General features: G+C 46.5%; 3 protein-coding genes, 1 long non-coding RNA gene and 1 pseudogene across 5 annotated transcripts; 3 read left to right on the top strand and 2 right to left on the bottom strand.

Moving 5' to 3' along the window:
* Nucleotides 1–53,320: 53,320 nt before the first annotated feature.
* Nucleotides 53,321–416,281, bottom strand: dusp22a (dual specificity phosphatase 22a). The gene is made up of 8 exons (XM_070897023.1): nucleotides 416,173–416,281; nucleotides 416,006–416,054; nucleotides 251,499–251,532; nucleotides 238,020–238,102; nucleotides 191,141–191,190; nucleotides 127,994–128,068; nucleotides 127,706–127,877; nucleotides 53,321–53,955 (listed from the first exon to the last, which is right to left on the bottom strand). Exons 2-8 carry the CDS (start codon nucleotides 416,024–416,026, stop codon nucleotides 53,749–53,751), a joined length of 642 nt encoding a protein of 213 aa, XP_070753124.1. The 5' UTR covers nucleotides 416,027–416,054; nucleotides 416,173–416,281; the 3' UTR covers nucleotides 53,321–53,748.
* LOC139278353 (small ribosomal subunit protein uS19 pseudogene) lies at nucleotides 383,504–383,944 on the top strand (annotated as a pseudogene).
* A 16,856-nt stretch (nucleotides 416,282–433,137) lies between the features above and the next one.
* cox4i1 (cytochrome c oxidase subunit 4I1) lies at nucleotides 433,138–444,091 on the bottom strand. Of its 2 annotated transcripts, none has more exons than XM_070898261.1 (5): nucleotides 443,990–444,091; nucleotides 441,201–441,280; nucleotides 437,329–437,493; nucleotides 434,170–434,301; nucleotides 433,138–433,403 (listed from the first exon to the last, which is right to left on the bottom strand). In XM_070898261.1, the coding sequence occupies exons 2-5, from the start codon at nucleotides 441,277–441,279 to the stop codon at nucleotides 433,267–433,269; spliced, it is 513 nt and encodes a 170-aa protein (XP_070754362.1). In that variant the 5' UTR covers nucleotide 441,280; nucleotides 443,990–444,091; the 3' UTR covers nucleotides 433,138–433,266. The 2 variants fall into 2 exon arrangements, with proteins under 2 accessions (XP_070754362.1, XP_070754361.1); XM_070898260.1 differs by having other exon boundaries at nucleotides 443,986–444,089.
* Nucleotide 444,092: 1 nt separating this feature from the next.
* On the top strand, nucleotides 444,093–452,184 carry LOC139278970 (uncharacterized). The gene is made up of 2 exons (XR_011596392.1): nucleotides 444,093–444,732; nucleotides 451,711–452,184. It is a non-coding gene; the product is annotated as an uncharacterized lncRNA (long non-coding RNA).
* Nucleotides 452,185–497,406: 45,222 nt separating this feature from the next.
* On the top strand, nucleotides 497,407–520,553 carry emc8 (ER membrane protein complex subunit 8). The gene is made up of 5 exons (XM_070898262.1): nucleotides 497,407–497,988; nucleotides 505,922–505,998; nucleotides 510,145–510,214; nucleotides 510,619–510,713; nucleotides 514,923–520,553. The coding sequence occupies exons 1-5, from the start codon at nucleotides 497,785–497,787 to the stop codon at nucleotides 515,080–515,082; spliced, it is 606 nt and encodes a 201-aa protein (XP_070754363.1). The 5' UTR covers nucleotides 497,407–497,784; the 3' UTR covers nucleotides 515,083–520,553.
* Nucleotides 520,554–531,538: the final 10,985 nt, after the last annotated feature.

Raw genomic sequence — 531,538 nt, forward strand, 5'->3', positions numbered from 1 at the left:
GGAAGGGGGTACTGAAGTGCATGTTCAGCCATGAACTCATTGAATGGTGGTGCAGGCTAGAGGGGCTGAATAGCCTACTCCTGCACCTATTTTCTATGTTTCTATGTTTATTTTTGGACAAAGAACCCACATCAGCTGATAAAGGCCTCGAACTCCCCCAACGGACTGCTGCTCCAACCTTCCACAGGGCAGGTAAGGTCACACAACTCTTTTGCTGAAACAAAACAAACATTAACTCAAGTGCCCCCTTATTAAATGGGGAAATTCAGCTTTTACCAAGATTTGAACTCAGATCGCTGAATTCAAAGTCCAGAGTACTCACCATTACACCATTGAACCAACAGTGGCAAGTCACACACCTCAGTTGTGCCTGTACCAGCTGCAAACCATTTAAATGTCCTTGTCCCTGTTAATTGGATGAGGTCAACTCCAGGGCGCAGTGGCCAACAGAAGTCTGGTGGCTGATGAGGATCCTGAAATTTTAGACCCCTGGGGCTAGAAATTAATTTGCTTAGTGCCACCTGTTAGTGCCCGAGAGGGGTGTGGAGAACATTCCCTTAGTGCTTCACTCCCCTCTTGGGGCGCTAATAGTGAATATCCCGGTTGGAGGCGATAAACATCGCCCAGCGCTAAAGTTAGCGACTAGGGGGTGTCACCACCTCAAACCGGGCTATTTTTAACCCATCTAAAGAAGTTTCTATTCTTCAATTATTAATTTTAACTCACCTTGGGTGCAAAAATGCTTATGGCAAATAACGATTCTGACAACAATAAATTATACATAATAGTAATTTATTGCAGAATATAACCAGTATAAAAATGGAGAGGGTGATTATATTCAAGAAGTTCATCTGTTGCAGCATCTTTGGCTCGGGTCCATCCTTGACATGCAAGTGAAACTGTCTCTAGTCAACTTGGGTTAGTGGTTTATATGATTACTTTCTTATCTTAGGAATTCTGTAACAGTATATAATAAAAGTAATCTCCTGCCATCACATGACAGTAATTACTTCCTGCAAGTGATGTTTAGGAGTTTTCCTTCCTGTTCATGGTTTTTACATAAACTTCTTTAATTATTGGCACTGTATTGTAGGGTTCCCCTGATTGTGTTGTTACTGCGTGGGATGCGTGAGGAGTTTTCTTATTGAGAAACCGAAGTGAAAGGCTAAGGTCTGTGTTTTAGGAAAACACGTGGATGTAATCTGATAGGAGAGGTTGAGATGAATCAAGAAGCCATGGTTTAATACAAAATACAGCAAATGCTGGAAATCTGAAATAAAAGCAGAAAATGCTGGAAGTACTCAGCAGGTCAGACAGCATCTGAGGAGAGAGAAACAGAGTTAACGTTTCAGGTCGATGACCTTTCATCAGAACTGGAAAAAGTTACAGATATAAAAGGTTTCAAGCAAGTCATCATCATCATCATAGGCAGTCCCTCAAAACGAGGATGACTTGCTTCCACATCAAAAAGGGATGAGTTCATAGATGTTTCAATGAAGGACCTAATATTCCAGGTCCTGAGTTACATATTGAAGGGTGGAAGATGCCTGTGCGTGGATTTCTTTAATGTATGCTGACCGTTGCATACCAGCCACCATACGAGCTTGACAGAGCTAGGTCTTGGTCCAGTGGCAAGGATTAACCAAGACGACTGGAGACCAACTCTGCAAGTAGAGAGGAAGGGAAAGGAGGGAGGGGAGGAAAGATCAAAAGGGAAGGTCTGTGATAGAGTGGAAGGCAGGAGAGATTAAGAGGATGATGGTGCGAGGCAAAAGGAGATGGTAACGGGATAAATAAAGGAACGAAAGATGAGCCTAGAAGAGGCATAAATGGGAATAGAAGAATCATCAGCAACAGCTCCATCTGAAAAAATGGGGACAGAGGGTTTGATATGAAATTGTTGAGCTCAGTGTTAAGTCCAGATGGCTGTAAAGTGCCATGGTTTAATGATGGCAAGCTTGGGTTTCAAGAGACTGCAGATTGTAGCAGAAAAGGATGCCTGAAGTTCTACAGTTTTGAGGTTTTAGGGAAGAAGGAGATGCGTAGAAGACAGTGCAGTAAGTGGTTCAACACAATGAAGATGAAGGGAGGTGGAAGACATGTAGGGAAGGGTGTTTGAGCTTAAGAGAAGAGAGGGAGGTTCTGATGAATACTGGTCATTGTAGTTTGGTGAAAATGGAAAAAGGTAAGATGAGTTGTGATGGACGGAAAAATTACAAGCCAAAGATATCACCAATCATGATTAATTGGCACCCTTTCATCTATTTAAAGTTATTTGTAATGTACAAATCCTTTCAAAATTTTGCAAAATAAAATTATGCAAGTCATGTTAGTAGGCTTAATCAAACAACTTCTCAATTGGGTTACTGTGATAAAAGTAGAAATTTCTGGCCCTGAAATTCCATAGGGTTTTCCTGGAATCCAGATGTAACATTGGTAGGATAATGGCAGAAAAACTAGAGAAATAGTGTAAATGGCTGGGATGGGTTAATTAAAACAACCACTTTTATAAAGGGACCGCTGTACAAACATTCAAAAACATTTTTTCAAGGGTCTAGACAAGTTTCAAAGTCTGGAACATGCATGTAGGCCTGACCTTCAATCCTAGTCAGCAGCCAACATATCTGGGTCTTGGCTTAGTTTCTGGCCCTTCCAGAGGACTCCCCCCCCATCCCCACCCCCACCCCCCCCCCATAAGGAAGGGCTGTGCATTTTTGGCCCCATATATTCACTATTATATGTCCTGGCCAAAATTTATCCCTCAATCAACATAACAAAAACAGATTATCTGATCATTATCACATTACTGTTTGTGGGAGCTTGCTTGTGCACAAATTGGCTGCCGCGTTTTCCACATTACAACAGTGACTACACTCCAAAAGTACTTCATTGGCTGTAAAGCACTTAGAGACGTCCGGTGTTCGTGAAAGGTGCTATATAAATCCAAATCTTTCTTTCTTTCTTTAATTATGTTCATGTGCGCCGATCAAAAATTAATAGTGACTTCTTTTAGGTTTAAACTGGTGATTTTACGTAATTTATGTTGGAAAGAAAGAAAGCATTTGCATTTATATAAAGTCTTTCATAACAATCTACAGCACTTCATTGGCTGAAAAGTGTTTTAGGACGTCCTGAGGTAATGAAATATGTTATATAAGTGCAAGCCTTTTTCTTTTATTCTTTACAGCCAATTAATTACTTTTGGAGTGCAGTCACTGTTGTAATGAAGGAAAATGCAGCAGCCAATTTGTGCACAGCAAGCTCTCACAAACAGTGATGAAATAAATGACTAGATAATCTGCTTTTATGGTGCTGATTGATAAATGTTTGTTGGAACTTCAAGGTAATTCTCCACTCTTCTTTGAATAGTGCCATTGGATCTTTTACATCCACCTGAGATGACAGAAGCAGCCTTGGTTTAATATCTTATCTGAAAGACGGCACCTCCGACAATGCAGCATTCCCTCAGTACTGCAATGAAGTGTCAGCACTAGATTATGTACTCAAGTCTCTGGAGTGGGTCTTGAACCCATGATCATCAGGCTCAGGGGGAAGAGTGCTATCACTTAGCCAAGACTGCCTGACACCTTGATATTGATCTTAATGTTGGCAGCAATTCTAATTTGCCTATGGTTTACAGTTGGAATTAAGGTGCACAGGTTTAAATGGGCATACTTCATACTTTACCCAGTATTGTAGATGAAACTACACTGTGGATCAGTCAAATGGCTGTTCTCCTTGCCCTCTAGAGTAACAATTTACCTATAATATGGAAAATGGGTAAGGTGACAGTTATTATCATGCATTTCTTCAGTTATCAATAGAGAATTATAAACAGGGATAAAGCTAAACTCAAAGAAGAAAGGGGCAAAGGAAATATGGAAGTGATATAAGAAAAAAGAATGATACTGTTACAAAGATGACCTTGAGCATGGTAAGCAATGGTGGGCAGTGGTGCCTTACACCAACAATGTTGAAGCTGTGGAACCCATCATGAGATAGGACATTATCCATTAGTGGAAGAACTAAAAGATGCAGAGAAAGATACTGGAGACTGGTCTGACTACAATTAGCTTATCTGGAGTGGCTAACAGTTCCAACATAGTTCACTGACTTCAGGAGTTTATTATACATAATGCCATGGATAGCAAAGAGAAAGACCTCCAGACAAGAGAATGTTATATTCACTGAATTGATAGCTTGCGCGTTACACAGAATTTACAGCACAGAAACAGGTCGCTCGGCCTGCTCCACATGAGCCTCCTCCCACCCGACTTCACCTGACTCTATCAACATATCCTTCAACTCCTTTCTCCCTCATATAATTATCTAGCTTCACTTTAAATGCATCTATTCTATTCGCCTCAACCATTCCTTGTGGTAGCTAGTTCCACATTCTCACCATTATCTGGGTAAAGAAATTTCTACTTAATTTCTTATTGGGATACTGTAGATGAAACTATCTTATATTTATGACCTCCAGTTTTGGACTCCCCACAAGTGGAAACATCCTCTCTACATTCCTCCTATCAAACCCCTTTTTAATTTTAACAACCTCTATTAGGTCACCCCACATTTGAAAAAAATTGAGAGAGAAAAAAATTTTAAAAAATGTTTTCAAGTGCAAAGAAAATGCAGCAATCATAGAAAGTGCTGTGCACTTGTCTTCATACCCAGTGAGCGAGTGTTAAAACACAGCTTTTGTCCTCGATCAGGCCAACATCGCATGCCTGACACAAGACTTCCAAAGCAAGCGCTCTACTCGGAACTCCTACACGGCAAGCAAGCCCCAGGTGGGCAGAGGGAACGTTTCAAGGACATCCTCAAGGCCTCCTTGATAAAATGCAACATCCCCACCAACATCTGGGAGTTCCTGGCCAAAGACCACCCTAAGTGGAAGAAGAACATCCGGGAGGGCGCTGAGCACCTCAAGTCTCGTCGCCGAGAGCATGCAGGAAACAAGTGCAGGCAGTGGAAGGAGCGTGCGGCAAACCAGACTCCCCACCCACCCTTTCCTCCAACTGCTGTCTATCCCACCTGTGACAGAGACTGTAATTCCCATATTGGACTGTTCAGTCACCTGAGAACTCACTTTTAGAGTGGAAACAAGTCTTCCTTGAATTCGAGGGATTGGCTATGGTGATGATTTGGTTAATTTTATGTCATTTGAGACTAGCTGGAAAAGAACAGCTGATCATAGGTGGTCATACCTTTGTCTCTTCTAATGTCCTTGTACTTGGATTCTCTTGCTAAATCTATGCCGATAGTGATTACTTCCCTGAATTCGTCTTGTAGTTCAGAACTTAAATATATCATGCTAAAAAGTGTGTTTAAGTGACCATAATTATACTGTTCCATTTTTTCCATCTGAAATATGCTACTGGCTGAAATTGTGGGTTGAATAGATACTAAATGAAAATTGGCTGAGATTCGACCTATAATATCAGACAGTAAAAGCATCAAATTGTTTGGACTTCAAGTATGACTATTTGGAAAGCGCCACCGCATATTGCAACACAGTATTAACCAACGACATGTCTATAGTATAATGATAGTTTATTACATTGCCAGTGGAATAATCCCATTGAAAATCAGTTGGAGAGCCATGACCCATTGAGCAGGACATCAGTAAGTTTGAAAATAGAAGAGAAGATGAGATAAATACTGGAGCGAGAATGAGGATGGAGAGAGTTGAAGCGTTAGCATTGGCCCAGGAGTGATGGGCTGAATGGCTTCCTTCTGCATAGCAATTCCGATGATTCGATGAAAATAAGAAGTAATGGTTGGATGACATCAACCTTGGATTTTAAAAGGCTGTAGGCTGTAAGAGGAAGATTGAGAGAGTTAGGGAGTTTCATGGTTCTGGAAAAGAATGAATTAGAACAGGAGACAGTGTGGTGAGACTATATTGCAACACAGTGAGGATGCAGGAAGAGGAAGGCAAGCTGGACGGTGTATTTAGAGCTCTAGAGGAACAAAACTAAATAAATAACCTCTTCATAGTGGCTAAAATTCAGCGTGGCTAAAGTAGAGAAAGGCAAGATAGATTGCAACAGAGGCAGTGTTTGAGGCTTGAAGTGAGAGAATGAGTGTCTATGCTAACTTTATCCTGTCCAGGAATGTGCGAGAGATGCTGGAAGAGCCTTGCCAGATATGGGAGCAACACTCAAGTCTGGAATAGATGTGGGCTGTGTAAAATGTCAAGTCTTGTTGAGAGGATGAAAAGTGCTTGGCACGAAAGACAAAACTGAGCGTCTTGGAGGCAACTCTCACAATGATGAGTTGTGGGAGCTGCATTTAGTAAGCCATCCATTACATTCCAGAAGTTAAAACATCTGCTAGTAATTCAGGATGGAAATTGACTGCAAGCCTTTCTGGTTGTGCAGACGCTGCCAGTGTTTTGCATGTAGTGATCTTATCATTCACTGCCACTTTTGTTTGACAATTACTTCTGTTTCGTTCACAAACTGGGTGCCAAATGTTATACTAGTGCACAGAAATGAAGTTTTGCAAAACTGGATAAAGTAATGACAAAAATGTATGGATCTGTAGAACATTTCATGACTCACGCCCACATCTAAACACACGCCCACACCATCTTGTTCTAGTCTCTGTTTGGACAAATATCAAAGAATCCCCCCAAAATGTGGTCTAATTCACCCATAATCCTGCTGCATTTTGAAGCATAAATAGCAAAACTGCCGCTGAATTAAATGGTGAGTTACTATTTTAGTGTCCTATAGGTGCCTTCTAATGGAAAACTATTGCAGTGTCATCAATTTCTTGTGGAGGATTTTGTTAGATTCTGTAAGTTTGGTAAAATAGAAATTTTGTAGGTCTGATGCAAATCCTTTAAGAAGATTATAGAATTAAACCTGATTTTAGGACAATGGGGTATATTTTCATCTTCACTGCCTGGGCAATATTGAAACAGGGCAAGTCACACACCCTTTACACCGCCAGTGATTTTCATTCCATTAACTTCAATGGAACGAAAATGTCGATGGATGTGGCAGGCATGTTGGTGCATTGAAAAGCGGTAATGCATAGAAACATAGAAACATAGAAAATAGGAGCAGTAGTAAGCCATTCGGCCCTTCAAGTCTGCACTGCCATTCAATATGATCATGGCTGATCCTCTATCTCAACATCATATTCCCACTTTTTCCCCATACCCCTTGATGCCTTTTGTTTCTAGAAATCTAGCTATCTCCCTCTTAAATATATTCAGTGACTCGGCCTCCACAGCCTGTTGTAGAGAATTCCACAGGTTCACCACCCTCTGAGTGAAAAAATTTCTCATCAACTCAGTCCTAAATTTCCAGCCCGTATCCTGAGACTGTGACCCCTTGTTCTAGACTTCCCAACCAGGGGAAACATCCTTCCCGCATCCAGTCTATCCAATCCAGTCAGAATTTTCTACGTTTCAATGAGATCACCTCTCATTCTTCTAAACTCTAGTGAATACAGGCCTAGTTGACCCAATCTCTCCTCATACAACAGTCCTGCCATCCCAGGAATCAGTCTGGTGAACCTTCGCTGCACTCCCTCTATGGCAAGTATATCCTTTCTTAGGTAAGGAGACCAAAACTGCACACAATACTCCAGGTGTGGTCTCACCAAGGCCCTATATAACTGTAGTAAGACATCCTTGCTCCTGTACTCAAATCCTCTTGCAATGAAGGCCAACATACCATTTGCCTTCCTAACTACTTGCTGCACCTGCATGTTTGCTTTCAATGACTGGTGTACAAGGACACCCAGGTCCCTCTGTACATCAACACTTCCAAAGCCATCACCATTTAAATAATAATTTGTCCTTATGTTTTTCCTACCAAAGTGGATAACTTCACATTTATCCATGTTATACTGCATCTGCCATGTGTTTGCCCACTTACTCAACCTATCTAAATCACCTTGCAGCGTCTTTGCATCCTCCTCACAACTCACAATCCCAACTAGTTTTGTGCCGTCAGCAAACTTGGAAATATTTCATTTGGTTCCTTCATCCCAAACATTTATATATATTGTGAATAGCTAATTGGAAAAAGCATTGACAGAAATGTATGCGTTCACAGGAAATTTCATAATTCTGCCACGCACTGAAATGTGCCGTGCCAAAGTCTGGTAAGACATGGGATTGAGGCTGTATTTCCACACATGGTGAGTTTCTGATCTGTTGTGGTGAGACATGAGCTGTGCGAGCTGTTCCCTCATAAGGAGGAAGTGAAACTTGTTGGGTGAGTCACCCTGGATTGCTCCCAGGAACCTGGCAATGGCCAGTTATAGACCAGCATCTGTGGTGGCCTCAGAGTAGGCTGCCTGCTCTCACCCAATGTTGAAGGAGGTATTGCAAGACACCTAAAGTGTATCAGGGTAGTAAATCGCAGGAGGAAATGCAAAGGAGTTTGGATATGCATGGATTAAGAATGACATTGCGATGTATAAGACTTTACATTTGACATCTCATGATTTGATGTTGTAAGTATTTCTGAGGTCGATTTGTTCTTGCAAGCAGGCTAATATTTTAACAGTAATAGTTGATCTACCTTGGCCTTGCATATGGTGAGTCATTGTCGGTTATAACCTTCAGATAAAACAAGGTTAGAGGACAACGGAATCATTTTAAACTCATACATTCCGTCCTCATTTTTATATTACCATTATAAATTCCTGCATCCACATTTATAGTAGAAACTGTCTATATAAACTTGTCACACTACAATTATATCCTCCCACCAGTGGTGGCACTGCAACAATATTTTTAATGTATTATATATAGATTTGTTTGAGAAAATCATTCATTTTTCTGTAATAATTTGAATCTTGCTCCATGCACCATATAATTTTTATTTGCCCTCTATCTTTCTGTTCTGAATCCAGCATTCTGATTTATTTTGTCTGTTTTCCAAATTTTTGTGCATGTTTCTGAACAGTTAGGGAAGTCTTAATAACAAAACTTAGTGATAACAGAGACAAACAAGCAAAACACAGAAATGACCATGAGGAACCCCAGATGTTTTTATTTCAAATCGTACATTTTGTTATTTCAATGCACGTCAAAAACTTTCTTTTAATGTTTCACTCTGCTCACTGTCAACAAAAAGTTTTTACTCTGCAATCAACTGCTTCCCACATTCACTGAGTCCATGTTTTTGTAAGTTATATCATATTTTTTCCTTTTTGTCGTATTTTGCCTGCGATTTTCAACCAACCCATTTTGGAGTTTCTAACATGTAAGCTGCTATTGGCCATCTGTAAACGCTGCTCTGTAACTGCACGCAAATATATCCCAGGTATTTTAGTTTCTGGTTTCTAGCCCTCCAATGGAGAATCACTCATTTCATGTGATGATCTAAGAGCATGGCTGAGATAAGGAATTCACCAACAGTGAAATGGTGGGACCCACATTCAACTACCCTGTAACTAAGTTCTACTGCACTATTCTACCTGGTTACAGGGTAATTAGATAGTCGCTTTGATCGAAAATAGAATTCGTCTCAAGAGTTTCCAACAACATTACATCACGTGTTCAATTGGCATTAGCCTGCCCATTAACTTGGCACAAAGTGTGGCATCTAAGAAATGTTGGATCACTGATCAGATAAACTGAGAAAGACAACCAGCTATAAAAATGTTGCTCAGTAATTATAGATTGCAACATGATTGAAGAGCGTACTTTAAACTTTCTGCTTCTTTTTTGAAAGGGCATTAATTTTCTCGGAAGCAATTTATTTTAGAGCACCATTATCACCATTTCCAGTCAAGCCCAACATAATGGTGTCCTTGACCCTGCACTGTAACCTGGAAACATAAAAGAAAAGAAAGACTTGCATTTCTATAGCGCCTTTCAGAACCACTGGATGTCCAAAAGCACTTTACAGTCAATGAAGTACTGTTAGAAATGTAGTCACTGTTGTAATGTAAGAAACGTGGCAGAAATTTGACGCAGCAAGCTCTCACAAACAGCAATGCGATAATGATCAGATAATCTGTATTTTAATGATGCTGATCAAGGAATAAATATTGGTCAGGACACCAGGGATAACTCCCCTGCACTTCTTCGAAATAGTGCCATGGGATCTTTTATGTCCCTCCTGAGAGAGCAGTTTAACATTTCATCCGAAAGATAGTACCTCCGACAATGCAGCACTCCCTCAGCACTGCACTGGAATGTCAGCCTATATATTTGTACTCAAGTCTCTGGAGTGGGGCTTGAACCCACAGCTTTCTAACTCAGAGGTGAGGTTGTTACCTATTGAGCCACAGCTGACACACCATGTGCAGTGAATGGTGTCTCAGCCAAACCAATCAGAGAGGAAATGATGGCCTCTTCAGTCGACTTAGAATGAGCGAGCACTGAAGTAGGAGGTGATGTACCTCACAGTGGCTGTTATCCCCTGGAACCTGTTATTGATCCCCTTCGATGGTCAAAGAGGAACCTGTCAGAATTTGGCTAATCCAGAACAAAAATTAGGCATTTTGTTATGGTTACTTCACAGCTCATGGAAACCACCTGCACGGTTGCTTGTATCAGACATTACAGCCATTGACAATCCAATGCCACAACTTACATTATTTAACCCAGCTGTATTCCATAGATAACCTTTCCCCGGTCCCAGCAGAATGGCAGCAGTCCTGTAGAGTATTTGATTGTCCATTTCATCTGTTGGGAAAAAACAGAACGTTCTTATGAACCTGCTGATTGCTAAGAAGAGTGCAGGAATTGATGTTGACTGGTGTACACAGTGACATCAGCCTCCCCCAGGAACTTGTCCAAGTCCCTTTTCTACATTTTCACACTGCACAAGCCTACAATGTATTCCAAAGGTCTATGATCCTCTGCAAAAACAGAAATACCTAACATCTAACCTAATCTTATGCATCGGTAACTTATATGCATATCTCCTCATTGTCATTAATCTATCTTTTTATAAATTCGATCCTGGGATGTGGGTGTCGCTGGCAAGGATGGCATTTATTGCCCATCCATATTTACACAGTCTAGTCCCTTCATTACTTTAATGCTTCAGCCAAATGACCCCAACATTGAGACTTTACCTGAGTAAAAAGGCCCAGCTCTCTGAGCCTGTGACCACACTCAGGCTCTAAAGCCCCACCCCACCCACCCTCCATGCTTTCTGGAGTGTTCCTAGACTCCAGGGCCACTCCCTGGCTCTCTCAGAACCCCAACCTCCCAACTGTTAACTGTCTCCTGACCATTCACGACTGCTCTTGCCCCTCCACACCAGGCAACAGTCCCACTCCTCAGTGCTCCCAGGCCTCACACCCCACTCTGTTGGCTCCTCAGTCTGCGCCCTTCCCCATGAGTGTTCCCAGACTCACCCCTAAAATGTTCCCAGACCATCCCCTTTGGTCGCACCCAGGTCTAGCCCCATTCCCCCTCCTTCTCAAGCCATAGTCACTTCCACCCACTCCCTCCTACATCCCTCCTCGAATCCCTTACTCGATCCTGGCTCAAACCTCCGCAGATCTTGGCAAGTGCAGTCTGCCCTTGTCCATCTTGACATAGTGCAGCCCTGCCTTTCCTTTCACAGCAGCACCTCGCAATCCCAGTAAGCACGATGTACATGTTGCCCTCCGTCTTAACCAATGGTCGGAACATGTGTGAAAGCCACGCAACTTCAGAAGGCACAGCAAAGATAGAGGGAAGGAAAGGCTCCTAGAAGGAGTGAATGGTAAGTGGTGACTGTTATGTATGCATGTTAATATATGTACTGTAACACTAGACCACTGAATGAATCTTCACCCTGTCTACATCATACATGTACACCAGAGGGTAATGCTTCTGAAGACCTAAAGGCCACCTGTACACTGCAGGTAACCAAGTATAAAAGGGAGCTCACCTCTTGGTGTCCTCATTCTAGGAGATGCAATAAAGGACTAAGATCACTACAGTTCAAGTACAACCTTACCTCGTGGAATCATTACTAGAGAGTGCTTGCATACACAATAACTGCCGACGAGGTTACGAATTTCCACGCACAACATGTCTAACCTAAGCAACTTCCAACAATTTGCTGATGGGGAAGATTGGGATGCCTTTGGGGAAAGGCTAGAACACTTTTTCATCGGCAACGACCTGGCGGGGGACTCACCGATCTCACTGGCGAACAAGCGCAGAGCCATCCTGCTCAGCAGTTGTGGACCCACATCAGGGAGCTGCTAGCCCCAACGAAGATGACAACCAAGACCTCTGCGGAACTTGTAACTTTGATACAAGAACAACTTAAACCTAAAGAGAGCATCCTCACAGCCAGGCACCAGTTCTACACCCACTGGCGGCCCACAGGCCAAGAAATTGCTAAATATGCTGCAGATCTAAGAAGATTGGCTGCACCGTATGATTTTGGCGACCACTTCACCGAAGCACTAAGGGACATCTTCGTTGTTGGAATCGGCCACGAGGGCCTCCTCCATAAACTGCTCTCTGCAGACACTACGGCCACCCTGCAGAAGGCAATCAAAGTGAGCCAGACCTTCATGATTTCAGTCTGTGACTCCAAACGGATGATGACCCATGCCCAGGACTCTAACCAGACGAGTACAGTGAACAGAATGGCGACTTTCAGAGGCAAGAATGCTGCCCCGAGTCCCACAACCCTGAGTCCACCACATGGGACCAACCAGCTAGGCTCTGTGGAGGAAACCACAGGGCCCACCAGTGCCGATATAAAGACTATACCTGCAAAGGCTGCAACACTAAAGGTCACCTTCAGCGAATGTGTAGAAAAAGTTTTGCTCACCGAGTCGCTGAAGAGTTGGTCGATCACCCGGGCTCCAGTGCTGATGAAGACGAAGCTACTCAGCCTCTGGAAGAGGAGTACGGAATATATACCTGCTCCACCGAGAGTTCCCCGTGGAAAATGGAAGTGGAAACCAACGGGGGTCCAGTCTCAATGGAGATCGACACAGGGGCGAGCCAGTCATTGATGAATCAGACGGCCTTTGATAAACTCTGGGACAATCCCATCGAACAACCAAAAATGTCCCCAATCCAGGCAAAGCTGCTCACCTACACAAAAGGCACCATCCCAGTTGTTGGCAGCATGGACGTCCAGGTGTCCCATGGCAGCGCGATGTACAAGCTCCCCTTGTGGATCGTTGACGGTGATGGTCCAACACTGTTGGGTAGAAGATGGATGAAGCAGGTCCAAATCTGTCGGAGCGACGATGGCCTCCGGGCCCCGGCGATCGACATCCCACGTGGCCCCAAACTTGGATCCATTGCAGCACCTGAAAATCCTACCGTCCAGCTCGACTGCGTGATGATGACACAGACTGCACAACTCTGCGGCGAGATGATCCAACCTAAACGACTAGACCTCACCTTCTGGGCTGTGGCAGGACTCCAATGGAAGAAGATCGGCGCAGAAGGTAGATTCCCGGCGTCCGTGGCAGAACCTGGGGAGAAAAGGATCACCGCAGCCTACCTTGTGGAGAGAGAGAAGATGGTGAGCACATCATGAGGCGAAGCATCTGGAATCAAGATGGCCACGACCAGACCACGAGGGGCAATGTTGAGGGAGCAACACGTGTTACCGAGCAGCAAACCGCATTGGGGTAAAGATTGCAAGGCCCTCTTAAAGGAGACCAGCAACCCAAAACAATTAAAGGGACAGTTCCACTCTAGGCACAACGATGCCAGTGATATTAAAGATAAAAGTGTAGTAAATGAATGCAGGTATACAAATGTACTGTTAAATGGTGATGCCAGCAAGGCTAATTAATGGGAGAAATGTAATGAATGCTTCAAAAAGTGGTGTAAGTAACAAGTGTGTACTGTTGAACAGTGATGCCAGTAATGCTAACATGATAAATGTAACCTTGTACAGAGATACCGATACACAAGAAAGCATTGTAAGTGCAAAATGTGGAAGTGTAAAGAGATATGACAATGTCGAGTCGACTAGTTGCGATTGGAGCCAATGTGTCATGTATGCTAACGATAGAATGATAAATGATACCGGATTCTACATGTATAATGTCAATGCCAAAGGAAACCCCCCCCGTGGGAAACACCCAGGTTCAGCGGGCTACATGATCATGTAGCCTGCGCTTTCGATATCAATATGATGCCCCAGGAAGGGTTCACACACACCCAGTGGGAGCATACCCACTGCAGGGACAGCGGTCAATGGGCAGCACAGCCATCACCACTGGCAACCTGCCCCAGATCGGGCCTACCCCCCTTGGCCACCAGCACCGGGAGCAAGAGGCAAGCCAATACCCTCCAGCTTTCCCGGCGGAACCTGGGATGACCAGACTCCCACCACCAATGGAGGACAAGGAGCCCACACCACCCTGTGGCCCTGCCTACCACTAAACGCCATCACCTACCCATTCTATAATGTATGTACCTTACCCATAGCACTTGCTCCACCACTGCGGAATCCTCCAAAAGTGACACTCACATGGTCTTTGTACGGGGGGGTGGGGCGGGGGGAAATGGATGAGTGCAGCCACGAACACAGGGATCACACCTGGCACCCACACAACCCTCACCATAACCTCCCATAGCCCACTACTGATCACCTCCCCATGTCATGGCAATAAGGACTTGGGAAAGGATTAGGGCGGGAGTGTAGTTATGTATGCATGTTAATATATGTACTGTAGCACTAGACCACTGAATGTACCTTCACCCTGTATACATCATACCTGTACACCAGAGGGTGCTGCTGCTGAAGACCTATGGTGTACAGGGTCACTTGTACACTGCAGGTAACCCAGTATAAAAGGGAGCTCACCTCTTGGTGTCCTCACTCTAGGAGCTGCAATAAAGGACTAAGGTCACTACAGTTCAAGTACTACAACCGTACCAAGTGGAGTCATTACTAGAGAGTGTTTGCATACACAATATACAAAAACAGCGAGAAGAATACAGGGAGATAGAGAATAAAAAGGAAGATAAAGCGAGTGGCACAGAAAGAATTAAAATGGGGCATAAGCTGAGGCACAGTTGCAGGGAGACAGAGACATAACTTTTTTTTAAATCTGGGATCTAGAGAAAACCGATCAACTCGTTTTTTTTCTAAAATTACTGCAAAACCATTACAGGCAATGCTAGATTTTTACATATTTCAGTTTTGAATCACATATCAATATGTTTAGAATGATTGCAAGCAAACAGTAAGGCTTGTGCAAATATAGCATTACTTATTATTTTTGTACAAGTTTAACAGTACATCAAGATTAGACATTATTGTTTCACAGTTTTGCAACAAATTGGCAACTAGGTTATATAACAGAAAGGTTATCATGGCAGTAATAATAAATAGAATATGTCAGTAATACATGTCACACCCTGATTTACAGTAAGCATTACATGTGCCCTTATACTATAATTACATCCACATACCTTCAGGTACCTTTAATTTTAATCCTTTCAAATAATGTGCTGCAGGAAAAAGGTCAATGATAGTAGTAAAAATAAGATGTAACATTAGTTTTATGGAGTCAGGTTAGGGCAGTGGACTAGCAGACTTTCACTTTTGAGAACTGGATTTGAATCCAGTCCAAACTGTTGAGATGCAAGCCACCTGCCCCTGTCAGTCATAAAGGTTCAAAGTTCAATGAATTTGGACAGTCCTATGAGCGTGAGTCCACAGCAATAATAACTTGGCACTAATTGGCATTCTGACCCAGAAGGTGAGAAATTTGCCTCGTTTGTGCCTCTGGTTAGGGGGGCACTAAGGGGGTTCAAACGACTTCTCACCTGGGGCGTTGAGACACCATTCGGTAGCGGGTCGCGAACCGGCCTTCAGTCCGTTCACGGGGCGAAAATTAAAGGGGAGATGCAGCATCAACGTTTTGAAAAATGGCCAACTTACCGGTGGCAGCATTGTCCATCAGTCGCGCAGTCCATAGCACAATGTTGCAGCCTGGCACAGAAGCCATGGCACTCTGATCCCCTGTGGTATAATGGTGGCCCCTTCTCCCCGATGCTGAATTGGCAGCGTGCCCTTTAACGGAAGGGGTGGGCCCTGTACTCCCGCCAACATAGCGCTGTAAAATTCCCACGGTTAGCACCTCAGCCCATCCCAGAGAGGAAGTGGAGCGTGTGACATTGCGCTCCACTTCCTCGTGGCAGCGGTAACCCCAATTTCACTACCATGGCGGGACTGCTGCATCTGGAGCAGGAAGTCCTGCTTCGCCTCACCTCGGGTATCGAATTTCACCCCCAGAGTAGCCACAAGTGTGGCTGGAGTGGGAAATGGAAAAGTTCATACTGCTGGGGTAGGGGGCTGATCTTATGAGGTTGGTGTTCAGGCATTGAGTTGAGGCAGAATACAGGGAAGTTGTATCTAACCCACGTCCTATTAATACTTAATGTTGGCACCGAGTGCCAGAAGTAGAAAAATGTCTTGTATATCTTAACACTGACATCCTTTACCTTGATCAGCACAATGATAATCATTTATTAAAAATGGTTTTATTAGTAACTTAATGTTAAAGAAAATAAGAAACAATACAGACCTGTACATGGTCTCAAGCACGCCTTCCACATGAGGCAGCATTTATGAGTACTCTCTCCAATCTAGTATACTGCTCACAGTGTGATTTCTACATTAAAGAGAGCAAACATAGATGACCACTTGGTCAAACGCTTCCACTCTGTCTGCAAACACTGACCAACCTATGGTCCCCACATGGACCTACACACCGCCCCCCCGCCCCCCCCTCCACCCCACCAGCATCACCACCATCACCTCCATCCCCATCTCACTCCTACTCTGATCGTAGACCACCCACACAGTTCCAAGCTCAACGTAAGCTTCAGGAATAGAATCTGACCTTTTTCCTGTGTAGTCTGTAGCCCTTTGTGGTTTCAACGTTGACTTTAGTAACTTCAAACCACAGCTATATTCCCCGTTTTCTTTTCAGCGGGGTGCTGGAGTTGTGAAGTAGGCCTCTTGGCATTCAGGAGAAGTGGGGGTAGATTGAAGCTTCGGGTGTGGACCTTTTGTCAGCACTCCGGCAAAGGCCTCTGCTCTCGATTGTTGCCCTCCCTTTTCTCTTTTTAGGAGTCGAGTTTCCAGTTTTAATTTTGGACCTCAAGCCTTTCCTCAAGTTTTTCACCATCATAGCTATTTCCATGTTGTTTTGTTCTTTTAATACCTTTTCATTAACTTGACTGGTATGGTCTTTTGTATCCCCACTGACCTTTAAGCCACCATTTCCCAAACTGTCACCATGTCCTCTGGAGATCTTCACACCATGGCCCCAACCCCGCACAGCCCACTTCTACCTCCTTCCCAAGATCCACAGACAGGACTGCCCCAGTAAACCCAGAATTTCAGCCCATTCCTGCTCCACAGAACTGATTCAATCCTATCTCGACCCTAGTTTTTCTCTCCTTGTCCAGTCTCTTCCGACATCCTCCGCCAGAGTTCTGACGAGAGGTCATCGACCTGAAACGTTAACTCTGTTTCTCTCTCCATGGATGCCTCCTGACCTGCTGAGTGTTTTATAGCATTTTTGTTTGTTCTATCATATCAATTAAGTCTCTGTTTTTCCATTAAGCAGTTTGCATCTCATTCCACCTATTAACTTAATCTGATTTGATGCCATTTGGCTCACTTTCCATCCTGTAAAGGGAGTTCCTTATCTTTCAGTAATAAGTTCTGAATAAAGATGCACATCCAAATCATTGACCTGTCCTCTTTATAGGTGTTGACAGACCTGTTGTACATTTCCGGAATTCTCTGTGTCTACTACAGTCTAAAGTTTCCCTCCACCTGCCAGCCATCTGGGAGTTACAGGGATTGTGCATTGATCTGAACTGATCCTTGATCCACATTGTTTAAAGGGAGTTACCTGTTACCAATTACTGGCACTTCTCATGGTCTTTGTACCTCAGTTTGAAGCAACGTAAATATAACTACATGACAACTTATCGGAATTGATCTATATGGTTACTGGCATAAGTCTGACACACCTTGTCCTGGATTGTAGGTTTGCATGCGTACATCCTAGTGAAGCCAGCTACATACACTGGGAGCTCCGCTGTGCATGTGCAGACACGTGCATTCAGTCTCATGTTCTGCACCTGCAGACATGCAGTCGGGGGTCTGTGTTTCAGAGTGGGGCAGCTGCAGGCCATTATAACGCTCCCAACAACGAGTAAGCCACATTAAATAATACCTAACCAGCACTGGTGCCCTGCGTATAACAACAACATTCATTCCTTGTTCCTGCGCTTTATGTTTTAAAACTGCTGATGAGAGCAGACCTTTTAGGGCCGATTTTAACCCTGCCCGCCCGCCTGATGGAAACTGGCCAAGCGGGCAATTAAAATGCCCGTAGCGACTTACCCACTCTGACACCACTGCCTACCCATAGGTTGCCATTTTAACCTGTTCTTCTGAGCAGGCGAGAGGGACACCCGCGCAAGGCAATGGGGTCCGTCTTGAAGGGTATGCACCTGAAGTGCCATAACCTACAGGGCTACAGACCAAGAGCTGGAAAGTGGGATTAGGCTGGATAGATCTTTGTCTGCCGGCACGGACACAATGGACTGAATAGCCTCCTTGCGTGCTGTAAATGTCTATGATTTCTATGATTTAAATATGCAGATCTGGCTCTGATTACATCATTGGGGACCAACAGCAATTTTAACCCGGGACCTGCATGGGGGAAGCCACCATGGTTTCAACGCCAGGCCGACTTAGCGGCCAGAGGAGCTGGGGGCAGAAGAGGTGCAGAAAGGTCGATCATTTATATTTTTAGTTTCCTTGTGGGCCAGGAGGATCAGGAGTATGCCTTTGGGCCCCACAGTGTCAGCCATGGCTCAATGGGTAGCACTCTCGCCTCTGAGTCCTGAGCACAAAAATCTAGACTGACACTCCAGTGCAAAAATATCGGAGGTGCCGTCTTTCGGATGAAATGTTAAACCAAGGCCCTGTCTGCTCTCTCAGGTGGACATAGAAGATCCCACGGCATTATTTCAAAGAAGAGCGGGGAAGTTATCCCTGTTGTCAACCAACATCACTAAAACAGATTATCTGGTCATTAACACATTGCTGTTGTCATGTATGAATGCTTGGGGTTACTAGCCACCAGGTGGCGCCACTGTCGGAGGTCATTGAGCTGTACGCACGTGTGTGTGGCCCAGGATAAAAGGCAAGCCAGCATGTAATGTAATCACTTTGGGCCCTAATAAAGCAGAGCCAGGTTTGCACCTGTGTTAGTTTACAGTATTCAGTCTATCGAGTTATTACATACATAACATTTGGCGACGAGGTAACTTAAGAACCTTCGCATTCAAAAATGAGCACAATTGGAATTCTGGAGAGATTCGTGGAGGGAGAGGACTGGGCAGATTTTGTAGCTCACCTGGACCAGTACTTCATGGCCAACAAAATGGAGGAACCCACTGACGCAGTTAGGCGCAGGGCGGTCTTCCTCGCGGTTTGCAGTCCGAAAATCTATGGACTCATAAAGAATCTTCTCTCGCCTGCAAATCCAACAGACAATAATTATGAGGAATTATGTGCTCTGGTACGTGACCATCTCAAACCAGAAGAAGGCATCATCATCTCACGATATCGATTCTACAAGCACATTTGCTCTGAGAGACAGGAAGTGTCGGAATTCTTTGCCGACCTAAGACATCTAGCTGGACCGTGTAAGTTCGAAAACACGTTGGGAGACATGCTGCGCAACCTCTTTGTAATCGGCATCAACCACGAGGTGATCCTGCATAAACTACTGGTGGCGAGACGCTGGATTTGAGCAAGGCCATCACGATTGCCCAGGCATGCATGACGACGGACAAAAACTTAAATCAGATATCATCGAAAAATCGGAACTCGGCAAGTACCGTAAACAAGATTGTATCGTCGTTTGGCAGAGCTGTATATGGCAGGGCCTATTCGACTGCGTATGTGAAACCTGTGGCTGCCCAAAGTCCGCCAACAGGAATGAATCCGATTTCACCATGTTGGCGTTGTGGGGGCAATCATCAGCCTCATCAGTGTTGGTTTAAACAGTACATGTGTAAAGGCTGTTTGAGACTGGGGCATCTCCAGCGCATGTGTTGGCAACTGAGCAAGCGTGCTGCGACACAACACATGGAGGATGATGACCAGTATAGCACGGATCCGGATATGCAATCTAAAATACCAGAGGAGGAAGTGTATGGACTGTATTTTTTTTTAACAAAGAACCAACCAGTAGATTAATGTGAAACTTAATGGTGTGTCAGTACCGATGGATTTGGACACGGGTGCGAGTCAATCAATAATGAGCCATAGGACATTTGACAAACTGTGGGATACTAAGACTGTGAGGCCTAAGCTGAGCCCAGTCAATGCCAAGTTGTGTACGTACACTAAAGAACTCATAACGGTGATTGGCAGTGCAGTAGTCAAGGTGTCATATGATGGTGCGGTTCATGATTTACCGTTATGGATTGTTCCAGGTGATCTTCCAACACTGTTCGGCAGGAATTGGCTCGAAAAAATCAAATGAAATTGGAACGATATCAAAGCGTTGTTGTCGGAGAATGATACTCCATGTGCTCAAGTGCTGAGCAAGTTTCTCTCACTGTTTGAACCAGGCATCGGCAATTTCACGGGAGCCAAGGTACAGATCCAGGTGGACTCGGATGCAAGACCCATCCATCATAAAGCTCGGGCGGTTCTGTACATGATGAGGGAGAAGTTCGAAATTGAACTGGACAGACTCCAGTATGAAGGGGTCATATCACCGGTCGAATTTAACGAGTGGGTCAGCCCAATTGTTCCTGTGTTGAAGAGTGATGGCACTGTCAGGATTTGTGGAGACTGCAAGTTACGATCAACCGAGTTTCGAAACAGGATCAATACCCATTACCGAAGGCTGATGACCTGTTTGCAATGCTAGCCGGGGGGAAGTCGTTCACTAAACTGGATTTGACGTCGGCTTACATGACACAGGAGCTGGTCGAGACGTCGAAAAAACTTACGTGCATCAACACTCATAAAGGACTATTTATTTTGTAGGGGAGGACGAAAACCCCTTTATTTTACCCAGAAGGAAAAGGGCTGTGGGATCAGTCTGTGCTGTGAATTGAAACCGATACAGTTTGACCTTGGCAGAGCAGTGATTGGACAGCGGAGGACACCGGAGGGCCAATGGTGAGACAGAGTCAGCCCGAAGCATGGGGCTTTCAAGCCAATGGGAGAGCACTTGCTCGAAAACTGTGGGACTGACTCACAGCCATTATCGGACTATTGTCTTCCCCATGTTTACACTATGGAAGAAAATTATGCAGACCTTTAGAAACCAGGGAACCCAAAACAACCCAAGGGCCTACACAATGGCTACAGGAGGCCAACGCAATCAACACCCATTCAAACCTTGAGTAGGTTAACATCAGTGGAAAAAACCCGCAATAATCTAAAACTGCTGCATTTTTCAAAATCACAAAGCCCACCATTGGGAAGAATCGATTTCAGCAGGAGAGGCTGACTGGATAATCTGGCTATAAAAAGGGGTTTCTGACGTAGTGTGGGTGGTTCCCTGCCCTCGTCATCCAACAACCAGCAAGTCACTCGACACTGAAGGAAAACCAGTGTCCGAAGACACCGAAAATAGAAGAAACAAACCACCAGACCTGCAGAAGGCGCAGTAGTGAGTATAACCTCTGGTCCCCGGAACTCCCAACTCAGTTAGGCCAGGAAAGGTGGGAGGTTGGGCATTGTATTGCTAAACTTGTGTAAAGATTTTCGTTGTGTCCGTTTAGTGGGATTTAGGGGGATTGTTTTGTTGGTGTATTGCTGTTTGTTGAGATACACCTTGTCAAATAAACTGGAAGCCTAAAGTTCCTCTTGGAATCACCTTGTCTCAGTTCTATTGTATTACATCTCCTGATCGTGAGTCTTATGTCATAACAGTGTAAGGGAAGCTAGGAGCGCCTCGAAAATGCTCAACTGTGTGTCACAGGCTAGGGAAGAAGGGATTAGGAGTGTTTGACACTCACAGGTGCCTCACAGGCTAGGCATAAGCTGTGGGGACGCACGAGTCTCAAAACCTCCTTCATAAGCTGTGGACACAGTCTCTCCAGGGGTGCTCTTGCAACACTCAGGGTACCTCACAGGCCAGGCATAAGCTGTGAGGGCAGAAGCCCAGAGAGAGACACCCAAGGCACAACAACACTCCCCGAGAACCCCTTACAGAACATGATGACCGTGGCAGGACATAAGCAAACAGGAGATGTTAATATTACAGATGAGGTGATAAGAGAGGAAACTAAAATGGAAGAGAGAATTTCCTCATACATTTTTGGCAAGGTGAACCTCACCAAACCTTGGGTGCAAGCCCTCACTCGGGCAGAGCGCCCAGTGGATGCTGCTGCTCAGTGGACCACAACCACAGGGTGGAAAAGGCCATCTGGCTTATCTGCCTCACCCGCCAAGTCCGAAAGCACGACCAGCGGGTGAAGGAATTGGAACAGAGTCTTCAGAAATCAGAGGAGCTCTCTGCTATCCGGGCTGCGGTTGGGAACAACCTGCTGGCCGAATTAGCTGTGGAGCAGCAAAGGAAGAGGCAGTTGGAGGAGACCTTCCGAAATAGCCGGGACTACCTTCAGTGTCAGGTCACTGAGGCCAAGGGTAGTGAGGGGTCCCTCCGGGAACAGAACTCTCGGTACACCCAGAAAATTTGGGAACTAGAGAATAAATTAAAAGATGTACAGGCAGCTTATAAAGTGGCCAGTAGCAGTGAGTTTGCAGATCACGGTCCCTGCCAGGAGAGGATTAAAACTCTCACCCACGCTCTATCCCAGGCAAAGGGGATGGTCGCCCTGATAGGACCCGGAGGGTCCACAGGGGACAAAGGAGAGTATTGGGGGGGTAGAGGAGAATCCAAAGGCAAGAGACGCCCGACCACCTCCTGAGGCACCGGTGGTTTGTCCGGCGGGGTACCAGGATGAGCGGGGCGCGCAGGTAGTAGCATACCCAGGGCTGGGGGCAGGACCAATGTGTCCCGCTCGGCAGCAGGGATGTGAGGCTCCAGCCGAGGGTCAGTTAAAGGCTGGATCAGGCGACCAGGCACTGTCTGCTGCACCGGGTATGGTGGGACAGCCGGAGGTAGAGGAACCAGCGCAGAAAGATCCTGAACAAGGGCGGATGTGCCCAGTCAGGCAGCGCAAGTACGGTCCTCCACAGGCAGGTGGCCAAGGCCGGGGAGCGCTGGAGAGCGACTTTATTATTCCCCATGGAGTTCAATCACTCAGGGCCATGGTGGCCTATTTGGCCAAACTCACTCGCAGTGGGGACCCATCTATCCACTTCATGGAGGTGATGCAGGCAGGGGAAATTAATGGGTGCAACAAGGAAGAGACAGCCAAGCTGCTGCTCTTCTCGCTGGACAGCAAATTGTATCAGGCCCTACTGTCAGAATGCCGGAGGGGACAGCGTACGTTTACTGAGGTCCAGAGGGCCGTCCTTGAGGCTATGGGCTTCGATGACGGCAGTCCTTTCGAATGGGTCGAAAGGACAAAGCAGCTCGCAGGGGAAACCCCGCAGGCGTTTGCGGACAGGCTGTGGGTGGTATACCACGCAGCCTGTGGGGAGCTCCTCGACCGGGTGAATCTTTCCGCGGTACAGACTGGCCGCTGGCTGAGGATGCTGGTGGAAAACTGCTTGCCCCGGCTCAAGGCCAGGGCAGAACTGTGGTTCGATTCCCGGGACCCCAATCTCACCGAGGAAGCAGTGGTCAGGCAACTGGCACTGGTCCAACGGAATGGAGGAGGGGAGGAGGAGAAAACCCCCAAAGGTCGGGTAAATGAAGTAAAACCCAACTTGATTCCCTAAAGGGAATGGCACCAGGAGGGTGGCCGCTCGATTGATAAGGAGGGAGTGTGCTCCGGGTGCGGGAAAGCTGGACATTTTAAAAGGGATTGCAGGAGCCCAGTAAAGAGATATGGGGGGAGAAGTTCTTCAGGAGCCGCCCAGAGTGGGGGAAGTGGAGGGAGCTCCTCACCATCCCTTGACGAGATAGTAGCTGCAGTGAGGACAGCGCTGGAGGGGACTGGGAAGGTAGCCACGGCAACAGGCAGGGAAGCACCAGCAACCTTGCCAGTACAGAGGCCGTGACTAGCCCAGACCCAGCCTGCATACCTGTGCCCACTAGAATACGACCCCTGGGGATGACCCTGGGTCAAGATGGAGGTTGAGGGTGTATTGGGTACTTACCTTTTGGACACTGGTGCTTCCAGCATGATAGTCCATTCGGAGGACCCCGCAACCTCACCTCTATCAAACGGGTGCCGTATTGGGTTCACAGGTAATGAGAAGGCTGGGTTTTTCTCAGTCCCGCTCGCAGTTCGTTTAGGAGCACTCCAAACACAATGGAAGTGCGTCCTGATGAACTGGGAGCAGGTGGGAAAAGGGATCTTGGGGGCTGATTTCATCATCGCTCGCCAGATCCTAGTAGACTTGAGGAATCACTGTCTATGGGGCACAGTGAGCACGGGAGCAGAGGGAGAAGTCATGGTTATTGATAAGAAACAGGGAAAAGGGACTCTGTGTACAATGAAGCCAAAAGTGGGTTACGACCTGGAGGTTCTGGTCGGTAACACCCCGGCCGAGTACCGGGCCTATGTGCAAGCAAATCTTGCAGCATTTGCCACCCATAAACACGATTGTGGGAGAGTCACAGGAGTGGAGGTTAGAATAGATGGGGATCCCATGTCCCGCCCGCAAAAGCAGTATGGCTTTCCTCGAGAGGCAGAAGCAGACTTGGAGACAGCTTTAAGCTCGCTTGTCGAGCAGGGTGTTTTGAGACCCATAGCCACCCATGTCAACTCCCCGCTTTGGCCGGTTAGGAAACCGGACAATTCTTGGAGGGCTACGGTGGATTATAGGGTGCTCAATAAAAACATCCCAGCTTGTGCTCCCACAGTAGCGGCGGTTGCGGATCTGATAGGGGAAATTCCTGCATCCGCAACCACGTTCACAGTGTTGGACATATCCAACGGGTTCTGGTCTATCCCTGTACGGAGGGAAGACCAGTACAAGTTTGCCTTCACCTTCCGGGAACAGCAGTATACATGGAGCTGCCTCCCACAGGGCTTTCATAATAGTCCCAGCATCTTTAACCAATGCATGGCGAACTGCTTAAAAGGCTTCAGCCAACCACACCAGCTGGTCCAGTATGTGGACGACCTGTTGTTGTTCACAGACAGCAGTGAGGAACACGGTCCACTGCTGGCCGAACTGCTGGTCTTACTGAAGGAAGGGGGTTTTAAAGTTAACCCCAAGAAAGCCCAGATAGGTCTAGGAGAGGTGAAATTCCTGGGCCTGACGATAAGGGCAGGAGAAAGGGTCATTGATGAGGCTAGAAGAAAGGCAGTGCAGGAACTCCCTGTCCCTAGGGATGTGTTGGGGGTAAGGTCTTTCCTGGGAATCACTGGCTACTGTAGGGACTTCATCGAGGACTATGCAGCCACTGCCGCCCCTCTGCTCAGACTCCTACACAAGGGGGTCGAGTGGGAATGGGACGAGGGCTGTGAGGCAGCATTTGTCCGTCTTAAGAGAGACCTGCAGGTAGCACCAGCCCTAGGGGCAATTGATGGGGGGGGGGGGATTCTTCCTGGAGGTGGCAGCCAGTGGTGACAGCTTAATTGCAGTGTTGCTCCAGGGGCGAAACGGTCAGCTGAGACCAGTGGTGTACTCCTCCAGGGTCCTCACAGAGGTAGAAAAGGGATACTCCAATTGTGAGAGGCACTTGCTTGCCACCCACTGGGCAGTAAAGAGAGCTCAGATTTTTACCGGAATATCCCCCATTACACTCCTCACCCATCATACCCCGACGCAGATGCTGTTGGACCGGAGGATTAAGGATGGGACAGTGAGCAGTGCTAGAATCACTCACTGGACCCTCCTCCTCTCCCAAATGACTTTAAAGGTCAAGGGCCTCTGCGAGCCCAGGCTCGCAGCAAATTTAATCTGTCCAGGGCAGCCGCATAGATGCTCTGTGGAGGGGGTATGGGACATCAACTTTGGATTTCGGGCAGGGATACACCCCACAGGCCGCGAGATCTACGTTGATGGCTCCAGTTCAGTGTCCATGGGTACAAGACTCACGGGCTGCGGAGTTTGGGATCCCAAGGCAGGGATTGCCTTGGCTCTTAAACTCCCATGCACCCTGAGCGCCCAGCAGGCGGAACTCTCAGCGGTGATGTATGTGGTCACACACCCCGAGGAATTCCCTACCCCAAACACGATTTGCTCGGACAGCATGTTCACTTGCAATTCGTGTACAGAGTATCTGGCGATTTGGTCACGCCGGGGGTACACCTCTGTGGATGGGAAGCCCCTTGTGACCAAACCCCTGCTAGAAAAGATCGTGGCTGCAGTGGGAGAAACCGGGGATGTGTATATCCATAAGGTAAAGGCCCACTCCAAAACTGAGCCACGGGGGGAAGGTAACCAGCAGGCAGACCTGCTGGCAAGGGAAGGTGCTCGTACAGGTCGCCCATGGGACCCATATGAGGCAGGCAGGATAGCAGCAGCAAGAAGCAAGCCAGGGACACAAGGGAGCGTAGGGGCAGCTGCGGCCCCGGACCTTAAAGTAGTCCAGATGCAGGATCTGGTCCTGAAGGCTGCCTTGGCTGCTATCAAAAAGGGGGAAAAGGCTAAGGGCCCATACAGTGCTGCAGATATTGCTGTGCGGGAAGGCATGTTGTTTAAAGGGGACAAATGGGTAGTGCCGCCACAACACCGGAGGGAATTCCTTCAGCTGGCCCATGAGGGTCCAGGTGCGGGACACCCTGGGCCGGAATCTACCTGGCAACGGGTAGAAAAGGCAGGGTGGTGGCCAGGCCTCCGGGAAGACGTCCGCAACTTCTGTGCGGGCTGTTTGGTTTGCGCTGCAAACAACCCAGACCCTCAGAAAAGGAAGGTGTCTATGGGACACGTCAGGCGGGTAGAGGGACTATGGCAGCCGATCCAGATCGACTACATCAGACCCCTACCGGCTGCCCAGGGAGGTTATAAATACTGCCTCGTCCTGGTGGATGTGTTTTCCAAGTGGGTGGAAGCCTTCACTTGCCGAACAGCTACCGCGGTGGGGACTGCAAAAATCCTGGTGAGGGAGGTGCTCTCTCGGTGGGGTTTACCTCAAATCGTGGAGTCCGACCGGGTAAGCCACTTCACCGGCCAGGTGATGCAGGCCACCCTAAAGGTGCTGGGGTTAGGAGCCAAATGGCATGTCGCCTACAACCCTCAGTCCTCAGGCCCCGTAGAACGCCTGAACCGGACCCTAAAGGAAAGGCTGCGCAAGGAGACGGGAGACTCACCGAACAAGTGGGTGGAGGTCTTACCGTTGGTCCTCATGGGAATCCGGGCCAGTCAGTCAAAGAGCACAGGGTACTCACCCCATGAGCTGATGACGGGCCGGATCATGAGAACCCCAGTGCATGTGTTGGCGCCGGTTCTCACCGAAGGGCAGCTCCGAGAGGTGACCCGGGACCGCTTCGTCAGGAATCTGTTTGAACAGATTCAACAGATTCACTGGCAGGCGGCCAACAACATGGGTAAACAGCACCGTGCCAATCGGCTGCTGCTGGAACCCCGTAGTCACCATAATTGGGAGGTGGGCGACCAGGTGATGGTGAGAAGCTTCACCCGGGTCGGGGTATTTGAACCACTGTATATGGGACCATACAGCATAGTCGACAAGGCTAGCCCAATGGTCTATGCGGTTCAATTGCCTCGCCGGGTGAAGTGGTATCACATTAATCAGTCTAAATTGTTTGATCCCAAAAGAGGTAAAAAAGAGGGGACGAGCAAGGGAAGAGAATCAGGCACTGGGGGAAGAAAGGCCCCGGTGGATTTGGAGGCTCCGGAGGAGGCAGCGGGCCCCGAAGCTCTACAGCCACTGCTCCTGTAAGGCTATCCCACCACTGGGTAGAGGTTCCCAGCCCACTAACAGAAGTAGGGAGAAAGGCTCTACCATTAGCAAGGTCCAAGGGGAAGTTGAACCTCCCATGGTGGATCAGCTGGGGCTAGCCCAAGAGGTGGAGGAGATAGCATTGCAGCCCATAACGTGGGACTCTGCACTGACAGTAAGGAGGAGTAACAGAGTGCCACAGACCAGGGCGCCGTGGTCCCCTGTTTACTTAGCTTCCCGCCCCAGACCGAGAAGGCGAAAGACAACAGGGAGGGTGCTCTGTTGCGCTAGCAAGGGTCTCCCACCGATTACCTGGGGCTCAGGACGGCCTTGGAGGGCAGCACAAGACTCATTAAGGGGGACTATATGAGCCCCTCAGCGGAGGGCATCCTGGTCCCCAGGGTACGGTCAGCCGAGTGGTCGACGACGCCTGCACAGTGACAGGATATAGCCTGGCCACCCGGGGACGGGTGGCGGAGTATATATTTTCCCTTCCTGTTTTGTTACTTTGTGTTGTGTGCAGATGTGTTTAGGTAAGGCAGTGACGGTTGGGTGCAGCATTTTATGTATGGAACATATTACGCGGGCCGAGCCTGGAGAGGTCTCTCAAGGCAGGGCCATGTTCTTCTTGCCTTTCAGATGTCAATACCTCCCTAGTGATACTGGTATCGCTAAGGATCTGCACCGGGCACTGAGGGGACACCGAGGACTCCCTGGTTTTCGGATGCTCCGGGGGCAGAGCGCCAACAGTGACCACAGGAGAAGGGACTCCGGCGGCGGATGGCTGGGTTACCTACTCCCACGAGGGGAGATGGCCTGGGTGGTTGGGATCGAACTCCACCAAGTACTCCAACCATAAGGACTTTACCTACGGAGAGGCCTCCATCCCCTGCCCGGAGATCACTGTGGCCACTTCCAGAGTGAGAGTGACAGAAGGCAGGAAGGTATGCCTAACTTGCCAAGGGGACATACCTCTGGGACGGTCAGAAAGCTCAAGAGGGACGTGGGAGACCGACACTCGGACTGGGAACGTCTGGATAATGATACCTACCGAACCATCATGGGGTCATCTGGCGGGGTAGCGGTGTGCTGGGAGAAATGGTGGGCGTACGACCAAGGAATTTATTTGTGTATTTGGGGATCCACTCGCGTGTGTTCAGAGGGGGTATCCATTGCTTTCTATAGGTGGTGGCAGGATGTCAGGGATGGGGTGGTATGGGATTGCAGCGGGGAGGCGTGTGTGACCCCCAATCCCCGGATACCAGTAAACGCCACTGAACTTATAGTTCGGGAAAGAAAACCCCCACCCACGGCCAAGTCCACCGTCCCACACGAGTGCCCGACAACAACCAGGGGGCCGGGGAATAGTTTAGTGTTGGTCCCTACCGAGAAACTACTTTATCAGGGGGTACACTACGCAGTGGAATCAGTGGTGCTAAATCTGACAGAAGTCCGCCTACCTACGTGGTGTCCCCGGGAAACCGAGCTGTTATACCAGGCTCTGCTGCGGGAGATGTTCCGGAAGTTCTATGAACTGGACTTCGGGGATGTCAAAGTGACAGACTTGTATAAACAGTGGGATAGGGCCGAACCGGGCAGGCAGAGGCGTGGCACTTTAAATGACAATTTTACGGGGTTTAACACCGGGGTGTCTGCCATAAACAGTTTGGATAACATGCAGCTGGCCCTCCAGATAAATGGGTTAAAGAATCAGCTGCGCAAAATCCTGGGGGACGAGAATACCGTAATGGAATCCGCGCTCCATGAAGAGGTGGCAATGACAGTTCACTTAAAGGAGATTATCTCTCAATTCGAGGCACAGGCCAGGGCTGTAAACGCCTTGATTCGGGAGGATAGAAACGCCTCCGATCAAGCCGCTCAAAATGAGGTGTGCGTGCTCTATGGGGCCTGGTTGCTGGGAGAGGAACGGAGTAACCTCGAGGATCTGAGACAGGGACAGGTCCCTTCCTGGATCAGCAACCAGCACTTAGCAGCACTGCACCCTTATGATAATGTTTTGAGTCCTTGCCAACTTCGTGTAGCGTCAGAAGCCTACCCGGTACCAGTGGACTGTGGAAAGTCAAATCATACCATCATGGGTGTGGTGGTCAGGATGCCCGTGATGGGGGCATCCCCACGACCAGCACCCCTGTACCGAGTGGAGAATGTGGCAGTCATTCGTGGAGGGGTGCATGTTCGATTCCAAGAGGTCCCACCTTATGTCACAATGTGGGAGCACACTGTGACAGGTACAGACCTCTCGGGTTGTCGGTAATCCTGTGCCCCCAGCACTTGAACGCTTTTGGAAGGTCACAATGTGGGTTCAGCCCTGCTGGGGCAGAGCCCATCAACTGCACAATGGAGGTAATGGCCCCTAACCACATGCCTCCACAGGTAGCATATGTAGGCGGTGGGATATATTGTGTCACCACAATTGCCCAATGGTATGAATACGGACCGGGAAGATGGTGTCCAATACCGTACAGCAGCTTTTGCTTTAAACCCAGGGCAGAGGTTCAAGGCACACACCAGAATCATACCCATCCCTGAACCTTCCACGATTCACCTCATGGTACAAAACAACCTCAGCCATCTACAACAATATGTCGCCCAGTTTGGCTATCCCATTGCCCCACTACCTGAGAAACTTACAGCCCTCCTCCAGGCAGTGGATTTGTCTCAAAAACATTTTTACACCATGGAGCAGAAAACTGAAATTCTAGCAGGGGAAATTGCCCAGATTAAACCCCCAGCATGGTGGGATTTGGGAATACGGGCAGACATACCTACATGGATCCAGGTGGGATCGCATGCCTTAGTAATCGGCCAACTCCTGATTGTAGCATATCTGCTAGTTACAAACTGTAAGCTCAGGAGAAAAAGAAAAAGAAAGCAGTTCCTCAGGCTACTACACAGACAGGAGAGCCATTGCTAAACACTCAAGGCGTGTAAACAAAGCTTGACCGCGACACTTAGGCAGTTTTGTTATTCCCAGGGATGACTGCGTTTTCATACATGGCCCCTGGGGAGTTTGCAGGGCAGGTTTCTTTGTTTTACAGTTAAGACTGAAATGAGACTCAATGTACAATTGCTGCTGTAACCTTAAGTATATATATGTATAGTGCTGTCGTATATTGAAACCTGTTGGATTCTGTGTTTTGTACCACGTTAAAAGGAATTACGATATATATCGACGGGATCAGTTTAGAGTTAAACTGGGGAAAGTTGGGCAATTTGGGAGACCTAAGGTTTTCTCAGCATCCTGAACTTTGACACACTCGAGTGGTGTCTGACTTTGTCAGATGGGGGATTATGTAGGGGAGGACGAAAACCCCCTCATTTTACCCAGAAGGAAAAGGGCTGTGGGATCAGTCTGTGCTGTGAATTGAAAGCGATACAGTTTGACCTTGGCAGAGCAGTGATTGGACGGGGGAGGACACCGGAGGGCCAATGGTGAGACAGAGTCAGCCTGAAGCATGGGGCTTTCAAGCCAATGGGAGAGCACTTGCTCGAAAACTGTGGGACTGACTCACAGCCATTATCGGACTATTGTCTTCCCCATGTTTACACTATGGAAGGAAATTATGCAGATCTTCAGAAAATTAGGGAACCCAAAACAAACCAAGGACCTACACAATGGCTTCAGGAGGCCAACCCAATTAACACCTACTCAAACCTTGAGTAGGTTAGAAAAACTGAATTGAAGGAAAATTATGCAGACCTTTAGAAACCAGGGAACCCAAAACAACCCAAGGGCCTATACAATGGCTACAGGAGGTCAACGCAATCAACACCCATTCAAACCTTGAGTAGGTTAACATCAGTGGAAAAAACCCGCAATAATCTAAAACTGCTGCATTTTTCAAAATCACGAAGCCCACCAATGGGAAGAATCGATTTCAGCAGGAGAGGCGGACTGAATAATCTGGCTATAAAAAGGGGTTTCTGACGTAGTGTGGGTGGTTCCCTGCCCTCGTCATCCAACAACCAGCAAGTCCCTCGACACTGAAGGAAAACCAGTGTCCGAAGACACCGAAGATAGAAGAAACAAACCACCAGACCTGCAGAAGGCGCAGTAGTGAGTATAACCTCTGGTCCCCGGAACTCCCAACTCAGTTAGGCCAGGAAAGGTGGGAGGTTGGGCATTGTACTGCTAAACTTGTGTAAAGATTTTCGTTGTGTCCGTTTAGTGGGATTTAGGGGGATTGTTTTGTTGGTGTATTGCTGTTTGTTGAGATACACCTTGTCAAATAAACTGGAAGCCTAAAGTTCCTCTTGGAATCACCTTGTCTCAGTTCTATTGTATTACATCTCCTGATCGTGAGTCTTATGTCAGAACAGTGTAAGGGAAGCTAGGAGCGCCTCGAAAATGCTCAACTGTGTGTCACAGGCTAGGGAAGAAGGGGTTAGGAGTGTTTGACACTCATAGGTGCCTCACAGGCTAGGCATAAGCTGTGGGGATGCACAAGTCTCAAAACCCCCTTCATAAGCTGTGGACACAGGCTCTCCAGGGGTGCTCTTGCAGCATTCAGGGTACCTCACAGGCCAGGCATACGCTGTGAGGGCAGAAGCCCAGAGAGAGACACCCAAGGCACAACAACACTCCCTGAGAAACCCCTTACAATTTACAACAGGTATCTTTTCTGAATTTGCTCGGCTGCAGGCATATTTCAGAGGACATAGAGAGTCTACTGAAGTCCGTCCCTAGAACCATCATTTTTCAAGATGACATCCTGGTCACAGGTCATGACACTGCCGAACAGCTAAACAACTGGAAAAGATTCTACATTGTCTGGACAAAGTGGGACTCAGACTGAAACGTTCGAAGTGCGTCTTCATGGCACCGGAAGTCGAATTCCTGGGAAGGAAAATTGCTGCTGACGGCATCAGGTCTACTGACTCAAAAACTAAGGACATTAAAAATGCACCCAAGCCTCAGAAAGTGAAGGAGCTGCATTTGTTCCTTGGTCTACTTTGGTAATTTCCTACCACTTCATTAGAGCCACTGCATATGCTGCTAAGAAAAGGTGACAACTGGGTTTGGGGTGTGTCTCAAGACAGAGCTTTTGAGAAAACTACTAATCTGCTTTGCTCTAACAAGCTGCTGGTACATTATGATCCGTGTATTGGCCTGTGATGCTTTGTCATATGGAGTTGGTTGAGTGCTCCAATAAGTTAATGAGTCGGGTAAACTACAACCTGTTGCATATGCTTCTAAAAGTTTGTCAAAGGCGGAAAGAGCCTACAGCATGGTAGAAAAAGAAGCAATAGCCTGTGTGTATGGGGTTAAAAAGATGCATCAGTACCTGTATGTTCTTTGGTTTGAACTGGAAACAGATCACAAGCCACTCATTTCACTGTTTTTGGAAAACAAAGGTCTCAATGCCAATGCTTCGTCCCACATCCAGAGGTGGACACTGACATTATCTGCCTATGATTATGTAATTCGCCATGGACCTGGCACTGAGAATTGTGCCGATGCACTGAGCCATCTGCCGTTGCCCACACTGGTGGTGGAGACGCCACAACCTGCAGACCTACTGTTAGTTATGGATGCTTTTGAAAGTGAAGGAACCTCAGTCATGGCTCAACAAGTTACGACCTGGACCAGCCAAGACCCGATATTATCGGTTGTGAAACGTTGTGTCCTTAGTGTGATTGGTCTGCCATACCCAAGCAAATGGGTGATGAGACCAAATCTTACAACCTTCGCAAGGACGAACTATCCATTCAGTCAGATTGTTTACTGTGGGGTAATCGTGTTATTATGCCTAAGAAAGGCAGGGAGAAATTTGTACATGATCTACATAGCACTCATCCCGGTATTGTCATGATGAAAGCCATTGCCAGGTCTCATGCATGGGGCCTGGAATTGACTTTGATCTGGAATTACGTGTGCATCAGTGCAACACTTGCATGCAGCTAAGTAAAGCACCAGTGGAATCGCCGCTGAGTCTGTGGTCGTGGCCGTCTAAACCCTGGTCCAGGATCCACATCGACTTTGCAGGTCCCTTCCTGGGAAAGATGTTTTTAGTTGTGGAGGATGCATATTCCAAGTGGATAGAGTGTATAATCATGTCATCCAGTACATCACAGCTACCATTGAGAGCCTTCGTGTCATGGTTGCCACTCATGTCTGCCCGACATCGTTGTAAGCGACAACGGATATTGCTTCACTAGTCAGGAGTTTCAAGAGTTCATGAAACTCAATGGTATCAAACATGTGCGGTTAGCACTTTTCAAACTCGCATCTAATGGTGCTGTCCAAACCATCAAGCAAAGTATGAAATGTGTAACTCAAGGTTCACTGCAGACTCACTTGTCACGCATATTGCTTAGTTACAGGACAAGACCCCATGCACTTACCGGGGTCTCCCCTGCTGAACTATTGATGAAGAGAGGTCTCAAGACCAAGCTCTCTCTTGTCCACCCTGACTTAAGCGATCATGCTGAATACAGACGTCAAAGTCAGCAGTGGTATCATGATCGCGCTGCTGTGCCACGCGACATTTCTGTTAACGATCCTGTGTATGTACTAAATTATGGTCAAGGTCCCGGTACTGTTACTTCCAAGGAGGTTAACAGAGAGTTTATCGTCAAGCTCAAGAATGGACAAACATACAGGAAACATATTGGTCAGATAAAGCTACAGCACACGAATGAACCGGAACAGTCTGAGGAAGACACAATCAGTGACCTACCCTCAGTCATCAGAGGACTCCGTTGCCATCAATGAATCTGGACTTCCAATCCCTGACATAGTCATTGCCACTCCCATCAGGTCGGCTACCCAGCCCCCAGTCATAACAGTCTCAGAACACTCGCCCAAGGCTGGAGTTGAACTGAGGCAATCAACTCGGTAGTGGAAAGCCCCAAACCGTCTCAATTTCTAAAAAGACTATTACTAATATCTTAAAGGGGGATATTGTCATGTATGTATGCTTGGGGTTATAGCCACCAGGTGGCGCCACCGTCGGAGGTCATTGGGCTGTACGCACTTGTGTGCGGCCCAGGTATAAAAGGCAAGCCATCATGTAATGTAATCACTTTGGGCCCTAATAAAGCAGAGCCAGGTTTGCACCTGTGTTAGTTTACAGTATTCAGTCTATCGAGTTGTTATATACGTAACAGTGACCAATGGCGGAACAGGGGCCATTGCGGATGAAGGCAGGAAGTCATGTGACGAAACCTCCAGGAAAACATCCAACCAGAAGTGGCAACCCTACCAGCGGCCTCCTGCCCCCCGAATCCCCTCTCCCACCAGTGGCCAGCTAACACTTCCTGCTGTGTTCGGGCATGAGATCGATAGACCATAGGAAGATGAGGCCCGGGTGTTGGCCATCCACCTTGGCCACCCCCAGTCCGCACAACTCCCGCTGAGGAGTAAAAATCACGGCTTTTGAGCAGTGGCTCAGTGGGTAGCACACTTGCCTTAGAGTCAGAAGATTGTGGGTTCAAGTCCCACTCCACGAACTTGAGCACATATATCTAGGCTGACACTCCCACTGCAGTACTGAAGGAGTGCTGCATTGTTGGAGGTGCCACATTTTGGATGAGTCATTAAACCTAGGCCCCATCTGTCCTCTCAGGTGGATGTAAAAGATCCCACGGCACTATTTCAAAGAAGAACAGGGGAGTTATCCCTGGCATCCTGGCCAATATTTATCCCTCAACCAACATCACTAAAAAAGATTATCTGGTCATTATCATGGTGCTGTTTATGGCAGCTTGCTGTGCGTAAATTGGCTGCCCCGTTTCCCACATTACAAAAGCGACTACATTCCAAAAGTCATCATCATCATAGGCAGTCCCTCCGAATCGAGGAAGTCTTGCTTCCACTCTTAGAATGAGTCCTTAGGTGGTTGAACAGTCCAATATGAGAACCACAGTTCCTGCCACAGGTGGGACAGACAGTCGTTGAGGGTAAGGGAGGGTGGGACAGGTTTGCCGCACGTTCCTTCCGCTGCCTGCACTTGTTTTCTGCATGCTCTCGACAATGAGACTCAAGGCGACAGCGCCCTCCCGGATGCACTTCCTCCACTCAGGGTGGTCTTTGGCCAGAGACTTCCAGGTGTCAGTGGGGATGCCGCACTTTATCAGGGAGGCTTTGAGGGTGTCCTTGTAATGTTTCCTCTGTCCACCCTTGGCACGTTTGTCACGAAGGAGTTCCGAGTAGAGCGCTTGCTTTGGGAGTCTCGTGCCTGGCATGCAGACAATGTGGCCTGCCCAGCGGAGCTGATCAAGTGTGGTCAGTGCTTCAATGCTGGGGATGTTGGCCTTGGTGCGTCTGTCCTCCCAGGGGATTTGTAGGATCTTGCGAAGGCATCGTTGATGGTATTTCTCCAGCGACTTGAGGTGTCTACTGTACATGGTCTATGCCTCTGAGCCATACAGGAGGGCGGGTATTACTACAGCCCTGCAGGCCATGAGCTTGGTGGTAGATTTGAGGGCCTGGTCTTCGAACACTTTCTTCCTCAGGTGGCCGAAGGCTGCACTGGCACATGAGGAACTCCTCCTGGAGTCACAGTGCAGATTTCGTCCCCTACGGGGCACAACGGACATGATCTTTGTAGCGCGACGGCTGCAGGAAAAATGCAGGGAGCAGCGCCAGCCCTTATACATGGCCTTCTTTGACCCTACAAAGGCCTTTGACACTGTCAACCGCAAGGGTCTATGGAGCGTCCTCCTCCATTTCAGATGCCCCCAAAAGTTCGTCAACATCCTTCGCCTGCTCCAAGACAACATGCAGGCCATGATCCTTACCAACGAATCCTTTACAGACCCAATCCACATCCAGACCGGGGTCAAACAGGGCTGCGTCATCGCTCCAACTCTCTTCTCAATCTTCCTCACTGCCATGCTCCACCTCACAATCAACTCCAGAAGTACATCATTGGCTGTAAAGTGCTTTGAGATGCCCGGTGGTCATGAAAGGTGCTATATAAATGCAAGTCTTTCTTAAACTCGCCCACAGTGACAAAATTAAGACTGTTTGTTCACAGCACTGTCTCATCATTCAGGATATCACTGATTAGGAAACTGAACGTGATTGTCCATTTCCGCGATGTGCCTAATCAGCAGATTAAAGCACAAACCACAGAAACAAGGAAGGATGAAGCGGCCCCAATAAATGTATAAAATCTTACGATGGCTGAGAATCAGGAGGTGCAATTTCACGAGAGGCGCCTTACAAGTGGCGAACCAGCAGGTGGAGGAGCCCTTGGTTTTCAGGACCCCACACGTGCCCAGTTGCTGCCAGTGGGAGCAGTTCCACTGAGCGGAATTCCTCTCCAACCGTCTCTTTAGCGCTGCTCCGTGCTGTAGGATCACCATTAACTCTCAGACCTTCCCAACTGATAATATTGCAGCCTATTCCGCCTCAAAAGAGAATAACAGTGTGAGTACTTTGTCAGGTACATTCGGGTGTGTAGAAAGGAACGCGGTTGAAAACTTTTATTGTGCAAGACGACTTCTTGAACAATCTCCAAATCTTTCGAAGATCTTCATGAAGCAATCGCCGGCTTTCTGACAATTGCAATTTTCCTTTCTGAGCATCTGTGGTTTCTTTTCGTGCCAGATGATGTGTTAAAGTTTGCAGTAAGATGTGCAACCAGGTTGCACAATGCACATGGAGATATATGGAGAGTCATAACTATCGTACATTACATCACCCGTGTAATGGAAATAGATTGCTGCTGGGAATTAGTTGCAACTCTGCTCTGAAGTACAGTATTATACTTCAAAGTGAACGTACTTCTACTCTTATTCCTGACATGTTCAACTGCAGTACCACTGTAGGTGTAGGAAATCAATTAAGCATTAAAATTGAATCATAACACCACTTCAGGCTCGCTGCCGCCTATCGGAACTGATTAGAAATATTGGGCTGGATTTTAGGCTTTAATGCTTTTGGGGCGAAAACTGAGGCGGGCGGGCGAACGTTACCGGCCGAGGAACGTCTGCGCTTTAGTATGTAAGTTTGGGCATCTGGGCCCTGTGTCAGGGGGCGCAGTGTTAAGGGAGGCGTTGAACACTTTTCATGGGGCAAGGATGGGAAACTCGCAAACTAAATTGCCAGGGCGTGTGCACTCTGAGAGAGGCCTGGAGCGGGGGTGGGGAACCTTTCAAAAAAACACAAAAACATTCCCAAAACATTACCCACGCCACCACAACACAAATCGCTAAAGAAATTAAAAGAACAAAGACTGGCACTTAGCTTCGGAGTACTTTACCTTTCTCTGCGCCGCCGGCTATGCTGGACCGCACTGATTTCCCAGGCGGCCATTGCGAACGCGCTTCCGGGCGGCCGGATCGTGCTAAAGTCAAAACTTATGCCAGTGTCGCAACCAGGGGCGCTGCACACCCGGCGCAGCTCTTCCTGGCTGAACGCTGCCATAAAACCCGAGTGGAAGATCGCGAAGGGGCACACAGGACCTGAATGCCACCTTTCACGCTGTTGCGAGGTGAAACGCGGAAAATCCAGCCCATTACTCATTATTTCAATTTGCCAAGATGATGCCAGAGATGGGAAATTATAGTTAGGAAGAGAGATTTGAGATGCTTGGACTATTACCACTGGAGCAGAGACTGTTGAAAGGAGAAAAAGACATGCATTTATATAGCGCCTTTCACAACCTCAGGTCTCCCCAAAGTGATTTACAATCAATGAGGTACTTTTGAAGTGCCGTCACTGTTGTAATGTAGGAAACGTGGCAGCCATTTTGCGTACAGCAAGCTCCCACAAATAGTAATGTGATAATGAGCAGATAATTTATTTTAAGCGATCTTGGTTGAAGGATAAATATTGTCCAGGACACCGGGGAGAACTCTCCTGCTCTTCTTCGAAATAACGTTCACCTGAGAGAGCAGACAGGGCCTCGGCTTATCCATTTATGCAAATTTATTCAAATTAGCAGCGGAGGAAAAGGACAAAGAGTAACTGTGCCAATTAGAAGTGTTTAAGCCGGAGTCTACAGAGGAACAATGCAAGATCGGAGGCTGAGGTAAGAGACTATCAGTACAGGTTCGAGGTGGGAAAATAGGAGAAGCAGTAACACCACATAGTGACTTTACGCAAACATGAGATGGAAGAAAAGGAGAACCAGAGAAAGTGTGAACTGATGATGGTCAGGCAATTTGCAACAGATGTAGTCCAGGTGAGAGAAGGTTCAGTCAGTGGAGCCCATGATCAGATATACGATAAACTCAGTGGTGCTGAATTTCCACAGGGGTTTTACAGATCTCCTGCCCAACCTTGACGGAATCGCCCCCCCGCCCCACACCCACCCCCATTGCCGTAAGAGAATGGTTATTTTTACCATTTCCCTGCGGTTTAAATTTTAATTTGTTTGTTATGGGGATGTGAGCATCTCTGGCAAGGCCAGCATTTATAGCCCATCCCTAACTGCCCTTGAGAAGGTGGTGATGAGCTGCCTTGTACAACTCAGTGGCTTGCTAGGCTATTTCAGAGGGCAGTTAAGAGTCAACCATATTGTTGTGGATCTGGAGTCACATAAGACCAGGTAAGAGGGGTGTGGGGGGGAGAGATTTCGTTCCCTTAAGGCCATTAGTGAACCAGATGGATTTTTACAACAATCCGGTAGTTTCATGGTCATCATTACTGATCGGCTTTCTATTCCAGATTTTTTTTTTTAATTAATTAACTTAATTTAAATTCCCCAGCTGCTATGGTGGGATTTCCACCACTCTTTTGCCGAAGTCACTGCAAAAGATTGGGAGAAATCCAATATTTTTGTAGGTAAAGCTATCAAGGGATATAGAGCAAAGACGTACATACGGAGTTGAGATACAAATCAGCCATAACCCGATTGAATGGCGAAGCGAGACTTTTGCAGGCAGACAAAACTACAGCATCGAGCTTCTTCAACCAAGAACAATTGGAATCTTTTATTGAATGGCTGACGTGGTTATATTGAGCTAGCTCGCTCAGATCATAGATAACTCTGCAGGCCATATTTACAGCAAGGGGAAGGTTAAAAGGGAGTTTCCATGTTAACTTAGATTACATAGAAATTTGGCACAATTGTACATGGATACCAGCTTCAGAGGAAGGGGAACATGGCTATAATCATTATTTTTTTTTGCTTTGCTGGTTACTAAGCAGGATGACATGCACCACTTAATTTTCACCAATTGTTGCCTATATATGGCCAGACTACCAGATGGAGGAAGTTTAAGTAAGTTGTGAGGGTGACGGCAGGAGCCAAAAGTTCTCACGTGAAGCCAGAGTTATGTTGATTATCTTGCAAAGTCAGATAAGAATTTCAATGGCCGGCGTGTAAGAAGAAATGATAATAATAATATTAAATGCAGATTGGTTGAATCACAGGAACACAGGGTGTGCTCAATAATGCAATCGGTGTCATCAACAAACATAAAGCACCATTGAAAACTTTAAACTAGAAAATACACTGCAAAAAGCTAACTCTGCAGAAAACTTGTCTTCCAAGGCTCTACAAGTCACTGCGGTGTCTGAAAGTCCTGGACGGAAGAGTGGAGCCCAAAAGGGACAAACTGTTCATGTGTAGCCAATGGTTACTGCAGGATACACATGAACAGTTTGTCCCTTTTGGGCTCCTCTCTTCCTTCCAGGACTTTCAGACACCGCAGTGACTTGTAGAGCCTTGGAAGACAAGTTTTGGAATAGAAAACGATTGATAGTGTAAATATATTTGGAGGAGTTATTAGGTGAAAATTCTGATGGGCACAATTCACCTAGGAATGCTGGTGCTACACTTGTACTACATTCCTCTTTTGAGGCAAGCGTTAACTTTTTTATTTTGCACAGATTAATGTTTGCATAATAAAGCACAGACAGAAATGTAATGCGAGCTCCTTAAGCGTTCCTGCATGAACTTCGCCAGTCATAACTTCTACCCACATGAGCCTAGCTTGATATTCAAGCGATTGAGGTACATGTGGATCAGCAGCTTCTCGTTGTGTATCTTCAATACTGATTACCTTATATTTTCATCATCCTATTGAAAATGAATGGATGGACCAGCTGGGTTACTTTCAAGATGGTTCATGGCCAGAATAAAAGCTACGGATCGGTTATATTATAATTAGCCTCGGTCATTTAAGGTACAGATTGAACCTCTCTTATCAGGAACCCTCAGGATCTGGCCTGTTCCGGATAAAGGATATAGGTACTGAGCAAGGGGATATTGGGGCTGGGAGTGTGGCAGAGAGACCATGGGGGGGGGGGGGGGCGGGGTGGATCGCGGGGTCAGGCCAGCGATTGCGGAAGTCGGCAGCGAGGAAGGACTTCAATTTCACCAATTTGTTCAAGTCGGAGTTCTGCACATGCGCCACCCGGTTGGTTCCAGATGAGGGGTGGTTTCGGATATGGGAGTTCCGGATAAAGGAGGTTCAGCCTGTAATTAGTAAGACTTGATGAGACTTCATCGTGTATTCAACAAGTGTCAATAAAAACATGCACCAAAAGCTACACTGTAACGAATTGTTCATAATGTGACAGCTCCCATTTCCCATTATTTATTTAAAACTCTTAATAAAACAAATGACTGATAAGTATGAAAGTTAACCACAATCACTGTTCAGATCCTTAAACTCTGACCAGTTAGCAGTTTAATCGTGGTCCCATCATCTTTCAGCATCCTTTTTTGAAGTTTCCGAATGACAGGTTCAAACCACATATTCATTAACCCTCTCCAACTGCAGTCACAGGGATTCACAAATTCACATGGAAGTTCAGAATTGCGTGTGCAATTGAATGCAGTAGATACTTTTCCTTCCGTCATTTGTCTCTCTGCTCCTTATTGCCATCTTCCCTCCTTCTTATGTGAAATTAAAGATGTTTAAGCCTCATTTGCATAGGCCAGATTGCTAAATGCATTTGTAAGTAGGAAATAGGGTAAATTAAAAAAAAACTAACCTTGTGCAAGAGACATTGAGATTTTAACCTTATTCACTCAGCAGAAACCTGGCGGCTGGGCAGATAAATGTACCTGCCATGATCGCAACCTCTGCAATTTTAACCCGCTCCCCTGAGCAGGCAGCAAGGACAAGCGCCCGGAGCTAGAAGGGTCCTTCTTTACATATGCATGTTGCGGCCCGATGACATCATTGAGACTAATGTTCCTGATCATTTTTTGGGTGTGTTGCCCCTTTAAAGGGCTGCCCGGGCCATTCAAATTATTGCACATGCGTGTTTTTTTCATTATAATGGAACTGAGCGGCCTGAGCTGGACCTGCAGATCGCTGTGCGGCTGCACAGCTAACAGAGAACATTGATTGAGACCTGACTTGTAATTTTAATTCAGGCCTGAGCGGGGAATCCACCTGGAGTTAAAATCAGAGCCGATGTATTCAGACCCCTTGTGGAATAAAAGTACTGGGTGAAAAGATTAAAATAACATGATATATCAAGATCAACAATACCATAAGGAAAATGATAGCACCAATTAGAATATTGTTCATGGTAATAGATAAGAACACAAGAAATAGGAGCAGGAGTAGGCCATACGGCCCCTCGCGCCTGCTCCGCCATTCAATAAGATCATGGCTGATCTGATCTTGGGCTCAACTCCACTTCCCTGCCCGCTTCCCATAACCCTTGACTCCCTTATCAATCAGAAATATGTCTATCACCACCTTAAATATATTCAATGACCCCCATCTCCACAGCTCCCTGGGGTAGAGAATTCCAAAGATTCACAACCCTCAGAGAGAAGAAATTCCTCCTTATCTCTGTTTTAAATGGGTGACCCCTTATTCTGAAACTATGCGCCCTAGATTCCCCCACGGGGGGGAAACCTCTCTGCATCTACCCTGTCAAGCCCCCTCAGAATCTTATACGTTTCAATAAGATCATTATATAGCATGCATTAGCGTTACATTGTAGATGTGCCATGTCTTCGATTATGTTTTACTTTTGACGATGCGTGGTGAGTCAACTGATATTTGACCAGCGGCAAAGGACACGAGTCAATCCCACCCAAGGTCCTTTCAGCCTTCAGTCCTCTTTCAGGAAAAGGATTCCTCCCTTGATGCCGATTGTGGTAGCATGGAAAGCTGGCAAATGGCTTTCCCAAGATAAAATACTAAGATATAAAGCCATCGCTAACAGTACGTCAAAAACCCAATTAAGCCAAAGTTCTTTGATCATTTTCAATGTGTGAGCCACAACAGAAGTCATCTGTATGCAGCATAACCCATAATAACCTATGATTAAAGTTGGCATGTCGCTGACCATCATCCCTGAACTACTTACTGTTTGGTGGTGCTGGAAACACACAACTGGATACCTAGTTTGATGACCTAGCTCGAGGGAGCTATGATATAACTCGGAAATACTACCATCAAAAATATTGCCCCAAATATACATTAGGGTAAGTGGCTTTGATTAATTCAAGATAAAAAAAGAAAGACTTTCACGACAGCCTGATATCTCAAAGCGCGTTACAGCCAATAAAGTACTTTTGGTGTAGTCACTGTTGTAATGTAGGAAAGATGAAGATTAAGGTGAAGATTAAGATTTGTTTTTGATCACTATTCCACAGTATGTTATTTATTAACTTATTTTTAAATTCCACCTCACGTCCCCAGCTTTGTTATTTTCACTCCCTATTTAGAGCACCCTATACTACAGTCCATTCCCCAAGTATGAAATAGGGCAGGTTATCCACTCAGAATTCTACCTAATCTATTCTATGGCTAGCTGCTAGGAAATGTGCATCAGCTGCCTGGATTGACTCTTTGACATTGTCCACATGGCCTCATGGGTCAGGCTGGGATCTGAAAACGATTCCATCTGGAAATATAGATGTCAGTCCATATTCACCGTTCCCAAAACAATATACTGCTACATCAACATGTCAACAATCCGATATCTGTTGATTTTGCTTTCTAACTGTTTAATTAGGGTTGAGGAAGTGATCAGGAGTCTCTTACATTGAATCTAGTGCAGTGATTAATTGAAGGTCTGGCTCTGTAATTCTGCAGAAGAAGAGAGGCGAAGTGCTGTGCACTTACCCATGGAAGGGACGAGATCATCAGGATGAACCAACCTATGGTAAACATAGGTGTCTCTTAGCCACTGCCTCAAGAGTGAAATGGACATAAGCTACAATTGTCCAATTAGTATGTGATGAGTGAGTAACCTGTTAGTAAGTTATCAAAAGTTATCCTAATGATGCACAGTGAAGTAGTAAGACTGCTGATGGTAGCATAGTGATAATGGCCCCAAGTTTCCACATGATTTGCTCCTGACTTTTAGGAGCAACTGGTGTAGAATGGAGTATCTTAGAAATCGGAATTCTCGTCATTTAGTTTGCTCCAGTTCTAGTCAGTTAGAACAATTTCACTTTGGAACAGAATTTTTTTTTCAAAAGGGGGCGTGTCCGGCCACTTACACCTGTTTTCAAAGTTTCGTCAGTGAAAACTTACTCCAAACTAACTTAGAATGAAGATTTTTGTACGCTCGAAAAAACCTTGTCTACACTTTAGAAAATCAGGCGTAGGTTACAAATCAGGCATAGGGAATGGAGGAGGGGGGGTTTAAAGGGAAATTTACAAACATTAAACACTTCAGTTTTACAAATAAAGAGCCATCATCAATAATAAATGATAAATATATCAATAAATCAACCAATATATCAATCAAAAAAAATTAATAAGAAATAATTATTTTTTTAAATCAATAAAACATTTTCTATTTACCGACTGCAGCACCGGGAGCCCTCCAACAGCGTGCTGGGATGCCCCCCCCAGTGTGTCTCTGTCAGTGTCTCTATCTCTCTGTCTGTCTGTGTGTGTCTCTCATTCTCTGTCTGTCAGTGTCTGTGTTTCTGACAGCGAGGGGTGGGGGAGGAGGGGGGTAGAGGGAGAGAGGGGGGGAGCAGAGGGAGGGAAGGGGAGAAGGGGGAGGGATGGGGGAGAAGGGGGTGGGGGGGGAGAAGGGGATAAAGGGGAGAAAGGAGATGGGGGGGAGGAGGTGGGGGGGGAAAGGAGATGGGGGGAAGGAGATGGGGAGGGAAAGGAGATGGGGGGAAAGGAGATGGGGGGGGAAAGGAGATGGGGGGAAAGGAGATGGGGGGAAAGGAGATGGGGGGAAGGAGATGGGGGGGGAAAGGAGATGGGGGGGGAAAGGTGAAGGGGGGGGTAAAGGAGAAGGGGGAGGGAGGCTGAACGGGCCCGGCCCGAGACTTCGGGCAGGGCCCGTCCCCAGCACCAGATTTACAGGTAGGTGGCGTTGGGTCAGGTCGGGGGGAGGGAGGGAGAGGGAGGTCAGGTCGGGGGGAGGGAGGTCAGGTCGGATCCAGTCCGGGGGCGGGGGGGGGAAGCGGGAGTCGGGTCCGGTCCGGGGGCGGGGGGGGGAAGCGGGAGTCGGGTCAGGTCCGGTCCGGGGGCGGGGGGGGGTGGGGGGGAAGCGGAAGTCGGGTCGTGTCGGATCCGGTCTGGAGGCGGGGGGTGGGAAGCGGGAGTCGAGTCGGGTCGGGAGGAAGCAGGAGCTGGGAGGAACCTTATTCATGCAGCCCCACTGAGGCCATTCGGCCAGGGCTAGGGGCTGCGTGCTTCGGGCCCCTCTCACACAGTTTCGGGCGCCTGGAGCTACTGCACTTGCGCGCCCACTGTAGCGCGCATGTGCAGAGGTCCCGGCACTGTTTTCAGCGCAGGGACCTGGCTCTGCCCCCTACAGCTCCTGCTGCGCCACGCCGAGGGCCAGAGGACCTGCAGGAAGGTGGAGAATCTGGAGGGTTTTTTTAGGCGCACTTTGTGGGGAGAAAAACGGGCAACCAGGTCGGGACTGCACCGTTCTAGGCGCGGCTCGAAACTTGGGCCCATAGTTACTGGACTAGCAATCCAGAGGCCTGGACTAAACATAAGAACATAAGAACATAAGAATTAGGAACAGCAGTAGGCCATCTAGCCCCTCGAGCCTGCTCCGCCATTCAAAAAGATCATGGCTGATCTGGCCGTGGACTCAGCTCCACTTACCCGCCCGCTCCCCATAACCCTTAATTCCCTTATTGGTTAAAAATCTATCTATCTCTGATTTGAATACATTCAATGAGCTAGCCTCAACTATTTCCCAGAGACATGAGTTCAAATCCCACCACAGCAGCTGGGGATCTTAAATTCAGTTAAAATAAATCTGGAATAAAAAGCTAGTATCAGTAATGGAGACCATGAAACTGCTGGATTGTTGTAAAAAAAACCATCTGCTCCACTAATGTCCTTTAGGGAAGGAAATCTGCCGTCATTACCCAGTCTGGCCTATATGTGACTCCAGACCCACAGCAACGTGGTTGACTCTTAACTGCCTAGCAAGCCACTTAACGGCGGGCAATAAATGCTGGCATTGCCAGCGAGACCCACACCCCGTGAATGAATTTTTAAAAAATTTGTCACCAAACAGGGCTCTCTGCTGTGAACTCAGGGATACATATGATACCGGTTGCTTCATGTATCCCAGATAACCACATGTGCAGGAAGTCCCTCCAATTGCTTGAACTCAAGCTCAGGGTTTCTGAGTTTGAGCAGCGGCTGGGGTCACTGCAAATCAGACGGGAGGCTGAGAATTTCCTGGAGCGCATGTTCCAGGAGGAGATCACCCCGCAGCTACAGAGAGTCCAGGAGGATACGAAGTGGGCGGCTATCCTGCAGGATAGGAAGAGGCAGACAGTGCAGGATTCCTCCGGAAGTGTGCCACTCTCAAACCAGTTTTCAGTGCTGAATACTGCTGAGGGTGACGACACCTCAGGGAGTGTAGTCTAGAGCACATCCACGGCACTGTGGGACAAGTGACTGCACAGGGGGGGCACAGCAAAGTCTAGAAATGCAGTAGTCATAATGGATTCAATCATCAGGAGGATTATCAGGCGTTTCTGCAACCATGAGTTTTGCATGGTATGTTGCCTCCCTGGTGCCAGGGTAAAGAACATCACTGAACGGATGCAGAATAGTTTGCGGAGTAAAGAGGAACAGCCAGAAGATGTGGTCCATGTTGCAACCAATGAAGTCAATAGGAAAAGGGTTGAGGTCCTACAGACAGAGTTTCAGGAGCTAGGGAGGAGATTAAAGAACAGGACATCTAAGATAGTAATCTCCAGATTAAGGTAGTAATCTCCGTCTTATTCTCAGTGCCACGTGCTAGTGAGTATAGGAGCAGTAAGATAGGACAGGTTAACACGTGGCTGGAGAAATCGTGAAGGAGGGAGGGCTTCATATTCCTGGGGCATTGAGACCAGATCTAGGGTAGGAAGGACATGTATAAGAGGACAGGTTCCTGCTTGAAAGGGCTGAGACCAATGCCCTCACAGGGAGGTTAAGTACTGCTACGGGAGAGGGTTTAAACTCATTTGGCAGAGGGAGGGGCACCAGAATGAAGCATTGGAGAGATACAAAGTGCAGTGAAAACTGGGAGAGACAAACAGCATTAGAATAAAGAATAGTTCAGGAATAGAGGGATCAGACAGCGGGGAAAGGCAAGACAGACTTAGAGGGATTTACGGTGCATTTGCGTAATTGCCCAGAACATTATAAATAAGATCGGTGAGCTGCGTGCATAAGTAGCCACATGGGACTATGATAAAGTAGCAACCTGCTTCAAAGAAGTGGAGGAATGGGCACTTAATATTCCTTGCTATAATTTATTCAGGAAAGAAAGGGATGGAAAAAAAAGGGAGTGAAAGTATAGATCAAAGACACTGTTACAGCCCTAGAAAGGGATAATGTACTTAAAGTTTCCAAGACAGAATCTATTTGATTGGAATTAAGGAACGGTAGAGGAGCTGTTGTGCTGCTGGGTGTATATTATAGGCCACCAAATCATGGGACGGAGATGGAGAAGCAAATTTACAGGCACATTGCAGAAAGGGGCAAGAACTTTGGAGTAGTGATAATGGGGGACTTCAATTATTCTAATATAGACTGGGAAAATAACAGGGTAAAGGGCAGAGAGGGGAAGGAATTCCCAAAATGTGTACAAGAGAACTTTCTTGATCAGTTTGTTTCCAGCCCATGGAGGAAGGAAGCAGTACTGGATCTAGTTCTGGGGAATGAAGTGGGGCAAGTGGAGCATGTTTCAGTGGGGGAGCATTTGGGAAACAGTGATCATAATATCATTAAGTTTAGAGTAGTTATGGAAAAGGAAAAGGAGCAATCAAATTTGAAAATACCCAACTGGAGGAGAGCTAATTTCAGTGAGCTGAAAAAAGATCTGGCCCAGGTGGATTGGAATCAAAGATTACCAGATAAAGTAGTAAATGAGCAATGGGAGGCCTTCAAAGAGGAGATAGGTCGGGTACAGAATAGACACGTTACCACGAGGGGGGAAAAGAAGGGCATCCAAAGCTATAGCTCCCTGGATGACTAAAGATAAAGGGCTAGAAATTCGGTTAACGCCTCAGGGGGGCACTAACGGGCATTAGCTAAGCAGCTCCAGCCCGAGCGCCGAGCTGTCAGCGCCTGCCACGAACTTCAGTGAAGGTTTAGCGGCGGCACTGACAGTTGCGCTGCGCTCGCTAGCGCCGCCCATCAGTGACATTACGGAGTGCCACATTTGCAAAATTCAGTCTTTCGGGTGCCGTAGTGCCTGGCGCTGAGACCGGCAGGGAAAAGCAGTCGGTCCAGCGACGATCCCGGGGGCAATATCGTCCGGAGTGCAAGGTAAGTGCTGAAATTTTAACTTTTATTTATTTGTTGCAGTAGTGGGGAAGTGTGGTTGAGGTTCATTGAATTTTTCAACAGGCGCATCCTAGTGCCAAAAATTGAGTCGGCCTCCTGTGCTATCACTCCGTTAGCCCCGAAGAGGAGTTGGAACACTTGTCTTCTCCTCTTGGGGTGATACAACTGAATATTGCACTTTGAGGAGGTAGACTTGCCCGGCGCTAAAGGTAGCCTCACCGCCTCAAAGCAGGCAATGCTGAATTTCTAGCCCAGAGAGATTAAGTTGAAACAGAAAAATGAATCTTATGATAAATATCAGGTTCATAATTCAGTCGATGAATACAAAAGTACAGGGTAGAACTGAAAAAGGAAATAAGAGGGGTAAACCATTGGATAAATACTTGAAAAGGAAAGATTTGCTGGGCTATGGGGAAAGAGCAGCAGACTGGCTGGGGCTAAGTAGATAGCTCTTTCAAAGAGGCACAATGGGCCAAATGGCCTCCTTCTGTGCTGTATCATTCTATGATTCTATAATTCTGTCTGATGGATGTTTACAATGCATGCAATGAGGTATACAAGCATGGTAGAGTCGGTTTCAATAATCCTGCCAAGAGTTTTAGCATATCTGGGGTTTTCATGGACAGAAGCCTGATTATTTTGACAACTTCTAGCACTGCAGGAAAGACTTGGTTTGGATTCAGCAATGCGAATACTGGCTGCATTGAGATGGTTTGCTTCTACCCATTCCAACTCCGGACTGCAGCTTCCTTTCCGTCTTTGGCAGAGAAATAGTTCAACCTGTTAGCTATTACAGCCTGCTTTTCTTTGAGTAACTGAGCCTGTGTTTTTTGGGTGAGGTCCCCTTGTGAGCTTGAAACATAGAAACATAGAAAATAGGTGCAGGAGTAGGCCATTCGGCCCTTCTAGCCTGCACCGCTATTCAATGAGTTCATGGCTGAACATTCAACTTCAGTACCCCATTCCTGCTTTCTCGCCATACCCCTTGATCCCCCTAGCAGTAAGGACTTCATCTAACTCCTTTTTGAATATATTTAGTGAATTGGCCTCAACAACTTTCTATGGTAGAGAATTCCACAGGTTCAATTTAGCAAACTTCTGCCGACATTAAACAGCTTCAGTGTCCTTTGCCAGTTCTACAAATCACCTGCAGTTATTCCAGATTTTGGGATCATCGTGCTGGGAGGCTTGGTAGTGAATCCTTCATATAGGACTAATAACCTATGTTAGGTTGAAGTAGCCTTTTTGCACACACAAACAAAATATTTTTCAAGCGCCATGCATTATCTCTTTATGACTGCTTACCTTTTAAGATGGAAGCATTTAAAAAATTTTTTAAATGTACCTTTCTGCAAAAACTCCACTTCTGATGCCAAAGACAACCAATAAATGGGCAGACTGGCTATTATCTGGTCTGAACAATCTCTTTTTATTGGTTCAAGTCCCATTCCAGGGATTTGAACACATAAATCTAGGCTGACACTTCAGTGCAATGCTGAGAGAGCGCTGCACTGTCGGAGGTACCATCTTTCGGATGAGATATTAAAACGAGGTCCCATCTGCCCTCTCATGTGGCTGTAAAAGATCCCATGGCATCTCGAAGAAGAGCAGGGGAGTTATCCCTGGTGTCCTGGCCAATATTTATCCCCCAATCAACATCACTAAAACAGATTGTCTGGTCATTATCACACTGCTGTTTGTGGGAACTTGCTGTGCACGAATTGGCTGTCGCATTTCCCATATTACTACAGTGACTACACTCCAAAAGTACTTCATTGGCTTTACGTGCTTTGAGACAGCTGGTGGTCGTGAAGGGTGCTATATAAATGCAAGTCTTTCAAGACTTTCTTTTTTTAATGCAAAATTTAGATGAGAGGCAAGCGCAGGATACCACCAAGACTGACAAAAGTTGCACAGCAGATAAGATAAATCACAGAATTATCGGTCCCGCTAAGCTTGAATTTTAAAGTTCGTAGAGTGTAGGAAAAAAAAGGAGAGGCAAGTTCTACAGTGTTGAGAATCAGTGAGTTGCAATGGGAGATGGTGTAGTGATCATGGAGGGAGGAGGACGATCAGGCTAGATACTTTTACTTTCCAATACATATGATACCACTTCTCCAGCTGTATCATATGTGCAATCTCCCATGAACTTCCGTACACTCTGACCACAATATCCCCAAAACAATAAGTATGATCTCTGAATGTGAGCAAAGCTGCTGAAAAGTGAATCCAGAAAAGTTTGTGAGAATGTAGAACACACTGTCCTAAATGGCCATGACTGGAAAGTCAACAGAGGTGTAGAGGTATTACTTACACCGAGTCACCATGGCTAACAAAATTAGCAGAGCAGCCTCAATGGGAAGAATGGAGTACTCTTGTTCCAAACTTTTAATGATCTATAGAGGGCCTGGTTTAAAAAAATATATATACTTATAATTACTTAAATGCAATTTTTCTTCATATCTTCCTAAAGTCTGAAAAAGTTGTGACTACTATCAGTAGTTTTAGTTTTAAACTCTCTTTATTTTTTGAGAAACCGAATCCTTGTGGACATAAAAACGTTAATATGCGTGACACAAATTCAGGTTGTGGCAAGATGTCATGAGGGGAAATGACGGCTCGTCCAACCAAGAATCGCAGCCACGATCGCCCGGACGGACAGAATTTGGTTCAAATGGTCCTGTGTCATTCAACAACAACAACAGCTTGTATTTATATAGTGCCTTCAACGTCGTGAAATGTCCCAAGGCGCTTCACAGGAGTATTATGAGATGCAAAATTTGACACGAGCCACACGAGTAGAAATTATCACAAAGGTATGTTTTAAGGAGCGTCTTGAAGGAAGAAAGAGAGGTAGAGAGGTTTAGGGAGGGAGTTCCAGAGCTTGGGGCCTAGGCAACAGAAGGCACGGCCACCAATAGTTGAGCGATTATAATCAAATATGCTCAAGAGGACAAAATTAGAGGAGCGCAGATATCTCGGGGGGGTGTGGGGCTGGAGGAGATTACAAAGATAGGGAGGGGGCGAGGCCATGGAGGGATTTAAAAATAAGGATGAGAATTTTGAAATCGAGGCGTTGTTTAACCGGGAGCCAATGTAGGTCAGCGAGCACAGGAGTGATGGGTGAGCGGGACTTGGTGCGAGTTTTGAATCACCTCTAGTTTATGTAGGGTAGAATGTGGGAGGCCAGCCTGGAGTGCAATGGAAGAGTCAAGTCTCGAGTTCACTCTGATATAATTTCCTCAACAATGAGGAAAGAACTGCCCGCGGCTGTTACGTGACATTGTAAACACGTGCTTTTTGAATGCACTTATGATGCCACTGCATGTGGCAATTCTTCCCGCAATACGGCCGCGAACATTTACCCAGGATTTAATGAGCAAGGAACGATTCTGCAATTTAATTCTCCCAGTGGAACATGGCCCTGATGAGGAGGCCATCTTGGGAAATTATGGGCTACGCAGCCACGATTTCCTGAACTGCGCTCCCGGTGAGCGCCGCTGCCCGCTGGGAGCACTGGACCAACAACAACTTGCATTTATATAGCGCCTTTAACATAGTGAAAAGTCCCAAGGCGCTTCACAGGAGCGTTATCAGATGAAAAGTGACACCGAGCCGAAGAAAGAGGCATTAAGACAGGTGACCAAAAGCTTGGTCAAAGAGGTGGGTTTTAAGGACGGTCTTAAAGGAGCAAAGACAAAGAGGTGTAGGGAGGGAATTTCAAAGTTTGGGGCCGAGGCAGCTGAAGGCACGGCTGCCAATGGTGGTATGAAGGAAGCTGTGGATGGATGAGTTTGCAAGCACCCCAGCGTATTAAAAAAATACAACACTGCAACTCCAATTACGGATTTTATTTTTCTGACGAAAGGTCATCGATTTTGAAATGTTGGGACCGAAATTGCCCCCAACCACCTCTAAGAGGCAGTAATGGGGTGGTAAGGGCTTTCCGACATGGGGCAGGCGGATGGGCCGACCCATCAGAAATTTCCCCTGGGCCGGGGGCGGTGGAAACAGATTCCCGCCTCGCCCGTGTTCCCGCCCCAGTTGGGCACGCGCCGACCCCATACCGCCCGATGGTGACTCCAAATTCAGGCCCGCGAGGGAAATGGCCCCACGGGAGTGGAGCGGCCTCCGCTCAGTGCCAAGCTGCCAGTGGCTGGCCGGCGCGTCTGCCCTTAAAGGGGAAGGCGGCCCGACAATGGCGGCGGCGGCGGGTTTCGGCCGGGCCGATGACCTCCCTGGTGGTGCAGTGGGTGCCACTAAAGTGGCTGCAGAGCTCGCAGCGGCCCTCCCCTTTAACTGAAGAGGAGGGACAATGCTGCGCGTCAGTGCACCGTGCCACGTCCGCATCGCGCTGACATCATCAGCGTCGCGCTGACATCATCAGCGTCGCGCTGACGGGCTCAGCGCGGCGCTGAAAACACCACCCGCCTTCCGGCCGCTCCCAAAACACTTCCGTTCCCCCAGCTGCCCCAAACACCGCCCAGACATATTAAAAAAGTTAAAGAGGCCGATTTCCCTCTATTCTCCGCCCCATGGATTCGGGCGGAGAAGAGTCATTTAATTCGAATTACCCGCCCGGAGGGAGTTTCAATCCCGTTAACTCTGTTTTTCTCTCTCCACAGCTGCTGAGAACTTCCAGCATTTTCTGTTTTTATTTTGGATTTTATTTGACCTCATTTTAAAGTTTGTTTGGCTCAACGAAGTAAAAGTAAACACAAGAAACACTCGCTGACACGTGCGGCACTGAGAACAATTTATGTGGGTTTTGTGTGTGTCATTTACAACGCTCTCAATACCTGTGGGCAAAAGTAGCAACATTGTTAATTGTTAAATAATTTATAGCCTTAAATGGCTGTGCCCAACGCTACTGCCGCAAGCTTCTGTGCTGAATAAAAGTTAGGAGCCGGCCAAAGCAAACCGCACACAATTTAAAACCTGCAGTCTTAGTTAGGCACTTGGTTTAAGGAAAGGCACAACCTGCACATTGTAGCTAATGAGAATATTATTGCAAGTGCTAAATCGAAAAAGGACAAACTATGGTCTATAAATTATATGCCTTTCTGCTGCACCATATTGCACTGTTGGTATATATGGCTGTATATATTCTTGATGATTTACGAAGAATAAAATGATGCTGAATCATCAGGCAGTCAAGCCCTGACTCTCCTTTTATCGGTTCACCCAGCTGTGACCAGTACCCCCGTAGGCCTTGTAAGGAAGAGGGTAGACGGATGCTGTGTGACTTTTCCAGTCCCGCTCCCCATATCTCAGCCGCTGTTGCTTTTGTTGTTCATCATACTGAGCCAGCAGCTTTCGTATCTCCTGCTTGTCATTAAATCGATTTTCCCCGTATTCTGTCTGAAGCCATCTGCGATACTGAAACAAAACAGGTACACGTAAAACTTTTGCGTTTTCTCCGCCCCCGCCCCCCCCCACCCATCGAAGCATTCGGGCAAATTTCTCAGCATTCTGCTGCTCCTGCCCATGCCCAGGAGTGCCAGGGTTTCCCGTCTCAGGCCATTAACGTAGCCTGGGGACACCCCTCAGCTGTGACTCAGTTGGCAGCACTCTTGCCTCTGAGTCAGAAAGTTGTGCGTTCAAGGGACTTGGACACAAAATCTAAGCTCACATTCCAGTGCAGTACTGAGGGAGTGCAGCACTGTCGGCGGTGCCATCTTTCAGGTGAGACATTAAACCGAGGCCTCTCAATGTAAAAGATCCCATGGCACTATTTTGAAGAAGAGCTGGGGAGTTATCTCAGAGCAACTAAGTGTCTGCAATAAATGTGGCCTTTCCAGCATCACCCACTCCTCGAGAACAAATTTAAAAAAAAGACTCCACAGGGTGGAGGCTACACACTTGCCTGTGTGGAGAGAGAAACACCTGTAGGTGCCTCAAAGTGGGCCATCGCTGGCTACAGAAAAGCAGTATTGCTACCAGGACACACCAGCCTAGAAATACGGGTCGTTTGCACCTCCTGTGAGCACTAACAGGTCGCAAATGACTTTTCGCCCGGGTGTGGTGCGGCTAATGACTCCCGCTAGCGGCGCGGTAACCTGTGGCGGCCAGCTGCGCTGGCGATGACAACGTCATCACCATGCGAGGCGTCCCGGACCCTAAACTGGGTCTCGCCCCCTGAAGCTGTGTCAAGCGATGCCAGCGACAGCTTCAGGGAGCGCGAAGAGGGCGGCTGGGCACTCGTGGGGCACAACTTAAAGGGGAGGGGTCGACCATTAAAAAAAATTTCGGCCAATTTTGCCGAGCGCCCTGTTGGCACTTTGGATGCGGGATCCATGCCGCGAACGGTCAGTCTGGCACGCTGCTTGACACGTTGGCATAGCACCCCCGCTCCCCGGTGGCCCAGGGAGGCCCCTTTTTACACTGCAAAGTTTGCTGCGGCCCAGTGCGTGTCACTGCGCCCCGCTCCCGACACGTCCGCCCCACTACCGCCCCAGAAAGGAAGTGGAGCATGTTATTTTGGGGGCGGTAACCCCAATTTAGAGAGCAGGGCGGGACTTCCACGCCTGGCGCAAAATGTCCCGCCTCCCAAATGTTAGTGCCCCTCAACGGGCGCAACGGAATTTGTCCCTCATCCTATTTACATGACATTATGAATAAGGAACACCATTCAGAAGCCTCCTACAGCACCTCCATTGTAGTATCTAATTGTTCCTCAAATGCATCCAGGGCTTTCCACCTCAAGCACTCTATCTGGGAGTCCATCCCAAGTGTCGGTCATTGCATGTGAAGAAGCTTCTTATATCTGTCCTAAAATTACCCTTTACTAATTTGAACCTGTGTCTCCTTTTCCTACTCCCACTATTTCACTTAAAATACTCCAGATTTTCCCTATCGTTTATTACCCTTGTGTACCTCTATAGCATCACCTCCAAGATGACTCCTTTCCACGTTTTCCTCATAACTTTGACACTAGAGACTAGTCTCATGGATCCTCCCTGCATTTCCCCCAGTCCTTGAATATCACACTTGTGTTTCGGCAATCAGAACTGGACACAGTGTTCAATGTGTGGTCTCACTAGCCCTGTAGTTTGGTCACGACTTTCCCTGATGTAGATGTTACTGTTTGGGCTACGGAGTTTAACAATCTATTTATTGATTGCTGCTCTGCATTGGTTGCACGTGATTAGCGTGGAGTCTATCAAGACTTCTATGGCCTAGAAATTGCGGTCAGAGGTATACATCCAGAGTATGCCTTCAATTCGCAAACAGTTATGAAGTTACCTGCTGTGAAGAGTTGTGGTCGGAGGCCTCGAGGTGGAGGGCAACATAATGGCCCAGGGATCTCAGAGACGCAGGTGGTTCGGAAGCTTACCTGGGATCATGTGGGCCTGGTCCTCCAATGACAAGGGAGAATTTCATGGCAATCATTTACGAAGGGAATCTCCTAATGATATGCGATGGAATCCCAAATGTAAAAATGTACAATGCGCAGACGTACAGTTTTATTCATAAGTTCCTTCATTGCATCAACCTCAATAAAAATTAAATTTTTTGATAATTTTCAACATCATTAAGACTATAATCCAGGCCAATATTTGCATAAACCTATTTAATAAAGTGTATGTGCACAATTTTGGATTTTTTATCTTTTATTTAAGCCTTATATATCCCCTTACTCTGATGGAAGCAGGCCCTAAGCCTCCGTACATCAGCCATAGGACTTACATGGGCAATTGCTGGCCAGTCGCTGGGCAAATAGCCCAATTCTGCGGCAGCGATTGCTTTCTCGGAGCGCCCGTGGATGCTGACGATACAAAGATGGGAGAAAAAGCAACGTATGAGGAGGACACACAAAATCTGCAAAAGGACATAAACAGGCTAAGTGAGTGGGCAAAAATCTGGCAGATGGAGTATAATGTTGGAAAGTGTGAGGTCATGCACTTTGGCAGAAAAAATCAAAGAGCAAGTTATTATTTAAATGGAGAAAGATTGCAAAGTGCCAATGTACAGCGGGACCTGGGGGTACTTGTGCATGAAACACAAAAGGAAAGTATGCAGACACAGCAGGTGATCAGGAAGGCCAATGATATCTTGGCCTTTATTGCAAAGGGGATGGAGTATAATAGCAGGGAAGTCTTGCTGCAGCTATATAAGGTATTGGTGAGGCCATACCTGGAATACTGCGTGCAGTTTTGGTTTCCATATTTATGAAAGGATATACTTGCTTTGGAGGCAGTTCAGAGAAGGTTCACTTGGTTGATTCCGGAGATGAGGGGGTTGACTTATGAGGAAAGGTTGAGTGTTTGGGCCTCTATTCATTGAATTCAGAAGAATGAGAGGTGATCTTATCGAAATGTATAAGATTATGAGGGGGCTTGACAAGGTGGATGCAGAGAGGATGTTTCCACTGATGTGGGAGACTAGAACTAGAGGGCATGATCTTAGATTAAGGGGCCACCCATTTAAAGCACAGATGAGAAGAAATTTCTTCTCTGAGGGTTGTAAATCTGTGGAATTCGCTGCCTCAGAGAGCTGTGGAAGCTGGGACATTTTATAAATTTAAGACGGAAATAGACGGTTTCTTGAACGATAAGGGGATAAGGGGTTATGGGGAGCGGGCGGGGAAGTGGAGCTGAGTCCATGATCAGATCAGCCATGATCTTATTGAATGGCGGAGCAGGTTCGAGGGGGCATATGGCCTACTCCTGTTCCTATTTCTTATGTTCTTATGTCTGCATTAAGTTTCATCATCCATTGATCAGCCCACATACATATTTTGTCCAAATCATTTGGTAATTTCTGATCAGCTTCCTCCAATTCCAGTGGCCCTCCTAGTTTGAAACCATCAGCAAATCTGAACATCTTGTATTGAGTTTCTGTGTCCAGGTCATTTCTGCAACTGAGAAGCAGTAGTAACCCTAGGATAGCCCACTCAGTACTCTCCCCCATTCTGACATAGTTCCTCTAACAAGTACTCGCTGATTTCTACCCCTCAATCAGTTTCTTATCCATTCCAAGGCTTTCCCTGAAACTGCACAACTTTTAGCTTGACTCACAGCCCTTCTCAACCTTGGTGTTATATTTGACCCTGAAGTGAGATTTTGACTACATATTTGCAGTATAACTAAGATCGCCTATTTCCACCTCCGTAACATCACCCATGTCCGCCCTTGCCTCAGCTCATCCGTTGCTGAAGCCCTCATCCATGCCTTTTTTTACCTCTAGACTTGACTATTCCAACGCACTCCTGACTGGCCTTCCACATTCTACCCTACGTATACGAGAGGTGATCCAAAACTCGGCTGCCCGTGTCGTAACTCGCACCAAATCCCGCTCACCCATCACCCCTGTGCTCGCTGACCTACATCAGGTTAAGCAACGCCTTGATTTCAAAATTCTCATCCTTATTTTCAAAATCCCCCCATGGCCTCGCCCCTCCCTATCTCTGTGATCTCCTCCAGCCCCACAACAACCACCCCCCCCCCCCCGCCCCTCACCCCCCACCCCATGCCACCCCCTCGAGATGTCTGCGCTCCTCTAATTCTGCCCTCTTGAGCATCCCTGATTATAATTGCTCAACCATTGGTGGCCGTGCCTTCTGCTGCCTAGGCCTGAAGCTCTGGAACTCCCTGCCTAAACCTCTCCGCCTCTCTACCTCTCTTTCCTCTTTCAAGGCACTCCTTAAAACATACCTCTTTGACCAAGCTTTTGGTTACCTGCGCTAATTTCTACTTATGCGGCTTGGTGTCAAATTTTTAGCTCATAATACTCCTGTGAAGCGCCTTGGAATGTTTCACTATGTTAAAGGCACTATATAAATACAAGTTGTTGTTGTTGTTCTCTTAGAATTTTGTCAAATGCCCTCTGAGAGTCTAGGTGCACTTTGTCCTCGGGCTTTCCACAGTCTACTTGGGATGTTAGTTCCTCAAGTTGAAGGGATTAGTCAAGCAGGATCTTCCCCTTTTGAATCCATGGTGCTAATTTCCTTAACTAGTGTTATTATTATACAGATACTCCTTAAGTTTGCTCTTGATAATCAATTCTATCAATGGCTCTGTAACTGCCTCTTCTCGTATTTACCTGAATATGGACCGGAATCAATGAAAGGTCTTAAAACAGAAAAGAAGTTGAATTTTTTTTTAAGTTAAACCAAAAAAATGAAAACCTACTTCTCAAAATGTTTAGTTTGTCAGACATAGATAACCAGACCAGTTTAGCTAGATATTAATATAAAGCTAGAAAGAGGCCCACTTTCATTGCAAAGGTGCGGAGCTTGATACTAAGGCAAGATAGGAATGAAATTGATCTGGAAAGGTTCCGTATATGGACCTAAGCAATAGGGGTGACCGGCCTTTTAGAGTCACCAGAGAGTGGTTTGTGTATGGCCTGCATAAGAAGAAGCTTAATTGGATAAATAACCTTTTCCTATTCCGAATTTATGTTCCTGTTCGAAATTGTATTTTTATTATTATATATTCTATTTTGAAAAGAAGTTTGACATGCATGGTGAGGTTATCTTAAAAGGGAAATTCCACTAATTTTTTTCACTACATCTTGGGAGTAACTTTGTGTGTTCCGCTCCAGGTTAGTTGCAGAAGCATCCCGATATTGTTATAGCCCCGATCGCTGACCCATGCTCCCAGCTAGTGAGGCTCCAGGTCAGTAGCCATATCTCACAGCATTACTGCTCTTAGCTATTCAATTGCCACTCTCCATCCAACATTACTGAACTAATTCTGCAATTCCACACACCCAATAAGGAGACGCGCACACAAGGAACATATGTCGGAGATCACAGGACACAGTTTAGTCGCCCTGTCTGTGACTCATGCTCTCGTTCACACTGTGAGCGAAGGAATGTGGAATCAACCCGAATAGGTCTCATTATACTGAAAAAAAAAGTTTAAAAATATCTAGTTATGGTTTCTGACAACATTTCATCTGTAGTGCTGAAGATTTATACACCAGAGCTAGCCATTCCCCTAGCCTAGTTGTTCCAGCTATGACAAAGGCATCCACCTGACAATGTGGAGGATTGCTAAGGTATGCCCCATCCAGAAAAAAAACAGATAAATCTAACGCAGCCAATTACTGGCCTATCAGCCTCCTCCCAACTATCAGCAAAGTTATAGTTCTAGCACGTGACACCTACTGACCAATAGCCTGCATACTGATGCTCAGTTCAGAACCGCTTGACTCCAGGCCACATCACAGCCTTGATTCAGACATGGATGCAAGAGCTGAGGGCAGGTTGAGTCGGTGCTCTCGACATCAAGGCTGCATTTGACCGTGTATGGCACCAAGGAAGCCTAGCAAAACTGAGACCAAAGGAAAAACCACTTAGTGGATGGAGTCGGACTTGATTCAAACCCTCCCGGAATCCACAATGTAAGATCAGGGCCTGGTGTGTGGGTCCTGACCTCTCTCGTGGCTCTCCCAGTGCACTCCTGCCACAGTTATGTACCGAAATGACCACAGATTTCTGGCTCCAGAGTCTTGTTTGGTTAAATCAAAGGCTACTTTGCTTAAATTGAAAAACCAAGATGAAGGGCCAAGATACATAGGGGGAGAAATTGGGTGCACTTGTGCCTCCCGTTTGCGCCCATATGCCTCTGCGGCCGGGCACGGCGCTAACAGCGACTCCCGCTGGCGCTACGGCGTTGCGTCCCGATCATCTGCGCCCGGAGATCGTGACATCATCTCCGCGCGCATCGCCCCGTTAGTGCCGCGGACCCGAAATTCACTTTCGCCCCCTGCGGCAGCGTCGGACAAAAACCCTTGCTGCTGCAGGAGGCGTAAAACAAAAAACTTACCTTTGTCGATGCCGTTTTCTTCGCGGGTTACTGCCCGTGATCGTTCAGCCTGACACTCTGAGTGCCAGGTTGACTGCGCGGGATCGCCACAGCACTGGTGGTCTAGGTAGGTCGTTGATTGAGCTCTCTACTTCCATCCTGGAGCGCTAAAGCCAATGTTTTGAAAACTGGGAAGCAGCAGCGCCTGGCGCTAAGTTTCCCGGCTTTCAAAAGTTACCGCCCCCAAATGGGATAATAATGAATTTCACCCCCCAAAATATAGGTTGAAAAGAACAAAATGTGAAGATGAAGCAGATCAAGAATTAATGATTAGGGTGCGATGGGAGGTGGGTAGAGATGGAAAGAGGAAAATTACACAGAAAATGATCACTTCGCTGAGAGAACAAGATTATTTAAGGGAATGGCAAAAGGTCATTTTTTATTTCAAACCCCTGATACCATGGCCTGTGCCCTCCTGCAGATCCTTCACTGTTGACCTCGCCAAGGTCCACTGGCCTCGTGTGCCCTAATGGAAGATCCTTGGCATTATCTTCAGACCCCTCTATGGCCTCGCTCACCCCTATGTGAGCAACCTTCTCCAGCCAAACATTCCTGTCCCACTCACTCCTCCTGTGGCTCCACATTACTGCGTGTCCCCTGCTTCTTTAGCTCCCTATTCCGACGTTGAACAATCAATTGCGACCTTGTTAAACCAAGACTCAATCAGAACTGAAGAACTTTTCTCAAAAAGCATCACTGATCCTTATTTGAATTCAATCCCTAAAAAACAAAATAGATAGAGGCACCAGCTGATGATAAAACAGCAATTTTTTATTTTATTCTCACTCTGCATATGTTACTGGGTTGATATTTAAACCTCCTCTTGAAATTTCCTCTTAAGACTTCACCCTTCCTTCAGAAGCCAGCAAAACACCTGTTATCTTCGATCGTCCCCTCCCCTAAAATTTCTAGTGTATTTCCTGACAGCTATTCACTTTTCCACATGGTTAAGCACCATGAGATATTTCTTTTACAGCAGGTTGTTGTTGAGTATTGTTGGATTGTCATTGGAACCATCAGCCAGGGCCCATCAGCAATGGTTAAGAGTGAAGTCAGGTAGTGGGTTAAATTTGCAGAGGGGCAAGTACAGGTCAAAAGAGATGATATTGTGACTGCATACGACTCTAGGCGGACAAGCATCTGAAGAGGTATCATTGCTTTTTACTTAGTACAAAAATGAGCTCTGAATATAATTCTGGGTATCAGGAATTTCCAGTTGTGAGGAAGGGAAATTGGCCTTGCTTTCTTTGAAAAGGGCATTTTGAGGTGACCCAAGTGAAGTTTTTAAGATTATAAAAGGAAATGACAAAGTTAACTCAGGCAAGCTGATGATTATGATGCAGGGTTTAAATATCAACTCAGTAACATATGCAGAATGAAAATAAAATAAAAAGATGCTGTTTTATCAGCAGCTGATGCCTCTATTTAGTTTTATAGGGGCTGAATTCAGGTAAGGATCAATTATGCTTTTTAAGAAAAGTTCTTCAGTTCCGAATGAGTCTTGGCTTGACAAAGCTGCATTCATATTGTAGCTCGTATCAATGAATGGCAGAGTTGCTTCAGTGATTATTGACTCACTAGATTCTACCAGGGATTTTCCACTGGAATGTCCCCTGCTACATTTTGCCTCATAATCATATTGTGACTGAGAAATGTTTTAACTCTATATCACAATCATGAAGGCAATCTGGCTCCCTCGCATATATACACTGCCTCCTATTTTAATGTTTGAGCTGATAAGTCTTCCGAATAGCAAGCTGCGGAGACATTTGGATATTAAAGGCACACTGCCCCCGTGAAAAAATATCTGGCAAAACTTTTATTCTCTTGTTTAAAATCACACAAAAAAATAATGGCAATCCCATTGGGAGCTATCATTGTGTCACTTGGTGAGGAATTCATCAAATCAAAAGCATTACTGAGGGGATATCAGATGTGGAACAGCTCACCAAGGGCTGTTGTAAAAATGACAGAACGACTTGCATTTATATAGCGTCTTTAACAATCTCAGGATGTACCAAAGCGCTTTACAGCCAATGAAGTATTTTTTGAAGTGTAGTCGTTGTTGTAATGTAGGAAACGCGACAGCCAATTTGTGCACAGCAAGCTCCCATAAACAGCAAAGTGATAATGACAAGATAATCTGTTTTTGTTAAGTTGATTGGAAGAAAAATATTGACTAGCATGTCGCATCTTAACATGTCGGAGGAGCAGTGTGTGAGGAGGCTGCACTTCAACGGGTCAGCGGTTTCACCTGTCCCCTGTTGCAACAGGAATTAGAGCCAGACACCAGAGCCAGTGACTCTGAAGGTCATGGTGGCTCTCAACTTGCAACAGGTGACATCAACAACAGCAGTCAGCTTGCTCACCCTACGGACATCAAGCAAGTGACGAAGGCCCTTTTTGCAAGGAAAGAGCAATACATCACCTTCCCAATGCAGGCTACTGACCAGGAGGGGAAGAGATCTCGGATTTGCCTGCATCACTGGATTTCCCCAGGTGCAAGGTCTCATTGACTGCACCTGCACGAACTTCAACCCTAATGCTCAAGTCGGTGCTGGGTCTTAAGCACGCCAGGTTAATCTGCCATGCAAGCACACTGACAGAGGCTGACAGGGGCGAAATCTGCAGCTGTTAAGGGACACACACGTCAATCGGGTAAGTTTGAATGGAAGGGATTTAAAAAATATTTTATTGAAGTGGTGGCTTGCTGCAATTGATGTGAAAAGCTTTTTAAATGTTTTGGGAGTGCTGCTGGATGTTGCAAGGGCTCGGATGGTAAGTGAAGGTCTTTGAGAAGACAGAACATGATGCGACTACTCAGCAGGTCACGCAACATCCGTGGAGTTCATGTCTCAGATCGACATGTTGCCTGACCAATTGAGTATTTGCAGCATTTTATACTTGCATCCGCTTGCAGAGGGAAGAGGAAGACACAGAAGAGGAAGGCACAAAAGTGGAGGAAGCCGAAGAGGAACCATCAGACGGAAGGATGCATCACAGACAGCCCCTTGTGGCTGGTATATCCAGGATGGAATCATCCACTGTGGTCCCACTGGCTGGGCAGGATGCATTTCTTGGGTGTGTGAAATGAGGAAAGTGCAAGGATGTTTTGCTGACGGGGCGGCGGGAAGCCGAGAGGCGTACGCCAATAGGAGGATAACGTACGAGGAAACCCACATTTCAGCTCTGCCATTGGCTAAGGGCTCAGCCATGCCCCTGCCAAGAATGGCCTGTGCCTTCTCCTCCAAGGGGGTGAGGTGATGACCCCTTATGTATTGAATCAGTGCATTTTATTTTCCTTTGCTTCAATGTGAATGGCCCTTTAAATTTCAGAGATCCTCACTGCCCACAACGCATTGCGAGCTTCACAGCCTCGCACACAGACGCTGGGGGAAGCAGCATCGCCGCACCAGCACAACAAATTGGTCCAAGATCTCTCGTGCAACACCACCAGGATGGCGTTGCACCTAAGGTTAGCACTGCACCATCCACCTTCATGTCCCCCACACCAATTTACCTCGTTTAGCACAGCGGCCATTTCAAGCGGCCGTTAACAGCATTCGGCAAGGACACCGACTGCTTTCGGGCAAGAATGACATTATTCCCCCTATGCCTCTATTTATAAAGCTCAGGATCCTGTTTTAATCAATTTCTCAACCTGCCCTGCCACCTTCAATGATTTGTGCACATATACCCCCAGTTCTCTCTGTTCCCTCACCCCTTTAGAATTATACCCTTTAATTTATATTGCCTCTCCTCGTTCTTCCGACCAAAATGTATCACTTTCCATTTTCTGCATTAAATTTCATCTGCCACGTGTCTGCCCATGCCACCAGCCTGTCTATGTCCTCTTGAAGTCTATCACTATCCTCCTCACTGTTCACTATACTTCCAAGTTTTGTGTCATCTGCAAATTTGGAAATTGTGCCCTGTACACCCAAGTCCAAGTCATTGGGCTGGATTTTCGGCTCATTTGCGCCTCGGTTAGTGCCCCGGCGGGGCATTAAATGCTGTTTTTGGGCTTTATGCCGGAGTCCAGAATTTAGCGCCTTGCCGGAAGATTTGGCTATTGGTTAGCACCAGCGCAAAAACTTATGGTCCCGACCTCCAGTTTTAGCGTGATGATGACATCAATCATCGTGCAATGCTGCGCTAGCGCCCCGAATGGAACATTCGGCCTTAACACCTCACTTAACGTCCACCACAGGAGGTGCCTGAAAAAAACAGGCGGTCCCAGGGTGTGGCAGGTGGTATTGGCAGCATTTTTAAATGGAGGGATGAGGATCCTACATCGCATGTCGTATTGACATAATGCTGTGTGAAGCTCCAACTTGCAAACTTCACTTTTATCTGCCATTACATTGCTCTTACAACTTCAGTGAGAAAATTTAATGGAGGCATTACTAGTTCATCAGCATATCATGCTCCATGCTCCAGTGTCCTAAGCTTAAATAAAGGAGACAACAAAGGTATGAAGGCAGAGTTGGCTAAAGTGGATTGGGAAAATAGATTAAAGTGTAGGATGGTTGATGTGTAGTGGCGGACATTTAAGGAGATATTTCATAACTCTCGACAAAAATATATTCCAATGAGAAAGAAACACTGAAAGAGAAGAGATAACTATCCATGGCTAACTAAGGAAATAAAGGATGGTATCAAATTGAAAACAATGGCATACAAAGTGGCCAGGATTAGTGGGAGGCCAAAGGATTGGGAAACTTTAAAAAACCAGCAAAGAACGACTAAAAAAATAATAAAGAGAGGGAAGATAGATCATGAAAGTAAGCTAGCAAGAAATATAAAAACAGATAGTAAGAGTTTCTGCAGGTATATAAAAAGGAAGAGAGTGGCTAAAGTAAATGTTAGTTCCTTAGATGATGAGACTGGGGAATTAATAATGGGGAACAGGGAAATGGCAAAGACTTTGAACAAATATTCTGTATCAGTCTTCACGATAGAAGACACTAAAAACATCCCAATAGTGGATAATCAAGGGGCTATAGGGAGGAAGGAACTGAATACAATCACTATCACTAATTAAGTAGTACTCAGTAAAATAATGGAACTAAAGGTGGACAAGTTTCCTGGACCTGATGGCTTGCATCCTAGGGTCTTAAAAGAAGTGGCTGTAGAGATAGTGGATGCATTGGTTGTAATCTACCAAAATTCCCTGGATTCTGGGGAGGTCCCAGCAGATTGGAAAACCGCAAATATAACGCCCTTATTTAAAAAAGGAGGCAGTCAGAAAGCAGGAAACTATAGACCAGTTAGCCTAACATCTGTCGTTACACAAAATGCTGGAGTCCATTTTTAAGGAAGCAGTAGCAGGACATTTGGAAAAGCATAATTCAGTCAGCAGAGTCCGTATGGATTTATGCAAGGGAAATCATGTTTGACAAATTTACTGGAGTTCTTTGCGGTTTTAAGGAGCAGGGTGGATAGGAGGAACCAGTGGATGTGGTGTATTTGAATTTCCAGAAGGCATTCGATAAGGTGCCACATAAAAGGTTACTGCACGAGATAAAAGTTCACGGGGTTGGGGGTAATATATTAGCATGGATAGAGGGTTGGCTAACTAACAGAAAACAGAGAGTCGGGATAAATGGGTCATTTTCTGGTTGGCAAACAGTAACTAGTGGGGTGCCATGGAGATCGGTCTCATGCTTCAACTATTACAATTTATAGTAATGATTTGGCTGAAGTGTAATGTAGCCAAGTTTGCTGATGATACAAAGATGGATGGGAAAGCAAGTTGTGAGGAGGACACAAAAAATCTACAATATGATATAGACAGACTAAGTGAGGGGGCAAAAATCTAGCAGATGGAGTATAATGTGGGAAAGTGTGAGGTTATCCACTTTGGCAGAAAAAATTAAAAAGCAAATTATTTAAATGGAGAAAAATTACAAAATGCTGCAGTACAGAGGGACCTGGGGGTCCTTATGCATGAAACACAAAAAGTTATTATGCAGGTACAGCAAGTAATCAAGAAGGCAAATGGAATGTTGGCCTTTATTGCAAGGGGGATGGAGTATAAAAGCAGAGAAGTCCTGCTACAACTGTACAGAGTGTTTGTGAGGCCATAACTAGAGTACTGCGTACAGTTTTTGTTGTGTATCTGTAAAGCATGCACTCCCATGTTCCGCCAACAGGGAGTGCATCCCCTGAAGTCCCAAGGGATCCCGGTATATAAGCCAGTCCCTAAAGCCTGTTCCTCACTCTGGAGTGTCTTAATAAAGACTGAGGTCACTGTTACTTTAACCTCTCTGTGTGCAGTCTCATCTGTGTTAAGAACACAACAACTGGCGATGAGTATACGAATCCAACACAAAGACGCAGCAAACTGTGGGCATCCTGGAGAAGTTCTCGGAGGGTGAGGACTGGGAAGCCTATGTCGAACGGCTAGACCAGTACTTTGTAGCCAACGAGCTGGACGGAGAAGGAAGCGCTGCAAAAAGGAGAGTGGTCCTCCTCACGGTCTGCGGGTCACCGGCCTACAGCCTCATGAAGAATCTTCTGGCTCCAGTGAAACCCAAAGATAAGTCATATGAGGAGCTGTGTACACTGGTTCAGGAGCATCTTAACCCGAGGGAGAGCGTGCTGATGGCGAGGTACCGGTTCTACATGTGCCAGCGAACTGACGGTCAGGAAGTGGCGAGCTACATCGCCGAGCTAAGGCAACTTGCAGGACAATGTGAGTTTGATGGCTACCTGGAGCAAATGCTCAAAGACTTTTTTGTACTGGGCATTGGCCACAAGATCATCCGAAGAAAACTTTTGATTGTAGAGACAACGACCCTCAGTAAGGCCATTGCAATAGCACAGGCGTTTATGTCCACCAGTGATAACATCAAAGAAATCTCACAGCACACAAGTGCTTGCAATGTTCATAAACTAACTGGAACTGTATTTGCAAGCAGAAATGTACAGGGCAGAACCCACGAGTCTGCAACTGCCAGCAGGCCTCAGGCGACCCAAATGACTCAGAGTCCACAACAAAGGATGAATGCAAGGCAATTCACACCTTGTTGGCGTTGTGGAGGCTTCCATTCAGCCTATTCATGCCGCTTCAAAGGGTATGTGTGCAAGAGCTGTGGAACAATGGGGCACCTCCAAACAGCTTGCAGATGAGCTGCAAGCTCTGCAAAACCTGCTCACCATCATATGGCAGAGGAAGATCGGTCCATGGTGGATCAAAGCAATTTCGAGCCGCAGAGAGAGGAGGCAGATGCTGAAGTACAAAGAGTGCACACATTTTCGACGAAATGTCCACCTATAATGCTAAATGTAAAACTGAATGGCTTACTCGTAGCCATGGAACTGGACACTGGCGCTAGCCAATCCATCATGAGCAAAAAGATGTTTGAGGGACTGTGGTGCAACAAGGCACTCAGACCAGCCCTGAGCCCCATCCACATGAAACTGAGAACGTACACCAAAGAGTTTATCACTGTCCTGGGCAGTGCCATGGTCAAGGTCACCTACGAGGGCACAGTGCATGAACTGCTACTCTGGATTGTCCCGGGCGATGGCCCCACACTGCTTGGAAGGAGTTGGCTGGGCAAAATCCGCTGGAACTGGGATGACATCCAAGCGCTATCACATGTCGATGAGGCCTCATGTACCCAGGTTCTTAACAAATTTCCTTTCCTTTTTGAGCCAGGCATTCGAATCTTTTCCGGGGCGAAGGTACGGATCCACTTGGTCCCAGAGGCACGACCGATTCACCACAAGGTGTGAGCGGTACCTCACATGATGAGGGAGAGAGTGGAAATCGAGCTGGACAGGCTGAAACGCGAGGGCATCATCTCCCCAGTGGAATTCAGCGAGTGGGCCAGCCCGATTGTTCCAGTACTCAAAAATGATGGCACGGTCAGGATTTGCGGTGATTATAAAGTAACTATTAATCGTTTCTCGCTACAGGACCAATACCCGCTACCTAAGGCAGATGACCTATTTGCGACGCTGGCAGGAGGCAAGACGTTCACCAAGCTCGACCTGACTTCGGCCTACATGACGCAGGAGCTGCAGGAGTCTTTGAAGGGCCTCACTTGCATCAACATGCACAAGGGACTGTTCATCTACAACAGATGCCCGTTTGGAATTCGGTCGGCTGCAGCAATCTTCCAGAGAAAATGGAGAGCCTATTCAAGTCAGTACCATGCACGGTGGTTTTTCAGGACGATATATTGGTCACGGGTCAGGACACCGTTGAGCACCTACAAAACCTGGAGGAGGTCCTCCAGCGACTTGATCGCGTAGGGCTGCGGCTGAAGAGGTCGAATTGCATCTTCGTGGCAACAGAAGTGGAGTTTTTGGGGAGAAAGATCGCGGCGGATGGCATTTAGCCCACAGACGCCAAGACAGAGGCTATCAGGAGCACGCCCAGGCCACAGAACGTCACGGAGCTGCGGTCGTTCCTGGGACTCCTCAACTATTTTGGTAACTTCCTACTGGGGCTAAGCATCCTACATGTGTTATTGCGTAAAGGTGAGAACTGGGTATGGGGGAAAAAAAACAAGTAATTGCTTTTGAGAAAGCCAGAAACATTTTATGCTCCAACAAGCTGCTTGTATTGTGTAACCCGTGTAAAAGATTTGTGCTAGCATGTGATGCATAGTCGTACAGAGTCGGGTGTGTATTACAACAAGCTAACATTGCGGGGAAGTTGCAACCTGTCGCCTATGCCTCCAGGAGCTTGTCTAAGGCCGAGAGAGCCTACAGCATGATTGAGAAAGAGGCATTAGCATGTGTGTTTGGGGTAAAGAAAATACATCAGTACCTGTTTGGCCTCAAATTTGAGCTGGAAACCGATCACAAGCCCCTCATATCCCTGTTCGCTGAAAACAAGGAGATAAATACTAATGCCTCAGCCCGCATGCAAAGGTGGGCACTCATGCTATCAGCGTATATCTATACCATCCGCCACAGGTCAGGCACCGAGAACTGTGCGGATGCTCTCAGTCGGCTACCATTGCCCACCAGGGGGTGGAAATGGCGCAGCCTGCAAACTTGATGATGGCGCAGCCCACAGACTTGTTGATGGTCATGGAAGCGTTTGAAAATGATAAATCACCTGTCACGGCCCGCCAGATTAGGACTTGGACCAGCCAAGATCCTCTGCTGTCCCTGGTAAAAAAACTGGGTACTGCATGGGAGCTGGACCAGCATCCCCAGTGAAATGCAAGAGCTAATCAAGCCATTCCAACAACAAAAGGACGAGCTGTCAATTCAGGCAGACTGCCAGTTGTGCGGTAACCGCATAGTGCTATCCAAAAAGGGCAGGGAGACATTCATCTCGGATCTCCACAGCACACACCCGGGTATAGTAATGATGAATATAGTATCGACTCTGACTTAGAGTTCTGTGTATGGCAATGCAGCATGTGTGCTCAGTTGAGCAACGCGCCCAGAGAGGCACCACTAAATTTGTGGTCCTGGCCCTCCAGACCATGGTCGAGGATCCATGTTTTACTATGCGGGCCCGTTTCTCGGTGAAATGTTCCTGGTGGTAGTGGATGCTTTTTCAAAATGGATTGATGGTGAAATAATGTCGGGAAGCACCACCACCGCCACCATTGAAAGCCTGAGGGCCATGTTTGCCACCCACGGCCTGCCTGACATACTGGTCAGTGACAACGGGCCATGTTTCACCAGTGCCGAATTGAATATATTCAAAAAGGAGTTAGATGAAGTCCTTACTACTAGGGGAATCAAGGGGTATGGTGAGAAAGCAGGAATGGGGTACTGAAGTTGCATGTTCAGCCATGAACTCATTGAATGGCGGTGCAGGCTAGAAGGGCCGAATGGCCTACTCCTGCACCTATTTTCAATGTTTCTATGTTTCTATATTTCTATGAAAGAATTCATGACCCGCAATGGGATCAAACATGTCACCTCGGCCCCATTTAAACCAGCCTCCAATGGGCAGGCAGAGCGGGCAGAGCCTTAAACGAGTCACAGAAGGCTCACTCCAAACCCGCCTGTCCCAAGTACTGCTCAGCTACCACACGAGACCCCACTCGCTCACAGGGGTGCCCCCGGCTGAGCTACTCGTGAAAAGACACTTAAAACCAGACTCTCGCTGGTTCCCCCCAACCTGCATGATCAGATAGAGATCAGGCGGCAGCAACAAAACCCAACTGTGTCACAGGAAATTGAGCTGAATGACCCTGTGTATGTGCTAAACTATGGACATGGTCCCAAGTGGATCATGGGCATGGTGATAGCTAAAAAAGGGAGTAGGGTGTTTGTAGTCAAAATAGACAATGGACAAATTTGCAGAAAGCACCTGGACCAAACGAGGCTGCGGTTCACAGACTGCCCTGAACAACCCACAGCAGACACCACCTTTTTCGAGCCCACAACACACACCCAAAGGATCAACAACACCACCCCGGACCAGGAAATTGAACCCATCATGCTCAACAGCCCAGCAAGACCAGGCTCACTCAGCAGCCCTGCAGGGCCAACAGCACGCCAGCCCAGCGAGGGCACAGCCAACACACCAGAACAGACAGTTGCACCGAGGCAGTCCACCAGGGAAAGAAAGGCTCCCGACCACCTCACCTTGTAAATAGTTTTCACTTTGATTTTGGGGGGGGAGTGATGTATATCTGTAAAGCATGCACTCCCATGTTCTGGCACCAGGGAGTGCATCCCCTGAAGTCCCAAGGGATCCCAGCATCCCTTGGGAGCACTATATATAAGCCGGCCCCTAAGGCCTGTTCCTTACTCTGGAGTGTCTTAATAAAGACTGAGATCACTGTTACTTTAACCTACCTGTGTGCAGTCTCATCTGTGTTAGGAACGCAATAGTTTGGTCTCCATATTTAAGGAGGGATATACTTGCATTGGAGGCAGTTCCGAGATGGTTCACTAGTTTGATTCCTGAGATGAAGGGTCTGACTTATGAAGAAAGGTTGAGCAGGTTGGGCCTATACTCATTGCGTTTAGAAGAATGAGAGGTGACCTTACTGAACATAAGATAATGAGGGGGCTCGGCAAGATAGATGCAGAGAGGATATTTCCACTCATGGAGGAATCTAGAACTAGGGGGCATAGTTTCAGAATAATGGGCCGCCCATTTAAAACTGTGATGAGGAGGAATTTCTTCTCTCAGAGGGTTGTAAATCTGTGGAATCCTCATCTCCAGAGAGCTGCAGACACTCAGTCATTGAATACATTTAAGACAGAGATAGACAGATTTTTGAACGGTAAGTTAGTAAAGGGTTATTGGGAGCAGGCAGGGAAGTGAGCCCATGAGCAGATCAGCCATGATCTTATTAAATGGCAGGGCAGGCTTGAAGGGCCAAATGGCCTACTCCTGCTCCTATTTCTTATGTTCTTATGCTATTGCCAGGCGGTGTCAAGCTAGAGTGTTTAAGGGATGGTTTTCTTGACCAATATGTCAAGGAACCAACTAGAGAGCAGCCCATCCTAGACTGGGTCTTGTGTAACGAGAAAGGATTAATGAGCAGTCTTGTCATGCGAGGCCCCTTGGGGAAGAGTGGCCATAATATGGTAGAATTCTTCATTAAGATGGAGAGTGACACAGTTAATTCAGAGACTAGGGTCCTGAACTTAAAGAAAGGTAACTTCGATGGTATGAGACGTGAATTGGCTAGGATAGACTGGCGAATGATACTTAAAGGGTTGACGGTAGATAGGCAATGGCAGACATTTAAACATCACATGGATGAAATAAACAATTGTACATCCTTGTCTGGCATAAAAATAGAAAAGAGAAGGTGGCTCAACCGTGGCTAACAAGGGAAATTAGGGATAGTGTTAAATCCAAGGAAGAGGCATATGAATTGGCCAGAAAAAGCAGCAAATCTGAGGACTGGGAGAAATTTAGAATTCAGCAGAGGAGGACTAAAGGTTTAATTAGGAGAGGGAAAATCGAGTATGAGAGTAAGCTTGCAGGGAACATAAAAACAGACTGCAAAAGTTTCTATAGATATGTGAAGAGAAAAAGATTAGTGAAGACTAATGTAGGTCCCTTGCAGTCAGAATCAGGAGAATTCATAATGGGGAACAAGGAAATGGCAGACCAACTGAACAAATACTTTGGTTCTGTCTTCACTAAGGAAGACATGAATAACCTCCGAAAAATACTAGGGGACCGAGGGTCTAGCGAGAAGGAGAAAGTGAGGGAAATCCTTATTAGTCAGGAAATGGTGTTGGGGAAATTGATGGAATTGAAGGCCGATAAATCCCCAGGGCCTGATAGTCTGCAGCCCAGAGTACTTAAGGAAGTGGCCTGAGAAATAGTAGATGCATTGGTGGTCATTTTCCAACAATCTATCGACTCTGGATCAGTTCCTATGGATTGGAGGGTAGTTAATGTAACCCCAGTTTTTTAAAAAGGAGGGAGAGAGAAAACAGTGAATTATAGACCGGTTAGCCTGACATCAGTAGTAGGGAAAATGAAGGAATCAATTATTAAAGAAGTAATAGCAGCGCATTTGGAAAGCAGTGACAGGATCGGTCCAAGTCAGCATGGAGTTATGAAAGGGAAATCATGCTTGACAAATCTTCTAGAGTGGATAAGGGAGAACCAGTGGATGTGGTGAATTTGGACTTTCAAAAGGCTTTTGACAAGGTCCCACACAAGAGATTAGTGAGCAAAATTAAGGCACATGGGATTGGGGAGTAATGTATTGACATGGATAGAGAACAGGAAGCAAAGAGTGGGGATAAAAGGGTCCTTTTCAGAATGGCAGGCAGTGACTAGTGGGGTACTGCAACGTTCAGTGCTGGGACCCCAGCTATTTACAATATATATTAATGATTTAGACGAAGGAATTGAATGTAATATCTCCAAGTTTGCAGATGACACTAAGCTGGGTGGCAGTGTGAGCTGTGAGGAGGATAAAAACATAGAAACATAGAAAATAGGTGCAGGACTAGGCCATTCGGCCCTGCGAACCTGCACCACCATTCAATAAGATCATGGCTGATCATTCCCTCAGTACCCCTTTCCCGCTTTCTCTCCATACCCCTTGATCCCCTTAGCCGTAAGGGCCATATCTAACTCCCTCTTGAATATATCCAATGAACTAGCATCAACAACTCTCTGAGTGAAGAAGTTTCTCCTCATCTCAGTCCTAAATGGCTACCCCTTATCCTAAGGATGCTAAGAGGCTGCAGGATGACTTGGACAGGTTAGGTGAGTGGGCAAATACATGGCAGATGCAATATAATGTGGATAAGTGTGTGGTTATCCACTTTAGTGGCAAAAACAGGAAGGCAGATTATTATCTGAACGGTGGCAGATTAGTAAAAGGAGAGGTGCAACGAGATCTGGGTGTCATGGTACATCAGTCATTGAAAGTAGGCATGCAGATACAGCAGGCAGTAAAGAAAGCAAATGGCATGTTGGCCTTCATAGCGAGAGGATTTGAGTATAGGAGCATGGAAGTCTTCCTGCAGTTGTACAGGGCCTTGGTGAGACCACACCTTGAGTATTGTGTGCAGTTTTGGTCTCCTAAGCTGAGGAAGGACATTCTTGCTATTGAGGGAGTGCAGCGAAGATTCACCAGACTGATTCCCGGGATGGCAGGACTGACATATGAAGAAAGATTGGATCGACTGGGCTTATATTCACTGGAATTTAGAAGAATGAGAGGGGATCTCATACAAGCATACAAAATTCTGACGGAATTGGACAGGTTGATGCAAGAAGAATGTTCCCGATGTTGGGGAAGTCCAGAACCAGGGGTCACTGTCTAAAGATAAGGGGTAAGCCATCTCGGATCGAGATGAGGAGAAACTTTTTCACCCAGAGAATTGTGAACCTGTGGAATTCTCTACCACAGAAATCTGTTGAGTCCAGTTCGTTATATATATACAAAAGGGAGTTAGATGTGGCTAAAGGGATCAGAGGGTATGGAGAGAAGGCAGGAGTGGGGTGCTGAAGTTGCATGATCAGCCATGATCATATTGAATGTGGTGCAGGCTCGAAGGACCTAATGGCCTGCTCCTGCACCTATTTTCTATGTTTCTATGTTTCTAGAGGAAGGACTCTTGGCCATGTCGGCCCACGGCTGATGAGAGGCAAAAAACGTCTGGGGATGAGGGCTTACCCCCCACAGATCTACAGGCATCAACACTCAGACCTCCAGCTCCCTGAGGAGCAGTGTGTGAGAAGACTGTGCTTCCAAAAGGAAGTGCTGACAGAGATATGCCATCTCCTACAGGCAGACCGATGCCTGGACTGCTCTGGAGGCAGCCTTCAATACGCCCCTCAACAGGTATCCTCATGAGGGGCCAGGCATTGCCAGTAGGGATTGCATGCCCACCTCAGGAGGAGGTCGACGACGATGAAGAGGAGTCTGGCGAGGCCCCCATTGGATAGCCATCCCATCCATGAGGGAGGCAGTGTGGAAATGCTGCCGGATCAACACTCGCATGTCACCAGCTCGTAATGGACCGGCTCTCCTAAATGGAGGAAACTGAGGGATGGAGCTAATACCGGACACGCTATGTGCCCCCATAAAGGCACATCTCCGGTGAATGTTGGAATGATGCACAAGACACCAATGGCAAATGATGAGTCATAAATGTTACTGCAACAAAGTCACAAAAACACCCCCACCAAAATAAAACCATACAATATACTGTACAACGATACATTGCAGGGCACTAAACAACAATGAAACTTCTTTACCGCTGCAAGTTTCGGCTCGAGTGCACAAAGTCCATTGTGGAACGCCTGACTTAACGCCAACGCTCCTCCAACTTACATTTTCACCGAAACTTGCAGTCGGAGGCGTAAACTATTTTCAGGCGCTAACTTTACCGCCCCGCCGCAATTAACACCCCGAAATCCAAAATCCAGCCAAATATTAATATATATCAAGAAAAGCAGCGGTCCGAGAACCAACCCCTGGGGAACACCACTGTATACCTTCCTCCAGTCCGATAAACAACCGTTCACCACTACTCTCTGTTTCCTGTCGCTTAGCCAATTTCGTATCCATGCTGCCACTGTCCCTTTTATTCCATGGGCTTCAACTTTGCTGGCAAGCCTATTATGTGGCACTTCGTCAAACGCCTTTTGGAAGTCCATGCACACCACATAAACCACATTGCCCTCATCAACTTTCTCTGTTACCTTATCAAACCTAACCCTAACCCTAAAATCAATCAAGTCAGTAAAAACTTGCATGGTCTGAATGCTTTGCTGGACATCCCACACAAGCTAGGCTCCTACCATGCTCTGTGCCATTGTATGCTTAAAGGTTCCTGGTGAATACGGATAAGCCTTTGAATGTAGGCTGTGCCCTTGAGATCTTCCTCTCTGCTCCCTGCAACATGGCTAGAAAAGGGGCCTACAAGAATTTCTACCTGCACTATCCAGAACTGCTGCTGCAACACCAATCAGATGGATGATGCCAAGCACAGTTATTTAAGTTTCATTGAGGAAATGTACTTCCCTCCTAAAGCATGGCTTCCTAAGGCACTGCTCCTCAATCCAACTCAAAATAATTGTACTTGGGATGATACAGACTTTTAATATTTGTACTTATTGATAAAAACATTGGGGGTTTTATTGATTGACAATAGTCTTCAGAATATTTCAGTTGACCTATTTGACATTTTCTGTTCTTTTGCCAAATTAAATAGAAGTCCCTTTTAGTACCGTTACTCCTCCCTATAAGCAGACCAACATAATAAGCTTTCAGACAGAACATGAACTGCTTTTAGCTCCTTCACGAAAACAGGAACTGGGTAAAATCACCTTTTTAATAGACTGTGCCCTGCTCCCAACGATGACAATCTAGACAGACTCCACTGTACCACTTGACCTTTTTTGCTCACTTCTCAATACAGACTGTTGAAGACCCTTCAGTGATAATAAATGCCTGCTTATTATCTGGGGGAGGTATCTTTGCATTAGGAAAGGTCTGGCAGCATCACCATCCTAGCTTATAGCAACATCCTTGAAACTGCATTTGTGTTTCAACTGAAGCATCTATCAGAAGGAAAATACTTTGGAAGTGTGCAGGCATTAGCCAATGACGCGGAAACATTATTTATTATCTTTGGCAATTAACAAGTTGATTTATCGATACGAAAATACTTTGGTAACTATTTCCCCTCACTTCCTGGTCTGCTCTGTAGATGTTTGCATTTCACTGTGATAGAATCAAGACTCGTCACTCTATTTCCTACTCTAACTCGATTATTTCCCAGTAGCTCAGCACTGGGACTCCTTACTTCTCTCATCTTCCCTTCCTCTTACAACCTACACGATTTTAACATTTAAATTGGCTTCAAACCAAACTACTACATCTTGACTTGTCATAAGAACGTAGGACTTCTCACTTTCTCTCCTTATCCTTTTCTTGGTGGCATCCTGCACTTTGGGCTGTGGTCCTTTATCCAGGTTTTCCCAATGTTGTAAAATAGTCTTATGAGCCAGTAACAAACAGGCAAGCTGCAGTTCTATCTTATAGAAGAAGTCTAAATCCAGAATCAGAGGGCAACCTGGCAGTGGAGTGAAGAAGGGTGAGACACCACGGTGGAGGAAGCCTCACCCTCTTTCAGTTTAGGGCTTGACATCTGATTTACCGTTCACGAGTTTAGCATCAGTGCCAAGCTAAAAGGAGGGTGCTTTTAGACAGCTTACTTGTAGGGAGGGCTAAGCAGACAAATGTGCAATATACATTTCCAGAGCTAATTGGAGACATCAATTGAGCCCAGAATGAAGCATAAATAAAGCATTTCTGAAGCACTTGGAAATGTTTAGAAACAGAAGGTCTGCTTTTCTAAACAGACTGTGGAAATGTCCTTCCCCTGACCATCCATCCATAACAACAAAACCTGTATTTATATAGCACCTTTAACATAGTGAAACGTCCCAAGGCGCTTCACAGGAGTATTATGAGATAACAAATTGAACACTGAGCCGCATAAGGAGTAATTAGGGCAGGTGACCAAAAGTTTGGTCAAAGAGGTAAGTTTTAAGGAGCGTCTTGAAGGAGGAAAGGGAGGCGGAGAGGTTTAGACAGGGAATTCCAGAGCTTAGGGCCCAGGCAACAGAAGGCACGGCCACCAATGGTTGATTGATTATAATCACTCCTCAAGAGGGCAGAATTAGAGGAGCGCAGACATTAATGCCTCAATCATAATGCTCAGGGTGTACGTCGAGCTGAAGTTTGATTTGTCTTTAAACATGGGGACTGCGTTCATTAAAATAATTGCCACAGATATAGATGAATACCAGCGACACTGAATGCATTATCTCAGCAACTGTAATGACTCTTGATACGTCCTTACTACACAGTAAATGCACACGAGGCCCATGCTTGAGAGAAGGTCAGTCTGTGACCTGTCCTTTATTCCTTAGCACTCAAGTGATGAAGGTGGGTGGAGCTTTCCCTTTTATACCTGAAGGTCCAGGTTAGGAGTGTCTCCCACCTAGTGGTCAGTGTTCTCACGGTGTACAACTTAGGTCAGTTTATACATGGGTTACAATGCAGGTTGAATACATGACATCACCTCCCCCCCAAAGTCTTATTGGGATCACAGGTTGAGTCTCTCTGGTGGTTTACGCTCTCTTGTAGAGCGCCTGAGTTGGGGCTCCAGTTGTTGGGCGCTGGCCTGAGTGTCTGCTGTTTGCAGTGCCTCAGGCCTGTCCGGACTGCCCACAGTGACTGGGCTCTCCTCCCTTTGGTTCCGGTGTTCGGTCACCTGTGGTGGAGTGAACTCTATATCGTGTTCTTCCTCTGCTTCTTCTATGGGGTTGTTGAACCTCCTTTTTGTTTGATCCACATGTTTGCGGCAGATTTGTCCATTGGTAAGTTTAACTACCAGAATCCTATTTCCCACTTTGGCAACCACAGTGCCTGCGAGCCATTTGGGCCCTGCAGTGTAGATGAGGACAAAAACAGGGTAATTTACATCAATTATTAAGGATGTCATAGCAGTGCATTTGGAAAGAGGTGACATGATAGGTCCAAGTCAGCATGGATTTGTGAAAGGGAAATCATGCTTGACAAATCTTCTGGAATTTTTTGAGGATGTTTCCAGTAGAGTGGATAAGGGAGAACCAGTTGATGTGGTATATTTGGACTTTCAGAAGGCGTTCGACAAGGTCCCACACAAGAGATTGATGTGCAAAGTTAGAGCACATGGGATTGGGGGTAGTGTACTGACATGGATTGAGAACTGGTTGTCAGACAGGAAGCAAAGAGTAGGAGTAAATGGGTACTTTTCAGAATGGCAGGCAGTGACTAGTGGGGTACCGCAAGGTTCTGTGCTGGGGCCCCAGCTGTTTACACTGTACATTAATGATTTAGATGAGGGGATTAAATGTAGTATCTCCAAATTTGCGGATGACACTAAGTTGGGTGGCAGTGTGAGCTGCGAGGAGGATGCTGTGATGCTGCAGAGCGACTTGGATAGGTTGGGTGAGTGGGCAAATGCATGGCAGATGAAGTATAATGTGGATAAATGTGAGGTTATCCACTTTGGTGGTAAAAACAGAGAGACAGACTATTATCTGAATGGTGACAGATTAGGAAAAGGGGAGGTGCAAAGAGACCTGGGTGTCATGGTACATCAGTCATTGAAGGTTGGCATGCAGGTGCAGCAGGCGGTTAAGAAAGCAAATGGCATGTTGGCCTTCATAGCAAGGGGATTTGAGTACAGGGGCAGGGAGGTGTTGCTACAGTTGTACAGGGCATTGGTGAGGCCACACCTGGAGTATTGTGTACAGTTTTGGTCTCCTAACCTGAGGAAGGACATTCTTGCTATTGAGGGAGTGCAGCGAAGGTTCACCAGACTGATTCCCGGGATGGCGGGACTGACCTATCAAGAAAGACTGGATCAACTGGGCTTGTATTCACTGGAGTTCAGAAGAATGAGAGGGGACCTCATAGAAACATATAAAATTCTGACAGGGTTAGACAGGTTAGATGCAGGAAGAATGTTCCCAATGTTGGGGAAGTCCAGAACCAGGGGTCACAGTCTAAGGATAAGGGGTAAGCCATTTAGGACCGAGATGCGGAGGAACTTCTTCACCCAGAGAGTGGTGAACCTGTGGAATTCTCTACCACAGAAAGTTGTTGAGGCCAATTCACTAAATATATTCAAAAAGGAGTTAGATGAGGTCCTTACTGCTAGGGGGATCAAGGGGTATGGCGAGAAAGCAGGAATGGGGTACTGAAGTTGAATGTTCAGCCATGAACTCATTGAATGGCGGTGCAGGCTAGAAGGGCCGAATGGCCTACTCCTGCACCTATTTTCTATGTTTCTATGTTTCTATGTTTCTATGTTTCTACATCGCGCCCTCGCATTCCTGTCATGGTAGTGATATTGTGACTGGCGCCTGCTCTCAACAATTTCTTTCATGGTGGGGTGTATAAGGGATAATCGGGTTTTGAGCGTCCTTTTCATTAGTAGCTCTGCGGGTGGAACCCCTGTGAGCGAGTGTGGTCGGGATCTATAGGCCAACAGGAGGCGTGATAAGCGGGTTTGTAGGGAACCCCCTTGGAATCTGAGCATCACCTGTTTGATTATCTGCACTGCTCGTTCTGCCTGGCCGTTTGAGGCCGGCTTGAACGGTACCGTTCTAACATGGTTAATTCTATTGCCTGCCATGAAGTCCTGGAATTCAGTGCTTGTGAAGCACGGGCCATTGTTGCTGACCAAGATGTCCGGTAGACCGTGGGCGGCGAACATTGCCCGGAGACTTTCTACCGTGGCAGAGGATGTGCTTGAATTTAAAATGTCACACTCGATCCATTTGGAGTAGGCGTCTACTACAACCAAAAACATTTTCCCCATGAAAGGACCTGCGTAGTCCACATGGATGCGTGACCAAGGCTTGGCGGGCCATGGCCAGAGGCTAAGGGGGGCTACCCTGGGCGCATGGCCCAGCTGGGCACACGTGTTGCACCTGCGAACACAAAGTTCCAGATCTGCGTCTATCCCTGGCCACCAAACGTGTGACCTGGCAATTGCCTTCATCGTGACAATGCCCGGGTGCCCATTGTGGAGTTCTCTGATGAACACCTCTCTGCCCATCTGGGGCATGACTACGCAGTTTCCCCACAGCAGGCAATCGGCCTGAATCGAGAGTTCATCCTTGCGCCTGTGAAATGGTTTAAATTTCTCAGGGCATGCCCTGTACGTGGCTGCCCAGTCCCCATTCAGGACACATTTCTTGACTAGAGACAATAGCGGGTCTGTATTTGTCCAGACTTTAATCTGACGGGCTGTCACGGGTGAGCCTTCGCTTCCGAAAGCTTCAACAGCCATGACCATCTCAGCACCATGCTCGGTAGCCCCCTCAGTGGTGGCTAGTGGGAGCCTGCTGAGTGCATCGGCGCAGTTTTCGGTGCCCGGTCTGTGCCGAATTGTGTAGTCATAGGCAGCTAACGTGAGTGCCCACCTCTGTATGCGGGCCGATGCGTTTACATTTATGGCCTTATTGTCGGCCAAAAGGGACGTTAGGGGTTTGTGACCTGTCTCCAGCTCAAATTTCCTGCCAAACAGATACTGGTGCATTTTCTTTACCGCATATACACATGCAAGCGCCTCCTTTTCTACCATCCTGTAGCCCCTTTCTGCCTGGGACAGACTCCTGCAGGCATAAGCTACCGGCTGTAACTGACCCTTGGCATTGACATGCTGCAACACACACCCGACATCATAGGACGATGCATCGCACGTTAACACAAGTTTCTTACATGGGTCATATAGCGTTAACAGATTGTTGGAACATAACAAATTGCGTGCTCTATTAAAAGCCCTTTCCTGGCTGTCCCCCCAGACCCATTCGCGACCTTTGCGTAGGAGCATGTGTAGCGGCTCTAGCAGCGTGCTCAATTTGGGAAGAAAGTTACAAAAATAGTTCAGGAGCCCCAGGAACGAACGCAGCTCCGTCGTGTTACGGAGTCTGGGTGCTCTCTGGATCGCTTCCGTCTTGGATGCAGTAGGGCTGATCCCGTCTGCTACTACCCTCAACCCCAGAAATTCAACCTCTGGAGCTAGGAAGACACACTTCGCCTTTTTCAGTCGCAGACCTACCCGGTCCAGTCTGCGTAGCACCTCCTCCAGGTTGTGGAGGTGTTCTTCAGTATCGTAACCCGTAATGAGGATGTCGTCCTGAAAAACCACCGTCCCTGGAATCGACTTGAGGAGGCTTTCCATATTTCGTTGGAAGATCGTGGCGGCCGAGCGAATCGCGAACGGACATCTGTTGTACTCAAACAACCCCTTGTGTGTCGTGATGGTGGTCAGCTTCTTCGACTCACTCGCCAGCTCCTGGGTCATGTAAGCTGAGGTCAGGTCCAATTTTGAAAAAAGTTTGCCACCGGATAGCGTCGCAAAGAGGTCCTCTGCTCTCGGTAGCTGGTATTGGTCTTGGAGTGACACCCGATTGATGGTGGCCTTGTAATCGTCACATATCCTGACCGACCCATCCGCCTTGAGCACCGGCACAATCGGGCTTGCCCAGTCACTGAATTCGACTGGCGAGATGATGCCTTCCCTCAACAGGCGGTCCAATTCGCCTTCTATCTTTTCCCGCATCACGTACGGCACCGCTCTGGCCTTGTGGTGTACTGGTCTGGCGTCCGGGTTTATGTGAATCACTACCTTGGCCCCCATGAAAGTGCCAATGCCGGGTTGAAATAATGAGTCAAATTTGTCCAGGACCTGTGAGCATGATACTCGCTCCACAGAGGAAATTGCATTGACATCGCCCAATTTCCAGCTCATGACAGCAAGCCAACTCCTCCCCAGTAGTGCTGGACCATCCCCTGGGACAATCCAGAGTGGCAACCTGTTCTCCGAATCTTTGTGGGTCACGACTACCGTGGCGCTGCCTAGCACCGGAATGATCTGCTTTGTGTAAGTCCGTAGCTGTGCGTCAATCGGCGATAATTTTGGCCTCCTGGCCTTGGATGCCCACAACTTTTCGAACTGTTTGATACCCATCAGGGACTGGCTGGCACCTGTGTCTAACTCCATTGATACTGGGATGCCATTAAGGAGCACTTTCATCATTATCGGTGGCGTCCTGGTGTATGAACTGTATACGTGCTCCACATGAACTCGCTGAACTTCAGCTTCCAGCGATTTCCCCCAGTGTCCATTTCTGCAATTTCTGCAGGTATTTTGCTCATCTCTGCAAACTCCGGCTGAATGTATGCCTCCACGCCTCCAGCATGAGTTGCGGTTTGAAACAAAAGGTCTCTTGCCAGTCGATCGTCCCTGACTGCCCCTGTTATTGTCCTTGAGTGCACCATTAACAGGTGTTGATGGCCCCATTACTGGCCGCATTGTCCCTTGCAATGGCGTGAATCGCTGTTCAGCTTGCCATTGTCTCTGTCGAACTCCCCCTCTGGGTTCGACTGCATGTTGGGGCATGCCCGACTGCCCTTGTCTGCCTGGAGAACTGTGTGCTGCTTTAACAATGTTGAATCTCTGTCCCAACCATTCCTTAACACAGTACCTCTCGTCTGTTCTGCTAGTGGCCATGCTCGCGTGGTTTAAATCCCAGTTTCTTGTCGCCATTGATACGTCCTTACTACACAGTATAAATGCACACGAGGCCCATGCTTGAGAGAAGGTCAGTCTGTGACCTGTCCTTTATTCCTTAGCACTCAAGTGATGAAAGTGGGTGGAGCTTCCCCTTTTATACCTGATGGTCCAGGTTAGGAGTGTCTCCCACCTAGTGGTCAGTGTTCTCACGGTGTACAACTTAGGTCAGTTTATACATGGGTTACAATGCTGGTTGAATACATGACAACTCTGGCTTGTCAATAATGTATAAATATAAACAAGCCTTGTAACCAGACACACCTGTTTGGAGAGCTGGATACTTCGGCGATGACATGAGAGGAAGCTTCACACCCTGAAATCTGAACTGTTCCAAATTGCATCGAAGAATACATTTATATTTCGCATTCCAGATCATACAGCATTAATGTAGCTGGCAGTCTTATCCTCAGCAGGAGTTTGGCCCCAAGCATAGTAAAGATTAGAAAAATAAATTGGTTAAAATTTCAGGATTGTTTTGTTACATTACAGAATCCGTCCATGAGAATTCACAGAAACAGGAATTCTGCCTTGACCCTCTTTCTAAATCATGTAGAAGGACTAGATATTTCTCTTAATTATTTTCATTGGATCAAATACAACCTAGTATTAGTTGTCCAAGCTGTGGGGAGCCAACAATGGATGCCTACCTTCAAAGCTCGAGTGTTGTGGGAACTGGCCAGGTCAATGATTGGCTGAGGGAACATGCCCAAAGTATTAACTGTCTGTACCTAGGCTTAATTTCTCAACAATTGTAAAAATCTGTTAACAGAACAGTAGCTCTAGCAAAGTAAATTACTGCTAGCCATGCAATTTCTACCGAGTGAATAAATAAAATCTTATTTAGGGTAAAACGTGTTGCTATTGTATAAAACTTCTTTATATAATTCATTCTAGGGATGTGAGCATCGTTGGCAAAGTGGGCATTTATTGCCCATACCTAGTTGACCTGAGAAGGTGATGATGGGCCCTCTTCAGTTTGACACAACTGAGTGGCTTGCTAGGCCACTTTAGAGGGCAGTTAAGAGTCAACCATGTTGGTGTGGGACTGGAGTCACGTGTCGGCCAGACTATGTAAGGATGGCAGGTTTCCTTAGGCCTCTCTACCTCTCTTTCCTCCTTTAAGTCACACCTTAAACTCTGCCTCTTTGGCCAAGTTTTTGGTCACTGGTCCTAATATCTCTTCATGTGGCTCGATCTCAAATGTTGGTTGATCGTGTTCTTGTGAAACACTTGGGACATTTTGCCATGCTAAAGATGCTATAGAAATGTAAGCTGGAGTTGTTCCTGCCCTAAAGCACCTTAGTGAACAGTTGCTTCAAGAAGATCTGGATCCCAGGCGATGCCCAAAATCTGTGGGGGAGAAATTCGGTTGGATAGCATGCCTTGAGGGACACTTCAGGGTTTGCAGCCGTGAGCGCTGGCATTTGCGCCGCTCAGCAAATTCAGTGTGCTGGTACCTTTCAACGCTGAGGAATATCGCCCGGGAGCATAGCGACGGTGTGCAACACCCCCGGTATTGACACGGATGCAACATTTGGTTTGCGTGGCACCCGTAGCGCCCCCTAGTGATACCGGCAGAGAAAGCTGGCGTGCAGAGCTGTCCCGGGGCACTAAGGGAAGGAATGACTGCATGAAGTAAGTGTGATTGATAATTTTTTTTTTGTGATTTAACTTTATTTGGGATGAGAAACGTATAGGGAATGTTTTTTGTGTTATTTGTGCCGATTCTTTTTTTTGCAGGGCGGCCTCCCTTTGGGTGCTACCAAGCCGGCTCTTTAGCATGGGATATTCAGTTACTCACCCGGCCGAGCGCTCTAAGAGAAGTGTGGCATGCTTCCCTTAGTGCTACACTCCACTGAATTTTGTGGCTGCCGTCGCTAACCATTTTCCGGCACTAAATTTAGCAACTGCCCGACATTAGCGCCTTAAAAAAACCTTGAATCGAATTTCCAGCCCTATGAGAAGTTGCTAACAGCAGTTTTCCATCTGGAAGATCAGGTGAATTCCTTCACGGATTGAGGCTTTATTTAAGCAGGCCATTAATTCACTGTTTTTTCCAGAAGGAGACCCTCTCCCAACTCAGCAGCTTATGTTCCAATGGTGAGGGCTCTTGGCAAAAACAAGTCACAAAATCATTCTGGCAAGGCTACACAGTAGCTTTTTCCACGTATCAAGAAAGATTACAATAGCTGCTTTCAAACTCTTTCAGTTGGGGTACCCCTGCCAATACTGGCAAGCTCCTGCATTGACACATTCCCAAGGAGCCCCCTCCCTCCGCGATCCCCTCTGCTATCTTCCAACAGGCAATGTCAGTTGTCCGAAAGAACTCAGTGGCATGATTGCAGACAATGTTTCTTATTATCATCATCACCGTCATAGGCAGTCCCTCGGAATCGAGGAAGACTTGCTTCCACTCTAAAAGTGAGTTCTCGGGTGGCTGTACAGTCCAATGAGGGAATTACAGTCTCTGTCACAGGTGGGGAGCCTGGTTTGCTGCAAGCTCTGCGCTTGATTTCTGCATGCTCTCAGCGACGAGACCCGGACGCTCTTCTTTCATTTTGGGCGGTCTTGGGCTCGGGACTCCCAGGTGTCAGTGGGGATGTTGCACTTTATCAAGGAGGCTTTGAGGGTGTCCTTGAAATGATTCTTCTGCTCACCTGGGGCTCGCCCGCCGTGTAGGAGTTCCAAGGAGAGCTGTATTAGTATATACAGCAACAGAAATAATGTTGCCCTAGTAAGTCAACAAATATCATGAAGTATAGCAGTCTGAAGAACCCCTTGCGACCCCCTCATGGAATCTCCCAGTTTGAAAGCCCATGGAGGAAACCTTTGGGACTTACAGTTTAATTCCAAGACATCAGTGCGAAGGTAAACAAGTCAAAGGGCTGAGTCATGCAAAAGGTCAAAGAGATGGGGCTTTAAGAACATAAGCAAGCATGTGTTTTGCTTTTGGTGCTCAAAGTGTTAAGATTCCTATTTCTCGCTAATATTTTTTTCAAGTCAGATCCCAGGTGTTTTCCACTGAGAGTGTCAGCGGTTATGGTGGAATCCTGGCCAGCTCCAACTTACCCAAGTCCCATGGATCTTAAGAAAGATGCATCTTTGTTGGGCACTTCTTAAATAACTGGGTCTGTGGATATGGCTCGGAAAATTGCCAGGAAGAAGGGAGAATTCCAATGAAAGGATAAGCCAATCTTCATACTTGCAGTACTGAGGGGGTTATGCACTGTCGGAGGTGTTGTCTTTTGGATGAGATATTAAAGAAAGAGAAAAGAAAAGATGAGACGTTAAATCAAGACCCCGTCTGCTCTCTCAGGTGGACGTAAAAGATCTCATGGCATCATTTCAAACAAGAGTAGGGGAGTTATCCCTGGTGTCTTGGTCAATATTTATCCTTCAGTCAACATCAGATTATCTGGTCATGATCATATTGCTGTTTGTGGGAGCTTGCTGTGCGCAAATTGGCTGCTGCATTTCCTACATTACGACAGCGATTACACTTCTAAAGTAATTCATTGGCTGTAAAGCGCTTTGGGACAAGCTGAGGTCATGAAAAGGTGCTATATAAATGCAAATCTTTTTTTTTCCTAGTGGATTTACTCACCCATCAAAAAGGATTTAACTGAGTCAAAGCTCAGCTGAGAAAAGCAGACCTCCCTTACCATGTACCTTGCAATCCACCCACAGGCTAAGCATGTTCTTTTACTCCTCAGAAGAAGCGACAAAACATGTAACACCACGGAGGTGGAGTGTACCTACAATAATGGAAGCAAGCAATCCATCTGTAGACGAGGGGCAGCTGAACAAACTGCAGCAGGTTTAGATACCTGAACAGAGGCAGGCAGATGTGCATAATGAATTGGCAAGTGAATGCGTTAGCTCAGGTCTGACTGACTCGGTGGGTGACATAACCTCTTACATAAGAGCATAAGAACATAAGAAATAGGAGCAGGAGTAGGCCATTCGAAGGCTCAAGCCTGCTCCGCCATTCAATAAGATCATGGCTAATCTTCTACCTCACTGTCCCCATATCCCTTGATTCCCTTAACATTCAAAAATCTATCGATCTCTGTCTTAAATATACTCAACGACTGAGCCTCCACAGTCCTCTGGGCTGCAGAATTCCAAAGATTCACCACCCTGAGTGAAGAAATTTCTCCTCATCTCAGCCCTAAATGGTCGACCCCTTATTCTGAGACTGTGACCTCCAGTTCTAGACTCCTCAGCCAGAGGAAACATCCTCCCTGCATCTACTCTGTCAAACCCTGTAAGAATTTTGTATATTTCAATGAGATCACCTCTCATTCTTCTAAACTCTAGGGAATATAGGCCTAGTCTACTCAATCTCCACTCACAGGACAACCCCGCCATCCCAGGAATCAGTCTGGTGAACCTTTGTTGCACTCCCTCTATGGCAAGTATATCCTTCCTTAGGTAAGGAGACCAAAACCGTACGCAATGATATACTAAGAACTGCAGGACTACATGATAGGTTGTCTTTATCTTTCTTTCGGAGAATGCACCACAGTGGCATTTAATTCCGGCATATTCGTTTGTTGAATCAGTTAGCCCCAATTTTAACCTTACGAGCCTGGTGGGGACACATTAAGGTCAGACACCAGAGTTTCAGTTGGCTCAAGGTGTAAATTGTCTTTAATAACTAACAAGCTCCCTGGCTAATGTTTGAACAGCGACAGCAAGGACAAAAACCTTTCCGAGGTAGGATGGAATCCCGAAAGAGGATGAAAAGACTGGCATTTTTTATCTCTTTTTTAATGCGTTTTCTTAAAAGAGTGGCACTGCAATTTTCCCGCCTGACGAAGTGTGAAACCTTTGGTGTCACGGGCGTATCTCAAACCTTTGATCGAAACAGACAGACAGCGCAACAAAGACAAATCTAGAACACAGTTAAAAACAAGAGATGATGAAACCACAACTTTATGAAATACTGAAATGTAGCCCAGTTTGCCACAGCCCACCATAATATCAGAAAACTAAATTATCATCCCCCTTTTTAATTAAACTATCTATAAAAATGGACAGAGCTCTGAAATCACGACATGAATGAGTTTTAAATTGAGGAAGTAATAACAAAAAGAATCTGGTTGGAGTCTGACCCCTGACCCCTTCATACATCAAGGTAATTCACCTTGTGGACTTGCCACCTGGGTAATAAACTGGCGTTGTGGATCAGCCGTCCGTTACAGAACCCGCCCCTTGAAAATCCACCCCTACTTCTCAATATAACAAGAGCTTCTCTATGTTAAAAAAAACCGTCGGAATGATTCTACCGAGACTTGGATTTATTACGTTTTTTAATGATAAAGGCTCCGTGATTAGACAGGAAATACCTGTCGGAAACTTTTAAATTTTTTGGATCTTTTCCAACCTTCTCGCACTAGATTATTCCAGCTCTCAGTACATTTTTATGGTGAGACTCAACACCCCACACCTTCAAGAGTGTTTATCCTTGCAACTCAAACCACTAAATTAACTCTTTCTTTTCAACAGCAGTGATTCTTTTCCTTGCATTTCTTACCTGTTTCTTTGAAATTCAGTGCTTTCGCTTTCAAGAATATCAAATGGACTCCTCAAGTAGACGCTGTGATTTGAAAACGGAACTGCTTCCTTTTATATTACAGTAAAAAGGAATTACTGGCCCTTCGAATATCCTACCACTCAGATTTAGTAAAGAGCTGTCAGTCCGATACAAACCTTAGCACAGACAGCATTGTTTAAATTTGAATTATTTTTCTCCGGTCTGTAGCCAATGGAACTTTCAACACTGTATCAAAATCAGCTTGGTCATGAATCTGAGTTGCAGTTGATTTTGCTTTTAAACTTTCTCCTGGCTGGAGAGTCTAGAACTAGGGGGCATAGTCTCAGGTTAAGGGGTCGGCCATTTAAGACTGAGATGAGGAGCAATTTCTTCACTCAGAAGGTTCTGAATTCTCTACCCCAGAGCGCTGTGGATGTTAATCATTGAGTATATTTAAGGCTGAGGTCGATAGATTTTTGGACTGTAGGGGAATCAAGGGATAGGGAGATCGGGCAGGAAAGTGGAGTTGAGGTCGAAGATCAGCCATGATCTTACTGAATGGCGGAGCAGGTTTGAGGGGCCGTTTGGACTACTCCTGCTCCTAATTCTTATGTTCTTATGCTCTGTGACTGGATTTAAGAGAATAGCTATCAAATCAAAACTAGACAAAAAATCATTTACTTTTGTTACCAGGATCCAAAAAAATGCTTTGTTACTCCGACAGGTGCAATTTCAAGTATTTACAGTCAATGCATCCCAGGCTACCTTACAGGAATTAATCCACCCACATACTGTGAAATAATTCCAAACTCCTATCCCCAGAATATAAAAGCAGTGGGCAGCTAATTCCATGTTACAACACCTGGGGCTAGAAACTTCACTTTTTTTGCCTGCTTAATGCCCACTTATCGCCCATTTTACCGCTAAAATGATGTATAAAGCCCATATATCACCCATTTTGGCACAAAATGGAAACTGCCGGGCATTTTTCAGAAAATTATCACCAAGCGTTACTTTCCCCATGTGCTTAATGCCGAGAAAAAATATTATCGCCAGTCCACTTTTTTGGGGCGGAATAAGCAGAATGGGCGAATTCAACGCCCATAATATCGCCCAGTGTTACATTCTGCACCGAATTAATACCAAGATTCAATAATAACGCCCGCCCACTGTTTTTTGTCATAAAGAGTATATTTACCCAAACTAGCGGCCATGGAGATCGGCCATCATAAATTTCACCACCTCGCACACATTTCGCCCACAATATCACTCGCTCAAAAAACCGCTCACAAAAAGTGGAACTAACCGGAACGAATCACAACGTTATGGACGCCATGTAGATCACATGTCGGGTCCTTTAAAAGGCTGCTGTGCTTCAACCTCGGCGGAGTTCGGATGTACTCTGCAGGTCGTTGGAGTTGATGTGAACATCTCTAAAAACATCTTGACCACACTGTGACCGACTGGAATTGAAGAGGTGTGTTTGTCTTCCTTGTTTGGTGCCAATCGGTGGAAAACAGAGAGCTACTGCAATGGGGCCTGTCCTTTCTCACCCTTTCTTAGTGACCAAATACATGCAGCAGACTCGACATCGCTGAAGGAACGCTCCACTGCATTATGTGCCCAATGTGCGAAGTGACAGACTGATGAGGAGGACCAGACGTTACACCCCCCGCAAGTACAAGGAGAAGCATTCTTACCTCGACTTGCCCAACACCACCTGTCTTTGAAGACTGCGCTTCCACAAAGAGGTTATCCACTGAGGTATGCCAGCTGATAAGGGCAGATCTGCAGACTGCCAGCACCATCAGTACTGCACTGTCCGTCGAGGTCAAAGTCACCGCGGCACTGTCGTTCTACGCCTCGGGTTCTTTTCAGGCCACAGCTGGCGACATTTGTGGACTTTCTCAGCATGCCACACATCGCTGCATTAGACAGGTCACTGAAGGCCTGTACGCATGCAGCAGGGACTTGATCAGCTTCCCTATGACCAGGGAGACACAGAGTGAGAGGACTCTAGGATTGGTGCAGGGAGCAAAAAAATGTACACATATCGTGATGCGGGCACCTTTTCAGGATGCTGAGGTTTTCAGGAACCGCAAGGGATTCCACTCCCTGAATGACCAGCTGGTTGTTGACCACCAGCAAATTATACTGGCAGTGAATGCTCAATTTCACTGCTAGTATGATGCTTAATAAATATTTTATTTAACCTGGAGAACTTTTAAACCTCCCTGATACTGACATCTGGTACTGAGTCTCTGATGCCCTAGTCTTGGGTTGGAAAACATACACGTGCGCAATGACATGATGCAATAGCACCGTTCCATCTGCTTCTATAAACTTAATGTTTTGCACACCCTCTTTCACATTTGCACATTTTCTTCACCCTCTCGGGAGAGCATCAAGGCTCAGGGGGCGAATGGAGAAGTTTAATGCCCCAGTGGAGAAAAATGCCCTTTAGTAGGTTCAAATGTCCCTTGGGCATTCAAGCAAGGAGAGATTGCTACAATCTTAGCAGGGGACGTTAAGGTCAAAAAAGAAAGAGACCCGTAATTTTTTAACTACAGTAATTGAAGTAAAATGTGAATAAGAACTAAAAAGTTAGTCTTATGTATAGTCTTATGGCTCAGTTTGTCAGTTGTACACAACAACTGGCCTATTTCTGTTGCTTCCTTTTAAATGTTTACACTCACCACCTCCAATGTGGTTCTTGCCCTTCAGACCTAGACATCCTGCATGAGAGCACTGTATCTGACTTATTTAACAATGAGCCACAAGGTCAATGCTGGATGCTTGGGGATAAAGGATATGGCCTCACCGCCTGGCTGATAAGCCCCCTGCGTGACACCCACACCGAGGCCGAGAGGTGATACAATGAGAGCCACAGAGCAACTCGCAATATCGTGGAGAAAACCATAGGAGTGCTGAAGCAGCACTTCAGATGCCTGGACCACTCAGGAGGCGAGCTCCGATACCACCCTGAGCAGGTAGCTCAATTTATGGAGGTGTGCTCCATGCTGCACAACTTGGTTATCAGGAGGGCCAAGTATTGCCTGATGAGTCTGACAGTCCACCTTACCAGAGAGAGAAAGAGGAGGACGAGGAGGCGGACGCTGACATCGGGCCAGACAATCAGGCTGATGCTGAAGCCATGCCCCCGCCCCCCTGTAGACCGCATGAAAGGGCCCATGGTGACATGATAGCTGCAAGAGCCTTACATCAGGAGTTCATCAATGATCGCTTTGTCTGAAAGAATATTGGTGTTATTTAAAAGGCTGACACACTGCTGAGTGTGCAGGTCATACATCAATGGTGGGCATCACCTTGGTGACAGTTAAAGTTTAAGTTGATTGAAGTAAAGTGTAATTAAACTCTTTGATGTTAAGGAATCACCAGTGTGTAATGGTGCAGCTATCTGAGCCAATGTGCTACAAGGTTTAGTTAAATAAAAAATATTTAAACCGAACATTAGTCTGAAATCATCAGTATTTCTGTACAAACCAACCCGCCCCCTCCGGACTTCTCTTCCCCCCCCCACCCCCCACCCATTCCCCTCCTGACTCCAAGCTGCCAAACCAAGGCGATGCTTCATGGGGGTTGGGGGTGGGGGAGGGGGGGTGGTGACGGCCAAAGCGCTGCTTGGACAGATACGGGAGAGATCGGTTCCGAGGTGGGAGCGAGTTGCTCCGAGCCATAAGCAAGATGTTGCTGCTGGCTCTCGCGTATGGTTGGCAATGGGAGTGCGTCACCTTGGGGTGCAGTGCTGCGCTCCGGGACCACTGGGAGCCCTCTGCCACCAGTGTTCCTGGCTACCAGCTCCAGGGCCTCCTCCATCCCTTCCATGTTATATCTTATTTGTTGGACAAAAGCTCAGTGCCAGCTATGTTCTTGGTGCTTAGTGAGCTTTTTGCTGCTGGTGAATCTCCGTCGTTCCTCCCACAACAACCAAACAAGCAAACACCACAGCCACACACGTTTTCAGTCCCTCTGAGCTCCCTCTCTGTCTCCTCTTCTGCGCATGTCATGATGACCCTTGACCTCCTGAATCGCGGGAATCGAGCGTTGCAATGCCGTTGCTAAGGACGGCCACACTTTACGGCAGAAGGTCAGAAAAATTTAACGCTACCACCCATTTGATATCGCTCGCAGTAACGCCCATTTTCAAAAATGTAAACGCCCATTTTTGGGCGATAAGGACAAAAGTGGAGTTTCTAGCCCCAGGTTTCTTTGTTCTGTAGAAGCAGCGCAGAATAAGCTGCATATTCTCGCACTCCTGGTCAATCTGAAATAGGCAGTGATCTCTGTGCACATTTACTGATGCTTCAAGCTCTGAATTAGTTGAATCTGTTAGTGTAACACTTCTAAATTCGATGAATGACGTGCCCATTTCTCAATCCAGCGATCCGATGATTTAGTGGAGTGAAGTCGAAAAGAATTTAAGGGGGCCATGAAATACATGGATAGGTATGTTACCACACCGTACCATACAATCAAGGAAGTTATATCCTGCCCTTCTCTCCCCCACACACACGCACACACACACAAAATTCCACTTACAATAGGCACCCGATCTTATTTGAGGTTTCATCAAAATTGCCTAACTGAGGAGAGATATTTCTTGAAAAGGAAAGGTCAATTGGAGGTTTATTCAACCCACGCCTTCCTAGTGCTCAGCTAGTGACGCTCTCACCTCCTGTGTCAGAAAGGTATCGACTTAAAGGGGTCAATTTAAACTGACGGGATCGGGTGCAACCTTGGTTTTAGACCCCGACCGATTTTACTCTCCATTGAGTCCACCCCATTCCATGGATTTCCGTCTACCGAATTAAGTTAAAATTGATCCCACCATCTCATCTGATAGGTTCCACCTCTGGCAATACATCAATCCTGCACTGTCAGCCTAGGTTATACACGCAAATCATGTAATGGGCCTTGGACCCACTACTTCTCTGGCTCAGAGGTAACGGATGGTGTAGGAGGGAGGGTTTCAGATACCTGGGACACTACGCATCACTTTTGGGGCCAGGGAAGACGCTACAGACAGGATGACCTTCACTTAAACCGGAGAGGCATCCGTGTCCTTGTCGGGAAGATTAAATAGGACAGCGGGGAAAGATTAAACTAACTAAAGGGCGGGGGGGGGGGGGGGGGAATCCACACAGCAAGTCAAAAGGTGTGAGAAAAATAAACAGCAGGACATAAGGGCAGGGTGGGGACAGTGACCCATATACAAGTTACATTATAATTGGGATTAAAGGGTGAGGACTGCTTGCATAAACCTGGTTTGTATTCCCTTGAGTTTAGAAGGTTGAAGGGTGATTACAGTGTTTATAATGATAAAGGCATTTGATAGGGTATGATAGAATCTCACAGCACAGAAAAGACTTGCATTTCTACAGCACCTTTTCATGACGACCAATAATCCCGAAGTGCTTCACAGCCAATGAAAAACTTTTGAAGTGTAGTCACTGTTGTAATGTAGGAAATGTTTTTTTCTCTCCGATCCAGAACTCGATCATAATGGGGGTGGTGCGGAATGACTGCCGCGATGACGTCATCACGACGCCACGTCACCTCAGCTCTCTCCTTCAATTAAAGGGGAGAGCCTGCGTGATTATAAAACTTCGGCCCACTGGGCCACCGGGGAGGGTTTCGGCCGGGCCAGCAGCCTGGCACCAAAGAGGAGGTGCCAGGCTGCCTGTTGGCGGCCCAGACAAACCCGCGGGCATATTTGTCAGGCCGACATGGCAGTCGGCCAACAAAAAAATCATGGCGGCCGCGGCAGTGAGACCTCCCCTTTAAGGGAAGCCACAGCCTCACTGGACCAGGTTCATGGGAAACTAGAAGATTGGGAAAATTTTAAACAACAGCAAAGAATGACTAAAAAAGCAATAAAGAAAGGGAAGATAGATTACGAAGGTAAACTCGCGCAAAACATAAAAACAGATAGTAAAAGCTTTTACAGATATATAAAACGGAAAAGAGTGACTAAAGTAAATGTTGGTCCCTTAGAAGATGAGAAGGGGGATTTAATAATGGGAAATGTGGAAATGGCTGAGACTTTAAACAATTATTTTGCTTCGGTCTTCACAATGGAAGACACAGAAACCATGCCAAAAATTGCTGGTCATAGGAATGTGGGAAGGGAGGACCTTGAGACAATCACTATCACTAGGGGGGTAGTGCTGGACAGGCTAATGGGACTCAAGGTAGACAAGTCCTCTGGTCCTGATGAAATGCATCCCAGGGTATTAAAAGAGATGGCGGAAGTTATAGCAGATGCATTAGTTATAATCTACCAAAATTCTCTGGACTCTGGGGAGGTACCAGCGGATTGGAAAGCAGCTAATGTAACACCTCTGTTTAAAAAAGGGGGCAGACAAAAGGCAGGTAACTATAGGCCGGTTAGTTTAACATCTGTAGTGGGGAAAATGCTTGAAACTATCATGAAGGAAGAAATAGCGGGACATCTGGATAGGAATAGTGCAATCAAGCAGACGCAGCATGGATTCATGAAGGGGAAATCATGTTTAACTAATTTACTGGAATTCTTTGAGGATATAACGAGCATGGTGGATAGAGGTGTACCGATGAATGTGGTGTGTATTTAGATTTCCAAAAGGCATTCGATAAGGTGCCACACAAAAGGTTACTGCAGAAGATAGAGGTACGCAGAGTCAGAGGAAATGTATTAGCATGGATAGAGAATTGGCTGGCGAACAGAAAGCAGAGAGTCGGGATAAATGGGTCCTTTTTGGGTTGGAAATCGGTGGTTAGTGGTGTGCCACAGGGATCGGTGCTGGGACCACAACTTTTTACAATATACATAGATGACCTGGAAGAGGGGACAGAGTGTAGTGTAACAAAATTTGCAGATGACACAAAGATTAGTGGGAAAGCGGGTTGTGTAGAGGACACAGAGAGGCTGCAAAGAGATTTAGATAGGTTAAGCGAATGGGCTAAGGTTTGGCAGATGGAATACAATGTCGGAAAGTGTGAGGTCATCCACCTTGGGGAAAAAAAACAGTAAAAGGGAATATTATTTGAATGGGGAGAAATTACAACATGCTGAGGTGCAGAGGGACCTGGGGGTCCTTGTGCATGAATCCCAAAAAGTTAGTTTGCAGTTGCAGCAGGTAATCAGGAAGGCGAATGGAATGTTGGTCTTCATTGCGAGAGGGATGGAGTACAAAAGCAGGGAGGTCCTGCTGCAACTGTATAGGGTATTGGTAAGGCCGCACCTGGAGTACTGCGTGCAGTTTTGGTCACCTTACTTAAGGAAGGATATACTGGCTTTGGAGGGGGTACAGAGACGATTCACTAGCCTGATTCCGGAGATGAGGGGATTACCTTATGATGATAGATTGAGTAGACTGGGTCTTTACTCGTTGGAGTTCAGAAGGATGAGGGGTGATCTTATAGAAACATTTAAAATAATGAAAGGGATAGACAAGATAGAGGCGGAGAGGTTGTTTCCACTGGTCGGGGAGACTAGAACTAGGGGGCACAGCCTCAAAATACGGGGGAGCCAATTTAAAACCGAGTTGAGAAGGAATTTCTTCTCCCAGAGGGTTGTGAATCTGTGGAATTCTCTGCCCAAGGAAGCAGTTGAGGCTAGCTCATTGAATGTATTAAAATCACAGATAGATAGATTTTTAACCAATAAGGGAATTAAGGGTTACGGGGAGCAGGCGGGTAAGTGGAGCTGAGTCCACGGCCAGATCAGCCATGATCTTATTGAATGGCGGAGCAGGCTCGAGGGGCTAGATGGCCTACTCCTGTTCCTATAATTACATTACTACACATAGGAAATTAGATCATTTGTTATACAAATGACAAACTCTGTAATAAACATATAAAAAGACAATTAATTCGGCCCTATGTATATACTCTGTATTAGACTTTGGCTGATGCCTTCCGTATTGCAGTTCACTTTTTCCAAAATGATTTCTCGAAGTTTCTGCTATTCTTGTACCAAACATTTACAAAGTGCTCTGGTGTCACACTTCATATCCCCTTAGGAACAATGTCTATACTTCCTCTTTTGGGCGGCCGGGGGGTGGGGGGGGGGGGTGGGTGCATGGTCCCACAATACTTCCTTGTAGCTATCCTTAATCTCAGTTTCAGTCAAGACATGGAAGTTTTATTCTTTATCATGGGTTTGATTTAATGACCACAACCAGACACATCATCAGCATCCCGCTGTTTGGCCTTATCACAAAATGAACCAAGCACTGCTTACACCATTGACAGGACCCCTATCTCGCAGCTTTCCTCTCGAGAATGGCTCTGCAAACTATCGAATCCAATAAATAATCCAACATAGCCAAAAATTCTACCGCAATAGTACAGACCAGTAATGCAGTCCGAGGCCCATTTGCAGTGCTCTCTCTTTTTGCCTCTAGCCCATAAAAAGTCTTGCATTTATATAGCGTCTTTCACAACCACCGGATGTCCCAAAGCTCTTTACAGCCAATGAAGTACTTTTGAAGTGCAGTCACTGTTATAATGTAGAAAACGCGGCAGCTAATTTGTACACAGCCAGCTCCAACAAACAGCAATGTGATAATGACCAGATAATCTGTTTCCGTGATGTTGATTAAGGGATTAAATACTGGCCAAGACATGGGGAGAACTCCCTGCATTTTTTCCAAAATAGTGCCATGGAATCTTTTATGTCCACCTGAGAGAACAGACGGGGCCTCGGTTTATCGTCTCATCCGAAAGACGGCACCTCCGACAGTGCAGCACTCACTCAGCACTGCACTGGAGTGTCAGCCTAGAGTTTTTGTGCTCAAGTCTCTGAAGTGGGATTTGAACCCACAACCTTCTGACTCAGAGGTAAGTGTGCTACCCACTTAAAAAAATAATAATATTCATACTTATTGAACATTAAGAACATTCACAGCATCGTGATCATTCTATTGTATCATACAAATCCATTTCGCTCCTCTGCACAGTCGTTCCTCCGACACATTTTAACCTGAAGTTTAATTTGTCTCCTGTAACATTTAATAATCTATTCTACTTTACAAATTGATCATAAAATACTATCTTTAAATTCTTTTCTGAATAAAACATCCACAGAACCGTATAATTATCTTTAAGTTTATATTTAAAATACTTTTAGATTTATTCTCCTCCCCTTAAAAAACAGAGCATTCCTTCTTTGCATAATCTAGTCAAACTGAACATACATTAATTGCCACTCTGCTAGACTCGAGCAGGCTTTCCTGCAATCCCATCTGAAATTTGAATCCACGGGATTCCCATTCTTGCTCTTTGGTCCTCACCCAGCATGAAAACCTCACACAACTGTCGAACATAGTACTTAAAATCCTTTAACTGCGGACATAACACCAGCAAATGGGACAGAGTCTCATCTCGTGCCCCACACACTGGGCAAGTTGCCTCCTCTACTCGCCCAATCTTACATAAGACTATCATGGTAACAATCCAGTTATGAGCCAATTTGAAATCAGTTCAATCCACTCTGGACATTTAAAATTCGCCCACACTCTCTTCCAAATCCTGTTGAAGTCCAACTGTGGGTACATATTCTGCCAAAACTCCTGACCAGCCGGGTCTTAAATCTCCATTCTCTAAATACCCCATAGAAATCTCAAGTATTACATTTGTCAACTTGGACCAACTCCTTCCCTTTCTCCAGCAGAAAGCTTGGAAAAGCGGGACGCATTTTACCTCCTTTGGAGATTTGAGTATTTATTTCTTCCATCCAATCCTGTGGCATTGCTCTCACAATCTTCTCATACATGATCTTAATTGCTTTTTCCTCTACCTCCTGATCCTTCTCCCAAACCATGTCCCTCACTACCGCTTCCGACAACCAACCTGGAATTACCTCTTTTAATACATCTTTCACATAAGTAATGGCAGCTTTTATAAAAGCTTGATTAAATAATACCTCTCCTTCTATGTTGATCCACCTGTTGAAAAATAAGGCCTGTTCTAAAAATTCCTCAGCACCTTTGGGCATAAACTGCACACTTTTAAAAAATTGTGCCCAAATGTCTACAACCCCCTTATAAAACCTAGGGAGAGGGTTAAATCGATTTCAAAAATATATTGTTGTATTCCATATAAAATATTCCCTGTCCTCCTATCCCACTTAATTAAAAAAAATGCTGGAAACAACTCTTCCAAAAACTTGTATTTGACTTCTGAAGAAATCTCGTCACCCATTTAATTCTAAAGGATTTTTTCTTCAAATCAATATCTGGGAAATTGAGTCCTCCCTGATTTCGCTGTCCAATGATGGTATTGTAAGCAACCAAGGCTGGTTTCCCTTCCTATAAAAACTTTACACAAGCCTCTCCCTAGACTTTTCCACCCACTCAGGAATATCCTCCACCATCAATAAGTACCATAGTTTGGATAGCAGGAGAGCTGACACCACTGTCGCTCTTCTTTGCACTTTCAACCACCTTCTTTTCCGTCTTCCCAAAATCTTTTTCATTTTCATAACCTTCGGTTCCCAATTTAGCCGATCCACTTCATCCCTATCCTTCTTGCACCCGATATGCGCCCCCAGAATTCTAAAACCTTCACCACCTTAAAAGGGCTTTCCTCCAACCACTCCCCCTACTCCTTCCCACAACCAGGTATTGGGACTTACTATAATTTACTCTGGCTCCCAAACTCTACAATGCTCCTCCATTACTCCCATAGCTTTCCTCACTGACTCCCCATCTCTCAACGTTAAGGTCGTGTCATCTGTGTATTGGTGTATCACCGACACCTGCCCGGAACTGGGAACCGCAATCCATACTACACCTTGTTCCTTTCGCATCCTGTAACCTAATGGTTCTGCTACCAATGTGTACAACAATGGGGACAGGGGACAACCCTGTCTCACTGATTTCTGTATTGGAAAATACTTGGATAAAAAAAATATTTCATTTAACACAGCTAAATGTGTTTGAATAAAAAATCCTTATCCACGTAATGAAATTTTCCCCAAAACCAAATGCTTCCAAAACCATCAATAAAAACTCATGAGAGACTCTATCAAAGGCTTTCTTTTGGTCCATCTTTAGCACATAAGCTTCCATCCCACTCTCTTCCATGAGTTCTATCGCATCTTGGATTGAGACCACAGAGTCAGCGATGTCCCAGCCTATGACTCCACAGGACTGAGAGGGTGAAACTATCTGCGACATCATCTCCTTCATACGATTTGCCATAACCCTCGCCAAGATCTTATAATCCACATTTAATAATGTGACGGGCCTCCAATTGTTCAGATCCCTTCTATCCCCTTTATTTTTATAAGCTAAGCTTATGATACCTCTCCTCATCGATGGGGCCAGGCTTCCCTCAGTATTAATCTCCTTAAAAACTTCGAAGACCAATGGACTTAAAATCTTTAAAAATTCTTTCTAAAATTCTGCACTCAGTCCATCGGACCCTGGGCTTTCCCCACCTTCGTTCCACTTATTATTACTTTTATTTCCGCTAATCCTACTTCTTTGTCACACATGCTTCTCTCATCCTCCTTTAAATTCTTCAATAAAAGCACTAACCTTCTCAATTGCCAATTTGGAAATGTCTTCTTTTGTATATAACTCTTGATAAAAGCTACTAGCTGTCTCCATAATCTCCCCACTTTCATTAATGATCTTTTCCCCAACCTTCAACTCTCCAATTAATGATAACCTTTGTCGCAACTTATCTTGTTCGAGAAAATATCTAGTGCATCTTTCTCCCTCCAATGTATCTTTAGCCTTTGCATGGCGAATGGCCCCCATGCATTTTTCAGCTTGCAATAATTCCCACTCTTCCTTTAAAACCTTCCACAGTCTCTGCTCCCTTGTCCCCTCCATCAACTGCTTTACAGATATCTGTAAACCTTCTGTTTATATTCTCTTCTTGACACCAGTTAGCTATTGCTCTTTCTTTCCCATAACTTTTACTTCATACTTCAAATTGTCCCACCAAACTTTTTTTCCTTTCACGAATTAAGGGTCCTTTTGAGCATTCTTTATTATATTTAAAATCCCTTCTTTAATAGCAATTTCTTTCAGGTACTGTGTTATATATGTAAACCTGTAAATACCTTGTTTAATCACCAGGGGACTCATCCCTTGGAGTCCCACAATCCCACAATCCCTTGGGTGCACCTGTACATAAGGAGGCCTCACGGGCTGGAGAGGCACTCTGGAGACCTGTAATAAAGGACTACAGTCACACCTTACTTTGAGCTCACAGTATCTGGTCAGATTCTTTATTGAAGACATAACAACTGGCGACAAGATACTATTGACGAACCCCACCGCAACAATGCAGAGAGCAGTGGGCATCCTGGAGAAATTTTTGGAAGGTGATGATTGGGAAACCTTCGTGGAGCGACTCGACCAATACTTCATGGCCAATGAGCTGGAAGGAGAAGCGAACGCTGCCAAAAGGACGATCCTCCTCACCGTTTGCGGGGCACCAACGTATGGCCTCATGAAAAATCCGCTCGCTCCAGCGAAACCCACAGAGAAGTCGTATGATGATTTGTGCACACTGGTCCGGGAGCATCTAAACCCGAAGGGAAGCGTTCTTATGGTGAGGTACAGATTCTACACGTACAAGAGGTCTGAAGGCCAAGAAGTGGCGAGCTACGTCGCCGAGCTAAGGCACCTTGCAGGACATTGGGAATTTGAAGGACACATGGCTCAGGGACTTCTTTGTACTTGGCATTGGCCATGAAGTAATACGTTGCAAACTTTTGACTGTAGAGACCCCAACCTTGAGTAAAGCCAAGGAGTTCATCGCAACCAGTGACAATACCAAACAAATCTCTCAGTACACAAGTGCTGCTGCAAATATTGTGAACAAAGTAATGTTGTTTTCGAATCGTAACGTACAGGGCAGGCCTCACATGCCTGCAGCTGCACATCCGCAGATGTTTCAGAGTCCGCCATCAAGGGTGGTGAATACTAGGCCATTAACACCTTGTTGGCGCTGTGGGAGTGATCATCATTTCCATTCATGCCGCTTCAAAGGATACGTTTGCAAGGACTGGGGAACAATGGACACCTCCAACATATATGCAGGCGAGCTGTAAACCTTGCTAATCCTGCAAACCACCATGTTGCAGAGGAGGACAGATCCACGACGGATCACGACGAACCAGAGCCTCAGGCTGAGGAGGCAGATGTATATGGGGTGCACACATTTACCACAAAGTGCCCCCGATAATGCTGAAGGTTGAATTAAATGGACTCCTGGTGTCAATGGAGCTGGACACGGGCGCGAGCCAGTCCATAATGAGCAAAAAGACTTTCGATAAATTGTGGTGCAGCAAAGCCTCAAGGCCAGTCCTGACTCCCATTCATACCAAACTGAGAACTTACACAAAGGAACTGATTCCTGTAATTGGCAGTGCTACCGTAAAGGTCTTCTACGATGGAGCAGTGCACAATTTACCACTCTGGGTGGTACTGGGCGATGGTCCCTTGCTGTTCGGCAGGAGCTGGCTGGGAAAGATACGCTGGAACTAGGATGACGTCCGAGCGCTCTCGTCCGTTGACGACACTTCATGTGCTCAGGTCCTAAACAAGTTCCCCTCGCTGTTCAAACCGGGCATTGGGAAGTTCCAAGGAGCAAAAGTGCAGATCCACTTGATTCCGGGGGCGACCCATCCATCACAAGGCGAGAGCGGTACCTTACATGATGAGAGAGAGGATGGAGATCGAGCTGGACAGGCTGCAACGAGAGGGCATCATTTCGCCGATCGATTTCAATGAGTGGGCCAGTCCAATTGTTCCAGTCCTCAAGGGAGATGGCACCGTCAGAATCTGTGGTGATTACAAAGTAATTATCAATCGTTTCTCCCTGCAGGATCAATACCCGCTACCAAAGGCAGACGACCTATTTGCGATGTTGGCGGGAGGAAAAATGTTCATGAAGCTGACTTGACCTCGGCCTACATGACGCAGGAGCTGGAGGAATCATCGAAGGGCCTCACCTGCATCAACACGCACAAAGGTCACTTCATTTAAAAATGATGCCCATTTGGGATTCGATCAGCCGTGGCAATATTCCAGAGGAACATGGAAAGCTTGCTGAAGTCGGTCCCGCGCACCGTGGTCTTCCAGGACGACATCTTGGTTACAGCTAGGGACACCGTCGAGCACCTGCAGAACCTGGAGGAGGTTCTTAGCCGGCTTAATTGTGTCGGGCTCAGGCTAAAACACTCGAAGTGCATTTTCCTGGCATCTGAAGTGAAGTTCCTGGGGAGAAGAATCGCGGCGGACGGCATCAGGCCACCAATTCGAAGACGGAGGCAATCAAGAACGCACCGAGACCACAGAACGTGATGGAGCTGCGGTCGTTTCTAGGACTCCTGAACTACTTTGGTAACTTCTTACCGGGTCTTAGCACACTGTCAGAATGTTGGAACCACTGCACTCTTTACTGTGTAAAGAAGATGAATGGGTATGGGGTAAAAGCCAAGAAAATGTCTTTGAGAAAGCTAAGAAACTGCTATGCTCAAACAAATTGCTTGTGTTGTATGATCCATGCAAGCGTTTGGTACTAGCATGTGATACGTCGTCATACAGTGTCGGGTGTGTATTGCAACAAGCTAATGAATCTGGGAAATTGCAACCAGTTGCTTATGCATCCAGTAGTCTGTCTAAGGCTGAGAGGGCCTACAGCATGATTGAAAAAGAAGCGATAGGGGTAAAGAAAATGCATCAATATCTGTTTGGGCTCAAATTTGAATTGGAAACTGACCAGAAGCCACTGATATCCCTCTTTTCTGAAAGTAAGGGGATAGATATGAATGCATCGGCCCGCATCCAGAGATGGGTGCTCACATTGTCCACATACAACTATGCCATCCGCCACAGGCCAGGTACGGAAAACTGTGCCGATGCTCTCAGTAGGCTGCCATTGCCCACCACAGGGGTGGAGATGGCACAGCCCGCAGATTTAGTTATGGTAATGGAAGCATTCGAGAGTGAGCAATCACCTGTTACTGCCGACAGATTAGAACCTGGACGAGCCAAGACCCCTGACTGTCCTTAGTAAAAAGCTGTGTGCTCCAAGGGAGTTGGTCTAGTGTCCCGTTAGAGATGCAGGAAGAAATAAAGCCGTACAGCGGCTGCCTTCTGTGGGGTAATCGGATAGTGGTGCCAAAAAAGGGCAGGGACACTTTCATTAGTGATCTCCACAGTACCGACTCAGGCATTGTAGTGATGAAAGCGTTAGCCAGATCCCATGTGTGGTGGCCCGGTATCGATGCTGACTTCGAATCCTGCGTGCACAAATGTAACGCATGTTCACAATTAAACAAAGCACCCAGGGAGGCGCCACTAAGTTTATGGTCTTGGCCCTCCAAACCATGGTCTAGGGTCCATGTCGACTATGCAGGCCCATTCTTGGGAAATATATTCCTAGTGGTTGTAGATGCGTACTCCGAATGAATTAAATGTGAGATAATGTCGACAAGCACGTCCGCTGCCACGATTGAAAGCCTGCGGGCCATGTTTGCCATGCACGGCCTGCCTGACGTCCTTGTGAGTGACAATGGGCTGTGCTTCACCAGTGTTGAGTTCAAAGAGTTCATGACCCGCAATGGGATCAGACATGTCACATCTGCCCCGTTTAAATTAGTGTCCAATGGTCAGGCAGAGAGAGCAGTGCAAACAATCAAGCAGAGCTTGAAGAGGATAACTGAAGGCTCACTGCAGACTCTCCTATCCCGAGTTCTGCTTAGTTACCGCACTCGCTCACTGCGGTTCCCCACGCTGAACTGCTCATGAAAAGGGCACTTAAGACAAGGCTCTCGCTAGTCCACCCTGATCTACATAAACAGGTAGAGAGCAGGCGGCTTCAACAGAATACATATCATGATCGCACAAATGTGTCACACGAAATCGAGATTAATGATCCTGTATTTGTGTTGAACTATGGACAAAATCCCAAGTGGCTTCCCGGCACTGACATGGCCAAAGAGGGGAGTAGGGTGTTTCTGGTCAAACTTTCAAATGGACTCACCTACAGGAAACACTTGGACCAAACAAAACTCAGATTCATGGACTATCCAGAGCAACCCACAATAGACTCTACCTTTTTTGACCCTCCAACACACACACACCAGTGGTAACTGACCCAGCGGTTGACCACGAAGCAGAACCCATCACCCGCAGCAGCCCAGCAGGACTAACCATGCCTGGCAGCCCAGCAAAGCCAGCTGCACAGCAGCCCAGCGAGGGCCCAACAAACGACTCACCAAAACCAGCATTCGCACCGAAATAAAGGCCCCAGATTGACTCATTGTAAATAGTTATACTATTGACTTTGGGGTGCGGGGGGTGGGGGGCAGAGTGTTGCTATATATGTAAACCTGTATATACCTGTTAAACTACCAGAGGGCTCATCCCCTGGAGTCCCAAGGGATCCCATAATCCCTTGGGAACACCTGTACACAAGGAGGCCTCACAGGCTGGAGAGGCACTCTGGAGACCTGTAAGGTCACACCTTACTTTTAGCTCATAGTATCTGGTCAGATTCTTTATTCAAGACATAACATACTGATTGTTTAAAATCCACATCCCTGGACCATATCTTAACTCTGCTGTTCCTAATTTTAAGAACCAAAGCCGAGTGGTCACTAAAAAATACTTTGTTATAATAAATCTCCATTACCTCAGAACTTAACCCTTCCTGCATTAACACAAAATCTAATCGGCTCTGTTTTAAAACATCATTCACACAACCTCTTCTGGAGAACTCCCTTTTTATTTGGTTCCGATCTCTCCATAAGTCTCTCAAATTTAAATTTGCCATCATTTTTACAATCATCTCTCTGGAGTTATCATCCTTGAAGGTTACCTGGGCTGAAATGTCCATCCGAGATAAAAATACATTAAAATCCCTCACTATACAAGGGTTTTCTGCCTCTGCCACTTCTGTGAATCACCACCGAAAAAACTCATGACGCTTGCAATGGTCATTCGGTGCATAGATAGTAAAGCGATCACAATTCAATTCATCCATTTGTACCTTTAGCTGTAAAAATCTCCCCTCAATGTCCTTGTCCACCAATGCAACGTTCTCTTTCATGGACAAACTCACTTAAACAGCCACCCCTCTACGGTTATTATATGCGCAACTTGCAAACACTTCTCCCTTCCAAACCTTCCGAACTCTATCTAGGATCTCCTCATCCTAAAAGTTTTCTTACAGACACAGTCGGGAGCAGCATCGAGGAGGTGCGTGGAGAGGCCTATAAAAGGCGGCGAGGTCGGGCGGTGCATCGCTGAGTCAGGAGCAGCGTCGAGGAGGAGGCGTGGCTTGTGCTACAGGGAGAAGGCAAAAAAGTAGAAAGAAATAGAAAAGTGACGTCACAGCCAAGGGGGTAAGTGATTGGCTGGTGATTGGTAAGTAGTTTTTTCTTTTTTCTCTTCTATATCAGTGAGTAACTTTTAACACTGTTGTTGCCAATTTAAGTTAATCTAAGGGTTAAATCATGGCAGGAGGGCTCGGACACGTGTTATGCTCCTCCTGTGCTATGTGGGAAATCAGGGACGCCTCCGGTGTCCCTGCCGACTACGTGTGCGGGAAGTGTATCCGCCTCCAGCTCCTGACGGACCGCGTTGCGGAATTGAAGCTGAAGGTGGATTCACTCTGGAGCATCCACGATGCTGAGAATGACGTGAATAGCACGTGTAGCGAGTTGGTCTTACCGCAGGTAAAGGGTCCACAGCCAGAGAGGGAATGGAAGACCAACAGGAAGAGCAGTGCAAGGAAGGTAGTGCAGGGGTCCCCTGTGGTCATCCCCCTGCAAAACAGATACACCGCTTTGAGTACTGTTGAGGGGGATGACTCATCAAGGGAGCAGCAGCAGCCAAGTTCATGGCACCGTGGCTGGCTCTGCTGCACAGGACGGCAGGAAAAAGAGTGGGAGAGCGATAGTGATAGGGGATTCAATTGTAAGGGGAATAGATAGGTGATTCTGCGGCCACAACCGAGACTCCAAGATGGTATGTTGCCTCCCTGGTGCAAGGGTCATGGATGTCTTGGAGCGGGTGCAGGACATTCTGAAAAGGGAGGGTGAACAGCCAGTTGTCGTGGTGCACATTGGTACCAATGATATTGGTAAAAAAATGGGATGAGATCCTATGAGACGAATTTAAGGAGCTAGGAGCTAAATTAAAAAGTAGGACCTCAAAAGTAGTAATCTCGGGATTGCTATCAGTGTCACAAGCTAGTCAGAGTAGGAATCGCAGGATAGCTCAGATGAATACGTGGCTTGAGCTGTGGTGCAGCAGGGAAGGATTCAAATTCCTGGGGCATTGGAACCGGTTCTGGGGGAGGTGGGACCAGTACAAACCGGACGGTCTGCACCGAGGCAGGACCGGAACCAATGTCCTTGGAGGAGTGTTTGCGAGTGCTGTTGGGGAGGAGTTAAACTAACATGGCAGGGGGATGGGAACCAATGCAGGGAGACAGAGGGAAACAAATTGGAGACAGAAGCAAAAGACAGAAAGGAGATGAGTAAAAGTGGAGGGCAGAGAAACCCAAGGCAAAAAACAAAAAGGGCCACTTTGCAGCAAAATCCTAAGTGTGTTAAAAAGGCAAGCCTGAAGGCTCTGTGCCTCAATGCGAGGAGTATTCGGAATAAGGTGGACGAATTAACTGTGCAGATAACAGTTAACGGATACGATGTGGTTGGCATCATGGAGACATGGCTCCAGGGTGACCAAGGCTGGGAACTCAACATCCAAGGGTAGTCAACATTTAGGAAGGATAGACAGAAAGGAAAAGGTGGTGGAGTGGCGTTGCTGGTTATAGAGGAAATTAAGGCAATTGTAAGGAAAGATATTAGCTTGGATGATGTGGAATCAGTATGGGTGGAGCTACGGAATACCAAAACTCAGAAAACGCTAGTGGGAGTTGTGTACAGACCTCCAAACAGTAGTAGTGATGTTGGGGAGGGCATCAAACAGGAAATTAGGGATGCATGCAATAAAGGTGCAGCAGTTATCATGGGTGACTTTAATATGCATATAGATTGGGCTAACCAAACTGGAAACAATACGGTGGAGGAGGATTTCCTGGAGTGCATAAGGGATGGTTTTTTAGACCAATATGTCGAGGAACCAACTAGGGGGGAGGCCATCTTAGACTGGGTGTTGTGTAATGAGAGAGGATTAATTAGCAATCTCGTTGTATGAGGCCCCTTGGGGAAAAGTGACCATAATATGGTGGAATTCAATATTAGGATGGAGAATGAAACAGTTAATTCAGAGACCATGGTCCAGAACTTAAAGAAGGATAACTTTGAAGGTATGAGGCGTGAATTGGCTAGGATAGATTGGCGAATGATGCTTAAGGGGTTGACTGTGGATGGGCAATGGCAGACATTTAGAGACCGCATGGATGAACTATAACAAATGTACATCCCTGTCTGGCATAAAAATAAAAAAGGGAAGGTGGCTCAACTGTGGCTATCAAGGGAAATCAGGGATCGTATTAAAGCCAAGGTAGTGGCATACAAATTGGCCAGAAATAGCAGCGAACCCGGGGACTGGGAGAAATTTAGAACTCAGCAGAGGAGGACAAAGGGTTTGATTAGGGCAGGGAAAATAGAGTACGAGAGGAAGCTTGCAGGGAACATTAAAATGGACTGCAAAAGCTTCTATAGGTTTGTAAAGAGAAAAAGGTTAGTAAAGACAAACGTAGGTCCCCTGCAGTCAGAATCAGGGGAAGTCATAACGGGGAACAAAGAAATGGCAGACCAATTGAACAAGTACTTTGGTTCGGTATTCACTAAGGAGGACACAAACAATCTTCCGGATATAAAGGGGGTCAGAGGGTCTACTAAGAAGGAGGAACTGAGGGAAATCCTTATTAGTCGGGAAATTGTGTTGGGGAAATTGATGGGACTGAAGGCCAATAAATCCCCAGGGCCTGATGGTCTGCATCCCAGATTACTTAAGGAGGTGGCCTTGGAAATAGCGGATGCATTGACAGTCATTTTCCAACATTCCATAGACTCTGGATCAGTTCCTATGGAGTGTAGGGTAGCCAATATAACCCTACTTTTTAAAAAAGGAGGGAGAGAGAAAACAGGGAATTATAGACCGGTCAGCCTGACATCGGTAGTGAGTAAAATGATGGAATCAATTATTAAGGATATCATAGCAGCGCATTTGGAAAGAGGTGACATGATAGGTCCAAGTCAGCATGGATTTGTGAAAGGGAAATCATGCTTGACAAATCTTCTGGAATTTTTGAGGATGTTTCCAGTAGAGTGGACAAGGGAGAACCAGTTGATGTCGTGTATTTGGACTTTCAGAAGGCTTTCGACAAGGTTCCACACAAGAGATTAATGTGCAAAGTTAAAGCACATGGGATTGGGGGTAGTGTGCTGACATGGATTGAGAACTGGTTGTCAGACAGGAAGCAAAGAGTAGGAGTAAATGGGGACTTTTCAGAATGGCAGGCAGTGATGAGTGGGGTACCGCAAGGTTCTGTGCTGGGGCCCCAGCTGTTTACACTGTATATTAATGATTTAGACAAGGAGATTAAATGTAGTGTCTCGAAATTTGCGGATGACACTAAGTTGGGTGGCAGTGTGAGCTGTGAGGAGGATGCTATGAGGCTGCAGAGTGACTTGGATAGGTTCAGTGAGCGGGCAAATGCATGGCAGATGTGAATAAATGTGAGGTTATCCACTTTGGTGGTAAAAACAGAGAGACAGACTATTATCTGCATGGTGACAGATTAGGAAAAGGGGAGGTGCAACGAGACCTGAGTGTCATGGTACATCAGTCATTGAAGGTTGGCATGCAGGTACAGCAGGCGGTTAAGAAAGCAAATGGCATGTTGGCCTTCATAGCAAAGGGATTTGAGTACAGGGGCAGGGAGGTGTTACTACAGTTGTACAGGGCCTTGGTGAGGCCACAGCTGGAGTATTGTGTACAGTTTTGGTCTCCTAACTTGAGGAAGGACATTCTTGCTATTGAGGGAGTGCAGCGAAGGTTCACCAGACTGATTCCCGGGATGGCGGGACTGACATATCAAGAAAGACTGGATCAACTGGGCTTGTATTCACTGGAGTTCAGAAGAAGGAGAGGGGATCTCATAGAAACGTTTAAAATTCTGACGGGGTTAGACAGGGTAGATGCAGGAAGAATGTTCCCAATGTTGGGGAAGTCCAGAACCAGGGGAAACAGTCCAAGGATAAGGGGTAAGCCATTTAGGACCGAGATGAGGAGAAACTTCTTCACCCAGAGAGTGGTGAACCTGTGGAATTCTCTACCACAGAACATTGTTGAGGCCAATTCACTAAATATATTCAAGAAGGAGTTAGATGTAGTCCTTACTACTAGGGGGATCAAGGGGTATGGTGAGAAAGCAGGAATGGGGTACTGAAGTTGCATGTTCAGCCATGAACTCATTAAATGGTGATGCAGGCTCGAAGGGCTGAATGGCCTACTCCTGCACCTATTTTCTATGTTTCTATGACACAACAGGTCAGTGCCTTTAAAACACTGCAACAACTGCTGCAATTTCTTCTCCCCCCTCAGTCCGTTCACATTAATCGAGACCTATGTAATCATTGCTCCTAATAAAAGAAGTGTGCCTGATAATCCCCCCATTATAATTTAATCTCAGGCCCTTCCCGCCTCTTGTGCTCCTTCCCAACCTTTTGGGTAGCTGTTGTTTTCTCCTGCAGCCTCTGGCTCTTTTTCACTTCCTGTTTGAACTTTCCCTGTAGTTTCAGCCTCTTCCTTACATTAAATTTAGGCCACGGAACTGCCCCTTCTCCCTCCTTCTGCCTCTTACTAACCTTTCCCTTTCCACATGATGCCCCTCCCCACCCCCCAATTCCATGTCACCTTCCACCGCTGACTCCTCTTGAGCTCTTCTGTAATCTCCCATCCCTGTTCCCTGTCAGATACGGAATCTCCTTTAGAGAGTCCTCCTGCTAACATGGTTTCTCCACTTCCTTCGGCCTCACCTCCGCTGCTGACCCTTGCTCCCCGTTTTCTTCCCTCTCTGGGACAATGGTTCATCTCCACCCATCTTGCTCCCTTTTGGTGTCTTTGTCTCCCCACTCCCATCCTGTTGCCCCTTTAAGCCTCTTGCACCCTTTCTTGGTCTTGCCCCCTCCTGCTCCCCAAGATGTACAACTCCCCGTCTCTCTTTGGAGTACTTACACTGCTCCCTCCACAGACACCTAAAGGCAAGCCATATTATGGTTACCACCAGGATGGTATGTTGCCTCCCTGGTGCAAGGGTCAAGGATGTCTCGGAGCAGGTGCAGGACATTCTAAAAAGGGAGGGAGAACAGTCAGTTGTCGTGGTGCACATTGGTACCAACGACATTGGTAAAAAAAAGGGATGAGGTCCTACGAAAGGAATTTAAGGAGTTAGGATCTAAATTAAAAAGTAGGACCTCAAAAGTAGTAATCTCAGGATTGCTACCAGTGCCACGTGCTAGTCAGAGTAGGAATCGCAGGATAGCGCAGATGAATACATGGCTTGAGCAGTGGTGCAGCAGGGAGAGATTCAAATTCCTGGGGCATTGGAACCGGTTCTGGGGGAGGTGGGACCAGAACAAACCGGACGGTCTGCACCTGGGCAGGACCGGAACCAATGACCTAGGGGGAGTGTTTGCTAGTGCTGTTGGGGAGGAGTTAAACTAATATGGTAGGGGGATGGGAACCAATGCAGGAAGACAGAGGGAAACAAAAAGGAGACAAAAGCAAAAGACAGAAAGGAGATGAGGAAAAGTGGAGGGCAGAGAAACCCAAGGCAAAGAACAAAAAGGGCCACTGTACAGCAAAATTCTAAAAGGACAAAGGGTGTTAAAAAAACAAGCCTGAAGGCTTTGTGTCTTAATGCAAGGAGTATCCGTAATAAGGTGGATGAATTAACTGTGCAAACTGTTAACAAATATGATGTGATTGGGATTACAGAGACGTGGCTCCAGGATGATCAGGGCTGGGAAATCCACATCCAGGGGTATTCAACATTCAGGAAGGATAGAATAAAAGGAAAAGGAGGTGGGGTAGCATTGCTGGTTAAAGAGGACATTAATGCAATAGTTAGGAAGGACATTAGCTTGGATGATGTGGAATCTATATGGGTAGAGCTGCAGAACACCAAAGGGCAAAAAACGTTGGTGGGAGTTGTGTACAGGCCTCCAAACAGTCGTAGTGATGTTGGGGAGGGCATCAAACAGGAAATTAGGGGTGCATGCAATAAAGGTGCAGCAGTTATAATGGGTGACTTTAATATGCACATAGATTGGGCTAACTAAACTGGAAGCAATGCGGTGGAGGAGGATTTCCTGGAGTGCATAAGGGATGGTTTTCTAGACCAATATGTCGAGGAACCAACTAGGGGGGAGGCCATCTTAGATGGGTGTTGTGTAATGAGAGAGGATTAATTAGCAATCTCGTTATGCGAGGCCCCTTGGGGAAGAGTGACCATAATATGGTGGAATTCTGCATTAGGATGGAGATTGAAACAGTTAATTCAGAGACCATGGTCCAGAACTTAAAGAAGGGTAACTTTGAAGGTATGAGGTGTGAATTGGCTAGGATAGATGGCGAATGATACTTAAGGGGTTGACTGTGGATGGGCAATGGCAGACATTTAGAGACCACATGGATGAACTACAACAATTGTACATTCCTGTCTGGCGTAAAAATAAAAAAGGGAAGGTGGCTCAACCGTGGCTATCAAGGGAAATCAGGGATAGTATTAAAGCCAAGGAAGTGGCATACAAATTGGCCAGAAATAGCAGCGAATCCGGGGACTGGGAGAAATTTAGAACTCAGCAGAGAAGGACAAAGGGTTTGATTAGGGCAGGGAAAATGGAGTACGAGAAGAAGTTTGCAGGGAACATTAAGACAGATTGCAAAAGTTTCTATAGATATGTAAAGAGAAAAAGGTTAGTAAAGACAAATGTAGGTCCCCTGCAGTCAGAATCAGGGGAAGTCATAACGGGGAACAAAGAAATGGCAGACCAATTGAACAAGTACTTTGGTTCGGTATTCACTAAGGAGGACACAAACAACCTTCCGGATATAAAAGGGTTCAGAGTTCTAGTAAGGAGGAGGAACTGAGGGAAATCCTTATTAGTCGGGAAATTGTGTTGGGGAAATTGTTGGGATTGAAGGCCGATAAATCCCCAGGGCCTGATGGACTGCATCCCAGAGTACTTAAGGAGGTGGCCTTGGAAATAGAGGATGCATTGACAGTCATTTTCCAACATTTCATTGACTCTGGATCAGTTCCTATTGAGTGGAGGGTAGCCAATGTAACCCCACTTTTTAAAAAAGGAGGGAGAGAGAAAACAGGGAATTATAGACCGGTCAGCCTGACATCGGTAGTGGATAAAATGATGGAATCAATTATTAAGGATGTCATAGCAGCGCAAGAGGTGACATGATAGGTCCAAGTCAGCATGGATTTGTGAAAGGGAAATCATGCTTGACAAACCTTCTGGAATTTTTTGAGGATGTTTCCAATAGAGTGGACAAGGGAGAACCAGTTGATGTTGTATATTTGGACTTTCAGAAGGCTTTCGACAAGGTCCCACACAAGAGATTAATGTGCAAAGTTAAAGCACATGGGATTGGGGATAGTGTGCTGACATGGATTGAGAACTGGTTGTCAGACAGGAAGCAAAGAGTAGGAGTAAATGGGGACTTTTCAGAATGGCAGGCAGTGACTAGTGGGGTACCGCAAGGTTCTGTGCTGGGGCCCCAGCTGTTTACACTGTACATTAATGATTTAGACGAGGGGATTAAATGTAGTATCTCCAAATTTGCGGATGACTCTAAGTTGGGTGGCAGTGTGAGCTTCGAGGAGAATGCTATGAGGCTGCAGAGCAACTTGGATAGGTTAGGTGAGTGGGCAAATGCATGGCAGATGAAGTATAATGTGGATAAATGTGAGGTTATTCACTTTGGTGGTAAAAACAGAGAGACAGACTATTATCTGCATGGTGACAGATTAGGAAAAGGGGAGGTGCAACGAGACCTGGGTGTCATGGTACATCAGTCATTGAAGGTTGGCATGCAGGTACAGCAGGCGGTTAAGAAAGCAAATGGCATGTTGGCCTTCATAGTGAGGGGATTTGAGTACAGGGGCAGGGAGGTGTTGCTACAGTTGTACAGGGCCTTGGTGAGGCCACACCTTGAGTATTGTGTACAGTTTTGGTCTCCTAACCTGAGGAAGGACATTCTTGCTATTGAGGGAGTGCAGCGAAGGTTCAGCAGACTGATTCCCGGGATGGCGGGACTGACTTATCAAGAAAGACTGGATCAACTGGGCTTGTATTCACTGGAGTTCAAAAGAGTGAGAGGGGACCTCAGAGAAACGTTTAAAATTCTGATGGGGTTAGACAGGTTAGATGCAGGAAGGATGTTCCCAATGTTGGGGAAGTCCAGAACCAGGGGTCACAGTCTAAGGATAAGGGGTAAGCCATTTAGGACCGAGATGACGAGAAACTTCTTCACCCAGAGAGTGGTGAACCTGTGGAATTCTCTACCACAGAAAGTTGTTGAGGCCGATTCACTAAATATATTCAAAAAGGAGTTAGATGAAGTCCTTACTACTAGGGGGATCAAGGGGTGTGGCGAGAAAGCAGGAATGGGGTACTGAAGTTGCATGTTCAGCCATGAACTCATTGAATGGCGGTGCAGGCTAGAAGGGCCGAATGGCCTACTCCTGCACCTATTTTCTATGTTTCTATGTTTACCTGACCCGTGATGTCTTCCGCTGACTTTGTCCTTTTCCACCATACTGGTGTGTTTTCCACTTGATTTCTGCTCCGCTCTTCTGGCCACTCCACTCACACCTCCTGCTCCTTCCCCCATCTCCTCGTTGCTCAAGGAGCTTCCTTCTGTCTCACATTCACAGCAGGTGGGGCCATTGCAACAAACTGCACAGCTCTCTACCTTGCAGTTCCGAGCAATGTGTCCAGACTTGCCACAGTTATAACAGTACAGGTCTGGACAGGTTCTTACTAAATGGTCGTGTCCAAGACAGTAATAGCAAACCTTCACCTGGTTATCATGCAGAACCCGGAAGTACTGCGCTCCTTCCATTGTCTCGAATTTCATGCTGTAGGATAATGACTTCATCCCCTCTGGGAACTGTACATTTACATAACAGTTTCCATCGGCTACCCACGTTCCAGGATAGTAAATCTTTATTACTGAGCAAAGTTTAATGTCCCACGACTCCAACTTTTTTATCAGCACATCGTCCTCAACATAAACCGGCAGGTTTAAGAATGAAACTATCACCTCTTTGCAATACAGCAAAGATACATCCAAGTACTTCTCACCAACCTTCAGGCTCAGTAAAAGTCTTTCCACCTCCTCTCGGTCACTGACCGTCACTTTGAATCCAACATTCAGCTTTGGTCGGCAAGCAAAGCAACTTCCCTCACTGCAGTACTCATGTACTGCCTGGATAATATCCCAAGCTCGCATCTCCTTGTCCTGGCAGTAAACCACCACTGTGTTTTATTTTCCAAACCTCCTGGGGTCCCGGCCCAAATCTTTGGGCCTTTTAATCTCCCTTCTCAAGACATTCTCTCCCCAGATTAAATTCACACTGGGAGCATTGTCCTCTAAGGGGCCCGGCACTCCAGGCCCCTCAGCAGCCATCTGGCTGATGTTTATGGGCCAAAATATTTGAGAGAAAAAACAACCCAAAAACCCACCACCAACATTTTACAAACTCATTCCAACTCCTGCAGTAATCAGCAGAACCTGCTCACTCCTAGCCCCTCCCACCGAGAGTGTGCTACCCACTGAGCCGCAGCTGACACTCGTGTCCCTCAGGGTCCTTTCATGTCAGCTGCAGGAGGCTGACCAAGTCGGAATTCAGCTTGGTCAAAACCGACAAGTGATGTGTTACATCATCCAACAATCCTTTCATCGATACTGCCTCGCTTTGTTGGCTTCTTCCCACCTTCTGCTCACCTTTTTTTTTTACTGTTTCTATTAAAATGCTTGTTCATCTTTCATTTCCCAGCTCTAAAGAAGGGCCCAGTCCAAAATGTTGACTTTTTCTGCACAGATGCTGACTGACCAACTAAGTGTTTCCAGTGTTTTCTGGGTTTTTTCTGGTCCCTCTCCACTTATTGCTCTCCAGGTGATTGGCAGAAGAACTAGAGGCGACATAAGGGGGGAAAAATTATGCAGCGAGTTGTTGTGATCTGGAATGCACTGCCTGAAAGGGCGGTGGGAGCAGATTCAATCATAACTTTCAAAGAGGAATTGGATAAATACTTCAAGGGAAAACAAATTACAGAGCTATTTATTTTATATTTGTTCCGGGATGTGGGCATCGCTGGCATGGCCAGCATTTATTGCCCATCCCTAATTGCCCTTGGGAAGGTGGTGGTGAGCCGTCTTCTTGAACCGCTGCAGTCCGTGTGGTGAAGGCACTCCCACAGTGCTGTTAGGGAAGGAGTTCCAGGATTTTGACCCAACGACGATGAAGGAACGCCGATATATTTCCAAGTCAGGATGGTGTGCGACTTGGAGGTGCTTGGTGTTCCCATGCACCTGATGCCCTTGTCATTCTAGGTGGTGATGGGAAAAGAGCAGGGGAGTGGGACTACTTGGACCAAAGAGCATGATGGGCCGAATGGCCTCCTTCAGGGCTGTATCATTCTATGATTCAATAAGAAGCCATAGGAATGCGATTAGAAGTAAAAGTTATCCCAGCTCCCATACTGCAAATAATTTAATTGTACCATCGATCACGCAGGATTTCTTTTCCCCCTCTCTTCCTTGGGGAAGTGTCTGGCTTCCACTTGCTAATTGCCCAGTTACATGATTCGTACCAAGAGCTCAGTGTGGGGAATTCACAGATCGAGAACTGCGTGGCTGACCGGTAGGATACACCCTGATTCAGATCACAAGTCTCTGAATTATATGTTTTAATTAAATTTAAGATAGGAAAGCACCCTGGGATTTTTTTTTATGGATTTCAATCAATGATTCTGTAGGGGAAGCTACTAGGCCAAAAACTGCAGTCGGAGGCTGCCCGCAGGCGGATGCCTCCGAATGAAATTTTTTTTTACGAAAGTACCTGGTGGTCCCGGAGGAACGAACACTTGCGTTCCGAGGCCAGATATGCAGCTCAGCGCAGAGGCCCATGCATCCCAGGAGCATATGTGCATCACAGGATCACGTGGGCCTGGACCACCAATCACAATGTAGTCTTCTCATTCATAGTAATGGGAGCTCAGAGCTCAGAGCTCTCTTTACTAGCAATGAGAATACCCCTAAAACAAAGAAAATGCACATAAATAAAAAGAACACTTCACTTTTTTAAAAGTATTAGAACAAAATGTAGTATCTTGGCCTACGTTGGATTATCTATTGTATTCTTTCATGCTAACCATAGCACCCCCAGAAATCAGATTTAACTGTTGCTTACTGTTTCAGATAGATAAAAGGAATATACATTACAGCCTTATTAATATTTACATCTTGGGGTAAGGCAGAGATAGGTCCTTGGTATCTATGGTTTTATTGCTACCTTTGGTTGGGGACCCATCTAGCATGTCATTCAAAGTATTTGGCATAGCCGTCCCAATCAATTCATATATCTTACGTCAGTAACATCTTGAGTTCTTTTGGGGGAGACAGGGGTAGTGGGTTTGACTGACAACTTTGTCTTTTGTGTGATATGAGAATGTAAGAACATAAGAATTAGGAGCAGGAGTCGGCTATGCGGCCCTTTGAGCCTGCTCTGACATTCAATAAGATCATGGTTGACCTTTGACCTCAACTCCACTTTCCCGCCCAGTCTCCATAGCTCTTGATTTCCCCTAGAGTCCAAAAAACTATCTGTCTCAGCCTTGAATATACTCAATGACTCAGCATCCACAGCCCTTTAGGGTGGAGAATTCCAAAGATTTACAACATTCTGAGCAAAGAAACTCCTCTTTATCTCAGTCTTAACTGGCCGACCCCTTATCCTGAGATTATGCCCCTTAGTTCTAGACTCTCCAGCCAGGTGAAACAACCTCTCACCATCTACCCTGTCAATCTCCCTCAGAATGTTCTATGTTTCAAATATGAGGAAGGCAGAGCCATTAACTCTTTGTAATCCCTTCGATGAACAGCTCTGTGACCAGGAGCTTCCACTTGTGGTCATATTTAGCCACTTGTGCTAAGCTCCCCAGTCAGTCTGAAGCCACCTGTGGTGTTGCATAGAAACAGAGAAAATAAGTGCAGGAGTAGGCCATTCGGCCCTTCGAGCCTGCACCACCATTCAATAAGATCATGGCTGATTGTTCACCTCAGTACCCCTTTCCTGCTTTCTCTCCATACCTCTTGATCCCTTTAGCCGGTACGGGGTATGGAGAGAAAGGGCCATATCTAACTCTCTCTTGAATATATCCAATGAACTGGCATCAACAAATTTCTGCAGTAGAGAATTCTACAGGTTAACAACTCTCTGAGTGAAGAAGTTTCTCCTCATCTCAGTCCTAAATGGCTTACCCTTTATCCTTAGACTATGTCCCCTGGTTCTGGACTTCCCCAACATCAGGAACATTCTTCCTGCATCTAACCTGTCCAGTCCTGATCACGTGCATCACAGCATAAGCTCAGTAACTAAAAGAAAGGCTTCAAACATTTCCTAAATGGTGTGTTTATGTGCTCTCATTCTCACAGCTTGTTTATCTATTTAGTCTTCTATCAGAGAGAGCCAGTGGAAATATTTCTTGAAGCTCAGTTCAGGTAAGTGCAACATCGTTGGCTGCGTTCCACCAATCCTCCACAATGGCACAGAAAATATTTCAGAGAGCCACTGAGATCTCTATCTTGATGCTGGGCCTCAAATGCATTTCAGTTCTCCCAGACTGAATCTAACTCATCTGGAGATCATCAGCAATTGGAGAAGTGAAGCATATGAAATGAAGTTCTAGACTGCACTGCCTGTGGTGTTGAAACCGCTATTGCTCTATATAGAAACACAATGGTATTCTCTGCTGTCCAAGGACACACTCTCTCCTTGCCAATTCAACACACAGTCAGTGTAACATAACTCTATACATTACTGTCTTTGGAGTGAGCCTTTGGCGCAGTGTTGGCATTCCTGCCTCTGGGTCAGAACATATAGGGTTTGAACCCCACTCAAGACAGTCCCAGTAAGTGGAGTCAGAACTCCAGCTCTGAATTCTGGGTTGACATCCGGGATACTCATTTCCGTAGGGTGTGGGTGATCTTATGAGTTGTTAGAGGCCATAAAAGCCTCCCGCCATATCGGACTGATCACCCTATTGGCTGGTATAAAGATGGTTATGGCCATGGAAGGAGCGTTAACACAGCCAGCCAGTCAGACTATTAATCAGCCTGTGAATCCAACCACTACTTTGCACTGATCCCCCAAGGGAACAGTGAAAAGATGAAGACGACTGTTACAGTTTCAATTCCGCTGCTGCTTTTTAATGGATGTAAAGGATCTGAATTTCCATCCCACAACAAAAAAGTGCAGTTGTACCCATTTGCTGTCCAAAAGAAAGGGTGGTGGATAGCACAACTAAAGAGAAGCATTGATCCAATGATGCTCACTTAAAGGAAAGTGAGAGTTGAGAACTTTGTTCAGCCCTGGAAGGAGAAAGGTCATGCAGCCGATGAAGCCAGCTATTTCAACAGACCACATAAAAGACTATTGTAAAGTCATCTCTGCCCCACCTGTGGGGAAAGTGCTCAATAAATGCTTCCTGATGTCCAATGGTAATCAAGTCAAAGTACTTATACATTCCACATCTTCTCTTCTGTTCAAGCCTGGACAGATACTTTTCACAGATGATCCCTAACATTCCCTCATCCCCACAACCCAACAGCACAGGAACTATCTCAAAATCGCAGAATACAGAAAAAGATGATTTGATCCATCCAGTCGATATGGGTAGAGCTGCAGAACACCAAAGGGCAAAAAACATTAGTGGGAGTTGTGTACAGACCTCCAAACAGTAGTAGTGATGTTGGGGAGGGCATCAAACAGGAAATTAGGGGTGCATGCAATAAAGGTGCAGCAGTTATAATGGGTGACTTTAATATGCACATAGATTGGGCTAGCCAAACTGGAAGCAATACGGTGGAGGAGGATTTCCTAGAGTGCATAAGGGATGGTTTTCTAGACCAATATGTCGAGGAACCAACTAGGGGGGAGGCCATCTTAGACTGGGTGTTGTGTAATGAGAGAGGACTAATTAGCAATCTCATTGTGCGAGGCCCCTTGGGGAAAAGTGACCATAATATGGTGGAATTCTGCATTAGGATGGAGAATGATACAGTTAATTCAGAGACCATGGTCCAGAACTTAAAGAAGGGTAACTTTGAAGGTATGAGGCGTGAATTGGCTAGGATAGATTGGCGAATGATACTTAAGGGGTTGACTGTGGATGGGCAATGGCAGACATTTAGAGACCGCATGGATGAATTACAACAATTGTACATTCCTGTCTGGCGTAAAAATAAAAAAGGGGGTGTGGCTCAACCGTGGCTATCAAGGGAAATCAGGGATAGTATTAAAGCCAAGGAAATGGCATACAAATTGGCCAGAAATAGCAGCGAACCCGGGGACTGGGAGAAATTTAGAACTCAGCAGAGGAGGACAAAGGGTTTGATTAGGGCAGGGAAAATGAAGTACGAGAAGAAGCTTGCAGGGAACATTAAGGCGGATTGCAAAAGTTTCTATAGGTATGTAAAGAGAAAAAGGTTAGTAAAGACAAACGTAGGTCCCCTGCAGTCAGAATCAGGGGAAGTCATAACGGGGAACAAAGAAATGGTAGACCAATTGAACAAGTACTTTGGTTCGGTATTCACTAAGGAGGACACAAACAACCTTCCGGATATAAAAGGGGTCAGAGGGTCTAGTAAGGAGGAGGAACTGAGGGAAATCTTTATTAGTCGGGAAATTGTGTTGGGGAAATTGATGGGATTGAAGGTCGATAAATCCCCAGGGCCTGATGGACTGCATCCCAGAGTACTTAAGGAGGTGGCCTTGGAAATAGCGGATGCATTGACAGTCATTTTCCAACATTCCATTGACTCTGGATCAGTTCCTATCGAGTGGAGGGTAGCCAATGTAACCCCACTTTTTAAAAAAGGAGGGAGAGAAAACAGGGAATTATAGACCGGTCAGCCTGACCTCAGTAGTGGGTAAAATGATGGAATCAATTATTAAGGATGTCATAGCAGCGCATTTGGAAAATGGTGACATGATAGGTCCAAGTCAGCATGGTTTTGTGAAAGGGAAATCATGCTTGACAAATCTTCTGGAATTTTTTGAGGATGTTTCCAGTAAAGTGGACAAAGGAGAACCAGTTGATGTGGTATATTTGGACTTTCAGAAGGCTTTCGACAAGGTCCCACACAAGAGATTAATGTGCAAAGTTAAAGCACATGGGATTGGGGGTAGTGTGCTGACGTGGATTGAGAACTGGTTGGCAGACAGGAAGCAAAGAGTAGGAGTAAATGGGTACTTTTCAGAATGGCAGGCAGTGACTAGTGGGGTACCGCAAGGTTCTGTGCTGGGGCCCTAGCTGTTTACATTGTACATTAATGATTTAGACGAGGGGATTAAATGTAGTATCTCCAAATTTGCGGATGACACTAAGTTGGGTGGCAGTGTGAGCTGCGAGGAGGATGCTATGAGGCTGCAGAGTGACTTGGATAGGTTAGGTGAGTGGGCAAATGCATGGCAGATGAAGTATAATGTGGATAAATGTGAGGTTATCCACTTTGGTGGTAAAAACAGAGAGACAGACTATTATCTGAATGGTGACAGATTAGGAAAAGGGAAGGTGCAACGAGACCTGGGTGTCATGGTACATCAGTCATTGAAGGTTGGCATGCAGGTACAGCAGGCGGTTAAGAAAGCAAATGGCATGTTGGCCTTCATAGCGAGGGGATTTGAGTACAGGGGCAGGGAAGTGTTGCTACAGTTGTACAGGGCCTTGGTGAGGCCACACCTGGAGTATTGTGTACAGTTTTGGTCTCCTAACTTGAGGAAGGACATTCTTGCTATTGAGGGAGTGCAGCGAAGATTCACCAGACTGATTCCCGGGATGGTGGGACTGACCTATCAAGAAAGACTGGATCAACTGGAGTTCAGAAGAATGAGAGGGGACCTCATAGAAACGTTTAAAATTCTGACGGGTTTCGACAGGTTAGATGCAGGAAGAATGTTCCCGATGTTGGGGAAGTCCAGAACCAGGGGTCACAGTCTAAGGATAAGGGGTAAGCCATTTAGGACCGAGATGAGGAGAAACTTCTTCACCCAGAGAGTGGTGAACCTGTGGAATTTTCTACCAGTTGAGGCCAATTCACTAAATATATTCAAAAGGGAGTTAGATGAAGTCCTTACTACTCGGGGGATCAAGGGGTATGGCGAGAAAGCAGGAATGGGGTACTGAAGTTTCATGTTCAGCCATGAACTCATTAAATGGCGGTGCAGGCTAGAAGGGCTGAATGGCCTGCTCCTGCACCTATTTTCTATATTTCTATGTTTCTATGTCTGCACTGGTGTTTTTCATCTACTCCAAGAATCACCTACTCTAATCCCACTCTCTCCCCAGACCCTTTAATATTTCTCTTTTCCAAGCAACTATCTGAGTGCCTTTTAAAAGAGCTTTGCTTCAACAGCTTGATGCAGAGAATAAGAACATACATACATAAGAAATAGGAGCAGGAGTAGGCCGTACGGCCCCTTGAGCCCCTCTATCAATAAGATAATGGCTGATCTGATCTTGACCTCAACACCACTTTCCTGTCTGTTCCCCATAACCCTTGACTCCCCTGTAGTTTAAGGTCTCTCCATCTCATATATATATCTATATATATATATCTATATATTCAATGACTCAACTCTCTCGGGTAGAGAATTTGAAAGATTCACGACCCTCAGAGAAGCAATTCCTCCTCATCTCCGTCTTAAATGGACAACTCCTTATTCTGAAACTATGCCCCCTAGTTCTAGATACCCCCATGGGGGGGAAATCCTCTCTGCATTTACCCTGTCATGTCCCTCAGAATCTTATATGTTTCAATAAGATCACCCCTCATTCTTCGAAATGCCACATTCTAACCACCCTCTTGCACCCTTCATAACCTTGAAGACCTTTATCATGTAGCCCTTAACCTACTCAGCACTAGTTTAATAAAAACTCTAATTTCCCAAGATTATCTTCATAATTGTAACCAATCATTCTTGCCGTGATAAAACAAGTATTGATCATAATACACTGCTACCAGTACGATGTTAGTTTAGATTAGTTTAATAAGCATTCCCTCTTGCAATGATTGTACCACACTTCCTATAATTGGACTCGTGTCCCTTATGAACCAGAAGCTGGAGCCCTGCATTTTCTACCCCTACCGAGACCTCTGACCCTTTGGGATTCTCACAATCCTAGATCACTACCGCTTGTTACGCCTTATTTCTCTGCTGAAGGTGGGGCTCAGATTATCAATTGACTAGATTTACATTTATCTACAGAAATGAATTAAGTATACAGAACAAAACAAGGTTTGATATAATTACAGTGGTAAATGGCCTGATCTTTTAAACCCACATTTTATTCCTGACAGTAGTTGATATAGCTAGAGTCATTCTATCAACATCGAAACTTGCTCCAGGGCTCACTTTTATTTTCATTCCACTCAGGACCATCATTTCCTTTCACACTTTCCTGGTTCAGTTTTTCAGCCTGGAATGCATGATGAATTCCATGCACACATGAAAAATGCATATTAATGGTTTAATGCTTCCTCTGGCAATCCCTTCTCCAGGTTAAATAATCCCCAGGAAGCAGCTGTTTACAAAACCCAAACATTGGCTTCCTGGCTTAATTAATACCTTAATACTCAATGAAAGCTGAGTACAAAAGCCAACTCTTGGAAATGAAACACCCTGAATCCAGGCAGCCACCTGAGTTGTTCTCCAGCCTTAGCTTTATATCTATACTAAACTTAATGCATTAATTTATATTTGTTGGCAAGGCGAGTTCTGCCTCTATCTATCTATTCTCCTGTGACAATATCATGGAATTTGATATATCTTAACATCCGAATAAACCTACAGTGCACCTTTTCTATTGCTTTTAGATCCTTCCTATAAGGGGATGCCCAAAAATGTACTTAATACTCCAAATGTACCTAACTAAGGCACTCCACAACTGGGCTTTACCATGCGTCATGTCTGGATCTGTTGTCAACTAACTGATAGCCATGATTAGTTAGAAGCCCCATTATCATTGGATCATGTAACTGTCAACATGGTAGAAGGTGAACTAGATGGACTTTGGTCTTTTCTCGTCTAGCAATTTCTATGGACTGCTGGATGGACCACTGCTTAATCTGCTCGGTGATGTCCATTTATGTTGCCCAAAAACAGCGCCGGCAATAGAAACAATGCCGCAGGAAAATCAACATTGGAGCACTCAGAGACCATGGCAAGAAAGTGCTATTCAGCCTATGCCTCTCTACCAACCTGGCATGTCAAAGTGATCCAGAGATGTAGGGTGTCCACGGCGCCTGGTCTGCCCTCAAGGCCTCCATAATTAAGAACTGTGAGGAGACGCTCGGTCACTTGACCAGGAAACACCAAGACTGGTTCGACGAGAACGACCAGGAGATCCAGGAGTTAATAAGCTGCAAGCACAAGGCACTCTTGAATTGGAAAAAGCAAGACAACTCGAATGCAAGAAAACAGATCGACAGACGTCTGAAGGCCGAGGTGCAACAAAAAATTCGCAAAGTAAAGAACGGATGGTGGGTTGAGAAAGTGCAGGAGATCCAGCAACTAGCCGACAACCACAAAGTGCGTGGATTCTTCAGTGCAGTAAAGTTCACCTACGGACCAAGGTCCTACCCCACTGTGGTGGAAGAATGGAGACTTTTTAATCAAGGACAGAGAGGCAGTCAATGCTTGCTGGAAGGAACACTTTGAAGATCTCCTTAACCGAGACTCTGTCTTCGACGTGAGTATACTTGACTCCATCTCACAGCATGCTACATGCCACCATTTGAGTACAACCCAACCCTACATGAGGTTGAAAAGGCCATTCAACAACTGAAGGCCTCAGGAGAGGAAGGAATACCTGCCAAAGCACTAAAACATGGCAGAAAAACACTACTGGCGCGAATACATGAGGCCATTTCTCTTATTTGGAAGGAGGAGAGCATGTTAGGGAATCTCAGAGACGCCGCAATCGTGAGCATCCTCAAGAAAGGAGATGAGTCTGATTGTGGTAACTACAGAGGAATTTCTCTGCTGTCTACCACAGGGAAAGTTATCGCAAGAATCCTCCTCAACCATCTTCTCCCTGTGACAGAAGAGCTCCTCTCAGAGTCGCAATGCAGATTTCGCCCACTAAGGGGCACAATGGACATGATCTTCACCGCGCGACAAATTCAAGAGAAATACAGGGAACAACACCAACCTCTATACATGGCCTTCTTTGACCTGCCAAAGGCCTTTGACACTGTCAACCGTTAGGGATTATGGAGTGTACTCTTCAAATTCGGCTGTCCTCAAAGATTTGTCACCATCCTCCGCTTGCTTTGTGATAACATGCAAGCCGTGATCCTGACCAATGGATCCACCACAGACCCTATTCATGTACGAACCAGAGTGAAGCAAGGCTGTGTCATTGCACCAATGCTCTTCTCGATCTTTCTTGCTGCAATGCTACATCTCACCGTCAGTAAGCTTCCCGCTGGAATGGAGATAATCTATAGAACAAACGGGAAACTGTTCAACCTCCATCGCCTTCAGTCCAGATCCAAGGTTGTGCCATCCTTTGTCATCAAATTACAATATGCAGATGACGCTTGCGTCTGCGCTCACTCGAAGGATGAACTCCAAACCATCGTCAACACATTCAACGTAGAGTACGAGAGCAGGAGTCTTACACTATACATCCGTAAAACAAAGGTGCTCTATCAACCTGCCCTTACCACACACCACTGCCCCCCGATTATCAAAATCCATGATGAGGCCTTGGACAATGTGGCCCATTTTCCATACCTCGGGAGCCTACTGTCAACAAAGGCAGACATCGATGACGAGGTCCAACGCTGCCTTCAGTGTGCCAGCACAGGTTTTGGTCGCCTAAGGAATAGAGTGTTTGAAGACCAGAACCTTAAAACCGGCACAAAGAACATAAGAACATAAGAAATAGGAGCAGGAATAGGCCATATGGCCCCTCGAGCCTGCTCCGCCATTCAATAAGATCATGGCTGATCTGATCATGGACTCAGCTCCACTTCCCTCCCCGCTCCCCATAACCCCTTATCTCCTTATCATTTAAGAAACTGTCTATTTCTGTCTTAAATTTAATGTCCCAGCTTCTACAGCTCTCTGAGGCAGCGAATTCCACAGATTCTCCTCATCTCAGTTCTAAATGGGCGGCCCCTTATTCTAAGATCTTGCCGTCTAGTTCTAGTCTCCCTCTCTCTGCATCCACCTTGTACGTTTCTATAAGGTCACCTCTCATTCTTCTGAATTCCAATGATTAGAGGCCCAACCTACTCAACCTTTCCTCATAAATCAACCCCCTCATCCCCGGGATCAACCTAGTGAACCTTCTCTGAACTGTCTCCACAGCAAGTATATCCTTTCATAAATATGGAAACCAAAACTGCACGCAGTATTCCAGGTGTGGTCTCACCAATACCCTGTACAGCTGTAACAAGACTCCCCTGCTTTTATACTCCATCCCCTTTGCAATAAAGGCCAAGATACCATTGGCCTTCCTGATCACTTGCTGTACCTGCATACTATCCTTTTGTGTTTCATGCACAAGTACCCCCAGGACCCGCTGTACTGCAGCACTTTGCAATCTTTCTCCATTTAAATAATAACTTGCTCTTTGATTTTTCCTGCCAAAGTGCATGACCTCACACTTTCCAACATTATACTCCATCTGCCAAATTCTTGCCCACTCACTTAACCTGTCTGTGTCCTCCTGCAGCCTCTTTATGTCCTCCTCACACATTGCCCTTCCTCCCATCTTTGTATCGTCAGAAAACTTGGCTACGTTACACTCTGTCCCCTCTTCCAAGTCATTAATATAGATTGTAAATAGTTTGGGTCCCAGCACTGATCCCTGCAGCACCCCACTTGTTACTGACTGGCAACCAAAGAATGAACCATTTATCCCGACTCTCTGTTTTCTGTTTGTCAGCCATTCTTCTATCCATGCTAATATATTACCCCCAACCTCATGCTCATGGTCTGCAGAGCAGTAGTGATACCTGCCCTCATATATGCTTCTGAGGCATGGACTATATACAGCAGGCACATCAAAGCACTGGAGAAGTACTATCAATGCTGTTCTGGAAGATCCTGAAAATGAATTGGCAGGATAGACGCAATAACATCAGTGTTCTCGTGCAGGCCAACATCCTTAGCATCGAAGCATTGACCACGCTCAATCAGCTCCGATAGACGGGCCACATCGTCCGTATGCCTGATACTAGACTCCCAAAACAAGCGCTCTACTCAGAGCTCCGACAGGGCAAACGAGTCCCAGGTGGGCAGAGGAAACGCTTCGAGGACACGCACAAGGCCTCCTTGAAGAAGTCCCACCAACACCTGGGAATCCCTGGCGCAAGATTGCTCAAAATGGAAGAGAATAATCCGTTAGGGCGTCGAACACTTCAAGTCTCTTCCCCAGGAGCAAGTGGAGACCAAGCGCGTACAACGGAAGGAGCGCATGACAACCCAAGCACTTTAACAAACCGGCACTTCAACCAATGTACTGTCAACCATCGTCTGTCCAACCTGCGACAGAGACTGTAGCTCCCACATTGGACTGATCAGTCATCTCAGAACTCATTTTTAATGTGGAAGCAAGTCATCCTCGACTCCAAGGGACTGTCTATGATGATGATGAGAAGGTGAACTAGATGGACCTTATTCTTTTCTCGTCTAGCAATTCCTAAGTACTTTCTTTATAATGAATTAATCATTTCTTATTTACCTTTTCCAACATCAATCACAGTGACACCCATTAGATGTCACAGTCAATGGCAGCGCAGACTTTAGTAAAGAAAAATGGCGAGTTCTGTTGCACATAGTTTCAGAGATCTACATACTGCATTTGACTTCTTTCACGTTGATCATTTCAGTTTGAAACTCAAGAGATGTCAGGACGTTGCACATGGGCTGCAGTTACCTCTTTCACAAGAGTCGCCTCAAACTCTTGGAGCTGCTGCTGGAAGCCAAAGTTTGGGCTGGCGTACGATCGGGCAGCCTTCACCGCGGACAAGCACTCCTCCCAGCCATAGTCAGTCACCGTCATGAGGTAAGCCACCACCACTGTCGTGCTGCGTGAAACTCCGGCTAAACTGTGCCATGGGAGGGAGAGAGGAGAAGACACTTAATAACACATCTTACTGTATGATTCTGTGAAGGAAATTGATATCCAAATTTTACAGCACTAAGAAGCTGGCACTGCACCTACCAGTGGACAATGCACCCTCCTCCATGCATTCGGCATTCGTGGATAAACTTGATGCACTCCTTAAAGTACTGCATCCTAGGAGACACAAATCAACGATTTACATTGAACAGCTCATTTAGATTATTTTTCAATACAGTTGGTGCAAAAAATGCAAGGTAGGCTCTCTTGTGGAAATATGTTGTCCATTTTCTCCCTCTGCAGAGTATCACCATGAGGACATCTTAATCTGAAAATTCTTTGGTGGTGAAATTGGTCTTCGCCAGTAGCGCGAGACCGGCTCATAGCGAATGGGCAGCCCGTCTTACACCGCGTCCCATTCTCATTTTCATTGCCTGAGCAATTACTGATCCTGATGGTGGGAGGGAGCCATTTTGGCAGGAATACATCTGTGCTGGCCAGTGTATCATTTACTGTTTATCAATTCTGCTCCCTTTCTCAGCACCAGTGGAATTGTACCCCAGCGAGGAATCGACAGCCTTAGGAGATGAGGAGGGTGCGTGGGGGGTTGGGGGGGAGGGGAAATCAGTACCCAGTACCAATGAAACCATAAACCCAACAAGGGACCATGGGTGGAGGGCGGGAATTGGCAGAAAATGGAGGAAGAAAATAAATGTCATCATTAAGCTTTTAATACTCTCTCTTTGTCTCGGGTGTTTTTTTTTTCTTTGTAGACTGGGAGGATTTATGCTAAGCGGAAGGTCAAGCTGTTCAGTCGCTCTTGTTAAATTGGTAAATTAGCATAAGTTAATTTAAATTACCATTAGATACCTTCTTTTATTGCTTCTCCCCCATTGCTCTCCAAATCTCACATCATCTTTTGCACAAAAGGCACTTTACGATGATTGCTAGATCAAGCTGCTGTGTCTAAAATTACCGCTGAATATCTGAGTCACTGCTGAAAGTCTGTTAGAACGACTGTACCTGAAAACACTCACTGTTTGACCGCTTTATTGTGTGTGGGAGAGAGGCAGTGCTAATATTATAGTCCAGCTGTACACTCACATTCAGGTTCCAACCAGTTAATCAAGTTCAAAACCATTTTGAGAAATGGTTCACCCAAAGCAATTCTTCCATGTAAAAGATGGCTTACCTGATGCCGATTAATTTCTTATAAAACATTGTATATCATTAATATTGACAGTGACCCTTTAAATCAAGCATATATCATGCAATCCATCTTATTATTTTTCATAGATCGTGACCTAGAAATTCATTGACGCATGCACATTTTTCAGGTGCAAAACAAGCATCTAAACGTCCAATATGGTGGGCAGCACACACGCGTTCAATCCACGCTGGAAGTGCGCTGTCTGCCATATTGAACAAGGCGTCCGGGCATCCCGTTTTTGGGAGCAATCAAATTTTTAGGCCCATATTTTTTTTTTTTTTGAAATTCGTAGCCAATCGTTCCAATTCTTTGTCAAATCACAAACGCCAGAGGTCACCTTGGGCCCATTCAAGGATCACTCTGCGCCAATGCTCTTAGCCAAAAGGCCTAGAGCCACTGCACCGTTCCTGGAAGTACTGCAATACCAGGTTCGTGCCATGGAGGTGGATGGGTCAGGCCCCCCACACACCTCCGTGGAGGTGGATGGGTCAAGCCACCCCACCCACCTCCTATTTCCAAAAAAGCAAGCATATACCTTCCTGATCCAGGGAGAACCACCTTGGGGTTATGGTGGTTACTCCCCTGCCAGGTCAGTTACGCATGATCTTAGCCAAAAGGCAGGAATAGCACCTTAGCGAAAGATAATGGGTTATATTTCCACCTTTTGTTAATGTTGGCTGCATGGCAGGCAAACCCTTTTTATATTCATGCTGACTTTACCACAAATAAGGTCTGACCGAGGAAAATATACCTAACTGAGGTCCAACATAACCGGCAGTAGATTCATATTTAGGGAAAAAGTAGGGTAGCCTTTATAAGTTGGCTTGGTGGTTTGGTATTTTCCATCATTATAGATGGAGATGAACATAATAGGCATCCAATGTGGTCTCCAGTAGGCAATTTATCATGACCAGGGTTAATTCATAGACCTGGGCTACATTGACCCAAATACAATACAGAATGTGCAGGTTTCAGCTCACAGGACAATCACATGAGTATTATTTACATAAGTAAAGGTGTGTGAGAAAACTCCCAACTCCTACAGTTTCCTCTCAGTTGCTTCCTTATTTTATGGACCGTGTACAAGGCTGAACATTCTTCAATCTTTCTTAAAATCAGTCTTCTGATGATGGTCATCAGTCTTATGACTCTTCTCTGTGCTGCCTCCAAGGCTCGAATATGTACCTTTGTCTCAGTGACCAGAATGGGTCACAGTACTCATAGTCTGGTCTAATTAGAGAACCATACAGGTAGGAATTCAGTATCGCCCTGTTTGGGGCGGTAGCTGTTGAGATGCGCGAGACTTAGCGCCAGGTGCAGAAGTCTCACCTCTCTCCAAACATTTGGGTCTCTGCCCCCAGAAGGAAGTAGAGCACTAAATCAAGCGCTCCACTTCCTTCCTGAGGCACTAACGGGGCGGTCACCTCAGCGCTGCCACGTCCGAGGGGCCCTTCCCTCACTTAAAGGGAAGGGCCCACGCTGCCGACTCTGCAAAGTAAAGAAGGACCTACCTGGACCACCAGGGAGCGGAGGTACCGCACTATCAGCCCGGCATTCAAGCAGAGTGCCAGGCTGAGTGATTGAGGCGAGGACCCTGCAAAGAAACTAGATCAGCAGCACCAACAAAAAGGTCAATTTTCACTCGCCCACCTCGCGGTTAATTTTTGCCGGCCACCCGAACCGTGCCTCCTGCAGCTGCTGTTTTCACCCGGCGCTGCTGCAGGGGGCGGAAGTGAATTCCGGAGCTGAGACGCTCGCGGGGCGATGCGCGCGGCAATGACGTCACGAACTCCGGGTGCAGAGATCGGGCCACAGAGCCGTAGCACCATCGCTAAACCCCCACGCAATATGGCGGGAGTCGTTAACAGCGCCGCTAACTTATTTGTGTTTCCTTAGTGCCCAGCGGTGCACTAATGGGAGGCGTAAATGAGTTGAATTTCTAGCCCATACTGGCTTGTACGCTGCTACTTGGGTTATAAAGTTCAACATTCTCCTTGTTTTGTCATTTGCGCACAAGATGCAAACTGCAAGAACAGATTATCTGTGTAATGTCATAAATTGCTGATGTAAACTGCCCATTTAGCACTGTCCAAACATGGTGAGATATACTCAAGGTTGAGACAGATAGATTTTTGGACTCTCAGGCAAACAAGGGATATGGGGATCGGGCGGGAAAGTGGAGAGTTGAGATCGAAGATCAGCCATGATCTTACTGAATGACGGAGCAGGCTCAAGGTGCTGTATGGTCTGCACCTGCTCCTAGATCTTATGTTCTATGTGGGTTGCTGTGCCACTGGTGATATGTGAAGTCCCTCAAGAAAGCTTATCGAATTTCTAACTTCCTACAAAGTATAAAAGGTTTATTTAAACAAACTAGTTTCAAAATGTTATTCTTAAATTGAAATCTAATTGAATATTTTGACTGGATGAATTTATACACATTAACTTTCTGTAAATTAATGAAGATCTAATGGTAGTAACTACAATAGATTGTGGTATACCATTCTGTATATGTAACACTCTCACTAAAGTGAACATACGGTGAGGCCACACCTGGAATACTACATACAGTTTTGGTTTCCATATATACGAAAGGATATACTTGCTTTGGAGGCAGTTCAGAGAAGGTTCACTAGGTTGATTCCGGAGATGAGGGGGTTGACTTATGAGGAAAGGTTGAGTGGGTTGGGCCTCTACTCAATGGAATTCAGAAGAATGAGAGGTGATCTTATCGAAGCATATAAGATTATGAGGAGGCTTGACAAGGTGGATGCAGAGAGGATGTTTCCACTGATGGGGGAGACTAGAACTAGGGGGCATTATCTTAGAATTAGGGGCCACCCATTTAAAACTGAGATGAGGAGAAATTTCTTCTCTCAGAGGGTTGTAAATCTGTGGAATTCACTGCCTCAGAGAGCTGGGGAAGCTGGGACATTGAATAAATTTAAGATAGAAATAAACAGTTTCTTAAACAATAAAGGGATAAGGGGTTATGGGGAGCGGGCAGGGAGGTGGAGCTGAGTCCATAATCAGATCAGCCATGATCTTATTGAATGGCGGAGCAGGCTCGAGGGGCCACATGGCCGACTCCTGCTCCTATTTCTTATGTTCTTATACAGATTGTAGAAAATACCTGCAGAGTCCATTAGGCTAACCACCTCCACCAGTTCAGTATATCTCATTTTGATTTTGATTTTGACAAAGTCCACCTCTCCCATTAATTAATACGGAAACCTATTCCATTAAACTTATAGTAATGCATGCCAATTTTTACTTCAGACAGCAGATTTATCATTTGCGCACAAGATGCAAACTGCATGAGCAGATTGTCTGCGTAATGTCATAGATTGCTGATGTAAACTGCACGTTTAGCAATATCCAAACATGGTGAGAAACCACCACGATTTCTTAAAACACTATTTATTCGTGTTTAGAATCGTAGACTCTTACAGCACAGAAGGAGGCCATTCGACCCATCGTGCCAGTGCCGGTTCTTTAAAAGAGCCATTCAATTAGTCCCACTCCTCTGCTCTTTCCCCATAGTCCTCCCCTTCAGTTATTTCTCCAATTCCCTTTTGAAAGTTGCGATTGAATCTGCTTCTACCACCATTTCGGGCAGCGCATTCCAGATCACGACAACTCGCTGCTTAAAAAAATCTCCTCAGCTCACCTCTGGCTCTTTGGCCAATTGCCTTATTAGTGTTTTAGCAGCGTGAGCTTCATATAGACAATTGGATGCTGCCATTTCGATTGCTAAAAGCTGAATAGAACACCAACCCACTTGCTCTGTTAACAGCTTGGAGTGTCACTTTTGCAAATCATTTATTACTACCATAAAATTCCAACAATAACAATTTGCTCTTGTGTATACATCACTCTCCTAGTTGTACTTTGCTGTTTTGATTGAAGAACTAAGAATAGCCAGCTCTTGTATTCTGTAGCCAAGGAGATTGTTACACCATTTCCTGATGCATTATTAAAAGACATGACATGTCCTCTATTTCTGGCTCTTTAAGAATTAACAGTCTCTAATTCATTCAAAGGCATTTTGTTTTTAAAAAGCCTCTCCCGGGGTTTCTCGTTTAGGCACCAACTCGGGCTAGATACCCGGTAGAGTAGCCGCAATGACTCTGCGGCCTCAATGCTTACAGAGGCAGCAAGTCAGCAGCTTAAGGACTGAGAAGCAGCGAGTTCACACTTCCAAAGAAACACAAAAGATAAAAGGCAGCTCCAGAAGGAAATACTCAAACTTTGAAAACAAATCTTTTGGAGGGATGAGGGGGGAGGGGGAGGCACCAAAGAACTGCCCTTGTGATGGACGGTGGAGAAAAACTGACGTGTGACTGAGACAAGAACCAGCAATTCCTGTAGAAGTCACATCCGTCCACAAACCACTCCCCTTATACTTACAAGAACAGGCAGCAAAATCATGAGATATACAGCAGCTTTATGGTAACTGCGTTACCGAAACATCTCATTATTCAATAACAACCCAAATTTAGCTCTAGTAAGTCTGATATTTAAGCTACTCGTGCTATCGTAATGTAAATTTGAAGCTTCAATTTTTTTTAAATAGTTGTATGGCAGCTGATCTTTACGTATGTGCTTCATTCTATACAACACTAAATGTAGGAATACGCTCTCTTCCAAGTCACATAACATCCTGACTTGGAAATATATCGCCGTTCCTTCATTGTCACTGGGTCAAAAACCTGGAACTCGCTCCCTAACAGCTCTGTGGGAGTACCTTCACCTCACAGACTGCAGCGGTTCAAGAAGGCAACTCACCACCATCTTCTTCAGGGCAATTAGGGATGGGCAATAAATGCTGGCCTTGCCAGCGATGCCCATGTGCCGTGAATGAATAAAAACGCTGATTTATGCTTCTATTGTTTATGCTTGTTTGCAATGAACTGTGATGATAACTGGCTCGTCCGTATGCATTTGTTTCAGCACTGACTATTTATATTCTATTACACAACGTATGGTTTAAACACACCCTGCCCATTCCCACAGAAAAGAGGAATCGAGTTTTTTTTTAACTTTGACAAAGAAAATTGGAATTAATAAACATTCAGTGGGTTGTTCTCATTCCAACTGCAAAGGAAATAAAGTATAAGGGATAGACAAGAGGGTTGTTGGGGCACTGGCACTCCAATATGTTACTAGTGCCGCATGGTAGATCAACATCCGGATCAGATGCTAAACTGAGGTCCTGTCTGCTCTCTTAGGTGGATGTAAACGATCCCACGGCACTATTTAGAAGAAGAGCAGGGTGGTTATCCCTGTTGTCTTGGCCAATATTTCATCATAGGCAGTCCCTCGGAATCGAGGAAGACTTGCTTCCACTCTTAATATGAGTTCTTAGGTGGCTCTGCATTCCAATACGAGAACCACAGTTTATCCCTCAATTAACATAACAAAACACAGATTATCTGGTCATTATCTCATTGCTGTTTGTGGGAGCTTGCTGTGCACAACTTGGTGGCCGCGTTTCCTACATTGTAACAGAGACTATGCTTCAAAAGTACTTCCTTGGTTGTAAAGCACTTTGGGACATCCTGAGGTTGTGAAAGGCACTATATAAAAGCAATCCTTTTTTTTTCCCTTAACATACAGTAAGTTGTTGGTCTGGTCTATGCTGTCAAAGAGAAGCGTGGCTCAGATATCAGGTGCTTCCCGATAGGCTACGAGCAACAGTTCAAAGAGCAACTCACGTCTGGATGGCTCTCATGTTCCCCACAATACAACAGTGACTACACTCCAAACGTACTTCATTGGCTGTAAAGCACTTTGAGACGTCCGGTGGTTGTGAAAAGTGCTATATAAAAGTCTCTCTTTATCTTGTGACATCTCTTTTGAGCTGCTTCAAGATTTGAGAGGGGCTTGGGAGCTGGTCACCTGTCTGCCTTGTCAGCTAAGGTCATGTAAAGTGAGAGGGAAGAAAATCAAAGGAAGTGAATTTTTTAACTGAGGCAGGAGGACAGAAGCAAAGCTGACTCGATGGAAGATAACAAGCTACGAGTAGATAGAGCAGGCGAAAACATAGATAATTAAACACATAGAGATTGCTTATTATTTTCACGGAAAAAAAGAATCGACTTGTATTTATATAGCGTCTTGGAGGACCTCAGGATATCGCAAAGTGCTTCATAGACAATGAAGTACTTTTAAAGTGGAATCACTGTTGTAGAGAAATGTGGCAGACAATTTGCACAAAACAAAGTCCCAGAAACAGCCGTGAGATTAAAACCAGATAATCTGTTTTTAGTGATGTTGGCTGAGGGATAAATATTGCTCATGACACTAGGAGACGTCCCCTATTCATTTTCAAATAGTACCATGTGATCTTTTACTAAAGGGACAGACAAGGCCCTCAGTTTAATATCACCCACAGTGCAGCACTCCCTCTGTACTGCACTGAAGTGTCAAGTGAGATTATGTGCTCAGGTCGCTCGAACTTGAACCTAAAGCCTTCAAAAAATAGAATGACTTGCATTTCTATAGTGTTTTTCACGACCTCAGGACATCTGAGAGCACTTTACAGCCAATGAAATACTTTTTGAAGTGTAATCACTGTTGCAATGAAGGAAATTACCAGCTAATCTTTTTTTTGGTAATGTTGATCGAGGGATAAATACTGGCCGGGACACCGGGGATAACTCCCCTGCTCTTCTTCAAAATAGTATAATGGGATCTTTCACGTCTACCTGAGAGAGCAGACAGGGCCTCAGTTTAATGCCTCATCCAAGAGACGGCACCTCCGACAGTGCAGCACCTCCGACATTGCAGCACCTCCGACAGTGCAGCATCAGGAGCATCAGCCTAGGTTTTTATGCTCCAGTCTCTGCAGTCGGACTTGAAGCCACAACCTTCGAGATACATGCCAAAGAGGTGAAAGTGCTACCACTGAACTATGGCTGACACTTGCAAGAAGCTGGAATGGGTGCGAGTGAGATTTATGACCTTTTAAAAATTTCAAGCATATATTTTTTTCACTTATTGTTGTTGCTGATAGATGACCAGTGCTCCTTTCTCAAAGTGCAAAATATAACAAAATATAAATATAAAATATTCCCTACTGAAAGTAGAAGCAGGATTTTTCAAGAGCCTTCCTCTAACTTCGCTTTGTGATATACAGTGTGCCAAGGCTACGTGCAGCTCCAGCCATACGAGAGAAAATGTGGAGATTTTGAAAGCAGCAAAGAACAGTCAGTACTTGAGGTTCATTCACCTCATGGATAACTTAATAGGGGCCAAATGTTGGAACTCTTCCATTAACTAAACCCATGGTTTTGCAGTAATAAGCCTGTGGCACAACCGCTGTGCTGCAGATCCTTCTGGGTTTGCGCAAACAATGTAGGTAGAAAGTCATCAATCACATGACCAACCAAAAACCCAACAATTGACAAAAAGCTACTAAATAGGAACACCATCAACCAACAGCACCACTGCAGTTGCAGCATTGCATTAAATTGGCCCATCCTTTCCCTAGATAGATTAAGAATGACCTTGCCCTCAAAATCCTAGAAATGTTCAAGTCAGGAAGATTTGAGCGCATTTGCTCTAGTACACACCCCTGTACCCCCTTCACCAACCAGGACCACACAAAACTATGGTAATCCTTACCACCTTTCAATCCCAGGTATGACACGGCGTAACAAATTATTTCTGTTTTACCTCATCTTTTCTCCTATATTTTTGCTCTCTTTGCTAACTTTCAATTTCTCAAACTTAAACAAAAATGAGAATAGACAGTCACTCGGGGGTAACCTAGAGGTTGTGGCACTTACATTTCTTTAATATACAGTGTCAGCTGTGGCTCAGTGGGTAGCACACGTAGCTCTGAGTCAAAAGTTTGTGGGTTTGTAATCCCACTCCAAAAACATGAGCACATAAATCTGAGGGAGCATTACACTGTCAGAGGTGCCTTCTTTTGGGTAAGACATTAAACTGAGGCCCTATCTGCTCTCTCAGGTGAGTGTCAAAGATCCCATGGCACTATTTTGAAGAAGAGCAGGGGAGTTATACACGGTGTCCCGCCAACATTTATCCCTCAATCAACATAACAAGAACAGATGATCTGCTCATTTACACATTGTTGTTTGTGGGAACTTGCTTGTGTGCAAGTTGGTTGGCGTGTTTCCCACATTACAACAGTGACTACACTCCAAAAATACTTCATTGGCTGCAAAGCGCTTTGAGACGTCCAGGAATTGTAAAGGTGTTATATAAATCTAAGTCTTTCTTTCATCATTTGTAACATTTATTGCTCTTCGTTCATCTCACTCAGAACATGCTTGCGCCTATTGTCTCTTTTCTCAGAGTATGATATGCAACATTACTTGCATACACGGCAAGTAGGTGGAACAGCACACAACCCTGAAGAGAAACCTCCGCAAGAGCAAATGGTATGGCACCTTCCAGCTCCCATTCAGCCATGCGCCTGTGGACTATTATCTAGCTTGTATTTTATGTACAGTTTCAAGTTAATGAAGCTTAGGGTCAGCGTACATATCCCATATCTGAAGAGAGGTTCCTTTGACCAAATATATCACTATCTCATCTGTAATGTATGCACCTGGGAGTATGCTCACAGGTTTGTGGAGCTGTCGAGTTGGGAGTGGCTTTGCCAGTCACATGATGTTCACAAGTCTCAATAAAACCCCATCCAGTTGGGTTCGGGGGATCCACGACAAGGCAGGTGGTTGTGAGTCTGGTGGATTAACTAGTAATGTGTAGTGTGATTGTGAAACCTTTTGCTAATAAACCAACTAGTTCTTAATAGCAATGATAATTACATCATCTAAGAGCCTGAGACTGCATTCTACAGGGGACACATGCTCATGTGGGGAAGGGGAAATATTCGCTTCCAGTACTTGTTACTTGAACACACTGAAGCCAAAGTCTGACCCATATTCTTAAGAAGATTCACCGGATGTAGAGATTGTCCTGGAGAGGGAGTTAGAGCACATGGTTATGGGGTGAAAACCCTGAAGCGGGAATTTCTTTGTGTTAACACGCCAAAAAAACACATGTTCCCCTTAATTACTGCGCATACTTATTTTGGGATCTCCATATGGTCCATAAATTTATGGTGATAATTAACAATGATGCAACTAGTAAACAAAACTCCATTTCCCCATAAGCCGCTGGCAACAAGGATTCTCTGAACAGAGGACATGTGACTTGGACAAATGGTTCCGACTGAGAAACTCTTACATAATTTAATGTGCCTGGACAATAACCTTATAGTAAGCATTTGGGAACCAATGGCTCTTTTTTTGGTAAACATAAGAATATAAGAAATAGGAACAGGAGTAGGCCATACGGCCCCTTGAGCCTGCTCCGCCATTTAATATGATCATGGCTGATCTGATCATGGACTCAGCTCCACATCCCCACCAGCTCCCCATAACCCCTTATCTCCTTATCGTTTAAGAAACTGTCTATTTCTGTCGTAAATTTATTCAATGTCCCAGCTTCCACAGCTCTCTGAGGCAGCGAATTCCACAGATTTACAACCCTCTGAGAGAAGAAATTTCTCCTCATCTCTGTTTTAAATGGGCGGAGCCTTATTCTAAGATCATGCCCTCTAGTTCTAGTCTCCCCTATCAGTGGAAACATCCTCTCTGCATCCACCTTGTCAAGCCCCGTCGTAATCTTATACGTTTCGATAAGATCACCTCTCATTCTTCTGAATTCCAATGAATAAAGGCCCAACCTACTCAACCTTTCCTCAACCCCCTCATCCCCAGAATCAATCTAGTGAACCTCTCTGAACTGTCTCAAAGCAAGTATATCCTTCCGTAAATATGGAAACCAAAACTGCATGCAGTATTCCAGGTGTGGCCTCACCAATGCCTTATATAGCTGTAGCAAGATTTCCCTGCTTTTATACTCCATCCCCTTTGCAATAAAGGCCAAGATACCATTGGCCTTTCTGATCACTTGCTGCACCTGCATACTATCCTTCTGTGTTTCATGCACAAGTACCCCCAGGTCCCGCAGTACTGCGGCACTTTGCAATCTTTCTCCATTCAAATAATAACTGATAAAAGAGAGAACAAAAGTGGTTAAACGAGAATGGGTTTGCAATTAAAAATTATGAACAGGAGTAGGCCTTTCGGCCCCTTGAGCCTGCTCCGCCATTCAATAAGATCATGGCTGATATTCTACCTCAACTCCACCTTCCCATACTATCCCCATATCCCTTGATTCCCCTAGTATCCAAAAATCTATCGATCTTTCTCTTGAATATACTCAATGACTAAGCCTCCACAGCCCTCTGGGGTAGAGAATTCCAAAGATTCACAACCTCTTTGAGTGAAGAAATTTCTCCTCATTTAAATGGCCAACCCCTTATTCTGAGACTGTTACCCCTAGTTCTGGACTCCTCAGCCAGAGGAAACATCCTCCCAGCATCTACTCTGTTAAGCTCTGTAAGAATTTTAGGTTTCAATGTGATCACCTCTCGATCTTTTAAATTCCAGGTAATATAGGCCTAGTCAACTGAATCTTTCCTCGCAGGACAATCCCCCATCCCAGGAATCAGTCTGGTGAACCTTCGCCGCACTCCCTCTAAGGCAAGTCATCATCATCACCATAGGCAGTCCCTCGGAATCGAGGAAGACTTGCTTCCACTCTTAGCATGAGTTCTTAGGTGACTGTACAGTCCAATAGCGAACCACAGTCTCTGTCAGAGGTGGGACAAATAGTCGTTGAGGGTAAGGGAGGGTGGGACTGGTTTGCCGCACGCTCTTTCCGCTGCCTCCGCTTGATTTCTGCTTGCTCCCAGGAATGGTCAGCAATATTCCAACTGAGAATGACCGGTGCTGAAGAGGTTGGCTAAGTTAGGGTGGATTTTCTGAGATCCTGCTCTTGGGAGATACCTGGCCCACCATAAGCAGGAATCAGAAATTTGCAGGATTAGTGCTCAGGGTAAGTCGGGAATCTCACTACAGACGAGGGCTCAGAAAAGTCACTCCATTCTGTCAAGATCAAATAATGCAATTTAGTTGTTTCACTTCAAACAGCTCCTGCAGCATCACTATTTTCATCTGACAGCGCTATTCTGTAAAGTCCACTGTAAACTCTTCTTCCACCTTTCCACCTGCCAACTGCTAGATGGGCAACTGGAGTCGCAATGTTGAAGTATAGGGCTCAATTTTCCCCAAAGCTTTTTTTTTGGCGTACTTGAAGAGTTACGCCCGATTTTTGGGGGCCTAAGTAATCCACAAAAAAAAAAAATTCTAAGTTTCCCTGTTGGATTTCTTCACTTTGGCGTGGCATAACTCGACCTTTAGTTTTGGGGGTGGAGCCTTGATCTGCACCAAAAAGATCAGGCTGCCATGGTAACCACAGACACAATGCGAGCTGAGATTGCAAAGTGAAGCATACAGCCAGCTCCCAACACATTAAAAGAATTGAAAAACACATAGCAGCAACTTACCTCCAACCCCTTCCGAAGGGCTTGCTGGTCCGGTCCCATTCTCGGTCCCCATTCTCCCAGTCCAATCTCATTCTCAGTCCCCAAATTCATTTTTTCTCTCTCTCTCTCTCTCTCTCTGTGAACCAGGGACTGAGAATGGGACCAGACTGGGAGACTGGGGCCCGAGAATGGGACCGGACAGCCTTCGGGCGGGGTTGGAGGTTAGTTGCTGCTATGTGTTTTTCAATTTTTTTAGTGTGTCCGGGCATCTGCTGCGCTGATTTCCTTAACTCTAGGGAAGGTTTTTATGCAGAGACCACATACACTGGCCTAAGCACAACTGGAATAACTCTCAGCTGGTCAAACTTCCCTAAATGGCCAGAATTGGCGTAGGTGGCTGGTTACGCCCCCTTTGGCTGAAAATAAAACTGCCCTAAAAAAATCGGAACTAACTCAGTTACGCTGGTGCAAATTGATTGGGGAAACTGTGTTTTTTCAACTTAGGCCAAAAAGAGCAGCCTGCTGCAAAAAAACGGTGCAAATCACTGGGGAAAATTGAGCCCATAGTTTTTAACCATCATTTCTCCCAATTTTGAGGGGGGGGGGGTGATCACATAGCAGTCATGGTGATGGGCGGTGATCAAAAGCTCAGACTCGATTAGTGTAACAGATGCAATATGTGCTCCCTAATTGTTTGGTAAGGAGTTTAAAGCTCTCTTTGGTTGTTGGTATCCCCTTCTGTCTTTGCTAAAATTCTAACTGAAACTCACTGAAACGCATAAGATTCTGAGGGGGATTGCCAGCGTATATGCTGGGAGGTTGTTTCCCTGGTCACTCAGCAGGTTATGAATCTATGGAATTCTCTAGCCCGAAGGGCTGTGGACGCTGAGCCGATGAGTGTATTCAAGACTGAGATAGATAGATTTTTGGACTCTACGGGAATCAAGGAATTATGGGGATCGGGCAGGAAAGTGGAGTTGAGGTCGAAATTCAGCCATGATCTTATTAAATGACGGAACAGGCTAGAATGGACTCTATGAATCCAGAACCCTATTGCCCACTGTCTATAGTCCACCAAATAATCTACCTACATTATATCACTCACCTGAGAATTTAATACAGAAACTATTATCATTATTATTTGTGTTTCTCCCTTTTCCTCCCTCCTCTCCAAAAACACACATACAAGAGCTCTAAATGTAATAGAAAGTTGAATCCATAAAACTGTAGAGGTTTACAACACAGAATGAGACTATTTGACGCCTCATGTCTAGGCTGACTCTTTCCTAGAGTAATCTTCCTCTCTCCCCACAGCCTGCTTCAAACAGTTATCCAATCTTCCCTTAGAAAGATGCAATGATCTCTGCCTCAACTATTCCCTGTGGTAAAGCATTCCATGCTCCAACAAACCTCTGTGTAAAGAACTTTCTTTGAACTCCTCTTCACTCTGAGTAACAATTTAAAATTAATGACCCCTCACCACTGACTCCCTAACCAAACAAAATAGTCTTTTCCCTATTCACTCTATCTAAAGCCTTATAATTTTTTAACACTCTATTAAGGCTCCCCTTAGCCTTCTCTGCTCAAGTGGAAAAATCCGAGAATCTCAAGCCTCTCCTCTTAACTATGGTTTTCCATCCCTAGCATCATCCTGGTGAATCTATGCTGTACGCTCTCCATGGTTTAAATGTCCTTTCGACAATGAAACTGCATAAGAACATAAGAAATAGGAGCAAGAGTAGGCCACTTGGCCCATCGAGCCTGCATACAGTACTCTAATTGTGGTCTAACAATGTTCTGTACAAAATGGTCATTACTTCATTACTCTTGTACTCTATACCCCTATTTATAAAACCCAAAATACCACTGGATTTTGTTCATGGTTTTTCAACCAACCATCGTGCTTTTGGGAATTATACATTTGAACCTATAGGCCTCTCTCTTCCGCCATATGTTTCAGTATCTTTTCATTGAACGTATACTCCCATTCCTTGTTTTTCCACATAAAACATATTACCATACACTTAGCCACATTAAATTGCAACTGCCACCTGCCTTGGTGTCTATTTCTTCCTGACATCATTTACACTCCTCCTCAATATTACAAAGCTCCTACTTTTGTGTCATCATAACATTTCTAGATTCACCCTGTATCCAAGTGCAAATCATCTATTTATACCGAACCTAAGGTGGATTCAGCACTGGCCCCTAAGGTACAACACTTCTAATCCTTCTCTAATCCAAACACTCATTTACTCTTTCTTTTTGTTTCCTATCCATGATCCTGTCTGCAACCTCCACCACCTAGAAGGACAGGGGCAGCAGATATATGGGACCACCATCTCCAAGTTTCCCTCTAAGTCACACACCATCCTGACTTGGAAATATATCGCTGTTCCTTCATCGTCGCTGGGTTAAAATCCTAGAACTCCGTCCCTAACAGCACTGTGGGAGTATCTTCACCACACGGACTGTAGTGGTTCAAAATGGTGGCTCACCACCACCTTCTCAAGGGCAATTACGGATGGGCAATAAATGCTGGCCTTGCCAGCGACACCCACATCCCATGAATTTAAAAAAAACAACTTCCTATCCAAGCTACATTTCCTCTCATACCATATGCCTGAATTTGACTAACGTGCCTTTTGTTTGATACCTTTTTGAATACCATCTGAAAGTCGATACACGATACAGCGTCTGCATTCCCTATATCTATCAAATCAGTCACCTCTTCAAAATACTACCACATTTGTCATACACAACTTGTCTCAGCAAATCTGTGATGGCTGTCCTTGATTTTTTTTTATTCGTTCCTGGGATGTGGGCGTTGCAGGCAAGGCCGGCATTTATTGCCAATCCCTAATTGCCCTTGAGAAGATGGTGGTGAGCCACCTTCCTGAACCGCTGCAGTCCATGTGGTGAAGGTGCTCCCACAGTGCTGTTAGGGAGGGAGTTCCAGCGGTTTGATACAACTGAGTGACTTGCTAGACCAAATCAGAGGGCAATTAAGAGTCAACCACATTGCTGTAGGTCTGGAGTGACATATAGTCCAGAACAGGTAAGGATGGCAAATTTCCTTTCCAAAAGGATATTAGTGAATCAGATGGGTTTTTATGACAATCCAGCAGTTTTATGGTCACCACTGCGGATACTAGCTTTTTATTCCAGATTTATTTAATTTGTTGAATTTAAATTCCCCAGCTGCCATCGTGGGATTTGAACTCATGTCTCTGGATCATTAGTCTCGGCCTCTGGGTTACTAGCCCAGTAACATACCCAAAATCTGTTGCAAGTTAGACTATGGGCAGCAGAGCTTTGGATGATGTCAAGTTTATAGAGGGTGGAAGATGGAAGGCTGGCCAGGAGAGCGTTGGAATAGTCAAGTCCAGAGGTAACAAGGGCATGGATAAGAGTTTCAGCAGCAACAGAAATAAGTAATCAAATTCAGAGAAATAGAACAACATGAGGACCATCAAAGATCCCACTCTGAAAGCCTATGAAGTAAACAGAACTTCTCACATTCTTATTCATATATAACAAGGCCCATTAAATTTAAGCACTGAATTTTCTTTGCTTTGTGCAGAAGTTCTCGAACAATAACTTACTTCCCTAGAATTGTACTTGGAAAAAGAGGACTGGGGCGCTGATCTCATCATTAATTTTTCTGGTTCATGGGACCTGATACACTCATAATAAAGGGTGAAACTAAGTACTGTGTGTAATAAGCAAGTGTGACCTTATATAAGATTCCAGAGTGCAGGTACCTCGTATGTGACCTGCTTATATACTGTGCTCCCAAGGGATGCTGGGGTCTCTTGGGACTCCAACAGGTGGGCCCTCTGGTGGTCAGTTGTCATGCAGGTTATATAAGGGTTAAATACATAACACCACTCCCTCGTGAAGTCAACAGTACACTTATTTACAAGGTGAGATGATCTGGGGCTTTATGCTCCCTTGTCGATTGTCTCGGTACAAATGCTGGTGTGGGTGGGTTGGTCAGTTTTTCACTGGGCTGTTGGGCAGCTGGCCTTGCTGGGCTGCTGGGTATGATGAGTTTGGTTTCGTGGCCACTTGTGTGTGTGTTGTCGGGTCAAAGTGGTGGTGTCCTCTTTGGGTTGTTCGTAGCTGTTGATGAACCGCAATTTGATTTGGTCCAAATGTTTTCTGTGCATTTGTCCATTGGCCAATTTGACCTGAAACACCCTACTCCCCTCTTTGGTTGTGACCGTGCCAGCAAGCCATTTGGGACCATGTCCATAATTGAGCACAAACACAGCATCATTGATCTCAATATCGCGTGACAAATTTGCGCGATCATGGTACACATTTTGTTGATGCCACTGGCCCTCCACGTGATCATGGAGATCAGGGTGGACAAGAGAGAGCCTTGTTTTAAGCGCCCTTTTCATGAGCAGCTCAGCTGGGGGAACCCCGGTGAGTGAGTGGGGTCTGGTGCGGTAGCTGAGCAGCACTTGGGACAACCGGGTCTGCAGGGAGCATTCCGACACACGTTTCGAGCTTTGCTTGATGGTCTGAACTGCCCGTTTTGCCTGGCCGTTGGATGCGGGCTTGAACAGGGCAGATGTGACGTGTTTGATCCCATTGCGGGTCATGAATTCCGTAAATTCAGCACTGGTGAAGCACGGCCCATTGTCGCTGACTAGGACATCAGGCAAGCCGTACATGGCAAACATAGCTCGTAGGCTTTAAATGGTGGCCGTGGACGTGCTTACAGACATTATTGCACATTCAATCCATTTTGAGTAAGCGTCTACGACAACTGAAAACATTTTGCCCAGGAATGGGCCCGCATAGTCTACGTGGATTCTCGACCATGGTTTGGAAGGCCACGACCACAAACTTAGCGGTGCCTCTCTGGGTGCATTGCTCAGCTGAGAGCAAGTGTTGCACTGGCGCTCGCATGACTCTAAATCTCAGTCGATGCCGGGCCACCACATGTGGGATCTGGCTATGGCTTTCATCATTACGATGCCTGAGTGGGTGCTGTGCAGTTCACATATGAATGTGTCTCTGCCTTTCTTGGGCAAGACCACGCGATTGCCCCACAATAGACAGTCCGCCTGCAGGGACAACTCGCCTTTGCATCTGTGGAATGGCTTAATCGCCTCCTGCATCTCAACTGGGACACCGGACCATGCCCCATGGAAGACACAGCTTTTTACCAAGGACAGTAAAGGGTCCTAGCTGGTCCAGGTCCTGATCTGGCGGGCCGTAACGAGGGACTTCTCGTTCTCGAATGCCTCCATGACCATGAGCAAGTCCGCTGGCTGTGCCATTTCCACCCCGGTGGTGGGCAATGGCAGCCGACTAAGAGCATCTGCGCAGTTCTCTGTGCCCGATCTGTGGCGGATTACATAATTGTATGCCGACAGCATGAGCGTCCATCTTTGGATGCAGATATTAATCCCTTTGCTCTCAGAGAACAGCAATATGAACAGCTTGTGGTCAGTTTCAAGCTCAAACTTGAGGCCAAATAACTACTGGTCCATTTTTTTTAATCCTGTAAATGCACGCCTCTTTTTCAACCATGTTGGCCCTTTCGGCCTTGGACAAACTCCTGGACGCATAAGCGACCGGTTGCAAAATCCCCGATTCGTTAGCCTGTTGTAACACACACCCGACCCAATATGGCGACGCATCGCAAGTTAGCACTAATCGTTTACAAGGGTTATACAGGACAAGCAGTTTGTTAGATTTCTGGCTTTCTTAAAGGCATCCTCTTGTGAATTCCCCCATACCCAGTCGTCTCCCTTGCGCAGTAGCGCATGTAGGGGTTCTAAAAGGATGCTTAACCCAGGTAGGAAATTTCCGAAATAGTTAAGGAGTCCCAGGAATGACCGCAGCTCCGTCATGTTCTATGGTCGCGGCTCGTTCTTGATGGCCTCCGTCTTGGCGTCGGTGGGTCTGATGCCATCTGCTGCGATTCTCCTTCCCAATAATTCGATGTCCTGTGCTAGGAAAACACACTTCGAATGTTTCAACCTGAGCCCCATGCGATGCAACAGACTAAGAACCTCCTCCAGATTCTTCAAGTGCTCCACGGTGTCCCGACCTGTAACCAATATGTCGTCCTGGAAAACCACTGTGCAAGGAACCGACTTTAGCAGGCTCTCCATGTTCCGCTGGAAGATCGCCGCAGCCGACCGAATCCCGAACGGGCACCGGTTGTAGATAAACAGACCTTTGTGCGTGTTGATGCAGGTGAGGCCTTTCGATCGTTGACACGTGGAGAACTGATATCTCGCCATCAAAATGGTTTTCTTAGGACTTAGCTGCTCCCAGATCAGCGTACATAATTCTTTGTAGGATTTCTCCGTTGGTTTTGTTGGGGCCAGGAGATTCTTCATGAGGCCATAGGTTGTTGCCCCACAGACAGTTAGGAGGATCGCCCTTCGTTTGGTAGCGTTCTCGTCCCCTTCCAGCTCGTTGGCCACAAAGTATTGGTCGAGTCTCTGCATGAAGGCCTCTCAATCGTCCCCTTCTGAGAACTTCTCCAGGATGCCGACTGTTCTTTGTATTTTCACGCAGTTGTTTGTTAGCTCGTCGCCAAATGATACACTCATAATAAAGGGTGAAACTGAATACTGTTTGTAATGAGCAAGTGTGACCTTAGCTCCTTTAATAAGATTCCAGAGTGCAGATACCTCGTGGGTGGCCTGCTTATATACTGTGCTCCCAAGGGATGCTGGGATCCCTTAGAACTCCAACAGTTGGTCAGGTGTCATGCAGGTTACAAAGGGTTAAATGCATAACAGGACCAGCCTGAACCTTTTCCGAGAGATGCCGCCCTCGATAAGGCCAATTGATATATTTCACCTGTTTCATTTCGAATTCATTTGGAACTGTGAGAAGCATGATATGCAAGTTTCTGTGTGTGCCAGCAGCAAAAAACTGATCTAACAAATGTCCTCAAACACCGTTTTTTGTTGATTATGCATATAAATGCTTCCAAAGAATGTCACTTCGCTGCCAGCTAGACTTGTAAAGACATTTGTTTTCACAGTGTTCCGATCATAATCTTAAAATCTTAACTGGAAATCAACTTAGAACATAGGAAGTTAAACCACTGGAGGGCCAACGGGAAGAAAGAGTTGCATTTGGTGCTCATTAACATGAGGGATTTGGCTTCTCAACGGCTTAGTGTGCTCCATGTCATCATCAACATAGGCAGTCACTCGGAATCAAGGAAGACTTGCTTCCACTCCTGAAGTGAGTTTTTTGGTGGCTGAACAGTCCAATACGAGAGCCACAAACTCTGTCACGGGTGGAACAGATTGAGGGAAGGGGTGGATGGGACTGGTTTGCCGCACGCTCCTTCCGCTGTCTGCGCTTGATTTCTGCATGCTCTCGGCGTTGAGACTCGAGGTGCTCAGCGCCCTCTCAGATGCACTTCCTCCACTTAGGGCGGTCCTGGGCCAGGGACTCCCAGGTGTCAGTGGGGATGTTGCACTTTATCAGGGAGGCTTTGAGGGTGTCCTTGTAACGTTTCCGCTGCCCACCTTTGGCTCGTTTGCCATGAAGGAGCTCCAAGTAGAGCACTTGCTTTGGGAGTCTCCTGTCTGGCATGCGAACTATGTGGCCTGCCCAGCGGAGCTGATCGAGTGTGGTCAGTGCTTCAATGCTGGGGATGTTAGCCTGAATGAGGACGCTGATGTTGGTGCGCCTGTCCTCCCAGGGGATTTGTAGGATCTTGCGGAGACATCGTTGGTGATATTTCTCCAGCAACTTGAGATGTCTACTGTACATGGTCCATGTCTCTGAGCCATACAGGAGGGCGGGTATTACTACAGCCCTGTAGACAATGAGCTTGGTGGCAGTGTTGAGGGCCTGGTCTTCAAACACTTTTTTCCTCAGGCGACAGAAGGCTGCACTAGCACACTTGAGGTGATGTTGGATCTCGTCGTCGATGCCTGCTCTTGTTGATAGGAGGTTCCAGAGATATGGGAAATGGTCCACTGTGTCCAGGGCTGCGCCGTGGATCTTGATGACCGGGGGGCAGTGCTTTGCGCTGAGGACAGGCTGGTGGAGGATCTTTGTCTTACGGATGTTTAGCGTAAGGCCCATGCTTTCCTATGCCTCAGTAAATACGTCGACCATGTCTTGTAGTGCAGCCTCTGTACGTGCGCAGACGCAGGCACCGTCCGCATACTGTAGCTCGACGACAGAGGTTGGGATGGTCTTGGCCTGGCCTGGAGATGGTGCAGGTTGAACAGATTCCCACTGGCTCTGTAGTTAGTTCCACTCCAGCGGGGAGCTTGTTGACTGTGAGGTGGAGCATGGTGGCGAGAAAGATTGAGAAGAGGGTTGGGGCAATGACGCAGCCCTGTTTAACCCCGATCCACACGTGGATTGGGTCTGTGATGGATCCGTTGGTAAGGATCACGGCCTGCATGTCGTCGTGGTGCAGGCAGAGGACGATGACGAACTTTTGGGGACATCCGAAACGGAGGAGGACGCTCCATAGACCCTCGCGGTTGACAGTGTCAAAGGCCTTTGTAAGGTCGAAGAAGGCCACATATAAGGGCTGGCGCTGCTCCCTGCATTTTTCCTGTAGCTGTCACGCGGCAAAAATCATGTCCACTGTGCCCCGTAGGGGACGAAATCCGCACTGTGACTCCGGGAGGAGCTACGTGGCCACAGGGAAGAAGACGATTGAGGAGGACCCTAGCAACGACTTTCCCAGTGGCTGATAGCAGCGAGATTCCTCTGTAGTTGCCACAGTCAGACTTGTCCCCTTTTTTAAAGATGGTCACGATTATTGCATCTCTGAGATCCCCCGGCATGCTCTCCTCCCTCCAGATGAGGGAGATGAGGTCGTGTATTCGTGCCAGCAGTGCCTCTCTGCCATACTTCAATGCCTCAGCAGGGATTCCGTCCGCACCCGTAGCCTTGTTGTTTTTAAGCTGTCTTATGGCTTTTTCTACTTCGTGCACTGTTGGGGTCTCACTGAGGTTGTGGCAGGTAGCATGCTGCGGGATGGAGTCGAGAGCACTCGAGTCAAAGGCCGAGTCTCGATTTTGGATATCTTCGAACTGCTCCTTCCAGCAAGCCCTGACTGCATCAGTGTCCCAAATGAGTGTTTCCCCGTTCTTGGCCAGCAGTGGGGTGGGGCCTTGGGTGTTTGGCCCGTAGGTGGCCTTGACTGTGATGAAGAATCCTCGCACATTATGGCTGTCGACCAGCTGCTGTATCTCTTGTGCTTTCTCCATCCACCACCTGTTCTTTAGGTCCCGGGTTTTTTGTGGACCTCAGCCTTGAGCCGTCTGTAATGCTGTTTTGCTGCTCCTGCATTGGGTTGTTGTTTAAGGCTCAGAAATGCGATGCGCTTGCGATCTATTAGCTCTTGGATCTCCTGATCATTCTCATCAATCCAGTCCTGGTGTTTCCTGGTTGAGTGACCGAGTGTCTTTTGCAGGTATTGGTTATGGAGGCCTGGAGGGCAGACCAAGCGCTGTGGGCATTCTGCGTCTCGGGGTTGTCAAGGCATGCCAGGTTAGCTGTGAGGCGCTGGCTGCATAGGGTTCTCTTAGCTGGGTCCTTAAGTGCTCCAGCATTGACTTTTTTGCGGCACTGCTTCTGCTGGCCTCTCCGCTTTGGGGCTATGTTGATGTCGATGATGGATCGGATTCGGCAGTGGCCCGTCCAGCAGTCGTTGGCTCCCGTCATGGCATGGGTGATACGCACATCCTTGCGATCTCCTCAGTGACTTCAACGCTAGGGTTGGCAAGGACACAGACCTCTGGGGGGGGGCGGCGTGATTGGCAGAGAGGGGGTAGGGAAAGCCAACTCCAGTGGTACCTTACTCCTGTCTAGAGCATGAACTTGTCATCACCAACACCTTGTTCCGCCAGAGGGGCAAAAAAAGGCATCATGACAACACCCTCACTCCAAGCACTGTGCTCCATATGGTATGGTACTGAAATTGCATTTTATCAGGGAGGCTTTGAGAATGTCCTTGAAACATTTCCTCTGCCCACCTTGGGCTCGCTTGCCCTGTAGGAGTTCCGAGTAGAGTGCTTGCTTTGGGAGTCTTGTGTCAGGCATGCGAACAATGTGGCCCGCCCAACGGAGCAGGTCGACGGTGGTCAGTGCTTCAATGCTGGAGATGTTGGCCTGATCGAGGGCGCGAACGTTGGTGCGTCTGTCCTCTCAGGGGATTTGCAGGATCTTGCGGAGACATCGTTGGTGGTATTTCTCCAGCGATTTGAGGTGTGTACTTTATATGGTCCACGTCGCTGAGCCATACAGGAGGGCGGGTATCACTGCAGCCCTATAGACCATGAGCTTGGTGGCAGATTTGGCATCCGGGAGGTCGCTGAGCACCTCGAGTCTCATCGCCGCGAGCATTCAGATATCAAGCGCAGACAGCGGAAAGAGTGTGCGGCAAACCTGTCCCACCCACCCTTTCCCTCAATGACTATCTGTCCCACCTGTGACTGAGACTGTGGTTCCCGTATTGGACTGTTCAGTCACCTAAGAACTCACTTTTAGAGTGGAAGCAAGTCTTCCTCGATTTCGAGGGACTGCCTATGATGATGATGCTGATGGTACTGAAATATACAGGCCCGATAATCCCAGATTTGATCCCAGTCGATGCTGAATATACTGATTTCAGCTGGTGTGGTGGTAGTTACATTAGTATTGGGGTCATCAACCTGGGCTAGGAAGAGGCGGAAAGAATTCAGCCAGGGTTCCTGCTACGGATCACTATCCAGCAACCGCTACTGTAAGAAATCATGAATTGGAAGAAATAATGAGACCAAAAGGTCTCTTCAGACTGGTGTTAGAATTGAAGGATTCATTTCATGGTACAACAGCTAAAGCGACTTGAACAGCGCGAACATAAATAACTGATAACAGGCATCTAAACTTCTGAAGGCCAAGAATGCCATGTGTGTCTCCAACCTTGTGAGAATGGATTTTCAGAAAATATAAACAGGAAAGACAGGTGAAGGGGAGGGTTTCACCTCAGAGTGGAGATAAAGAACTCAAAAGGCCATTGGGTACCCCAGTTTGGTAAGAGCCCTTATAGGTCCCTCAGGCCCACTCTTAAAAAGGCAATATAAGGGATGTCGAAAGAGCTTTTCCGGGCAGACAGTGCAGAGAAGAACTGTTCGTGCCACCAGCTGTCTGTCCGATCGGGACTAATACCAGCTACTTGTCACGGTCGTATGTCTAGTATGTCGATCTGATTGTGTGTTGTGTTTGACTATATCTGAATTACTGCTCCCTTAATAAAATGACATAACTCCTATGACCCTTTGGGTATCTGTGTGTGACCTGTGATCCTAATCTTACACTACAAGTGCAGCGCCTAAAATCCGGAACCCTCGGGACCGAGGTCGTTCCAGATTCCAGACTTTTCCAGACTTTCGATTTGCTTTCTGACGTCACGAATCCGGAAACACCCGAGCCCAGGTTTGGGTATTTCCGGATTCCGAAATGTCAGAAAACAGGGGGAGGGGGGAATTCCCGCTGAGAAGCTGTTCGGGCCGTCCGGCCCCGCCGAGGAGGATAGAAACATAGAAAGTAGGTGCAGGAGTAGGCCATTCAGCCCTTCGAGCCTGCACTGCCATTCAATATGATCATGGCTGATTATGCAACTTCAGTACCCCACTCCTGCCTTCTCTCCATACTCACTGATCCCTTTAGCCATAAGGGCCACATCTAACTCCCTTTTGAATCTATCCAACGAACTGGACTCAGCAACTTTCTGTGGTAGAGAATTCCATAGGTTCACAATTCTCTGGGTGAAAAAGTTTCTCCTTATCTCAGTCCTATATGGCTTACCCCTTATCCTTAGTCTGTGACCCCTGGTTCTGGACTTCCCCAACACCGGGAACATTCTTCCTTCATCTAACCTGTCCAATCCCATCAGAATTTTATATGCTTCTCTGAGATGCACTCTCATTCTTCTAAATTCCAGTCAATATAAGCGTAGTCGGTTCAGTCTTTCTTCATATGTCTGTCCTGCCATCCTGGAAATCAGACTGGTGAACCTTCGCTGCACTCCCTCAATAGCAAGAATGTCCTTCCTCAGGTTAGGAGACCAAAACTGCACACAGTACTCAAGGTGTGGTCTCATCAAGGCCCTGTACAACTGCAGCAAGACCTCCCTGTTCCTATACTCAAATCCTCTCTCTATGAAGGCTAACATGCCATTTGTTTCTTTACTGCCTGCTGTACCTGTATGCCTACTTTCAATGTCTGCTGTACCATGACACCCAGGTCTCGTTGCACCTCCCCTTTTATCTGTCACCATTCAGATAATAATCCGCCTTCATGTTTTTGCCACCAAAGTGGATAACCTCACATTTATCCACATTATACTGCATCTGCCATGCATTTGCCCACTCACCTAACCTGCAGCCTCTTAGCATCCTCCTCACAGCTCACACTGCCACCCAGCTTAATGTCATTTGCAAACTTGGAGATATTACACTCAATTCCCTCATCCAAATCATTAATGTATATTGTAAAGAGCTGGGGTCCCAGCACTGAACCTTGCGGTACCCCACTAGTCACTGCCTGCCATTCTGAAAAGGACCAGTTTAGTCCCACTCTCTGTCGTCGGGCGGGCCTCGCCAATGAGGTTGTTGTCGTCTGGCCCTGCCGAGGAGGTGTTCAGGCGAGCCAGTGAGGATGTCGTCAGGTAGGCTGGCGAGGAGGCCCCGAGGTAAGGACAGCGGCAGTGAGGCGAGCGGGGTGAGGCTAGCAGCGGTGAGGCGAGGCCCGAGGTCGGGCAGTGGCGGGGCCCTAAGGTCGGCAGAGTTGTCGGATCCGGATTCCAGAACGCTTTACAGATTCCGGACAACCCTGCCACCAATCGGTCCGGAGTCCAGATACCGGAACTCCGGATACCCAACACTGCACCAGTATTGAAAAAGTAACAGATGTGAAAATATCAGATGGGAACAGAGACTGTGATGCCTCTACATTTAAAAGTCATCCAATTCTTACTGCTCAAGCTTGGACATGAAAATGGCCACATGGGGAAGGGACCAGAGGATTTCAGGCACCCATGGAACTATTCCTTAGTCCACATCATCATGATAGGAAGTGTTGTGTATGGAGAAAGAGTTAGACTGAACACTGTGAGCTCAAAGTAAAGTGTGACCTTAGTCTTTTATTGCAGGTCTTCAGAGTGCCTCTCCAACCTGTGAAGCCTTCTTAAACACCTGCGCTCCCAAATGATTATGGGATCCTTTGGGACTCCAGGAAATTAGCCCTCCTATTGGCTGTACAGAGTAAATACAAGTCCACATAGATAACATTCCCCCGCAAAGTCAATAGTGTAACTATTTACAATGTGAGTCGATCTGGGGCCCTTCTTGCCCTGGTTGATTGTCTCGGTGTGAAAGCTGGTGTTGTTGAATCATTTGTTGGGCCCTCACTGGGCTGCTGTGCAGCTGGCCTTGCTGGGCTGCCTGGTGTGTGTGTTGGGGGTTCAAAAATGGTAGGGTCCAAGGTGGGTTGCTCAGGATAGTCCGTGAATCTGGGTTTGATTTGGTCCAAGTGTTTCCGGTGAATGAGTCCATTTGAAAGTTTGACCTGAAACACCCTGCTCCCCTCTTTGGCCACGACAGTGCCGGGAAGCCACTTGGGACCTTGTCCATAATTTAATACAAATACAGGATCATTGACTTCAATCTCGCATGACACATTTGCGCTATCATGATATGCACTTTGTTGAAGCCGTCTGCTTTCTACCTGTTTATGTAGATCAGGGTGAACTAATGAGAGCCTTGTCTTAAGTGCTCTTTTCAGTTCAGCAGGTGGGATCCCAGTAAGTGAGTGGGGTCTCGTGCAGTAGCTAAGCAGGACTCGGGATAGGTGCGTCTGCAGTGAACCTTCAGTTACCTTCTTCAAGCCTTGCTTGATGGTTTGCACTGCTCTCTCTGCCTGACCATTGGACGCTGGTTTGAACGGGGCAGATGTGATATGTTTGATCCCGTTACGGGTCATGAATTCTTTGAACTCAGCACTGGTAAAACATAGCCTGTTGTCGCTCACCAGGGCATCGGGTAAGTCGTGTGTGGCAAACATGACCCGCAGTCTTTCAGTGGTGGCAGCGGACGAGCTAGCCGACATTATCTCACATTCAATCCACTTGGAGTATGCGTCTACAACCACAAGGAACTCTTTACCCAAGAACGGGCCTGCATAGTCGACGTGTACCCTAGACCAAGGTTGGAGGGCCAAGACCATAAACTTAGCGGCGCCTCCCTGGGTACATTGCTTAACTGCGAGCATGTATTACATCTGTGAACGCAGGACTCTAAGTTCGCATTGATAACGGGCCACCACACGTGGGATCTGGCTATCGCTTTCATCATTACAATGCCTGGGTGGGTGAGTACTGTGGAGGTCATTGATGAAGGTGTCTCTGCCCTTCTTGGGAACCACTATTCGATTGGCCCACAGAAGGCAGTCTCTGTATAGACATTTCACCTTTGCGCCGCTGGAACGGCTTTATCTCTTCCTGCATTTCCACTGGGACACTGGACCAGCTCCTGTGAAGCACACAGCTTTTGACTAGAGATAATGGGCCCAAGTTTCGGCCTCAGTTGCTCCTGATTTTTTGGAGCAACTGGTGTAGAACGGAGTATCTTAGAAATTCAAATTCTCGCCATTTAGTTTGCTCCAGTTCTAGTCAGTTAGAACAGTTTCACTTTGGAACAGAATTTTTTTTTCAAAAGGGGGCGTATCCAGCCACTTACGCCTGTTTTCAAAGTTTCGGCAGTGAAAACTTACTCCAAACTAACTTAGAATGGAGTAAGTGAAGATTTTTGTACGCTCGAAAAAACCTTGTCTACACTTTAGAAAATCAGGCGTAGGTTACAAATTAGGCGTAGGGAATGGGGGGAGGGGGGCTTAAAGGGAAGTTTACAAACATTAAACACTTCAGTTTTACAAATAAAGAGCCATCATCAATAATAAATGATAAAAACATCAATAAATCAACCAATAAAATCAATCAAAAAAATTAATAAGAAATAATTTTTTTTTAAAAATCAATAAATAAAAAATTTTCTACTTACCGACTGCAGCACCGGGAGCCCTCCAACAGCGTGCTGGGATGCCCCCCCCAGTGTGTCGCTGTCAGTGTCTCTATCTCTCTGTCTGTCTGTCTGTGTGTGTCTCTCACTCTCTGTCTGTCAGTGTCTGTGTTTCTGACAGCGAGGGGTGGAGGGGAGGGGGGGTGGTGGAGTGGGGGAGGGGGGTGACAAGTGATGGAGGGGAGGGGGGGTGAGGGGAGGGAGGGGAGGGGAGTGAGAAGGGAGGGGGGTGAGAAGGCAGGGAGGGGAGGGGGGGTGAGAAAGGAGGGAGGAGAGGGGGGGAAGAGAAGGGAGGGAGGGAGGAGAGGGGGTGAGAGAAGGGAGGGAGGGAGGGGAGGGGGGAAAAGAAGGGAGGGAGGGGAAGGGGGAGAGAAGGGGGGAGCAAGAGAGAGAGAAGGGAGAGAGAGAGAGAGAGAAAGAAAGGAGAGGGAGGCTGAACGGGCCGGGCCCGGCCGGGCCCAAGACTTCGTGCTTAGACTTACCGGATTGACAGGTAGGTGGCGTCGGGTCCGGGGTCCGGGGGGGGTCGGGAGCGCGGATCGGGGGGAGCGCGGGTCGGGGCGGAAGGGAGGGGGGGATCGGTCGCTGGGGGGGCGCAGATCGGTCGGGGGGGGGCAGATCGGTCAGGGGGAGGGGCAGATCGGTCGGGGGGAGGGGGAGATCGGTCGGCGGGGGGAGGAGATCGGTCGTGGGGGGCAGATCGTTCGGGGGGGGGGGGGGAGATCGGTCGGCAGGGGGGAGGAGATCGGTCGGGAACGGAAGTCGGTTGGGGAGGGGGGGAAGGTCGGGAGCGGGGGAAGCGGAGGTCGGGTCGGGGGGGGGGGGGGGCGGTCCGGTGGGGGGGGGTGGGAGCGGGAGTCAAGTCGGGTCGGGCCCGGTCCAGAGGAGGCAGGAGCTGGGCGTGGGAGGAGCCTTATTCACGCAGCCCCAGTGAGGCCATTCGGCCAGGGCTAGGGGCTGCGTGCTTCGGGCCCCTCCCACAGTTTCGGGCGCCTGGAGCTACTGCACATGCGTGCCCAATGTAGCGCGCATGTGCAAAGGTCCCGGGCACTGTTTTCAGCGCAGGGACCTTGCTCCGCCCCCTACAGCTCGTGCTGCGCCGCGCCGAGGGCCAGAGGACCTGCAGGGAGCCGGAGAATCTGAAAGTTTTTTTCAGGCGCACTTTGTGGCGTGAAAAACGGCCGTCCAAGTTGGGGCTGCGCCGTTCTAGGCGCGGCCCGAAACTTGGGCCCAATAAGGGGTCCTGGCTTGTCCAGGTTTTGATCTGCAACAAGCTAATGATTTTGGGAAACTACAACCGGTTGCTTATGCATCCAGGAGTCTGTCTAAGGCCAAGAGAGCCGAGAGCATGATTGAAAAAGAAGCGTTAGCGTGTGTCTATGGGATAAAGAAAATGCATCAATACCTGTTTGGACTAAAATTCGAATTGGAAAATGACCATAAGTCACTTATATCCCTGTCTTCCGAGAGTAAAGGGATAAATACTAATGCATCGGTTGCAATACACACCCGATGCCATATGATGACGCATCACATGCTAGTACCAAATGCTTACATGGATCATACAACACAAGCAATTTGTTTGAGCATCACAATTTTCTCGCTTTTATAAAGGCATTTTCTTGGTTTTTGCCCCAAACCCATTCACTCCCTTTTCGTAATAAGACATGTAATGGTTCTAGCAGGGTGCTGAGACACGGTAAGAAGTTACCAAAGTAGTTCAAGAGTCCCAGAAACGACCGCAGCTCCACCACATTCTGTGGCCTCGGTGCGTTCTCGATTGCCTCCGTCTTCGCGTTAATGGGCCTGATGCCGTCCGCCGCAATCCTCCTTCCCAGGAACTCCACGTCAGGCGCTAGGAAAACGCACTTTGAGCGTTTTAACCTGAGCCACACGCAGTTGAGTCGACTAAGAACCTCCTCCAGGTTCTGCAGGTGCTCAACTGTGTTCTGACCTGTGACCAAGATGTCGTCCTGGAAGACCACGGTGTGCGGGACCGACTTCAATAAACTTTCCATGTTTCCCTGGAATATCGCCGCCGCTGATCGGATTCCAAACGGGCATCTGTTAAAAACAAGACCTTTGTGCATGTTGATACAGGTGAGGGCTTTCAATAATTCCTCCAGTTCCTGCATCATGTAGGCTGAAGTCAGATCGAGCTTCGTGAATGTCTTTCCTCCCGCCAGCGTTGCAAGGAGGTCATTGGCTTTTGGTAGTGGGTACTGGTCCTGCAGGAAGAAACGATTGATAGTTATTTTGTAATCGCCACAGATTCTGACGGTGCCGTCTCCCTTGAGAACTAGGACAATAGGATTGGCCCACTCGCTGAACTCGATCGGTGAAGTGATGCCCTCTCGTTGCAGCCAGTCTAGCTCGATCTCTACCCTTTCTCTCATCATGTACGGTACTGGTCTCGCCTTGCGATGGATGGGTCGCGCCCCCAGAATTAGTTGGATCTGCACTTTTGCTCCTTGGAATTTCACGATGCCTGGTTTGAACAGCGAAGGAAGTTTGTTTAAGACCTGGGCACACGAAGTGTTGTCAGGGGCAATGGCGCGCGGACATCGTCCCAGTTCCAGCGTATCTATCCCAGCCAGCGCCTGCCGAGCAGCGTGGGACCATCGCTCGGTACCACCCAGAGTGGTAGCTTGTGCACCGCTCCATCGTAGGAGACCTTTACGGTAGCACTGCCGATTACAGGAATCAGTTCTTTAGTGTAAGTTCTTAGTCGCGTGCGAACTGGAGTTAAGACTGGCCTTGAGGCCTTGTTGCATCACAACCTTTCGAAAGTCTTTTTGCCCATGATGGACTGGCTCGCGCCCGTGTCCAGCTCCATTGACACTGGGAGTCCATTTAGTTCAACATTCAGCATTATCGGGGGACAATTCGTGGTGAATGTGTGCACCCCATGTACCACTGCCTCCTCTATCTGAGGCTCTGGTATGTAGTGATCCTCTGTGGATCTGTCCTCCTCTGCAACGTGGTGGTTTGCAGGTTTAGCAGGCTTAGCAGCTCGCCTGCGCACTCATTGGAGGTGTCCCACTGTTCCACAGCCCTTGCAAACATATCCTTTGAATCGGCACGAATGGAAATGATGATCACCCCCGCAGCGCCAACAAGGTATTAATGGCCTTGCATTCATCACCCTTGATGGTGGACTCTGAGACATCTACGGACGTGTAGCTGCAGGTATGTTTGACCTGCCCTGTACATTACGATTCGAAAACAACATCACTTTGTTCACAGTACACGTTGCAGAGGAGGACAGATCCACAGAGGATCACTACATACCAGAGCCTCAGATAGAGGAGGCAGTGGTACATGGGGTGCACACATTCACCACGAATTGTCCCCCGATAATGCTGAATGTTGAACTAAATGGACTCCCAGTGTCAATGGAGCTGGACACGGGCGCGAGCCAGTCCATCATGGGCAAAAAGACTTTCGAAAGGTTGTGATGCAACAAGACTTATACTCTACATTCTTGAATGTACTACAGTGACTACACTCCAAAAGTACTTCATTGGCTGTAAAGCGCATTGAAAGCGTAGTGGCCATGAAAAGTTCGATATAAATCCAAGTCTTTCTTTATGTATAGCTAAGCAATTTATTTGTCTTGCTGAATGCTACTCCATAGTAATTGGACATCCTTCGCTATTTCCACATCATATGTGAGGTATGTCACTCATTTTTCCCCTTCCTATACACAGTACTTTACCCTTGTCAATATTAAGTTTCAGGCCTCCTTTGATGTGCCCACTTAAATATTCCATCCAACAGGTTCTGTAGTTCCTCAACTGCTTCCTCTGACTCAGTTGCCACTCTTGATGTGAAATTGTCTGCAAATTTCATGAGGTAATATTAAGCTTCTGAACCCAAATCGGGAATGGATACAGACATGGATGCAGAAGGAAAATGGAAAATTATTCCATTCCCCTCGCACCAACACTTTATTTATATACTGACTGCCAATATTCATTCTTCCTGTTATATATGTGGACTTGTATTTACTCTGTACAGCCACCAAAGGGCTCATACCCAGGAGTCCCAAGGGATCCTATAATCTCTTGGGAGCACAGTTATTTAAGAAGGCTTCACAGGTTGGAGAGGTACTCTGGAGACCTGCAATAAAAGACTAAGGTCACACTTTACTTTGAGCTTACAGTGTTCAGTCTGATTCTTTCTCCATACACAACAACTGGCGACGAGATATAGATAGCGAACCCAAAGATGCAGAGAACAGTGGGCATCCTAAAGAAATTTTCGGAGGAAGATGATTGGGAAACTTTTGTGGAGCGACTCAACCAATACTTCGTGACCAACGAGCTAGATGGGGAAGAGAGTGCTGCCAAATGTAGAGCGATCCTCCTCACCATCTGTGGGGCACCAATGTATGGCCTCATGAAAAATCTGCTCACTCCAGCGAAACCCACGGAGAAATCGTATGACGATTTGTGCACACTAGCCCGAGAGCATTTGAACCCGAAGGAAAGCATTCTGATAGCGAGGTACTGGTTCGACATCTACAATAGGTCTGAAGGCCAGGAAGTGGCGAGTTATGTCGCCAAGCTGGGACGCCTTGCAGGATATTGCGAATTTGAAGGACATTTGGAGCACATGCTCAGAGACTTTTTCGTACTTGGCATTGGCCACAAAACCATACTTCGCAAGCTTCTAACTTGAGGAGTAGGTTCAGTGGAGAGCGATGAGATGGATCCCCTCGTGATTTCTTTTTCACAAAGAGAGTGACTTCCACATAGAGTACTGGAGGCAACAACCCAGGAATCATTGAATAACCCATTGTGTGTTGCAATGGAGGGACATGAAGGTCTTTCTGGATAGATGGATTGAGTTGGGCCAAATGGCCGTCCTCAACCTAATCTTATAATTAGTCTGGAAGTTTTAGAATCGTTTAATGGAATTAATTTGAAACTTTGGCTTTATTATCTCCGGTGGGCTTTGGTGGATTTGCCATGTACTTCCTGCATTTTCTGTATTCAGAACTTCAGACAGAAATATTTACTTGAATCTCAACCTTGTCACTTTTACAATCTTTCCATTTCATTTATCCATTTGTTAAAAATATCTATAGAATAGAGGTAGAGCTCCAATGTAAGAACTTTGTGTCTCTTAAATATGAGCTCAACAGGTAGTGTGGGAGGGAATTTCATGATAGAACAATCCTATCGGGAATCTGGATGGTGATTGGGAGGAGGCTCGTGTGGAGCATAGACCTGTTGAGCCGAAAGGCCTGTTTCTGTGCTGTAAAAGTCTATGTAATTTTCTGAGCGAGATAATGGTATGATTACAACAGAATACTGTCCTGTACAATTCATGTCCCACCTCCGTGACCCAGAGCCAGACAAACCAAAATCCAATATAACAAATGTGTGGGATTTTTATACCCATAAATCTTTTGGGAAAAGTTTTTGCTTTGAAGGTAATGGAGACAATTCACTCAATGCCACCAATTCTCCCAACCTATGTACCATTGGCACCTTGTTCGAAGCAAGTCGTCATCCGAAATTGGATCTACAAGTCAAATACACTGCTATGCAACCATCCAATAAGGGGAAAGGCTAACAGTCTAGCAGACATCAATTGATGGGTAACACAATGCGAACATTAATCTACTAGAACATTGGCACTTAGCTGCTCTGCAATTAGTACATCAAAGGTATGTTGCGTCCTTCAATTAGTTGCTATGGTTGGCATCTAGACAAACTGCCACTTAACAGGGCAGGTTACTTTCCAATGAAGATGTAACTTTCATTCTGAGTTTTTAAAAACTGATTTAGACTAGAAGGTACAAAAAGAGGATCTAGAGGGGGGGGAAATCCACCTATTTGTTACAATCCGTGAGACAAGAGGGTCTAAAAGGGATACCAGTGAACATAGGAACATAGGAACATAGGAGCAGGAGCAGGCCATTTAGCCCCTCGAACCTGTTCCGCCATTCAATTAGATCATTTTGGTTAATAAAAATCTATCAATCTCAGATTTAAAATTAACAATTGATCTAGCATCAATTGCCGTTTGCAGAATAGAGTTTCAAACTTCTACCAGCCTTTGCGTGTAGAAGTGCTTCATAATTTCACTCCTGAAAGCTTCGAACAGATCACCCCTTAACCTTCTAAATTCCAGGAATGCAACCCTAACTTGTGTAATCTCTCCTCGTAATTGAATTGTATTTGATCTATATTGGAAGGAGAAATTGCTGGCCATGAAATAAGCAAGTACACATAGTTCCACAAAGTTGTCACTTGGACGAACTCCAGCATTGTGCGTTATTGACTTTAAAGCTATAATGCCGCTCCTAAACTAAGCAAACAATGGTCAGAGTTCATGCTGGCAGATCTTGTATGGTTTCCTGAAACATGCATTAAAAATGACTAACAACTGCTGACGGGTACCACTACAGATGGTTTCAGTCTCATTAAAGGTGTATTGCCCTCAAGGTACTAAATGATACAATTTTAAAGGGTGTGAAGGAACAGTAAAACCTGGGGGCCGATTTTCATCAAGGCCTCCACCTGCCCAAGTGCCGCCCAAAATGCCGCCGATGGCCTCCGAAGTACCGGACGGTATTTTGGGCAGGATATTCATGGCCGAGGTCCCTCGAAGGTCGGTGGGCGGCAAATGGACGACATACACCGCCAATCTGGGTGGCAGCGGGTGGGAGGTCTCATTCTCGGCAGCAGAGGCGCTTGTCGCCCAAGTGCCGCCGAGGATGGAGTCTGGCCCACGGAGGGTCGAAAAATAAATCACTAATAAAAAATAAAAAAAACTATTGGAAGACCTCCAGGGGACCCCAACAAGGTAAGTCGCTGTGGAAAAAAAATTATAAAATGTTCACTTACCTTTTTTTCAGGTTCTTCATACTCTCACCGTCGGGGACAGACCAGCCTGCAGTCAGCGGTCCACTCCCGTTCTACTGCCGAGTCCCGCTGACTCCTGCCTGCGGGAATCTGGGAGTTCGGCGTACGGGAGCTCAGTTGCGCCACTCGGCCGTCCGCTGGCGTCAGCGGGCGGTTCCCGGCGCTCTTCCCTCCTGCCCGCTCCAGGTCACCCTGAAAGTGGCAGTGGACGGATCTTCAGGAGGAATGTCGGCAGGCGTGGGCGGTGGGCTGATGAATGTCGGCCCCTCAGAGTTGTAGGTACCCAAAGCTATGAAGGTGGCACTGCAAGTCGATAAGAACATAAAAACATAAGAAATAGGAGCAGGAGTAGGCCATAAGGCCCCTCGAGCCTGCTCCGCCATTCAATAAGATCATGGCTGATCTGATCATGGACTCAGCTCCACTTCCCTGCCCGCTCCCCATAGCCCCTTATCCCCTTATCGTTTAAGAAACTGTCTATTTCTGTCTTAAATGTTTTTAATATCCCAGCTTCCACAGCTCTCTGAGGCTGTTAAAAAAGCAAATGGGATCCTTGGCTTTATTAATAGAGGCATAGAAACGCAAGGAAGTTATGCTAAAACTTTATAAAACACTGGTTAGGCCTCAACTGGAGCACTGTTTTCAACTCTGGGCACCACACTTCAGGATGAATGTAGAAGAGATTTACTAGAATGGTACCAGGAATGAAGGATTTCAGCCATGTGGAGAGGCTAGAGAAGCTGGGATTGTTCTTATTAGAGCAAAGGTTAAGAGGACATTTGATGGTGAATGGTTTGATAACGTAAATAAGGAGAAACCGTTTTGAGTGACCGAAGGGTCAGTAACCAGAGGACATAGATTTAAGGTGATTGGCAAAAGAACCAGAGGTGACATGAGGAAATAATATTTTACGCAGTTAGTTGTTATGATCTGGAGTGCACTGTCTGAAGGGGTGGTTGAAGCAGATTCAATAGTAACTTTCAAAAGGGAATTGGATAAATACAGGGCTATGGGGAAAGGGCAGGGGAGGGGGATTAATTGGATAGCTCTGCCAAAGAGCCGGCACAGGCACGATGGGCTGAATGGCCTCTTTCTCTGCTGTATCATTCATCATTTTATGATTCTTTCATACTATGGCCCCAAGTTTCCACATGATTTGCGCCTGATTTTTAGGAGCAACTGGTGGAGAACGGACTATCTTAGAAATCGCAATTCTCCACATTTTATTTTCTGCAGTTCTAGTCAGTTAGAACAGTTTCACTTTGGAACATAATTTTTTCTTCAAAAGGGGGCGTGTCCGGCCACTGACGCCTGATTTGAAAGTTTCCACAGTGAAAACGTACTCCAAACTTACTTAGAATGGAGCAAGTGAAGATTTTTGTAGAACTGAAAAAACCTTGTCTACACATTAAAAAATCAGGCGCAGGTTACAAATTAGGCGTCGGGAACGAGGTGGTGGGGGGAGGGAAGTCATTAAATTCTATAATAAATCCTTATTTATACTTATACAAATATTATACAAATAAATCCAACCTGAATAAAAATTTATAAGCAAAGAAAAGATTAAATAAACCATCTTCCTACCTGTGTGAAAGTGCTTCAGCCACGGAGAATGCTGCAGGAAGCCTCACAAGTTGAGGCAGCCGTTCGTTCCCGCCGGGGGGGGGGGGGGGGGGGAGTGTGGGCCCGACCGACCGATCGAACGCAGCGGGGGGGGGGGGGGGGGGGAAGCCGTTCCAGACGGTGGGTGGGGGGAGGGAGAGAGGGAGGGAGTGCGGGCCCGACCGACCGATCGAACGCAGCGGGGGGTGGGGGGGGGAAGCCGTTCCAGACGGTGGGCGGGGGGGGGGGAAGGAGACAGTGAGAAGGCTGCATGAAGCCTCACAAGTTGAGCAGTCATTCCCGACGGCAGGGGGGGAGAGGCCGTCGGGAAACGGCTGCCTCAACTTTCTGAGGCTTCCTGCAGCCTTCTCACTGCTGCAAGAAGCCTCAGTGCTGATCATGGAAGGGCAATGTGCTTTTATTAAAAAATGTTCAAAAATTAAACAGCTACAAAGAACGACAAAAATGGCCGAGTGCCAATGTTTCCTTCACACTGCGCGTGCGCGAACGCTCCAACGCGCACGCGCAGGGTTGCCGGCAGGAAAAAAACTAATTTAAATGGTACCCGCCCCCTCCCACTTACAAAATCGGCGCGAGTGGTAGGCTCCGCCCCCCTGGGCGCCGCGCCAGGCAGACATGGAGCTGCAGGGCGCTCCAGAATCGCACGTTTTCTTTCCGGCGCCATTTTCGGTGCGAAAAACAGGCGCCCAGCTCGGAGGGGTGCCCGTTTTGTAGCGTGTGGAAACTTGGGGCCTATGATACTAGTTTGGGAGAACACAGTTCACCAGATTGATTATTGAGATGAGAGATTGTGTAGAATGGACCTATATTCTCTGGAGTTTAGAAGAGTGAGAGGTGATCTCATTGAAACATACAACATTCTGAAGGGGATTGACAGGGTAGCACTGACCACACTTAATCAGTTTCGCTGGGCAGGCCACATAGTTCGCATGCCAGATACGAGACTCCCTAAGCAAATGCTTTATGCAGAGCTCCTTTGTGGTAAACGAACCAAAGATGGGCAGCGGAAGCATTACAAGGACACCCTCAAAGCCTCCCTGGTAGAGTGCGACATCACACTGACACCTGGGAGACTCTGGCCGAAGACCGCCCGAGGTGGAGAACGTGCATCCGGGAGGGCGTTGAGTTCTTCGAGTTTCAATGCAAAGAGTGTGAAGAGGCCAGGCGCAGACAATGGAAGGAGCGCGTGGCAAACAAGCCCGACCTACCCTTCCTTCGACGAATATCTGTCCCACCTGTGACAGAGTCTGTGGCTCTCGTATCAGACTGTTCAGCCACCAGAGAACTCACTTTGGGAGTAGAAGCAAGTCTTTCGCGATTCCAAGGGATCGCCTACGATGATGATGATTTTTCCCCTGGCTGGAGTGTCTAGAATCACGGGGCACAGTCTCAGGATAAGGGGTAGGCCATTTAAGACAATTTCTTCACTCAGAGGGTTGTAAATCTTTAGAATTCTCTACCCCAGAGGGCTGTGGATGCTGAGTCTCTGAGTATCTTCAAGGCTGAGATAGATAGATGTTTGGGGTCCAGGGGAATCAAGGGATATGGGGATCAGGTGGGAAAGTGGAGTTGAGGTCGATGATCAGTCATGATCTTATTGAATAGCGGAGCAGGCTCGAGGGGCCATATGGCCTACTCCAGCTCCTAATTCTTATGTTCTTTTGTTCTTTCTGTGAGGAAAACAAGCCAATGCCTGTAGACGCCTCAAAGGGAGATAGATCCGAAGATTATTATACAACATGACTTCCAAATAGCATTGCGGGTTTTGCTGCTTCAACGTCCATCCAGCCCTTAAATTGCACTGAGAGAGCTCTGAATCCAACTGCTGCAAAGCGTATAAGAACGGAGCTGCCAACTAAGTTAAATGCCTTATTTGTGAGGAAGAATCCTGCCGCCTTTCTCACAGCACAGTCAAGAATCATGAGTAGGAACGGCTGTCCTATCACTCTGTGGTGCAATGCTGTCATTCATCCATCGGTTCGGGAACCACATTCCCCAAAGTGCTTCTTACACACTTCAAATATATCAGCATTGGAGAGATTTTAATCTACGTGGCATCAGTCACTATCTTGAATGTTCCCTTGTGTGCTCTGCTGGAATGAAATGCTAACGGCAGTGCACCTTTAAGAGAAACACAATAAAGCTTGTAAACACTGTATCAACTTCTCTGACCATACTTCAGATCAGTCTTTTTACCAACTTGTCTCACCTCCCAAATAAAATAAATATGTGCATTTACAAAGCGCCTTTCACGATGGCCGGATATACCAAAGCACCAAAGACAATGAAGTGTCAATATTGCAATGTAGGTAACGCGGCGGCCAATTTGTGCACAGCAAGCTCCCACAAATAGCAATATGATAATGACCAGATAATCTGTTTTAGTGATGTTGATTGAGGGATAAATTAGCCAGGACACCAGGGATAACTCTTCTGTTCTTCGAAATAGTGCCATGGGATCTTTTACGTCCACGTGAGAGGGAGATAATCTGTCAGGCCGCACTTGGAATACTGTGTCCAGTTTTGGTCTCCTCACATGGTGGGTGATATTGAGGCTCTGGGAAGGGTGCAGATGAGGGCCACTAGACTAATTCCAAGTCTAAAGCATTTTAGTTATCTAGATAGGTTAAAAGAGTTAGGGCTCATTACTTTAGAGCAGCGTAGACTTAGGGGGGATATGATTGAGGTTTATCAGATAATGAAGGGAATATACAGTGTTCCAGCTGACCGCTTATTTTAATTAAATAGGTTAGGTAGGACCAGGGGGCACAAATTTAAGTTGTATAAGGCTAAATCTAGGTTAGATGTCAGGATGTGGTTCTTTTCACAGACAATAGTAGACCTCTGGACCAAGCTGCCTTTTCATGTGGTGGTTGCAGACTCACTGAATTCCTTCAAGTAAAAGCTAGATTTATTTCTGGCTGCGGTGGAGATTACCTCTTGCAGAAGGTAGGTACTGCAGGGACTTTAATGGCCAGAGTGATCTCCTGGACTAGTTTCAATCGCCTAGATGGGTCAGAGAGGAATTTCCCAGATTCTTTTCCCCAAATTAGCCTGGGTTGTTTATCAGTTTTTTTGCCTCTCCCAGAAGATCCCATGGTTTCGGGTGGGGTGGAGTATATATGTTGTGATACACAAGGTATCGCAATTGTGTGGGAGAGGCTCGATGGACCAGAGGGTCTTTACCTGTCTGTCATTTTTCGTATGTTTGTAATTGACAGAGAGATAAACAGGGGCAATGTCCGTCTACGAAACAATTGTCAGCCAACTTTCAATATTTAAATTCTTCAAACTAAAATGTTACACTGGGTGTCACCTCAATGGATTTGGCTTTATATAGTTTGGCCTTAACATTCCAGTGTCCATGATCCACTGCGGGAAATGTAGCAGAGCGAGACTCCCGCCCTCCTGTATGGCTCAGAAACATGGACCATGTACAGTAGACACCTCAAGTCACTGAAGAAATACCACCAACGATGCCCATGTAAGATCCTGCAAATTGCCTGGGAGGACAGACGCACCATCATTAGCGTCCTCGACCAGGCCAACATCCCCAGCATTGAAGCACTGACTACACTTGATCAGCTCCGCTGGGCGGGCCACGTCGTCCGCATGCCAGACACGAGACTCCCGAAACAAGCACTCTACTCGGAACTCCTTCATAGCAAACGAGCCAAAGGTGGACAGAGGAAATGTTACAAGGACACCCTCAAAGCCTCCCTGGTAAAGTGCAGCATCCCCACCGACTCCTGTGAGTCCCTGGCCGAAGACCGCCCTGAGTGGAGGAGGCGGATCCGGGAGGGTGCTAAGCGCCTCGAGACTCGTCGGTGAGTGCATGCGGAAGACAAGCGCAGTCTGCGGAAGGAACGTGCGGCAAACCTGTCCCACCCTCCCTTACCCTCAACAACTGTCTGTCCCACCTGTGGCAGGGGCTGTGGCTCTCGCATTGGGCTGTTCAGCCACCTAAGGACTCATTCTAAGAGTGGAAGCAAGTCTTCCTCGATTCCGAGAGATTGCCTATGATGATGATGATAATCTGCAGTGGAGGACATTGATCCATTTGCAAATCCCAGTCGTGGGGTCATCTAAATAATTGTGGGGGGGGGGGGGGCAGGGGGCTCGCACCTATAGAGGCGCTGCAGAAATACCTCCCCACCACACCGCCGAAGAATTGTCAGGAAACCACAGCAGCAACCTGTCGCTCCAATTGGGATTAGGTTTCCACCCAAATTTTAACTAATTCCCTCTGGGATCGATTACCTTTCCTCTCCGAGCTGCTTGGGGTCTGTTCACGTCCCAGTAAGGACCCCTCGCCTGCTCTCAGTGGGTAAGGCTTTCTCGGGGCCTAAAGTGAACATACTGGGCAGCAATCTGAGGGAAGTTAAGGAAGAGACCCTCCTTCTCTCCATCCCCACTAGCCCACCCCCACATACACTCCCCCCACAAAAGTCTCTTCCCGAGGGCAGCAGGCAGAAGGCTCGCCTGCACTGCCCCCTATTGTGTATGTTAGCACTCTGTTAATGACTCCACAAGGCAGGGGTATGGTACTTAAACTGTGCAGACTGTAATCCTTTATTGCTGCCCCTAGAGTGAGGACACCAAGAGGTGAGCTCCCTTTTATACTGGGTTACCTGCAGTGTGCAGGTGACCCTTAGGTCTCCAGCAGCAGCACCCTCTTGTGTATAGGTAAGGTGTGTACGGGGTGAAAGTACATTCAGTGTTACAGTACATCATAACATTATAAGCATGCATACATAACACCCCCCAATCAAAGACCGGTGCCACAGGGCGGAAACTTGGGAGATCCAGGTTTCACCCCAAATTCCTGTCTCTCCATCCTCCGCGTGCCCCCCCCCCCCACTCCAGGATGAGTGAACCACTTCAGATCAGATTCATGAGTCGATATGTTTCATTTCGGTTTCTTTTTCGAAAGCAGAAGCAATACCAGCTTCCCAACTCCATGCCATTCTCATTGAAACTCTTTTTATTTCCTTGGTCATTCAAGGATCTTTTTCTTTTACGTGTTAAAAGTAAAACAGAAAACCGCCACCAATGCAAGCCCAGGGAAGCTGTATGAACAACATTCCCCCGAAGGAAAAAACAGTCAGAAAGAAAAAGTCGAATTTTTTTTTAAATTTACATGTTTAAAAAAATCTCCAACAACAATTAAAAGCTGAAGGAATGAGGCTCCGCACTTGCAACAGTTAATTTTCAGTGTCAGAGAGGTTGTTTGGCTGTAATTAAAACTTATCAAGCCATTAGAAAGGATACTTGGACTGAAATGGACAAGCCCTAGCTTTCTGTGGCGAGTTTAATTCGTATCTACTGCACAATTACAGGAACTTAGCGCTGTTCAACGCATTTGAATGAGGAGCGAGATTTTCACAAAGCTAACGGCGGAGCGGTGTATCTCTGACAGCAACTTCTGGATTTTCCCGTATAAACGTGATCTGCCCTCGCCTGAAGTTGCTGTGTGATTTGCGCATAAATAATAGTGAGCGCCATCAGCCTCACTGTTATTTTGACAGTACATTTTGGCCTACAAGTTTCACAACTTTTCTAGTGCTAATTATTTTGTGTTTCTCTTTACTGAGGCACAGATCAACCATAATCTAATTGAATAGTAGAATGGCCTACTCCTGTCCCGATGATCCTATATTCCTATTTCAGTTGTGTCTAGTTATGCTAAAGCATTTCATCTTAATCCCTACATCTTATTCCTAATATAGAAAATATATTTAACCTTATTCCCTAATATATTTAATATTTAATTGTATTATATGTATTTAATTCAGGAGAAAAAGTAAAAGAAAACTAAAATGTGAATAAGGCCAGTCACTCCTTTTCACAATAGTTGTATTAAATAAGGCGTTACATATTTTTAAATTCTGAAAGAGACTCATTTCCTATTCATGTCAGCTGTGGCTCAGTGGGTAGCACACTTGCCTGAGTCAGAAGGTTATGGGTTCAATTCCCACTCCAGTGACGAGAACACATAAATCTAGGCTGACACTCCAGTGCAGTGCTGAGGGAGTGCCGCACTGTCGGAGGTGCTGCCCTTTGGATGAGATGTTAAACCGAGGCCCCGTCTGCTCTCTCAGGTGGATGTAAAAGATCCCATGGCACTATTTTGAAGAAGAGCAGGGGAGTTATCCCTGGTGTCCTGGCCAATATTTATCTCTCAACCAACATAACAAAAAACAGATTATCTAGTCATTATCACATTGCTGTTGGTGGGAACTTGCCGTGTGCAAATTGGCTGCCGCGTTTCCCACATTACAACAGTGGCCACACTCCAAAAGTACTTCATTGGTTGCAGAGCACTTTGAGACATCCAGTGGTTGTGAAAGGCGCTAAATAAATCCAAGTCTTTCTTTTCATTCTTGAAGCTGATCCCAATGAGACAGGAGGCTATGAGAGTGTAGGTTTGAAGCTGGGGAGGGGAGAGGACTTTGCTGGCTAAAGTCACGCATTGTGCAAGACTGCACCTGCACAGAGAATGCTGCAGAACAACTGCCAGAGCACATTATACAATCCCGATAGATTTCCAGAGCTAAGTGATTGATTTATTCATATGTTGAGCATGAATTAGAACCCTATCTAATAGGTTATAACTGCACTTAGTAGCTTTTTAAACATTGTGCTCTTTTCCTTCAGCTGACCTATTGGGACCTATGGGTCTTGTGCTTCTCCCCTGTTTCTGTCAGCTGATTTGCTCATAGCACAAACCATCCTTTCCACAGGGGTAGAGAGCGAGATTTGACAGATGCTGGTGTATCCTCCCCCTGAAGACTGAAATTGCTCAGTTGAAGAGCAGGCAGTTTTGTCTGCTTGGTGAGATTGACATTAAAGCTCCAGGTCTCCGCGAGTGAGTCCAGTTCTACTTTGGAACTTTGACTGGGAAGGCCAAAGTCAAAGCCCAGTCCTGGGTGACATCCCCACTTGGTCTTCCTCCCCCGCCACCTCCCCGCCACCCGCCCCCCCCCCCCCCCGCCCCCCACCCCAAACCCCTTTGCCCTGGAGTTAGCCGTAGCTTAGTCTTGCTACTGAGTCAGAAGGTTGTGGGTTTCAAGTCCCACTCTCGGGACTTGAGCACCATAAAATCTAGGCTGACAATCCAGTGCAGTGCTGAGGGATTATTGCACTGTCATAGGTTCCATTTTTTGGATGTGAGGTGGGTGTTTTACAGCTTCTGTTTTTCTATAATTTTATAAAACTGATTAAATAACAAATAAACTTTGTTAAACTATGTTTAATACATGAATAAAATCAAAAGAGTTGACTCTTTCACAATTGGAGAGTTGCTGCGGTGTAGTTAAAGAAAAGAAAGAATTGCATTCTCAGGTGGACAAAAAAGATCCCATGGCACTATTTTGAAAAAGAGAAGGGGAGTTATCCCTGGTGTCATGGCCAATATTTATCCCTCAATCAACATCACTAAAACAGATTATCTGGTCATTATCACATTGCTGTCTGTGGGAGCTGGTTGTGCTCAAATTGGCTGCTGTGTTTCCGACATTACAAAAGTGACTACACTTCAAAAGTACTTCATTGGCTGTAAAGGGCTTTGGACGGACTGAGGTCATGAAAGGCGCTATATAAATGCAAGTCTTTCTTTTCTTTAACTACACCGCAGCAACTCTCCAATTGTGAAAGAGTCAACTCTTTTGATTTTATTCATGTATTAAACATAGTTTAACAAAGTTTATTTGTTATTTAATCAGTTTTATAAAATTATAGAAAAAACAGAAGCTGTAAAACACCCAGCAGGTCAGACAGAAGGCCCTTCAGATTGATGGCCTTTTATCACAACGAGAAATTGTTACAGATTAGGGATGTTAAAGATCTCGAACAACTTCCAGTTCTGACAAAAGGTCATCGACCTGAAACGTTAACTCTGTTTCTCTCTCCACAGAAGCTGCCTGACCCGCTGAGTGTTTCCAGCATTCTCTGTTTATTTCAGAATGCCAGCATCCGTAGTATTTAGCTTTTGTTATAAAATTATAGGTCTGTGTCCTGCAGATTCCTCAATTTGTTCCATCTACTGTGGCTGAAAGCATGACACCTCTGGGCTGAGTAGTGGTCCACTGCTTCTGTGTCACTGTGACATTTCCAATTCCATTTCCCACACCATTTCCCACATTCGGTACAAGACTGCAATTGGTCCCAAACTATAAGTAGTTTGTGCTGTAATCTTGTGAATATGAATTGAAACTGCCCACAAACCCATTATAAGGACCTTCACAGCCAGCACACAAAGAGATTACTTCCATCTAATCAGTCTGAAGGCAAGCCTATGTCCTAGAGGTGAAAGGACAGCGATATAACCCACTTTGCGTTCAGTCTTCCATCAAATCATTTGTGTATAACTCAATCACGTTTTGTTCCAATTCCTTATTTGTAAAAAATAAATATGCTTTTGTATATATTTTGACTCCGTTGCTATTAGCCTTACCTCCGATTCGGAAGATTGTGGCTTCAAACCCTAAACAATGACTTGAGCGCATGGAGCAGCCGAATTCTCCAGTGCAGTACTTCAGCAGTGCTGCATTGTCAGAGGTGTCGTCCTTTGGATAACATGAGACGCAAGGCTACCTGCTGGTCTAGGCAGATGTTAAAGATCCTAAGGCACTTTTGGAAGATGAGCTGGGAGTATCTAATAGTGCCCTAAGCATCAAAAGCAGATTAAATCTGCATAAAATGGCTGCCGCATTTCATCGTACAATAACAGTCAATGCACTTCTAATTAATCTATTGTATGTCTGGTACTTTGAGAAGTTTGTCAGATGTGATACATTTTATGAAGCTCTATGCAACTCATGGAGCCTTGAACACAGCCAGTGCACACAGCCAGTTCTGGATGACCGTGGGCACACTACCCACAAGTGTCCAATACGCACACAATACCCTTCTAGTAACATGGTGTCTCGCAAAAGACTGCCGACATCCATCTCCGTAACATTGCCCGTCTCTGCTCCTGCCTCTGCACATCTGCTGCTGAAACACTCATCCCTGCCTTTGTAGCAACTAGACTCAACTATTCCAATGCTTCCCATTTCCATCCTATGTAAACTTGAGCTCATCCAAAATCCGATCTCGTACCAAGTCCTGCTCACCCATCACCCCTGTGCTCGCTAACCTACATTGGCTCCCGGTCCAGCAAAGCTTCGATTTTAAAATTCTCATCCTTGTTTGTAAATCCCTCCATGGGCCCCCCTCTCCTTATCTCTGTAATTTCTTCCATCCCTGCAACCCTCCAAAATCTCTGCACTCCTCCTATTTCTGCCGTCTTGCGCAACCCCGCGCCATTGGTGGCGTGCCTTCTGTTGCCTAGGCCCTAATCTCTGAAATTCCCTTCCAAACCTCTCCTCCTCTCTACACCTCTCTCCTCCTATAAGACGCTCCTCAAAACTTACATCTTTGAACAAGCTTTTGGTCCCCTATCATAACCTCTCCTTATGAGGCTCGGTTTCAAATTGTGTTTAATAACAGTCCTGTGGAGCGCCTTGAGATGTTAAACTACGTTAAACGAACTACATAAATTTACAATGTTGTTGTAATATAAAAGTAGATCTTTCTTTTTAGAATTCATCCGTGCTGCATGATTCTATGATCACTGGAATCTCCACAATGATGAGGAGTGCAGCATTAACATATCTCCGTCCTTTTAGCATGAAATGCCACCATTATCTCGCCCATCATTCATCTTGCACCTTTCAAACATTTCATTGCTGCACTGTCAGCAGTTCAGGAACTTTAGCAGAAGCTGTCTGGACAAGGAATGGCCCAATACATGCACGGGCACCCATGCACCAATGAAGAAAGTGCTCTGTTATCGGCATGCCATTTTGCAAAGTGCCCCTTACTCCACCAGCTGAAATCTGCCGGTTAAAAAATATGAAGTGTGTTCATAGATTTAGGTTGCAGCGATCCTCCAATTTAAAATCGTCTTTGCGTCTGCATGGCTCCAGATGGATTTTCACACTTATAACAATTGGGAAATCAAACAAAAAAAAACAGACACGACTGCAGAAAAGGGTCACTTCTGTAAAAAGAGTGTGTGTCTTCCTTCCTGTGGTATTTCTTCTGAACACATTCTGATTGCAAAAAGGAATAAAGTCGTGTGCTGACCAGAAAACCATTTCTTGTAAATAGAGACACTAGTTCTCTATAAACTCATTCAACAGGCCATGCCAACACTAATTTGGCTTTTTTTTGGGTCTGATAAACAATTATAATATTACAAATATTCAACAAGAGTGTTTGGAAACCTGTTCTTCTGATGGGTTGAAAGATTTACGCTGAAACTTGTTTGCGAGTCAGAACCGGCTAAACATAACCCCCGACATGATCCTCTTACATGTGACAGGGTGTCACTCAATCACTCCTGGCAGCACGCCAGCATCAGTAGCGGGGTCACGCTGGGAGAAAGCTGGTTATTATTACAGTAAAAAAATATTTCTGCAAAAATATTAATTGTGACCACAAAATACCAGATTACATAGAGTGGCAGAAAGTAGAGACTCCACTACAGTTTAAAATTTAGCACGATAATTGGACATCCCCTAATCCACCCCACCCCCGGAAAATGCTTATTGCTCACAACTAAACTGTTATACAGATGGATGTCTGAGACCAAACATTGCTTTAAAAGCAGCAAAGGATCAGAAAAAAGGTAAAGGCTCATAGGAGCAGAAACTGTGACTGAATTAAGAAAAAAAAGAAAGATCTTGCATTTATATAGCGCCTTTTACAACCTCAGGATGTCCCTAAGCGCTTCACAGCCAATGAAATACTTTTGAAGTGTAGTCACTGTTGTAATGTAGGAAACGAGGCAGCCAATTCACTACAAGGTCTTGCAAACAGCAATGTGATCAGGACCAGATCATCCATTTTAGTGATGTTGTTTGAGGGATAAACATTGGCCAAGACACTAGGGATAACTCCCCTGTCTCTTTTTCGAAACACTGCCTTAGGATCTTTTAAGTCCACCTAAGAGGACAGTCGGAGCCTTAGTTGAATGTCTCATTTAAAGGCAGCACCTCCGGCTATAAGAATGGACTCCATACTGTACCAGGGAAGTGCTGACACAAGCATAATAACTAGCCTAACCTCAATTCTAAGTTCTGCGGCCGAGCATTCATCACTTCAGTAACAGTCAGAATCATTGCCCAACCTTTAAATCGTACTACAGTGAAATGACCATGTGGAAAGATATATTAAACATAATTATTTCTTAACCATCTTACTGTTATAAACATCGAGGCACGCATGACCAATGAACAGGAACGTCACAATGCATCTTTTGATAGCGTGTGAATACTCTCAATGGAGAATGATACATGGTGGGGGTGTGGTGAAGGGGAAGTACTTTCAGTCTGAACTACTTCTCCTCATCGAAGGGATATCTTCATAATTTCCACTGGGTGAAAGAAAGAAAAATCCGACTTTTCACAGTGAGAATGCGGCCTATGACAGGCCCACCATGTTGGGGCTCCCCGGCCAGACCAGATCAGAGGGTATTAGCAGCAGCTCGGCCATACATGGCATTCATTATGTTGAGTCGGTATTCTCCCTAGTATTGAAGTGCTGGTGCTCCAACTCAATACCCTCTCTCCCGTGGTCACTGGACATGATATACTCTACGTGTGGAGGCAGCCAGCTGCCATTTTACTTTTCGTTGGCCGGGATGATATTTTTCTATCTTGCCAGGCTGGTGGAAAAATATTAAGATCGGCACCTGGACAAACAACCGTTTTCAGATAGCCACGATCCGCTCGCTGAAATCATTGGGACCAAAGAAACTGTAAAGCTTAGAAATGGGCGAAACTTCACTGGCTCCCAGATAAAGTTACCAGTATTAATAATAGAGTTGTCGCCTTCTGGTTTTGAGTTGGACAGTCTGGTTTCTGGTCTGTCTAGAAATTTCTAAAATTACAGACTTTGCCCCCTATCCAGTTCTGGACTTAGCAAATGGCAAGATTCCTACTTCCACAGGCCTCAGATCAAAAATCAGATCTTGCTTCCATTTACTTCCTGCTGCCTTTTGATATTCCTCTTTTGTCCAAATAATGTGATTGCAAGAGATATTCTAGCACCTTATTGAGTTAAAGACACCACTGACTATTCCACAACTCTGGGGGCTGAGTGGTGGAATGGGTGAGGCCTTTCACCTCAGGTGTCCCACCAGAAACAAATTGCAACTCTTTTGGGGGGGAACAAAATAAACGTTAGATCAAGTGACCCCCCCGATCTGGGGGACACTCCAGACACTTCTAACTGCCCTCTTTTTTTATATTTTTGTTTTTTGGGGGGGGGGGGGTTTGTGTTTTTTTTAATTTTTGGGGGGGGGCATTAAAATTATATATATTTTTTTTTACAAGTGCCCCATATAAAAGGGGAAGGGGACACTAAAAACCCGGCAATTAAAACAAATTAAACTTTAAAACATATAAAATCAAATTAAAGTTTGGTTGCCGGGGGTGATAATGCACTCCAGTCCCTCCGGCGCCCACCTCTCGCGGAAGGCCGCGAGCGTACCGGTGGAAGAAACAAGTTGCAAATAAAATTACATACAGCCAGGTGCATTTTCAACAGCTTTAACAAGCTCCAATCAATCTGTAATGCACTGCAGAAAAGATGTGCATGGATAATAATCTAACTCAGTAACCGTAGGATTATTTTCAAAAATGTTTGACACTTACTTCAGAATCACAACATGACAGGGGTGATTTTGACTTTGGGTGACAGTCAATGGAGATGAAAATGGGGAGATAATCTATAATGGCCGGCTAGATCACCCAAAGTCAAAATTACCCCCAGTGAGTCTTAAACAATCAATGGCTTTATTCACCTTTACTCATTTGAAGATTCAAGCTTCTTAACTTTGATTTCTTCTTAACTCTGATTTATTTTGCTGCCAATGTATAGAATGACAGCAAAGAAGCCGAAAAGCCAACGCAATTTGGCAATACCCTCAAAGCTCATCCTTCCCAGTAGGCCAGAAGAATAGAAATGGTGGCCCTGATAAGCTCGCTGACAGATTCCGTAGCTACTATTGAGCATTTCTTCATTTATTGTTGCGAATTTTATGAGATTAAGAGAAAAATGGTGATTTGCATTTGAATGATCAATGGCGGTGCTGGATCGGGGGGAGAAATTGCCCTTTTTTATAGCCCCCGGGGGGAGCACTAACAGAGCGCAAGGGCATTTTCGTCCGGGGGAGGGGGAGCGCTACCGCCACCCGGGAAATTGCCCCGGAGGTTTGGGAGGCGCTGTCCTGCAGCGCGCGCCCCGCAATTAGCACCCCGGGCCGATGTGCAACCAGTGATGACATCATCGCTGTGCACGCCGACCCTTCACCGTCCCGCCGATCCCTTAACGCCCCGCGGGGCAAACTGTCCCGCGGGCTGCCAGGCTGGCAGTCATCCACTCCCAACGTGCTGTTTAAAGGGGAGGTCTGCAGTGCCCCGGGCCGCCATCTTTGTTGGTTGGCCGAACCATGGCGGCCCTAGCATAGACCGGGCCGCCATCGTGCAGCCCAGCACTCCATTTTGGGTACTGGGCCACTGGCCTGGCTTCATGCATCACTGGTGGCCCAGTGGCGGCCAACAAATGGGCCATGCAGAATGCACAGCGGCCCTCCCCTTTAATGGGAGCACCCCTCAAAGGAAGCGGAGTGCCAGAGACAGCGTCCTGCTTCCTTTAAGGGGTGTAAGGCCCAATTTCGCATCGGGGGCGGGACCTCGGGCGATAAAAGTCCCGGCCCCCGAAGGTTACCGCCCCTAATCATGCCGCAGGGCAATTTCTTCCCTCAATTGTTCATAGCAGCTCCCCTACTGGCTAATTTTGGACATGCACAGTCCAGTGAGGAATTTGGGGGGGCAGCTGTATGCTGCTGAGATCTGTAGAACAGAACCACAGCATGAGTCAGAGAGAAGACATAGTTATTTGCGACAAAATGCAGCTTTGAAGTATACCTTTTACTGCTCTGCGTTTTTTTTATTCGTTCCTGGGATGTGGGTGTCACTGGCAGTGTCAGCATTTATTGCCCATCCCTAATTGACCTTGAGAAGGTGGTGGTGAGCCGCCTTCTTGAACCGCTGCAGTCTGTGTGGTGATGGTGCTCCCACAGTGCTGTTAGGGAGGGATTTACAGGATTTTGACCCAGCGACGACGAAGGAACGGCCGATATATTTCCAAGTCAGGGTGGTGTGTGACTTGGAGGGGAACTTGCAGGTGATGGTGTTCCCATGCGCCTGCTGCCCTTGTCCTTCTAACTGTTAGAGGTCGTGGGTGTGGGAGGTACTGCCAAAGAAGCTTTGGCAAGTTACTGCAGTGCATCTTGTAGCTGGTACACACTGCAGCCACAATGCATGGTAGAGGAGGGAGTGAATGTTTAAGGTGGTGGATGGGGGGCCAATCAAGCGGGCTGCTTTGTCCTGGATGGTGTCGAGCTACTTGAGTGCTGTTGGCGCTGCACTCATCCAGGCAAGTGGAGAGCAGTCCATCACACTCCTGAATTGTGCCTTGTAGATGATGGAAAGGCTTTGGGGGGTAAGGAGATGAGACACTCGCTGCAGAATACCCAGCCTCTGACCTGCTCTTGTTGCCACGGTATTCATGTGGCTGGTCCAGTTAAGTTTCTGGCCAATGGTTACCCCCAGGATGCTGATGGTAGGGGATTCGGCGATGGTTATGCCGTTGAATATCAAGGGGAGGTGGTTTGACTCATGCTTGTTGGAGATAGTCATTGTATGGCGCTAATGTTACTTGCCACTTATCAGCCCAAACCTGAATGTCATCCAGATGTTGCTGCATGTTGGCATGGACTGCTTCTTTATCTGAGGAGTTGTAAATAGAACTGAACACTGTGCAATCATCAGAGAACATCCCACTTCTGACCTTATGATGAAGGGAAGGTCATTGATGAAGCAGTTGAAAATGATTGGGCCTAGGACACTGCCCTGAGGAACTCCTGCAGTAATGTTCTACGTGGTAAATGCAATTGTTTTAAGTAACTGTGCTCTGTGCTATTTACAAATCATGGGATTGGTTCTGGGAACGACTCTCACCTAAAATGTCATATTTCTACTTGGCACTTTACACTTTACACAATGGTTGAAAAAGCAGTAAGTTGTGTGTGCTTGCTATGCAGTGCATGCTATCCAAGGTGTTAGCCATGGCTCAGTGGCAGCAGTGTCACCTCCAAGTCAGAAGGTTGTAGGTTCAAGTCCCACTCCAGAGACTCGAGCACATAATCTACGCTGTCACTCCAGTGCAGTACTGAGGGAGTGCTGCACTGTCAGAGCTGCTGTCTTTCGAATGAGACATTAAACCAAGGCGTGGTGTGCCTATCAGATGGACATAAAAAAATCCCGCGGCACTATTTCGAAGAAGAGCAGGGGAGTTCTCCCGCTGTCCTGGTCAATATTTATCCCTCAACCAAAAGCACTAAAAGCAGATGATCGGGCCCATTAACTCCTTGCTGTTTGGGGGACCTTGCTGAGACTAAATTGGCTGCCGTGTTTCCTACATTCTAACAGTGACTGCACTTCATTGGCTGTAAAGTGCTTTGGCATGTTCTGAGGCCTTGGAAGGCGCTATAAAAATGCAATTCTTTCTTTCTTTCTTATCAGCAGGCAAAGCGCCCTGATACTTTGCCAAGTCGGAAAACGAGCCCGTATGCAATCTATGGGCCAAAGCAAAACACACCATACTCAGAGCAGGATTGTGAAATAAGGAATAAGTAAAGTTAAAACTGAAAGTGACTGAGAATCAGATTTTACACAGCTACAGAAATTGGAGTTGCAAGACATTTTTCCCATTCTCCACGCCTCCCCACCCCAGCCTGATTATGAGTCAGAACAAAGCAGGGCTAAACCGCTACCAGGCAGATACCTCCCGTCTTGCTGAGTCCGAAAGGTAACCAATTTTTTGTGGTTATAATTAAAATTACATAGGATTACATAGGATATACAGCACAGAAACAGGCCATTCGGCCCAACCAGTCCATGCCGGCGTTTATGCTCCAATCGAGCCTCCTCCCGTCTTTCCTCATCTAAATCTATCAGCATAACCCTCTATTCCCCCCTCCCTCATATGCTTGTCTAGCCTCTCCTTAAATGCATCGATACTATTCGCTTCAACCACTCCCTGTGGCGAGTTCCACATTCTCATCACTGGGTAAAGCAGTTTCTTCTGAATTCCCTATTGGATTTCTTGGTGACTATCTTACATTGATGGCCTCTAGTTATTCTCTCTGCATCCACTCTATCAAAACCTTTCGTAATTTTAAAGACCTCTATTAGGTCACCCCTCAACCTTCTTTTTTCAAGAGAAAAGAGACCCAGCCTGTTCAACCTTTCCTGATACATATACCCTCACATTTCTGGTATCATCCTTGTAATTTTCTCTGCACCCTCTCCAGTGCCTCTATTCTTTTTATAATACGGTGACCAGAATTGTACGCAGTACTCTAAGGGGCCGTAATTGGTGCACCGCCCAATTCTCAGCGGTCTCACAGTGGTCAGTCAATCTTCACCGCCCTGTACCGCTGGGGCTGAGTGCTGGCAACATTGGTCCGGGCGGTCCTGAGCAGGGCGTCAGCAGAGTGCGACAGACGGCCTGCTCCGGCGGTGTAGGGTAAGTTGTCTGGCACTCGGGACTCTTTGGACCCAGAGTTCTGCGCACGCGCGCTCTTCCATCGATCTCCCTTTCCCCCCCCCCCCCCCTCCTCCGAGAAGAGCAGTCCGGAGGCCAGAGACTGGCGGTGTCGGATCGCAGGTAAGTGTCTCCAGTGAAGTTTAGATTTTTAATTGTTTTCGTGCAGTGTTTTTGATTTATTTATAATATATTGTTATTTATTTATTTATTTGTTTATTTATTTTTGTCTTTTTTGAGGGGGAGGAGGCGGAATAGATCTCTGGGGGGGGATTAGATCTCTGGGGGGATTAGATCTCTGGGGGGGGGGCTTAGATCTCTGGGGGGGATTAGATCTCTGGGGGGGGACTAGATCTCTGGGGGTGGGATTCGATTCTGGGGGGATTAGATATCTCTGGGGGGGATTAGGTCTCTGGGGGGGGACTAGATCTCTGGGGGTGGGATTCGATCTCTGGGGGGGATTCTATCTCTGGGGGAATTAGATCTCTGGGGGGGTTAGATCTCTGGGGGGATTAGATCTCTGGGGGGGACTAGATCTCTGGGGGGGACTAGATCTCTGGGGGTGGGATTCGATTCTGGGGGGATTAGATATCTCTGGGGGGGATTCTAACTTGGGGGGGATTAGATCTCTGGGGGGGGACTAGATCTCTGGGGGTGGGATTCAATCTCTGGGGGTGGGATTCAATCTCTGGGGGGGATTCTATCTCTGGGGGAATTAGATCTCTGGGGGGGATTAGATCTCTCTGGGGGATTCGATCTCTTGGGGGGGGATTAGAGTTCTCTGGGGGGGATTAGATCTCTGGGGTGGAGGACTAGATCGCTGGGGGGATTAGATCTCTCTGGGGGGATTCGATCTCTGGGGGGGATTAGATCTCTGGCGTGGAGGACTAGATCGCTGGGGGGATTAGGTCTCTCTATGGGGATTAGATTTTGGGGGGAGGACTAGATCTCCGGGTGGGATTAGATCTCTAGGGGGGAGGATGAGATTGCTGGAGGGAAGAGGAGGGGAGAGAAATAAATCGCTAGGGGGAGGACTAGATCAGTGGGGGGGGGGGGGGGGGCGGGGAGAGGAACATTGTAGTTTATTAAACCACCTTTTTTCAGACAGTGTGCAGCTCCAGTGGTATGTCGGTGGTATGCTACCAAGATTGAACTTTTGGGCGGTCTGTAGGGTGCTCCGTGAGAGCGGATGGTATGCATACCGCCCAGCGGTATGTCGCTGATGAATTTCCCTCCGGGCGGTATATGAGCGGTATGTCAGTATTTTTTGATTAATGCAGTATGTCGGTGGTCCGCGGGCGGTATGCGGCGGTATGTACACCAATTTCGGCCCCTAAGTGTTGTCTAACCAAGGTTCGATTCTGGTTTAGCATAACATCTCTACTTTTCAATTATATACCTCAAGAAATAAACCCTAGTGCTTGGTTTGCTTTTTTTACGGCCTTGCTAATCAGTGTCGCATCTTTTAGCGATTTGTGTATTTGTATTCCGAGATCCCTTTGTTCACCACCCCAACTAGACGCTCACGCTCCAAGTAATAAGTGACCTCCCTATTCTTACCAAAATGTAATGCATCACATTTATTTGTGTTGAACTTCATCTATCAATTATATGACCATTTTGCAAGTTTATTAATGTCCTCCTGTAATTTGTTGCAGTTCTCCTCAGTCTTGACTAGCCCTGACAATTTTGTGTTATAGAAACATAGAAAATAGGTGCAGGAGTAGGCCATTCGGCTCTTCTAGCCTGCACCGCCATTCAATGAGTTCATGGCTGAACATGCAACTTCAGTACCCCATTCCTGCTTTCTCGCCATACCCCTTGATCCCCCTAGTAGTAAGGACTTTATCCGCAAAGCTGGAAAGTGTGTTTTTGATTCCGAAGTCTAAATCATTAATATAAATTGTGGTACCAGCACTGATCCTTGTAGAACACCACTCATCACCATATCATAGGCAGTTCCTCGAAATCGAGTTCTCAAGTGACTGAGCAGTCCAATACGGGAATTACAGTCTCTGTCGCAGGTTGGACAGACAGTGATTGGGGAGTCTGGTTTGCCGCACTTTTCTTCCGCTGCCTGGGCTTGTTTTCTGCATGCTCTCAGCAACGAGACTCGAGGTGCTCAGCGCCCTCCTGGATGCTGTTCCTCCACTTCGGGCGGTCTTTGGCCAGGGACTCCCAGGTGCCGGTGGGGATGTTGCACTTTATCAAAGAGGCTTTGAGGGTGTCCTTGAAACGTTTCCTCTACCCACCTGGGGATCGCCTGCTGTGTCGGAGTTCCGTGTAGAGCGCTTGCTTTGGGAGTCTTTTGTCGGGCATGCAAACAATGTGGCCCACCCAACGGAGCTGGTCGAGTGTGGTCAGTGCTTTGAGACCACTATCCACCTTCTGCCACTGTGAAAAGCTACCTTTTACCCCTGCTCTCTGCTTTCTGTCTTGAAGCCAGCTATCTTCCATTCTGCTACTTGTTCATCGGTCTATTATGGGGTACCTTATCGAAGGCCTTTTGAAAATCTAGATAAATTACATCTACTCTCTCTGTTACCTCTTCAAAAAATTCAATGAGGTTGTTCGACCAAAACTTTCCCTTTTGAAATCTGACTATTCATTATTATATTCTTGGTTTCTAGATGTTCTTTTATTTACTACTTTAGTTGGGGTTCCATTATTTTTCCTACCACCGATGTTAAGTTAACTGGTCCATAGTTCCCTGGACATGTTCTATCTCCCATCTTAAATACAGGTGTTACATTAGCTATCCGGCAGTCCTCTGGCACTACACCTTTTTCTAATGAATTATTCAATATGTGTAGTAATGCCTCTTCCCTAGATTCTTTTAAAATGCATGGATGCAATCCATCCGGACCAGGGGTTTTATCCTCTTTGAGTTTGATTAGTTTATTTAATATATCCCCTCTTTTTATTTTAATTGTACTTATCTCATTACTAACCTCATCATCCAATATCATGTCCAACTATTCAATCTCCCTGGTAAATACTGAAGCAAAATAATTATTTAATATTTCTGCCTTCTCTCTATCGTTACCTGTGGTTTATCCTGTTGATCCCTTAATGGACCTGTTCCCATCCAATTCGTCATTTAATATGATCATGGCTGATCTGATCTTGGCCTCAACTCCACTTTCTTGCCTGTTCCTCATAACCCTTGACTCCCTTATAGTTCAAGAATTATAAAGGATGGAATAATGGCACACTTAGATAATATCAATGGGATTAAACAAAGTCAACATGGATTTATGAAAGGAAAGTCATGTTTGACAAACCTACTAGAGTTTTTTGAGGATGTAACTGATAGAATAGATAAGAGAGAACCAGTGGATGTAGTGTATTTGGATTTTCAGAAGGCCTTTGACAAAGTCCCATATAAGAGGTTAGTGTGCAAAATTAAAGCTCATAGGACTGGGAGTAATGTATTGGCATGGACTGAAAATTGGTTAACTGACAGGAAACAGAGAGTAGGAATAAATGGGTCTTTTTCGGGGTGACAGGCAGTGACTTGTGGGGTACCAGATGAATACGTGGCTTGAGAAGTGGTGCAAGAGGGAGGGGTTCAAATTCCTGGGACACTGGAACCGGTTCTGGGGGAGGTGGGACCAGTACAAACCGAACGGTCTGCACCTGGGCAGGACCGGAACCAATGTCCCAGGGGCAGTGTTTGCTAGTGCTGTTGAGGAGGAGTTAAACTAACATGGCAGGGGGGTGGGAACCTATGCAGGGAGACAGAGGGAAATAAAATGGAGGCAGAAGCAAAAGATAGAAAGGAGAATAGTAAAAATGGAGGGAAACTAGGGTCCTGAACTTAAAGAAAGGGAACTTCGACGGTATGAGGCGTGAATTGGCTGGAATAGACGGGCAAAGGATGCTTAAAGGGTTGACGGTGGATAAGCAATGGCAAACATTTAAAGATCACATGGATGAACTTCAGCAATTGTACATCCCTGTCTGGAGTACCCCAGCTCTTTTACAATATATATTAATGATTTAGATGATGGAATTGAGTGTAATATCTCCAAGTTTGCGGATGACACTAAACTGGGTGGTGGTGTGAGCTGTGAGGAGGACGCTAATGGGCTGCAGGGTGACTTGGACAGGTTAGGTGAGTGAGCAAATGCATGGCAGATGCAGTAAATTGTGGATAAATGTGAGGTTATACATTCTGGGGGCAAAAACACAAAGGCAAAATATTATCTGAATGGCGGTAGATTAGGAAAAGGGGAGGTGCAATGAGCCCTGGATGTCATGGTTCATCAGTCACTGAAAGTGGGCATGCAGGTATAGCAGGCGGTGAAGGCGGCAAATGGTATGTTGGCCTTCATAGCTAGGGAATTTGAGTATAGGAGCGGGGAGGTCTTACTGCAGTTGTACAGGGCCTTAGTGAGGCCTTACCTGGAAAATTGTGTTCAGTTTTGGTCTCCTAATCTGAGGAAGGACGTTCTTGCTATTGAGGGAGTGCAGCGAAGGTTCACCAGACTGATTCCAGGGATGGCTGGACTGTCATATGAGGAGAGACTGGATCAACTGGGTTTACTGAAGTTTAGAAGGATGAAAGGGAATCTCATAGAAACGTATAAGATTCTGACGGGACTGGACAGGTTAGATGCGGGAAGAATGTTCCCAATGTTGGAGAAGTCCAGAACCAGGGGACATAGTCTTAGGATAAGGGGTAGACCATTTAGGAATGAGATGAGGAGAAACTTCTTCACTCAGAGAGTTGTTAACCTATGGAATTCCCTGCCGCAGAGAGTTGTCGATGCCAGTTCATTGGATATATTCAAGAGGGAGTTAGATATGGCCCTTACGGCTAAGGGGATCAAGGGGTATGGAGAGAAAGCAGGAAAGGGGTACTGAGGGAATGATCAGCCATGATCTTATTGAATGCAGGTGTAGGCTCGAAGGGCTGAATGGCCTACTCTTGCACTTATTTTCAATGTTTCTATGTTACCATAGGGATCAGTGCTTGGGCCCCAACTATTCACAATATATATAAATGATTTGGATGCGGGAACCGAATGTAATATTTCCAAGTTTGCTGATGACACAAAACTAGGTAGGATTGTGAGTTGTGAGGAGGATGCAAAGATATTGCAAGACGATTTAGATAGGTTGAGTGAGTGGGCAAACACATGGCAGATGCAGTATAATGTGGATAAATGTGAAGTTATCCACTTTGGTAGGAAAAACATAAAGACAAAGTATTATTTAAATGGCGATAGCTTGAGAAATGTCAATGTACAAAGGGACCTGGGTGTCCTTGTACACCAGTCATTGAAAGCAAACATGCAGGTGCAGCAAGCAGTTAGGAAGGCAAATGGGATGTTGGCCTTCATTGCAAGAGGATTTGAGTACAGGAGCAAGGATTATACAGGGCCTTGGTGAGACTGCACCTGGAGTATTGTGTGCAGTTTTGGTCTTCTTACCTAAGAAAGAATATAATTGCCATAGAGGGAGTGCAGCGAAGGTTCACCAGACTGATTCCTGGGATGGCAGGACTGTCGTATGAGGAGAGATTTGGTCGACTAGGCCTGTATTCACTTGAGTTTAGAAGAATGAGAGGGGATTTCATTGAAACGTATAAAATTCTGACTGGGTTGGATAGACTGGATGCGGGGAGGATGTTTCCCCTGGCTGGGAAGTCTAGAACAAGGGTCACAGTCTCAGGATACGGGGTAGGAAATTTAGGACCGAGATGAGGAGAAATGTTTTCACTCAGAGGGTGGTGAACTGTGGAATTCTCCACCACAGAAGGCTGTGGAGGGCAAGTCACTGAATATATTTAAGTAGGAGCTAGGTAGATTTCTAGACACAAAAGACATCAAGGGGTATGGGGAAAAAGCGGGAATATGGCGTTGAGATAGAGGATCAGCCATGATCATATTGAATGGCAGTGCTGGCTCGAAGGGCTGAATGGCCTACTACTGCTCCTATTTTCTATGTTTCTATGTTTCAATCTCCACCTTAAATATATTCAATGACCCAGTCTCCTTTCTGGGGTAGAGTATTCCAAAGATTCACGACCCTCTGAGAGAAGAAATTCCTCCTCTTCTGTCTTAAATGGGCGACCCCTTATTCTGAAACTAAGCCCCCCTAGTTCTAGATTCTCCAACGAGGGGAAACATCCTGACTTCCTCGCAAGACTTCCTGACTTTTATACTCCATGCTTGGCATCACCAAGTACCAGCAACAGCTCGGTAGAAGTGATTGGTGCGGAGAGGAGAATACAAAATAACCACCTAACAAAACATACAAAATATACATAATTTGGTTGAAGCTTTTATTAAAAAAGTTTGGTTTGCTCATTAAAATACCTCAGAAATATAAAATGCATCACATACACCGAAGAAAAAAAGTACCACCTCGAGTGATGCTGATGCAATACTTGGCAACAGGGAGCATTCCATGGATCAATCTGCAGGGGTGAAGTTAACCTCCATCGTATGTACAAAAATACACAAAGTGAATACATGTCATATTCAGGGCTAATTTTGAGCCGTCAGCTGCTTTTTTCAGGCTCTGTCAGCTTATTTTGAAGCTACTGGTCAGCTTTTACGAGTTTTCTCTTTTGATAAGTATGAGTCATTCTATTAACACCAGGCTGAGCTCTGTGAGCCATCAGATTAACAGTATTCAGTACTACTGGCATACGGTAGCAGAGTGGTTATGTTACTGGACTAGTAATCCAGAGGTGCACTAATAATCCAGAGACATGAGTTCAAATCCCACCACAGCAGCTGGGGAATTTAAATTCAGTTAATTAAATAAATCTGGAAATAAAAAGCTAGTGTCAGTAGTGGTGATCATGAAACTACCGGATTGTCGTAAAAACCCATCTGGTTCACTAACGTCCTTACCTGACTCTAGACCCACAGCGATGTCGTTGAGTCTTAACTGCGGTTCAAGAAGGCGGCTCACCATCACCTCCTCCAGGGCAATTAAGGATGGGCAATAAATGCTGGCCTTGCCAGCGACGCCCACATCCCAGGAACAAATAATAAAAAAATGCAGAGCAGTAAAGCTGCATTGTGTCGCGAGTGACTAAGTCTTCCCTGTGGTTCAGTTCCACGGATCTCAGCTGCCTCCCCAAATCCCTCATTGGACTGTGCACTTTCAAACTTTGGCAGTAGGGGAGCTGCTGTGGACACTTTCGGGGCAAAATTGCCCCACGCCCCGATTGGGGGCGGTAGCCGGGACTTTTATTGTTTCCCCCCAATGCTCCGGCGCTCCGCTTCCTTTGAGGGACGCTCCCATTAAAGGGGAGGGCCGCTGCGCATTCTGCATGGCCGCCACTGGGCCACTAGTGATGCATGAGACTGGGCCAGTGGCCTGGCACCCAAAACAGAGTGCCGGGCTGCGCGATGGGCAATAAATGCAAGCCTTGCCAGTGACGCCCATATCCCATGATTTGTCCACGATATGCATTGGACAATTTATATGAATTTTGTTTGCCAAACTATTAAATGTTACAAGATTCCACTGTACTTGCAAATTCACTGTTTCAAATTTCAGCGCAATCTTGGTTCAATAAATTCCTTTCCACTTAGTGGGGATTAAATATACAAGTTAATTGCATCTTAACAAGTGTGAACTACTCATTGAGTATGTTTGTTACTACAGTTGGTGCTGCGTAGTGCAAGCTGTACCCCAACACCAGTTAGAGGTATTAAATATACAGGTTAAACTGCTCGATTTAAAGCTGGCTGGTTTAAGTAGTGGGGACTGTATCTGAATTCAACTTATTATTAAAGCCCACACCAGTAAATCAAAGTGGTTCCATGCATCAAACTAGTGGATTATCCATTTAGCCCAGCCACTGTTTAGCACTCATTGAAAAAATATCAGGACATATTTTACTGATTAGCACCAATGACGTGCAAAAGCTTAATGTGCTGGGACTATATTCCTTTGACAGCTACTTTAAGGAAGGCATTTATTGAAACCTTGTTAATTTAGACATGTTTCTCCATGTCTCTAACAAGCCTGACCAAAGCTACCCCCTCTTACTTTTGATGTCTCCACCCTTAGTACCTCTTCAACTATTGCTATTTTTGACCTCCTCTGATCTCAATTGGTCTCACACATCTCCATTGTCGAAACTGCCTTCAAGAAATTTGGTGTCCAAGCATATTTTTCCCCTCAACAACTCTTAACTCTATCTGAGACTTGAACACTGCTCTAAAATTTGGGGAGTCTCCTCTGCACCTTTGTTGCACTCTTGGACAGTTTAAAAAAAATTATTATTGAGAAACCAAAATGACGAGTCAAAGCCCAACAAACAAGACACCGCCAGGGTTTACTAGAGTAGAGCAAAAGACAGGAACATCAGCAAGTGGTGATTAAGTGACACCATGCTTGGGTTTTCAAAGACTTAAGATTCTGTAAAGAAAAGCTGAGAGAAGCAAGAATTTTCATGGTTCTGAGCTCCTGGTTAAGAAGATTTGGAATAGGAAGTTGTGAAATACAGTGAGGGTAGGGGAGGAGGGAGAGTGAAAAGGATAGTAAATCTGCAGTTTGAGAGAAAGACAGGAAAGTCTAGAAGAGCAATGACCATAGAAGGAGTGATACAAGTGAAACAAGAAGGTTGTGAAAGAGGAGAAGAGGTTGGAGGCTAGAAATGGGAGAGGGACCACTGATCAAGAGAAGCTGTTCTTGAATCCTGCCCAGAAATGTGAGCAGTGTTAGAAGTCACCCTACCCAGATACAAGGGCACTATTCACATTTTGGACAGGCTTCTGCTCATAAAGAGTTAACAGTTATCATCTGATCACTGCTAGTCTCTGTCCGTCTCACTCCATCAGATCCTTTTCTCTCGCTCTCTCTCTCTCTCTCGCTCTGTTTTATAGTTATTGGACCTCTGACCCTTTCCTCTCTTGTTCCTCAAAAGTTCCAAATACAGTACCCGAGACGCCCTTCCTTTTTCCTGTACCCTCACTATGTTGAAATCAAGACTCGCTGCACTGTGTCCTAATCGAACTTATTCTGTCCCATTACCTCAAAATGCAGAACTCCTTATCTCCCTCAGCCATCCCTTCTTTCCACCATCGACAGGCTTTAAAAACTTACGCCTGGCTGCACCTTACCATTATCTCTTGATTTACCTCATTCTCTCTCCTACTCTTTGCAAACTTGGCGGTGACCTGGACTACAGGCCTTGACTTAATAACTTCCTCCCCAATAATAACAAAAAATCAAAAGGTGCAAACGACCTAATCTATGGTGTAGATGTTTAAACCACACAAAACCCATGTTGTGGCCCTGTACTACAGAAACTCTATTTCTCCTTGAAGTACTTAATGCCCCAATTATAGGCCTCTTAAAACCAAATTAAGATTCCACCTCTTCAGCAATGACACGAGAAACTGGAGGAGTGACAAAATAACCCCAAAAGCACAGCAAAATATACACTTGTGCCAATGCTTTCTCAGGTAAAAGAATGAAGAGGGTTCCTCGGTAAATCCCTCTCGAAGGTCTTTATTCATTGTAGGCTGGTCTTTTGCGCTGCGGGTTTCATTCAGATCTCCTGCGCCCCGGGTCGCAATCCTCGGGTTGGGTTTTGCAGCAGCACTGAGCAGCACCTCCAGGTAGAGCTGCGCTGGGTGTGCAATGCCCCTGTTTGCGACACGGGCCGTAGTTTAGACTTTTCCACAATACATCCACCTAGAAGTGCGCCTGCAATGACCCCTGGGAAAGCAGTGCGGTCCAGCATAGCTGGCGACAGTGAAGAAGGTAAAGTACTCTGAAGGTAAGTGCGAGTGTTTGCTCTTCCAATGTTTTTAGCAATTTGTGTTGTGGTGGCGTGGGCAGTGTTTTGGGAATGTTTTTGTGTGTTTTTTTTTAAGGATTTTTTCACCCCGCCCCAGGCCTCTCTTGCAGCGCACACAGCCCAGCACTTTAGCTCCTGAGTTTCCCATCGATGCGCCACAAAAAGTGTACAACGCCCACAGTAGCGTTGCACCCTCTGACGCAGGGCCCAGACGCCGAAACTTCGTTACCAAACCGCAAACTATTCTCGGCCGGTAACTTTCCCGCCTCACCTCCGTTTTCGACCTGAAACAGAAAAACCTAAAATCCAGCCCTAGGCTTTGAGCAATAGAAACATAGAAACATAGAAAATAGGTGCAGGAGTAGGCCATTCGGCCCTTCTAGCCTGCACCGCCATTCAATGAGTTCATGGCTGAACATGCAACTTCAGTACCCCATTCCTGCTATAGAAACATAGAAAATAGGAAAAGTTAGCAGGGCTCGTCCGGGATTTGAACCCACGACCTCTCACATTTCAATTTTGAAAATCCCAAATCGAGAATCATACCGCTAGACCAACGTGCCGCAGTAGTGATGGTCAATACTTACAGATTCTGGTTTGACGAATCGGCTGCAGCGATGCAAAGGTACTTCATGTCCTGCCAAAGAAAGAATAGAAAGACTTGGATTTATATAGCGCCTTTCACGACCACCAGACGTCTTAAAGCACTTTACAGCTAATGAAGTACTTTTGAAGTGTAGTCACTGTTGTAATGTTGCAATTTGCGCACAAGCAAGCTCCCACAAACAGCAATGTGATAATGACCAGATAATTTTGTTATATTAATTGAGGGATAAATATTGGCCCATAACTCCCCTGCTCTGCTTCGAAATAGTGCCATGGGATCTTTTATGCCCACTTGAGAGAGCAGACGGAGCCTCGGTTTAACGTTTCATTCGCAAGATGGCACCTCAGACAGTGCAGTGCTCCCTCAGCACTGCACTGGAGTGTCTGCCTAGGTTTTTATGCTCAAGTCCCTGGAGTAGGACTTGAACCCACAACCATGGCGGGGGAGGCAGGGTAATTTTACCCCAACTCGCTGGGCGGGAAAAGCATGGGATCAGGTGGAACGCCGGTTTTACATCCCGCCCAATAGAACTCTCTGTTGACTTCAATGGTGAAGAAATTCAGACGGGGTGTAAAACCAATGTTGCACCCGATCCCGGGATAGGTTATAATTAACCCACATCTTTTTTTTTTTAAAAGGCTACGCTTTTCATTGTTGAGTCTGTTGCCTCTGAGATTGTCAAGGTCCATCAAGCTTGTGTGTTAAACGATCCCACTGCTTGGCAATAAAACCCAACCAGCTGCGACAATCCACGGCGTGAGTGGGATTCCAGCATTTGCATATTATTCCATATATACCCTGCGTAGGTGTAAAAATTAGGCATTTCTCGATCTTGTTTTATAATTACTAGTTACCACATGGCTAGCCAGTTAATGTACTACATATCTGTGCTGAGGGCAGACAGTGAAGGATTGTTTCCACAGGTCGATGAGACACTAACAGGACTTAAGATGATCACAAAAAGAATTAAAGGAGGGGGTGGATAAACGTTCTTTACACAGAGGGAGGTTGGAGTGTGGAATTCACTGCCACAGACCATTGGTGAAGCTGAGTTCGTACATCAGCTCTTTTAAAAGGTCATTGGATAGTTGCTTAAAAAAAAGAGTAATAGGGAAGGGTATGGGGGAGGGAACAGGGAAAGTGGAATTAGACTCAGTGACACATGTGGAGAAACATACCAGCACAGACTAGATGGGCTGAATGGTCTGTTTTTGCGCTGTAACATTCTATGAAATCAATAGGCAACGTTTTCTTTTAAGTGAGTTACTACCTCCATTAAATAGAAAGAAAGACTTGCATTTATATAGCACCTTTCATGACCACTGGACGTCCCAAAGCACTTTACAGCCAATTAAGTATTTTTGAAGTGTAGTCGCAGTTGTAATGCAGGAAACACGGCAGCCAATTTGCACACAGGAAGCTCCTACAAGCAGCAATGTGACAATAACCACACTGTTTTTTTTAGTGATGTTGATTGAGGGATAAATATTGTCCAGGACACCGGGGATAACTCCCCTGCTCTTCTTTGAAATAGTGCCATGGGATTTTTTACGTCCACCTGAGACAGCAGATGGGGGCCTCGGTTTAACATCTCATCCAAAAGACGGCACCTCCCACAGTGCAGCACTCCCTCAGCACTGCACTGGAGTGTCAGCCTAAAATTTTAGTGCTCAAGTCTCTGAAGTGGGACTTGAACCCACAACCTTCTGACTCAGAGGCGAGGGCACTACACACTGAGCCACAGCTGACACTCCAAATCAGTGAGCAAAGGAACATCCTGCGAACGTATTAAGCTGCTGATATTTCTAACCCGTAATGGATAATTCCTTCACTCAATATAAAAGCAAGATACTGCGGGTGCTGGAAATCGGAAATAAAAACAGAAAATGCTGGAAGCACTCAGCAGGAGAGAGAAACAGAGTTAACGTTTCAGCTCGATGACCTTTCGTCAGAACTCCTTGCTCCCAGCAGGGGAGCAGGCACTCGAAGGCAGTGAGAGATAGGACGACAACAATGGGAACCCTGAATTTCTGACGCATGTTCCCTGTAGCAGTGTGTGATTGCCAAACCAACCCGTCGGGGTCTACATGAACAGCAGGTTTGTAGGCAAGGTATAGAAATAACGATTGCGGCCTCTCCACGTACGCATGTGACCGAAGAGGCCCCGCAAGTTCTGGGTTTAGGCGCGCAAAACGCACGCTGCACTTGCGATCTGTCAAAATTTCTCTTGACAGATCCAACACATCCCCGGGAAAAGGGCCTTCGCAGGCAGAGATTTAAGCTATTTGCCCAGCGAATGTCCTTCAAACTCTTACGCCTGGTAAAAGCAGGCAAGGTAGAAAAATGTAATTTTATCACTCATTTTTATATTAAAAACCCTGTCCATTAAGGTAAGTTTATTTTTAACCCTATTAAAACATTTTTTAAACATTTTCAAAAAAATTAATATTTTCCTAAAACACTTAACTCAATTTCAATTAATTTTAAATATGGGAGGTGTTTTTCTTTAATTTATTGTGTTGTGTTTCTGTATTTTGGGGGGGTATTCGCATTGATAGTAATGGGAGCTCGTACAAACACAACTCACCATTCTCATCAACGAGAATATTACATTGTGATTGGTGGTCCAGGCCCACGTGATCCCAGGATGTGCTTACGTTCCTGGGATGTGTGGGCCTCTGCACTGGGCTGTGCATCTAGGCCTTGGACAGGAAGTGTTCGTTCCTCCGGGGCCACCAGGTACTTTGGTAAAATAAATTTTGGCCGGAGGCATTCGCCCGCAGGAAGCCTCCGCATTGTTTGGCCCATTGCGTTTACAAAGAATGCATTTACAATTTCGCTACAAATAACAACTCGAGGAATCTCACTCGATAACACCTGCAATAACTTGGTCGAGCGGTGTTACTCAGCACAGTTGTGATTTTTTTACACTTGGCGCAGTGGAAAACTGGGAAATAGCCATAGTGTGAAGCCAAGCTTGTAACTCCAAGGAGCCGGTTATTGTATCAAAGGCAAACGGCAGAGAGTATATTTTCTAATGTGACGTCAGACCTTTGGTTTCAATTCATCAACAACAGCTAACCCCAACTCTGTCTTGTGGTCAGTTTTACTGATTGTTTTAATTTTCTGCGTGACAATCCTTTGTCACATCGAGTGCCTCACAGTAAATTACAACATCTCCTGAGAGCACCTAATGACATTTCCATTTCCATTTAAGAGCAGGCTGCACGTTAACCATTTAGATTAACTGGCAATAAATCGCACAGTGAGAGTCAAAGAGCTAAATGCCCCACATTTATATTACTCACTGGATCCAGCTCCTCCCCTGTAATTTAAGCAGTAACAATGGGCCAGATTTTGCTGCAACAGGGCATAAGAACAAAAGAACATAAGAAATCCGAGCAGGAGTAGGCCATTCGGCCCCTCTGCCATTCAGTAAGATCAGAAAGAAGGAAAGAAGGAAAGAAGGAAAGAAAGAAAGAAAGAAAGACTTGCATTCATATAGAACCTTCAACGAGCACTGGGCGTCTCAAAGCGCTTTACAGCCAATCATGGCTAATCTTCAACCTCAACTCCACATTTCCGTCCGATCTCCATGTCCCTTGGTTCCCTTAGAGTCCAAAAATCTAGCGATATCTGTCTTGAATATGCTCAATGACTCAACATCCACAGCCCTCTGGGGTAAAGAATTCCAAAGATTCACAACCCTCTGAGTGAAGAAATTCCTCCCCATCTCAGTCTTAAATGGCCGACCCCTTATCCTAGTTTGAGACTCTCTAGCCAGGGAAACAACCTCTCAGCATCTTTTGTTTCCTAACTTGTGCTATTACCATCTCAATTTGGCCCATCGTCCCTTTTGTCTCTCAAATCTCTCCTGCCATCCACCCTATCACAGACCTTCCCTTTTGTTCTTTCCTCCCCTCCCCCTTTCACTGCCCCAGCGCTTCCTAAAGAATCTGTTACATTTCAAACATTCACCGGTTCTGACGAAGGGTCATCGACCTGAAACGTTGTTTCTCTCCACAGATGTTGCCTGACCCGTTGAGATTTCCAGCATTTTCTGTTTTTATTTCTCTCAGCATCTATGCTGTCAATCCCCTTCAGAATCGTATATGTTTCATTGAGATCTCCAGGTCGGGTATCTAAAGCATTCTGCCAATAGTTAGACTTGCCCGTGCACGTTGAGGTTTTTAATTGTTCGCGTGGCAAGTTGCTGAAAGTGTTGATAACGGCGCAGTGAGGGAAACCGGGCATCTGGGACCTGAGTGAGTCGGATAAGCAACTGTGCATCTCCTTAACCAATCAGATTGAAGGATTGTGAACTTAACAGCACAAGGACTGAGAAGGACATGTAAATTAGAGTGGGTGAATTCAATGCCAAATCATGTCCAGAAAGAGAAATAAAGAGAAGGGATGAAGGATTGGATTTGGAGAAAGAGAAAAAGAGAAAGTAAAAAAAGTAAAATAAATTTTATTTGATATTTTTTTAAATCTCCAACAACAGAAAGAATGAGACTCCACACATGTAATAGTTCATTTTCAGGGCTAGAGAGGTTGATTGACACTTATTACATCATTAAAAGGGTACTTAGACTAGAAATGACAAGACTTAACTTTCTGTAGCGAGTTTAGTTTGTATCTACTGGGCAAATACAGCAACTTCCTACCATTGAACGGTGAGGGAGACAGCAAGATACCATTGAATGGTGAGGTAGACAGCAAGATACCATTGAACGGTGAGGGAGACAGCAAGATACCATTGAACGGTGAGGGAGACAGCAAGATACCATTGAATGGTGAGGTAGTCAGCAAGATACCATTGAACGGTGAGGGAGACAGCAAGATACCATTGAACGGTGAGGGAGACAGCAAGATACCATTGAACGGTGAGGGAGACAGCAAGATACCATTTTCGCAAAGCTAACGGCAGAATGGCACAACTCAGACATCAATGTTTGACTTTGGGACAACAATAGCTGAATTGAACCACACATCTGCCTCTCACCTGAAGTTGTTGAACCATTCACGCATAAGTAACAACTAGTAGCCTCACCATTATTTTGACAGCAAATTCTGTCCCGAGGATTCTTGACAGATCACAAGTTCTGGGTCGAAGCGCATGCGCTTCGCATACCTAAACTCGGAACTTGTGCAGCCCTTTCTGAGGCGAGAAGGACTTTTCGCCCGGGGACAGGCGGCGGAAGCGACCCACCCAGAATTGCCCCCGGGATGGTGGCGGTGAAAACGATTTTGTGCCGCGCACCGTAGTTTTCGACCCGGGCAGCGACACACGCGGCGATGACGTCATCGCACAGGCCGATGCCACCGACAGCTTTACGGGTCACGAAGCTTGTGGTGACTGGGGCGTCCCGCCCGCTCTTAAAGGGGAAGGCCTTGCACCGCGGCTGCCAGCTTTTTTATGTCGACCGACTTTGCAGTTGGCACAACAATGGCGGCCATTGGATCAGCCGGGCCACACTCATGCAGCTCGGCACCCCCTCTTGGGTGGCCTTCCCTGGTGGCCCTCTCTTATTAAATGCCATCTGGAAGTCCATATGGACAACATCTATTGACAGTCCCCTGTCCGCCATGCTACTGACCTTGAACTAATTTCTAGATTACTCAGACATGACCCACCATTCACAAATCCATGCTGACTCTCTTTGATCAAATGATACTTCCCAAGTGATCAGTCACTCTGCTTCTGATGAATAACTGTAATAACTTCCCCACAATTGTTTAAACTGACAGGTCTGTAGTTAACTTCTTGTTTCTCTCTCCCTCCATTCTTAAATAATGGATTGGCATTTGAAACATTCTGATCGAAAGAGCTTTGGAGAATTATGACTAAATTGCAAATTATGATCTGCAATTTCTTCACCGATTTCTCTTAATACCCTGGGGTGAAAAGCATCAGGTGCCATTATTTTCTCCATTACCACTTCTTAAAACTTATATTCAACCGCTAAGTTTGTTCCCTTGACTTATTTTTTGGTTCCTTTGTACCGCTGGTATTCTGTCTTCTTCCTCCACTGTGAAAATGGATACAGGTACTCACTTAACAAGTCTACCATTTACTTATTGTCCATTATATTCTTGCCAGTATCAGTTTTAATGAGCTCATCTTCCCTTTACCACTCCTTACTCATAACAGATTTATAAAAACTAGCTGTTAGCTTTCACAAACCTTGCATGTTCTTTTCATATTCCCTTTTTGCACCTCTTATGTTCCCTTCTTTGTATCCCAGTCTGCTGGATTTCCATTGTTCTGTGCATGTGTGAGCCTTCTCCTTTAGTTTGTTACTGTCTCTTACCTCGTTTGTTGGCCATGGTTGCTTAACTACACAATCTCAGAGCAGTCAGTATCTCTCAGTATGTTTCAATCAAGTGTGGCATCTCTCAGCATGTAATTTCTCAGTACAACATCTCTCAGTCAGTAATTTCACAGTGCGCTATAACTTAGTCAGCAATTTCTCAGCGCGATATCTCTCAGTGCGTAATTTCTCAGTGCAGTATAACTCAGTATGTTTAGTTCAGTGTGTAATTTCTCAGTGAGGTATAACTCAGTATGTTTAGTTCAGTGTGTAATTTCTCAGTGAGGTATAACTCAGTATGTTTAGTTCAGTGTGTAATTTCTCAGTAAGTCTAAAGCAGAATCTTGCTGCAGTTTTGTTCTCGGTGTGGAACCTCGGAGTGTGGAATATTGAAGTATAACTCTCGGTGTGGCACCTCGGTGTGGTACATTGAAGTATAACTATCGGTGTGGAACCTCGGAGTGTGGTACATTGAAGTATAACTCTCGGTGTGGAACCTCGGAGTGTGGAATATTGAAGTATAACTCTCGGTGTGGTACATTGAAGTATAACTCTCGGTGTGGAACCTCGGAGTGTGGTACATTGAAGTATAAAACGCCGTAACTTGCTGGCCGATTGCCACTTGCCTTGCATAAACAGCAGCTCACCCTCAACCTCTCCATTATTTTTAAGAACTTGCTGGATTTGCACATTAAACTCGTGCAGAAAGTTTGGGCTCATGCTTAACAACGTAAGTACCCTTTTAGCGACATGATAATTGTTATTGCAATGCCAATCAACCACTCCTGCCCACAAAGAGAACTATTTAAATTGTTCAGTCTCATTCCTGCATCTATTAAATTCTTCTTAGAATTTAAAAAAAAATATATCTTTTTCTCTTACTTTTCCTTTCTGTCTTCCTTAGTCTATTTTTTCTTTCCCTCTATAATCAGAGAATGCTGGAAATACTTGAGTGCTTCCAGCATTTTCAGTTTATTTTTCAGATTTGAAGTATTTTGTCTTTCTTTCCCTCTCTTCGTTTCTCTTTCTGTACCTGATTTGACTCCAATTTCCTTCTCTGCTGCTCTTCTGTTTCTTTCTCAATCCGTAAATCTCATTGGTTACGGAGATCGACTGTTGGTCTTGTCATCCACGAAGGTCCCGTGTTACAGTTCGTACTTCCAGCAAGTTACAGGGCAAAAACACTTCCAGTTGAAGGTTGAAGGACAAAGTCTAACTAACAGCACACGCATTGAGATGCCCCGCTCCAGCAAGATTTGAGCCATTATCGTGAACATACTACACTAGACAATCAATACATTGTATAGGACAGTAAATTTACTGGACTGGACAAGCCAGAGATACATCCTGGGGTTCAAAGCAGAGAGGTCAACAACCAGGGGGCATAGATTTAAAATCATTGGTAGGAGGTTTAGAGGGGATTTGAGGGGAAAATTTTCCACCCAGAGGGTGGTGGGGTTCTGGAACTCACTGCCTAACAGGGTGGTAGAGGCAGAAACCCTTGCCACATTTAAAAATACCTGGATATGCAATTGAAGTGCAGTAACCTACAGGGCTACGGACCAAGAGCTGGAAAGTGGGATTAGGCTGGAGAGCTCTTTGTCGGCCGGCACGGACACGATGGGCCGAAATGGCCTCCTTCCGTGCTGTAAATTTCTATGATTCTATGATTTTACATCGTGATGCCTACTTGATCTTCAATCTTAAAGTAACTGACGTCACCACAGTGTGCTTGTGCGCTTTTAATGAGTAGTCACCCTCAGTCTCTTTTTTGATCTTTCACCTTTAATGGGTAGCGCTGCAAGTTATAGATTAGAGCTTCCTAACCCCAAGAAGATAACACCGCGCTTGTCCACGTTAAATGATATCTGCCACACATGGGCCATTCATCTAACTTATCTAATTATTCCTGCAACCTACAGCTTGGTCTGAATTACTAATCCCCACGTTAATTTTTGTATTACCTGCAAATTTAAGAATGCTGCACTTCCTTTTGCCACAGACTGCTAACTCTTCACTGTCTTGTGTATAACATAGCCCACCACAGCTTTAACGGTAGCTATATCTAGGCAATATTAATGCCATTGATATTTAATACTTTTATTAAGTTCCTAATAAAGTAATGAAACTTTTGGAGACATTACTACCCATATATCTTGCTGAAATATCATTACAGTTACAATTGTTCAGAGTTCCTGGAACAATGGGTCTGAAGTCACTCAGAAGGCATGTTGGATGACATTATTGGTGACGTCCTGCCCTACAGCAAGTACAGGATGTTCATCTAAATTACTGAATTCCTGTCAGCTGTGGCTCAGTGGGCAGTACTCTGAGTCAGAAGGTTGTAGGTTCAAGTTTTACTCCAGGGACTTGAGCATATAAATCTACGCTGACACTCCAGTGCAGTGCTGAGGGAGCGTTGCACTGTCGGAGTTGCCGTCTTTCGAATGAGACATTAAACTGAGGCCCTGTCCGCTCTCTCAGGTGGACATAAAAGATCCCATGATGCTATTTCGAAGAAGAGCAGGGGAATTATCCCTGGTGTCCTGGCCATTATTTATTCTTCAATCAACATAACAAAAACAGATTATTTGGTCATTATCACATTGCTGTTTGTGGGAGCTTGCTGAGCGCAAATTGGCTGTCGGGTTTCCCACATTATAACGGTGACTACACTCCAAAAGTGTAGCGCTGTGAAGCGCTTTGAGACATCCGGTGGTCGTGAAATGCGCTATAGAAATGCAAGTATTTCTTTCATTCTTTGAATGAACTTTGGTTAGCAGTTGCTATGGCAACATCCAACATAGAAGTATTACCAAACAACAACTTAGTGGTCCTGAAATTCTTGCCTCCCGGGTTCGTACGGACCCGGGAAGGCATCGCAAAATCCGGTGTTCGGCGCACAAGCCGGCTTTTCCGATCTGTCAAGTTTTAGCTCAACAGATCGCATGCATCTCGGCAGCAAGGACATTCGCATGGGCAAGATTGCAGTATTTGCCCATCTCTTGCCGAGCGAATGTCCTTAAAATTCTTGTGTCTGGTAAAAGCGGGCGCATAGCCTACTTTTACCAGCATCAGAGTTTTAAAACATATAAAAAACATATAAAAATAAAATTTAAAACCACATTTTTCTGTTAAATACCCTGCTCACTAAGGTGTTTCGTTTAAACCCTAATTACAAAACTTTTTTAAAACATTTTTAAAATATCTTTTTTTTCTAACACATTTATTAACTTTAATTTAAATTAATGTAATTTTTTTTCTATTCTTATTTGTGTTTTGGTGTTGGGGGGGGTTCTTATTCATAATAATGAGAACTCCTACTTACGGAGTTTCCATTATTATGAATGAGAATACTTTACCTTGATTGGCTGCCCAGTGCCATGTGACTCTAGCTTCTCCCTGTGCATCTGAAAGACATGAGCGCGCTCCGATGCGTAGGGAGAGGCGGACTCCAACTGGGAGCGCTGGAGGGCGCAGCACCAAAAGGTAGGCGTGGATCGATTTTCTGGGATTTCAGGCTGTTAGAGGAGAAAGGCCATCCTGTCATATAAGCTCACCGAGTTTGTGGATGAAATGTGCAGGGTAAACATAAGTGATGGAATAATCCCATTTATTATATCAGCATCAAAAGCAATTAACTAACTTATGAGTGGATCTCCCACCATGTTGCACAGAATTAGAGGATACATAGAATAGAATTACATAAAATTTTACAGTACAGAAAGGACTCATTCGACCTAATCAATCCATCATCATCATCATAGGCAGTCCCTCGAAATCAAGGAAGACTTGCAGACTTGCTTCCACTCGTGAAATTAGTTCTTTGGTGGCTGAACAGTCCAATATGAAAGCCACAGACTCTGTCACAGATGGGACAGACAGTTGTTTTGAGGGAAGGGGTGGGTGGGACTGGTTTACCGCACGCTCTTTCCGCTGCCTGCGCTTGGTTTCTGCATGCTCTCGGCGTTGAGACTCGAAGTGCTCAACGCCCTCCCGGATGCACTTCCTCCACTCAGGGCGGTCTTTGGCCAGAGACTCCCAGTTTGTCAGTGCTGATGTCACACTTTATCAGGCAGGCTTTGAGAGTGTCCTTGTAACGTTTCCGCTGCCCACCTTTGGCTCGTTTGCCGTGAAGGAGCTCTGCATAGAGCACTTGTTTTGGGAGTCTCGTGTCAGGCATGCGGACCATGTGGCCTGCCCAGCGAAGCTGATTGAGTGTGGTCTGTGCTTCAATGCTAGGGATGTTAGCCTGGACGAGGACACTGATGTTGGTGCGCCTGTCCTCCCAGGGAATTTGCAGGATCTTGTGGAGACATCGTTGGTGATATATCGCCAGCGACTTGAGGTGTCTTCTGTACATCGTCCATGCCTCTGAGCCATACAGGAGGGCGGGTATTACTACAGCCGTGTAGACCATGACCTTGGTGGTAGATTTGAGGGCCTGGTCTTCGAACACTCTTTTTCTGAGACGGCCAAAGGCTGCACCGGTGCACTGGAGGCATTGTTGAATCTCCACATCAATGTCTGCTTTTGTTGATCAGAGGCTCCCGAGTATGGGAAATGGTCCACGTTGTCCAGGGCTGTGCCATGGATCTTGATGACTGGGGGGCAGTGCTGTGCGGCGAGGATAGGCTGGTGGAGGACCTTTGCCTTACGGATGTTTACCGTAAGGCCCATGCTTTCATATGCCTCAGTAAATACGTCGACTATATCCTGGAGTTCAGCCTCAGAATGTGCGCAGTCGCAGGCATCAACCGCGTACTGTAGCTCAACGACAGAGGTTGGGGTGATCTTGGACCTGGCCTGGAGGCAGCGTAGGTTAAACAGCTTCCCACTGGTTCTGTAGTTTAGTTCCACTCTAGCGGAAAGCTTGTTGATTGTGAGGTGGAGCATGGCAGCGAGGAAGATTGAGAAGAGGGTGGGAGTGATGACGTAGCCCTGTTTGACCCCGGTCCGGACGTGGATTGGGTCTGTAATGGATCCGTTGGTAAGGTTCACGACCTGCATGTCATCATGGAGCAGGCGAAGGATGTTGACAAACTTTTGGGGGCATCCGAAACGGAGGAGGACGCTCCATAGACCCTCGTGGTTGACAGTGTCATTGACCTTTGTAAGGTCGAACAAAGGCCATGTATAAGGGCTGGCGCTGCTCCCTGCATTTTTCACGCAGCTGTCGCGCTGCAAAGATCATGTCCATTGTGTCCCGTAGGGGACGAAATCCGCACTGTGACTCCGGGAGGAGCTCCTCGGCCACAGGGAGAAGACGGTTGAGAAGAAGTCTAGCAACAACTTTCCCAGTGGCTGATAGCAGGGAGATTCCCCTGTAGTTGCCGCAGTCAGACTTGTCCCCCTTTTTTAAAGATGGTCATGATCACTGCATCTCTGAGATCTCCTGGCATGCTCTCCTCCCTCCAGATGAGAGAGATGAGGTCATGTATCCTCGCCAACAGCGCCTCTCCGCCATACTTTAGTGCCTCAGCAGGGATTCCATCCGCACCCGTAGCCTTGTTATTCTTGAGTTGTTTTATGGCTTTTCCTATCTCGTGCAACGTTGGTGTTTCACTGAGGTGGTGGCGGGTCGCATGCTGCGGGATGGAGTCGAGAACATTCGAGTCAAAGGCAGAGTCTCGATTGAGGAGATCTTCGAAGTGCTCCTTCCAGCAGACCCTGACAGCCTCGGTGTCCTTGATGAGTGTTTCCCCGTTCTTGGCCAGCAGTGGAGTGGGGCCTTGGGAGTTTGGACCATAAGTGGCCTTGATTGCTGTCATGTATCTTACATTATTATATATAACTGTATCCTAACATGCTATACATGACTGTAATAAGATATGACCTGTAACCACCAGCATACCTTACCAGCAGGGGTACACTTGCAAGAGACAGGTATATAAGCACAGGTCTCAGGCAAGTGCAGCATTCGAGAGCTGTGAAATAAAGGTGCAGGTCCAGAGTGACCTTGACTTCACTACATGCCTCGTGTGAATCTGTACTGAGGGGACAGGACTTTACAGTGGCGACGAGTTACGGGATTACAGAATCCACAGAATGGCGAACAACGGCTCAGATGAGAAATACAATGCGGGAGACAATTGGGAGGACTTATAGAGAGGCTCCAGCAAAGCTTTGTAACCAAAGACTGGTTAGGCGACGATAAGGCAGACAAGAGAAGAGCCCATCTCTTGACCAGCTGTGGCTCGAAAACATACGCTTTAATGAAGGATCTGTTGGCACCCGAGAAACCAGCAAGCAAGTCATTTGAAGAATTGAGCACACTGGTAAGAGACCACCTGAAGCCAGCGAGCAGCCTACACATGGCCAGACACAGGTTCTACAACTACAGATGCTGTGTGGGCCAGAGCATACCCAACTTTGTGGCGGAACTTCGGAGGTTGGCTAGTTTATGTGAGTTCTCTGATGAACTGAGGAAAGAAATGCTGAGAGACTTTTTCAATGAAGGAATAGGCCACGCAGGCATATTCCGAAAGTTCATAGAGACCAAGAACCTGACCTTAGAGGCAGCAGCACTGGTTGCACAGACATTCTTGGTAGGGGAAGAAGAAACGAGGTTGATTTACAATGCAGCTACGACAACTAACGAAATATTGGAACAAGAAGTTCACAGCACTAAACAAGCTGCTACCCCCACACACAGACAAAACCAGGAGAACAGGCTCTCGACAGCAGGCAGAAGCCATCAAGGGCCACAGGAACGGCCGTTCACACCTCATCAACCCACAATGCGAGCAATTAACTACAAACTGAGAGAAGCTCAAGAGAGATCAGCCAGACGCAGCTCATTCTTTGGGAACACTTTGAACAATGGAACAGGTCAGTGCTGGAGGTGTGGGGGTGGGCATTCATCAAGAGGTTGTCGATTTCAGCAGGCTGTTTGCAGAAATTGTGAATATACAGGGCACTTGGCCCACATGTAAAAAAAAACGGCAGCTCGGCTGGTATACGAATCGGATGGGTCAGAAAGCGGACCAGAAGATGGTGGGGACAGTACCCGGGACACCGATGTACAGCGGGTCAACACGATCAATGGCCGCTGCTCCCACAACAGGACACCTCCTATAATGATGAGGGTCCTACTCAACGGGATATCTGTCAATATGGAGCTGGATACGGGAGCGAGTCAATCTCTCATGGGCACTCAACAATTTGAACAACTGTGGCCACATAAAAGAGACAGACCAAAACTCACAAGGGTCGACACCAAACTAAGGACCTCTACCAAAGAAATCGTATCAGTCCTCGGCAGCGCCATGCTCTCTGTCACACACAAAGGGACAGTGAACCGACTTCCCCTGTGGATTGTCCCCGGAGACCCCCCAGCACTGCTGGGGAGAAGCTGGCTGGCAAAACTAAACTGGAAATGGGATAATGTCCATGCCATGTCATTAGAGGAACGGACCTTCTGCTCAACAGTTATAAAGCGATTTGAACACTCTTTCAGCCAGGTGTGGGCACTTTCAAAGGGGCCAAAGTCAAAATCTACATCACACAGGATGCTAGACCGGTCCATCACAAGGCCAGAGCTGTACCCTATGTGATGAGGGAAAAGATTGAACACGAACTAGACAGGCTTCTGCGGGAAGGCATTACATCACCTGTGAAATTTAGCGACTGGGCAAGTCCCATTGTCCCAGTCATGAAGCCTGATGGATCCGTACGAATCTGTGGGGACTACAAATCTACCATAAACAGAGTCTCCCTACAGGACCAGTACCCGCTGCCCAGAGCGGAGGACTTATTTGCCACATTGGCTGGAAGTAAACTTTTCTCATACTTATCACAGGCAGGGACACCGACTCCCATCTCCGTAATTTGGAGGAAGTACTAAAGCGGTTGGATCGGGTAGGCCTATGAGTCAAGAAATCCAAGTACCTGTTTCTCGCACCCGAGGTTGAATTTTTGGCCAGAAGGATTACCGCTGATGGAATCCGCCCAACAGAGTCAAAAACAGAAGCAATTCGCCTGGCACCCAGGCCCCGGAATGTCTCAGAACTGTGCGCCTTTCTCGGGCTACTCAATTACTTTGGGAACTTTATGCAGAACTTAAGCATGCTGCTAGAGCCTCTCCACGTGCTACTGAGGAAGGGGTGCGATTGGTTTTGGGGAGACGCCCAGGAACGCGCCTTCAATAAGGCACGCAACCTTCTGTGTTCCAACAGTGTTTTGACTTTCATTGACCCAGGTAAAAAGCTAGTTCTCACATGCAATGCGTCAGCGTACGGGGTCGGGTGCGTTTTGCAACATGTCAATAGTGTGGGCAAATTACAACCCATAGCTTATGCCTCCAGGTCACTTTCGCGGGCGGAGCGCGGGTACGGAATGGTAGAAAAGGAGGCGCTCGCGTGCGTGTACGGTGTCAAAAAGATGTACCAAAAACTTTTCGGGGCCAAGTTCACGTTAGAAACCGACAACAAGCCCCTCACGTCCCTCCTATCCGAGAGCAAGGCAATAAACGGCAACGCCTCGGCGCGAATTCAACGGTGGGCACTCATGCTGGCGTCCTACGACTACACAATAAGGCACAAACCAGGCACAGACAACTGTGCCGACGCGCTCAGCAGGCTACCCCTGACGACCATGGAAGGGTCTGACGAACAGGACTGTGAGATAGTCATGGCAATCAATGCCTTTGAGTCCACAGGTTCGCCCATGATGGCTCGCCAAATCAGAGCCTGGACGGCCAGCGACCCCACGTTATCCTTAGTAAAAAGATGTGTCCTAACCGGTGACTGGGCAGAGGTTCGCGATGCCTGCTCCAAGGAATTAAAACCCTTTCACATGCGTATGCATGAGCTAGCACGACAAGCAGACTGCCTGATGTGGGGCAGCCGAGTAGTCATGCCTCTGCGAGGCAGAGAGGCATTTGTCCGGGAGCTCCACCGCAAGCACCCGGGGATTGTTCTCATGAAGGCCATAGCCAGATCCCACGTCTAGTGGCCTGGTATTGACGCGGACTTGGAGCTCTGTATCCGAAGGTGCACCATTTATGCCCAACTCAGCAATGCCCCCAGGGAGGCTCCACTGAGCCCCTGGCCCTGGCCTACCAAACCGTGGTCGCGGGTGCACGTAGACTATGCGGGCCCATTCATGGGCAAAATGTTCCTCATAGTTGTAGATACATTTTCAAAGTGGATCGAGTGCACCATTTTAAACTCGAGCACAACCCCCACCACTGTGGAGAGTCTCGCAACCATGTTTGCAAAGCACGGAATCCCTGACACATTGGTCAGTGACAATGGTCCGTCCTTCACCAGCGCAGAATTCCAAGACTTTATAATTGACCACGGCATAAATCACATCAAGACGGCACCGTTCAAGCCGGCCTCCAACGGCCAGGCAGAGAGAGCAGTGCAAATCATTAAACAAGGCATTGATAAAATCCAAGATCCCAAGTTGCAGGGTCGCCTGTTGCGACTGCTGCTGGCCTACAGATCTCGTCCACACTCACTGACTGGGATCCCCCTCCGCGCAACTGTTGATGAAAAGGACTTTAAAAACAAGGCTCTCATTAATCCTCCCAGACATGCATGAAATCGTTGAGGCAAAGCGCCGTAAGCTGACTGAGTACCATGACAGAAATTCGAGGGGGAGATGGAATGAGATAGGGGACAAAGTGTTTGTACTAAACTATGGCAGGGGTCCCAAATGGCTTGCAGGGATAGTAACGGGCAAGGAAGGAAACAGGCTACTGGTAGTACAAATGGACAATGGCAAAACCTGCCGGAGGCATGTAGACCAAGTCAAAAGCAGATTTACCAACAACACTGCGGAACCAGAGTCAGACTACAATGTGGAACTCACACCACACCTGGTGGACAGACAGAGGGAACAACCTGAGGAAAGGGCAATACCAACAGACAGCCCAGGCGAGTCAACAACAATCACACCCAAAGAAAAGCAGACACCAAGGCAAACAACTGAACTACAACTCAGACGCTCCACGCGAGAGCGTAGACCACCTGAGAGACTGAACCTATAAAGACAATAAGACCTTGGGGGAGGGTGATGCCATGTATCTTACATTATTATATATAACTGTATCCTAACATGCTATACATGACTGTAATAAGATATGACCTGTAACTACCAGCATACCTTACCACCAGGGGTGCACTTGCAAGAGACAGGTATATAGCACAGGTCTCAGGCAAGTGCAGCATTCCAGAGCTGTGAAATAAAGGTGCAGGTCCAGAGTGACCTTGACTTCACTACATGCCTCGTGTGAATCTGTATTGAGGGAACAGGACTTTACAACTGCAATGAAGAATCCTCACATATCGTGGCTATCTCCTGTACTTTCTCCATCCACCACCTGTTTTTTAGGTCCCGGGTTTTTTTTTGGACTTCAGCCTTGAGCCGTCTGTAATGTTGCTTTGCAGCCCCTCCCGGAGTCACAGTGTGGATTTCGTCCCTTACGGGGCACAATGGACATGATCTTTGCAGCGCGACAGTTGCAGGAAAAATGCAGGGAGCAGCGCCAGCCCTTATACATGGCCTTTTTTCGACCTTACAAAGGCCTTTGACACTGTCACCTGCGAGGGTCTATGGAGCGTCCTTCTCCGTTTCGGATGCCCCCAAAAGTTTGTCAACATCCTTCGCCTGCTCCATGACGACATGCAGGCCGTGATCCTTACCAACGGATCCATTACAGACCCAATCCACGTCCGGACCGGGGTCAAACAGGGCTGCGTCATCGCCCCAACCCTCTTCTTAATCTTTCTCGATGCCATGCTCCATCTCGCAGTAAACACGCTCCCCGCTGGAGTGGAACTAAACTACAGAACCAGTGGGAAGCTGTTCAACCTTCGCCGTCTCCAGGCCAGGTCCAAGTTCACCCCAACCTCTGAGATTGAGCTGCAGTACGCGGAATTTGCCTGCGACTGCGCACATTCTGAGGCTGAACTCCAGGATATAGTCGACGTATTTACTGAGGCATACGAAAGCATGGGCCTTACGCTAAACATCCGTAAGGCAAAGGTCCTCCACCAGCCTGTCCTCGCCACACAGCACTGCCTCCCAGACATCAAGATCCATGGCACAGCCCTCTACAACTTGGACCATTTCCCATACCTCGGGAGCCTCTTATCAACAAAAGCAGACACTGATGAAGAGATTCAACACCACCTCCAATGTGCCAGTGCAGCTTTTGGCCACCCGAGGAACAGAGTGTTCGAAGACCAGGTCCTCGAATCTACCACCAAACTCATGGTCTACAGGGCTGTAGTAATACCCACCCTCCTGTATGGCTCAGAAGCATGGGCTATGTACAGAAGACACCTCAAGTCGCTGGAGATATATCACCAACGATGTCTCCGCAAGATCCTGAAAATTCCCTGGGAGGACAGGTGCACCAACATCAATGTCCTCGTCCAGACTAACATCCCCAGCATTGAAGCACTGACCACACACGATCAGCTTCACTGGGCAGGCCACATAGTTCGCATGCCAAACACAAGACTCCCAAAGCAAGCGCTCTATGCGGAGCTCCTTCACAGCAAACGAGCCAAAGCCAAAGGTGGGCAGCGGAAACCCTCAAAGCCTCCCTGATAAAGTGCGACATCGTCACTGATACCTGGGAGGCCCTGGCAAAAGACCGCTCTAAGTTGAGAAAGTGCATCCGGGAGGGCATTGAGCACTTCAAGTCTCAACGCTGAGAGCATGCAGAAACCAAGCACAGGCAGCGGAAAGAGCGTGCAGCAAACCAGTCCCACCCACCCCTTCCCTCAACAACTGTCTGTCCCATCTGTGACAGAGTCTGTGGCTCTCGTATTGGACTGTTCAGCCACCAAAAAACTCACTTCAGGAGTGGAGACAAGTCTTCCTCGATTGCAAGGGACTGCCTATGATGATGCAGTTGTTATTCTTCATCATCTACGTTAAGGACAAAGGGCTGGATTTTCAGTTGTCTATAGCCTCAGTTAGCGGCCAGAGGGGGCGTTAATGCGAGCATTAGAGCTTAGCAACTGGGCGCGTAGCTTTTAGCGCCCCGACAGAAAATTCATTAGAGGCTCACCGGGGGTGCAAACCATTAGCGCCTGGCTGCTGATGATCACGCCGATCATGACGTATTGCTGGTGCAACGAGCACGCTTGCTCCCCGGTCGGTAAATTCGGTGCGTGCGCCTCATTGAGCGCCCGCCATTAACAACGTCTGGAACAACAGTCGGTACAGGCTTGCAGAGTCATTAACTGGTGGCTACTTAAAGGGATGAGGAAGCGCTTCCCTCAGAGGTCACAGTCAGTGCAACGTTTACACAGAGCGCGGTGCGTGAGCCTCTGAGTTTGCAGCGGCAGACAGACATAACAGCACAGGTTGAAAACAAATGGTTTTGAAAACTTTAAATCGGTGCATTACTATGCCGCGTCTTTAAGACTCGGCTTTTCCCGGGATGTGATTGGGAGTTCAGCGCACGCGCAATGGGTCCACAAGATGTACCGACCAAACTTTCGTTTGCGCCCCACATCCAGGTCTGCATTGCGATGGCTGACTTAGCGCCCCAGGCAGCTCGTCGGGTAATTCTGGCCAATTTCTATGCGGGAAGCACAAACTTTATCAAGTTGCTAAAAGTACCGCTCCGCCTGGACTAATGCCACAACAGAGACGCGACGGAATTTCTCCCCCATGTTGTTGTTGTGGATTGACCAATTGGGCACCCTCTCATACTTCATCCATATGCTCATTGTTTATGTGTGAGCCTGGACTGGGAAGGCCAGCAGGCTTCCCAACCTCCAAACGTGCGAACTTCCAGCAGGGAGTCACTGGTTGGTGATCAGGAGTAGCAACTACTGCCTATTGCACACTCCCTAACCCTTAACCAACTCGAACAATCCAGTCAAACAATTCTTTCTGTGCGGCGTTATCCTCAGGGCATCTCTTGAACTGTGGATGGAAGGAGGGGCCACAATTTCCTTTCAATTTTCCCCTCCCTATAATTAATCTGACACTTCGGGCTTTTATAATGTTTACTGAAAGGCTTTATGGTAAACTTTTTCTTTTCAATTATTCGTCCCTGGGTTGCTGGCAAGGCGAACTTTTATTGCCCATCCCTAATTGCCCTTGAGAAGGTGGTGGTGAGCCGCCTTTTTGAACCGCTGCAGTCCTTGTGAAGGATTCTTATTATTGTTTTATCGTATGGTTGGGTACAACTGAGGGGCTTGCTGGGCCATTTCAGAGGGAAGTTAAGAGTCAACCACATTGCTGTGGGTCTGGAGTCACATATAGGCCAGACCAAAAGGACATTACTGAAGTAGATGGATTTTTACAACAATGGTCACCATTACTGATACTAACTTTTTAATTCCAAATTTATTTAATTAACTGAACTTAAATTCCTCAGCTGCCATGGTAGGATTTGAACTCACATCTCCAGATCATGAGTCCAGGCTTCTGGATTACTAGTCCAGTAACATCATCACTATGCTGCCATACGCAGCACTTTTAACTTCGTTAACCCTATAATAACCTAGATATCAGAGGCTGCAACAAATTAAATTACTGTTTGGGAGGTTAAGATCTTCTCTGCAGAACCTGACTAAAAGCTACTGTAAAATGATGATTTAATCCAGTAACATGATAACATACTGACCCCTGTGGCAAAGAGGTAGTACTGCAACTTATTATTATGCTACAAAAGGTAATGGCCCGTGGAGTTGCAGTCAGCAAAGGCACTCACTGTTGGCCCCGAACAAATCTGCCCACAGAGGTCTCACGATGTGGCGAGACGTTTGCCTTTTTTGACCTTCAAGTGATTTCAGCTCTCTCTCGTGGGAATTCCCGAGTGCGACGCTGCCGTGCCGACAACAAGCTGTCAGAGCAGCCAATCACATTGCAGAATTCTCACAGACAGGAAACGAGAACCTGCTTTTATTCGGACTTTTCAAAAATGTTACAGAGAGCGAAACGAAGATTGCGGCTCCCACATGAGGATAAAGTAGAACCTGAAGTATTGTGAACAAACTTTAATAAAAGTTTTTGAAAAATTTTAATGGTTATCATAATGGAGAAATTTGGCACTCCACAAATATAAGAATTAATTTTTCATTACGGAGTGTTTGTTTAGCAGTCAATACACTGTTAAAACCCCAGTTATACCGAATCCAACAAGGCTTAGCATTTAATGGGATATTGAACAGCGATATCAACGTGGAAAAGCCCAGGTTTTTGCAGTTTCACAGATTTTAAGGATTTCACTGATTGCCAGCTATGGTGGGGGGGGCACACCACAGCCAGTGTTGAAACAGTAAATGACTGACTGCAACTTCAGGATTTCCGCATTTAGCTGTTCATGCGCTGTGTCCTGAAGTTGCAGTCAGTTTCAGAGGGGTAATGACGGTGAACGCTGACTGTTCACCATTAGTAACCACGGCAACTTCCCGGCCATTGGGTCAGATTTTGCTGTGGCAGGGCTCTAACGATGTCTGCCATTAGTTCGACTGGTCCTTGCACGTATAAATTTTAACATTTTTTTGTGAAATTAACAGTGCAAGGACTGAGAAGGAAGTGTGAATTTGAGTGGGTGAATTCAATGTCAAATCAGGTACACAAAGAGGGAAATAAAGAGTTGATTAAGAGAGAGAAAGAGAAAAGAGACAGAAAGGAAAAGTAACAAAAAAATGTTTACATGTTTAAATTCTTCAACAACAATTAATACCTGAAGAAGTGAGACTCTTGTAATAGTTAATTTTCAGTGACAGAGAGGTTGTTTGTCAGTAATTAACACTTACCACATTGTTAAAAGAGTACTATAGATATGTGAAGAACATAAGAACATAAGAATTAGGAACAGGAGTAGGCCATCTAGCCCCTCGAGCCTGCTCCGCCATTCAACAAGATCATGGCTGATCTGGCCGTGGACTCAGCTCCACTTACCCGCCCACTCCCCGTAACCCTTAATTCCCTTATTGGTTAAAAATCTATCTATCTGTGATTTGAATACATTCAATGAGCTAGCCTCAACTGCTTCCTTGGGCAGAGAATTCCACAGATTCACAACCCTCTGGGAGAAGAAATTCCTTCTCAACTCGGTTTTAAATTGGCTCCCCTGTATTTTGAGGCTGTGCCCCCTAGTTCTAGTCTCCCAGACCAGTGGAAACAACCTCTCTGCCTCTATCTTGTCTATCCCTTTCATTATTTTAAATGTTTCTATAAGATCACCCCTCATCCTTCTGAACTCCAACGAGTAAAGACCCAGTCTACTCAATCTATCATCATAAGGTAACCCTCTCATCTCCGGAATCAGTCTAGTAAATCGTCTCTGTACCCCCTCCAAAGCTAGTATATTCTTCCTTAAGTAAGGTGACCAAAACTGCACTCAGTACTCCAGGTACGGCCTCACCAATACCCTATACAGTTACAGCAGGACCTTCACTGCTTTTGTACTCCATCCCTCTCGCAATGAAGGCCAACATTCCATTCGCCTTCCTGATTACCTGCTGCACCTGCAAACTAACTTTTTGGGATTCATGCACAAGGACCCCCAGGTCCCTCTGCACCGCAGCATGTTGTAATTACTCCCCATTCAAATAATATTCCCTTTTACTGTTTTTTTTTCCAAGGTGGATGACCTCACATTTTCCAACATTGTATTCCATCTGCCAAACCTTAGCCCATTCGCTTAACCTATCTAAATCTCTTTGCAGCCTCTCTGTGTCCTCTACACAACCCACTTTCCCACTAATCTTTGTGTCATATGCAAATTTTGTTACACTACACTCTGTCCCCTCTTCCAGGTCATCTATGTATATTGTAAACAGTTGTGGTCCCAGCACCGATCCCTGTGGCACACCACTAACCACCAATTTCCAACCCGAAAAGGACCCATTTATCCCGACTCTCTGCTTTCTGTTAGCCAGCCAATTCTCTATCCATGCTAATACATTTCCTCTGACTCCGCGTACCTTTATCTTCTGCAGTAATCTTTTGTGTGGCACCTTATCGAATGCCTTTTGGAAATCTAAATACACCACATCCATCAGTACACCTCTATCCACCATGCTCATTATATTCTCAAAGAATTCCAGTAAATTAGTTAAACATGATTTCCCCTTCATGAATCCATGTTGCGTCTGCTTGATTGCACTATTCCTATCTAGATGTCCCGCTATTTCTTCCTTAATGATAGCTTCAAGCATTTTCCCCAGTACAGATGTTAAACAAACCAGTCTATAGTTACCTGCCTTTTGTCTGCCCCCTTTTTTAAACAGAGGCGTTACATTAGCTGCTTTCCAATCCGCTGGTACCTCCCCAGAGTCCAGAGAATTTTGGTAGATTATAATGAATGCATCTGCTATAACTTCCGCCATCTCTTTTAATACCCTGGGATGCATTTCATCAGGACCAGGGGACTTGTCTACCTTGAGTCCCATTAGCCTGTCCAGCACTACCTCCCTAGTGATAGTGATTGTCTCAAGGTCCTCCCTTCCCACATTCCCATGACCAGCAATTTTTGGCATGGTTTTTGTGTCTTCCACTGTGAAAACCGAAGCAAAATAATTGTTTTAAGGTCTCAGCCATTTCCACATTTCCCATTATTAAATCCCCCTTCTCATCTTCTAAGGGACCAACATTTACTTTAGTCACTCTCTTCTGTTTTCTTTATCGGTAAAAGCTTTTACTATCTGTTTTTATGTTTTGAAAAAGAATAGTGAAGATAAATGTAGGTCCCTTGCAGTCAGACTCGGGTGAATTTATAATGGGGAACAAAGAAATGGCAGACCAATTGAACAAATACTTTGGTTCTGTCTTCACAAAGGAAGACACAAATAACATTCCGGATGTACTAGGGGACCGAGGGTCGAGTGAGAAGGAGGAATTGAAGGATATCCTAATTAGGCGGGAATTTGTGTTGGGGAAATTGATGGGATTGAAGGCCGAAAAATCCCCGGGGCCTGATTGTCTGCATCTCAGAGTACGTAAGGAAGTGGCCCTAGAAATAGTGGATGCATTGGTGATCATTTTCCAACAGTCTATCAACTCTGGATCAGTTCTTATGGACTGGAGGGTGGCAAATGTAACCCCACTTTTTAAAAAAGGAGGGCGAGAGGAAACGGGTAATTATAGACCGGTTAGCCTGACATCAGTAGTGGGGAAAATGTTGGAATCAATTATTAAGGATGAAATAGCAGCGCATTTGGAAAGCAGTGACAGGATCGGTCCAAGTAAGCATGAATTTATGAAAGGGAAATCATGCTTGACAAATCTTCTGGAATTTTTTGAGGATGTAACTAGTAGAGTGGACAAGGGAGAACCAGTGGATGTGGTGTATTTGGACTTTCAAAAGGCCTTTGACAAGGTCCCACATAAGAGATTGGGGTGCAAAATCAAAGCATATGGTATTGGGGGTAATGTACTGGTGTGGATAGAGAATTGGTTGGCAGACAGGAAGCAGAGAGTCGGGATAAACAGGTCCTTTCCGGAATGGGAGACAGTGACTAGTGGAGTGCCGCAGGGCTCAGTGCTGGGACCCCAGCTCTTTACAATATACATCAATGATTTGGATGAAGGAATTGAATGTAATATCTCTAAGTTTGCAGATGACACTAAACTAGGTGGCGGTGTGAGCTGTGAGGAGGATGCTAAGAGGCTACAGGTTGACTTGGAAAGGTTAGGTGAGTGGGCAAATGCATGGCAGATGCAGTATAATGTGGAGAAATGTGAGGTTATCCACTTTGGTGCCAAAAACACGAAGGCAGAATATTATCTGAATGGCGGCAGATTAGGAAAAGGGGAGGTGCAACGAGACCTGGGTGTCATGGTTCATCAGTCATTGAAAGTTGGCATGCAGGTACAGCAGGCAGTGAAGAAGGCAAATGGCATGTTGGCCTTCATAGCTAGGGAATTTGAGTGTAGGAGCAGGGAGGTCTTACTGCAATTGTACAGGGCCTTGGTGAGGCCTCACCTGGAATATTGTGTTCAGTTTTGGTCTCCTAATCTGAGGAAGGACGTTCTTGCTATTGAGGGAGTGCAGCGAAGGTTCACCAAACTAATTCCAGGGATGGCTGGACTGACATATGAGGAGAGACTGGATCAACTGAGCCTTTATACACTGGAGTTCAGAAGGATGAGAGGGGATCTCATAGAAACGTATAAGATTCTGACGGGATGGGACAAGTTAGATGCGGGAAGAATGTTCCCGATGTTGAGGAAGTCCAGAACCAGGGGACACAGTCTTAGGATAAGGGGTAGGCCATTTAGGACTGAGATGAGGAGAAACTTCTTCACTCAGAGAGTTGTTAACCTGTGGAATTCCCTGCCACAGAGAGTTGTTGATGCCAGTCCATTGGATGTATTCAAGAGGGATTTAGATATGGCTCTTACGGCTAAAGGGATCAAGGGGTATGGCGAGAAAGCGGGAAAGGGGTACTGAGGTGAAGGATCAGCCATGATCTTATTGAATGGTGGTGCAGGCTCGAAAGGCCGAATGGCCTACTCCTGCACCTATTTTCTATGTTTCTATGTTACTACTTAGACTGAAATGGACAAGACTTATCTTTCTGTGGCAAGTTTAGTTTGTGTCTACCATCCAAATATAGCAACTTCACACCATTCAATGCCTTTCAATGGTGAAGCAGACAGCGAGATGCTGTTTTTGTGAAGCTAACGGAGGAGTAGCGTGAATCGGACAGCAATCTTTGATTATTTGAGTTTAACCGTGCAACTGTCCCTCGCCTGAAGTTGCTGCACCATTTATGCATCAATAGCGGCAAGTGTCATTCACCTCACCTTTATTTTGACAGCAAAATCTGGCCCAATAGAGATAAGTGTAGCGGGAGCAGCCATTTGGCCCATCTAGCTCATTACTCCATTGAAACCTAGTTTCTCCGCCCCCCTCCCTTCACCTTCTTGTGCATGAAAAACAAAAAGTTAGTATGCAGGTACAGCAAGTAATCAGGAAAGCAAATGGAATGTTGGTCTTTATTGCAAGGGGGATAGAGTATAAAAGCAGAGAAATCCTGCAACAACTGTACAGGGTATTGGTGAGGCCACACCTAGAGTACCGCGTACAGTTTTGGTCTCCGTATTTAAGAAAGGATATATTTGCATTAATCTCAGAATGAGGGGCCACCCATGTAAAACTGAGATGAGGAGAAATTTCTTCTCTCAGAGTGTTGTAAAACTGTGGAATTCTCTGCCCCAGAGAGCTGTGGAGGCTGGGTCACTGAATATATTTAAGGCGGAGATAAACAGATTTTTGAGCGATAAGGGAGTAAAGGGTTATGGGGAGCGGGTGGGAAGTGGAGCTGGGTCCCTGATCAGATCAGCCATGCTCTTATTAAATGGCGGAGCAAGCTCCAGGGGCCAAATGGCCTACTCCTGCTCCTATTTCTTATGAACTTATGTTCTTATGTTCATTACAGCATCTACCTCTGTCCTGAAGTCCATGTTCAAAAAAGGGTGGAAAGATAAACCCAGCAACTACAGGCCAATCAGTTTAACCTTAGTAGTGCGGAAACTTTTGGAAACAATAATCAGGGACAAAATCAGGTTCGGTTCTGGGACCTCTGTTTTTCTTGCTGTATATTAATGACTTGGATGTGGGTGTGCAGTTCACAATTTCAAAAATTTGCAGGTGACACAAAACTTGGAAGGATAGTGAACAGTGAGGAGGATAGTGATAGACTTCAAGAGGATACAGACAGGCTGGTGGAATAGGCGGACACGTGGCAGATGAAATTTAACGCCGAAAACTGCGAAGTGGTACATTTTGGTAGGAAAAAACGAGGAGAGGCAATTTAAACTAAAGAGTACAATTCTAAAGGGGGTGCATGAACAGAGAGACCTGGCGGTATATGTGCACAAATCGTTGAAGATGGCAGGGCAAGTTGAGAAAGTGGTTAAAAAAGCTTTTAGGATCCTGACCTTCAGAATTAGAGGCATAGGGGGAAAAATTCGTACTCGCCCAGAAAGCAGTCGGTGTCCTTGCCAACTGTTGTTAACGGCCGCCTGAAATGGCCGCTGGGCTAAACGAGGTAAATTGGTGTCGGGGGGTATGGTGGTAGGTAGTGCAGTGCTAACCTCCGGCACAACGCCGTCCTGGTGGTGTTGTACGAGGGATCCGGGACCAATTTGTTACGCTGGTGCGGCGATGTTGCTTCCCCCAGCGTCTGTGATACATTTTAGTAGAAAGAATGAGGAGAGGCAATATAAACTGAAGGGTACAATCCTAAAGGGGGTGCATGAACAGAGGGACCTGGGGGTTTATGTGCACAAATTGTTGAAGGTGACAGGGCAGATTGAGAAAAGCCGTTAAAAAAGTATACGGGATCCTGAGCTTCATCAATAGCGGCATAAAGTACAAAAGCAAGGACATTATGATGAACCTTTCTAAACCACTGGGTCGGCCTCAATTGGAGCATTATGTCCAATCCTAGGCACTGCACTTTAGGAAGGATATGAAGGCCTTAGAGAGGGTGCGGAAAAGATGTATGAGAATGATTCCAGGGTTGAGGGACTTCAGTTATGTGGATACACTGGAGAAGCTGGGGTTGATCTGCTTAAAGCAGAGAAGGTTGAGAGGAGATTTGACCGAGGTGTTCAAAATCATGAGGAGTCTGCACAGAGGCGACAGAGAGAAACTGTTCCCACTGGCAGAAGGGTCAAGAACCAGAGGACACACATTTAAGGTGATTGGCAGGAGAACCAAAGGTGGCATAAGAAAAAACATTTTTACGCAGCGAGCAGTTAGGATCTGGAATGCACTGCCTGAAAAGGTGGTGGAGGCAGACTCAATCATGGCTTTCAAAAGGAAATTGGATAAGTACCTAAAGGAAATAAATTCTCAGGACTACTGGGAAAGGGCGGGGGAGTGGGACTAGCTGAAGAGCTCTTGCAGAGAGCCGGCACGGGCTCGATGGGCCGAATGGCCTCCTTTCATGCTATAACCATGATTCTATGATGATGTTCTGCAAGATTTCTGTTCAAGGCAATGGCCGGAAAGCAAGTGAAAAATAAATAATACCTATGAAAATGTTTTCTCCAATCTATGAATAACAATGGTCGTTGTAGGATCTGTAGATTGGCAGAGTGGAGCACTGGGATCAATTGGAGTGAGCCAACAAAGTGAGTTTACTCAAATCCAAAATTCCCAGTTCCTGCCTGCTATCAAAAAAAATCTAATTAAAACATCTCATATATATATATATATATAGGATATGTTGATGGGGTTAGATGAAGAAAGACTTGCATTTATATAGCATCTTTCACAACCTCAGGACATCCCAAATGCTTTACAGCCAATGAAGTACGTTTTGAAGTGTAATCGCTGTTGTAATGTGGGAAATGCAGCAGTCAATTTGTGCACAGCAAGCTCCCACAAACAGCTGTGTGATAATGAGCAAATAATCTGCTTTTGTTATGTTGATTGAGGGATAAATATTAGTCAGGACACTGGGAATAACTCCCCTGTTTTTCTCTGAAATAGTGCCATGGCTTCGTTTACATCCACCTGAGAGAACAGATGGGGCCGCGGTTTAACGTCTCATCCAAAAGACGGCACCCTCTGACAGTGCAGCACTCCCTCAGTACTGCACTGGAGTGTCAGCCTAGATTTATGTGTTCAAGTCTCTGGAGTGGGACTTGAACCCACAACCTTTGGACTCAGAAGGCGAGAGTGCCAACCACTGAGCCACAGCTGAGGGGTAGGGTAGAGGGTCATGTGGAGCATAAACACTGGCATGTACCTGTTGGGCCGAATGGCCTGTTTCTGTGCTGTAAATACTTTGTAATACTTGCTGATTTTTTTTTTAAAGCAGTGGAAGCTTTCAAGTGAGGTGCTACTTTGCGAACTGATGCAGTGAAATCACGTTACAACAATAACAACTTGCATTTATATAGCACCTTTTAACATAGTAAAAGGTCCCAAGGCACTTCACAGGTGCGTTGTTACGGAGATCAATTTGGTCTGTAAATGGTTACTGAGACAGGTGGATCAATGTATCGCAATCTCTGATGTGTGCTGCTGGTCCCTTGATCACTGCTGTGTACTGTGTTCCTGAACAACGCTGCTCGCTACCCACTAAATAACTGCTCAGCTTCTTCTGTCTGACGCGCCACTTGGAATATTCGTACTATTAAAAAAAAATTTCTCGCTTTTATTTTGCTAAATTGTGATCTGATATGCGCTACAAAACTAGATTATTCCGTTAATATTTTGTTTTTTTTTACTGAAGAAATGCCACTCTTCTGAACCATGCCAAGCCTTAATCCGCCTGGGGAAGGCTTGTAATTGGGGAGGGGGCTGTCGCTCTGTAGAATACATCTTAAGTGGGGAGAGCAGTTCTGCTGACTGGCGATTCCAGAGCACCTCGAAACGCTGCTGAGTGATACATACGCGTTGTAGCACTGCCCCCTGGTGTTTACCCGCTGTAATATACAGGCAGTGCTTAGAAGTGGTTTCGTTAAATCAGGTTTATGTTCGATAGAAATTACACAACAGTCCTTCTTTACAAACAGTTTTTTAAATTAAATGTAAGAGATCATTTCATTCACTGCCATGTGAATATTTCCTTGTATCACAGTATTCTAAAAGTGAATTAACGTACAATACTTCAGTTAACAACCAAACGGTGGATTACCCTTTATCTCAAATGCTGTGTGAAAGACCCTATAGAATCCACAGGATGGCCGTTGCCCTGGAGGCTCAGAATGCTCTCATGCACTCTCTGAGCATCTGACTGCTGTCGCCTCTGTTGGCTTTCAGAATGTGGCTGCTGTCATGCAGTCTCAGCTGGAGGCTACGCGAGATCTGACTGCTGCCATTGTGTCTGGGTCCCCCGGGGACCTAACGGTGCCACCCCACCCTGCCGACCTGTGCTCCAGCAGCTTGGTGGGGGAGGTGGGGTGCTGCCCCGGGGTGGAGAGGGGGGGAGCGGTGCTGGCTCCTCGGACCAGGAGACTGATGTTGCCTCTCCGGTTCGCGGCAGCTCTGAGCCGAGACCGGCCACTCCGCAATTGCTGCCAACCATGGCTTCGCCCAGCCACCTCCGACCGAAGGCGCACAGGAGGGTGCGACCCAGACTGCAGCTGGCCCTTTCAGGGCCACAGCTGGTCGAGGGCGACCGCGAAGGTCATCGGTAGCTCCCCCCCCAGACACACAGCAGCCTTCCCAAAGCCACGAGGCAGCCACAGGGGAGACACTGCGGCGTACCGTAAGGATAGGTCTGCGTAAGAGGGGTAATAAGGAGCTGCACAAGGGCGATAATGAATTATGCGAGTGCTTTGGAAACCCATTGTTTGGGTTGTGATAAATCTTTATTTTGTGTTTGAAATTTGTGATCAGGTCTCTCATTTTAGTGTGCGGGAGTGATGTGTGTAAGGGCTCACAGCTTGGCCCATGGACATGGCCAGACGCAGGCTCAACTGGGCATTGAGTTATGTGAACCAGGCAACTATGAGATGGCTTTGTGCTTCCCTTGCAGGGCGACGCCGCCTCCTGCGTGGCTGCCCACCTGCATCCTGCCCCCCCCCTCGTCCTCATGCGCCTCCTCCTCCAAAACAGGTGCCACTGCTGCCTTGTCCTCCAATGGCTGAGCCCTCATGGTGGCACACCACCACGAACATGGAGACACGCTCAGGCGAGTGCTGCAGCACACTCCCCGAGTGGTCCAGGCCACAGAACCTCTGTTTGAGAATGCTAATAGTGCGTTCGATGAAGGTCCTGGTGGCCGTCAGACTCTCATTGTACGCGAGCTGCGCAGCAGTTCTAGGGTTGCGCAGAGGAGTCATGAGCCAAGTGCTCAGCGCGTAGCCCTTGTCACCCAGGGGCCGGCCGCAATCTTCAGTGGGACCAGTGAAGGGTGTGGCACACCGCTCTGGTGCAGTTTGAAAGAGCCGTGGCTGCCACACAGACACAGGCATCCACTTGCAGAATCTTGCGGTTGTGGTCGCAAACGAGTTGAACGTTGAAGGACAGGAAGCCCTTGCGGGTTCTGAATTGCTCGGGAGTTTGTTGGGGTGCCCTGAGAGCGACATGGGTGCAGTCAATGACCCCCCCCCCCCCCCCGGACCCTGGGGAAGCCCACAATGCACAGGAATGCAGTCTGCCACTCCAAACGTTTCTTCCCTGGTCATGGAGAAGGAGATGTAGTCGGCCCTTCTCCTGTACAGAGCGTCTGTGACTTCCCGTATCCAACTGAAGACTGCAAACTGCGAGATGTTGCACATGCCCGCAGTGGCAGCTTGGAAGGGACCCAGTAGCATAAAAGTTGAGGGCGATAGTCACCTTGGGTACCACACTCAGGGTTGTCCTCACCCGTCTCTGTGGCTCCAAATCTGCCTGCAGGAGATCACAGAGCTCAGTCACAACATCCTCCCAGAATCGCAGTCTGCGCAGGCACTGATCATCATTCATATCAGTGTATGAGAATTGATGGCGGAAGACCCTTTCGCAATATCGCCTATCGGCCCCACATCTGTGCGGCTGTCTTGCTCTGTGAGGTAGCTCATTGTCTGCTCCCTGCTGCTGTCCAGCATCTGGCTCCACTGCAGGCTGCCTCCTGGGCTGTTCGCCCAGTATCTGGTGGAGCGGGTCGACGTACCTAATTCTCCTCCTTAGAGGATGCCCTAGCTGAGGGCGTTGGGTATGGCACCTCTCGTGGCCATCTCCCTGGCCCTCTCCATGGTGGGCCGCAATGACGCCTGCGGCACTTGCCCGCTGCCTCTGCAGCCGTTGCCCCGGCACCGCCTTCTCCTCCGTGCCTCGGCGGCACACACAATGTGCAGGAGGCGTTGGCCTGCAAGCACTGCCCCCATCTGAAAGACCCCCCACAAGAGCAGCCTCCTCGAAGTGGCCTCCCTGTTCTGCAGGTGGAAGGCGCCTCCAGCACTCGCAAAGCAGCGCGTGCTGTATCCTCTCGCTGCTAGGCAAAAAAACGCAAAACCCACTGAAGCAGCACTACTTTAAGGCACTCGGGCAGTGTGCATCAGGAGCGATGCACCACTCAAAAAAAAACGCCCAGCAGTCGGACCACTTTTCAAGGGCAATGAGGCTTCCGGCCGGGGACCTCGGCTGTGCACGCAGTGATGTTGCACCTAGGAGCGCTGGCCATCACCGGCGCGGATATGGGGGGGGTGCGGACATCGCCGCAAAAACGCGACAGGGCAATTGCGATCTCGGCAGCCATTTAACGAAAAGTCGGCGGACACTGCGCTCAACAGCATGACCGGCGATTTGTGGTTCGCACAGTCGTTAAGGAAAGGGGCAAATTCAGCACCAGTGTGTTCATAATACACCACGGCACTGTGTGTTCTATATCACCACGGCACAGTGTTCTATATCACCACGGCACTGTGTGTCCTATATCACCACGGCACAGTGTTCTATATCACCACGGCACAGTGTGTCCTATATCACCACGGCACAGTGTTCTATATCACCACGGCACTGTGTGTCCTATATCACCACGGCACAGTGTTCTATATCACCATGGCACAGTGTGTCCTATATCACCATGGCACAGTGTGTCCTATATCACCACGGCACAGTGTTCTATATCACCATGGCACAGTGTTCTATATCACCACGGCACAGTGTTCTATATCACCACGGCACAGTGTGTCCTATATCACCACGGCACAGTGTTCTATATCACCATGGCACAGTGTGTCCTATATCACCACGGCACAGTGTTCTATATCACCACGGCACAGTGTTCTATATCACCATGGCACAGTGTTCTATATCACCACGGCACTGTGTGTCCTATATCACCACGGCACAGTGTTCTATATCACCATGGCACAGTGTGTCCTATATCACCACGGCACAGTGTTCTATATCACCACGGCACAGTGTTCTATATCACCACGGCACAGTGTTCTATATCATCATGGCACAGTGTGTCCTATATCACCACGGCACAGTGTTCTATATCACCACGGCACAGTGTTCTATATCACCACGGCACAGTGTTCTATATCACCACGGCACTGTGTGTCCTATATCACCACGGCACAGTGTTCTATATCACCATGGCACAGTGTGTCCTATATCACCACGGCACAGTGTTCTATATCACCACGGCACAGTGTTCTATATCACCACGGCACAGTGTTCTATATCACCACGGCACTGTGTGTCCTATATCACCACGGCACAGTGTTCTATATCACCATGGCACAGTGTGTCCTATATCACCACGGCACAGTGTCCTATATCACCAGGGCTCAGTATGTCCTATATCACCACGGCACAGTGTGTCCTATATCACCAGGGCTCAGTATGTCCTATATCACCACGGCACAGTGTGTCCTATATCACCACGGCACTGTGTGTTCTATATCACCATGGCACAGTGTGTCCTATATCACCACGGCACAGTGTCCTATATCACCAGGGCTCAGTATGTCCTATATCACCAGGGCACAGTGTGTCCTATATCACCACGGCACAGTGTCCTATATCACCAGGGCTCAGTATGTCCTATATCATCACGGCACAGTGTCCTATATCACCAGGGCTCAGTATGTCCTATATCACCACGGCACTGTGTGTCCTATATCACCAGGGCACAGTGTGTTCTATATCACCATGGCACAGTGTGTCCTATATCACCAGGGCTCAGTATGTCCTATATCACCATGGCTCAGTGCATTTATTTCATGACTGTTTATGGGACCTTGCTGTGCACAAAGTGGCTGCTGTTTTTCCTACATTCCAAAATTACTTTGTTGGCTGTAAACGCTGTGGGACGTCCTGAGGTTGTGAAAGGCGCTGTATAAATAGGATTACATAGGGTATATGACACAGACACAGGCCATTCGGCCCAACCAGTCCATGCCGGCGTTTGTGCTCCACTCAAGCCACCTCCCATCTTTCCTCATCTAAATCTATCAGCATAACCCTCGATTCCCTTCTCCCTCCTATGCTTGTCTAGCCTCCCCTTAAATGCATCTATACTATTCGCCTCAACTGCTCCCTCTGATAACGAGTTCCACATACTCACCATTCTCTGGGTAAAGAATTTCTGCTAAATTCCCTATTGGATTCCTTGGTGACTATCTTATATTGATGGCCTTTAGTTATGCTCTTCCCCACAAGTGAAAACATTCTCTCTGTATCCACTCTATCAAAACCTTTCAGAATTTTAAAGACCTGTATTAGGTCACCCTTCAGCCTTCTTGGTTTCAAGAGAAAAGAGACCGAGCCTGTTCATCCTTTCCTGATATGTATACCCTCGCATTTCTGGTATCATCCTTCTAGGTTTTCTCTGCACCCTCTCCAGTGACTCTCTGGGCTGGACTTTCCCTAAAGCCCCTCAACGCCCGAGTGCCCGCTGAGAAGAACAGCTAACGTTCGGCGAGAAAAGCTGGCGAGAATTTCCATTTTTATGTTTAAAGTAAGTCAAATTAATCGCCCGGTGAGAAAATGGGCATTGCACACTCATTGTCGGTGGTTTTCTTGGCAGTCAAGTGGAAAGTTAGTAACCTGGTCGGTCGTTACCGGAATGGACGGTAAGTACTAAAATTTAGTCCAAGGCTGCGGTTGGGCCTAGGGAGGGGGGAAAACTTAAAAAAAAAATGTAATTAAAAAAAACGTACAAAGCATTCCCGAGACAGTTTTAACCCTAATCGCCGTGTTAAAATAAAAATAAATAAATAAAGAACCTTTAACTTACCTTTTTTTTGCAGGGTGCCCCCTTACCGCCCTGTTTAAGCAGCTTTTACAGGGCGGGTCTCTCGCCGATCTGGATGTTGGTGGTTGAGGCCAAACTCATACCCTGGCGGTTGTGCCCAGCATTGCACGTGGGCGGTTTGGTCCCAGCGGGCATCTTCAGATCTGGGCGATAACATTAAGTGGAAACTTTCGCCGGACAGAAAAACAGCTGCACCACCGAGAAAATTACCGACAATGAAGCCGAAAGTTTGACCCACTATCCTTTTTATAATATGGCGACCAAAACTGTTCGCAGTACTCTAAGTGTGGTCTAACCAGGGTTCAATATAGGTTCAGCCTAACTGCCCTACTTTTCAATTCTATGCCTCTAGAAATAAACCCTAATGCTTGCTTTGCTTTTTTAATGGCCTTGCTAACCTCTGTCGCAACTTTTAGTGACATGTCACTTGAACACAGTGCTACTGCAGCACAAACTGGCTATATAATTCTCACTGACCTCAGAATCCGTCCAAGAGGAATTAACCTCTAAACCAATGGCGAAATGCTTGGAAGAACTGCAACATACGGAATGGATTCCTTACAGAGGACAACCTGAAGGGACAAACCTTCCTTGCAAACAATGGACTGTCTCAGAACTGGTCACGGTCGATGCTGTCACCTTCTCCATAGGTGGAAGATTAAAGCATCCCCATCATGTGACTGTGGAGCTTCTAATCAGACCCTGGAGCACATCATTCAGTACTGCCTTCATAGGAAATCCGCAGGCAGCCTACAAGATATCCACGCTGTTACACCGGAAACTTTGGCCTGGATATCGGACTCAGATATTGATATTTGATTTGCTCTGCTACTACCAAGCAAAAGACCTCCAAACAATCTCAGGGAGGCACAGCAATTAGAGCTCCTGGACCTAGAGGGAGACGTCACCTTACACACCGTCACAGCAGAAGACAACATTTGTTACGTTTTATAATTCCGTTAAAACAAAGCGGCCTCCCACTTACTGTGAGCACACAAGATCCACTCGTATTTTCAACATCACACGAGATCCACAAGCATTTTTAAAAACTCTACTCCAGTTAGTGGAAACACAGTTGTGCCAATTCTACACTGATGACACAGCGCGGAGTGCACAATAAGGTCTGTCATTGCCCTGGTAAAATGGTTCGTAGGTTAGTGTACACAATTTACAATCAGAAATGTCCAAACTGCATCAGCAACTGTCTGTGTAGAAAAACAATTTAAACCCATTCATTCAAATTCATGAATATCGACTGAATGTGAAAATGGGATTGCAACTGAGCGACCACAGCAAGTATCGCTGCTTTTACAACACAGGGCTTCCCAGACAGCCAACATTAGTGGCTCTGACACACAGGTTAGGAGCAGCTTGCCCCTGACATTGGGCCTGGCCCAAACCACACAGCATCCCTTTGGTACAATAAATTACTCCTCAAAATAAAATCACTCGCAAAGTTCAGACAACCAACATAACAAAAACAGATTATCTGGTCATTATCACATTGCAGTTTGTGGGAGCTTGCAGTATGCAAATTGGCTGCTGCGTGACTACGCTCCAAGAAAAGTACTTCATTGGTTGTAAAGCATTTTGGGACATAAGAACATAAGAACATAAGAATTAGGAACAGGAGTAGGCCATCTAGCCCCTCGAGCCTGCTGTGCCATTCAACAAGATCATGGCTGATCTGGTCGTGGACTCAGCTCCACTTACCCGCCCGCTCCCCGTAACCCTTAATTCCCTTATTGGTTAAAAATCTATCTATCTGTGACTTGAATACATTCAATGAGCTAGCCTCAACTGCTTCCTTGGGCAGAGAATTCCACAGATTCACAACCCTCTGGGAGAAGAAATTCCTTCTCAACTCGGCTTTAAATTGGCTCCCCCGTATTTTGAGGCTGTGCCCCCTAGTTCTAGTCTCCCCGACCAGTGGAAACAACCTCTCTGCCTCTATCTTGTCCGGTGGTCGTGAAAGGCGCTATAGAAAGGCAAGTCTTTTGTTCTCTTTAATGGGGGGTACAGGTGCAGCATCGAATATCCGGAGTTCCGGAATGTTCCGGAATCCAACTCCGGACCAATTGTTGGCAAGGTCATCCGGAAGCCGTAAACTGTTCCGGAATCTGGACCTGCCAACACTGCTGACCTCGGGGTCCCGCCGTGCCCGACCTTGGGCCTCGCCTCACCACCCCTCGCCTCACCACCCCTCGCCTCACCACCCCTCGCCTCACCACCCCTCGCCCCGCTTGCCGCCACTGCCCTTGCCTTGGGGCCTCCTCGCCGGCCCACCCCAACACCACTGCTTCGGCGGGGCCCGCCCGAACAGCTCCTCGGCAGGGACCACCCCCCCCCCCTCCCTCTTTCTGACGTTCCGAAATCCGGAAATATCTGAACCTGGGCTCAGTTGTTTCTGGATTCGTGACATCAGAAAGACGATCGAAAGTCCGGAAAAGCCCGGAATCCAGAACAGCCTCGGTCCCGAGGGTTCCGGACTCTCAACGCTGCACCTGTATTAATCCACTTAAAAGAAAAAGCTGCCTATTTATTGATTTCATTGAACGTTACAGCACAGAAACAGGCCATTCAGCCCATCTAGTCTGCGCCGATGTGTTTCTCCACATGAGACACCAAACATTTAATTCCACTTTCCCTCTCCCCTCCCCCATACCCTTCCCTATTACTCTTTTTCAAGCAACTATCCAATTACATTTTAAAATAATTGATGTATGAACTCTGTTTCACCTCACCAATGGATTGTGGCAGTGAATTCCACAGTCGAACTTCCCTCCATGTGAAGAATGTTTATCCACCCTTTCCTTTCATTCTTTTTGTGATCGTCTTAAGTCCATGCTCCCCCGTTAGTGTCTCGCTGACCAGTGCAAACAATCAAACACTGCCTGCCCTCAGCACAGATCTGTAGCACTTCAAAAGTACGTCATTGACTGTGATGCGCTTTGGGATGTTCTGAGGTTGTGAAAGGTGCTCTATAAATGGAAGTCTTTCTGTTGTTGCACCATTCTTCGATTCAGGCAGATTCTGGCTCCGAAGCAGTGAGAAGGAAGCCCGGGTCTTTGTCGACAAAACAAAAATATGATGCGGAGAAAAGATACAATGCAAAGAGACATCCGCCCCGTTGCAGAAATGGCAGCTGTGACTCTCCACACACTTCAGGCTCAGAGACTCCTCGCTGATCCTGGCCCGAGCTGCGCCTTGTGGTTCTCAGTCCGGCTTACCCCCCCCGTGCTCCGCCAGTGGAAAAGCAGGAAACTCAGAGCTGCAGCACCACTGCCCTCATTATAATATATGCTAATGAGGTCACTCGGGACTCGCCGGACAGATCGCGGAAAGGGCCAAAAGGCACGAGGGAAGTCATGCGGGGGCCCGGGGAGGGGGGGGCGGTTTCGGGGGAGGGAATCAAACTTCTGGCTGAAAACCAGAGGGGGGGGGGGGAGTGGGGAGATAGAAAGGGGGAGAGTGCGAGTGGGAGAGAGAGAGAGTGAGGGGAAGAGAACGAGAGGGAGAGAGTGAGGGGGGGAGAGTGGGGAGAGCGAGTGGGAGAGAGAGAGTGAGGGGGAGAGAACGAGTGGAAGAGAGTGAGCGGGTGAGAGTGGGGAGAGCGAGTGGGCGAGAGAGAGTGAGGGGGAGAGAATGAGTGGGAGAGAGTGAGGGAGAGAGAGGGGGAGAGAGTGGGGAGAGCGAGAGAGAGCGAGAGAGAGGGGAGAGCGAGTGGGAGAGAGAGAGTGAGGGGGAGAGAATGAGTGGGAGAGAGTGAGGGAGAGAGAGGGGGAGAGAGTGGGGAGAGCGAGAGAGAGGGGAGAGAGAGGGGAGAGAGAGGAGACGATTTTGCTCCCACACGAAAAGTTGCTTGCCTTGATTGTGTGCTAAGATTACATTGAAAACTGCATGGATATTCTCAACTAGGAACTTTATTGGGGTAAGGGGCAGTGATTATAAAGACCGAAGTTCCTCAGTGCAGTGAAACCCACTTCATGCTGGATATCAATTTTAAGTCCAGAAGAAAAATCTCCAGCCAATGCCTGCTCGTGCGGTCTACTGAATTCCCCCAGTTTTATATTATAAATGGGGCCCATTTAACTCTCACAAAACATTATAGAACTTGAGCAAACCACAACTAGCCTGTATGCAGGACTCAAACATATCGAACCCTTTTCATAAAAGCCCCACATATTACCTTAGCACCTCGCCATTACTGACCCTGGACCTGAACATAAATTGTCTGTTTTGCAGCACCTCCACAATCAATCTCTTTATCCGTCGCGCAAACACACTCATGGCTTTATTTCAGCTTCTTGCGGTATCTCAAACGTTCCATTGCTCGTAATAAATCCAACCTGCTTTCCACTTCTGGATCTTTCATTTAAAGGGCCGGTTCCAAATTTCAAACGTGAGTTTTGCCAACACCAGCAACGTGTTTTTTTAAATAAGAAGAATCAAACCATTTCAAGAAATTGATCGACATTGATGCTTCTTTAACAACTTCTTTGAGAAGTTACTGAACCCAGCAGTACAAGAGACCTGTATTAATGGGTGGTTACAGAGATCTCGGGGGAGGTGTAGGAATGGAGGTTGCAGAGATCTCGGAGGGGTGTAGGATTGGAGGAGGCTACAGAGATCTCAGAGGGGTGTAGGATTGGAGGAGGCTACAGAGATCTCGGAGGGATGTAGCATTGGAGGAGATTACAGAGATCTCGGAGGGGTGTAGGATTGGAGGAGGTTACAGAGATCTCGGGGGGGGGTGTAGGGATGGAGGAGGTTACAGATATCTTGGAGGGGTGTAGGATTGGAGGTTGCAGAGATCTCGGAGGGGTGTAGGGATGGAGGAGGTAACAGAGATCTCGGAGGGGTGTAGGGATGGAGAAAGTTATAGAGATAGCTCCTCCATCCCCACAACTGCCCCGAGATCTCTCCAGGCCCAGACATCGGCGCAGTCCCGGCCTGCAAGACAATCAGCAGGCCAGGGCCTTTGGAGGGAGCCGTGTGTGGCGGCATACCACTGCAGGGAGCAGCACGTGCTGCTGCAGGAGGGCAACGGCTGCGAAGCCAGGTCGGCGATTGCAATGCGGGCAGGCACAGAAATAGGGGCGAAGGAGTGGCAAGAGATTGTAGAAGGAAGTGATCGGGGCCCAGGAGAGGCATGAGTCTGGGGCTCAGAAGAGGCAGCACGGGCCAGCCCACACTACGATATGTGCACGCGCTAGGTCCGTGCAGCAGAGCAGGTCTCCAGTCGTCTTGGGTAATCCTTGCCACTGGACCAAGACCTAGCTCTGTCAAGCCCGTGTGGTGGCTGATGTGCAACAGCCACCACATGTAAAAAAAATCCACACACAGGTATCTTCCACCCTTCAGGATGTAGTTCGGGATCTGAAATATTCGGTCCTTCATTGAAACACCTGTGAACTCATCCCTTGTTGGCGTGGAAGCAAGTCATCCTCGCTTCGAGGGACTGCCTATGATGATGATGATTAATGTGTACACTAGAAATGGCAGAGATCCGAGCCTAATCTGTCTCTGCTCATTAACCCGAGTACGTTGCACTGGTCAGGCTTAACCGTTCTCTCAGATGTTAGTGGGGGAAACTGCTTTTGAGGGTCGCTGAACTTGGTGATCTCTCAAAATTTACTGGAATTCTTTGAGGATATAACGAGCATGGTGGATAGAGGTGTACCGATGGATGTGGTGTATTTAGATTTCCAAAAGGCATTCGATAAGGTGCCACACAAAAGGTTGCTGCAGAAGATAAAGATACGCGGAGTCAGAGGAAATGTATTAGCATGGATCGAGAATTGGCTGGCTAACAGAAAGCAGAGAGTCGGGATAAATGGGTCTTTTTCGGGTTGGAAATCGGTGGTTAGTGGTGTGCCACAGAGATCGGTGCTGGGACCACAACTGTTTACAATATACATAGATGACCTGGAAGAGGGGACAAAATGTAGTGTAACAAAATTTGCAGATGACACAAAGATTAGTGGGAAAGCGGATTGTGCAGAGGACACAGAGAGGCTGCAAAGAGATTTAGATAGGTTAAGCAAATGGGCTAAGGTTTGGCAGATGGAATACAATGTCGGAAAATGTGAGGTCATCCACTTTGGAAAAAAAAACAGTAAAAGGGAATATTATTTGAATGGGGAGAAATTACAACATGCTGAGGTGCAGAGAGACCTGGGGGTCCTTGTGCATGAATCCCAAAAAGTTAGTTTGCAGGTAATCAGGAAGGCGAATGGAATGTTGGCCTTCATTGCGAGAAGGATGGAGTACAAAAGCAGGGAGGTCCTGCTGCAACTGTATAGGGTATTGGTGAGGCCGCACCTGGAGTACCGCGTGCAGTTTTGGTCACCTTACTTAAGGAAGGATATACTAGCTTTGGAGGGGATACAGAGACGATTCACTAGGCTGATTCCGGAGATGAGAAGGTTACCTTATGATGATAGATTGAGTAGACTGGGTCTTTACTCGTTGGAGTTCAGAAGGATGAGGGGTGATCTTATAGAAACATTTAAAATAATGAAAGGGATAGACAAGATAGAGGCAGAGAGGTTGTTTCCACTGGTCGGGGAGACGAGAACTAGGGGGCACAGCCTCAAAATACGCGGGAGCCAATTTAAAACCGAGTTGAGAAGGAATTTCTTCTCCCAGAGGGTTGTGAATCTGTGGAATTCTCTGCCCAAGGAAGCAGTTGAGGCTAGCTCATTGAATGTATTAAAATCACAGATAGATAGATTTTTAACCAATAAGGGAATTAAGGCTTATGGGGAGCGAGCGGGTAAGTGGAGCTGAGTCCACGGCCAGATCAGCCATGATCTTGTTGAATGGCGGAGCAGGCTCGAGGGGCTAGATGGCCTACTCCTGTTCCTAATTCTCATGTTCTTATGTTCTTACGTAAAACCAGAGGATTGCAAATTTTCATCTCCGATATAAAATGGCCGCCTTTCTATTATTATGCTTTTGAGCCTTTAAAGTGTGGCAGATGCTCTCAAAACCCACATGCAACAAAATCATACTGATGGTGATTCCCCCTCCAATTATAACCAGTTTATCTAGGTACATTTAATGCCTGGAAAGTTGAGTATGAAAATAAGGAGCACGCAAAGATAAGGCGGCCAAGGGAGTGGGGAAGAAAAGGGGGAGAGAGAGTGAGAGAGAGGGAGAGAGAGTGAGAGAGAGGGGGGGTGAGAGAGCGGGGGAGAGAGAGGAGGGGAGAGAGAGAGCGAGAGCGAGAGCGAGAGCGAGAGCGAGAGCGAGAGAGAGAGAGAGAGAGAGAGAGAGAGAGAGAGAAAGAGAGAGAGAGAGAGAAAGAGAGAGAGAGGGGGCAGATAGAGAGGGAGAGCGAGCGAGTGGGAGAGAGAGAGGAGGGAAGAGAGTGGGGCGAGCAAGAGAGTGGGGAGAGCAATAGAGAATGGAAGAAAGGAAAGGTGGGGAGAAAGACAGGGGAGCAAGAGAGAGGAGAGAAGGGGGAGAGTTGAGAGAGAGGAGAGAATGGGGAGAGTGGGGTGAAAGGGAGAGTGAGAGGGGGGCAGAGAGAGCGAGCAAAGGGAGAGAGAGAGCAGGAGAAAGAGAGTGAGCGGGAGAGAGAGAGTGGGAGAGAAAGGGGGAGAGAGAGAGAAGGGAAGCGAGAGAGTGAGAGAGTGGGAGAGGAAGGAGAGAGGTGGCAGAGAGAGGCAGGCGAACGAGAGGAGGGAGAGAGACGAGAGAGTGGAGAATGAGGGGAGGTGGGGGGAGAAAGAGGTAGGAGAGAGCAGAGAGAGAGAAAGGTGGGGAAGAGAGGCAGGGGAACGAGAGAGGTGAGAGAGAGGGGGAGGGGAGAGGAGAGAGAGAGTGGAGAGTGAGGGGAGAAAGAGAAGGGGGAGAAGGGGAGGGGGAGAGAGAGGTGAGAGCAGAGAAAGAAAGGTGGGGAAGAGAGGCAGGGCAGCGAGAGAGCAGGCAGAAGAGAGAGAGGGAGAGAAAAATACTATCATCTCATAATTCACTTCAAATGTTCAAGGCCAAACATTGTCTATGACAGTCTGTTAGTGCTTACCTCCAAATACACCTATTACGTCTTTCCTATGTGTTACATTGTACAATCTAATCCAATTCAGATCAATTGAACTAAACTCAATTTAGTCACCCTAACGTCTGCTCTGAAGCATAGTGTTGTCCACGGGACAGTGTCAGACCACCCACCTGACATGCCCTCTGGTGTGTCAAAATAGGATGGGAAAATGGTGAAGACAGGGTCCTTATCGAAGTGTTTACACCAGCTTGATTCGAATCAATTTGCTTCTGGGTTTGCCTTTGACCAGTATCAAGAAGTGAGAGATTTGGCTCCAATCAAACATTGCCGCAAATTAATTTGCACCATTTGTGTTGTCTGCTTGATTCAAAACAGCTGCGTGTTCGACAGGGCTTTATAAACCTATAACCAGTGGGCGGGGTGGGTTTCAGTCAACATGCAATACATCACCAGTAATTCTATATTGGGATGCTAAGCTGTGCCTTTTTGACCAGCCCAAGAGTCCCATATTGTAAAGAAATGGCAGCTGTACTGAGGTTCGGCTTCCTTCAGTAATTAGGAAGCCCGGGGCCAAATTAGCACCCACCTATATATCTTAACTCAAATATTTGTAAACTAGAACTTAAAGATTGCAGGGCTAAGGGGAAAGAGCAGGGGAGTGGGACTAATTGGATAGCTTTTTCAAAGAGCAGACACAGGCACGATGGACTGAATGGCCTCTTTTTCTGCTGTTCTTTCCTACATCACAACAGTGACTACACTCCAAAAAGTACTTCATTGGCTGTAAAGCGCTTTGAGACGTCCGGTGGTCGTGAAAGGCGCAATATAATTGCAAGTCTTTCTTTCTTTTTTGTATCATTCCATGACTCTATAAATTTTTACAAGTGCCCTTACAGTACAGACAATAATGGAAGTTCCGACTAATATGATCAATTAAAAGGGGCGTTCCTTGAAGGCGCCATGAACGGTGGGATACGGATTTGTGACTACTTCCGTCATGCAGTGAGCTTCCCCCATGTCAGTCTTGTCAACATGGGAAGACACAGAACAGAGACCTTTCCTTCACCCCGAGGGAGGGGAGAGGAACAACTGCATGGGGGCAGATTTTCAGCGAGGCCGCCGCCCACCCAAGTGCCGCCCAAAGTGCCGCCGGTGGCCGCCGAGGTACCGGACGATACTTTGGATGGGATATTCATGAAGAAGGTACCTCGAAGGTCAGCGAGCAGCAAATGGACAAGGTACGCCACCAATCTGGGCGGTAGCGGGCGGGAGGTCCCATTCTCGGCGGCAGAGGCGCTTGCCGCCCAAGTGCCACCAAGGGTGGAGTTGGGCCCACGGAGGGTCGAAGACCTGAAACAAAATCACAAATAAAAAATACAAAAAATATCTGAAGACCTTCAGGGGCCCCCATCCAGGTAAGTCACTGTTGGGAAAAAAATGTTTTTAAATGTTAACTTACCTTTTTTTCAGGTTCTTCATATTCACCGTCGGGGACAGACCAGCCTGCAGCCAGCGGTCTGCCCCCGTTCTGCCGCCGAGTCCCGCCCGCAGGAATCTGGGAGCTCGGCGGGCGGGAGGTCAGTTGGGCCACTCGGCCGTCCATTGACGTCAGCGGGCGCTTCCCAGCGCCTCTCCCGCCCGTTCCAGACCACCTCCAAAAAGTGGCATTGGGCGGATCTGCAGGAGGACTGTCGGTGGCAGCGGCTGGTGGGCTGCTGAATTTCAGCCCCTGTGGCTAGTAAATCCTGAGCTGTTCCCACATACCTCCCAGTGGCAGGGATAGAGGGACACAGGCCGAGCCCAGCTGGAAAAGGGGATGTGCTGAGGTGAGACTTAAAAGAGGGACAACAGAAGAAAATAATTTACAAAGAAAAAGAGCCACTTCTTCCCAGATCTTAATTCAGGTGCCATTTTGTAAACTATTCCCATCGGTTTCTACAAGTTTGCACGTTGGTGCCAATTTATTTTAAGAGTCATAAAGAGTAGGCAGCATGGCTGAGCGGTCTAAGGTCTTCTATTTCTGTTGCAGTATCCTCTGGAGACCTGGGTTCAAATTTCATTCTGTGGAATTCTCTGCCCAAGGAAGCAGTTGAGGCTAGCTCATTGAATGTATTCAAATCACAGATAGATAGATTTTTAACCAATAAGGGAATTAAGGGTTACGGGGAGTGGGCGGGTAAGTGGAGCTGAGTCCACGGCCAGATCAGCCACGATCTTGTTGAATGGCGGAGCAGGCACGAGGGGCTAGATGGCCTACTCCTGTTCCTAATCCTTATGTTCTTATGTTCTTATTGATCATGGACAGTGCCACGATACCCTCCATCCCATGCTCTTTATATTCTCACTGACTGATGATCCGTGCTCCGACACGCACTCGATCCTATTTCCTCCATCTCCACTCCAAACTTATTGCTCATCCACCCTCACTGACCACCTCCTTCTCAAATCTGTCAGCTACCACTTCATCGTCATCATCATAGGCGGTCCCTCGAACGAGGATGACTTGCTTCCACACCAAAAGGGATGAGTTCACAGATGTTTCAATGAAGGACCCAATATTCCAGTCCTGAACTCCAGGGGTGGAAGATGCCTGCGTGTGGATTTTTTTAACGTGTGGTGACCGTTGCATTTCAGCCACATGGGCTTGACTGAGCTAGGCCTACAGGGTTAACTAGGACGAATGGAGACCTGCTCTGCTGCATGGGCCTAGTGCGCAGATAAATCGCAGTGTGGGCTGGCCCGTGCTGCCCCTGGGCCCTCTCCTCTTCTGGGTCACTTCATAATTGACCAGTGGCTCCCGTGAGTTTATCCAGTGAGTGGAGAAGACATACAGGCTGGGCTGAGATGAATTGGCTGCGATGAATTAATCTGGGATGAATTAGCAGCTTGCAACTGGGGCACCGAGGGGCACGACAGTTGGGTTAGGTTCACGCGTGAAGAATGGGCCATATGGGAGGCTGCTGCGCCCATGGAATTGAATCCCAGCACAAGTTGCACAAAGCAAATGGCAGAACCTGGGGGGGGGGAAGCACCTGGTGCAACAGGAACCGGGTGTAGCGACCAACGTAACTATGTGAAACTGAGATTTTGGGGGAAACGCCGTTAAAAGAAAGACTCGCATTTATATAGCACCGATCACAACCTGAGGACGTCCCAAAGCCAATGAAGTACTTTTGGAGTGTAGTCTCTGTTCTAATATAGGAAACCCGTGATCCTTACCAACGGATCCATCACAGACCCAATTCACGTCCAGACCGGGGTCAAGCAGGGCTGCGTCATCGCCCCAACCCTCTTCTCAATCTTCCTCGCTGCCATGCTCCACCTCACAGTTGACAAGCTCCCCGCTGGAGTGGAACTAAACTACAGAACCAGTGGGAAGCTGTTCAACCTTCGCCGTCTCCAGGCCAGGTCCAAGACCACACCAACCTCTGTCATCGAGTTACAGTACGCGGATGACGTCTGCGTCTATGCACACACAGAGGCTAAACTCCAGGACATAGTCAACATATTTACTGAGGCGTATGAAAGCGTAGGCCTTACGCTAAACATCAGTAAGACAAAGGTCCTCCACCAGCCTGTCCTCGCCACACAGCACTGCCCCCCAGACATCAAGATCCACGGCGCAGCCCTGGACAACGTGGACCACTTCCCTTATCTTGGGAGCCTCCTATCAACAAGAGCAGGCATTGATGACGAGATCTAACACCGCCTCCAGTGCGCCAGTGCAGCCTTCGGTCGCCTGAGGAAAAGAGTGTTTGAAGACCAGGCCCTCAAAACTGTCACCAAACTCATGGTCCACAGGGCTGTAGTAATACCCGCCCTCCTGTATGGCTCAGAAACATGGACCATGTACAGTAGACACCTCAAGTCGCTGGAAAAATACCACCAACGATGTCTCCGCAAGATCCTACAAATCCCCTGGGAGGAAAGACGCACCAACATTAGCGTCCTCGTCCAGACCAACATCCCCAGCATTGAAGCACTGACCACACTTGATGAGCTCCGCTGGGCAGGCCACATAGTTCGCATGCCAGACACGAAATCCCAAAGCAAGGAACTCGTCCACGGCAAACGAGCCAAAGGTGGGCTGAGGAAACGTTACAAGGACACTCTCAAAGCCTCCCTAATAAAGTGTGACATCCCCACCGATACCTGGGAGTCCCTGGCCAAAGACCGCCCTAAGTGGAGGAAGTGCATCCGAGAGGACGCTGAACTCCTCGAGTATCATCACCGAGAGCATGCAGAAAACAAGCGCAGGCAGCGGAAGGAGCGTGCGGCAAACCAGGCTCCCCGCCTACCCTTCCCTTCAACCACTGTCTGTCCCACCTGTGACAGAGACTGTGGTTCTCGTATTGGACTGTACAGCCACCTAAGAACTCATGCTAAGAGTGGAAGCAAGTCTTCCTCGATTCCAAGGGACTGCCTATGATGATGATGATAGGAAACACGGTGGCTAATTTGCGCACAGCAAGCTCCCTCAAACAGCAACGTGATAATGATCAGATAAATTGTATTTCTTTTAGTGATGTTGATTGAGGGATAACTTCCCTGCTTGCCTTCAAAATAGTGCCGTGGGATCTTTTACATCCACCTGAGAGAGCAGACATGGCCTTGGTTTAATGTCTCATCCGAAAGATGGCACCTCTGACAGTGCAGCACTCCACTGGAGTGTCAACCTAGATTTTTATTTTCAAGTCTATGGAGTGGGACTTGAACCCACAACCTTCTGACTCAAAGACGAGGGTGCTACCCACTGAGCCAAAGCTGACCCTTGACCACAAAACAAATCTGCCCAAACCGCCAACCTATGGTAACGCCTCCCTTTAATGGCAGAACAATACAATCAGACAAATATGATTGCTGCAGCTCTTGCTAAGCTGCGACACTTACGTCAAGCGCAGGCTTTGCGTTGTTGCAAATGGACAGGACATGCGAGACTCCATTCTTCACCAAGTTGTCTTTGTCCTGGGAGTCTGAGGGGAAGAGTAAATACAAAGACCATTTTCATAGTGACTGAACACCTACGTAATGTTGCACCTTAGCGACATCATCCAAAAACACAGCGTTAGTTCCCACATGTACACTGATGACACCCAGCTCTACCTCACTATCACTTCTCTCAACACCTCCACAGTCTCTAAATTGTCAGACTGCTTGTCCGACATCCAGTTCTGGATGAGCAGAAATGTTCTCCAATTGAATATTGGGAAGATCGAAGCCATTGTTTTCGGTCCCCGCCACAAACTCTGTTCCCCATCTCTCTCCCCAACTTCTGTCTGAGGCTGAGTCACACCATTCGCAACCTTGGTGTCATATTTGACCTGAAATGAGTTTTCTACCACATATTCGCAGCATAACTAAGACACTCTATATCCACCTCCGTAAAATCACCCATCTCTGCCCTTGCCTCAGCTCATCCGCTGCTGAAACCCTCATTCGTGCCTTTGTTACCTCAAATCTTGACCACTACGACGCACTCCTGGTTGGCCTTCCACATTCTACCCTACGTAAACTAAAATTAATCCAAAACTCGGCTGACTGTGTCACTCGCACCAATTCCCGCTCACTCATCACCCCCTGTGCTCGCTGACCTACATTGGCTCCCGGTTAAGCAACACATCGACTTCAAAATTCTTATCCTTGTTTTCAAATCCCTCCAAGGCCTCGCTCCTCCCTATCTCTATAATCTCCTTCAGCCCCACAATTCCCCGAGATATCTGCGCTCCTCTAATTCTGCCCTCTTGAGCATCCCTGATTATAATCGCTCAAACATTTGTGGCCGTGCCTTCTGTTGCCTCGGCCCTAAACTCTGGAACTCCCTGCCTAAACCTCTCCATCTCTCTACCTCTCTTTCCTCCTTGAAGACACTCCTTAAAACCTACCTCTTTGACCAAGCTTTTGGTTACCTGCCTTAATTTCTCCCTTTGTGGCTCGGTGTCAAATTTTTTAAATCTCATAATACTCCTGTGAAGCGCCTTGGGACATTTCACTACATTAAAGGCGCTATATAAATATAAGTTGTTGCTGTTGTTGTTATACACACGATGGCCCAGAACTTGCGGTCAGTGGCGAAGCAAAGTCGCTTGCCGCTGGCCCCGAAGAAAGCTGCCCACGAAGATCTCGCGATCACTGCGGCGAGAAGCTTGCCTTTTTCAACAAGCAATTGAGATCAGTGTAGAATATTGTGGAATCCCAAATGTGATGCTTCTCTGACATCAACAAGTAGCCAATCACAATGCAGAATTCTCACAGACAGGAAACCAGGAAGTGAAGAAGTTGCTTTCATCTGGACTTTTAAAAAATGTTACAGAGAGCAAAACAAAGATTGTGGGTCTTACATGGGGGAAAGGTAAACCTGAAATAAATATTAACAAACTTTTAAAAAATATAAATTTTTTTTTTAATTTCTTAAAAATATTCATGGAGGAAGTTGACACTCCACAAATATAAAATTAGTTTTTCAGGGCCATATTGGCCCAGAAATTCCGGTTTCTCCTCGCCGCGGGCATTCGACTGGATTCTAGAAAAAATAAACGCACTTACCTGAAGCTGCTTCGCCCATGAGAGATCCTGGTCCTGAGGCCTCCACTGACTGCGTGTTGCAGCACGTGCATGTCGGGATGTGCGCAGGCCTGGAGCTGCAGTCACATGGCTCTGGGTAGCCAATCAGGTAGAGTATACTCTCATTCATAATAATGGGAACTCCGTAAGTTGGAGTTCCTATTATTATGAATGAGAAACAGCCCCCAAACACACATAACCAATAGTAAAAGATAGAAAAATGCACAACATATTTTTATTAATTTAAATTCATTATTTATGTATTTAAAAAATACATATTTTTCCGATTCTTTTTAAAAAATTTTAAATTATGGTTTAAAATAAACTTACCGTAGTGGGGAGGGTTTTTAACGATAAAATGTGTTTTAAAAATTTTATTTTACAATGTTTTTATGTGTTTTAAAACTCTTACGCCTGTAAAAGTAGGCTATGCGTCTGCTTTTATCTGGCGCAAGAGTTTTCAGGACATTTGCTGGGCAAGAGACGGGTAAATATCTCAATCTTGCCCTTGCAAATGTCCTCGCTCCCGAGATATGGAGGATCTGTCCATCTTGGCAGATCGGAAAAGTCGGTTTTCAGTGCATGCACATTGTGCGCTGAAAACCGGCTTTTGCGATGACTTCCCGGGTCCGTACACACTCCGTAAGGACCCGAGCAGGCCGGGATTTCTGGGCCAATATGTGTTTAGCAGTCAATACGCTGTTAAAACCCCAGTTACACCTAATTCAAAAGGGGCTAAACTTAATGGGGTATTTAACAGGGATATTAGTGCTGTGAAAACCCAAGTTTTCATCAGTTTCACCCATTTCACTGTTTACACCGATTGCCGGCTATGGTCAGGGGGGTGGGGAGCAGGATGGGAACGTGCAGTGTCGGAGCAGTGAGTGACTGACCGCAACTTCAGGATTTCCGCGTTAGGGTGCGCACGCGTTCAATCCTGAAGTTGTGGTTGGTTTCAAAGGCGTAACAACAGCGAACGCTGTTAGTTCGTTGCTATTACCCACCACAAATTCCAGGCCAACGTCGTGCAAAGGATAACAGAGTGAGATACAATGTTGCGCTTGACATTCTATGTAACTGTGGCATGTGGGTACCATCACACGTAGTGAAAGTCACTCCCACGGTTATTTTCCAATAGCACACACGGCTACATGTGTTTGTGGGGATTTTCAACGCTGATTTTGACTAACATTAAGCGCTGATCCACTTTGAAACAAGGTGCAGTGAAGGTAACGAGGCAAGATCAGCACAGATAACAAAAAGAAACGCAAACACTACAAACATTGAAACATACAAAATTCTTATAGGGCTTGACTGGATAAATGCAGGGAGAATGTTTCCTCTGGCTGGGGAACTAGGAGTCACAGTCTCAGACTAAGCGGTCGGCCATTTAGGACTGAGATGAGGAGAAACTTCTTCACTCAGAGGGTGGTGAATCTCTGGAATTCTCTACCCCAGAGGGCTGTGGAGGCTCAGTCGTTGAGTATTTTCAAGACTGAGATCGATAGATTTTTGGATATTAAGGGAATCAAGGGACATGGAGACAGTGCAGGAAAGTGGAGTTAAGGTAGAAGATCAGCCATGATCTCATTGAATGGCGGAGTAGGCTCGAGGGGCCGAATGGCCTACTCCTGCTCTCAATTTTTATGTTCTTAAACCTCCAAAATGAAAGAGAAAATGCTGGCTATGCACAGTGGATTGATGACCTTTGGAACAGAGATATCGGTCAGTGTTTCGGGTGGGGCTTTGTCAGAATGAATTGTCCCGCCTAAACGATGACAGAAGACAATGGGGCTGCAGCCAAGTCTTCCTGTTCCTCCTTGTGTATCAGCAAAAAGCTCCTAAAATAAATCACAGCAAGGAGAGATTCCCATTCTCTTGAGCGGTTGCACAGAAGGCAATGCCACTGCCTGTTCCAATCAGGCTCCTCAACTGACTGTTTGCAGCCTTCCATTTCACTCTAAATGAAGACTGTTACAGAATAGAAACTGCAAGAAATCATCAGAGCTCCGACACCACTTATCCATACAGCGATTCTTCACTTCAACCTCTGTACGGTTCATTTGAAATTCTCTGCCTCTGTCTTTTTTAAATCCGATATAGAATCGTAGAATATTGCAGCACAGAAGGAGGCCATTCGGCCCATTGAGTAGGAGTCGGCTCTTTCGAAGAGCCATCCGGTCAGTCCCACTGCCCCCCGCTCGTTCCCCATATCCCTGCATTCTTTTTCTCCTTCAAGTATTTATCCAATTCCCTTTTGAAGGCTACTATTGAATCTCCATCCGCCGCCCTATCAAGCAGTCCATTCCCAATCATAGAAAACATAGAAATTTACAGCGCAGAAGGAGGCCATCTCGGCCAACGTGTCCGCGCCGGCCGACAAAGAGCCCCTCGGTCAGCAGCCCTGAATCCTAATCATTCGTTGCATAAAAAAAATATTTTCCCTCATGTCGCCTTTGAAATAAATTATATTCTTTTTCTTTCTTTGTCTCCACTCCTCTCCTGAAGGCACCACTCTCTTGCTGGGGTTCAGTTCCATGGGCAGTAGGCATACTCTGGCACCTCTCTCAACTGCCCAATATTTGCGGACGGACCTATTTAACCATGGGGCCTAGCTCAGCTGAGCCGGTCCTGCTATCACCTGGCAACCCAATGGGTGTGCGCTTTGTAGTAGCCACTGGGTGGCAATCAAGAGCAGGCTCCGGCCTTTTGGCTAAGATCTGCATAACTAACCTGACCAGCCACCATGACGTCCGGGTGGTTTCTCCCTGGTCAGGAAGGTATATGCTTACATTTTTGTAAACAGGAGGTGGGTGGGATTGGTGACCCATCCACCTCCACGGAGGTGTGTGGGGGACCTGACCCATCCACCTCCATGGCACGAACCTGGTATTGCAGTACTTCCAGGAACGGTGCAGTGGCTCTAGGCCTTTTGGCTAAGAGCATTGGCGCAGAGTGATCCTTGACTGGTGCAGGGTGACCTCTGGCGTTTGTGACTTGACAAAGAATTGGAAACGATTGGCTATGAATTTATAAAAAAAAAAAAATCAAGAGCAGGAACCCCGGCTGATGTTATTTTTCTCCTCTTGCCTAGCTCAGGTTTACTGAGACCATTTGTAATCATCATCATCATAGGCAGTCCCTCGGAATCGAGGAAGACTTGCTTCCACTCTTAACATGAGTCCTTAGGTGGCTGTACAGTCCAATACGAGAACCACAGACTCTGTCACAGTTGGGACTGACAGTCGTTGAGGAAAGGGGTGGGTGGGACTGGTTTGGCACATGCTCTTTCCGCTGCCTGCGCTTGATTTCTGCATGCTCTCGGCATTGAGACTCGAGGTGCTCAGCGGCCTCCCGGATGCACTTCCTCCACTTTGGGCGGTCTTGGGCCAGGGACTCCCAGGTGTCAGTGGGATGTTGCACTTTATCAGGGAGGCTTTGAGGGTGTCCTTGTAACGTTTCCGCTGTCCAGCTTTGGCTCGTTTGCCGTGAAGGAGTTCCGAGTAGAGCGCTTGCTTTGGGAGTCTCGTGTCAGGCATGTGAACTATGTGGCCTGCCTAGCAGAGCTGATCAAGTGTGGTCAGTGCTTCAATGCTGGGGATGTTGGCCTGGATGAGGACGCTAACATTGGTGCATCTGTCCTCCCAGATCTTGCGTAAACAGCGTTGATGGTATTTCTCCAGCGACTTTAGGTGTCTACTGTACATGGTCCATGTTTCTGAGCCATTCAGTAGGGTGGGTATTACTACAGCCTTGTAGACCATGAGCTTGGTGGCAGTTTTGAGGCCCTGGTCTTCAAACACTCTTTTCCTCAGGCAGCCAAAGGCTGCACTGGTGCACTGGAGGCAGTGTTGGATCTCAATGCCTGCTCTTGTTGATAGGAGGCTCCCAAGATAAGGGAAGTGGTCCACGTTGTCCAGGGCCGCGCTGTGGATCTTGGTGATTGGGGGGCAGTGCTCTGTGGCGAGGACAGGCTGGTGGAGGACCTTTGTCTTACTGATGTTTAGCTTAAGGCCCATGCTTTCATGTGCCTCAGTAAATACGTCAACTATGTCCTGGAGTTCAGCTTTTGTATATGCGCAGACGCAGAGTCCTACTCTGACTAGCACGTGGTACTGATAGTAATCTCGGGATTGCTACCAGTGCCACGTGCTAGTCAGAGTTAGGAATCGCAGGATAGCACAGATGAATACGTAGCTTGAGCAGTGGTGCAGCAGGGAGGGATTCAAATTCCTGGGGCATTGGAACCGGTTCTGGGGAAGGTGGGACCAGTACAAACCGGACGGTCTGCACCGAGGCAGGACCGGAACCAATGTCCCGGGGGAGCGTTTGCGACTGCTGTTGGGGAGGAGTTAAACTAATATGGCAGGGGGATGGGAACCAATGCAGGGAGACAGAGGGAAACAAAATGGAGACAGAAGCAAAAGACAGAAAGGAGATGAGTAAAAGTGGAGGGCAGAGAAACCCAAGGCAAAAAACAAAAAGGGCCAATGTACAGCAAAATTCTAAAGGGTCAAAGTGTAATAAAAAGGCAAGCCTGAAAGCTCGGTGCCTCAATGCGAGGAGTATTCAGAACCCAGGAGAGGGCTCTGAGCTAGTTCGAGTGGGTGAGAGCGCAGATGAACAGGACCCCAAGAAAGAATGCAAAAGGCAGGAGGCAACAGAGCACAGTAGCACTGGGGTAAGTGTAAACCACAAGGTGATAGGAAGGGACAATATATATGAATATAAAGGGGCTGCAGGAGGGGTCAAAACTAAAAATCATGGTTTAAAAGCTAGTATTAAAACACTTTACCTAAACGCACGCAGCATTCGAAATAAAGTAAATGAGTTGACGGCACAAATCATTACAAATGGTTTTGATTTGGTGGCCATTACAGAAACGTGGTTGCAGGGTGGCCAAGACTGGGAATTAAACACACAGGGGTATCTGACAATTCGGAAAGATAGACAAGAAGGGAAAGGAGGTGGGGTAGCTCTATTAATAAAGGATGATATCAGGGCAGTTGTGAGAGACGATATTGGCTCTAATGAACAAAATGTTGAATCATTGTGGGTAGAGATTAGAGAGAGTAGGGGAAAAAGTCACTGGTGGGCGTAGTTTATAGGCCCCCAAATAATAACTTCACAGTGGGTAGACAATAATCAAGGGAATAATAGAGGCATGTGAAAAAGGAACGGCAGTAATCATGGGGGATATTAACCTACGTATCGATTGGTCAAATCAAATCGCACGGGGTAGCTTGGAGGAGGAATTCATAGAATGCATACGGGATTGTTTCTTAGAACAGTATGTTACAGAACCTACAAGGGAGCAAGCTATCTTAGATCTGGTCCTGTGTAATGAGACAGGAATAATAAACAATCTCCTCGTAAAAGTTCCTCTTGGAATGAGTGATCACAGTATGGTTGAATTTGTAATATAGATTAAGGGTGAGGAAGTAGTGTCTCAAACGAGCATACTATGCTTAAACAAAGGGGACTACAGTGGGATGAGGGCAGAGTTAGCTAAAGTAGACTGGGAATACAGACTAAACGGTGGAACAATTGAGGAACAGTGGAGGACTTTTAAGGAGCTCTTTCATAGTGCTCAACAAAAATATATTCCAGTGAAAAAGAAGGGCGGTAAGGGAAGGGATAACCAGCCGTGGATAACCAAGGAAATAAAGGAGAGTATCAAATTAAAAAACAATGCGTATAAGGTGGCCAAGATTAGTGGGAAACTAGAAGATTGGGAAAATTTTAAACGACAGCAAAGAAAGCAATAAAGAAAGGAAAGATAGATTACGAAAGTAAACTTGCGCAAAACATAAAAACAGATAGTAAAAGCTTTTACTGATATATAAAACGGAAAAGAGTGACTAAAGTAAATGTTGGTCCTTTAGAAGATGAGAAGGGGGATTTAGTAATGGGAAATGTGGAAATGGCTGAGACCTTAAACAATTATTTTGCTTCGGTCTTCACAGTGGAAGACACAAAAACCATGCCAAAAATTGCTGGTCACGGGAATGTGAGAAGGGAGGACCTTGAGACAATCACTATCACTAGGGAGGTGGTGCTGGACAGGCTAATGGGACTCAAGGTAGACAAGTCCCCTGGTCCTGATGAAATACATCCCAGGGTATTAAAAGAAATGGCGGAAGTTATAGCAGATGCATTCGTTATAATCTACCAAAATTCTCTGGACTCTGGGGAGGTACCAGTGGATTGGAAAGCAGCTAATGTAATGCCTCTGTTTAAAAAAGGGGGCAGACAAAAGGCAGGTAACTATAGGCCGGTTAGTTTAACATCTGTAGTAGGGAAAATGCTTGAAGCTATCATTAAGGAAGAAATAGCGGGACATCTAGATAGGAATAGTGCAATCAAGCAGACACAACAACGATTCATGAAGGGGAAATCATGTTTTACTAATTTACTGGAATTCTTTGAGGATATAACGAGCATGGTGGATAGAGGTGTACCGATGGATGTGGTGTATTTAGATTTCCAAAAGGCATTCGATAAGGTGCCACACAAAAGGTTACTGCAGAAGATAAAGGTACGCGGAGTCAGAGGAAATGTATTAGCATGGATCGAGAATTGGCTGGCTAACAGAAAGCAGAGAGTCGGGATAAATGGGTCCTTTTCAGGTTGGAAATCGGTGGTTAGTGGTGTGCCACAGGGATCGGTACTGGGAACACAACTGTTTACAATGTACATAGATGACCTGGAAGAGGGGACAGAGTGTAGTGTAACAAAATTTGCAGGTGACACAAAGATTAGTGGGAAAGCGGGTTGTGCAGAGGACACAGAGAGGCTGCAAAGAGATTTAGATAGGTTAAGCGAATGGGCTAAGGTTTGGCAGATGGAATACAATGTTGGAAAATGTGAGGTCATCCACCTTGGAAAAAAAACAGTAAAAGGGAATATTATTTGAATGGGGAGAAATTACAACATGCTGCAGTGCAGAGGGACCTGGGGGTCCATGTGCATGAATCCCAAAAAGTTAGTTTGCAGGTGCAGCAGGTAATCAGGAAGACGAATGGAATGTTGGCCTTCATTGCGAGAGGGATGGAGTACAAAAGCAGGGAGGTCCTGCTGCAACTGTACAGGGTATTGGTGAGGCCGCACCTGGAGTACTGTGTGCAGTTTTGGTCACCTTACTTAAGGAAGGATATACTAGCCTTGGAGGGGGTACAGAGACGATTCACTAGGCTGATTCTGGAGATGAGGGGGTTACCTTATGATGATAGATTGAGTAGACTGGGTCTTTACTCGTTGTGGTTCAGAAAGATGAGGGATGATCGTGTAGAAACATTTAAAATAATGAAAGGGATAGACAAGATAGAGGCAGAGAGGTTGTTTCCACTGGTCGGGGAGACTAGAACTAGGGGGCCACAGCCTCAAAATACGGGGGAGCCTATTTAAAACTGAGTTGAGAAGAAATTTCTTCTCCCAGAGGGTTGTGAATCTGTGGAATTCTCTACCCAAGAATGCAGTTGAGGCTAGCTCATTGAATGTATTCAAGTCACAGATAGATAGATTTTTAACCAATAAGGGAATTAAGGCATATGGGGAGCGGGCGGGTAAGTGGAGCTGAGTCCACGGCCAGATCAGCCATGATCTTTTTGAATGGTGGTGCAGGCTCGAGGGGCTAGATGGCCTACTCCTGTTCCTAATTCTTATGTTCTTATGTTCTTATGACTGGGCCTGTGTTCACTGGAGTTTAGAAGGATGAGAGGGGATCTCATAGAAACATATAAAATTCTGATGGGACTGGACAGTTTAGATGCAGGAAGAATGTTCCCGATGTTGGGGAAGTCCAGAACCAGGGGACACAGTCTAAGGATAAGGGGTAAGCCATTTAGGACCGAGATGGGAAGAAACTGCTTCACTCAGAGAGTTGTTAACCTGTGGAATTCCCTACCGCAGAGAGTTGTTGATGCCAGTTCATTGGATATATTCAAGAGGGAGTTAGATATGGCCCTTACAGCTAAAGGGATCAAGGGGTATGGAGAGAAAGCAGGAAAGGGGTACTGAGCTGAATGATCAGCCATGATCTTATTGAATGGTGGTGCAGGCTTGAAGGGCCGAATGGCCTACTCCTGCACCTATTTTCTATGTTTCTATGTTTCTATGTCCGTGTACTGTAGCTCGATGACAGAGGTTGGGGTGGTCTTGGACCTGGCCTGGAGACGGCGAAGGTTGAACAGCTTCCCACTGATTCTATGGTTTAGTTCCACTCCAGCGGGGAGCTTATCGACTGTGAGGTGGAGCATGGCAGGGGGGAAGATCGAGAAGAGGGTTGGGGTGATGACGCAGCCCTGCTTGACCCCGGTCCAGACGTGGATTGGGTCTGTGATGGATCCGTTAGTAAGGATCACGGCCTGCAGGCAGATGACGGTGATGAACTTTTGGGGGCATCCAAAACGGAGGAAAGCGCTCCACAGACCCTCGCGGTTGACAGCGTCAAAGGCCTTTGTAAGGTCGAAGAAGGCCATGTATAAGGGCTGCCACTCTTCCCTACATTTTTCTTGCAGCTGTCGTGCTGCAAAAATCATGTCCGTTGTGCCCCGTAGGGGACGAAATCCGCACTGCGACTCCAGGAGGAGCTCCTCGGCCACAGGGAGAAGATGGTTGAGGAGGATTCTAGCGACAACTTTCCCAGTGGCTGATAGCAGGGAGATTCCCCTGTAGTTGCCGCAGTCGGACTTGTCCCCTTTTTTAAAGATGGTCACGATCACTGCATCTCTGAGATCTCCCGGCATGCTCTCCTCCCTCCAGATGAGGGAGATGAGGTCATGTATCCTCGCCAACAGCGCCTCTCCGCGATACTTTAGCGCCTCAGCAGGGATTCCACCCGTAGCTTTGTTGTTTTTAAGCTGTTTTATGGCTTTTTCTACCTCGTGCAGTGTTTGCAATATCCTAGTTCTAAAGGGGCAATTTTAAAAATGCTTCTTCACTCAAACAAGTGAAAACAGTGCTATAAAGCAAAAATAATACATCTTAAAATGTCGGCATGCATTCCCTTGAGTATAGAAGAATATGAGACGATCTAATTGAGGTGTTTAAGACGATTAAATAGGGTCGCTGGAGAGAAACTAATCCCTCTGGTGGGTGAATCCAGAACAAGTGGGTATAACTTTAAAATTAGAGCTAGGCAGTCCAGGGGATGGTATCAGGAAGCACTTCTGCACACAAAGGGTAGTGGAAATCTGGAACTCTCTCTATTATGTATGTCGGCACCTTGTTAATGACTCCACGAGGCAGGGGTATGGTACTCAAAGTGTGTAGACTGTAATCCTTTATTTGCAGCTCCTAGAGTGAGGACCCCAAGCTGTGAGCTCCCTTTTATACTGGGTTACCTGCAGTGTGCTGGTGATCCTTAGGTCTCCAGCAGCAGCCACCCCCTGGTGTACAGGTAAGGTGTGTACAGGGTAAAGGTACATTCAGTGTTACATACATCATATAACAATACAAGCACGCATACATAACACTCCCCACCTAAGCATTTTTCAAGTCCTTATTGTCATGACCCGGGGAGATGATCAGTGGTGGGCTGTGGGAGGTTGTGGTGAGGGTTGTGTGGGTGCCAGGTGTGATCCCTGTACTTGAGGCTGGCCTCGTACATTTCCCTCCCCCCCCCCCCCTCACACACAGACCATGTGGGTGTCACTGTTGTGGGATTCCCTCAGTGGGGTAGCCAGTGCAGCAGTGGATAGGGTACATACTCGGTGGTGTGGGTAAGTGTAAAGGTACATTCAGTGTTACATACATCATGTAACAATGCAAGCATGCATACATAACACTCTCCCCCAAACGCTGTTGAGGCTGGGGGGTCAATTGGAAATTTCAAAACTGAGACTGATAGACTTTGGTTGGATAACTGCATTAAGGGTTACGGAACTAAGGCAGCTGGATGGAGTTAAGACACAGACCAGCCTAATCTGATCTAATTGAATGGCGGAACAGGCTTGAGGGGCTGAATGGCCTACTCCCGTTCCTATATATGGATTAAATAGGGACAGCAAAAGGGAAAAGTAGCAAGAAAAAGTAAGGGTATGGTCAAAAAGGGTTGAGCTCTGATTAACATCCTGTCGTTTAATCCTAACAGTTACACAATTACACTAAATATACACACAGGAAGTACTGAAAACCTCACAGAGCAAGTGGTGAACTTTCAGACAGCTAAGGAAAGGGCCTCTGCCATTCTGTATACACAGATTTCTCTTCAAGACAATTACTATTTGTATTCAGATTTTTTTTTCAGGTCTCCCAACTAAGGGAAATAAATATAGTTGACATATTTATCAATGAGATGGGTGAGGTGACAAGGACTGATCCAAAACTGTATATTGTAACCAGATATTTTACTGATATATAAAATGAGAAGCTGAATTGTTTACAGTGAACCTGGTGCCGGATTAGTTCGGGGATCCTTCCATACTGACAGCCATCAGTTTTACGCGTTGCTGCTCACGCACCCTGCTTTAGGGATAGAGGGGAAGGCCTTCTATATAGGAACGGGAGTAGGCCATTCAGCCCCTCAAGCCTGTTCCGCCATTCAATTGGATCAGATTAGGTGTGTAGATTTTCCCTCCCACTGTTTTAACACATATATTATTCTCCATTCGTAGAATCGTAGAAAGATACAGCACAGAAGGAGGCCATTCAATCCATCGTGCCTGTGCCAGCTCTTCGAAAGAGCTATCTAAGTAGTCCCACTCCCCTGCTCTTTCCCCACAGCCCTGCGATTTTTCACCATCAAGTGTTTATCCAATTCCCCACTGAAAGTTATTACTGAATCCCCTTCCACCACCCTTTAAGGCAGTGTGTTCCAGATCACAACAACTCGCTACGTAAAAATAAATGTTTTCCTCATGTCGCCTCTTGTTCTTTTGCCAATTACTTTTCTTTGAGGTTCCCCTCACCAGCTCACTCACTATTCCACCATGTGAGGTGCACGTCTCCCAGGCCTCTGCAAATCCCATTTTGCTCCGGAGCCTCGTAACTTAGCACGACCGTCGCTCTACAGTGGCAAGGTAGCACCCTCGCCTCCGAGTGAGAAGGCTGTGGGTTCAAGTCCCCCTCCAGGGAGGGGGACTTGAGCACATAAATCTAGGCTGACACTCCAATGTAGTGCTGAGAGAGCGCTGCACTGTTGGAGGTGCCGCCTTTCGGATGAGATGTTAAACCGAGGCCCTTTCAGGTGAAGATCCCACCTGAAACAGTAGCAATTCCAGAGGGCACTTTCTGTATTCCTAACCAACAAAGTTAGAAAGGAATCACTATGATACTCGATACACATTATAAATGGAAATTAAACTTCAGGGGGTTGAAAATTTACTTTAATAACAAGTGTGTTCTTATTTCCTCTGCTTGGGGAGTCAGCGACTGGGGAGGGGGGAATCATCAGTTCAGAACTGTCACTGAGAGTGAGGGAATGGGTTTGGAGGAATGTCTTTACAAAGCGGGTTGTTGGATCGTGGATTGCTTTGCCACAGAGAGTGGTTGAAGCAGAGACTGCTGCATCTTTTAAGGGAAAAGTGGACAACTACTTGAACAGAGGAAGACACAAGGCTGTTGGAGGAGAGCTAGGCAGCGGTATTGGTTTTGGATGGCTCTATCAATTAGCTGGCTCAGAAATAATGGGCCGAACGGCCTCTTTCTGTACTGTACAGTTCTATGGCATGAAATTCTATTGTCTGCCAACATAGGAATTTTAAAACAGGCTTTGTTCAAATGGCGGGCAGAAGAATTTCATGAGATGTTAATGCAATTTCAACCCATTTTGATAACATGACTATATATAGTGATAACTGCACTTACCTCTAATATTTCCAAGGTAGAGGCCATCTAAAATCTAGCAAAAGAAGAAAATGTCTTCATTAAATCAAGAATCCATTTTCCAAATTATAGCCACATGACTAACAGCCAGCTCAAGCATACCAATAAATCCAGCTTCTCCGAAAACTCATAGAATCATAGAATAGTACAGCACTGAAGGAGGCCATTCGGCCCATCGAGTCTGCACCGGCTCTTTCGAAGAGCAATCCAGTTCATCCCACTCCCCAGCTCTTTCCCCATATCCCTACAATTTTTTCTCCTTCAAATATTTATCCAATTCCCTTTCGAAGGCGACTATTGACTATTGTATCCTCCATCCCATCAGCCAGTGCATTCCAAATCCTAGCCTGTACTCTACAACAAATGCGAGGCCATCAACAATGAGCTTGATGCACTGAGCCATACAGACCAGAACCTGCCATGGGCTTCCATTCCCAGTCTGCGCTTTGTTTGTTAATCTCAGGGTGCTTCAATCGGCCTCAGCGTTCCTGGGTAGGAGATGCGGGTAGGGCGGGCGATGTACAGCTCAGACTGCCTATGCCATTTGCCAGCCAGCAACTCCTATGAAAGACACAAGTGCTTGGGTATCAGGTGAAGGCAGGATCGGGTTCAGGAGCGATTTCCTCTGTGGACGAGCAGATTGACAACGCTCACCGCCCGGGGTGACGCGTAAAGAATGTTCACTCATTTGAGGTACCGGAGGGCTGCTGGCAACTGCAGAGCTGATGGTGCGTGACTTGGAGGGGAACTTGGAGGCGCTGATGTCCCCATGCATGCACCCTGCTGCCCTTGTCCTTCTAGGTGGCAGAGGTCGTGGGTTCGGGAGGTGCTGTCGAAGAAGCCTTGGTGAGTTGCTGCAGTGCATCCTGTGGCTAGCACACACTGCAGCCACGGCGCGCCGGTGGTGGAGGGAGTGAGTGTTTAAGGAGGTGAGTGGGCTGCCGATCTGTCGGATTGCTTTGACCTGGATGGTATCTAGCCATCCAGGCAAGTGAAGAGTATTCCATAGGGGTACGGTAGCATAGTGGTTATATTACTGGACTAGTAAATTCAGTTAATTAAAGAAAGCTGGAGTATAAAGCTAGTATCAGTAATGGGGACCATGAAACAATGGATTGTTGCAAAAACCCATCTGGTTTACTAATGTTCTTTGGGGAAGGAAATCTGCCGCCCTTACCCGGTCTGGCCTATAAGCGACTCCAGTCCCACAGCAATGTGGTTGACTCTTCACTGCCCTCTGAAATGGCCCAGCAAATTACTCAGTTGTATAAGGTGGCTCACCACCGCCCTCTCGAGGGCAATTAGGGATGAGCAATAAATGCTGGCCTTGCCAGCGACGCCCACATCCCCATGACAAATAAATAAAATTTAAAAATTAATCTCTAACTACATTACTGAATTCATCACTTACATTTCTTTTAAGATAAAATGACCAAGGCCTGTAATGCAGGACGCAATCAACCAAGATTGTAAAAGAGAAGGTGAGAAAGACTAAAGTTGTGGTGAGGTTTGGACAACAAGTTTGGATTTTAAAAGGCTGGAAGTTATAGGAGGAAGGGACTACAGCGGTTCAAGAAGATGGCTCACCACAGCTTCTCGAGGGCAATTAGGGATGGGCAATAAATGCTGGCCTTGCCCGTGACGCCCATATCCCAGAAACGAATCATTTAAAAAGTGTTGATGGAGAAGAGGCAACTAAGGTGTTTCACACCGGTGGCCCAATGAGCTTGACGTTAACACAGTGGGGACACAGGAAGGATGCGGAGCATGTAGAATGGCATATTGGCAGCTTAGGAGGAAATAAGATGCAGAAATTAACCTTTAAAGTCTTGATTTCCAGTGGGTTTGTTTAAAATCTTGCATTGCACCTGTCCTACACAATGTCTGTCTGCCCGCTGACAATTCACAGGCACACGAACTATCAGCACTGACCCTGCATTGGGCTTTTAGGATTCTTCTCACACAGCCCACATACCTGGAGTCAGGGCTTTACTCAACAGCTGTTCACATTTGTGCCTTTTGTAAAATCACACAGAGGTGAGGCGTTCTGTGATTGGCTAGACTAATCCTTTGAGCATTAAATGCCTTTTGCACCTCTCCAGATAGAACCTCCTGATCTATCATGTAACGTGTGCAAAGGTATCTGTGCATTGCAAAAGCTTCAGGGGATTAGTCTTGGGATCAGTGCTTACGTGTAATGTTCACTCCTGTGCCTGTCCCACAAGAGCAATTCTCAGAATATCCCCTACTGAAGGACTCCGCCATGGAGCCCACGAGTCATGCATTTGAACCCTGAACGTTCACACGGAAGTACTCTACTGACCCTATGGAGCACATTTCAAGCTTAAACTCTCTGGAATTTGGAAGAATGAGAGGTGATCTGATTGAAACATATAAGATTTGGAGGGGGATTGACAGGGTAGATGCTGAGAGGTTGCTTCCCCTGGCTGGAGAGTCTAGAATTAGGGGACATAATCTCAGGATAAGGGGTCGGCCATTTAAGACTGAGATGAGGAAGAATTTCTTCACTCAGAGGGTTGTGAATTTTGGGGATTCTCCGCCCCAAAGGGATATGGACTTTGAGTCGTTGAGTATATTCAAGGCTGAGATAGATAGATCTTTGGACTCTAAGGGAATCAAGGGATATGGGGATCGGGCAGGAAAGTGTTGAGATCGAAAATCAGCCATGATCTTATTGAATGGCGGAGCAGGCTCGAGGGGCCAAATGGCCTACTCCTGCTCCTAATTCTTATGTTCTTATTAAAATAGATTCTGACCCATTTTATTTCAGAACCATTTGGTTTTGAAACCTGCTGTTTCAGGATATGTGGAGGGGTAAATAGTTTATATAAAAGTATGTCTCTTAACACAAGTATTTACTGTCATAATTAGAAAGTGTATTATTATAAATACGTTTGGTGCAATAAGCCTTCCAATATAAGAATACCTGAAATTGCTCCAGAGCACTCCTAACCCAGCCCATCCTGCCTTTCACACCGATCACTGTACCATGCGCTGTCTGAAAAATAGCATCCGACCACAGCTGAGATGAATACACAGCTGCAGCGTGCCCACATTACTGGAGCACTCACAAGGGTGGCAGAAGTGACTCTGCTGGGAATCTGTTATTTTCCATATAGTTCTTAATGGGTGCAGATAACTCCATGGGTGTACGCTATCAGTGTTAAATATTTATTCAGGCAGCAATCCTGGCTTTATTTTAGGTTCGGCGTCAAATGTGTTACCTCATAATACTCCTGTGAAGCACCTTGGGACGTTTCACTACGTTAAAGGCGCTATATAAATATACGTTGTTGTTGTTTTAAAATGTCCTCTTCCATGGGATTCTCTGTGGAGCCCTGCATTGGGCTAACTTGCCCATCCTGGAGTAACACAGCCCAAGGGGATGCTCTGGGTACGTGTCCGTATAGAAGCACTGGAGTCGGTGCTGACAGTCTTTTCTGCGATTGACGCTGGGGCTCCTTTTCAATCCCCCATGGAGTGTTAGCTCTGAGGCGGTACCCTGTAAACAAAGAGGGCGACACAATCTGAAAAGAATGTTCTTTTGGTGTGGAGCATGACAATAGCCGAGGGTGGGACTGAATCTGTGTGATCAAGTCAATCAGGAAATGCAGCTTTGTGGTGAGGATTCATGCATACGTGCACGTGTGTGAATGAATGAACAGTGATTGAGAGCCTCTGTGTGTGAAAGACTGATCAGTGAGTGAGTGTGTGTGTGTGTGAAAGACTGAACAGTGAGTGAGTGCATGTGTGTGTGAAAGACTGAACAGTGAGTGAGTGCATGTGTGTGTGAAAGACTGAACAGTGAGTGAGTGCCTGTGTGTGAAAGACTGATCAGTGAGTGAGTGCGTGTGTGTGAAAGACTGAACAGTGAGTGAGTGCGTGTGTGTGAAAGACTGAACAGTGATTGAGTGCCTGTGTGTGTGAAAGACTGATCAGTGAGTGTGTGTGTGTGTAAAAGACTGAACAGTGAGTGAGTGCCTGTGTGTGTGAAAGACTGATCAGTGAGTGAGTGCGTGTGTGTGTGAAAGACTGAACAGTGAGTGAGTGCCTGTGTGTGTGAAAGACTGAACAGTGAGTGAGTGCCTGTGTGTGTGAAAGACTGAACAGTGAGTGAGTGCCTGTGTGTGTGAAAGACTGAACAGTGAGTGAGTGCGTGTGTGTGTGAAAGACTGAACAGTGAGCGAGTGCGTGTGTGAAAGACTGAACAGTGAGTGAGTGCCTGTGTGTGAAAGACTGAACAGTGAGTGAGTGTGTGTGTGTGAAAGACTGAACAGTGAGTGAGTGCGTGTGTGTGTGTGAACGACTGAACAGTGAGTGAGTGCCTGTGTGTGTGAAAGACTGAACAGTGAGTGAGTGCCTGTGTGTGTGAAAGACTGAACAGTGAGTGAGTGCCTGTGTGTGTGAAAGACTGAACAGTGAGTGAGTGCCTGTGTGTGTGAAAGACTGAACAGTGAGTGAGTGCCTGTGTGTGTGAAAGACTGAAGTGAGTGAGTGCGTGTGTGTGTGAAAGACTGAACAGTGAGTGAGTGCGTGTGTGTGTGAAAGACTGATCAGTGAGTGAGTGCCTGTGTGTGTGAAAGACTGAACAGTGAGTGTGTGTGTGTGAAAGACTGAACAGTGAGTGAGTGTGTGTGAAAGACTGAACAGTGAGTGAGTGCGTGTGTGAAAGACTGACCAGTGAGTGTGTGTGTGTGAAAGACTGAACAGTGAGTGTGTGTGTGTGAAAGACTGAACAGTGAGTGAGTGTGTGTGAAAGACTGAACAGTGAATGTGTGTGTGTGAAAGACTGAACAGTGAGTGAGTGCGTGTGTGAAAGACTGAACAGTGAGTGAGTTTGTGTGTGAAAGACTGAACAGTGAGTGAGTGCGTGGGTGTATGAAAGACTGAACAGTGAGTGAGTGTGTGTGTGTGTGAAAAACTGAACTGTGAGTGAGTGCCTGTGTATGTGAAAGATTGAACAGTGAGTGAGTGCCTGTGTGTGAAAGACTGAACAGTGAGTGCGTGTGTGTGTGAAAGACTTAACAGTGAGTGAGTGCCTGTGTATGAAAGACTGAACAGTGAGTGCGTGTGTGTGTGAAAGACTGAACAGTGAGTGAGTGTGTGTGTGTGAAAGACTGAACAGTGAGTGAGTGTGTGTGTGTGAAAGACTGAACAGTGAGTGTGTGTGTGTGTGTGTGAAAGACTGAACAGTGAGTGAGTGTGTGTGTGTGAAAGACTGAACAGTGAGTGAGTGTGTGTGTGTGAAAGACTGAACAGTGAGTGAGTGTGTGTAAGACTGAACAGTGAGTGCCTGTGTGTGTGAAAGACAGAACAGTGAGTGAGTGTGTGTGTGTGTGAAAGACTGAACAGTGAGTGAGTGTGTGTGAAAGACTGAACAGTGAGTGAGTGTGTGTGTGAAAGACTGAACAGTGAGTGAGTGTGTGTGTGTGAAAGACTGAACAGTGAGTGAGTGTGTGTGTGAAAGACTGAACAGTGAGTGAGTGCCTGTGTGAAAGACTGAACAGTGAGTGAGTGCGTGTGTGTGTGAAAGACTGAACAGTGAGTGAGTGCCTGTGTGAAAGACTGAACAGTGAGTGAGTGCCTGTGTGTGTGAAAGACTGAACAGTGAGTGAGTGCCTGTGTGTGTGAAAGACTGAACAGTGAGTGAGTGCCTGTGTGTGAAAGACTGAACAGTGAGTGAGTGCCTGTGTGTGTGAAAGACTGAACAGTGAGTGAGTGCCTGTGTGTGAAAGACTGAACAGTGAGTGAGTGCCTGAGTGTGTGTGAGACTGAACAGTGAGTAAGTGCCTGTGTGTGTGAAAGACTGAACAGTGAGTGAGTGCCTGTGTGTGTGAAAGACTGAACAGTGAGTGAGTGCGTGTGTGAAAGACTGAACAGTGAGTGAGTGCGTGTGTGAAAGACTGAACAGTGAGTGCGTGCGTGTATGTGTGAAAGAGTGAACAGTGAGTGAGTGCCTGTGTGTGAAAGACTGAACAGTGAGTGAGTGCGTGTGTGTGTGAAAGACTGAACAGTGAGTGAGTGCCTGTGTGTGAAAGACTGAACAGTGAGTGAGTGCCTGTGTGTGTGAAAGACTGAACAGTGAGTGAGTGCCTGTGTGTGCGAAAGACTGAACAGTGAGTGAGTGTGTGTGTGTGTGAAAGACTGATCAGTGAGTGAGTGCATGTGTGTGTGAAAGACTGAACAGTGAGTGAGTGCCTGTGTGTGTGAAAGACTGAACAGTGAGTGAGTGCCTGTGTGTGTGAAAGACTGAACAGTGAGTGAGTGCCTGTGTGTGTGAGACTGAACAGTGAGTGAGTGTGTGCGTGTGTGAAAGACTGAACAGTGAGTGAGTGCCTGTGTGTGTGAAAGACTGAACAGTGAGTGAGTGTGTGTGTGAAAGACTGAACAGTGAGTGAGTGCGTGTGTGAAAGACTGAACAGTGAGTGAGTGTGTGTGTGAAAGACTGAACAGTGAGTGCGTGTGTGTGTGTGAAAGACTGAACAGTGAATGAGTGCCTGTGTGTGTGTGAGACTGAACAGTGAGTGAATGCCTGTGTGTGTGAAAGACTGAACAGTGAGTGAGTGCCTGTGTGTGTGAAAGAATGAACAGTGAGTGAGTGCCTGTGTGTGTGAAAGACTGAACAGTGAGTGAGTGCCTGTGTGTGTGAAAGACTGAACAGTGAGTGAGTGCCTGTGTGTATGTGAGACTGAACAGTGAGTGAGTGTGTGTGTGTGTGAAAGACTGAACAGTGAGTGAGTGCCTGTGTGTGTGAAAGACTGAACAGTGAGTGAGTATGTGTGTGTGTGAAAGACTGAACAGTGAGTGAGTGTGTGTGTGTGCGAAAGACTGATCAGTGAGTGAGTGCCTGTGTGTGTGAGACTGAACAGTGAGTGAGTGTGTGTGTGTGTGTGTAAGACTGATCAGTGAGTGAGTGCGTGTGTGTGTGAAAGACTAAACAGTGAGTGAGTGTGTGTGTGTGTGAAAGACTGATCAGTGAGTGAGTGCCTGTGTGTGTGAGACTGAACAGTGAGTGAGTGTGTGTGTGTGTGTAAGACTGATCAGTGAGTGAGTGCCTGTGTGTGAAAGACTGAACAGTGAGTGAGTGCCTGTGTGTGTGAAAGACTGAACAGTGAGTGAGTGTGTGTGTGTGTGTAAGTCTAATCAGTGAGTGAGTGCCTGTGTGTGAAAGACTGAACAGTGAGTTAGTGCGTGTGTGTGTGAAAGACTGAACAGTGAGTGAGTGCGTGTGTGTGTGTAAGGCTGATCAGTGAGTGAGTGCCTGTGTGTGAAAGACTGAACAGTGAGTGAGTGCGTGTGTGTGTGAAAGACTGAACAGTGAGTGAGTGCCTTATTTGTGAAAGACTGAACAGTTAGTGAGTGCCTGTGTGTGAAAGACTGAACAGTGAGTGAGTTTGTGTGTGTGAAAGACTGAACAGTGAGTGAGTGCCTGTGTGTGTGAAAGACTGAACAGTGAGTGAGTGTGTGTGTGTGAAAGACTGAACAGTGAGTGAGTGCGTGTGTGTGTGAAAGACTGAACAGTGAGTGAGTGCCTGTGTGTGAAAGACTGAACAGTGAGTGAGTGTGTGTGTGTGAAAGACTGAACAGTGAGTGAGTGCCTGTGTGTGTCAAAGACTGAACAGTGAGTGAGTGTGTGTGTGTGAAAGACTGAACAGTGAGTGAGTGCGTGTTTGTGTGAAAGACTGAACAGTGAGTGAGTGCCTGTGTGTGAAAGACTGAACAGTGAGTGAGTGCCTCTGTGTGTGTAAGACTGATCAGTGAATGAGTGCCTGTGTGTGAAAGACTGAACAGTGAGTGAGTGCCTGTGTGTGAAAGACTAAACAGTGAGTGAGTGCGTGTGTGTGTGTAAGACTGATCAGTGAGTGAGTGCCTGTGTGTGAAATACTGAACAGTGAGTGTGTGTGTGTGTGTGTGTGTGAAAGACTGATCAGTGAGTGAGTGCGTGTGTGTGAAAGACTGAACAGTGAGTGAGTGCGTGTGTGTGTGTAAGACTGAACAGTGAGTGAGTGTGTGTGTGTGAAAGACTGATCAGTGAGTGAGTGCGTGTGTGTGAAAGACTGAACAGTGAGTGCGTGCGTGTATGTGTGAAAGACTGAACAGTGAGTGAGTGCCTGTGTGTGAAAGACTGAACAGTGAGTGAGTGCGTGTGTGTGTGAAAGACTGAACAGTGAGTGAGTGCCTGTGTGTGAAAGACTGAACAGTGAGTGAGTGCCTGTGTGTGTGAAAGACTGAACAGTGAGTGAGTGCCTGTGTGTGCGAAAGACAGAACAGTGAGTGAGTGTGTGTGTGTGTGAAAGACTGATCAGTGAGTGAGTGCATGTGTGTGTGAAAGACTGAACAGTGAGTGAGTGCCTGTGTGTGTGAAAGACTGAACAGTGAGTGAGTGTCTGTATGTGAAAGACTGAACAGTGAGTGAGTGCCTGTGTGTGTGAAAGACTGAACAGTGAGTGAGTGCCTGTGTGTGCGAAAGACTGAACAGTGAGTGAGTGTGTGTGTGTGTGAAACACTGATCAGTGAGTGAGTGCCTGTGTGTGTGAGACTGAACAGTGAGTGAGTGTGTGCGTGTGTGAAAGACTGAACAGTGAGTGAGTGCCTGTGTGTGTGAAAGACTGAACAGTGAGTGAGTGTGTGTGTGTGAAAGACTGAACAGTGAGTGAGTGCGTGTGTGAAAGACTGAACAGTGAGTGCGTGTGTGTGTGTGAAAGACTGAACAGTGAGTGAGTGCATGTGTGTGTGTGAGACTGAACAGTGAGTGAGTGCCTGTGTGTCTGAAAGACTGAACAGTGAATGAGTGCCTGTGTGTGTGTGAGACTGAACAGTGAGTGAATGCCTGTGTGTGTGAAAGACTGAACAGTGAGTGAGTGCCTGTGTGTGTGAAAGAATGAACAGTGAGTGAGTGCCTGTGTGTGTGAAAGACTGAACAGTGAGTGAGTGCCTGTGTGTGTGAAAGACTGAACAGTGAGTGAGTGCCTGTGTGTATGTGAGACTGAACAGTGAGTGAGTGTGTGTGTGTGTGAAAGACTGAACAGTGAGTGAGTGCCTGTGTGTGTGAAAGACTGAACAGTGAGTGAGTATGTGTGTGTGTGAAAGACTGAACAGTGAGTGAGTGTGTGTGTGTGCGAAAGACTGAACAGTGAGTGAGTGTGTGTGTGTGTGAAAGACTGATCAGTGAGTGAGTGCCTGTGTGTGTGAGACTGAACAGTGAGTGAGTGTGTGTGTGTGTGTGTAAGACTGATCAGTGAGTGAGTGCGTGTGTGTGTAAGACTGAACAGTGAGTGAGTGTATGTGTGTGTGAAAGACTGATCAGTGAGTGAGTGCCTGTGTTTGTGAGACTGAACAGTGAGTGAGTGTGTGTGTGTGTGTAAGACTGATCAGTGAGTGAGTGCCTGTGTATGAAAGACTGAACAGTGAGTGAGTGCCTGTGTGTGTGAAAGACTGAACAGTGAGTGAGTATGTGTGTGTGTGTAAGTCTAATCAGTGAGTGAGTGCCTGTGTGTGAAAGACTGAACAGTGAGTTAGTGCGTATGTGTGTGAAAGACTGAACAGTGAGTGAGTGCGCGTGTGTGTGTAAGACTGATCAGTGAGTGAGTGCCTGTGTGTGAAAGACTGAACAGTGAGTGAGTGCCTGTGTGTGTGAAAGACTGAACAGTGAGTGAGTGCATGTGTGTGTGAAAGACTGACCAGTGAGTGTGTGTGTGTGTGTGTGTAAGACTGATCAGTGAGTGAGTGCCTGTGTGTGTGTGAGACTGAACAGTGAGTGAGTGCCTGTGTGTGAAAGACTGAACAGTGAGTGAGTGCGTGTGTGTGTGAAAGACTGAACAGTGAGTGAGTGCCTGTGTGTGAAAGACTGAACAGTGAGTGAGTGCCTGTGTGTGTGAAAGACTGAACAGTGAGTGAGTGCCTGTGTGTGCGAAAGACTGAACAGTGAGTGAGTGTGTGTGTGTGTGAGACTGAACAGTGAGTGAATGCCTGTGTGTGTGAAAGACTGAACAGTGAGTGAGTGCCTGTGTGTGTGAAAGAATGAACAGTGAGTGAGTGCCTGTGTGTGTGAAAGACTGAACAGAAAGTGAGTGCCTGTGTGTGTGAAAGACTGAACAGTGAGTGAGTGCCTGTGTGTATGTGAGACTGAACAGTGAGTGAGTGTGTGTGTGTGTGAAAGACTGAACAGTGAATGAGTGCCTGTGTGTGTGAAAGACTGAACAGTGAGTGAGTATGTGTGTGTGTGAAAGACTGAACAGTGAGTGAGTGTGTGTGTGTGCGAAAGACTGAACAGTGAGTGAGTGTGTGTGTGTGTGAAAGACTGATCAGTGAGTGAGTGCCTGTGTGTGTGAGACTGAACAGTGAGTGAGTGTGTGTGTGTGTGCAAGACTGATCAGTGAGTGAGTGCGTGTGTGTGTGAAAGACTGAACAGTGAGTGAGTGTGTGTGTGTGTGAAAGACTGATCAGTGAGTGAGTGCCTGTGTTTGTGAGACTGAACAGTGAGTGAGTGTGTGTGTGTGTGTAAGACTGATCAGTGAGTGAGTGCCTGTGTGTGAAAGACTGAACAGTGAGTGAGTGCCTGTCTGTGTGAAAGACTGAACAGTGAGTGAGTGTGTGTGTGTGTGTAAGACTGATCAGTGAGTGAGTGCCTGTGTGTGAAAGACTGAACAGTGAGTGAGTGCCTGTGTGTGTGAAAGACTGAACAGTGAGTGAGTGCATGTGTGTGTGAAAGACTGACCAGTGAGTGTGTGTGTGTGTGTGTGTGTGTGTGTAAGACTGATCAGTGAGTGAGTGCCTGTGTGTGAAAGACTGAACAGTGAGTGAGTGCCTGTGTGTGAAAGACTGAACAGTGAGTGAGTGTGTGTGTGTGTGAAAGACTGAACAGTGAGTGAGTGCCTGTGTGTGAAAGACTGAACAGTGAGTGAGTGTGTGCCTGTGTGTGAAAGACTGAAATGAGTGAGTGCCTGTGTGTGTGAAAGACTGAACAGTGAGTGAGTGCCTGTGTGTGAAAGACTGAACAGTGAGTGAGTGTGTGTCTGTGTGTAAAAGACTGAACAGTGAGTGTGTGCCTGTGTGTGAAAGACTGAACAGTGAGTGAGTGCCTGTGTGTGAAAGACTGAATAGTGAGTGAGTGCGTGTGTGTGTGAAAGACTGAACAGTGAGTGAGTGCCTGTGTGTGAAAGACTGAACAGTCAGTGAGTGTGTGCCTGTGTGTGAAAGACTGAACAGTGAGTGAGTGCCTGTGTGTGTGAAAGACTGAACAGTGAGTGCGTGTGTGTGTGAAAGACTGAACAGTGAGTGAGTGCCTGTGTGTGAAAGACTGAACAGTGAGTGAGTGCGTGTGTGTGAAAGACTGAACAGTGAGTGAGTGCCTGTGTGTGAAAGACTGAACAGTGAGTGAGTGTGTGTGTGTGTGTAAGACTGATCAGTGAGTGAGTGTCTGTGTGCGAAAGACTGAACAGTGAGTGAGTGCGTGTGTGTGTGAAAGACTGAACAGTGAGTGAGTGTGTGTGTGTGTGTAAGACTGATCAGTGAGTGAGTGCGTGTGTGTGAAAGACTGAACAGTGAGTGCCTGAGTGTGTGAAAGACTGAACAGTGAGTGAGTGCGTGTGTGTGTGAAAGACTGAACAGTGAGTGAGTGCGTGTGTGTGAAAGACTGAACAGTAAGTTAGTGCCTGTGTGTGAAAGACTGAAGAGTGAGTGAGTGCCTGTGTGTGTGAAAGACTGAACAGTGAGTGAGTGCGTGTGTGTGTGAAAGACTGAACAGTGAGTGAGTGCATGTGTGTGAAAGACTGAACAGTGAGTGAGTGCCTGTGTGTGAAAGACTGAACAGTGAGTGAGTGCGTGTGTGTGTGAAAGACTGAACAGTGAGTGAGTGCGTGTGTGTGTGAAAGACTGAACAGTGAGTGAGTGTGTGTGTGTGTTAAAGACTGAACAGTGAGTGTGTGTGTGTGAAAGACTGAACAGTGAGTGAGTGCGTGTGTGTGTGAAAGACTGAACAGTGAGTGAGTGTGTGTGTGTGAAAGACTGAACAGTGAGTGTGTGTGTGTGTGTGTGAAAGACTGAATAGTGAGTGAGTGCCTGTGTGTGAAAGACTGAACAGTGAGTGAGTGTGTGTGTGTGTGTGTGAAAGACTGAACAGTGAGTGAGTGCCTGTGTGTGAAAGACTGAACAGTGAGTGAGTGCCTGTGTGTGAAAGACTGAACAGTGAGTGAGTGCGTGTGTGGGTGAAAGACTGAACAGTGAGTGAGTGCCTGTGTGTGAAAGACTGAACAGTGAGTGAGTGTGTGTGTGTGTGTGAAAGACTGAACAGTGAGTGAGTGCCTGTGTGTGAAAGACTGAACAGTGAGTGAGTGCCTGTGTGTGAAAGACTGAACAGTGAGTGAGTGTGTGTGTGTGTGTGTGAAAGACTGAACAGTGAGTGAGTGCCTGTGTGTGAAAGACTGAACAGTGAGTGAGTGCGTGTGTGAAAGACTGAACAGTGAGTGCGTGTGTGTGTGTGAAAGACTGAACAGTGAGTGAGTGCATGTGTGTGTGTGAGACTGAACAGTGAGTGAGTGCCTGTGTGTCTGAAAGACTGAACAGTGAATGAGTGCCTGTGTGTGTGTGAGACTGAACAGTGAGTGAATGCCTGTGTGTGTGAAAGACTGAACAGTGAGTGAGTGCCTGTGTGTGTGAAAGAATGAACAGTGAGTGAGTGCCTGTGTGTGTGAAAGACTGAACAGTGAGTGAGTGCCTGTGTGTGTGAAAGACTGAACAGTGAGTGAGTGCCTGTGTGTATGTGAGACTGAACAGTGAGTGAGTGTGTGTGTGTGTGAAAGACTGAACAGTGAGTGAGTGCCTGTGTGTGTGAAAGACTGAACAGTGAGTGAGTATGTGTGTGTGTGAAAGACTGAACAGTGAGTGAGTGTGTGTGTGTGCGAAAGACTGAACAGTGAGTGAGTGTGTGTGTGTGTGAAAGACTGATCAGTGAGTGAGTGCCTGTGTGTGTGAGACTGAACAGTGAGTGAGTGTGTGTGTGTGTGTAAGACTGATCAGTGAGTGAGTGCGTGTGTGTGTGAAAGACTGAACAGTGAGTGAGTGTGTGTGTGTGTGAAAGACTGATCAGTGAGTGAGTGCCTGTGTTTGTGAGACTGAACAGTGAGTGAGTGTGTGTGTGTGTGTAAGACTGATCAGTGAGTGAGTGCCTGTGTGTGAAAGACTGAACAGTGAGTGAGTGCCTGTGTGTGTGAAAGACTGAACAGTGAGTGAGTGTGTGTGTGTGTGTAAGTCTAATCAGTGAGTGAGTGCCTGTGTGTGAAAGACTGAACAGTGAGTTAGTGCGTGTGTGTGTGAAAGACTGAACAGTGAGTGAGTGCGCGTGTGTGTTTAAGACTGATCAGTGACTGAGTGCCTGTGTGTGAAAGACTGATCAGTGAGTGAGTGCGTGTGTGTGAAAGACTGAACAGTGAGTGCCTGTGTGTGTGAAAGACTGAACAGTGAGTGAGTGCGTGTGTGTGTGAAAGACTGAACAGTGAGTGAGTGCGTGTGTGTGAAAGACTGAACAGTAAGTTAGTGCCTGTGTGTGAAAGACTGAACAGTGAGTGAGTGCCTGTGTGTGTGAAAGACTGAACAGTGAGTGAGTGCGTGTGTGTGTGAAAGACTGAACAGTGAGTGAGTGCATGTGTGTGAAAGACTGAACAGTGAGTGAGTGCCTGTGTGTGAAAGACTGAACAGTGAGTGAGTGCGTGTGTGTGTGAAAGACTGAACAGTGAGTGAGTGCGTGTGTGTGTGAAAGACTGAACAGTGAGTGAGTGTGTGTGTGTGTTAAAGACTGAACAGTGAGTGTGTGTGTGTGAAAGACTGAACAGTGAGTGAGTGCGTGTGTGTGTGAAAGACTGAACAGTGAGTGAGTGTGTGTGTGTGTGAAAGACTGAACAGTGAGTGTGTGTGTGTGTGTGTGAAAGACTGAACAGTGAGTGAGTGCCTGTGTGTGAAAGACTGAACAGTGAGTGAGTGTGTGTGTGTGTGTGTGAAAGACTGAACAGTGAGTGAGTGCCTGTGTGTGAAAGACTGAACAGTGAGTGAGTGCCTGTGTGTGAAAGACTGAACAGTGAGTGAGTGCGTGTGTGGGTGAAAGACTGAACAGTGAGTGAGTGCCTGTGTGTGAAAGACTGAACAGTGAGTGTGTGTGTGTGTGTGTGAAAGACTGAACAGTGAGTGAGTGCCTGTGTGTGAAAGACTGAACAGTGAGTGAGTGCCTGTGTGTGAAAGACTGAACAGTGAGTGAGTGTGTGTGTGTGTGTGTGTGAAAGACTGAACAGTGAGTGAGTGCCTGTGTGTGAAAGACTGAACAGTGAGTGAGTGCGTGTGTGAAAGACTGAACAGTGAGTGCGTGTGTGTGTGTGAAAGACTGAACAGTGAGTGAGTGCATGTGTGTGTGTGAGACTGAACAGTGAGTGAGTGCCTGTGTGTCTGAAAGACTGAACAGTGAGTGAGTGCCTGTGTGTGTGAAAGAATGAACAGTGAGTGAGTGCCTGTGTGTGTGAAAGACTGAACAGTGAGTGAGTGCCTGTGTGTATGTGAGACTGAACAGTGAGTGAGTGTGTGTGTGTGTGAAAGACTGAACAGTGAGTGAGTGCCTGTGTGTGTGAAAGACTGAACAGTGAGTGAGTATGTGTGTGTGTGAAAGACTGAACAGTGAGTGAGTGTGTGTGTGTGCGAAAGACTGAACAGTGAGTGAGTGTGTGTGTGTGTGAAAGACTGATCAGTGAGTGAGTGCCTGTGTGTGTGAGACTGAACAGTGAGTGAGTGTGTGTGTGTGTGTAAGACTGATCAGTGAGTGAGTGCGTGTGTGTGTGAAAGACTGAACAGTGAGTGAGTGTGTGTGTGTGTGAAAGACTGATCAGTGAGTGAGTGCCTGTGTTTGTGAGACTGAACAGTGAGTGAGTGTGTGTGTGTGTGTGTAAGACTGATCAGTGAGTGAGTGCCTGTGTGTGAAAGACTGAACAGTGAGTGAGTGCCTGTGTGTGTGAAAGACTGAACAGTGAGTGAGTGTGTGTGTGTGTGTAAGTCTAATCAGTGAGTGAGTGCCTGTGTGTGAAAGACTGAACAGTGAGTTAGTGCGTGTGTGTGTGAAAGACTGAACAGTGAGTGAGTGCGCGTGTGTGTGTAAGACTGATCAGTGAGTGAGTGCCTGTGTGTGAAAGACTGAACAGTGAGTGAGTGCCTGTGTGTGTGAAAGACTGAACAGTGAGTGAGTGCATGTGTGTGTGAAAGACTGACCAGTGAGTGTGTGTGTGTGTGTGTGTAAGACTGATCAGTGAGTGAGTGCCTGTGTGTGTGTGAGACTGAACAGTGAGTGAGTGCCTGTGTGTGAAAGACTGAACAGTGAGTGAGTGCGTGTGTGTGTGAAAGACTGAACAGTGAGTGAGTGCCTGTGTGTGAAAGACTGAACAGTGAGTGAGTGCCTGTGTGTGTGAAAGACTGAACAGTGAGTGAGTGCCTGTGTGTGCGAAAGACTGAACAGTGAGTGAGTGTGTGTGTGTGTGAGACTGAACAGTGAGTGAATGCCTGTGTGTGTGAAAGACTGAACAGTGAGTGAGTGCCTGTGTGTGTGAAAGAATGAACAGTGAGTGAGTGCCTGTGTGTGTGAAAGACTGAACAGTGAGTAAGTGCCTGTGTGTGTGAAAGACTGAACAGTGAGTGAGTGCCTGTGTGTATGTGAGACTGAACAGTGAGTGTGTGTGTGTGTGAAAGACTGAACAGTGAGTGAGTGCCTGTGTGTGTGAAAGACTGAACAGTGAGTGAGTATGCGTGTGTGTGAAAGACTGAACAGTGAGTGAGTGTGTGTGTGTGCGAAAGACTGAACAGTGAGTGAGTGTGTGTGTGTGTGAAAGACTGATCAGTGAGTGAGTGCCTGTGTGTGTGAGACTGAACAGTGAGTGAGTGTGTGTGTGTGTGTAAGACTGATCAGTGAGTGAGTGCGTGTGTGTGTGAAAGACTGAACAGTGAGTGAGTGTGTGTGTGTGTGAAAGACTGATCAGTGAGTGAGTGCCTGTGTTTGTGAGACTGAACAGTGAGTGAGTGTGTGTGTGTGTGTGTAAGACTGATCAGTGAGTGAGTGCCTGTGTGTGAAAGACTGAACAGTGAGTGAGTGCCTGTGTGTGTGAAAGACTGAACAGTGAGTGAGTGTGTGTGTGTGTGTAAGTCTAATCAGTGAGTGAGTGCCTGTGTGTGAAAGACTGAACAGTGAGTTAGTGCGTGTGTGTGTGAAAGACTGAACAGTGAGTGAGTGCGTGTGTGTGTGTAAGACTGATCAGTGAGTGAGTGCCTGTGTGTGAAAGACTGAACAGTGAGTGAGTGCCTGTGTGTGTGAAAGACTGAACAGTGAGTGAGTGCATGTGTGTGTGAAAGACTGACCAGTGAGTGTGTGTGTGTGTGTGTGTGTGTAAGACTGATCAGTGAGTGAGTGCCTGTGTGTGAAAGACTGAACAGTGAGTGAGTGCCTGTGTGTGAAAGACTGAACAGTGAGTGAGTGTGTGTGTGTGTGAAAGACTGAACAGTGAGTGAGTGCCTGTGTGTGAAAGACTGAACAGTGAGTGAGTGTGTGCCTGTGTGTGAAAGACTGAAATGAGTGAGTGCCTGTGTGTGTGAAAGACTGAACAGTGAGTGAGTGCCTGTGTGTGAAAGACTGAACAGTGAGTGAGTGTGTGTCTGTGTGTAAAAGACTGAACAGTGAGTGTGTGCCTGTGTGTGAAAGACTGAACAGTGAGTGAGTGCCTGTGTGTGAAAGACTGAATAGTGAGTGAGTGCGTGTGTGTGTGTGAAAGACTGAACAGTGAGTGAGTGCCTGTGTGTGAAAGACTGAACAGTCAGTGAGTGTGTGCCTGTGTGTGAAAGACTGAACAGTGAGTGAGTGCCTGTGTGTGTGAAAGACTGAACAGTGAGTGCGTGTGTGTGTGAAAGACTGAACAGTGAGTGAGTGCCTGTGTGTGAAAGACTGAACAGTGAGTGAGTGCGTGTGTGTGAAAGACTGAACAGTTAGTGAGTGCCTGTGTGTGAAAGACTGAACAGTGAGTGAGTGTGTGTGTGTGTGTGTAAGACTGATCAGTGAGTGAGTGCCTGTGTGCGAAAGACTGAACAGTGAGTGAGTGCGTGTGTGTGTGAAAGACTGAACAGTGAGTGAGTGTGTGTGTGTGTGTAAGACTGATCAGTGAGTGAGTGCGTGTGTGTGAAAGACTGAACAGTGAGTGCCTGTGTGTGTGAAAGACTGAACAGTGAGTGAGTGCGTGTGTGTGTGAAAGACTGAACAGTAAGTGAGTGCGTGTGTGTGAAAGACTGAACAGTAAGTTAGTGCCTGTGTGTGAAAGACTGAACAGTGAGTGAGTGCCTGTGTGTGTGACAGACTGAACAGTGAGTGAGTGCGTGTGTGTGTGAAAGACTGAACAGTGAGTGCCTGTGTGTGTGAAAGACTGAACAGTGAGTGAGTGTGTGTGTGTGTGAAAGACTGAACAGTGAGTGAGTGCGTGTGTGTGAAAGACTGAACAGTAAGTTAGTGCCTGTGTGTGAAAGACTGAACAGTGAGTGAGTGCCTGTGTGTGTGAAAGACTGAACAGTGAGTGAGTGCGTGTGTGTGTGAAAGACTGAACAGTGAGTGAGTGCATGTGTGTGAAAGACTGAACAGTGAGTGAGTGCCTGTGTGTGAAAGACTGAACAGTGAGTGAGTGCGTGTGTGTGTGAAAGACTGAACAGTGAGTGAGTGCGTGTGTGTGTGAAAGACTGAACAGTGAGTGAGTGTGTGTGTGTGTTAAAGACTGAACAGTGAGTGTGTGTGTGTGAAAGACTGAACAGTGAGTGAGTGCGTGTGTGTGTGAAAGACTGAACAGTGAGTGAGTGTGTGTGTGTGTGAAAGACTGAACAGTGAGTGTGTGTGTGTGTGTGTGAAAGACTGAACAGTGAGTGAGTGCCTGTGTGTGAAAGACTGAACAGTGAGTGAGTGTGTGTGTGTGTGTGTGAAAGACTGAACAGTGAGTGAGTGCCTGTGTGTGAAAGACTGAACAGTGAGTGAGTGCCTGTGTGTGAAAGACTGAACAGTGAGTGAGTGCGTGTGTGGGTGAAAGACTGAACAGTGAGTGAGTGCCTGTGTGTGAAAGACTGAACAGTGAGTGAGTGTGTGTGTGTGTGTGAAAGACTGAACAGTGAGTGAGTGCCTGTGTGTGAAAGACTGAACAGTGAGTGAGTGCCTGTGTGTGAAAGACTGAACAGTGAGTGAGTGTGTGTGTGTGTGTGTGTGAAAGACTGAACAGTGAGTGAGTGCCTGTGTGTGAAAGACTGAACAGTGAGTGAGTGCGTGTGTGAAAGACTGAACAGTGAGTGCGTGTGTGTGTGTGAAAGACTGAACAGTGAGTGAGTGCATGTGTGTGTGTGAGACTGAACAGTGAGTGAGTGCCTGTGTGTCTGAAAGACTGAACAGTGAGTGAGTTCCTGTGTGTGTGAAAGAATGAACAGTGAGTGAGTGCCTGTGTGTGTGAAAGACTGAACAGTGAGTGAGTGCCTGTGTGTATGTGAGACTGAACAGTGAGTGAGTGTGTGTGTGTGTGAAAGACTGAACAGTGAGTGAGTGCCTGTGTGTGTGAAAGACTGAACAGTGAGTGAGTATGTGTGTGTGTGAAAGACTGAACAGTGAGTGAGTGTGTGTGTGTGCGAAAGACTGAACAGTGAGTGAGTGTGTGTGTGTGTGAAAGACTGATCAGTGAGTGAGTGCCTGTGTGTGTGAGACTGAACAGTGAGTGAGTGTGTGTGTGTGTGTAAGACTGATCAGTGAGTGAGTGCGTGTGTGTGTGAAAGACTGAACAGTGAGTGAGTGTGTGTGTGTGTGAAAGACTGATCAGTGAGTGAGTGCCTGTGTTTGTGAGACTGAACAGTGAGTGAGTGTGTGTGTGTGTGTGTAAGACTGATCAGTGAGTGAGTGCCTGTGTGTGAAAGACTGAACAGTGAGTGAGTGCCTGTGTGTGTGAAAGACTGACCAGTGAGTGTGTGTGTGTGTGTGTGTAAGACTGATCAGTGAGTGAGTGCCTGTGTGTGTGTGAGACTGAACAGTGAGTGCGTGCCTGTGTGTGAAAGACTGAACAGTGAGTGAGTGCGTGTGTGTGTGAAAGACTGAACAGTGAGTGAGTGCCTGTGTGTGAAAGACTGAACAGTGAGTGAGTGCGTGTGTGTGTGAAAGACTGAACAGTGAGTGAGTGCGTGTGTGTGTGTAAGACTGATCAGTGAGTGAGTGCCTGTGTGTGAAAGACTGAACAGTGAGTGAGTGCCTGTGTGTGTGAAAGACTGAACAGTGAGTGAGTGCATGTGTGTGTGAAAGACTGACCAGTGAGTGTGTGTGTGTGTGTGTGTGTGTAAGACTGATCAGTGAGTGAGTGCCTGTGTGTGAAAGACTGAACAGTGAGTGAGTGCCTGTGTGTGAAAGACTGAACAGTGAGTGAGTGTGTGTGTGTGTGAAAGACTGAACAGTGAGTGAGTGCCTGTGTGTGAAAGACTGAACAGTGAGTGAGTGTGTGCCTGTGTGTGAAAGACTGAAATGAGTGAGTGCCTGTGTGTGTGAAAGACTGAACAGTGAGTGAGTGCCTGTGTGTGAAAGACTGAACAGTGAGTGAGTGTGTGTCTGTGTGTAAAAGACTGAACAGTGAGTGTGTGCCTGTGTGTGAAAGACTGAACAGTGAGTGAGTGCCTGTGTGTGAAAGACTGAATAGTGAGTGAGTGCGTGTGTGTGTGTGAAAGACTGAACAGTGAGTGAGTGCCTGTGTGTGAAAGACTGAACAGTCAGTGAGTGTGTGCCTGTGTGTGAAAGACTGAACAGTGAGTGAGTGCCTGTGTGTGTGAAAGACTGAACAGTGAGTGCGTGTGTGTGTGAAAGACTGAACAGTGAGTGAGTGCCTCTGTGTGAAAGACTGAACAGTGAGTGAGTGCGTGTGTGTGAAAGACTGAACAGTTAGTGAGTGCCTGTGTGTGAAAGACTGAACAGTGAGTGAGTGTGTGTGTGTGTGTGTAAGACTGATCAGTGAGTGAGTGCCTGTGTGCGAAAGACTGAACAGTGAGTGAGTGCGTGTGTGTGTGAAAGACTGAACAGTGAGTGAGTGTGTGTGTGTGTGTAAGACTGATCAGTGAGTGAGTGCGTGTGTGTGAAAGACTGAACAGTGAGTGCCTGTGTGTGTGAAAGACTGAACAGTGAGTGAGTGCGTGTGTGTGTGAAAGACTGAACAGTAAGTGAGTGCGTGTGTGTGAAAGACTGAACAGTAAGTTAGTGCCTGTGTGTGAAAGACTGAACAGTGAGTGAGTGCCTGTGTGTGTGACAGACTGAACAGTGAGTGAGTGCGTGTGTGTGTGAAAGACTGAACAGTGAGTGCCTGTGTGTGTGAAAGACTGAACAGTGAGTGAGTGTGTGTGTGTGTGAAAGACTGAACAGTGAGTGAGTGCGTGTGTGTGAAAGACTGAACAGTAAGTTAGTGCCTGTGTGTGAAAGACTGAACAGTGAGTGAGTGCCTGTGTGTGTGAAAGACTGAACAGTGAGTGAGTGCGTGTGTGTGTGAAAGACTGAACAGTGAGTGAGTGCATGTGTGTGAAAGACTGAACAGTGAGTGAGTGCCTGTGTGTGAAAGACTGAACAGTGAGTGAGTGCGTGTGTGTGTGAAAGACTGAACAGTGAGTGAGTGCGTGTGTGTGTGAAAGACTGAACAGTGAGTGAGTGTGTGTGTGTGTTAAAGACTGAACAGTGAGTGTGTGTGTGTGAAAGACTGAACAGTGAGTGAGTGCGTGTGTGTGTGAAAGACTGAACAGTGAGTGAGTGTGTGTGTGTGTGAAAGACTGAACAGTGAGTGTGTGTGTGTGTGTGTGAAAGACTGAACAGTGAGTGAGTGCCTGTGTGTGAAAGACTGAACAGTGAGTGAGTGTGTGTGTGTGTGTGTGAAAGACTGAACAGTGAGTGAGTGCCTGTGTGTGAAAGACTGAACAGTGAGTGAGTGCCTGTGTGTGAAAGACTGAACAGTGAGTGAGTGCGTGTGTGGGTGAAAGACTGAACAGTGAGTGAGTGCCTGTGTGTGAAAGACTGAACAGTGAGTGAGTGTGTGTGTGTGTGTGAAAGACTGAACAGTGAGTGAGTGCCTGTGTGTGAAAGACTGAACAGTGAGTGAGTGCCTGTGTGTGAAAGACTGAACAGTGAGTGAGTGTGTGTGTGTGTGTGTGTGAAAGACTGAACAGTGAGTGAGTGCCTGTGTGTGAAAGACTGAACAGTGAGTGAGTGCGTGTGTGAAAGACTGAACAGTGAGTGCGTGTGTGTGTGTGAAAGACTGAACAGTGAGTGAGTGCATGTGTGTGTGTGAGACTGAACAGTGAGTGAGTGCCTGTGTGTCTGAAAGACTGAACAGTGAGTGAGTGCCTGTGTGTGTGAAAGAATGAACAGTGAGTGAGTGCCTGTGTGTGTGAAAGACTGAACAGTGAGTGAGTGCCTGTGTGTATGTGAGACTGAACAGTGAGTGAGTGTGTGTGTGTGTGAAAGACTGAACAGTGAGTGAGTGCCTGTGTGTGTGAAAGACTGAACAGTGAGTGAGTATGTGTGTGTGTGAAAGACTGAACAGTGAGTGAGTGTGTGTGTGTGCGAAAGACTGAACAGTGAGTGAGTGTGTGTGTGTGTGAAAGACTGATCAGTGAGTGAGTGCCTGTGTGTGTGAGACTGAACAGTGAGTGAGTGTGTGTGTGTGTGTAAGACTGATCAGTGAGTGAGTGCGTGTGTGTGTGAAAGACTGAACAGTGAGTGAGTGTGTGTGTGTGTGAAAGACTGATCAGTGAGTGAGTGCCTGTGTTTGTGAGACTGAACAGTGAGTGAGTGTGTGTGTGTGTGTGTAAGACTGATCAGTGAGTGAGTGCCTGTGTGTGAAAGACTGAACAGTGAGTGAGTGCCTGTGTGTGTGAAAGACTGACCAGTGAGTGTGTGTGTGTGTGTGTGTGTAAGACTGATCAGTGAGTGAGTGCCTGTGTGTGTGTGAGACTGAACAGTGAGTGAGTGCCTGTGTGTGAAAGACTGAACAGTGAGTGAGTGCGTGTGTGTGTGAAAGACTGAACAGTGAGTGAGTGCCTGTGTGTGAAAGACTGAACAGTGAGTGAGTGCCTGTGTGTGTGAAAGACTGAACAGTGAGTGAGTGCCTGTGTGTGCGAAAGACTGAACAGTGAGTGAGTGTGTGTGTGTGTGAGACTGAACAGTGAGTGAATGCCTGTGTGTGTGAAAGACTGAACAGTGAGTGAGTGCCTGTGTGTGTGAAAGAATGAACAGTGAGTGAGTGCCTGTGTGTGTGAAAGACTGAACAGTGAGTAAGTGCCTGTGTGTGTGAAAGACTGAACAGTGAGTGAGTGCCTGTGTGTATGTGAGACTGAACAGTGAGTGAGTGTGTGTGTGTGTGAAAGACTGAACAGTGAGTGAGTGCCTGTGTGTGTGAAAGACTGAACAGTGAGTGAGTATGCGTGTGTGTGAAAGACTGAACAGTGAGTGAGTGTGTGTGTGTGCGAAAGACTGAACAGTGAGTGAGTGTGTGTGTGTGTGAAAGACTGATCAGTGAGTCAGTGCCTGTGTGTGTGAGACTGAACAGTGAGTGAGTGTGTGTGTGTGTGTAAGACTGATCAGTGAGTGAGTGCGTGTGTGTGTGAAAGACTGAACAGTGAGTGAGTGTGTGTGTGTGTGAAAGACTGATCAGTGAGTGAGTGCCTGTGTTTGTGAGACTGAACAGTGAGTGAGTGTGTGTGTGTGTGTGTAAGACTGATCAGTGAGTGAGTGCCTGTGTGTGAAAGACTGAACAGTGAGTGAGTGCCTGTGTGTGTGAAAGACTGAACAGTGAGTGAGTGTGTGTGTGTGTGTAAGTCTAATCAGTGAGTGAGTGCCTGTGTGTGAAAGACTGAACAGTGAGTTAGTGCGTGTGTGTGTGAAAGACTGAACAGTGAGTGAGTGCGTGTGTGTGTGTAAGACTGATCAGTGAGTGAGTGCCTGTGTGTGAAAGACTGAACAGTGAGTGAGTGCCTGTGTGTGTGAAAGACTGAACAGTGAGTGAGTGCATGTGTGTGTGAAAGACTGACCAGTGAGTGTGTGTGTGTGTGTGTGTGTGTAAGACTGATCAGTGAGTGAGTGCCTGTGTGTGAAAGACTGAACAGTGAGTGAGTGCCTGTGTGTGAAAGACTGAACAGTGAGTGAGTGTGTGTGTGTGTGAAAGACTGAACAGTGAGTGAGTGCCTGTGTGTGAAAGACTGAACAGTGAGTGAGTGTGTGCCTGTGTGTGAAAGACTGAAATGAGTGAGTGCCTGTGTGTGTGAAAGACTGAACAGTGAGTGAGTGCCTGTGTGTGAAAGACTGAACAGTGAGTGAGTGTGTGTCTGTGTGTAAAAGACTGAACAGTGAGTGTGTGCCTGTGTGTGAAAGACTGAACAGTGAGTGAGTGCCTGTGTGTGAAAGACTGAATAGTGAGTGAGTGCGTGTGTGTGTGTGAAAGACTGAACAGTGAGTGAGTGCCTGTGTGTGAAAGACTGAACAGTCAGTGAGTGTGTGCCTGTGTGTGAAAGACTGAACAGTGAGTGAGTGCCTGTGTGTGTGAAAGACTGAACAGTGAGTGCGTGTGTGTGTGAAAGACTGAACAGTGAGTGAGTGCCTGTGTGTGAAAGACTGAACAGTGAGTGAGTGCGTGTGTGTGAAAGACTGAACAGTGAGTGAGTGCCTGTGTGTGAAAGACTGAACAGTGAGTGAGTGTGTGTGTGTGTGTGTAAGACTGATCAGTGAGTGAGTGCCTGTGTGCGAAAGACTGAACAGTGAGTGAGTGCGTGTGTGTGTGAAAGACTGAACAGTGAGTGAGTGTGTGTGTGTGTGTAAGACTGATCAGTGAGTGAGTGCGTGTGTGTGAAAGACTGAACAGTGAGTGCCTGTGTGTGTGAAAGACTGAACAGTGAGTGAGTGCGTGTGTGTGTGAAAGACTGAACAGTAAGTGAGTGCGTGTGTGTGAAAGACTGAACAGTAAGTTAGTGCCTGTGTGTGAAAGACTGAACAGTGAGTGAGTGCCTGTGTGTGTGAAAGACTGAACAGTGAGTGAGTGCGTGTGTGTGTGAAAGACTGAACAGTGAGTGAGTGCATGTGTGTGAAAGACTGAACAGTGAGTGAGTGCCTGTGTGTGAAAGACTGAACAGTGAGTGAGTGCGTGTGTGTGTGAAAGACTGAACAGTGAGTGAGTGCGTGTGTGTGTGAAAGACTGAACAGTGAGTGAGTGTGTGTGTGTGTTAAAGACTGAACAGTGAGTGTGTGTGTGTGAAAGACTGAACAGTGAGTGAGTGCGTGTGTGTGTGAAAGACTGAACAGTGAGTGAGTGTGTGTGTGTGTGAAAGACTGAACAGTGAGTGTGTGTGTGTGTGTGAAAGACTGAACAGTGAGTGAGTGCCTGTGTGTGAAAGACTGAACAGTGAGTGAGTGTGTGTGTGTGTGTGTGTGTGAAAGACTGAACAGTGAGTGAGTGCCTGTGTGTGAAAGACTGAACAGTGAGTGAGTGCCTGTGTGTGAAAGACTGAACAGTGAGTGAGTGCGTGTGTGGGTGAAAGACTGAACAGTGAGTGAGTGCCTGTGTGTGAAAGACTGAACAGTGAGTGAGTGTGTGTGTGTGTGTGAAAGACTGAACAGTGAGTGAGTGCCTGTGTGTGAAAGACTGAACAGTGAGTGAGTGCCTGTGTGTGAAAGACTGAACAGTGAGTGAGTGCGTGTGTGTGTGATAGACTGAACAGTGAGTGAGTGCCTTATTTGTGAAAGACTGAACAGTGAGTGAGTGCCTGTGTGTGAAAGACTGAACAGTGAGTGAGTCTGTGTGTGTGAAAGACTGAACAGTGAGTGAGTGCCTGTGTGTGTGAAAGACTGAACAGTGAGTGAGTGTGTGTGTGTGTGTAAGACTGATCAGTGAGTGAGTGCGTGTGTGTGTGAAAGACTGAACAGTGAGTGAGTGTGTGTGTGTGTGAAAGACTGATCAGTGAGTGAGTGCCTGTGTTTGTGAGACTGAACAGTGAGTGTGTGTGTGTGTGTAAGACTGATCAGTGAGTGAGTGCCTGTGTGTGAAAGACTGAACAGTGAGTGAGTGCCTGTGTGTGTGAAAGACTGAACAGTGAGTGAGTGTGTGTGTGTGTGTAAGTCTAATCAGTGAGTGAGTGCCTGTGTGTGAAAGACTGAACAGTGAGTTAGTGCGTGTGTGTGTGAAAGACTGAACAGTGAGTGAGTGCGCGTGTGTGTGTAAGACTGATCAGTGAGTGAGTGCCTGTGTGTGAAAGACTGAACAGTGAGTGAGTGCCTGCGTGTGTGAAAGACTGAACAGTGAGTGAGTGCATGTGTGTGAAAGACTGAACAGTGAGTGAGTGTGTGTGTGTGTGTAAGACTGATCAGTGAGTGAGTGCCTGTGTGCGAAAGACTGAACAGTGAGTGAGTGCGTGTGTGTGTGAAAGACTGAACAGTGAGTGAGTGTGTGTGTGTGTGTAAGACTGATCAGTGAGTGAGTGCGTGTGTGTGAAAGACTGAACAGTGAGTGCCTGTGTGTGTGAAAGACTGAACAGTGAGTGAGTGCGTGTGTGTGTGAAAGACTGAACAGTGAGTGAGTGCGTGTGTGTGAAAGACTGAACAGTAAGTTAGTGCCTGTGTGTGAAAGACTGAACAGTGAGTGAGTGCCTGTGTGTGTGAAAGACTGAACAGTGAGTGAGTGCGTGTGTGTGTGAAAGACTGAACAGTGAGTGAGTGCATGTGTGTGAAAGACTGAACAGTGAGTGAGTGCCTGTGTGTGAAAGACTGAACAGTGAGTGAGTGCGTGTGTGTGTGAAAGACTGAACAGTGAGTGAGTGCGTGTGTGTGTGAAAGACTGAACAGTGAGTGAGTGTGTGTGTGTGTTAAAGACTGAACAGTGAGTGTGTGTGTGTGAAAGACTGAACAGTGAGTGAGTGCGTGTGTGTGTGAAAGACTGAACAGTGAGTGAGTGTGTGTGTGTGTGAAAGAGTGAACAGTGAGTGTGTGTGTGTGTGTGTGAAAGACTGAACAGTGAGTGAGTGCCTGTGTGTGAAAGACTGAACAGTGAGTGAGTGTGTGTGTGTGTGTGTGAAAGACTGAACAGTGAGTGAGTGCCTGTGTGTGAAAGACTGAACAGTGAGTGAGTGCCTGTGTGTGAAAGACTGAACAGTGAGTGAGTGCGTGTGTGGGTGAAAGACTGAACAGTGAGTGAGTGCCTGTGTGTGAAAGAATGAACAGTGAGTGAGTGTGTGTGTGTGTGTGAAAGACTGAACAGTGAGTGAGTGCCTGTGTGTGAAAGACTGAACAGTGAGTGAGTGCCTGTGTGTGAAAGACTGAACAGTGAGTGAGTGTGTGTGTGTGTGTGTGAAAGACTGAACAGTGAGTGAGTGCCTGTGTGTGAAAGACTGAACAGTGAGTGAGTGCGTGTGTGAAAGACTGAACAGTGAGTGCATGTGTGTGTGTGAAAGACTGAACAGTGAGTGAGTGCATGTGTGTGTGTGAGACTGAACAGTGAGTGAGTGCCTGTGTGTCTGAAAGACTGAACAGTGAGTGAGTGCCTGTGTGTGTGAAAGAATGAACAGTGAGTGAGTGCCTGTGTGTGTGAAAGACTGAACAGTGAGTGAGTGCCTGTGTGTATGTGAGACTGAACAGTGAGTGAGTGTGTGTGTGTGTGAAAGACTGAACAGTGAGTGAGTGCCTGTGTGTGTGAAAGACTGAACAGTGAGTGAGTATGTGTGTGTGTGAAAGACTGAACAGTGAGTGAGTGTGTGTGTGTGCGAAAGACTGAACAGTGAGTGAGTGTGTGTGTGTGTGAAAGACTGATCAGTGAGTGAGTGCCTGTGTGTGTGAGACTGAACAGTGAGTGAGTGTGTGTGTGTGTGTAAGACTGATCAGTGAGTGAGTGCGTGTGTGTGTGAAAGACTGAACAGTGAGTGAGTGTGTGTGTGTGTGAAAGACTGATCAGTGAGTGAGTGCCTGTGTTTGTGAGACTGAACAGTGAGTGAGTGTGTGTGTGTGTGTAAGACTGATCAGTGAGTGAGTGCCTGTGTGTGAAAGACTGAACAGTGAGTGAGTGCCTGTGTGTGTGAAAGACTGAACAGTGAGTGAGTGTGTGTGTGTGTGTAAGTCTAATCAGTGAGTGAGTGCCTGTGTGTGAAAGACTGAACAGTGAGTTAGTGCGTGTGTGTGTGAAAGACTGAACAGTGAGTGAGTGCGCGTGTGTGTGTAAGACTGATCAGTGAGTGAGTGCCTGTGTGTGAAAGACTGAACAGTGAGTGAGTGCCTGTGTGTGTGAAAGACTGAACAGTGAGTGAGTGCATGTGTGTGTGAAAGACTGACCAGTGAGTGTGTGTGTGTGTGTGTGTAAGACTGATCAGTGAGTGAGTGCCTGTGTGTGTGTGAGACTGAACAGTGAGTGAGTGCCTGTGTGTGAAAGACTGAACAGTGAGTGAGTGCCTGTGTGTGAAAGACTGAACAGTGAGTGAGTGCCTGTGTGTGTGAAAGACTGAACAGTGAGTGAGTGCCTGTGTGTGCGAAAGACTGAACAGTGAGTGAGTGTGTGTGTGTGTGAGACTGAACAGTGAGTGAATGCCTGTGTGTGTGAAAGACTGAACAGTGAGTGAGTGCCTGTGTGTGTGAAAGAATGAACAGTGAGTGAGTGCCTGTGTGTGTGAAAGACTGAACAGTGAGTAAGTGCCTGTGTGTGTGAAAGACTGAACAGTGAGTGAGTGCCTGTGTGTATGTGAAAGACTGAACAGTGAGTGAGTGTGTGTGTGTGCGAAAGACTGAACAGTGAGTGAGTGTGTGTGTGTGTGAAAGACTGATCAGTGAGTGAGTGCCTGTGTGTGTGAGACTGAACAGTGAGTGAGTGTGTGTGTGTGTGTAAGACTGATCAGTGAGTGAGTGCGTGTGTGTGTGAAAGACTGAACAGTGAGTGAGTGTGTGTGTGTGTGAAAGACTGATCAGTGAGTGAGTGCCTGTGTTTGTGAGACTGAACAGTGAGTGAGTGTGTGTGTGTGTGTAAGACTGATCAGTGAGTGAGTGCCTGTGTGTGAAAGACTGAACAGTGAGTGAGTGCCTGTGTGTGTGAAAGACTGAACAGTGAGTGAGTGTGTGTGTGTGTGTAAGTCTAATCAGTGAGTGAGTGCCTGTGTGTGAAAGACTGAACAGTGAGTTAGTGCGTGTGTGTGTGAAAGACTGAACAGTGAGTGAGTGCGTGTGTGTGTGTAAGACTGATCAGTGAGTGAGTGCCTGTGTGTGAAAGACTGAACAGTGAGTGAGTGCCTGTGTGTGTGAAAGACTGAACAGTGAGTGAGTGCATGTGTGTGTGAAAGACTGACCAGTGAGTGTGTGTGTGTGTGTGTGTGTGTAAGACTGATCAGTGAGTGAGTGCCTGTGTGTGAAAGACTGAACAGTGAGTGAGTGCCTGTGTGTGAAAGACTGAACAGTGAGTGAGTGTGTGTGTGTGTGAAAGACTGAACAGTGAGTGAGTGCCTGTGTGTGAAAGACTGAACAGTGAGTGAGTGTGTGTCTGTGTGTAAAAGACTGAACAGTGAGTGTGTGCCTGTGTGTGAAAGACTGAACAGTGAGTGAGTGCCTGTGTGTGAAAGACTGAATAGTGAGTGAGTGCGTGTGTGTGTGTGAAAGACTGAACAGTGAGTGAGTGCCTGTGTGTGAAAGACTGAACAGTCAGTGAGTGTGTGCCTGTGTGTGAAAGACTGAACAGTGAGTGAGTGCCTGTGTGTGTGAAAGACTGAACAGTGAGTGCGTGTGTGTGTGAAAGACTGAACAGTGAGTGAGTGCCTGTGTGTGAAAGACTGAACAGTGAGTGAGTGCGTGTGTGTGAAAGACTGAACAGTGAGTGAGTGCCTGTGTGTGAAAGACTGAAGAGTGAGTGAGTGTGTGTGTGTGTGTGTAAGACTGATCAGTGAGTGAGTGCCTGTGTGCGAAAGACTGAACAGTGAGTGAGTGCGTGTGTGTGTGAAAGACTGAACAGTGAGTGAGTGTGTGTGTGTGTGTAAGACTGATCAGTGAGTGAGTGCGTGTGTGTGAAAGACTGAACAGTGAGTGCCTGTGTGTGTGAAAGACTGAACAGTGAGTGAGTGCGTGTGTGTGTGAAAGACTGAACAGTGAGTGAGTGCGTGTGTGTGAAAGACTGAACAGTAAGTTAGTGCCTGTGTGTGAAAGACTGAACAGTGAGTGAGTGCCTGTGTGTGTGAAAGACTGAACAGTGAGTGAGTGCGTGTGTGTGTGAAAGACTGAACAGTGAGTGAGTGCATGTGTGTGAAAGACTGAACAGTGAGTGAGTGCCTGTGTGTGAAAGACTGAACAGTGAGTGAGTGCGTGTGTGTGTGAAAGACTGAACAGTGAGTGAGTGCGTGTGTGTGTGAAAGACTGAACAGTGAGTGAGTGTGTGTGTGTGTTAAAGACTGAACAGTGAGTGTGTGTGTGTGAAAGACTGAACAGTGAGTGAGTGCGTGTGTGTGTGAAAGACTGAACAGTGAGTGAGTGTGTGTGTGTGTGAAAGACTGAACAGTGAGTGTGTGTGTGTGTGTGAAAGACTGAACAGTGAGTGAGTGCCTGTGTGTGAAAGACTGAACAGTGAGTGAGTGTGTGTGAAAGACTGAACAGTGAGTGAGTGCCTGTGTGTGAAAGACTGAACAGTGAGTGAGTGCCTGTGTGTGAAAGACTGAACAGTGAGTGAGTGCGTGTGTGGGTGAAAGACTGAACAGTGAGTGAGTGCCTGTGTGTGAAAGACTGAACAGTGAGTGAGTGTGTGTGTGTGTGTGAAAGACTGAACAGTGAGTGAGTGCCTGTGTGTGAAAGACTGAACAGTGAGTGAGTGCCTGTGTGTGAAAGACTGAACAGTGAGTGAGTGCGTGTGTGTGTGATAGACTGAACAGTGAGTGAGTGCCTTATTTGTGAAAGACTGAACAGTGAGTGAGTGCCTGTGTGTGAAAGACTGAACAGTGAGTGAGTCTGTGTGTGTGAAAGACTGAACAGTGAGTGAGTGCCTGTGTGTGTGAAAGACTGAACAGTGAGTGAGTGTGTGTGTGTGTGAAAGACTGAACATTGAGTGAGTGCCTGTGTGTGAAAGACTGAACAGTGAGTGAGTGTGTGTGTGTGAAAGACTGAACAGTGAGTGCGTGTGTGTGTGTGTGTAAGACTGAACAGTGAGTGAGTGTGTGTGTGTGAAAGACTGATCAGTGAGTGAGTGCGTGTGTGTGAAAGACTGAACAGTGAGTGCGTGCGTGTATGTGTGAAAGACTGAACAGTGAGTGAGTGCCTTTGTGTGAAAGACTGAACAGTGAGTGAGTGCATGTGTGTGTGAAAGACTGAACAGTGAGTGAGTGCCTGTGTGTGAAAGACTGAACAGTGAGTGAGTGCGTGTGTGTGTATAAGACTGATCAGTGAGTGAGTGCGTGTGTGTGAAAGACTGAACAGTGAGTGAGTGCGTGTGTGTGTGAAAGGCTGAACAGTGAGTGAGTGCCTGTGTGTGAAAGACTGAACAGTGAGTGAGTGACTGTGTGTGAAAGACTGAACAGTGAGTGAGTGCCTGTGTGTGAAAGACTGATCAGTGAGTGAGTGCGTGTGTGTGAAAGACTGAACAGTGAGTGCGTGTGTGTGTGTGTGAAAGACTGAACAGTGAGTGAGTGCCTGTGTGTGTGAAAGACTGATCAGTGAGTGAGTGCGTGTGTGTGTGTGTGAAAGACTGAACAGTGAGTGAGTGCCTGTGTGTGTGAAAGACTGAACAGTGAGTGAGTGCGTGTGTGTGAAAGACTGAACAGTGAGTGAGTGCGTGTGTGTGAAAGACTGAACAGTGAGTGAGTGTGTGTGTGTGAAAGACTGAACAGTGAGTGAGTGCCTGTGTGTGTGAAAGACTGAACAGTGAGTGAGTGTGTGTGTGTGAAAGACTGAACAGTGAGTGAGTGCGTGTGTGTGTGAAAGACTGAACAGTGAGTGAGTGCCTGTGTGTGAAAGACTGAACAGTGAGTGAGTGCCTGTGTGTGTGTGAGACTGATCAGTGAGTGAGTGCCTGTGTGTGAAAGACTGAACAGTGAGTGTGTGTGTGTGTGTGAAAGACTGAACAGTGAGTGAGTGTGTGTGTGTGTGAAAGACTGAACAGTGAGTGAGTGCCTGTGTGTGAAAGGCTGAGCAGTGAGTGAGTGTGTGCCTGTGTGTGAAAGACTGAAGTGAGTGAGTGCCTGTGTGTGTGAAAGACTGAACAGTGAGTGAGTGCCTGTGTGTGAAAGACTGAACAGTGAGTGAGTGTGTGTCTGTGTGTAAAAGACTGAACAGTGAGTGTGTGCCTGTGTGTGAAAGACTGAACAGTGAGTGAATGCCTGTGTGTGAAAGACTGAATAGTGAGTGAGTGCCTGTGTGTGTGAAAGACTGAACAGTGAGTGAGTGCATGTGTGTGTGAAAGACTGACCAGTGAGTGTGTGTGTGTGTGTGTGTGTAAGACTGAACAGTGAGTGAGTGCCTGTGTGTGAAAGACTGAACAGTGAGTGAGTGCCTGTGTGTGAAAGACTGAACAGTGAGTGAGTGTGTGTGTGTGTGAAAGACTGAACAGTGAGTGAGTGCCTGTGTGTGAAAGACTGAACAGTGAGTGAGTGTGTGCCTGTGTGTGAAATACTGAAATGAGTGAGTGCCTGTGTGTGTGAAAGACTGAACAGTGAGTGAGTGCCTGTGTGTGAAAGACTGAACAGTGAGTGAGTGTGTGTCTGTGTGTAAAAGACTGAACAGTGAGTGTGTGCCTGTGTGTGAAAGACTGAACAGTGAGTGAGTGCCTGTGTGTGAAAGACTGAATAGTGAGTGAGTGCGTGTGTGTGTGAAAGACTGAACAGTGAGTGAGTGCCTGTGTGTGAAAGACTGAACAGTCAGTGAGTGTGTGCCTGTGTGTGAAAGACTGAACAGTGAGTGAGTGCCTGTGTGTGTGAAAGACTGAACAGTGAGTGCGTGTGTGTGTGAAAGACTGAACAGTGAGTGAGTGCCTGTGTGTGAAAGACTGAACAGTGAGTGAGTGCGTGTGTGTGAAAGACTGAACAGTGAGTGAGTGCCTGTGTGTGAAAGACTGAACAGTGAGTGAGTGTGTGTGTGTGTGTGTAAGACTGATCAGTGAGTGAGTGCCTGTGTGCGAAAGACTGAACAGTGAGTGAGTGCGTGTGTGTGTGAAAGACTGAACAGTGAGTGAGTGTGTGTGTGTGTGTAAGACTGATCAGTGAGTGAGTGCGTGTGTGTGAAAGACTGAACAGTGAGTGCCTGTGTGTGTGAAAGACTGAACAGTGAGTGAGTGCGTGTGTGTGTGAAAGACTGAACAGTGAGTGAGTGCGTGTGTGTGAAAGACTGAACAGTGAGTGAGTGCCTTATTTGTGAAAGACTGAACAGTGAGTGAGTGCCTGTGTGTGAAATACTGAACAGTGAGTGAGTGTGTGTGTGTGAAAGACTGAACAGTGAGTGAGTGCCTGTGTGTGTGAAAGACTGAACAGTGAGTGAGTGTGTGTGTGTGTGAAAGACTGAACATTGAGTGAGTGCCTGTGTGTGAAAGACTGAACAGTGAGTGAGTGTGTGTGTGTGAAAGACTGAACAGTGAGTGCGTGTGTGTGTGTGTGTAAGACTGAACAGTGAGTGAGTGTGTGTGTGTGAAAGACTGATCAGTGAGTGAGTGCGTGTGTGTGAAAGACTGAACAGTGAGTGCGTGCGTGTATGTGTGAAAGACTGAACAGTGAGTGAGTGCCTGTGTGTGAAAGACTGAACAGTGAGTGAGTGCATGTGTGTGTGAAAGACTGAACAGTGAGTGAGTGCCTGTGTGTGAAAGACTGAACAGTGAGTGAGTGCGTGTGTGTGTATAAGACTGATCAGTGAGTGAGTGCGTGTGTGTGAAAGACTGAACAGTGAGTGAGTGCGTGTGTGTGTGAAAGGCTGAACAGTGAGTGAGTGCCTGTGTGTGAAAGACTGAACAGTGAGTGAGTGACTGTGTGTGAAAGACTGAACAGTGAGTGAGTGCCTGTGTGTGTAAGACTGATCAGTGAGTGAGTGCCTGTGTGTGAAAGACTGAACAGTGAGTGAGTGCCTGTGTGTGTGTAAGACTGATCAGTGAGTGAGTGCCTGTGTGAGAAAGACTGAACAGTGAGTGTGTGTGTGTGTGTGTGTGAAAGACTGATCAGTGAGTGAGTGCGTGTGTGTGAAAGACTGAACAGTGAGTGCGTGTGTGTGTGTGTGAAAGACTGAACAGTGAGTGAGTGCCTGTGTGTGTGAAAGACTGATCAGTGAGTGAGTGCGTGTGTGTGTGTGTGAAAGACTGAACAGTGAGTGAGTGCCTGTGTGTGTGAAAGACTGAACAGTGAGTGAGTGCGTGTGTGAAAAAGACTGAACAGTGAGTGAGTGCGTGTGTGTGAAAGACTGAACAGTGAGTGAGTGTGTGTGTGTGAAAGACTGAACAGTGAGTGAGTGCCTGTGTGTGTGAAAGACTGAACAGTGAGTGAGTGTGTGTGTGTGAAAGACTGAACAGTGAGTGAGTGCGTGTGTGTGTGAAAGACTGAACAGTGAGTGAGTGCCTGTGTGTGAAAGACTGAACAGTGAGTGAGTGTGTGTGTGTGCGAAAGACTGAACAGTGAGTGACTGTGTGTGTGTGTGTAAGACTGATCAGTGAGTGAGTGCGTGTGTGTGAAAGACTGAACAGTGAGTGAGTGCGTGTGTGTGTGAAAGACTGAACAGTGAGTGAGTGCCTGTGTGTGAAAGACTGATCAGTGAGTGAGTGCGTGTGTGTGTGAAAGACTGAACAGTGAGTGAGTGCCTGTGTGTGAAAGACTGAACAGTCAGTGAGTGTGTGCCTGTGTGTGAAAGACTGAACAGTGAGTGAGTGCCTGTGTGTGTGAAAGACTGAACAGTGAGTGCGTGTGTGTGTGAAAGACTGAACAGTGAGTGAGTGCCTCTGTGTGAAAGACTGAACAGTGAGTGAGTGCGTGTGTGTGAAAGACTGAACAGTTAGTGAGTGCCTGTGTGTGAAAGACTGAACAGTGAGTGAGTGTGTGTGTGTGTGTGTAAGACTGATCAGTGAGTGAGTGCCTGTGTGCGAAAGACTGAACAGTGAGTGAGTGCGTGTGTGTGTGAAAGACTGAACAGTGAGTGAGTGTGTGTGTGTGTGTAAGACTGATCAGTGAGTGAGTGCGTGTGTGTGAAAGACTGAACAGTGAGTGCCTGTGTGTGTGAAAGACTGAACAGTGAGTGAGTGCGTGTGTGTGTGAAAGACTGAACAGTAAGTGAGTGCGTGTGTGTGAAAGACTGAACAGTAAGTTAGTGCCTGTGTGTGAAAGACTGAACAGTGAGTGAGTGCCTGTGTGTGTGACAGACTGAACAGTGAGTGAGTGCGTGTGTGTGTGAAAGACTGAACAGTGAGTGCCTGTGTGTGTGAAAGACTGAACAGTGAGTGAGTGTGTGTGTGTGTGAAAGACTGAACAGTGAGTGAGTGCGTGTGTGTGAAAGACTGAACAGTAAGTTAGTGCCTGTGTGTGAAAGACTGAACAGTGAGTGAGTGCCTGTGTGTGTGAAAGACTGAACAGTGAGTGAGTGCGTGTGTGTGTGAAAGACTGAACAGTGAGTGAGTGCATGTGTGTGAAAGACTGAACAGTGAGTGAGTGCCTGTGTGTGAAAGACTGAACAGTGAGTGAGTGCGTGTGTGTGTGAAAGACTGAACAGTGAGTGAGTGCGTGTGTGTGTGAAAGACTGAACAGTGAGTGAGTGTGTGTGTGTGTTAAAGACTGAACAGTGAGTGTGTGTGTGTGAAAGACTGAACAGTGAGTGAGTGCGTGTGTGTGTGAAAGACTGAACAGTGAGTGAGTGTGTGTGTGTGTGAAAGACTGAACAGTGAGTGTGTGTGTGTGTGTGTGAAAGACTGAACAGTGAGTGAGTGCCTGTGTGTGAAAGACTGAACAGTGAGTGAGTGTGTGTGTGTGTGTGTGAAAGACTGAACAGTGAGTGAGTGCCTGTGTGTGAAAGACTGAACAGTGAGTGAGTGCCTGTGTGTGAAAGACTGAACAGTGAGTGAGTGCGTGTGTGGGTGAAAGACTGAACAGTGAGTGAGTGCCTGTGTGTGAAAGACTGAACAGTGAGTGAGTGTGTGTGTGTGTGTGAAAGACTGAACAGTGAGTGAGTGCCTGTGTGTGAAAGACTGAACAGTGAGTGAGTGCCTGTGTGTGAAAGACTGAACAGTGAGTGAGTGTGTGTGTGTGTGTGTGTGAAAGACTGAACAGTGAGTGAGTGCCTGTGTGTGAAAGACTGAACAGTGAGTGAGTGCGTGTGTGAAAGACTGAACAGTGAGTGCGTGTGTGTGTGTGAAAGACTGAACAGTGAGTGAGTGCATGTGTGTGTGTGAGACTGAACAGTGAGTGAGTGCCTGTGTGTCTGAAAGACTGAACAGTGAGTGAGTGCCTGTGTGTGTGAAAGAATGAACAGTGAGTGAGTGCCTGTGTGTGTGAAAGACTGAACAGTGAGTGAGTGCCTGTGTGTATGTGAGACTGAACAGTGAGTGAGTGTGTGTGTGTGTGAAAGACTGAACAGTGAGTGAGTGCCTGTGTGTGTGAAAGACTGAACAGTGAGTGAGTATGTGTGTGTGTGAAAGACTGAACAGTGAGTGAGTGTGTGTGTGTGCGAAAGACTGAACAGTGAGTGAGTGTGTGTGTGTGTGAAAGACTGATCAGTGAGTGAGTGCCTGTGTGTGTGAGACTGAACAGTGAGTGAGTGTGTGTGTGTGTGTAAGACTGATCAGTGAGTGAGTGCGTGTGTGTGTGAAAGACTGAACAGTGAGTGAGTGTGTGTGTGTGTGAAAGACTGATCAGTGAGTGAGTGCCTGTGTTTGTGAGACTGAACAGTGAGTGAGTGTGTGTGTGTGTGTGTAAGACTGATCAGTGAGTGAGTGCCTGTGTGTGAAAGACTGAACAGTGAGTGAGTGCCTGTGTGTGTGAAAGACTGACCAGTGAGTGTGTGTGTGTGTGTGTGTGTAAGACTGATCAGTGAGTGAGTGCCTGTGTGTGTGTGAGACTGAACAGTGAGTGAGTGCCTGTGTGTGAAAGACTGAACAGTGAGTGAGTGCGTGTGTGTGTGAAAGACTGAACAGTGAGTGAGTGCCTGTGTGTGAAAGACTGAACAGTGAGTGAGTGCCTGTGTGTGTGAAAGACTGAACAGTGAGTGAGTGCCTGTGTGTGCGAAAGACTGAACAGTGAGTGAGTGTGTGTGTGTGTGAGACTGAACAGTGAGTGAATGCCTGTGTGTGTGAAAGACTGAACAGTGAGTGAGTGCCTGTGTGTGTGAAAGAATGAACAGTGAGTGAGTGCCTGTGTGTGTGAAAGACTGAACAGTGAGTAAGTGCCTGTGTGTGTGAAAGACTGAACAGTGAGTGAGTGCCTGTGTGTATGTGAGACTGAACAGTGAGTGAGTGTGTGTGTGTGTGAAAGACTGAACAGTGAGTGAGTGCCTGTGTGTGTGAAAGACTGAACAGTGAGTGAGTATGCGTGTGTGTGAAAGACTGAACAGTGAGTGAGTGTGTGTGTGTGCGAAAGACTGAACAGTGAGTGAGTGTGTGTGTGTGTGAAAGACTGATCAGTGAGTCAGTGCCTGTGTGTGTGAGACTGAACAGTGAGTGAGTGTGTGTGTGTGTGTAAGACTGATCAGTGAGTGAGTGCGTGTGTGTGTGAAAGACTGAACAGTGAGTGAGTGTGTGTGTGTGTGAAAGACTGATCAGTGAGTGAGTGCCTGTGTTTGTGAGACTGAACAGTGAGTGAGTGTGTGTGTGTGTGTGTAAGACTGATCAGTGAGTGAGTGCCTGTGTGTGAAAGACTGAACAGTGAGTGAGTGCCTGTGTGTGTGAAAGACTGAACAGTGAGTGAGTGTGTGTGTGTGTGTAAGTCTAATCAGTGAGTGAGTGCCTGTGTGTGAAAGACTGAACAGTGAGTTAGTGCGTGTGTGTGTGAAAGACTGAACAGTGAGTGAGTGCGTGTGTGTGTGTAAGACTGATCAGTGAGTGAGTGCCTGTGTGTGAAAGACTGAACAGTGAGTGAGTGCCTGTGTGTGTGAAAGACTGAACAGTGAGTGAGTGCATGTGTGTGTGAAAGACTGACCAGTGAGTGTGTGTGTGTGTGTGTGTGTGTAAGACTGATCAGTGAGTGAGTGCCTGTGTGTGAAAGACTGAACAGTGAGTGAGTGCCTGTGTGTGAAAGACTGAACAGTGAGTGAGTGTGTGTGTGTGTGAAAGACTGAACAGTGAGTGAGTGCCTGTGTGTGAAAGACTGAACAGTGAGTGAGTGTGTGCCTGTGTGTGAAAGACTGAAATGAGTGAGTGCCTGTGTGTGTGAAAGACTGAACAGTGAGTGAGTGCCTGTGTGTGAAAGACTGAACAGTGAGTGAGTGTGTGTCTGTGTGTAAAAGACTGAACAGTGAGTGTGTGCCTGTGTGTGAAAGACTGAACAGTGAGTGAGTGCCTGTGTGTGAAAGACTGAATAGTGAGTGAGTGCGTGTGTGTGTGTGAAAGACTGAACAGTGAGTGAGTGCCTGTGTGTGAAAGACTGAACAGTCAGTGAGTGTGTGCCTGTGTGTGAAAGACTGAACAGTGAGTGAGTGCCTGTGTGTGTGAAAGACTGAACAGTGAGTGCGTGTGTGTGTGAAAGACTGAACAGTGAGTGAGTGCCTGTGTGTGAAAGACTGAACAGTGAGTGAGTGCGTGTGTGTGAAAGACTGAACAGTGAGTGAGTGCCTGTGTGTGAAAGACTGAACAGTGAGTGAGTGTGTGTGTGTGTGTGTAAGACTGATCAGTGAGTGAGTGCCTGTGTGCGAAAGACTGAACAGTGAGTGAGTGCGTGTGTGTGTGAAAGACTGAACAGTGAGTGAGTGTGTGTGTGTGTGTAAGACTGATCAGTGAGTGAGTGCGTGTGTGTGAAAGACTGAACAGTGAGTGCCTGTGTGTGTGAAAGACTGAACAGTGAGTGAGTGCGTGTGTGTGTGAAAGACTGAACAGTAAGTGAGTGCGTGTGTGTGAAAGACTGAACAGTAAGTTAGTGCCTGTGTGTGAAAGACTGAACAGTGAGTGAGTGCCTGTGTGTGTGAAAGACTGAACAGTGAGTGAGTGCGTGTGTGTGTGAAAGACTGAACAGTGAGTGAGTGCATGTGTGTGAAAGACTGAACAGTGAGTGAGTGCCTGTGTGTGAAAGACTGAACAGTGAGTGAGTGCGTGTGTGTGTGAAAGACTGAACAGTGAGTGAGTGCGTGTGTGTGTGAAAGACTGAACAGTGAGTGAGTGTGTGTGTGTGTTAAAGACTGAACAGTGAGTGTGTGTGTGTGAAAGACTGAACAGTGAGTGAGTGCGTGTGTGTGTGAAAGACTGAACAGTGAGTGAGTGTGTGTGTGTGTGAAAGACTGAACAGTGAGTGTGTGTGTGTGTGTGAAAGACTGAACAGTGAGTGAGTGCCTGTGTGTGAAAGACTGAACAGTGAGTGAGTGTGTGTGTGTGTGTGTGTGTGAAAGACTGAACAGTGAGTGAGTGCCTGTGTGTGAAAGACTGAACAGTGAGTGAGTGCCTGTGTGTGAAAGACTGAACAGTGAGTGAGTGCGTGTGTGGGTGAAAGACTGAACAGTGAGTGAGTGCCTGTGTGTGAAAGACTGAACAGTGAGTGAGTGTGTGTGTGTGTGTGAAAGACTGAACAGTGAGTGAGTGCCTGTGTGTGAAAGACTGAACAGTGAGTGAGTGCCTGTGTGTGAAAGACTGAACAGTGAGTGAGTGCGTGTGTGTGTGATAGACTGAACAGTGAGTGAGTGCCTTATTTGTGAAAGACTGAACAGTGAGTGAGTGCCTGTGTGTGAAAGACTGAACAGTGAGTGAGTCTGTGTGTGTGAAAGACTGAACAGTGAGTGAGTGCCTGTGTGTGTGAAAGACTGAACAGTGAGTGAGTGTGTGTGTGTGTGTAAGACTGATCAGTGAGTGAGTGCGTGTGTGTGTGAAAGACTGAACAGTGAGTGAGTGTGTGTGTGTGTGAAAGACTGATCAGTGAGTGAGTGCCTGTGTTTGTGAGACTGAACAGTGAGTGTGTGTGTGTGTGTAAGACTGATCAGTGAGTGAGTGCCTGTGTGTGAAAGACTGAACAGTGAGTGAGTGCCTGTGTGTGTGAAAGACTGAACAGTGAGTGAGTGTGTGTGTGTGTGTAAGTCTAATCAGTGAGTGAGTGCCTGTGTGTGAAAGACTGAACAGTGAGTTAGTGCGTGTGTGTGTGAAAGACTGAACAGTGAGTGAGTGCGCGTGTGTGTGTAAGACTGATCAGTGAGTGAGTGCCTGTGTGTGAAAGACTGAACAGTGAGTGAGTGCCTGCGTGTGTGAAAGACTGAACAGTGAGTGAGTGCATGTGTGTGAAAGACTGAACAGTGAGTGAGTGTGTGTGTGTGTGTAAGACTGATCAGTGAGTGAGTGCCTGTGTGCGAAAGACTGAACAGTGAGTGAGTGCGTGTGTGTGTGAAAGACTGAACAGTGAGTGAGTGTGTGTGTGTGTGTAAGACTGATCAGTGAGTGAGTGCGTGTGTGTGAAAGACTGAACAGTGAGTGCCTGTGTGTGTGAAAGACTGAACAGTGAGTGAGTGCGTGTGTGTGTGAAAGACTGAACAGTGAGTGAGTGCGTGTGTGTGAAAGACTGAACAGTAAGTTAGTGCCTGTGTGTGAAAGACTGAACAGTGAGTGAGTGCCTGTGTGTGTGAAAGACTGAACAGTGAGTGAGTGCGTGTGTGTGTGAAAGACTGAACAGTGAGTGAGTGCATGTGTGTGAAAGACTGAACAGTGAGTGAGTGCCTGTGTGTGAAAGACTGAACAGTGAGTGAGTGCGTGTGTGTGTGAAAGACTGAACAGTGAGTGAGTGCGTGTGTGTGTGAAAGACTGAACAGTGAGTGAGTGTGTGTGTGTGTTAAAGACTGAACAGTGAGTGTGTGTGTGTGAAAGACTGAACAGTGAGTGAGTGCGTGTGTGTGTGAAAGACTGAACAGTGAGTGAGTGTGTGTGTGTGTGAAAGAGTGAACAGTGAGTGTGTGTGTGTGTGTGTGAAAGACTGAACAGTGAGTGAGTGCCTGTGTGTGAAAGACTGAACAGTGAGTGAGTGTGTGTGTGTGTGTGTGAAAGACTGAACAGTGAGTGAGTGCCTGTGTGTGAAAGACTGAACAGTGAGTGAGTGCCTGTGTGTGAAAGACTGAACAGTGAGTGAGTGCGTGTGTGGGTGAAAGACTGAACAGTGAGTGAGTGCCTGTGTGTGAAAGAATGAACAGTGAGTGAGTGTGTGTGTGTGTGTGAAAGACTGAACAGTGAGTGAGTGCCTGTGTGTGAAAGACTGAACAGTGAGTGAGTGCCTGTGTGTGAAAGACTGAACAGTGAGTGAGTGTGTGTGTGTGTGTGTGAAAGACTGAACAGTGAGTGAGTGCCTGTGTGTGAAAGACTGAACAGTGAGTGAGTGCGTGTGTGAAAGACTGAACAGTGAGTGCATGTGTGTGTGTGAAAGACTGAACAGTGAGTGAGTGCATGTGTGTGTGTGAGACTGAACAGTGAGTGAGTGCCTGTGTGTCTGAAAGACTGAACAGTGAGTGAGTGCCTGTGTGTGTGAAAGAATGAACAGTGAGTGAGTGCCTGTGTGTGTGAAAGACTGAACAGTGAGTGAGTGCCTGTGTGTATGTGAGACTGAACAGTGAGTGAGTGTGTGTGTGTGTGAAAGACTGAACAGTGAGTGAGTGCCTGTGTGTGTGAAAGACTGAACAGTGAGTGAGTATGTGTGTGTGTGAAAGACTGAACAGTGAGTGAGTGTGTGTGTGTGCGAAAGACTGAACAGTGAGTGAGTGTGTGTGTGTGTGAAAGACTGATCAGTGAGTGAGTGCCTGTGTGTGTGAGACTGAACAGTGAGTGAGTGTGTGTGTGTGTGTAAGACTGATCAGTGAGTGAGTGCGTGTGTGTGTGAAAGACTGAACAGTGAGTGAGTGTGTGTGTGTGTGAAAGACTGATCAGTGAGTGAGTGCCTGTGTTTGTGAGACTGAACAGTGAGTGAGTGTGTGTGTGTGTGTAAGACTGATCAGTGAGTGAGTGCCTGTGTGTGAAAGACTGAACAGTGAGTGAGTGCCTGTGTGTGTGAAAGACTGAACAGTGAGTGAGTGTGTGTGTGTGTGTAAGTCTAATCAGTGAGTGAGTGCCTGTGTGTGAAAGACTGAACAGTGAGTTAGTGCGTGTGTGTGTGAAAGACTGAACAGTGAGTGAGTGCGCGTGTGTGTGTAAGACTGATCAGTGAGTGAGTGCCTGTGTGTGAAAGACTGAACAGTGAGTGAGTGCCTGTGTGTGTGAAAGACTGAACAGTGAGTGAGTGCATGTGTGTGTGAAAGACTGACCAGTGAGTGTGTGTGTGTGTGTGTGTAAGACTGATCAGTGAGTGAGTGCCTGTGTGTGTGTGAGACTGAACAGTGAGTGAGTGCCTGTGTGTGAAAGACTGAACAGTGAGTGAGTGCCTGTGTGTGAAAGACTGAACAGTGAGTGAGTGCCTGTGTGTGTGAAAGACTGAACAGTGAGTGAGTGCCTGTGTGTGCGAAAGACTGAACAGTGAGTGAGTGTGTGTGTGTGTGAGACTGAACAGTGAGTGAATGCCTGTGTGTGTGAAAGACTGAACAGTGAGTGAGTGCCTGTGTGTGTGAAAGAATGAACAGTGAGTGAGTGCCTGTGTGTGTGAAAGACTGAACAGTGAGTAAGTGCCTGTGTGTGTGAAAGACTGAACAGTGAGTGAGTGCCTGTGTGTATGTGAAAGACTGAACAGTGAGTGAGTGTGTGTGTGTGCGAAAGACTGAACAGTGAGTGAGTGTGTGTGTGTGTGAAAGACTGATCAGTGAGTGAGTGCCTGTGTGTGTGAGACTGAACAGTGAGTGAGTGTGTGTGTGTGTGTAAGACTGATCAGTGAGTGAGTGCGTGTGTGTGTGAAAGACTGAACAGTGAGTGAGTGTGTGTGTGTGTGAAAGACTGATCAGTGAGTGAGTGCCTGTGTTTGTGAGACTGAACAGTGAGTGAGTGTGTGTGTGTGTGTAAGACTGATCAGTGAGTGAGTGCCTGTGTGTGAAAGACTGAACAGTGAGTGAGTGCCTGTGTGTGTGAAAGACTGAACAGTGAGTGAGTGTGTGTGTGTGTGTAAGTCTAATCAGTGAGTGAGTGCCTGTGTGTGAAAGACTGAACAGTGAGTTAGTGCGTGTGTGTGTGAAAGACTGAACAGTGAGTGAGTGCGTGTGTGTGTGTAAGACTGATCAGTGAGTGAGTGCCTGTGTGTGAAAGACTGAACAGTGAGTGAGTGCCTGTGTGTGTGAAAGACTGAACAGTGAGTGAGTGCATGTGTGTGTGAAAGACTGACCAGTGAGTGTGTGTGTGTGTGTGTGTGTGTAAGACTGATCAGTGAGTGAGTGCCTGTGTGTGAAAGACTGAACAGTGAGTGAGTGCCTGTGTGTGAAAGACTGAACAGTGAGTGAGTGTGTGTGTGTGTGAAAGACTGAACAGTGAGTGAGTGCCTGTGTGTGAAAGACTGAACAGTGAGTGAGTGTGTGTCTGTGTGTAAAAGACTGAACAGTGAGTGTGTGCCTGTGTGTGAAAGACTGAACAGTGAGTGAGTGCCTGTGTGTGAAAGACTGAATAGTGAGTGAGTGCGTGTGTGTGTGTGAAAGACTGAACAGTGAGTGAGTGCCTGTGTGTGAAAGACTGAACAGTCAGTGAGTGTGTGCCTGTGTGTGAAAGACTGAACAGTGAGTGAGTGCCTGTGTGTGTGAAAGACTGAACAGTGAGTGCGTGTGTGTGTGAAAGACTGAACAGTGAGTGAGTGCCTGTGTGTGAAAGACTGAACAGTGAGTGAGTGCGTGTGTGTGAAAGACTGAACAGTGAGTGAGTGCCTGTGTGTGAAAGACTGAAGAGTGAGTGAGTGTGTGTGTGTGTGTGTAAGACTGATCAGTGAGTGAGTGCCTGTGTGCGAAAGACTGAACAGTGAGTGAGTGCGTGTGTGTGTGAAAGACTGAACAGTGAGTGAGTGTGTGTGTGTGTGTAAGACTGATCAGTGAGTGAGTGCGTGTGTGTGAAAGACTGAACAGTGAGTGCCTGTGTGTGTGAAAGACTGAACAGTGAGTGAGTGCGTGTGTGTGTGAAAGACTGAACAGTGAGTGAGTGCGTGTGTGTGAAAGACTGAACAGTAAGTTAGTGCCTGTGTGTGAAAGACTGAACAGTGAGTGAGTGCCTGTGTGTGTGAAAGACTGAACAGTGAGTGAGTGCGTGTGTGTGTGAAAGACTGAACAGTGAGTGAGTGCATGTGTGTGAAAGACTGAACAGTGAGTGAGTGCCTGTGTGTGAAAGACTGAACAGTGAGTGAGTGCGTGTGTGTGTGAAAGACTGAACAGTGAGTGAGTGCGTGTGTGTGTGAAAGACTGAACAGTGAGTGAGTGTGTGTGTGTGTTAAAGACTGAACAGTGAGTGTGTGTGTGTGAAAGACTGAACAGTGAGTGAGTGCGTGTGTGTGTGAAAGACTGAACAGTGAGTGAGTGTGTGTGTGTGTGAAAGACTGAACAGTGAGTGTGTGTGTGTGTGTGAAAGACTGAACAGTGAGTGAGTGCCTGTGTGTGAAAGACTGAACAGTGAGTGAGTGTGTGTGAAAGACTGAACAGTGAGTGAGTGCCTGTGTGTGAAAGACTGAACAGTGAGTGAGTGCCTGTGTGTGAAAGACTGAACAGTGAGTGAGTGCGTGTGTGGGTGAAAGACTGAACAGTGAGTGAGTGCCTGTGTGTGAAAGACTGAACAGTGAGTGAGTGTGTGTGTGTGTGTGAAAGACTGAACAGTGAGTGAGTGCCTGTGTGTGAAAGACTGAACAGTGAGTGAGTGCCTGTGTGTGAAAGACTGAACAGTGAGTGAGTGCGTGTGTGTGTGATAGACTGAACAGTGAGTGAGTGCCTTATTTGTGAAAGACTGAACAGTGAGTGAGTGCCTGTGTGTGAAAGACTGAACAGTGAGTGAGTCTGTGTGTGTGAAAGACTGAACAGTGAGTGAGTGCCTGTGTGTGTGAAAGACTGAACAGTGAGTGAGTGTGTGTGTGTGTGAAAGACTGAACATTGAGTGAGTGCCTGTGTGTGAAAGACTGAACAGTGAGTGAGTGTGTGTGTGTGAAAGACTGAACAGTGAGTGCGTGTGTGTGTGTGTGTAAGACTGAACAGTGAGTGAGTGTGTGTGTGTGAAAGACTGATCAGTGAGTGAGTGCGTGTGTGTGAAAGACTGAACAGTGAGTGCGTGCGTGTATGTGTGAAAGACTGAACAGTGAGTGAGTGCCTTTGTGTGAAAGACTGAACAGTGAGTGAGTGCATGTGTGTGTGAAAGACTGAACAGTGAGTGAGTGCCTGTGTGTGAAAGACTGAACAGTGAGTGAGTGCGTGTGTGTGTATAAGACTGATCAGTGAGTGAGTGCGTGTGTGTGAAAGACTGAACAGTGAGTGAGTGCGTGTGTGTGTGAAAGGCTGAACAGTGAGTGAGTGCCTGTGTGTGAAAGACTGAACAGTGAGTGAGTGACTGTGTGTGAAAGACTGAACAGTGAGTGAGTGCCTGTGTGTGAAAGACTGATCAGTGAGTGAGTGCGTGTGTGTGAAAGACTGAACAGTGAGTGCGTGTGTGTGTGTGTGAAAGACTGAACAGTGAGTGAGTGCCTGTGTGTGTGAAAGACTGATCAGTGAGTGAGTGCGTGTGTGTGTGTGTGAAAGACTGAACAGTGAGTGAGTGCCTGTGTGTGTGAAAGACTGAACAGTGAGTGAGTGCGTGTGTGTGAAAGACTGAACAGTGAGTGAGTGCGTGTGTGTGAAAGACTGAACAGTGAGTGAGTGTGTGTGTGTGAAAGACTGAACAGTGAGTGAGTGCCTGTGTGTGTGAAAGACTGAACAGTGAGTGAGTGTGTGTGTGTGAAAGACTGAACAGTGAGTGAGTGCGTGTGTGTGTGAAAGACTGAACAGTGAGTGAGTGCCTGTGTGTGAAAGACTGAACAGTGAGTGAGTGCCTGTGTGTGTGTGAGACTGATCAGTGAGTGAGTGCCTGTGTGTGAAAGACTGAACAGTGAGTGTGTGTGTGTGTGTGAAAGACTGAACAGTGAGTGAGTGTGTGTGTGTGTGAAAGACTGAACAGTGAGTGAGTGCCTGTGTGTGAAAGGCTGAGCAGTGAGTGAGTGTGTGCCTGTGTGTGAAAGACTGAAGTGAGTGAGTGCCTGTGTGTGTGAAAGACTGAACAGTGAGTGAGTGCCTGTGTGTGAAAGACTGAACAGTGAGTGAGTGTGTGTCTGTGTGTAAAAGACTGAACAGTGAGTGTGTGCCTGTGTGTGAAAGACTGAACAGTGAGTGAATGCCTGTGTGTGAAAGACTGAATAGTGAGTGAGTGCCTGTGTGTGTGAAAGACTGAACAGTGAGTGAGTGCATGTGTGTGTGAAAGACTGACCAGTGAGTGTGTGTGTGTGTGTGTGTGTAAGACTGAACAGTGAGTGAGTGCCTGTGTGTGAAAGACTGAACAGTGAGTGAGTGCCTGTGTGTGAAAGACTGAACAGTGAGTGAGTGTGTGTGTGTGTGAAAGACTGAACAGTGAGTGAGTGCCTGTGTGTGAAAGACTGAACAGTGAGTGAGTGTGTGCCTGTGTGTGAAATACTGAAATGAGTGAGTGCCTGTGTGTGTGAAAGACTGAACAGTGAGTGAGTGCCTGTGTGTGAAAGACTGAACAGTGAGTGAGTGTGTGTCTGTGTGTAAAAGACTGAACAGTGAGTGTGTGCCTGTGTGTGAAAGACTGAACAGTGAGTGAGTGCCTGTGTGTGAAAGACTGAATAGTGAGTGAGTGCGTGTGTGTGTGAAAGACTGAACAGTGAGTGAGTGCCTGTGTGTGAAAGACTGAACAGTCAGTGAGTGTGTGCCTGTGTGTGAAAGACTGAACAGTGAGTGAGTGCCTGTGTGTGTGAAAGACTGAACAGTGAGTGCGTGTGTGTGTGAAAGACTGAACAGTGAGTGAGTGCCTGTGTGTGAAAGACTGAACAGTGAGTGAGTGCGTGTGTGTGAAAGACTGAACAGTGAGTGAGTGCCTGTGTGTGAAAGACTGAACAGTGAGTGAGTGTGTGTGTGTGTGTGTAAGACTGATCAGTGAGTGAGTGCCTGTGTGCGAAAGACTGAACAGTGAGTGAGTGCGTGTGTGTGTGAAAGACTGAACAGTGAGTGAGTGTGTGTGTGTGTGTAAGACTGATCAGTGAGTGAGTGCGTGTGTGTGAAAGACTGAACAGTGAGTGCCTGTGTGTGTGAAAGACTGAACAGTGAGTGAGTGCGTGTGTGTGTGAAAGACTGAACAGTGAGTGAGTGCGTGTGTGTGAAAGACTGAACAGTGAGTGAGTGCCTTATTTGTGAAAGACTGAACAGTGAGTGAGTGCCTGTGTGTGAAATACTGAACAGTGAGTGAGTGTGTGTGTGTGAAAGACTGAACAGTGAGTGAGTGCCTGTGTGTGTGAAAGACTGAACAGTGAGTGAGTGTGTGTGTGTGTGAAAGACTGAACATTGAGTGAGTGCCTGTGTGTGAAAGACTGAACAGTGAGTGAGTGTGTGTGTGTGAAAGACTGAACAGTGAGTGCGTGTGTGTGTGTGTGTAAGACTGAACAGTGAGTGAGTGTGTGTGTGTGAAAGACTGATCAGTGAGTGAGTGCGTGTGTGTGAAAGACTGAACAGTGAGTGCGTGCGTGTATGTGTGAAAGACTGAACAGTGAGTGAGTGCCTGTGTGTGAAAGACTGAACAGTGAGTGAGTGCATGTGTGTGTGAAAGACTGAACAGTGAGTGAGTGCCTGTGTGTGAAAGACTGAACAGTGAGTGAGTGCGTGTGTGTGTATAAGACTGATCAGTGAGTGAGTGCGTGTGTGTGAAAGACTGAACAGTGAGTGAGTGCGTGTGTGTGTGAAAGGCTGAACAGTGAGTGAGTGCCTGTGTGTGAAAGACTGAACAGTGAGTGAGTGACTGTGTGTGAAAGACTGAACAGTGAGTGAGTGCCTGTGTGTGTAAGACTGATCAGTGAGTGAGTGCCTGTGTGTGAAAGACTGAACAGTGAGTGAGTGCCTGTGTGTGTGTAAGACTGATCAGTGAGTGAGTGCCTGTGTGAGAAAGACTGAACAGTGAGTGTGTGTGTGTGTGTGTGTGAAAGACTGATCAGTGAGTGAGTGCGTGTGTGTGAAAGACTGAACAGTGAGTGCGTGTGTGTGTGTGTGAAAGACTGAACAGTGAGTGAGTGCCTGTGTGTGTGAAAGACTGATCAGTGAGTGAGTGCGTGTGTGTGTGTGTGAAAGACTGAACAGTGAGTGAGTGCCTGTGTGTGTGAAAGACTGAACAGTGAGTGAGTGCGTGTGTGAAAAAGACTGAACAGTGAGTGAGTGCGTGTGTGTGAAAGACTGAACAGTGAGTGAGTGTGTGTGTGTGAAAGACTGAACAGTGAGTGAGTGCCTGTGTGTGTGAAAGACTGAACAGTGAGTGAGTGTGTGTGTGTGAAAGACTGAACAGTGAGTGAGTGCGTGTGTGTGTGAAAGACTGAACAGTGAGTGAGTGCCTGTGTGTGAAAGACTGAACAGTGAGTGAGTGTGTGTGTGTGCGAAAGACTGAACAGTGAGTGACTGTGTGTGTGTGAAAGACTGATCAGTGAGTGAGTGCCTGTGTGTGAAAGACTGAACAGTGAGTGAGTGCCTGTGTGTGTGTAAGACTGATCAGTGAGTGAGTGCCTGTGTGTGAAAGACTGAACAGTGAGTGAGTGCCTGTGTGTGTGTGAGACTGATCAGTGAGTGAGTGCCTGTGTGTGAAAGACTGAACAGTGAGTGTGTGTGTGTGTGTGAAAGACTGAACAGTGAGTGAGTGCGTGTGTGTGTGAAAGACTGACCAGTGAGTGTGTGTGTGTGTGTGTAAGACTGATCAGTGAGTGAGTGCGTGTGTGTGTGAAAGACTGAACAGTGAGTGCCTGTGTGTGAAAGACTGAACAGTGAGTGAGTGTGTGCCTGTGTGTGAAAGACTGAAGTGAGTGAGTGCCTGTGTGTGTGAAAGACTGAACAGTGAGTGAGTGCCTGTGTGTGAAAGACTGAACAGTGAGTGAGTGTGTGTCTGTGTGTAAAAGACTGAACAGTGAGTGTGTGCCTGTGTGTGAAAGACTGAACAGTGAGTGAGTGCCTGTGTGTGAAAGACTGAATAGTGAGTGAGTGCGTGTGTGTGTGAAAGACTGAACAGTGAGTGAGTGCCTGTGTGTGAAAGACTGAACAGTCAGTGAGTGTGTGCCTGTGTGTGAAAGACTGAACAGTGAGTGAGTGCCTGTGTGTGTGAAAGACTGAACAGTGAGTGCGTGTGTGTGTGAAAGACTGAACAGTGAGTGAGTGCCTGTGTGTGAAAGACTGAACAGTGAGTGAGTGCGTGTGTGTGAAAGACTGAACAGTGAGTGAGTGCCTGTGTGTGAAAGACTGAACAGTGAGTGAGTGTGTGTGTGTGTGTGTAAGACTGATCAGTGAGTGAGTGCCTGTGTGCGAAAGACTGAACAGTGAGTGAGTGCGTGTGTGTGTGAAAGACTGAACAGTGAGTGAGTGTGTGTGTGTGTGTAAGACTGATCAGTGAGTGAGTGCGTGTGTGTGAAAGACTGAACAGTGAGTGCCTGTGTGTGTGAAAGACTGAACAGTGAGTGAGTGCGTGTGTGTGTGAAAGACTGAACAGTGAGTGAGTGCGTGTGTGTGAAAGACTGAACAGTGAGTGAGTGCCTTATTTGTGAAAGACTGAACAGTGAGTGAGTGCCTGTGTGTGAAATACTGAACAGTGAGTGAGTGTGTGTGTGTGAAAGACTGAACAGTGAGTGAGTGCCTGTGTGTGTGAAAGACTGAACAGTGAGTGAGTGTGTGTGTGTGTGAAAGACTGAACATTGAGTGAGTGCCTGTGTGTGAAAGACTGAACAGTGAGTGAGTGTGTGTGTGTGAAAGACTGAACAGTGAGTGCGTGTGTGTGTGTGTGTAAGACTGAACAGTGAGTGAGTGTGTGTGTGTGAAAGACTGATCAGTGAGTGAGTGCGTGTGTGTGAAAGACTGAACAGTGAGTGCGTGCGTGTATGTGTGAAAGACTGAACAGTGAGTGAGTGCCTGTGTGTGAAAGACTGAACAGTGAGTGAGTGCATGTGTGTGTGAAAGACTGAACAGTGAGTGAGTGCCTGTGTGTGAAAGACTGAACAGTGAGTGAGTGCGTGTGTGTGTATAAGACTGATCAGTGAGTGAGTGCGTGTGTGTGAAAGACTGAACAGTGAGTGAGTGCGTGTGTGTGTGAAAGGCTGAACAGTGAGTGAGTGCCTGTGTGTGAAAGACTGAACAGTGAGTGAGTGACTGTGTGTGAAAGACTGAACAGTGAGTGAGTGCCTGTGTGTGTAAGACTGATCAGTGAGTGAGTGCCTGTGTGTGAAAGACTGAACAGTGAGTGAGTGCCTGTGTGTGTGTAAGACTGATCAGTGAGTGAGTGCCTGTGTGAGAAAGACTGAACAGTGAGTGTGTGTGTGTGTGTGTGTGAAAGACTGATCAGTGAGTGAGTGCGTGTGTGTGAAAGACTGAACAGTGAGTGCGTGTGTGTGTGTGTGAAAGACTGAACAGTGAGTGAGTGCCTGTGTGTGTGAAAGACTGATCAGTGAGTGAGTGCGTGTGTGTGTGTGTGAAAGACTGAACAGTGAGTGAGTGCCTGTGTGTGTGAAAGACTGAACAGTGAGTGAGTGCGTGTGTGAAAAAGACTGAACAGTGAGTGAGTGCGTGTGTGTGAAAGACTGAACAGTGAGTGAGTGTGTGTGTGTGAAAGACTGAACAGTGAGTGAGTGCCTGTGTGTGTGAAAGACTGAACAGTGAGTGAGTGTGTGTGTGTGAAAGACTGAACAGTGAGTGAGTGCGTGTGTGTGTGAAAGACTGAACAGTGAGTGAGTGCCTGTGTGTGAAAGACTGAACAGTGAGTGAGTGTGTGTGTGTGCGAAAGACTGAACAGTGAGTGACTGTGTGTGTGTGAAAGACTGATCAGTGAGTGAGTGCCTGTGTGTGAAAGACTGAACAGTGAGTGAGTGCCTGTGTGTGTGTAAGACTGATCAGTGAGTGAGTGCCTGTGTGTGAAAGACTGAACAGTGAGTGAGTGCCTGTGTGTGTGTGAGACTGATCAGTGAGTGAGTGCCTGTGTGTGAAAGACTGAACAGTGAGTGTGTGTGTGTGTGTGAAAGACTGAACAGTGAGTGAGTGCGTGTGTGTGTGAAAGACTGACCAGTGAGTGTGTGTGTGTGTGTGTAAGACTGATCAGTGAGTGAGTGCGTGTGTGTGTGAAAGACTGAACAGTGAGTGCCTGTGTGTGAAAGACTGAACAGTGAGTGAGTGTGTGCCTGTGTGTGAAAGACTGAAGTGAGTGAGTGCCTGTGTGTGTGAAAGACTGAACAGTGAGTGAGTGCCTGTGTGTGAAAGACTGAACAGTGAGTGAGTGTGTGTCTGTGTGTAAAAGACTGAACAGTGAGTGTGTGCCTGTGTGTGAAAGACTGAACAGTGAGTGAGTGCCTGTGTGTGAAAGACTGAATAGTGAGTCAGTGCCTGTGCGTGAAAGACTGAACAGTGAGTGAGTGTGTGTGTGTGTGTGTGTGAAAGACTGAACAGTGAGTGAGTGCCTGTGTGTGAAAGACTGAACAGTGAGTGAGTGCCTGTGTGTGAAAGACTGAACAGTGAGTGAGTGCGTGTGTGGGTGAAAGACTGAACAGTGAGTGAGTGCCTGTGTGTGAAAGACTGAACAGTGAGTGAGTGTGTGTGTGTGTGTGAAAGACTGAACAGTGAGTGAGTGCCTGTGTGTGAAAGACTGAACAGTGAGTGAGTGCCTGTGTGTGAAAGACTGAACAGTGAGTGAGTGTGTGTGTGTGTGTGTGAAAGACTGAACAGAGAGTGAGTGCCTGTGTGTGAAAGACTGAACAGTGAGTGAGTGCGTGTGTGAAAGACTGAACAGTGAGTGCGTGTGTGTGTGTGAAAGACTGAACAGTGAGTGAGTGCATGTGTGTGTGTGAGACTGAACAGTGAGTGAGTGCCTGTGCGTCTGAAAGACTGAACAGTGAATGAGTGCCTGTGTGTGTGTGAGACTGAACAGTGAGTGAATGCCTGTGTGTGTGAAAGACTGAACAGTGAGTGAGTGCCTGTGTGTGTGAAAGAATGAACAGTGAGTGAGTGCCTGTGTGTGTGAAAGACTGAACAGTGAGTGAGTGCCTGTGTGTGTGAAAGACTGAACAGTGAGTGAGTGCCTGTGTGTATGTGAGACTGAACAGTGAGTGAGTGTGTGTGTGTGTGAAAGACTGAACAGTGAGTGAGTGCCTGTGTGTGTAAAAGACTGAACAGTGAGTGAGTATGTGTGTGTGTGAAAGACTGAACAGTGAGTGAGTGTGTGTGTGTGCGAAAGACTGAACAGTGAGTGAGTGTGTGTGTGTGTGAAAGACTGATCAGTGAGTGAGTGCCTGTGTGTGTGAGACTGAACAGTGAGTGAGTGTGTGTGTGTGTGTAAGACTGATCAGTGAGTGAGTGCGTGTGTGTGTGAAAGACTGAACAGTGAGTGAGTGTGTGTGTGTGTGAAAGACTGATCAGTGAGTGAGTGCCTGTGTTTGTGAGACTGAACAGTGAGTGAGTGTGTGTGTGTGTGTAAGACTGATCAGTGAGTGAGTGCCTGTGTGTGAAAGACTGAACAGTGAGTGAGTGCCTGTGTGTGTGAAAGACTGAACAGTGAGTGAGTGTGTGTGTGTGTGTAAGTCTAATCAGTGAGTGAGTGCCTGTGTGTGAAAGACTGAACAGTGAGTTAGTGCGTGTGTGTGTGAAAGACTGAACAGTGAGTGAGTGCGCGTGTGTGTGTAAGACTGATCAGTGAGTGAGTGCCTGTGTGTGAAAGACTGAACAGTGAGTGAGTGCCTGTGTGTGTGAAAGACTGAACAGTGAGTGAGTGCATGTGTGTGTAAAAGACTGACCAGTGAGTGTGTGTGTGTGTGTGTGTAAGACTGATCAGTGAGTGAGTGCCTGTGTGTGTGTGAGACTGAACAGTGAGTGAGTGCCTGTGTGTGAAAGACTGAACAGTGAGTGAGTGCGTGTGTGTGTGAAAGACTGAATAGTGAGTGAGTGCCTGTGTGTGAAAGACTGAACAGTGAGTGAGTGCCTGTGTGTGTGAAAGACTGAACAGTGAGTGAGTGCCTGTGTGTGCGAAAGACTGAACAGTGAGTGAGTGTGTGTGTGTGTGAGACTGAACAGTGAGTGAATGCCTGTGTGTGTGAAAGACTGAACAGTGAGTGAGTGCCTGTGTGTGTGAAAGAATGAACAGTGAGTGAGTGCCTGTGTGTGTGAAAGACTGAACAGTGAGTAAGTGCCTGTGTGTGTGAAAGACTGAACAGTGAGTGAGTGCCTGTGTGTATGTGAGACTGAACAGTGAGTGAGTGTGTGTGTGTGAAAGACTGAACAGTGAGTGAGTGCCTGTGTGTGTGAAAGACTGAACAGTGAGTGAGTGCCTGTGTGTGTGTAAGACTGATCAGTGAGTGAGTGCGTGTGTGTGTGAAAGACTGAACAGTGAGTGAGTGTGTGTGTGTGTGAAAGACTGATCAGTGAGTGAGTGCCTGTGTTTGTGAGACTGAACAGTGAGTGAGTGTGTGTGTGTGTGTAAGACTGATCAGTGAGTGAGTGCCTGTGTGTGAAAGACTGAACAGTGAGTGAGTGCCTGTGTGTGTGAAAGACTGAACAGTGAGTGAGTGTGTGTGTGTGTGTAAGTCTAATCAGTGAGTGAGTGCCTGTGTGTGAAAGACTGAACAGTGAGTTAGTGCGTGTGTGTGTGAAAGACTGAACAGTGAGTGAGTGCGTGTGTGTGTGTAAGACTGATCAGTGAGTGAGTGCCTGTGTGTGAAAGACTGAACAGTGAGTGAGTGCCTGTGTGTGTGAAAGACTGAACAGTGAGTGAGTGCATGTGTGTGTGAAAGACTGACCAGTGAGTGTGTGTGTGTGTGTGTGTGTAAGACTGATCAGTGAGTGAGTGCCTGTGTGTGAAAGACTGAACAGTGAGTGAGTGCCTGTGTGTGAAAGACTGAACAGTGAGTGAGTGTGTGTGTGTGTGAAAGACTGAACAGTGAGTGAGTGCCTGTGTGTGAAAGACTGAACAGTGAGTGAGTGTGTGCCTGTGTGTGAAAGACTGAAATGAGTGAGTGCCTGTGTGTGTGAAAGACTGAACAGTGAGTGAGTGCCTGTGTGTGAAAGACTGAACAGTGAGTGAGTGTGTGTCTGTGTGTAAAAGACTGAACAGTGAGTGTGTGCCTGTGTGTGAAAGACTGAACAGTGAGTGAGTGCCTGTGTGTGAAAGACTGAACAGTGAGTGAGTGCCTGTGTGTGAAAGACTGAACAGTCAGTGAGTGTGTGCCTGTGTGTGAAAGACTGAACAGTGAGTGAGTGCCTGTGTGTGTGAAAGACTGAACAGTGAGTGCGTGTGTGTGTGAAAGACTGAACAGTGAGTGAGTGCCTGTGTGTGAAAGACTGAACAGTGAGTGAGTGCGTGTGTGTGAAAGACTGAACAGTGAGTGAGTGCCTGTGTGTGAAAGACTGAACAGTGAGTGAGTGTGTGTGTGTGTGTGTAAGACTGATCAGTGAGTGAGTGCCTGTGTGCGAAAGACTGAACAGTGAGTGAGTGCGTGTGTGTGTGAAAGACTGAACAGTGAGTGAGTGTGTGTGTGTGTGTAAGACTGATCAGTGAGTGAGTGCGTGTGTGTGAAAAACTGAACAGTGAGTGCCTGTGTGTGTGAAAGACTGAACAGTGAGTGAGTGCGTGTGTGTGTGAAAGACTGAACAGTGAGTGAGTGCGTGTGTGTGAAAGACTGAACAGTAAGTTAGTGCCTGTGTGTGAAAGACTGAACAGTGAGTGAGTGCCTGTGTGTGTGAAAGACTGAACAGTGAGTGAGTGCGTGTGTGTGTGAAAGACTGAACAGTGAGTGAGTGCATGTGTGTGAAAGACTGAACAGTGAGTGAGTGCCTGTGTGTGAAAGACTGAACAGTGAGTGAGTGCGTGTGTGTGTGAAAGACTGAACAGTGAGTGAGTGCGTGTTTGTGTGAAAGACTGAACAGTGAGTGAGTGTGTGTGTGTGTGAAAGACTGAACAGTGAGTGTGTGTGTGTGTGTGAAAGACTGAACAGTGAGTGAGTGCCTGTGTGTGAAAGACTGAACAGTGAGTGAGTGTGTGTGTGTGTGTGTGAAAGACTGAACAGTGAGTGAGTGCCTGTGTGTGAAAGACTGAACAGTGAGTGAGTGCCTGTGTGTGAAAGACTGAACAGTGAGTGAGTGCGTGTGTGGGTGAAAGACTGAACAGTGAGTGAGTGCCTGTGTGTGAAAGACTGAACAGTGAGTGAGTGTGTGTGTGTGTGTGAAAGACTGAACAGTGAGTGAGTGCCTGTGTGTGAAAGACTGAACAGTGAGTGAGTGCCTGTGTGTGAAAGACTGAACAGTGAGTGAGTGCGTGTGTGTGTGATAGACTGAACAGTGAGTGAGTGCCTTATTTGTGAAAGACTGAACAGTGAGTGAGTGCCTGTGTGTGAAAGACTGAACAGTGAGTGAGTGTGTGTGTGTGAAAGACTGAACAGTGAGTGAGTGCCTGTGTGTGTGAAAGACTGAACAGTGAGTGAGTGTGTGTGTGTGTGAAAGACTGAACATTGAGTGAGTGCCTGTGTGTGAAAGACTGAACAGTGAGTGAGTGTGTGTGTGTGAAAGACTGAACAGTGAGTGCGTGTGTGTGTGTGTGTAAGACTGAACAGTGAGTGAGTGTGTGTGTGTGAAAGACTGATCAGTGAGTGAGTGCGTGTGTGTGAAAGACTGAACAGTGAGTGCGTGCGTGTATGTGTGAAAGACTGAACAGTGAGTGAGTGCCTGTGTGTGAAAGACTGAACAGTGAGTGAGTGCATGTGTGTGTGAAAGACTGAACAGTGAGTGAGTGCCTGTGTGTGAAAGACTGAACAGTGAGTGAGTGCGTGTGTGTGTATAAGACTGATCAGTGAGTGAGTGCGTGTGTGTGAAAGACTGAACAGTGAGTGAGTGCGTGTGTGTGTGAAAGGCTGAACAGTGAGTGAGTGCCTGTGTGTGAAAGACTGAACAGTGAGTGAGTGACTGTGTGTGAAAGACTGAACAGTGAGTGAGTGCCTGTGTGTGTAAGACTGATCAGTGAGTGAGTGCCTGTGTGTGAAAGACTGAACAGTGAGTGAGTGCCTGTGTGTGTGTAAGACTGATCAGTGAGTGAGTGCCTGTGTGAGAAAGACTGAACAGTGAGTGTGTGTGTGTGTGTGTGTGAAAGACTGATCAGTGAGTGAGTGCGTGTGTGTGAAAGACTGAACAGTGAGTGCGTGTGTGTGTGTGTGAAAGACTGAACAGTGAGTGAGTGCCTGTGTGTGTGAAAGACTGATCAGTGAGTGAGTGCGTGTGTGTGTGTGTGAAAGACTGAACAGTGAGTGAGTGCCTGTGTGTGTGAAAGACTGAACAGTGAGTGAGTGCGTGTGTGTGAAAGACTGAACAGTGAGTGAGTGCGTGTGTGTGAAAGACTGAACAGTGAGTGAGTGTGTGTGTGTGAAAGACTGAACAGTGAGTGAGTGCCTGTGTGTGTGAAAGACTGAACAGTGAGTGAGTGTGTGTGTGTGAAAGACTGAACAGTGAGTGAGTGCGTGTGTGTGTGAAAGACTGAAGAGTGAGTGAGTGCCTGTGTGTGAAAGACTGAACAGTGAGTGAGTGTGTGTGTGTGCGAAAGACTGAACAGTGAGTGACTGTGTGTGTGTGAAAGACTGATCAGTGAGTGAGTGCCTGTGTGTGAAAGACTGAACAGTGAGTGAGTGCCTGTGTGTGTGTAAGACTGATCAGTGAGTGAGTGCCTGTGTGTGAAAGACTGAACAGTGAGTGAGTGCCTGTGTGTGTGTGAGACTGATCAGTGAGTGAGTGCCTGTGTGTGAAAGACTGAACAGTGAGTGTGTGTGTGTGTGTGAAAGACTGAACAGTGAGTGAGTGCGTGTGTGTGTGAAAGACTGACCAGTGAGTGTGTGTGTGTGTGTAAGACTGATCAGTGAGTGAGTGCGTGTGTGTGTGAAAGACTGAACAGTGAGTGAGTGCCTGTGTGTGAAAGACTGAACAGTGAGTGAGTGTGTGTGTGTGTGAAAGACTGAACAGTGAGTGAGTGCCTGTGTGTGAAAGGCTGAGCAGTGAGTGAGTGTGTGCCTGTGTGTGAAAGACTGAAGTGAGTGAGTGCCTGTGTGTGTGAAAGACTGAACAGTGAGTGAGTGCCTGTGTGTGAAAGACTGAACAGTGAGTGAGTGTGTGTCTGTGTGTAAAAGACTGAACAGTGAGTGTGTGCCTGTGTGTGAAAGACTGAACAGTGAGTGAGTGCCTGTGTGTGAAAGACTGAATAGTGAGTGAGTGCCTGTGTGTCTGAAAGACTGAACAGTGAGTGAGTGCCTGTGTGTGAAAGACTGAACAGTCAGTGAGTGTGTGCCTGTGTGTGAAAGACTGAACAGTGAGTGAGTGCCTGTGTGTGTGAAAGACTGAACAGTGAGTGCGTGTGTGTGTGAAAGACTGAACAGTGAGTGAGTGCCTGTGTGTGAAAGACTGAACAGTGAGTGAGTGCGTGTGTGTGAAAGACTGAACAGTGAGTGAGTGCCTGTGTGTGAAAGACTGAACAGTGAGTGAGTGTGAGTGTGTGTGTAAGACTGATCAGTGAGTGAGTGCCTGTGTGTGTGTGAAAGACTGAACAGTGAGTGAGTGTGTGTGTGTGTGTAAGACTGATCAGTGAGTGAGTGCGTGTGTGTGAAAGACTGAACAGTGAGTGCCTGTGTGTGTGAAAGACTGAACAGTGAGTGAGTGCGTGTGTGTGTGAAAGACTGAACAGTCAGTGAGTGCATGTGTGTGAAAGACTGAACAGTGAGTGAGTGCCTGTGTGTGAAAGACTGAACAGTGAGTGAGTGCGTGTGTGTGTGAAAGACTGAACAGTGAGTGTGTGTGTGTGTGAAAGACTGAACAGTGAGTGAGTGCGTGTGTGTGTGAAAGACTGAACAGTGAGTGAGTGTGTGTGTGTGTGAAAGACTGAACAGTGAGTGTGTGTGTGTGTGAAAGACTGAACAGTGAGTGAGTGCCGGTGTGTGAAAGACTGAACAGTGAGTGAGTGTGTGTGTGTGTGAAAGACTGAACAGTGAGTGAGTGCCTGTGTGTGAAAGACTGAATAGTGAGTGAGTGCCTGTGTGTGAAAGACTGAACAGTGAGTGAGTGCGTGTGTGTGAAAGACTGAACAGTGAGTGAGTGCCTGTGTATGAAAGACTGAACAGTGAGTGAGTGTGTGTGTGTGTGTGTGAAAGACTGAACAGTGAGTGAGTGCCTGTGTGTGAAAGACTGAACAGTGAGTGAGTGCCTGTGTGTGAAAGACTGAACAGTGAGTGAGTGCGTGTGTGTGTGAAAGACTGAACAGTGAGTGAGTGCCTTATTTGTGAAAGACTGAACAGTGAGTGAGTGCCTGTGTGTGAAAGACTGAACAGTGAGTGAGTGTGTGTGTGTGAAAGACTGAACAGTGAGTGAGTGCCTGTGTGTGTGACAGACTGAACAGTGAGTGAGTGTGTGTGTGTGAAAGACTGAACAGTGAGTGAGTGCGTGTGTGTGTGAAAGACTGAACAGTGAGTGAGTGCCTGTGTGTGAAAGACTGAACAATGAGTGAGTGTGTGTGTGTGAAAGACTGAACAGTGAGTGAGTGTGTGTGTGTGAAAGACTGATCAGTGAGTCAGTGCCTGTGTGTGAAAGACTGAACAGTGAGTGAGTGCCTGTGTGTGTGTAAGACTGATCAGTGAATGAGTGCCTGTGTGTGAAAGACTGAACAGTGAGTGAGTGCCTGTGTGTGAAAGACTGAACAGTGAGTGAGTGCCTGTGTGTGTGTAAGACTGATCAGTGAGTGAGTGCCTGTGTGTGAAAGACTGAACAGTGAGTGTGTGTCTGTGTGTGTGTGAAAGACTGATCAGTGAGTGAGTGCGTGTGTGTGAAAGACTGAACAGTGAGTGCGTGTGTGTGTGTGTGTGTGTAAGACTGATCAGTGAGTGAGTGCCTGTGTGTGAAAGACTGAATAGTGAGTGAGTGCGTGTGTGTGAAAGACTGAACAGCGAGTGAGTGCGTGTGTGTGTGCAAGACTGAACAGTGAGTGAGTGTGTGTGTGTGAAAGACTGATCAGTGAGTGAGTGCGTGTGTGTGAAAGACTGAACAGTGAGTGCGTGCGTGTATGTGAGAAAGACTGAACAGTGAGTGAGTGCCTGTGTGTGAAAGACTGAACAGTGAGTGAGTGCGTGTGTGTGTGAAAGACTGAACAGTGAGTGAGTGCGTGTGTGTGAAAGACTGAACAGTGAGTGAGTGCGTGTGTGTGTGTAAGACTGAACAGTGAGTGAGTGTGTGTGTGTGAAAGACTGATCAGTGAGTGAGTGCGTGTGTGTGAAAGACTGAACAGTGAGTGCGTGCGTGTATGTGTGAAAGACTGATCAGTGAGTGAGTGCGTGTGTGTGAAAGACTGAACAGTGAGTGAGTGCGTGTGTGTGTGAAAGACTGAACAGTGAGTGAGTGCGTGTGTGTGTGTAAGACTGATCAGTGAGTGAGTGCGTGTGTGTGAAAGACTGAACAGTGAGTGAGTGCGTGTGTGTGTGAAAGACTGAACAGTGAGTGAGTGCCTGTGTGTGTGAAAGACTGAACAGTGAGTGAGTGTGTGTGTGTGTGAAAGACTGAACAGTGAGTGAGTGCCTGTGTGTGAAAGACTGAGCAGTGAGTGAGTGTGTGCCTGTGTGTGAAAGACTGAAGTGAGTGAGTGCCTGTGTGTGTGAAAGACTGAACAGTGAGTGAGTGCCTGTGTGTGAAAGACTGAACAGTGAGTGAGTGTGTGTCTGTGTGTAAAAGACTGTACAGTGAGTGTGTGCCTGTGTGTGAAAGACTGAACAGTGAGTGAGTGCCTGTGTGTGAAAGATTGAATAGTGAGTGAGTGCCTGTGTGTCTGAAAGACTGAACAGTGAGTGAGTGCCTGTGTGTGAAAGACTGAACAGTCAGTGAGTGTGTGCCTGTGTGTGAAAGACTGAACAGTGAGTGAGTGCCTGTGTGTGTGAAAGACTGAACAGTGAGTGCGTGTGTGTGTGAAAGACTGAACAGTGAGTGAGTGCCTGTGTGTGAAAGACTGAACAGTGAGTGAGTGCGTGTGTGTGAAAGACTGAACAGTGAGTGAGTGCCTGTGTGTGAAAGACTGAACAGTGAGTGAGTGTGTGTGTGTGTGTGTAAGACTGATCAGTGAGTGAGTGCCTGTGTGTGTGTGAAAGACTGAACAGTGAGTGAGTGTGTGTGTGTGTGTAAGACTGATCAGTGAGTGAGTGCGTGTGTGTGTAACACTGAACAGTGAGTGAGTGCGTGTGTGTGTGAAAGACTGAACAGTGAGTGTGTGTGTGACAGACTGAACAGTGAGTGTGTGTGTGTGTGAAAGACTGAACAGTGAGTGAGTGCCTGTGTGTGAAAGACTGAACAGTGAGTGAGTGTGTGTGTGTGTGAAAGACTGAACAGTGAGTGAGTGCCTGTGTGTGTGAGACTGAACAGTGAGTGAGTGTGTGTGTGTGAAAGACTGATCAGTGAGTGAGTGCCTGTGTGTGAAAGACTGAACAGTGAGTGAGTGCCTGTGTGTGTGTAAGACTGATCAGTGAGTGAGTGCCTGTGTGAGAAAGACTGAACAGTGAGTGTGTGTGTGTGTGTGTGTGTGAAAGACTGATCAGTGAGTGAGTGCGTGTGTGTGAAAGACTGAACAGTGAGTGCGTGTGTGTGTGTGTGAAAGACTGAACAGTGAGTGAGTGCCTGTGTGTGTGAAAGACTGATCAGTGAGTGAGTGCGTGTGTGTGTGTGTGAAAGACTGAACAGTGAGTGAGTGCCTGTGTGTGAAAGACTGAACAGTGAGTGAGTGCCTTATTTGTGAAAGACTGAACAGTGAGTGAGTGCCTGTGTGTGAAAGACTGAACAGTGAGTGAGTGTGTGTGTGTGAAAGACTGAACAGTGAGTGAGTGCCTGTGTGTGTGACAGACTGAACAGTGAGTGAGTGTGTGTGTGTGAAAGACTGAACAGTGAGTGAGTGCGTGTGTGTGTGAAAGACTGAACAGTGAGTGAGTGCCTGTGTGTGAAAGACTGAACAATGAGTGAGTGTGTGTGTGTGAAAGACTGAACAGTGAGTGAGTGTGTGTGTGTGAAAGACTGATCAGTGAGTCAGTGCCTGTGTGTGAAAGACTGAACAGTGAGTGAGTGCCTGTGTGTGTGTAAGACTGATCAGTGAATGAGTGCCTGTGTGTGAAAGACTGAACAGTGAGTGAGTGCCTGTGTGTGAAAGACTGAACAGTGAGTGAGTGCCTGTGTGTGTGTAAGACTGATCAGTGAGTGAGTGCCTGTGTGTGAAAGACTGAACAGTGAGTGTGTGTCTGTGTGTGTGTGAAAGACTGATCAGTGAGTGAGTGCGTGTGTGTGAAAGACTGAACAGTGAGTGCGTGTGTGTGTGTGTGTGTGTAAGACTGATCAGTGAGTGAGTGCCTGTGTGTGAAAGACTGAATAGTGAGTGAGTGCGTGTGTGTGAAAGACTGAACAGCGAGTGAGTGCGTGTGTGTGTGCAAGACTGAACAGTGAGTGAGTGTGTGTGTGTGAAAGACTGATCAGTGAGTGAGTGCGTGTGTGTGAAAGACTGAACAGTGAGTGCGTGCGTGTATGTGAGAAAGACTGAACAGTGAGTGAGTGCCTGTGTGTGAAAGACTGAACAGTGAGTGAGTGCGTGTGTGTGTGAAAGACTGAACAGTGAGTGAGTGCGTGTGTGTGAAAGACTGAACAGTGAGTGAGTGCGTGTGTGTGTGTAAGACTGAACAGTGAGTGAGTGTGTGTGTGTGAAAGACTGATCAGTGAGTGAGTGCGTGTGTGTGAAAGACTGAACAGTGAGTGCGTGCGTGTATGTGTGAAAGACTGATCAGTGAGTGAGTGCGTGTGTGTGAAAGACTGAACAGTGAGTGAGTGCGTGTGTGTGTGAAAGACTGAACAGTGAGTGAGTGCGTGTGTGTGTGTAAGACTGATCAGTGAGTGAGTGCGTGTGTGTGAAAGACTGAACAGTGAGTGAGTGCGTGTGTGTGTGAAAGACTGAACAGTGAGTGAGTGCCTGTGTGTGTGAAAGACTGAACAGTGAGTGAGTGTGTGTGTGTGTGAAAGACTGAACAGTGAGTGAGTGCCTGTGTGTGAAAGACTGAGCAGTGAGTGAGTGTGTGCCTGTGTGTGAAAGACTGAAGTGAGTGAGTGCCTGTGTGTGTGAAAGACTGAACAGTGAGTGAGTGCCTGTGTGTGAAAGACTGAACAGTGAGTGAGTGTGTGTCTGTGTGTAAAAGACTGAACAGTGAGTGTGTGCCTGTGTGTGAAAGACTGAACAGTGAGTGAGTGCCTGTGTGTGAAAGACTGAATAGTGAGTGAGTGCCTGTGTGTCTGAAAGACTGAACAGTGAATGAGTGCCTGTGTGTGAAAGACTGAACAGTCAGTGAGTGTGTGCCTGTGTGTGAAAGACTGAACAGTGAGTGAGTGCCTTATTTGTGAAAGACTGAACAGTGAGTGAGTGCCTGTGTGTGAAAGACTGAACAGTGAGTGAGTGTGTGTGTGTGAAAGACTGAACAGTGAGTGAGTGCCTGTGTGTGTGACAGACTGAACAGTGAGTGAGTGTGTGTGTGTGAAAGACTGAACAGTGAGTGAGTGCGTGTGTGTGTGAAAGACTGAACAGTGAGTGAGTGCCTGTGTGTGAAAGACTGAACAATGAGTGAGTGTGTGTGTGTGAAAGACTGAACAGTGAGTGAGTGTGTGTGTGTGAAAGACTGATCAGTGAGTCAGTGCCTGTGTGTGAAAGACTGAACAGTGAGTGAGTGCCTGTGTGTGTGTAAGACTGATCAGTGAATGAGTGCCTGTGTGTGAAAGACTGAACAGTGAGTGAGTGCCTGTGTGTGAAAGACTGAACAGTGAGTGAGTGCCTGTGTGTGTGTAAGACTGATCAGTGAGTGAGTGCCTGTGTGTGAAAGACTGAACAGTGAGTGTGTGTCTGTGTGTGTGTGAAAGACTGATCAGTGAGTGAGTGCGTGTGTGTGAAAGACTGAACAGTGAGTGCGTGTGTGTGTGTGTGTGTGTAAGACTGATCAGTGAGTGAGTGCCTGTGTGTGAAAGACTGAATAGTGAGTGAGTGCGTGTGTGTGAAAGACTGAACAGCGAGTGAGTGCGTGTGTGTGTGCAAGACTGAACAGTGAGTGAGTGTGTGTGTGTGAAAGACTGATCAGTGAGTGAGTGCGTGTGTGTGAAAGACTGAACAGTGAGTGCGTGCGTGTATGTGAGAAAGACTGAACAGTGAGTGAGTGCCTGTGTGTGAAAGACTGAACAGTGAGTGAGTGCGTGTGTGTGTGAAAGACTGAACAGTGAGTGAGTGCGTGTGTGTGAAAGACTGAACAGTGAGTGAGTGCGTGTGTGTGTGTAAGACTGAACAGTGAGTGAGTGTGTGTGTGTGAAAGACTGATCAGTGAGTGAGTGCGTGTGTGTGAAAGACTGAACAGTGAGTGCGTGCGTGTATGTGTGAAAGACTGATCAGTGAGTGAGTGCGTGTGTGTGAAAGACTGAACAGTGAGTGAGTGCGTGTGTGTGTGAAAGACTGAACAGTGAGTGAGTGCGTGTGTGTGTGTAAGACTGATCAGTGAGTGAGTGCGTGTGTGTGAAAGACTGAACAGTGAGTGAGTGCGTGTGTGTGTGAAAGACTGAACAGTGAGTGAGTGCCTGTGTGTGTGAAAGACTGAACAGTGAGTGAGTGTGTGTGTGTGTGAAAGACTGAACAGTGAGTGAGTGCCTGTGTGTGAAAGACTGAGCAGTGAGTGAGTGTGTGCCTGTGTGTGAAAGACTGAAGTGAGTGAGTGCCTGTGTGTGTGAAAGACTGAACAGTGAGTGAGTGCCTGTGTGTGAAAGACTGAACAGTGAGTGAGTGTGTGTCTGTGTGTAAAAGACTGAACAGTGAGTGTGTGCCTGTGTGTGAAAGACTGAACAGTGAGTGAGTGCCTGTGTGTGAAAGACTGAATAGTGAGTGAGTGCCTGTGTGTCTGAAAGACTGAACAGTGAATGAGTGCCTGTGTGTGAAAGACTGAACAGTCAGTGAGTGTGTGCCTGTGTGTGAAAGACTGAACAGTGAGTGAGTGCCTGTGTGTGTGAAAGACTGAACAGTGAGTGCGTGTTTGTGTGAAAGACTGAACAGTGAGTGAGTGCCTGTGTGTGAAAGACTGAACAGTGAGTGAGTGCGTGTGTGTGAAAGACTGAACAGTGAGTGAGTGCCTGTGTGTGAAAGACTGAACAGTGAGTGAGTGTGTGTGTGTGTGTGTAAGACTGATCAGTGAGTGAGTGCCTGTGTGTGTGTGAAAGACTGAACAGTGAGTGAGTGTGTGTGTGTGTGTAAGACTGATCAGTGAGTGAGTGCGTGTGTGTGTAACACTGAACAGTGAGTGAGTGCGTGTGTGTGTGAAAGACTGAACAGTGAGTGTGTGTGTGACAGACTGAACAGTGAGTGTGTGTGTGTGTGAAAGACTGAACAGTGAGTGAGTGCCTGTGTGTGAAAGACTGAACAGTGAGTGAGTGTGTGTGTGTGTGAAAGACTGAACAGTGAGTGAGTGCCTGTGTGTGTGAGACTGAACAGTGAGTGAGTGTGTGTGTGTGAAAGACTGATCAGTGAGTGAGTGCCTGTGTGTGAAAGACTGAACAGTGAGTGAGTGCCTGTGTGTGTGTAAGACTGATCAGTGAGTGAGTGCCTGTGTGAGAAAGACTGAACAGTGAGTGTGTGTGTGTGTGTGTGTGTGAAAGACTGATCAGTGAGTGAGTGCGTGTGTGTGAAAGACTGAACAGTGAGTGCGTGTGTGTGTGTGTGAAAGACTGAACAGTGAGTGAGTGCCTGTGTGTGTGAAAGACTGATCAGTGAGTGAGTGCGTGTGTGTGTGTGTGAAAGACTGAACAGTGAGTGAGTGCCTGTGTGTGTGAAAGACTGAACAGTGAGTGAGTGCGTGTGTGTGTGAAAGACTGAACAGTGAGTGAGTGCATGTGTGTGAAAGACTGAACAGTGAGTGAGTGCCTGTGTGTGAAAGACTGAACAGTGAGTGAGTGCGTGCGTGTGTGAAAGACTGAACAGTGAGTGAGTGCGTGTGTGTGTGAAAGACTGAACAGTGAGTGTGTGTGTGACAGACTGAACAGTGAGTGTGTGTGTGTGTGAAAGACTGAACAGTGAGTGAGTGCCTGTGTGTGAAAGACTGAACAGTGAGTGAGTGTGTGTGTGTGTGAAAGACTGAACAGTGAGTGAGTGCCTGTGTGTGAAAGACTGAACAGTGAGTGAGTGCCTGTGTGTGAAAGACTGAACAGTGAGTGAGTGCGTGTGTGTGTGAAAGACTGAACAGTGAGTGAGTGCCTGTGTGTGAAAGACTGAACAGTGAGTGAGTGTGTGTGTGTGTGAAAGACTGAACAGTGAGTGAGTGCCTGTGTGTGTGTGAGACTGATCAGTGAGTGAGTGCCTGTGTGTGAAAGACTGAACAGTGAGTGTGTGTGTGTGTGTGAAAGACTGATCAGTGAGTGAGTGCGTGTGTGTGAAAGACTGAACAGTGAGTGCGTGTGTGTTTGTGTGTAAGACTGATCAGTGAGTGAGTGCCTGTGTGTGAAAGACTGAACAGTGAGTGAGTGCGTGTGTGTGAAAGACTGAACAGTGAGTGAGTGCGTGTGTATGTGTAAGACTGAACAGTGAGTGAGTGTGTGTGTGTGAAAGACTGAACAGTGAGTGAGTGCCTGTGTGTGAAAGACTGAACAGTGAGTGAGTGCGTGTGTGTGTGAAAGACTGAACAGTGAGTGAGTGCCTGTGTGTGAAAGACTGAACAGTGAGTGAGTGCGTGTGTGTGTGTAAGACTGATCAGTGAGTGAGTGCGTGTGTGTGAAAGACTGAACAGTGAGTGAGTGCGTGTGTGTGTGAAAGACTGAACAGTGAGTGAGTGCCTGTGTGTGTGAAAGACTGATCAGTGAGTGAGTGCATGTGTGTGTGAAAGACTGAACAGTGAGTGAGTGCCTGTGTGTGTGTAAGACTGATCAGTGAGTGAGTGCCTGTGTGTGAAAGACTGAACAGTGAGTGAGTGCCTGTGTGTGTGTGAGACTGATCAGTGAGTGAGTGCCTGTGTGTGAAAGACTGAACAGTGAGTGTGTGTGTGTGTGTGAAAGACTGAACAGTGAGTGAGTGCGTGTGTGTGTGAAAGACTGAACAGTGAGTGAGTGCGTGTGTGTGTGAAAGACTGAACAGTGAGTGAGTGCGTGTGTGTGAAAGACTGAACAGTGAGTGAGTGCGTGTGTGTGTGTAAGACTGAACAGTGAGTGAGTGTGTGTGTGTGAAAGACTGATCAGTGAGTGAGTGCGTGTGTGTGAAAGACTGAACAGTGAGTGCGTGCGTGTATGTGTGAAAGACTGATCAGTGAGTGAGTGCGTGTGTGTGAAAGACTGAACAGTGAGTGAGTGCGTGTGTGTGTGAAAGACTGAACAGTGAGTGAGTGCGTGTGTGTGTGTAAGACTGATCAGTGAGTGAGTGCGTGTGTGTGAAAGACTGAACAGTGAGTGAGTGCGTGTGTGTGTGAAAGACTGAACAGTGAGTGAGTGCCTGTGTGTGTGAAAGACTGAACAGTGAGTGAGTGTGTGTGTGTGTGAAAGACTGAACAGTGAGTGAGTGCCTGTGTGTGAAAGACTGAGCAGTGAGTGAGTGTGTGCCTGTGTGTGAAAGACTGAAGTGAGTGAGTGCCTGTGTGTGTGAAAGACTGAACAGTGAGTGAGTGCCTGTGTGTGAAAGACTGAACAGTGAGTGAGTGTGTGTCTGTGTGTAAAAGACTGAACAGTGAGTGTGTGCCTGTGTGTGAAAGACTGAACAGTGAGTGAGTGCCTGTGTGTGAAAGACTGAATAGTGAGTGAGTGCCTGTGTGTCTGAAAGACTGAACAGTGAGTGAGTGCCTGTGTGTGAAAGACTGAACAGTCAGTGAGTGTGTGCCTGTGTGTGAAAGACTGAACAGTGAGTGAGTGCCTGTGTGTGTGAAAGACTGAACAGTGAGTGCGTGTGTGTGTGAAAGACTGAACAGTGAGTGAGTGCCTGTGTGTGAAAGACTGAACAGTGAGTGAGTGCGTGTGTGTGAAAGACTGAACAGTGAGTGAGTGCCTGTGTGTGAAAGACTGAACAGTGAGTGAGTGTGTGTGTGTGTGTGTAAGACTGATCAGTGAGTGAGTGCCTGTGTGTGTGTGAAAGACTGAACAGTGAGTGAGTGTGTGTGTGTAAGACTGATCAGTGAGTGAGTGCGTGTGTGTGTAACACTGAACAGTGAGTGAGTGCGTGTGTGTGTGAAAGACTGAACAGTGAGTGTGTGTGTGACAGACTGAACAGTGAGTGTGTGTGTGTGTGAAAGACTGAACAGTGAGTGAGTGCCTGTGTGTGAAAGACTGAACAGTGAGTGAGTGTGTGTGTGTGTGAAAGACTGAACAGTGAGTGAGTGCCTGTGTGTGTGAGACTGAACAGTGAGTGAGTGTGTGTGTGTGAAAGACTGATCAGTGAGTGAGTGCCTGTGTGTGAAAGACTGAACAGTGAGTGAGTGCCTGTGTGTGTGTAAGACTGATCAGTGAGTGAGTGCCTGTGTGAGAAAGACTGAACAGTGAGTGTGTGTGTGTGTGTGTGTGTGAAAGACTGATCAGTGAGTGAGTGCGTGTGTGTGAAAGACTGAACAGTGAGTGCGTGTGTGTGTGTGTGAAAGACTGAACAGTGAGTGAGTGCCTGTGTGTGTGAAAGACTGATCAGTGAGTGAGTGCGTGTGTGTGTGTGTGAAAGACTGAACAGTGAGTGAGTGCCTGTGTGTGTGAAAGACTGAACAGTGAGTGAGTGCGTGTGTGTGTGAAAGACTGAACAGTGAGTGAGTGCATGTGTGTGAAAGACTGAACAGTGAGTGAGTGCCTGTGTGTGAAAGACTGAACAGTGAGTGAGTGCGTGCGTGTGTGAAAGACTGAACAGTGAGTGAGTGCGTGTGTGTGTGAAAGACTGAACAGTGAGTGTGTGTGTGACAGACTGAACAGTGAGTGTGTGTGTGTGTGAAAGACTGAACAGTGAGTGAGTGCCTGTGTGTGAAAGACTGAACAGTGAGTGAGTGTGTGTGTGTGTGAAAGACTGAACAGTGAGTGAGTGCCTGTGTGTGAAAGACTGAACAGTGAGTGAGTGCCTGTGTGTGAAAGACTGAACAGTGAGTGAGTGCGTGTGTGTGTGAAAGACTGAACAGTGAGTGAGTGCCTGTGTGTGAAAGACTGAACAGTGAGTGAGTGTGTGTGTGTGTGAAAGACTGAACAGTGAGTGAGTGCCTGTGTGTGTGTGAGACTGATCAGTGAGTGAGTGCCTGTGTGTGAAAGACTGAACAGTGAGTGTGTGTGTGTGTGTGAAAGACTGATCAGTGAGTGAGTGCGTGTGTGTGAAAGACTGAACAGTGAGTGCGTGTGTGTTTGTGTGTAAGACTGATCAGTGAGTGAGTGCCTGTGTGTGAAAGACTGAACAGTGAGTGAGTGCGTGTGTGTGAAAGACTGAACAGTGAGTGAGTGCGTGTGTGTGTGTAAGACTGAACAGTGAGTGAGTGTGTGTGTGTGAAAGACTGAACAGTGAGTGAGTGCCTGTGTGTGAAAGACTGAACAGTGAGTGAGTGCGTGTGTGTGTGAAAGACTGAACAGTGAGTGAGTGCCTGTGTGTGAAAGACTGAACAGTGAGTGAGTGCGTGTGTGTGTGTAAGACTGATCAGTGAGTGAGTGCGTGTGTGTGAAAGACTGAACAGTGAGTGAGTGCGTGTGTGTGTGAAAGACTGAACAGTGAGTGAGTGCCTGTGTGTGTGAAAGACTGATCAGTGAGTGAGTGCATGTGTGTGTGAAAGACTGAACAGTGAGTGAGTGCCTGTGTGTGTGTAAGACTGATCAGTGAGTGAGTGCCTGTGTGTGAAAGACTGAACAGTGAGTGAGTGCCTGTGTGTGTGTGAGACTGATCAGTGAGTGAGTGCCTGTGTGTGAAAGACTGAACAGTGAGTGTGTGTGTGTGTGTGTGAAAGACTGAACAGTGAGTGAGTGCGTGTGTGTGTGAAAGACTGACCAGTGAGTGTGTGTGTGTGTGTGTAAGACTGATCAGTGAGTGAGTGCGTGTGTGTGTGAAAGACTGAACAGTGAGTGAGTGCCTGTGTGTGAAAGACTGAGCACTGAGTGAGTGTGTGCCTGTGTGTGAAAGACTGAAGTGAGTGAGTGCCTGTGTGTGTGAAAGACTGAACAGTGAGTGAGTGCCTGTGTGTGAAAGACTGAACAGTGAGTGAGTGTGTGTCTGTGTGTAAAAGACTGAACAGTGAATGTGTGCCTGTGTGTGAAAGACTGAACAGTGAGTGAGTGCCTGTGTGTGAAAGACTGAATAGTGAGTGAGTGCGTGTGTGTGTGAAAGACTGAACAGTGAGTGAGTGCCTGTGTGTGAAAGACTGAACAGTCAGTGAGTGTGTGCCTGTGTGTGAAAGACTGAACAGTGAGTGAGTGCCTGTGTGTGTGAAAGACTGAACAGTGAGTGCGTGTGTGTGTGAAAGACTGAACAGTGAGTGAGTGCCTGTGTGTGAAAGACTGAACAGTGAGTGAGTGCGTGTGTGTGAAAGACTGAACAGTGAGTGAGTGCCTGTGTGTGAAAGACTGAACAGTGAGTGAGTGTGTGTGTGTGTAAGACTGATCAGTGAGTGAGTGCCTGTGTGTGAAAGACTGAACAGTGAGTGAGTGCGTGTGTGTGTGTAAGACTGATCAGTGAGTGAGTGCGTGTGTGTGAAAGACTGAACAGTGAGTGCCTGTGTGTGTGAAAGACTGAACAGTGAGTGAGTGCGTGTGTGTGTGAAAGACTGAACAGTGAGTGAGTGCGTGTGTGTGAAAGACTGAACAGAAAGTTAGTGCCTGTGTGTGAAAGACTGAACAGTGAGTGAGTGCGTGTGTGTGTGAAAGACTGAACAGTGAGTGAGTGCATGTGTGTGAAAGACTGAACAGTGAGTGAGTGCCTGTGTGTGAAAGACTGAACAGTGAGTGAGTGCGTGTGTGTGTGAAAGACTGAACAGTGAGTGAGTGCCTGTGTGTGAAAGACTGAACAGTGAGTGAGTGTGTGTGTGTGCGAAAGACTGAACAGTGAGTGAGTGTGTGTGTGTGAAAGACTGATCAGTGAGTGAGTGCCTGTGTGTGAAAGACTGAACAGTGAGTGAATGCCTGTGTGTGTCTGAGACTGATCAGTGAGTGAGTGCCTGTGTGTGAAAGACTGAACAGTGAGTGTGTGTGTGTGTGTGTGAAAGACTGAACAGTGAGTGAGTGCGTGTGTGTGTGAAAGACTGACCAGTGAGTGTGTGTGTGTCTGTGTAAGACTGATCAGTGAGTGAGTGCGTGTGTGTGTGAAAGACTGATCAGTGAGTGAGTGCGTGTGTGTGTGTGTGAAAGACTGAACAGTGAGTGAGTGCCTGTGTGTGTGAAAGACTGAACAGTGAGTGAGTGCGTGTGTGTGTGAAAGACTGAACAGTGAGTGAGTGCATGTGTGTGAAAGACTGAACAGTGAGTGAGTGCCTGTGTGTGAAAGACTGAACAGTGAGTGAGTGCGTGCGTGTGTGAAAGACTGAACAGTGAGTGAGTGCGTGTGTGTGTGAAAGACTGAACAGTGAGTGTGTGTGTGACAGACTGAACAGTGAGTGTGTGTGTGTGTGAAAGACTGAACAGTGAGTGAGTGCCTGTGTGTGAAAGACTGAACAGTGAGTGAGTGTGTGTGTGTGTGAAAGACTGAACAGTGAGTGAGTGCCTGTGTGTGAAAGACTGAACAGTGAGTGAGTGCCTGTGTGTGAAAGACTGAACAGTGAGTGAGTGCGTGTGTGTGTGAAAGACTGAACAGTGAGTGAGTGCCTGTGTGTGAAAGACTGAACAGTGAGTGAGTGTGTGTGTGTGTGAAAGACTGAACAGTGAGTGAGTGCCTGTGTGTGTGTGAGACTGATCAGTGAGTGAGTGCCTGTGTGTGAAAGACTGAACAGTGAGTGTGTGTGTGTGTGTGAAAGACTGATCAGTGAGTGAGTGCGTGTGTGTGAAAGACTGAACAGTGAGTGCGTGTGTGTTTGTGTGTAAGACTGATCAGTGAGTGAGTGCCTGTGTGTGAAAGACTGAACAGTGAGTGAGTGCGTGTGTGTGAAAGACTGAACAGTGAGTGAGTGCGTGTGTGTGTGTAAGAGTGAACAGTGAGTGAGTGTGTGTGTGTGAAAGACTGAACAGTGAGTGAGTGCCTGTGTGTGAAAGACTGAACAGTGAGTGAGTGCGTGTGTGTGTGAAAGACTGAACAGTGAGTGAGTGCCTGTGTGTGAAAGACTGAACAGTGAGTGAGTGCGTGTGTGTGTGTAAGACTGATCAGTGAGTGAGTGCGTGCGTGTGAAAGACTGAACAGTGAGTGAGTGCGTGTGTGTGTGAAAGACTGAATAGTGAGTGAGTGCCTGTGTGTGTGAAAGACTGATCAGTGAGTGAGTGCATGTGTGTGTGAAAGACTGAACAGTGAGTGAGTGCCTGTGTGTGTGTAAGACTGATCAGTGAGTGAGTGCCTGTGTGTGAAAGACTGAACAGTGAGTGAGTGCCTGTGTGTGTGTGAGACTGATCAGTGAGTGAGTGCCTGTGTGTGAAAGACTGAACAGTGAGTGTGTGTGTGTGTGTGAAAGACTGAACAGTGAGTGAGTGCGTGTGTGTGTGAAAGACTGACCAGTGAGTGTGTGTGTGTGTGTGTAAGACTGATCAGTGAGTGAGTGCGTGTGTGTGTGAAAGACTGAAAAGTGAGTGAGTGCCTGTGTGTGAAAGACTGAATAGTGAGTGAGTGTGTGTGTGTGTGAAAGACTGAACAGTGAGTGAGTGCCTGTGTGTGAAAGACTGAGCACTGAGTGAGTGTGTGCCTGTGTGTGAAAGACTGAAGTGAGTGAGTGCCTCTGTGTGTGAAAGACTGAACAGTGAGTGAGTGCCTGTGTGTGAAAGACTGAACAGTGAGTGAGTGTGTGTCTGTGTGTAAAAGACTGAACAGTGAATGTGTGCCTGTGTGTGAAAGACTGAACAGTGAGTGAGTGCCTGTGTGTGAAAGACTGAATAGTGAGTGAGTGCGTGTGTGTGTGAAAGACTGAACAGTGAGTGAGTGCCTGTGTGTGAAAGACTGAACAGTCAGTGAGTGTGTGCCTGTGTGTGAAAGACTGAACAGTGAGTGAGTGCCTGTGTGTGTGAAAGACTGAACAGTGAGTGCGTGTGCGTGTGAAAGACTGAACAGTGAGTGAGTGCCTGTGTGTGAAAGACTGAACAGTGAGTGAGTGCGTGTGTGTGAAAGACTGAACAGTGAGTGAGTGCCTGTGTGTGAAAGACTGAACAGTGAGTGAGTGTGTGTGTGTGTGTAAGACTGATCAGTGAGTGAGTGCCTGTGTGTGAAAGACTGAACAGTGAGTGTGTGTGTGTGTGTGTGAAAGACTGATCAGTGAGTGAGTGCGTGTGTGTGAAAGACTGAACAGTGAGTGCGTGTGTGTGTGTGTGTAAGACTGATCAGTGAGTGAGTGCCTGTGTGTGAAAGACTGAACAGTGAGTGAGTGCGTGTGTGTGAAAGACTGAACAGTGAGTGAGTGCCTGTGTGTGTAAGACTGAACAGTGAGTGAGTGTGTGTGTGTGAAAGACTGAACAGTGAGTGAGTGCCTGTGTGTAAAAGACTCAACAGTGAGTGAGTGCGTGTGTGTGTGTAAGACTGATCAGTGAGTGAGTGCGTGTGTGTGAAAGACTGAACAGTGAGTGAGTGCGTGTGTGTGTGAAAGACTGAACAGTGAGTGAGTGCCTGTGTGTGAAAGACTGAGCAGTGAGTGAGTGTGTGCCTGTGTGTGAAAGACTGAAGTGAGTGAGTGCCTGTGTGTGTGAAAGACTGAACAGTGAGTGAGTGCCTGTGTTAAAGACTGAACAGTGAGTGAGTGTGTGTCTGTGTGTAAAAGACTGAACAGTGAGTGTGTGCCTGTGTGTGAAAGACTGAACAGTGAGTGAGTGCCTGTGTGTGAAAGACTGAATAGTGAGTGAGTGCGTGTGTGTGTGAAAGACTGAACAGTGAGTGAGTGCCTGTGTGTGAAAGACTGAACAGTCAGTGAGTGTGTGCCTGTGTGTGAAAGACTGAACAGTGAGTGAGTGCCTGTGTGTGTGAAAGACTGAACAGTGAGTGCGTGTGTGTGTGAAAGACTGAACAGTGAGTGAGTGCCTGTGTGTGAAAGACTGAACAGTGAGTGAGTGCCTGTGTGTGAAAGAGTGAACAGTGAGTGAGTGTGTGTGTGTGTGTAAGACTGATCAGTGAGTGAGTGCCTGTGTGTGAAAGACTGAACAGTGAGTGAGTGCGTGTGTGTGTGAAAGACTGAACAGTGAGTGAGTGTGTGTGTGTGTGTAAGACTGATCAGTGAGTGAGTGCGTGTGTGTGAAAGACTGAACAGTGAGTGCCTGTGTGTGTGAAAGACTGAACAGTGAGTGAGTGCGTGTGTGTGTGAAAGACTGAACAGTGAGTGAGTGCGTGTGTGTGAACGACTGAACAGTGAGTGAGTGCGTGTGTGTGTGAAAGACTGAACAGTGAGTGAGTGCATGTGTGTGAAAGACTGAACAGTGAGTGAGTGCCTGTGTGTGAAAGACTGAACAGTGAGTGAGTGCGTGTGTGTGTGAAAGACTGAACAGTGAGTGAGTGCCTGTGTGTGTGAAAGACTGAACAGTGAGTGAGTGTGTGTGTGTGAAAGACTGAACAGTGAGTGAGTGCGTGTGTGTGTGAAAGACTGAACAGTGAGTGAGTGCCTGTGTGTGAAAGACTGAACAGTGAGTGAGTGTGTGTGTGTGCGAAAGACTGAACAGTGAGTGAGTGTGTGTGTGTGAGACTGATCAGTGAGTGAGTGCCTGTGTGTGAAAGACTGAACAATGAGTGTGTGTGTGTGTGTGAAAGACTGAACAGTGAGTGAGTGCGTGTGTGTGTGAAAGACTGACCAGTGAGTGCGTGTGTGTGTGTGTAAGTCTGATCAGTGAGTGAGTGCGTGTGTGTGTGAAAGACTGAACAGTGAGTGAGTGCCTGTGTGTGAAAGACTGAACAGTGAGTGAGTGTGTGTGTGTGTGAAAGACTGAACAGTGAGTGAGTGCCTGTGTGTGAAAGACTGAGCAGTGAGTGAGTGTGTGCCTGTGTGTGAAAGACTGAAGTGAGTGAGTGCCTGTGTGTGTGAAAGACTGAACAGTGAGTGAGTGCCTGTGTTAAAGACTGAACAGTGAGTGAGTCTGTGTCTGTGTGTAAAAGACTGAACAGTGAGTGTGTGCCTGTGTGTGAAAGACTGAACAGTGAGTGAGTGCCTGTGTGTGAAAGACTGAATAGTGAGTGAGTGCGTGTGTGTGTGAAAGACTGAACAGTGAGTGAGTGCCTGTGTGTGAAAGACTGAACAGTCAGTGAGTGTGTGCCTGTGTGTGAAAGACTGAACAGTGAGTGAGTGCCTGTGTGTGTGAAAGACTGAACAGTGAGTGCGTTTGTGTGTGAAAGACTGAACAGTGAGTGAGTGCCTGTGTGTGAAAGACTGAACAGTGAGTGAGTGCCTGTGTGTGAAAGACTGAACAGTGAGTGAGTGTGTGTGTGTGTGTGTAAGACTGATCAGTGAGTGAGTGCCTGTGTGTGTGTGAAAGACTGAACAGTGAGTGAGTGTGTGTGTGTGTGTAAGACTGATCAGTGAGTGAGTGCGTGTGTGTGTAACACTGAACAGTGAGTGAGTGCGTGTGTGTGTGAAAGACTGAACAGTGAGTGTGTGTGTGACAGACTGAACAGTGAGTGTGTGTGTGTGTGAAAGACTGAACAGTGAGTGAGTGCCTGTGTGTGAAAGACTGAACAGTGAGTGAGTGTGTGTGTGTGTGAAAGACTGAACAGTGAGTGAGTGCCTGTGTGTGTGAGACTGAACAGTGAGTGAGTGTGTGTGTGTGAAAGACTGATCAGTGAGTGAGTGCCTGTGTGTGAAAGACTGAACAGTGAGTGAGTGCCTGTGTGTGTGTAAGACTGATCAGTGAGTGAGTGCCTGTGTGAGAAAGACTGAACAGTGAGTGTGTGTGTGTGTGTGTGTGTGAAAGACTGATCAGTGAGTGAGTGCGTGTGTGTGAAAGACTGAACAGTGAGTGCGTGTGTGTGTGTGTGAAAGACTGAACAGTGAGTGAGTGCCTGTGTGTGTGAAAGACTGATCAGTGAGTGAGTGCGTGTGTGTGTGTGTGAAAGACTGAACAGTGAGTGAGTGCCTGTGTGTGTGAAAGACTGAACAGTGAGTGAGTGCGTGTGTGTGTGAAAGACTGAACAGTGAGTGAGTGCATGTGTGTGAAAGACTGAACAGTGAGTGAGTGCCTGTGTGTGAAAGACTGAACAGTGAGTGAGTGCGTGCGTGTGTGAAAGACTGAACAGTGAGTGAGTGCGTGTGTGTGTGAAAGACTGAACAGTGAGTGTGTGTGTGACAGACTGAACAGTGAGTGTGTGTGTGTGTGAAAGACTGAACAGTGAGTGAGTGCCTGTGTGTGAAAGACTGAACAGTGAGTGAGTGTGTGTGTGTGTGAAAGACTGAACAGTGAGTGAGTGCCTGTGTGTGAAAGACTGAACAGTGAGTGAGTGCCTGTGTGTGAAAGACTGAACAGTGAGTGAGTGCGTGTGTGTGTGAAAGACTGAACAGTGAGTGAGTGCCTGTGTGTGAAAGACTGAACAGTGAGTGAGTGTGTGTGTGTGTGAAAGACTGAACAGTGAGTGAGTGCCTGTGTGTGTGTGAGACTGATCAGTGAGTGAGTGCCTGTGTGTGAAAGACTGAACAGTGAGTGTGTGTGTGTGTGTGAAAGACTGATCAGTGAGTGAGTGCGTGTGTGTGAAAGACTGAACAGTGAGTGCGTGTGTGTTTGTGTGTAAGACTGATCAGTGAGTGAGTGCCTGTGTGTGAAAGACTGAACAGTGAGTGAGTGCGTGTGTGTGAAAGACTGAACAGTGAGTGAGTGCGTGTGTATGTGTAAGACTGAACAGTGAGTGAGTGTGTGTGTGTGAAAGACTGAACAGTGAGTGAGTGCCTGTGTGTGAAAGACTGAACAGTGAGTGAGTGCGTGTGTGTGTGAAAGACTGAACAGTGAGTGAGTGCCTGTGTGTGAAAGACTGAACAGTGAGTGAGTGCGTGTGTGTGTGTAAGACTGATCAGTGAGTGAGTGCGTGTGTGTGAAAGACTGAACAGTGAGTGAGTGCGTGTGTGTGTGAAAGACTGAACAGTGAGTGAGTGCCTGTGTGTGTGAAAGACTGATCAGTGAGTGAGTGCATGTGTGTGTGAAAGACTGAACAGTGAGTGAGTGCCTGTGTGTGTGTAAGACTGATCAGTGAGTGAGTGCCTGTGTGTGAAAGACTGAACAGTGAGTGAGTGCCTGTGTGTGTGTGAGACTGATCAGTGAGTGAGTGCCTGTGTGTGAAAGACTGAACAGTGAGTGTGTGTGTGTGTGTGAAAGACTGAACAGTGAGTGAGTGCGTGTGTGTGTGAAAGACTGAACAGTGAGTGAGTGCGTGTGTGTGTGAAAGACTGAACAGTGAGTGAGTGCGTGTGTGTGAAAGACTGAACAGTGAGTGAGTGCGTGTGTGTGTGTAAGACTGAACAGTGAGTGAGTGTGTGTGTGTGAAAGACTGATCAGTGAGTGAGTGCGTGTGTGTGAAAGACTGAACAGTGAGTGCGTGCGTGTATGTGTGAAAGACTGATCAGTGAGTGAGTGCGTGTGTGTGAAAGACTGAACAGTGAGTGAGTGCGTGTGTGTGTGAAAGACTGAACAGTGAGTGAGTGCGTGTGTGTGTGTAAGACTGATCAGTGAGTGAGTGCGTGTGTGTGAAAGACTGAACAGTGAGTGAGTGCGTGTGTGTGTGAAAGACTGAACAGTGAGTGAGTGCCTGTGTGTGTGAAAGACTGAACAGTGAGTGAGTGTGTGTGTGTGTGAAAGACTGAACAGTGAGTGAGTGCCTGTGTGTGAAAGACTGAGCAGTGAGTGAGTGTGTGCCTGTGTGTGAAAGACTGAAGTGAGTGAGTGCCTGTGTGTGTGAAAGACTGAACAGTGAGTGAGTGCCTGTGTGTGAAAGACTGAACAGTGAGTGAGTGTGTGTCTGTGTGTAAAAGACTGAACAGTGAGTGTGTGCCTGTGTGTGAAAGACTGAACAGTGAGTGAGTGCCTGTGTGTGAAAGACTGAATAGTGAGTGAGTGCCTGTGTGTCTGAAAGACTGAACAGTGAGTGAGTGCCTGTGTGTGAAAGACTGAACAGTCAGTGAGTGTGTGCCTGTGTGTGAAAGACTGAACAGTGAGTGAGTGCCTGTGTGTGTGAAAGACTGAACAGTGAGTGCGTGTGTGTGTGAAAGACTGAACAGTGAGTGAGTGCCTGTGTGTGAAAGACTGAACAGTGAGTGAGTGCGTGTGTGTGAAAGACTGAACAGTGAGTGAGTGCCTGTGTGTGAAAGACTGAACAGTGAGTGAGTGTGTGTGTGTGTGTGTAAGACTGATCAGTGAGTGAGTGCCTGTGTGTGTGTGAAAGACTGAACAGTGAGTGAGTGTGTGTGTGTAAGACTGATCAGTGAGTGAGTGCGTGTGTGTGTAACACTGAACAGTGAGTGAGTGCGTGTGTGTGTGAAAGACTGAACAGTGAGTGTGTGTGTGACAGACTGAACAGTGAGTGTGTGTGTGTGTGAAAGACTGAACAGTGAGTGAGTGCCTGTGTGTGAAAGACTGAACAGTGAGTGAGTGTGTGTGTGTGTGAAAGACTGAACAGTGAGTGAGTGCCTGTGTGTGTGAGACTGAACAGTGAGTGAGTGTGTGTGTGTGAAAGACTGATCAGTGAGTGAGTGCCTGTGTGTGAAAGACTGAACAGTGAGTGAGTGCCTGTGTGTGTGTAAGACTGATCAGTGAGTGAGTGCCTGTGTGAGAAAGACTGAACAGTGAGTGTGTGTGTGTGTGTGTGTGTGAAAGACTGATCAGTGAGTGAGTGCGTGTGTGTGAAAGACTGAACAGTGAGTGCGTGTGTGTGTGTGTGAAAGACTGAACAGTGAGTGAGTGCCTGTGTGTGTGAAAGACTGATCAGTGAGTGAGTGCGTGTGTGTGTGTGTGAAAGACTGAACAGTGAGTGAGTGCCTGTGTGTGTGAAAGACTGAACAGTGAGTGAGTGCGTGTGTGTGTGAAAGACTGAACAGTGAGTGAGTGCATGTGTGTGAAAGACTGAACAGTGAGTGAGTGCCTGTGTGTGAAAGACTGAACAGTGAGTGAGTGCGTGCGTGTGTGAAAGACTGAACAGTGAGTGAGTGCGTGTGTGTGTGAAAGACTGAACAGTGAGTGTGTGTGTGACAGACTGAACAGTGAGTGTGTGTGTGTGTGAAAGACTGAACAGTGAGTGAGTGCCTGTGTGTGAAAGACTGAACAGTGAGTGAGTGTGTGTGTGTGTGAAAGACTGAACAGTGAGTGAGTGCCTGTGTGTGAAAGACTGAACAGTGAGTGAGTGCCTGTGTGTGAAAGACTGAACAGTGAGTGAGTGCGTGTGTGTGTGAAAGACTGAACAGTGAGTGAGTGCCTGTGTGTGAAAGACTGAACAGTGAGTGAGTGTGTGTGTGTGTGAAAGACTGAACAGTGAGTGAGTGCCTGTGTGTGTGTGAGACTGATCAGTGAGTGAGTGCCTGTGTGTGAAAGACTGAACAGTGAGTGTGTGTGTGTGTGTGAAAGACTGATCAGTGAGTGAGTGCGTGTGTGTGAAAGACTGAACAGTGAGTGCGTGTGTGTTTGTGTGTAAGACTGATCAGTGAGTGAGTGCCTGTGTGTGAAAGACTGAACAGTGAGTGAGTGCGTGTGTGTGAAAGACTGAACAGTGAGTGAGTGCGTGTGTGTGTGTAAGACTGAACAGTGAGTGAGTGTGTGTGTGTGAAAGACTGAACAGTGAGTGAGTGCCTGTGTGTGAAAGACTGAACAGTGAGTGAGTGCGTGTGTGTGTGAAAGACTGAACAGTGAGTGAGTGCCTGTGTGTGAAAGACTGAACAGTGAGTGAGTGCGTGTGTGTGTGTAAGACTGATCAGTGAGTGAGTGCGTGTGTGTGAAAGACTGAACAGTGAGTGAGTGCGTGTGTGTGTGAAAGACTGAACAGTGAGTGAGTGCCTGTGTGTGTGAAAGACTGATCAGTGAGTGAGTGCATGTGTGTGTGAAAGACTGAACAGTGAGTGAGTGCCTGTGTGTGTGTAAGACTGATCAGTGAGTGAGTGCCTGTGTGTGAAAGACTGAACAGTGAGTGAGTGCCTGTGTGTGTGTGAGACTGATCAGTGAGTGAGTGCCTGTGTGTGAAAGACTGAACAGTGAGTGTGTGTGTGTGTGTGTGAAAGACTGAACAGTGAGTGAGTGCGTGTGTGTGTGAAAGACTGACCAGTGAGTGTGTGTGTGTGTGTGTAAGACTGATCAGTGAGTGAGTGCGTGTGTGTGTGAAAGACTGAACAGTGAGTGAGTGCCTGTGTGTGAAAGACTGAGCACTGAGTGAGTGTGTGCCTGTGTGTGAAAGACTGAAGTGAGTGAGTGCCTGTGTGTGTGAAAGACTGAACAGTGAGTGAGTGCCTGTGTGTGAAAGACTGAACAGTGAGTGAGTGTGTGTCTGTGTGTAAAAGACTGAACAGTGAATGTGTGCCTGTGTGTGAAAGACTGAACAGTGAGTGAGTGCCTGTGTGTGAAAGACTGAATAGTGAGTGAGTGCGTGTGTGTGTGAAAGACTGAACAGTGAGTGAGTGCCTGTGTGTGAAAGACTGAACAGTCAGTGAGTGTGTGCCTGTGTGTGAAAGACTGAACAGTGAGTGAGTGCCTGTGTGTGTGAAAGACTGAACAGTGAGTGCGTGTGTGTGTGAAAGACTGAACAGTGAGTGAGTGCCTGTGTGTGAAAGACTGAACAGTGAGTGAGTGCGTGTGTGTGAAAGACTGAACAGTGAGTGAGTGCCTGTGTGTGAAAGACTGAACAGTGAGTGAGTGTGTGTGTGTGTAAGACTGATCAGTGAGTGAGTGCCTGTGTGTGAAAGACTGAACAGTGAGTGAGTGCGTGTGTGTGTGTAAGACTGATCAGTGAGTGAGTGCGTGTGTGTGAAAGACTGAACAGTGAGTGCCTGTGTGTGTGAAAGACTGAACAGTGAGTGAGTGCGTGTGTGTGTGAAAGACTGAACAGTGAGTGAGTGCGTGTGTGTGAAAGACTGAACAGAAAGTTAGTGCCTGTGTGTGAAAGACTGAACAGTGAGTGAGTGCGTGTGTGTGTGAAAGACTGAACAGTGAGTGAGTGCATGTGTGTGAAAGACTGAACAGTGAGTGAGTGCCTGTGTGTGAAAGACTGAACAGTGAGTGAGTGCGTGTGTGTGTGAAAGACTGAACAGTGAGTGAGTGCCTGTGTGTGAAAGACTGAACAGTGAGTGAGTGTGTGTGTGTGCGAAAGACTGAACAGTGAGTGAGTGTGTGTGTGTGAAAGACTGATCAGTGAGTGAGTGCCTGTGTGTGAAAGACTGAACAGTGAGTGAATGCCTGTGTGTGTCTGAGACTGATCAGTGAGTGAGTGCCTGTGTGTGAAAGACTGAACAGTGAGTGTGTGTGTGTGTGTGTGAAAGACTGAACAGTGAGTGAGTGCGTGTGTGTGTGAAAGACTGACCAGTGAGTGTGTGTGTGTCTGTGTAAGACTGATCAGTGAGTGAGTGCGTGTGTGTGTGAAAGACTGATCAGTGAGTGAGTGCGTGTGTGTGTGTGTGAAAGACTGAACAGTGAGTGAGTGCCTGTGTGTGTGAAAGACTGAACAGTGAGTGAGTGCGTGTGTGTGTGAAAGACTGAACAGTGAGTGAGTGCATGTGTGTGAAAGACTGAACAGTGAGTGAGTGCCTGTGTGTGAAAGACTGAACAGTGAGTGAGTGCGTGCGTGTGTGAAAGACTGAACAGTGAGTGAGTGCGTGTGTGTGTGAAAGACTGAACAGTGAGTGTGTGTGTGACAGACTGAACAGTGAGTGTGTGTGTGTGTGAAAGACTGAACAGTGAGTGAGTGCCTGTGTGTGAAAGACTGAACAGTGAGTGAGTGTGTGTGTGTGTGAAAGACTGAACAGTGAGTGAGTGCCTGTGTGTGAAAGACTGAACAGTGAGTGAGTGCCTGTGTGTGAAAGACTGAACAGTGAGTGAGTGCGTGTGTGTGTGAAAGACTGAACAGTGAGTGAGTGCCTGTGTGTGAAAGACTGAACAGTGAGTGAGTGTGTGTGTGTGTGAAAGACTGAACAGTGAGTGAGTGCCTGTGTGTGTGTGAGACTGATCAGTGAGTGAGTGCCTGTGTGTGAAAGACTGAACAGTGAGTGTGTGTGTGTGTGTGAAAGACTGATCAGTGAGTGAGTGCGTGTGTGTGAAAGACTGAACAGTGAGTGCGTGTGTGTTTGTGTGTAAGACTGATCAGTGAGTGAGTGCCTGTGTGTGAAAGACTGAACAGTGAGTGAGTGCGTGTGTGTGAAAGACTGAACAGTGAGTGAGTGCGTGTGTGTGTGTAAGAGTGAACAGTGAGTGAGTGTGTGTGTGTGAAAGACTGAACAGTGAGTGAGTGCCTGTGTGTGAAAGACTGAACAGTGAGTGAGTGCGTGTGTGTGTGAAAGACTGAACAGTGAGTGAGTGCCTGTGTGTGAAAGACTGAACAGTGAGTGAGTGCGTGTGTGTGTGTAAGACTGATCAGTGAGTGAGTGCGTGCGTGTGAAAGACTGAACAGTGAGTGAGTGCGTGTGTGTGTGAAAGACTGAATAGTGAGTGAGTGCCTGTGTGTGTGAAAGACTGATCAGTGAGTGAGTGCATGTGTGTGTGAAAGACTGAACAGTGAGTGAGTGCCTGTGTGTGTGTAAGACTGATCAGTGAGTGAGTGCCTGTGTGTGAAAGACTGAACAGTGAGTGAGTGCCTGTGTGTGTGTGAGACTGATCAGTGAGTGAGTGCCTGTGTGTGAAAGACTGAACAGTGAGTGTGTGTGTGTGTGTGAAAGACTGAACAGTGAGTGAGTGCGTGTGTGTGTGAAAGACTGACCAGTGAGTGTGTGTGTGTGTGTGTAAGACTGATCAGTGAGTGAGTGCGTGTGTGTGTGAAAGACTGAAAAGTGAGTGAGTGCCTGTGTGTGAAAGACTGAATAGTGAGTGAGTGTGTGTGTGTGTGAAAGACTGAACAGTGAGTGAGTGCCTGTGTGTGAAAGACTGAGCACTGAGTGAGTGTGTGCCTGTGTGTGAAAGACTGAAGTGAGTGAGTGCCTCTGTGTGTGAAAGACTGAACAGTGAGTGAGTGCCTGTGTGTGAAAGACTGAACAGTGAGTGAGTGTGTGTCTGTGTGTAAAAGACTGAACAGTGAATGTGTGCCTGTGTGTGAAAGACTGAACAGTGAGTGAGTGCCTGTGTGTGAAAGACTGAATAGTGAGTGAGTGCGTGTGTGTGTGAAAGACTGAACAGTGAGTGAGTGCCTGTGTGTGAAAGACTGAACAGTCAGTGAGTGTGTGCCTGTGTGTGAAAGACTGAACAGTGAGTGAGTGCCTGTGTGTGTGAAAGACTGAACAGTGAGTGCGTGTGCGTGTGAAAGACTGAACAGTGAGTGAGTGCCTGTGTGTGAAAGACTGAACAGTGAGTGAGTGCGTGTGTGTGAAAGACTGAACAGTGAGTGAGTGCCTGTGTGTGAAAGACTGAACAGTGAGTGAGTGTGTGTGTGTGTGTAAGACTGATCAGTGAGTGAGTGCCTGTGTGTGAAAGACTGAACAGTGAGTGTGTGTGTGTGTGTGTGAAAGACTGATCAGTGAGTGAGTGCGTGTGTGTGAAAGACTGAACAGTGAGTGCGTGTGTGTGTGTGTGTAAGACTGATCAGTGAGTGAGTGCCTGTGTGTGAAAGACTGAACAGTGAGTGAGTGCGTGTGTGTGAAAGACTGAACAGTGAGTGAGTGCCTGTGTGTGTAAGACTGAACAGTGAGTGAGTGTGTGTGTGTGAAAGACTGAACAGTGAGTGAGTGCCTGTGTGTAAAAGACTCAACAGTGAGTGAGTGCGTGTGTGTGTGTAAGACTGATCAGTGAGTGAGTGCGTGTGTGTGAAAGACTGAACAGTGAGTGAGTGCGTGTGTGTGTGAAAGACTGAACAGTGAGTGAGTGCCTGTGTGTGAAAGACTGAGCAGTGAGTGAGTGTGTGCCTGTGTGTGAAAGACTGAAGTGAGTGAGTGCCTGTGTGTGTGAAAGACTGAACAGTGAGTGAGTGCCTGTGTTAAAGACTGAACAGTGAGTGAGTGTGTGTCTGTGTGTAAAAGACTGAACAGTGAGTGTGTGCCTGTGTGTGAAAGACTGAACAGTGAGTGAGTGCCTGTGTGTGAAAGACTGAATAGTGAGTGAGTGCGTGTGTGTGTGAAAGACTGAACAGTGAGTGAGTGCCTGTGTGTGAAAGACTGAACAGTCAGTGAGTGTGTGCCTGTGTGTGAAAGACTGAACAGTGAGTGAGTGCCTGTGTGTGTGAAAGACTGAACAGTGAGTGCGTGTGTGTGTGAAAGACTGAACAGTGAGTGAGTGCCTGTGTGTGAAAGACTGAACAGTGAGTGAGTGCCTGTGTGTGAAAGAGTGAACAGTGAGTGAGTGTGTGTGTGTGTGTAAGACTGATCAGTGAGTGAGTGCCTGTGTGTGAAAGACTGAACAGTGAGTGAGTGCGTGTGTGTGTGAAAGACTGAACAGTGAGTGAGTGTGTGTGTGTGTGTAAGACTGATCAGTGAGTGAGTGCGTGTGTGTGAAAGACTGAACAGTGAGTGCCTGTGTGTGTGAAAGACTGAACAGTGAGTGAGTGCGTGTGTGTGTGAAAGACTGAACAGTGAGTGAGTGCGTGTGTGTGAACGACTGAACAGTGAGTGAGTGCGTGTGTGTGTGAAAGACTGAACAGTGAGTGAGTGCATGTGTGTGAAAGACTGAACAGTGAGTGAGTGCCTGTGTGTGAAAGACTGAACAGTGAGTGAGTGCGTGTGTGTGTGAAAGACTGAACAGTGAGTGAGTGCCTGTGTGTGTGAAAGACTGAACAGTGAGTGAGTGTGTGTGTGTGAAAGACTGAACAGTGAGTGAGTGCGTGTGTGTGTGAAAGACTGAACAGTGAGTGAGTGCCTGTGTGTGAAAGACTGAACAGTGAGTGAGTGTGTGTGTGTGCGAAAGACTGAACAGTGAGTGAGTGTGTGTGTGTGAGACTGATCAGTGAGTGAGTGCCTGTGTGTGAAAGACTGAACAATGAGTGTGTGTGTGTGTGTGAAAGACTGAACAGTGAGTGAGTGCGTGTGTGTGTGAAAGACTGACCAGTGAGTGCGTGTGTGTGTGTGTAAGTCTGATCAGTGAGTGAGTGCGTGTGTGTGTGAAAGACTGAACAGTGAGTGAGTGCCTGTGTGTGAAAGACTGAACAGTGAGTGAGTGTGTGTGTGTGTGAAAGACTGAACAGTGAGTGAGTGCCTGTGTGTGAAAGACTGAGCAGTGAGTGAGTGTGTGCCTGTGTGTGAAAGACTGAAGTGAGTGAGTGCCTGTGTGTGTGAAAGACTGAACAGTGAGTGAGTGCCTGTGTTAAAGACTGAACAGTGAGTGAGTCTGTGTCTGTGTGTAAAAGACTGAACAGTGAGTGTGTGCCTGTGTGTGAAAGACTGAACAGTGAGTGAGTGCCTGTGTGTGAAAGACTGAATAGTGAGTGAGTGCGTGTGTGTGTGAAAGACTGAACAGTGAGTGAGTGCCTGTGTGTGAAAGACTGAACAGTCAGTGAGTGTGTGCCTGTGTGTGAAAGACTGAACAGTGAGTGAGTGCCTGTGTGTGTGAAAGACTGAACAGTGAGTGCGTTTGTGTGTGAAAGACTGAACAGTGAGTGAGTGCCTGTGTGTGAAAGACTGAACAGTGAGTGAGTGCCTGTGTGTGAAAGACTGAACAGTGAGTGAGTGCCTGTGTGTGAAAGAGTGAACAGTGAGTGAGTGTGTGTGTGTGTGTAAGACTGATCAGTGAGTGAGTGCCTGTGTGTGAAAGACTGAACAGTGAGTGAGTGCGTGTGTGTGTGAAAGACTGAACAGTGAGTGAGTGTGTGTGTGTGTGTAAGACTGATCAGTGAGTGAGTGCGTGTGTGTGAAAGACTGAACAGTGAGTGCCTGTGTGTGTGAAAGACTGAACAGTGAGTGAGTGCGTGTGTGTGTGAAAGACTGAACAGTGAGTGAGTGCGTGTGTGTGAAAGACTGAACAGTAAGTTAGTGCCTGTGTGAAAGGCTGAACAGTGAGTGAGTGCCTGTGTGTGTGAAAGACTGAACAGTGAGTGAGTGCGTGTGTGTGTGAAAGACTGAACAGTGAGTGAGTGCATGTGTGTGAAAGACTGAACAGTGAGTGAGTGCCTGTGTGTGAAAGACTGAACAGTGAGTGAGTGCGTGTGTGTGTGAAAGACTGAACAGTGAGTGAGTGCGTGTGTGTGTGAAAGACTGAACAGTGAGTGAGCGCCTGTGTGTGAAAGACTGAACAGTGAGTGAGTGTGTGTGTGTGTGTGAAAGGTTGAACAGTGAGTGAGTGCCTGTGTGTGAAAGACTGAATAGTGAGTGAGTGCCTGTGTGTGAAAGACTGAACAGTGACTGAGTGCGTGTGTGTGTGAAAGACTGAACAGTGAGTGAGTGCCTGTGTGTGAAAGACTGAACAGTGAGTGAGTGCGTGTGTGTGTGAAAGACTGAACAGTGAGTGAGTGCCTTATTTGTGAAAGACTGAACAGTGAGTGAGTGCCTGTGTGTGAAAGACTGAACAGTGAGTGAGTGTGTGTGTGTGAAAGACTGAACAGTGAGTGAGTGCCTGTGTGTGTGAAAGACTGAACAGTGAGTGAGTGTGTGTGTGTGAAAGACTGAACAGTGAGTGAGTGCGTGTGTGTGTGAAAGACTGAACAGTGAGTGAGTGCCTGTGTGTGAAAGACTGAACAGTGAGTGAGTGCCTGTGTGTGAAAGACTGAACAGTGAGTGAGTGCCTGTGTGTGTGTAAGACTGATCAGTGAGTGAGTGCCTGTGTGCGAAAGACTGAACAGTGAGTGTGTGTGTGTGTGTGTGTGAAAGACTGATCAGTGAGTGAGTGCGTGTGTGTGAAAGACTGAACAGTGAGTGAGTGCGTGTGTGTGTGTAAGACTGATCAGTGAGTGAGTGCGTGTGTGTGAAAGACTGAACAGTGAGTGAGTGCGTGTGTGTGTGAAAGACTGAACAGTGAGTGAGTGCCTGTGTGTGTGAAAGACTGAACAGTGAGTGAGTGCCTGTGTGTGTGAAAGACTGAACAGTGAGTGAGTGCCTGTGTGTGTGAGACTGAACAGTGAGTGAGTGCCTGTGTGTGTGAGACTGAACAGTGAGTGTGTGTGTGTGAAAGACTGATCAGTGAGTGAGTGCCTGTGTGTGAAAGACTGAACAGTGAGTGAGTGCCTGTGTGTGTAAGACTGATCAGTGAGTGAGTGCCTGTGTGTGAAAGACTGAACAGTGAGTGAGTGGCTGTGTGTGTAAGACTGATCAGTGAGTGAGTGCCTGTGTGTGAAAGACTGAACAGTGAGTGAGTGCCTGTGTGTGTGTAAGACTGATCAGTGAGTGAGTGCCTGTGTGAGAAAGACTGAACAGTGAGTGTGTGTGTGTGTGTGTGTGTGAAAGACTGATCAGTGAGTGAGTGCGTGTGTGTGAAAGACTGAACAGTGAGTGCGTGTGTGTGTGTGTGAAAGACTGAACAGTGAGTGAGTGCCTGTGTGTGTGAAAGACTGATCAGTGAGTGAGTGCGTGTGTGTGTGTGTGAAAGACTGAACAGTGAGTGAGTGCCTGTGTGTGTGAAAGACTGAACAGTGAGTGAGTGCGTGTGTGTGTGAAAGACTGAACAGTGAGTGAGTGCATGTGTGTGAAAGACTGAACAGTGAGTGAGTGCCTGTGTGTGAAAGACTGAACAGTGAGTGAGTGCGTGCGTGTGTGAAAGACTGAACAGTGAGTGAGTGCGTGTGTGTGTGAAAGACTGAACAGTGAGTGTGTGTGTGACAGACTGAACAGTGAGTGTGTGTGTGTGTGAAAGACTGAACAGTGAATGAGTGCCTGTGTGTGAAAGACTGAACAGTGAGTGAGTGTGTGTGTGTGTGTGTGAAAGACTGAACAGTGAGTGAGTGCCTGTGTGTGAAAGACTGAACAGTGAGTGAGTGCCTGTGTGTGAAAGACTGAACAGTGAGTGAGTGCGTGTGTGTGTGAAAGACTGAACAGTGAGTGAGTGCCTGTGTGTGAAAGACTGAACAGTGAGTGAGTGTGTGTGTGTGTGAAAGACTGAACAGTGAGTGAGTGCCTGTGTGTGTGTGAGACTGATCAGTGAGTGAGTGCCTGTGTGTGAAAGACTGAACAGTGAGTGTGTGTGTGTGTGTGAAAGACTGATCAGTGAGTGAGTGCGTGTGTGTGAAAGACTGAACAGTGAGTGCGTGTGTGTTTGTGTGTAAGACTGATCAGTGAGTGAGTGCCTGTGTGTGAAAGACTGAACAGTGAGTGAGTGCGTGTGTGTGAAAGACTGAACAGTGAGTGAGTGCGTGTGTGTGTGTAAGACTGAACAGTGAGTGAGTGTGTGTGTGTGAAAGACTGAACAGTGAGTGAGTGCGTGTGTGTGAAAGACTGAACAGTGAGTGAGTGCGTGTGTGTGTGAAAGACTGAACAGTGAGTGAGTGCCTGTGTGTGAAAGACTGAACAGTGAGTCAGTGCGTGTGTGTGTGTAAGACTGATCAGTGAGTGAGTGCGTGTGTGTGAAAGACTGAACAGTGAGTGAGTGCGTGTGTGTGTGAAAGACTGAACAGTGAGTGAGTGCCTGTGTGTGTGAAAGACTGATCAGTGAGTGAGTGCATGTGTGTGTGAAAGACTGAACAGTGAGTGAGTGCCTGTGTGTGTGTAAGACTGATCAGTGAGTGAGTGCCTGTGTGTGAAAGACTGAACAGTGAGTGAGTGCCTGTGTGTGTGTGAGACTGATCAGTGAGTGAGTGCCTGTGTGTGAAAGACTGAACAGTGAGTGTGTGTGTGTGTGTGAAAGACTGAACAGTGAGTGAGTGCGTGTGTGTGTGAAAGACTGACCAGTGAGTGTGTGTGTGTGTGTGTAAGACTGATCAGTGAGTGAGTGCGTGTGTGTGTGAAAGACTGAACAGTGAGTGAGTGCCTGTGTGTGAAAGACTGAATAGTGAGTGAGTGTGTGTGTGTGTGAAAGACTGAACAGTGAGTGAGTGCCTGTGTGTGTGTAAGACTGATCAGTGAGTGAGTGTGTGCCTGTGTGTGAAAGACTGAAATGAGTGAGTGCCTGTGTGTGTGAAAGACTGAACAGTGAGTGAGTGCCTGTGTGTGAAAGACTGAACAGTGAGTGAGTGTGTGTGTGTGTGTAAGACTGATCAGTGAGTGATTGCCTGTGTGTGTGAAAGACTGAACAGTGAGTGAGTGTGTGTGTGTGAAAGACTGAACAGTGAGTGAGTGCGTGTGTGTGTGAAAGACTGAACAGTGAGTGAGTGCCTGTGTGTGAAAGACTGAACAGTGAGTGAGTGTGTGTGTGTGCGAAAGACTGAACAGTGAGTGAGTGTGTGTGTGTGAAAGACTGATCAGTGAGTGAGTGCCTGTGTGTGAAAGACTGAACAGTGAGTGAGTGCCTGTGTGTGTGTGAGACTGATCAGTGAGTGAGTGCCTGTGTGTGAAAGACTGAACAGTGAGTGTGTGTGTGTGTGTGTGTGAAAGACTGAACAGTGAGTGAGTGCGTGTGTGTGTGAAAGACTGACCAGTGAGTGTGTGTGTGTGTGTGTGTAAGACTGATCAGTGAGTGAGTGCGTGTGTGTGTGAAAGACTGAACAGTGAGTGAGTGCCTGTGTGTGAAAGACTGAACAGTGAGTGTGTGTGTGTGTGAAAGACTGAACAGTGAGTGAGTGCCTGTGTGTGAAAGACTGAGCAGTGAGTGAGTGTGTGCCTGTGTGTGAAAGACTGAACAGTGAGTGAGTGCGTGTGTGTGAAAGACTGAACAGTAAGTTAGTGCCTGTGTGTGAAAGACTGAACAGTGAGTGAGTGCCTGTGTGTGTGAAAGACTGAACAGTGAGTGAGTGCGTGTGTGTGTGAAAGACTGAACAGTGAGTGATTGCATGTGTGTGAAAGACTGAACAGTGAGTGAGTGTGTGTGTGTGCGAAAGACTGAACAGTGAGTGAGTGTGTGTGTGTGAAAGACTGATCAGTGAGTGAGTGCCTGTGTGTGAAAGACTGAACAGTGAGTGAGTGCCTGTGTGTGTGTGAGACTGATCAGTGAGTGAGTGCCTGTGTGTGAAAGACTGAACAGTGAGTGTGTGTGTGTGTGTGAAAGACTGAACAGTGAGTGAGTGCGTGTGTGTGTGAAAGACTGACCAGTGAGTGTGTGTGTGTGTGTGTAAGACTGATCAGTGAGTGAGTGCGTGTGTGTGTGAAAGACTGAACAGTGAGTGAGTGCCTGTGTGTGAAAGACTGAACAGTGAGTGAGTGTGTGTGTGTGTGAAAGACTGAAGTGAGTGAGTGCCTGTGTGTGTGAAAGACTGAACAGTGAGTGAGTGCCTGTGTTAAAGACTGAACAGTGAGTGAGTGTGTGTCTGTGTGTAAAAGACTGAACAGTGAGTGTGTGCCTGTGTGTGAAAGACTGAACAGTGAGTGAGTGCCTGTGTGTGAAAGACTGAATAGTGAGTGAGTGCGTCTGTGTGTGAAAGACTGAACAGTGAGTGAGTGCCTGTGTGTGAAAGACTGAACAGTCAGTGAGTGTGTGCCTGTGTGTGAAAGACTGAACAGTGAGTGAGTGCCTGTGTGTGTGAAAGACTGAACAGTGAGTGCGTGTGTGTGTGAAAGACTGAACAGTGAGTGAGTGCCTGTGTGTGAAAGACTGAACAGTGAGTGCGTGTGTGTGTGTGTGAAAGACTGAACAGTGAGTGAGTGCCTGTGTGTGTGAAAGACTGATCAGTGAGTGAGTGCGTGTGTGTGTGTGTGAAAGACTGAACAGTGAGTGAGTGCCTGTGTGTGTGAAAGACTGAACAGTGAGTGAGTGCGTGTGTGTGTGAAAGACTGAACAGTGAGTGAGTGCATGTGTGTGAAAGACTGAACAGTGAGTGAGTGCCTGTGTGTGAAAGACTGAACAGTGAGTGAGTGCGTGCGTGTGTGAAAGACTGAACAGTGAGTGAGTGCGTGTGTGTGTGAAAGACTGAACAGTGAGTGTGTGTGTGACAGACTGAACAGTGAGTGTGTGTGTGTGTGTGAAAGACTGAACAGTGAGTGAGTGCCTGTGTGTGAAAGACTGAACAGTGAGTGAGTGTGTGTGTGTGTGACAGACTGAACAGTGAGTGAGTGCCTGTGTGTGAAAGACTGAACAGTGAGTGAGTGCGTGTGTGTGAAAGACTGAACAGTGAGTGCGTGTGTGTTTGTGTGTAAGACTGATCAGTGAGTGAGTGCCTGTGTGTGAAAGACTGAACAGTGAGTGAGTGCGTGTGTGTGAAAGACTGAACAGTGAGTGAGTGCGTGTGTGTGTGTAAGACTGAACAGTGAGTGAGTGTGTGTGTGTGAAAGACTGAACAGTGAGTGAGTGCCTGTGTGTGAAAGACTGAACAGTGAGTGAGTGCGTGTGTGTGTGAAAGACTGAACAGTGAGTGAGTGCCTGTGTGTGAAAGACTGAACAGTGAGTGTGTGTGTGTGTGTGTGAAAGACTGATCAGTGAGTGAGTGCGTGTGTGTGAAAGACTGAACAGTGAGTGCGTGTGTGTTTGTGTGTAAGACTGATCAGTGAGTGAGTGCCTGTGTGTGAAAGACTGAACAGTGAGTGAGTGCGTGTGTGTGAAAGACTGAACAGTGAGTGAGTGCGTGTGTGTGTGTAAGACTGAACAGTGAGTGAGTGTGTGTGTGTGAAAGACTGAACAGTGAGTGAGTGCCTGTGTGTGAAAGACTGAACAGTGAGTGAGTGCGTGTGTGTGTGAAAGACTGAACAGTGAGTGAGTGCCTGTGTGTGAAAGACTGAACAGTGAGTGAGTGCGTGTGTGTGTGTAAGACTGATCAGTGAGTGAGTGCGTGTGTGTGAAAGACTGAACAGTGAGTGAGTGCGTGTGTGTGTGAAAGACTGAACAGTGAGTGAGTGCCTGTGTGTGTGAAAGACTGATCAGTGAGTGAGTGCATGTGTGTGTGAAAGACTGAACAGTGAGTGAGTGCCTGTGTGTGTGTAAGACTGATCAGTGAGTGAGTGCCTGTGTGTGAAAGACTGAACAGTGAGTGAGTGCCTGTGTGTGTGTGAGACTGATCAGTGAGTGAGTGCCTGTGTGTGAAAGACTGAACAGTGAGTGTGTGTGTGTGTGTGAAAGACTGAACAGTGAGTGAGTGCGTGTGTGTGTGAAAGACTGACCAGTGAGTGTGTGTGTGTGTGTGTAAGACTGATCAGTGAGTGAGTGCGTGTGTGTGTGAAAGACTGAACAGTGAGTGAGTGCCTGTGTGTGAAAGACTGAATAGTGAGTGAGTGTGTGTGTGTGTGAAAGACTGAACAGTGAGTGAGTGCCTGTGTGTGTGTAAGACTGATCAGTGAGTGAGTGTGTGCCTGTGTGTGAAAGACTGAAATGAGTGAGTGCCTGTGTGTGTGAAAGACTGAACAGTGAGTGAGTGCCTGTGTGTGAAAGACTGAACAGTGAGTGAGTGTGTGTGTGAGTGTAAGACTGATCAGTGAGTGAGTGCCTGTGTGTGAAAGACTGAACAGTGAGTGAGTGCGTGTGTGTGTGAAAGACTGAACAGTGAGTGAGTGTGTGTGTGTGTGTAAGACTGATCAGTGAGTGAGTGCGTGTGTGTGAAAGACTGAACAGTGAGTGCCTGTGTGTGTGAAAGACTGAACAGTGAGTGAGTGCGTGTGTGTGTGAAAGACTGAACAGTGAGTGAGTGCGTGTGTGTGAAAGACTGAACAGTAAGTTAGTGCCTGTGTGTGAAAGACTGAACAGTGAGTGAGTGCCTGTGTGTGTGAAAGACTGAACAGTGAGTGAGTGCGTGTGTGTGTGAAAGACTGAACAGTGAGTGAGTGCATGTGTGTGAAAGACTGAACAGTGAGTGAGTGCCTGTGTGTGAAAGACTGAACAGTGAGTGAGTGCGTGTGTGTGTGAAAGACTGAACAGTGAGTGAGTGCCTGTGTGTGTGAAAGACTGAACAGTGAGTGAGTGTGTGTGTGTGAAAGACTGAACAGTGAGTGAGTGCGTGTGTGTGTGAAAGACTGAACAGTGAGTGAGTGCCTGTGTGTGAAAGACTGAACAGTGAGTGAGTGTGTGTGTGTGCGAAAGACTGAACAGTGAGTGAGTGTGTGTGTGTGAAAGACTGATCAGTGAGTGAGTGCCTGTGTGTGAAAGACTGAACAGTGAGTGAGTGCCTGTGTGTGTGTGAGACTGATCAGTGAGTGAGTGCCTGTGTGTGAAAGACTGAACAGTGAGTGTGTGTGTGTGTGTGAAAGACTGAACAGTGAGTGAGTGCGTGTGTGTGTGAAAGACTGACCAGTGAGTGTGTGTGTGTGTGTGTAAGACTGATCAGTGAGTGAGTGCGTGTGTGTGTGAAAGACTGAACAGTGAGTGAGTGCCTGTGTGTGAAAGACTGAACAGTGAGTGAGTGTGTGTGTGTGTGAAAGACTGAACAGTGAGTGAGTGCCTGTGTGTGTGAAAGACTGAACAGTGAGTGAGTGCCTGTGTTAAAGACTGAACAGTGAGTGAGTGTGTGTCTGTGTGTAAAAGACTGAACAGTGAGTGTGTGCCTGTGTGTGAAAGACTGAACAGTGAGTGAGTGCCTGTGTGTGAAAGACTGAACAGTGAGTGAGTGCCTGTGTGTGTGAAAGACTGAACAGTGAGTGCGTGTGTGTGTGAAAGACTGAACAGTGAGTGAGTGCCTGTGTGTGAAAGACTGAACAGTGAGTGAGTGCCTGTGTGTGAAAGACTGAACAGTGAGTGAGTGTGTGTGTGTGTGTAAGACTGATCAGTGAGTGAGTGCCTGTGTGTGAAAGACTGAACAGTGAGTGAGTGCGTGTGTGTGTGAAAGACTGAACAGTGAGTGAGTGTGTGTGTGTGTGTAAGACTGATCAGTGAGTGAGTGCGTGTGTGTGAAAGACTGAACAGTGAGTGCCTGTGTGTGTGAAAGACTGAACAGTGAGTGAGTGCGTGTGTGTGTGAAAGACTGAACAGTGAGTGAGTGCGTGTGTGTGAAAGACTGAACAGTGAGTGAGTGCGTGTGTGTGTGAAAGACTGAACAGTGAGTGAGTGCATGTGTGTGAAAGACTGAACAGTGAGTGAGTGCCTGTGTGTGAAAGACTGAACAGTGAGTGAGTGCGTGTGTGTGTGAAAGACTGAACAGTGAGTGAGTGCCTGTGTGTGTGAAAGACTGAACAGTGAGTGAGTGTGTGTGTGTGAAAGACTGAACAGTGAGTGAGTGCGTGTGTGTGTGAAAGACTGAACAGTGAGTGAGTGCCTGTGTGTGAAAGACTGAACAGTGAGTGAGTGTGTGTGTGTGCGAAAGACTGAACAGTGAGTGAGTGTGTGTGTGTGAAAGACTGATCAGTGAGTGAGTGCCTGTGTGTGAAAGACTGAACAGTGAGTGAGTGCCTGTGTGTGTGTGAGACTGATCAGTGAGTGAGTGCCTGTGTGTGAAAGACTGAACAGTGAGTGTGTGTGTGTGTGAAAGACTGAACAGTGAGTGAGTGCATGTGTGTGTGAAAGACTGACCAGTTAGTGCGTGTGTGTGTGTGTAAGTCTGATCAGTGAGTGAGTGCGTGTGTGTGTGAAAGACTGAACAGTGAGTGAGTGCCTGTGTGTGAAAGACTGAACAGTGAGTGAGTGTGTGTGTGTGTGAAAGACTGAACAGTGAGTGAGTGTCTGTGTGTGAAAGACTGAACAGTCAGTGAGTGTGTGCCTGTGTGTGAAAGACTGAACAGTGAGTGAGTGCCTGTGTGTGTGAAAGACTGAACAGTGAGTGCGTGTGTGTGTGAAAGACTGAACAGTGAGTGAGTGCCTGTGTGTGAAAGACTGAACAGTGAGTGCGTGTGTGTGTGTGTGAAAGACTGAACAGTGAGTGAGTGCCTGTGTGTGTGAAAGACTGATCAGTGAGTGAGTGCGTGTGTGTGTGTGTGAAAGACTGAACAGTGAGTGAGTGCCTGTGTGTGTGAAAGACTGAACAGTGAGTGAGTGCGTGTGTGTGTGAAAGACTGAACAGTGAGTGAGTGCATGTGTGTGAAAGACTGAACAGTGAGTGAGTGCCTGTGTGTGAAAGACTGAACAGTGAGTGAGTGCGTGCGTGTGTGAAAGACTGAACAGTGAGTGAGTGCGTGTGTGTGTGAAAGACTGAACAGTGAGTGTGTGTGTGACAGACTGAACAGTGAGTGTGTGTGTGTGTGAAAGACTGAACAGTGAGTGAGTGCCTGTGTGTGAAAGACTGAACAGTGAGTGAGTGTGTGTGTGTGTGAAAGACTGAACAGTGAGTGAGTGCCTGTGTGTGAAAGACTGAACAGTGAGTGAGTGCCTGTGTGTGAAAGACTGAACAGTGAGTGAGTGCGTGTGTGTGAAAGACTGATCAGTGAGTGAGTGCGTGTGTGTGAAAGACTGAACAGTGAGTGCGTGTGTGTTTGTGTGTAAGACTGATCAGTGAGTGAGTGCCTGTGTGTGAAAGACTGAACAGTGAGTGAGTGCGTGTGTGTGAAAGACTGAACAGTGAGTGAGTGCGTGTGTGTGTGTAAGACTGAACAGTGAGTGAGTGTGTGTGTGTGAAAGACTGAACAGTGAGTGAGTGCCTGTGTGTGAAAGACTGAACAGTGAGTGAGTGCGTGTGTGTGTGAAAGACTGAACAGTGAGTGAGTGCCTGTGTGTGAAAGACTGAACAGTGAGTGAGTGCGTGTGTGTGTGTAAGACTGATCAGTGAGTGAGTGCGTGTGTGTGAAAGACTGAACAGTGAGTGAGTGCGTGTGTGTGTGAAAGACTGAACAGTGAGTGAGTGCCTGTGTGTGTGAAAGACTGATCAGTGAGTGAGTGCATGTGTGTGTGAAAGACTGAACAGTGAGTGAGTGCCTGTGTGTGTGTAAGACTGATCAGTGAGTGAGTGCCTGTGTGTGAAAGACTGAACAGTGAGTGAGTGCCTGTGTGTGTGTGAGACTGATCAGTGAGTGAGTGCCTGTGTGTGAAAGACTGAACAGTGAGTGTGTGTGTGTGAAAGACTGAACAGTGAGTGAGTGCGTGTGTGTGTGAAAGACTGACCAGTGAGTGTGTGTGTGTGTGTGTAAGACTGATCAGTGAGTGAGTGCGTGTGTGTGTGAAAGACTGAACAGTGAGTGAGTGCCTGTGTGTGAAAGACTGAATAGTGAGTGAGTGTGTGTGTGTGTGAAAGACTGAACAGTGAGTGGGTGCCTGTGTGTGTGTAAGACTGATCAGTGAGTGAGTGTGTGCCTGTGTGTGAAAGACTGAAATGAGTGAGTGCCTGTGTGTGAAAGACTGAACAGTGAGTGAGTGCGTGTGTGTGTGAAAGACTGAACAGTGAGTGAGTGTGTGTGTGTGTGTAAGACTGATCAGTGAGTGAGTGCGTGTGTGTGAAAGACTGAACAGTGAGTGCCTGTGTGTGTGAAAGACTGAACAGTGAGTGAGTGTGTGTGTGTGAAAGACTGAACAGTGAGTGAGTGCGTGTGTGTGTGAAAGACTGAACAGTGAGTGAGTGCCTGTGTGTGAAAGACTGAACAGTGAGTGAGTGTGTGTGTGTGCGAAAGACTGAACAGTGAGTGAGTGTGTGTGTGTGAAAGACTGATCAGTGAGTGAGTGCCTGTGTGTGAAAGACTGAACAGTGAGTGAGTGTGTGTGTGTGCGAAAGACTGAACAGTGAGTGAGTGTGTGTGTGTGAAAGACTGATCAGTGAGTGAGTGCCTGTGTGTGAAAGACTGAACAGTGAGTGAGTGCCTGTGTGTGTGTGAGACTGATCAGTGAGTGAGTGCCTGTGTGTGAAAGACTGAACAGTGAGTGTGTGTGTGTGTGTGAAAGACTGAACAGTGAGTGAGTGCATGTGTGTGTGAAAGACTGACCAGTTAGTGCGTGTGTGTGTGTGTAAGTCTGATCAGTGAGTGAGTGCGTGTGTGTGTGAAAGACTGAACAGTGAGTGAGTGCCTGTGTGTGAAAGACTGAACAGTGAGTGAGTGTGTGTGTGTGAAAGACTGAACAGTCAGTGAGTGTGTGCCTGTGTGTGAAAGACTGAACAGTGAGTGAGTGCCTGTGTGTGTGAAAGACTGAACAGTGAGTGCGTGTGTGTGTGAAAGACTGAACAGTGAGTGAGTGCCTGTGTGTGAAAGACTGAACAGTGAGTGCGTGTGTGTGTGTGTGAAAGACTGAACAGTGAGTGAGTGCCTGTGTGTGTGAAAGACTGATCAGTGAGTGAGTGCGTGTGTGTGTGTGTGAAAGACTGAACAGTGAGTGAGTGCCTGTGTGTGTGAAAGACTGAACAGTGAGTGAGTGCGTGTGTGTGTGAAAGACTGAACAGTGAGTGAGTGCATGTGTGTGAAAGACTGAACAGTGAGTGAGTGCCTGTGTGTGAAAGACTGAACAGTGAGTGAGTGCGTGCGTGTGTGAAAGACTGAACAGTGAGTGAGTGCGTGTGTGTGTGAAAGACTGAACAGTGAGTGTGTGTGTGACAGACTGAACAGTGAGTGTGTGTGTGTGTGAAAGACTGAACAGTGAGTGAGTGCCTGTGTGTGAAAGACTGAACAGTGAGTGAGTGTGTGTGTGTGTGAAAGACTGAACAGTGAGTGAGTGCCTGTGTGTGAAAGACTGAACAGTGAGTGAGTGCCTGTGTGTGAAAGACTGAACAGTGAGTGAGTGCGTGTGTGTGAAAGACTGATCAGTGAGTGAGTGCGTGTGTGTGAAAGACTGAACAGTGAGTGCGTGTGTGTTTGTGTGTAAGACTGATCAGTGAGTGAGTGCCTGTGTGTGAAAGACTGAACAGTGAGTGAGTGCGTGTGTGTGAAAGACTGAACAGTGAGTGAGTGCGTGTGTGTGTGTAAGACTGAACAGTGAGTGAGTGTGTGTGTGTGAAAGACTGAACAGTGAGTGAGTGCCTGTGTGTGAAAGACTGAACAGTGAGTGAGTGCGTGTGTGTGTGAAAGACTGAACAGTGAGTGAGTGCCTGTGTGTGAAAGACTGAACAGTGAGTGAGTGCGTGTGTGTGTGTAAGACTGATCAGTGAGTGAGTGCGTGTGTGTGAAAGACTGAACAGTGAGTGAGTGCGTGTGTGTGTGAAAGACTGAACAGTGAGTGAGTGCCTGTGTGTGTGAAAGACTGATCAGTGAGTGAGTGCATGTGTGTGTGAAAGACTGAACAGTGAGTGAGTGCCTGTGTGTGTGTAAGACTGATCAGTGAGTGAGTGCCTGTGTGTGAAAGACTGAACAGTGAGTGAGTGCCTGTGTGTGTGTGAGACTGATCAGTGAGTGAGTGCCTGTGTGTGAAAGACTGAACAGTGAGTGTGTGTGTGTGTGTGAAAGACTGAACAGTGAGTGAGTGCGTGTGTGTGTGAAAGACTGACCAGTGAGTGTGTGTGTGTGTGTGTAAGACTGATCAGTGAGTGAGTGCGTGTGTGTGTGAAAGACTGAACAGTGAGTGAGTGCCTGTGTGTGAAAGACTGAATAGTGAGTGAGTGTGTGTGTGTGTGAAAGACTGAACAGTGAGTGGGTGCCTGTGTGTGTGTAAGACTGATCAGTGAGTGAGTGTGTGCCTGTGTGTGAAAGACTGAAATGAGTGAGTGCCTGTGTGTGAAAGACTGAACAGTGAGTGAGTGCGTGTGTGTGTGAAAGACTGAACAGTGAGTGAGTGTGTGTGTGTGTGTAAGACTGATCAGTGAGTGAGTGCGTGTGTGTGAAAGACTGAACAGTGAGTGCCTGTGTGTGTGAAAGACTGAACAGTGAGTGAGTGTGTGTGTGTGAAAGACTGAACAGTGAGTGAGTGCGTGTGTGTGTGAAAGACTGAACAGTGAGTGAGTGCCTGTGTGTGAAAGACTGAACAGTGAGTGAGTGTGTGTGTGTGCGAAAGACTGAACAGTGAGTGAGTGTGTGTGTGTGAAAGACTGATCAGTGAGTGAGTGCCTGTGTGTGAAAGACTGAACAGTGAGTGAGTGCCTGTGTGTGTGTGAGACTGATCAGTGAGTGAGTGCCTGTGTGTGAAAGACTGAACAGTGAGTGTGTGTGTGTGTGTGAAAGACTGAACAGTGAGTGAGTGCGTGTGTGTGTGAAAGACTGACCAGTGAGTGTGTGTGTGTGTGTGTAAGACTGATCAGTGAGTGAGTGCGTGTGTGTGTGAAAGACTGAACAGTGAGTGAGTGCCTGTGTGTGAAAGACTGAACAGTGAGTGAGTGTGTGTGTGTGTGAAAGACTGAACAGTGAGTGAGTGCCTGTGTGTGTGAAAGACTGAACAGTGAGTGAGTGCCTGTGTTAAAGACTGAACAGTGAGTGAGTGTGTGTCTGTGTGTAAAAGACTGAACAGTGAGTGTGTGCCTGTGTGTGAAAGACTGAACAGTGAGTGAGTGCCTGTGTGTGAAAGACTGAATAGTGAGTGAGTGCGTGTGTGTGTGAAAGACTGAACAGTGAGTGAGTGCCTGTGTGTGAAAGACTGAACAGTCAGTGAGTGTGTGCCTGTGTGTGAAAGACTGAACAGTGAGTGAGTGCCTGTGTGTGTGAAAGACTGAACAGTGAGTGCGTGTGTGTGTGAAAGACTGAACAGTAAGTGAGTGCCTGTGTGTGAAAGACTGAACAGTGAGTGAGTGCCTGTGTGTGAAAGACTGAACAGTGAGTGAGTGTGTGTGTGTGTGTAAGACTGATCAGTGAGTGAGTGCCTGTGTGTGAAAGACTGAACAGTGAGTGAGTGCGTGTGTGTGTGAAAGACTGAACAGTGAGTGAGTGTGTGTGTGTGTGTAAGACTGATCAGTGAGTGAGTGCGTGTGTGTGAAAGACTGAACAGTGAGTGCCTGTGTGTGTGAAAGACTGAACAGTGAGTGAGTGCGTGTGTGTGTGAAAGACTGAACAGTGAGTGAGTGCGTGTGTGTGAAAGACTGAACAGTGAGTGAGTGTGTGTGTGTGTGAAAGACTGAACAGTGAGTGAGTGCATGTGTGTGAAAGACTGAACAGTGAGTGAGTGCCTGTGTGTGAAAGACTGAACAGTGAGTGAGTGCGTGTGTGTGTGAAAGACTGAACAGTGAGTGAGTGCCTGTGTGTGTGAAAGACTGAACAGTGAGTGAGTGTGTGTGTGTGAAAGACTGAACAGTGAGTGAGTGCGTGTGTGTGTGAAAGACTGAACAGTGAGTGAGTGCCTGTGTGTGAAAGACTGAACAGTGAGTGAGTGTGTGTGTGTGCGAAAGACTGAACAGTGAGTGAGTGTGTGTGTGTGAAAGACTGATCAGTGAGTGAGTGCCTGTGTGTGAAAGACTGAACAGTGAGTGAGTGCCTGTGTGTGTGTGAGACTGATCAGTGAGTGAGTGCCTGTGTGTGAAAGACTGAACAGTGAGTGTGTGTGTGTGTGTGAAAGACTGAACAGTGAGTGAGTGCATGTGTGTGTGAAAGACTGACCAGTGAGTGCGTGTGTGTGTGTGTAAGTCTGATCAGTGAGTGAGTGCGTGTGTGTGTGAAAGACTGAACAGTGAGTGAGTGCCTGTGTGTGAAAGACTGAACAGTGAGTGAGTGTGTGTGTGTGTGAAAGACTGAACAGTGAGTGAGTGCCTGTGTGTGAAAGACTGAGCAGTGAGTGAGTGTGTGCCTGTGTGTGAAAGACTGAAGTGAGTGAGTGCCTGTGTGTGTGAAAGACTGAACAGTGAGTGAGTGCCTGTGTTAAAGACTGAACAGTGAGTGAGTCTGTGTCTGTGTGTAAAAGACTGAACAGTGATTGTGTGCCTGTGTGTGAAAGACTGAACAGTGAGTGAGTGCCTGTGTGTGAAAGACTGAATAGTGAGTGAGTGCGTGTGTGTGTGAAAGACTGAACAGTGAGTGAGTGCCTGTGTGTGAAAGACTGAACAGTCAGTGAGTGTGTGCCTGTGTGTGAAAGACTGAACAGTGAGTGAGTGCCTGTGTGTGTGAAAGACTGAACAGTGAGTGCGTGTGTGTGTGAAAGACTGAACAGTGAGTGAGTGCCTGTGTGTGAAAGACTGAACAGTGAGTGAGTGTGTGTGTGTGTGTAAGACTGAACAGTCAGTGAGTGTGTGCCTGTGTGTGAAAGACTGAAGTGAGTGAGTGCCTGTGTGTGTGAAAGACTGAACAGTGAGTTAGTGCCTGTGTTAAAGACTGAACAGTGAGTGAGTCTGTGTCTGTGTGTAAAAGACTGAACAGTGAGTGAGTGCCTGTGTGTGAAAGACTGAATAGTGAGTGAGTGCGTGTGTGTGTGAAAGACTGAACAGTGAGTGAGTGCCTGTGTGTGAAAGACTGAACAGTCAGTGAGTGTGTGCCTGTGTGTGAAAGACTGCACAGTGAGTGAGTGCCTGTGTGTGTGAAAGACTGAACAGTGAGTGCGTGTGTGTGTGAAAGACTGAACAGTGAGTGAGTGCCTGTGTGTGAAAGAGTGAACAGTGACTGAGTGTGTGTGTGTGTGTAAGACTGATCAGTGAGTGAGTGCCTGTGTGTGAAAGACTGAACAGTGAGTGAGTGCGTGTGTGTGTGAAAGACTGAACAGTGAGTGAGTGTGTGTGTGTGTGTAAGACTGATCAGTGAGTGAGTGCGTGTGTGTGAAAGACTGAACAGTGAGTGCCTGTGTGTGTGAAAGACTGAACAGTGAGTGAGTGCGTGTGTGTGTGAAAGACTGAACAGTGAGTGAGTGCGTGTGTGTGAAAGACTGAACAGTAAGTTAGTGCCTGTGTGTGAAAGACTGAACAGTGAGTGAGTGCCTGTGTGTGTGAAAGACTGAACAGTGAGTGAGTGCGTGTGTGTGTGAAAGACTGAACAGTGAGTGAGTGCATGTGTGTGAAAGACTGAACAGTGAGTGAGTGCCTGTGTGTGAAAGACTGAACAGTGAGTGAGTGCGTGTGTGTGTGAAAGACTGAACAGTGAGTGAGTGCGTGTGTGTGTGAAAGACTGAACAGTGAGTGAGCGCCTGTGTGTGAAAGACTGAACAGTGAGTGAGTGTGTGTGTGTGTGTGAAAGGTTGAACAGTGAGTGAGTGCCTGTGTGTGAAAGACTGAATAGTGAGTGAGTGCCTGTGTGTGAAAGACTGAACAGTGACTGAGTGCGTGTGTGTGTGAAAGACTGAACAGTGAGTGAGTGCCTGTGTGTGAAAGACTGAACAGTGAGTGAGTGCGTGTGTGTGTGAAAGACTGAACAGTGAGTGAGTGCCTTATTTGTGAAAGACTGAACAGTGAGTGAGTGCCTGTGTGTGAAAGACTGAACAGTGAGTGAGTGTGTGTGTGTGAAAGACTGAACAGTGAGTGAGTGCCTGTGTGTGTGAAAGACTGAACAGTGAGTGAGTGTGTGTGTGTGAAAGACTGAACAGTGAGTGAGTGCGTGTGTGTGTGAAAGACTGAACAGTGAGTGAGTGCCTGTGTGTGAAAGACTGAACAATGAGTGAGTGTGTGTGTGTGTGTGTGAAAGACTGAACAGTGAGTGAGTGTGTGTGTGTGAAAGACTGATCAGTGAGTGAGTGCCTGTGTGTGAAAGACTGAACAGTGAGTGAGTGCCTGTGTGTGTGTAAGACTGATCAGTGAGTGAGTGCCTGTGTGTGAAAGACTGAACAGTGAGTGTGTGTGTGTGTGTGTGTGAAAGACTGATCAGTGAGTGAGTGCGTGTGTGTGAAAGACTGAACAGTGAGTGCGTGTGTGTGTGTGTGTGTAAGACTGATCAGTGAGTGAGTGCCTGTGTGTGAAAGACTGAACAGTGAGTGAGTGCGTGTGTGTGAAAGACTGAACAGTGAGTGAGTGCCTGTGTGTGTAAGACTGAACAGTGAGTAAGTGTGTGTGTGTGAAAGACTGAACAGTGAGTGAGTGCCTGTGTGTAAAAGACTCAACAGTGAGTGAGTGCGTGTGTGTGTGTGTAAGACTGATCAGTGAGTGAGTGCCTGTGTGTGAAAGACTGAACAGTGAGTGAGTGCGTGTGTGTGTGAAAGACTGAACAGTGAGTGAGTGTGTGTGTGTGTGTAAGACTGATCAGTGAGTGAGTGCGTGTGTGTGAAAGACTGAACAGTGAGTGCCTGTGTGTGTGAAAGACTGAACAGTGAGTGAGTGCGTGTGTGTGTGAAAGACTGAACAGTGAGTGAGTGCGTGTGTGTGAAAGACTGAACAGTGAGTGAGTGCGTGTGTGTGTGAAAGACTGAACAGTGAGTGAGTGCATGTGTGTGAAAGACTGAACAGTGAGCGAGTGCCTGTGTGTGAAAGACTGAACAGTGAGTGAGTGCGTGTGTGTGTGAAAGACTGAACAGTGAGTGAGTGCCTGTGTGTGTGAAAGACTGAACAGTGAGTGAGTGTGTGTGTGTGAAAGACTGAACAGTGAGTGAGTGCGTGTGTGTGTGAAAGACTGAACAGTGAGTGAGTGCCTGTGTGTGAAAGACTGAACAGTGAGTGAGTGTGTGTGTGTGTGAAAGACTGAACAGTGAGTGAGTGCCTGTGTGTGAAAGACTGAGCAGTGAGTGAGTGTGTGCCTGTGTGTGAAAGACTGAAGTGAGTGAGTGCCTGTGTGTGTGAAAGACTGAACAGTGAGTGAGTGCCTGTGTTAAAGACTGAACAGTGAGTGAGTGTGTGTCTGTGTGTGAAAGACTGAACAGTGAGTGAGTGCCTGTGTGTGAAAGACTGAACAGTGAGTGAGTGCCTGTGTGTGAAAGACTGAATAGTGAGTGAGTGCGTGTGTGTGTGAAAGAATGAACAGTGAGTGAGTGCCTGTGTGTGAAAGACTGAACAGTGAGTGAGTGTGTGCCTGTGTGTGAAAGACTGAACAGTGAGTGAGTGCCTGTGTGTGTGAAAGACTGAACAGTGAGTGCGTGTGTGTGTGAAAGACTGAACAGTGAGTGAGTGCCTGTGTGTGAAAGACTGAACAGTGAGTGAGTGCCTGTGTGTGAAAGACTGAACAGTGAGTGAGTGTGTGTGTGTGTGTAAGACTGATCAGTGAGTGAGTGCCTGTGTGTGAAAGACTGAACAGTGAGTGAGTGCGTGTGTGTGTGAAAGACTGAACAGTGAGTGAGTGTGTGTGTGAAAGACTGAACAGTGAGTGCCTGTGTGTGTGAAAGACTGAACAGTGAGTGAGTGCGTGTGTGTGTGAAAGACTGTACAGTGAGTGAGTGCGTGTGTGTGAAAGACTGAACAGTGAGTGAGTGCGTGTGTGTGTGAAAGACTGAACAGTGAGTGAGTGCATGTGTGTGAAAGACTGAACAGTGAGTGAGTGCCTGTGTGTGAAAGACTGAACAGTGAGTGAGTGCGTGTGTGTGTGAAAGACTGAACAGTGAGTGAGTGCCTGTGTGTGTGAAAGACTGAACAGTGAGTGAGTGTGTGTGTGTGAAAGACTGAACAGTGAGTGAGTGCGTGTGTGTGTGAAAGACTGAACAGTGAGTGAGTGCCTGTGTGTGAAAGACTGAACATTGAGTGAGTGTGTGTGTGTGCGAAAGACTGAACAGTGAGTGAGTGTGTGTGTGTGAAAGACTCAACAGTGAGTGAGTGCGTGTGTGTGTGTGTAAGACTGATCAGTGAGTGAGTGCCTGTGTGTGAAAGACTGAACAGTGAGTGAGTGCGTGTGTGTGTGAAAGACTGAACAGTGAGTGAGTGTGTGTGTGTGTGTAAGACTGATCAGTGAGTGAGTGCGTGTGTGTGAAAGACTGAACAGTGAGTGCCTGTGTGTGTGAAAGACTGAACAGTGAGTGAGTGCGTGTGTGTGTGAAAGACTGAACAGTGAGTGAGTGCGTGTGTGTGAAAGACTGAACAGTGAGTGCGTGTGTGTGTGTGTGTAAGACTGATCAGTGAGTGAGTGCCTGTGTGTGAAAGACTGAACAGTGAGTGAGTGCGTGTGTGTGAAAGACTGAACAGTGAGTGAGTGCCTGTGTGTGTAAGACTGAACAGTGAGTAAGTGTGTGTGTGTGAAAGACTGAACAGTGAGTGAGTGCCTGTGTGTAAAAGACTCAACAGTGAGTGAGTGCGTGTGTGTGTGTGTAAGACTGATCAGTGAGTGAGTGCCTGTGTGTGAAAGACTGAACAGTGAGTGAGTGCGTGTGTGTGTGAAAGACTGAACAGTGAGTGAGTGTGTGTGTGTGTGTAAGACTGATCAGTGAGTGAGTGCGTGTGTGTGAAAGACTGAACAGTGAGTGCCTGTGTGTGTGAAAGACTGAACAGTGAGTGAGTGCGTGTGTGTGTGAAAGACTGAACAGTGAGTGAGTGCGTGTGTGTGAAAGACTGAACAGTGAGTGAGTGCGTGTGTGTGTGAAAGACTGAACAGTGAGTGAGTGCATGTGTGTGAAAGACTGAACAGTGAGCGAGTGCCTGTGTGTGAAAGACTGAACAGTGAGTGAGTGCGTGTGTGTGTGAAAGACTGAACAGTGAGTGAGTGCCTGTGTGTGTGAAAGACTGAACAGTGAGTGAGTGTGTGTGTGTGAAAGACTGAACAGTGAGTGAGTGCGTGTGTGTGTGAAAGACTGAACAGTGAGTGAGTGCCTGTGTGTGAAAGACTGAACAGTGAGTGAGTGTGTGTGTGTGTGAAAGACTGAACAGTGAGTGAGTGCCTGTGTGTGAAAGACTGAGCAGTGAGTGAGTGTGTGCCTGTGTGTGAAAGACTGAAGTGAGTGAGTGCCTGTGTGTGTGAAAGACTGAACAGTGAGTGAGTGCCTGTGTTAAAGACTGAACAGTGAGTGAGTGTGTGTCTGTGTGTGAAAGACTGAACAGTGAGTGAGTGCCTGTGTGTGAAAGACTGAACAGTGAGTGAGTACCTGTGTGTGAAAGACTGAATAGTGAGTGAGTGCGTGTGTGTGTGAAAGAATGAACAGTGAGTGAGTGCCTGTGTGTGAAAGACTGAACAGTGAGTGAGTGTGTGCCTGTGTGTGAAAGACTGAACAGTGAGTGAGTGCCTGTGTGTGTGAAAGACTGAACAGTGAGTGCGTGTGTGTGTGAAAGACTGAACAGTGAGTGAGTGCCTGTGTGTGAAAGACTGAACAGTGAGTGAGTGCCTGTGTGTGAAAGACTGAACAGTGAGTGAGTGTGTGTGTGTGTGTAAGACTGATCAGTGAGTGAGTGCGTGTGTGTGAAAGACTGAACAGTGAGTGAGTGCCTGTGTGTGTAAGACTGAACAGTGAGTAAGTGTGTGTGTGTGAAAGACTGAACAGTGAGTGAGTGCCTGTGTGTAAAAGACTCAACAGTGAGTGAGTGCGTGTGTGTGTGTGTAAGACTGATCAGTGAGTGAGTGCCTGTGTGTGAAAGACTGAACAGTGAGTGAGTGCGTGTGTGTGTGAAAGACTGAACAGTGAGTGAGTGTGTGTGTGTGTGTAAGACTGATCAGTGAGTGAGTGCGTGTGTGTGAAAGACTGAACAGTGAGTGCCTGTGTGTGTGAAAGACTGAACAGTGAGTGAGTGCGTGTGTGTGTGAAAGACTGAACAGTGAGTGAGTGCGTGTGTGTGAAAGACTGAACAGTGAGTGAGTGCGTGTGTGTGTGAAAGACTGAACAGTGAGTGAGTGCATGTGTGTGAAAGACTGAACAGTGAGCGAGTGCCTGTGTGTGAAAGATTGAACAGTGAGTGAGTGCGTGTGTGTGTGAAAGACTGAACAGTGAGTGAGTGCCTGTGTGTGTGAAAGACTGAACAGTGAGTGAGTGTGTGTGTGTGAAAGACTGAACAGTGAGTGAGTGCGTGTGTGTGTGAAAGACTGAACAGTGAGTGAGTGCCTGTGTGTGAAAGACTGAACAGTGAGTGAGTGTGTGTGTGTGTGAAAGACTGAACAGTGAGTGAGTGCCTGTGTGTGAAAGACTGAGCAGTGAGTGAGTGTGTGCCTGTGTGTGAAAGACTGAAGTGAGTGAGTGCCTGTGTGTGTGAAAGACTGAACAGTGAGTGAGTGCCTGTGTTAAAGACTGAACAGTGAGTGAGTGTGTGTCTGTGTGTGAAAGACTGAACAGTGAGTGAGTGCCTGTGTGTGAAAGACTGAACAGTGAGTGAGTACCTGTGTGTGAAAGACTGAATAGTGAGTGAGTGCGTGTGTGTGTGAAAGAATGAACAGTGAGTGAGTGCCTGTGTGTGAAAGACTGAACAGTGAGTGAGTGTGTGCCTGTGTGTGAAAGACTGAACAGTGAGTGAGTGCCTGTGTGTGTGAAAGACTGAACAGTGAGTGCGTGTGTGTGTGAAAGACTGAACAGTGAGTGAGTGCCTGTGTGTGAAAGACTGAACAGTGAGTGAGTGCCTGTGTGTGAAAGACTGAACAGTGAGTGAGTGTGTGTGTGTGTGTAAGACTGATCAGTGAGTGAGTGCCTGTGTGTGAAAGACTGAACAGTGAGTGAGTGCGTGTGTGTGTGAAAGACTGAACAGTGAGTGAGTGTGTGTGTGTGAAAGACTGAACAGTGAGTGCCTGTGTGTGTGAAAGACTGAACAGTGAGTGAGTGCGTGTGTGTGTGAAAGACTGAACAGTGAGTGAGTGCGTGTGTGTGAAAGACTGAACAGTGAGTGAGTGCGTGTGTGTGTGAAAGACTGAACAGTGAGTGAGTGCATGTGTGTGAAAGACTGAACAGTGAGTGAGTGCCTGTGTGTGAAAGACTGAACAGTGAGTGAGTGCGTGTGTGTGTGAAAGACTGAACAGTGAGTGAGTGCCTGTGTGTGTGAAAGACTGAACAGTGAGTGAGTGTGTGTGTGTGAAAGACTGAACAGTGAGTGAGTGCGTGTGTGTGTGAAAGACTGAACAGTGAGTGAGTGCCTGTGTGTGAAAGACTGAACAGTGAGTGAGTGTGTGTGTGTGCGAAAGACTGAACAGTGAGTGAGTGTGTGTGTGTGAAAGACTGATCAGTGAGTGAGTGCCTGTGTGTGAAAGACTGAACAGTGAGTGAGTGCCTGTGTGTGTGTGAGACTGATCAGTGAGTGAGTGCCTGTGTGTGAAAGACTGAACAGTGAGTGTGTGTGTGTGTGTGAAAGACTGAACAGTGAGTGAGTGCGTGTGTGTGTGAAAGACTGACCAGTGAGTGCGTGTGTGTGTGTGTAAGTCTGATCAGTGAGTGAGTGCGTGTGTGTGTGAAAGACTGAACAGTGAGTGAGTGCCTGTGTGTGAAAGACTGAACAGTGAGTGAGTGTGTGTGTGTGTGAAAGACTGAACAGTGAGTGAGTGCCTGTGTGTGAAAGACTGAGCAGTGAGTGAGTGTGTGCCTGTGTGTGAAAGACTGAAGTGAGTGAGTGCCTGTGTGTGTGAAAGACTGAACAGTGAGTGAGTGCCTGTGTTAAAGACTGAACAGTGAGTGAGTCTGTGTCTGTGTGTAAAAGACTGAACAGTGAGTGTGTGCCTGTGTGTGAAAGACTGAACAGTGAGTGAGTGCCTGTGTGTGAAAGACTGAATAGTGAGTGAGTGCGTGTGTGTGTGAAAGACTGAACAGTGAGTGAGTGCCTGTGTGTGAAAGACTGAACAGTCAGTGAGTGTGTGCCTGTGTGTGAAAGACTGAACAGTGAGTGAGTGCCTGTGTGTGTGAAAGACTGAACAGTGAGTGCGTGTGTGTGTGTGAAAGACTGAACAGTGAGTGAGTGCCTGTGTGTGAAAGACTGAACAGTGAGTGAGTGCCTGTGTGTGAAAGAGTGAACAGTGAGTGAGTGTGTGTGTGTGTGTAAGACTGATCAGTGAGTGAGTGCCTGTGTGTGAAAGACTGAACAGTGAGTGAGTGCGTGTGTGTGTGAAAGACTGAACAGTGAGTGAGTGTGTGTGTGTGTGTAAGACTGATCAGTGAGTGAGTGCGTGTGTGTGAAAGACTGAACAGTGAGTGCCTGTGTGTGTGAAAGACTGAACAGTGAGTGAGTGCGTGTGTGTGTGAAAGACTGAACAGTGAGTGAGTGCGTGTGTGTGAAAGACTGAACAGTAAGTTAGTGCCTGTGTGTGAAAGACTGAACAGTGAGTGAGTGCCTGTGTGTGTGAAAGACTGAACAGTGAGTGAGTGCGTGTGTGTGTGAAAGACTGAACAGTGAGTGAGTGCATGTGTGTGAAAGACTGAACAGTGAGTGAGTGCCTGTGTGTGAAAGACTGAACAGTGAGTGAGTGCGTGTGTGTGTGAAAGACTGAACAGTGAGTGAGTGCGTGTGTGTGTGAAAGACTGAACAGTGAGTGAGCGCCTGTGTGTGAAAGACTGAACAGTGAGTGAGTGTGTGTGTGTGTGTGAAAGGTTGAACAGTGAGTGAGTGCCTGTGTGTGAAAGACTGAATAGTGAGTGAGTGCCTGTGTGTGAAAGACTGAACAGTGACTGAGTGCGTGTGTGTGTGAAAGACTGAACAGTGAGTGAGTGCCTGTGTGTGAAAGACTGAACAGTGAGTGAGTGCGTGTGTGTGTGAAAGACTGAACAGTGAGTGAGTGCCTTATTTGTGAAAGACTGAACAGTGAGTGAGTGCCTGTGCGTGAAAGACTGAACAGTGAGTGAGTGTGTGTGTGTGAAAGACTGAACAGTGAGTGAGTGCCTGTGTGTGTGAAAGACTGAACAGTGAGTGAGTGTGTGTGTGTGAAAGACTGAACAGTGAGTGAGTGCGTGTGTGTGTGAAAGACTGAACAGTGAGTGAGTGCCTGTGTGTGAAAGACTGAACAATGAGTGAGTGTGTGTGTGTGTGTGTGAAAGACTGAACAGTGAGTGAGTGTGTGTGTGTGAAAGACTGATCAGTGAGTGAGTGCCTGTGTGTGAAAGACTGAACAGTGAGTGAGTGCCTGTGTGTGTGTAAGACTGATCAGTGAATGAGTGCCTGTGTGTGAAAGACTGAACAGTGAGTGAGTGCCTGTGTGTGAAAGACTGAACAGTGAGTGAGTGCCTGTGTGTGTGAGACTGAACAGTGAGTGAGTGCCTGTGTGTGTGAGACTGAACAGTGAGTGAGTGCCTGTGTGTGTGTAAGACTGATCAGTGAGTGAGTGCCTGTGTGAGAAAGACTGAACAGTGAGTGTGTGTGTGTGTGTGTGTGTGAAAGACTGATCAGTGAGTGAGTGCGTGTGTGTGAAAGACTGAACAGTGAGTGCGTGTGTGTGTGTGTGAAAGACTGAACAGTGAGTGAGTGCCTGTGTGTGTGAAAGACTGATCAGTGAGTGAGTGCGTGTGTGTGTGTGTGAAAGACTGAACAGTGAGTGAGTGCCTGTGTGTGTGAAAGACTGAACAGTGAGTGAGTGCGTGTGTGTGTGAAAGACTGAACAGTGAGTGAGTGCATGTGTGTGAAAGACTGAACAGTGAGTGAGTGCGTGTGTGTGTGAAAGACTGAACAGTGAGTGAGTGCGTGTGTGTGTGAAAGACTGAACAGTGAGTGAGTGCATGTGTGTGAAAGACTGAACAGTGAGTGAGTGCGTGTGTGTGTGAAAGACTGAACAGTGAGTGAGTGTGTGTGTGTGTGTAAGACTGATCAGTGAGTGAGTGCGTGTGTGTGAAAGACTGAACAGTGAGTGCCTGTGTGTGTGAAAGACTGAACAGTGAGTGAGTGCGTGTGTGTGTGAAAGACTGAACAGTGAGTGAGTGCGTGTGTGTGAAAGACTGAACAGTAAGTTAGTGCCTGTGTGTGAAAGACTGAACAGTGAGTGAGTGCCTGTGTGTGTGAAAGACTGAACAGTGAGTGAGTGCGTGTGTGTGTGAAAGACTGAACAGTGAGTGAGTGCATGTGTGTGAAAGACTGAACAGTGAGTGAGTGCCTGTGTGTGAAAGACTGAACAGTGAGTGAGTGCGTGTGTGTGTGAAAGACTGAACAGTGAGTGAGTGCGTGTGTGTGTGAAAGACTGAACAGTGAGTGAGCGCCTGTGTGCGAAAGACTGAACAGTGAGTGAGTGTGTGTGTGTGTGTGAAAGGTTGAACAGTGAGTGAGTGCCTGTGTGTGAAAGACTGAATAGTGAGTGAGTGCCTGTGTGTGAAAGACTGAACAGTGACTGAGTGCGTGTGTGTGTGAAAGACTGAACAGTGAGTGAGTGCCTGTGTGTGAAAGACTGAACAGTGAGTGAGTGCGTGTGTGTGTGAAAGACTGAACAGTGAGTGAGTGCCTTATTTGTGAAAGACTGAACAGTGAGTGAGTGCCTGTGCGTGAAAGACTGAACAGTGAGTGAGTGTGTGTGTGTGAAAGACTGAACAGTGAGTGAGTGCCTGTGTGTGTGAAAGACTGAACAGTGAGTGAGTGTGTGTGTGTGAAAGACTGAACAGTGAGTGAGTGCGTGTGTGTGTGAAAGACTGAACAGTGAGTGAGTGCCTGTGTGTGAAAGACTGAACAATGAGTGAGTGTGTGTGTGTGTGTGTGAAAGACTGAACAGTGAGTGAGTGTGTGTGTGTGAAAGACTGATCAGTGAGTGAGTGCCTGTGTGTGAAAGACTGAACAGTGAGTGAGTGCCTGTGTGTGTGTAAGACTGATCAGTGAATGAGTGCCTGTGTGTGAAAGACTGAACAGTGAGTGAGTGCCTGTGTGTGAAAGACTGAACAGTGAGTGAGTGCCTGTGTGTGTGAGACTGAACAGTGAGTGAGTGCCTGTGTGTGTGAGACTGAACAGTGAGTGAGTGCCTGTGTGTGTGTAAGACTGATCAGTGAGTGAGTGCCTGTGTGAGAAAGACTGAACAGTGAGTGTGTGTGTGTGTGTGTGTGTGAAAGACTGATCAGTGAGTGAGTGCGTGTGTGTGAAAGACTGAACAGTGAGTGCGTGTGTGTGTGTGTGAAAGACTGAACAGTGAGTGAGTGCCTGTGTGTGTGAAAGACTGATCAGTGAGTGAGTGCGTGTGTGTGTGTGTGAAAGACTGAACAGTGAGTGAGTGCCTGTGTGTGTGAAAGACTGAACAGTGAGTGAGTGCGTGTGTGTGTGAAAGACTGAACAGTGAGTGAGTGCATGTGTGTGAAAGACTGAACAGTGAGTGAGTGCGTGTGTGTGTGAAAGACTGAACAGTGAGTGAGTGCGTGTGTGTGTGAAAGACTGAACAGTGAGTGTGTGTGTGACAGACTGAACAGTGAGTGTGTGTGTGTGTGAAAGACTGAACAGTGAGTGAGTGCTTGTGTGTGAAAGACTGAACAGTGAGTGAGTGTGTGTGTGTGTGAAAGACTGAACAGTGAGTGAGTGCCTGTGTGTGTGAAAGACTGAACAGTGAGTGAGTGCCTGTGTGTGTGAAAGACTGAACAGTGAGTGAGTGCCTGTGTGTGTGAGACTGAACAGTGAGTGAGTGCCTGTGTGTGTGAGACTGAACAGTGAGTGAGTGTGTGTGTGTGAAAGACTGATCAGTGAGTGAGTGCCTGTGTGTGTAAGACTGATCAGTGAGTGAGTGCCTGTGTGTGAAAGACTGAACAGTGAGTGAGTGCCTGTGTGTGTGTAAGACTGATCAGTGAGTGAGTGCCTGTGTGAGAAAGACTGAACAGTGAGTGTGTGTGTGTGTGTGTGTGTGTGTGTGAAAGACTGATCAGTGAGTGAGTGCGTGTGTGTGAAAGACTGAACAGTGAGTGCGTGTGTGTGTGTGTGAAAGACTGAACAGTGAGTGAGTGCCTGTGTGTGTGAAAGACTGATCAGTGAGTGAGTGCGTGTGTGTGTGTGTGAAAGACTGAACAGTGAGTGAGTGCCTGTGTGTGTGAAAGACTGAACAGTGAGTGAGTGCGTGTGTGTGAAAGACTGAACAGTGAGTGAGTGCCTGTGTGTGAAAGACTGAACAGTGAGTGAGTGTGTGTGTGTGTGTAAGACTGATCAGTGAGTGAGTGCCTGTGTGTGAAAGACTGAACAGTGAGTGAGTGCGTGTGTGTGTGAAAGACTGAACAGTGAGTGAGTGTGTATGTGTGTGTAAGACTGATCAGTGACTGAGTGCGTGTGTGTGAAAGACTGAACAGTGAGTGCCTGTGTGTGTGAAAGACTGAACAGTGAGTGAGTGCGTGTGTGTGTGAAAGACTGAACAGTGAGTGAGTGCGTGTGTGTGAAAGACTGAACAGTAAGTTAGTGCCTGTGTGTGAAAGACTGAACAGTGAGTGAGTGCGTGTGTGTGTGAAAGACTGAACAGTGAGTGAGTGCATGTGTGTGAAAGACTGAACAGTGAGTGAGTGCCTGTGTGTGAAAGACTGAACAGTGAGTGAGTGCGTGTGTGTGTGAAAGACTGAACAGTGAGTGAGTGCCTGTGTGTGAAAGACTGAACAGTGAGTGAGTGTGTGTGTGTGCGAAAGACTGAACAGTGAGTGAGTGTGTGTGTGTGAAAGACTGATCAGTGAGTGAGTGCCTGTGTGTGAAAGACTGAACAGTGAGTGAGTGCCTGTGTGTGTGTGAGACTGATCAGTGAGTGAGTGCCTGTGTGTGAAAGACTGAACAGTGAGTGTGTGTGTGTGTGTGAAAGACTGAACAGTGAGTGAGTGCATGTGTGTGTGAAAGACTGACCAGTGAGTGTGTGTGTGTGTGTGTAAGACTGATCAGTGAGTGAGTGCGTGTGTGTGTGAAAGACTGAACAGTGAGTGAGTGCCTGTGTGTGAAAGACTGAACAGTGAGTGAGTGTGTGTGTGTGTGAAAGACTGAACAGTGAGTGAGTGCCTGTGTGTGAAAGACTGAGCAGTGAGTGAGTGTGTGCCTGTGTGTGAAAGACTGAAGTGAGTGAGTGCCTGTGTGTGTGAAAGACTGAACAGTGAGTGAGTGCCTGTGTGTGAAAGACTGAACAGTGAGTGAGTGTGTGTCTGTGTGTAAAAGACTGAACAGTGAGTGTGTGCCTGTGTGTGAAAGACTGAACAGTGAGTGAGTGCCTGTGTGTGAAAGACTGAATAGTGAGTGAGTGCGTGTGTGTGTGAAAGACTGAACAGTGAGTGAGTGCCTGTGTGTGAAAGACTGAACAGTCAGTGAGTGTGTGCCTGTGTGTGAAAGACTGAACAGTGAGTGAGTGCCTGTGTGTGTGAAAGACTGAACAGTGAGTGCGTGTGTGTGTGAAAGACTGAACAGTGAGTGAGTGCCTGTGTGTGAAAGACTGAACAGTGAGTGAGTGTGTGTGTGTGAAAGACTGATCAGTGAGTGAGTGCCTGTGTGTGAAAGACTGAACAGTGAGTGAGTGCCTGTGTGTGTAAGACTGATCAGTGAGTGAGTGCCTGTGTGTGAAAGACTGAACAGTGAGTGAGTGCCTGTGTGTGTAAGACTGATCAGTGAGTGAGTGCCTCTGTGTGAAAGACTGAACAGTGAGTGAGTGCCTGTGTGTGTGTAAGACTGATCAGTGAGTGAGTGCCTGTGTGAGAAAGACTGAACAGTGAGTGTGTGTGTGTGTGTGTGTGTGAAAGACTGATCAGTGAGTGAGTGCGTGTGTGTGAAAGACTGAACAGTGAGTGCGTGTGTGTGTGTGTGAAAGACTGAACAGTGAGTGAGTGCCTGTGTGTGTGAAAGACTGATCAGTGAGTGAGTGCGTGTGTGTGTGTGTGAAAGACTGAACAGTGAGTGAGTGCCTGTGTGTGTGAAAGACTGAACAGTGAGTGAGTGCGTGTGTTTGTGAAAGACTGAACAGTGAGTGAGTGCATGTGTGTGAAAGACTGAACAGTGAGTGAGTGCCTGTGTGTGAAAGACTGAACAGTGAGTGAGTGCGTGTGTGTGTGAAAGACTGAACAGTGAGTGAGTGCGTGTGTGTGTGAAAGACTGAACAGTGAGTGTGTGTGTGACAGACTGAACAGTGAGTGTGTGTGTGTGTGAAAGACTGAACAGTGAGTGAGTGCCTGTGTGTGAAAGACTGAACAGTGAGTGAGTGTGTGTGTGTGTGAAAGACTGAACAGTGAGTCAGTGCCTGTGTGTGAAAGACTGAACAGTGAGTGAGAGCCTGTGTGTGAAAGACTGAACAGTGAGTGAGTGCGTGTGTGTGTGAAAGACTGAACAGTGAGTGAGTGCCTGTGTGTGAAAGACTGAACAGTGAGTGAGTGTGTGTGTGTGTGAAAGACTGAACAGTGAGTGAGTGCCTGTGTGTGAAAGACTGAACAGTGAGTGAGTGCCTGTGTGGGAAAGACTGAACAGTGAGTGAGTGCGTGTGTGTGTGAAAGACTGAACAGTGAGTGAGTGACTGTGTGTGAAAGACTGAACAGTGAGTGAGTACGTGTGTGTGAAAGACTGAACAGTGAGTGAGTGTGTGTGTGTGAAAGACTGATCAGTGAGTGAGTGCCTGTGTGTGAAAGACTGAACAGTGAGTGAGTGCCTGTGTGTGTGTAAGACTGATCAGTGAGTGAGTGCCTGTGTGTGAAAGACTGAACAGTGAGTGTGTGTGTGTGTGTGTGAAAGACTGATCAGTGAGTGAGTGCGTGTGTGTGAAAGACTGAACAGTGAGTGCGTGTGTGTATGTGTGAAAGACTGAACAGTGAGTGAGTGCCTGTGTGTGAAAGACTGAACAGTGAGTGAGTGCGTGTGTGTGTGAAAGACTGAACAGTGAGTGAGTGCCTGTGTGTGAAAGACTGAACAGTGAGTGAGTGCGTGTGTGTGTGTAAGACTGATCAGTGAGTGAGTGCCTGTGTGTGAAAGACTGAACAGTGAGTGAGTGCGTGTGTGTGTGAAAGACTGAACAGTGAGTGAGTGCCTGTGTGTGTGAAAGACTGATCAGTGAGTGAGTGCATGTGTGTGTGAAAGACTGAACAGTGAGTGAGTGCCTGTGTGTGTGAAAGACTGAACAGTGAGTGAGTGCCTGTGTGTGTGAGATTGAACAGTGAGTGAGTGTGTGTGTGTGAAAGACTGATCAGTGAGTGAGTGCCTGTATGTGAAAGGCTGAACAGTGAGTGAGTGCCTGTGTGTGTAAGACTGATCAGTGAGTGAGTGCCTGTGTGTGAAAGACTGAACAGTGAGTGAGTGCCTGTGTGTGTGTAAGACTGATCAGTGAGTGAGTGGCTGTGTGAGAAAGACTGAACAGTGAGTGTGTGTGTGTGTGTGTGTGTGAAAGACTGATCAGTGAGTGAGTGCGTGTGTGTGAAAGACTGAACAGTGAGTGCGTGTGTGTGTGTGTGAAAGACTGAACAGTGAGTGAGTGCCTGTGTGTGTGAAAGACTGATCAGTGAGTGAGTGCGTGTATGTGTGTGTGTGAAAGACTGAACAGTGAGTGAGTGCCTTTGTGTGTGAAAGACTGATCAGTGAGTGAGTACGTGTGTGTGTGTGTGAAAGACTGAACAGTGAGTGAGTGCCTGTGTGTGTGAAAGACTGATCAGTGAGTGAGTGTGTGTGTGTGTGTGTGTGAAAGACTGAACAGTGAGTGAGTGCCTGTGTGTGTGTAAGACTGATAAGTGAGTGAGTGCCTGTGTGTGAAAGACTGAACAGTGAGTGAGTGCGTGTGTGTGTGAAAGACTGAACAGTGAGTGAGTGCCTGTGTGTGTGAAAGACTGATCAGTGAGTGAGTGCGTGTGTGTGTGAAAGACTGAACAGTGAGTGAGTACCTGTGTGTGAAAGACTGAACAGTGAGTGAGTGCCTGTGTGTGAAAGACTGAACAGTGAGTGCGTGTGTGTGTGAAAGACTGAACAGTGAGTGCGTGTGTGTGTGTGTAAGACTGATCAGTGAGTGAGTGCCTGTGTGTGAAAGACTGAACAGTGAGTGAGTGCGTGTGTGTGAAAGACTGAACAGTGAGTGAGTGCGTGTGTGTGTGTAAGACTGATCAGTGAGTGAGTGCCTGTGTGTAAAAGACTGAACAGTGAGTGAGTGCGTGTGTGTGAAAGACTGAACAGTGAGTGAGTGCGTGTGTGTGTGTAAGACTGATCAGTGAGTGAGTGCCTGTGTGTGAAAGACTGAACAGTGAGTGTGTGTGTGTGAAAGACTGATCAGTGAGTGAGTGCGTGTGTGTGAAAGACTGAACAGTGAGTGCGTGTGTGTGTGTGTGTAATTCTGATCAGTGAGTGAGTGCCTGTGTGTGTGAAAGACTGATCAGTGAGTGTGTGTGTGTGTGTGTGTGTAAGACTGATCAGTGAGTGTGTGTGTGTGTGTGAAAGACTGATCAGTGAGTGAGTGCGTGTGTGTGTGAAAGACTGATCAGTGAGTGAGTGCGTGTGTGTGAAAGACTGAACAGTGAGTGCGTGTGTGTGTGTGTGCAAGACTGATCAGTGAGTGAGTGCGTGTGTGTGTGAAAGACTGAACAGTGAGTGAGTGCGTGTGTGTGTGAAAGACTGAACAGTGAGTGAGTGCGTGTGTGTGTGAAAGACTGAACAGTGAGTGAGTGCATGTGTGTGAAAGACTGAACAGTGAGTGAGTGCCTGTGTGTGAAAGACTGAACAGGGAGTGAGTGCGTGTGTGTGTGAAAGACTGAACAGTGAGTGAGTGCCTGTGTGTGAAAGACTGAACAGTGAGTGAGTGTGTGTGTGTGCGAAAGACTGAACAGTGAGTGAGTGTGTGTGTGTGAAAGACTGATCAGTGAGTGAGTGCCTGTGTGTGAAAGACTGAACACTGAGTGAGTGCCTGTGTGTGTGTGAAAGACTGAACAGTGAGTGAGTGCCTTATTTGTGAAAGACTGAACAGTTAGTGAGTGCCTGTGTGTGAAAGACTGAACAGTGAGTGTGTGTGTGTGTGTGAAAGACTGAACAGTGAGTGAGTGCATGTGTGTGTGAAAGACTGACCAGTGAGTGTGTGTGTGTGTGTGTAAGACTGATCAGTGAGTGAGTGCGTGTGTGTGTGAAAGACTGAACAGTGAGTGAGTGCCTGTGTGTGAAAGACTGAACAGTGAGTGAGTGTGTGTGTGTGTGAAAGACTGAACAGTGAGTGAGTGCCTGTGTGTGAAAGACTGAGCAGTGAGTGAGTGTGTGCCTGTGTGTGAAAGACTGAAGTGAGTGAGTGCCTGTGTGTGTGAAAGACTGAACAGTGAGTGAGTGCCTGTGTGTGAAAGACTGAACAGTGAGTGAGTGTGTGTCTGTGTGTAAAAGACTGAACAGTGAGTGTGTGCCTGTGTGTGAAAGACTGAACGGTGAGTGAGTGCCTGTGTGTGAAAGACTGAATAGTGAGTGAGTGCGTGTGTGTGTGAAAGACTGAACAGTGAGTGAGTGCCTGTGTGTGAAAGACTGAACAGTCAGTGAGTGTGTGCCTGTGTGTGAAAGACTGAACAGTGAGTGAGTGCCTGTGTGTGTGAAAGACTGAACAGTGAGTGCGTGTGTGTGTGAAAGACTGAACAGTGAGTGAGTGCCTGTGTGTGAAAGACTGAACAGTGAGTGAGTGTGTGTGTGTGAAAGACTGATCAGTGAGTGAGTGCCTGTGTGTGAAAGACTGAACAGTGAGTGAGTGCCTGTGTGTGCAAGACTGATCAGTGAGTGAGTGCCTGTGTGTGAAAGACTGAACAGTGAGTGAGTGCCTGTGTGTGTAAGACTGATCAGTGAGTGAGTGCCTCTGTGTGAAAGACTGAACAGTGAGTGAGTGCCTGTGTGTGTGTAAGACTGATCAGTGAGTGAGTGCCTGTGTGAGAAAGACTGAACAGTGAGTGTGTGTGTGTGTGTGTGTGTGAAAGACTGATCAGTGAGTGAGTGCGTGTGTGTGAAAGACTGAACAGTGAGTGCGTGTGTGTGTGTGTGAAAGACTGAACAGTGAGTGAGTGCCTGTGTGTGTGAAAGACTGATCAGTGAGTGAGTGCGTGTGTGTGTGTGTGAAAGACTGAACAGTGAGTGAGTGCCTGTGTGTGTGAAAGACTGAACAGTGAGTGAGTGCGTGTGTTTGTGAAAGACTGAACAGTGAGTGAGTGCATGTGTGTGAAAGACTGAACAGTGAGTGAGTGCCTGTGTGTGAAAGACTGAACAGTGAGTGAGTGCGTGTGTGTGTGAAAGACTGAACAGTGAGTGAGTGCGTGTGTGTGTGAAAGACTGAACAGTGAGTGTGTGTGTGACAGACTGAACAGTGAGTGTGTGTGTGTGTGAAAGACTGAACAGTGAGTGAGTGCCTGTGTGTGAAAGACTGAACAGTGAGTGAGTGTGTGTGTGTGTGAAAGACTGAACAGTGAGTGAGTGCCTGTGTGTGAAAGACTGAACAGTGAGTGAGTGCCTGTGTGTGAAAGACTGAACAGTGAGTGAGTGCGTGTGTGTGTGAAAGACTGAACAGTGAGTGAGTGCCTGTGTGTGAAAGACTGAACAGTGAGTGAGTGTGTGTGTGTGTGAAAGACTGAACAGTGAGTGAGTGCCTGTGTGTGAAAGACTGAACAGTGAGTGAGTGCCTGTGTGGGAAAGACTGAACAGTGAGTGAGTGCGTGTGTGTGTGAAAGACTGAACAGTGAGTGAGTGACTGTGTGTGAAAGACTGAACAGTGAGTGAGTACGTGTGTGTGAAAGACTGAACAGTGAGTGAGTGTGTGTGTGTGAAAGACTGATCAGTGAGTGAGTGCCTGTGTGTGAAAGACTGAACAGTGAGTGAGTGCCTGTGTGTGTGTAAGACTGATCAGTGAGTGAGTGCCTGTGTGTGAAAGACTGAACAGTGAGTGTGTGTGTGTGTGTGAAAGACTGATCAGTGAGTGAGTGCGTGTGTGTGAAAGACTGAACAGTGAGTGCGTGTGTGTATGTGTGAAAGACTGAACAGTGAGTGAGTGCCTGTGTGTGAAAGACTGAACAGTGAGTGAGTGCGTGTGTGTGTGAAAGACTGAACAGTGAGTGAGTGCCTGTGTGTGAAAGACTGAACAGTGAGTGAGTGCGTGTGTGTGTGTAAGACTGATCAGTGAGTGAGTGCCTGTGTGTGAAAGACTGAACAGTGAGTGAGTGCGTGTGTGTGTGAAAGACTGAACAGTGAGTGAGTGCCTGTGTGTGTGAAACACTGATCAGTGAGTGAGTGCATGTGTGTGTGAAAGACTGAACAGTGAGTGAGTGCCTGTGTGTGTGAAAGACTGATCAGTGAGTGAGTGCGTGTGTGTGTGAAAGACTGAACAGTGAGTGAGTGCCTGTGTGTGAAAGACTGAACAGTGAGTGAGTGCCTGTGTGTGAAAGACTGAACAGTGAGTGCGTGTGTGTGTGAAAGACTGATCAGTGAGTGTGTGTGTGTGTGTAAGACTGATCAGTGAGTGTGTGTGTGTGTGTGAAAGACTGATCAGTGAGTGAGTGCGTGTGTGTGTGAAAGACTGATCAGTGAGTGAGTGCGTGTGTGTGAAAGACTGAACAGTGAGTGCGTGTGTGTGTGTGTGTAAGACTGATCAGTGAGTGAGTGCGTGTGTGTGTGAAAGACTGAACAGTGAGTGAGTGCGTGTGTGTGTGAAAGACTGAACAGTGAGTGAGTGCCTGTGTGTGTGAAAGACTGAACAGTGAGTGAGTGCGTGTGTGTGTGAAAGACTGAACAGTGAGTGTGTGTGTGACAGACTGAACAGTGAGTGTGTGTGTGTGTGAAAGACTGAACAGTGAGTGAGTGCCTGTGTGTGAAAGACTGAACAGTGAGTGAGTGTGTGTGTGTGTGAAAGACTGAACAGTGAGTGAGTGCCTGTGTGTGAAAGACTGAACAGTGAGTGAGTGCCTGTGTGTGAAAGACTGAACAGTGAGTGAGTGCATGTGTGTGTGAAAGACTGAACAGTGAGTGAGTGCCTGTGTGTGAAAGACTGAACAGTGAGTGAGTGTGTGTGTGTGTGAAAGACTGAACAGTGAGTGAGTGCCTGTGTGTGAAAGACTGAACAGTGAGTGAGTGCCTGTGTGGGAAAGACTGAACAGTGAGTGAGTGCGTGTGTGTGTGAAAGACTGAACAGTGAGTGAGTGACTGTGTGTGAAAGACTGAACAGTGAGTGAGTACGTGTGTGTGAAAGACTGATCAGTGAGTGAGTGCCTGTGTGTGAAAGACTGAACAGTGAGTGAGTGCCTGTGTGTGTGTAAGACTGATCAGTGAGTGAGTGCCTGTGTGTGAAAGACTGAACAGTGAGTGTGTGTGTGTGTGTGAAAGACTGATCAGTGAGTGAGTGCGTGTGTGTGAAAGACTGAACAGTGAGTGCGTGTGTGTATGTGTGAAAGACTGAACAGTGAGTGAGTGCCTGTGTGTGAAAGACTGAACAGTGAGTGAGTGCGTGTGTGTGTGAAAGACTGAACAGTGAGTGAGTGCCTGTGTGTGAAAGACTGAACAGTGAGTGAGTGCGTGTGTGTGTGTAAGACTGATCAGTGAGTGAGTGCCTGTGTGTGAAAGACTGAACAGTGAGTGAGTGCGTGTGTGTGTGAAAGACTGAACAGTGAGTGAGTGACTGTGTGTGAAAGACTGAACAGTGAGTGAGTACGTGTGTGTGAAAGACTGAACAGTGAGTGAGTGTGTGTGTGTGAAAGACTGATCAGTGAGTGAGTGCCTGTGTGTGAAAGACTGAACAGTGAGTGAGTGCCTGTGTGTGTGTAAGACTGATCAGTGAGTGAGTGCCTGTGTGTGAAAGACTGAACAGTGAGTGTGTGTGTGTGTGTGTGAAAGACTGATCAGTGAGTGAGTGCGTGTGTGTGAAAGACTGAACAGTGAGTGCGTGTGTGTATGTGTGAAAGACTGAACAGTGAGTGAGTGCCTGTGTGTGAAAGACTGAACAGTGAGTGAGTGCGTGTGTGTGTGAAAGACTGAACAGTGAGTGAGTGCCTGTGTGTGAAAGACTGAACAGTGAGTGAGTGCGTGTGTGTGTGTAAGACTGATCAGTGAGTGAGTGCCTGTGTGTGAAAGACTGAACAGTGAGTGAGTGCGTGTGTGTGTGAAAGACTGAACAGTGAGTGAGTGCCTGTGTGTGTGAAAGACTGATCAGTGAGTGAGTGCATGTGTGTGTGAAAGACTGAACAGTGAGTGAGTGCCTGTGTGTGTGAAAGACTGAACAGTGAGTGAGTGCCTGTGTGTGTGAGATTGAACAGTGAGTGAGTGTGTGTGTGTGAAAGACTGATCAGTGAGTGAGTGCCTGTATGTGAAAGGCTGAACAGTGAGTGAGTGCCTGTGTGTGTAAGACTGATCAGTGAGTGAGTGCCTGTGTGTGAAAGACTGAACAGTGAGTGAGTGCCTGTGTGTGTGTAAGACTGATCAGTGAGTGAGTGGCTGTGTGAGAAAGACTGAACAGTGAGTGTGTGTGTGTGTGTGTGTGTGAAAGACTGATCAGTGAGTGAGTGCGTGTGTGTGAAAGACTGAACAGTGAGTGCGTGTGTGTGTGTGTGAAAGACTGAACAGTGAGTGAGTGCCTGTGTGTGTGAAAGACTGATCAGTGAGTGAGTGCGTGTATGTGTGTGTGTGAAAGACTGAACAGTGAGTGAGTGCCTTTGTGTGTGAAAGACTGATCAGTGAGTGAGTACGTGTGTGTGTGTGTGAAAGACTGAACAGTGAGTGAGTGCCTGTGTGTGTGAAAGACTGATCAGTGAGTGAGTGTGTGTGTGTGTGTGTGTGAAAGACTGAACAGTGAGTGAGTGCCTGTGTGTGTGTAAGACTGATAAGTGAGTGAGTGCCTGTGTGTGAAAGACTGAACAGTGAGTGAGTGCGTGTGTGTGTGAAAGACTGAACAGTGAGTGAGTGCCTGTGTGTGTGAAAGACTGATCAGTGAGTGAGTGCGTGTGTGTGTGAAAGACTGAACAGTGAGTGAGTACCTGTGTGTGAAAGACTGAACAGTGAGTGAGTGCCTGTGTGTGAAAGACTGAACAGTGAGTGCGTGTGTGTGTGAAAGACTGAACAGTGAGTGCGTGTGTGTGTGTGTAAGACTGATCAGTGAGTGAGTGCCTGTGTGTGAAAGACTGAACAGTGAGTGAGTGCGTGTGTGTGAAAGACTGAACAGTGAGTGAGTGCGTGTGTGTGTGTAAGACTGATCAGTGAGTGAGTGCCTGTGTGTAAAAGACTGAACAGTGAGTGAGTGCGTGTGTGTGAAAGACTGAACAGTGAGTGAGTGCGTGTGTGTGTGTAAGACTGATCAGTGAGTGAGTGCCTGTGTGTGAAAGACTGAACAGTGAGTGTGTGTGTGTGAAAGACTGATCAGTGAGTGAGTGCGTGTGTGTGAAAGACTGAACAGTGAGTGCGTGTGTGTGTGTGTGTAATTCTGATCAGTGAGTGAGTGCCTGTGTGTGTGAAAGACTGATCAGTGAGTGTGTGTGTGTGTGTGTGTGTAAGACTGATCAGTGAGTGTGTGTGTGTGTGTGAAAGACTGATCAGTGAGTGAGTGCGTGTGTGTGTGAAAGACTGATCAGTGAGTGAGTGCGTGTGTGTGAAAGACTGAACAGTGAGTGCGTGTGTGTGTGTGTGCAAGACTGATCAGTGAGTGAGTGCGTGTGTGTGTGAAAGACTGAACAGTGAGTGAGTGCGTGTGTGTGTGAAAGACTGAACAGTGAGTGAGTGCGTGTGTGTGTGAAAGACTGAACAGTGAGTGAGTGCATGTGTGTGAAAGACTGAACAGTGAGTGAGTGCCTGTGTGTGAAAGACTGAACAGGGAGTGAGTGCGTGTGTGTGTGAAAGACTGAACAGTGAGTGAGTGCCTGTGTGTGAAAGACTGAACAGTGAGTGAGTGTGTGTGTGTGCGAAAGACTGAACAGTGAGTGAGTGTGTGTGTGTGAAAGACTGATCAGTGAGTGAGTGCCTGTGTGTGAAAGACTGAACACTGAGTGAGTGCCTGTGTGTGTGTGAAAGACTGAACAGTGAGTGAGTGCCTTATTTGTGAAAGACTGAACAGTTAGTGAGTGCCTGTGTGTGAAAGACTGAACAGTGAGTGTGTGTGTGTGTGTGAAAGACTGAACAGTGAGTGAGTGCATGTGTGTGTGAAAGACTGACCAGTGAGTGTGTGTGTGTGTGTGTAAGACTGATCAGTGAGTGAGTGCGTGTGTGTGTGAAAGACTGAACAGTGAGTGAGTGCCTGTGTGTGAAAGACTGAACAGTGAGTGAGTGTGTGTGTGTGTGAAAGACTGAACAGTGAGTGAGTGCCTGTGTGTGAAAGACTGAGCAGTGAGTGAGTGTGTGCCTGTGTGTGAAAGACTGAAGTGAGTGAGTGCCTGTGTGTGTGAAAGACTGAACAGTGAGTGAGTGCCTGTGTGTGAAAGACTGAACAGTGAGTGAGTGTGTGTGTGTGAAAGACTGATCAGTGAGTGAGTGCCTGTGTGTGAAAGACTGAACAGTGAGTGAGTGCCTGTGTGTGCAAGACTGATCAGTGAGTGAGTGCCTGTGTGTGAAAGACTGAACAGTGAGTGAGTGCCTGTGTGTGTAAGACTGATCAGTGAGTGAGTGCCTCTGTGTGAAAGACTGAACAGTGAGTGAGTGCCTGTGTGTGTGTAAGACTGATCAGTGAGTGAGTGCCTGTGTGAGAAAGACTGAACAGTGAGTGTGTGTGTGTGTGTGTGTGTGAAAGACTGATCAGTGAGTGAGTGCGTGTGTGTGAAAGACTGAACAGTGAGTGCGTGTGTGTGTGTGTGAAAGACTGAACAGTGAGTGAGTGCCTGTGTGTGTGAAAGACTGATCAGTGAGTGAGTGCGTGTGTGTGTGTGTGAAAGACTGAACAGTGAGTGAGTGCCTGTGTGTGTGAAAGACTGAACAGTGAGTGAGTGCGTGTGTTTGTGAAAGACTGAACAGTGAGTGAGTGCATGTGTGTGAAAGACTGAACAGTGAGTGAGTGCCTGTGTGTGAAAGACTGAACAGTGAGTGAGTGCGTGTGTGTGTGAAAGACTGAACAGTGAGTGAGTGCGTGTGTGTGTGAAAGACTGAACAGTGAGTGTGTGTGTGACAGACTGAACAGTGAGTGTGTGTGTGTGTGAAAGACTGAACAGTGAGTGAGTGCCTGTGTGTGAAAGACTGAACAGTGAGTGAGTGTGTGTGTGTGTGAAAGACTGAACAGTGAGTGAGTGCCTGTGTGTGAAAGACTGAACAGTGAGTGAGTGCCTGTGTGTGAAAGACTGAACAGTGAGTGAGTGCGTGTGTGTGTGAAAGACTGAACAGTGAGTGAGTGCCTGTGTGTGAAAGACTGAACAGTGAGTGAGTGTGTGTGTGTGTGAAAGACTGAACAGTGAGTGAGTGCCTGTGTGTGAAAGACTGAACAGTGAGTGAGTGCCTGTGTGGGAAAGACTGAACAGTGAGTGAGTGCGTGTGTGTGTGAAAGACTGAACAGTGAGTGAGTGACTGTGTGTGAAAGACTGAACAGTGAGTGAGTACGTGTGTGTGAAAGACTGAACAGTGAGTGAGTGTGTGTGTGTGAAAGACTGATCAGTGAGTGAGTGCCTGTGTGTGAAAGACTGAACAGTGAGTGAGTGCCTGTGTGTGTGTAAGACTGATCAGTGAGTGAGTGCCTGTGTGTGAAAGACTGAACAGTGAGTGTGTGTGTGTGTGTGAAAGACTGATCAGTGAGTGAGTGCGTGTGTGTGAAAGACTGAACAGTGAGTGCGTGTGTGTATGTGTGAAAGACTGAACAGTGAGTGAGTGCCTGTGTGTGAAAGACTGAACAGTGAGTGAGTGCGTGTGTGTGTGAAAGACTGAACAGTGAGTGAGTGCCTGTGTGTGAAAGACTGAACAGTGAGTGAGTGCGTGTGTGTGTGTAAGACTGATCAGTGAGTGAGTGCCTGTGTGTGAAAGACTGAACAGTGAGTGAGTGCGTGTGTGTGTGAAAGACTGAACAGTGAGTGAGTGCCTGTGTGTGTGAAACACTGATCAGTGAGTGAGTGCATGTGTGTGTGAAAGACTGAACAGTGAGTGAGTGCCTGTGTGTGTGAAAGACTGAACAGTGAGTGAGTGCCTGTGTGTGTGAGATTGAACAGTGAGTGAGTGTGTGTGTGTGTAAGACTGATCAGTGAGTGAGTGCCTGTGTGTGAAAGACTGAACAGTGAGTGAGTGCCTGTGTGTGTGTAAGACTGATCAGTGAGTGAGTGCCTGTGTGAGAAAGACTGAACAGTGAGTGTGTGTGTGTGTGTGTGTGTGAAAGACTGATCAGTGAGTGAGTGCGTGTGTGTGAAAGACTGAACAGTGAGTGCGTGTGTGTGTGTGTGAAAGACTGAACAGTGAGTGAGTGCCTGTGTGTGTGAAAGACTGATCAGTGAGTGAGTGCGTGTATGTGTGTGTGTGAAAGACTGAACAGTGAGTGAGTGCCTTTGTGTGTGAAAGACTGATCAGTGAGTGAGTACGTGTGTGTGTGTGTGAAAGACTGAACAGTGAGTGAGTGCCTGTGTGTGTGAAAGACTGATCAGTGAGTGAGTGTGTGTGTGTGTGTGTGTGAAAGACTGAACAGTGAGTGAGTGCCTGTGTGTGTGTAAGACTGATAAGTGAGTGAGTGCCTGTGTGTGAAAGACTGAACAGTGAGTGAGTGCGTGTGTGTGTGAAAGACTGAACAGTGAGTGAGTGCCTGTGTGTGTGAAAGACTGAACAGTGAGTGAGTGCCTGTGTGTGTGTAAGACTGATAAGTGAGTGAGTGCCTGTGTGTGAAAGACTGAACAGTGAGTGAGTGCGTGTGTGTGTGAAAGACTGAACAGTGAGTGAGTGCCTGTGTGTGTGAAAGACTGATCAGTGAGTGAGTGCGTGTGTGTGTGAAAGACTGAACAGTGAGTGAGTGCCTGTGTGTGAAAGACTGAACAGTGAGTGAGTGCCTGTGTGTGAAAGACTGAACAGTGAGTGCGTGTGTGTGTGAAAGACTGAACAGTGAGTGCGTGTGTGTGTGTGTAAGACTGATCAGTGAGTGAGTGCCTGTGTGTGAAAGACTGAACAGTGAGTGAGTGCGTGTGTGTGAAAGACTGAACAGTGAGTGAGTGCGTGTGTGTGTGTAAGACTGATCAGTGAGTGAGTGCCTGTGTGTAAAAGACTGAACAGTGAGTGAGTGCGTGTGTGTGAAAGACTGAACAGTGAGTGAGTGCGTGTGTGTGTGTAAGACTGATCAGTGAGTGAGTGCCTGTGTGTGAAAGACTGAACAGTGAGTGTGTGTGTGTGAAAGACTGATCAGTGAGTGAGTGCGTGTGTGTGAAAGACTGAACAGTGAGTGCGTGTGTGTGTGTGTGTAATTCTGATCAGTGAGTGAGTGCCTGTGTGTGTGAAAGACTGATCAGTGAGTGTGTGTGTGTGTGTAAGACTGATCAGTGAGTGTGTGTGTGTGTGTGAAAGACTGATCAGTGAGTGAGTGCGTGTGTGTGTGAAAGACTGATCAGTGAGTGAGTGCGTGTGTGTGAAAGACTGAACAGTGAGTGCGTGTGTGTGTGTGTGTAAGACTGATCAGTGAGTGAGTGCGTGTGTGTGTGAAAGACTGAACAGTGAGTGAGTGCGTGTGTGTGTGAAAGACTGAACAGTGAGTGAGTGCCTGTGTGTGTGAAAGACTGAACAGTGAGTGAGTGCGTGTGTGTGTGAAAGACTGAACAGTGAGTGTGTGTGTGACAGACTGAACAGTGAGTGTGTGTGTGTGTGAAAGACTGAACAGTGAGTGAGTGCCTGTGTGTGAAAGACTGAACAGTGAGTGAGTGTGTGTGTGTGTGAAAGACTGAACAGTGAGTGAGTGCCTGTGTGTGAAAGACTGAACAGTGAGTGAGTGCCTGTGTGTGAAAGACTGAACAGTGAGTGAGTGCGTGTGTGTGTGAAAGACTGAACAGTGAGTGAGTGCCTGTGTGTGAAAGACTGAACAGTGAGTGAGTGTGTGTGTGTGTGAAAGACTGAACAGTGAGTGAGTGCCTGTGTGTGAAAGACTGAACAGTGAGTGAGTGCCTGTGTGGGAAAGACTGAACAGTGAGTGAGTGCGTGTGTGTGTGAAAGACTGAACAGTGAGTGAGTGACTGTGTGTGAAAGACTGAACAGTGAGTGAGTACGTGTGTGTGAAAGACTGATCAGTGAGTGAGTGCCTGTGTGTGAAAGACTGAACAGTGAGTGAGTGCCTGTGTGTGTGTAAGACTGATCAGTGAGTGAGTGCCTGTGTGTGAAAGACTGAACAGTGAGTGTGTGTGTGTGTGTGAAAGACTGATCAGTGAGTGAGTGCGTGTGTGTGAAAGACTGAACAGTGAGTGCGTGTGTGTATGTGTGAAAGACTGAACAGTGAGTGAGTGCCTGTGTGTGAAAGACTGAACAGTGAGTGAGTGCGTGTGTGTGTGAAAGACTGAACAGTGAGTGAGTGCCTGTGTGTGAAAGACTGAACAGTGAGTGAGTGCGTGTGTGTGTGTAAGACTGATCAGTGAGTGAGTGCCTGTGTGTGAAAGACTGAACAGTGAGTGAGTGCGTGTGTGTGTGAAAGACTGAACAGTGAGTGAGTGCCTGTGTGTGTGAAAGACTGATCAGTGAGTGAGTGCATGTGTGTGTGAAAGACTGAACAGTGAGTGAGTGCCTGTGTGTGTGAAAGACTGAACAGTGAGTGAGTGCCTGTGTGTGTGAGATTGAACAGTGAGTGAGTGTGTGTGTGTGAAAGACTGATCAGTGAGTGAGTGCCTGTATGTGAAAGGCTGAACAGTGAGTGAGTGCCTGTGTGTGTAAGACTGATCAGTGAGTGAGTGCCTGTGTGTGAAAGACTGAACAGTGAGTGAGTGCCTGTGTGTGTGTAAGACTGATCAGTGAGTGAGTGCCTGTGTGAGAAAGACTGAACAGTGAGTGTGTGTGTGTGTGAAAGACTGATCAGTGAGTGAGTGCGTGTGTGTGAAAGACTGAACAGTGAGTGCGTGTGTGTGTGTGTGAAAGACTGAACAGTGAGTGAGTGCCTGTGTGTGTGAAAGACTGATCAGTGAGTGAGTGCGTGTATGTGTGTGTGTGAAAGACTGAACAGTGAGTGAGTGCCTTTGTGTGTGAAAGACTGATCAGTGAGTGAGTGCGTGTGTGTGTGTGTGAAAGACTGAACAGTGAGTGAGTGCCTGTGTGTGTGAAAGACTGATCAGTGAGTGAGTGTGTGTGTGTGTGTGTGTGAAAGACTGAACAGTGAGTGAGTGCCTGTGTGTGTGTAAGACTGATAAGTGAGTGAGTGCCTGTGTGTGAAAGACTGAACAGTGAGTGAGTGCGTGTGTGTGTGAAAGACTGAACAGTGATTGAGTGCCTGTGTGTGTGAAAGACTGATCAGTGAGTGAGTGCGTGTGTGTGTGAAAGACTGAACAGTGAGTGAGTGCCTGTGTGTGAAAGACTGAACAGTGAGTGAGTGCCTGTGTGTGAAAGACTGAACAGTGAGTGCGTGTGTGTGTGAAAGACTGAACAGTGAGTGCGTGTGTGTGTGTGTAAGACTGATCAGTGAGTGAGTGCCTGTGTGTGAAAGACTGAACAGTGAGTGAGTGCGTGTGTGTGAAAGACTGAACAGTGAGTGAGTGCGTGTGTGTGTGTAAGACTGATCAGTGAGTGAGTGCCTGTGTGTAAAAGACTGAACAGTGAGTGAGTGCGTGTGTGTGAAAGACTGAACAGTGAGTGAGTGCGTGTGTGTGTGTAAGACTGATCAGTGAGTGAGTGCCTGTGTGTGAAAGACTGATCAGTGAGTGAGTGCCTGTGTGTGAAAGACTGAACAGTGAGTGTGTGTGTGTGTGTGTGTGTAAGACTGATCAGTGAGTGAGTGCCTGTGTGTGAAAGACTGAACAGTGAGTGTGTGTGTGTGAAAGACTGATCAGTGAGTGAGTGCGTGTGTGTGAAAGACTGAACAGTGAGTGCGTGTGTGTGTGTGTGTAATTCTGATCAGTGAGTGAGTGCCTGTGTGTGTGAAAGACTGATCAGTGAGTGTGTGTGTGTGTGTGTGTGTAAGACTGATCAGTGAGTGTGTGTGTGTGTGTGAAAGACTGATCAGTGAGTGAGTGCGTGTGTGTGTGAAAGACTGATCAGTGAGTGAGTGCGTGTGTGTGAAAGACTGAACAGTGAGTGCGTGTGTAAGACTGATCAGTGAGTGAGTGCGTGTGTGTGTGAAAGACTGAACAGTGAGTGAGTGCGTGTGTGTGTGAAAGACTGAACAGTGAGTGAGTGCCTGTGTGTGTGAAAGACTGAACAGTGAGTGAGTGCCTGTGTGTGTGAGACTGAACAGTGAGTGAGTGCCTGTGTGTGTGAGACTGAACAGTGAGTGAGTGCCTGTGTGTGTGAAAGACTGAACAGTGAGTGTGTGTGTGTGTGAAAGACTGAACAGTGAGTGAGTGCCTGTGTGTGAAAGACTGAACAGTGAGTGAGTGCCTGTGTGTGAAAGACTGAACAGTGAGTGAGTACGTGTGTGTGTGAAAGACTGAACAGTGAGTGAGTGCGTGTGTGTGAAAGACTGAACAGTGAGTGAGTGTGTGTGTGTGAAAGACTGAACAGTGAGTGAGTGCCTGTGTGTGAAAGACTGAACAGTGAGTGAGTGCGTGTGTGTGTGAAAGACTGAACAGTGAGTGAGTGCGTGTGTGTGTGAAAGACTGAACAGTGAGTGAGTGCCTGTGTGTGAAAGACTGAACAGTGAGTGAGTGCGTGTGTGTGTGAAAGACTGAACAGTGACTGCATGTGTATGTGCACACGTGTGTCAAAGAGTGAACAAGCATCTGTGGATGAGTGATTGTGAGGGCTGGTAGCTCACTATATGAGTAAATTGGTGGTGACTAATTTTGCTCGCTCAGTCAATGTAGCAGTAAAGACGATTTTTAGACAGTTTCATTAGAGACTGACTCTAATTCATGTTAATTCTAAATGTGAAGGAAATAGTTTCTTGCTAAAAGACTTTGGGGGAGAAATTCGGGAGCACCCCATTTGGGACGCTAACTTTGGAAAGTTAGAAAAATTAGCGGCAGACGCTAATGTTTTCCAGCTTTCTGTAAATTCGGTGGTACTTCCTTCCCAGAGCGCTAAAGGACATAGGCGGGGTGGTAGTGCGCAATGTCCTGATCCGAGGCTCCTTCGCTTCCTTAACAGGAAAGGCCATCGCTGCAGGCCCTGCATTGGGACCGGTGAGCTGGTCCCCGACAGCAGCCGCGATCCGGCCCAATCAGTCCCATGCGCTGCAGCAGAATGCCAGGCTGATCAATCGCGGCCGAAGAGGAACCGAAAAAATTAGATACATTCATTTGAACATTTTTTCCACTTAAGTTTCGCCCCCCTGAACAAGGTCTCCTGCAGTTGCCGGTGTTTTCGCCCGGCGATGCTGCAGGGGGCGGTACCAAAGTTCAGGTCCAGGGCGCTACCGGGGCGATGCGCACGGCAATGACTTAACGATCCGGGCGCAGATCGTTAAGTCATTAGCTCCCCGTTATCGCCCCCTGGAGGCAATAACGGGAGTCGCTAAGGAGGCCAATGTCTCGGCCTCTTTATCCTGCTTTATTTTCACACTTATGTTGCATTGCTATCATCAGTACTACATTAAACATCTTACACACTTCCTATTTACATATCCTTCCATCCTGTTGTGTTGTTTTATCTCACTTTTGTGTCAGCTTTCTCATTCAAATTCCTATGACCACATCGATAATGGAAACTGCCTGAAAAATCTGTTGTGCTGTAATTACATCCCCCTGCCAGTTGGCGGCACTGTAGCCCCTCAGCTTTGTGTCTCCCGGTTCTTCAGCCTGTACTACACAGGAAGCTATATGCTCTAAACACCACTTGGCTGCTTCCAAACTGTGGCAAGCTTTATTATTTAATTATAAGTAATAATATAAAATCAAAATATTATTTCAAACTAAGGATTTTAAATAGGGACTGAATTCAAGCTGCATATTCTAGTCTTAAGTAACACCCGTCCTCGAAGCCACTTCACCTGAAGACTACACTTGGTCTTAACCCCCCCCCCCCCCCCCACTATGTGCAATGTCACACAAGGTAGAAGTCTTGGACACAATCCCAAGGTCCACGGATTGGCCTCTGAGTCAGAAGGTTGTCGGTTCAGGGACTTGAGCACAAAGATCTAGGCTGACACTCCAATGCAGTACCGAGGGAGTGCTGCACTGTCAGAGGTGCCGTCTTTCTGAAGGGATGTTAAACCGAGGCCCCGTCTGCCCTCCCAGGTGGAAGTAAAAGATCCCAAGGCACTATTTTGAAGAAGAGCAGGGGAGTTAACCCCGGTGTCCTGGCCAATATTTATCCCTCAATCAACATAACAAAAACAGATTATCCGGTCATTATCACGTTGCTGTTTGTGGGAGCTTGCTGTGTGCAAATTGACTGCTGCGTTTCCCACATTACAACGGTGACTACACTCCAAAAGAACTTCATTGGCTGCAAAGCACTTTGAAACATCCGGTGGTCATGAAAGGCGCTATATAAATACAAGTCTTTCTTTCTTCGTCTTTCTTATGTCAACAGCTAAATACGGGGCAGTCTTGTGAACTTCAGGTATGACCCTCTAATTTCATAGCCATAAATGTAACTGCACAAAAAGGCATTAAAATATGAGACAGCCACCCACAGAGAGGGAAAGTGTGTGCGTGGGGTGGGAAGTAGTCCAACTGTCAGCACCAATCTGCCACCTTCCATAAACTTGAGCTCATCCAAAACCCTGCTGCCCGTATCCTAACTCGCATCAAGTCACGACCTTCCGAGATCTCTGCACTTCTCCAATTTTGGCCTCTTGAACATCTCTGATTTTAATTACCCATTGGTGGCCGTGCCTTCAGCTGCCTAGGCCCTAAGCTCTGGAATTCCCTCCTCAAACCTCTTTGCCTCTCTACTTCTCTCTCCTCCTTTAAGATGCTCCTTAAAACCTACCTCTTTGACCAAACTTTTGGTCACCTGCCCTAATTTCCCCTTATGTGTCTCGGTGTCCATTGTTGTTTGATAAAGTTTCTGTGGGTCATTTTACTATGTTAAAGGTGCTATACACATGCATGTTGTACTGTATAACACCTGTGGCCCCAACTGGGACATCATATCAACACAATGCACAACAGGTTATGTTCCACGTCACAGGCATACACCAATCACAAACAACAGATGTCAAACTATCACTTTAATTATTGATACCTCATTCTTTCAGGAGGACAGCAGCTTGAAGTGAATTTACACCATATATTTACACACTAACATAGCACGCAATACTTAGCAGCAATTTGCAGTGGATCATTAGCTCCCAGCATGGTCTCTTAAGCACAGACTGGGAGAAGTTAATAATGATGTTAAATATGAGCCATGTTTTCCAACAAGAATATCAAATATCAGCCTAATCCCTCAGGATTATTCCAGTGCTCTCCTGACCGGCCTTCCACCTACCACCCTGCGTAAACTTCAGCAGATCCAAAACTCTGCTGCCCATATCCTAACTCACACCACGTCCCACTCACCCATCACCCCTTGTGCTCACTGATCTACATTGGCTCTCAGTCCAGCAACAGCTCAATTTTAACATTCTTATCCTTGTTTTCAAATCCCTCCATGGCCTCACTCCTCCCTATCTCTGTAATCTCCTCCAGCCCTGCAACCCTCCCCGAGATCTCTGCGCTCCTCCAATTCTGGCCTCTTGTGCATCATCGATTTTAATCGCTCCACCATTGGCGGCTGTGCCTTCTGTTGCCTAGGCCCCAAGCTCTGGAATTTCCATCCTAAACCTCTTTGCCTCTCTACCTCTCTTTCCTCCTTTAAGTCACATCTTGAAACCGTGCCTCTTTGACCAAGCTTTCGGTCACCTGTCCTAATGTCATTTTATGTGTCTTGCATCAAATGTTGCCTGATAACGCTCCTGTGAAGCGCTTTAGGATGTTTTACTACTTTAAAGGTGCTATATAAATGCAAGTTGCTGTTGGCCTTGAGTCCCATTCTGTGCTGGGTTTGCTGATCTCCATCGGAGCAGTATCTGGGACACTACAATTAGTCTCTGCTCTCCTAGTCTAGGCACGAGCTGCGGGGAGGCAGTTCTGATTGCTATACAGAGGCCACTGATGGTAAGTGTAACTGTGGAGGTGCCAGTCGAGGACAGGACTGGAATCAGCTGTGACGCCCACCAGACTCTAATAGCACTCTTGGTTGCCTTTCCAGCGGTAGCGGGCGAAAATGGCTGACCAAGTAGAACAGAAGAAGGACCTTCAGGAAATTCACCTACAGAGGTGTTGACCTGGATCAGCTCCTTGATATGTCCTATGAGCAATTGATGCAGTTGTATTGTGCCCGTCAGCGGAAGCGTGTGAACAGGGGTCTGCGTCGCAAACAGCAGTCCCTCCTGAAAAGGCTGCGTAAGGCCAAAAAGGAAGCTCCACCCATGGAGAAACCAGAAGTTGTCAAGACTCACCTTCGTGACATGGTCATCCTCCCCGAGATGGTTGGCAGCATGGTTGGTGTGTACAATGGCAAAACCTTCAACCAGGTTGAAATTAAGCCTGAAATGATTGGCCATTATCTTGGCGAGTTTTCCATCACTTACAAGCCCGTCAAGCACGGCAGACCTGGGATCGGTGCCACTCACTCCTCCAGGTTCATCCCCCTGAAGTAAAGAGTTTACGATGGAAATGTTGTGTAAATAAAACTCATTGCAGTAAAAAAAATAGCACTCTTGGTTGAGGCTAACGCATGATGAATGGCCATGCTTATATGGTACCAGAGAGCTGCTGTTACCTGTGGCATTGCACTCCAGTAAATTCTGCACCTTTGGGGCATGGGGAGTAAAATAATTACTTTGGTCTGAACTTGCAAGAGCCCCGTGCCTTGTGCAACACTCACTTCAGGGCTGATCTTTCAGCACCCTCTAGAACCTACATGTCAGTCTGACCACAGACTGACATGTGCGTAGAACGCACTTCACGTGCCAGACTCTCTCAGACGAGCATTTGCCAAGAAAGAAGAACCTGTTTGCAGTCAGCTGTTGTACAAGCCCCTGATGGATTTTGATCATTAGAAATGCTCTGGATTTTATTCCTTTGCTGCACATTCGTACGTGCAAGGACGAAAACCAATCGAACACTGAGAGCAAGTAGTATAGTTGGAATAGGGTGAAATCGGCAGGATTTTAGCCATGATCCCAGGCCTTTGTTTTACAATATTACCCATATTACAACAGTGATTACACTTCAAAAAAGTACTTCATTGGCTGTAAAGCGCTTTAGGACATCCGGTGGTCGTGAAAGGCGCTATATAAAGGCAAGTCTTTATTTTTTTCTTTCTTTAATATTGGAGTAAAGAAATGCTACCTTTTGCAGATAAAGGGCTAGAAATTTGGGAATTTGCGATATCGACGAGCTTTTGGCGATAATCGCGGTGGTTTTTTATTTACTGCCAGGGTACCACTATCGCTGGACTTCGCAAAATTCGCCAAACGGTGACCAGCGATAGCGAAAGTGGTAAATCTGGCCTTGCACGACAGCATTTGTGCGCTGGAGTTGAATTTAGCGAAGTTAAATAAAAAACAGACCTTCTGCGCATGCGCCAATATGTTTTCCCGATTTTTTTTCTTCTTCCCGTGATTCTGGTCAGCTGTCAGTGCCGCACGTGCAGTACATCCAGGGCTGAATCAGCCATTTTACACACTGCAGCCACGATGCAAGGAGTTCGGCAGACAGAGAGCCAAGAAATGTAGTTATGATGCAAACGAGGCCCTCATCATAGCTGGGAATGGTAGATGGGAGATTTTAATAGGAGGGGTGCAAGTAGACCTCTCTCAGCTGATCTAAGGCGTCTATGGACCAGTGTGTCCGAGCAGGTTTCCTCAGTGGACGACATCAGGAGGGACCACAAGCAGTGTCAGAAAAGGTTCAATGACCATTGCAGGATCGTCAGAGTAAGTAATATTTTTATTGATGCACTCGTTCATTACTTAAATTGTAAATCTGACACATGTTGGTATAAGTAGGCTTAGTGTTGCACCTTATTTGCCATGAATGATTATTACACATTAGTAAGACTGCTTTTTGACATCTTAAAAGATGTTTCTGCACTTCGATGTCTTCCTCATGAACCACGTGCGACTACCAAGGCCATTAAACAGAGGACTGTATTAAATGCACACAGCATGGTATAAGTGCTTTGAAGGCTATCTGTGTGTGCCACAAGAGCAGAAGGGCCCTCTGGTAACTGTTATGTATGTAAACCTGTAAATACCATGTCTAACCACCAGAGGGCTTATCCTCTGGAGTCCCAAGGGATCCCACAATCCCTTGGGAGCAGCTGTATATAAGGAGGCCTCACAGGCTGGAGAGGCACTCTGAGATCTGTAATAAAGGACTACGGTCATACCTTACTTTGAGCTTGCAGTATACAGTCTGACTCTTTATTCAAGACACAACAACTGACGACGAGATACAGATGACGAACCCCACCACAACAATGCAGAGAACCATGGGCATCCTGGAGAAATTTTCAGAGGGAGATGATTGGGGAACCTTGGTGGAGCGACTCAACCAATACTTCGCGGCCAACGAGCTGGACGGAGAAGCGAACGCTGCCAAACAAAGGGCGATCCTCCTCACCGTTTGCGGGGCACCAACATATGGCCTCATGAAAAATCTGCTTGCTCCAGCGAAACCCACAGACAAGTCGTACGATGGGTTGTGCACACTGGTCCAGGAGCATCTAAACCTGAAGGAAAGCGTTCTGATGGCGAGGTATCGATTCTACACCTTCAAGAGGTCTGAAGGCCAGTAAGTGGCGAGCTACGTTGCCGAGCTAATACGCCTTGCAGGACATTGCGAATTTGAAGGACACTTGGAGCACATGCTCAGGGACTTCTTTGTACTTGGCATTGGCCATGAAGTAATACTTCGCAAACTGTTGACTGCAGAGACCCCAACCTTGAGTAAAGCCATAGTGATAGCTCAGGCGTTTATCGCCACCAGTGACAATACCAAACAAATTTCTCAGCACACGAGTGCTACTGCAAGTACTGCGAACAAAGTAACGTTGTTTTCGAATCGAAATGTGCAGGCCAGGCCTCACATGCCTGCAGCTGCACGTCCGCAGATGACTCAAGAGTCCACCATCAAGGGTGGTGAATACAAGGCCATTAACACCTTGTTGGCGCTGCGGGGGTGATCATCGTTTAGATTCATACCGCTTCAAAGTTTATGTTTGCAAGGGCTGTGAAACCTTGCTAATCCTGCAAACCACCATGTTGCAGAGGAGGGCAGATCCACGGTGGATCACAACGAACCAGAGCCTCAGACCGAGGAGGCAGAAGTATATGGGGTGCACACATTTACCACAAAGTGTCCCCCGATAATGCTGAAGGTTGAATTAAATGGACTCCCAGTATCCATGGAGCTGAACACGGGCGCAAGTCAGTCCATAATGAGCAAAAAGACTTTCGATAAATTGTGGTGCAGCAAGACCTCAAGGCCAGTCCTGACTCCCATTTGTACTAAACTGAGAACATGCACAAAGGAACTGTAAAGGTCTCCTACGACGGAGCGGTGCATGAGTTACCACTCTGGGTGGTACCGGGCGATGGTCTCACGCTGTTCAGCAGGAGCTGGCTGGGAAAGATACGCTGGAACTGGGATGACGTCCGAGCGCTTTCGTCCGTCAACGACACTTCATGTGCCCAGGTCCTAAACAAGTTCCCCTCGCTGTTCAAACCAAGTATCAGGAAGTTCCAAGGAGCAAAAGTGCAGATCCATTTGATTACGGGGGCGTGACCCATCCATCACAAGGTGAGAGCAGTACCTTACATGATGAGAGAGAGCTTGGAGATCGAGCTGGACAGGCTGCAATGAGAGGGCATCACCTTGCCGATCGAATTCAATGAGTGGGCCAGTCCGAGTCCTCAAAGGAGACGGCACCGTCAGAATCTTTGGTGATTACAAAGTAACTATCAATTGTTTCTCACTGCAGGATCAATACCCACTACCGAAGACAGACGACCTATTTGCAACGCTGGCAGGAGGGAAAACATTCACAAAGCTGGACTTGACCTCGGCCTACATGACGCAGGAGCTGGAGGAATCACCGAAGGGCCTCACCTGCATCAACACACAAAAAGGTATTTTCGTTTACAACAGATGCCCGTTTGGGATTCGATCGGCAGTGGTGATATTCCAGAGGAACATGGAAAGCTTATTCAAGTCGGTCCCGCGCACCGTAGTCTTCCAGGACGGCATCTTGGTTACAGGTCGGGACACCGTCGAGCACCTACAGAACCTGGAGGAGGTTCTTAGTCGGCTTAATCATGTGAAGCTCAGGCTAAAATGCTCGAAGTGCGTTTTCCTGGCGCCTGAAGTGAAGTTCCTGGGGAGAAGAATCGCGGCGGACGGCATCAGGCCCACCGATTTGAAGACGAAGGCAATCAAGAACGCACCGAGACCACAGAACGTGACGGAGCTGCAGTCATTTCTAGAACTCCTGAACTATTTTGGTAACTTCTTACCGGGTCTTAGCACATTGTTAGAACCCCTGCACTCTTTACTGTGTAAAGGAGATGAATGGGAATGGAGTAAAAGCCAAGAAAATGTCTTTGAGAAAGCTAGGAAGCTGTTATGGTCAAACAAATTGCTTGTGTTGTACGATCCATGTAAGTGTTTAGTACTAGCATGTGATGCGTCGTCGTATGGGGTCGGGTGTGTATTGCAACAAGCTAATGAATTTGGGAAATTGCAACCGGTTGCTTATGCATCCAGAAGTTTGTCTAAGCCCGAGAGGGCCTACAGCATGATCGAAAAAGAAGTGTTAGCGTGTGTTTACGGGGTAAGGAAAATGCATCAATATCTGTTCGGGCTCAAATTTGAATTGGAAACTGACCATAAGCCACATATATCGCTCTTTTCTGAAATCAAGGGGATAAATACGAATGCATCGGCCCACATCCAGAGATGGGTGCTCACAATGTCCGCATACAACTTCGCCATCCGCTACAGGCCAGGCACAGAAAACTGTGCCGATGCTCTCAGTAGGCTGCCATTGCCCACCAAGGGGTGGAGATGGCACAGCCCGCAGATTTAGTCATGGTTGTGGTGCACCGTACTACAAACTCACACGAGGCATGTACTGCAGACACAGTCACTATGTGACCCTAACCTTTATTCCCAGGACCAAGGAGTGCTGACCCTGGGTGGGACCTCCCCTTTTATACCTGGAAACCCAGGTGAGGAGTGTCTCCCACAAGTTCACCCCCTGTGGTCAGGGTGTGCATTTCTAGGGTATAAGTAGTGTACAGGAGTTGCATGAAGGTTACAGTTACATGAAGATTACCGTTGCCTGATAGTTACATACATGACATCACCTCCCCCCTTACGTCTTTTTGTGTCAAAGGTTAAGTCTTTCAAGTGGTCGACGCTCTCTCGTGGAGCGCCGCAGTTGAGGCTCTGGTGGCTGAGCCTCGCACATGTCTCTGCCACCTGAGGTGATTCCGGCCTGTCCGGGCTGGCCGCAGGGACTGTGCATGCTGTGGATTGTCCTTGTTGCTCATCCACTGGCAGTGATGTGGGTGACATCTCATGATCTTCTTCAGGTTCCTCTGTGTCTATGCTGAACCTTTTCTTTACTTGGTCCAAGTGTTTGCGACATATCTGGCCATTGTTTAGTCTGACCACTACGACCCTACTGCATTCTTTGCCAATTACTGTGCCCTCAAGCCACTTGGGTCCCAAAGCATGGTTAAGAACAAATACCGGGACATCCATTTCTATACACCTCCCCCTTGAGTTTCGATCATGGAACTCGGCTTGGGACTGGCACTTGCCCTCAAAAATGTCTGCCAGGGCTGGGTGAATGAGGGACAGCCGCGTTTTGAGCGTGCCTTTCATGAGGAGTTCCACTGGCGGGACTCCCGTGAGCGAGTGCGGGCGTGACCTGTAGGCCAGCAGGAGGCGCGATAGGCGGTACTGAAGGGAGGGTCCTTGGATGCGTAGCATGCCCTGTTTTATGACTTGGACCGCACATTCCGCCTGGCCATTGGAAGCCGGCTTGAACGGCGCTGTCCGGACGTGTATGACACCATTGCCCCACATAAACTCCTGGAATTCATGGCTGGTGAAACACGGGCCATTGTCACTGACTAGGATGTCCGACAAGCCGTGGGTCGCGAAAACCGTACGCAGACTCTCCACGGTGATGGATGTCGTGCACGAGTTTAATATGATGCACTCGATCCATTTCGAGTATGCATCGACAACGATCAGGAACATTTTCCCCATGAACGGGCCCGCATAGTCTACGTGAATACGTGACTATGGCCTGGTGGGCCAGGGCCACGGGCTGAGTGGGGCCTCCCTGGGGACATTGCACAGCTGGGCACACATTGTGCACCTGCGAACCCAGTGTTCCAGGTCTGAGTCAATCCCCGGCCACCATACATGTGACCGGGCAATGGCCTTCATTAACACGATGCCAGGGTGCTCGCTGTGGAGTTCCCTGATGAATGCTTCCCTGCCTTTCTGGGGCATGACTACCCGACTGCCCCATAGCAGGCAGTCAGCTTGGATGGAGAGCTCATCCATCTGTCTCTGAAGCGGTCTGACCTCCTCGGGGCACGCCCTGTGTGCGGGCGCACAATTCCCAGTCAGGACACATTTCTTTATCATGGATAGGAGGGGATCTCTGTTGGTCCAGAGTTTGATCTGGCGGGCTGCGGTGGGGGAGCCTGCGGTGTCAAAAGCCTCAGCGGCCATGACCATCTCGGTGCTCTGCTCCAACGCCCCCTCGGTGGTGACCAGTGGAAGCCTGCTGAGCGCGTCAGCGCAATATTCGGTGCCTGGCTGGTGCCGTATGGTGTAGTCATACGCAGCCAGCGTGAGAGCCCATCGCTATATGCGAACTGGCGCATTGGCATTGACAGCCTTTCTGTCAGAAAACAGGGATGTTAACGGTTTGTGGTCCGTCTCTAGCTCGAACCGTCTACCGAAAAGATACTGGTGCATCTTTTTCACACCGTAAACACAAGCGAGTGTTTCCTTTTCGACCATGCCATATCCACACTCTGCCTGGGAGAGTGACCTGGAGGCATAAGCCACCGGTTAGAGTCGGCCGTCGTCATTACCCTGCTGCAACACACACCAAACCCGTAGGACGATGCATCACACGTTAAAACCAGTTTTTTACAGGGGTCATACAAAGTCAACAGTTTGTTAGAACACAGCAGGTTCCTCGCCTTATTGAAAGCCCGTTCTTGACAGTCCCCCCAAAACCATTCACAACCTTTACGCAGGAGCATGTGTAACGGCTCCAACAATGTCCTTAAGTTCGGCAGAAAGTTCCCGAAATAGTTCAAAAGTCCCAGGAATGATCGCAACTCCGACGTGTTGCCGGGCCTGGGCGCCTGGCGGATGGCCTCCGTTTTTAATTCAGTGGGCCTGATCCTGCCTGCGGCAACCCTCCTGCCCAAAAACTCGACCTCTGGGGCCAAGAACACACACTTGGCTTTTTTCTGCCGCAAGCCTACCCGGTCCAGTCGGCGTAGCACCTCCTCCAGGCTGTGGAGGTGTTCCTCGGTGTCTCGACCCGTTATAAGGATGTCGTCTTGGAATACGATTGTTCCAGGAATGGATTTGAGCAAGCTTTCCATGTTCCGCTGAAAGATAGCTGCCGCCGAACGAATGGCAAACGGACACCTGTTGTAGATAAATAATCCCTTGTGCGTTGTGATGGTGGTCAGAAGCTTGGATTCTTCAGCCAGTTCCTGAGTCATGTAGGCCGAAGCTTCGTGAACAGCTTGTCACCTGCTAGCGTGGCAAAAACGTCCTCCACTCTCGGGAGCGGGTATTGGTCTTGCAGCGATACTCGGTTGATGGTGGCTTTGTAGTCGCCACAAATCCTGACCGAGCCATCTGCTTTAAGGACAGGAACGATGGGGCTTGCCCAGTCGCTGAATTCAACGGCCGAAATTATGCCCTCTCTGAGCAGCCTGTCCAGTTCACTTTCAATTTTCTCACGCATCGCATACGGCACCACTCTGGCTTTGTGGTGCACTGGTCTGGCATCTGGAGTGATGTGTATCACTACTTTAGTGCCCTTAAACATTCCGACACCGGGTTGAAACAGTGTCCCGAATTTTTGTAGGACCTGTGAGCATGAACTTCGCTCCACAGATGAAATGGCATGCACATCCCCCCATTTCCAATTCACCTCGGCTAGCCAACTCCTCCCCAAGAGCGCAGGGCCATTTCCCGGCACGATCCAGAGTGGCAGCCGGTTCTGTGATCCATTATGTGTTACCACCAAGTTTGCACTGTCTAGCACGGGGATGATCTCTTTGGTGTACGTCTGTAGCTGCATGTCAATGCATTCCAGTTTGGGCCAGCTAGCTCTGTGTGGGCATAGTCTCTCAAATTGTTGGGCGCTCATAAGTGACTGGCTAGCTCCCGTATCCAGCTCCATGCGCACCGGGATGCCATTCAATAAAACTTTCATCATCATGGGTGGCGTTTTAGTGTATGAGCTGTGGATGTCAAGCACATGAACCCGCTGAACTTCAGCATCCATGGCTTTTCCCCAGGCATCATCCTGCATTGCAGACCCCTCGTCTGGTTCCTCTGTCTCGCAGATTAGCCTCGCCACAGCCTTTTTGCACATCCTGGCCAAGTGTCCACTGATTTTACAAATTCTACAGGTATATTGCTGGAACCTGCAGCTTTTCGCAGTATGTCTGCCCCCGCATCTCCAGCATGAGCTGAGATTGTTGTTAACAAAGGGACTGTTACCAGCCATTCCGCTCTGATTGCCCATTTAGTTGTTTCTAAGCACTCTGATGGTGGGTGTTAATGGTCCCATCGCAGGATGCATTGTTCCTCGTGATGGCGTGAATTGCCGATCCCCTTTCCATTGTCCTTGTTGTGGGCCCACCCTGGAGTCTATTGCTGCCTGGGCGGTGTCGAAATGCCCTTGCCTGCCTGCGGGGTCCTGAGCCGCGTTCACCATGTTAACTCCCTGGTTGATCGCCACGTTGAGGCCCGGGCTGCGTGCGTAAATTAGCTTGGTCTCCTCTTCCCCTGCCATGAAGGTCTGAACTATCAACGCCGCCCCTTCTAAAGTCAAGTACTTGGCCTCCATGAGCTTCCTGAAAATCCCGGCATGATTAATGCCCTCAATGAAAAAGTCCCTTAACATCTCCCCCCTGCAGGCGTCTGTGAACTTACAGAGACTGGCCAAGCGCCACAGGTCCGCAACGAAGTCCGAGATGTATTGTCCCTCCCGATGCCGGTGTGTGTAGAACCGGTGCCGGGCCATGTGTACGCTACTCGCCGGCTTGAGATGCTCACTGATCAGCTGGCTGAGCTCTTCAAAGGACTTGTCCACTGGCTTTTGGGGTGCGAGCAGGTCTTTCATCAGCGCATATGTCTGTGGTCCGCAGCTGGTCAGTAGATGCACCCTTCGCTTGTCAGCCGGTGTCGCTCCCAGCCAGTCCTTCGTGACAAAAATCTGCTGGAGTCTTTTCACGAAGTCGTCCCAGTCCTCACCCACACAGTAACGTTCCTCTGTGCCACCGGTGGCCATCCTCGTGGTTCGGTGATTCCTGTTTCTCGTCGCCAAATGTGGTGTCCCTGCACCATACTACAAACTCACACGAGGCATGTACTGCGTGACCCTAACCTTTATTCCCAGGACCAAGGAGTGCTGACCCTGGGTGGGACCTCCCCTTTTACACCTGGAAACCCAGGTGAGGAGTGTCTCCCACAAGTTCACCCCCTGTGGTCAGGGTGTGCATTTCTAGGGTATAAGTATAGTGTACAGGAGTTGCATGAAGGTTACAGTTACATGAAGATTACCGTTGCATGATGGTTACACACATGACAATGGTAATGGAAGCATTTGAGAGTAAGCAATCATCTGATACCGCCCAACAGATTAGAACCTGGACGAGCCAGAACCCCTTACTGTCCTTAGTAAAAAACTGTGTGCTCCACGGGAGTTGGTCTAGTGTCCCGCTAGAGATGCAGGAAGAAATAAAGCCGTACCAGCAGTGCAAAAATGAAATGTCTATACAGGCAGACTGCCACCTTTGGGGTGATCGGGTAGTGGTGCCAAAAAAGGGCAGAGACACCTTCATTAGTGATCTCCACAGTACCCACCCAGGCATTGTAATGATGAAAGCGATAGCCAGATCCCACATGTGGTGGCCCTGTATCGATGCAGATTTAGAGTACTGCGTGCACAAATGTAACACATGTTCACAGTTAAGCAATGCACCCAGGGAGGCGCCACTAAGTTTAGGGTCCTGGCCCTCCAAACCCTGGTCCAGGGTCCATGTCAACTATGCAGGCCCATTCTTGGGAAAAATGTTCTTAGTGGTTATAGATGCGTACTCCAAATGGATTGAATGTGTGATAATGTCAGCAAGCACGTCTACTGCTACCATTGAAAGCCTACAGGCCATATTTGCCACACCCGGCCTGCCGGATGTCCCTGTGAGTGACAATGGGCCGTGATTTACCAGTGCCGAGTTCAAGGAGTTCAGGACCCGCAATGGGATCAAACATGTCACATCTGCCCCGTTTAAACCAGCGTCCAACAGTCAGGCAGAACGAGCAGTTCAAACAATCAAACAGAGTTTGAAAAGGGTAACTGAAGGCTTACTGCAGACTCACTTTTCCCGAGACCTGCTTAGTTACGACACAAGATTCCACTCACTCACTGGGTCCCTCCCGCTGAACTGCTCATGAAAAGGGCAGTTAAGACAAGACTCTCATTAGTCCACCCACGAACAGGTAGAGAGCAGGCGGCTTCAACAGAATACATATCATGCTCGCACAAATGTGTCACGCGAAATTGCGATAAATGATCCTATATTTGTGTTGAACTATGGACAAGGTCCCAAGTGGCTTCCTGGCACTGTTTTGGCCAAAGAGGGGAGTAGGGTGTTTTTGGTCAAGCTCTCAAATGGACTCACCTACAGGAAACACTTGGACCAAACCAAACTCAGATTTACCGACTATCCAGAACAACCAATAATAGATTCTACCTTTTTCGACCCTCCAACACACAAACAAGTGCCAACCGGCCCAGCGGTTGACCACGAAGCAGAATCCATCACCCGCAGCAGCCCAGCAGGACTCACGACCCGCAGCAGCCCAGCAAGGCCAGCTGCGCAGCAGCCCAGTGAGGGCCCAACAAACGACTCACTAAAACCAGCATTTGAACCAGGACAATGAACCAGGGAAAGGAAGGCCCCAGATCAACTCACATTGTAAATAGTTACACGATTGACTTGGGGGGGAGTGTTGTTATGTATGTAAACCTGTAAATACCATGTCTTATCCCCTAGAGTCCCAAGAGATCCCACAATCCCTTGGGAGCACCTGTATATAAGGAGGCCTCACAGGTTGGAGAGGCACTCTGGAGACCTGTAATAAAGGACTATAGTCACACCTTATCCAGTCTGACTCTTTATTCAAGACACAACAGTAACCATTCCAATTGTCACCTTTGCAGGGAAAGTTGTCCCACAACCATCGGGAACAGTGGCGCACAGGTGGTGGTCCACCCCAGACACTGCCGTTAACGGAATTCGAGGAAAGAGTAGCAGCTCTCATCGGTGCCTCAGGGGGATCAACTACCCGTGGGGGTGCTGAGCCCCTGTTCGAAAGTGAGGGTAAGTTCTACAAAATCCCCAGGCTGGGTTGGGGCAATGTGATGTTGTGTTTCTGGACAAGGGTTGGGGCAATGTGATGTTGTGTCTCTGGACAAGGGTTGGGGCAATGTCATGCAGTGTCTGTGGGCTAGGGTTGGGGCAATGTGATACAGTGTCTGTGGGCTAGGGTTGGGGCAATGTGATGCAGTGTCTGTGGGCTAGGGTTGGGGCAATGTGATGCAGTGTCTGTAGACTAGGGTTGGGGCAATGTCATGCAGTGTCTGTGGGCTAGGGTTGGGGCAATGTGATGCAGTGTCTGTGGGCTAGGGTTGGGGCAATGTGATGCAGTGTCTGTAGACTAGGGTTGGGGCAATGTGATGCAGTGTCTGTGGGCTACATATAATGCAGTAGCGCCAGTCCTTCAAATGAGCCTGTGTTATGTGACCTTCCTCATGTCCCCCTGTCCCCTCACCTGCTGCTAACCACTCGTCTGCTGTTTTCTATTTCCAGATGAGGAGGTGCCAAATCCGCCAATGGAAGCCCCCACCTCAGCCCATTGCGTGGGGGTGCAGGAGGGGGACCACGAAGACACAGAGGATGAGGAACCTCCACGGGAGAAGGAAACTCAGGAAGCTATTCTGGGGGCGGGGCATGTGGGGGGGAGGGGGCGATGCAATCGACACCTCTTTTTGCTGTGACCACTAGTTCTTCTGAAGAAGAAACATTCTCGGGCTTTCGCCCATCCGAGGCCCTGGGTCCAAGTGGCGTGCAGCAACGCACTCCCAGGGTTGAATCCCGTGTGCCGTCTCTCTGGATGGTGAGTCGGCAAAGCCGGTTGGCTGACAGACAGGCAGACGCACACCTGGACATGGTGGGACTGTCCAGGGAGAACTTCCAGCTCAGCTGACAGCTCCTGGAGGTCTTGGGTGGTAGTCCTGCAAGTATTGCGGCACTATCGGCGGACATGAGGGAAGCATGCCGCAGATTGTTGCTGCGACCGGCAAGAACACCGAGGCTGTCACTGGCCATGCCCAATTGATGGTCTCGACCTTTGGCACTATAGTTCTCAGTGTCACACCATCCAGACCCACATCACCTGTGAGTAGTGAGGCCGAGCAAGAGCCTTGCCACTCAAAAGGACATAGACAGGCTGAGTGAGTGGGCAAAAATTTGGCAGATGGGGTATAATGTTGGAAAGTGTGAGGTCATCCACTTCGGCAGAAAAAAAATCAAAGAGCAAGTTATTATTTAAATGGAGAAAGATTGCCAAGTGCTGCAGTACAGCAGGACCTGGGGGTACTTGTGCATGAAACACAAAAGGATAGTATGCAGGTACTGCAAGTGATCAGGAAGGCCAATGATATCTTGACCTTTATTGCGAAGGGATAGAGTATAAAAGCAGGGAAGTCTTGTTACAGTTATACAGGGTACTGGTGAGCCACACCTGGAATACTGCGTGCAGTTTTTGTCATGTATTCAACTATCATTGTAACCCATGTATAAGCTGACCTAAGTTGTACACCTTGAGAACATTGACCACAAGGGGGTGAACTTGTGGGAGACACTCCTAACCTTGACTTTCAGGTATAAAAGGGGAAGCTCCACCCACCTTCATCATTTGAGGTCTTGGTAATAAAGGTAACTGGTCACAGAGTGACCTTCTCTCAAGTATGGGCCTCGTGTGCATTTATACTGTATAGTAAGGACATATAATTGGCGACGAGAAACTGGGATTTAAACCACGCGAGCATGGCCACCAGCAGCACAGAGGAGAGGTACTGTGTTGGTGATGATTGGGACGACTTTATTGAGAGACTACAGCAAAGTTTTGTCACTAAGGAATGGTTGGGAAAGGATTCGGCCGACAAACGCAGGGCTCATCTCCTGACGGTTTGTGGATCCAGAACATACTCCCTGATGAAAGACCTTGTAGCGCCAGAGAAGCCGGCGGATAAGACGTTCGAAGAGCTCAGTAAGTTGATCGGGGAACACCTTAAACCGGCGAGGAGCATACACATGGCGAAACACCGGTTTTACACGCACCGGTGGCGAGAAGGGCAAAGCGTTCCAGACTTCGTGGCAGATCTCCGGCAACTGGCGAGCCTATGTAAGTTCTCAGATTCATGCAGAGCGGAGATGCTGCGAGACTTTTTTATTGAGGGCATCGGGCATGCTGGGGTTTTCAGGAAACTGATTGAGACAAAAGACGTGACCTTGGAAGCAGCGGCTCTGATAGCCCAGACATTTATCTCAAGGTGAGGAAGAGACCAGAATGATGTATTGACAAAAATCTTGGCTCAAATGCGGCAAACGACCAGGGAGTTAACATTGTTAACGTGGCACACAGTTCTCTAGGCAGACAAGGGCAATCGGACATGCCCCAGCATGTAGTTGAACCCAAAGGGGGAATTCAACAGAGACAATGGCTAGCTGAACGGCGATTCATGCCATCGCAGTGGACAATACGGCCAGTAATGGGGCCATCAATACCTGTTAATGGTGCGCTTAAGGATATTTACAGAGACAGTCAGAGACGATCGACTGGTAATGGATCTTTTGTTTCGAACAACGGGGCCTCCAGCTCATGCTGGAGGTGTGGAGGCAAACACCCAGCCAAAGATTGCAGGTATCAGCAATATACCTGCAGAAACTGCAACGTCAGCGGTCACTTGGCGCGTATGTGCAGGAAGCCTGCAGCCAGGGTGATATACGAGGAAGACGGGCCCGATGTAAGCCCTACGAGGCCAAATGAATACTGGGGGCAATCGCTGGAAGCTGAAGTTCAGCGAGTTCATGTGGAGCACATATACAGTTCATATACCAGGACGCCACCGATAATGATGAAAGTGCTCCTCAATGGCATCCCAGTATTAATGGAGCTAGACACGGGGGCCAGCCAATCCCTGATGAGTATCAAACAGTTCGAAAGGTCGTGGGTACCCAAGGCCAGGAGGCCAAAATTATTGCCGATTGACGCACAGCTACGGACATATACAAAGGAGATCATTCCGGTGCTAGGCAGCGCCACGGTAGTCATGACCCACAAACAGGTTGCCACTCTGGATTGTCCCGGGGGACGGTCCCGCACTACTGGGGAGGAGTTGGCTTGCTGTCATGAACTGGAAATGGGGCGATGTCAATGCAATTTCTTCTGCAGAGTGAGTATCATGCTCACAGGTCCTGGACAAATTTGATTCATTATTTCAACACGGGCCACTTTCATGGGAGCCAAGGTAGTGATTCACATAAACCCAGACGCCAGGCCAGTACACCACAAGGCCAGAGCGGTGCCGTACGTGATGTGGGAAAAGATAGAATGTGAATTGGACCGCCTGCTGAGGGAAGGCACGATCTCGCCAGTCGAATTCAGTGATTGGGCGAGCCCGATTGTGCTGGTGCTCAAGGCAGATGGGTCGGTCAGGATATGTGGTGATTACAAGGCCACCATCAATCGGGTGTCACTCCAAGACCAGTACCCACTACCAAGAGTGGAGGACCTCTTTGCGACGCTATCCAGTGGCAAACTTTTTTCAAAATTGGACCTGACCTCAGCTTACATGACCCAGGAGCTGGCGAGTGAGTCGAAGAAGCTGATCACCATCACGACACACAAGGGGTTGTTTGAGTATAACAGTTCGGGATTCGTTCGGCCACCACGATCTTTCAGCGAAATATGGAAAGCCTCCTCAAGTCGATTCCAAGGATGATGGTTTTTCAAGACGACATCCTGATCGCGGGTCGTGATACTGAAGAACACCTCCACAACTTGGAGGGGGCGCTACGCAGCATGGACCGGGTAGGGCTGCGACTGAAAAAGGCGAAGTGCATCTTTTTAGCTCCAGAGGTAGAATTCCTGGAGAGGAGGGTAGCAGCAGACGGGATCAGACCTACTGCGTCCAAAACAGAAGCGATACAGAGAGCACCCAAACCCAGTAACACGACAGAGCTGCATTCGTTCCTGGGGCTCCTGAACTATTTTGGTAACTTTCTTCCCAAATTGAGCACACTGTTAGAGCCGCTACACGTGCTCCTACGCAAAGGTCACAATTGGGTCTGGGGGGGCCAGCCAGGAAAGGGCTTTTGATAGAGCACGCAATTTGTTATGCTCCAACAAACTGTTAACGCTATATGACCCGTGTAAGAAACTTGTTTTAACGTGTGATGCGTCGTCCTATGGGGTCGGGTTTGTGTTGCAGCATGTGAATGCCAATGGTCAGTTCCAGCCGGTAACTTATGCCTCCAGAAGTCTGTCCCAGGCAGAAAGGGGCTACGGGATGGTAAAAAAGGAAGTGCTAGCATATGTATATGCAGTAAAAAAAATGCACCAGTACCTGTTGACAGGAAATTTGAGCTGGAGACAGATCATAAACCCCTAATGTCCCTTTTGGCCGACAATAAGACCATAAATGCTAATGCATCGGCCCGCATACAGAGGTGGGCACTCACGTTAGCCGCCTATGACTACACAATTCGGCACAGAGCGGTGCACCGATGCACTCAGCAGGCTACCACTAGCCACCACTGAGGGGGCAACTGAGCATGATGTTGAGATGGTCATGGTTGTTGAAGCTATCAAAAGCGAAGGCTCACCTGTGACAGCCTGTCAGATTAAAGTCTGGACAAATAAAGACCCGCTACTGTCTTTAGTTAAGAAATGTGTCCTGAATGGGGACTGGGCAGCCACGTACGGGACATGCCCTGAGGAATTTAAACAGTTTCATAGGCGCAAGTGATAGAGAATTCAAGCTCTGCAGCCTGGCTGCAGTTTTGAAAGAACACAGACCACATTGCATTAAGTCATCAATCAACTTGACATTTTAGGACCTTGGGTAGCGAGCCAATTAAAGGTTAACAGACTATCAAATGAGCCAATAAGTTCAAAGAAGGCGAGTTCTTTTCTGTAAATTGAACAGTAAATAAGTACAGCCATTTTGGCCATGTGGTCTCAGAAGGACAAAGGCTTGGCTTAAAGCCAAGAGCTTGTTGCTGCTGCCAGAATAAAGTTACATTAAAACTACAATCGGAGTTCATATTTCATTGGAAATTAAGAGATCTAACAATTTTGGCGTCACGAACAGGATCGCTGAGGGAAGAAACTGAATTTTGGACCTCGGACCTATATACTGAGGTAAGGACTCCTCTTTATAAAAGTCCTCGGTCAAAAGTCTAAATTCGCCTCCCCTTCTACGCGATTCCGAAAGCCTCCGGTTTGCGAACCCACTGGTTGGTAGTCAGCTCGAGGTCCCATAGACGTCTAACTTCGGCGGTGCGTTAGTTAATTCATCACCGACCCACTGATCGGCTGGAAAGCCTACGACTCGAGACCCCAGTAAAGAAATCAGTATTATGGCAGCAGGAGATAAGAGCAAAGAATTGCCTACAACTGTTAAAGGTGGGCAGGCACCACCTGAGGTTTCGATAGATGAAATCCTCGAACAGTTGAAAGAATATATAGAGTAACAATTTGACTTATCTAAAACCTGTATTAAGATCGAACAAAAGTACGGAACCTCCAAAGGACAATGGTCCTTGGACGAGATTAAAAGGGTCTGGGGAAAAACGACCCATATGAAAAATAAAGAGTGAACTAGATGGTCCCTAGCCGTTATGGGACTGATCCGAAAGCGGAATGAAATTATAATGCGTTCCCAACATGATCGAGAACTGACCAGTATAAAGGACCAATTGCAAGCTGTTTGTGCACAGCTGCAACAGAAAAAACTTGAACTTGAAAAGTCGGAAGCGGAAGTTAAAGATCTTAAAGGTGAAATTAAAGAATGGAAAACATCATTAGGTCAAGAGACAGTAATAGGAAAAGGAAAATGTATCGGTCAATTCCCAGGGTACCCATGTTTGGATAAATTAAAAGCGCAAACCCGAAGACACGACCGAGGAATAGATACGGATTCTGAATCCTCTGACGATACAGGGTCGGAGGATGAAGAATTAGGGGTGTGCTTTGCCCTGTTTAAAAAAAGACGAGTTGTAGTCAAATCAGAAGAGACTGCGGATGAGGGCGGAACCTAAAAAACGAAGAAAAGCGTGTATGCAGAATACTTATTTCATGATCCGGCAGACCCACAGATAATTGATAAATGGTCCAAGGAGTTGCCCAATCCAAAGAAAGGGGGAGTGAAAACGCGGGACCAATTGGACCGCTTAAGAAATATATATCAACTTCATCCCTGGGACGGAGTGCAAATTTTGACCATAATGGTGCCAAAATCACAAGGAAGAAAATTGCACGACAAGGTAGAAGAAGCTTTGGGGCAGGATGAGCAAGAATTAGATGCAGGGTGGGAGGCGATTAAATACTGGCTGCAAGCCTTCAATCCAGCTAAGACAGACTGGGGAAAAATTGCAGCCTGCCAACAGAAAGGAACAGAGGAGGTCCTGGAGTATGACGAGCGGTTTAGATGCACGTGGCTAGAACATATAATACGGATGAGGAAATGGATGAACAAGTGTTTGGACCCCTGAAAGCAGCTTTCGTGGCAGGTCGAAAGCCAGAACTGTCCAAAATGCTTAAGGTAGTGTTACCGGACTGGGAAGGTAGAGGAACTACCTTTGCAGCATTGGTGGATCGATGTAACCAATTAGATCAGGATATGGGGGCTAAAGTCCGAGCCCTGCAGGCTGTGGGATGGAAATCCCAGGATTCCGATAAACAGTTATTAGGAAAATTACCGGAAAATGTCATTATTGTGGGAAAGAAAGTCACTGGGCCAAGACGGGCAGGGCAAAACAGCAAGGTCGTGGCTGGGGAAGAGGACGCAGCCAGGGATACAATTCAGCCAACAAACCAGGCTTGTCACAAGATACCGACCTTATAGAAGCATTTAAGCGACTGGCAATACAACAACAGAAGGAGTTACTTGGGATAGCAAAAAATTATTAGAGCCCACCCTGGTCCACCTCCTCGCACTAATACAACAAAGGGGAGATGGGCTATATATAATTGTGAGGGTGGGTGATAAGGATGTGGACTGTCTTTTAGACACAGGAGCGGAATTAACATGCTTACCCCTACAATATGGAGACTTTTTGCCGTTGGATGGTAGGGCACGTACAGCCTATGGAGTTGGGGGCCATAAAATGGAAATTAAAAGGACAACACCGATACTTATAGGGCTGGGTCCATATGAACTAACCACGCCAGTCTGGATAGGCCCAGTAGATCAACCCCTTTTGGGAATGGACGTTCTAATCCAAGTAGATTCATCGTTGCATTTTGAGGATGGTCGGGTGACATGGTCAATTAGAACTTTGAAGAAAGAAGAATTGAAGGAACATCCGATATGGGCTAAAGATAAGAACGATTGTAGCCTACTCCAGATGGAGCCTGTGTCATTTACCGGGACCAAGCCTCCATGCACTAAACAGTATCCCATCAGTCCAACTGCCATCGTGGGAATCTTACCGATTATTCAGCAATTGGAGAAACAAGGGGTGCTTATTAAAACGCATAGCTCCTCCAATAGCCCCGTGTGGCCAGTACAGAAATCTAATGAGACTTGGCATTTGACTGTCAATTATAGGAAAGCGAACCAATGTATTGATCAAAAAGCTCCTTTGGTCGCAGATCCCTCCACCATTTTTAATGCCCTCAAACCGGAACATAAATATTTCTCAGTTATAGATATGGCCAACGGATTTTGGTCGGTGCCTCTGGCACCGGAGGTTCGACAGTGGTTTGCTTTCACGGTCCAAGGACAACACTATATTTGGACCCGGTTACCGCAGGGTTTCCACAACAGCCCTACGGTATTCCACATGGCTTTACAAAGCCATTTGCGAGAATTACCTCCCCTGTCATCCACAGTCATCCAATATGTAGACGATATCTTGCTAGCTTCAAACACGGAAGAACAGCATGAACAAGATTTACGAGCTTTGCTGGACCACCTTTGGCTGAAAGGACATAAAGCCAGCATCGACAAAGCACAAATATCCCAAGAAGAGGTTGTATACCTGGGACAAAAGATTTCACAAGGAAAGAGAGAACTTACCCAGGATAGAACTGCAGCCATTCGGGCTGCTAAAAAACCCACCACTATTCAGGAACTAAGGTCTTTTTTGGGATTGTGTACCTTTAACAGAAATTGGATTGACTCCTTCACACAGCTTGCTCAGCCATTGAATGATATCTTAAAGGGGAAACGTGCCTCTAAAGAAACCATCACCTTCACTAAGGAACAGCAAGAGGCCTTCCTGAGTTTGAAAAAGGCTTTGTGTTCGGCACCGGCTCTGGGAATCCCCGACAGTGGTAAGCCATTTACCCTGTTTGTTCATGAGAAAGAAGGATATATGACAGCTATACTGACACAAGAACATGGGGATCGACAAAGACCTATTGGCTATTATTCGTCAAAACTGGATGCGGTAGCCCTCGGATGGGGAAGTTGCCTTTGGACGCTACATGTCGAGCGGTAATGATCACTGCGGGTCTAGTCCTCGACCAAAAGCTGATTGTCAAGTGTCCCCACACCGTATACGCTTTGCTGTCTATGAATAGAATGTCTCAGGTGACGGCAGCTAGATGGACCCGCTGGACAGCAGTTTTGGAAGCTCCTAATCTCCATATCGTCCGGGCCAGCCCGGTTAATCCCGCAACTATGCTCCCGATGTCAGAATCGAGGGAGCAAGAGGGGGGAGAATGTGAAGAGAATGACTGCGTGAAGATTTTAAAAGAAACAGAAGAAGCAGCCTTAGCAGCAGAGGAGCCTCTGCATGACCCAGACCTCATCCTGTTTACAGATGGTTCCTCCTTTGTTGACAATGGTACCAGAAAAGCAGGATGGGCAGTTTCAACCCTATATGAGGTCGTGGCAAAAGGATGTTTACCCTCAGGAACGTCAGCACAACAGGCCGAGTTACGGGCCCTGTCAGAAGCATGTCGAATAGCAGAAGGACAGACAGCTAATGTCTACACAGATTCGCGTTATACTTTTGGAATCGCTCACGACTTTGGTCTGTTATGGCGGAAAAGAAGATTCCTCACTGCTGCTGGTACACCTATCTGAAATGGAAAAGAAGTCCGAGACTTACTAGAGGCCATACAATTACCTCAGGAAGTGTCCATCCTGAAATGTGAGGCCCATACCAAGGAAAATACCACGGAAGCACAGGGAAATGCCCTAGCCGACCAGGCAGCTAAAGATGCCGCCTCACAGGGCATTCCCCCAGAAGAACCAACACAGATGTGCAGATTGAAAGCACTCAGGACTCTGACACGAGACCTTCAAACAATGCAAGGCGAGTGCTCCCGAGAGGAAAAATGGACATGGATTGAGGCAGGAATTAAGCTATGTGAAGATGGTGTCTGGAGACAAAGAGTTACCGACAAGCCAGTCGCGCCACAAGCGCTTATGCCTTTTTTAGCCCAACAGATCCACTCGTGGGGACACTTGGCCTCACAATAGATGACGGCACGGTTCCAGAAAAGCTGGTGGGGTCGGGGATTTAAAAAACATGCCCAGCTGGTAGTAGACCGCTGTGTGGTCTGCCAGAAAAATAATTCTGGACCCATCACAGTAATGCCCCAACTGAGGCCCCCTGCCCCTGTCGGACCATTCCAGCATCTGCAGGTTGATTATATATCTCTTCCTTCATGCCAAGGATACACTAACATTCTTGTCATGGTCGACAGATTCTCTAGATGGGTAGAAGCTGTCCCAACTAAAAGAGCCACAGCCAATCACACTGCAAAGGTCTTGTGTAAGGATTACATTCCCCGATGGGGAGTCCCGAGTAGCATTGACTCAGATCAGGGAACACACTTCACAAGTGCTGTCTGCCAAGAAGTCTGTAGGTTACTCAACATTACGTGGGATTTACACTGTCCTTATCATCCACAATCATCAGGACAAGTAGAGCGAATGAATCGAACTCTGAAACAATAGCTTGCCAAATATCACCAAAAAGGAACACCATGGCCCCAGGCACTACCAATAGTGCTGTGTAGCATTAGGGCAACCCCAAACAGAACTACAGGTCTAAGCCCATTTGAAATTATAACAGGAAGACCCATGTCGCTGCCAGGAACTATCGATTTAAGGAAAGCTGATGTTCACTTAATGAGTGACACTTTGTTATCATACTGTCAGAACCTAACCAATGCTATTAGTTCTGTTTCCCGACAGGTATCGGCAGCTTGGGGTAATCCACCCGAAGGAGGACACGACATCATCCCGGGAGCCTGGGTGTATGTGAAAAAGTTGCATAAAGAACCTTTGGGTGCCAAGTGGGAGGGACCTTATCAAGTGTTATTGACCATCCAGGCAGCTGTTAAAGTCCAAGGAAAGAAAGCCTGGATTCACGCTTCACACGTTAAACGAGCACCCGTATCTGAAGCTGAAATCTAATAAGGGCAATTGCTTTTTGCCAAAATGTATAAATTTACTGTATTACTGATTGTAGGTATTCTAGGCATTTGCCTACTTCTTACTAGCCGACCCTCTCCACCAAAGGGAAATAGTATGGTAGCAAGGGAATTACATGTAAATACTTTTTTATATATGTCATACATTTATGCCAAACAAGGTAACATTTCTAGTTATTGGGTATGTGCGCATATTCCTATTCACTCAAAGGGAGGGATTCCCTTGAGGCCAGTTTCCTTGAATATCTCGGAAATAGCTGAGTGAATAATTAATCAAAACAAAACAGGCAATGCGTTTCAGGATATGGAAAACTGGGCACATAAATGGAAGTCAGCAGGTTACAATCTGACTACCTTTGAAGGGGGATACCAACCGTGCGACAATAATTCCAAACGGCCCCCATTTTTTGTTATCACTACTACAACGGGAATAGGAAGACCGGGGGAATCGGTCTGTCTGATTAGAAACATCAAAGGAGGCCAAAATATGGGGTATAGTAACTGCTCCCGGAATTATAATATAATCAAGCCACGGAACCGTCCAAACTGGGCCGATGTGGGAATTTTCAACGTAACGGGGATTCTGAATAAAACAGATGAAAAAGCCTGGACAGGCCCCGGAGTTTTGCTGACAAAGAAACAGCTAACATTCATTGCATATAATGGCACCTATTGGGTGTGTGGCCACAAGGCCTACCCTTGGCTTCCCCAGAATTGGACGGGATCCTGCTATTTAGCCTACATTGTGCCTTATATGTATCATATAAAGTCACTGTCGGAATATTTACACCGTCCTAAGAGAGCTATCACAGAAACAGAGAGGTTCTTTGCCATTCTGATCCCCGGGATGGGACCGCCAGACTGGCAAGGGAATCCATTAACATGGCATCCGTTGTAGAACGGGTAGCCAATGATACCTCAGAGGCCCTAGTTAAAATCAATGCAGAAATGATAGCAATCCGCACAGTAGCCCTACAGAATAGACTGGCCCTTGATTACATCCTGGCTGAAAAGGGAGGTACTTGCACCCTACTCGGAACTGAGTGTTGCACATATATCCCAGATAGCTCCGAAGAAATTACCCACTTCGCGGAGCATATCCAAAAGGAGGTAGAGAAACTTAAGCAACCCCCATTGTTCACTTTGTGGAGCGGAGCCACTGAATGGCTAGGTTCACTAGGAACTTCATTGGTGAAAGGTTTAATTCTATTCATTGTAATTATTTTACTTTTATATTGTTTGTTTATGTTGATTAAATGTTGTTGCAACCAGGCGGCTGCAGCTGCTGTCCCGCAGGTGAGACGCCTAGCAGGTCTTGGAGGGGGTACAGAGACGATTCACGAGGCTGATTCCGGAGATGAGGGGGTTACCTTTTGATGATAGATTGAGTAGACTGGGTCTTTACTCGGAGTTCAGAAGGATGAAGGGTGATCTTATAGAAACATTTAAAATAATGAAAGGGATAGACAAGATAGAGGCAGAGAGGTTGTTTCCACTGATCGGGGAGACTAGAACTAGGGGGCACAGCCTCAAAATACGGGGGAGCCAATTTAAAACCGAGTTGAGAAGGAGTTTCTTCTCCCAGAGGGTTGTGAATCTGTGGAATTCTCTGTCCAAGGAAGCAGTTGAGGCTAGCTCATTGAATGTATTCAAGTCACAGATAGATAGATTTTTAACCAATAAGGGAATTAAGGGTTACGGGGAGCGGGCGGGTAAGTGGAGCTAAGTCCACGGCCAGATCAGCCATGATCTTGTTGAATGGCGGAGCAGGCTCGAGGGGCTAGATGGCCTACTCCTGTTCCTAATTCTTATGTTCTTATGTCCCAGCAGACCGTTTGTACGTGGCACAGGGGTATGTTATGCTTAAGGGAAGGTTGTTTACTGGTTGAATTAAGATATTGATTTGGATTAAATTGGAATAAGGTTAATTAATCTACTAAAACCAGACTTCCATGTGGCCACAATGGAACTCGTGTTGGTGTAAATTTGTGTGGAAGCTACTAGTCCGGACATGTGGCGAAACACATCAACAAATTTTAGAAGGAAACTCTATTAACATGTATGAAATTATTTTGTAGAATGTTTAACCAGTGATAGCTGATGTTTTATGATTCAGTTTGTGAAAGAATCAAAGGGGGGATTGATAGAGAATTCAAACTCTGCAGCCTGGCTGCAGTTTTGAAAGAACACAGGCCACATTGCATTAAGTCATCAATCAACTTGACATTTTAGGACCTTGGGTAGCGAGCCAATTAAAGGTTAACAGACTATGAAATGAGCCAATAAGGTCAAAGAAGGCGAGTTTTTTTCTGTAAATTGAACCAGGTATAAGTACAACCATTTTGGCCATGTGGTCTCAGAAGGACAAAGGCCTGGCTTAAAGCCAAGAGCTTGTTGCTGCTGCCAGAATAAAGTTACATTAAAACTACAATCGGAGTTCGTATTTCATTGGAAATTAAGAGATCTAACAGCAAGGATGAACTCTCGATTCAGACCGATTGCCTACTGTGGGGAAACCGAGCAGTCATGCCCCAGATGGGCAGAGAGGGGTTTATCAGAGAACTTCACAATGAGCACCCGGGCATTGTCATGATGAAGGCAATTGCCAGGTCACACGTTTGGTGGCCAGGGATAGATGCAGACATGGAACTTTGTGTTCACAGGTGCAACACATGTGCTCAGCTGGGCAACGCACCCAGGGAAGCCCCCCTTAGCCCGTGGTCCTGGCCCACCAAGCCATGGTCACGCATCCATGTGAACTACGCAGGTCCTTTCATGGGAAAAACGTTTTTGGTTGTAGTAGACACCAACTGCAAATGGATGGAGTGTGCCATTTTAAATTCAAGCACATCATCTGCCACGGGCCCATGGTCTGCCGGATGTCTTGGTCAGCGACAATGGCCCGTGCTTCACAAGCACTGAATTCCAGGACTTCATGGCAGGCAATGGAATCAACCATGTTAGAAAGGCACCGTTCAAGCCAGCCTCAAACGGCCAGGCAGAACGAGCAGTGCAGATAATCAAACAGGGAATGCTCAGAATCCAAGGGGGTTCCCTACAAAGCCGCTTATCACGCCTCCTGTTGGCCAACAGATCCCGACCACACTCGCTCACAGGGGTTCCACCCGCAGAGCTGCTAATGAAAAGGACGCTCAAAATCAGATTATCCCTTATACACCCCACTATGAAAGAAATTGTTGAGAGCAGGCATCAGTCACAATGTGACTACCATGACAGGAATGCGAGGGCACGATGTATTGATGTCAACGACCCTGTTTTTGTCCTTAATTACGCTGCAGGGCCCAAATGGCTTGCAGGCACTGTGATTGCCAAAGAAGGGAATAGGGTTTTGGTAGTTAAACTTACCAATGGACAAATCTGCCGCAAACATGTGGATCAAACTAAAAGTAGGTTCAGCAACACCATAGAAGAAGCAGAGGAAGAACACAACGTAGAGTTTACTCCACCACAGGTGACCGAATACCGGAACCAAGTGGAGGAGAGCCCAGTTACTGTGGGCAGTCCGGACAGGCCTGAGGCACCGCAAACAGCAGACACTCAGGCCAGCTTTCAACAACCGGAGCCCCAACTCAGGCGCTCTACAAGGGAGCGTAAACCGCCAGAGAGACTTAACCTGTGATCCCAATAAGACTTTGGGGGGGAGGTGATGTCATGTGTTTAACTATCATTGTAACCCATGTATAAGCTGACCTAAGTTATACACCTTGAGAACATTGACCACAAGGGGATGAACTTGTGGGAGACACTCCTAACCTGGACTTTCAGGTATAAAAGGGGAAGCTCCACCCACCTTCATCACTTGAGGTCTTGGTAATAAAGGTAACTGGTTACAGAGTGACCTTCTCTCAAGTATAGGCCTCATGTGCATTTATACTGTATAGTAAGGACATATCAGTTTTGGTTTTCATATTTACGAAAGGATATACTTGCTTTGGAGGCAGTTCAGAGAAGGTTCACTAGGTTGATTCCAGAGATGAGGGGTTTGACTTATGAGGAAAGGTTGAGTAGGTTGGGCCTCTACTCATTGGAATTCAGAAGAATGAGAAGTGATCTTATCAAAACGTATAAGATTATGAGGGGGCTTGACAGGTGGATGCAGAGAGGGTGTTTCCACTGATGGGGGAGACTAAAACTAGGGGGCATCATCTTAGAATAAGGGGCTGCCTATTTAAAACTGAGATGAGGAGAAATTTCTTCTCTCGGAGGGTTGTAAATCTGTGGAATTTGCTGCCTCAGAGAGCTGTGGAAACTGGGACATTGAATAAATTTAAGACAGAAATAGACAGTTACTTAAACGATAAGGGGATAAGGGGTTATGGGAAGCGGGCGGGGAAGTGGACCTGAGTCCATGATCGGATCAGCCATGATCATATTAAATGGCGGCGCAGGCTTGAGGGGCCGTATGGTCTACTCCTGCTCCTATTTCTTATGTTCTTATGTTCTTATAATCCGGCCCTTCCATACCCCGAGCTTCTCCAGGGGATCCACACATGACATCGCCATTGTCTTTCCCCCCACTATAGCAGGACACTGGCCGCCTTGCTGCACGACATGTTGGTACCACCTCAGGCAGGGTCATGGCGTGAAGAGTGGAGGGGTTAGGATGAGGGGGGGAGGAGGGGAGGGGGGGGAGGGAGGAGAGGAGGGGTCGCAGGTAAAAGGCATTTGGTGCAGGGGTTGTTCTTTCATTGTTTTGTTGCTGTTTTGCTGTTGTTGTTGATATTTTATAAACGTTTGCCAATTCACGATAATGTTTAAGAAATTTTGTTCCACTTTTTTGATGTTTAAATCTTAATCAAGTTCAATCTTATTCAAGTTACAATGTTTAATAAATTATTTTGTTCACCTTATGAAGTGTCTCATTTGCAGAATAAGAGGGAAAATAGTCGACATGGTAGAAGAGAGTGGACATGCAACGGTGAAAGGTGCCGTTCACTGTTCAAGCAAAGCGTTGAATTCTGAGCTGCTGACGTAAGGCTTTTGCAGCGGCGAAAGCTCCACAAGGCCTCCCCTGCGGTGGTGGTGGGGGTGGCATGGGTTCATCACCAGGCTCCTACTCCTCCTCCTCCTCCCCATCCTCCCCTCTTTCCTGAGGTGGTCCTGCAGTCCCCAGTGGAAAATCCTGTCCCCTCATGCTAGCTAAGTTGTGTAGCATGCAGCACACCACAATGAACTCAGAGACCTGCTGAGGGGAGTATTGCAGGCAGCCCTCCAGAGTGATCCAGGCAGCGAAAGCGCTGCTTGAGCACTCCAATTGTCTTTTCGACGATGTTTCGTGTGGCTATATGGCTGTCATTATAGCGATGCTTGGTTTCTGTCTGAGGGTTCCAGAGGGGGGTCATGAGCCAGGTGGCAAGGCCGCAACCTTTGACCCCCAGCATCCAGCTCTGGCCTTGTGGCTGACACTGAAACATGCGTGAAATACTGCTCTCACGCAAGATGAAGGCATCATGGATGCTCCCTGCAAATTAGGCATTTACTGTCATGATGCACTAAGTATGGTCGCAGATGATCTGCACATTCAGGGAGTGGAATCCCTTTCGGTTTCGATAAACCTCTGGGTCCTGTAAAGGTGCTCGTAGGATGATGTGCGTAAAGCCAATGGCAGTCTGAAGCCAGCAATTCATCCAAAACCTCTCATTCTGTGCCTCCTTGGTCATTGGGAACGTTATAAAGTCCATCCTGCGTGTGTACAGTGCAGTAGTCACCTGGCGAATGCAGCAATGTATAGCATGCTGCGAGATGGAGCACATGTCTCCTTCTTATGCCTGAAAGGAGCCGGAGGCATAGAAGGCAAGTGCCGCAGTCACCTTCACTTCGACGGGCAGTGCAGTCCTGTTGCTGCTGGTAGGTAGGCTGCAGGTCTGCCTTTATGAGCTGGCATATCTCTGTGACCACTTCTTTTTGGAAGCACAGCCTTCAAACTCACTGTGCCTCAGACAGCTGCACCCAGTATGAGCGCTATTCCCTGTAAACTCGTGGGAGGGTCAGGCCTCCCAATACATCTGCGAGCTCTTTGATTACGCTCAAAATTCTCTTGAATAAGCCTTCTTCCAGCCAGGAATAATGGCAGAGATAGTATCGCCCCGATTCTTTTAAATGTCCTTAAATATCCCTAAAAACGAACTATGAACTCACATAAAGCTCACTGTGTAAAACGCAGCCTTCCCTCCAAATCCTTTTATGCAATGAACTTCTGCTCCGTTTTTCAAGATGGCGCTGTTATCGCCGTGCGCTCCCTGGGTCTAACCTGGTAAGAATTGATTTTTTCGGGCATGTTTTGGGCAGGCAGTAAAAATGGCGATATCGATGAAATTTCTGCATCTGGCAATAGCACAGTGTTGCACGCTGATTGACGTCATAAAAACGGCTAAAAAAACCGGGCGGAAGATCATTTTTCGCAGCGTTGCAAAACCCCTGCTGAATATTCCGCCCAGGCGCTAAATTTTGTATAACTCATTTAGCGCCCAATAAATTACTTTTTCCGCTTCACCATGGCAGGAAAACGGGCGCAAACCTGCCGAATTTCTAGCCCACAGTAACTGATTTTGGAAGTGAGCAAAGAAAGCAGATGAACAATTTAACAAAAGTTTCTTACTTGTTGTGTGTGGGTTTGGCCTGCTGCCATCAGACAAGGATTGTCTGGCTACTAATGACAAGGTGTGTTTCAGCCTTGGCTCAGTTGGTAACGCAAGAAAGAATTTGCATTTATATAGCGCCTTTCACAGCCTCAGGGCATCCCAAAGCATGTTAAGCCAATGAAGGACTTTTGAAGTGTAGTCACCATTGCAATGTAGCACCCTCGTCTCTGAGTCAGGAGGTTGTGGGTTCAAGTCCCACTCCAGGGACTTGAGCACATAATCTAGGCCGACACTCCAGTGCAGCAATGAGGGAGTGCTGCACTGTTGGAAGTGCCATCTTTCAGATGAGTCATTAAACTGAGGCCCTGTCATCCTTCTCAGGTAAACCCCAAGCGAATCAGCACCTTTTTAATTGCTTTTATATCCTTCCTGTAATGGAGTGGCTTAAACTTTGCAGTTCTTCAGCTGCGACCTAATTACAGTCTTGTACAAATTCAACATAACATCATTGATGTTATATTTTATGCCCCTAGATACAAAACCAAGGATTTTATTTGTCTTTTTACAATGTTATCTACTCACCCTGCCACTTTTAATAGCATATGTGTCTGTACACTAAGATCTCTCTGCTCCTCTATTCCACTTAAAATCTTACCGTTTAAGATGTCCCTCTACCTATTTTTACTTCCAAAATGTATTACTTCACACTTTCTGCACTGAACTGTATCTGCCACCTATCTGTCCATCCTGATTGCCTATCTATGTGGCCCTGCATCATTACATAATCCTCATCGCGAATTGATAGTTCTCAGCCAATCAGAATTTTCTTGGCTCTTTCCCATAATTCAGTGCCAAGTTTACTGTTGTCCTTTGAATCAGTTATGACGTTAACTCTCCTTTTGAAGCAAAAATATCACTCAGCACTCTGACTGATATTGGCCATGTCCATAAGCCGGGAAGTCTCACTGGTAGGCATCATAAAACCTGGGACACACTGCCCTCGATATTCCCAAATGGTCAAGAAATTGTATGCAATTTGGCAATTTGCACTACTGGCAGGCGAGGACCCCTTCCAGCAGCATAGGGTTACAAAATTACCACTATATTCTCATCTAGGAACATAGGAACATTTTGCCCCTCGAGCCTGTTCTGCCATTCGATGAGATCATGGCTGATCTGTGACCTAACTCCATATACCCGCCTTTGACCCATATCCCTTTGGTTAGCAAAAATCTATCAATCTCAGATTTAAAATGACCAATTGATCTAGCATCAATTGCCTTTTGCGGAAGAGAGTTCCAAACTTCTACCACCCTTTGTATGTAGAAGTGTTTCCTAATTTTACTCCTGAAAAGTCTGGCTCTAATTTTTAGACTATGTCCCCTAGTCCTAGAATCCCCAACCAGCAAAAAATAGTTTCTCTCTATCTACCCTATCTGTTCCCCTTAATACGTTGAAAAGTTTGATCAAATCACCCCTTAACCTTCTAAATTCCAGGGACGACAAACTTAATTTGTGTAATCTCTACTCATAATTTAACCCTTGGAGTCCAGGTGTAATTCTGATAAACCTTCGCTGCATTCCCTCCAAGGGCAATATATCCTTCTAAGCTGTGGTCTGAAATAGTAAACGTTAAAAGAATATATAATCAACACCAGGCTTTATTCCAAATAGCAGCACAATACTAATTTAAACACTAAAAGGAATGTCCACTCTCTATTGATCTACATGCAATAACATAAGCCTATCAGCGTGTTGCGCTGGGCTGACATAATTTGGGCCTGCAGAAATCTTTCCAAAGCAGTCACAAGGGTAGTTGTTACTGCCTTCACTTAAAGTATCTTATTGCCTGAGTACATGGAGACAGCTTTCAAAAGACCAAGCTCCCAGAATAGCACGCCCTATACACTACTGAACGTCTGCCAAGTTGGCTGTTGAGGAGAGATGTAGCGTCACAATATGTTGCATTAAATGTGCTAGAAATTCAGTTTTGCCGATAACATTTTTTTCCCCATTATTTTGCAGAAAAAATGCCACTAAAAACATCGCCATTTTTTATGGGGGCAAAATTGGCAAAAAAAATACGGTAAAAATCGGCACTGCACAAGGATTCGCGGTGGAAACCATGGTCCTCGCCAACTTTAGCCCGAGGACTATCACCGCCAAAAATACAGGCCTTGGGAGGGGAATAAACACACACAAAAATGCAAAAATAAAAAAAATCAGAAAACATTCACTATATATTCGCTGAAAAAGAATTTTAAAATAAAAATGTCAACTTACCTTTTTTGTAGGTCTTCATATCTACTGCTGTTTCTGAGGCTTCAATGCAGACTTTTATCAGGTGGATTGTTTTTCACCCTGAGTACGAGTTCCCCAAAAGGCCAATTTTAAGCGGTGTGTTTTTTTGGGGCGTTGTATATCGTCAATCCGCTTTTCGGCGATATTTCAAAACGGCCATTTGTTAACTTTGGCCAATTTAGATGAATACCTTTTTACCGGCAAAAAAGGCAAAATATCGCCGAAAAAATGTGAGCGAGGCTGGCCAATTTCTCCCCCTAGGTATGTTAACTTTCAAATAAAGTTACAGAAGAAATTTTAGCAATTGGCTTGAACAATAATATAACTGCATCAGCGTGCATGTCAGTTGTGCGTGAGAGATTAGGTAGGCCATTCAGCCCAATTTAACATCCACCAAGATTTTTTTTAAACTTTAGTCCCTAATCACTTCATCTCAGCAGATTCAGAATAATGTAAAATGTCTACCTGCCCGGCCCTGCTGTACCCCTCTATGGTCATTCTTTGCCTGAAAAGGTTTAAGCATCAGCCCATGAAACATTTATGCACAACTCTTTACAACGCTGATGGAAGAGTCTGCCCCTTTAAGACAGGCATTCCCTGCAATATTTTTATGAACAATTTTGAGGCAAACAAGGACAGAAAAGTGGAGCAGAAATCTGCAAGAAGGAAGAAAATGAAGACTTGGAATCATTTAAAAACACAGAAAGGGTGCTGTTGAACAAGACGAGACTATGAACTGGTTGGTAACTAGTTGAATGTCCTTGTTATTGAGAGGATGATATTTGAGTCACGACCTTGGTGGGAGATGACGAACGATGCAGTTTAAATGCGGCTCCCTTGTGTACAAACTAGATAAAGAATCCAGCCAAAACATGGCCTGTCAGTTAGGCAAGCATAGGACCTTAAGGGTCATTTCTTAAATTTACCCATGATTTCAAACTTTACATTGTGAAACATATAATATTCTTAAGGGGCTTGACAGGGTTAATGCTGAGAAAATGTTTCCCCTGGCTGGGGAGTCTAAAACCAGGGGTCACAGTCTCAGAATAAAGGGGTTGGCCAATTAGGACTGAGATGAAGAGAAATTTCTTCACTCAGAGGGTGGTAAATCTTTGGAATTCTCTACCCCAGAGAGCTGTGGAGTCTCAGTCGTTGAGTATATTTAAGACAGAGGTCGATAGATTTTTAGGAACTAAGGGAATGAAGGGATATGGGGATAGTGAGAAAGTTGAGGTTGAAGATCAGCCATGATCTCATTGAATGGCGGAGCAGGCTCGAGGGGCCAAATTGCCTACTCCTGCTCCTATTTCTTATGTTCTTGGATCCTTGACTTTGTGGTTGCTACAACAAACCCTATTTCATCCCAAATCTTAATTAACAACACTTTTAGCTTCCTTTTTGACATATACTGCCAGGGCGTTTAGAGGAGCTCAATCAATGCGTAAACAACAACTCCCAAGTTCAGAGGCAAGTTTCCCGCACCTTCTTGCCCCAAACAGAGCTTCAATCAAACACTGTTATTAATACGTTTTGAAGATTGTGTTGAACTTTGGCGAGGTTCCCTGAAGACACGTAACCAGTCACCCGGGTTCATTCGCAACAAGATGCCCTGTTAATGTATCTATTTTAGAATAGGAGCGAATGTCAGCAGAATGACACTGCTGTGGATACATTGCCGGGATGCAGAGGCGGACACTGCAATCTCAGCCAGAAAACCAGTCCCCGAACCCCAGAGCAATCTGCAGAGATTCTCCATCGGCGGCACTGTAAACAAGGCTGTCACATACCTTACTCATACCAGTGCCCATGGCTGGCCGGCTCAGGATCGTCCAGGATCTGCAACGAAAATCAAATTAACGGTGACGGCGTGCCACTAATTTATAAAGGAGATTCCAACAAAATACACATCCTGGATGGAGCCTGCGTCGCAATAATGGAGAAATGGTTTCATTACCGAAGCACTTGAGACCAGAGCCCAGGAGAACTCGCTTGCAACGCGCAGTGTCACCCGCTTCGGCTGCACATGAATCCTGTTTCTCTTCCGGACTTCTCACAACAACATATTTGACACAGTACCATCGCCACTAGGTGTCTCCAATGTTATTTAAAGCGGCACAGTCTTCATCCTCTCTTCTGTCATTTAAAAAGAAAGACTTGCATTTCTATAGCCTCAAGGCGTCCCAAAGCGCTGTACAGCCAATTAAGTACTTTGTTAGAAACATAGAAATTAGGTGTAGGAGCAGGCCATTCGGCCCTTCGAGCCTGCACCGCCATTCAATAAGATCATGGCTGATCATTCAACCTCAGTACCCCTTTTCTGCGTTCTCTCCATACCCCTTGATCCCTTTGGCCATAAGGGCCATATCTAACTTCCTTTTGAATATATCTAACGAACTGGCCTCAACAACTCTCACCGGTAGAGAATTCCATAGGTTAACCACTCTCTGAGTGAAGAAGTTTCTCCTCCTCTCGGCCCTAAATGGCTTACCCCTTATTCTTAGACTGTGACCACTGGTTCTGGAACTCCCCAGTAACGGGAACATTCTTCCTGCTTCTAACCATCCAATCCCGCCAGAATTTTATATGTTTATATTCTTCTAAACTCCAGTGGAAGTCAAGTCACTGTTGTAATGTAAGAGACGCAGCCAATTGTGCACAGCAAGCTCCCACAAATAGCAATGTGATCACAACCAGATCATCAACATCGATTGAAGGATAAATATCAGCCAGGATACCAAGGATAACTCTCCTGCTCTTCTTAGAAATAGTGCCATGGGTTTATTTACGTTCACCCGAGAGAGTAGGGGTTTAACGTCTCATCTGAAAGACGGCACCTCCGACAGTGCAGCACTCCCTCAGCACTTCACTGGAGTGTCAGCCTAGATTTTTGTGCTCAAGTGCGTGAAGTGGGACTTGAACCCACAACCTTCTGACTCAGAGGCGAGCCACCGTTGACACTCCTGTCTTTCACTCCATCACAGATTGTTCTGTCCTCCCCTCCCCTCTCTCCTTTCCCTGCCTCTGCACTTGCTTTAATCCTGTTACATCTCTAACTGTTGCCAGTTCTAATGAAAGGCCATCGACCTGAAACGTTAACTCGGTTTTTCTCTCCACAGATGCTGCCTGACCCGCTGCGTATTTCCGGCATATTTCTGGGTTTATTTCAGATTTCCAACACCGGCACTATTTTGCTTTTGTTCATGTGTTTGTCAAACTGTGCTTGCTTCGTTTGCACATGATGGCAGTGTCGTCGTGATGAAAACAATGCCTGATTTTTTTGGACACACACAAAGGTTTACCGTAGACTTTATGGTGGCAGGTTGACTTGCATTTATATAGCACCTTATATGTAAGCACACCTTATCATGTCGCTCGGACACATCACAAAGCACTTCGCACACAATGATTATTTTTTAAGTGTAGTAACGTGTTATGCAAGCAAACACGTCACCTGGGTTTTGCACAGCAAGATCCCACCAACTGCAATCTAATGAATAACCAATTAATCTGTTTTTGGGGTGCTATTATGTGAAGGTTTTCACTATTTTCTTTCTATCTCATAATACTCCTGTGATACGCCTTGGGACGTTTCACTACGTTAAAGATACTATATAAATACAAGTTGTTGTTGTTGTTGTCCATGTCACATGGACAAACCTGCCAGACTACAAAACTAACAAAAGCTGCTCCACGGTTTTAAAATCAGTGTAACTATTTCTACTGCACCTTTTTTGACAGACATGCGTCTGAATCATTCCCTCCACATGGTGCTGTAAGAATTGGCGTAAACATCGACAGCATCAGCGTAAACATTTTGGACTTTTCCATATTTTCTGTTACTGCAGAAGAGCAGACAGCGGACTGGGATAGGTTCAAACATGTTCCACAGGAATACACATCAGGTGGGCGGGGATGGGTCAATGGCTGAAATGGCAGGAAGATGGTTGGTGGAGGACCCTTTGTCATGTAATGGGAACCTATCAGTGAGAGATCAGGTAAACTGGTCAGTGCTTAAGTCATCACAGCCCTGGAGCGCGGGAACCTCAGGACAAAGGAAGCTATTTGGCCACCCAGACTCGTTGGAGCCTTTAACCCCAGGAACAGCCCAGTAACAAAGGCACAGGCCGGAGATGTGATTCATTGCTCTTTAGTTGGACTGCCTCAGGCAAAGGACTTTTTTGGCGCAAGAATTGAAGCATTTTTCAGGTATAAGAAACGGCAGTTTGCAGCCATCTCTCTCTCTCTCTCCTCGCCTATGCTTGCTTGCTTCATTCAAAGCATTCAAGGTCCGAGCACTCCGACTGGGATGGAGAGAAGAAACCACCATCTACGAGCAAAGAGAGCCTCGCTCATCGGGAGAAGCAGTGAATAAACCAGAGGGGTAACTGGTGAGCATTATCCCAGCCCACACATCCTGAAAGACCACCGCATAGTGTGAAGGGGTGTCGTGTGTCCCAACCAAGCCTTAGGGGTTTAATGGAGAGGTTTCTGCGCGGATCATAGGCGTACGCACAGTCTGTTGGACAGATTCGGTGGTGCCTATTGAGTTAAGCAGGGGTGTTTCAGTTGTGGATACTTTGCGATAGGGACCTGTTCAGACGGGCCAGTTTTGTGTGTTGAACTGTTTGTTTGTTTTACTGGAAGCAGGTGTGTGCTTTAACTTGAATAAAAGCATTGTGATGGTTGAGACCGAAAGATCTGTCTATACCTGTGCATTCTGTTCACCACTATAATTCCCGGGTCTAGAACTGTTGTAAGGAGGGTGATTCGAAACTCCCAAGGGCAAAACCACTTACAGTGCCAAGAAGCAGGACTTGAGGCTCTGACTCTCTTCGCCCGCTCAGGCCCCAGCTCTCTCTCCCCTCATTCCCATCTCGACCTCTTCCCCCCCCCCCCCACCCCCCACCTCCGACACTCCCCCCCACAGGCCTGGGGCCGAGAGCGGTGGCAGGGGGCCAAGAGGGCTCATGGGCGGCCAAGAGCTGCGGCGGCGAGCAGAGAAGCGGTGGAGGGCCGAGAGGGAGAGAGACTGGAGGAGAGAGAACGAGAGAGAAAGGCTGGGAGAGAGAGAGACTGGGGGAGAGTGAAAGAGGCTGGGGGAAGGTGAGAGAAGCTGGGGGAGAGAGAGGCTGGAGGAAAGTGAGAGAGGCTGGGGGAGAGAGAGAGAAAGACTGGGAGAGAGAGAGAAAGACTGGGAGAGAGAGAGAGAAGACTGGGAGAGAGAGAGAGAAGACCGGGAGAGAGAGAGAGAGGCTGGGGGAGAGAGAGAAGACTGGGGAGAGAGAAAGAGGCAAGGGGTGAGAGAGAGGCTGGGGGGATAGTGAGAGACTGGGGAGGAGAGAGAGAGAGAGAGACTGGGGGAGAGAGAAACTGGGGGAGAGAGGCTGGGGGGCAGTGAGAGAGTGGGGTAGAGAGAGAGAGGCTGGGGGAGAGTGAAAGAGGCTGGGGGAGAGAGAGGCTGGCCGGGGGGGGGGGGGAGGAGAGGAATCGGAGAGGAGAGAGGCAACTCAGGGAAAATGGATCACGTTCTTCCAACCCCCTACAAGGGACATCGTTGGAGTGGATGATATCCAGAAGTCACGACATTGTCACTATTCACTTCATAGCCAATAAACCTGTTAACAATCCGTACACAATGGTGAGGTGGGGGAAGGATGCACTTGCGCTGGGGTACGGGACTTCGGCTGGGGGATGGATGTACTTGAACTGGGGTAAGACACTTTGGCTAGTGGAGGCATGCACTTGTACTGGGATAAGGCACTTTAGCTGGGGGAGGCATGCACTTGGACTGGGTAAGGCACTTTGGTTGGGGGAGGCAGGCACTTGGACTGGGGTAAGCCAATTTGGCTGGTCCTTGCTGTCTTCTGGGGAGCTCTGTCTTCTGTCACTTCAGGAAGTCAAAGTGGATCGAGTTACAATTTGAAAAGTCAGTGAGACTTTGGGATGGGCGGATCTAGTTACACATTCCCGTGAAATGTCAGGGTGTGGCTTATCCTCCAAGGGGACCAATCACAGACAAAGGATGGAGCATGGTGGCTATTTTTGCAGTACAAATAAGCACATCCTTTTAAAATAGCTGCTGCAGTCCCCAAACAGCTGACACCTCGACAATGGCCCTGAAGGGCTCCTGGGGTTGGGGGTAATATATCAGCATGGATAGAGGATTGGTTAACGGACAGAAAACAGAGAGTAGGGATAAATGGGTCATTTTCCAGTTGGCGGGCTGTAATTAATGGAGTGCTGTAAGCACCAGCGCTTGGACCAATGCTATTTACAATTTATACTAATGGCTTAGATGTAGGGACCGATGTAATGAAACCAAGTTTGTTGATGATAAAAAGCTAGGTGGGAAAGTAAGCTGTGAGGAGGACACAAAGAGCCTGCAAAGGGATATAGACAGGTTAATTGAGTGGGCAATAAGGTGGAGTATAATGTGGGGAAATGTGAGCTTTGGTAGGAAAAATAAACAAACAGAATATTTTTTAAATGGTGCAAAACCATTAAATGGTGGTGTTCAGAGATTTAGGTGTCCTTGCACAGGAAACTCAGAAAATTAGCATGCAGGTACAGCAAGCAATTAGGAAGGCAAATTGCACATTGGTCTTTATTGCAAAAGGATTTGGAGTACAAGAGTAGGGAAGTCTTGCTACAATTGTACAGGGTCTTGGTGAGACCACACCTGGAGTACTGTGCACAGTTTTGGTCTCCTTATCGGAAGGACATACTTACCTTAGAGGTGGTGCATCTGTATTCTGATTACTTATAAGCACCTTTAGATTTCATAATAAGTAGAATTATTGAAAAAGAAAAACAATTACAATTGAATTTTCACCAGATCAACCAGACCATCACTTCAACACCTCAAATTTACCTCAACATCCAACACCCTCACACCAGCTCACAGAGACACTCTACCCCATCCAACTCTCTATCTTTGTCACTCTTTCCTTCTCCATTTCTCCCAGCTCATACTGGTACTCTTCTTCCTCTCTCCTCCCCCTTGATTCAAGCTGACACTCCTTTTCCCCAATAGCTCAAGTTCATCCGCCATTCAAGTTGGCAGTCATCTTCCACCCAACCCTCGGTTCAACCTCGAACACATCCTCTCCCAGTTGATGTTAGCATGTTAGTTCAAATTCCCTCCCCAGTTCACGATGATACTGTCTCTCCCTCAATTAATGCCAGCTTTCTCTTTCCTCGCTGATCCCCAAAGCACCACTCTCAGCTTCTGCCCTAACCCTCCTCTCTATGCCCCCTTGCCCCCTCTCTATTTTTTCATCATGATTTTTTTCAAAACATGACACAAGCAACAAATATATTGCTGCTAGAGATAAATAGCACCTTTAATTTACAATACTCAAAATAAATTTTTATTAAATGTTGTACAGTTAATGTCTGATCAAGAAAGTTGTAGGAACATTCAATATCTGTTACCATGAACTGGGAGAAACACTGGCACAGAAATGCAAGCATCACGACAAATTTTCATCATTAATGTGGACATAGGAAATAATAATGGAAATATTTAGTGTCAGCCGTGACTCAGTGGGTAGCAAACTTACTCGGAGTGAAATGGTGGTGGGTTCATATCCCACCCCAGCGATTTGAGTACAAAAATCTAGGTTGACACTCTAGGGCAGTACTGAGGACTTACTGCATTGTCAGAGATGCTGTCTTTTGGATGAAATGTTAAACTGAGGTCCCGTCTGCTCTCTCAGGTGGATGTAAAAGATTCTATGGGACTATTTTGAAGTAGAGCAAACAGCAAAGAAGTCATCATCATCATAGGCGGTCCCTCGAAACGAGGATGACTTGCTTCCACGCCAAAAAAGATGAATTCACAGGTGTTTCGAATGAAGAACCCAAACTACATTCTCAAGGGCGGAAGATGCCTGTGCGTGGATTTTTTTAACGTGCCGTTGCACACCAGCCACCACACAGGCTTGACAGTGCTAGATCTTGGTCCAGTGGCAAGGATTACCCAAGACAACTAGAGACCTGCTGTGCTGCACGGACATAGTGCGCACACATATCGCAGTGTGGGTTGGCCTGTGCTGCCCCTGAACTCACACCTCTCCTGGGCCCCAATCACATCCCTCCACAATCTCTCACAGCTCCTTCGCCCCGACCTCGCTGCTCCTGCTGTATCTGCCTACGCTCCAATCACCGACCTGGATCTTGCTGATGTCACTCTTCGTTGCCCTCTTGCACCAGCTCGCACTGTACCTTGTACTGGCATGCCTCCACACGCCGCTCCTTTTATGGCTCCGACCTACCGCTGATGGTCTCTCGCAGGTCGGGGCCTCCACACAGCAAAGGAGTAATGTGTAGGGGTATACGGTTGGTTCATATGGTGTAAAATAATGAAGAATATGTCTGAACTTTGAACACTGCTCTTTTTTGACATTAATCTACAATTTAAGGGTGCAATTATACTGCCTCTTTGCATCAATATGAAGGCGTTTCGGCTGCACATCAACATGAAAGGGACAGCACAACCCTCGAATCAGGCCCCAATTTGATTCTGAAAATGCCTTGGGGAGGATGTCTCATACGACGACGACGACAATCACAACTCTTTTGATAGGAGACAAAATTAACCAGTTAAGTCAAGTGCCCCCCAATCTGGGGGACACTCCAAACATTTTTCAACTGCCCTTTTTTTGTTTTTTTTTTGTTTTTTTTGTGACTTTTTTTGGGTTGTTTTTGTGATTTTTTGGGGGGCAATAAAATCATAAAGTTTACAAGTGCCCCCTATAAAAGGGGAGGGGGACACTAAAAATCCGGCAATTAAACAAATTAAACTTTAAAACATGTAAAATCAAATTAAAATTTGGTTGCCGGGGGTAATAATGCACTCCAGTCCCTCCGGCGCCCACCTCTCACGGAAGGCCGCGAGCGTACCGGTGGACACCACGAACTCCATCTCCAAGGACACCCTGGCGCGGATGTATGCGCAGAAGAGAGGCAGGCTGTCAGGCTGAACGACCCCCTCGACCGCCCGTTACCTGGACCGGCTGATGGCACCCTTGGCCGTGCCCAGGAGCAGTCCGACGAGGAGGCCCTCGGACCTACCCGCTCCCCTCCGCACAGGGTGCCCAAAGATCAGGAGTGTGGGACTGAAGTGCAACCAGAAATTGAGGTGCAGCCCCTTTAAATAATGAAACAGGGGCTGCAACTTCGCACACTCCATAAAAACGTGGAACACTCACTCTTCCAGACCGCAGAAATTGCAAGCGGTCCGGGAGCCCGTGAACCGACTTCAAAATTTATTGCACGGGACTGCTCCGTGCACCACCCTCCAGGCCAAGTCCCCGATAAATAGTGGGAGGACTCCCGCATAGAGTGCACTCCATCGGGACGACGACGATCACAGCCAGACTACAGAACTGCCAGCTGCACTTACCACTCCCTGGCTAGCATCTCAGAGTTTCAGTACTATAAACCCGCAGCATGAGAATTACTGGAACAGAAGCACATCACACTGGACACAGTACATTACCATTCCCCGTCCACGTGTGGGAAAGATCCAGCGCTGAGAAAGGGTCACAGATTCAAAGACATTTTCAGGCATGAAAGAACACTTGGTGTAATATTTTATTAATTCTGTTTCTCTCTCTACATTATGCACTATTTCCTGAGAGGGCTGAAGGCAATCTGCCAGTATCGTCGACAGGATGTGCATAGAGTCATAAGGTGGCCATTCGGCCCATTTTAAATACCCCAAATAAACTGGCGAGAGGGAGCAAAAGGGGTAAAGGGAATAAGAACATAAGAAATAGGAGCAGGATTAGGCCATTTGGCCCCTCGAGCCTGCTCTACCATTTAATATCATGGCTGAACTGATCTTGGGCTCAGCTCCACTTCCCTGCCCGCTTCCCATAACCCTTCATTCCCTTATCATTCAAAATTCTGTCCATCTCCACCTTAAATATATTCAATGACCCAGCCTCCACAGCTCTCTAGGGCAGAGAATTCCAGAGATTTATGACCCTCTGAAAGAAGAAGTTTCTCCTTCTCAGTTCTAAATGGGCAACCCTTTATTATTAAACTATGCCCCCCTAGTTCGAGATTCCGCCACAAGTGGAAACATCCTCTCTGCATCTACCTGGTCAAGCCCCCTCAATATCATATGTTTCAATAAGATCATCTCTCATTCTTCTAAACACCAATAGAATGGAGCATAGAAACATAGAAAATAGGTGCAAGAGTAGGCTATTCGGCCCTTCGAGCCTGTACCACCATTCAATAAGATCATTCACCTCAGTACCCCTTTCCTGCTTTCTCTCCATACCCCTTGATCCCTTTAGCCGTAAGGGCCATATCTAACTCCCTCTTGACGAACTGGCATCAACAACTCTGCAGTAGAGAATTCAACAGGTTAGCAACTCTGAGTGAAGAAGTTTCTCCTCATCTCAGTCCTAAATGGTTTACCCCTTATCCTTAGACTGTGTCCCCTAGTTCTGGTTCAGGACTTCCCCAACATTGGGAACATTCTTCCTGCATCTAACCTGTCCAATCCCATCAGAATTTTATATGTTTCTATGACATCCCCTCTCATTCTTCTAAACTCCAGTGAATACAGGCCCAGTCGATCCAGTCTCTCCTCATAGGTCAGTCCTGCCATCCCGGGAATCAGTCTGCCTTCCTGCCCTACCTGCCTTCATAAGTCAATCCCTTCATCTCAGGAATCAACCGAGTGAACTTTCTCTGAACTGCCTCCAATGCAAGTATAATATCCTTCCTTAAAGGAGACCAAAACTGTACGCAGTACTCTAGGTGTAACCTTACCAGTACCCTGTACAGGTGCAGTAGTACTTACCTGCTTTTATACTCCATCCCCCTTGCAATAAAGGTCAACATTCCATTTGCCTTCCTGATTACTTGCTGTACCTGCATACTAACTTTATGTGTTTCATGCACAAGGACTCCCAGGTCCCACTGTACTTATGAAGGGTTTACACTATGTGCAGGACTCCTTTATTATCCAGTATGTAAAAAGCCCAAGAGAGGAAGCACTGCTGTATCTAGTAATGGGAAATGAACCAGAACAGATAAGAGAAGAATGCACAGGGGAACATATAGGCAACAGCGATCACAACATAATAAGGTTCAAGATAAAGATTGAGAAGGACATAAGACAGATAAAGGCCAACGTAATAAATTGGAAAAAAGCTGATTTTAAGGGATAAGAATGGAACTGGGAAAAATAATAGAACAGCAGTGGTAAACATTTAAATCGGTGATCAAGAGAGTCCAGTAGGTATATCCCACTAAAAAGCAAGAACAACCTAGCCAGTAATAACACACCATGGATGAAGAAAGAAATAAGGGCAAAATTGAAACTAAAGAAAAAGACATGTGCTAAGTATATGGACAACAAAGGAGAGGATGACAAAAGGGAATACATAAAGGATAGGAAAGAAATCAAAAAAACAATTTGGAAGGCAATGGGAAATTACAAAATTAAATTATCAAGGAATATAAAATTAAATAGTAAAGTATTCTACAGGCACATAAATAACAAAAGATAGTGATAGGGCCTCTGAGAGATACACATGATAAACTCATAGGTCATGACAGCAAAATGGCAGAAATATTAAATAATTACTTTACCTCGGTGTTTACCAGGGAGACTAACATTGTGGGTATGACATTAGAAGAGGAGATTAAAAAGGCTAAAGACATTTAAGATAGGAAGCGGGGAGATAATTGATAAAATAATCAAACTTATGGGGATGAAGCCCCTGGTCCGGATAGATTGCATTTGTGCATATTAAAAGTTGGGAAAAGATAGCAAAGGTATATATATCCATTAGAAAAGGGAATAATGGCAGACAGCTAATGTGCTTCTGATATTTAAAAAGGGAGATTGGTCTATAGTTCCCTGAACTTGTTTTATCAGCTTAACATCGGTGGTAGGAAAGATAATGGCATCCTTACCCTAGATGTAATAGAAAAACATCTAGAAACTGAAAACATAAGAGTAATCAGCACAGATTTCGGGAAGGTTATGCTTGACCAGTATCATTGAATTCTTTGAAATAACAGAAAGGATAGACAAGGTTAATGCAGTAGACATAATACATTTAGATTTTCAAAAGGCCTTCAAGAAGGAACCGCATAGTAGACTCATGACTAAGGTTAGAACATGGAGTCAGATGACAAGTAGCTGAAGCCTCAAGGCTTTCATAATCAGCACCTGCGAAGAGACGCTCGGTCACTCAACCAGGAAACACCAAGACTGGTTCGACGAGAGCAACCAGGAGATCCAGGAGCTAATATGTCGCAAGGGCAAGACATTCTTGGACTGAACGCAGCAACACAACTCGAGGGCAAGAAAGCAGCTCTACAGACGTCTGAAGGCCAAGGTCCAACAGATAACCCGTGACCTAATGAAGACATGGTGGGTGGAGAAAGCTCAAGAAATCCAGTAGCTAACCAACAATGATGTGCGAGGATTCTTCAGCACAGTCAAGACGGCCTACGGCCCAAGCAACCAAGACCCTACCCCACTACTGATCAAGAACGGAGAGGTGCTCATTCAAGGACAGAGAGGCAGTCAATGCCTGCTGGAAGGAGCACTTCGAGGATCTCCTCAACCGAGACTCTGTCTTCGACGTGAGTGTCCTCGACTCCATCCCACCTGCCACCATCTCAGCACAACCCCAGCCCGGCATGAGGTTGAAAAGGCCATCCGATAACTGAAGAATAAGTCATCAGAAGCAGATGGAATCCCTGTCGAAGTACTAAAATACGGCGGAGATGCACTACTGGCGCGGATCCATGACCTCATTTCTCTTATCTAGAAGGAGATCATCATGCCAGGAGATTTCAGAGATGCTGTAATTATGACCATGACTGCGGTAACTACAGAGGAATCTCCCTGCTGTTGACTACCGGGAAAGTCATCGCAAGAATTCTCCTGAATCGCCTTCTTCCTGTAGCTGAAGAACTCCTCCCAGAGTCGCAATGCGGATTCTGCCCACTAAGGGGCACAACGGACACGATCTTCAGCGCACAGCAGATTCAAGAGAAATGCAGGGAACAGCACCAACCCTTGTACATGGCCTTCTCTGACCTCTCAAAAGCCTTCGACACTGTCAACCGTGAAGGATTATGTAACGTCCTCCTCTGTTTCGGCTGCCCTCAAGTTTGTCACCATCCTCCGCCTGCTCCACGATGACATGCAAGCCGTGATCCTGACCAACGGATCCACCACAGACTCATTCCACCTTCGGACCGGGATCAAGCAAAGCTGTGTCATTACACCAACGCTTTTCTCGATCTTCCTTGCTGCAATGCTCCATCTCACCCTCAGCAAGCACCCAATTAAGAGTGGAGCTAAATTGCACGACAAACGGGAATCTGTTCAACCTCCAGGCCAGATCCAAGGTCGTCCCATCCTCCATTGTCGAGCGACAGTAGGCAAACGACGCCTGCGTCTGTGCACACTTGGAGGCTGAACTCCAAGCCATCATCAACATCCTCACCGAGACATACGCGAGCATGGGTCTTGCACTAAATATCCGGAAGACAAAGGTCCTCTACCAACCTGTCCCCACCACACAACACTGCCCCCCCCGGTTTTCAAAATCCACAACGAGGCCTTGGACAACATGGACCATTTTCCATACCGTGGGATTATACTGTCAACAAGGGCAGACATCGACAACGAAGTCCAACGCCGCCTTTAATGTGCTAGTGCTGCCTTTGGTCGCCTGAGGAAGAGAGTGTTTGAAGACTAGGACCTCAAACCCAGCACCAAGCTTATGCTCTACCCAGCAGTGGCGATACCTTCCTTCTTATATGGCTCAGTGATGGACTATGCACAGCAGGCATCTCAAAACACAAGTATCACCAACGCTGCCTCCGCAAGCATCCAGGAAGGCACTGAACAGAGTCTCTTCGTGGTGGCGGCAGCGGTAATAGCTGGCTACAAAACAGAGGGTAGGGATTACAGGTAGTTACTTAAGACTCGCAAAAGGTGGAAAGTAGTGTTCAGTGCTGGCACCACCGTTGCTCCTCATTTACATAAACGATTTGGACTCGGGATTCAAAAGAACAATTTCAACATTTGCAGACCACACCAAATTGGGGGTATACTTAAAAAGAGGACTGCAGCAAAATACAGGAAGACATTAATAAACTTGCAGAATAGGCGTGTAATTGACAAATGAACTTCAACATAGATTTGTGAGGTGGTACATTTTGGTAGGAAGGATAAGGCGGCCACATACCCCTTGGAAAAAAGTGGGGTACAGGAAGCAAAGGGATCTGGGTGTACAGATATACAAATCACTAAAAGTAATAAGGCCAAAAAAAAACAAGCACTGGGATTCATTTTGAGAGAGATATAATTGAAAAGCAGCTGAGTTATGTTAAACTTATAGAACCTTACTTAGATCAAACTTGGAGTACTGTGAACATAGAAAATAGGTGCAGGAGTAGGCCATTCGGCCCTTCTAGCCTGCACCGTCATTCAATGAGTTCATGGCTGAACATGCAACTTCAGTACCCCATTCCTGCTTTCTCACCATACCCCTTGATCCCCCTAGTAGTAAGGACTTCATCTAACTCCTTTTTGAATATATTTAGTGAATTGGCCTCAACAACTTTCTGTGGTAGAGAATTCCACAGGCTCACCACTCTCTGGGTGAAGAAGTTTCTCCTCATCTCGGTCCTAAATGGCTTACTCCTTATCCTTAGACTGTGTCCCCTGGTTCTGGACTTCCCCAACATTGCGAACATTCTTCCTGCATCTAACCTGTCTAACCCCGTCAGAATTTTAAACATTTCTATGAGGTCCCCTCTCATTCTTCTGAACTCCAGGGAATACAAGCCCAGTTGATCCAGTCTTTCTTGATAGGTCAGTCCCGCCATCCCGGGAATCAGTCTGGTGAACCTTCGCTGCACTCCCTCAATAGCAAGAATGTCCTTCCTCAGGTTAGGAGACCAAAACTGTACACAATACTCCAGGCGTGGCCTCACCAAGGCCCTGTACAACTGTAGCAACACCTCCCTGCCCCTGTACTCAAATCCCCTTGCTATGAAGGCCAACGTGCCATTTGCTTTCTTAACCGCCTGCTGTACCTTCATGCCAACCTTCAATGACTGATGTACCATGACACCCAGGTCTCGTTGCACCTCCCCTTTTCCTAATCTGTCACCATTCAGATAATAGTCTGTCTCTCTGTTTTTATCACCAAAGTGGATAACCTCACATTTATCCACATTATACTTCATCTGCCATGCATTTGCCCACTCACCTAACCTATCCAAGTCGCTCTGCAGCCTCATAGCATCCTCCTCGCAACTCACACTGCCACCCAACTTAGTGTCATCTGCAAATTTGGAGATACTACATTTAATCCCCTCGTCTAAATCATTAATGTACAATGTAAACAGCTGGGGCCCCAGCACAGAACCTTGCGGTACCCCACTAGTCACTGCCTGCCATTCTGAAAAGTTCCCATTTACTCCTACTCTTTGCTTCCTGTCTGACAACCAGTTCTCAATCCATGTCAGCACACTACCCCCAATCCCATGTGCTTTAACTTTGCACATTAATCTCTTGTGTGGGACCTTGTCGAAAGCTTTCTGAAAGTCCAAATATACCACATCAACTGGTTCTCCCTTGTCCACTCTACTGGAAACATCTTCAAAAAAATTCCAGATTTGTCAAGCATGATTTCCCTTTCACAAATCCATGCTGACTTGGACCTATCATGTCACCTCTTTCCAAATGCACTGCTATGACATCCTTAATAATTGATTCCATCATTTTACCCACTACCGATGTCAGGCTGACCGGTCTATAATTCCCTGTTTTCTCTCTCCCTCCTTTTTTAAAAAGTGGGGTTACATTGGCTACCCTCCACTCGATAGGAACTGATCCAGAGTCAATGGAATGTTGGAAAATGACTGTCAATGCATCCGCTATTTCCAAGGCCACCTCCTTAAGTACTCTGGGATGCAGTTCATCAGGCCCTGGGAATTTATCGGCCTTCAATCCCATCAATTTCCCCAACACAATTTCCTGACTAATAAGGATTTCCCTCAGTTCCTCCTCCTTACAAGACCCTCCGACCCCTTTTATATCCGGAAGGTTGTTTGTGTCCTCCTCAGTGAATACCGAACCAAAGTACTTGTTCAATTGGTCCGCCATTTCTTTGTTCCCCGTTATGACTTCCCCTGATTCTGACTGCAGGGGACCTACGTTTGTCTTTACTAACCTTTTTCTCTTTACATATCTATCGAAGCTTTTGCAATCCGTCTTAATGTTCCCTGCAAGCTTCTTCTCGTACTCCATTTTCCTTGCCCTAATCAAACCCTTTGTCCTCCTCTGCTGAGTTCTAAATTTCTCCCAGTCCCCAGGTTCACTGCTATTTCTGACCAATTTGTATGCCACTTCCTTGGCTTTAATACTATCCCTGATTTCCCTTGATAGCCACGGTTGAGCCATCCTCCCTTTTTTATTTTTACGCCAGACAGGAATGTATAATTGCTGTAGTTCATCCACACGGTCTCTAAATGTCTGCCATTGCCCATCCACAGTCAACCCCTTAAGTATCATTCGCCAATCTATCCTAGCCAATTCATGCCTCATACGTTCAAAGTTAGCCTTCTTTAAATTCTGGACCATGGTCTCTGAATTAACGGTTTCATTCTCCATCCTAACAGTTCTGGTCTCCATTTTATAAGGATATAGAGGCACCAGAGATGGTGCAAGAGATTTTTTAATAGGCTGATACCAGAACTGAGAGGTTATACCTATCTGGAAAGATTGAACAGGTTGGGGCTCTTTTCTCTAGAAAGAAAAAGACTGAGGGGTGACCCGATAGAGATCTTTAAGATTTTGAAAGGGTTGGATAGGGTAGATATAGATGTTTCCACTTGCAGAGGAGACCAGAACTAGACAGCTATAAATATAAGATAGTCACTAGTAAACCCAATAGAGAATTCAGGATAAATTTCTTTACCGAGAGTAGTTAAGAATGTGGAACTTGCTACCACAAGGAATAGCTGAGGTAACTAGCATGAGTGCATTTAAGGGAAAGCTGGATAAACACGAGGGAGAAATAAATAGAATATGTTGATGGGATTAGATGAAGAGGAGTGGGAGAAGGTTTGTGTGGAGCATAAACACCGGCACGGAGCAATGGCCTGTTTCTGTGCTATAAATACTATGTAATGTGTGTCAGCTCTTTGAAACAGTTATCCAATTAGTCCCACTCTACTGTTCTTACCCCATAGCCCTGCTTGAATAAAATGGCTCAGTATGATGTTTCTTCAAGATCCACTAGTAAAGCCCTCAATCCTAATGTGAGAAAAATTGCAAGTACAAGTCAATACCTCATGTTGAGACACAAATGAGTCACCTCTGGTGTGATATTCAGCAGTCATGTCCCACTGAGATTTAAACACAGAACCATTGGCAGATATTTTTACAAGTGCATTATTGTTAGTGTTTCAAAATGTCATCTCCAGTAATCGAATTTACCAAAATCAACCAATAAATTAGAGCAAGAGCTGGAACATGAATTATATTACATAAGTAGTAAGATTAGTGCCCAAGGCAGCCTTACAGAGCCAAAAGAATTCGAATTCCTTCACAAATAGTAAATAAATACTGCGTTTTTCTCCTGATTTGTTCCCCTCGTATGCTGGATGCTAACAACTGTAATTTATGTAACACCTTCAATGTACCAGACTTCCCAATGTGTTTTATTGGAGAAGTAAAGGAACCGAGCTGAGCCATGGAAAGATTAAAGGTTAGGTCAGAAAGATAGGTTAAGAACATTTTTAAGACAAGAGAAGCAGAAACACAAAAGGGTTTAGGGGGAGGCTCTACCATTAGTGGTGGGGCAAAAGGAGGGAGATCCACAGAAGGCCAAAAGAGGGGAGATAAAGCTGGAGTTCACAGATACCATGTGGTGATTTGACAATGAAGACTTGGTCCTATTTTTCACTTGCTGGATTTTTGGCACCAGCGCATGTTAACATATGATTTTTGTGTACGCTCGCAGCAGGAAAAAAAAAGGGATTTGCGGCAAAGAAATATTTGAATTTGGTGCCGCGCTCTCCGAAATTAGTCTTTGGGGTGGGGGGGGGGGGGGGCGGTGGAGCTTCAAATCTGCACTAAAAACTTTGGGAATGTGCGGAAAGCTGAAGTTGCCAGGGCAACCAGAGCTGCTAAAGCAAGCTGAAGCCCGCTCCCCCACCGCTGCCGAAAGGGCCACAAAGGACCACTCCCTCCGGTCGACCGGCAGCCCCCCCACCCCGGCTGGACCCACGGCCACCACCCATGCACAATGCGCATGTGCTGAAAACCAGCGTTTCCGATCTGTCAAGCTCGAGCTTGACAGATCCAACACATGTCGGGTGCAAGGACATTTGCATGGGCAAGATTGCGGTATTTACCCATATCTTGCCCAGCAAATGTCTTCAAAACTCTTGCGCCTGATAAAAGCAGGCGTATAGCCTACTTTGACAAGCATGAGTTTTAAAACATTAAAAAAATAATTAAATTAAAAAAACATTTTTAAACTCTGCCCACTATGTTACATTTATTTTTAACCATAATTAAAAAACTCGGATTTTTTTTCCTAAGATATTTATTAACATTAATTTTAATTATGTGAGGTGTTTTTTATTATACAGGTTGAGCGTCTGAAATCCAGCAACCTCGGGACCGAGGCCATTCCGGATATTTCCGGATTTTGGAACGTCTTTGCCTGGGCCGAGGTAGCTGGAGCCAGCCCGCCGAGGTAAGGGGGGGGGGGGGGGGGCGCGAGGCTGGGGTGAGTAAAGTACTAGGGTGTGTCTGAAATTGTAGGTTCTGCATAATCCTCCTCCTCCCTCCCCCACCCAAATTTAGAATTGGCAGCTTTAAAAAAAATACAACCAGCAGACAAACTCATGTAAAGCAGTGGAGTTTATTATCAAATTTACAGACCATCCAGACTGCAAGTTAACTTCTTGAACACGTGGTCAAGCTCACATTTGAAATCTCAAACGAGTAACCATTAAGAATTCCAGTGTACATTCATTTCTTCCAAGTGTTACTTTCATAGTCCCACTGCGCAGCAATGCCTTCAACCGGGTTCATCCTCATGTCCAGCATTCTCTTGGTCTGCTGAGCCTTCCATTCATCAGAGAAAGTGTGTGGAATATCTCCATACACTGTGGATAAAGGACACAGATTAGGCCACCTACATCAGTAAACTTCTCCAGCTGGAATCGAATACTTGAAAAAGCTTTTCAATTTTAATGAGAAATGCACATGATTGAGAAAGTTATTAATGATGCCGATGCATACTTCCTCATTAGAAGTCGCCTGCTTAAACTAGTGTCTTAATCTTTTTTGATAGCAGCTTATTTTATTATTGCGGGCAAGTTTTCTTTTTAAAGTATGTCTGTTGCTACATTGATGGAAAGGACACTGACAGTTCGAAACAATACAAGATGCTGCCAGTTATTTTCAGGCTTTTCAATTCAATTACATATTCTCACCTTAAAATATTTGGAAATAAAAGCAAATCGGACATTAACTCTTACATAGAATATACAGCATAGAAACAGGTAATTCGGCCCAAACGTTTATGCTCCACTCGAGCCTCTTCCCATCCTTCCTCATCTATCAGCACAACCCTCTATTCACTCCTCCCTCATATGTTTATCTAGTTTCCCCTTAACCATGAAGTTGTAACCTGAAAATATTCCAGAATATTTCATCAATCCCTTCATTTAAATACAGGGTATATATATTCTTAAGCAAACTGCATTGCTAATGTTCACTTCCCCCACTATTGGGTACTCATTCAGTTAAAGCACAGACCATACAGGAGGTTGTGCTGCATATGTATGTGGCATATGACCCATAAACATCTTCCCCGGTAAGATTTACATAATTTAACTTATTTTGTACAACCAAATTTGTTCCACTCACCAAACATCCTCTGCCAGAAGACAATCAGTCCAGTGAAACCCAGCATGACAAGGACTCCACCGACAACAGTTTTCCATTCACTTGACGGCTTGTTCATCTCAGCAAAGCTATGGTGAAAGCGAATGCGATACACTGAGGAAATAAAATGAAAACCATCTGAATGAGAAATGTGTTTTTAGTTTACAGAATTTTTAAATAAATAACCTTAAAAGCAGAAGAGGTTATGGGGAGATTTAAGCGAGGTGTTCTAAATCATGAAGGGTTTTGATGAGAGTAAATAAGGAGAAACTGCTTCCAGTGGCAGAAGGGTCAGTAACCAGAGGGTACAGATTGAAGGCAAATGATAAAAGAACCAGAGGCAAAGGAGAATTTTAAAATTATTTTGACCCAACGAGTTATGCTCTGGAATGCACTGCCTTGAAAGCATGGTTGGAGCAGATTCAATAGTAATTTCCAAAAGGCACTGGATAAATATTGGAAACAGGGGAATTCGCAGGGCTACAGAGAGGGGGCAGGGAAGTGGGACTAACTCGATAACTATCGAGCAGCCGGCGCAGGCACAATGGAGTGAATGGTCTCCTTCTGCGCAGTATCATTTTATGATTCTAGGTAGGTTTATAACCAAAGAGCAGTGACATTGCTTGCTTCACAAATCAGTCTGTTCTGGAAGCTGCTTTTCATTCACATGGTCCTGCCCGTTAGGAGTTATTTGGTTTGATTGCCAGCCTACTAGAAAAATATGCCATGCAATAAGCAAGGTGCTGTACTTCTGGGGAGGGATGGGGAAAGAACTGCACTTCGCCTCACAGCAAGAGCACTTCACTTTGTAGAACCACGTAGTATCGCCACAAGCACCGTGGAGCAATCCACGACCTTCTCCTAACAAAAGAATTCTGAGAACCAAGTAATGCAAGGAAAAGGGATAAGGAACCTAGGAGGGAGGCAAAAGAATAATTAATTGCAGTGGATTTTAATGGATAAAATTTTATCTACAATTCAGCTGGCACACAATTGTTTTAGAAAAAGGGATAGAATGTAACCCAAAATGATTTTCAATAACCAGAATATGGAATCAAAATTTAAGATTCCAGAAAAATTACACAGCAAACTAGGCTTAAACACTTGCAAACTTGGGGGTGATGAAAAACAGTCAACCGAATATTATTTTGAGAGGGGGTGGGGACAGGGTGAAGAGAGGAGGAAGTGTCAAGCAAGAGCTCAGGACAGTTACCAAGATCTCATACCTTCATGTCCTAAATTGAGCTGATGGGGAGTAGATTACATTGATTGGGAGATATGCTTTTAATACTAGATGATACATTCCATATATAGCCTATCGGGCTGTACATCAATGCTTTTCAATTACTGTCAAAAGTTAAAAGCTGCAACTTTGTTTAAACTGGACCTTATACGTATTGAGTAGACTAGGCCTATATTCCCTAGAGTTTAGAAGAATGAGAGGTGATCTGATTGAAACATACAAAATTCTTATAGGGCTTGACAGGGTAGATGCAGGGTGGATGTTTCCCCTGGCTAGGGAGTCTAGAATCGGGGGTCACAGTCTCAGAATAAGGGATCAGTCATTTAAGACTGAGATGAGGAGAAATTTCTTCACTCAGAAGGTGGTGAATCTTTGGAATTCTCTACCACGGAGGGCTGTGGAGGTTCAGTCATTGAGTATATTCAAGACAGATCGATAAGAGTTTTGGATATTAAAGGGAATCAATGGATATGGGGGACAGTGCAGGCAAGTGGAGTTGATGTAGATCAGTCATGATCTCACTGAATGGCAGAGCAGGCTCAAGGGACCAAATAGCCTACACCAGCTCCTATTTCTTATGTCCTTATCTGAATTTCTTCACGGAAGGAATAGCAGGGGGGGCGGGGGATCAATGGTGAAAAATGCTCCAGGTACTGCTCTGACAAGGGCCACCAATAAAATGATGCCAATGTGAACACATTGTGCACACAAGAATTGTTATAAGTTTAAAAATCCTGAAGTGGCCCAATGCGCTGTCTTTCTTTTTCTAGCGACTCCAAAGACTTCCCACCAGATCTGAAATTGCATTGGCTGTAACCAGAGTTCTATATATCCATCAAATGCAGAGCTCTGACTTCTCCCACTACGTGAGGAAAATCACCTGCATAACTAGTAATCCAGCTACAAAAATAATCCTCATAGCCTAGTCAGTAAAGCATTAACTTTGGGTAACATTAAGCCATACAGATCAGATAGTCACCACCTTAATTACCAGATTGTGATACCAGGAGCAGATTTCAGCCAGGGTAGCAGTTTGAGATACCAGGAGCCGATTTCAGCCAGGGTAGCAGTTGGAGGCTGGAAAATATCTGCACTAAATATCGGAAAAAGAAAATCTTTAACGTTATGAGAAAAGATCAGGGAAAATGGGACTCCAAGTGAATTGCTCTTTAAAACAGTTGGCACATGCACAATGGCCTCCTTTCTATGCTGTAAAATTCTATGATTTTATTCTACAAGATTTTATTCTGCTTGATTACTATTCAATGAATCTTTCCAGAAACTCTACTGATGCCGGGTGATGAAAAATTGAACTCAGCTGCAATGACCTCCAGTGTCAAATAGTCTGCCAATCATCTAGACTCAGACAAAGGAGGGTCACTTTGGTCAAAGCACCAGGGAATGGCTTCAACCCACAAAACCGTTTCTCAGCACCTCAGCAGGTGAAAAAATTGGCAAAACCGCATGCTTTTGATATTGCGGAATAACTGTGTCCTACGATGCACTAGCCCGAGCTTTCACACTTGTTTCCAGTCACATTAACAAGCCAAGTAAACTGGTCTCTTCCTTTAGCATCAGGTAGTCAAATACAACATTCCTCGTAAGTTGCGCTTCAGCCTGCACAGCTCGTTTCCTTTAATGTGCAGTCCCTTTAAATTTCTGTTCATGCGCGGGAAAAGCCGGTGAGCAGCCTACGCGAGACCTTTCCCATTACTGCACGGCCGCGCGGCTTAGAGGGAACGTTGGCCATATACTGTACTTCCTTATTGAAAGAACCTTAAGATTCATGCAGTCAAACTGTAGTTGAAGGGAAGTTAGCCAGCCCCCAGCCCTCGCCCCGCCACCAATTCAGACAGGTCTGCATCTGACGTTTACACAACATCACTTTGGTTACTTACACATCAGCTTCTCGTCAACGGAAAGAGAAACCCAAGAACTTGTCTCCTTCTCCTTCAGGGACTTCTGCTCTGCAGACAAGTGTCCCACAAAGTCAACAGCCGCAAGAGGCTCATCTTTGCGATCAGAGTAAGCTGGGAGTGAATAATCTTCAATCTTTGCAACACCTGCAGGAAGCCGGTAGATTTCTCATCAGTATATAACAAAAATTAAACTCAAGCACGCATACCCACAAAGGAAAAAGAGCATTGAACATAATGCAGACCATCTTGTAGGTACTCACTCCTCTAGTGTTTGGATTAATCACTACAAATCTTGTTGAAATGTGCTGAAACCAGTTACCCATCATACAAGTCAGTGTTCTCACTATTAGCGAGGAGTCATAAGGAAATACTGCACGACTACATGGAGGCAGACAAAAAGCAGGAAACTGTAGACTAGTTAGCCTAACATCTGTGGTTGGGAGGATGTTGGAGTCCATTATTAACGAAGCAGTAGCACGACATTTGGAAAAGCAAAATTTGGTCAGGCAGAGTCAGCATGGGTTATTATGAAGGGGAAGTCATGTTTGACAAATTTGCTAGAACTCTTTGAGGATGTAACGAACAGAGTGGATAAAGGGGAACCAGTGGATGTGGTGTATTTGGACTTCCAGAAGGCATTTGACAAGGTGCCACATAAAAGGTTACTGCACAAGATAAAAGATCACGGGGTTGGGGGTAATATTGGCATGGATAGAGGATTGGCTAACCAACAAAAAACAGAGTAGGGATAAATGATTCATTCTCGGGTTGGCAATCGTAACCAGGGGGGTGCCGCATGGATCGGTGCTGCTCCTATTTCTTATGTTCTTATGACTAAAACCGCTGATATATAATGTGGCGAGTTCAGCCTGCACCGTACCATTTTCTATGTATAACACTCCCTCGTAGAATTGACCGTAGCAATTTTTCTGCTTACAATATTCCCCCCCTCCGCCCGGATCATAAACCCCAGTGCTTCTGATCTACATTAATGCTCTAGATATTAATCTCAAATGTAAACCCGCCAAGTTTCCTTATGGCACTAAAATTGCGATGGAGGATGCAATTTATAGAAAGATTTAGACTGTCTATGGCAAATTAAATTTAACTAAAATGTAAGGTTTTCCACAAGAGACTGAATTGGTAGAGAGGCGCTTAAGAAGGGACTTAGACCCATCACATTCAATGCCTGGACAATGTGAAAAGCAATTGAAGCAGGGTACTGGAGCATATCGGCAGAACAGCAGTGTACAAGTCTCCAGAGGTTATACTGAACCTGTACAATGCATTTGTCAGACCACAGTTTGGAGTACTGTATTCGGTTCTGTGCACTCCAATAAAAAGCATTGATGCATACAAGCATTGCAGAAGGTCCACAAAAGAACAAGACTGATTTACAATTGTAAAGGCGATAAACTAGGTGCAATGATGAGATGCTCAAGGTCTACAGCCTAGAATGAAGACGGTTAAAGGCCTCTCAAAGTTGTAAGATTAAAAAGATGAAAATAAGAAACCCTGAGCATTACCTCAAATTGAGTCAGGAAAGTAGAATTTGATGACAAACTTAAATTAGTGCAAAGTGGATTTAAATTGGTATTTGGAAAGCCATTGTTGAACATTTGGAATAATCTGGCCAATGTGGCAGTAGAGGGAAAAATATGAGACACATTAAGTGCAGATAGATACAATTGGAGAGATGATCTCAATGGCCTTTCTGGTTCTTAACTTTCCTTATATAAATATCTCCACTATTTCATGTTAAGTTTGAGGAACAATCGCTATGTCTACTAAGGGGCAATTCACACGAGACATTATTTATAGGACCTATTTAGGATTGAGGATGAGATCTGTGCATGTAGTAAGAATCAAGAGATGTTAACACTACTGTAGGTTGTATTCGCAGTGCCAGATGAACAAATAGAGGGGCTTCCAATGTTTCTGCTACAAAGTGCAAGACTGTTCAAGAGTCAGGATAAATGGGTCATTTTCAGGTTGGCAAACTAGTGAGGTGCCACAGGGATCGGTGCTGGGGCCTCAAGTATTTACAATCTATATTAATGACTTGGATGAATGGAACAAGTACATTGTAGCCAAATTTGCTGACAATACAAAGATAGGTGGGAAAGCAAGTTGTGAGGAGGATATAGATAGGTTAAGTGAGTGGGCAAAAATTTGGCAGGTGGGAGTATAATGTGAGAAAATGTGAGGTTATCCATTTTGATAGGAAGAATAGAAAAGCAAAATGTTATTTAAATGGAAAGAGACTACAGAGTGCAGTGTATCAGAGGGATCTGGGTGTCCTCGTACATGAAACGCAGTTAGTACGCAGGTACATCAAGTAATTAGGAAGGCAAATGAAATGTTGGCCTTTACTGCGAGGGGGATGAAGTAGGGAAGTCCTGCTACAACTGTGCAGGGTGTTGGTCTCCTTATTTAAGGAAGGATATACTTTAATTGGAAGCAGTTCAGAGAAGGTTCACTAGGTTGATTCCTGAGATGAAGGAGTTGTCTTATGAGGAAAGGTTGAGCCTTAACTCATTGGAGTTTAGAAGACTGAGAGGTGATCGTATTGAAACATTTAAGATTGAGGGGGCTTGAAGGGTAGATACTGAGAGGATATTTCCCCTCCTGTGAGAATCTAGAACTAGGGGGCATAGTTTCAGAATAAGGGGTCGCCCATTTAAAACTGAGATGAGGAGGAATTTCTTCTGAGGGTTGTCAATCTTTGGAATTCTCTACCCCAGATAGCTGGGGCTGAGTCATTGAATATATTTAAGGCTGAGACACAGATTCTTGAACTATAAAAAGGAGTCAATGGTTATGGGGAACAGGCAGTAAAGTGGAGTTGAGGCCAAGATCAGATGAGCCATGACCTTACTGAATGGAGGAGGCAGCTCAGGGGGGGCCATATGGCCTAATCCTGTTCCTGCTCCTATTTCTTTTGTCTTTTTGAAATCAAACTGCCCTTCAAACTTAGCATTTTCTTCCCAACATTTAGCACAGCAATTATTCTCCAGCAGAGCACCAATATACAGAACACAAAGCTGAACAAATGTTTTGACTCTGAAGTAAAATTAAATAAGCATATCATTGAACCAGTCTCTGGGCAAAAAGCTCCTTGTTTTAATTTAATCCTCAAAAAAGGTGAAGACATAGAAATGTCTTTACTGATTTTGGTGTATAAACACCTCAAATATATAATTCTGGAGCTGCTCCACCAGAGTGGATGAAGAGGCATTACCAATACATGTTATAGTTTCAATTTACCAATGGAGCAATCCAATGAAAAAACAGTTGAAAAATATCACCCCTGAATGCCATCAATATTAAAAAAGGTACAGGTTGAACCTCCCTTATCCAGAACCATTCTCGGCCACCGGGTGGCGCATGCGCAGAACTCGGACATGAACAAATTGAAGTCATCCTCGCTGCCGACTCCCACAATCGCTGGCCTGATCCCACAATGCAATCCGATCCCCCCCCCCCCACCCCCACCCAATGATCTCTCTGCCGCACTCCCAGCCCCAATATCCCCTTGCTCAGTGCCTGTACCATCCAATTTAACGTGACCACCCCTCGTCCAGAAAAATCCCTTATCCAGAACAGGCCAGGCCCCAAGGGTTCCAGATAAGGAGGTTCAACCTGTATTTGCTCATGATACATTATACCCTTAAACCAAGTAAAGAATGAAAATTGATCCATTACATGAATATCTAATATTGTATTAGTGATAAGAACCAGCAATGCAGATACTGATGGTGATCCAGGACATGCAACCAATATTGGACCAGCACTCTATCTCAGCACTAGAAGTTAGAACCTCGAATCACAGATAGTCTTTTGCAACTCACCATGTCCATGGGCTCGCAGGCAAACAGAAGTGGAAAGCACACGCTTGCTGAGGAGACTCAGAGCCCTTGAAGCCAACATCCTGTAATGTTTTTGCAAAAGACATTTGTCAGATCTCAACCTCTAACATAGCTAAAATGCATTTAGAAAGGGAAAGTCTAAAATAAGAACCCAGCATAGCATTTGGTAGAGGTTGCAAATACCAATGCTTCAAGAGCAAAGTCAAGGTTCTAATATAATAACCCTTCAAAAAAAGTTAGAATGGGCACACGGTTAAGAAATTGGCAAAACCAAAAATGGATTGATCAGGTTAAACCAGTCACCCATGGAACTAGAAGCTGCTTTGATCAAAAATACAGGTCTGCAGACTTATCTTTTAAGCATCTTCCTTACAGGTCGAGTTATAAACTGGAGTGATCAAAAATCATTTTTAAACATTTCTCAATATAAGCTGCATATGCATTCAGATCATCAAAAGCAATTCTTACACGAAACTGCTATATTCAGACATATTTGCAGTAGGGCTAACTGAATAACAGTACCCAATGACCTTGCAGGGTAATTTTACAAGCACACGTCCAGGAGGAATTGAAATTATATTCTGACATTCCTACCAAGTCTAGTTAAATTTCCACACCTAGAATGACTTCCTTCCCCCCACACCCCCCACCAAAAGATCTACTATAATAAATTAGCACAATGTGCTTTCACTTCCCTATTATGATTCACATGCAATCAATACAGGTAATTTGAAATGATACTTGAAGTTCATACATATGCTGATTAAAGCACAGGGCATCACCTGTAAACTAACAGTCACCATAGATAAATAATCCTGTAAAAAAATATTGGTGTAGTGTGACAATAGAAAATTCAGATGCAGAAAGGGGAGGGAATGCACTCCAGCAATATAACAAATGGATAAAGATTGCAGCAATTGCATAACCAGGAGGAGCAAATATTTGGACTGGAGTTTCCTATTTAAGCTTAGAAAGTCAATTTATCCTCATTAAACTACCAATTTTAAGACAGATGGCTGCAGTAAGGATCCAGCCAGGCAGTCCTCCATTTGCACTGCCTGGAACTGCAATTCTCCTGCCCAAGTGGCTGAATGGCCTACTCCTATTTCTATGTTCTTACTGAGGGTTGCTATATATCTGCACTGCAGCTCAAATCACCAGAATCTGTGGGAAAGTTCAGACTGAATACAACAGATGCTACTCGCCTATTAAAGTAAAGCTAAATTGGACATGATGTCATTGAATGGTGGTGCAGGCTCAAAGGGCTGAATGGCCTACTCCTGCACCTATTTTCTATGTTTCTATGTAAAACTCCATGACTCTCAATTATGTAATGCTGGAGTGTACTTAAAGATTCAAATAACTGTACCTTGATAAATTCTTCAAATCTTGCAATCTTAGTTTATGACATCAGATCACCGAGTTAGTCATGATAAACTCGAACCTATAGTTATACTAAAAGTGAAACCAGGTAGGCAAAATACCAACTTTCAAATATTGGCACTCTTTCAAAAAGTCTCTGTACGGAAATACTGTTGACATCACATTTCTTTTTTAATGTACATTAACGTAAGAATAAATAATTTCAGATGGGTAATACATCAGAAATGTAAATGGATACATGTAACCCATATATTCTTCCTGACTTAACCACAGTTGAAGTCTTCAGGAAAAGATAATTGAATTACAATCTCAACATCATTTAAGTGTGTCCTGTTGGACTCTGGACAACATTCCTAGTGTTCAGGCACACTTAAGAATTGTGCCAATTTAAAAAAAAAAGTTAATTTTAAACTCTCGAGCATATTGTCTAATCCAATCATCTGGCCAGTCAATAAACCAAGTTATCTATTGATAACCTGGCACATTAGAATTCTGGGCATTCATACTTTTCACAGTGTAACAATGAAACTCAGTATCATCTGGTTGGCGCCTGGTTCTTCAAATTTTGATTCCTCAAAAAAGCTGCAGCAGTCACATAACCCTAATCAATAGCACGCAGTGATTTTATGGAATATCACTTATTCCTTTCCATATTTGAAAAAAAAGCAACGCATTATGGAGATTTAAGAATTGGCCCCAAGGTTTAGCCACTGCAGGGGCTCCTTCTGCATGAAAATCTAGCAGATGACCGTAACGATGCCATTTCCAGTTATTTTAATTCCAGCCAAGTCGTTCGACGTTATTTCAGGTCGAAGACAGAAATGCTGCTTCCTGCTTTTGCAGGGCTGGTGAAATGAGCGAAAAAGCACCAGAGACAGGAAACGCGAGCACGGAGCCAGCCAGGGAGGTGACCTTCATCCTACTCATCCTCCATAGCCCAGCGGCTCTCCAAGCCCCTCCAACAAGCTCCGACAGCCCCAGTGGTGCAGGGGCTGGAGGAGGGGCGCACACACACACTGCGGCGAGGGCCCAAGGCACTTGGCCAAGGTCAGGGCGTCCTAGGCGGCGGCCCAAGAGGCCGGCGGGCGGTGAGGGGAGATGGGAGGGGAGGGATGGAGAGGGCGCGGAGAGAAGAAGAGGGGAGTTGAACAAACACCGTCTCCTCTCTGAACCGAACCCCCGCGTCCCGGACAACCAGGTCACCCGGCTCTCGGGGGAAGGCCTCCAATTTAAAACATGAATCAAACGCCCCCGCCGCCGGGACGCACACACGCGGCTGGGTATGGCCGGATACAGCGCCACCGAGGATAGCCGGGCCCGACTCACACCCCCGGCGCGGCGTCGCTCGCTAGCTAACCCGCCCCGAGCACGGACGGACACTCACTCGCTCGCTCGCTCGCTCGCTGGGCGATCACCCACAGCCGCCGAACCGTTAGAGGCGGGAGAGAGGAAGCGGCGTCACGCAACCGGAAGCGCGCCCTCCCCGCGCAAAGCACCTCGGGGGAAATGGTAACCCACAGCAACTGGCTGGGGCAATTCGCACTCATCATCATAGGCGGTCCCTCGAATGGAGGATGACTTGCTTCCACGTCAAAAAGTTCACAGGTGTTTCAATGAAGGACCTAATACTCCAGGTCGAAGGATGGAAGATGCCTGTGCGTGGATTTTTTTAACACCAGCCACCACACGGGCTTGACAGAGCTAGGTCTTGGTCCAGTGACAAGGACTAACCAAGACGACTGGAGACCTGCTCTGCTGCAGACCTAGTGCGCACACATATCGCAGTGTGGGCTGGCCCATGCTGTTTCTGGGCCCCGAACTCACGCCTCTCCTGGGCCCCGATCACATCCCTCTACAGCCTCTCGCCCCGACCTCGCCGTTCCTGCTGTACCTGCCCACGCTCCAGTCACCGACCTGGACCTTGATGACGTCCATTTTCACTGCCGTTGCTCTCCTGCTCCAGCACGTGCTGCTCCCTGGAGTGGTAGGCTGCCACGCTGCTCCTTCCGCTCCCCGGCCTGCTTCGATGGTGTTTGCAGGCAGACTGCTGCTCTCCCGCTCATTGACTGCTCAAGGAAAGGACCTAACCCAGAGCAACTGTTCACAGTAGAATAACTTAACAAAGGTTCACGTGAGTTTGTTTCCCCATTAAACTCACGTGAACTCGCACTGGCTATATATAGGATTGCGGAGAAACTGGCGTGCATTATCACCCTCATAAACCAAAATATTGATTTAATTTGTTAAGTATTCTAGTTGTTGTGCCCCTTTAACAAGAGGGGGACTTGGTTAATAGTATAATTTAAAATAGTTCCATCATCATCAAATCGAGGAATTCTTGCTTCCACTCTAAAAGTGAGATCTCAGGTGACTGAACAGTCCAATGTGGGAATTACAGTCTCTGACACAGGTGGGACAGACAGTGGCTGAAGGAAAGGGTGGGTGGGTGGGGAGTCTGGCTTACTGCAGGCTCTTTCCGCTGCTTGCACTTGATTTCTGCATGCTCTCGACGATGAGACTCGAGGTGCTCACCACGCTCCCAGATGCTCTTCCTCCACTTAGGGCGGTCTTTAGCCAGGGATTCCCAGGTGTCGGTGGGGATGTTGCACTTTTTCAAGGAGGCTTTGAGAGTTCGTTCTATATGGGACTGAGCATCATCATTTAAACTATATATAGGTCTGACTTTACTGGATCATCATACAGGCCAAATATGAGACTGATTTTACAGTTTCATCATATGGGTTATGTATCATAGAATCAGTCATAGAAATTTACAACACGTCGTGTCTGCGCCGGCCGACAAAGAACTATCCAGCCTAATCCCACTTTCCAGCTTTTGGTCTGTAGCCCTGCAGGTTATGGCACTTTGATTGCACATCCAAATACTTTTTAAATGTGGTGAGGGTTTCTGCCTCTATCACCCTGTCAAGCAGTGAGTTCCAGACCCCCACCACCCTCTGGGTGAAGAAATTAAACCTCCAACCAATTACTTTCAATCTGGTTATTAACCCCTCTGCTAAAGGAAATAGGTCCACTCTAGGCCCCTCATAATTTTATACACCTCAATAAGGTGTCCCCTCAACTCCAAAAAAAACAAACCCACCCTATCCAATCTTTCCTCATATCTAAAATTCCCCAGTCCCGGCAACGTCCTTCAAAATCTCCTCTGTACCCTCTCTAGTGCAATCACATATTTCCTGTAATGTGGTGACCAGAACTGCACACAGTACTCTAGCTGTGACCTAACTAATGTTTTATACAGTTCAAGCATAACCCCCCTGCTCTTGTATTCTATGTCTTGGCTAATAAAGACAAGTATTCTGTATGCCTTCTTAACCACCTTATCTACCTGGCCTGCTATCTTCAGGGATCTGTGGATCTGCACTCCAAAGTCCCTTTGTTCCTCAGTGTCCGACCATTTAATGTGTGTTCCCTTGTCTTGTTATCTCTCCCTAAATGTATTACCTCACACTTCTCCGGATTGAATTTAATTTGCTACTGTTCTGCCCATCTGGCCAATTCATTGATATCTTCCTGCAGTCTCCAGCTTTCTTCTTCATTATCAGCCACACAGCCGGATTTAGTATCATCTGCAAACTTCTTAATCATACCCCCTACATTCAAGTCTAAATCATTGATACATACCACAAAAAGCAAGGGACCTAGTACTGAGCCCTGCGGAACCCCACTGGAAACAGCCTTCCAGTCACAAACATCATCATCATCATAGGCAATCCCTCGGAATCGAGGAGGACTTGCTTCCACTCCCAAAGTGAGTTCTTTGATGGCTGAACAGTCTGATACGAGAGCCACAGACCCTGTTACAGGTGGGACAGACATTCGACGGGGGAAAGGGTCGATCGGGCTGGTTTGCCGCGCGCTCCTTCCGCTGCCTGCGCCTGGCCTCTTCATGCTCCTTACGTCGAGACTCAAAGAGCTCATCCCAGATGGACTTTCTCCACCTCGGGCTGTCTGCGGCCAGGGTCTCCCAGGTGTCAGTGGTGCTGTCGCACTTTACCAGGGAGGCTTTGAGGGTGTCCTTATAACGTTTCCGCTGTCCTCCTTTGGCGCGTTTACCATGAAGCATAAAGCATTTGCTTAGGGAATCTCATATTTGGCATGCGAGCTATGTGGCCTGCCCTGCGAAGCTGATCGAGTGTGGTCAGTGCTTCAATACTGGGGATGTTAGCCTGGTCGAGGACACTGCTGTTGGTGCGCCTGTCCTCCCAGGAGGTTTGTAGGATCTTGCGGAGATATCGTTGGTAATATATCTCCAACGACTTGAGGTGCCTTCTGTACATCGTCTACGCCTCAGACCCATACAGGAGGGCGGGTATTACTACAGCCCTGTAGACCATGAGTTGGTGGTAGATTTGAGAGCCTGGTCTTCAAACACTCTTTTCCTCAGGCGGCTGAAGGCTGCACTGGCGCAATGGAGGAGAAGTTGAATCTCCGCATCAATGTCTGCCTTTGTTGATAAGAGGCTCCCGAGATATGGGAAATGGTTCATCTTAGACTGGGTGTTGTGTAATGAGAGAGGATTAATTAGCAATCTCATTGTGCGAGGCCCCTTGGGTAAGAGTGACCATAATATGGTGGAATTCTACATTAGGATGGAGAATGAAACAGTTAATTCAGAGACCATGGTCCAGAACTTAAAGCAAGGTAACTTTGAAGGTATGAGGCGTGAATTGGCTAGGATAGATTGGCGAATGATACTTAAGGGGTTGACAGTGGATGGGCAATGGCAGACATTTAGAGACCGCATGGATGAACTACAACAATTATACATCCCTGTCTGGCATAAAAATAAAAAAGGGAAAGTGGCTCAACCGTGACTATCAAGGGAAATCAGGGATAGTATTAAAGCCAAGGAAGTGGCATACAAATTGGCCAGATATAGCAGTGAACCCGGGGACTGGGAGAAATTTAGAACTCAGCAGAGGAGGACAAAGGGTTTGATTAGGGCAGGGAATAGAGTACGAGAGGAAGCTGGCAGGGAACATTAAGACGAACTGCAAAAGCTTCTATAGATATGTAAAGAGAAAAAGGTTAGTAAAGACAAACGTAGGTCCCCTGCAGTCAGAATCAGGGGAAGTCATAACTGGGAACAGAAATGGCAGACCAATTGAACAAGTACTTTGGTTCGGTATTCACTAAGGAGGACACAAACAACCTTCCGGATATAAAAGGGGTCAGAGGGTCTAGTAAGAAGGAGGAACTGAGGGAAATCCTTATTAGTTGGGAAATTGTGTTGGGGAAATTGATGGGATTGAAGGCCGATAAATCCCCAGGACCTGATGGACTGCATCCCAGAGTACTTAAGGAGGTGGCCTTGGAAATAGCGGATGCATTGACAGTCATTTTCCAACATTCCATAGACTCTGGATCAGTTCCTATGGAGTGGAGCGTAGCCAATGTAACCCCACTTTTTAAAAAAGGAGGGAGAGAGAAAACAGGGAATTATAGACCGGTTAGCCTGACATCGGTAGTGGGTAAAATGATGGAATCAATTATTAAGGATGCCATAGCAGCGCATTTGGAAAGAGGTGACATGATAGGTCCAAGTCAGCATGGATTTGTGAAAGGAAAATCATGCTTGAATAATCTTCTGGAATTTTTTGAGGATGTTTCCAGTAGAGTGGACAAGGGGGAACCAGTTGATGTGGTGTATTTGGACTTTCAGAAGGCTTTCGACAAGGTCCCACACAAGAGATTAATGTGCAAAGTTAAAGCACATGGGATTGGGGGTAGTGTGCTGACATGGATTGAGAACTGGTTGTCAGACAGGAAGCAAAGAGTAGGAGTAAATGGGTACTTTTCAGAATGGCAGGCATTGACTAGTGGGGTACCGCAAGGTTCTATGCTGGGGCCCCAGCTGTTTACATTGTACATTAATGATTTGGACGAGGGGATTAAATGTAGTATTTCCAAATTTACGGATGACACTAAGTTAGGTGGCAGTGTGAGCTGCGAGGAGGATGCTATGAGGCTGCAGAAATGTACATGGTAGATGAAGTGTAATGTGGATAAATGTGAGGTTATCTACTTTGGTGGTAAAAACAGGGAGACTTCTTCACCCAGAGAGTGGTGAAACTGTGGAATTCTCTACCACAGAAAGTTGTTGAGGCCAATTCACTAAATATATTCAAAAAGGAGTTCGATGCAGTCCTTACTACTAGGGGGATCAAGGGGTATGGCGAGAAAGCAGGAATGGGGTACTGAAGTTGCATGTTCAGCCATGAACTCATTGAATGGCGGTGCAGGCTCGAAGGGCCGAATGGCCTACTCCTGCACCTATTTTCTATGTTTCCATGTTTGTCCAGGGCTGCACCGTGGATCTTGATGATTGGAAGGCAGTGCTGTGCAGCGATGACAGGCTGATGAAGGACCTTTGTCTTACGGATTTTAGGCGTAAGGCCCATGCTTTCATATGCCTCAATGAATACATTGACTATATTCTGGGGCTCAGCCTCTGAATGTGCACAGATGCAGACATCGTCCGCATACTGCAGCTCATTGACAGCGGTCGGGGTGATCTTGGACCTGGCCTGGAGGCGTAGTTTAAACAGCTTCCCACTCGTTCTGTAGTTTAATTCCACTCCAGCGGGGAGCTTGTTGATTGTGAGGTGGAGCATGGTGGCGAGGAAGACTGAGAAGAAGGTTGGAGCGATAACGCAACCCTGTTTGACCCCGGTCCGGATGTGGATTGGGTCTGTAATGGATCCGTTGGTAAGGATCATGGCCTGCATGTAATTGTGAAGCAGGCGAAGGATGTTGGCAAACTTTTTGGGGCATCCAAAATGGAGGAGGACGCTCCGTAGACCCTCACTGTTGACAGTGTCAAAAGCCTTTGTAAGATCGAAAAAGGCCCTGTATAAGGGCTGGCGATGCTCCCTGCATTTTTCCTGCAACTGGCGCGCTGCAAAGATCATGTCTGTTGTGCCCCGTAGGGGACGAAATCTGCATTGTGATTCGGGAGGAGTTCCTCGGCCACAGGGAGAAGACGATTGAGGAGAACTCTCCCAGTGGCTGAAAGCAGGGAGATTCCTCTGTAGTTGCCACAGACGGACTTGTCCCCCTTTTTAAAAATGGTCACAATCACTGCATCTCTGAGATTTTCCGGCATGCTCTCCTCCCTCCAGATGAGAGAGATGAGGTCATGTATCCACGCCAACAGCGCCTTTCCGCCATACTTTAGCACCTCAGCAGGGATTCCATCCGCACCCGTAGCCTTGTTATTCTTAAGCTGTTTTATGGCTTTGCCAATCTCGTGCAACATTGGAGTTTCACTGAGTTGGCAGCGGGTGGCATGCTGCGGGATGGAATTGAGAACACTCGAGTCAAAGGCAGAGTCTTGATTGAGGAGATCTTCAAAGTGCTCCTTCCATCAGGCCCTGACAGCCTCGGTGTCCTTGATGAGTGTTTCCCTGTTCTTGGCCAGAAGTGGGTTGGGGCCTTGGGAGTTTGGACAGTAGGTGGCCTTGACTGCAGTGAAGAATCCTCACATATCGTGGCTGTCGGCCAGTTGTTGTATCTCCTGTGCTTTCTCCAAATACCACCTGTTCTTTAGGTCCCGAGTTTTTTGTTGGACCTGAGCCTTGAGCCCTCTGGTAATGTTGTTTTGCAGCTCCCAAGTTGGGCTGTTGCTTGAGGCTCAGAAATGCTTTGCGCTTGCGATCTATTAGTTCTTCGATCACCTGATCCTTTTCATCAAACCAGTCCTGATGTTTTCTGGTTGAGTGACCAAGTGTCTCGTCACAGGCACTGGTTATAGAGGCCTGGAGGGCAGACCAAGCGCTATGGGGATTCAGCATCTTGGGGTCATCAAGGCACCAGATTGGCTGTGAGGAGCTGGCTGTATAGGGCTCTCTTAGCTGGGTATCTAAGTGCCCTGGCATTAACTTTTTGCGGAACTGCTTCTGCTGTCCCCTCTGCTTTGAGGCAATGTTAATGTTGATGATGGATCGGATTAGGCGGTGGTCCGTCCAGCAGTCATCAGCTCCTGTCACAGCGCGGGTGATGCGCACATCCTTGCGATCCCTGGCTCGGACAATGACATAGTCAAGCAGGTGCCAGTGTTTGGAGCGAGGGTGTTGTCACGATGCCTTGGCGGAACAGGATGTTGGTAATGAGGAGTTCATGTTCTAGACATTTTGTCAGGAGTAGGGTACCGCTGGAATTGGCTTTCCCTACCTCCTCTCTGCCAATCACGCCTCCCCAGAGGGCTGTGTCTTTGCCAACCCTGGCATTAAAATCACCCAGGAGGATCAATTTGTCATCCGTGGGGACACGGGACAAGGATATCTCGAGGTTGGAATAAAAACCCTCTTTAGCCTCATCTGTTGCATCGAGTGTGGGGGCGTATGCACTGATAACTGTGGCACATTGGTTCCGAGATAGGGTGATACGGAGAGTCATGAGGCGTTCGTTGACCCTACAGGGGGAGTCTTTGAGGCGGTCGACCAGTTCATTCTTGACAGCAAGGCCGACTCCATGAAGGCGGCATTCTGCCTCTGGTTTCCCTTTCCAGAAGAATGTGTAATCTCCACCATGTTCCTTCAATTGGCCTTCCCCTGCCCGCCGGGTCTCGCTTAGGGCAGCGATGTCAATGTCAAAACGTCTTGAGTTCCCGGGCAACTAACACACCCATCAACCATTACCCTTTGCTTCGTGCCTCTGAGCCAATTTTGGATCCAACTTGCCACTTTGTCCTGGATCCCATGGGCTTTTACTTTCATGGCCAGTCTGTCATGTGGAACTGTAAGGGGTATAGAAGAATTGTAAGGGGATAAAATACGGTCACTAAAGTGGAAGTAGACAGACAGACAGATGGTCACTAAAGTGGATACTGAAGGTAGTGAATTGATCTGACACATGGTCCAGATTGTAGGGCTTATCAGTATTAGGAGGTTCTGAGGAATCAGGAGTTCCTCTACCTTACGGATATATCGTAAATTGACAGATTGTATGTAAAACTCGTTTATGTATGTAAAGCACGCTAATAACACTCACTTACAATGGGTTTTAAGAAGGGGAAGCAGCAAAGCTTGCTATGCAGCAAAGCTTGAAGGTTAATGAACTATCCGTTGTGTTAACCTTATTACAGATGGATGGAAACTTACATTCAGTACAGAACAACAACCACCAAGGACAGGAGGGAGTCAACAGTCTAGAAACATAGATTGTAACAGCATCTGAATCTCATGAGAACGAGAACATTTTGACTGGAGTTCTCTTGGGAAAGGGATAAGAAACCAGGTGTTTGGGAACAGGATAGCAAACCCTGGGAAATAAGATTAATTCACACGTCATGAGGAACTGAGGCAAAGTTGACACCACGGAACAACACATTCCGGAAGGATGATGGGAGATGGAGAGGTGGGGAGAACCACTCAGAGCCAGTCTGATAAGGGTCAACGAATCAATGTAACTTCGCTGATAGCAGTAGGCCAATTGGTGGCTTTGTAGGAGGGTTGCACACCTCGGAAAATGTATAACTGTCGATGTAAAACCTCTGTTCTTAGAAGGTTCATCCGTGAACTCTTCCCCTGCATGCTTGAATAAAGACCGGTCGAACCGAGGTTTTGTCTGAGTGATTCCGCGGTCGCTATACGAGCGGGGACATGGGCGGGTGTCGATTCCTTATATCAGGGAGTCCACCTTGAAGAAGAGAAGTCTTTTTACCCTATCATGGACTTTATCAAAAGCCTTGCTAAAATTCATATACACTACATCATACGCATTACCCTTATTGACCCTCCTTGTTACCTCCTCAAAATATTTATTTAAGTAAGTCAGACACGACCTTCCCGTAAATCCATGCTGACTGTTCTTGATTAATCCCTGTCTTTCTAAATGAAGGTTTATCCTGTCCCTCATAATTTGTTCCAATAATTTTCCCACCACCAAGGTTAGGCTGACTGGCTTGTAATTACTCGGTCTATCCCTTTCTCCCTTTTAAAACAAAGGTGCATTAGCAGTCCTCCAGTCCTCTGGCACCACACCTGTCGCCAGAGAGGATTAGAAAATGATGGTCAGAGCCTCTGCTATTTCCACTTTTGCTTCTCAACAGCCTGGGATACATTTAATCTGGGACTGACTTTACTGGATCATCATATAGGTTATAGATTCAACTGACTTTACAGTATCATCATATAGGTTATATACGGGACCGACGCTATAGTGTCATCATATAGGCTATATATAGGACTGACTTTACTGGATCAACATATAAGCTATATATGGGACTGACTGTACAGTATCATCATATAAGTTATATATAGGACCGACTTTACTGGATCATCATATAGGCAATATGTGGGACTGACTGTACAGTATCATAGGTTATATATGGGACCAACTTTACTGGAACATACAGTCTTATGTGGGACTAACTTTACAGTATCATCATATAGGTTATATAAAGGACTAATGTTACAGTATCATATATGTTATATATAGGACTGACTTTACAGTATCATATGGATTATATATGTGGCTGAGTATACAGTATTATCATATAGATTAGATATGTGCCTGAGTATACAGCATCATCAAATAGGTTATATCATAGAGTCATAGAAATTTACTGCACAGAAGGAGGCTATTTTTCCCATCATGTCTGTGCCGGCCCAAAAAGAACTATCCATCCTAATCCCACTTTCCAGCTTTTGATCCATAGACTTGTAGGTTACGGCACTTCAAGTGCATATCCAAGTACTTTTTAAATGCGATGAGGGTTTCTTCCTCTACCACCCTTTCAGGCAGTGAGTTCCAGACCCCCACCACCCTCTGGGTTAAAAATGTTTTCCTCAACTCCCCTCTGTTCCTCTACCAATTACTTTAAATTTATTCCTCCTGGTTATTGACCTCTCTGCTAAAGGAAATAGGAAATATATCCACTACATACATCTATGCCCCTCATAATTTTATACACGTCATACGACCTTATACGACTCTCCTTGTTACCTCCTCAAAAAATTCAATCAAGTTAGTCAGACACGACCTTCCCTTAACAAATCCATGCTAACTGTCCTTGATTAATCCTTGCCTTTCTAAATGACGATTTATCCTGCCCCTCAAAATTTTTCCAATAATTTGCCTAGCACCGAGGTTAGGCTGACTGACCTGTAATTACTCGATCTATCCCTTTCTCCCTTTTTAAACAACTGGTTATGTATTGAACTGAATATATAATTGTATAGGCTGTATATGGGACTGAGTGTAGAATATCTTCATACACTGGCTCCTGGTCTGGCAGTATCTCAATTTTAAAATTCCCATCCTTGTTTTCAAATTCCTCCATGGCCTCGCCCTTCTCTAGCTCTGTAATCTCCTCCAGCCCCACAACCCACCGAGACTGAGAATGGGACCGGACTGTGTGTGGGGACCGGACTGTGTGTGTGAACCGGGGACTGAGAATGGGACCAGACAGCCTTTGGGCGGGGTTGGAGATAAGTTGCTGCTATGTGTTTTTCAATTCTTTCAGTGTGTCCGGGCATCTGCTGCACCGCTTTCCTTACCTGCGCCGATTTCCTTAACTCTAGGGAAGGTTTTTCAGGACAGGCCACATACGCTGGCCTAATCAGAACTGGAGTAACTCTCAGCTGGCCAAACTTCCACCAAATTGGACCTGACCTCCGCTTACATGACACAGGAGCTGGTCGAATCTTCGAAAAAACTGACGTGCATCAACACGCACAAAGGACTGTTTATATACCACAGATGCCTTTCGGAATTTGCTTGGCGGCAGCCATATTTCAGAGAAACATGGAGAGTTTGCTGAAGTCCATCCCGAGAACCGTCGTGTTCGAAGATGACATCCTGATTACCGGTCGCGACGCCATCTGGAAGAGGTTCTACGTCGTCTGGACACTGGATAGCCTGTGTCAGGGTCCCTCCTTTCATGGCACCAGAAGTCGAATTCCTGGGGAGAAAGAGTGCAGCAGATGGCATCAGGCCTACAGACCCGAAGATAGAGGCTATCAAGAATGCACCCAGAACCCAGTGTGACGGAGCTGCGTTCATTCCTGGGTCTTTTCAACTATTTCGGTAACTTTCTTCCTAGTTTCAACACATTGCTAGAGCCCTTGCACATGGTGCTGAGAAAGGGTAACAACTGGGTTTGGGGCAAATCTCAGGACAGAGCCTTTGAGAAGGCCAGGAACCTGCTATGTTCCAATAAATTACTGGTACACTGTGATTGGTTAGTGCTGGCCCACGGCGCCTCATCATATGGGGTCGGTTGTGTGCTCCAGCAAGCCAATGTATCAGGCAAACTCCAACCAGTTGCATACGCGTCCAGAAGTCTGTCTAAGGCTGAAAGAGCCTATAGTAAGGTAGAGAAAGAGGCTTTAGCATGCGTATATGGGGTTAGGAAAATGCATCAATACCTGTTTGGGCTTCGGTTTGAGCTTGAAACAGATGGATTGAATGCGTAATCATGTCATCCATCACGTCCACAGCCACTATTGAAAGCCTCCAGGCCATGTTTACCACCCATGGCCTGTCCAATGTCTTTGTCAGCGACAACGGATCGAGTTTCACCAGTTCGGAGTTCCATGAGTTTATGACCCGTAATGGCTTCAAGCATGTCAGGTCTGCCCCTTCAAACCAGCGTCCAACGGTCAAGCGGAGCGGGCTGTCCAAATCATTAAGCAGAGCCTAAAACGCGTGACTCATGGCTCCCTACAGACTTGTTTGGCCCGCATTCTGCTCAGTTACCGGACGAGACCCCACTCGCTCACCGGGCTCCCTCCTGCCGAGTTATCAAAACCAGGCTCTCCCTTGTACACCCAGATCTCAATGATCATGTCAAAACCAGAAGGCAACGGCAGCAATGGTACCATGATCGCATGGCCGTATCACATAACACTGCTGTTCATGACCCTGTGTTTGTCCTGAATTCTGGTCATGGTCCAAAGTGGGTTGCTGGCACGGTTTTGGCCAAGGAGGGAACAGAGTGTTTGTAGTCAAACTGTTAAATGACCAAACGTGCAAGAGGCACATCGACCAAACCAAACTGTGATTCACAGGCAACCCAGAACAAATTGAAGATTATATCATCGACCAACCAACACACATCCAACCATCAGTTGATCCTTGTGTTATTCACAAAGACGAACTTACCATCCCCGACACACCTGTCAAACCGACTGCTCCGCAATGCAGCAATGGTCCTACTAACTCACCCAAGCTTGGATTCGAACTGAGAAGATCAACCAGGGAGAGGAAGGCCCCGGACCGTCTCAACTTGTAAATACAATCTATACCAAGGACTTTGGGGGGAATGATGTTATGTATGTTAACTGGATTTTACCTGCCACCGGAGAGCACGACTGTCGGAGTCCTAATGATCACTGGCAGACACATGCAAGCTGTGTATATAATGTTGGCAGCCATGTTGAATCCTCACTTTGAGAATAAATAAACTGGAGTAAGGTCATGCCTGAACTAGCTCACCGTACTTAGCCTCATGGAGTTATTTCATAATTAACAAAATGTGTATGGCTAGAGATCGCTGAGGCGGTGTCGTCCGTCGTGCCCGTGATGCAGAGGCCGAACCAGTGCCGCAAACGGTGGAGTGACGTCATTGGGTCGGCGAGAGTAAGTAATAGCTTTTATCATGCACTGACTAATTACTCTTCAGTAGTGCCATGTTTTATTATGTTGTAAAGCTTGGTGACATTTTTTATTTCCCATCATCGATCTCATTATGTTAGTCCTCTATATTTTCATATGTTCATCATGTAACACTTGCGTGCTAACAGAACTTAAATGGTGCACTCGTTGACGAAAGGATCAGGGACAGTTAATTGGGGATGTCTACCTATATATGTATATGTGTATGTATGTATGTATTTGTGTGTTCCGTTTTAGTTGATACATATTTTTTGTCACCTTTACAGAAAAAATTAGCCGACAGTTGGGCGGAGCTCCGCAAAACGGGCGGAGGTCTGCCGAAAACTCTTGAATTAACAGACCTAGAAGAACGCGCTGCAGCCCTGACAGGAGCGTATCATCGCACCACCATGTGTGTTGGTCCCGAACCGATTCTTGCGGAGGGTAAGTCTGCATAATCTCTGGGCTGTACTGCAGTCATGTAATTCAATGTTATTACAATATAATATAGAATGTAATGTAATGCTGGGAGCACGAAATGTTGTTAGTTCTGACATGAATTTTTGGTTGATCACACTCTGCCACTTGGAAAGCAACATACTTGTGATATTTCCAGAGCACTCACAGCACACACAGCCTTAAGATGGCAGAATCTTACAGAAGTCAGGTGACCTGGCCTCTTTATTATAAACAGCACTGGCTGGATTGTGGAGCTACAGACATTACACTTCTCCCTCCTTAATGAAGAATTACTTATAACAAACAATCATCATACATAACTTGCATGGTTAACAAAAGATAAGGACTTATTTTGCCATATTTACAAATCAAGCTTAACCACTTGTGAGTCAGAAATAATTGAATCATTCCCACCTTCAACTACTTCCATGTCTGTAGGTAAAATATGATCAATGTGAACAAACCTAACCTGAAATGATCAAACATTTTGACCAAATATACGCAAGGACCACATATCTTCACCACTCTTCCTAGTAAACCACTTTAACCATTTATGTTGATGGTTCTTCATTCTCACCTTCTGATTTAATTTCACACTTCTCTCTTTTACTGTACCTCTATCATGATTCTCTTTCTGTCTTAATTGTGTCTCTTCTACGGACTGTGCCAAGTTTGCTTTAAACAACGAGAATCTGGTTCGTTGCTGTCGTTTGAGAAACAACTCTGCTGGTGTTCTACTAGAAGTTGTATGAGGAGTATTACGATACGTAATTAGAAAATTAGCCAATTTTTGGTCCAATGACAACTATCGTTTCTTTGGATTTAGATCCAACATCTGTTTGATGAGGGCACGTTTTACAATTTGTACAATGTGCTCTGCTGCACCATTTGAAGCAGGGTGATACGGTGGAACCTTGGTATGTTTCACACCATTTTTGCTCGTGAACTGTGAAAATTCTTCTGAATGAAATTGTGGTCCATTATCAGAAACTATTTCTTCTGGAAGGCCAAATGAAAAAAATAATCTTCGTAAAATGTCCAATGTTTTACTTGTTGTTATTTTCCACATTTGAAGCACCTCGACCCACTTCGAATGACTATCAATCACAATGAACAATTGTTGTCCTTCTAGCTCAACAAAATCGATATGTAGCCTTTGCCACGCCCTGGGAGGCCATTTCCACGGTTGTAATGGTACTGATGGTGGTTGCTTGCTTACCGATTGACATGTCGTACACTGACTGACAATGTACTCTATATCTTTATCAAGACATGGCTACCATAAGTAACTATGTGTAAAACTCTTGGTCAAGCACATTCCCAGGTGCTGGTCATGAAGATCTCCTAATAATTTGGAACTGAATTTATTTGGTATAACCACTCTTGCACCTCACATGATACAATCTTTATCGACTAATAACTCATTCCTATGAATGAAGAATGGATGAATATCTTTGTCTATTACCTGGTTTGGCCATCCATTTGCAATATAATCATACACCTTTGACTTAACTGGGTCACGTTTGGTTGCTCTACCAATCTCTTCAGCTGTGACTGGCAGTTCATCCATGTATGAAAAACAGAACTGGGCACAGCCAAGGGTGCCATCAGTCGGTCCAGACAGCGGGCGGTCGAGGGGGTCGTTCAGCCTGACTGCCTGCCTCTCTTCCGCGCCTACATCCGGGCCAGGGTGTGCTTAGAGATGGAGTACGCAGTGTCCACCGGTACGCTTGCGGCCTTCCGCGAGAGGTGGGCGCCGGAGGAACTGGAATGCATCATCACGCCCGGCAACCAAATTTTAATTTGATTTTATGTTTTAAAGTTTAATTTGTTTTAATTGCCGGGGTTTTTAGTGTCCCCCTCCCCTTTTATAGGGGGCACTTGTAAAATTTATGATTTTATTGCCCAAAAAAATCACAAAGAAAACCCCCAAAAAAGTTTTTAAATAAAGGCAGTTAAAAAATGTTTGGAGTGTCCCCCAGATTGGGGGGCACTTGATCTAATGTTTATTTTGTTTCTCCCCCCCCAAAAAAAAGAGTTGTAGAGCTGTTTTTAGTGTTCCCCTCCCCTTTTATAGGGGGCACTTGTAAATTATATGATTTTAATGCCCAAAAAAAATCACAAAAGGGAAAAAAACACAAAAAAAACAAAAACAAAAAAAAACAAAAGAAGGCAGGTATAAGTGTCTGGAGTGTCCCCCAGATCGGGGGCACTCGATCTAATGTTTGTTTTGTACTCCCTAAAAGAGTTGTATGAAAAATAGAACACTTCTTCCCTATCGGGTGTAACTTGTGATGGGGAAGACAATCTAGACATAGCATCAGCATTACTATGATCAGCTGATCATCTGTAGTCAATATCTTGTGTCTATGCTGACAAAAATCAAAGCCCATCTCTGCATTCGGGCTGCAGCTAATATTGGAACTGGGGACTTTGGATGGAGGATTGCTGTCAGGGGCTTATGGTCCATAACGATGGTAAACATATGACTATACAAATATTTGTGGAACTTCTTGACCCCAAAAATTAATGCCAAAGCTTCCCTTTCGATTTGCGAATAATTACGCTCACTGGCACTGAGAGTGCGTAAAGCAAAAGCAATTGGTCTCTCCTCCTCACTATGTAATACATGAGAGATCACTGCTCCAACTGCATACGGAGAGGCATCACATGCTAGCTTGATCTCCTTAGATGCGTCATAGTGAAGTAACATTGTGCTCTCTACCAATTTGCTTTTACACTCCTTGAATACTGTATCGCATTCTTCTGACCACTTCCAATGGACCTGTTTTTTTCAATAGTTCATTCAGTGGATGTAATACTGTAGCCAAATTTGATAGGAACTTCCCATAATAGTTCAAAAGACCCAAAAATGATCGAAGTTCAGTGACATTCTTGGGAGTGGATGCATTTCTGATTGCATCCAGCTTTCCTTCGGTTGGATGTAAACCATCTTTGTCTACTCTGTACCCTAAGTACTCGACTGAGTTTTGAAATAACTCACACTTGCAAGCAGACACTTGTACTCTGTGCTTCTCTAGCCATTTGAGGACTTCATTTGCCTATTTGGTGTTGAAATTAGTATGTCATCTAAATAACATACTACCCCTTCAATACCTTGCAAAATCTGGTTCATCACCCCTTGGAATATGACAGGGGCAGAAGACACTCCAAATGGTAGCCTATTAAATTGATATAGGCCTAGATGAGTATTTATAGTCAAGCATGACTTGGACTCCTCATCTAGTTCAAGCTGTAAGTAGGCATTCGTAAGTTCCAACTTTGAGAAGATCTAACTGCCTGTCAGTGTTGTGAACAAATCTTCTACATTTGGCAATGTATTGGGGAGATTACCCTCTAGAACCTGGTTTACGGTTACTTTATAACCACACAATCTTACCTTACCATCGAACTTAGGTACAACAACAATGGGTGTAACCCAATTACATCGATCTATCTTAGAAATAATGTTCTCAGTCTCTAGTCTGTTGCTCAACTTTCTCCTTGAGTGCATATGGTACGGAACGTGGCTTGCAGTAAACCGATCTAGCGTCCTTCTGTACCCTGACACTCACTTGAAGCCTTGGATCGGACTGCCCGTTTCACAGAACAGCTTTGGATAATTCTTGATGACATCATCCTTTGATGCAAATCTCGTTTCAACACGAAAAATCTCACTCCAATCCACTTCAGTGATCCCAACCAATTTCTTCTTAGTAAGGCAGGCTTGAGTCCTACCACTACTATTAGAGGCAAGCTCTGAAATTGATCCTTGTATTTCACCGGTACGGTGATATGACCTACCACAGGCATGTTCTCTCCCGAGTAGCCTCTATCTTGGATTTCTCCAATGGGAAATCACGCAATTTGTCGAGGTATGGCGACTCCGGTACTACACTCACGGATGCATTAATGTCAATTTCCATGGGTATCTTGATTCCTGCAACATCTATGTGGATTATGATACTTTTCAAATCGCTGTTAGTTAACCTCATGCTCCTGATGATGTTTAGCTCCAACATCTCCTCGTCCTGTTGTTTTTCTTCCATGCTATGTAGTCTCTGGGGATTTCTACTCATAGCTTTGAAAGTTGACTTACCCTTCAATCGGCATGCCTTCACAAGATGCCCAGTTTACCTGCAGAAAAACACTCTGCCTTCACATATGGACAATTTGAGCAATGTGTTGTCGTAGGCACTGTTAGCAGGACTTCAATGCTCTGTTACCATTGCCAGTTTCTGAGACTTTGGGGCCCAACCGCCTTTTACTTTTAACCTGCAGGTGATTCACCTCGGTTGTCTGATGACTGAAAATATTATGAAATTCTCGGGAATGTTGATCGGCCATGTCCATTGACATAGCTGTCTGACAAGCTAAATCAAAAGTCAAGTTAGGCGTTGTCAATAACTTTCTTCTGATCGCATTATTTTTCATCCCACAAACAAAGCGGTCACGCAATGCTCGGACCTGAAAGTTTCCGACATTACGGTGACTAGATAGCTTTACAATGTACTCACTGTTATTTTCTTCGGTTAACTGATCTCGTATTCCGAAACTTTCAGCAATTTCCAAGGGCACGGGGCTGTAGTGATGTTAGAACCTGCTTAAGAGTTGTATCCTTTGGCTTGTCAGGCACAAGCAAATTTTTCAAGGTTTCATACACCTCGGGTCCTGCTTCAGTTAAGAAAATAGCTCTTTGTCGTTCCAACACCACCCGGTTATGGTGTTCATCATCGGGGACTTCGATGAGATTATTTGCGGTGAAAAACATTTCTAGCCGCTCCACATACGCTCTGAAACTTTCACGGTCGGGTTGAAATTCCCCCAAACGCCCTATTACCCCCATCGGCGCGGCCATTTGGACTCTGGCAGTTCAGACAAGTGTGCTTGCAATTTACCTCAGATCTCCAGCTGTTAATCAAAACAGAGAAGCTCTCAAAGTCACTCTGTCGGCTGGCTGAATCCTCCACCAATAAAGATTACAGTTTTGTTTTATCCGCTTAATCCCATCGTCGTCGGCATTGTGCTATTTCCAGAGAGCTCACAGCACAAACTGCCTTAAGATGGCATAATCTTCCAGTCGTCACCTGTCAGGTGACCTGGCCTCTTTATTATAAACAACACTGACTGCAGTGCCCCAGGCGTCCACAGTGTGGAGCTACAGACATTACAATACTGTTTGGGACTCAAGTTTTGTTATGTCATGTAGGTTCTGTCAACTTTGTTTATGATAGTTTCATGTAATGATTCTCGGTAATATATGTTTGTTCTCTACATAAGCCTGCGCAAAGTGAATTGCTCTTATGTTACTTCTGACCCCTCCCTCCCCTGTCGCAACCATTAATGTTATGTTTTTACAGTTGCACAGGAGGAGCCGCCTGCCCCTCCCAGAGAGGAGTCACTGGAGGGAATGAGGAATGAAGAGACGGTGGTGGAAGAGATGGTGATGCAACAGATGGTTGAGGAGCAGGAGGAGAACACGCCTCAAAACTTTGTCATGGTGGTAGTGGAGGAGGAGGGAGGGGTGGCGGGACTAGAAGGGTCCTTTCTACCTGCGGCCGCCAGTTCCTCGTTGGAATCCAACTTTCCTGGATTCCGGTCCGAGGAAGCGGGACCAAGCAGCATGCAGTGGCTCACACCGACCCCCGTGCTGAATCCGCGGTGGCTGATCCGGCAAGGTGGGAACACTGCGAGGCAGGCAGATGCAAGCCTGGACATGGTGGGACTGTCCAGCATGAGCATCGACTTGAGTCTGTAGGATTCACAAAATTCTGGGACCCCCTACTCAATGGACATGTGTCTGGAATTTAAAAGGGAACTGTGTTCGACTTTTGGAGGAGAAATGTGCACATAAATATCTCACTATTAGGCGCATGTGGATTAAACTAGGGCCTTTTAGATTTGAGTTTGAACATTTTAAATTGTATGCTGGGTCTGCATAGGGAAATGGGATCCTTATAGTGCTGCTAACCCACCTGGGAGGCAGGCCCCAGGGAGACATTAGCAATCTAACAAAAGCCCACTTACCAGGGACCCAGATACATACATATTTTAATAGTTCTTAAAACAGCTATACAGAAAAACCCTGGCATCAGCAAATCACACAATGGGCAGTATCAAGACCTGATTACATTCTAACAGCACCATTCGAAAACCACATCAACACCTTTGGGAATCTTGTATCATGCTAATGCTCAATCAGCCCACCAAAATTCTCACAAAGGGATCACAATAGAGTTGATCAGCCTGCCAAAATCGCACAAAAGCAGTCATCAAAAATCAATTGTGCACCCGAGTTTTGGCGTGAAAGTTTAAGCAGCCTCTCAGGTCTAACTGGGGCCCTTGCTGGAAGCTTGGGTGGGAACTTTTGGGCTGAGGAAACACTTTTGAAGAAACATACCAGAGAACACTCTGGAAAAGCACTTGGACTCTGGGCTCTTTGACTCTGGCTTTTGAAACATCTAACTTTCCACACGAGGTTACAGCAAGGTAACAAGAAGAACCTAACAAGAAGCCTCGGAACCACTGAAAAACCAACAATCATCCAGCGCTGACTCAAGGAAAAAGCTTATTCACCATCAAAACAACGACCAGTGCTACTACCGAAGACACCGCAACCAGCCAAAGAATCCACAAGATTGAGGAGAGAGAAAGCAGTGTGCAACTGGTCTAAACTGTGGAGAAATCCTTTGGTGAGCATAGTCCCTGCAATTTCAGAGCCTAACTTAGTTAGTGTAGTGGTGGGAGGTGGCTTTTTTTGTCACTGCATAACCTCTCTATCCGTCGCGTATACGTTTTCCCCCTTTTTCTGTACATTTTGTTATATGCTATTAAGTTAATTAGTGTGGTGTGCTATTTTCTAAATAAAATATTTGTTCTTGCACCAAACAGTTGTCTGTCTACATCTATCACATCCCCTAAATAATTCCAAGCCCTAGAACCAGGGAGTGGGACGATTCGAACCGACAAGTTCAGAAAAGGCTGACAAACCAACCACCCCCTACAGTCGAGAGCTCCTCCAGGCCATTGCTGAGTTGTCCGCAAATATCGCAGCTTTAGCAGCCCATCAATCGGAGGACAAGGCGGTAAGGGAGAATACCCAGACCGTCAATGCCAATGCTATGCGGCAATTGATGGTCATGGGATATGGCACTGCATCCCAAGCTGCCATACCACCAATGGTGACAGCACCTGATCGTTGCGAAGAACTAGTTTTTCCGACTTTGAAGATGGGTCCTCAGCTTCTCCAGAGCCCCCACTCATAACGCTGCCATTGTCACTGCCCCCCCGTCCACCTCAGCAGTCACGCTCGAAGTGCTCTGCTGCTGCACGACGTACTGGTCCCGACGTGGGCAGGGCCAGAGGGTATTGATAGCGGGAGGAGGGGGTGGGGGGATCAGGGCCAAGGGTCATGGGGGTGATTGGGGAGGAAAGGGTTTGGGAAAGGTGGCTGCAGGTAGAATCATGGGAGGGTGCAGAGGTGGTTTGAGTGTTGTTTATACTGTTGTTGTTAATGTTTTGTTTTGTAAAATTTTCATTCAGAAGAATTATTTTATTTTATTACATTGTTAAAGTTTAATAGAAATTACAACTTTTATTTTTTTGAAATGATTCAACTAAAGCATTCTTGTACTGTGTTTCACTCACTTCTGGGAAATTATGAGTAATAATCATTGTAAGAGTCGGCAATATTGACATTGAAACTACAGGCCCCATCTGTTTTAAAGCAATTATCCACAATTTATTCAGAATCCCTTAATAACTACTCCAGGAATCACTCAAAATCAATGAAAATCAGTAAAAAAATACATTTTCTGCAAACTAATTGAAACTCTTAACTGTAGTGACCCAAAGTTGTCTTATAATTGAAATTTTCCTGATGTATAGATATAATCTAAACATAGGCATTTCCTAGGGGAAAATATGTTCCATATGACAACTTTTAGTTAACACAACTTTAAATGTGTGATTGCCGGTCTGATAATTGTACTCTTTAGGTTTTACTGCTTGTCACATCTTAAGTTTTTAATCCATCTATTAGAAACCAACCACCAGTGGGGAGGAAAAAATCCAAAATACAACAGAAAATGTGGGAAAAAAGCAAAGTCAATGAAAATTTGCAACGAGAAAAGATAGTTTATTATGCTTTGGATGTTTGCCCTTCACTGGAACTGAAAACTGAAAAATACGTTTAAAAATTAATCTTTCTTTCATAAGGTGTAATATTTTCTGGTAATCATCTGTAGATTGTCATTAGTTAAATCTGCAGTGATTTCACAATTTGTCAAGGCTTCAACTCGTGTCCAGTAACTCCTCCCACCCACCAATGCACAAATAGCCTGTCAACACGGACTATCTAGCCTTACACATGAGAATGTCATCTTGGCTGAGGCAGTAGACAGTTCATAGAAAGTTGGGACAGCAAATTAAGTTTAATGGGAGTGAAAGCAGCCTTTTCCCCCCCAGAGAAAAAATAAGAAAATGGAGGGATAACGCTGGGACAAAGCAAGGTAAGTACCTAAAAAATGGGCAGTGCTGATCCTGGGCAGTAGCGGCCGGTAAAAACAATATGTTAATTCAGAGACCATGGGCCAGAACTTAAAGAAGGCTAACTTTGAAGGTATGAGGCGTGAATTGGCTAGGATAGATTGGCGAATTATACTTAAGGGGTTGACAGTGAATGGGCAATGGCAGACATTTAGAGACCGCATGGATAAACTACAACAATTGTACATCCCTGTCTGGCGTAAAAATAAAAAAGGGAAGGTGGCTCAATCGTGGCTATCAAGGGAAATCAGGGATAGTATTAAAGCCAAGGAAGTGGCATACAAATTGGCCAGAAATAGCAGCGAACCCGGGGACTGGGAGAAATTTAGAACTCAGCAAAGGAGGAGAAAGGGTTTGATTCGGGCAGGGAAAATAGAGTACGAGAGGAAGCTTGCAGGGAACATTAAAATGGACTGCAAAAACATCTATAAATATGTAAAGAGAAAAAGGTTAGTAAAGACAAACGTAGGTCCCCTGCAGTCAGAATCAGGGGAAGTCATAACTGGGAACAAAGAAATGGCAGACCAATTGAACAAGTACTTTGGTTTGGTATTCACTAAGGAGGACACAAACAACCTTCCGGATATAAAAGGGGTCAGAGGGTCTAGTGAGAAGGAGGAACTGAGGGAAATCCTTATTAGTCGGGAAATTGTGTTGGGGAAATTGATGGGATTGAAGGCCAATAAATCCCCAGGGCCTGATGGTCTGCATCCCAGAGTACTTAAGGAGGTGGCCTTGGAAATAGCGGATGCATTGACAGTCATTTTCCAACATTCCATAGACTCTGGATCAGTTCCAATGGAGTGGAGGGTAGCCAATGTAACCCCACTTTTTAAAAAAGGAGGGAGAGAGAAAACAGGGAATTAGAGACCGGTCAGCCTGACATCGGTAGTGGGTAAAATGATGGAATCAATTATTAAGGATGTCATAGCAGCGCATTTGGAAAGAGGTGACGTGATGGGTCCAAGTCAGCATGGATTTGTGAAAGGGAAATCATGCTTGACAAATCTTCTGGAATTTTTTGAGGATGTTTCCAGCAGAGTGGACAAGGGAGAACCAATTGATGTGGTGTATTTGGACTTCCAGAAGGCTTTCGACAAGGTCCCACACAAGAGATTAGTGTGCAAAGTTAAAGCACATGGGATTGGGGGTAGTGTGCTGACATGGATTGAGAACTGGTTGGCAGACAGAAAGCAAAGAGTCGGAGTAAATGGGTACTTTTCAGAATGGCAGGCAGTGACGTGGGGTACCGCAAGGTTCTGTGCTGGGGCCTCAGCTGTTTACATTGTACATTAATGATTTAGACAATGGGATTAAATGTAGTATCTCCAAATTTGCGGATGACACTAAGTTGGGTGGCAGTGTGAGCTGCGAGGAGGATGCTATGAGGCTGCAGAGTGACTTGGATAGGTTAGGTGTGTGGGCAAATACATGGCAGATGAAGTACAATGTGGATAAATGTGAGGTTATCCACTTTGGTGGTAAAAACAGAGAGACAGACTATTATCTGAATGGTGACAGATTAGGAAAAGGGGAGGTGCAACGAGACCTGGGTGTTATGGTACATCAGTCATTGAAGGTTGGCATGCAGTTGCAGCCGGCGGTTAAGAAAGCAAATGGCATGTTGGCCTTCATAGCGAGGGGATTTGAGTACAGGGGCAGGGAGGTGTTACTACAGTTGTACAGGGCCTTGGTGAGGCCACACCTGGAGTATTATGTATAGTTTTGGTCTCCTAACTTGAGGAAGGACGTTCTTGCTATTGAGGGAGTGCAGCGAAGGTTCACCAGACTGATTCCCGGGATGGCGGGACTGACATATCAAGAAAGACTGGATCAACTGGGCTTGTATTCACTGGAGTTCAGAAGAATGAGAGAGGACCTCATAGAACCGTTTAAAATTCTGACGGGTTAGATGCAGGAAGAATGTTCCCGATGTTGGGGAAGTCCAGAACCAGGGGTCACAGTCTAAGGATAAGGGGTAAGCCATTTAGGACCGAGATGAGGAGAAACTTCTTGACTCGGAGAGTTGTTAACCTGTGGAATTCTCTTCCACAGAGAGTTGTTGATGCTAGTTCGTTAGATATATTCAAGAGGGAGTTGGATATGGCTCTTATGGCTAAAGGGATCAAGGGGTATGGAGAGAAGGCAGGAAAGGGGTACTGAAGTGAATGATCAGCCATGATCTTATTGAATGGTGGTGCAGGCTCGAAGGGCCAAATGATCTACTCCTGCACCTAATTTCTATGTTTCTATGTCTATGTTAATACCCGCTCTACTGTCTGGCTCAGAGACATGGACCATGTACAGTAGACACCTCAAGTCGCTGGAGAAATATCAGCAACGATGCCTCCACAAGATCCTACAAATCCCCTGGGAGGACTGACGCACCAGGCCAACATTCCCAGCATTGAAGCACTGACCACATTTGATCAGTTCCGCTGGCCAGGCCACATAGTTTGCATGCCAAACATGAGACTGCCAACGCAAGCGCTCTACTCGGAACTTGTCCATGGCAAACGAGCCAAAGGTGGGCAGCGGAAAAGTTACAAAGACACCCTCAAAGCCTCCCGGATAAAGTGCGACATCCCACTGATACCTGGCCAAAGACCGCCCTAAGTGGAGGAAGTGCATCCGGGAGGCGCTGAACTCCTCGAGTCTCGTCGCTTAGATCATGCAGAAATCAAGCGCAGGCAGCAGAAGGAGTCTGCAGAAAACCAGACTCATCGCCCACCCTTTCCTTCAACCACTGTCCCACCTGTGACAGAGACTGTGGTTCTCGTATTGGACTGTACAGCCACCTAAGAACTCATGCTAAAACTGGAAGCAAGTCTTCCTCGATTCCGAGGGACTGCCTATGATGATGACCCCCATGTCCCGCTGTACTGCAGCACTTTGCAATTTTTCTCCATTTAAATAATAACTTGCTCTTTTATTTTTTTTCTGCCAAAGGGCATAACCTCACCCTTTAGAACATGATACTCCATCTGCCAAATCTTTGCCCACTCACTTAACCTGTCTATGTCCTTTTGCAAATTTTTTGTGTCATCCTCACACATTGCTTTTCTTCCCATCTTTGTATCGTCAGCAAACTTGGCTACGTTACACTCGGTCCCTTCTTCCAAGTCATTAATATAGATTGTAAATAGTTGGGGTCCCAGCACTGATCCCTGCGGCACCCCATTTGTTACTGATTGCCAACCCGAGAATGAACCATTTATCCCGACTCTCTGTTTTCTGTTAGTTAGCCAATCCGCTATCCATGCCAATATATTACCCCCAACTCTGTGAAATTTTACCCTGTGCAGTAACCTTTTATGTGGCACCTTGTCAAATGCCTTCTGGAAGTCCAAATACACCACATCCACCGGTTTCTCTTTATCCACTCTGTTCGTTATATCCTCAAACAATACCAGCAAATTTGTCAAAAATGACTTCCCTTTCATAAATCCATGCTGTCTCTGCCTGACTGAATTATGTTTTTCGAAATGTCCTGCTACTGCTTCTTTAATAATGGACAGCAACATTTTCCCAACCACAGATGTTAGGCTAAATGGTCTATAGTTTCCTGCTTTTTGTCTGCCTCCTTTTTTTAAATAGGGGCGTTACATTTGTAGTTTTCCAATCTGCTGGGACCTCCCCAGAATCCAGGGAATTTTGGTAAAATACAACCAATGCATCCACAATCCCTGCCACTACTTCTCTTGAGACCCTAGTGTAAAGTCCTGTCCCCTCAGTACAGATTCACACGAGGCATGTAGTGAAGTCAAGGTCACTCTGGACCTGCACCTTTATTTCACAGCTCTGGAATGCTGCACTTGCCTGAGACCTGTCCTTATATACCTATCTCTTACAAGTGCACCCCTGGTGGTAAGGTATGCTGGTGGTTACAGGTCATATCTTATTACAGTCATGTATAGCATGTTAGGATACAGTTATATATAATAATGTAAGATACATGACATCACCCTCCCCCAAGGTCTCATTGTCTTTATAGGTTCAGTCTCTCAGGTGGTCTACGCTCTCGCGTGGAGCATCTGAGTTATGGTTCAGTTGTTTGCCTTGGTGTCTGTTTTTCTTTGGGTGTGGTTGCTGGTATCTCGCCTGGGCTGTCTGTTTCGATTGGTGTGATTGTTGTTGACTCGCCTGGGCTGTCTGTTGGTATTGCCCTTTCCTCAGGTTGTTCCCTCTGTCTGTCCACCAGGTGTGGTGCGAGTTCCACATTGTAGTCTGCCTCTGGTTCCGCAGTGTTGTTGGTAAATCTGCTTTTGACTTGATCTACATGCCTCCGGCAGGTTTTGCCATTGTCCATTTGTACTACCAGTAACCTGTTTCCTTCCTTGCCCGTTACTGTCCCTGCAAGCCATTTGGGACCCCTGCCATAGTTTAGTACAAACACTTTGTCCCCTATCTCATTCCATCTCCCCCTCGAATTTCTATCATGGTACTCAGTCAGCTTACGGCGCTTTGCCTCAACGATTTCGTGCATGTCTGGGAGGATTAATGAGAGCCTTGTTTTTAAAGTCCTTTTCATCAACAGTTGGCGGGGGGGATCCCAGTCAGTGAATGCAGACAAGATCTGTATGCCAGCAGCAGTTGCGACAGGCGACCCTGCAGCGTGGGACCTTGGATTTTAAGCATGCCTTGTTTAGTGATTTGCTCATTTCGCCTGGCCGTTGGAGGCCGGCTTGAACGGTGCCGTCTTGACGTGATTTATGCTGTGGTCAATTATAAAGTCTTGGAATTCTGCACTGGTGAAGCACGGACCATTGTCACTGACCAATATGTTAGGGATTCCATGCATTGCAAACATGGTTGCGAGGCTCTCCACAGTGGTGGAGGTTGTGCTCGAGTTTAAAATGGTGCATTTGATCCACTTTGAAAATGCATCTACAACTACGAGGAATATTTTGCCCATGAATGGGCCCGCATAGTCTACGTGCACCCGCGACCACGGTTTGGTAGGCCAGGGCCAGGGGCTCAGTGGAGCATTGCTGCGTTGGGCATAAATGGTGCACCTTCGGATGCAGAGCTCCAAGTCCGCGTCAATACCAGGCCACCAGACGTGGGATCTGGCTATGGCCTTCATGAGAACGATCCCCGGGTGCTCGCGGTGGAGCTCCCGGACAAATGCCTCTCTGCCTCGCAGAGGCATGACTACTCAGCTGCCCCACATCAGGCAGTCTGCTTGTAGTGATAGCTCATGCATGCGCCTGTGAAAGGGTTTTAATTCCTCGGGGCAGGCATCGCGAGCCTCTGCCCAGTCACCGGTTAGGACACATCTTTTTACGAAGGATAACGTGGGGTCGCTGGCCATCCAGGCTCTGATTTGGCGAGCCGTCATGGGCGAACCTGTAGACTCAAAGGCATTGATTGCCATGACTATCTCACAGTCCTGTTCGTCAGACCCTTCCGTGGTCGCCAGGGGTAGCCTGCTGAGCGCGTCGGCAGTTGTCTGTGCCTGGTCTGTGCCTTATGGTATAGTCGTAGGACGCCAGCATGAGTGCCGAGGCGTTGGCGTTTATTGCCTTGCTCTCGGATAGGAGGGACGTGAGGAGCTTGTGGTCGGTTTCTAATGCGAACTTGGCCCCGATAAGGTATTGGTGCATCTTTTTGACACCGTACACGCACGCGAGAGCCTCCTTTTCTACCATTCCGTACCCGTGCTCCGCCCGCAAAAGTAAGCTATAGGTTGTAATTTGCCCGCACTATTGACATGTTGCAAAACGCACCCAACCCCATACGCTGACACATCGCATGTGAGAACTAGCTTTTTACCTGGGTCAAAGAAAGTCAAAACAGTGTTGGAACACAGAAGGTTGCGTGCTTTATTGAAGGCACGTTCCTGGGCGTCCCCCCAAAACCAATCGCACCCATTCCTGAGTAGCACTTGGAGAGGCTCCAGCAGCGTGCTTAAGTTCTGCATAAAGTTCCCAAAGTAATTGAGTAGCCTGAGAAAGGCACGCAGTTCTGAGACATTCCGGGGCCTGGGTGCCAGGCGAATTACTTCTGTTTTGGACTCTGTTGGGCGGATTCCATCAGCGGCAATCCTTCTGCCCAAAAATTCAACCTCGGGTGCGAGAAACAGGCACTTGGATTTCTTGACTCGTAGGCCTACCCGATCCAACCGCTTTAGTACTTCCTCCAAATTACGGAGATGGGAGTCGGTGTCTCTGCCCGTGATAAGTATGTCGTCTTGAAATACAACTGTCCCCGGGATGGACTTGAGCAGACTCTCCATGTTGCGCTGGAATATGGCAGCTGCCGACCTGATGCCGAATGGGCATCGATTGTACATGAAAAGGCCTCGATGTGTGTTGATGATGGTGAGTAGCTTGGATTCCTCGGTCAATTCTTGCGTCATATAGGCAGATGTGAGGTCTAATTTTGAGAAAAGTTAACCAATGTGGCAAATAAGTCCTCCGCTCTGGACAGCAGGAACTGGTCCTGTAGGGAGATTTGTAGTCCCCACAGATTCGTACGGATCCATCAGGCTTCATGACTGGGACGATGGGACTTGCCCAGTCGCTAAATTCCATAGGTGATATAATGCCTTCTCGCAGAAGCCTGTCTAGTTCGTGTTCAATCTTTTCCCTCATCACATAGGGTACAGCTCTGGCCTTGTGATGGACCGATCTAGCATCCTGTGTGATGTAGATTTTGACTTTGGCCCCTTTGAAAGTGCCCACACCTGGCTGAAAGAGATGTTCAAATCGCTTTATAACTGTTGAGCAGGAGGTCCGTTCCTCTAATGACATGGCATGGATATTATCCCATTTCCAGTTTAGTTTTGCCAGCCAGCTTCTCCCCAGCAGTGCTGGGGGGTCTCTGGGGACAATCCACAGGGGAAGTCGGTTCACTGTCCCTTTGTGTGTGACAGAGAGCATGGCGCTGCCGAGGACTGGTACGATTTCTTTGGTAGAGGTCCTTAGTTTGGTGTCGACCCTTGTGAGTTTTGGTCTGTCTCTTTTATGCGGCCACAGTTGTTCAAATTGTTGAGCGCCCATGAGAGATTGACTCGCTCCCGTATCCAGCTCCATGTTGACAGATATCCCGTTGAGTAGGACCCTCATCATTATAGGATGCGTCCTGTTGTAGGAGCAGCGGCCATTGATCGTGTTGGCCCGCTGTACATCGGTGTCCCGGGTACTGTCCCCACCATCTTCTGGTCCACTTTCTGACCCATCCGATTCGTATACCAGCCGAGCTGCCGTTTATTTGCGGGCCAAGTGCCCTGTATATTCACAATTTCTGCAAACAGCCTGCTGAAATCGACATTCCCTTGACGAGTGCCCACCCCCACACCTCCAGCACAGACCTGTTCCATTGTTCAACGTGGTCCCAAAGAATGAGCTGCGTCTGGCTGATCTCTCTTGAGCTTCTCTCAGTTTGTAGTTGATTGCTCGCATTGTGGGTTGATGAGGTGTGAACTGTGGCCCTTGATGGCTTCTGCCTGCTGTCGAGAGCCTGTTCTCCCGGTTTTGTCTGTGTGTGGGGGTAGCAGCTTATTTAGTGCTGTGAACTTCTTGTTCGGATATTTCGTTAGTTGTCATACCTGCATTGTAAATCAACCTCGTTTCTTCTTCCCCTACCAAGAATGTCTGTGCAACCAGTACTGCTGCCTCTAAGGTCAGGTTCTTGGTCTCTATGAGCTTTCGGAATATGCCTGCATGGCCTATTCCTTCAATGAAAAAGTCTCTCAGCATTTCTCTCCTCAGTTCATCGGAGAACTCACATAAACTAGCCAACCTCCGAAGTTCCGCCACGAAGTCGGGTATGCTCTGGCCCACACAGCGTCTGTAGTTGTAGAACCTGTGTCTGGCCATGTGTAGGCTGCTCGCTTGCTTCAGGTGGTCTCTTACCAGTGTGCTCAATTCTTCAAATGACTTGCTTGCTGGTTTCTCGGGTGCCAACAGATCCTTCATTAAAGCATATGTTTTCGAGCCACAGCTGGTCAAGAGATGGGCTCTTCTCTTGTCTGCCTTATCGTCGCCTCACCAGTCTTTGGTTACAAAGCTTTGCTGGAGCCTTTCTATAAAGTCCTCCCAATTGTCTCCCGCATTGTACTTTTCATCTGATCCGTTGTTCGCCATTCTGTGGATTCAGTAATCCCGTAACTCGTCGACATTGTAAAGTCCTGTCCCCTCAGTACAGATTCACACGAGGCATGTAGTGAAGTCAAGGTCACTCTGGACCTGCACCTTTATTTCACAGCTCTGGAATGCTGCACTTGCCTGAGACCTGTCCTTATATACCTATCTCTTGCAAGTGCACCCCTGGTGGTAAGGTATGCTGGTGGTTACAGGTCATATCTTATTACAGTCATGTATAGCATGTTAGGATACAGTTATATATAATAATGTAAGATACATGACACCTAGGATGCAAGCCATCAGGTCCAGGGGATTTATCTGCTTTTAGTCCCATTATCTTACTGAGTACCACTTCCTTAGTGATCGTGTTAAGTTCCTCCCCCCCGATAGCCTTTTTACTATCCATTGCTGGGATATTTTTAGTGTCCTCTACCGTAAAGACTGATACAAAATATTTGTTCAGATTTCTGCCATCTCCATGTTCCCCATTACTAATTCCCCGGTCTCGTTCTCCGTGGCACCAACATTAAATTTAGCCACTCTTTTCTTTTTATATACCTATAGAAAATCTTGCTATCTGTTTTTATATTTAGTGCTAGTTTACATAAGAACATAAGAAATAGGTTCAGGAATAGGCCATACGGCCACTCGAGCGTGCTGCGCCATTCAATAAGATCATAGCTGGTCTGATCATGGACTCAGCTCCACTTCCCCGCCTGCTCCCCATAACCCCTTATCCCCTTATCATTTAAGAAACTGTCTATTTCTGTCGTAAATTTATTCAATGTCCCAGCATCCACAGCTCTCTGTGGCAGCGAATTCCACAGATTTACAACCCTCTGGGAGAAGAAATTTCTCCTCATCTCTGTTTTAAATGGGCGGCCCCTTATTCTAAGATCATGCCCTCTAGTTCTAGTCTCCTCCATCAGTGGAAACATCCTCTCTGCATCCTCCTTGTCAAGCCTCCTCATAATCTTACACGTTTCGATAAGATCACCTCTCATTCTTCAGAATTCCAATGAGTAGAGGCCCAACCTACTCAACCTTTCCTAATAAGTCAACCCCTTCATCCCCAGAATCAGCTAGTGAACCTTCTCTGACCTGCCTCCAAAGCAAGTATATCCTTTCGTAAATATGGAAACCAAAACTGCACAAAGTATTCTAGGTGTGGCCTCACCAATACCTTATATAGCTTAGCAAGACTTCCCTGCTTTTATAGTCCATCTCCTTTGCAATAAAGGACAAGATACCATTGGCCTTCCTGATCACTTGCTGTACTTGCATACTATCTTTTTGTGTTTCACGCACAAGTACTCCCAGGTCCCGCTGTACTGCGGCACTTTGCAATCTTTCTTCATTTAAATAATAATTTTCACTTTGATTTTTTCTGCTAAAGTGCATGATCTCACACTTTCCAACATTATACTCCATCTGCCAAATTTTTGCCCACTCACTTAGCCTGTCTATGTCCTTTTGCAGATTTTTTGTGTGATCCTCACACATTGCTTTTCCTCCCATCTTTGTATCATCAGCAAGCTTGGCTACATTACACTCGGTCCCTTCTTCCAAGTCGTTAATATAGATTGTAAATAGTTGGGGTTCCAGCACTGATCCCTGTGGCACCCCACTAGTTATTGATTGCCAACCCGAGAATGAACCATTTATCCCGACTCTCTGTTCTCTGTTAGTTAGCCAACCCTCTATTCATGCTAATATATTACCCTCAACCCCGTGAACTTGTATCTTGTGCAGTAACCTTTTATGTGGTACCTTGTCAAATGCCTTCTGGAAGTCCAAATACAACACATCCACTGGTTCCCCTTTATCCATCCTGTTCGTTACATCTTCAAAGAATTCCAGCAAATTTGTCAAACATGACTTCCCCTTCATAAATCATTGCTTTCATCGTCTATCTTTCCTTTCTTAATCATTTTTTTTAGTAATTCTTTGCTAGCTTTTAAAAGCTTCCCAAACATCTGTTCTCCCACTAGTTTTGGCCACTTTGAATGCCCTTGGACCTATCATTGCCCTTGGAGCTTCCCTGGACCTATCACTGAATGACACTTAACTTTCCGTTCTTTCTCCATAGGGTCTCTCATGTCACCTGACTATACCCAGTCCTTCCTTTTTTTTGCATTTTTGCACAACAATTAAACAATTTCAAGAACCTTGGTTGACATATAGGCTTCTTCCCTATCTGCCTGGTTTGCTACATTATCAGTCTAGTCTATGGTTGAGCAGTTCCCAGCCCTTTGGAGTTTAGAAGAATGAAAGGTGATCTTATTGAAACATATAAGATTCCGAGGGGGCTTGATAGGGTAGATGCTGAGAGGATGTTTCCCCTCGTGTGGGAATCTAGAACTAGGGGGCATAGTTTCAGAATAAGGGATCGCCCATTTAAAAATGGAGATGAGGAGGAATTCCTTCTCTCAGAGGGTCATGAATCTTTGGAATTCTCTACCCAAGAGAGCTGTGGAGGCTGGTCACTGAACATATTTAAGGCAGAGATAGACAGATTTTTGAAGGATAATTGAGTCAAGGGTTATGGGAAGTGGAGTTGAGGCCAAGTTCCGATCAGCTATGATCTTATTGAATGGCGGAGCAGGCTCGAGGGGCCAAATGGCCGACTCCTGTTCCTATTTCTTATGTTCTTTTCCAAGGTCTGTAAATGTATGCCTCTTCAATGTGCCATTATTCAGTTATATGTACTCGTTTAAAATGGTTTCTCTCTTTTATAAGCCAAGCTACTCAGTAATTTCCCATCCACCCTTCTGCTTAGCCAGTAACTTTGCCTCATAAGATAACTATGATTGTCTACACATACAAATAAACAAATTTGTAAGCAAAAATATAATCTTACAGTGCTTGTTAGCAAAATTGAAGCCCGTGAGATAAAAGGGGCTGGAACAGCATGGATACAAAATTGGCTAAGGGATAGAAAACAGAGAGTTGTGATGAATGGCTGTTTTTCAGACTGGTGGTGTTATCCAGGGTTCAGTACTAGGGCCACTGCTGTTTTTGATATACATTAATGACTTGGACTTGAGGATATAGGGCACAATTTCAAAATTTGCAGTTGACACAGAACTTGGAAGTGGAGTAAACAGTAAGGCAGTTCGCAAGAGAATATAGACAGGCTAGTGGAATGGGCAGATACATGGCAGATGAAATTCAGTGCAGAAAAGTGTGAGGTGATACATTTTGGGAGGAAGAATGAGGAGAGACAATACAAGCTAAATTTAAAATCATGAAGGGTTTAGATAGAGTAAATAAAGAGAAACTGTTTCCAGTGTCTGACAGGGTCAATAACCAGAGGGCACTGATTTAAGGTGATTGGCAAAAGAACCAGAGGCGACATGAGGAAAAACTTTCTTTTACGCAGCAAGTAGTTAGGATTTGGAATGCACTGCCTGATAGGGTGGTGGAAACATATTCAATAACAGCTTTCAAAAAGGAATTGGATAAAGACATGAAAGAGAAAAAATTGCAGGGATATGGGGAAAGAGCAGGGGGGTGGGACTAACTGGATTGCTCTTCGATAGAGGCGGTGTAGACTCAATGGGCCGACTTGTCTCCTGCGCTGTACTATTCTATGATGCTATGATATTCTGTAACTCAGTCCCATATTCCACCTGTATGACTGGATATTCTATATCAGTCCCATATACAGCCTGTATGATTGGATATTCTACCCGAGTCCGGGATACAGCTTGTACGAGTCGACATTGTGTATCCAGAGATGTCAAGTAGTGAAATGTGAGATAGCCTCTCCAGATGGACATAAAGCAGCAACTCTACCAGAGCCCAAAGGTGATGGGGAGGCAGGCCACAAATTGTTTGAGCTGTTTTGTAACTATCACTGTGCTACACTCCATTAATTGGTCTGCTTAGATATGATATCTGTGGTTTACTGTGTGCCTAAGTTAGTGAGAGCAAGCCAATTACTAGATACTTCTGTGGGTTACATTAACTGGCTGAGTTCACGAGGACATCTGTTTTTTGTGAGGGATATCAGTTCTGGAAAATGGAATCCTTTATTTAGTTTCCAAGGATTTTTTGAGACATTTCAGAAAATACTTGGCAGAAACTTAAAAAGAAACTGCCTGTAATTAGGCTGATAAAAAGCAGATGTTCTCCAATGGAACTGTCTATATCACAGTTTAACAGCTAAACAAAGGTTATGCATCACACTCAGGCCTTGTAAATGGGATTAGTATTAAATGAATTGGTTCCTATGTCTGGATTCATTTTGTGGTAAGCACTTATTATCTGCAGGACTTACTTCACACTGAAGTCCACTTTGAAGTAATTCTAAAAGATGCTGAGTTTCAGTTATAAATAAAAAATAGAAAAGGTTTGGTCAAAGAGGTGCATTTTAAGGACTGTGTTGAAGGAGGACAGGGAAGTGGCGAGGCGAGGTGAATTCCAGAATGTGGGGCCGAGCTGGCTGAAGGCACTGTTGCCAATTGTGGGGTGAAGGGAGGGGGCAATGCACAAGAGATCACAGTTGGGGTGGGTGGGGGGAAGGGGGAAGGGGTGGTAGGTCTTGAGAAGGTTACAGCGTTAGGCAGGGGCGGGGAGGAAGGGATTTAAGCACAAAGATGAGAATTTTAAATTGGAGATGTTGAGGGATTGGAAGCCAATATAGGTTAGTGAGCACAGGGGTGATGGGTGAGCGGGACTTACTGCAGGTTAGGATCTGGGCAGTAGTGTTTTGAATGAGCGGCTGAATAAAGGGCATGGGCAAAAATGGGCTGTGATTTGAAAATAGGAATGCTCACCTACAACAGAAAACAGAGAGTCGGGATAAATGGTTCATTCTCTGGTTGCCAGTCAGTAACAAGTGGGGTGCCGCAGGGATCAGTGCTGGGACCCCAACTATTTACAATCTATATTAACGACTTGGAAGAGGGGACAGAGTGTAACGTAGCCAAGTTTGCTGACAATACAAAATGGGAGGAAGGGTAATGTGTGAGGAGGACATAAAGAGGCTGCAGGAGGACATAGACAGGTTAAGTGAGTGGGCAAGAATTTGGCAGATAGAGTATAATGTTGGAAAGTTTGAGATCATGCACTTTGGCAGAAAAAAATCAAAGAGCAAGTTATTATTTAAATGGAGAAAGATTGCAAAGTGCCGCAGTACAGCGGGACTTGGGGGTACTTGTGCATGAAACACAAAAGGTTAGTATGCAGGTACAGCAAGTGATCAGGAAGGCCAATGGTATCTTGGGCTTTATTGCAAAGGGGATGGAGTATAAAAGCAGGGAAGTTTTGTTACAGCTGTACAGGGTATTGATGAGACCACACCTGGAGTACTATGTGCAGTTTTGGTTTCCATATTTACGAAAGGATATACTTGCTTTGGAGGCAGTTCAGGGAAGGTTCACTGGGTTGATCCCGGGGATGAGTGGGTTGAAATGAGGAAAGGTTGAGTAGGTTGGGCCTCTACTCATTGGAATTCAGAAGAATGAGAGGTGATCTTATAGAAAAGTATAGGGTTATGAGGGGGCTTGACAAGGTGGATGCAGAGAGGATGTTTCCACTGGTGGGGGAGACTCGAACTACCAGAGCATGATCTTAGGATAAGGGGCCGCCCATTTAGAACTGAGATGAGGAGAAATTTCTTCTCTCAGAGGGTTGTGATTCTGTCAAATTCACTGCCTCAGAGAGCTGTGAAAGCTAGGACATTAAATAAATTTAAGACAGAAATAGACAGTTTCTTAAACGATAAGGGTATAAGGGGTTATGGGGAGCAGGCAGGGAAGTGGAGCTGCGTCCATGATCTGATCAGCCATGATCTTATTGAATGGCGGAGCAGCTTGAGGGGCCTTATGGCCTACTCCTGTTCCTATTTCTTATGTTCTTATGTAATATGTATGAGCCGCATTGCCTGCCATTAGTGCTCGGAGCAGGGTAGAGAGAAGACAGTGAACTGTTCTAGTGCATTAGTTATCAGACTTAGGTAGGAACAGTGGGGGAGGGGGGAATAAATAAATGGCAGTGAAAGGGGAGAGAATAGATGGTAATGGAAGTGGATGGTAATGAATGGAAGAGACATAGGGCAAAGCTGGGAGTGGCATTTGGAAGTAAGAGAGTAGAACCAGGGAACAGCATTTTTGGTTGGGGATGGGGAGAAGGAAAGCTGGGAGTTGTCCTTTATGGTGGGGCAGAAAGGGGAATGCCAACATTAATTAAGGGAGAGTGACAACATGAACTAGAGCCGGTGAAAAAGTTCCAGCTTGAACTCTGGGAAGTGGAAGATGAGCACCAATGTCAACAGAGTTGGTGAAGATGAGTGCCCAGTTGAATTAACAGAGGAGAGGGAGAAGAGAGCCATTATGAACTGGGAGGGAGGAGGAGAAGATAATTCTCTACGGAAGGGTGGAGAGAAGGGTGAGTCACAGTGAGGGCAGACTGTCTTTGTGAACTGCAGTGGAGAGTGGATTTGGGAGAATGACCATTGAGGTAACTTTGTGCAAGTGATGGACTGATAATTTCTCAATTTTAGATTAGAAATATATTAATTGTGAAATATAAAACTGCTTAAAATGAACCAAAATTAATTATTTTAAATTAAAATTGCAAAATTTTCCAGGGGAGCATGACCCCCCTCCCTTTGAAAATATACCAACAACAACTACTTGCATTTATATAGCACCTTTAACATAGTAAAACGTCCCATGGCGCATCACAGGAGTATTATAAGACCACAAATTTGACACCGAGCCGCATAAGGAGAAATGAGGGCAAGTGATCAAAAGCTTGGTCAAAGAGGTAGATTTTAAGGAGCGTATTAAAGGAGGAAAGAGAGGTAGAGAGCTGGAGAGGTTCAGGCAGGGAATTCCAGAGCTTGAGGCCCAGGCAACAGAAGGCACGGCCACCAATAGTTGAGCAATAATAATAAGGGATGCTCAAGAGGCCAAATTAGAGGAGTGCAGATAGCGCACGCATGTTGCCATCAACATTTGGTTTTCCCCTTCAGGGCTTTGTATGCTTATTTATTTTTGAATTAAAATCAAAAAGAAAAACTACAAATGCTGGTAATCTGAAATAAGAAAAGAAAATGCTGGAAATACGCTGCATGTTTGCCAGCATCCGTAAAGAGGAAAAAGTTCCTTCGCCTGTCCCTTCCCAAAAAAGTGAAAATACCAGTTATGACATTTCAGTTGTGTCTCTTCAATCAGTGACTTTAGTCTGATTGAAAAATTAAAAAGAGGGACAAGGGGCAATAACCAGCAGCTACACCAATCACAGAGAGGAAATTGATGTGTTACATAAGCAACAGAATGTTGTCTAAAGCTACCACTAAAGTCACAAAGCTTGTGTAACTACTTGTTTCCAAAACAGGTCCATTCTTCAATGGTTGTTTTTTTTTGGAGCGGTGTCAGAGAGAAGTGTCATGTATTCAACTATCATTGTAACCCATGTATAAGCTGACCTAAGTTGTACACCTTGAGAACATTGACCACAAGGGGTGAACTTGTGGGAGACACTCCTAACCTTGACTTTAAGGTATAAAAGGGGAAGCTCCACTCACCTTCATCACTCGAGGTCTTGGGAATAAAGGTAACTGGTCACAGAGTGACCTTCTCTCAAGTATGGGCCTCGTGTGCATTTATACTGTATAGTAAGGACATATCTTTGGCGACGAGAAACTGGGATTTGAACCACGCGAGCATGGCCACTAGCAGCACAGAAGAGAGGTACTGTGTTGGTGATGATTGGGACGACTTTATTGAGAGACTATAACAAAGTTTTGTCACTAAGGAATGGTTGGGAAAGAATTCAGCCGACAAATGCAGGGCTCATCTCCTGGCGGTTTGTGGATCCAGAACGTACTCCCTGATGAAGGACCTTCTAGCGCCAGAGAAGCCGGCGGACAAGACATTCGAAGAGCTCAGTAAGTTCATCGGGGAACACCTGAAACGAGCGAGCAGCATGCACATGGCGAGACACCGGTTTTACACGCACCGGCAGCAAGAAGGGCAAAGCGTTCCAGACTTCGTGGCAGATCTCCGGCGACTGGCGAGCCTATGTAAGTTCCCAGATGCATGCAGAGCGGAGATGCTGTGAGACTTTTTTATTGAGGGCATCAGGCACACTGAGGTTTTCAGGAAACTGATTGAGACCAAAGACTTGACCTTGGAAGCGGCGGCTCTGATAGCCGAGACATTTATCTCAGGGGAGGAAGAGACCAGAATGATGTATGACAAAAATCTTGGCTCAAATGCGGCAAACGATCAGGGAGCCAAAATTGTTAACGCGGCACACAAGGCAGAGAAGGGCAATCGGACATGCCCCAGCATGTAGTCGAACCCAAAGGGGGAATTCAACAGAGACAATGGCTAGCTGAACGGCGATTCATGCCATCCCAATGGACAATGCGGCCAGTAATGGGGCCATCAACACCTGTTAGTGGTGCACTTAAGGACAGTTACAGAGACAGTCAGAGACGATCGACTGGTAATGAACCTTTTGTTTCCAACAACGGAGCCTCCAGCTCATGCTGGAGGTGTGGAGCCAAACACCCAGCCAGAGCCTGCAGGTATCAGCAATATACCTGCAGAAACTGCAACGTCAGCGGTCACTTGGCGCGTATGTGCACGAAGCCTGCAGCCAGGTTGATGTACGAGGACGGGCCCGATGTAAGCCCTACGAGGCCAAATGAATACTGGGGGAAATCGCTGGAAGCTGAAGTTCAGCGAGTTCACGTGGAGCACATATACAGTTCATATACCAGGACGCCACCGATAATGATGAAAGTGCTCCTCAATGGCATCCCAGTATTAATGGAGCTAGACACGGGGGCCAGCCGGTCCCTGATGAGTATCAAACAGTTCGAAAGGTTGTGGGTGTCCAAGGCCAGGAGGCCAAAATTATTGCTGATTGGCGCACAGCTACGGACATATACAAAGGAGATCATTCTGGTGCGAGGCAGCGCCATGGTAGTCATGACCCACAAAGACTCGGAGAACAGGTTGCCACTCTGGATTGTCCCGGGGGACGGTCCCGCACTACTGGGAGGAGTTGGCATGCTGTCATGAACTGGAAATTGGCCAATGTCAATGCAATCTCTTCTGTGGAGCGAGTATCATGCTCATAGGTCCTGGACAAATTTGACATTATTTCAACCCGGCATCGGCACTTTCATGGGGGCCAAGGTAGTGATTCACATAAACCCGGACGCCAGGCCAGTACACCACAAGGCCAGAGCGGTGCCGTACGTGATGCAGGAAAAGATAGAATGCGAATTGGACCGCCTGCTGAGGGAAGGCATCATCTCGCCAGTCGAATTCAGTGACTGGGCGAGCCCGATCGTGCCGGCGCTCAAAGCGGATGGGTCGGTCAGGATATGTGGTGATTACAAGGCCACCATCAATCGGGTGTCACTCCAAGACCAGTACCCGCTACCAAGAGCGGAGGATCTCTTTGCGACGCTATCCAGTGGCAAACTTTTTTTCAAAATTGGACCTGACCTCAGCTTACATGACCCAGGAGCTGGCGAGTGAGTCGAAGAAGCTGACCACCATCACGACACACAAGGGGTTGTTTGAGTATAACAGATGTCCGTTCGGGATTCGTTCGGCCACCACGATCTTTCAGCGAAATATGGAAAGCCTCCTCAAGTCGATTCCAAGGACGGTCGTTTTTCAAGACGACATGCTCATCACGCGATACTGAAGAACACCTCCACAACCTGGAGGAGGTGCTATGCAGACTGGACCGGGTAGGGCTGCGACTGAAAAAGGCGAAGTGCATCTTCTTAGCGGCAGAGGTAGAATTCCTGGGGAGGAGGGTAGCAGCAGACGGGATCAGACCTACTGCGTCCAAAACGGAAGCGATCCAGAGAGCACCCAGACCCCATAACACGGCAAGCTGTGTTCGTTCCTGGGGCTCCAGAACTATTTTGGTAACTTTCTTCCTAAATTGAGCATGCTGTTAAAGCCGCTACATATGCTCCTACGCAAAGGTCACAATTGGGTCTGGGGGAGACAGCCAGGAAAGAGCTTTTGATAGAGCACGCAATTTGTTATGTTCCAACAAACTGTTAACGTTATATGACCCGTGTAAGAAACTTGTTTCAACGTGCGATGCGTCGTCCTATGGGGTCGGGTATGTGTTGCAGCATGTGAATGCCAATGGTCAGTTACAGCCGGTAGCTTATGCCTCCAGAGGTCTGTCCCAGGCAGAAAGGGGCTACGGGATGCTCCTCCTGTACTTTGTGGGAACTCAGGGACGCTTCCAGTGTCCCTGACGACTACGTGTGCGGGAAGTGTATCCGCCTGCAAATCCTGACGGACCGCATTGCGGCACTGGAACTGCGGATGGATTCACTCTGGAGCATCCACGATGCTGAGAATGATGTGAATAGTATGTGTAGCGAGTTGGTCACACCGCAGGTAAAAGGTATACAGCCAGATAGGGAATGGGTGACCAACAGGAAAAGTAGAGCAAGGAAGGTAGTGCAGGAGTCCCCTGCGGTCATCCTCCTGCAAAACAGATACATCGCTTTGAGTACTGTTGAGGGGGATGATTCATCAGGGGAGGCCAGCAGTAGCCAAGTTCATGGCACCGTGGCTGGCTCTGCTGCACAGGAGGACAGGAAAAAGAGTGGGAGAGCAATAGTGAGAGGGAATTCAATTGTAAGGGGAATAGATAGGCGTTTCTGCAGCCGCAACCGAGACTCCAGGATGGTATGTTGCCTCCCTGGTGCAAGGGTTAAGGATGTCTCGGAGCGGGTGCAGGACATTCTGAAAAGGGAGGGTGAACAGCCAGTTGTCGTGGTACATATAGGTACCAATGACATAGGTAAAAAACGGGATGAGGTCCTACGAGGCGAATTTAGGGAGCTAGGAGCTAAATTTAAAAAGTAGGACCTCAAAAGTAGTAATCTCAGGATTGCTACCAGTGCCACCTGCTAGTCAGAGTAGGAATCGCAGGATAGCTCAGATGAATACATGGCTTGAGGAGTGGTGCAGAAGGGAGGGATTCAAATTCCTGGGACATTGGAACCGGTTCTGGGGGAGGTGGGACCAGTACAAACCGGACGGACTGCACCTGGGCAGGACCGGAACCAATGTCCTAGGGGGAGTGTTTGCTAGTGCTGTTGGGGAGGAGTTAAACTAATATGGCAGGGGGATGGGAACCTATGCAGGGAGACAGAGGGAAATAAAATAGAGTCAGAAGCAAAATATAGAAAGGAGAATAGTAAAAGTGGAGGGCAGAGAAACGCAAGGCACAAAACAAAAAGGGCCACATTACAGGAAAATTCTAAAGGGGCAAAGTGTGTTTAAAAAAAACAAGCCTGAAGGCTCTGCGCCTCCACGCGAGGAGTATTCGGAATAAGGTGGATGAATTAACTGCGCAGATAGCAGTTAACGGATATGATGTGATTGGCATCATGGAGACATGGCTCCAGGGAGACCAAGGCTGGGAACTCAGCATTTAGGAAGGATAGACAGAAAGGAAAAGGAGGTGGGGTGGCGTTGCTGGTTAAAGATGAAATAAATGCAATTGTAAAGAAGGACATTAGCCTGGATGATGTGGGATCGGTATGGGTGGAGCTGCGGAATTCCAAAGGGCATAAAACGCTAGTAGGAGTTGTGTATAGACCACCAAATAGTAGTCGTGAGGTTGGGGACAGCATCAAACAAGAAATAAGGGATGTGTGCAATAAAGGTACAGCAGTAATCATGGGCGACTTTAATCTACACATTGATTGGGCTAACCTAACTGGTAGCAATGCGGTGGAGGAGAATTTCCTGGAATGTATTAGGGATGGTTTTCTGGACCAATATGTCGAGGAACTAACCAGGGAGCTGGCCATCCTAGACACTGATGTGTAATGAGAAGGGACTAATTAGCAATCTTGTTGTGCGATGCCCCTTGGGGAAAAGTGACCATAATATGGTAGAATTCCTTATTAAGATGGAGAGTGGCAAAGTTAATTCGGAAACTAGGGTCCTGAACTTAAGGAAAAGTAACTTTGACAGTATGAGGCATGAATTGGCTAGAATAGACTGGCAAACGATACTCAAAGGGTTGACCGTGGATAAGCAATAGCAAACATTTAAAGATCACATGGATGAACTTCAGCAATTGTACATCCCTGTGTGGAGTAAAAATAAAATGGGGAAGGTGGCTCAACCATGGCTAACAAAGGAAATTAAGGATAGTGTTAAAGTCAAGGAAGAGGCATATAAATTGGCTAGAAAAAGCAACAAACCTGAGGACTGGGAGAAATTTAGAATTCAACAGAGGAGGACTAAGGATTTAATTAAGAGGGGGGAAATAGAGTACGAAAGGAAGCTTGCAGAGAATATAAAAACTGACTGCAAAAGCTTCTATAAATATGTGAAGAGAAAAAGATTAGTAAAGACAAACGTAGGTCCCTTGCAGCCGGATTCAGGTGAAATTATAATGGGGAAAAAAGAAATGGCAGACCAATTGAACCAATACTTCAGTTCTGTCTTCACGAAGGAAGATACAAATAACCTTCCAAATGTACTGGAGGACAGTGGGTCTAGTGAGAAGGAGGAACTGAAGGATATCCTTATTAGGCGGTAAATTGTGTTAGGGAAAATGATGGGATTGAAGGCCGATAAATCCCCAGGGCCTGATAGTCTGCATCCCAGAGTGCTCAAGGAAGTGGCCCTAGAAAGAGTGGATTCATTGGTGATCATTTTCCAACAGTCTATTGACTCTGGATCTGTTCCCATGGACTGGAGGGTAGCTAATGTAACACCACTTTTTAAAAAAGGAGGGAGAGAGAAAACGGGTAATTATAGACCGGTTAGCTTGACATCAGTAGTGGGGAAAATGTTGGAATCAATCATGAAGGATGAAATAGCAGCGCATTTGGAAAGCAGTGACAGGATCGGACCAAGTCAGCATGGATTTATGAAAGGGAAATCATGCTTGACGAATCTTCTGGAATTTTTTGAGGATGTAACTAGCAGAGTGGACAAAGGAGAGCCAGTGGATGTGGTGTATTTGGACTTTCAAAAGGCTTTTGACAAGGTCCCGCACAAGAGATTGTTGTGCAAAATCAAAGCACATGGTATTGGGGGTAATATACTGACGCGGATAGGGAACTGGTTGGCAGTCAGGAAGCAGAGAGTCGGGATAAACGGGTCCTTTTCAGAATGGCACGCAGTGACTAGTGGAGTACCGCAGGGCTCAGTGCTGGGATCTCATCTCTTTACAATATACATTAACGATTTGGATGAAGGAATAGAGTGTAATATCTCCAAGTTTGCAGATGACACTAAACTAGGTGGCGGTGTGAGCTGTGAGGAGGACGCTAAGAGGCTGCAGGGTGACTTAGACAGGTTAGGTGAATGGGCAAATGCATGGCAGATGCAGTACAATGTGGATAAATGTGAGGTTATCCATTTTGGGGGCAAAAACACAAAGGCAGAATATTATCTGAATGGCAGCAGTCTAGGAAAAGGGGAGGTGCAACGAGACCTGGGTGTCATGGTTCATCAGTCACTGAAAGTGGGCACGCAGGTACAGCAGGCGGTAAAGAAGACAAATGGTATGTTGACCTTCATAGCTAGGGGATTTGAATATAGAAGCAGGGAGGTCTTAATGCAGTTGTACAGGGCCTTAGTGAGGCCTCACCTGGAATATTGTGTTCAGTTTTGGTCTCCTAGTCTGAGGAAGGACGTTCTTGCTATTGAGGGAGTGCAGCGAAGATTCACCAGACTGATTTAAGGGATGGCTGGGCTGTCATATGATGAGAGACTGGATCAACTGGGCCTTTATTCACTGGAGTTTAGAAGGATGAGAGGGGATCTCATAGAAACATATAAGATTCTGACGGGACTGGACAGGTTAGATGCGTGAAGAATGATCCCGATGTTGGGGAAGTCCAGAACCAGGGGACATAGTCTAAGGGTAAGGGGTAGGCCATTTAGGACTGAGATGAGGAGAAACTTCTTCACTCAGAGAGTTGTTAACCTGTGGAATTCCCTGCCGCAGAGAGTTGTTGATGCCAGTTCACTGGATATATTCAAGAGGGAGTTCGATATGGCTCTTACGGTTAAAGGGATCAAGGGGTGTGGAGAGAAAGCAGGAAAGGGGTACTGAAGGAATGATCAGCCATGATCTTATTGAATGGCGGTGCAGGCGCGAAGGGCTGAATGGCCGACTCCTGCACCTATTTTCTATGTTTCTATGAAGCGCTGGCATGTGTATATGCAGTAAAAGAAAATGCACCAGTACCTGTTTGGCAGGAAATTTGAGTTGGAGACAGATCACAAATCCCTAACGTCCCTTTTGGCCGACAACAAGGCCATAAATGCGAAAGCATCGGCCCACATACAGAGGTGGGCACTTACGTTAGCCGCCTATGACTACACAATTCGTCACAGACCGGGCACTGAAAACTGCACCGATGGACTCAGCAGGCTCCCACTCGTCACCACTGAGGGGGCAACTGAATATGATGCTGAGATGGTCATGGCTGTTGAAGCTTTCGAAAGCGAAGGCTCACCTGTGACAGCCCGTCAGATTAAAGTCTGGACAAATAAAGACCCGCTACTGTCTTTAGTTAAGAAATGTATCCTGAATGGGGACTGGGCAGCCACGTATGGGGCATGCCCTGAGAAATTTAAACCGTTTCATAGGCGCAAGGATGAACTCTCGATTCAGGCCAATTGCCTACTGTGGGGAAACAAATAGTCATGCCCCAGATGGCAGAGAGGGGTTTATCAGAGAACTTCACAATGAGCACCCGGGCATTGTCATGCTGAAGGCAATTGCCAGGTCACACGTTTGGTGGCCAGGGATAAATGCAGACCTGGAACTTTGTGTTTGCAGGTGCAACACATGTGCTCAGCTGGGCAACGCACCCAGGGAAGCCCGCCAAGCCATGGTCACGCATCCATGCGGACTACGCAGGTCCTTTCATGGGAAAAATGTTTTTGGTTATTGTAGACGCCTACTCCAAATGGATTGAGTGTGCCATTTTAAATTCAAGCACATCCTCTGCCATGGTAGAAAGTCTACAGGCAATGTTCGCCACCCATGATCTACCAGATGTCTTGGTCAGCGACAATGGTCCGTGCTTCACAAGCACTAAATTCCAGGACTTCATGGCAGGCAATGGAATTAACCATGTCAGAACGGCACCGTTCAAGCCGGCCTCAAAACGGCCAGGCGGAACGAGCAGTCCAGCCAATCAAACAGGGGATGCTCAGAATCCAAGGAGGTTCCCTACAAAGCCGCTTATCACGTCTCCTATTGGCCAATAGATCCCGACCACACTCGCTCACAGGGGTTCCACCCGCAGAGCTGCTAATGAAAAGGACGCTCAAAACCAGGTTATCCCTTATACACCCTACTGTGAAAGAAATTGTCACAATGTGACTACCATGACAGGAATGCGAGGGCACAATGTATTGATGCCAATGACCCTGTTTTTATCCTTAATTACGCTGCAGGGCCCAAATGGCTTGCAGGCACTGTGATTGCCAAGGAGGGAAATAGGGTTTTGGTAGTTAAACTTACCAATGGACAAATCTGCCGCAAACACGTGGATCAAACTAAAAGGAGGTTCAGCAACCCCATAGAAGAAGCAGAGGAAGAATACGAAGTAGAGTTTACTCCACCACAGGTGATCGAACACTGGAACCAAGTGGAGGAGAGCCCAGTCACTGTGGGCAGTCCGGACAGGCCTGAGGCACCGCAAACAGCAGACACTCAGGCCAGTGCCCAACAACCGGAGCCCCAACTCAGGTGCTCTACAAGGGAGCGTAAACCACCAGAGACTTAACCTGTGATCCCAATAAGACTTTGGGGGGGAGGTGATGTCATGTTTTCAACTATCATTGTAACCCATGTATAAGCTGACCTAAGTTGTACACCTTGAGAACATTGACCACAAGGGATGAACTTGTGGGAGACATTCCTAACTTGGACTTTCAGGTATAAAAGGGGAAGCTCCACCCACCTTCATCACTCGAGGTCTTGGGAATAAAGGTAACTGGTCACAGAGTGACCGTCTCTAAAATATGGGCCTTGTGTGCATTTATACTGTATAGTAAGGACATATCAAGAAGAGTGTCAGCTTTTTTGCAGCTGTTGGTCAGCTATTGTTCCATTTCCAGGTTCCGGCATGCATATACCTTGTGTTTGAGGTCATTGACTTTGTTTAACTTCCTAATTTGCAAGAACAAAAATTCAGCTTCACAGAGTTCATAACATTTAAAACAGACCGGCCCATTCCCCCAGCCATGCCCACAATAAACCTTGTTATACAATTCTATACAATCTTTTTTTTTTAAGTTCTCACTACCCAAAACTCTTGTTTGACACTGGATGACACTGATAACAACATTGGGCCAGATTTTGCTCTCAAAATCATCATTGTCGGTCCCTCGAACGAGGATGTCTTGCTTCCATACCAAAAGGGTTGAGTTTGCAGATGTTTTAATGAAGGACCCGATATTCCAGTCCTGAACTCCAGGGGTGGAAGATGCCTGTGCGTGGATTTTTTTAATGTGCGGTGACCGTTGCACATCAGCCACCACACGGGCTTGATAGAGCTAGACGTTTATCCAGTGGCAAGGGTTAACCAGGACAACTAGAGATCTGCTCTGCTGCACGGACCTAGTGCACACAGATATCGCAGTGTGGGCTGGCCCGTGCTGCCCTGTGCCCTCGGCTCTTCTGGGCCCCGTACCCCCATTTGCCGCACCTCTGCCACAATCTCTCGCTGCTCCTCCGGCACAAACATTCGTCACATCTCCACCACAATCTCTCACCGCTCCTCCGCCACGATCTCTCGCCGCTCCTCCGCCACAAAACATTCGCCGCACCTCTGCCACAATCTCTCGCCGCACCTCCGCACCAAACATTCGCCGCACCTCTGCCACAATCTCTCGCCGCACCTCCGCACCAAACATTCGCCGCACCTCTGCCACAATCTCTCGCCGCACCTCCGCACCAAACATTCGCCGCACCTCTGCCACAATCTCTCACCGCACCTCCGCACCAAACATTCGCCGCACCTCTGCCACAATCTCTCACCGCACCTCCGCACCAAACATTCGCCGCACCTCTGCCACAATCTCTCACCGCACCTCCGCACCAAACATTCGCCGCACCTCTGCCACGATCACTCAACAAATCTCAGCTACGATCTCTCGCCGCTCCTCCGGCCCGATCATCCGCTGCATTTCTGCCTCGATCTCTCGCTGCTTCTCCGCCTCAATCTTCCACCGCACCTTCGCCAAGATCTCTCGCCGCTCATCCGCCCCGACCTTCCCGCTCCTCTACTGTACCTGGGTCCCGCCGATGTTCGTGCCCACGCTCTAAACGGCGAACTGGGTTTTGATGACGTCAGCCAGTCGCCCACCTCGAAATCGTCGCACACTTGGAGCAGCTTGCGCGGGAAGTTGCTCTTTTATACTCCCGACCTGCAGAGGTATTCTCTCGCAGGTCGGGGGGCCACGATGTTTCAGGACCTGCCGCTCCAGCTCTTTTATAGCCCGACCTGCAGAGGTATTCTCTCGCACGTTGAGGGGCTCAAAATAATAGTGAGGCAAATGTCACTCGCTGTTATTGATGCGCAAATGATACAGCAACTTCAGGCAAGGAGCAGATGCTGTTAGGTACCCTTGTTTAGATTGTTCCCTTCACTTTTGTTGGGACACTTTTACTTATGTTGAGCTTCTTTTAGTTTGATTATACCATGTTTCTTGCACCGTCTCTAAATTGTCAGACTGCTTGTCTGACATCCAGTTCTGGATTAGCAGAAATTTTCTCCAATTGAATATTGGGAAGACCGAAGCCATTGTTTTCAGTCCCTGCCACAAACTCTGTTCCCTAACCATTGACTCCATCCCTCTCCCCAACTTCTGTCTGAGGCTGAATCAGGCCGTTCGCAACCTTGGTGTCACATTTGACCCTGAAATGAGCTTTCGGCCACATATCCGCAGCATAACTTAGACCATCTATTTCCACCTCCATTACATCGCCTGTCTCCGCCCTTGTCTCAGCTCATCCGCTGCTGAAATCCTCATCCATGCCTTTGTTACCTCTAGACTTGACTATTCCAATGCACTCCTGGCAGGCCTCCCACATTCTACCCTACGTAAACTAGAGGCGATCCAAAACTCGGCTGCTTGTGTCCCAACTCTCAACAAGTCCTACTCACCCACCTTGTTCTTCTTAGGCAGTCCCCCGCAGTCGATGATGACTTGCTCCACACTAATATGAGTTCTAAGGTGACTGATGAGACCAATGTGGGATCTACAGTCTCTGTCACAGGTGGGGAAGGTGGTGGTTGAAGGGACGGGTGGGTGGGGTGCTTGGATTGTCGTGTGCTCCTTCCGCTGTTTGTGTTTGGCTTCCGCGTGCTCCCATCAAAGAGACTCGAAGTGTTCATCACCTTCCCAGATGCTTCTCTTCCATTTTGAGTGGTCTTGGGCCAGGGATTCCCAAGTGTCGGTGCGGATGTTGCACTTTTTCAAAAAGATTTTGAAGCGTTTTCTCTGCCCTTCTGGGACTCGCTTGCTGTGTTAGAGCTCGGAGTAGAGCGCTTGTTTCAGAAGTCTAGTATCGGGCATGCGGACAATGTGACCCATCCATCAGAGCTGGTCAAGGCTTCGATGCTGGGGATGTGGGCCTGAGCAAGAACACTGACGTTGGTGCGCCTATCCTCCAATAGATTTGCAGGATTTTGCAGAGGCAGCGTTGTTGGTATTTCTCCAGTGCTTTGAGGTGCCTACTGTACATAGTCAAAGTCTCTGAAGCATATAGGAGGGCGGGTATCACTACTGCTCTGTAGACCATGAGCTTGATGCCGGGTTTGAGATCCTGGTCTTCGAATACTCTCTTCCTCAGGTGACTGAAGGCTGCACTGACATACTGAAGGCGGTGTTGAACTTCGTCATCGATGTCTATCCTTGTTGACAGTAGGCTTCCAAGGTATGGAAAGTGGTCCACATTGTCCAAGGTCTCGTCATGGATCTTGATAACCAAGGGCCAGTAGTGTGTGGTGGGGGCAGGTTGTTCGAGAACTATTGTCTTACAAATGTTTAATGTAAGGCCCAGACTCTCATACGCGTCGGTGAAGGTGTCAATGATGGTTTGGAGTTCGCACAAGTGTGCACAAACGCAAGCGCCATCTGCATACTGTAATTCATTGACAGAGGTTGGAACGGCTTGGATCTGAACTGGAGGCAACAGAGGTTGAACAATTTCCCATTTGTCCTGTAGATTAGCTCCACTCCAGAGGGGAGCTTGTTGAGGGTGAGATGGAGCATTGCAGCGAGAAAGATTGAGAAGAGCATTGGTGTGATGGCACAGCCTTGCTTGACACTGTCTGCACATGTATTGGGTCTGTGGTGGATCCATGGTAAGGAGCACGGCTTGCATGTCATCGTGAAGCAGACGGAGGATGGTGAAACATTTTTGAGGGCAGCTGCATTTGAGAAGGCCACACCTTGAATATTGTGTTCAGTTTTGGTCTCCTAATCTGAGGAAGGACATTCTTGCTATTGAGGGAGTGCAGCGAAGGTTCACCAGGCTAATTTCTGGGATAACAGGACTGACATATGAAGAAAGACTGGATCGACTTGGCTTATATGCAATGGAATTTAGAAGAATGAGAGGGGATCTCATAGAAACATATAAAATTCTGACGGGATTGGACAGGTTAGATGCAGGAAGAATGTTCCCGATGTTGGGAAAGTCCAGAACCAGGGGTCACAGTCTAAGGATAAGGGGTAAGCCATTTAGGACCGAGATGAGGAGAAACTTCTTCACTCAGGGAGTTGTGCGCATGTGGAATTCTCTACCACAGAAAGTTGTTGAGGCCAGTTCGTTTGATATATTCAAAAGGGAGTTAGATGTGGCCCTCAAGGCTAAAGGGATCAAGGGGTATGGAGAGAAAGCAGGAATGGGGTACTGAAATGCATGATCAGCCATGATCATATTGAATGGTGGTGCAGGCTCGAAGGGCCGAATGGCCTACTCCTGCACCTATTTTCTATGTTTCTATGTTTAATCCCTCACCTTTGACAGAATCGAAGGTCTTTGTGAGGTCAAAGAAGGTCATGTACAGAGGTTAATGCTGCTCCTTACATTTTTCTTGGATTTGACGTGCGGTGAAGATCATGACCATTGTGCACCTTACTGAGCAGAATCCGCAATACGACTCTGGGAGGAGCTCTTCAGCCACTGGGAGAAGACAACTGAGGCAGATTCTTGCAATGACTTTCCCTGTGGCAGACAGCAAGGAAAGTCCTCTGTAATTACCGCAATCGGACTTGTCACCTTTCTTGAAGATGGTCACAATTACGGCGTCTCTGAGATCCCCTGGCGTGCTCTCCACCTTCCAGATAAGAGAGATGAGGACATGGATTCACGTCAAGAGTACTTCGCCACCATACATTAGTACTTCAGCAAGGATTCCATCTGCTCTGAGCCCTTGTTGTTCTTCAATTGTCGGATGGCCTTTTCAACCTTACATTTGTGCTGGATTTGTGCCAAGGTGGTAGCGGGTAGCTTGCTGTGGGATGGAGTCACAGACACTAACGTCGAAGACAGAGTCTTGGTTAAGGAAATCTTCGAAGTGCTCCTTCCAGCGGGCACTGACTGCCTCTCTGTCTTTGATGAGCACCTCTCCGTTCTTAGCCCTCAGTGGGGTAGGACCTTGGGTGCTTGGGCCGTAGGTGGTCTTGACTGGGCTAAAAAAATCCACGCACGTCTTGGTTATCTGCTAGTTGCTTGATCTCCCGCGCTTTTTCCACCCATCATCTGTTCTTTCAGTCACAAATTTTTTGTTGGACCTCGGCTTTCAGTCGTCTATAGATCTGCTTTCTTGCTCTTGAGTTGTGATGTTGTTTCCAATTCAAGAATGCCATGCGTTTGTGGTTTATTAGCTCCTGGATCTCCTGGTCATTCTCATCAAACCAGTCTTGATGTTTTCTGGTGGAGTGACCAAGAGTCTCTTCACAGGTGCTAATTATGGTGGACTTGAAGGCAGATCAGGTACTGCAGCTCCGATTCATTGGAAGTCGTCAGGTTGGCTATGAGGCGCTGACTGAATAGGGCTTTCTTAGCAGGATCTATGAGTGCTCCAGCATTGATTTTCCTGCGGCAGCATTTCTGTTGTGCTCGCTGACCTATATTGGCTCCCAGTTAAGCAAAGCCTCGATTTCAAAATTCTCATCCTTATTTTCAAATCCCTCCATGGCCTCACCCCTTCCTATCTCTCTATTCTCCTCCAGCCCCACAAGCCCCCCCCTACCCCCGAGATGTCTGCACTCCATTAATTCTGCTCTCTTGAGCATCCCTGATTATAATTGCTCAACCATTGGTGGCCATGCCTTTTGTTGCCTAGGAAATCTGGAAATCCCTACCGACACCTCTCCGCCTCTTTTTCCTCCATATGACGCTCCTGAATACCTATCTCTTTGACTATGCTTTTGGTCACCTGCGCTAATTATGCGGCTCGATGTCTCATAATACACCTGTGAAGCGCCTTGGGATGTTTCACTACATTAAAGGCGGAACAAGCTGTTGTTGTTATATTAGTGGTGCTCTAAAAAGGGCCACTTATACTGATTTTTATTTCCAGTCACCCTTATTGGTCCATCAGAATAGCCCCCCCCCCCCCACTTATTGGTTCATCAAAATACACTATCCCCTTTTATTGGTTTATCAAAATCGGCCTTCCCCTTATTTGTCCATCAAATTAGGCTCTCACCTCTTATTGATCCAACAAAATACACTCTCCCCTCTCATTGGTCCAACAAAATAGACCTACCCCTGCATAACAATAGGTTATTTCCCTTTATTGTTCCATCAAATTAGGTCTTACCCCCTTATTGCTCCATCAATATAAGTTCTTCCCTCTTGTTGGTCCATTGAAATAGGCCCTAAAGAAAGAAAGACTTGTATTTATATAGCGTCTTTCGCAACTACTGGACATCTCAAAGCGCTTTACAGCCAATGAAGTACTTTTGGACAGTAGGCACTGTTGTCATGTGGAAAATGTGGCAGCCAATTTGCACACGGCAAGCTCCCACAACTATTTTGTTGCAACGTAAATCAAATGCCCCCTTTTGACAAGGGCACGAGAAACCACAAATTAACCTTTTGAACTTTAACGAAACCTTAAATCAAATTTAAATTTGGTTGCCGGGGGTGATGATGCACTCCAGTCCCTCTGGTGCCCACCTCTTGCAGATCATCATCATCAGCAGCAGCAAGCTAACCACAAGCTCCCACAAACAGCATCATCATCATAGGCAGTCCGGGAAGACTTGCTTCCATTCTTAAAATGAATCCTTAGGTGGCTGAACAGTCCAATACGAGAGCCACAGTCCCTATCACAGGTGGGACAGATAGTTGTTGAGGGTAAACATAGAAAATAGGTGCAGGAGTAGGCCATTCGGCCCTTCGAGCCTACACCACCATTCAATAAGATCATGGCTGATCATTCACCTCAGTACCCCTTTCCTGCTTTCTCTCCATACCTCTTGATCCCTTTAGCCATAAGGGCCATATCTAACTCCCTCTTGAATATATCCAATGAACTGGCATCAACAACTCTCTGCGGTAGAGAATTCCACAGGTCAACAACTCTCTGAGTGAAGAGGTTTCTCCTCATATCAGTCCTAAATGGCTTATCCCTTATCCTTAGACTGTGTCCCCTGGTTCTGGACTTGCCCAACATCGGGAACATTCTTCCTGCATTTAACCTGTCCCATCCCGTCAGAATTTTATGTTTTTATGAGATCCCCTCTCATCCTTCTAAACTCCAGTGAATACAGGCCCAGACGATCCAGTCTCTCCTCATTTGTCAGTCCAGCCATCCCGGGAATCAGTCTGGTGAACCTTCGCTGCATTCCCTCAATAGCAAGAACGTCCTTCCTCAGATTAGGAGACCAAAACTGATCACAATATTCCAGGTGAGGCCTCACCAAGACCCTGTACAATTGCAGTAAGACCTCCCTGCTCCTATACTCAAATCCCCTAGCTATGAAGGCCAACATACCATTTGCCGCCTTCACCGCCTACTGTAGCTGCATGCCAACTTTCAATGACTGATGTACCATAACACCCAGGTCTCGTTGCACTTCCCCTTTTCCTAATCTGCCGTTTAGGGAGGGTGGGACAGATTTGCCGCACGCTCTTTCCACTACCTGCATTTGATTTCTGCATGCTCTCGACGATGAGACTCGAGGTGCTCAGTGCACTCCCGGATGCACTTCCTCAACTTAGGGCGGTCTTTGGCCAGGGGCTCCCTGGTGTCGGTGGGGATGTTGCACTTTATCAGGGAGGCTTTGAGGGTGTCCTTGTAATGTTTCCTCTGCCCAGCTTTGGCTCACTTGCCATGGAGGAGTTCCGAGTAGAGTGCTTGCTTTGGGAGTCTCGTGTCTAGCATGCGGACAGTGTGACCTGCCTAGTGGAGCTGATCAAGTGTGGTCAGTGCATCAATGCTGGGGATGTTGGCCTGGTCGAGGACACTAACGTTGGTGCGTCTGTCCTCCCGGGGATTTGTAGGATCTTGCGGCGACTTCGTTGGTGGTATTTCTCCAGCGACTTGAGGTGTCTACTGTACATGGTCCATGTCTCTGAGCCATACAGCAATGTGATAATGACCAAATAATCTGTCTGGTGATGTTGATTGAGCGATAAATATTGGCCCAAGACACCGGGGATAATTCCCCTGCTCTTTTTCAAAAAGTGCCATGGGATCTTTTACATCCACCTGAGAGGGCAGACAGGGCGTCGGCTTATTGGTCCATCAAAATAGGTTCCCCGCTCTCATTGGCTCATTAAAATAGGTCTGTCCTATTATTGGTCCTTCAAAATAGACCTTATCCCTGAATGGTCCATCAAAATAGGCTCTCGCCCTTATTGGTCCATCAAAATAGGCTCTCCTCTCTTATTGGTCCATCAAAATAGGATTTCCCATTTTATTGGTCCATCAAAATAGGCCCTCGCCCTTATTGGTCCATCAAAATAGGCTTTCCCATCTTATTGGCCCATCAAAATAGGCTCTCCTCTTTTATTGGTCCATAAAAAAAAAGGCCCTCCCCCAAAAAAGGGAGCGAGGTAGAATGAGCCTTTTGCAGCAGTTTGCGACAGCATGTCCGTGCCCGGCGGTGCCGGTGAATGAGTGAGGGGCCTGGGGGAGAGGCAGAGCCTCGGTGGGCATTGAGGAGCGGAACCGGGAGCCCGGCATCAAAAAAAAACAGACTTTCCCGGTGTCTATCTCCCGGCCTGACCACCCGGGGAGGGGCGAGAGAGAGAGAGAGAGAGAGAGTCGGGGGGCCGTGATGTGAGACCTGGTCCAGGCGGCGGTGAGGGGAAGGAAGGGCTGCTCTCTCTCTCTCTCTCTCTCTCTCGTTTTGAGGCCGGGCCAGAAGGAGGGATTTTTTCTTTTTTTAAATTTTCATTATTATTATTGCCCCCACCCCCCCAAACCTCCCCCCGCCATGACTCTCTTCAGGCTGACCACCCAGGCCTACTGCAAGATGCTGCTACACGCCGCCAAGTACCCGCACTGCGCCGTCAACGGCATCCTGGTGGCCGAGAAGCACAAGAGGAAGGACGGCCAGCCCGTGCTCTTCGTGGACTGTGTGCCGCTCTTTCACGGCACTCTGGCTCTCGCACCCATGCTCGAAGTGGCCTTGACTCTGGTAAGGGAGCGAGCATGCTAAATCATTCAAACGCTCCGCCCTCTGTAGCTAGAGGTCTGAAGGTTTTTCTGCATGTCTGGGGGGGGGGGGGGGGGTAAGGGGGAGAAAAGCTGAACGATACTCCCATCGCCGCCAACGAGAAAATCCACACCTAAAATGGTGACCCATCTTGGACTGACGTGCTCTGTATTTCCAACATTGTTCATAAACCTACAACTGACCTGAAATCGTCATCTACACACCACTGTTTGTCACTAGACTAATCCTAAACCTACAACTGACTACAAATCTTCGCGCCGCTGTTGTCACTAGAATTTCAGTAGTACTGTGTGAAAATTTCCAACCATTTGTCGATTGCTGGTCTCCAAAGTAATTCATGCTGTGGTGTTTGCGCGTTGGTGGGGAAGTGATGAGAAAGAAAGACTTGCATTTATGTAGTGCCTTTCATGACCTTTTGTCTCGACACACTTTCTGCCAGACTGATTCCTGGGGTGATGGGATTGTCCTATGAGGAGGGATTGAGTGGACTAGGCCTATATTCTCTGGCGTTTAGAAGAATGAGAGGTGATCTCATTGAAACATACAAAAATTCTTAGTGTAGATGCAGGGAGGACGTTTCCCTGGGCTGGGGAATCTAGAACCAGGGGTCACAGTCTCGGAATAAGGGGTTGGCCATTTAGGACTGAGATGAGGAGAAACTTCTGCACTCAGAGGGTGGTGAATCTTTGGAATTCAGAGGACTGTGGAGGCTCAGTCATTGAGTATATTCAAGACGGAGATCTTTGGATAGATTTTTGGATATTAAGGGAGTCAAGGGATATGGGAATAGGGCAGGAAAGTGGATTTGAGGTTGAAGATCAGCCATGAATTTATTGAATGTCGGAGCGGGTTTGAGGGGCCGAATGGTCTGCTCCTGCTATTTCTTGCGTTCTTCGAGCATCTGCAGTATTTTGCTATTTTACAATTGTATATTCTGGGTAGGGAGACTTGGATTGTGTCTAGATTGAGTATTTTGACAACCATAGTGTATTATCCCATCTCTTTTTATTTGTATTGTTTGACAGTTAACCATTTTACCCCTTTTTTGTTGCCCAGCTCCTTGGACCTGCTCTTGGATGGTTCAATTCCTGTACATCTGGGCAAAGCTAATGCTTCTCCGGCAATGGCTTCTCTTCCTTTGCCCTTGTACCCTTCACTTCCTTATTTACACACTGCCTCTTGACTACATCATCTGCGGACATGGAGTTTGCTTCCATGTGCTGATGGCACCCAGCTCCAATCTCTTATCGACTCCATGACCGCTTCCATGCAGTCTAACCATGAAGTCTTGGATGAGTCCTAACTTCATATCAGAAGACCAAAGCCATTGGCCCTGATTTTTTTCGTAAGAATAACGATGAGGCCATTGAGACTCGCCAATTAAGGAATAAATTTGAAGGCAACCCCGGCGTAGGATATGCGCAGTTAAATGTGGAAATCTGGAATTTGTTGTCAGAGTTGCCGCCCTCCTCCAGAAGCTTCAGCTACCTCGCTAAGAGGCTTGGCATTCAAATAAATGAAGGGTGTGAAGTTGTGGTACTTGCCCACTAGAGGTGCCAGAAAAAGTTAGGGCTTGTCCATTCAAGTATGTGAATTTTTAAACTGAGATTAGGTCTTAATTAATGCCAAACAAGTTCTCTGCCATTGAAAATTTACTTTTTAAAGTGTGGCATCTCATTCCTACAGATTTTAAGTTTAGTTTTTTTTTTTACTTTGTTTATCTCTCAATTCCATATTTTGTGTTCTCTATTTTGCTTTCGGTGCATGATTTGTCATTGAATTAAATATTTTAACTTGCACTTCAGACTGGTTCACACTCTGCATTTCTCAGAGGTGTCATCAATCTGATTTGTTAAGGAGATACACAGTTGCTTGACCTTGTCACATGGGTCCCAGCTCCCCTGTAGAGGGTGCTGCTCTCTTTTTTGAATTTCTGATTACTGCAAGTCACAGTGCAAAAGCTCAGTCTGTGGGCACCTGTAATGAATAGGAGTGCCATTCCTCCGTTGCGGACCCCAAATCCGGACCATTGCCTTTTTGTTGCCCACCATAAACTCTGCTGTCTTGCTATTAATGCTCGGTGTCGTCCTTGACTCAGAGCTGAGCTTCACCAAGTTTACTTGGTTCCAAATACACCTTATTGCCCATCTCCAGTCTTGTCTCAGGGCTCCCACTACCAAAATCTAGAACCACCTATGGTCACATTTAGTATTGATTACTCCAGCACTGTCCTCCCTGGACACTTCCCTCCACAAACTCCCGTTATCCAGACTGCTGCTGCTTGCGTCCTATCCCACATAAAGCCCCATTCACCCATCACCTCATTACTCGCTGATCTAGATTGGCACCCCATTGCTCCACACATCCTTTTTTTAAAATTATTGCTCTCTTCAGATAGAAACAGAAATCTATAGCGCAGGAGGCTATTTCCGTCCATCGTGTCCGTGCTGGCCGACAGCCACATGGCACTCGGTCAGCAGCCCTGGTATCTCCATAGCCTGGCACCACCCTACCCTCCGTACTGTTCACCAGCTGTAGGTCCTCCCACATCCTTCAGTCCTCCGACTTTGTCCTTCTCTGCATCCCACTCGCCTCCCTTCGCCAAGCAATTGGAGGCTCAGCTTTGCTGTTTTCATCCTACTCTTCATTCATACTTTATGGAACTCTCTCCATAAACCCCTTTGCTCTCTGCTTCACAGTGCTCCTTGAATACCCACATTTTCAATCTAGTCTTCGGTCACCTTACCAAATCTCTGTCCTGTGCCTAGGTGTTCATTCTCATTATTTTGTAAAATACTTTACAACATTTTGTATGTTAAAGGTGCGTTATAAATGTTAAATACATGTTGTAAAAAGTACTAAAGCATCGTTGCTGAGCGTCCCAACGCGACGACGACAAAGTTTGCATTTACTGGGCTAGAATTTGGCCATCTGTCGATACTTGGTTTTTAATGTAATTTTTGGGAAAAATAAGAATAAAAATGTGGCTGTTTTTAAGGGGGTAAAATTGGCACAAAAATATACCTGTCGATAAAAGCTGGCGTTGCACGAGGATTCGCGGTGGAAACCGCGGTCCTTGCCAACTTTAGCCCGAGGCCCATCATCGCCAAAAATACAGGCCCTGAGAGGGAAGTAAACGCGCACAAAAATTAAAAAAATTTAAAAAATCAAAACATTCACAATACATGAGTAATGAATCATTGGGGAAAAAAATTGCAACAAAAAAAAACTTCAACTATTTTTTGTAGATCTTCATCCCTACCGACGTTTCTGGGGTTGCAACACAGGCTTTCCTCGTGCATTGTTTTTTCACCCAAATACAGATTCGCCCAACAGCCAATTTTAGGCGTATTTTTTTTCACGTTGCATCTTGGCGATCTGCTTGTCAACAATATTTCAACATCGTCATTCCTTAACTTTGGCCAATTTAAGGGAGTAGCTTTTAATGCCAAAAAAGGAAAAATATTGCTGAAAAAAATCTGTTGGGCTGGCCAAATTTGAGCCCATAGAATCTTATTGCATATGCAGGACATCCAAAAGTATATTTCAAGTGCAGTCAGGGGGTTGTGGAGGAGATTAGAGATAGGGAGGGGCAAGGCCATGGAGGGATTTGAAAACCAGGATGAGAATTTTAAAATCGGTGTTGCTGCTTAACCGGGATCCAATGTAGGTCAGTGAGCACAGGGGTGATAAGTGAGCAGGACTTGGTGCAAGTTAGGACACGGGCAGCTGAGTTTTGGATCACCTCTAGTTTATGTAGGGTAGAATGTGGGAGGCCAACCAGGAGTGCGTTGGAATAGTCAAGTCGAGATGTAACCAAGGTATGGATGACGGCTTCAGCAGCAGATGAGCTTGAGGCAAGGGCTGAGACAGGCCAAGGTGATACTAGGCGGTCTTGGTTATGCTGCGGATATGTGGTCAAAAGCTCATTTCAGGGTCAAATATGACACCAAGGTTGTTAACAGAATGGTTCAGCCTCAGACAGAATTAAATAGTGTTGGCAATAATAGATCTGTAACGATTAAAACTTTATCCTAACAACAATGGTCGGAACAACTTGACGTAAAGAATTAAGATTGTGATGCCACATTACATAAGAATACAAGAAATAGGAACAGGAGTAGGCCATACAGCCCCTCAAGCCTGCTTCGCCATTCAATAAGATCATGGCAGATCTGATCATGGACTCAGCTCCACTTACCTGCCTGCTCCTCTTATCGTTTAAGAAGCTGTCTATCTCGATCTTAAATTTATGCAATGTCCCAGCTTCCACAGCTCTCTGAGGCAGTGAATTCCACAGATTTACAACCCTCAGAAGAAATTTCTCCTCATCTGTTTTAAATGGGTGGCTCCTTATTCTAAGATCATGCCCTCTAGTTCGAATCTCCATCAGTGGAAATATCCCTTCAGCATCCACCTTGTCAAGCCCCCTCATAATCTTACATGTTTCGATAAGATCACCTCTCATTCTTCTGAATTCCAATGAGTAGAGGCCCAACCTACTCCAACCTTTCCTCATAAGTCAACCCCCCTCATTCCCGGAATCAACCTAGTGAACCTTCTCTGAACTGTTTTCAAAGTAAGTATATCCATTTGTAAATATGGAAACCAAAACTGCACGCAGTATTCCAGGTGTGGCCTCACCAATACCTTATATAGCTGCAGCAAGACTTCCCTGCTTTTGTACTCCATCCCCTTTGCAATAAAGGCCAAGATACCATTGACCTTCCTGATCACTTGCTGTACCTGCATACTATCCTTTTGTGTTTCATGCACAAGTACCCCCAGGTCCTGCTGTACTGCGGCACTTTGCAATCTTTCTCCATTAAAATAATAACTTGCTCTTTGATTTTTTTTTTCTGCCAAAGTACATGACTTCAAACTTTCCAACATTATACTCCATCTGCCAAATTTTTGTCCACTCACTTAGCCTGTCTATGTCCTTTTGCAGATTTTTTGTGTCCTCACCTGTTGCTTTTCCTCCCATTTTGTATTGTCAGCAAACTTGGCTATCTTACACTCGGTCCCTTCTTCCAAGTCGTTAATATAGATTGTAAATAATTGGGGTCCCAGCACTGATCCCTGTGGCACCCTACTAGTTACTGGTTGCCAACCAGAGAATGAACCATTTATCCCGACTCTCTGTTCTCTGTTAGTTAGCCAATCCTCTATCCATGCTAATATATTACCCCTAACCCCATGAACTTTTATCTTTTGTGCAGTAACCTTTTATGTGGCACCTTCTAACGTATTGGCCAAAAGTGTGCTTTATAGTTTTTTTTTTACAGCCCCTTCTCCTTATAAAGTATTAATACTAATGAGCTGAGTGCACCAGGTGACGACATAATAGATTAAGGGTACCCAGAATCGGGGGGAAAAAATCTGGAGTTTCCCCAACCCTGATTGTTTATTTCAGTGGAAGGCATCTGGATATAAAATCTTTATTTGAAAAGCATTTGCCAAACATTAGTGTTTTGCTGGAATGTAAATTCCCTAAGGTGATACCTGGGCTTACAGGATTTAGCTGGATAGTTATATTCCCTCAATGAGGTTCAAGGGTATACTGATTGAGGTTTTAAAAAAAAAATGTGGCCAGCTGATGAGGTAGACAGACTTTTGCATCCCTTAGGGGAATCTGAAAATAATAAATTCAGAATTCAGCCAACTAAAAGTGAATCTCTAGAAAAATGTCTTCACACATGGCTGTGAGGTGGTTGTTTATATAAATTCTGTGACCAAGGCTTGCTACGGTCAATACAAGGAGAACTCCGTGCAGAAGGATAAAGAACTAAGTAAGCATTCAAATTTAAGACGAGCAAGAAGCATTAAATGCATCATATGGGGTGAGGGGGAGGGAGGGAGGGGGGGAAAAAAGCAAGTAGGGGTTGCAGGCTTGCAAAACAGATGTGAACATAACTCAAAAGTTCTTTAGTTTGGTATTTAAGAATACCCAAGAATGCCCTCGCCTATTCTGTTTCTCCCCATTCAACATGCTCATGTTGTAATGGAAACCTTCCACCTTCTCCCTTAATCCCTTTCAGTGCCAGCCCCCAACCATGCCTCCTCAACCAGTGCTTGTTGTCAGCAGAACATGTTATTCCCCAACACTGTTCTTGCATCTCCCAAGGCACAGTTATCACACCCTTCCTCCAGAAACCCACCATTAACCCCTCCATTCTCTAACTGCTGTCTTATCTGTGACCTTAATTTTTTTTTTTAAGTCCCGGGCTGCATTATTGTCTCACTACGCTTCCACTTCTCCTACCAGTTCATAAGAAACATAAGAAATAGGAGCAGGAGTAGGCCATTTGGCCACTCGAGCCTGCTCCGCTATTCAATAAGATCATGGCTGATCTGATCTTTGCCTCGACTCCACTTCCCTGCCCGGTCCCCAAAAACTCTTGACTCCCCTAATATTTCAAAAATCTGTCTCTATCTCCATCTTAAATGTATTGAATGACCAGCCTCCACTGCTCTCTGGGGTAGAGAATTCCAAAGATTCATGACCCGCAGAAGAAATTCCTCCTCATTTTCCGTTTTAAAATATTATGAAACTATGCCCCCGAGTTCTAAATTTGCCCGTGAGGGGAAAAATTCTCTCTGCATCTACCCTGTCAAACCCCCTCAGAATCTTGTACATTTCAATAAGATTTATGCGTTTCAGTAAGTTTATGCTCAATGTCCTCCCATCTGATTTCTGCACTGTATATTAGTACTAAGGCTGCACTAGCCAAAGTAACTCAGAATCTGTGCAGCTGTAACTGCACCTTTGCCTCTTCACAGCTGCTTGACCTTTGTTCCCCTTTAACCTTGTCTGATCACCCTGGCTTCCTCCAGCATCCCTCCTTTGCAGTCCATCTCCATTGCACCACACTCCTGGTTTTACTCTGTTACAACAAGGCAATTCAACCCCTCCAGTGGCTTCTCCTCTGCTTGCACGATCGCCTTGTATGTGCACCGGCCCAATCTTGATTTCATTTCATTATCTGTCGATCATCTAGAAGCACTGATGACGCCCAGTTCTGTCCTTTTTGTTTCCTTTGTCAACCCAAAGGCTATTACTACACTCGCCAACTGCCTGTCTGATAGAGAGCTGGATGAGGCAAAATTTCCTTCCATTTAATGTCAGTGAAGCTGTGTCTCTGACCTTGACTCCATCAACCTCCCTGCTACCACCTCCAGCTAAGTCGGGAAGTGCAAAGCTTCACCATATTGCTCAACCCAGAGTTCGGCTTGTTCCACCATATCCACTTTCCCACATTACAGCAGTGACTACACTCCAAAAGTACTTCATTGGCTGTAAAGCATTTTGAGACGTCTGGTGGTTGTGAAAGGCGCTAATATATAAACTAATGATGCGACAGCGGAAGAGACAGTATTACCACCTCTAGCCCCACCTTGTCCGTCAACTGCCTTTGTCAACTCTAACTTCAACAATAACACTTTCCTAACTGGCCTCAACCCTCCAAGTGCCAACTCCTACAAAACGTTACTTCCTTTATCCTCACCTGCAGAATGTCTCACGCCCTACATTGTCTTCTCCAAGCTCCACTGACTTCCCATGACCCAAGTTGACTTCAGATTTCCTGTGTTCTCTTCCGTGGCCATGGCCTTGCCCCATCCTACCTTAGTACCCTCGGCTTCTCTTTGTAGCCCCACTCTGTCATTGATGACCACAGTCTTGTCCTCAGGAACTTCTTGTTTAGTTCCCTATGTCTCACCAGCTCCTTATTTTTTTTTAAACCTCCAGATTTAATTGAGTCTTCCATTTTGCTGGAGGAAACCTGCAGAGGTTTAGCAAATGTAGCAGGCCAAATAAGAACCACACTTTTTTTCTGTAACAGTTAGTGCCGTGCAGATAATTGTTTCCTAAATGTTTTATATTTTTTCTCAGGTTGACTCTTGGTGCAAAGAAAATAACTACGTAATTGCTGGCTACTACCAGGCGAACGAACGTATGAAGGACACCAGGTGTGTAAATGTTTTGTTGGTTGTGAGGTGGGCAACCACACTCCAGATCTTTGGGCACCCTGTGCGGAGGGGAGCGGGTAGGTCCGAGGGCCTCCTCGTAGCACTGCTCCTGTGCACGGCCAAGGGTGCCATCAGCCGGTCCAGGCAGCGGGCGGTCGAGGGGGTCGTTCAGCCTGACTGCCTGCGCCTCTTCCGCGCGTACATCCGCGCCAGGGTGTCCTTGGAGATGGAGCACGCGGTATCCACCGGTACGCTCGCGGCCTTCTGCGAGAGGTGGGCACCGGAGGGACTGGAGTGCATTATAACCCACGGCAACCAAATTTTAATTTGATTTTAATTATTTTTACAGTTTAATTTGTTTTAATTGCCGGTTTTAGTGTCCCCCTCCCCTTTTATAGGGTGCACTTGGAAAATTCACGATGTTAATGCCCCAAAAAACACCTACAAAAATACAAAAAAAACAAAAAAAGGGCATTGGAAAATGTTTGGAGTGGCCCCCCAGATTGGGGGGTACTTGATTTAAATGTTTTATTTTGTCTCAGAGTTGTGGGGTGGGCAACCACACTCCAGATCTTTGGGCACCCTGTCCTCGTAGGACTGCTCCTGGGCACGGCCAAGGGTGCCATCAGCCGGTCCAGGCAGCGGGCGGTCGAGGGGGTCGTTCAGCCTGACTGCCTGCCTCTCTTCCGCGCATACATCCGGGCCAGGGTGTCCCTGGAGATGGAGCACGCGGTGTCTACCGGTACGCTCGCGGCCTTCTGCGAGAGGTGGGCGCCGGAGGGGCTGGAGTGCATCGTTGCCCCCGGCAACCAAATTTTAATTTGAATTTATATGTTTTAAAGTTTAATTTGTTTTAATTGCTGGGTTTTTAGTGCCCCCCTCCCCTTTTATAGGGGGCACTTGTAAATTATGGTTTTAGAGCCCCCCAAAAAAACCTACAAAAATACAAAAAAAAGGGCTATGGAAATGTTTGGAGTGTCCCCCAAATTGGGGGGCACTTGATCTAACGTTTATTTTGTTCCCCTGCCCCCCCCCCCCCCCCCCCCCCAAAAGAGTTGTGGGGTGGGCAATATCCTACTAACAAACTTACGAAATACTGCTTTTTTTTTTTACAGCTTGAATTTTAACTCAAATGTTCTCTGTTCCAAGATCTTAAGGGATAGGGGGCAAAGGTGGGCATATGGAGTTGGGTCACAAATGAGCCATGACCTCATCGAATGGCAGAACAGGCTCGAGGAGCTAAATGGCCTTCTGTTCCTGTGTTCTCCATATTTCACTGCAGCCTGCCTTGTTCCTTGACTGAGGAAGATGGTTAATAATCTGTGAGTCCGATTCAACTATTGCATTGAGGTGTAAAAACAGCACGCTTGACTTGGCTCCCTGTTTTGTTTCCGTAAGCAACTAAGATTGTGTACTCCTGAGGGAGAGGAATTATGAGCTCAGTGTTTTTTTAAATAAGCCATTTCCCATGGGTTTAGCACCCAAATGTCCAGGAACACACTACTAAAGTCACTATGTTGCTTTACCATTTATTGTTTTGCATGTTACATAGAACTGATTTTTTTTTTTAACATTTTATTTATACAAGAGATTTAAATACACTCTGGACAGACGTGTGCAACAGTATAATACACTTTGCAATACTTGCTGGTAGTTGCAATGAATGTCATTCAGATGAGTGATGGAGCTGGAATCATCTGATGTCGGAGTGCCAGGGCCTTGCGGGAAGAGGCGTGAAATGTAAAGGTTATAGCAGTAACGGGAATTAGTTGGCATTGTCTTAACAGGCAACCCTCGAGCTGGCCTGACAATCGGGACTTGAGGTGGGAGGGAGATTGGCCCGCAATGAAAGGTCCCCAATCTGCTGCTGATTCTGCAGTTCCGTGCACAGTCTTGACATTGCTTGCTCTGACTGGCAGATGTCTGACATGTGCTTACACCACATCTTTGCTCTAGGGGATGTTGTGATTCTGCCACACCAGAGAAATACATCATCTTGCAGCCAGGAGCAAGATCTGAGAGTGGTAGGAGTTCCTTGTTCTGCAGTTGGCAAACTGAGTATATATCAACTTGGGTCCAGAGGGATGATTATGCTGCTCATTGCTTTTAGTATCCTAAAGGACTAGATGTGGGGCAGGACCAGAATGTGTACTGAATTCACCGAGTGGCTTGCTCAGAGGCCTGAGATCAGCTGCTTATTTACCTATCCTGCTAGGCACCTTATACTGGCAAAGGAATAAATGGTGAGATTGAGTAGACTAGGCTAATATTCCCTAGAATTTAGAAGAATGTGATTTAATTGAAACATATAACATTCTTAAGGGGCTTGATGGGATTAATGCTGAGACAATGTTTCGCCTGGCTGGGGAATCTAGAACTTTGGGTCGACCATTTAGGACTGAGATGAGGAGAAATTTCTTTGCTCAAAGCGTTGATTCTTTGGAATTATCTACCCCAGAGAGCTGTGGATGCTCAGTTGCTGAGTATATTCAAGACAGCGGTTGATACATTTTTGGAATTTGAGGTATATGGGAATAGTGCAGGAAGATGAAGTTGAGGTGGAAGGTCAGCCATGATCTTGTTGAAGGGCGGAGCAGGGTCTCCTAGTCCTTGTGTTCTTGTGTAAAAGCAAAAACAATCTAATCAAGCTCTGATATCATATGTTCTTGCTCGTTTTCTTTCTTGCCCCTTTTTTTCCCTTCAGGATGCATGATTCAACAGGTTCCCTGCACTACACAGCTGTCAAAATATTAGACTTTCTATCGAGTATCCCTGATTTAGCACAGGAATTATTTAAGGATTATCTTTCACCTGAAAGTCTTTCATGTGTAGTCACATGATCGCAACTCCCCAGGACTCAAGACAGTTAATTGTTCTCTTAAATATCTGACGTGAAGAATAACTGCGCGTGTCTGCGAAATGAACCTGCATAGGAAGTGAGAACTGCTTAAACAACTCCCTACCGCCCCCTGTAACTTGTACCGGATGTTATGGTTGTAACATAATTCCAAAGACATGAGATTTTTCGGTGAAACCACTGCTCCAATTGTACTTCATAACATTATTCCAAGTAATCTTTTATGACTTCATTATTTACATTCACTTAAAAATATTTGAACTGTTCACCTGGCTTCGGGCACACAGTTCAGTACTATGTCTGTTTCCATATAAGTTTGACTTGTTAACATGTCTGCCATTTGTACAAGCACCCCATCATATGCAGTTCCTCGAGTCAAGGATGACTTGCTTCCACGTCAAAAAAGTTCACAGGTGTTTCAATGAAGGACTTAAAATTCCAGGTCCTGAACTAAATCTTGAAGGGTGGAAGATGCCTGTGCGTTAATGTGTGGTGGCCGTTGCACGCCAACCATCACATGGGCTTAATAGAGCTAGGTCTTGGTCCAGTGGCAAGGATTAACCAAGACGACTGGAGACCAGCTCTGCTGTACGGACCCAGTGCGCGCACATCTCGCAGTGTGGGCTGGCCCGTGCTGCCTCTGGGCCCCGAACTCGCTCCTCTCCTGGGCCCCAATCACATGCCTCTACAATCTCTCGCCGCTCCTTTGCCCCAACCTTGCCGCTCCTGCTGTGTCTGCCCACGCTTCAATCACTGACCTGGATCTTGGTGACGTCCCTCTTCACTACCGTTGCTCTCCAGTATGTTGTTAAGTCACTGAATTCAATTCAAGCATCATAATCAGTAGAGTCACTGTAAATCTCGGGGAAAAAATAGTAAAATATCAGCGATAAGTTGCAAAGATTTTGAATCCCCAATTTAAGGTTTTTAGTTCCGTGTTTATATTGATGTGGCGAGATGGTCGGTGTCAGTGACCTAGCATTTTGTCTATCCTCTGCTCGGGACTTGGCTTGGATTGTGAAATAGGTTCCTCATGGGCACAGTCTCTTAATCATCGACCTAATCACATCTTTGGCAATTTACTCTAGTGAAATGGATATATGAGAAACAGGAAAAACCACTGATGCACTACTGAATTTTTTTTGAATAAACTGGCTTGAGAACTCTGCCAATGAGTGGCTGTTCCTTGCCCTAGCACTGATGCCGCTCACCTTGGTAACCACAATTGTTAAGAGGGCTGGTGTAATTGACAGGCTGACTCTTAAGTTATGTTTTTCTTTTTTTTTCAGCCCAAACCAGGTTGCCGAAAGAGTTGCCTCTCGGATTGCAGAAAGCTTCAATGATGCTGCCCTAATCATGGTATGGTATTGTTAATTACAGTGTCTCATGGAACATAAGTTATAGAGCAAGAAAAGGCTATTTGGCATGTTGAATTTCAGGGCCTTGGGAGAATTGTCGATTTGAATTCTGCGTTTAGACGCTGAATTATATTTAAAAGCCAACTCTTAGATTTCACTTCCAGTCCGTGATGAGTTGGCAGATCTGCGGGTGAGAACAGGAACGGCCACTGGGGCAAGGTATTGGTTGACTGCCGGGATCTGTGGAACTATAGTTCGTCAAGTCTGAGCACAGTCAGGAGAGGGGAAGAACGCTAGTAGTGGAGGAGGGAGAAACAACACCATCAGTTTCCGATGCAATTCTACAGTGTTCTGTGCAGTGCTCTTTGTAATATTTCATCTCCAGTTTTAATTCGTCTTTTTTAGGTGGACAATCACAAATTTACTATGGAGTGTGAAGAACAATCGATTGTAGTATATGAACACCATGAAAACAAATGGCGATGCAAAGACCCAAATTCGTGAGTATATATGCTTTACCGCAATGGTTACTTGAACCAGAAGACTCTAACGCTTTAACTGATTTTCTACAATCGTCAGTGTTATACGCAGCAGATGTATTGTGTAGTTTGTAGGTGAAGCCTACAGCTTCCCTCTGTGCCTCTCTCTGCATCCCCGAAGGGCCCACTGTGGCACTCCGCTGTCTCAGAAGTAGCAACCCCAACTGTCCTATCCTCTCTCTCCGACCTTGCTGCCCAGCTTGCCCGTGGGGAGGGCTAACCTTACCCATCTCCTCCCCATCCAACTCATCCAAGCCTTAACCTTGTGGATGCTGGCAGTGGATCAACCATCACTGACCCTCTCCACATCTCCCTCCAGAATGTCTGTTTGCTTGCGAACAAGGCCCTTGCAATCATCCACATTAAGTTCCTGGATGGCATCGACATCATGACCCAGACAAAAACTTGTCTAAGGGGTGATGACACCTTACCTTTAAACGAAGCCGCCTGGCTATACCTTTCACCACTTGCCCTGCCCAGACCGCCGTGGTGACGGTGTGGTTCGCATTGCCAAATCATACCTTGGTCTGTCCCCCCTACTCTTTTGGCACTTTCTCCTCCTTTGAACATCTCGCCTTATTACATGCCTCTCTACCGCCCAACCAAGCACCATAATTTTATCTCTGAAATATCTCCACTGTTTTCCTCCCGCAGCCTCTGCACCAAGCAACTTCTCATCCTTGGTGATTTCAACCCCCATCTCAACTCATCATGTGCTCTCTCTCTCTCTCTCTCTCTCTCGAGTTCACAACCCTCCTATTCTCCCTCCATATGAACTCCCCAACCCATATTCATGGCCACCCCCTTGACCTTGCCATCTCTTGTGGCCTCGCTATTCCTACCGTGTCAATCACCGATAAGGCCACTTCTGACCATTTCCTCGTATTGCTCTCCACACCCTTCCCCCACCCAACCTCCTGTGTCCGCCCCTGGAAAAAACACTTTCCCGACTCTCTTACAATTGCACTTATCAACTCCAAACTGTCCAGCCTTTGGCCCCTCCCCCCCCTCCATTCACCATGACATTTCTGCAGTCACCGATCTGCTCAACCACACCCTCACCACCACTTTTGATGCCCTAGTCCCTATTAAAGCCATTACTCTCTCACCCTGGCTGTTCCTCCTGATACAGCCCTCATCTTCGCTCCCTCAAGTCCAAGGGATGCAGACTTAAACAGATGTGGCGGACAAACTGGTTTAACCATTCACCGCCAGATCTAGCTGGACCACATAAAGCATTATTGGGTCTTACTCCTGTCTGCCAAAACTGCTCACTATTCTAGGATCATTCTGGAATGTAAAGATAACCCCTGGCTACTATTCTCTACTGCTAACCGTCATCTTAAACCCCTCTCCCCTATCTCCACCACACTCACCACCAACAACAAGTGCGAGGAGCTCATGGACGTCTTTGTTTCAAAGATTGAGACCATCCGATCAGCTATCTCCGTCAGTTCCCTTCCTTTCCCTAGCCCACAAGGCCAATCCTCCTGAGGTTCCCCCCCCTGCTCTAGCCCTGAACTCTCCTCTCTCTCTCTCTCCAGTTTCTCTGATCTTCCCACTTGACAACTCCATGTTCATCTTGTCCATGAGACCCACTTCCTGTTCCCTTGACCTTCTTCCCACTAAACGTCCTTTTCTGGCTCCCATGTTAGCTGACAATTTCAATGGTTCTCCTCGGGTACTGTTCCCATCGCCTTCAAATCTGCTGTCATCACCCCTCTCCTCAAAAAAAAAATAAAAGCCCTTGATCCCACTGTGCTTGCGTGTTACCGCCCCATCTCCAACCTCCCTTTCCTCTCAAATCCTTGAACGTGTTGTCGTCTCCCAAATCTGTGCCCATCTTTCCTGGAACTCCGTTTGAATACGGTCAGTCAGATTTCTGCCCCTGCCACAGTACTGAAACTGCTCTCAAAGTCACAAATGACATCCTTTGTGACTCTGATAAAGGTAAACTACCCCTCCTTGTCCTTCTCTACCTGTCTGCGGTCTTTGACCTGGTTGACCACTCCATCGTCCAGCTGGTTGGGACTGCAATCGCCTGGTTCCATTCTTATCTAAATCGTAGCCAGAAAATCACCTGCAACAGCTTCTCTTCCCACTTCCACATAGTTACCTCTGCTGTCCCCCAAGGATCTGTCTTTGGTCCCTCCTATTTCTCTTCCATATGCTGCCCCTTGGCGACATCATCCGGAAACACAGCATCAATTTCCACATGTACGCTGATGACACTCGCCCACTTCACTTGACCCATCCTCGGTCTCTAAACTGCTTGTCTGACATCCAGTACTGGATGAGCACAAATTTTCTCTAAATAAATATTGGGAAGACCAAAGCCATTGTCTTTGGTCCCTGCAGCAAACTGCGTTCCCTAGCCATCCCTCTCCCTAGCATCTGTCTGAGGCTGAATCACACTGTTCGCAACCTTGTGTCATATTTGACCCTGAAATGAACTTCCGGCCACGTATCCGCGGCATTACTAAAACCGCAAATTTCCACGTCCATAACATTGCCCGTCTCCGCCCCTGCCTCAGCTCATCTGCTGCTGAAACCCTCATCCATGCCTTTTTACCTCCTCGCTGGCCTCCCACATTCTACCCTACGTAAACTTGAGGTCATCCGAAACTCGGCAGCCCTTGTCCCCACGAGCACCAAGTCACAATCACCCATCACCCCCTGCGCTCGCTGACCTACATTGGCTCCCGGTTAAGCAATGCTTCTTTTCAAAATTCTCATCCTTCTTTACAAATCCCTACAAGGCCTTGCCCCTCCCTATCTCTCATCTCATTCAGCCCCACAACCCCCTGAAATGTCTGCGCTCCTCAAATTCTGCCCTCTTGAACATCCCTGATTCTAATTGCTCAACCATTGGTGGCTGTGCCTTCAGCTGCCTCGACCCCCAAGCTCTGGAACTCCCTCCCTAAGCCTCTCTGCCTCTGTACCCCTCTTTCTTCTTTAAGTCACTCCTTAAAACCTACCTTTTTGACCAAGCTTTTGGTCATCTGTAATTTCTTATGTGGCTCGGCATCAAATTTATTTTGTTTTTGTCTTAACACTCCTGCGAAGTGCCTTGGGATGTTTTACTACATTAAAGGTACTATATAAATACAAGTTGTTGTTCTTGTTGGCAATGGCTCACTGGTAGCATTCTCTCGAGTCAGAAGCTTGTGGGTTCAAGCCCCACTTCAGAGACTTGTGCACAAAATCTCAACTGACACTCTAGTGCCGTACTGACTGAGTGTTGCACTAATTGTGCATAATTTTGCAGATGTTTCTAGCCAAGTCCTAATCTTTATAATTCTTCAATTTGTCACATACTTAAAAAATGTTATTTAGTACATCATGGTTGGATAAATGCGATTGCAAGTGCAGTGTGTGTGAAGACATTTTTTTTTCTTCCATTCAGAAGAAATCTTTTGCAGAAATGCATCCATGAATCTGGTTTCTGCAGTGAACACAATTCTGCAAGTAAATTTGGTTTCAATATTTGAAGTAAAAAAAAAATAACTTCCCTTCAGTACTGTCGCTTTATCTAATTTGGAATAAAGAACTTCTGGGACTGAGAGCCAAAGGAGAGAAGCTGTTTATTTTGGCACTTATTTCTTCAGCAAATGTAACATTTTTGGGTAAACTGAGACGGATCAATTATTCTGTAGAAAGTGCTGGAAATGCTCATGTCTGTCGACGCCTGAGGAGAACAATATGGTAACGTTTTGGTTGTAGGCCCTTCATCAGAACGGATGACTGGTCTATCCTGAAAATGCTGACCTGTGTCTTTCAGATGTTGAAAACTGCTGTGTATTTCCAACATTTATATTTTTTTAAAGGCTGTGAATTTATTAATTAGGATTTGAATTATTTTAGGGCAGTTTTATTTCACTCTCCAAAAGTAACCTTGTACTGCAATATTTGAGTGGGGGCGGGGGGGGGGGAATCTTTGTTCTATTAGTCCTTACACACTTAATCCAAAAGAACCTGAATAAGAAACAGTAAGGGGAAGAGGAACACCTTTTTGGAGATTCCAGAATTATGCTTCCCTGGAGAAAGAATAATGACTGGACTAGATAATTTCAACTTGTATGGTACCCAGTGTTGATGGTGTCTCTTGGAATGGGCCCTTGACATTCAGCTTGTTGTTTGTACGTATGATAAGTGATTTTCTTTTTGCAGTGATTTCTGTGAAGATTGGTCGGAGGTGCAGCGAATCACGACCTGTCTCCTGGATGGTAAATCCTATGACTCCTTAGTAGATTTTGATAACCACATGGACGATCTCAGGAATGACTGGACAAACCCAGAGATCAACAAAGCTGTGCTTCACCTCTGCTGAGACACCTTTAACGAATATTCTCTGGGCATTCTCTGGTAGACTGGGACCTGCAGCCTGTGTTCGCTGCAATGAGCAACCCTTATGAATGTGAAGCCTGATGAGTGGTAAAATGAGAGAGTGGAAACATTAAGCACACCAGTTTACTGTGCCAAGAGATGAGTGAAATGTTTTGAGCCTCCTGATAATTGAGCCACGGGTCTCTTTTTTTTTTGGGTTTTCAACAAAACAGTAGGTTTGAGATCAAATCGCACATCCATTTTTTAGTTAAATAGTTTCACGGTCATAAATCAAATTTTGGGTATTTCAAAGAGACATGTGAATTATGTGTGATTTTAAAATATACACCCCAAATGTTATATGTTTTACATGAAATACTATTAGAATATTTGATTGTCAGAGTTTAAGCATCTCTTGACTGAATATACTGTAGCACGTGTGTTTGGCTAATTTTATTACTCCAGTTGCTAATACGGTTCACTTCAATTTATGAAAGATTGAACTAATTTATAAACGGGGTGGGGGAGACTCACTTATTTTTCTCATTAAATTAACTGGATAGATTTTTTTTTTTGCCATGCGGTTTAAGCCTACTTGGAATGTAGCCTACAGAATTTCCAGAATTGAATAGACACCAGTGGATACTAATGGCATTTATATATAAGTGCAATGGGTGTATGTTGCAGGAAAATTAACTGTAAAATTGATGTTGGGATTGAATTACATTAAAACAGTGACTACACTTAAAGTACTTCGTTGGCTATAAAGCGCTTAGGGACCTCGGTCATGAAAGGCACTATAGAAATGCAAGTCTCTTCCTATCCACACTATTTAGTAGAGTTGCATCTTTTTAATTTGAAACTGGAGGCCTTGGGTATAACAGCATTCCAAGTTTGAAAATCAAATTCTTGAAATTGCATTCAAAATATTATTTAGGTCCCTGGCTTAATAACCTTGAGCACCTCCGTATGAATGACTGAATAATCCTGATCCTTGTTGTCCTTGTAATCTATCAGATGACACTTTTTTTATTAAGAGCTCTGTGAATGAAAAATTACACTTAAATGTTTCATACAAGCTTTTAGTTTCAAAATTAAATGCTGTAAGAAGTTCAATACAACTTGTGAGGAATTGTTCTCGTGTTGCATCATCTGGGCTTTGGTTTTATCCAATCAACCTACTGCAGTTTGCAGTATCTGTGTGTGACTTTTTGTGTGATGAGCGACTGACTTAATTTCTTGTCCATAAATTTTTGTTAAACGAATCCCATGGTTACACAATTGAACATAATCTGTTTTGAAGAGTTTATTTGGGATCAGGTTGATTTTAATCGCCAAATGATTTGGCAGCATATTTTTGGTACCTTGAATCTCTGTTCTAGCCATTTTGAGCACTGAAGTCGCAGTTTTCAAAGTTAGTTATCCCTTTTCACTCCCCATCTCGTTACCAAGTAAAACGGAACTGCAAAACAGTACAATAGTATTGGAAGAAACTTAAAAGAAACATTTCATTCTGGGGCTGAAATGTTACTGCCGTTCTCGTGAGGTTAACTCCCTCGTGTAACCCATTGTATAAACCTGAGAATTTGATTATAACTGCGCCATTAGTTCTGAAGATCACTTGTTAAGAATGTTTTTATAACTCTGGATCCTGTCTGATTCCGGTATTCATTCACAGCATGCAGCATTTTCTGAATAGTGCAGAAAGAGAAACGCCTCCTCAAATCCAAACACTGTTGCATTGTATCAAATGCATATTTATTTCATCATTGTGTCGATACCCTTTGTCTTTGTACCTTGTCAAAAAGCTTTCTGTTCTGCAGAGGTAACGTACAGACAACCAGCCAGAATGTTTTATGAGGTCTCCCGACTTGAACCCGAGCTTTTGTGTTTGTGGCAGGTTAGGAGCTGCACAATGGGGAACAGACCTAACTCCAGTTTTAAGTCATCATAAATGAGTAACACTGGCATTTCACATGAATTTAACATTTTAAAACTGCTGCCACCCAACCTTGGTAGATACTTTCCTCTACAAAACTGCAGTTGAGCTGCCCTTGAGCCTTTTTTTTCCCAAGCACTTAACTAAATTTGCAAGAATAACCCAGCATAATTTTTTTCTCCCCCACTCACCTGTATGGGGAATACCAAGTACAGAGTTATCCTATTACATTAGTACAGCTCATTCAAGCAGTGATGTACTGTGGCTGCCTGCTACATATATACAACTGTATTTGTAAACTGATTTTTTTTTTAAATTGCAGTGTTTGTGATAGTGAAAGTTGAGGCTTTCAAGCTTTTCATGAGCATGTGTGAAACATTTACTACCTTGGAATTCAGAACCAGTCTGGCTATCCAGTCGGCAGGAATCTCTTTTTTTTTGTATTTCATCTTGGAGCATGGGAAACTACCCATTCCCTAAAGTGGACAATTTTAGCAAGTTGCAGGAAAGTCCAGTTTACTTTTGCTGTTGTGGAAAATGTTGGGGTCATCACATGCACCCTTTCATGTTCCTTGCTGAAGTGTGCTCAGGGTAGAATTGACTCACTAGTCTGTCTGTGTTCTGCAACAATGCTACTGTTGCTTTCTGCTGAATTGTCTCAATGCAGTGGGAAATTTGTACAGTGTATGTTTACAGAACATGACCCATATACACTGGTCACTTCTGGTGTGGAGGAGGGGAGAGAGAAAAGGGCAGTTGTATCTTTTTTTTTGAAAGATTCTTCCTCCTTGACCTGCTCAAAAGCGAGTTGTCAGGAAATTTTATTTTTGAAGTCTGGTCACAATCAGCTATGATTTCATTGAATGAATAGCAGAACAGGCTCGAGGGGCTAAATGGCCTATTCCTGTTCCAGTGAAGTCCGCTTGATGGCCTTTCCTTCTAAAACTGAATCTATTTTTTTATAAAATGTATATTATGTAAACACTCCTTTTCAAAAACTTAAAGGAATAGTTTTAATTCTAAAAATGAGCCTTAAACTTCTCTCCTCCCTGACCACCTGGGAAACGGACTCTTATGAAAGCTTTGAGACACACTTTTTTTAAAAAAAGAGTTCCAACCTTCAGTTTTCTTCGAGCATGTTTTTAAACCAGTACATTGGTGACCACAGGGACCTGGCTGACAAAGCAGAAATCCATTAAATAAAGTCAGTGAGAAGTAGTAGCATGAAGGACAAAGTCCATATGGGAATAGTGAAGTGGATGAGGGGAAAGATTTAAAGTGGGAATAGATTGGGAATGTATATTCAAGTTAAGCATGGAAAAAAAGTCAATGGAATCAAGAGAATATTTTGAGGGTGGAATAAGAAACAGGGACAGGAGTAGGCCATTTGGCCCCTCGAGCCTGCTCTGCCATTCAATAAGATTACAGTCGATCTGATCTTGGCCTCAACTCCACTTCCCTGCCTGCTCCCCATAACCCTTGACTCTCATCATTCAAAAATCTGTCCGTGATTCCACCTTAAATATTTTCAATGACCCAGCCTCCACAACTGCCTGGGGTAGTGAATTCCAAAGATTCACGACCCTCTGAGAAGAAATTCCTCATTTCCATTTCAAATGGGCGACCCCTTATTCTGAAACGATGCCCCCTAGTTCTAGATTCCCCCTCTCTGCATCTACCCTGTCGAGGCCTCTCAATCTTTTGTTTCAATAAGATCACCTCTCATTCTTAACTTCAATGAGTATAGTGTCCACTCAAAGCATTTAACCTGCCTTTTCCTTTTCAGATGCTGACTGACCTGTATATTTCTGCCATTTTGTTTTCATTTCACATTTCCAGCAGTTGATGATTTTCTTTATAATAGAAAATCAGTAGAGCTACCTTTTCAAAGCAGTGCCTCTTAAGCACTCTATTGTTGCAGCACAGAAACCAGCCGCCCACCTGATCACATTTGTGCTGGTGGGGGGGGTTGCCACAGGAGCTGCAAAGTCTAATCCCACTTCACTATATGAAAGTATATGGCTTCTGCTTTGTCAACCCCTGACCAGTCAGTGGACATGAGGAATGTGAGCGGTTCTACAATCAACTCGTGCAGTTGAAACCTTTGTGTTTGCTTTAGCTCAGTGGGAACACTCTTCCTGAATCCATTAGTTCACACCCCACTCCAGAGATGAGCACCACCATCTTGGCTGACAATTCAGTGCACTACCAAGGGAATGCTGCATTGTTGGAAATGCCATCTTTTAGACTTTAAACAGTCCCCATCTTCTCCCACCCCTCGGGTGGATATAAACTATCTTCTCACACGATTGAAACAGCTAAGCTGTGTGTTTTCTGGCCATCACTCAACAAACACCACTAAAATATAATTTTCTCATTTATTTATCTCATTGCTATTTGTAGGACCTTGTTTTGTGAAAATTGCTGCATCTCTCTGACAGTGTCTACACTTGAAAACTATTTAATTAACTGTGAAGCGACTTGGGATGTCCTGAGGTTGTGAAAGGCACTATTTCAATGCAAGTCATTTTTCCTTTTTTATACAACATCTTTGTTAATTCAGAACTGTTTTTATATGTTAACTCTTGAGATTTCATTTCTGTTCCATGCTGTCTTAGTTTTAATTGCAAACGTTCATTTGTATGAAAGCACTACCAGTATCTAGATACCAGTAAAATACAATCTGTAATTATAGCTTAAATATTGAACAAGTAGTTGGTCTATTTGGGTCCATTCTAACCACAACTGTTTTTCCAATCTCAGACCATCCAAACTTTATACCTTGTGACATTTACACCTTTTTTAAAAATGTATTTTAAAATATTTCTTTATGCAGAGGGTTGTTGGAGCATGCAGTACTTTGCCACAGAGTGGCTGAGGCCATTGCAAATTTTAAGAGAACATTTGATAAATATTTGAAGCAGGGGAAGCTACAGTGCTGTGGTGAGAGCTGGGCAGTGGGCATGGTTTCCATTTGCTCTAGCACCATCAGCTCCGACATGATGGGTCACATGGACTTCCGTGCTGTAAACATGCACAATTCTGAGGTTTCCCCACACCCCACCTTAACTCCAAATCTGATCAAAGTAATGACCATACAAACACTCCACTTACACTGGGAAATCAATTTGAACCTCAGTCTTAGCTGTCATTTGCATTTGATCACTCAGCGAGGGAGCTATCCTTTCTCTTGCATTTCTACTTGAATGCAACCTCCTGGTCAATTGGCTTAAGGTGTCTCAATATCTGCATATGTTGAGATTTCTGTGGCTGGGATGGCACTTTGCTGCCTGAACAGGTTAGCTTTTTAAAAAATAATTTGTGATCAATGGGTTTTTCTAAAGCTCCAGCTACCAACCACCATTCTAATGTGCGTCTTTTCAAATGGCAGGAAGTTCTGATGTGACAGTTTGAAGATGTTTTATTGTACATCCCTGCCACTTGAGATTATAGGAAGATGTATAGACATATTTGTAATACACTAATACCAATGCTATCACTTAAGACTGTTGTAATAAAACCTCAAATGTTTGAAATGAGTGACATTATTTATGAAACATGCTTCACAAAGATTTGAAAACTTGCAAGTTAGATAATTGAAAGGTTGCAGTTCTCTCTTTTTTTTTGTAATTGAGGAGCAGGGACTGAATATTGAGCCACAAAACATTATCCAAGGGCAAAAATGCAGCAGTTACTTCAAATGGCATGACTGACTGACTGTCAGAGTAATAAACAGAAGACAAAAGCAAAATACTCGATACTGGAAATCAAATTTAAAAAACCAAAATCTTAGATATACTCAGGTCAGGCAGCATCTGCAGAGAGAGAGAGCAACAGTTAATGTTTCAGGCCAATGACCTTTCATCAGAACTGGAAAATGTTAGTGATATAATAGGCTTTAGGTTTTAAGCAAGTACTTTCCTTAACTTCCTTTCCCTACCCCTCTACTTGGTTACATCTCAAAAGTTCCAGTTAATGGTCATCGGCTTGAAATGTTAACTGTTTCTCTCTCTGCAGATGCTGCCTGCCCGGTTGAGTATTTGCAGCATTTTGTTTTAGAAATAATCAAATGAAAGATCTGTTTCTAATGTATTGTCCAAGACAATATTTAACCCTCAACCAACATCAGTTTTTTTTTTTTAAAGTGGTCTGGTCATTTAATTTATTTCTGTTTGTGGAAGCTTGTGTGCAAATTGGCTTTTGGGTTTCCTACATTGCAACAGTGACTACATTTAAAGTACTTCATTTGTTGTAAAGACACTTTGGGATGTCCTTGAGGCGGACGGTGCTATATAAATGCAAGTCTTTCTTGCATACTTATCAAAATACCATGAATCCTACCAACCCTTTGAATAGTGCAGTATTTGAAATTGCAAAGGATTCATATTAGGACTCCAGGAACAGTAGATGTGGGGCCACCTTTTCTTAAACATTACTTTTGGATGTGATAAGATTAAGGGGATAGATACTCTTCTCTGCAGCCGACAGCATGAGTCCCGAAGGCTGTGTTACCTACCTGGTGCCAAGGTTAAGGATATCTCTCGGCTGGATAGGAACTTGCAGTGGAAGGGGAAGATCCCGTTGTCGTGGTCCATGTGGGGACCAACGACATAGGTAGGACAAACGGAAGAGGTTCTGCTGAGTGATTATGAGCAGCTAGGGGCCAAATTAAAAAGCAGAACCACAAAGGTAATCTCTGGATTGCTACCTGAGTCATGAGCAAATTTGCATAGGGTAAATAAGATCAGAGTTAAACATGTGGCTCAAAGATTGGTGTGGGAGAAATAGGTTTTGGTTCATGGGGCACTGGCACCAGTACTGGGGTAAGAGAGAGCTGTTCTGTTGGGATGGGCTCCATTTAGACAGTGCTGGACTAGGGTCCTGGTGAATCAAATAACTAGGGCTGTAGAGATAGCTTTAAACTAATTAGTGGAGGGGATGATTCAGGTGAGCGGAAATTTAAAAAGTCAAGGAGAAGGCAATAGAGCAAGGTAGCACTGGGGGAAATGAAAACCAGAACGTGACAAGAAGGGACAGAATGTATACACAGATGAATCAGAAAGTGGGGTTAAAGCAGGAAAATTTTTTTTTTTTAAATGCTCTTATCTGAATGCATGCAGCATTCGTAACAAAATAGATGAGTTGACAGCACAAATAGATAGAAATGGTTATGATCTGATAGCCATTAGAGATGTGGGAACTAAATATTTGGGGGTATTTGACAATTCAGAAAGACAGACAGATAGAAAAAGGAGGTGGGGTAGCTCTGTTAATAAAGGATGAGATCAATGCATTAGTGAGAAACGATAATTGGCTCAGAAGACCAAGATGTTGAATCAGTTTGGGTGGAGATAAGCAATAATAAAGGGGAAAAAGTCTATAGGCCCCCTAACAGTAGCTACACTGTTGGACAGAGTATAAATCAAGAAATAATGGAGACTTATAAAAAAGGAACGGCAATAATCATGGGAGATTTTAACCTTAATTTTGATTGAACAAAGCAAATTGGCCACGGTAGTCTTGAGGAAGAGTTCATAAAATGTATCCGGGATAGTTTCCTTGAACAGTACGTTGCGGAACCAACCAGGGAGCAGGCTATCTTAGATCTGGTACTGCGTAATGAGACAGGATTAATAAACTATCTCCTACTAAAGGATCCTCTAGGAATGAGTGATCATAACATGGTTGAATTTCAAATTCAGTTGGAGGGTGAGAAAGTTGGATCTCTTAACCAGTGCGCTGAGATTAAATAAAGGAGACTACAAAGGTATGAAGGCAGAATTGGCTAAAGTAGACTGGGAAAATAGATTAAAGTGTGGGACAGTTGATGAACATTTGAGGAGATATTTCATAACTTGCAACAAAAATATATCCCAATGAGAAGGAACGACTAAGAGAAGGGATAACCATTTGTGATGAAATAAGGGATGGTGTCAAATTGAAAACAAGGGCATACAATATAGCCAAGACTAGTGGGAGGCCAGAGGATTGATAAACTTTTAAAAGCCAGCAAAAAACTAAAAAAATAATGAAGGAAGATAGATTATGAAAGTAAACTAGCACGAAATATAAAAATAGATTGTAAGAGTTTCTACAGGTACATTAAAAAAAGGAGTGGCTAAAGTAAAGGCTAGTCCCTTAGAGGATGAGACTGGAGAATTAATTATGGGGAACAGGAAAATGACAGACGTTGAACAAATATTTTGTATCGGTCTTCACAGTAGAAGACACTAAAAACATCCCAATAGTGGATGATTATCCCAAGGGGCTATAGGGAGGGAGTAACTGAATACAATCACTATCACTGAAGAAGTAGTACGCGGTAAGATAATGGGACCAAAGGTGGACAAGTCTCCTGGACCTGATGCCTTGCATCCTAGGGTCTTAAAAGAAGTGGCTGCAGAGATAGTGGATGCATTGGTTGTAATCTACCAAAATTCCCTGGATTCTGGGAAGGTCCCAGCAGATTAGAAAACCGCAAATGTAACGCAACTATTTAAAAAAGGAGGCAGACAGAAAGCAGGAAACTATAGACCAGTTAGCCTAACATCTGTCGTTGGGAAAATGCTGGAGTCCATTATTAAGGAAGCAGTAGCAGGATATTTGGAAAAGCATAATTCAATCAAGCAGAGTCAGTGTGGTTTTATGAAAGGGAAATCATTTGACAAATTTGCTGGAGTTCTTTGAGGATGTAGCGAGCAGGGTGGTTAAGGGGGAACCAGTGGATGTGGTGTATTTGGATTTCCAGAAGGCATTCGATAAGGTGTCACATAAAAGGTTACTGCACAAGATAAAAGTTCATGGGGTTGGGGGTAATATATTAGCATGGATAGAGGATTGGCTAACTAACACAACAGAGAGTCGGGATAAACGGGTCATTTTCCGGTTGACAAACAGTAACTCGTGGTGTGCCGCAGGGATCAGTGCCAGGGCCTCAACTATTTACAATCTATATTAATGGCTTGGATGAAGGGCTTGGATAATGGCTTGGATAATGTAGCCAAGTTTGCTGATGATACAAAGATGGGTGGGAAATTGTGAGGAGGACACAAAAAATCTGCAAAGGGATATAGACAGGCACAAATTTGGTAGATGGAGTATAATGTGTTAAAATGTGAGGTTATCAACTTTGACAAATAATAGAAAAGCAAATTATAATTTAAATGGAGAAAAATTGCAAAGTGCTGCAGTACAGAGGGACCTGGGGGTCCTTGTGCATGAAAAACAAAAAGTTAGTATGCAGGTACAGCAAGTAATCAGGAAGACAAATGGAATGTTGGCCTTTATTGCAAGGGGGATGGAGTATAACAGCAGAGAAGTCCTGCTACAACTGTACAGGGTATTGGTGAGGCCACACCTAGAGTACTGCGTACAGTTTTGGTCTCTATTTAAGAAGGGATGTACTTGCATTGGAAGCTGTTCAGAGAAGGTTCACTAGGTTGATTCCAAAGATGAAGATAGGTTGGGCCTATACTCATTGGAGTTCAGAAGAATGAGAGGTGATCTTATTGAAACATAAGATAATGAGGGGGCTCGACAAGGTGGATGCAGAGAGGATTTTCCAATCATAGGGGAAACTAAAACTAGGGGACAGGATAAGGGGCTGCCCATTTACAACTGAGATGAGGAGGAATTTCTTCTGAGGGTTGTAAATCTCTGGAATTCTCTACCCCAGAGAGCTGTGGAGGCTGTGTCATTGAATATATTTAATATAAGAAATAGGAGCAGGAGTAGGCCATACGGCCCCTTGAGCCTGCTTCACCATTCAATAAGATCATGGCTGATCTAATCATGGACTCAGCTCCACTTCCACGCCCGCTCCCCATAAACCTTTATCGATTAAGAAACAGTCTATTTCTGTCTTAAATTTAGTCAATGTCCCAGCTTCCACAGATTCACAACCCTCAGAGAAGAAACTTCTCGTCTCTCTTTTAAATGGGCGGCCCCTTATTCCAAGATTATGCCCTCTAGTTCGAGTCTCCCCCATCAGTGGAAACATCCTCTCTGTGCCCACCCTGTCAAGCCCCCTCATAATCTTAGACGCTTCGATAAGATCACCTCTCATTGTTCTGAATTCCAATGTGTAGAGGCCCAACCTACTCAACCTTTCCTCATAAGTCAATCCCCGGAATCAACCTAGTGAACCTTCTCAACTGTTTCCAAAGCAAGTATATCCTTTCGTAACTATGAAAACCAAAACTGCATGCAGTAGTCCAGGTGTGGCCTCACCAATACCTTATATAGTTGAAGTAAGACTTCCCTGCTTTTATACTCCATCCCCTTTGCAATAAAGGCCAAGATACCATTGGCCTTCCTGATCACTTGCTGTACCTGCATAATATCCTTTTGTGTTTCATGCACAAGTACCCCGAGATCCCACTGTACTGCTGCACTTTGCAATCTTTCTCCGTTTAAATAATAATTTGCTCTTTGATTTTTTTTTTGTCAAAGTGCATGACCCCTCACTTTCCAACATTATACTCCATCTGCCAAATTTTTGCCCACTCACTTAGCCTGTCTATGTCCTTTTGCAGATTTTTTGTGTCCTCCTCACTCATTGCTTTTCCTCCCATCTTTGTATCGTCAGCAAACTTGGCTGCGTTACACTCAGTCCCTTCATCCAAGTCATTAACATAGATTGTAAATAGTTGGGGTCCCAGCACTGATTCCTGCAGCACCCCACTAGTTACTGGTTGCCAACCAGAGAATGAACCATTTATCCCGACTCTCTGTTCTTTGTTAGTTAGCCAATCCTCTATCCAGGCTAATATATTAAGGCGGAGATAGACAGATTTTTGAGCGATAAGGGAATAAATGGTTATGGGGAGCGGGCAGGGAAGTGGAACTGAGTCCATGATCAGATCAGCCATGCTCTTATTAAATGGTGAAGCAGGCTCGAGGGGCAAAATGGCCTACTCCTGCTCCTATTTCTTACGTTCTTATTTGTAAAGCAGCAAGATCCCAGATTCAATAGCTGGTCTATGCTATTAGCTGATCTTCACTATGTTTGGCTGCTACAGTGAGGTCAGTGGCAACAGGTTAGGGGGGAGAAAAACAAGTTGGTCAGTTTGAGGCATTAAACTGTCAGAGGTGCCTTCTTTCAGATGAGACATTAAACCGAGGCCCAGTCTGCTCTCTCAGGTGGACGTAAAAGATCCCATGGCACTATTTTGAAGAAAAGCAGAGGTGCCCTGGCCAATATTTATCCCTCAATCAACATCATTAAAAACAGTTTATCTGGTCATTCTCACATTGTTGTTTGTGGGAGCTTGCTGTGTGCAAACTGACTGCTGCGTCTCCTACATTACAACAGTGACTACGGTCCAAAAAGTACTTCATTAGCCGTAAAGCGTTTTGGGATGTCTGGTGGTCATGAAAAGGTGCTATATAAATGCAAGTCTTTTTTTAAAGTGTTCCTACTCCTAATCGCTACCCAATGGAGACTGCTGGTGAGTGTCTGTACATGATTTCTACACCCCTTGTCTGGGCTTGCATATGTAGAATGTCTGTTTGGGTGGAGGACTTGTCACCACTCAGCATAAATCATTACCTTCCGGAGAAAATGTGTCAAAGAAAAAGAAAGTTCACTTGCCCTGATGTCATTACTCACCCATGTTCTTAACCATTACATACCAGCACATCTTAACATGCAAATCTATCACACAGTACGATTGAGAAACCTGCCTAGCTTTAATATAAAACTTTCCATTGGCAGGTTATTTTACCATGATGTTTTGCTTGTTGCGCGATATTTACTAAAACACACTTAAAGCACGTAAAATAGTGACTAAGAACGCACAAAAGAAGTCGTCAAAGACGAGAAAAGTTTGTTCGGCCCATTGAGCTCATCCCTCGAGTACTTGAACTCATCAAATCTGGCCCCAACAGCATCCTGAAATCCCCCACATCTTTAATTTCATTACCTAGTAAATCATTGAACATGTTTTATTCCCCTTTGAGTAAAAAATCTAAGATCTGTTTTCGATTTGCTTTTCACTAATTTAAATTTATGTCCTCTTGTTCTACTTGCCTGGAAAGTAATATTCTAGGTTTGCCTTATCTATGTCATTTAATACTTTATCTAAGTGAGGTTAAGAAGGATCCAAGCATTCATCTCTGAGGTACTCTGCTTAGCAAGCCCTCTCACCCAGAGTCTGACTGCACCTCTCATGATTACTCTGTTTCCTATTTTTAATCTAGTTTCTAATCCAATCCTATATCTTTCTCAAAGTTCCTATTACATTTTGTTAACCTTCCATATGGAATTTGTCAAAGAGCCTTAGGCAGTCTGAATAAGCTAAAGTGTATCGAGACATTCACTGTCCAATAATATCTTCAAAAGAAGTCGAGGAGGTTTCCCTCCTGACTTGCTGACTATTAACTTGACTGTCACTTCTTAAGCTTTTACATGACAGTTACTCCTCCAACCTACTCCGGAGTATAGTTCCATTATTTTAAAGCTAGTGAACCTATATTTACCCATATTGTTCAATAGGCTCCATGTTTGCTATTTCCCAGTCCGTGGAACCTCTCCAGTACCTAATGAATTCTTTGTCCATCCCCAGAGTCCATCGGCTCCTTAAGGCTGGGGTTTCCAACATGCACACTGATTCTTCCCCACAAGCTCCTTTTACCTGGCCATCAGTTCCCTTTTTGATGCGCAAAGCTGAGTTATCATCATGGGCGCTTGTTAAGGATGGCCCAGGGTTTGTTAACCCTTTTCAGATATTCTTGAATTAATAAGTCTTTTCTGGTGGATTACACAGCCACTGGGTCCAGCTGATCTTTAGACAACGCTGATTTTCCGTCTCAGCTCCTGGGCCTGGAGGAGTAGATAAGGCTGCTCCTTGATTGGTACAGTTAGACCAATGACAGAGCAGCCTTTACCAGTTCTCCAGCTCTGGGAAGTTTAAAGAGTTAAGGTTAGTGAGTGTATATTTACCCATATTGTTCAATAGGTTCTATGCTTGCTATTATTCAATCATGTGTATCCACTCCAGTACCTAATGAATCCTTTGTTCGCCCCCAGAGTCCATCAGCAAACCTAGAATATTACTTTCCAGGAAAGTAGAACAATACATAAAATTAAGTTAGTGAAAAGCAAATCTAAAACCGATCTTACAGATTTTTTTGCTCAAAGGGGAAATAAACATGTTCAATGATTTACTAGGTAATGGAATTAAAGACGTTAGGGGATTTCAGGATGCAGTTAGGGGCCAGATTTGATGACTTCAAGCACTAGAGGGAAGAGCTCATTGGGCCGAACAAAGTTTTCTCACCCTTGACTTTTAATATGTAAACTTCACTCTGTACTGGTGGCGGCAGCAGATACAAGCAGCAACGTGAGCAGCAGATACAACAAGCAACAGTCGCGGCAGTGGCCTCGGACCAACAGTAAAAGACAGTGGGAGAGCAGACCAGGCAGGAAAATGAAGTGAAAAATGGTAAGTGAGATACAAATCTAAACCAATGAAATACATAGAAGTTACATTATGGAAATAGGCCATTTAGTCCAACCAGCCCATGCTCTCCACATGAGCAAATAGTCCTAATCACATTCACCTACCCTGTTCCCATATCCCTTCATCCCCTTTTCTTTTGTCCCCCTATGCAGTCTATTCTTGATTGGATTGCCTCAACCACTAAACTTGACATAAATTCCACAGTTTCGCAGCTGTTTCTGGAGTCCGTGCTTTTCTAGAATAAAAAGTCCCAGTTCTCTCCGCCTAGCAAGTTAACCAAGAGCTTATTGGCTATAGGTCATTCTGGTGGTCCTCCTTTGAACTTTTTCCAGAGTCTATCTATATCACCGACTATATGAAGGAACCCAAATTGGACACCGTATTCTAGATGAGGCCTAACCTGGATCATACAGGGAAAGCATAGTTGTTTTAGATTTATACCGTATTGGCCTTGCTATGCATCTAGTAATCTTCTTCTTGTCTTTGCAATAGCCCCAAGACACTGTGCACCTTCAGAGACCTGCAAATCACTTCCATTAATAACCTTCTGTCCACGAGAATGTAACCAATTCCTCCACTCCAGGATATGCCCTCCTATCCTAAAGGATCAACAAAAACTTGGGCTTTTCTGCGGTAATATCGCTGTTAAACACCCATTAAATTTTACGTCTTGTTGGAATAGATGTAACTGGGGTTTTAACAGTGCACTGAGTGCTAAATAGACATTCTGGCCCTGAAAAATTAATTGTTATATTTGTGGAGTGTCAAATTTCCCCATTATAATTTTTTTTTTTATTTAAATTGTTAAAAAAAATTTTAAGTTTGTTCATGATATTTCAGCTTTTACCTTATCCCCATGTGAGAGTTCCAATCTTTGTTTCGCTCTCTGTAATTTTTTTTAAAGTCCAGATAAAAGCAGCTTCTCATTTCCTAGTTCCTGTCTGTCGGAATTCTGCATGCGATTGGCTACTTTGCAGCTTGTTGACATCACAGCAGAATCGCACTAGGGAATCCCTACTACAGAGTGCAGTTCCATCTCCAGCAGAAAAGAGAAAAAAATTAGTTCATGTTTTAAGGTGTAGAAAGTCAAAACTGGAAGGTAGAATTGAAGGCGAAATATCTTTCTTTATCATCAACATTTTCACCTCCTGCTTTTTAAAGATATATTAGGCAGTCTATTAAATTAATTAACTGGCTCTTAACCTGTATTTGTTGTTCTCCCTTCTCTCTTCATTTTGGTTAGCCCTCTAAAGGGGTTTAATTGTCCTCCAAATCTGAAGAAAGATCCACCTCCAAAATGTTAGCTCATCTTTTGTCTTCGCAAATACTGATAGTCCTGCTGCCTGTTTCTTGCATGTTCTGTAGCTGCAGCTCCGGCACCACATGCTCTCTTTGCCCAACACCAGGCCGATGCAATTCATCATCACAAATCAGCCTCTACTCCAACGTGATCCATCATCTTGCAAGACCCACATACAACCTTGCTTGTCTATGCAAACAGCTTCCAACTTCCAAGGAGCAGAGACTGGTTAACCTAGAACCTCAATAGTTTGAAGCTTTCCTGCGAACATAGGTATCACTGTATATTCTTTTTCTTTCATATCTGCTAGAAAGGTTCAGCAGGTTGGGCCTATATTCATTGGAGTTTAGAAGAATGAGAGATGATCTCATTGAAACATAAGATTCTGAGGAGGCTTGACAGGGTAGATGCAGAGAGGATGGTTCCCCTCGTTGGGGAATCTAGAACTAGGGGGCAAAGTTTCAGATTAAGGGGTTGCCCATTTAAAACAGAAACGAGGAGGAATTTCTTCTTTCAGAGGGTCATGAATCTTTAGAATTCTCTACCCCAGAGAGCTGTGGAGATGGGGTCATTGAATATATTTAAGGTGGAGATAGGAGACAGATTTTTGAACAATAAGAGAGTCAAGGGTTATGGGAAGCGGGCAAGAAAATGGAGTTGAGGCCAAGGTCAGATCAGCCATGATCTTATTGAATGGCGGAGCAGGTTCGAGAAGCCAAATGGCCTACTCCTGCTCCTATTTCTTATGTAACTGCCGCATGCGTCAATGGATGAAAATAGACAACACAATGTTAAGCCCTACCTGGCCTTGAAAATTTGGGTTTTCCTGGACCTTTGCATTGAACAATGACAACCCAAAATTAATGCTACTCAGAAGGGATGTCCTATTTTAGGATTATATTTTACATCCAAACTCAGCAGGCTTCTTCTATTTGCTGATCCAGCTATTGAATAGTTGCCAGCTAAAAGATCTATTATGCTCTGTGATGGAAACACTAATGACTTCCAAGAAATCTTCCACCAATAAACCCAACAATGTCACATGGAAGAAATCATTTTCTGGTGGTCATCCAAACATCTGGATCAATTACCACGTGATATTCCAGCTACACTGGAGTACTTCAAACATCTGCCAATTTTGAATTTGGAGTGCACATTGTAACTATTGTGATGTTTCCTATTTCTCAAAGTATTCTTTTTCCATCTACAAAATTGTCCTGGACAATAATTATCCCTCAACCAACATCACTAAATAACAGATTATCTGGTCATTATCACATTGCTGTTTGTGGGAGCTTGCTGTGCATAAATTGGCTGCCGCATTTCCCACATTACAACAGTGACTACACTCAAAAAGTACTTCATTGGCTGTAAAGCGCTTTTGAGATGTCCAGTGGTCATGAAAGACGCTATATAAATGCAAGTCTTTTTTTTTTACATGCCAATATAAAATAAAATTATTTTTCTGCTTTAATTTTTCAGAAACTTATGTACACTTTTTTCCCCCCAAAACGTTATATTCTTAGGAATCAAAATTCTAAAGCTTCACTCAGAGTTACTGAGCTCCAAGCACTGGTAGTCGACCAGCATACCTTATATTGTATGATAAGCAAATGGTCCTCGTCCTAACTTCTTTTCAGCCTGGAGGTACTGTGACTTGTAAATTTGCAAGTCCGTTATCCACAACTAAAGATAAGAGGATCAAAGAGTGGCAGTGATCTACATCATGTGTACATTAAAAAAAGAAATACTTACATTT

This window comes from Pristiophorus japonicus, chromosome 13, assembly GCF_044704955.1.
Source record: "Pristiophorus japonicus isolate sPriJap1 chromosome 13, sPriJap1.hap1, whole genome shotgun sequence".
In the NCBI taxonomy this organism is placed as follows: Eukaryota; Metazoa; Chordata; class Chondrichthyes; family Pristiophoridae; genus Pristiophorus; species Pristiophorus japonicus.

Bases quoted from the DNA above. Each gene is read 5' to 3' on its own strand.
- dusp22a (XM_070897023.1), bottom strand. From the start codon at position 416,026: ATGGGCACTGGTATGAGTAAG. The intron at 251,533-416,005 runs GTATGTGACAGC...TTCTTTTGCTAG, and splicing joins TGGGCACTGGTATGAGTAAG to ATTTTAGATGGCCTCTACCT. The intron at 191,191-238,019 runs GTAAGTGTCGCA...TTTCTTTGGCAG, and splicing joins ACGCAAAGCCTGCGCTTGAC to GACATGAAGTACCTTTGCAT.
- cox4i1 (XM_070898261.1), bottom strand. From the start codon at position 441,279: ATGTTGGCTTCAAGGGCTCTGAGTCTCCTCAGCAAGCGTGTGCTTTCC. The intron at 437,494-441,200 runs GTGAGTTGCAAA...GGCTTCCTGCAG, and splicing joins CCTGCGAGCCCATGGACATG to GTGTTGCAAAGATTGAAGAT. The intron at 434,302-437,328 runs GTAAGTAACCAA...TTATTTCCTCAG, and splicing joins CGTTGACGAGAAGCTGATGT to TGTATCGCATTCGCTTTCAC.
- emc8 (XM_070898262.1), top strand. From the start codon at position 497,785: ATGACTCTCTTCAGGCTGACCACCCAGGCCTACTGCAAGATGCTGCTA. The intron at 497,989-505,921 runs GTAAGGGAGCGA...ATTTTTTCTCAG, and splicing joins TCGAAGTGGCCTTGACTCTG to GTTGACTCTTGGTGCAAAGA. The intron at 510,714-514,922 runs GTGAGTATATAT...TTCTTTTTGCAG, and splicing joins CGATGCAAAGACCCAAATTC to TGATTTCTGTGAAGATTGGT.